General features: G+C 41.8%; 1 protein-coding gene and 1 pseudogene across 1 annotated transcript; one reads left to right on the forward strand and one right to left on the reverse strand.

The window, feature by feature from the left end:
• Positions 1 to 1,978: 1,978 nt before the first annotated feature.
• Positions 1,979 to 441,695, forward strand: LOC126252865 (luciferin sulfotransferase-like). The gene is made up of 7 exons (XM_049953820.1): positions 1,979 to 2,054; positions 150,907 to 151,114; positions 181,951 to 182,050; positions 227,378 to 227,516; positions 264,640 to 264,760; positions 290,129 to 290,223; positions 439,825 to 441,695. The coding sequence occupies exons 2-7, from the start codon at positions 150,910 to 150,912 to the stop codon at positions 440,206 to 440,208; spliced, it is 1,044 nt and encodes a 347-aa protein (XP_049809777.1). The 5' UTR covers positions 1,979 to 2,054; positions 150,907 to 150,909; the 3' UTR covers positions 440,209 to 441,695.
• On the reverse strand, positions 158,520 to 158,637 carry LOC126254000 (5S ribosomal RNA; annotated as a pseudogene).
• Positions 441,696 to 576,716: the final 135,021 nt, after the last annotated feature.

Genomic DNA, 576,716 nt, shown 5'->3' on the forward strand with positions numbered 1-576,716 from the left:
GTGCATAGATGAATGGGAGAAAATCTTGGCAAGAATGAATACTAAAGACGGAGATCAATTATTTGAAGTAGGGGGACAATCAAACTGTTAAATCAAATGTAGATGGCACCTCTTTAGACTGAGTAATAAATGGTAAATTTCTAAGAAAGAATGTGAATTCTCAGCTGAAGTGTTGCGAACACACAACGATACTTGCAATGAGAATGTCATCAACATGTTACGCCCTTAAGAGTCCTACCATCACTGTGTAACGGCAGTGTCTTCTAGTTTCTAATGGTTTGAGTTCGTTTGTTGCTCCAACGATTGCGATAAACTCATTTATTAGCTGTGGCATTCTTTTCTGGAGAACAAATGTACAAAATATGAACACAGTTTCCTAACTGTAGGAAAGGTTCTTACGGATAGTAACCAAAATTAGTAGTAGATCTCATTGTAAAGATCTGTTCCAAACAGTAGGGAATTTAACTCCACTGTGCGAATATGTTTACCAGTCAGTAGCAAACACAAAAAATAGCATTGATAATTACACCACAAACAGTTCTGTCCACGACTATGGAACAAGATCAAAACTGAACTTACATTTACAAAGAAAGAATAAACATAAAACTTAAGACAGCACTTTTTACCAAGGAATAAAACTGTACAATAAAGGAGGTTAAAGAACTTCTAAAGACAAAGTTATTTGAAAAGACAGGGAAAATGTACCTGTTATGTAACACTTTCTGTACACTGAAGAATTACGAGTACTTAACACAGATTAAGGATTTGGTAAAAATTGTAACAGACATAAATAGTAATAACAATAATAAAACGTCTAACTTCCATACAACTCTTTCGCAATATATTTTTTCCTTCTCTTCTCCCGTTCTGGGAAAACCTACTCCCAACCGTATGCAATGTATAATTTAACACCTTATACTCTCTCTGATCGCAACATCTCACTAGTTTTAGAGGAATACTGACTAAGGTTTTCAGGTTAGCAAATAGGAAGTTGTGATGCAGAAAATGGTTCTGACAACAGCTGATGGCGTGTCTGTAGTGTTATGAAAGAATGTGTGTACAGTTTGTGAAGTGCTTGGAGTGACTGAGCGTGAGAAATGAATGAACAATCCAGTGTCAGATTGTTTCATTATTAATATTCGTAAAACAGTATTGTACACTAGTGGTAAACCGAGTGAGATAGCATTGTTATAAACACAGTAACCTTGCGTTCTGGGGGGTGGAGGCCGTAATCATCAACCAGCCATCCTGATTTATTCTGTGGTATCGCTAAATTACTTCAGGCGATGGCCGACTGCCTGTTCCATCCTTGTCCTACTAGATCTGTAAATGTCTGTATATGTGAATTGCTATATTTTTTTTCTTCAATTGTAATATTAAGACATGAACAATATCGTTGTAAAAAAGATCTACGGATGGATAAAACTACAATTATATTACTACTGCTACTACTACCACCACCACCACCACTACTACAGACCAAAGAGGAAAGAGGGAACCGAAGAATATATGCTTACCTCTTCTCTATAGCACGGAAGAAGGAAACCTGTTCTACTGAAAACATGTCTTTTGAGAACGCAAAGGCTCTTTCTTATATGCTGCGAGCGGTTTTATTGCTCTTGTTGCTTCTACTGTTGATCTGCAGCTACTGCTGCTGCTGCTGCTGCTGCTACTGCTACTGCTGCTGATATCGATGATGATGCTGATGACGATGATGATGGTGGTGGTGGTGGTGGTGATTTTGCAGATGACTAATGGTCACAGGGTAAGATACAGCAAAACCTCGTGACAGAAACAGGTCCCCTTACGTAATTGTTGGCTAGGAGCGCCCACTCATACGAGAAGCAGTCACGTGGAGGCCTGACTTGTCGACCTTGTGTGCACCGGCGGACGGCGGGACGGAAGCCGCAGCTGGAGAAAGTGGCCGGGCGCGACAGGGTGTGGGGGGGGGGGGGGGGATGTGGCGGGGGTCTGATAGCTCAGCTGTAGTCTAGATCAGGGCGAGCTCGTGACCGGCAGCAACACGGACCAAGCGAGGGCAGCCGACGTATCACGTGAGTAGGGCAGCGCCCTGTGTAAAAACACCATGCTTTGGGCTGTAGCGTTCTAGCACACTAGCGTAGCTGAGGCACAACCGTCCGCTGTACTGCGATGGCTTTGCCTTTTATATGACGCCTCAATCTACTCTGGAACCAATTAGTTAAGGCAGCGTAACCACTCTTCCCACTTTTAAACGAAATCTTTTGTTGACATGTGAAACTTGGTTTTCTACGCCTTAGATCAGGATTCCTAAAACTGCAGTTTCGTGGTGAACGTAAATTACATGTCCAAAGGCTTTCGACTCCGTTCCTAACAAGCGTCTTCTAAGCAAACAGCGTGCCTATGGAATATCGCCTAAGTTGTGCGACTGGATTCGTGATTTCCTGTCAGAAAGGTCACAGTTCGTAGTAATAGACGGAAAGTCATCGAGTAAAACAGAAGTAATATCCGGTGTTCCCCAGGAAAGTGTTATACGCCCTTTATTATTCCTGATCTATATTAACGACGTAGGATACCATCTGAATAGCCCTACTAGATTGTTTGCAGATGATTCTGTCATTCACCGCATACCGCATAGTAAAGTCATCAGATGACCAAGACGAATAGCAAAATGATTGTGATAAGATATCCGTGTGGTGCGAAAAGTGGCAATTGACCCAGAATAAAGAAAAATGTGAAGTTATTCACATGAGTACTAAATGAAATTCCCTAAATTTCGATTACGCTATAAGTCACACAAATCTTGAGGCTGTAAATTCAACTAAATACTTAGGGATTACAATTACAAATAAACTAAATTGGAACGATCACAAAGATGTTGTGGGTAGAGCAAACCAAAGACTGCGATTCGTTGGCAGAACATTTAGAAGGTGCAACAGGTCTACTAAAGAGACTGCTTACACCACGTTTGTCCGCCCTATTCTGGAGTATTGCTGTGCGGTGTGGGTTCCGCATCAGGTGAGACTGACGGATGACGTCGAAAAAGTTCAAAGAACGGCGGCTCGTTTTCTACTATCGCGAAACAGGGGAGATAGTGCCACAGACATGATGCATTAATTGGAGTGGCTATCATTAAAACAAAGGCGTTTTTCGTTGCGACAGTATCTTCTAATGAAATTTAAATCACCAGTTTTCTCCTCCGATTGCGAAAACATTCCGTTGGCACCTACCTACAAAGGGAGAAATTATCACGATAAAATAAGAGAATACAGAGCTCGCACAGAAAAATTTAAGTTCTCGTTTTCCCGCGCGCCGTTCGAGAGTGTAACGGTAGAGAGACAGCTTGAAGATGGTTCATTGAACCCTCTGCCAGGCACTTTATTGTGAACAGAAGAGTAATCACGTAGATGTAGATGTAGATAGGCATTCCGAAACAAGAACTGCTATTAGTTCTTCGCAGAAGCCTGTTTCGTATGCTAAGCTATCGATGAAGTTCCCAACTCGACTCATGTCTTAAACAGAGCACTATTTTATTGATATATACTAAAGAAACTGACTGTATAGTAAATGGGAGACTACAGACGAGCATTTTTATTGAAATGCCACAGTCCTCTTGCCGTCATTTCACACCGCTTATTTTTTTCTTTACTTATTTCTCTTATCAGACAACTTTCTACAAGTTCTTATTTCATCTATAACTCACATCTCGAATATCTGCGCGGGTATCTGCGTAGTTAACGGCATGCCGATCCAGCTTTCTTTTAGTAGTACTTCGGTTTCTTTTGCTGTATTTTGTTTGTACCAGACGTTTCAAAAATTGTTTATAACCTCGTAGTACATGTAGTTTGTCCCGCGTAGATAATTTCAATGGCCTTCCTTGTTACATGGACAAACATGTGTATCAATGTGCTCTCCTAACATACGCGTCTGCTAAACAAAGAGTGATAACAGTTTAGTTGGTCCCGATAACTATTCCATTTATATATAGCGAAATAGCACTATAATTCAGTTTGAATTGCGAAAGTACTTGCGGAAGTTAGGTCAATATTGACATTGTTATATATTCTTTCTGCAATAATTTCCATGCCATTTCACTAGCACAACAGCATTTAGCACTGACTATTGTTATCACATGAACTACCGGGCTAAATATGGAGCTGTTACCACAGTCATATCAAATTTCTATCCCAACACATGCAGGACTGTGAAACTCATTGTTTTTCTTTCCTAGCTTCAAGATTCTGAAAACCAAACGTGTTGGGAAATGGTTTCACTAAAAGTGCATTTATAATGCCTCCTCTTGATGTCATAGACGTGTAAGAAGTTAAATTTTTTTCAGTCATCAAAAAGCTGATGTATAGGAATTATTTTTTACTGATGAATAGTTACAGTAATGGGGATCAACACCTGATTGACCCAATATGTGAACATATGATGCTCCCAAGTATCGAAACTATTTATCAGAAAGGAATATTATGCTCAGCGGCACAAGGCGTCATTTCTTTACATATACAGGGGATAGGATTTGGGGCACTACGAGAAAACGAAACACATAAATATTCGAGGTGTTTGTAACAATATAACCAAATAAGTTTTGTAACAAGTTTCAGCTAGTAATAGCGAATACCCTGTTCAAGAATCACAAGAGCAGGAGGTATACTTGGAAAAGGCCGGGAGATACGGTAAAATTTCAGAGATTCCGAAATCAGGTACTGCATTAGAAGGCGTACCCAGGAGTAGATACAGCCTTAGATAACAATATAGCAGTGATGGCGATTAGGTTGATATTTAAGACAATAGTCAGGAAGAATTAATACGCGAAGAAGTGAGATACGGAAGTACTAAGGAATTACGACATACGGTTGAAGTTCTCCAAGGCTATACATACGGCAATAAGGAATACCTCAGTAGGCAGTAGAGTTGAAGAGGAATCGATATCTCTAAAAAGGACCATCACAGAAGTTGGGAAGGAAAACATAGGTACAAAGAAGGTAACTGAGAAGAAACCATGGGTAACAGAAGAAATACTTCAATTGATCGATGAAAGGAGGAAGTACAAAAATGTTCCGGGCAACTCAGGTATTCAGAAATTCAAGTCACTGAGGAATGAAAAAAATAGGAAGTGCAGGGAAGCTAAGACGAAATGGCTGCAAGAAAAACGTGAAGACATCGAAAAAGAAATGATTCTCGGAAGGACAGACTCAGCATACCGGAAGGTCAAAACGTCCTTCAGTGACATTAAAAGCAAGGGAGGAAACATTAAGAGTGCAACGGGAATTCCACTGTTAAATTCAAGGGAGAGAGCGGATAGGTGGAAAGAATACATTGAAAGCCACTATGAGGAGAAATATCTGTCTGATGAGATAGAAGAAGAAACAGGAGTTGATTTAGAAGAGATAGGGGATCCAGTATTAGAATCGGAATTCAAAAGAGCTTTGGAGGACTTAAGATCAAATAAGACAGAAGGGATGTTTAACATTCCATCAGCATTTCTAAAATCATTTGGGGAAGTCGCAACAAAATATATGAGTCTGGTAACATACCATCTGACTTTCGGAAAGCATCATCCACACAATTCCGAAGACGGCAAGAGCTGACAAGTGCGATAATTATCACACAATCAGCTTAACAGCTAATGCATCAAAGTCGCTGACAAGAAAAATATACAGAAGAATGCAGAAGAAAACTGAGGATGCGTTAGATGATGATCAGTTTGGCTTTAGGAAAAGTAAAGGCACGAGTGAGACAATTCCGACATTGCGGTTAATAATGGAAGCAAGACTTAAGAAAAATCAAGAACTGTTCATAGGATCTGTCGACCTGGAAAAAGCCTTCGACAGTGGACAATGGTGCAATATGTTCGAAATTCTGAGAAAAATAGGGGTAAGCTATAGGGAGAGACGGGTCAAATAGAATATCTACAACAGCCAAGAGGAAATAATAAGAGTGGACAACCAAGAACGAAGTGCTCATATTAAAAAGGGCGTAAGGCAAGGATGTAGCCTTTCGTCCCTACTGTTCATCTGTACATCGAGGAAGCTATGATGGAAATAAAACAAGGGTTCAGGAGTGGAATTAAAATTCAAGGTGAAAAGATATCAATGATACGATTCGCTGATGACATTGTTATCCTGACTGAAAGTGAAGAAGTATTACATGATCTGCTGAACGGAATGAACAGTCTAATCAGTGCACAGTATGGATTGAGAGTAAATGGAAGGAAGGCGATGGTAATGAGAAGTAGTAGAAATGAGAACAGCGAAAAACTTAACATCATGATTGATGGTCACGAAGTCGATGAAGTTAAGGAATTTTGCTACCTAGGCAGTAAAGTAACCAATGATGGACGGAGCAAGGACATCAAAAGCAGACTAGCAATGGTAAAAGAGGCATTCCTGGCCAAGATAAGTCTACCAATATCAAATATCCGCTTTAATTTGAGGGAGACTTTTCTGAGATGTACGTCTGAAGTATAGCATTGTATGGTAGTGAAACATGGACTGTGGGAAAGCCAGAAGAGAAGAGAATCAAAGCATTTCAGATGTGGTGCTACAGACGAATGTTGAAAATTAGGTGGACTGATAAGGTAAGGAATGAGGAGGTTCTACGCAGAATCAGAGAGGAAAGGAATATGTGGAAAACACTGATAAGAAAAAGGGACAGGATGATAGGACATCTTTTACGACATGAGTGAATGACTTCCATGGTACCAGAGGGAGCTGTAGAGGGCAAAAACTGTAGAGGAAGACAGCGATTCGAATACATCCAGCAAATAATTGAGGACGTACGTTGCAAGTGCTACTCTGAGATGAAGCGGTTAGCACATGAGAGGAAGTCGTTGAGGGCCGCATCAAACCAGTCAGAAGACCGATGAGGAAAAAAAAAAAAAAAAAAAAAAAAAGAACATATGCAGATCTATATCATGCTCTGCAAGCCACCTAAAGATGCGTGGGGCAGGAATCACTAACTGATCCCCAATCCTTGTTCTATTCGCGAATGGTGCGTGGGAAGAATGATTCCCGATAAACCTCTGCATTAGGTCTAATTTCTCGAATTTTGCTCGTCGTGGTTATTCGCGAGATGTATTGGGAGGAAGTACTACGTTGCTGACTCTTCCTGGAATGTCTTCTCTCGAATTTTTACCGGTAAAGTTCTTCTTGATGCACAATGCCTCACTTGTAAGTCTGAGTTTTTGAGCCTCTGAGTACTGCTCTCGCGCCAACTAAACGATCCCGTGGCGAAACACGCCGCTTTCCATTGGATCTTCGCTATCCTTTCTGTCAGTCCTACCTGCTAAGTGTCCCACATGGATGAACAATAATCAAGAATGAGTCAAACTACTGCCTTTTAAGCCACTGCCTTCATGGATGAGTTATATTTTCTTAAGATTCTTCCTATGAATCTCAGTCTGGCATAGGCTTTTCCTACTGAAACACGTATGTATTCATTACCAGCGATGGCGAGGCATAACAGAATCTCTGACCAGAGAGTTATTTATCGTTGCTAGTCTGCGCTTGACCGCGCGAGTGTTCAGTTGTACTCTATCTGTAGTAGAAGTTAGTTGCGTGTAGCGAGTCGGCAGGAACAGTGGTACTCTGTCTGTAGTAGTAGTCAGTCGGCAGTAGTGGTAGCGAGTGGACGGTTGTACTGAGCAGGCGTCGGCATGCGTCGACGGCGTGTTCTTCTTGCGACTCTGGTCAGGATTGTGGTGGACGATGAGTATTGTTGTAGAAGGTAATGAAGCAGCATTGCGCACATCCAGTAATGTATGTTAATTGTAATTAATTTGTTCAAAAAATGCCCCAATAATAATTTTTTTATAAAGTAACTCTTTTAAAGAAAAACATTCATTTCAATTTAAAGAATATTTCCTATGCATTCCCTCCAAGAGTCAAAATTTAATATACGCCAGCATTGCACGAAGCTGTGTCGATAAATAAGAGCAGATATAGATGCATTTTATTGAGGTAAGAATTTTTGCTTTTGTTATTCAGAATACAGGGCCGAAGGTCAGCGCTGCTGCCCTTATAAAATTTATCAGGTTTAATTATTTCACAGGGCCGAAGGTCAGCGCTGCTGTCCTTATAAAATTTATCAGGTTTAATTATTTCTGTTGAGATGTTAGATACGGTTCATGGTTCATTATCTAATTAATAATATTCTTGTTGATTTATGATCAATCTTCATACCTTAATTTTAATGGGAAATTTAAGCTTGGTTCCATTTCACATTTTTTATTAAACATTATTTTGTTGGGAGGTTCCACTTGGCTCCATTTTGCTTGTTTTACATTTAACAAAAATTCTGCTGGGAGGTTACACTTGGCGACATCCGGACCAGGATCGTATTTCTTTGTGAATCTTCTGAGAAGTAGTCGCATATCTGCTCTTATTTACTTAAATGTAATTAGCATTTGGCGCAACGCATTTTCTAATTTGTCACGCTTTCTTCCACAGATCATCGGCAATTTGTTGCTCTTTGTTATAATAGTATTTGTTGGATTTTGTATTGTCTTTGTTTCATTTGTGAATAATTGTGATTTGTGTAAAAATGCCGCGAAAGACTGTTAACAGTACATCGCGATGTATAATGAGTGAAATAGCCGACATAAATAACTTGACCGATAGTACTTGCGACATGCAGTATAATGATGACAATCCTCCATTTGCAGACAATCAGTGCGTACCGAGCACTAATGTTGATTTTGATCCTAGTGATGAACAGACGAATTCAATTGTGTCCTCTGTTAATTTAACGACAATTGATGACGCGGGGCGTTCTGTTGCAATGAGCGCTGCCCAGCTTAACACACCCGGTTTGCAGGATTTACGTGACGAACGGACAGATTTTTTTAATGAAAACGAACAGTGTAATGAGAATGCGTCGGATTTATTTAATTCCGAGATAGTGACTAACAGTGCACGTCCGATTGGCAAACCTTTTCAAGAACCACAAAATGACCAAATGGTTACACAAAACGTGACAATTGCAAGTACGCCATCAAACGGCACAGAGAATAGAGTAGCTAATGTTACTGTGGATCAAGTATTGGCATTTTTACGACAAATGTATGAAAAACAGGAAAACCATTACAAACAATTTAATGAAAAACAAGACGAGAATTTCAAAAAATTCAGTGAAGAACTAAACAACAGTTTCAAACAACTTAACGAAACATATGACAAACTTAATGAAAGTTTCGACAACCATTTCAAACAACTTAATGAACTAATTAATGAAAGTTTCATTCTGTCGAATGAAAAACACGACAACTTTAACGAACAGAACAAACAAGTTAGTGAACAGATTACAGCTGTTACCGTGCAACGTCAAGACGCGAAAGAACAATTATGTGAGGAAAGTAAGGCTCATGCTAGGAACAGTAATGAAGAAATTATATCTGTTGCGCAAGAATTAAATAATACACGTGTAGCCACAACAGAATCATTTAGAGATGAAATTAATGCAGTCGCTGAACAATGTTCTGAAAATGCGACACAGTTACACGAAAAGTTTAATTTAAAGTCACCAGAACTTTCACACATTGTGGATACGGAAGTCGATAAGAAATGTGAACAGCAGAACAAGCAAATTAACGAACGTATTAAAGTGACACAAATGAAAAATATTTCAGTCACTAACACGTCACAGCGTACGGCACATTCCGATCGTTTCTCACACTCGTACAGCCAGTGCAACTTAAGTAATTTACAGAGACTACGCGATTTAAAATCTGAAATGACACAGACAAACAAATTCTCATACAAACCTGAACCTGTTCTCAAATTCAGAGACGATAACGTTGATTATAAGCAATTTGTATGTGTAAAAAAATCAAAGGTATTTGAAAATGACAGAGCACAAGTACACGCATTGAACTGGATACGACAATTTGTTTTTGTATTTTCAACAGCATTACCGGTAATGCAGAAACTAGAATTAGCATGGATACACCAATTTATTCTTGAATTTTTGCCGCCATTGCCTGTACCGAAAAAGCTGAAATTTATTTGTAGCGCGTAATAGACCTCAGTGGATTCATTACGCTTTGATGAGTATGTGCCGTAGCGTGCACAGGGCCCCGAGCCGTAGTAGCGCTGTTTCATCTTTAGTTTTCTGCACTGCTGCCTTCTCTTCTACTATCCTTTATATCTATCAAAACAGCTCTTTAACTATTGCCCTACCTATGATTAAAAGTGAGTCAAGAAAACCCGATATGACAAGTTATACCGAAAGTGACACTTTTACATTAGACGCTCCCGAAATGACAAACACGAGAACTTTAATAACAAAAAAAAATTTAATCATCAGTATGTGTAAAATTATCAGCAATAGCGAACGCTTTTTAGTAACAATAGAGGTTTTTCTTTGCAATAGCAACAAAACCAGCCGGTTAGCATACCTAACCAACAATGTAGTCTACAAGGTCACCCAAGCTTTAATGTTTCGCCGCGTGCACGTGTAGTCTCAGCTCCAACAAATAGTAACGCAAAGCAACAAGGAAATAACTACGTACAGAAAACACACTATTTCAATTCCTATCGCAATGCGCCGTATAGAAATGACTATCATGACAGACGTAAAATTAATTACCACAATTTTCAGCGTACATTTAATAACAGTCTATCTTATCAGCAGCAAGAACATCCGCCACAACAAATAATCATGAATGAACCAGACTGTAGGTATCATCCAGAGCGTAATACGTCAGGAAGAAATAACAGAACAGTTCAAATAGTCGAAATGCCACAGAATCCTCCTGATAATAATTACACGTCAGATATAATTTGACTAGATACTGTACGGGTCGCATCTTCCAGTAATACAAGCACTACTTTTGACACGCAGAATGTTGTTCACGAAAATGTTATTACTTTTGACGACATCCGAGACACTCTTTTGCAGGAAAGACCAATTGTTCAAAAAACCATTTCACACCCTGTCATCGAAGTTAAAATTGGATCATCGAAATTTTCAGCAGCAATCGATTCTGGATCACCTATCTCAGCTATAAATGAAGAAACTTTAAACGAGTGTAACAAAGAGAATACCTATCCTACGTTACCATTAGGCAAAACGAAAGTAAAAGGAGCAGTATCTAGTAAAGGAGTAGATGTTAAATTACAGACACATTTATCATTTTGTATTGCAGGTCATACGTTTCACTCAAATTTTTGGATTGTTCCCTTATTGACAACAGACGTTATTCTAGGTACGAATTTTCTGGTACAACACGACGCAATTATTGACTTCCAAAATTCCTATTTAATGTTAAAGGATGAAAATGTACAACAGGCTTTAGAATTTCAGCACTCTAAATCTGCGGAAGAACAAACAATTAATTGTACAGAGGTCATTTCCGTATCACGTAGCATTGACTGTAATTCCACATTGTTCACAGATACGTACGTACCCAACAATAATACTCCAGACGAAGCCGACTATGACGTAATACAGACGATTTCTGATAAAGTTAAACAGAGTAGTGCAAATACAGACGACGAACGCACGCAACTACACAAAATTCTTTTACAGCAAGCTCCAGTTTTAGACAACGTTCCTGGTACTATGTCCGGTTTTATGTATGAATTTCAAGTCAAACAGCATGACACATTTAAAGCCAAGCATTATCCCATTCCATATATTTATAGAGAACAAGTTAAGAAAGAATTGCAAGCTATGCTTGACCAAGGAATTATTGAACCGGCAGTTAATCCGTACATAAACCCGCTCCATATTGTTAAGAAAAAGGATGGCTCACTTCGCCTTGTACTTGATTCGCGTCACATCAATGACATTATTATTAATGAAACAGATCGCCCACAGACACTAGAAGAACTACTACAGAAATTTCACGGTACTGCTATTTATTCCACATTAGATTTGAAATCGGGATTTTAGCAAATTCAGCTTCATCCAAACTGCAGAAAGTACACAGCATTTCTCTGTTTTGGTGACTGTTATCAATTTTGCAAATTACCGTTCGGCTTGACCATTTCCTCAGCAGCTTTTATTCGCGGTTTGAACAAAATACTTCCGACAGAACTTAAAGACAGAATCACAACGTACGTAGACGACATTCTTATTGCAGAAGCTAATTGGTCCGAACACAATCTGATTCTAGAACAACTGTTGCAAACTTTTCGTGCACAATGACTCACAGTTAATCTCAGTAAATCGCACTTTCGTAAAACTTCTATAAAATTTCTTGGACATGTAATTTTAGCAGAAGGCATTGCGCCTGACCCGGAAAAACTTCAAGCTTTACGTGACATTACTGTTCCTACGACGAAAAAACAGCTACGCAGCTTTTTGGGTTTAATTAACTTTTTTCGTAAATTTATTCATTACTCTGCTTTAGACACCCCTAGATTATGTCAATTGACAGGTAAAAACGCTATTTGGTGCTGGGATAAGCAAGCACATTCTGAATTTATGAACCTGAAACATGCTCTGTTGAATGCACCACTTTTATCGCACCCAGATCTTGCTAGAAATTTTTCCATTGCCACCGACAGTTCTAACACCGCTTTAGGCGTACATATTTTTCAGGAAATTGAAGAAGATGGCTCTACGGTAATTAAAAACATCGCATTTGCAAGTCGCATTCTGTCACCTGCTGAACGAAATTATTCCGTTACAGAACTTGAAACACTATGTGTTGTTTGGGCTTTTACGAGATTTAGGCATTTTCTTTATGGAAGACGTACCACCGTTTACACAGACCACAGAGCGATACAGTTTTTACTTTCGTCTAAATTCACACACGACAGATTAAGTAGATGGAAACTTTATTTGCAGGAATTTAATTTTACAATTGTTCACATTCCCGGCACACAAAATGTTGTAGCAGACGCACTATCTCGTTCTCTTAGCAACAATCAGCAAGACATCGCAACCAACTTCTGCAAAGCAAATTTCAGCGTCATGTACATTCAACAAGTTGCATTTGAAAATTTCATTTCGACGTCATTACAAGACAAAGCACAAGAGCAGAGTAAAGACAACGTATGGAAAGAGATTAAACACCTTTGGCAAGATAGGAATAATGTTACCATTAGAAACCATTACACTGTACGAAAAGACATTCTGTTTCGCCGCTCTCATCCTGACAGCAACAATTGGTTGTTTTGCATTCCTGACGAACTTGTTAACAAATTAATCTGGTATACTCATTTAAGTTACGCACATTACGGAGCCAGAAAATGTTTTCTTATACTGAGGCAGAACTGTTATTTTACTAACATGGAGAAACATATTCGACGAGTTTTAGCGTCATGTAAAATCTGCCAGAAAGCTAAATCAGATTCGACTTCACATATTCCTCCATTACAACCAATTGTACCTGTTAAACTGAGACATATGGCCGCTGTAGACATTTTTGGTCCAATTCCCAGAACTAATAGAGGTTTTTGCTACATCTTTGTCGCTGTTGAACTCACTTCAAAATTTGTTACCTTTACTCCGTTACGCAAAGCTACTGCTAAAACTGTTTCGAAAGCATTTGTAAAACATTTTCTATTTCATGTAGGGCATGTGTTGAAAGTAATTTCCGACAATGGATCACAGTTTCGATCTGCTATATGGACACGTATGTTACGAGCTAGAAACATTTCCCCGATCTATATATCCAGGTACCATGCTTCTTCGAACCCTTGTGAACGATTAATGAAAGAAATTGGTAAACTGTGTAGAATATACTGCCATAAAAGACATATTGATTGGGACACACACATACGCTCATTCCAAGATGTAATTAATTCCATACTGAAAAATGTTGAACCACCTAACAAAATTAAAGAGTTAATAACATTTCCTACATCTCGTCGACTACGACACCATGAAATAATTGACATTGCGCTGAACAACATCAAACGTGCCGCAGAGCGCCGGAGAAGACAGCAAAAACAGGTTTGTACACGCCGTGACTTTCACATTGGACAGAAGATATTAGTACGTACACACTATTTATCCAATAGAGTAAAAGGTAGGTGCAGTAAATTTGAACTTCTATACGCAGGTCTATATCGGATTCGCAGCATTCCTCACCCCAATGTTGTACACGTCGAAACTTTGAGAACCAGAAAAAGCAAAGGAAACCACCACATATCGAATATCAAACCTTTTATTGAATGAAGATACTTTATGATTTAACATGCTGTAATGCCATTTGCTAATTTTTATGACCACTTATGCAATTATATTCACATGAACACTTACTGATGATTGTCGTATTTTTTCTTGGCAAGTGCCCGGCAAGGTAAAGTTAGCAGGTCGCTCTTCTTGTCGTTACACATCAGACCGTGCACATTTTTCCAGATGAACTTACACATTTTATGACCATTTATGCAATTATATTTATGTGACTACTTACTGATGATTGTCGTATTTTTCTTGGCAAGTGCCCGGCAAGGTAAGGTTAGCAGGTCGCTCTTCTTGTCGTTACACATCAGACCATGGACATTTTTCCAGATAAACCTACGTATCTTATGAATAAATATGCAATTTTATCTAGTGTCATATTAATTTTATTAAATTCTCTCTCCATTAAAGTCTTTATATCTCGCCTCTATTAACTACACAACATACAAGCTGAACACAAAGAAAGTCACATTTCTAGTCATCATTTTTTATGTATGTACGATTGTTTTCCTGTTTTGTTTGTATGCACTATGAAATAGTTAAGATATAGCAAACACCAGTTGACTTTGACATTTTGCCTTATGATATCTCAACATCGTGACTACTTCTTTTTTTTTTTTTTTGCTGCTACATTGTGATACACTGGGTACATTTTTGCCTCTGAACACTATCTATGTTTTTGACATATTACGTTTTCTGTCGTGCTATGCTGTATGCTCAATTATGCTACTATAAACCAGTTTTTATCTAATGGGTATATGAATTAAATGCAAGACATTAATCTTTGTTCATCATTTTCAGAAAGAAATAACGTATAAACGAAATAAATTAAACAGAAATGGGAATTTCACCTTCGGAATGAACGAAAGAGGATGCAATACTTCGTGATGAAGAGTAAATGGATCAGGATTAACAAGCATTGACAAGAGTATACTATACACATCGTAGAATAGCAGTCTTAGCTAATGTTTTCTTTCAGAATACAAGGCGATTGATGCAGGCTGTCAGGCAGAACTCCACATCTTAGTTTTTAGTGATGAAATATGCTAGAAATAAGGAATAGTTGTGTAATGAGTAATGAAGTGATTTTTTTTTTGCAGATGATAATGAAGGGTGATGAATAATGATGAAGAATATGCTACTATGGATAATGAAGTTTTTCTTTACAGGTGATGATAATAATGGAGTTATGATAATATAGATAATGAAGTGATGGATAATGAAGTTTTTTTCTTTACAGACGAGGATAATGTTGAAGTTATGTACTTATGCCATGTAGTTACTTTAGTATTTGTTGCAGCTTTGTAATTAGGCAATGAGTGCCAATATTCTCTGTAAAACGATTTACGTACATTATTCTGTTATACTATGTCACTTATTAGCTCCTGTTTTCAATGATGACCTCAAATGGTTTATAATTAGGCAATGAGTGCCAATGTTCTCTGTATCACGATTTATGTACATTATTCTGTAATACTATGTCATTTATTAGCTCCTGTTTTCAATGATCACCTCTGATGGTTTATAATTAGGCAATGAGTGCCAATGTTCTCTGTAAAACGACTCATGAACATTATTCTGTAATACTATGCCACTTATTAGCTCCTGTTTTCAATGATGATTTCTGATGGTTTATAATTAGGCAATGAGCGCCAATGTTCTCTGTAAAACGACTCATGAACATTATTCTGTAATACTATGCCACTTATTAGCTCCTGTTTTCAATGATGACTTCTGATGGTTTATAATTAGGCAATGAGTGCAAATGTTCTCTGTAAAACAACTCATGAACATTATTCTGTAATACTACATACATGGTACAGAAATGTTCAATAACTGGGCAATGAGTGCCACCAGCTATTAGTGTAATTCTCAATGAAGACTAGTATGTGACTTAATGTCTTTCACCTTCTGACCTAATTACCTGGAATTACTGCAATATCCGTTTGTACTGTATATCCTCATGATCATGGAGCACTATATTTGGTTTTTGCACTAATTCTACGTTGGTGTACCTTACAAGAACGTGGTGTTGACACGACATGCTGTCCACCACCGTGAGCGATGGAGATGCTATTATGGTCCCACTGTTTGGTGTACCTAATGTACTACGACGTTTCAGTGTCTTGGCTACGCTGATTAATACTTCTGGGAAAAGAACTTCAGATTGTCTCACTTGGTGTTGTGCTTCTGTAGAAAGATATGGACTTTCAGTGCAGCTGCGTGCAACCTAAAGTGCTACAACCATGATGCAATTCTTCCCTTTCCTATCCTAATTCTTGTAACATAGTGAAAATCATTTTTGCTAACATGATTTGTATTCATGACCTATACATTTTTGTGATTTGCTGATATGTTTGAACTACAGTGCGTGTGCACTTTTGTCATTTTTCTAACATGATTTCTACTCATTGTATATACATTTTTTTTTTTTTTGATATGCTGATATGTTCTGAACTACAGTGCATGTGCACTTATGTCATTTGTTAATTTGTTTTGTACTCATTGTATATATATTTTGTCATTACCTGATATGTTCTGTACTCGGTGCATGTGCACTATATTTACTTCATGTTCTACACCTATATATGTGTATATTGTGTGATTGTAAAGTTAGTTAGTTAACAAAAATTTGTTGCTCATGGCAAGTCCAAATGACTCACCATCGCTGCCAAATTTTTGCCCCCCAGTGGAGGGTTATGAAACACGTACGTATTCATTACCAGCGATGGCGAGGCATGACAGAATCTCTGACCAGAGAGTTATTTATCGTTGCTAGTCTGCGCTTGACCGCGCGAGTGTTCAGTTGTACTCTATCTGTAGTAGAAGTTAGTTGCGTGTAGCGAGTCGGCAGGAACAGTGGTACTCTGTCTGTAGTAGTAGTCAGTCGGCAGTAGTGGTAGCGAGTGGACGGTTGTACTGAGCAGGCGTCGGCATGCGTCGACGGCGTGTTCTTCTTGCGACTCTGGTCAGGATTGTGGTGGACGATGAGTATTTTTGTAGAAGGTAATGAAGCAGCATTGCGCACATCCAGTAATGTATGTTAATTGTAATTAATTTGTTCAAAAAATGCCCCAATAATAATTTTTTTATAAAGTAACTCTTTTAAAGAAAAACATTCATTTCAATTTAAAGAATATTTCCTATGCATTCCCTCCAAGAGTCAAAATTTAATATACGCCAGCATTGCACGAAGCTGTGTCGATAAATAAGAGCAGATATAGATGCATTTTATTGAGGTAAGAATTTTTTCTTTTGTTATTCAGAATACAGGGCCGAAGGTCAGCGCTGCTGTCCTTATAATATTTATCAGGTTTAATTATTTCTGTTGAGATGTTAGATACGGTTCATGGTTCATTATCTAATTAATAATATTGTTGTTGATTTATGATCAATCTTCATACCTTAATTTTTATGGGGAGTTTAAGAGTGGCACCATTTTCATGTTTTTCATTCAAAATTTCTGTGGGGAGGTTACACTACTATTTGTATTATGTGGACATTTCACTTCAGGACGGTCTTGACAGTACTCCTAGACATTTTACTGTAGCTACTGTTTACAACGATTTGTTATTCCTATGTATGCGCAAAATGTTACATTTATTTACTTTTAAGATCAACTGCCACAACCTGCAGGTCAGTCTGCAGTTCGATGCTGTCTTCTGTCGCAGCTACTTTCTTACAGACAACGGCCTCATCTGCGAACAGTGTTTGAGAGGTTCCAACGCTACATTTTAAACAGTAACGGTCCTACCACACTTCCTTGGGCTACTCTGGAAATTACCATTAAATCGTCGAGTTTGTTTCGTTAAGACGACATGTTGAGTTCTGTCTGCAAGGAAGTCCAGTAGTACATCGGGTGCGATAGTCAACAAGCTCGTATTTTTACGACTAAACGGCAGTGAGGGGCGGTGTCAAATGCATTCCTGAAGTCAAGGAACATGGCGTCAACCTGAGTGCCGCTATTTACAGGAGGAGGAACAGGGCGAGCTTAGTTTCCACAAGATCTCTCTTTGCATGATGATCATGAGAGAAGAGAGGGAGTGAAACCCGGTGCCGTGACATAACCTGCTCCTCGAGAATAGCACCAAGGGGACAGCCAAGTTTAGCGTCCCCATCCGACGGATGGATCACCATCAACAGTGTCGCATGTGCTCACTTCATGAGACACTGTGGATATGTCTGGTATTTATACCAGGACACGTGCGCAAAGTCTCGTGAGGAGGAACTTCGCGCCACTACCTCTCCTCCCCATGTCGTCGAAATACTGGAAGTGGAAATTTTTCCACCGGCGGGATTCGAACCCCTGAGTCGAGCGCCACTGCACAAGCATGAGTTAGCGACCTCGTCCACGACCGCGGGAACTCAGTTTCGTTGACAAAATTTTATTTCCAAAGTTATTCAACGCTTTTCTTCTTACTCTCCTTCAGCTCATTTTCGCCTCGTTCAGTTTTCGTGTGTCAGCTAGGTTTTGACTTCGCTTGAATCTGTAAAGAAGTACTCTTTGTTTACGTATGAGGCTTTTTACACAGCCATTAAACCACGGTGGATCTTTCCCATCCCTTAAGACCTTACTCAGAACATACTTGTTAATGCATATTGCACGATACCTTTGAATTTTTCCCATTTTTGCTCTATGTCTTCCTCCTCAGCACTAAATATTTGATGCTGACTGCTTAGATACTCTGCAGTTTCTATCCTGTCACCCTTACTAAGCAAAAATAGATTCTTACCTGTAATAACATTCGCTATAAAATCCATGGTCATACTATACTGGCCATTAAAATTGCTACACCAAGAAGAAATGCAGATTATAAACGGGTATTGGTTGGAAAAATATATTATACGAGAACTGACATGTGATTTCATTTTCACACAATTTGGGTGCATAGATCCTGAGAAATCAGTACACAGAACAACCACCTCTGGCCGTAATAATAGCCTTGATAAGCCTGGGCTTTGAGTCAAACAGAGTTTGGATGGCGTGCACAGGTACAGCTGCCCATACAGCTTCAACGCGATACCACACTTCATCAAGAGTAGTGACTGGCGTATTGTGACGAGCCAGTTGCTCGGCCACCATTGACCAGACGTTTTCAATTGGCGAGAGATCTGGCGAATTTGCTGGCCAGGGCAGCAGTCGAACATTTTCTTTATCCAGAAAGGCACGTACAGGACCTGCAACATGCGGTCGTGCATTATCCCGCTGAAATGAAGGGTTTCGCAGGGATCGAATAAAGGGTAGAACCACGGGTCGTAACACACCTGAAATGTAACGTCCAGTGTTCAAAGTGCCGTCAATACGAACAAGAGGTGACCGAGACGTGTAACCAATGGCACTCCATACCATCACGTCGGGTGATACGCCAGTATGGCGATGACGAATACACGCTTCCAATGTGAGTTCACCGCGATGTCGCCAAACACGGATGCGACCATCATGATGCTGTAAATAGAACCTGGATTCATACGAAAAAAATCACGTTTGGCATTCGTGCACCCAGGTTCGTCGCTAAGTACACCATCGCAGGCGCTCCTCTCTATGATGCGGCGTCAAGGGTAACCGCAGCCATGGTCTCCGAGCTGATAGGCCATGCTGCTGCAAACGTCGTCGAACTGTTCGTGCAGATGGTTTTTGTCTTGCAAACGTCCCCATCTGTTCACTCAGGGATCGAGACGTGGCTGCACGATCCGTTACAGCCATGCGGATAAGATGCTTGTCATCTCGACTGCTAGTGATACGAGGCCGTTGGGATCCAGCACGGCGTTCCGTAGTACCCTCCTGAACCCACCGATTCCATATTCTGCTAACAGTCATTGGATCTCGACAAACGCGAGCAGTATTGTCGTGATATGATAAACCGCAATCGCGATAGGCTGAAATCTGACCTTTATCAAAGTCGGAAACGTGATGGTACGCATTTCTCCTCCTTACACGAGGCATCACAACAACATTTCACCAGGCAACGCCGGTCAACTGCTGCTTGTGTATGAGAAATCGTTTGGAACCTTTCCTCATGTCAGCACGTTGTAGGTGTCGCCACCGGCGCCAACCTTGTGTGAATGCTCTGAAAAGCTAATCATTTGCATATCACAGCATTTTCTTCCTGTCGGTTAAATTTCGCGTATGTAGCACGTCATCTTCGTGGTGTATCAATTTTAATGGCCAGTAGTGTACTTACTATCACAGTTTCATGATCACTGATATCTCCCTTTATGTTAACTGGTTTGATAAGTTATAGTCTCTTTGTCGCTAGGAGGTCTAAGATGTTACCTACACAAATTGCTTCTCTAATTATCTGATCGAAGTAATTTTTGATAAAGATATTCAGAATAACGTCACAAAGTCCTTTCTTTGGCACCAGTTTTCAATAGCATGACTCTCGCAATCTACTTCTGGCAAGTTTAAATGACCCACTATTATTTAAATGATCACGAAAATTACTGAGCATATTCTGCAAGTTCTCTCTGAAGCGCCCTGGCACTACAGCTTCTGACCCAAGCGGTCTGTAAAGTTATCCAATTACCATTTTGCACCATCCGTAGATGCTTAAGTTCTCCCAGATCAAATCACATTTGGAATCCGTGACAACGTCGCTATATATCATCGAATTTTTTACTGCAATAAATACACCGCCACCATTAGCGACTAAGTATGCTTACGGTAGACATTCCAGTCTGAACTTATGATTTCATTGCTATTCACTTGTGATTTCAACCGGCTTTCTGTTCCTAATGCTATGTGTGCATTGTAACTTTCAAGCAATACTAATTCTCGAACCATTCTGTGGATGCTTCTGCAGTTTACTAATATAATATTAACCATTTCTGTATCCGATCCGACGACCATTCTCTGAGATCATTGTGGCTGATATAACTTCGATTTTGGTCCCTCATCTCAAGGGGGATTCTCAAATGTAAAATACCTGTATGAGCACGCCACACATACGTCGAGGGGAAACCGACAGTTCCCCACCCGACAGCGGAGGTCGATAAATTCACATCTGATACCGCCACAGAGCTATCTGAGCCTCTGGTTTAGACCTTCTGCTCTGTTCCAAACCAGATTACTGAGATCAGCCCTGGGTACGATGCTACAAATATTCAGCTTAGCCTGCAACCTGCGTGACATGCTAGTTTCTTTCTTCAAATAAACCACCCACCGAAAGAACCAAGGATGGCCCCAGAAACCAGGCGGCAGGCGTCATTAGTGCCGACACGGGAACAACGAGTTATACGGGTCTTGCTACGAACTTCTGACGTCACACTAGTCGTCTTGTGCGTCACTTTACGCGAACGCTCGGCTCCATGCAGGGCCCACGGGAAATCGGTATTTGATTGAAAAAATACTCACTATATGTCTTAACTTCATCGTGTGCTGTCGAGAGCTTCCATGCATTTAAACAAGCAGTCTCGTCTGAAATACTCGCTCCCCGCCAGACAGCTGCAGGCACTCGTAAGACCTGCAGTGCCACGTGGTCTGAGGCACGTATCATGCATGGCCTGTCTTTCTCGTGGGACTCGTGCCGACATTTGCTACTATTTGCATCCAGTTGCCCTCGATAGCCGCTGGCATAACAACTAGACCTCCACGGCATTCTTTCCAATCCTGCATGATATTTTACTGTGGCATCCCGTTAGCTGCCTAACGCTGGGACTCCCAGTGACTAGCATATTAGCCCTCTGCACTTGTCCGGACTGGGAAGGAAAATCGGCCGCTAAACAAACGGCAGAGACATCCAGTGCTGGCTCAGAAGTGTTATCAACACTGGTAGCACTTAGTACCTGATGACACTGCGTACGTCGCTACCATGTATCAGTGGTGATGTCTATTGGGTATGTTCCGAGCGCCATACGTAATGCTTCCTCTGATGTGGTTTTAAAACTTTTTTTTCTCATAAACAAAAATCTCAACTGCTTTTCTAGACTTTCTTTTTCGTTACGATCCGGAAGGAAGAACACTGGACACAACTGTGACCGGTGATGAGACAAGTTTTTCTGTAATAAATGGCACCATACAGCAGGATCTGAGAAATACACTCGAAGGAAAGGTATGGCCACTGTTTCTTCAGACACTGAACAGAAATTTTTGGTGGGTTTTGAGGAACGTGGGGGGAAGCTTAAATCTGAAGCTTGATTTCAGACGTTAATAAACTAAAAAGTTCTCTTGACTTCTGATATCGTGTTATCTCACAATAATACACAGCCACAAATACACGTCAATGAGATGTCTGTAACTTGCTGCCACGATATTTCAGATCATAGTCTTCTGACCATCTTCGGGTGAAAGTGTTTACCCCGCGCCGAAATATCGTGGCAGCAAGTTATAGGCATCCGGCGGTTCGCTCGAAATTTCATGAAACAATCTGTGTGGAATCAGGAAAGTTTTAAACCTGCTGAAAAATCCTCCTGTCGAAGCACAATAACAGCGAATAAGCTCCTCTTTAAAAGACTATGACAGATGTGGTGTCACCGCCAGACACCACACTTGCTAGGTGGTAGCTTAAATCGGTCGCGGTCCATTAGTACATGTCGGACCCGCGTGTCGCCACTGTCAGAATCGCAACCGAGCGCCACCACAAGGCAGGTCTCGAGAGACGTACTAGCACTCGCCCCAGTTGTACGGACGACATTGCTAGCGACTACACGTACGAAGCCTTTCTCTCATTTGCCGAGAGACAGTTAGAATAGCCTTCAGCTAAGTCCATGGCTACGACCTAGCAAGGCGCCATTAACCATATCTGGAGAGAGTCTCACTTGTATTATCAAGAGAAATGTACCACAATGAATTAAAGTTAAGTATAAGAGAAGCTCCGTTCTTTTCTTTATAGCTTTCATCACGTATCCTGTTTCAGACTTAACGCAAGACGGCGTGAGTTGACGCGTGCCCTTTCGGCTACTTCTCAGTGAGGCGTAGCTGGCCTGTTACGCCACAACAACAGAAAAATGGGGAACAACCTGCCTCAATCTTCATTTTGCTTCTTCGTCAAAACTTTGGCTTGAGAACATATTCCCACTCTTTTAACACATAACACTCCAAATCCTTTTACCCAGTCTCTCTTTGTAGTGAAGCCTTTAACTCAGCATCTCCCTCTCACTGCCACAGTCTGTATTGTAACCTCCCCGCAAATTTATTTGTAATGAAAATCAAGAAAATTGAGCCAAGCGTAACCTCCCAACAAAAATTAATAAATAAAAATGCAAAATGTGGCCAAGCGTAAACTCGCCACACAAATTATGGAATGAAAATTGACCATAAACCAACAACAATAATATGAATTAAATAATGAACCATGTAGGAAATGTAACTTCCTAACAGAAATAATGATATCTGGTAAATTTTATAAGGACAGCAGCTCTGACCTTCGGCCCTGTGAAATTATTAAACCTGATAAATTTTATAAGGACAGCAGCGCTGACCTTCGGCCCTGTATTCTGAATAACAAAAGCAAAAATTCTTACCTCAATAAACTGCATCTATATCTGCTCTTATTTAACAACACAGCTTCGTACAATGCTAGCGTATATTTAATTTTGATTCTTGGAGGAAATGCATAGGAAATATTCTTTAAATTGGAATGAATGTTTTTCTTTAAAAGAGTTACTTTATAAAAAATTATTATTGGGGCATTTTTTGAACAAATTAATTACAATTAACATACATTATTAGATTTGCGCAATGCTGCGTCTTTACCTTCTACAACAATACATATCGTCCCGAATCGTGACCAGAGTCGCGAGAAGAGCACACCGCCGACGCATGCCGACTTCTGCTCGGTACAACCGTCCACTCGCTACTACTGTCGACTGACTACTACTGCAGACTCGCGCAGACTGACTTCTATTGCCGACTCGCTACACACAACGACTGTTCCTGCCGACTCGCTACATGCTACTGTCGTCTCGCACGGTCAAGCGCAGACAAGCAACGATAAATAACTCTCTGGTCAGAGATCTGTCATGCCTCACCATCGCTGGTAATGAATACATACGTGTTTCACAACCCTCCACTGGGGGGGGGGGGGGGGGGGGTGCAAAAATTTGGCAGCGATGGTGAGTCATTTGGACTTGCCATGAGCAACAAATTTTTTTTAACTAACTAACTTTACAATCACAGAATATACAGATATATAGGTGTAGAACATGAAGTAAATATAGTGCACATGCACCGAGTACAGAACATATCAGGTAATGACAAAATATATATACAATGAGTACAAAACAAATTTATAAATTACATAAGTGCACTCGCACTGTAGTTCAGAACATATCAGCAAATCACAAAAATGTATAGATCATGAATACAAATCATGTTGGCAAAAAATGATTTTCACTATGTTACAAGAATTAGGATAGGAAAGGGAAGGATTGCATCATGGTTGTAGCACTTTAGGTTGCTCGCAGCTGCTCTGAAAGTCCATATCTTTCTACAGAAGCACAACACCAGGTGAGACAATCTGAAGTTCTGTTCCCAGAAGTATTAATCAGCGTAGCCAAGACACTGAAATGTCGTAGTAATATTCCATGTTATCTTTTTGGTAGTACATTAGGTACACCAAACAGTGGGACCATAATAACAACTCCATCGCTCACGGTGGTGGACAGCATGTCATGTCAACACCACGCTCTTGCAAGGTACACCAACGTAGAATTAGTGCAAAAACCAAATATAGTGCTCCATGATCATGAGGACATACAGGGCAAACGGATATTGCAGAAATTCCAGGTAATTAGGTCAGAAGGTGAAGGACATTAAGTCACATACTAGTGTTAATTGAGAATTACACTAATAGTTGGTGGCACTCATTGCCCAGTTATTGAACCTTTCTGTACCATGTATGTAGTATTACAGAATAATGTTCATGAGTTGTTTTACAGAGAACATTTGCACTCATTGCCTAATTAAAATCATCAGAAGTCATCATTGAAAACAGGAGCTAATAAATGACATAGTATTACAGAATAATGTACATAAATCGTTTTACAGAGAACATTGGCACTCATTGCCTAATTATAAACCATCAGAGGTCATCATTGAAAATAAGAGCTAATAAATGGCATAGTTTTACAGAATAATGTTCATGAGTCGTTTTACAGAGAACATTGGCATTCATTGCCTAATTATAAACCATCAGAAGTCATCATTGAAAACAGGAGGTAATAAATGACATAGTATTACTGAATAATGTTCATGAGTCGATTTACAGAGAACATTGGCACTCATTGCCGCATTATAAACCATCAGAAGTCATCATTGAAAACAGGAGGTAATAAATGACATAGTATTACAGAATAATGTTCATAAATCGTTTTACAAGAACATTGGCACTCATTGCCTAATTACAAACCATCAGAAGTCATCATTGAAAACAGGAGCTAATAAATGACATAGTATTACAGAATAATGTTCATGAGTCGTTTTACAGAGAACATTGGCACTCATTGCCTAATTACAAACCATCAGAAGTCATCATTGAAAACAGGAGCTAATAAATGACATCGTTTTACAGAGAATATTGGCACTCATTGCCTAATTATAAACCATCAGAAGTCATCATTGAAAACAGGAGCTAATAAATGACATCGTTTTACAGAGAACATTGGCACTCATAGCCTAATTATAAACCATCAGAAGTCATCATTGAAAACAGGAGCTAATAAATGACATAGTATTACAGAATAATGTACATAAATCGTTTTACAGAGAACATTGGCACTCATTTTTTTCTAAACAATGCATTGCGTTGGGTAATTACTGAAGAATGAAAACATTTGCTTTTGAGTTGTTGCTGCAAATGAAGATGTGTAACGTCATTCGTCATGAGTCAGCTGTAGCAAGATTATAAAACAAGTAGAGTATATGTAATCACATTCATAAATGACATAGGTTTAATGAACAACTGCTTATAGCACATTAATTTTATAAATAATTTCTCCTGCAAAATACAAAAATGGATTATTAAACTGAAAGAAGAAACGCATTTTATGCTGAAAAGTAGTGAACTTCGAATTAACAGGTAGTGAAATGTGTATAAAAAAAATGTGTTCCGTAGCTGTCCTTTCCAAAACCTTCAGTCATCATACTATGCAATATAACACATACTGTCAAAACGAACTGCAACAAATACTTAAATAACTACATAGCATCTCTTAACTAACAGCAAATATATAAACTTCATCATTATTTTCATCTGCAAAGAAAAACTTCATTATCCATATCATCATAACTCCATTAGTATCATCACCTGTAAAGAAAAACTACATTATCCATAGTAGCATATTCTTCATCATTATTCATCACCATTCATTATCATCTGCAAAAAAAGTCACTTCATTACTCATTACACAACTATTCCATATTTCTAGCATATTTCATCACTAAAACTAAGATGTGTAGTTCTGTCTGACAGCCTGCATCAATCGCCTCGTATTCTGAAGGAAAAAATTAGTTAAGACTGCTATTCTACGATGTGCATAGTACATTCTTGTTAATGCTTGTTAATCCTGATCCATTTACTCTTCCTCACGAAGTATTGTATCCTCTTTCGTTCATTCCGAAGGTGAAATTCCCATTTCTGTTTAATTTATTTCTTTTACACGTTATTTCTTTCTGAAAATGATGAACAAAAATTAATGTCTTTCATTTAAATCATACTCATTAAATAAAAACTGGTTTATAGTAACATATTTGAGCATACAGCATAGAATGACAGAAAACGTAATATGTCAAAAACATAGATAGTGTTCAGAGGCAAAAATGTACCCAGTGTAGCACAATGTAGCAGCAAAAAAAAAGGTAAAGTAGTCACGATGTTGAGATATCATAAGGCAAAAATGTCAAAGTCAACTGGTGTTTGCTATATCTTAACTATTTCATAGTGCATACAAACAAAACAGGAAAACAATCGTACATACATAAAAAATGATGACTAGAAATGTGACTTTCTTTGTGTTCAGCTTGTATGTTGTGTAGTTAATAGAGGCGAGAATTAAAGACTTTAATGAGGGAGAATTTAATAAAATTAATATGTCACTAGATAAAATTGCATAATTATTCATAAGATACGTAAGTTTATCTGGAAAAATGTCCATGGTCTGATGTGTAACGACAAGAAGAGCGACCTGCTAACCTTACCTTGCCGGGCACTTGCCAAGAAAAATACGACAATCATCAGTAAGTAGTCACATAAATATAATTGCATAAATGGTCATAAAATGTGTAAGTTCATCTGGAAAAATGTGCACGGTCTGATGTGTAACTACAAGAAGAGCGACCTGCTAACTTTACGTTGCCGGGCACTTGCCAAGAAAAAATACGATAATCATCAGTAAGTATTCATGTGAATATAATTGCATAAGTGGTCATAAAAATTAGCAAATGGCATTACAGCATGTTAAATCATAAAGTATCTTCATTCAGTAAAAGGTTTGATATTCGATATGTGGTGGTTTCCTTTGCTTTTTCTGGTTCTCAAAGTTTCGACGTGTACAACATTGGGGTGAGGAATGCTGCGAATTCGATATGGACCTGTGTATAGAAGTTCAAATTTACTGCACCTACCTTTTACTCTATTGGATAAATAGTGTGTACGTACTAATATCTTCTGTCCAATGTGAAAGTCACGGTGTGTACAAACCTGTTTTTGCTGTCTTCTCCGGCGCTCTGCGGCACGTTTGATGTTGTTCAGCACAATGTCAATTATTTCATGGTGTCGTAGTCGACGAGATGTAGGAAATGTTACTAATTCTTTTTAATTTTGTTAGGTAGTTCAACATTTTTCAGTATAACAGACGGAGATAGCATAGTGGATTCATTTGGTATGGAATTAATTACATCAACATGTTTCAAATAGCGTTGTCGTGAACAAGATTCTGGGTGTCAAAAGTATTGTTTGCGTTACTGGAATATGCAACCTGTACTGTATTTAATGAAATTCTATCTGGCGTGTTATTATTTTCAGGAGGATTCTGTGGCATTTCGACTATTTGTACTGTCCTATTATTTCTTCCTGACGTGTTACGTTCTGGATGATACCTATTGTCTGGTTCATTCATGATAATATGTTGTTGCTGATGTTCTTGCCGCTGATAAGATAGACTGTTATTATACGTACGCTGAAAATTGTGCTCATTAATTTTACGTCTGTCATGATAGTCATTTCTATACGGTGCATTGCGATATGAATTGAAATAGTGTGTCTTCTGTACGTACTGATTTCCATGTTGCTGTGTGTTACTGTTTGTTCTAGCTGAGACTATAGGTGCACGCAGCGAAAAATTAAAGCTTGGTTGACCTTGTACAATACATTGTTGTTTAAGTATGCTAACCGGCTGGTTTTGTTGCTATTGCGGTGAAAAACCTCTATTGTTACTAAAAATGTGGCTCCTATTGCTGATAATTTTACACATACTGATGATTACAATTTTTTTTATCTGTTATTAAAGTTACGGCGATAGTTGTCATTTCGGGAGTGTCTAAAGAGAACTGTCACTTTCGGTAAATTTTGTCCTATCGTGTTTTCTTGACTCATTTCTTAATACTAGGTAGAGCAATAGTTAAAGAGCTGTTTTGATAGATATAAATGATAGTAGAAGAGAAGGCAGCAGTGCAGAAAACTAAACATGAAACAGCACTACTACAGCTCGGGGCCCTGTGCACGCTACGGCACATACTCATTAAAGCGTAATGAATCCCCTGAGGTCGAAATTGTCACTTTCGGTGAAATTTGTCTTATCGGTTTTTCTTTAGTCATTTTTCTTAATCCTAGATAGGGCAATAGTTAAAGAGCTGTTTTGATATAAAGGATAGTAGAAGAGAAGGCAGCAGTGCAGAAAACTAAAGATGAAACAGGATTACTACGGCTCGGGGCCCTGTGCACGCTACGGCACATACTCATTACAGCGTAATGAATCCCCTGAGGTCTATTACACACTGCAAATATATTTTAGCTTTTGCGTTACAGGCAATGCTGGTGAAAATTCAAAAATAAATTGCTGTATCCATGCTAATTGTAGTTTCTGCATTATAGGTAATGGCGGTGAAAGTACAAAAATAAATCGACGTATCCAGTTCAACGCGTATACCTGTGCTCTGTCATTTTCAAATACCTTAGATTTTTTTACAGATACAAATTGCTCGTTATCAACGTTATCGTCTCTGAATTTAAGAACACGTTCAGGTTTGTGTGAGAATTTGTTTGTCTGTGTCATTTCGGATTTTAAGTCGCGTAGCTTTTCGGATTTTAAGTCGCGTAGTCTCTGTAAATTACTTAAGTTACACTGGCTGTGTGAGTGTGAGAAATGTTCGGAATTCGCCGTATGCTGTGCTGTGTTATTGACTGAAACATTTTTCATTTCTATTACCTTAATACTTTCGTCAACTTGGTTGTTCTGCTGTTCACATTTCTTATCGACTTCCGTATCCGCAGTGTGTGAAAGTTCTGGTGACTTTAAATTAAACTCGTCGCGTAAGTCGCGTAGTCTCTGTAAATTATCTAAGTTATACTGGCAGTGTGAGTCTGACAAATATTCGCAAAGTGGTGTCTGCTGTGACGTGTTAGTGACTGAAACAATTTTCATTTCTGTCACTTTAAAACATTCGTCAATTTGGCTATTCTGTTGTTCACATTTCTTATCGACTTCCGTATCCACAGTGTGTGAAAGTTCTGGTGACTTTAAATTAAACTCGTCGTGTAACTGTATCGCATTTTCAGAACATTGTTCAGCGACTGCACTAATTTCGTCTCTATGTGATTCCGTTATGGCTGCATTAATTATCTAATTCTTGTGCAACAGATCTAGTTTTTTCACTACTATTACTAGCACAAGCCTTAATTTCGTCACGTAATTTTCCCTTAGTATCATGATATTGCGCGGCAACGGCTGTAATCTGTTCACTAAGCTGTCTGGAACTGTTGTCTAGTTTTTCATTCAACTGTTTGGAATTGTTGTCTAATTTTTCATTAAGGTTGCCATATTTTTCATTAAGTTGTTTGGAATCGTTGTCTAATTTATCATTAAGTTGTTTGATCTGTTCGCTATGTTGTTTGTGATTTTCATTAAGTAGTTGTTTAAAGTTGTCGTTTTGTTCTTTTTTCGATTGTTTGGAATTTTCCTTTTATTGTAGCAATATTGCCACAATTTGATCCAAGCCAATATTACCTACTCTATTCTCTGTGCTGTTTGATGGCGTACCTGAAATTGTCACGTTTTGTGTGACCATTTGGTCATTTTCTGATTCTCGAAAATGTTCGTCAATCGGATGTGCACTGTTAGTCACTACCTCGGAATTAAATAAATCTGTCGTATTCTGATTACACTGTTCATTTTCGTTAGAAAAAGTTGTCTGTTCATTACGTAAATTTTGCAAACCGGGTGTTTCAAGCTGGGCAGCGCTCATTGCAACAGAACGCCCCGCGTCATCAATTGTCGTAAAATTAACAGAGGACACAATTGAATTTATTTGCTCATCATTAGCAATAAAATCATTACCGGTGATCAGCACGCACTGATTGTCCGTAAATGGGGAACTGTCATTATTACACTGCGTGTCGCAAGTACTATCGCTTAAGTTATTTGAATCGGCAATTTCATTCATTACACATCGCGATGTACTGTTAACAGTTTTTCGCGGCATTTTTCTTAAAACAAATTAATCACAAATGAAATAAGCACAATGCAAAAAGCAACAAACACAAATACACTCCTGGAAATGGAAAAAAGAACACATTGACACCGGTGTGTCAGACCCACCATACTTGCTCCGGACACTGCGAGAGGGCTGTACAAGCAATGATCACACGCACGACACAGCGGACACACCAGGAACCGCGGTGTTGGCCGTCGAATGGCGCTAGCTGCGCAGCATTTGTGCACCGCCGCCGTCAGTGTCAGCCAGTTTGCCGTGGCATACGGAGCTCCATCGCAGTCTTTAACACTGGTAGCATGCCGCGACAGCGTGGACGTGAACCGTATGTGCAGTTGACGGACTTTGAGCGAGGGCGTATAGTGGGCATGCGGGAGGCCGGGTGGACGTACCGGCGAATTGCTCAACACGTGGGGCGTGAGGTCTCCACAGTACATCGATGTTGTCGCCAGTGGTCGGCGGAAGGTGCATGTGCCCGTCGACCTGGGACCGGACCGCAGCGACGCACGGATGCACGCCAAGACAGTAGGATCCTACGCAGTGCCGTAGGGGACCGCACCGCCACTTCCCAGCAAATTAGGGACACTGTTGCTCCTGGGGTATCGGCGAGGACCATTCGCAACCGTCTCCATGAAGCTGGGCTACGGTCCCGCACACCGTTAGGCCGTCTTCCGCTCACGCCCCAACATCGTGCAGCCCGCCTCCAGTGGTGTCGCGACAGGTGTGAATGGAGGGACGAATGGAGACGTGTCGTCTTCAGCGATGAGAGTCGCTTCTGCCTTGGTGCCAATGATGGTCGTATGCGTGTTTGGCGCCGTGCAGGTGAGCGCCACAATCAGGACTGCATACGACCGAGGCACACAGGGCCAACACCCGGCATCATGGTGTGGGGAGCGATCTCCTACACTGGCCGTACACCACTGGTGATCGTCGAGGGGACACTGAATAGTGCACGGTACATCCAAACCGTCATCGAACCCATCGTTCTACCATTCCTAGACCGACAAGGGAACTTGCTGTTCCAACAGGACAATGCACGTCCGCAAGTATCCCGTGCCACCCAACGTGCTCTAGAAGGTGTAAGTCAACTACCCTGGCCAGCAAGATCTCCGGATCTGTCCCCCATTGAGCATGTTTGGGACTGGATGAAGCGTAGTCTCACGCGGTCTGCACGTCCAGCACGAACGCTGGTCCAACTGAGGCGCCAGGTGGAAATGGCATGGCAAGCCGTTCCACAGGACTACATCCAGCATCTCTACGATCGTCTCCATGGGAGAATAGCAGCCTGCATTGCTGCGAAAGGTGGATGTACACTGTACTAGTGCCGACATTGTGCATGCTCTGTTGCCTGTGTCTATGTGCCTGTGGTTCTGTCAGTGTGATCATGTGATGTATCTGACCCCAGGAATGTGTCAATAAAGTTTCCCCTTCCTGGGACAATGAATTCACGGTGTTCTTATTTCAATTTCCAGGAGTGTACAACAAAGAGCAACGAATTGCCGATGATCTGTGAAAGAAAGTGACAAGATTAGTAAATGCGTTGCACCAAATGCTAATTATATTTAAGTAAATAAGAGCAGATATATGACTACTTCTCAGAAGATTCACATAGAAATACGATCCTGGTCCGGATGTCGCCAAGTGTAACCTCCCCGCAAATTTATTTGTAATGAAAAACAAGAAAATTGAGCCAAGCGTAACCTCCCAACAAAAATTAATAAATAAAAATGCAAAATGAGGCCAAGCGTAAACTCGCCACACAAATTATGGAATGAAAATTGACCATAAACCAACAACAATAATATTAATTAAATAATGAACCATGATATCTGGTAAATTTTATAAGGACAGCAGCGCTGACCTTCGGCCCTGTGAAATAATTAAACCTGATAAATTTTATAAGGACAGCAGCGCTGACCTTCGGCCCTGTATTCTGAATAAAAAAGCAAAAATTCTTACCTCAATAAACTGCATCTATATCTGCTCTTATTTATCGACACAGCTTCGTGAAATGCTGGCGTATATTTAATTTTGATTCTTGGAGGAAATGCGTAGGAAATATTCTTTAAATTGGAATGAATGTTTTTCTTTAAAAGAGTTACTTTATAAAAAAATTATTATTGGGGCGTTTTTTAGAACAAATTAATTACAATTAACATACATTATTAGATTTGCGCAATGCTGCGTCTTTACCTTCTACAACAATACATATCGTCCCGAATCGTGACCAGAGTCGCGAGAAGAGCACACCGCCGACGCATGCCGACTTCTGCTCGGTACAACCGTCCACTCGCTACTACTGTCGACTGACTACTACTGCAGACTCGCGCAGACTGACTTCTACTGCCGACTCGCTACACACAACAACTGTTCTGCCGACTCGCTACATGCTACTGTCGTCTCGCCCGGTCAAGCGCAGACAAGCAACAATAAATAACTCTCTGGTCAGAGATTCTCTCATGCCTCGCCATCGCTGGTAATGAATACATACATGTTTCAATATATACCTTTCCCTCACTGTTCCTTTTTCTTCCATTAGTTTATACAGACACAGCACGTCACACAGTCTTATTGGTGCAAAAATTGCAACCGAAAACGTAGTTTGGTGACGCCAGAATCTTTGCAATAGTCCCAGAACCCTTGCCATATGTTCACTGCGTTTGTTAAAACTACATTTACGCCTCTTACCGTACACAAGTGCAAATTTTACGTGCATAAGTACGGTAACTTTGAATCGCTGGATCGCGGTAACCTATTACTATATCGAAAAATGTTTCAACGTTCCAGGAGTTCATCATCTTAAGAACGTACGGTAAAAGTTACAAAAAAATGGTTCAAATGGCTCTGAGCACTATGGGACTTAACATCTGAGGTCATCAGTCCCCTAGAACTTAGAACTACTTAAACCTAATTAACCCAAGGACATCGCACACATCCATGCCCGAGGCAGGATTCGAACCTGCGACCGTAGCGATCGCGCTGTTCCAGACTGAAGCGCCTAGAACCGCTCGGCCACCACGGCCGGCGTAAAAATTACAGAAGGGGCCACCGCCACAGCAGTACTTGTATTATCCAAACATCAAGGTTTGTCGTTGTTTTCTCAAGAAAGTTCCATGAACAAATAGTGCTTTTATAAGCCGCCTAAGATCCATTCTAGATCACACCTAATAAAAAAGAACCAACCCGTTTTGTTCAGTTTGCTTCGACTGAAGGTGTATTTAAATTTAGACCCTGAACAGTAGGACAGTCACAGTATACCCGGTTTTTTTCCAGTAGGTACGCAAATGGTCACTAGCCGAAGAGCTACCTGCAGTACTTGATCCATTATATCCGTGAACAATTGAACCGGATTTCTGAACCCCTGAAAAACCACATTTTCGCGAGCAGGTCTTTCGAATATATTGGTACCGTCTACTGCCGCGCACGGACCGATTACATAATTACAATAATTGTTACGTCTGTTCATATGGGACTTGTTTCTTCCTTTTGAAGCATACTCGAATGAAAAGGTGGCTTGACTGGTTCTGGTCAATAGGGTAGAATTTGGCGTAAAGAGAATTTGTCATCTCTTTAAGGGATGTGATAATGCTTAAATCAGAATAGTAAGCATGTAGACAATAAATACAGTGATGTTGTTTTAAGTTTTTTCAGTAAATTTTCGTTATCAAGTATTTTATCAATGAAATAAAAAGTTTGTCAGGGGATACGTGACCATCTTTGACGCTAAAAGGTACTATACTTATCTTTTTCGTCAATATAATTATTTTCCATTAATTATGATCTCATGACACGTTTCATGAAAACCTCGTCATCTGAGCTGTTAAAATCGATAATTTTACGATTTTCATATTGTGCCTAAATTCTTGAGGCTATCGAAATCCAACCTTGCTTCAGTTTCTGAGTTACGTGTACCTTACCCAATAACTCACTGGATGAGGCCTTTTGTAATCCTAGGATTACAAGAAAGTACTGCCATAGGCATGTACTACTTCTGAATGTGTGTTCAGGCTAACAATGAAACGTAACAGTGACTTACAGACAAGCCAAATGCAAGTACAAAATGGAGCCCAAAACGTTGCACCACCACCGTTAAGTATTGGATGAATTGGGCATTCATCTTGCATTCGAAAGGATTGGTGTTCGAATATTCACTTGTGGTGGTCCCAATTTAGGTTCGTGTGGTGCCTCTGAAATCAGTTGAGAATGATGCCTAAATGAATCGTTCAACAAGACCATGCTCGGTACCCTCCCCCAACAATCGTTAATTCATCTCTATATCGAGGAGCGGCAGATGGAAGATGGAAACCTTCCGCAATGAAGATGTAATTAATGAGGTAGATATAGTGAACAGACGAGGACAAACCAACTGTAAACCTTCCTCACTGTCTTTCGTAGGTCAGTAAGAATGGCAGGTTGAGATAAAACTTCGAAATCCTCTATTTTAAAGGAACAGCGATGGTATACGGGTGTTTTTCATATGCCTCCAGGGCGAAATATAGCCAGGTGGACAACAGTGTAAGGAAAACAATGATCTTCACGTTTGAGATCGGCCTGCTGTCAGATTGAATTTGACATGATATACTGAATCAAAACGTGCAGAAGTTGTCATTTGCGTCACGTTATATTTGCAGAAAAACATCAAGAAATAGAATTTCAGATAACTGATCCCTTTAAGGAAATTACTGGACACAGTACAGTGAGCCAAGTTCAAAAACAGCATTAGTAATCGCACAGAAAGCATTAGCCTTCAGGGTGCCCTCGTTTTCTACTCGCGATGAAATCACACCCACTATCCGCGTCCTAGGAGCAGTCGCAGCAGCCTCTACGCAAGTCGTCAGGCGCTGATGCCTCATCCCACAGCTAATCTGGATCTACGAAAATTCACTATTTACGTACTAACAGTCAGCCTGCTGATATTTCCCGCTAGGACTGCGCTACAGATGTCTCACAGGCACAGAGGACACTTCTCCTTTCCATCCGCTCTCGCCATTCTGATAGCGGACATCTCTTGGCACGACCAGCGCAATCTGTTTTCTTTACGCGAAGCATTAGGTCAGAACTGCAAATTAACGGGAACGTCATGGAAGATCTATCCACAACCTACTCATCTGCATGTAAAATCATGTTTTAAACGAGTTAGTGAATGTTTCAAATGACGACGAAACGGTGTGATGCAGTGATTAGGGAATTGAGAGAATTGACTAGAATGTTTCAAAGAATAAATAATGAATAACTCCTGCTAACTTTACAGTAAAGTTATCACACATTAAAAACAAAGGGAGGAAAGGAAACTGCTACAAAATGACCAAGTGAATATGATTAATTGATTAGCTAAAAGACAAAAATTTGCAATATATAATAACAAATCTTACTTCTCTCCTCCGTAAGGCGTATAAAAATGTACGGATACACAGACAGACACACACACACACACACACACACACACACAGAGAGAGAGAGAGAGAGAGAGAGAGAGAGAGAGAGAGAGGCACGTTAGACGAAAAAGAAGTGAAAGCAAAACCCGACAGACCTGACAACTCCAAAGCAAACGACCCCTAGATTCTGAAAATGGCACCAACAAACTAGAAACTGCATCGATGCATGTTCAAAAGGAACATTGCATCGCAATTTGGAATAACGTAGGCACTCCAATATTGTGTTGATCCATCGACAACGGGGCAAGTGGCTTTGAAGTAAAATGTCTCCCCTGCACAGTAATACACATATGGATGTACGAGTACAGGTTGTACATACGTGGTTGAATACGTATGGAAGTTTGGATTCGGCCGTAAGTCGTCCTCGAGTAGCCTGATGGTTTAGGCGAACGCTCTCGACAAGCGAGAAATCGGGGCTCAAGTCCACGTCCGGCTCAAATTTTCACTGTCTTCATTTCATTATATTCCATTATACAGCTGATGGCTATCGATATTCGAAATTGCCAATACATTTCATGTAATTCATAACGTGTGCAGTCGCCACAGTACTTGTTCCTTCAAAAGGAACAATGCATCGTTATTTGGAATAACACAGGCACCGCAATATCGTATTATAGGAAGTGAGAGCTGGTTGCAATAGCAAAATTTTCGACAACACTTGGAACACATATCGGAAAGAAAGATTACACTCTCATGAGGATAGTGTTTATTGAGACAAGAAAAGTATTAGATTTATGGAGTACCAAAATGAATCCGATCGCGATCTAATATCGACAAGACTATCTGGTGGTCGACGAATTTAAGTAATCGAATTTTTATACCAACAACCAGATTCAAGCACACCGGTCGCAGAGTTTTTCGAAGATGGCCAACGTCTTACAATGTAATACTGAAAATTTGATCCAATAACTGCTACGAATAACTAGTCCGACAGTTCACACGCGAAAGAAATATTTTAGACCTTCTTTTTACAAACAGACCCGATCTATTTGCGTATGTCGATATTGAGAAGAGGAATTAGCGACCGTGGCGATGTTACAATAACAATTATTACGGATGGTCGTTCCAAAAGTTAGAGTCCTTATTAATTTATCTAAAGGATGAAATGATAACATTTAGTTCAAATCTGGTAAAAGCAGACGAATTGCGATGAAATCGAAAGACATTATGAACCACGATATTGATAGGTACGTTACAACTAACAGGATGAGAGGCGGCAAAGACCCGGTGTGGTTTAATGATACGTTTCGGCGCTGTTAGGAAATGAGAGATCACAGTCTCACTATAAGAGATATTGCAGGGAAACTAAAGAGAAAAGTTAGACAATATTCGTGCAGAAGAGAGAAGCATGAGACCTACAATACTTTTTACAGTCAATTCCCGGAGAAAGATTCATCACAAAGTCCTAGAAAGTTCCGGTAAGACGTAAAGCCAATGAATGGGTGCAGACTTTATATTCAGTATCTCGTGGATCCATCTGGTGTTTTAAATCGAAGGCAGCAAAGACAGACCAGGAATAATAAATACAGCATGTAGAAAAGTATTTACGCATGAGGATGCGACCGTCCAATGTTCGCCAGCTGTAAAGACTCAAAAGTGAGAAATACTGATACTAGCATCTCCGATATTGAAAAACAGTTGCCACAAGGTGAAGCGAAGAGTCAGATTCTACATTTAATACGCCTCGGAATTAGCTCATATATGCGAGAACTGCTTGCGCTGCAAATGCTATCAGATGAGAAGACTGCAAGTACTTATGTTTTCTCTAACGGCAAGAGACTGGATGCAGAATTAATACCTATAATGTTGCTGATTTCTGTGAGATGCAGCGTACTAGAGAATATTTGATGCTAAAATATTATGACAGTCCTGCGGGAAAACAATCGTCTCTCAGAGAATCAGTGCAGATCCAGGACAAGCGCAGCTTTCTTTCTTGTGGCACAACATCTTGTGAACAATAGCTGCAGATACTCAGGGAGATTACATCGTCTTAGATTTCTGGAAGGCGTTCGTCTGACTAACAGATCGCAGCACGGAACTTCACACTCCGATGACAAAAGTCATGGGAGAGCGATATGTACATGCACAGAAGGTGGTAATATCGCCTATGCAAGGTATAAAAGGGCAGCGAACTGGCGAAGCTGTCATTTGTACCCGGGTGATTCTGTGAAAAGAGTTCCGGTTTCATTATAGCCGCACGAGGGAAAGTAACACTTCTTGAACGAGAAACGGTACTTGGAGCTAAACGCATGGAACATTCGGAAATCGTTGGGGAATTCAGTATTCCGTGATGCACAGTGTCACGAATGTGCCACGAATACCACATTTCAGGCATCACCTCTCATGAGAATAACGCAGTGGCCGACGGCCTTCACTTAACGACCGAGAGCAGAAGCGTCTGCATAGAGTTGTCAATGATAACAGACAAGCAACACTGCTTGAAATAACCGCAGAAATCAATGTGGGAGTTATGACGGACGTATCGGTTAGGATAGTGCGGCGAAATTACTTTAACGTTAATGGCCTATGAAAGCAGACAACCCAGTAGCTTTGCTAACAGCACGGCATCGTCTGCAGCACCACTCATGCGCTTACGACCATATCGGCTGGACCCTAGACCACTCGAAAACCATGGTCTGATCAGGTAAGTCCCGATCTCAGATCGTAAGAGCTGATGGCAGGGTTCGAGTGTGGCGCCTATCCCAAGAAGCCGTGGACCCAAGCTGTCGAGGAGGCACTGTGCAACCGGCGGTTGCTCCATAATGGTGTTGGTAGAAATTGTTATGTTCGGCTACGTGGAGATCATTTGCTGCCCTTCGTGGACTTCATGTTCCCAAACAATGATGGATTTTTTATGGGTGGAAATGGGTATCAGTGGGCCACAATTGTTCGCGACAGGTTTGAAGAACATTCTGGACATTTCGAGCGAATGACTTGGACACCCAGATCGCCCGACATGAATTCCATTGAACATTTATGGGACATAATCGAGAGGTCAGTTCGTGCGGTTATGGACGGCTATAGAGCCTGCATGTCTCAGTATTTCTGAAGCGGACTTACAGTGGTTTGTTGAGTCCATATCACGTCGAGCTGCTGCACAACACCGGGCAAAAGGAGGTCTGACACATTAGGAGGAATCCTAATAATGCTTTCGTCATCTCAGTGTAATGTTTTCATCATATATAAATTACCTACCAGAGAAGGTAAGCAGCGGTATGAGCCTATTCCGTGATGAGGCTGTTGTTTGCAGGTAATTACCGCCGCTTGACGATACTAAGTAGTGTAGAAGAACTTGGATAACACTTCTACTTGCGCAGTGACCGGCAGCTCTCTTTAATCCTGTACTGCATGGTGTTGCCATTTGCAACAAACCTTGAAGAAGTAATGTTAAGAAAAATCTCTCAAGTGCATGACACTGTCTTGTGGAAACGCACAGAGGCTGGCTGCATGGAGATAGTCTGTGTTTATTGTCTTTATGTTGGCAGGACAGTGAAAAATCGATCATTCGTACTGAAGGGCTATTGTACGGAACGTACACAGAAGTGGATGGAACAGTGGATTATTTCTACCACTTAGATCACAACTAAGGAAATAGGAAATTATGTTTATGCAGTAAGTAAAAAGAAGCTTCGAGGAAGAGCAGATTATGTTTTCATTTTTCTGGAACTCAACCATAAATAATCAACCAATGGTTTCGGTTGGTTGCCAAATGGAAACACTATGATTTTTTTACCGTAAACGTGGGCAGGTTCAATATAATCGTGTTTGTTGGCATAACATCTATTACTGCTTCGTGTTTATAAGGGTACAGACATTCTGCTGCAATTAGGAACATTTCTGGAGAAAGTGATGATTCCGAATTGGATGACACTGACAGCAACAAGTATTTGCAGATGACTAAGAGGGAAGGCTGGTGAAGACGGGTAATACATAGTATGTACAAGAGCCAAGATGGCATAATAAGAGTAGAAGACCAAGAACGAAGTTGTCGGATTAAAAAGTGTAAGAAAGAGATGCAGTATTTCTCCCGTATTGTACAGTCTCTGCAAAGAAGAAACAATCACGGGAATAAAAAGAAAGTTACAAGAGTTGGATTAAAATTGAGGGTGAAACGATATCAAATGATAATATTGGCTGATGACGTTGTTATCTCAATAAAAGTGAAGAAGAATTACAGGATGTGTTGAATGGAATGAACGGTCTAATGAGTATGAAATATGTAGAGAGAGTAAATTGAAGAAAGACGAAAGTAACGAGAGGTAGCAAAAATGATAACAGAGAGAAACTTAACGTCAGGATTGATCGTCACGAAGTAGATGAAGTTAAGAAATTCTGCTACCCAGGCAGCAAAACAACCTTATGATGGATGGAGCAAGGAGAACATAAAAAACAGATCAGCACTGGCAAATAGGGCATTCTTGGCCAAGAGAAATCTGGCAGTATCAAACATAGACCTTAAACTTAGGAAAACTGTTCTGAGAATGTACGTTTGGAGCACAGCATTGTGTGGTAGTGAAGCGTGGACTGTCGGAAAACCGGAACAGAAGAGAATCTAAGCATTTGAGATGTGGTGCTGTAGAAGAACGTTGAAAATTAGGTGGACTGAGAAGGTAAGGAAAGATGAGGTTCTCCCCAGAATCGGTGTGGAAAAGGAAAATATGGAAAACACTGACAAGAAAAAGGGACAGGGTGATAGAAAATCTATTAAGAGATCAGGGAATATTATCTGTATTACTAGAGGCAAATGTAGAGGGTGAAACATGCAGAGGAAGACAGAGATTGGAATAAATACGACAAATCATTGAAGACGTAGGTGGGAATTGCTGCTATGAGATGAAAAGATTGGCGCAGGAGAAAAATTCGTGGAGGGCAGCATCAAACCATTCAGAGTACAGACTATATCAAATAGTGGAAATTCCAGTACAATTGTCTCTGAGACTGATGATTGTAGTGAAGAACAAGAGGGGACTACAGGAAGAACGAGATGAAAAGAATTTGTTACATCGAAGTATCATTTTGCCACAGAACAAAGAAAAGCTCAAAGACAAATAAAAAGCCTGAACTTCCATGTAATTGGAAGAAAGCGCGAAAAGAACATCGGTGCCAAAACTTATTAGTATAGTTGATACACCTTCTCATATAGACCTACACCATCCAAAAGATTATTTTCATAAGTCTCTTTGAATATTGGGCATTATTAAAAAGGTGGGCAACAGGTTATAGGTAAAAAAAAATCCTTGAAGAATAGATGTTCAAAAGGCGTCACTGAATAAAACAATACAATCAAAAATTAAAATACAAAGGGGTAGGCCTAAAATTGTTCCACTATCTGATGTCAATTGCTTAGCATACATCTTTGAAATGTATGCTGTCAGGAGTAACCAAAATGAACATCTTCCTGACATAGATGCCAGTGGAAATGCGCTAAGACTTGCTACAATTATACCACAGCAGATAAAATGTGAAATGTTTTTGACAACTGATTCCGTAGATTAGGTTTGTAAACGGAACTAACAGAAACGGGAAATACTGTTCGCTCTAACCGTGTAACGGGAAATACGAGTATGTTTGACCGTGCCAGTGAAATGAAGATGTGTAGGGGTTGTAAAGGATAGAAGACTATGTTCCGTGAGAAATATACATTATTCTGTTGTAAAGTGGCGTGAGAAGAGATTTCTGACGTTACTCAGAAATTTTGTAGGAGCAAGCCCAGTGATTGAAGTGGGTAGTCATCACAATAAGTTGTAGAAATCAGCGAAGGTAACTAACCTCAGGGCGACTATGCAATATAATCAATTCCTGGAATGTGTAGATCCTATGGATCCATGTTAGCTTTGTACAGGACCCAAGTACATTAACAATGAACTACACAATATTTTTTTCATATACTTGTTCGGATGATAGTGATTTTTTTTTTTACAGAAGAGATATATTATCAAATGGAGTTCATCTGTAAAACACACTTGCCTTAGCCGAGTGCAAGATGGTCATAGGTAGAGGTATGCTGTTCCAGGGAAAAGTGATGCTAGAAAGCGGACAAGCCCAAAATGTAGTTTTATTGAGAGATCTTCTGCCATAAAAAAGGAGAAAGGAGCCGGTATTGTACTGCCTTAAAAGGCATGTGACAAGGTCGCATAAGACTTTTGCCTATTATGGACACGAAAGGATGATGCGAGGTTCCACGATGCCATCAAATAATAGAGTGAAGTATGAATGCAAAGTGCGTTCATCTTTCACTGCAAATCAGAACTGTTTCTTGAAATTACAACGTGAATCATAGAATGTGGTATCAAGAGAATCACTATAAAATTTATGTGAGATTGTAAATAAAATGGAAAAACAAAAATTATTTTTAGATAAAACTTTTCCCTCGTTTATTTAGAAGTACATGAGTGTCTTTGATATAACAGTTTATACATATTAATAAATAAAAATACTGTGAGTCTTTTGGAAGGTACATTATTTTACCATATACATCGTTCTGCCATACGGCAACAAATGTAAAATAATGGAAAATAAAATTACATCAAAACTTCAATTTTTTAGCTAGTACAACTGATCTGCGTACAAGACTATAGCCCACGATATTTTTTCATTGATATTGGTTTCTCAAAAAACAAAGTCATTCTACAGACGGGTGGATGTAGATAAATGAAAAATAATAAATACTACGAAGTAACTAACCCGATAATATCTAACTACAAGATTATTAGTGAACATATTGAGCACGTTACATCCACTAAGTATTTTGAGCTAATACTAAGAGGAGATATGAAATAGGATCATCAGATAAAATCACCATTAGAGAAAGAGAATTCAAGACCTAGAACTGCTGGAACGGACGCTGGATGATGCAAAGCATCTGTAAAGAAATTGGATAAAAGTCGTTAGTGTGACCATTTTTGGACCTTTTCTCAATGTTTGAGCTTCTCTTCAAGTGAATTTGACAAAAGACATTGAGTGAATTTAGAGAAATATCGCTAGTAATTGTAAATGATCCGAAAATCCCATACGAAAGTTTAAAGGCAATTCTCGGAAATTTAAATGGCAATCCTTGCATGAAACACGAGGTAGCTCTCGCGGAATCCCGTTGGCCATATTTAGAGCATCCATATTTGAAGATGACTGTGCGACTAATATGCCTCTGCAATCGTATATCTCGCTCAGAGTAATGAGAATGAGATGAGAGAGTATGGGAAACGTACGAAGGCTTATAGACAGTCATTTCTCCCTCACTCAATACGTGAAAGAAACAGGAAGGAAAATCGATACCACTGGTACCATGTACTCTCCACCATGCACTGTACACTGGCTTGTGGAGTACGTATTTAGATGTGGATGTGGGTGTAGAAGATCGTAATGCTCTACATCATTTATTCATATGTTCCAGTTCAGGACATATATTACTGCGTTTGCAAGATTTATTTATGGATATTAACGCGTAATCTGATGTAATCCCTTGCCATTGAGCACTGAAACTGCGTAGTACACACTTTTATTATAAAATTATGGTTTTTGGCAGCCAGAAACCGCTAACATATTAACAAAGACAAAGACAAGGTTGGAATTTTTGCAATAGAGAGAACTGCTAAACCTGATTTTCAGACTTTATAAGGCTATACGCCACCATAGTTCCTAATTTCTACCAGTACTTCTTGTCGTTCTTCGTGATTCTTAAATATTAATGTTATCCGATTAATTGTTATTGCTAAAGATGACCTTAATGTACCATTTAGCCTAAGTGATGAAAAGGAAACCGGTACATCTATGTCGTAGATCACCTTACATATTTTCGGTACAAATAGTTGACATAAATGGGTGACTGAAATAAAAGTGGTAGTATTTGAAAGTAATTTTACCAAATAGGTAGGAAAAAATTTCTTTATTCATTCGATATTAGTTGATTTTGCATTGTTGAAGGATAGTTCTGATGCTCAATATTTGTACCCTGAACGTTAAAGCAACAAGTACAATAACCAAGAAATACATTTAGGTTATGTAGTGGATAGAGTGCAAAAACCAGCGCCCGATAGATCATTGGCATATGTTACAAGGATTAGTTATTTCAGTAATGTTTTGAGACAGGTGCACATGTTACGAATTTTGTTATTAGCTATGAAATATATCACAGCGCATCGTCCAAAATTGCCTAACTGCACCAAAATGGTTCAAATGGCTCTGAGCACTATGGGACTTAACATCTGAGGTCATCAGTCCCCTAGAACTTAGAATTACTTAAACCTAACTAACCTAAGGACATCACACACATCCATGCCCGAGGCAGGATTCGAAACTGCGACCGTAGCAGTCGCGCGGTTCCGGACTGAAGCGCCTAGAATCGCTCGGCCATCGCGGCCGGCTGCCCGAGGCAGGATGTGAACCTGCGACCGTAGCAGTCGTGCGGTTTCGGACTAAAGCACCTACAACCGCTCGGCCACAGCGGCCGGCTAACTGCACCACTCGACCGGGCACACACTGAACGAGTTGACACAGAAGTTCCTCTTCACGATAGTTCGTTCCGAGAACGCAAAACAATTTCGAACATGATTTTCGGTTCCAAGAAAAGTGTCGGGATACTCTTAAAAATGAAATGATTAAAACGCAGTAGAAACGAACGGTTGTAGGTAAAGGTCTGGATAATGCGATCACTGTGCCTTTAAATATGACTCTGTAAGATCAGCACGTGTACTAAGCAATAGAGGCACTGCCGATAGACAGCGTGAGGCAACGATGGCTGCAGGCACACGCCACTGCGTGCCAGCATGGCGAGTGTTTTCACGCCGTATTACATCGTTTATTTTACCTGTGGTGGTGCTAACAACTTTTGGTAGTTAGTCTATTGTAGTAAAAGAAGGTGGCATTTTCTACTTGAGCTATGAATCAGCACGAACAGAGAGTACAAGTTTCGAGATGCTCTCATTTCAATATGTAAGCTATAATTTTCTATTGCAGAATCATAAAATCACTCGATAATGGCCTAGGAGGATGAAGCTAGATGTGGAATGATAAAATTAGACGTATAAAATGCCACCTTCTCTTACCATATTTGGGAATGATATCTCTAGAAAACATCACTTTCCTGTTTGAAGAGACACTTGACAGACGACCTGTCTACAAGATATAGCGCCAGTATCAGTAGACCAGCTGTAGCACAGAGGAGAGACTGAAGGGAACCGAGGACTGATTCACGTGGCAGCGTCTAAAGGAATGCTCAGTTAGAAGGTCCTTTCACAGGGGGCGATAGCTGAGCCTCCTCCTCACCGAACGTCAATTATTGATGACTGCCCAGTACTGAGAGCTGAAAACAAGTCGCAATGTACTATCAGCTCTAAGGAACTACTAATGGAAGCAAAATTTGTTAACAACCTAAGAAAAATTCATAATGTATGATCTCGACAAAAGTCGTGTGATAAATTCTACACACTGTTGGGAACTGAAAGAATTATAAACGTGGAACAAACAATAATGCTTACTTAACTGACTAGTTTCAGGACTTACTTAGATAACAATATTCGCTGTGTTTCTTGCTTTATCTGTGCGTCTTTTTTTTCTTTAATAGTAAAATAATCAAAAGAAACTTAATTTTTATCTATACCAAGTGTTTCATTGTTTAATTTTGTTAAAAACGCAATTTACACAACACCAAATTATATTCTTATTTGTGTCCCGTGTACACGTTTTCTTTGTAGATGCACTGTAAAACTTACATTACTTACCGCTTTAAGATATTGGGTCGTTTTCGTTGGGGAAGAACCTTATGAATAATATGATACACTTATTCAACATTCGTAGTGTGAAATGAAAACAAAGCGAATGTTAAAACAGAAATTAAGAAAACTCAACAATACTGTACCAAAATCAAGTGCGGTGACAATAAATTGAATCTTTAACTTTAGTTATCCTGTAGTTCTCATTTGCGTGATTATTGTATTGATAACTTCCAGGTTACGTCCGTTTATGTGCAACAGATTAAAACCAAATTTATCACCCCATACACGTTTTGCCTTTATTCATTGAAAAGCACCATTAGTGCCTGACATACACTCTAAGACAAAAGAAAAGCGATGCACCACGAAGGAATTATACAAATGGGAGGAAAACAGGTAGAATTGATGTACATGTAAAGACAAACAAATCATTAGAGCTTCAGATTAAATTGGATGACTTATTCAAGGGAAAGATCTTCACAAATTGAGCAGACTCTGCCCCTTCTGCAAACAGTTATTCGGTTTGGTGTTGACTGATAGATTTGTTGAGTGTCCTCCTGAGAGGTATTGTGCCAAATTCTGTCCTACTGGCGCATTAGATCACCAAAATCCCGAGCTAATAGGGGGGGGGGGGGCTGTCAGTAATGCTCCAACCGCTCTCAACTGCGATGAGATCCGGCGACCTTACTGGCCAACGTAGGCTTTGGGAATCACGAAGACAAGCAGTAGAAGCTTTCGCCATATCTGTCCGGGCAATATCGCGCTGCAATGTAATCCCAGGATGGCTTGCCATGAAGGGCAACAAAACAGGGCGCAAAGTATCGTTGATGTACCTTTGTGCTGTGAGGAGTCCCGCTATGAAAAGAAATGGCACCCCAGATTATCATTCCAGGTTTTTCGTGCTGCATGGCCAGCTATAGTAACGTTGGTATCCCTTTGCTTTCCAGGGAGTCTCCAGACACGTCTTCATTAGTGATCGGTGCTCAGTTGGAAGCGAAATTCATCATTGAAGACAATTACACTCCAGTCAACGAGAGTACAGGCCAATGACTAGCCTAGAGACGTGCCAGATAGTGGTAGGATACCAACCTGGCTTTTGCCCGCCTTACGACGCGACAACCAAAAGTGATGGTCTGGGAGGCCATACCTTTTCATAGCCGGACAACTTCTGTTGTCATCCGTTGCACTCTTACAGCATGTGGCAAAACAAGCGCTGTATCACAAGCGCTGTATCATTGGAGAGGTACAGAGACCAGCGAGTGTGCCCAGTTCACTGTTAGGAGCGCCACGTCACCACCACGCGTCTGTGCGTAGCACACAAGTATTGCACCGTAATTTAAGAATGGAATTAAAAGTTAAAGTTGCTTTTCTAAACTTTCCTAGCATGTGCTTTAGTATATTAATTTGTAAACTGTCAAATCTCAGAATGATCAGGTCAATATTTTTCCGAAATACATCGTTTTAAGGAAACAATAAGTGGCACTAAATATAAAAGCTAGAAATCCAAAAATTGGTGATAATGTGCAGATGTATGTCAAAATCAACTAGTACAAGTCTCAACGTGATTAAAGAAATATTTTGGTCAGGATCTGCGTTTTTAAGAAAAATTGGAGGCGCTAAATATTAGACATAGAAATATGAAAATTTGTGTGAAGCTTAATTTCAACACAAAAACATTAAATATGTAACTCCATTTTGCTATCTCTAATAGTTTTCGAGGTTTAGCAGGAAACTAATTTTGGAATTAAGATGGCCTTATATTTAATAGATCAAGTATCTGTTATATTAATGCTCTGATCACAAATGCCAGTAAATCTGAAGTAACCAATATTTGATCAATGCATTCTTCCTGTGCTGACGTATGGTTGCGAGACATGGACACTGAACTCATTTACAAAAGGGGAACTTACGACAGCACAGCGAGCCATGGAAAGATCAATGCTGGGCTGTACAAGAAAGGATAGGAAAAGGGCAGATGACATCCGCTTTCTGTGTCGAAGTTTAAGGACATCTTAGAGACAGTAGGCTCCTTGAAATGGCAGTAGGCTAGCCACGTCACGAGAGGAAAAGACGGCAGATGGGCGAAGCTAGTATTGGAGTGGAGTCCAGGAGAGCATCGGAGGCGTAGAGGAAGACCACCGGACAGATGGGACAAAGATATCAACAAGATCGCTGGTAGCACCTGGCAGAGAACTGCCCAAGAGCGTTCCACTTGGAGAGGACTGCTGAAAGCCGACCTGAATCCACGACTCAAAGAGGCCACATCATTTAATGATTGATTTGACTGATGATGATGATGTAGATATTAATGCTAGAAAGTTTTGGTTACAGTACATGGTGAAACCTATTAAATAATAGAGCTATAGCAAGTTTCAAGTCCTGGATTAAATGCTAACAAGTATAAGGTCTCTTAAAGTTGTAGTTCAGACGTCAGGTTCTACTGTCAGTCCTCTTATGAAAATTCTAGGTGGCAAAGTTTAAATGCAGGCGAGCTAAAGCTTTTTCTGTGATTTTAACCAACTTAACTACATGCATACGCAAATTACGAAGATTCTAAATTAATATACAACACTGTTTTAAAATATTATGTGTCCGAGAAAGTGGCTGTTTGTGGTTGCCACTGTGGACATAGAGCGGATGACAGCAGGTGTTCCCTTGGCCATCCGCTACGCCACATATATATAAATACAGCCCTAGAGGCAAGACTATGCTTCACTTCGCACCCAGCCACTGTACGATCCGCGTCAGTCAAACGCTGAAGTGCTTGCTACCTCGGATGACATCAGAGACATGCTGTTACTAAACGCATATTTTCAGTAATAATAGAAAGTGAACTCGCGAGGACTCTACACCGTCCTGGATCGCTTAGATTTTGCAGAAGTAACTGTTAGTGCGCCGCCCGTAAGGTTAACCAATCTGCATGGCCTGTGGTGATACTTATTTTCCACTTTTTGGCGAGCAATTATTTTGATTAGAAGAAGTCAGGGAGAAAGACAATTTAATACTAACTTACAATAGAGGTCGCGTCTGAACTGCTCATAGTGCTGTTTAGATAGAGAGATTCACTGTCAGTATGAACATAATGAATATTACAGTGTACTGCGTGTGCAACTTTAGCAAATATATGTATCAATTAGAATTCCAAATCTTCATTTATAATAATAGTCCTGATCCCACTCAGCAAATAGAGAATAGAAACATTTCTTTCAGTGATCTGGACAAGAATGCGGATTTATAGTCTGGGAACTATGCTCAGTATGTTCTCCATCGCTTTCTGGTTGAACAAAGAAATAGTTTCCAGGCTCTCGTAAAACACGGCGAACAATATTCTAATATTTACAGCAATTCAACAATATTCTAATATTTCAAGTATTGTCTCCTAATACCTATGATTGAGAAAAACCCGCCACTCCACAAGCACAGTGGTACTTCGACCATATTCTACTCCCCGTTTTGTTGTCCTTCATGACAAGGAACCCTGGACTTACACTTCAGGTGATAATGCCCGCACGCGCACGGCGGGAGTTTCTAATGCTTGTCGTCGTGCATAACCCTACATGGTAGCCGGATCACTCTGCAGCGGAGAGCGTTTGGAGCATGATGGGCAGGGCTCTCCAACTGACTCGAGATTTTGACAATACGACGTGCCAGTTGTATAGAATATGGCACGACATCCCCCAGGAGGACACCAAACAATTCTGTCAATGCCTAGCCGGTAACTGCTTTGATAAGAGCCAGAGGCAGACAAACGCATTGTTGACTTGCTAAGTTTATGGATCTTTTTCTCTTGAATAAATCATCCACTTCTTCTGAAATAGTAATGATTTCTTTCTCCTTACATGCACATCACATCTAGCGATTTGTGTACCATACGGATAATTCCTTCGTGGTGCCACATTCTCCGGATACATAACTATTTGCGTAATATTTTCCGTTGCGTATTAGACATGTAATTTCAGGTGACAACCAGTTATGGCACTTCAAGACTTTCTGTAAGGCAACAATGGTGAAAATATTTACTGAGAAGATTTCAAGAAGCAGCTCTACATGTGCCCTCGCTTTGATGTTTTTAAAGCTGTTTTGTGCCTCAAGTCTATCGCATTGTCACTAAAACATCATTTATTTTATCAGGCTCAGCAGAGTGTTGGTGTATGTACGTGACTGGTCGTTTATCAACTTTTCGTTTCTTCGACATGTTAGTTACCCTGCATTCGTACAAGCTATTCTTTGTACTTATTTATACTGACGATTTTCCCATATTTTCCTGTGTTGACGGTATGAATTAAGTGTGATTTACATACCCTGTGAATGTGGCATGTTTTATTTCATACTTTCAACACATAAATGTGTTTTAAAATTTCTCCATGACGTTCCTATAGGTAATGTATCACAATTTTAGTATAACATTTGTATATTCCTACTTCATAGGATTTGCTCATCCTGATTTTTAGTTGGCATACTTTTGTTTGGCGAATTTGCCCCATTTTACATGCTATGCTGAGGACCTGCTACTTCGCTACGTTTGCCGCTATGGTGTTAATTCAAGAGTGTAAGTCATTATATAGCATGTCCTTTGTCCCTGTGTGGTATCGTTATTGTGTTTGCATGCTTTGTGTATTTCTGTTTTGGGGACTTGTGGGGTTCCTCCTTTCTGTATATTATGTGTTTGTTTTTTAGCTGTGTTTTAGTTTTTTATTCTATCTATGGCAGGTGTGTAATACACATTGTTCCTAGATATTTGCATCATTACACTCATTTCGTTTTGATAAATACTCTTATTTAGTGCAATCCACTTTACTCTATACAACATGTGCCTGAGAGCACCTAAAAATACAGATATATTCACTTAACAATACATAAACATATACCAATTCACAGAGACACCCAGGGCGTGGATATAGCAGATACACATTCGATATCTGGCAAAGACATTCAGTAGTTGGCCAAACAATTCAAAACAGAGCATGAAGAATATGTGGGCTTGTACTGTCAGTACTGTGATGGTAAAAATTCGATACACTAGAGGCAGGAGAACAGATTTAAAAACAGCAAAGTGAGCACACAGGTACAGCAGCTTCTACGAACATTTTAGGTAAACTTTTGGATCATTATTACGTTATAGAAAGTCAGGGAGTGCCACAGTTGTTTCTAACTTGAACGCTCATTAGCTAACATCCAAAGTAAAATAGTGTAAACGTAAATGTGTATTTATTTGAGGACAATGATGATGTCTTTCAATAAATAACGGCGAAACAAGTACGGTATGATAAATTTGGTTTTATTCATTTGCACATAGACGGCCCAAAACTGAAAATTATCAGCATAATGTAAGAATATGTTAGCATAACCTTGTTAGGATAACGTCGATGTCCCATCGAAACCTTTTTTCCAGAGAATTCTTAAAGCTGACGTTCCGTACCGTTCCGTTTCGTCTGCAGTTGGTCTCACTGTCGCTGTTTGGGACGTTTCGTGAAACGTTTCGACGAAACCTTCCAGGACGTAATGTGATATATAATCTGTACGCAACTTAGCAGTGCTTATAATTAGTACAAACAGAATGCAGCCTCTCTCAAAACAGTATGAGACAATACGGTAAGCAAGAAGGTCTTCACGGTATATTCCCAAACACTTTTTTCCTTCAACTCCACGAAAATTCCAAGAATAATCAAAATCCAGAATATATCTGCCACTTTGAAGCAGAGTGCACGCTAATGTGAAACTTCCTGGCAGAGTAAATCTGTTTGACCGGACTGTGCCTCGAATCCGAAACAGGCAGCGTATCCTCTTCTAATCTTGACCGGCACGCAGTTTTAATCAACCAGGAATTTTTAATTATTACTAAGATGTTCGCATTTTTCGTGTTGTGTGTTGCGCACCACTTGTTACGAATTCGCCATCCCGGCCACAATGCGATCTCAGACCCGTCTTTCCCCCCACTCTCGACACGCGCCCTATCTCGTCGCATTGTTTACAAAAGCACGACCGTTGTCTCCAAGTCTCCGTTAGTCAGCTCAGATTTCTGAGTGCTCGGAGGCTGTGGCGCGTGAGACTTACCACAAACTGCAAGTTGAAAATAATGTGAGCTACTGATTTTTTTCTGGTAAGTGTCCACGTTCCTCTTCATACGAGTTGCGTCTGATAAGTTCGGCGAATAGTCTCAGAAAATGAAGGAAACAAAGGTTACAAGCAAAAACACTTTATCGGCATTCAAAACAATCACCATTAGCTACGACACACTTCTGGTGTCGTGTGACGCTATTGGCAACAGTCAGCAAAAGCTTCCAGCGGGATCGCTCGTAGCACCGTGGTCACGCGTTTTTCGATATCCGCAACGTCTGTTCTCCTTCTTCTCCATATCTGGCTCCAGCAGACTTCCACAAGAAGCGTTTGCTGACAGCTTCCGATGTCGGAAGTGTTTTGTAGGTAACAGTGATAGTAAGTCAAGGTACAATGTTTATAGCTCTTGTTTTCTTTATGTTCTGAAATCTTTCACCGAACATTTCAGCCGCACCTTGTAGTATTGCACACAGCTCATAATAAAGCAGAAACATGTCGTTAGACATGTTGAAAATTTTGTATTTTCTAATAGTTAGAGTGTGCATTTTTTGTGGATTTGACAGCATCAACTTTGTCTTGAATATTACCAAGTTATGACAGCCACAACACATTCTTCAATCTGCGCTCTGAAATCGTAACTCAGTGTTACGCCTGTTGTGCTTTATAGATATAATCAGTATTTTTATTGGTTACGTAAGTTGAGTGAATATATCCGCTTTAGATGATTGTATAACGAAATACAGGAGGATCAGTTGAATTGAAATGTGATTCGAATGCTAAAAAACAGTTTCAGCAAATGGGTTTGGAGGAATACTGAGCCAGCTTCCTTTCTATCTAGTCAGGAGTGGCAACAAAAGTCTTAAAAGTCCTTGTAAGGTTTGATCGAAATATCTTCGTGAGAACGGATTCCGAGCACTAGACGTAATGAAAAAAAAGCACCTTCATCGCCTGAACATGCAGAGTAAAAGGTGCTTTAACAACTTTGAAACCAAACCTTCAGGAGCTGCTTAAAGAAAAACGGTTTCTGCCGTCTCATCTATGTCCGAATTTTTCTTGTAACTTTCATCACAAAAACAAAATAATTTACGTGAAAAGTCTTGTTCAAGTGGAAACAATAGTGTTAGGTACTTAAGTTAGACATGGATACATTTCTATTTCGGCTACCAGGTCCTTGTGTTAGTCTACATTTAATAACATTCTTTTACTATAGTGTACTTTGGAGGTTATTGTCAAATATACTCGAAAGAAGCAAAAAATTTAAAAAGTAAATAAATAAAATAAATAATCAAGGTCCATGATATATTATGGGGTTGTAAAGTGAGGCCCAGGTGGAAAAGATTGAGAATCACCGATCTGGAGGCAATGATACTAACCACTAGACCACTAGTTGCAAACGTGCACTATCAAACAGACGGTTACTAGTTAGGTTTCTTTCACAGTAGCGTTAATTCTCAGTTTTTAGGAACATTGTTTAATTCCCTGATCCTCTAGAATCTTTCCAACATACGTTTATCGCTATGCAGATGGTGATAAACGTACTTCCGCAATTTCCAATGTAGCGATATTTTGATTTATAGTAATTGTTTTACGAAATCTAAGATTACGATTGTTCCTGATTAACTTTGCCTGTTCTGAATTATAAATGAGTTGCATGTATCACAATTTAATACTTTCCTTTCTATTTATTCAGACAGCCATTTATAATTTACGTGTAACTGACGTCTTACGATCATTGTAATAGTATCATGTGCCTTCCACCTTCGGAAACTATTTCTGAAAACATGACGTCTATAATCTGTTTTATGTTTCCAAAATCTTTCATAAGTTTATAACTCCTAAATCTCCACCTGTTTGTTTACCGGTTTCCCGTCACAAACCTACAAGTAGACAATGCAGGTTACCTTTCAGATCTTTTATATGACGTTAAATGACTTCCTGAACAATTATTTGCGTTATTATAGTTTATGTCAACCAAACAGTGATGGACTTAATGGAAAGTAGATGACTGACAACAGCTGTTTGTTTATTCATGATAATATTTGCGAGGTGATACCCAAATGTTGGTAAAATTTAAATGTTCCATACAAATTATTACGATTCCACTTAAAAACCATAAGTGTCCCACATACATGCTGTTTTAAAGAGTGGATTACGTGGCTGTCAGCTGAGGGATTTAATTAAGTCTTAGTCAGAATTTTTCCATTGTCGCCTTTTCGTGAATTTTGCACTACCTGATTACAAAAGGCAACGTGTCTCTACAATATTTTATTTGAAACTTTGCAAAAATTACTAAAGAAACTCACCAAAGCTTGAAGCAAGCTTTTGGAGACACCGCTTGAAGTCAGACACAGACATACTATTAGAGGCGTTTCAAAATCGAGTGAACATCGACTGATGGTAACGACTGTTCGTGTCGGCTATTTGTATCCGCCAGTGGAATGACCACACACTTTTCATTATTTAGAGTCAATTGCTACTTATCACGTCACACAGGTATCCTGTAGAAATCACTTTACAATTTGTTTTGGTCTTCTGATGACTTTACTGGGTGGCAACCTAAGAGAACTGCTTACACTGTCACCTAAATTGTTTATATACAAGATTAGGGACAGCAGACGGCCTATAACTTTCTTTGGGAGCGCCAGAGATCACTACCGTTTTACTGTTTCCAAGACATAAATCCTGTTTAACAGGCGAAGATTTGATACAGTACATTCAAGAGGAATCGCAGGTGTTAGTAAACACTCTAATCACGAAGAAAGGCATCTAGGTATGCAAAAACAATCGAATAGTCTATTCGCTTCCAAGGGGAGTATTTTGAAGGTAATGGTGCTGAATATGACGCAAATATAGTACATAAACATTTCGGTAGCTTTTGGATTGTACCATGTAGGGAAGACCGGCAAAAATGTAAGCGGATTTCCATTCTGAATTTTTTACGTATGTTGGTTACATTTGCTTTTTAAAATTGTTTAAATATGGTTATTGAAGTAAAATTTGGTATATATACTTCTAACTCAACATTAAATTCAAGAGTGCAAAGTCCAAACATATTACAAAAATGGATGTATATATTTGTGTGTGTGTGTGTGTGTGTGTGTGTGTGTGTGTGTGTGTGTGTGTGTTCCACATCTTCTTCTAAACCGCTGGATCAATTTCAACCATATTTGGTATACATGTCCGTTGCTATCAGCCAACAATCGGTGTCTGGGTAAGAAGCATCAACATATCATCGTTCAGGATATGTGACGTCATAAACACTGAGATGTGTCAAAAACTCCCCCTTCATGCATGAAGTTTTAATACATTTACGCTTTCCACACAACTTCTTCCTGTTTTCTCGATTGATCTGTGTTCAGTTTTTCAAGGCCTATCCACTGTGCCAACTTATAACTAAATCTGAGGGGGGTAGGGGGGTACGATGGGGAGGTTCCCTTGTAAGACACTCCTATAGTCGAGTCAACTGAAGGAAATACCTAGCACCTAGCAGAGCACTTGACAGCTTTCAAAGGCGAAGCGAAAACGGCCGGCCGTAGGCGGAAACAACAGCTTTTATAGTTCTATGAAGAGGCATTGCCATAGAGACGTTTACAAAATCGCGTTGTAGACGCGCGAAGCAGCTGTGTTTATACATTTTTATGATTGTTTCATAATTTAGAATGTGTTTTCATGAATACGTTACACTACGAACACAGTTCATTTTTTTCCGTTTCTGATACAGAAGTTGCAAAATGAATAGCTTGGCAACGCCGGGTTTTTCAGCTAGTAATTCTATATAGGGTCACGCTCAGTGGATGAACTTGTCCCGGGGCACGTTTACACCCCTTTGGTGCGCACGTTAAAACATGTTATGAGCACAATAATGAGTAGAGAAAACACACTACTACAGTTTTCAAAATGTGTTTCATTGGTACTAAACTTACTTAAGCCAGTTAACACGCTATTACACAAAACTTTTACTGGCAGTAAATTAAACTTTGGATAACATACACCTTTTAACATAATATGTCCTACATAGAAGTTTGAACCTTAATTAAATGCCTATTCATCATGACTGTTCGAGTTATAATTTGTTCACCCAAAAAAGTGTCTCATATGGGATAATCGTCGTGAAACCACCTTCTACATCCAAGGCACTGTTCCCATTCTTGGTATCTTTTTGAATGGTTGTATCGTTTCAAGCAGTAAATACAAAGGCAATTTTCAGTCTCTACGTAAGAAGTGGGTTTATACACTTTTTTCCTTCTTCTTGCTTTTAGAAAGTTCATTCACTGATCAGTCCTTGCACTCATAGAATTAACTCTTTCTGCTTCAAATTCGTTAGAGTCAAATACATATTATTTTTTGCGATTTTTTTCCTTTTATTCTCCTATGTCTTCATTTTTCCTAGCTTTGGTTTTTGACTGCTGGTGTCTTAAAATCTCCTTGATTGGGACGTCAGTTAGGATAGATGATTACCTCTTTTAAGCAGTGCATAATAGTGTGTAAAGGAGCCCCAATAGAGTTACGTGAATGTGCCCCATCGCCGAGTTTGAATTATTTTCGAAACCGCAGTCGTAGCTTTTAGGCTTTCAGATTATACAAATATACCTAGTAAAGTAGAATAATTTCGGGTAAGAGATCCTATATTTATCTGTTCTTATTTCTAAAGGGTATGTTCCTCAGGATCATCGATATCTGAGCTACAAAGTTTACTCACTCTTCAGAAAAACAAAGTACATTCTTCTCGCTAAGACGTTTAGTCCACTGGGATTGTGGTGTTTGTAAGAGACCTCAGTGGCAGCGCTCTAGCAAGAATTGTTCCCGGAAAAGTACTCTGCGTAAACATGCATGGTGTGTAAACGTGGCCCTGTCTCCACTGCTAAATTTAAATTTTTCACATATCACATATTAGACTGTAGAGCATTGAATTTAGTCATTAGCTTCCCGATGACGACCTCGCAAGCCATATATCCCAGTCAATCGGATACGAAAGGCACGTGGTCTTCAATCAGATAACGAAAAAATAGATAGCTTGTCCCGTGGATAAACTTTTGAATCTCATTCTCTTCCACATTCATGCTGTATATTAATAAGCAGGTTTCGATAATTCAGTGTGTATGAAATTGATGTACGCAGTTAAATGTCGCAAACCAAGTCAAGTATTAGTATGATTATTATTTGTTTAGTACAAGAGATCGTTTTCTCTAAGACACTATACATGAAACGGACAAACACTACGAAATTCTTTAGTCATGTTCAGCAGGATGCCGCTAGCACAGAAGCTTCGTTGCTTCGATGACCTCGATATTGTGGGCCACACTTGTAACCCACTTTGCTACCTGGTGTTTGCTTCGCACACAGTTACCTCCGGAGCATCGTTGCGTCAGGTCATTAAGGCCAGTAATGTTGGAGCCCAGTTGGTGTACTCACCTTCTCCCTCTAGCTTAAGTCTCCATTCGGCTCCCTTGTATCTCTCTGCCTCTCTCTCTGTGTGTGTGTCTCTTTCTCACTCTTGACTCCGCTTCTTTCCCCTCTTCCCTCCGCTCCCAGCTTCTGTCCAAAACTTCCTCCCAACCTCTTTCCATCTCCATCTGCCTGTAACAGTACTTACCTTCCTTTGCTCTTTCTCCTTTCCTACCTAGTACCTGATCCTTTCATCCCCCCCCCCCTCTCTCTCTCTCTCTGTCAACATAATTTATCATCGTACGCTTGCAAATCATAGAGATCCTATGAACGTATACTAAGAACTATTTTCCGTGAACAAGGAATTACGCTGTTTACGTACTCAGTAACAAGTGAAAATCGCTTTCACCATTTCAGCAAGAAGTGAATCTGTGTAATAAGCATCAGCAGTAAACATTCATTTCCATTTTAATACTTCGTTCAGATATTTGTAGGATGTAACGGATTGAGAGAGTTCCCATATATTTTGTGAGATAAGAGGGTCCTGTAGAAGCTACAGATTCTACAAGGAAAACTTCGGAAGATTCACGTCTCTTTTTCAGCATAGCATTAAAGTCACTCTGATATACAATACATTGAAATATTGGCATTTAAGTGTCTCTCTAGTCCGTTTTTCGAAGAGTGGAATAGTGGAAGCGCTGTTATATGCTGTGTTACATTTCGCAGGTATTTAAAGATTTTCATAGACATGTAATGCTTTGTCCCTTCACAGTCGTGCCAAACATTCGTATTTGTACCTAAATTAATTTACAAAACGGTTAACAGAATGTAAATCGTAATAGAGAGCCTCAATAATGAAAGATTACTGATTGAATATGTCCAACTTTCTGACACGTTTTCAGTCTGTAGCGAAGAGGTACAATGGATAGTGGAACAAAAAGATTTACAAACATTTCGAAGGATGTCACTGATTTCTCGCGAGTAAACTGTACTGGTCTTTACAATGATTTGCGTACAATATCAGTGGCTAATTATTGATGTTACTAACATTTCTCTTATTTCATCTATCTACGTTTTAAAACAGAACAAATATCTTGTCCAACATTCTCGTCACAAGCTTCGTTGTAATAATTTAGAAAGAAATTTAGCTGCCCTAAACGAGTATCTTCAAGGAAAAATGATTTTTTTGACACAAAATGAAACTCAATGATTCTGTGGATTTAGAAAGTGATATAAAACTGTATATTAGCAGTTCCCCCCAAAAAAGTCAATACCACGGACTTAACCGGGATTCGTAATCAGCTCCGTGCTCAACATTTGAGGTCAGGTAATAAGATGCTCTTGCTATTAGATTATCGATTACCAACTCACCAGTGCCCCGCATAACAAACACCATAAAGTAATTACGCTCTCAGTCAAGCATTTTACTTTCATGGATGTACTTATACATGACGGCTTAGAAAGCTAATGCAATACGCCAGCTTGACGCACAGCACTTCCAACACTGGGCGAGACGTCAGTCAATACAACAAATTTAAAACATGGTCACATATCCAGAAATGTGTGTAGGGTTCCTTTAATTACACTGGCCGACAATGAAAATGTTTTCGGCTCAAAAATAGTTAATTCTTATGTATTTCCATCTGCTGAATTAAAAAATCAAAATGAAAATAACAGATTAGCTCTTCGTTTGGAGATAAAGTGACATTTTATTTTTATAGTCAACATTATCAGTTTGGGGCATATTTTGTTTTCCGAGTTGGCACACCCCAATAATAAAACGCAAATCCTCTTAAGATGTTTGTAGGTCATGAGCATAGATACGGTACCTGTGACTATGTGTTTCATATAGTTTCTCCTGTAATTAAAGCATAATTTCTGATTTGAGAGTGCTTTTGTACTGTAAAATTCGTAAAAATATGTGTAAATAAGATGAATGATTTTTTTTACATTTTTGGTGAAATAACATTTTCCGCACATAATCGCAATCTGACCCCTCTTGTGAAAACTGCCTATCAGCATTGTTTCCGAATGAAAGCAAGGGACCAGGATAAGTCTTGGGCACCACATTTATGTTGCAGCAACGCATGTTCATTTACACTGCGAGAATGGCTGAAAAATAACAAACGATCAATGACTTTTGCTGTGCCTATGATTTGGGGTGGGGGGGGTGGAGGGGGAGCCTACAAACCATACAGACAACTGTTATTTCTACTTGACGCCACCTATAAAGGCAGGATGGTCTATGAAGAAAAGAAAAACAGTTCAGTATCCGAATTACGATCAGCTAATTAACCCATTCCGTATTCAGATAGTTTATCAGTTCCTACTCCACCCGAAAATTGTGTGTTTGAAGTAGAAAATTAAGACAGTATGGAAAAAGAAGGAGAAGAAGAAGAACGAATGAAGCCTTCCACATCCCGTGACCATGATTTTGGGGGAAAATATGATAAACAGCACAGAATGAGTCTAGCGGAATTGAGTGATCTCGTAGGTCTGTCAAAGGAGAAGGCATAAATTCTTGGGTCTCGACTACAGCAATGGAATCTTCTCGAAACTGATGCCACAGTCTCACAGTAGAGAAAACGTCACATGGAACTGCTTCTCTTTTTGGAGAAGAAAAACAAACTTCTTATTTTCTGCGACATTAATGGCTTGATGAAATCTTTGAATTTGAACATGATCCAACTGAATGGAGTCTGTTCATAGACTCCTCAAATCTTAGCTTGAAAGCTGTATTTCATCACAATGGCAACCGTCTTCCTTCTGTTCCTGTTAGTCATGCAGTTCACACGAAGGAGACATATACAAATATGACAGCCCTCTTGGACTCAGTCAGATATCATGAGCACAGATGGAAAATGGCTCTGAGCACTATGGGACTTAACATCTGAGGTCATCAGTCCCCTAGAACTTAGAACTACTTAAACCTAACTAACCTAAGGACATCACACACATCCATGCCCGAGGCAGGATTCAAACCTGCGACCGTAGTGGCCGCGCGGTTCCAGACTGAAGCGCCTAGAACCGCATGGCCACACCGGCCGGCAGATGGAAAATCTGAGGTGATCTAAAAGCCATTGACATACTCTTAGAAATGCAACTGGGGTACACAAAACATTGCGGCTTTTTATGTAAGTGGGACAGTAGGGATAGGAAATCGCAATATATTAAAGCAGACTGACCTGCAAGAAATCTTAACCCTAGCGAAAAAATGTCATTGCCGAGCCTTTAGAGGACCCAAAACAAGTTCTTCTTCGCCCCCTGCATATCAAGCTGGGTTTGATGAAGAATGTCGTCGAAGGTATGAACCAAGAAGGAAAGGTCTTTAAGTACATAAGAGAGAAGTTTCCGAAATTTAGTTGGTAGTTAAGGAGAGTATTTTTATCGGGCGACCAATTCGAGAATTTGTAAAGGTTCTTGCATTAGACCAAGTTTGGGAGGGGAAAGAGAAAGAAACTTGGGAAGCCTCCAAGGGAGTTGTTCGTGGATTTTTAGGCAAAAAGGATATGAAAACTATACTCAGTTGGTGGCACTGCTCCAGAAAAATACCAAAATCCATTTGCTCCACTCCCACCTAGGCTTTGTCTCTCCTAGTTGTGAAGCTGTAAGTGATGAACATGGAGAAAGATTCCTTCAGGACATTTCTGTTATGGAACAAAGCTATCAGGGCCACTGGAATGAAGCAATGCTTGTGGTTTACTGTTGGTCTTTTTGTAAGGATGCTCCGGAACTCCGTTATAGGAGATAAGCTAAGAGACGACGATCTCATGCCACCACCATATGATTCTCTTCAGACTCAACCATCTGCGAGTTATTTTCCAGCAACTTAGAGCTCTTAAAATGTAATTACCGTTATAAAAAATTCGAATACGCTTTCAGTGATGTCATAATAGAAATATATAGCTTTCTGTTATTCGTTAATATAAAATACTTCCATCTAGTATGTATCACAGAAACTAGAGCTAAGAAAAATTTTTCATTGTCAGATTCGTTTTTCTCGATCAAAAAATAGTAAGGATTGACTCATGAAATGCAGGAAATTTTTTTTTTTGGCCAGTGTTACACAAGATGTGCTAGAAGACAGTTTACAGAAAACAGCCGTTCATGCTACATTCATAGAGCACACATTTCAAATGTTGGAACTTTCCCGGCAAACTTGTTTCTGTTAGTGAACTCGTTTACAAGTCCCCTCGCTTAACATTTCCATTCGTCCAGTCACCTTCATAACGCTGTCATAGCAAATCTCCCACGTGCGTAACATACATAATTTTCCGACAGAATGATTTGTTAACATATAGGGAACTGTTTGTGCGAGCAGCTTTCTTTCTTGTTCGCCAGCTGTAGAACGTATTATGTAATGATTCACATAAAACAACAATACCCACAGGTAATGGCAACCCTTTTGGCTGAAAATTGCTGCTTACAGAAACAGAAATTCTATCACCGATATCTTGGTTGTTTGCTATGTGACTACCAACTAAAATTTGATAACATTTCTGTTAGACTCTCCCGCGAACCTAACAAGTTTGTAACAATTCGTACCGCTCTTCTTCGTTTAAGCGACGATCAAAAAGTTTCTGTTTGAGTGCGGTGCTGCAGCGTATATACAAAATAGCGTGACTCCGATGTGTTTGTATAACCACCGTCATGTAGCCAAGGGATTACTATGGGATTCGCGTCTTTCCGGTGTGCCTGCGGCAAATATGGAAACATGAACCAAGACGACGTTGTTACCAGATGCATCCCAACAGCACTAACGTGCTGTTATTCCTCTCTTGCCATCGAGGAACAAAACACCAATATATAGCCACTGGAGAATGAAGAACGTGTATGGATCAGCAAGTCTGTCGAAAACCGCCGTTGTATAAAAATGTGACAAGGGGTGTTGTTGCTTCCTGATAAGGAACGTCTCCACATCGCAAATATTGTAATGCAGAAGTTACGCCAACTCAAGTGGGAGACACTCGAGCACCCGCCCTATACTCCTGGCCTCTCCCCATGCGATTATCACACCTTCGGTCCCTTGAGAAATGCTCCTGATGGGTTAAGACTTCCTATCGGACGAGAATGTGCAGCAGGCAGTTACAGACTTCTTCACACAGCAGGACACATTGTTGTTCCATAAAAATGAATATCTCGTAACACGAAGTTATCCAGATATTCCTCTTGCATTTTAATTAATTCAGAAAATACTAATCTACAAACAACGAACGCGAGTTAGACGTCATTTTAGATGAAAGTTGTCGCGCACCAAGAACATGCAATTTGATTTCTGGAGATCATTCCTAATGTGTTAATGAAGCCATTGCAATCAAGTAAACGCGACCTCGAAAATGTATCCTAAATGAGCGTTATGGGGACTGTAGACTCTTTAAAGAGAGCACAAAAAATAACATTCATACAAATAGTTGTACATATGAAGAATCAAACATGTCTGTTGACAAGGAAATTGATGCTCGCATTGGAAGATCTGCGACAACTTTTGGCAAACTCTCTACACGTGTTTGGAAAAACAACAAACTCTCTTTGACAACCAAAATTCTTGTATATCAAACTTGCGTCCTCAGCATCCTTTTGTATGAATCGGAAACATGGACTACCTATGCCTTAAAGCTTTCCACATTCGGTGCCTGACATCCATCCTCGGAGTAACGTGGAAGGACCGAGTGACCAACGAAGCAGTGCTATCTAAAACTAATTGCAACAGTATTTCAGGTATCTTGAAGCAGAGAAGACTCCGCTGGCTGAGACACGTCCACCGTATGGATCCTGACAGATTACCACGTGAGGTGATACTTGGAGAGATATCTATAGCCAAAAGACCTGTAGGACGTCCTGTATTGAGGTTCAAGGACTCCTGTAAACGAGATATGGAGAGCTTTGGAATCGACACAAACAGATGGGAGGCATGGGCTAGCATGAGACCAGAGTGGCGTGATGATATATCACCTGGAATGTCGAAGCATGATGAAGGCTTGTTAGACAGATTAAGGCAGAAAAAGCTTCGCAATGCTACCACTGCTCCTGCCTCAGCAGTCAGATACACTTGTGACAATTACGGCAAGAGATGCCGTGCTGCCATTGGCTTGACCAGTCATATGAAAAAATGCAACCCATAAACACACAGACACTGCAACAATCATGTACTAAGATGTCGTGGCCAATACAACACATGAAGAACCTAAATTTGAATTTTCTACACCCAAGTATTTTCGTACTCTGATAATTCTCAGTAACCTATTTATTATTGCGTTTTAAAAGCTTTTTCCAGTATAACGGTAGTGGTCAGACCTAAAAACAGCTTAAAAACCTTTCAAAATCGGAAAGGTCCAACTGAGCTTCTACATAATCCACGCGAAATGAGGCCTTTCACAACATGGCTTTTTTCATTCTGCAACGGACTGTGAGTAAGGCGAGCTCACACTGTTATAAGAAGAAACAACATTTTCGACCCAACAAGGACGACACGACTGAAAACACAGTTACAAATTGTAAATGCAGTTGTTTCGAGGAAACATAATTTTATGTGTATGGGAAACAACTGTCATATAATCCCTTTACATTACTAATTAACAGGATACATTTTTATACTGATATACACTATGTGATCAAATGTACCCGGACACACCCAAAAACATACGTTTCTCACATTAGGTGAATTGTTCCGCCCCTACTGCCAGATACTCCATATCAGCGACCTCAGTATTCATTATAAATCCTGACAGAGCAGAATGGGGCACTCCGCGGAACTCACGGACTTCGAACATGGTCAGATGATTGATTGTCACATATGTAATACGTGTGTACGCGAGATTTCCACACTCCGAAGCATCCCTAGGTCCACTGTTTCCGATGTGATACTGAAATGGAAACGTAAAGGAGCCCGTACAACACAATATCGTACAGGCCGACCTCGTTTGTACAGGCAGACCTCGAATCTGTATTGAAAATTCCTGATTGCTCCCGGTTTTGGTTCAAATACAATAGCATGTTTGCGTAATATTCCAACTAGATCCCGCATTTGTTGATCTGTTAACCCCTCTAGACTTTCTATTTTTTTCCATCTCTGTGTGAATATCTTCAAGAATTTCTACATCCATAGGCTCTGATTCACTTATCCTTAGATATCGTGGATTATCCTGCCACGCCATAGCTCCTTCTACTTGAATCTGTAAATGTGCGTATTTTCCGCAGATTTCTTCGTGTCTCAGGTTGTCTTCAAACTTTAAAGTATTTTCTCCTAAACTGAGACTTCCTCTGCCCAAATCTAATACCACTTTCTGTTGACTAAGAGCCGGCCGGACAGGCCGAGCGGTTCTAGACGCGTCAGTCTGGAACCGCGCGACCGCTACGGTCGCAGGTTCGAATCCTGCCTCGGGCATGGATGTGTGTGTTGTCCTTAGATTAGTTAGGTTTAAGTAGTTCTAAGTTCTAGGGGACTGATGACCTCAGATGTTAAGTCCCATAGTGCTCAGAGCTATTTGAACCATTTGTTGACTAAGAAAATCAGCTCCGATAATCATATCGACTGACATTTTCGGTACTATGACGAAATTGGTTTCTATTATATGACCCTGGCAGTCAAATTTAAGTCTTGTCTGCCTTGCGACGTTCGAAGAACGTCCTATAATTGGGCCATGTACTTTAACCTTGCATGTTTTGATCTCTAACAACTTATTGTCACTATTACATCTATTAAACAACGTCTCCGATATTGCCGTTAACTCACTTCCGTTACCTATAATCACGTTAGCGCCAATACCTTTTATTGTTACACGCAGTATTGGACTTATTTCCAAAATGATATCATCTTTAACTTCCTCCATTACATCGTAATTTAATCGATTTACTTTTGTCTGTTCAACTATTTGGGGAGAAATATTTTCCGTTTGCAATTCTTGTAACTGTATTTTTGCTGCTTTTAGATCAGCTGCTACCTTAGCCAATCTCGGTTTTAAAATCACATTCTGGCACCTTGCTTTCTCTTTTAAATGTGTTTATTAGTCACACATTCGAGTGATCGTGAATAATTTGGATTTTAAGACATGACAACTGTTCTTTAACTGTGATAGTACCTCCCGCTTAGATTCTATGCTTTCACTAAATTCTATGTTAGGTTTGTCTGTACTCGCACCCTGAGTCAATAATTCGTTGTCATGCTTGTTGTCTACCACTGAAGGTTGCAGATTCATCTTTGTAGCTAAATCGTCTTTTATGGCGACGCTGTTTTCTGTATTTGGCTTGATGATGACATAGTCGTGGTGATATTGCCGTACTATATCCTCATATGTACCACAATTATATACGTTACACTCTGGTTTATCGGCCTATTCAGACAGACACTTCCTGGTCTGATTCATTTTTCTCCCTAGCTGAAATATGTTCCCTATTATTGGCATCTCTATGATCTACTTGTTCGTCTCTAATCTGTTCGATTCGCTGTATCCGTAGCGCTTCCGACTCTTTCTGTTTCTCTTATAAAGCGCCATGGAAGGATCTTAGCAAATCTTGTAATGTGTGAAACTTCTGATTAGGTGTAGGTGTTTGTACTTTCCTTTTTTCTCTCGGACCTATAATAGCCGTATTTGGTGCGTTACTCTTGTCGTCTTGATCAAGTGTATTGTGACTTACATTAGGATGTATATTATCCTGCGCAGAATCGTCTTTTGTTTGTTCAGAATGAAATATTTGCACCATATACCTCAACGCTTACTCATTGTCATTTGTTTCTTGGATAAGTAAAGCTAGGAGTTCGTTCTCGTCGTCCGTATCTGTCCCTTCCATCTCGTCCCAAGACTTCAATTGGGACGTCCTTCCTATCTGAAATATTGGTCCTGATACTTCTGACGAACCTTCTCTCGTCCCTATTCCCAGTTTCGAATCCTGACCATCACATGTCTTAACCTATTTATGGCTACGTTTACTGTGTTGTCCATCTCTGCAGAAGGTATATCACCTGCTCGAACCCCTTCAATACCGGATCTTAGTCATTCTGTACGCTTCCCTGGATTTGGTAGTCGTAATTCCACCTCACTTTGCGGTTCATTTCTCCTGTAATTTCCTGACGTGTTTCGTTGTGGCTGCGTTCCAGCATCCCCCCCCCCCCCCACCCTCCCAAACTGTTTTCTCTTCATGGACCTGGCGATCGCTGATTGAAATCAGGCTGTCGGTTTTCCCCAGTTCTTCAGCTGCCATTTCCATTATCGTCTCTGTTTGTCCTGTTCCAACTATTATTATTATTAAAGTCATATCCGTTACGTTGTGGTCGCGTGTTTACACTGTACCCACTTACGTAATTATTGCCATTACTCCCTGAATTCTAACCCATTACCTGTCTACGATTTTTGCCAGTACTGTCGTTCTTATTACTTGTCCTTTCAAAGTTATTCTGTCCTGACTCGCTACGTCTTTGAGCGTCGTTTTTATAGATGGATTCGACCTCTCGCAAAATACCTTTGAATGTTTCAACATTGTCACCCCCTCGTCCTATCAATGCCTGTTGATATCTCGTCAGTAATTTCGTCTTGCATATTTGGATTAATTCACCGTCACTATATGGACTGTAAATATTGATTTCGTTTAGCCATATTCTAGAAGAATTTGACTGCGGTTTCCTCTCGCGGGTTTTCAAATGAGACATTTTGCAATATGCCATACTTTATTCTCATTTGTGCCTCCAGTGACCAATATTTGGCAATAAAGGCTGCTCGAAACGATTCATACGAATCACAAGTATCTGCTATCTTTTGCATAGTTTCCGTTATACTTCCGTCCATGTGTGCACAAAAGAAATGTAATTTATGTTTCACAGACCAGTGTGTTGGTATCCCTACTCTGAATTTATCTATGAACGTGCGAGGGTGCAGACTGTTTGTGTCTTCCTTACAGTGTTGATATTTGCGCACAGTAAGAAAGTGATTACCATCAAAGTTTCGTACTTCGTTCTGCGATGTACCTTCTGTGTTTTGGAAACTCAAATTCTGCCCTAAGTTTGCATCAAATCTCCGCAAACGTGTGTAATTTGGGTGCTCATTGTGTGACATTTGTGCTACAGAATCACTTGCAGAAGTCATTGCGCAATATGCGTGCATAACACCCGCTGCTACCGGCTCTGTGTCTTGTCTAGAAGCCGGCCACTGGTGGCCGAGCGGTTCTGGCGCTACAGTCTGGAACCGCGCGACCGCTACGGTCGCAGGTTCGAATCCTGCCTCGGGCATGGATGTGTGTGTTGTCCTTAGGTTAGTTAGCTCCAAGTAGTTCTAAGTTCTAGGGGACTTATGACCTCAGCAGTTGAGTCCCATAGTGCTCAGAGCCATTTGAACCATTTTTCTTGTCTAGAAAGCAATTCTGGCTCGTGAGATACGGTACTGTAACCTGTCAGTACTCGTGCTACTGGTTGTGGTATTGCGTAATGTGGCGCTATCGCTTGGTCTGCGTATGTCGCTCTCTGTGTTTATCGTATGTAACCTTGCTGTAAACCACATTGTTCCCTACTGTTACTGTACTGTGATGGAATATGCTATTTTGGATTAATTTCCCGATCTCCGTCTGTGTTTTCGGAATGACATTCACATGTGCCTTTCCGGGTTGCGTCACACGTACTTTCGCTTCAGTTTTCTGTCGTGTTAGTGGCGATTGTTGACTTTGCCATCTTCACAGTAGTATCTATTGATATTAACGAGGATTCTGTCGTCGTCTGCAACTCCCCACTAACGCTTTCCGTGTCTCCGCCACTTTCAATTGAACGCAATATTTCCGACCTGAGCCTCTGAAGTTGATGTTCGTTTTTATCTTGTATCTTTACTATACGAGCATCGAATTGCCGTAATGCAGCTTTATTGTTCGTTTGTGAGACATCGTCTGGGCAATGAGATGTTTCGCTTTTGTCGACGCTCTGACGGCAAAACCTTCGACCTGTTGTTGTACCTTCTTGACACTTTGTTGTGTATCTTCACGTAACGTATTCATGTCTGCTTGTAGAGTGTCGATATCTGTTCTCATTTGTACGTCCCCTGTCATAAGCGTTTGAAGCGTGATTTTTGCTTCTTGATCTTCAGTTGGTATTTTAACTAATTGTCCTTGTATATTATCACGCGTTTTCTCTATTTCTCTATTAGTTTCTTTCAGCCCCTGTGTTACACGTCCTTCTAAACGCTCTGCTAATTCGTTTTGCCCTTTATTAGTTTCTTGAGATATTTGTAGTAAACGCTGGAACATAACAGATATGTTAGTATTTTCTACACTTACAAAATTGTTCAAATGTCTCTGAGCACTATGCGACTCAACTTCTGAGGCCATCGGTCGCCTAGAACTTAGAACTAATTAAACCTAAGTAACCTAAGTACATCACACACATCCATGCCCGAGGCAGGATTCGAACCTGTGACCGTAGCGGTCGCTCAGCTCCAGACTGTAGCGCCTAGAACCGCACGGCCACTCCGGCCGGCCTACACATACATCATTCTCACTTGTTGCCATGTGATGCAACCATTCCCTCTCTCGTTTTTCATAAACTGTTTCTCTCTCTTCCGAACACAGTGTAGGTGCACTAACACTCGTCTTTCATATGATTGTAAACCTGTCTGATTCATTATAATCACGTTCGGTTCTACATACTGATTGCTGTCTACTGATTCTACATCTGAATCATGTGCAAAACTATTCTCATGCCCATTACCTTGACCTGATTGAACACCATTGGCTGCAGTTTCGGTCTCATTCGGTATTGCCACGTCCTCTGTTTCGGGTTGTTCATGCGGCTGTTGTGTGTCCAACTCGATCCTATCACGATTTGCCATTATTTCGTTCTGTCTTGACATATTGTTGTCTGTCATTTTCGATCGCTCTTCTACGCGTTGTTTTCTTGAATTTTACGAACTTGACCACACGTTAACATCAGTTTGTAAGATTTGACTCTACCCCAAAATATCATTCACACAGTCCTATACTCAATCTTTTCTGTTCATGGAGTTGAGACAGAACTCAACACAATCTAATACAACAATATTTTTGCACCAGCAATAAACATACACTGCTATCTACACTTAGGTACTTCTTATTTATTTAACTACTCAGTTGAGTCACATTTAATGTCAAAATTAATTTTTCTCCAATTTGCATTAGCTTTTGTCAACCTCTCTAGCTATCAGTTTTCTATCTTGTCTAGCAGAATGCTGTTAATTCAAATTCCTGGCACACTATCAGAATGCTGTTAATTCAGTATCCTGGCAGGTTCGCCATTTTGTAATGTGTAGATGGATTTGTTAATTTTGAATGCGGCAGAGGATAACGTTCCGACTGTCTTCTCAAGCCCAGGATGGTAAACAGACATTCCACATACCTATTCATTCTGGCTCTACCTCAAAGTGATTAAAAATGCTATTGTGACATTCTCAGAGTACATAAACTGATATTAATGGCAAGTTTGGGATTTAACCGAAAACGATAATTCAATCTCTCCCTTCTCCATTTTACATTTAATTTACCAAAGGTCTCAAGAATCAAGTTATAATCAATAAGCAAGTTTAATTACTTCTTCTCTCAATAAATCAATTAATATTTAAACATTGAATATGTAATTAATCAGGCTATATCTCTATATGTGAAAATGTTATCAACTAAAACAAGTAAATCTTTAGCTGTGAAAATTACACCTACGTCGTAGCTGTACAATGAATTAAGTTGGGGGAGGATGAATTTATCTTGGAGTATGCAACTCTGGCAAAATTGGACTCAACATTTAATTTCGCCAAAAGCGCTTCGTACATTACCAAACGGCAACTACGGCGACGTTGTCTCCGTGCTGGATCTGCAATCGCTAATTCCCTACTCTGGCCTTGAATGAAAGTAATCAGTCTCAAACGCTATGCTTTCCATGGAACGTTCAAATTTCCCTAGTCGAAATTAATGGCAATTGCACACTCGCTCTGGGTTGCAGCGACGTGCGCAAAATTCAGCCAGAAAAGATTCCCGCAGGAATATTTAACTATCGCCTTACGTTAGTCGCCACGACACGTGAAGCGTATAGCCCTCACTTCGCAAACATAAAGTAGAGTCAGAGTCGCGCCTTTACCACATGCAGGTGTGTGGCCTGCCGCTAGACGTAAGCGCCCGCTCTCTTTTTCTCTGTGTCTTAACTGAGTTCTCAATGTGCTTTTCCATGACGTTATCATCCCCACCTTGATTCTACTACGTCACACGTCTGGCTTCAGCAGAGAGCTCCAAAATTAAAGGTAAATTCTTATTTTTCTGGCCCAGGGTCCGCTCGTTTCTATACTCTGGCCATTTACTTGCATCTCGGCCGTGTTTATTCTGATAGGTATTATATTGATTTTCCCTTACTTTTTTCTGCAGTGCACCTGGGCTTTCTTTTGTTAAGGCTAATTGTGTATTTCCAATGTCATTAGCCACCAGCCCTGTCCATCTTCAAGCTGTGCTCACTTTGTTACATTGCTCATGCCCCTGTCGTTAAAAGGGTTAATCGTTTGTTATTCCGTACATGAGATGGTACTCATTATTTCCTATTGTCAATAATATCGTTATTTTCTGGGGATTTTATTCGGTATCGTCGTTATGCAGCTTATTAAGGCCCGAAAATGTGGAAACCTTACAATCTCAATAAATCGGCGATCTCAGAAAAAATTAGGCACATCCAACGACATAGCGATAGTTTCTATATGTTTAAAACAATAAAAGTTAATAATTTACAGTGTCCAAACATTTTCACAATGAATTTCTGAATTAACAACTTTTAAATGCTTCATGCAATTCCAACATACGATATCTCAGTTGATAGTTTTGCACTATAGCGGTCATCTCGGAATGCTACTAATCTGTATCTATTTTATTTGTTGACATACCTTTTATATCTCTTTATTACGCAAATGTTTGACATAAAATCGTATTCTCCACATTTACACAGTTAATGAACGCAGCATGAATACCTCACTTGCTGACACATTTGTGTATTTATTTAATAAACAATTTACTATTTTACCAGTAACTTTATATATATGTTGACTGCAATTGCTATTAGAAATCTGTGGTAATTTAAAAGTGGTCAATCATATGTATTAACAGACACCACAGTTGTAAAGAGAATGAAAACACGCTTCAGTCAAGAAGGCATCAACAATTTTTTATGTAATATTTAATGTCAGTTCGGTGTCATTTGATGTGAGCACACTCGCACGAGAAGATTGACTTATTTATTTGTGAACAATCCTGTTTTTGTAATTATTGTGAATGATCTGAGAGACACCAAATATTTTTAACATTTATTTAATTAAATATTATTTTAATACATTATAATAGACCAGGAAGTGATCAAAATTAATAAAATCATTTCTGTAGCACATACGAATGATGTATTTTGGGTGAAATGGCCTTCAGCCAATTGAAAAGCTGACTGTAGTGGAACACTATTGGAGTCAAGTGGAAACTAGGACTTTTCGAGTGAAGAACTCAAGGGAGTGATTCTGGACATTTTTACGTTTTTTACTTGAAGGATACAGACCGACCTGTGGTAACGAGTGACATTTAATCATGTATGTGTTTGATTCTGGGTGGTGAATGGCCACTACCATACTTTAACTTCTGAAAGGACTTGACATTTAGAGAGATCTGAATGTACTCCAGAGTATGACTTTAACGTTTTTACTACGCTTCATATCGTGTGTGTCAATTTGTGACTCACCATGTTCAACTCTGAGCTAGTTTGAGCTGGTGGATGTTTAATGTATTGTAATCATGAAATGCACTTAGTTTTGCTTTATCTTTGATAACAATTTAGTTTGGGGATTTAGCGACCATTCTCATAACGCTCTCAACGTAATTTTACTGTGTTTCATCAGAACATAATCTGTCTGTATTTAATTGAATATCGTAAGACCACTTCTCGCTTATTTGAGACGTCCTCTCTTGAATAAACATTATTTAACACAATTTTCTGTCGTCTACATTAATTACAGATGTTATAGCAGAAACATTTTATTATATTACTCATTTACCTTTTATTTTACATTTCTGTGTATTTTATTAATTCGCAGTTCTAGCCAATGTACAGACTATTTGACTGCAGGGTCACAGCTACAGGTTATTATTTGCAGCGTATTAGTTGCGGGGCATGAAAGCGAACGTGTGCAGCTCAACCCTTTTACTACATAGAGCTGTTCTTTTTAAATAGAGCTATGCATGCCCAAGAACCTAAAGTACGAGTGACCACTGCTAAGGACGCAACTGGTTCGCACATATGGGATGTTGTTAGGAAAAGCAACTACTCAACAGTAACTGTTAGGTACCGTCATATGTTCTATCAGTGGGTCACCGGCGGCATAACTTATGTGGGAACAAACACTGTCACTGTGCATGACCCATTCCAGGCAAATGCCTTCGTCATCAGCCATGCTGGAGGCAACATCTTAGCCCCCTCCTACCCCAGTGTGCTTGCCACTGAGCATCAGCTGCTGGTCAGCAGCTGTGGTCACTTTATGGTCGTCGTCACCACTGCCCGTTTTAACGCCTCGGCTACTGTGCTGACCACAGCACCTCGCCATCCGCCACCATGGCCCTGGGATACCTGCACCATGCCGTCCTCGAGGTGGGCTACTGGTGTATTACACATGCTGTTCTGACTGAAGCCACCCACACAATAGGGGCCATCGATCACCTCTCCAACTCCATCTCCACTGCTGTATTTGCTATGGAATAAGGGACTCATTCAACCACTGTTGTTTCCATGAAGGATCACCACATGACATCTGCCACCACTCCACTTAAGCGGTGCCCTAGGAAGTGAAATGCCATTCATCCTGACCTATCACATCCAGATTCACCTTCCACGATAGCGGTGCTCCATCCTGTCTGCTATAAGTAGTGATAAAAGTTCTTGGCTGCTACAAATGGCTGCATCATATCTGTCATTGCCAGTTCCAGCTTGAAGCATCAACAGTGCAGTGTGTTAAGTGAAAATTAAGTTTTCAAACTTCTCTTCACATTCATGGGGTTGGTTAGGACTGTCAGTGTAACTTCGTGGTGCAGTTCGTGAGGGTGGAGAAACCTATCAACCTTCCTCAATTCAGAGGGACTACTATAGAACCCGGGTTCCCGGGTTCGATTCCCGGTGGGGTCAGGGATTTTCTCTGCCTCGTGATGACTGGGTGTTGTGTGATGTCCTTAGGTTAGTTAGGTTTAAGTAGTTCTAAGTTCTAGGGGACTGATGACCATATATGTTAAGTCCCATAGTGCTCAGAGCCATTTGAACCATTTTTTGACTACTTTAGAACATTATGCTCGCCTGTGCCAGTGGGATGCATGTAGTGCAATCTGTTACGCCATAGTGGCTGTTATGCGTCACTAGTACCAGCACTATGGTCATTTTCCAAGCAATATACAGAGTCTAGGTGGATGACGAATAGATGGTAAGACTAAGACATGGTGTGTTACTATTGCGAGTGGCTGAATTATTATTGTCTTCATTTGTTCTCTGTAACTGTATTTTTTTATTCTTTTTACTTTGGGTGATAAAGGTTCCACAGTATCAAAGATACACAGGACGTTCCTTGAAGGAGGCTTTTCAATCTTTGATAGACCAAATAGGAATCCTGAAATTAAGTAATACAGAGATGCATAATGAACTAACTGAAGTGATGGAAGATAAATCACTGTACAGGGTTATGATGCATTAATTATATTCATGTGCTGTCAGTCTGATTACCCCTATTTCGGGCAAGACAGCAGGCTCTGTGTTGGCATTCGTATGTGACCTAGAAGCTGCTATAAATCTGGGTCTCTGGACAGGTAAATGGCAGATGGCCAAACTGCAGTTAACAGGTGAAGCAAACACTTACGAGGTGTATCATAAGGACTAGAAAAAATTGTATATATAAGAACTTGAGGAAGTTCTCATGCAGTGCTATAAAAAGCAAAGTAGTGTGAGGATTTTCCTTCAGCAGATGAGTATCTCAGAGACTGAATGAACCAGTGGGAAGTTCACATTCTAGAATAACTTTATAGGAAATGCCAAGACAAAGAGAGTTATTATTCAGGAAGTAGAGCTTAGAGTCTTGGATGCTTTTCTGAGGGGGCTCCTACCCGATATGTCGAGGATGGGGCTTGCAGTCAACCTGAAGGATCTCGCCACCACCGTCAGGGAAGCCATACAGTTGGCAGAGGTGGATGTGGTGTCAGGGATGCGAGACAAACTGCATTCTTGTCTATCGTCATAATGTGTTATAGATGCAGACACTCTGGTCATGCTTCTAACCAGATAATAGGGTGTGTTCTAAGACGACACATACACAGAAACGAGCAACCAGTGGTTTACACATCATGGCAATAAAATAAGCCTGAGAGAAATTACTCAACCAAAGAATATGATGTAATACATCATTACTATATGGTTTGATATATGGCATCACATAACTTAGGCGTTATCTGTATTGAAGGATATTAAGAGTATTAACAGAGAAATCATCTTTAAAAAAGCTGTCAGGTTTAAAGACCCTTTGTGTAGGCTGACTCAGAGGGCATTAAAATTAAGCCAATATGGCTTTGAAGTGATTCACAAACTGTACAGAATTCATGTTAATGCAGATAGATGGAGCAGGAAGATTTATTTCAGATACGTACTTGCCCATTGTCCTGTTGAATGGCAGAAGATTGGGTTTTTTGATTTGGTGGAGGGTACCAAACAGTGAGGCCATTGGCCACATCGATTAGGGAAGGATGAGGAAGTAAGTTGGCAGTGCCCTTTCAAAGGAACTATCCTGTCGTATGCGAGGCACTTTGCATGAGGTGAACAATGTTCTCCCTTGAGTCATTAGAAACTATCACTCCAGATGTAACCAAACCATTCAAGAAAACTGGGATGGACATCTTAACTCCGTTCAGCTGGGCACCAGTGGGTAACTACTACATTCTGACCATTGTCTATCTCTTTCATGATGCATCATAACGATCAACATTTCAAATTAGGAAGCGAGTACGGTAACACTGTTGATGGTAAACAATTTTTTTTCCAATTTGGTGTATATGAAGCTACGACTAAAGATCAGGGCACCACCTTCATGTCAGAGTTAATGAAACAATTACGTCACCTGCTATGTATGTGAAAACTAGGAACTCTTCTGATGCACCCAAAGGGTAGGGGAGGCACTGAATGGGTTCACCAAACAATTTGGAAGATGGTGAGTTATCATGTCAATAGTCACCTAGTGGCTGAGGTGTTTTCCTTCCACAGATCATGCCTGCATCTAATTCAAAGGTATGTGACACTGCTGTGCTCTCACCATATGAGGTATGGCATGGAAGGAAGATGCCATCATTGATTGGAGTTATTAAACCAAAAGTAGGGAAAAGTAGGAAGCGTGTTTGGATCTTTTCTAAGTACAGAAAGCACACTAAGGCTCTCCAGGAGAAAATGGGATTGTATAGTAGGAAATGGCAGGAGTATAGGATTGACCAGTGTGTAACGTTAACTAGCCCATACGAACTGAAGGGCAAGAAAAGGAATTTTATTACACGACATCATGGGCAATTTATGTAGGTGTCATCTGTAGGTGTTAAATCGCAATTCCTAATGTGGATAGCCATTGTTCATATAGGGCATTTTTCTGGCTCTCCAGCAGCTTTACTGAGGGTACCAGCACCACTATCTGGGAAAAAAGTATAGAGCGAAAAGTGGAGTAAGGTAAAGAAATTGGCATGCAGGTTTCCACACTCACTCCATAAGGGTCCATAAATGGTCCATGTTCAGATTTTGTTCGTATTTTTGATGTTGTAGCTGTTGGGAATATCGATTCAATTTAGGATGATTTATTTTACTTGGGATCTTTTTTAATAGCAGGAATAGTAGAGAGTTTATTACGTAGGAGTTAAGTGAAAAGGATAAATGTTACGTAACATAGTCATACATGGTCTATGGAGTTGTTGTAAGTGTCCAGTTTTTTCAAGAGGGTGATGGAGAGTGATTGTAACTTCACTTCCCCAGGCACCATTTACCACTAACGACAATTACGATGCGTGCCGTAATTCTGGAAGTGAAGTACATCTTGAATGGGGAAGTGGTAGGCGCATTGCAGAACCAACAACTGAAGAGACTGGTTGATGATATGCCAGACCTCAGTGGTCCAGACTGACATGCAAGGCACAGTTGTTTCTAGGGCAAGCAGTAGCAGGAGGATGCTAACAGGATATCCTACCACCGAATTCTTACTGCCAAAAGGCTGGTGTTTACTGGATCTAATCCAAGTTCAAATCTGAACTGGTCACCACTTTTTGCTATGAGCAACGAAGACCAGAGAGGACGATGACGCCAGAACTACTCGGTAGTGGGTTACTGGTTAATGGAAAAAAATTGTGAAATATTAAGAGCAATTTTTCGTCCCTCATAGATTATCACTGAAATCATTGTTATGAAAGTGTTACACTATTGTTGCTCTGAGCTGACGAATTACTGGAGGTACTTCTCACCCAGAATCTAACTTACCTAGACAACACCCTGGGATCACAAATTCAACATTCGCTGGATGAACTAGTATTAATTCAAAAGGGCACATTACTGCAGAGCAAATGCTTCAGTAAGTAAAACAGTGTCATGAAGAATAACATGGTAAAATCATGATAAGCGCCCCTGTCTCTGGTGCGACAGTGGTTCTCACTCCGTTTTGTGCTATCTGCATTTACTTTTGGCGAAAAACTGTTCGTGACTTGAGTTCTTAGTGTATCAGTTGCCCACAGACTGAATTAATTTTAACACATAGTAATTAATTGTAATGAGCAGCCAATGAACACTGTGGCCCACACTGGACTATAGTAAGGATAATTGGAGAATGTTGTACATATTTGTCAAACAAGAAATACAGGGTGATTCAAAAAGAATACCACAACTTTAGGAATTTAAAACTCTGCAACGACAAAAGGCAGAGCTAAGCACTATCTGTCGGCGAATTAAGGGAGCTATAAAGTTTCATTTAGTTGTACATTTGTTCGCTTGAGGCGCTGTTTTCTGTGCCATTTCAACCAATAAAGTTTTTGGTCCCTTTTTCTTCGAAGGTGCTACTGTAACTGGACTACAGTATCTGGAGATGTTAGAGAATTGGCTGTTCCCTCAGCTCGAATAAGAAGCACAACAATTCATATTTCAGCAGGATGGAGCGCCACCACATTGGCACTTATCTGTCCGTAACTACCTGAACGTCAACTACCCGAGGCGATGGATCGGCCGCCAGGCAGCCCGTGACAGAGCACTTCATCACTGGCCTCCAAGAAGCCCTGATCTTACCCCCTGCGATTTTTTCTTATGGGGGTATGTTAATGATATGGTGTTTCGGCCACCTCTCCCAGCCACCATTGATGATTTGAAACGAGAAATAACAGCAGCTATCCAAACTGTTACGCCTGATATGCTACAGAGAGTGTGGAACGAGTTGGAGTATCGGGTTGATATTGCTCGTGTGTCTGGAGGGGGCCATATTGAACATCTCTGAAATTGTTTTTGAGTGAAAAAAAAACCTTTTTAAATACTCTTTGTAATGATGTATAACAGAAGGTTATATTATGTTTCTTTCATTAAATACACATTTTTAAAGTTGTGGTATTCTTTTTGAATCACCCTGTATAGTCTGAGATTTTTCTATAAATATAGACAGTCGACTATCTGGTGGACCAGATTTCGTGGAGGAGAGAGGATTGTTACACCACAGTTCCAGCTGTCGAAGTACATGGCTCTTGAGACCACACAGCAAAACGATGTCATAAAAAGGTCATTAGGTGCCACGTTACAAGAAAATGCATTCAGCATGCAAGAGTCAGTATTTAGCAAGCTGACTAGCCTAAGTCGCCAGACAGAGCTTCTGAAAGGAGAAGTCGTGACACCTTGATAGTAATACCAGGGCTGAGAAGTATATGATACTATGGAAGAATTGAAGCAGGATGGAAAATTACGCAATGGCTAGGCCTAAACACCTTGGCTTAGAGGGCTAAACCGCTACTGTTGCAGATACGACACTAGCCCTAGCTATCATAAATACTGTCGTTCTAGGTCATCACCAGCCAATAACCTATCTACACACTTAGATTCCTCAGCCTGCTGATGTCGCCAGACTCTACCCTAATAGTGCAGGCCACTGCCTGAGTTGTGTCCAAATGCTGATGACTTCGTGCTGTTCCACCACTGGGTAATCTACTGAGTGACTGTCATCTGCCGTGGGTTACTTGCCTGGTGTACTGGGGCTCGAGCATGATCCTTCTAGCTGTCCAACTGTCAACGCCTTATGTGGTTAGAAACTGTCACTGTACATCATACATTGTGTGCACCTGCCATTGATCCACTCATGCTCTGGTGTGCTTGCCACTGAGCTGCAGAAAAAGGCCAGCTTTCTGTTGTCCACACCAGGTGGTCATCACTGCCGCCAGTGTTGGCTGTTGACCACAGCACCTCAGCAGCCACCGCCATCGTCTAGGAGGACACCCAGCACTATACCCTTCATGTGGGCTACTGCTGGCTCCAGCACACCACACCCGTCAAGGCCCCCTATGTCAGAGAGGTCACTGACCACAACTCCACGACTATTTCTGTCAGCATTGTTTCCATGAAGGATTACCGCCCTACATCTACCACCAGACCACCTGTAAGGTGAACTGCCATTCATCCGGCTATCGCAACCAGTTTCACCTTTCACCATAGCTGTCGTCCATCCTGCTGTTATACAACACATTTCAAAGGCATTTAACAGTCGCATGTCTGTCTTTTGTAGTGTGCTAGTTTTGGACTCTTTCAGGGCCGTCATCCAAACACAGATTTCAATGGAAATTTTTTTGGTCTTAAGATTTACAGTTTCGAATGTAAGGAACTGTTTCATTTTATAGAAAGGGTTATGCAGTCCCTGTTTTTACATATTCTTAGATTATCTATTGTTTGTCCAAGATAGCGAAATTCATACTCTTCATTAAGAGCTTTGGTCGAAGTTGATCATTTAGTCATCGAACACGTTATTTTTTGTTTATTTGTTTGTGTGTATATTATACCCATCAGCCAGCAGACAGGCCATATCATTGAGAAGTCATCTCCATTGCTGTTCGTTTTCGGCTACCGTTTTTATGTCAACAATGAACCGTGACAAGAAGCTACATCTTCGAGATAGCCATTTCCTACCTTCATCGCCTGTTCATTACATCTATCATGATTTTCGTGCATTGTTCCATGCTATATGTACTGCCTAGCTGCTTCACGTAAACAGAATGGTTACCCTTCTATCTCTGAAGTTGATACATTAAACTGAAGATATTTCGTCCAGTTCCTTGTTCTCAAGAGCCTTCCTCAACTCTACAAAGCAGGGTGTTTTCTTCTCATTCCTGGTCTAGCTGTCTGTTATGAGCCCAGCGTTAAAATTGGTTCTGAAGAGTCTCTACTTTTTCTAAAACCAAATTGGTCCTTTCCTAATCCACATTCAGTTATCCTTTCCAATCATCAGTAAAGTAATTTTGTGAATATTTTTTACGCGCGACGTACTAGACTGATTGTGGAGCAATTTGCAAATCCATCCGTTCAATCGGTGACGTAAAAATTAGCGTGAGTTCAGATTCAGTTTACGGCACTATATAGTCTCACAAAATGAATTCTCATTATTCTTTAGTGGATCTTCAAGAGTAAATTTAGGACCGGTTCGATGGATGAGGTAGACCGACGTGAAAGGCAGAGACAAACGATCAGTTCACTTTGCCATGGCTGACACACTGAGATAAATGGCTCCAGGCAGTCTGTGGGTTCATCCCATAAATTATATCCCTACGGCATGCGAAGGTCTGCGACGTGATCGGAACCGCGGAATATCGAACACAAGCCGTAACGCCTCGCATGGAGACACCTACCAGAAAACACAGACATCGGACTACACTATCTGAATTTTCTTCGTATTATAAATGAGCAGCTCCATTTTCGAGCATTAATCTAGATTATATACTATTTATTCTTTAGTTGTTCCGCTTACAGTTACGGTAAAATCTGACAATATTTTGAGATGTTACTTCCAACTACAGACACTTTTGCCAGCCATTCTACCCGATAACTCGTTATTTTGTTTGACGTGAATTAATTGAAATGTTCAACGATAGACCCGGATACGAAACACCTGGTGAAATATCAGTAAAAAGTGTTTGCCAAAGGGAATGATAAAACTTCTTTTTTTATTTGTATGATGACAAATAGCTCTTCGTGAAGTAGTACTGCAGAACTGCTTTAATATCTTACGGCTGTCTTTATACATCTTTGTATCCGTCTGAAGTATCTGATAATTTTTTCACTTAATACGATATACAATTTCGTCGCTTTTCTGTATTCTTCCTTCCATGACTAAGCACATGTCCAGAATCATTTCCCACATGTATCATTTATGGAACTGGAGCGATCATCCATCAACGTTTCATGTTTTTCTCCAACTCTTCTATTAATTATTCTGATCAGATGCTTAAAAACACGTGATTTCAGGTTTGCCATCCCATTGTTATTACATCCGCTTCTGATTTCTTCATAGCTTGTTGATACTGCTTTCCTGTAAATCGAAACTGTGTCCTTCTGCTCAACTCCTCTTGGCCACTATTCAAATATCGTTTTTAGTTCCCATGACGACCATTTTCTTAAGACGACTTTCTTGCAGTAGTAAAATACAAAACAAAAATATAAAAAATACTACGTACAATATTCGAGCTTCTAAATTGAGCCGTCGGTTGTATTTCGAGAACAACGGTATACTCTGCTTCATAAATATAATAAAATCTACTTACGTCACAATCTTGTTCAGCACAGTCATTCAGAAAACAAAGCAGAAGAGAGCCTTTCCAACGAAGACAAAAAACTGAGCTTTTTATGGAGATGTGAAAAAGAAGAGTTTATTCTTAATCGCCATACCGAACTTGCAAACATGGTTTTTATATGTAATTTCCAAGACTTTCTAACTCAAAACAGTTGATTACATAGCTATACCTTAATTATGGGAGAGCTGTCTATAGTGTACCGGTACCTAATTTGTACAACTGCTACAAAACTCTCACCTCTTGTGCCATCCGACATTTAGTTAGGTGAGCATGAACCACTTGCTTGTTGAAGCCTTCTGTTAGCTATGGGTTCTTTATGCTGAGGAACAGATCGTATGAATACAACGCTTATTTTGTAGTAGTCTTCGTCTGGCTATGGCAACAGAAAGGCATTATGGACAGTGGAGCTCACACCAATTGAATGTAAGTGTAACAGTATACCTAAAAGCGTATTATGGATTAAATGACAGTGAATACATATACAGTGCGCCGAACAATTAAGAGAAATACCGAAAACAAAAGTAAAAATGCATAGGCGATTACAAAAATGTTTGGTACCAGTGCAGCTTTTTTCCAATGAACTTGAAAAAGAAATGGAAGCGTGTATCCATCTATCTGAAGGTATGTCGGACATTAGAAAATGTGCGTTCTGCATTGCAGAACGAAACGGACTGCACCGTAATTTTGCTTTTGTAGAAACTAGGGCAGCCAAAAGTGGGCTGAAGGAGTCCATTGAAGAAATATCGCCAAATCCGAGGGAAATATTGCCAGAAAAAAGAAAATGCTAACCGAAGCAAAGGAAAAGAAATTCAGATATACAGTTTCACTTGTGGAAAGAAAGTTTTTAGGACACTCGGTGACGAAGCCAACACTGGAACTCAATCATAAAACAGAGAAGTGATCAGACGTCTGAAATAAAATAAAAACATGGATTCATGCAAATGCGGCAGGGGTGTGGAAAGGAATAAAAAAAGCTCAGTTGCAATATCTGCAATTAAAGAACTAGGAAACCAATTTCTTAATTTTCACCACATGCACATATTTAATAAATTACGTCTAGCAGTATTTTTTTTACTTAAAAGTTCGTCGATTATTTATATCAGGTAGCAAGAACAACATCTTGCAATTGAGGACAGCATTCTTTAAGTAATTTTTTAACTTATTGTTTAGGCTAAAATAAATAAAACGTCAAAAGTGGAGCAGTTTAAGCAACATTTCACTAATTCACAAGCACAACTAATATAGCTAAATATAAAAAGCGTTTGTTGCAAACTCAGACAGTAAACTTGCATGTAGCCATGTGTCTATGAACAGAAACAGTTGTAATATTCTTATGTAACATATTTATATAAACACTTATACAAAAACAAATCAACGCACTGCGTAGGAATTATCCGACTGAGACGTAAATCTGTAGAAGTGATGTATACGGACATAGAAACAAACGATTAGAGTTTCAGAAAAACTGGGTGATTTATTCAAGAAGAAGGGGTTCACAAATCGAGTAAGTGAGTAACACGTGGGCCCTCCTCTAGCCCGTAAGGAGGAAGTTATTCGGTCTGACATTGATTGATGGAGTTGTTGGGTGTCCTCCTGAGGGGTATAGTGCCAAACGCTGTCCAATTGATGCCTTTGGTCGAGGGAATCCCTAGATGGTTGGAGGGCCCTGCGTACTGTGCACCAAATGTACTCAATTAGACACAGATCCGGTGACGTTGCTGGCCAAGGTAGGGTTTGGCAAGCATGAAGACAAGCAGTACAAACTCTTGCCGTGTGCAGGCGGGCATTATCATGCTGAAATGTAAGCCCAGGATGGCATGCCATGAAGGGCAACGAAATGGGGCTCAGAATATTGTTGGCGTACGGCTGTGCTATAAGTGTGCCCCTGATGACAACCGAAGGTGTCCGGCTATGAATAAAAATGGCACTCCAGACCATCGCTCCTGGTTGTCGGGCCGTATGGAATATGGCATGCGACAGTCAGATTGGTACCCCACTGTTGCCCGGAGTGTCTCCACATACGTCTTCAGTGATCATCAGGGGTCACTTCGAAGCGGGACTCATCACTGAAGACAATTCTACTTCAGTCAATGAGATTCCAGGCCGAAGACGTGTCTGGAGGTGCCCCAGATGGCAGTGGGATACCAAACTAACTGTCACACGCCATAGTGCCTGACAACTGGAGTGATGACCTGGTGTGTCATTTCTTTTCCTAGCAGGACTCGTTCGGTTGTTGTCGTCGTTGTTACAGTACAGTGGTACGTCGACGATATACTGCCCCCGTTTTGTTCCACCGCAGGGAAAGCCATCGAGGGCTTACATTTCAGCAGGTTAATGACCGTCCGCACACGGCGAGAGTTTCTACTGCTCGTATTCGTGCTTGCCAAACCCTACGTTGGCTAGCAACGTAGCCGGATTTCTCAACAGTTGAGAACATTTAGAGCTTTATGGCCAGGGCCATCCTACCATCTCGGTATTTTGACAATCTAACTCTCTAGTTGGTTAGAATGTGGCACGATATCCCTGAGGAGGACATCCAACAACTATGTCAATTAATGCCAAACCGAATAACTGCTTGCAGAAGGGCCAGAGGTGGACCGACGCGTTATTGACTTACTCAATTTGTGAAGCTCCTTCTCTTAAATAAAACATCCAAATTTTCTGAAACTGTAATCATTTCTTTGTCTGTATATGTACATCACATCTGCCGATTTTCGTCCCATTTGGACAATTCCTTCGTGTTTGTGTTTTTTTTTTCCTTACAGTGATACGCAGTATGCACTGTAACAATGTTGTGATTAAGATGATTTCTGATCTGTAAATTTAATGTTCACGTATAAAATGAATATCTTTCTATTGACGTCAGTTGTACTGTACATCATGTGCTGTATGCTGGTCACTACCTTACGGAAGAGAGGTTTTCTTTTCCAGACAAACAGTTAATGCAGTTATTCAGTTGTTGTGTAAGGTCTTACACTTTCTGGCTGAAAGACGAAGGTAATGAAGCTGCTTTCTACCCTGGCACATTAGTTAAGTTCAGTATTCGTCACATTTTTCGAGGTAACTACTACTGAAGACCCCTTACTTAAATCTACTCTACATTCTATAAAAGTCATGCAATCTCCAGTGCCCAGCACGATGCTTTGAGAAATAAAATGTAGACCTTCTGCACGCTACGTCTCAAGTTGAACTAGGTATAATTTGAAATTGTTGACGTAAGTGAACAAAAATATTTTATCAAATGGAAGATCGTATCTAATTGTAGTTACTGAATATAACTAATTTATTTTATTTTTATAACTGTCGACGTTGGGTAAGCATAACCCAGAAGGCAAGACATCAAATAGTGAAGACTTGTTCAACTCTGATCGTACAGATTATCGGCATGCTGTGACTGCATACTGGACTTTCTCCCACATCCTGATTCATCTTTTCTTCCTGCTTATACGCCATGACGCTGCAGTACCGCTCTTCTCCCCCGATCTGCACCACGTAGGTTAACACATTTACTTTCACTTCTTTTAAATCCCTTTTTCTGTATCTGTATACGTTTTTCTCAATCAGTTTGGTTGAGCTTCGTTGGACATCCTGTTATTTACAATGCACGGTATGGTCAAAACTGCAGTTTTAAGTAAGCCGTTCGTAATGAGGAAAACTGTAGAGCACGTTTTACAATCGCCCTCATTGTCAGTACTACGCTTTCACTAAGTCGTCTTTAGCACATGTGGGACGGTGGGTTTGTCATGTCATTTCTGTGACTACGCCACAAGGGCTTGCAAGCTACTTTGGTTAGCACTCAGGAAGTAGCCTGAAACGTGAGTCACAATCTACATACCACTTGTACACACTTCAGCTCGCCTAAACTAAAATATAAAGTCGTACTCTCTGCTTTGCAAAAGGAAAAGAAAATAAGGATGATAAATTAAAATGTCGTTATCTTCAGTACTAACGTATATTACAAATTCTACACTTTAACACACACAAAATCTTTTATAGAGTACGTCAACTTTTACTATTCTAAGGAGCATTTCACATAATTCAGACCTCCGTCTTCTCAAAATCCTTATCATGTTCATTAATGTTGTGAAACCGATAGTTCTAATATTTCGAAGTACTGTTTGTTGCTCCCCTGAAAGTGGTAAACTTCAATAATACACTTGCCATGCAGATTCAGAATACAAGGTCGGCGCACACACCATTTATTAGACCGAAACGAAAGGTACATCTCAAGTATTGCAGGTCACGCAAAAGCTCTTCTCTACCAGTTCTATAAACGGACCATCTGTCGCTGTATCCTTGTAAAATCCGTTAAATGCGTTATAATTTTTTACATTGTTGTTACTTTTTATATGGAATGCAGTGCTCTATTTTCTACATCCTGGCTTATATTTAACTGTAGGATGACTACATACTTTTAGTGTCTTTTTAGCTCAAAATTCACGTGCATTTAAAACTCTCAAAAATATATATGATATTTCTATCAAACCTTCTACATCATGTTTTACATCAAAATACATATATTATCAAACTTTTAGCTTTGTATCTCTTTTCCTTGCTGGTTGTGAAATTTACGAAAAATAACGATTTTTGTGGAAACTACTTATTGCCTTTTGCTTAAACTTAGTATTACTTACATCTATATCATTCTGTCCTATTCTACGGTATAATCACACAATTATACCAATATTTAATTTTTAGCATAGCTTTTTGAAGTACACGCAGAAGGCGCCCTCGATTTGACCTTGGCGTTTGGTCGACAGAGTACTGTTAGTCCCTCTCTACCGGTAATTCGCCAATATTACTTGGCAGCAAACATTTTTTCTTCCCCACACCCACCATAAAAGTATGCGTACGAACCCGTATTTAGCAATCATCAGTTCCATGTAGTGCTAAAAACATTATGAATAGATCAAGCGTACGTTATAAGAAGACAACAGTGTTTCTGTTGACATTCGAGACAGCTACACCCCTAGAATTCATTAAACTGATTTTTTCTGCCTCAAAATATGACCCGCTCTGATCGGTGAGAAACCAATGTTCCGGTGATATTTCATTGGTGTGAACACAAGGCAACGTGTGGTGAGAGGCTAGTCTGATGCTCATCCAGCAGGGACATCATCTTCATTTCGAAAAGCGTATGTTAATTTCTCTCCAAAGTATTTTGTTTGGAGTAGGATGTTTGCCATCTACCCGGAGAAAAGACAAAATCCGAGAATTTAAGCTTTAAAAACATATGCTATTTTGTGCAAATCAGGTGTTATAAAGGTATCTGTGGCCATAATCCACGACTTCTTTCATGCCTGCTGTCACTGATCCCCTTCAGAAAGTTCCACTTTAACCGCATCAGTTCGGAATAATACGATCTCTTCCAATCGCTGCAAATGGCCACTGAATGAATAGGAGAGCAAGTTTGTGCTGGAAGAATGCAAGCAAAGAAAAGCTAAGAATTGCATCTCAAACTCCTGCCAGTATTTCAACTAGTCAAGAACTGCTCCCCCTAACGATCTAAAAGTTTGTAAATGTTAGGGGTGGGTATTATACCCCCCCCCTCCCCACCCGCCCACAAATCTAGTTCTTTGAATAGTCGAAGTGTCGAATGAAGTTTTCGGCCATCGGAAGAGTAGACATTGGGTTCCTCACAACCAATACGCAGGCGGCTATTAAATTGAACCAATGTGCCTAAAACAATCTGTGTGGTGTTTCCCATATGTATAGGGAACCATTTTTAGTGACTGTTGTGAAATTATGAAAATCACTTATCGTACTTCATTAGTTTCTTTATATCCAGCATTACTCATCCTGCTTAGCCGCATAACTGGTTTCAGTTATATCTCGGTACGAATAATTCAGTATTTCCATTACTTAATCCTAAATTGTTCAATACGTCTTTCGAGATTCAACTTTTATACATCTTCCCCTAAGAAATTAATTTGTCATTTACTACTGATGGATTGCGATATACTTAATGCTCTGTCATCTTCGAACAGCTCTAAGCGCACGATTTTGCCCACTTTTGAGTAATAAAATTATTTCCAATGAATACTAAATCACGACCACGATTCAAATACGTCTTATCACTTTCGCATTCGTTATACTTCTGAATTAACTTCTGACCACGCTGGTGAGCCGCACCATTCCACCACTCTCGACTCAGTCCAACGTTTCTAATGCGAGCATAGTCTGTCTGGGGTTCCCCGCCAGATGAGGTTTCACTGAAGCTTCAGGAACCTTCTAGGACATTATCGATATCGCAGCCACCGAAAATAAACTGCTATTATTATTTTCTTGTCCAGGACAATACAACATAATTATATACAAATTCAAAACAATACAATATAGTATCTTTAATATACACATTAGACTTCGTACATAACAAATTGATTTTGTGGCCCAAAATAAAGCATTCTTGATTGCTTGTACATTTGCTGAAACCAAGTCCTCCAGCGTGCAGACTTCGGGCAACTTCGGGCAGACCAAGAGGTGTTCACTATCTTGAAGTTCTCCACATTTGCAGGTAGCATCTCCAGCTGCTGTTTGCAACGCGTCGTTCCAGTTCGCAGTCTGTTCAAAGTCCTCCAAGTCTGGCAGGGTTGTTGGGAACCAGCAGCGGGTTCTCCCTTTATGTTTCTTTTGTTACTTCCAGTTACCTCGTTTCGCCACAGTTCTATTCAGCGAGTGGAAGATGATGATGTTATGACTTCAGCTGCTTGTTCAGGGTTACCAAAAACCGACTGTTTTGTAGCAGGGCTTGGAAATTGTATAAATATTCATTGCGAGTTTGTTACGATTTACTATGTCATGCGCCGCTGTTATATCCACAATTGCCACGCCTGTTATCTGCCCTCTCTCGTATTCGTTCTCAATATGCTGGTTTAGGTTGAGCATCTGGTCACAACATGATTTTTCTGGGCAGAATCCAGCATATTGGTTAGTAAGGATCTGGTCAACATATCCAGATATTCGATTCAGAATCATTCTAACCAACAGTTTGAGTAGGTGACAGAGGAGTCTGCCGCATTTTCCCCAGGTTTTCAATGTAGCTACCACTTTAGCTTTACGGCAGATTTTGGATCTCTGTAACGTCTGGATCAGTTGTTAATTAGATGTAAAATCCACTTTTTAGTAGTTGATCTGAATCTCTTTATTTGTTCAACTCGTACGTCATCTAGGCCAGAAGCTTTGTTATTCTTCATGCAGCATATGGCGTCCTTTAGTTCCAATAAAGTGAAAGGGCAACAATAAAATTATTTCTTCAGCATATCTTTGTAGCTTTTTTCTCTCAGATTGTCTTTTGTCTTTGCATATGATGGCCGATTTGATGAGGGATTAGATTGGATGTCTCAGCAGAAACTTTAACGTGCTCATCACAAAGGCTTTTCGAAAGTCTCCATGCCTTATGACTGCTATGCTTCATGTCTAACTGTGTTACCAGGTTGAACCACTTCTCTTTTCTGGAGGCAGATATGGTAGACATCAGTTTTTTACCAGTTTGAATTGTCTCTTCAGAGAAATGCTCTTCATTGAATTCTTAATCATATTTCTCCATCAGTCCTTCTGGATCTCTGTCAAGTCCTGGGATATAGGTAGTGCTACAGCCCCTGAGGATATGTTTCCATGAGATGGTTATCACTAGGTTGATAAACTGATCATATTTTTCCGGGAACGATTCCGCATTGCCCACTTCCATATCGATATCTTTTGCGAAATTAGTTCACTGCGCTTTCTTAAAATTAAATCGTCTTTTCAACCACAGCTGCTTCCGCAACACAGATGATAGGTCGGTGCAGAGAGCGTGGAACTGGTTCCATAACATGTAAGAACTTCAGTTCCACACTTTCGGTCCAAACTTCAAGATCTTCTCCATTCATGTCAGTTTCCCTATAGCTCCACGAAGGGCTGTGACAATTAAAATGAAACTGAAATCGGTCTTCAGTGGTTTACACATTGATGTTACTGTGAGTGACTGATCTTTAACACTCAGCATTTCTATATCTCCTTCTGCCGTAAGGTCAATCGATAGGATAAGAAGGTTCGGTTTAGAAAATATTGAACTTCCATACTGAGCATTTGGTCTTTCAGTATTCGGTTTAATTCCGTTTACCTTTGTCCTTCGATGATAAAGACTTCTATGGGTCTCATTTAATATAAAAAATTCAGTTTTTGTGTTTGCAAATTTCTGATGGCAGAACTCCGTTCTCATGTGATGTCGCCTCAATGTTTATGGAGATAACCGTCAGAGCAGGCATTGATAAAACCCCTTCGGCTTGTTATTGTTGTTATCCTGCTAATATCGACCTTTAGTCCGTTCTCATGTGATGTCGCCTCAATGTTTATGGAGATAACCGTCAGAGCAGGCATTGATAAAACCCCTTCGGCTTGTTATTGTTGTTATCCTGCTAATATCGACCTTTAGTTATAGTATCAACAATGGCATCTTTACACAGGGAAACTTTAACATCGGAAGTGATTTAAACACTGCAGTCGATTTCTGGACACCGAAGCAGAACTAAAACACTTGTCACAGAGTAAGCTCACATGCTTCTGAAACTCCCTGGCAGGTGTTCCTGGTAGAAGCAGTGCTTTCGCCAGGCAAGATAACGTTACGCTTGTGGACTTAATGAGCGTCATAATACACTCTCCTGTCCATTTATTTAACATTGGTACTTAAACACGCGCAGTGCGAAATGTGTTTCATGATTTGCTTGCACCATGGACCCTCGCACTCGTTTGTCCTCAGTACTCTCAGGTTCATGCAGGTCTGCACTGCTGCAAAATCATGGTGTGCCAGTTAACTCTCGTTCTGCTCTTGAGCCTTGGTCGACGTTTTCGTATCAAGTGGTTGATGACAAGTGATCATTTCCTACTGTCAATCGCTGAACCATATGGAGCACACTACGGAAGAAAGCCGCAGGGACAGAGTATTGCGTCCTTACCGTCGTCGGCTCGGATCCAAAGCTGCCTGTACCTCGATTGAGGTCGAGTGCGGCGGTACAGTGTGGCATTAATTCCGAGACCAGCACAAAAAACGCACAGCTTCCCGCGCGTCACTGCAGCCCACATATCGCAGCTGCCAGTCACGCTCGTAACAACTACTAGTATGCGTTATACACAAAGCCGTTGTTGTGGCACAAAATGACAGAACATCAGTGAATATAAAAATTGTTTAGAAATCGATAGCAAATATGCGATAAACTAACGAAAATATCAACGAAATTTACAAGGGCTGGCCAGAGTGAAAGGCAACACATTTTTTTCCCGTCAACAATTATTTATTGGACACAACGAAACATAATTTTTCCACTTAATCTCGCATTCTATGGCCTTCCTCCAGCGAGAGACAAGGGCTTTTATACCATACGATTCCCATGGGAGCGATACGCAGGGTATTGTAGTCATCATTTAAAACTGGGTCTAGAATCTCCGTTGGTAGGCTTTCGCGGTACAGTTTCCGTCTATGTTAAAGCGTCTGCGAGTTACGTTCTTTCAGCATCTCAGGGACAATCTCCCACAAGTCAGACAAACTTGTAACCATTCGTTCTGTCCTCCTCTGTATATGATGAAACATCCCCTGTTAATCCTATCTGGTACGGATTCGACACACTTAAGCATTATTCTATGGTGGGTTCCACGAGCGATCTGTAAGCAATTGCCTTTGTAGACTGATTGCATTTGCTTAGTATTCTGTCAATAAACCGAAGTCTGCTACCTGCTTTACCCACAGGTGAACCTATGTCATCGTTCCACTTCATGTACCTACTAAGTGTTACATCCAAGTATTTGTTGGCTTACAGGTTTACAGATTCCAACAGCGACAAACTAATGTTATATTCATGGGATTCTATTCTTTTATCCCACCTGGAATGCAGCGCAGGTGTCTGCTCTTGAAAACTGAAAGGTTGGCCGAATGAAGGAGCGAGTAGGAGCAGGTGAGGTAAAACACGTCGGTACTGCAGTATGAATTTAAATCACCTTTACTCTAGCAAGAAGAACACTTTGCAATGAGGTGCGAAGTGTCCCGGCCGTCTGCTCCTGATGAAATGGGTGCAGAATCTGAAGCAATGCTCGTAGAGCTCTACAGCGCCGGCCAGAGTGCGCTGTTGTAGGCGTCGGTGTCAGTGCCGTAGTGCCAAACTAATAACTTGCACCTCGCCGTGGCATCTTAGCTATTGATACCACATCCCTCCCCCCGAAACGACGCACCATCGTTGAGTATGGCTTCCGACGGCGGGTGGAGGGACCGAAGGGCGGTGCAGCTGAGGGGGCGGACAGCAGAACTACCGGGACGCGCTGTTTACCCGCGACTCTGAATTGCTTTCGAGGGGATGAGGAAAACGCAACGTAGAAAACCTGCCCAGGCCGCATACCGCCACTGGGTATGCTCAGATGAGGAGGCGGCGTGACGACCTCCATGGGCGACGGCTGCGGCGGCGTGACGACAGCCTCAGCGTCCATTGGTTCCGGCACCGCGGAGGAACACGGGGGCGGCGGCGGCCGGAGGTGGGGCCGTGGCGGCGGCGAGAGACGCCCGACCGGTGTAGGTGACCGGACCGGCAGCGGCGACGACAGCAGGCGCGCCCGCGGAGGGGCGAGCGGCGGAGGCGCCGTCGGTGGAGTCGTCGGCTGAGGTGGCGGAAGCCACGAAACCTCCAATTCTGCTGGAAAACAGCGGCAGAAAACCGAGGACGGAACAAACGGATCTGGTTCCGGTGTCGCTTGACAGTGCCAGAGGGACCAGAAATGACAAATAAGGCGCGGCCAAGCTGACGAAGAATGCGCCCCTGCTCCCAGCGCTGCCTGCCAGAGAAAACGCGATAGAACACCATGCGGCTCCAAGAGAGAAAGAGGCGAAGCAGCGGGAGCGCGCGGCGGCGATTGCAATACCTGCAGGAGCGAACAATGGGAGCGACCATATAGCAATTCCGCTGGAGAACGGGCGCCGCGCGACTGCGAGCGATAGGAAGCAAGGAAAGTCCAGAGCGCGCGCTCGCGAGAGTGCGTGGCGCGCCACTTGCTCATCTGCGACTTAAACGTACGCACAAAGCGTTCAGCCTCGCCGTTCGACTGGGGGTGGAACGGGGCTGAGGTCAGATGGCGAATGCTATTAGCACCACAGAACGCTTCAAACTCTGAGGACACGAATTGGGGGCCATTGTCGGAGACAATAACTTCGAGAAGGCCCTCTGTACAAAAAATTGACGTCAAAGCCCGACTAGTACTCACAGACGTAGCAGAAGACATAGGCACAAGAAAAGGAAAGTTGCTGTACGCATCAATAACTACCAACCAGCGGGTGTCCCAGAAAGGACCCACAAAATCAATATGAATGCGCTGCCAAGGTGCAGTAGGAGTCGGCTACGCAAAGAAGCGCTGGCGGGGAGCAGACTGATGCTCCGCAGACGATCGACTGTTAACAAGCAAATTATCAATTTGTGTATCAATGCCGACCCAAGTGCAGTGACGACGCGCTAATTGCTTCGTCCGCACTATACCCCAATGACCAGCGTCCAGTAATCGGAGAATTTCCGACTGCAACGCACGAGGTACAACCACACGAGACTGATCATTGTCAGTTCGTAACAAGACAACACCATGGTGTACAGACAAGTTGTGATGTTGCGTGAAGTAACGTCGAACAAGTGGCTCACGAATTTGCGTAGCAGATGGAGGCCACTGAGTGCGATTATACTGCAAAAGAATCTGCAAAGAAGCATCGGCGGCTGTCGCGGAAGCAATGCGACGAAAATCCACCAGCAAACCATCAGCTAATTCCCTATCTTGCGAATCAATAAACATTCATGGCAATTCGGAAGAATCAAACACTGCGTCAGGACCGATAGGTAGACGAGACAAAGCGTCAGCATTGCCATGCTGGGCCGTAGGCCGAAACAAAATTTCGTAATTGTAGTTAGACAAAAAAAAAAAAGACCAACGTTGCAACTTTTGTGCAGTACGGGCCAGAACTGGCTTTGACAGGTGAAATAATGCCGTCAAAGGCTTATGGTCGGTTACCAAATAGAACTTGCGACCGTAGAAAAAATCATGAAATTTAGTCACTCCATAGACAATAGCTAAAGCTTCTTTCTCGATTTGAGAATAATTTTGCTGGGCAGAAATGAGCAACTCAAACGCAAAAGCGATCGGGCGATCGACAGAATTAATGCGGTGCGAGAGAACCGCGCCGATGCCGTGAGAAGAGGCATCGACAGCCGAGGGATCGAAAGGAATGAAACAGCGATCACACAACAAAGTAGATTTGAGCTTGTGGAAAGCAGCGTCACATTCCGAAGACCAAACAAAAGGAACGTTCTTACGCCAGAGGCGATGCAAAGGCGCTGCAATCTGCGCTGCATTTTGTATAAACCGAATATAATATGTAATTTTGCCCAACACAGACTTAAGTCCTTTTAAGTTCCTGGGTGCTGGCAAGTCTCTAATCGCACTGAGATGTGACAGCGAGGGGTGGATACCCTGTCCATTAATCATATGTCATAAATACTGAATTTCAGTTTGAAAAAATTTCCACTTGTCTCTGTTACACTTTAGTCCTGCCTGCAAAAGTACAGTAAGTAAGGCATGTAAATTCTGCAAATGTTCGGCAGGGGTGCGAGATGATAGAACTATATCTTCCGGATAATTGGAACAACCAGGGACAGTGGCACACAACTGCTGCAAATACGATTGAAAAATAGCAGGAGCCGAAGCAAAACCGAGCGGATGGTGGCGAAACTTAAACAATCCAAGGTGGGTGTTGATCACAAAATAGCGCTGCGACTGTTCGTCGAGCGGAATCTGAAAGTATGCGTGCCGCAAGTCAATCATGGAAAAGAATTTTCTCGCATCAAGCTTATCAAAAACGTCTTCAGGAAGCGATAAGGGAAATGTAGCTACCACTGTCTGGGGATTTACTGTAGACTTAAAGTCAGCACAGATACGGAGACGACCGTTTGGTTTCTTCACACACACACTATGGGCGAAGCGCATGGCGAAGCAGAAACAGGTTCAATGACACCACTGTCTTGCAAATGCGGAAGTTCAGCAGCTACGGCGTCGCGCAGAGCGTGCGGAACCTGGTGTGCGCGCCGGAAAATAGGCGTGGCATTGTCTTTAACTACAACATGCGCTGCAAAGTCTGTGGCTCAACCAAGACCATTAGAAAAGAGTTCATCAAAATCATGGCATAGTGCCGCAACACTGTCTGCATGGTCACTAGCGTTGATGGAAAGTACATTGTCCTGAATTGCGAGGCCAAAAAGCTCAAATGCGTCCATGCCAAAAATGTTCGTAGCATCACTAGAGCGGAGCACATGGAAAGACACTGTTCGGTTAGCAAACTACACACGCCGAGCACTGAGATTTCCTGTCCAGTAAATGCAGTCAGAGCGGAATGCGGAAGATGAAGCGGGGGCGAACCAAGCAAGCCATACGTCGATCTGTTCCGTAAAGAAACTGACGCACCAGTGTCCAGCTGCATGCGAACCGAACGTCCACAAATGTGCAAAGTCACAAAAAGTTTCCTCGCATTGCGCTGAATGCGACAGGAAGTGTCTGGCAAAACTTGATTCACACGACGAGCTGTAGAAGCACGTGGCGCAGAAGGCTTTGAATAAATGGCATTAACGTCCATAGGCTGATGTAAATCCTGATCATGGAGGTTGTCGTTGCGGTGACGCCCACGCGAGTCACGCAAAGCGGAGACAAGTTCGAAATTAGAGTTTCTCTTACTGCACACAGCTTGAACATGACCTTTATTATTACAAAAATAACACTGTGCTTCACGGGATGGGCAACTGTCCCGTGGGTGGGCCCGAAAGCAGTTCGGACATGATTTCAGTTTCTTAGTGGGTGCCTGTTTTGAACAATGTTTACGTGCGCACGAGCGGCGCGGCGTGGATGGGGCCGGGCGAAAGGGCACGTGTAGCGCCGCGCTAACAGTACACACACCCGGGATCACGTCGAACGCGGAAGTAGCCATGACTAAAGTATCTTGTCTGTCTAGCAAGTCCACTACTTCCTGCAAAGACGGGTTTTTAAATTTGAGGATTTGCTCGCGGATGCGGTGATCCGCCGCAATCTGCGCAATAGCGCCTCTAATCATTATACTCGCATATGAGCGTCCACACGAGCAATTAAAGTCACAATCAGAAGTTAGCGCCTGAAGGTCCGCTAACCAAGATTTATTGGACTGAGTAGGGGTACGCCGGAGGCGAAATAATTTGTAGCGTGCAGCTACCACATTTCCACTGTCACGGGAGTTCAAAGCATCAATCACTTCGTCGTAAGTTTTAGTTTCTGGGCGGGTGGTGGGAAACAATTTCACGAGCACACGGTATAATACAACAACCGCGTTGGCAATGAAAAAAGCAAGCCGCTCTGTACCTGGAATGTTATAAGTTGCGAAGTGTGCCTCGAGCTGGGCGATGTATTCTGGCCAGCGTTCAACGTCAGGATTGAAGGCACGAAATGGCGGCGCCGTCGGCGACGGCGTCGGTACAGGCGGTGGCGTCGGAGGGGCCGAGGTAGCTGCAGTTTGTAGTGTGACCAGTCCATTTATGGCAGCAAACAGCTGCGTCATTTGCTGAGCCTGAAAACATACAAGATCGGACAGTGAAGCCTGTTCTTGTGGCGAAGCCATGGTTGAACAAATGAAGGTCTTATAGCAACTGGGGGAAGCACTCATACACCCACACAGTCACACAGGGAAATCATAAAAAGCTAAAACAGTACCGAGCCAAAAAGGAAATGATAAGAAACGAAAAAAAAAAAACTTTTTATCCCATCCTCGTCGCCACAACTTCTTGTATGCCGCCTGGAATGCGGTGCGGAGGTCTGCTCCTGAAAAATGAAAGGTTGGCCGAATGAAGGAAGCAGGTAGGAGCAGGTGAGATAAAACACGTCGGTACTGCAGTATGAATTTAAATTACCTTTATTCTAGCAAGAAGAATACATAACTTTGCAATGAGGTGCGAAGTGTCCTGGCCGTCTGCTCATGATGAAATGGGGGCAGAATCTGGAGCGATGCTCGTAGAGCTAGAGGGCGCTGTCGTCGGCGTCGGTGTCGGTGTCGTAGTGCCAACCTAATAACTTGCCCCTCGCCGTGGCATCTTAGCTATCGATACCACAACTATGTTTTTTTCTTTCGTTTCGTTCCCAGTTTTACGTTTTTGAACATTTAATGCAAAATGCCAATCATTGCATCACTTTGAAATCTTATTAATGTCTGACTGAATATCTGCACAGCTTTGTTCACACTGTACCTCGATGCAAATTATTACTCTAGTTTGGGAAAGTCTGAGGTTGCTATTAATATTGAAACTTCCTGGCAGATTAAAACTGTGTGTCGGACCGAGACTCGAACTCTGGACCTTTGCCTTTCGCGGGCAAGTGCTCTACCAACTGAGCTACCCAAGCACGACTCACGCCCTGTCCTCACAGCTTTACTTCTGCCAGTACCTCGTCTCCTAACTTCCAAATTTTACAGAAGCTCTCGAAAGGCCGCGATAGGCAAAGGTCCCGAGTTCGAGTCTCCGTCCGGCACAGTTTTAATCTGCCAGGAAGTTCCATATCAGCGCACACTCCGCTGCAGAGTGAAAATCTCATTCTGGAAACATCCCCCAGGCTGTGGCTAAGCCATGTCTCCGCTATATACTTTCTTTCAAAAGTGCTAGTTCTGCAAGTTTCGCAGGAGAGCTTCTGTAAAGTTTGGAAGGTACGAGACGAGGTACTGGCAGATGTAAAGCTGTGAGGACGGGGCGTGAGTCGTGCTTGGGTAGCTCAGTTGGTAGAACACTTGCCCGCGAAAGGCAAAGGTCCCGAGTTCGAGTCTCGGTCCGGCACACAGTTTTTATCTGCCAGGAAGTTTCATATCAGCGCACACTCCGCTGCAGAGTGAAAATCTCATTCTGGCTATTAATATTGTCCGCGAGATCAGTAATCTACAATACGAACCATAAGGGATCAAACGCACTTCCCTGGAGTACACTCGAAGTACCTTCTACATGTGCCGACGAATCTCCATCCCGCACAACAAGCTGGTCCGTCTGATACTCCATACGATCGTACTTTTGCTAACAAGTGTAGGTGTGGTACTGAGTCATGTGCTTTTGGGAAACCGAGAAATCTCACTTGATCCATTGCTTTTAGGATGTAATGTGAAAAGGTGCGACTTAGTTTTCCCACGATCTATGTTTTCGAAATCCATGCTGGTTGGCATGGTGGAGGTCGTTCTGCTCGAGATACGTTTGAGCTCAAAATATGTTCTATGTTTTATAAATAACGGATTTCAACGATATTGTTCGGTAATTTTGTGGATCATCACCACTAGACTTCTTGTTGACACTTGTAACCAGTGCTTTTATCCAACTACTGGCCACAGTCTTCTGTTAGAGGGAATTACGAAAGGTTATAGTTAACAGAGGGATTAATTCAGCTCCAAATTGCATATAGGGATTCCATCGAGTCCTGGGTCTTTCTTCAGTTTTAATGATTTCAGCTATTTCTCAGCGCTACTGAAATATGTCTATTTCACTCATCTTTTCAGTCTTACGAGAATTAAACTCGGTCAATACACCTGGGTTTTCTTTTTTAAAGGAACATTTGAAAACAGGATTTAGCATTTCTTCTTTGTCTTTCTGCACTCAGTTCATATCCTCTCTCGTCCATGAGTGACGGGACACTAACTTTGGTGCCGCAAACAGCCTTTAAATACGATCAGAATTTATTTGGGTTTTGTGAAAGATCATTTGTAAACGTTCTGCTACGGCAGTCACTGACGGCTTCATGAATTGGTCTCTTGGCTGTTAAACGCGTTGTACCTCTCTATCTGGAGCTATCTGCTTTGTCTTATTGTCATCCTCAAAATGTCTTCTACGAGTGGCATCCTTTAATGACCCCAGACAAGAGAAAATCTGAGGGAGCTAGGTCAGGGTTACAGGGTGGATGGTGTAACACTGTCCAGCCCCGTTTAGTGATGTGTTCCGAAGCCCTCAAACTTGCGTGAGGCAGAGCACTATCATGTTGAATAAATCACCTGAGTTGTTATGGCGCTGAAGCCGCTGGTAGTGATTCTTAAGTTTCGTTAATGTGATCACATATGCTTCAGAATTAACACATCTGCCTATTGGCATCACGAATGAGCACATCAGCAAGCTGCATCTTGTAAGGTGTGACGGCCTTCCCGAAAGCTCTGCCGAACCGCCTTCTAGTAACGGCCTGATCCTCTTTGTCCAACGGCTAACCGTACTTCCGTCAACTGCAGATGCTCCATAGGTGAAAAGAGTTTGTGAATGTTACCAACAGTTTCTTTCTGCACAGTGAGAAATTTAATGATTACGTGCTGCTTGTAACGTACGTCACTTACTCACGCCAGTTTGAAACAATGCTACCGCTGCGCTATCTGTCGGAGGAAACGGAAAATTTACGCGTGCTCCGGAAATTTCAAACAATGCACAACTGCAGGTTCTCATTCATGCCAGTCTTGTTGGCTGAGAAAAAGTATGGTGCATTACTTTTTGGACGACGCACGTAATGTCACCGTAAACTACTTGACTAATATTTACCCAAATTTTAGGATGTGAGGTCCACCAGTTATGCAAAATACCGCTTTTTCTCAGTACCCAAACATATTTCAGCACCACTGTGCCATTATCAGTGGGTTTTAGTTTTATTTATTCTGTAATGTGAACATTTTTATTAAACGATTACAAAATTATGTGGATGTCTAGTTCAAACAATAGTTCGTTTCTTTTTCTTAAGCAACCATAGTATAGGCGGTGGAGGATCATTTTCGTCATCTTTACCAGGAAAGAACCGTCGATGACGAGGCCACTACTGAAGTGTTACAGCAGGTAACACGTACTATCGACGAGGCTACCGTGAATGCACTAACAGAGGAAATCTCACTTGAAGAAGTCGAAGACGCCGTGGACAAAGGTGCGGCCAATAAGTCTCCTGGGCCTGATGGATTGCCCATCGAATTCCACCAGACTTTCCGTGACATCAAATGGTTCAAATGGCTCTGAGCACTATGGGACTTAACTTCTGAGGTCATCAGTCCCCTAGAACTTAGAACTACTTAAACCTAACCAACCTAAGGACATCAGACACATCCATGCCCCAGGCTGGATTCGAACCTGCGACCGTAGCAGCCGCTCGGTTCCAGACTGTAGCACCTCGAACCGCTCGGCCACCGCGGCCGGCTCCATTCAGTACGAGGTTTCCAATGGGTGACATTATTATTTCCTAGTTAACTTGCATGGTAATATGTGGTGCTTCCCTCTCTATACGTCACCAGAGATTGGTCTTTACCACCATAGGTGTATGCAAGGCAGCACAACCGACACCCCAAATTCAACTCCTCGAATAATGGTGTGCGAAGCATTCGCGAAGACAACTATTTAAAAATAAGGCTGAATGGGCGCCAGTATGTAACAAGAGTATTGTACCCTTTGTTATCAGGACACCAAATTGCATTTTCTAGCATAATACTCCAATTAATTTAAATGTTCGTTTTCCTCGCGTGCCGTTCGAGAGTGGGACGGTAGAGAGACGCCTTGAAGGGGGTTCATTGAACTTTCTGCCGGGCACTTAATTGTGAATAAGCAGAGCAGAGTAATCCAGTTCGTACAACGAACGCCTGGAGGTGATGTACCAATTCTTTCTGTCCAGTCATTTGTCACCCACTTAGCATTCCTGGGTTTCGATGGGCAGACATGCGGGGTTCCAGCGAGCAATCTTCAGCACAGGACGCGTTTCAGGTGCAGTGGCAAATTCCAGAAGATCAAGCTCGGAGACCGTTTGCTTCCATAGCACAACTACAAGAGTATATTTGCTGCCGTCGGGCTCACATGGTGTACTGATATTTCTTAGCAACATCATTTCCGAGTGGAATGATAGTTTAATCTTATAGTACCCGCTAAGAGATGTCCGTCTTCATAAAGTTTGATACATGTCGGACTGGTACATGATGGTATAACACAAAAGAAATATTTTCATCTCCGAAATGAAAGCATTAACAGGTAACGTGCCGCAGCCCACGAAGATATCTGACTGCTTTCCTATCCCAAATTGCTCTCCGTCTCTAACGACCTCGACGTCCGTGGCAAGTTAGGGTTTATCCTTTCTTTTTCCCTTCGCTCTATCGCTACCTGAGCTGAGCATTTATGTGGGTCAGCAAGGTGCCTTACGACCCAGTTTACGCAACGAGTCGGTTGCCATTTCGTCTGGTTTGGACCCTCGTATAGTAAACTAACATTAATTAAACACCATCCACGGTAACGTCGACAAGTGCAATGTTTTCTTCATTAGTTGGACGTCACGCTTCAGCACTTCGACTAATTGCTTTGGCCAGCCAGGTTCGGGTACACGAACGTAACGACGTTCCCGAGAGGAACACCACTCCGCGCAGACTGTAATGTAACTGACGACGCCGCATGGGCCAAGTGCAGGACGGAAAGCAAGCACTGGCAGCGCGCCAGAGCACCGGTGCTCAGCGCGTCACAGAGAGCAGGCGGGCACCGCAAACTGTGGCCCCGCACCTCCATAAACCAGCAGACTCTGACGTCAGTACCAGCAGGGAGAGGTAGCAGCTAAAGAGTGCCACCGCGTGCCTTCTTTGGGACCTTCATCCTCTGATTGTGAGCTTTAATGTTAGGGGTGATCAAAATGTTTCCGTTTGAAGGCGTTGCTGCAGCGTACATGCAACCTAAAGATACTCCGATGCGGCTGTATAAGCACCGACATGAAGGCGAGGGATTAGTGCGGAGTGTCTTTCGGACGCGCGTGCGCTAAATGCGGAAACGTGAACTACGGCGGCGTTATTAGCAAATGCGTTCAAACAGGACTAACGTACTGTAGTTCTTTTCTTGGGTTCCGAAGGACACACACCGATAGACATAAATCGGAGAATGAAGGATATGTATAGGGTAACATGATTGTCGAAAGCAACATTCTGAAGCTCCCGAATCGAGATAATGACGTGGCTTTTCGGTCCTGCACCGCTGAGCGACCTGTATGTCTGCTCTGTGCGTAGAACGAGGCCGCTGAGTGCCGACATGACTTTGGTATGACCTTCCTGATCCCATCGATCCCGTACTCGCATGACAGTCGTGGGTTCGCAACGAACGCAAACAGTAATACTACGAGACAATGAACTTCAGGTTCGATAGCCCACAATCCTGACTCTGTCGAATTTCGACAACTACTGGTAGATGTATCTCCTTCCTCCACGACGCTTAACACGATATTCTCACAAACTACCACAGTTCTAATGCGATTTCTGGCGCAGGTACCAGCCGCATTATCTTCATTTGTGTGCGTAATGGACAACGAGCATTCGGTAAGTAATGCAACACATTTTTCCCGCCCGATTTCGGTTGAAAAAAAGCAGAATTTGTTGTGCGGCATCGTGGAATATTCTCACTTCAGGCCCTATAGCGTCATGAAGTTCCGACTTGTGGCGGCGCTATACGGAGCCTTGAAAACAGTGCCTTCCAAGCTGAGATCAGTCACTGAGTTTCTTTTAGTGGTAAACCAGAGTGTCGCAAATATTCATAGGTGCTTGCGCAACGTCTATGGCGACTTGGCAGTGAACAAAAGTACGGTGATTCGCTGGTTGACGCCCCTGTCATCACCGCAACAAGGTCCACTAACCTGTGCTATCTCCAGCGTGCCGGCCGGCTGCACACAGGTCTGACTTGTGCCATGTTGAAACGTGCGGACTCTCTCATTCGAGGCGATCGACGGATGGAATCAAATACCTCGCTGCATAACTGGACGTCTCTGTTGATTGTGTTAACACACTCGTCCACCAATTGGGGTATGGAAAGTGTGGGTTCCTCGCCGCCAAACGGAGGACCATAAAGGGAAACGAGGGGAAGTCTGTGTGGAATTGCTTGCGTGTTACAAGGCTAATTGTGACAGTTTTTTATCGAACATCGTCACAGGCGATGAAATATGGGCCCATCACTTCGAGCCGGAAACAAAGCAGCAATCCATGGAGTGGCGCTACGTCCCCTTTTCTCCGAAGAAAACGGTCAAAGCCACACCCTTATCAACTAAAGCTATTGGGACGGTCTTCTATGGCTCTGAAGGAATTATTCTGTTTGATGTCCGCCCTCTTGGTGCAACGATCAATTCTGAAATGTATCGTGATACAATCACAAAATTGAAAAAAAAAAACGAGTTCAGCGTGTTCCTTCTATGGCTCTGAAGGAATTATTCTGTTTGATGTCCGCCCTCTTGGTGCAACGATCAATTCTGAAATGTATCGTGATACAATCACAAAATTGAAAAAAAAAAACGAGTTCAGCGTGTTCCTTCTATGGCTCTGAAGGAATTATTCTGTTTGATGTCCGCCCTCTTGGTGCAACGATCAATTCTGAAATGTATCGTGATACAATCACAAAATTGAAAAAAAAAAACGAGTTCAGCGTGTTCGTCGCCTCACACAAGTAAACGAACTTCTCCTTGACAACTCAAGGTATCACAGAAGTATGCGCACCCGAGAACAGCTCACAAAACTTCACTGAACAAAACGTCCACCCTTCATCCCGGATTTCGCACCTTCCACCTTCCATCTGTTTGGCCCAATGAAGGATGCGTTCTGCGGCGGAGGAATTGATGCAGCAAAACGTTGGCTAAGACGACGACTTGTAGAGTGGTACCATGCGGGCATACAGACCCTACCCCCCCCCCCCCCCCCAAAGTAGGTGCCGTAACGCCGTCGCTTTGATTGGAGATTACGTTGAAAAATAGGGTTTTGTAGACAAAAGAGAGGGGAAGAATATGGTCTATTGGAACCGTGAATAAAACCAGCCCGCTTTCAGAAAAAAAGTATCGCATTACTTATTACGAGGGCTATTCCGAAAGTAAGGTCCGATCGGTCACGAAATGGAAACGACTATGAAAATCCGATAAAGCTTTGCACAGATGTGTTGGGTAGTGTCTCTAGTATAACCCCAGTTAGCATCACGTCGCTCTTCTCATTTCTGAGCTCGCAGTGAGTGCGTAAAGATGTCTAGAAAATAGTGTCTGCCGCCAAGTACGGGGGCCTGGTGAGAAATTTCCCCTGAAGCTATGCAGCTAACATTACATAACTGTCGTGCTGTTTCGTCTTCAAGACAATTCTCAGCCGCATTCTGCAGGGGCAATGAAGATGCTCCTGCATCGTTTTCAAATGGAAATGTGAGATTACCCACAATACAGCCCGTAATTGTCTCCCTCTGAGTTTCAGCTCAGGTCACATGAACCGCTGGTTATGAAGACAACATTTCGGCACAAGACAACGAGCCGTAGGCCAGCGTAGAGAATTGGCGGAGAGCATTGGCGGCTGCCTTCTATAGCGAGGGTATGGGAAAGTTGGTACAACGCTACGATACACGTCTAAGTCGGGTCGGCGACTATGGAGATAAGTAGCTGCAAGGTGTATCTAACTGTTGCAAATAAAACACTTTTGATTTTTACCGTGGTTTCCATTTCGCGACCTATCGGACCTTACTTTCCGAATAGCCCTCGTACTTATTGAACGCCCTCGTAAATGGCGTTACTTCTATTAACGCTGCGCTTCTATAAACGCTGTTCTAAAAGGCTAACCATTTAAGTAACCAACCATACCAATGTCACGTTTGTTGCTTGTCGCCTTCATTGTGTTGCACGTTTAATGGCTATCAGTGAATACAGTTGATCCGTTGATAGCGACATCACTTGTAATGATGTATTTGCTATAGGTCTAACAGCGAAACCTGACGGTGCCGTCTAAATCCCATGCAAACGGTTTACTTAAAAAATCGCTTAGTACGACGTCGCTTGTTGCGACTTATCGTATAAAACTAACTATTTTTGTTACATTTTCGGACAATATATCGGCTATAACGTCAAATGTTTATTTTTGTTTATTACGCATGTGCGGGTTACTAATAACAATGCCTGGATGTGTGTGATGTCCTTAGGTTAGGTAGGTTTAAGTAGTTCTAAGTTCTAGGGGACTGATGACCTCAGATGTTACGTCCCATAGTGCTCAGAGCCATTTGAACCATTTGAACTAATAACAATGTAACGCTTGTTTTTAAACCGGTTTTGTGCAGGCTGTTGGTTTCAAACTAGTATGTGATTAAATAGCTAATGCAAGCAACGCTTTAAAGAAGTCGCAGAAAAAGAGGAAAAAAAGTCACACGTAATATTGCGATCAGAAAATGGGGAAACAAACGTCAGCATCGCAAAGAAACTGGGCGTCTCACAATTAACGATTTCTACAATTTGAATAGGAAGGCAGTTAATTAAAAATCCAACGGGCAAGATTATCTGAGCCCAAAGATATACACTCCTGGAAATGGAAAAAAGAACACATTGACACCGGTGTGTCAGACCCACCATACTTGCTCCGGACACTGCGAGAGGGCTGTACAAGCAATGATCACACGCACGGCACAGCGGACACACCAGGAACCGCGGTGTTGGCCGTCGAATGGCGCTAGCTGCGCAGCATTTGTGCACCGCCGCCGTCAGTGTCAGCCAGTTTGCCATGGCATACGGAGCTCCATCGCAGTCTTTAACACTGGTAGCATGCCGCGACAGCGTGGACGTGAACCGTATGTGCAGTTGACGGACTTTGAGCGAGGGCGTATAGTGGGCATGCGGGAGGCCGGGTGGACGTACCGCCGAATTGCTCAACACGTGGGGCGTGAGGTCTCCACAGTACATCGATGTTGTCGCCAGTGGTCGGCGGAAGGTGCACGTGCCCGTCGACCTGGGACCGGACCGCAGCGACGCACGGATGCACGCCAAGACCGTAGGATCCTACACAGTGCCGTAGGGGACCGCACCGCCACTTCCCAGCAAATTAGGGACACTGTTGCTCCTGGGGTACCGGCGAGGACCATTCGCAACCGTCTCCATGAAGCTCGGCTACGGTCCCGCACACCGTTAGGCCGTCCTCCGCTCACGCCCCAACATCGTGCAGCCCGCCTCCAGTGGTGTCGCGACAGGCGTGAATGGAGGGACGAATGGAGACGTGTCGTCTTCAGCGATGAGAGTCGCTTCTGCCTTGGTGCCAATGATGGTCGTATGCGTGTTTGGCGCCGTGCAGGTGAGCGCCACAATCAGGACTGCATACGACCGAGGCACACAGGGCCAACACCCGGCATCATGGTGTGGGGAGCGATCTCCTACACTGGCCGTACACCACTGGTGATCGTCGAGGGGACACTGAATAGTGCACGGTACATCCAAACCGTCATCGAACCCATCGTTCTACCATTCCTAGACCAGCAAGGGAACTTGCTGTTCCAACAGGACAATGCACGTCCGCATGTATCCCGTGCCACCCAACGTGCTCTAGAAGGTGTAAGTCAACTACCATGACCAGCAAGATCTCCGGATCTGTCCCCCATTGAGCATGTTTTGGACTGGATGAAGCGTCGTCTCACGCGGTCTGCACGTCCAGCACGAACGCTGGTCCAACTGAGGTGCCAGGTGGAAATGGCATGGCAAGCCGTTCTACAGGACTACATCCAGCATCTCTACGATCGTTTCCATGGGAGAATAGCAGCCTGCATTGCTGCGAAAGGTGGATATACACTGTCCTAGTGCCGACATTGTGCATGCTCTGTTGCCTGTGTCTATGTGCCTGTGGTTCTGTCAGTGTGATCATGTGATGTATCGGACCCCAGGAAATTGTCAATAAAGTTTCCCCTTCCTGGGACAATGAATTCACGGTGTTCTTATTTCAATTTCCAGGAGTGTAGAAGAAGCTTTGCATACATGGTTTAAGCGGCAAAGTTCAAATAATGTGCCTATCAATGGACCTGTTCTTCGTGACTGTTGGGAAATTACGGTTCTTCAATTACGGTTCTTCATCTTGGATATAACGGTTTCCAGCTCGGTGTACCCTATTTTTAGTGAAGGTTTGAAGGTAGATGATATACTTACTGCAGTGAAACTGGCTATATTTACAACGTAACCCCTGATAAGAGACACTGAAATTTAAGAGCGAACGGTGTTCGTGTGGGAAAATATCTAAGACAAGTAATGGTTGCTGCAGAGATGACAGGATTATGAAAAGAAAAGCCTTTGGTGATAGTAAAATAGAGAAAAGCTGGATGTATTAAAAACATTCACTCACGACTTGTACTTTATGAAAACACTGAAAAATCTGAGACGACACTTGACATTTTTGAAAAGTGGTTTAGTAGCTGGGACTCTCAGCTGAATTCAGAGACACAAAAAATTATTGTCCAAGTCGGTAGCTGCCCGACCCTTCCAATAGTCGACACTCTTCAGCGCATAAAGCTTGTGTCTTTACGTCCACATGTCAGTTCAGTTGTACAATCTAGGTAATAGGAAGTTATAAAATATTTGAAAATGCAGTACAACAAACTTCAAGTGAAAAACTTGTTACAAAAAGTCGAAGAAAGTACAGAAACAGTCATAAAAGTTTTTCATGCAATTTTAATGATACATTAAGTGTGGGAAAATATTACTCAAAAGATAATTGCCAATTGTTTTAAACATGCAGGACTCAGTGAATTTTCTTCACCACCTCACGGCGAGGATGACACGTTTTGAGCAATAGCTGGTGGAGCTGATGATGAACTTGAAGACGAAATTCCTCTGGCGGAATTAGTGCAAGAACTCTGTACATCTTTGTCAACTTGTGAAACAGAGGACTTCGTACTGTGTGTACTGTGTGTACTGTGTGTACTGTGTGTACGCTTCAATGACTGAAGAAGCAATTTGAGCTGATATCCAAAGCTCAGATGTCACTGGCGAATATGAAATGAACAAGGAAAACAGTTTGTTGCGCTATCACTCAATAAGCTCTCAGTGCAGACAAAACTTTACAAAAATTTCTTATTTTCTTATTTCTTCTAACAAATTTTCAAGCACGAGTTTAATACGCACAAATGACAATAACGAGGCTTTTTAAACGAATGCATCGTCAACAAATGACAATAACGAGGCTTTAAAACGAATGCACCGTCAAATCCAAAATACATTCGCATATATTAAAGGCAAACAAAGTCGACTGTTTACCTGAAGTCTGACAGTATACTGATGGCATTTTAAGGTTAAAGCAACTGGTTAAGAAACTAAACAACACTGTATTTGTTGTGACTGAAGAAAATTAAATTCTAATGTATGCTATTTTTTTCAAAGTGCAGAGCCGGAATAAGACTGTATACGTTTTTGCTGTTTAAAGTTGTGTGTGTTGATATTTTAATGTGTTATGTACATTAAATCACATTTGTACAAAATTTAAAGAAAAAGAAAGGAGAAAGTCTCTTCACTTTGGTACTATTGATCAATTTTTGTAATGTAGTAACTGGAACAAATTTTTGTCATTAGGGCATATCATTCTATAAAACACTTACAGAAGGTTTTAAACATATTGTCTCATTCATTATCCATCACTGTGTTAAATATTACTCAACAATTTACAAGGTTGCTACTACTCTCGTTACTTAGTAAAGATTTTTAGATTTTTCTAACATCGTATGCTGTACGCGCTGCATAAACATAGGAAAAATTCTTCTTCAGTCCCTCCCCACTAATACAGTATCACAAGGGCTGTAGGTGTATGTATGCCTGCTACTTTTGAAGTTTTAACGCTGTGACAGCGTAAAATTTACAGATATATGAAATTTTTATAAAAAAACAGAACAACAACTCGGGTTATGCAACTATAGGCTACAAAGACCGTAAACCGTCGTTCCCTTCGATGCTGTTACAACCGGTTTTGACTATATTTAAGTGCTCTGTGCTCACCCTCTGATGTGAACAAATGCTGTTTGGCTTAAAAACAAACCAAAGTAAAAATGCGGAATTCCAAATCAAAAAGCGAGTAAAACTGTCTAAGATGTTTTCCGGTGCTATTACGAAACATTCTCTATTGTTCTGGATAATCAGTATTTACTTCGCATGCCGTTCGATTGCTGCTCGATTTGCAGTTTCTTATTTATTACCTTAGAGCCTCAGCAATAGCTGTGTCGACAACCAACGATAATTACCTATTCCCTTTATCTACAAACCACTCCGATCTAAGCGGTTTTGTTGGTTACTTGGCCGGCCGCGGTGGTCTCGCGGTTCTAGGCGCGCAGTCCGGAACCGTGCGCCTGCTACGGTCGCAGGTTCGAATCCTGCCTCGGCATGGATGTGTGTGATGTCCTTAGGTTAGTTAGGTTTAAGTAGTTCTAAGTTCTAGGGGACTGATGACCACAGCAGTTGAGTCCCATAGAGCTCAGAGCCATTTGAACCATTTGTTGGTTACTTCTCATCATTTCACCATAAACGGCACCTGCCAACTAGCAATTTAACTTGAAATGATTTGATGTCTGATACATCTCTCCATCCCTGTTGCTAGCTGTTTTCCTTCCAGCCGAAATGTCGCATCCCACATCATCGACAGTCTACCTTTGTAATATGTGCCTAATCATTGTCTCACCCTTTTATTGTGTTCCTTGGAGAATTTTTCCAGGCTATTCACGGAGTCGCGAAATACCACATTCAATATTTTTCTAACTTCTGTTTCAGCATTGTTCATGTTTCTTAGACTTTTCCTGCTTTCAAGGTTTATGCTATTGGATGTTTATAGTTCATTTAGCTTAACAGAAAGCTTCTTATAGTTCTCCCTTTATCTATTCTGATTCCGAGAGAATAAAATTTGCCCACTTCTTCAAGAGTCTCTTGTTCAAGTCAGCACAGAGCCACCAAGTATTCCACCTACCATGCAACTATTACGTCTGCCTTCCGTTTGTGTGCATATTGTGGCCGTAATCCATCACACGCTCCGTTCCATTAAGCAAACGATTCAGTTCCTATTGATCTTCGGTAACTACTGCTACGCCATCAGCAAACCGTACCACGAAGACTTTCTGTCCACGAAAAACAGCTCTCACATCAATCTCGTTGCTTCTTTTGTTTACAAATTAAATGCCATTCGCTAAAGAAAATGTTTGAATGGCAACCACCTAGCAGACCGAAATGCGATAGAACCCCACGTTCTTGGACAGACCATACAAACGAAATAATGTAGCATACGGCGTAGACAGGGAGGATGCCCTGAACAGAGAAGATTGGCAGAACACAACAGGAATACAGCAAAATGTAGTCATTCATTGATCTTTGTACAAATTAATCCAGTATTAACAATAATAATAATAATAATAACCACAGGTGACAATCAGCAACTATACCGTTAAACACCCACTGATTACGGCGTCTAGCAACATGACGTCAGTGCCGACAACTACAGTTTGTTTTTAATAAAAATGAGTGTATTGCCCTTCCATCCCCGTGACTGATGCGTTACTGCTAAGAATGGAAAATATTTTATTCAATTCGATATTATCAAACGTCTTCCCTAAATGCACTGACAGAATGAAATCGTAACACCAGGACGAAGCTGTGCGACATAAACGAAAGTTGGTAGGCGTGTTTCCACATCTAAGAGCTGTCTATTCAAATACCGCACCAGTTACAGCGCTAGTAGCACCACTATGAGGATGATATCAGGTTTGCTATAAATAAGCACCGTAATGGTCTTGAGCGTTAGTTACTTTTGAGATTGGTCGTGGTGAGTTGGTTAGTCGTGAATCTCACTGAATATGAACGAGATCGTGCAATAGAGCTACGAGAAGCTGGGTATTACTTCTACGATATTGCAGAAAACCTTAGCTGGAACGAAGCTAACGTACATGATTGCTAGCAGCAGCAGTCATGAGAATGTACGGTCGCAAGAAGATCGAACTCCGGACACCCAAGAATGAAAACCATCGTGTTGTTGTATGGGTCTGGTGCATTGTACTGCTCCTCCAGCGGCAATTAGAGCAGCAATTTGAGCAACCAGAGTGACACAACGAATTATCACTTATCGGTTACTTCGTGGATAGCTACAAGCCAGACACCATACAGCGTGCCTTCCTCCGACCGAACCCACCGACTATGACTGCAGTGGTGTCAAGTGAGAACTCATGGGAGGGCACGGAAGTGGCCAATTGTGTTTCCGATGACAACTGGTACCGCCTCTGTGGTATATCCCGTATCAATGGCCTAATTTCTCCAAGTATTATTACCATTCTATCTATCGCTTATTGTATGATTTCATCACACAATTACCTTTTTCATCTCTAATCACTGCACTCCTTATTCTGTGCCACCCAAAGCTATTGTTTATTAAATTGTGTGCGGCATGTACGTTGTCCTGCTTCAGCTTAAAATCTACCTGATGGTTTTCTCCAAACATTCTCCTTTGGCTTTTCTATGTTTCAAGATACTCGTAGTTTCATATTTGGGTGACCTATTTCGCAGTTCTTCATTTCCAACTTTTTTTTTTTACTTTTTTGTTATTCCTTTATTAATTTTGGTATTTAATCTGTTACCACTTTTCTCAATTTCTGTCGTATTCCAGCACACTCTCCATACCATTAAGCTCCCGACTCAGTTCCTATTTATCTTCTGTAACTATTGCTATGCCATCAGCAAACCATACCACGAAGACTTTCTGTCCACGAAAAACAGCTCTCCATGCTAGTCTGTCCTATGCTAGTCTCTCAATCTCTGAGTAACTACTGCAGTGTACAACCGATGTTTGCTGTTAAACTAGTATCAGGTTCCACCCTAAGTGAATGCTTCTCTGCTAACTCCCTCGGCAGAATCAGAAAGTAGTTTGAAAACAATCTGCTGTTCGTATGTTGGAACATGCAACTTTATAGGAGGCCAACTCAATTGGCTACTCAAATGGTCCCACAAGGACTGAGTGCAACTCAAACTGATCACAATCCACATGTTGAATGGGGACTAGGTATCCTGTTTCATATGGTCCACGTCATCTCATTCCCTGCATCTGCCTTGGCTAATTATCTTTGTACACACATCAAGAAACATTTTGCGTCACCTCGGTTCCGAGAGTTCCGGAACCTGTACAGAAAACTGGAATAGAATTCAACATAAACATCATTTGCTCTCTTTTTACTGATCATGCAAACCACACATTGCATGTTGTACCACCATACAGCGAGACCTTCAGAGGTGGTGGTCCAGATTGCTGTACACACCGGTACTCCTGATACCCAGTAGCACGTCTTTTTGCATTGATGCATGCCTGTATTCGTCGTGGCCTACTATCCACAAGTTCATCAAGGCACTGTTGGTCCAGATTGTCCCACTTCTCAACGGCGATTCGTTGTGTATCCCTCAGAGTGGCTGGTGGGTCACGTCGTCCATAAACAACACATTTCAATTCATCTCAGGCATGTTCGATAGGGTTCATGTCTGGAGAACATGCTGGCCACTCTAGGCGCGCGATGTCGTTATCCTGAAGGAAATCACTCACATGATGTTCTCTATGGGGGCTAGAATTGTCGTCCATGAGGACGAATGCCTGCCCAATATGCTGCCGATACGGTTGCACTGTCCGTCGGAGAATGGCATTCCCGTATCGTACAGCTGTTACGGCACCTTCCATGACCACCAGCGGCGTACGTCGGCCCCACATAGCGCCACCCCAAAACAGCAGGGAACCTCCACCTTGCTACACTCGCTTAGGCGTTCAGCCTGACCGGGTTGCCTCCAAACGCGTCTCCGATGATTGTCTGGTTGAAGCATATGCGACACTCATCAGTGAAGAGAACTTGATGCCAATCACGAGCGGTCCATTCGGCATGTTGTTGGGCCCATCTGTACTACGCAACCATGGTGTCGTGGTTGCAAAGATGGACCTCGCCATGGACGTCGGGAGTGAAGTTGCGCATAATGCAGCCTATTGCGCACATTTTGAATCGTAACACGACGTCCTGTGCCTGCACGAAAAGCATTATTCAACAGGATGGCGTTGCTATCAGGGTTCCTCCGAGGCATAGTCCATAGATTGCGGTCATCCACTGCAGTAGAAGCCCTTGGGCGGCCTGAGCGAGGCAGGTCACTAACAGTTTCTGTCTCTCTGTATCTTCTCCATGTCCGAACAACATCGCTTTGGTTCACTCCGAGACACTTGGACGCTTCCATTGTTGAGAACCCTTCCTGCCACAAAGTAACAATGCGGACGCGATCGAACTGCGGTATTGACCGTCTTCGTAAGCATGGCTAAACTACAGACAACACGAGCCTAGTACCTGCTTCCTGGTGGAATGACTGTAAGTGAACGGCTGTCGGACACCCACCGTCTAATAGGCGCTGCTCATGCATAGTTGTTTACATATTTTGGCGGGTATAGTGATATCTCTGAACAGTTAAGGGACTGTGTCTGTGATACAATATCCACAGTCAACGTTTACCTTCGGGAGTTCTGTGAACTGGGATGGTGCAAAACTTTTTGATGTGTGTATTACGATACTATATGAATTTCTAACTATGGAATTGGCTGCTTCATCACTTGGCCTGTATAGCACGACTAAATGTCTACACTACATCTGTCAGCCAACATTTGTTAGCAGAGTATCTTACAAGCTGGAATGTCAGTCCAGGAGTTTGCTAAAATGATACACTCCATGCATCGTAGTTCTGTATCGTAACAGGTAACACTTTAAGGAGCCCATGTATCAAAAATGTTCAAATGTGTGTGAAATCTTATGGGACTTAACTGCTAAGGTCATCAGTCCCTAGGCTTACACACTACTTAACCTAAATTATCCTAAGGACAAACACACACACCCATACCCGAGGGAGGACTCGAACCTCCGCCGGGAGCAGTCACACGCTCATGTATCGATAGGTATTACACCCTTTCCTATAACGCAGCTTGTAAGATACTCTGCTAACAAATGTTGGCTGACAGATGTAGTGTAGACATTTAGTCGTGCTATACAGGCCAAGTGATGAAGCAAACCGTCTGTACAACTGCAACATACGACTCGCTACATGTAATACAGGGTGTCCCACTCGAAACAAGCCGCACAAAGAAACATTTGCTTAAATTACACTTCAAAACCTTGCTAAGAAATCAGGAAATGAAATGAAATGAATATTTCATACCTTGTTCATGGGGAAATGAAGGTGAATCACGACAGTTGCGTTAAGGGACCGCCTTCGGCTTGTAAACACAATTGGAAACGACGCTGCATATTCTTGATTGTTGCTACCAGAACATCTGGCGTCCCTGCCTGGTTTTCACGGATGAAGTCCTCTTGTAAATCTTCCAAGTTGTTTGTTCCTGTAGGTCTTGCCTTTTAGGCCACCCTATAGGGTGGTGCTAAATCAAATGACCTTGGGGGCCACGGTCCTTTCGAAATCCCCCTGCCGGGGAAAAATTAATGGCCCTCAGTCATGGGCAATCGAAACGTGTGCCATGTGGCGCCACCCTGTTGGTATCAGCCGAGAGTACGTTCTTCATCGTTCAGCTGGTTCATAAATTGCCGAAACATCTCGGTGTAACCTGCACTTGGCACAGTACTCTCGAAAAAAATTTGTCCGATGAAGCGACGCTTTGATATTGCACAGAACACGCCAGTCTTTTGTGAATGTAGGGGCTGCTCGACTAGGGCATGTGGATTTTCATTACACCACAAATGTGTATTCTGAGAGTTTACATAGCCAGAGAGGTGGAACCACGCCTCATCACTGAATCGTGTGTACTGCAATATTCCTGGCCTTTGAGCAACAAATTGCTGAAACCCACGGCAAAAGGTAATTCTTGTGTTTGCCACTGACATTCAGTTCTTGAACACCTGTAAACTTGTATGGGTACATGCCAGATTTCTTCGCATCTTTGTGACATGTCTTCCGTGACGGTCACATTCCTGAAATAAACGTCGAAGGGACTTTGCAGGTGAGGCCAACAATCGTTATTTCACGTCAGTAACTTTTTCTTCCGATAAGGGCTGCCGTCACCCGCCGTGAAGATCCGGCACGTTCCATTGCTCTCCATTTTCTTCACTAAATTTTGTACGCAGCATTTAGACGGTATGCCGGCCGGTGTAGCCAAGCGGTTCTAGGCACTTCAGGCTGGAACCGCGCGACCGCTACGGTCGCAGGTTCGAATCCTGCCTCGGGCATGGATGTGTGTGATGTCCTTAGGTTAGTTAGGTTTAAGTAGTTCTAAGTTCTAGAGGACTGATGACCACAGATGTTTAGTCCCATAGTGCTCGGAGCCATTTGAACCATTTGATGTTCAGCAGCTTCGAAATGCATCATTCATAAGTTATTAAATAATTACGAAAGTCATCGGCTCCAAGCTGCTTAAGTAGTAGAACGTGGGTGAACTTTTTCCTTGCATTACCCATTCCTTTGTGCGCAACTTTCTCTCGGCTTTTTTTTTCCTTTACTTTGCCACCTCTAAAACAACCACGGCAAATCACCTTTTTTGTACGTGTGTAAAACGAAGCGGGATTTTGTAGAACATTAACTTAAGATATAAAATCACAACGCTGTAATCGCTGAGTGCAGTCGGTCTGGTGCGTGTGTAAGCTGCCACAAAATTGGTCGATCGGTCTGTCAGGCGATATACACTCCTGGAAATGGAAAAAAGAACACATTGACACCGGTGTGTCAGACCCACCATACTTGCTCCGGACACTGCGAGAGGACTGTACAAGCAATGATCACACGCACGGCACAGCGGACACACCAGGAACCGCGGTGTTGGCCGTCGAATGGCGCTAGCTGCGCAGCATTTGTGCACCGCCGCCGTCAGTGTCAGCCAGTTTGCCGTGGCATACGGAGCTCCATCGCAGTCTTTAACACTGGTAGCATGCCGCGACAGCGTGGACGTGAACCGTATGTGCAGTTGACGTACTTTGAGCGGGGGCGTATAGTGGGCATGCGGGAGGCCGGGTGGACGTACCGCCGAATTGCTCAACACGTGGGGCGTGAGGTCTCCACAGTACATCGATGTAGTCGCCAGTGGTCGGCGGAAGGTGCACGTGCCCGTCGACCTGGGACCGGACCGCAGCGACGCACGGATGCACGCCAAGACCGTAGAATCCTACGCAGTGCCGTAGGGGACCGCACCGCCACTTCCCAGCCAATTAGGGACACTGTTGCTCCTGGGGTATCGGCGAGGACCATTCGCAACCGTCTCCATGAAGTTGGGCTACGGTCCCGCACACCGTTAGGCCGTCTTCCGCTCACGCCCCAACATCGTGCAGCCCGCCGGCAAGGGAACTTGCTGTTCCAACAGGACAATGCACGTCCGCATGTATCCCGTGCCACCCAACGTGCTCTAGAAGGTGTAAGTCAACTACCCTGGCCAGCAAGATCTCCGGATCTGTCCCCCATTGAGCATGTTTGGGACTGGATGAAGCGTCGTCTCACGCGGTCTGCACGTCCGGCACGAACGCTGGTCCAACTGAGGCGCCAGGTGGAAATGGCATGGCAAGCCGTTCTACAGGACTACATCCAGCATCTCTACGATCGTGTCCATGGGAGAATAGCAGCCTGCATTGCTGCGAAATGTGGATATACACTGTACTAGTGCCGACATTGTGCATGCTCTGTTGCCTGTGTCTATGTGCCTGTGGTTCTGTCAGTGTGATCATGTGATGTATCTGACCCCAGGAATGTGTCAATAAAGTTTCCCCTTCCTGGGACAATGAATTCACGGTGTTCTTATTTCAATTTCCAGGAGTGTATATGTGCGTTTGTAGGGGCCTTAAGCTTAGATGAGATGACCGTGGCAGTTTCCTGCTGCAAGTCGCTGGCAGTCTTCTTCCGACTGCGAGGTGTTTACGTTAGTTGGGCAGATGTTAGGAAGAGCAGTCGCGACTCGGGTGGCATATTTCGGCACTCGGTCACAGGGAGACACCACCATCTGCTGGAGCAAGTACGCAGGACGCAGCGACTACCTCATCTATACACATTGACTTAAATATTAACACGTTCGCTGCAATTACCGGTGCAGACCCATAACGCTCTAGGCGGGCGCTGGTAAGCGCACGTCAGTTGAGAGCTGAAATCATATCACTGCGAAACCTGTAAGTTCATGTTGTGGACGTACGCAATATCGACAGCGAATGTAACGTCTCCGCAAGAGGTGGTGCTAGATATAGAAATTCAAATGCGCTTTAGCTGCATGCCAATCGTGCTGCATGCTACATGCTGTCTGACGCTTATAAGCGTCATTTGAATTTACTGCAAACAATTCCAACAGCGCCTCTGATTTAATGATTTTACTGTAAACTGGAAAGAAAATGCAATTCAAGCATACGATAAATCTTCCCCATTGTGAAAGAATTAGTGTCTGAAAACACGAATAGATTTCTCAAACGGAGAAAAATAAATAGGACTCATCTGCAATGTGGTGCTATGGAAACCCAGTCTCATATAACAAATACGTTTACAAGCTGTAGAGGCGAGGTTTTTATAGCAAACCACGAATAAGTAAACATACTGTACAGAAACGTCATGTTCTGAGCAATCAATGTAACAACATTTTACTTGGCTATCAAATAAAACAAATACAAACACTCTAAAAATCAAACACGAACAGATCTTCCTCTGAAGATACGACATCCCATTACATTACGGATGTGTAATTGTGCAGCAGTTCAAACAGAAATCAGGTTTCTTTGGACACGTTATCCACGCGTATGGTATATCCGTACGCTTGCCCCGTTCCGCATACTTTGTTCATCGCTTCCTCACAACTTGCTTCTCCCCTTCAGTTGCGTTCCGCTTTTGCTCAACGTGTATGCCTTTGCGACATTTGTTACGCACACCTTTTGTAACGACCATTGCTGGAAGTACTCTCTTTATTATTCGTAATCTATAATCATACAACGTCATTTTTTGGCCTGTGTATTTATTATATAGGTAATGTGAATTGAACAGTAGCATCTCAACTACATGGAAGAATACTTTCTTTGGCCAGCGGATAGTCTTTCGTTCACATAAATAATACGACAACATCTGGTCCTGCCTGTCGGTCCCAAAATGGTTCAAATGGCTCTGAGCACTATGGGAGGTAATTAGTCCCCTAGAACTTAGAACTAGTTAAACCTAACTAACCTATGGACATCGCACACATCCATGCCCGAGGCAGGATTCGAACCTGCGACCGTAGCGGTCTCGCGGTTCCAGACTGCAGCACCTAGAACCGCACGACCACTTCGGCCGGCTTATCGGTCCCAGACATTCGACTATTATATTTGATAATTGGCAGTGGTTTTGAGACTATTTGCTGGCGTGCATTCGGCACATTTCCCATTGTATTAGGATATTCTGTAGAAATATAGGAGACCTCTCGTCTACCCTTCCATTTGCCTAACATTACGCCGTCCGAATATCGTGCATAGTGTCTCCATTCCTCAGTTTTGCGCATGCCACGTCTTTAGAGGTATTTCTCCTATTTACCCTTAGTGTACCGGTGCACTGTGTTTCTGCATTCAACAGGGTTTTAGCTGAAGCAAAACTGTTGTAAGAATTGTCCATGTAAACGTGATGGCCAACATGCACTTCTTTCGCAACAAATGTAATACTACCTTCTCAGCATGCCCTTTTCCCCTCATATCACCACGCATCTTCGTGTACCCAGCGCATTTATTTACGAAATCGTCTGGATTATTTAGCATGTACAATTTGATGCCATATTAATTCCTTTTGTTCCTTATATATTGTCTAAATGACAATCGTCCCCGCCAATGAATCATTGATTCATCTCAACATAGATCCCTACCTGGATAATACACCTGACACTTTCTGTTGTTAAAATAATTCAATATAGGGCGTACCTTATACAGTCGATCATCTGATTTCGGGTCTCCTGACTCTGGATTTTTCGCAAAATGCAGTGTGCGTAAGATGAGCAAAAATCTATCTCTGCCCATGCTCATCGCTATTCCTATATTTTCGAACAGCGGGCCTTTCTTCCAGTAATCTTGTAATCGGGCATATTTGACATTATCCATATGTAATGAAATACTCAGGAAGACTAGTATTTCTCCCATACTTACAGGTTTCCACGTAATGATCATAGAGCCCTCTTTCGTATTTTCGCTCTCAAATATATTGCTTGCGTTACTGTTCGTTTCATCAACTACGAGCTGCAGTATGTTATCTGTAACCAGTAGCCTAAAGAAACCCATTGGCGTATTGCCAGCAGGAATTATCTGCAAACATTCTGCTTTTGTAAACGGATGATACTGCATCCCATGTCGTTCTTCATGCCAAGTTGCACCTGGTTTGCTTACTTCTGCGAGCGCGGGTTCTTTATCGTCGGCGATTTCCTCATCATTGTCGTCCGTATCGTCTGATTCCGAACTGTCGCGAAACATATGTGACAGTTCTGAATTCCACAATGTCATCACTGTGTTCCGTTTCTGCAAATTCCAGCCACCCTCCAATGATTTGTCCCCTCTGAACTCAACATCGCAGTCTGCAGCTCGTGGTTCCCGGGTTCGATTCCCAGCTGGGTCAGGGATTTTCTCTGCCTCGTGTTGACTGGATGTTGTGTGATGTCCTTAGGTTAGTTAGGTTTAAGTAGTTCTAAGTTCTAGGGGACTGATGACCATAGATGTTAAGTCCCATAGTGCTCAGAGCCATTTGAACCATTTTTTTCAACATCGCTATCTTCTAACACACTCAGTAACTTGTGATCAGTATATTGTTCACTCCTCCTACTCTTTTTTGACGACTAAAGACGAAAACACACAACTGCAAACAGGAAAACGTTACGTCATATTTCACTGTTTGCTTGTACTAACACGAGTGCACAGCCGAAAAAACAAAACTGAGGACTCAGCTAGCGAACTCGCCGCTTATAAGCTCTATCCGCACTGGCTTGCTGATGGCGGGAACGCTTTGGCCGTGTCCTACGTGAGCGACAGAAGCGAGCAACAGCGCGCGGGAACTTCAGGCGACAAAACACAACCGCAGGTGTAGTTATGTAAGTGTCCTAAGTGAGCGACATCTGTGTCGCTGCCTGTCTCCCGCTGCAACTGGCGACGTTTGAATTCAAACGTGTTTGAATCTTATCACTGCAACACGTGAGACACAGAGTGACAGCCACGTGTCTTCTTGGCAAAGCAGTGGAGCCGTCGCGAAGGCAGCTATGAATTACTTAACAACCGATTTTAAGCAAACTATTCGGTGAAAAACTTAGATTCTTGCAAAACCTAAAGCTTGATATCCTTAAATGATAACAGTCAGAATTTGTTTTTGTTATTCGTCAGAGTTGCTGTGCTACACTAAATTGAGTACATGGCTGCACGAAATTTTTAAGAATATGCAGAGGTAAAATAACATTGTTTAGACTTTGCGTATAGTTCATTTAAGGCCATACATTATTGTGTATGAACTGTATCCAATATATCTTAACTGTATTTAAAGTTGAGATGGAATGATATCTCTTTTCATTCTTGAGATATTGGTTGTTAAATTCGCGGACGGGTCGCTCGCGTCGCGTCCGAACCTTTCCTGCACTTCGGGAATCAAGTGGTCGTAAAAATCGTCATATCTCATAAAAGGTTCAAAAATGGTTCAAATGGCTCTAAGCACTATGGTACTTAACATCTGAGGTCATCAGTCCCCTAGAATTAGAACTACTTAAACCTAACTAACCTAAGGACATCACACACAGTCATGCCCGAGGCAGGATTCGAACCTGCGACCGTAGCGGTCACGCGGTTCCAGACTGAAGCGCCTAGAACCGCAAGGCCACACCGGCCGGCCATACAAGGTTCAAGATATAGAAAAGACGATTTTTGGAAATGACAGCATGCACAAAGGACTATTTTAGCATATGATTAACACTCGATACTTTTTTGTAAACGCGTGAGCAGAGCGAAAACAAGACTCCCTATAACTCACACCATGAGATTTGTACAAATTTTAAAACAAATTGAGAGAAACAGGTGAACGGAGTATCAAAGTGGCCAGCATGAGGTCTAGTTTGGTATGAAAATATTTAAGTGCTTGAAAGTTATCATGGTAATGAACTAAAACTTAATTAATAAGTTGAGGAAAAATTGAAATATTTCACGAAAAGCTGCTTTAAATGAAGTGTCAAAAATATCATCTGTTCAAGACCTAGTTATTTTGCACATAAAAAGATACATTGGTGCGGTATTTAAATGACAAAAAGGCTTCCTTCGAATCAAGTACGTCAGGAAGGCAAATGAGGAGTCAGTACGATCATGCTTTCTGAATGAAACTTGAAATTAAAAAATGGAAGAAATCACTGAAATATTTTATTAATTTATTTGTGTAAAAGAAATATGTAGATCGGAGAAACGTTCTACATGCCTTTAAATGATGCTTGAAATCATGAACAGAAAATGAGGTGCACCAAACGTTTCCCTAATATTTTTTATTTCATACTTTTAGACAAATCATTACACAAAACGTTTGACTTTCCGTTCAAAAATTTCGTAAGCTTTACTTTCACAGATTATTTAAAGTAATTGAAACGCTTGACCTTGATACTGACTGCTGATGAATTACGTTCGCACTATCAAATATCTGTAAAATTTCATGGTTCATTGTAATTTATTTAGGAATTAAATGTGTGTGATAAACTGGAATAGGTGTGGAGATGAAGTTCTTTGGCAAGACCTTAAAAATATAGTTAGCGATGCAGTGTAAACAGAATACATAAAATTTAGTATACAGAATCCTAATTGAGTCAGTAAAAATATAAAATTTGCCGGGAGTTGAACTCAGGACCGTCTCTTTGTACTAAATTATAAACTTTATACGCTACCCCTTTTTTTTAACAAAAAAGGAAAAAGGATTTTGGAAGGTTTGTTTTTCTGCTTTTTTTATTATTTTTATTTTATTTTATGTTTATACAAATGGATAAAAGGAAGGCCGTTCCTCTTCGGCTACATAAACAGAATAATAGAAAGTCGTCCCGTTACGACAAAGGATGCTCCATACTATAGCCCGCTGCGAATTTTTCGATGACTGTCTTCTCGTTGCTGTGTTGTTTCCGTTGTTTGTTCAATCTCATAAAAAAAAAAAAAAAAGGAACTGGGAAGAGGTGCTATGGTTGTCTTCTCATGTCATCAATAATCCAGCTGCGAGGCGGATTATGGAATGCGCTCCAGAGAAAATTAGAAAAGTATTGCCTATATCTAGGGTTCTTGACGATCGCACAATGTCGTTCGTTGAGGTAATACCAAAAATCGGGTACTGTCTTTTCGCCATTACCGAATAGGTAGTGAACAGCGTGGCCACTGATCCACGTCACAGAGTTCGTTTTTGCTCTTGGGAAATAAATCTTATCGGGGAAAAGAAGTGATCGGGTAGTTATCCTGTCGGGAGGCGTGCGTGTGAGAAAAGCCAATATCTGACGCACCAAATACCAAACGTCCTTTGCCGACCCGCATTCGAAACGATGTTCATCCGTGTCAATCACTTGGCATGTAGCACACAAGGGTGAATCAGCGAGGTGGATGTGATGTAGACGGGACTGGCACAACTGTTTCCCATTAACAGTTACGTACCATGCAGATTGCACGTCAGTATCAAGGGTGGTAGCATTCACTGCCTGCCACACAGCGCGCCACTTTGTAGTGGGGTGTTTGCTTTCAATCACATTCGGCGTCCTGTTCATTTGCACGGCAGCATATATCGCCCTTGTCATCATCAAGCGTGTGGGTAGTAGTGCGGTGCGGATGTAGCTTAATTCAATGAAGAATTGGCTAATGTAGAAGAAAGGTGCTGGGATGTCCGATATCATCACAGGGGGTGCGAGTGAGATTGGTCGTAAGGCTTCCAGTAAGAGACTTGTGAGGCACGTCGGACTTCGTCGCCACAGTTGCAGGTGACACCTGACGAACAGGGCCTTCGCTCTGTCCTGAACATGACAAAGGCCTAAACCTCCTCTTCTCCTCGGGAGGGTTAGGGACTCGTAACGAATCTTAAATAACATGCCCGTATTAACAAAGGATCCCAAAACCGCCAACATGCGGTGAGCCTGGGTAGGTGGTATCGGGAGTATCTGTGCAAAATGGGGGATACGTGACGCCAAATAGACTTTAGTATACCGTGTCCGTTGCAGGAGGTCTAGATGTCTCAGACGGTGGTCACATATTCCTGCTCTCATCTGATTCAACAAACGCCTGTAGTTAAGGGCTGTTGAACGCTTCAAGTCAGATGTGAAATCAATGCCAAGACAGCGGATTGTGTCACAGATTCGTAGCGGTACGACGCTCTCGTCGGTTAGATCTCTGCTTATAGACAGTGCGAGTGATTTGTGGAGATTGAGATGGCTCCCCGATGCCGCGTCGTAGGTCGCGACCCACGCCAGTGCTGCACGAACATCGTCATTATTGCGAAGAAGGAGTACCAGAACATCCGCATAGGCAGTGCAGAAAAAAGTGTGTCCACCAAGGGACATCCCAGTCAGGCGTTGTCGGAGTGGTTCCAAGACGAGGGCGAACAATATCGCCGAAAGAGGGCAGCCTTGTCGCACCGATCGCTGGATCTGTATCGGCGGCGTGAGACGGCCATTATATAACACCTAGGACGTCGCGCCGCTTAGGAGAAGCATCAGTATATTAACTATGACGTCCGGATACCCCATGTGTCGCAGTACCTCCATCAAAAATGTGTGGTCGACTCTGTCAAAGGCCTGGCTAAAGTCGAGTGAGGCCAAAACTCCTGGCAGTTGGCGAGCTTTGGCTAGCGCGATCATATCTCTATATCGACACAGTGCAGTGCGAATATTATGGTCACCACCTAACGATGCCTGGTCCTGCGACACAATACATCGTACTGATCGCTTTAGGCGTGCCGCCAGAATCCGGGTGAAAATCTTCAAGTCACTGTTGAGTAAGGTCAAGGGCCGACAGTCACTGATCTTGGATCCGCCTCGTGGTTTGTGTATGGGCACAATCAGTCCTTCTAGGAAAGCCCCAGGGATCTGCGTCGTGGGAGACATAAGATCGCGGCAAATATCAGTCCATGCTGGTGCCAGTAATTGTCCGGTAAAATTCCAGAGGAAGGCCATCAGGTCCCGGAGACTTATGAGAAGCCCCAGCCTGTATTGCTTCAATGATTTCCTCTTCCGTTACATCTGCAGTCAAATCCGCCGCCGCTGTCGGAGAGATCATGCCATAAGTGAGTTGAGAGACTTCGGCGATCACCTCTGGGGGATGTCGCTGTTCCGAGTACAGCCTAGTGTAGTGAGCATGAAGGGCGTTTCCTATGTCGCGTTGGGTATCAAGGCGTCGTCCGTCTTCCGTCGTGATAGCTTGGATCAGTGTCTTGCGTCGGCGCCGTCGTTCTGCAATGACGTGATACATGGACGGTTCCTCCTGTGCCACTCTGTCTTGAGTGCGCGCTCTGACGATCGCACCCTCAAGGTGGCAACGTGTTAATCTGATGATCTGTGCCTTGGCACGGTTCACCGTCACCTGCCGTGCAGGTGAGTACGGCAGTGTTGTACATTCCCTTAAGATGGTGTAGTAAAAGTCCATGGTATGTCTCTTCCATGCTGCAACATCTCGGCCGTAGCCTATCAAGGTCTTCCGGAGGGCTGGTTTGGTGCAGAGTAACCACCACGACAGTGTAGACCGGTAGGTGCCACGCCGGCGGCTACAAGAGTCCCAAGTGTTCTCTATAAGGCGGCGGCATTCCTGAGAAGGTAGGTGGGGGACGTTCAACTTCCAAGGACCACGGCTGTGCCATACCTTCTGGCGTCCGAGGGTAATAGCGCAGATGTAGGCCTCGTGGTCAGAAAAAGCTGTGGGCCAAACTTCGGCAGCTCTTGTCCCCACAGCTATGGAGCGCGAGATGTAAATCCGGTCGATGCGGCTGGAGGAATGGCTGGTGTAGTGAATAAATCCGGGCCGATCGCCACAAACATGTTCCCACGAGTCCACCAATTGAAGATTATTTATAGTTGTGGTAAGTTCTGCGCAGGGAGAATGATGTGGAAACTGATCCTTAGGTGCTTGGCTACAGTTGAAGTCCCCTCCTATTATCAAGGCGTCCTGACGGCCCATAAAGAGGGGCGTGATTGTATGAGCGAGAAAGGTGGATCGTTCGCGACACCGACCAGATCCTGACGGTGCATAGATGTCAATACGTTTTACTCCTTGGATAGTAAGAGCCATGCCTCTGGCGTCAGGGAGATACTCGACGTCTTCTGCGGATATACCTTCGCAGAGGAGGATCGCCACACCACTGCCATTGGCAGACGCATGTGAGACCCAAGTCTTGTAGCCATAGGGTTCCTTGAAGTCTGCGACATACACCTCTTGGAGGAGCGCAATGTCTATGTCTGCTGCATTGAGTAGATCCTGTAGCATCGCTAGTTTATGTCGGGCACGTATGTTGTTGATGTTAATCGTCGCTAGACGGTACGTTTGGTCAGCCAGGTCGGCAACTGGGTTGTGTAGGAGGCCAGGTGTGGGCGGCAGGGGCGGTCCCACAGAGGCTGACGATACAGACGTAGTCACTGTGGTTGGTTGGTGCTGGGTACAGCCGAGGGAGCATCTCTGCCTTGGGCATCCTCCTGGTGCTGTGGCTCATCCTCGACATCATCCGCCCAAGAATCAGATGCAGCAACTGGTAACTGTTGATTAGTGCTGTCAGTAGGGCGCTTGCGCGCATGTTCAGTAGCAGAAGTGATGTTGTCAGACCGAGGCTCAGAAACTGTATCCGCCGTAGCATCGTGGTGGGAAGGCTGAGTTGTGGTGGTAGAGTCCTGAGTGTCGGCCGATGCCGGATGTTCGTCCGGGTCATACATCCGAAGCAGGCAATCATCGGATGGCGTATGGCGCCGTTTCTTGCGTTTTCGGGGGGACCGTTGTTTCCGGACATATTGTTCTGTGTCAGAGTGCGGGCGACAATCATCTGATGCGGTCTCCATTGGTAGGAAGGCAGAGGTCGGGACAATTTCCGTTTCTACTTCCATCTTCTCTTTAGGCTCGTCTTGGTGGCACAATTGATCACCGTCTTGAGGCAAGTCTACCGATGACGTCGTAGAGGGGGATATGCTGTCCGCCACACTGTCATCGACCACTGACTGCAATATGGTGTTACGATCCTGGGTAGGAACAGCTGTTGCGGTTGCAGCCGCTGCATACGTGATGAGGAGTGAAGTAGGCGTCGCCGGGGATGGAACATCACCAACCGGTGTCTGAGTCAGTCGGCGTTGAATGCAGGCCGATCGGACATGTCCTTCTTGGCCACAGTCGGCGCAAGTACGCGGTGGTCCGTCGTACATGACAATGGCTCTGCAGCCGCCAATTACTAAATAGGATGGCACATGCTTCGGCAGTTCAATCTTAATTTGTCGCACTCCATTTAAGACGGGGTACTTCTCAAAAGTTTGCCATTTTTCACCCAAGTGGCTTAGCACGTTGCCGTACGGTTTGAAAGCTGTCATGACAACATCTGGCGGGACTTCGAATGGCAGCTCGAAGACCCTCAGAGTGCGAAGGCCTAATCCAGCGTGGTCGATCGTGACAGTTCCTATGTGACCATCAGAATGCTTAAATTTAAGTCCATGAGCGTGTCGGCACACAACATCAGTGCACGCCTTTTCATTGATCAGTTTTATGTAGACGACACTTTGTGTCATAGAAAAGTGGATCCCAATGATGTCTTGAGGTGCAATATGAAGTTCTTCCCAGATGAAACGTTCAGTGTCAGGTGCTCGAGGTCTGGCGTAGTCCGCTTAAAATGTGATCGTAATTGTGGACTTGCGATACGAGTGCGCCATGGCACTACCGAGACACGGACGCGTGACACTCGCCGCAGCGGAAGGTAAACAGTAAACACTCGCGCGCGCGGTGCGCTAACAGGGGGGAGGGACACAGGCACGACGACCTTGCCCCACCGCTGCTAACAGCGGAGTGCCCCTACACCACAGCTACGTATGGTCTACATATATCATTCTTTGTGCTTATCTTTGTATTTAGCGTAGGTTGTCATGTAATAGTCACGCCTCCGCATTTATTGGCTGTTAAAAGTTCTTGATCATGTAAAGAAACATTCTTATGTAATTTATTGATGAGATAGTAGAATGGTCCTGTGCTCATTCACGTGTATTCGAAGAACTTGTCTGGTGATCTTCGTAGTTGACGATACTTATGAAATTCTCCATGGAGAGTCCTCCATTTGTAAATTTCATGCACAGCATTCCTTTCCGCTTTGTTTTCTTAAGTAAACCTAATTCTGTAGCCTTACTCTCCAGCTACAGTATCCTACAGGTTAAGGACGCTGCTTTATAGAAACAGCTGGTTGGCTCTAAGCATCCATCTTGTAGCGCGACATGGTCGCTCGCATGCAAGGCACCCAAGGTTGTCGCCCGATGTTGCTGCTTGTCGCTGGAGTGCCGGGTAACCACAAGTCGCTCGCTGTCGCCCGCTTCTGTCGCTCACGTAGGACACGGCCTTATAAGCGTCAGCCGCAGCTAACGTGTTAAAATATGCATTTGTTGCAGACTCATTCTGCTCACTGAGCGGTTTACTAGCTTCTTGCGTTTCGTAATATAAATTTCCTGTTCCGAAATGTCTCACTGCATACTTCTTTCCACTTTACGTAATATTCCCAATTCTTTGACAGTGCTAGCAATAATATATCCCTTTTTTGCATTTGTAAGCCGAATGCTATTTTACTGCTAGTGTAAGTGCGCTCTTTAAATCTTAAGTCAATAGACCTAGGTGTCTGGCCAATGTAGCTTTTTTCGCACTCACCGCATATTTTATAAGAGCTCTGTCCGAACTGGCCATGAAAGCCCAACGGTACCGACAGACCGTCGTGTCATCCTCAGCCCACAGGCGTTTTAGGCGGCAGATTTCCCCGTATTTATTTATTATTCTTAGGTGGCAAGTCAGGATGCACTTGAGTTTTTGTATTATCAGATGTCCTCAACGCAATTTAACTCACTTTTTCTGTCTATATTATTACATAAAGACAAACCATTTTTTAACGTTGTTACCACTAATCTCAAAAATTGTTGTACGATATTCTGATAAACGTTCAGACGAACATAGTCTACATGTTCTATACACACAGGGTGTTTCCGTAAGAGCGTGCAAAATGTTTACAGTACATAGAAGACGCTCTACTGAACAATTTAAGGTAGGGGACTTGAGGTCGGAGAAGCCAGCATAGGGAGATAATAGGAATAAAATCACATTACTACTGTGTATGAGCCGGCCTGGGTGGCTGAGCGGTTCTAGGCGCTGCAGTCTGGAATCGCGCGACCGCTACGGTCGCAGGTTCGAATCCTGCCTCGGGCTTGGATGTGTGTGATGTCCTTAGGTTAGTTAGGTTTAAGTAGTTCTGAGTTCTAGGGGACTGATGACGTTAGAAGTTAAGTCCCATAGTGCTCAGAGCCATTTGAACTACTGTGTACATTTTAATTTACGTTAGTTAACTGCAAATAACATCATTGACACAAATAACGTACCATTTGTACTGTATCATACAAAACTGCTGAAACTGGCCGCCATGAACCTCAATGAAAGCATGACATCGGCGAACGAGATTCTGACGCACCGTGACAAATATCCCTTATGTGTTTGGAATCACATCGCAGCAGCAATTCTGTCAACAAATTCCATCTCCGTATCCACTGCTGTCTCATACACAAGTGAATTTAGATATCACAACAGGAAACAATCAAGGGTATTCAGGTCAGGTGACCCTTCGGGCCATGGACATAACATGCCCTTCCAATCCAGCGACCAGGATATAGTATACCGGTACTGCTCCATCATATTGTACTGTACGTCTCTGAATAGCACAGAGTAGTGAATGGGTCTGTCGTTGATTCATAGCACGTTCTGTCATGGGGCAATGTAAATACGATACAACAGCGCCACCTTATGGACAAGTAAAGTAAAAAAAAAAAACTGCACCATGAATGCCTGATAACAGGCTCGTCCTCCTTGTACCCTAGCAGGAAATAAAGAATGTACATATAAATGAACAGCACAGTACGAGTAAACTTGTACGCATGTTAGATGTAAATGGAAAACAGTTATGCTAGACAAAGCGGTAGACAAGTTTAATCCCATATTTCCTTACGCTGGCTTCTCCGACCCCAGGTTCTCCATCTCATACTGTTTAGTGGAGCATTCTCTATGTACTGTTACATTTTTGCACGCTCTTACGGAAACATCCCGAGTACACGGTATGTAGGGTGAGTCACGTATGACGTAATACCCCTTTATTTCTCGGACGGTTACACATATCGAAACGCGGTTTTCGGCAAATATTAGAGCGTCGAGGGACACGTATTTTTTTTTCTTTTCGTTATTTTTTTAGCTCTGGTATCAGCGGAGATATTGAAGCAAGTATGTTCTTTTAAAATGGAACCATATACTTTTTATAAATGCATTCGGCAGCTCTTGACAAGACAATTACAGTGATGTACCATTTGTTGACTTTGAAACCTGTCGTAAAAAGTTCCAGAAATGTCCTAGCATGTGAGGGCACGGTGGCCGGAATCCGCATTGGCGGTGCAAACACCGCCAAGCAGGGCTCTCGTGCTACGCTGTGTCGAATGTCAACACATTGGTCTGTTTACTTGTCTGCACTGCAGACCGCTCATTTCTGCTTCAACATTACTTTCGTGCAGACATGGACACCAATAAGAAGAAGTTGACTATGGTACTTTTATACGGTGAATTTAAAAGATGAAACTTCCCCTTTAGAAAAATTTTTACACGACTGTGCTTAAACTGACACACAATAATTTTAGCGCAACGCAATCAGACTTTCAGAAATCCCTACAAAGAATGGCCCTGACTAACATTAACCTATGCATTTCACAAATCGCTTACCTCACAAAAATCTTGGTTACTCGAAGTACTGCAATACAGCGAGCGCCACTACTGCCAGCTAAATAAAAGATTCAAACTACTGAACGCACTAACTACTGATAGGCACAGTTAGCAAATGAAAGATTTTAATAGAGAACAAACAATGTATTTACCTTAATAGTCATAATATATATAGCAGTACATGACAAATTTCAAAACTCCGCCATCTCTCTCCCCACATCCACCATTGCTGGCGGCTCACCTCCAACTGCGCAACGCTACGCGCTGTTCACAGCCAGCTGCCTGACACTACAATGGCGAGTATTACAACAATGCAAAGCAGCCACAGACTGCACACAGCACAGCCAGTGATTTTTTTTTATACAGAGGTGGCATTACCAATAAAAAAACCTAAACAGCCTACTTACATAGCCCCCATGCTCCCCACAAAAAAATTTTACAAATTTTTTTGGGCACTGGCCAATACATATTTGTTAAAATTTTTTCATAATCGTAATTACAATAACAAAGAAATCAAATGCACACGCTTATTGATACAATGTTGGTCAAAAACTAAAATTTTTTCACAGTCCATAAAGGCAGTCCTGATCATTCATCACATTGCAGTGTTTTTCTCAAAGTCTGAGCAGTAAAAGAAAATGCATACGGAAGTAGTGGATTTCCATGCAGTCTTGAAGAAGTATCGTTGTCCTTCCAACGGAAAGACAGTGCTGACTTTTGACATGCTGATAGGTAATGGGCCACAACAGAGCAAACCCACAGCGGAGTCAGTCGAAGTTTTGAAGAGTATTGGTGGGTAGGTCATCACAGAGCAGACCCACTGTAGTCCTGGTAGAGATTACGGTATTGGTGGGCCACCAAAGATGCAGACCCACTGTAGTCCTTGTAGAGATGGCCAGCAGCCATCTGTTGTGACTATGCAGGTGCAGAATCACCATTGAAGAGTCTTGCGGATAATAGAGCAAGTCCATAACCACCACTTGTGCACTCACAAAGTTTCTGAATTGTCCTGAGAACCAGCAATGCAGTTAACCAGTCCCTTGCTGAATTATTAACACACGTGCAAGCACTAACAGTCCCTACTTCTCACATATTGTCCATATACTATGACCAATAGAAACGTGTGCAGTGAAATGTAACTTACAAGTTCATAATATGATGAACTGGTGACAATTACAATTTTACAACATGAGAATACAATTACAAAGGTACAAAATACATCATTAAAGAACATAACAATACAGAGAACATTTGTAATAAATCAGGCCTTACAAAAGAATCGAAATAACATATACATCAGTGTCACAGGATGTATGTCATAAGTACATACATGAAAGATCAGAATAACTTTTGGAATATCAACTTCACACATGAGCATTAAAACAGAACAGAATAAATAATGTCTAAACATCTTTACAAAGAAAATAACATATTATTAATGCAAATTATATTTGAGGATAACAGTATTCCTCATCATAGTGAATGTAGCTTAGTATTAGAAGAGAAAAAAAATTCTATGAAACAGTACACAGAGATAGGAAGAAAACAAATACACAAGGGTACACAAACACATAGGGGGATAACACAAGGGAAAGGACAGGGTTCGTTTTCAGTGTAACTTTTGGTACTGCAGTATTTTGCGAACAAAACCTTTTTTGTTCTTGGAGATCTCCCTTCGTTCATCATTATTCCCAAAAAGTCCTATCTGTGCCTCTTTTTCTGTATTCTAACCATATTTCTTTCAAAATAAACATGGCGCATTGTACAATACTCATTTAGGCCCAAATCGTTTTCATATAACTTTCAAAGCATTCTTTCCCTACTCTCCATAGTTAGGTTCTTATATAGTCTACCCCTTCTTAAGCTAACTTAAATCTACTGAGCTCAGATGCTAAACTAAGGGACGAGGCAATGCAGCAGCACATAAAACAATTAACGCAAACAGCAATGACAAAAAAGTGCAGATTTGCAAAGGAAGCAGCATTTTAGAAATTAGCGAAGCAATTGCAATATTACGACTAATATAAGGCAATGTGCAGCAAACAAGAAAATAAATCTGGCTTAGCAGAGTAACACAAATTAAAATTCAGTAGCACTATGCCTGGCAAACAGCATAACTTATACCTAAACATGACAAAGTTCAAGCAGAAAAAGTATTACACTAAAAATGGCTATGTCTAATACCTATGTCACATCTTAACACTAGAGTGATGCATCACAATTTATTCTACAAAAGAAATTAACAAGTACTTGAAAAGAAAACTATGATTGCAGTTCCTGTGAAGGTAAATGTCTTTTTGTGCTCCCTCATTTTTTTAAAAAAAGTTATTATTTACTCGATCTGTAGACAGAAAATATTTATATTAGTACATCTATAAAATTTTATTTTAACCAATGCTGCAGTGCAGCTAGAAACTAGATATCAAATTAAATAAGCAATTACACAAACCAAAGCATAAAAATATCATTCAATAGTCATGTGACATTTCATAAGTTAGTAGACATTCTCTCAACTCTCGTAGAAAGACGCTTGTCATAATCAGGTGTGCAGATGTAAAAATATTTCTCGTCATTTCATTAGGCATTTCTGTAAATATCATAAATTAAGAGCTCCACAGTGTCAACATATGTTTTCAAGTTCGACCGTGTCGTTTTTGCGATGCTCTCTACAAAGGAACGTCAATAGCGAGGATAATGGCCTCCCTTTTTTTTTCTATCTGTGCCGCTGAAAAGGGCTCGCAATAATAGCTTTTTCTCCAGGCGTCTGACACACCTGGCCGCTCACAACGAATTACTTCACGGTCACTTACCTTTCTTAACGAAATATTTACGACAGCAGTTTTCGCTACAGCGACAGTCTCATATAAAAATTTCGTAGGTCAAGAATTTGTGTTACAAATCTGTAGAAACAAAATCGTATGAATATAACAGTGTCCAAAAAATTTTCGCCGGCATTGTGATACATTCACGCATTTACACATATTTCATAACTCTTAAAGTACGATTCTCGGTTTACAACATCCTTTTTCACCAATCAGAGTCCCTACCTTCTATTCATTATTCATATACATATAAACACGTAATCATATTCCTTATATAGCATCATCTTATTGATCATAAACATACCGCAACAGCATAATACACATCGTCGTCGTAAAAATAACATCATAACACCTCAGTCAAATCTCAAAAACATCGTAGCTTTCTGATTTCAAAACCTAAAAAAAATTCTCTGCTCGTTTCAATAGTGTCATCTACCTCAAACGTACTTTAAAATCATGATCCCATACGAAATACATCATTCAAAGCTCTCATAGTATCACAATGGTTCCGAAAAAATATGAACAGTTCACAAAGTACTGACAAAATACAATTTCATAAGTGTGAAGTTACCCAACAGTGTAATTACGTAAACATCTGTCACTAATGTAGTAAAAAAATGTTTGTTTCTTTGTTAAATAATCAGATAGCTGTGTAATTTATGTGTTAGAGAAATATGGAACCGATGTGTAAAGTTGTATAAGCAAATACCATATTAGCTAGGGCTCCTTGTGTTTGCCACACACATGGTACACAAAGTAAGCGTGTACCCCCCTGAGGATTAATGTAATTATACCCTCAGGTGTTACAGATTACAGCAATGGAATGAAATGTATCATGGAATACCTTTGTATCATTGTACTTCAAATATCTTTAAAAATGTTTTAAGTGCGAAATTAATCACTCAAATACGTGTACTGTAGCGCTAAACTGTGCGTCATGTTGTAAGATAATCTCTGTGGAAGTCTCTCATTTATCGTCCTCCGAAAGCTAAGTTCTGCAGAAGCCAATGTACTTACCTCATGATAAACAAAAGTGAAATGCTTTGTGTATAGATATCGTAGTTATTACGTTTATTGTTGTGATGAAGAAAGTACTGTACTGTGACGTATTGTTGTACCACGAAAAAAGCTGTCTCATTGTTGCTATACCACAAAAGTTACTACTAAAACATGTTTTACTTTCCAGAATAATACAGAAAAACTGTGCAGATATAAAACAGAAACAGCGCAAAAGCAACATTGTAAATTGTCACTCATTAGTAGCGTCGTGGTAAAACCGTGTAGTTGTCACATAAACTAACCACTGTGTCAACTGGTATCTCACAGAAAGTACTTTAAATCCAGAATGTATTTTCGAGTAAACCAAAATGTTGCATTAATCTCATTAGCAGTACCAGTATGTGTCCTAAGTATGTAAGCCTGATAGTCGTTACGTAATCGTGCAACTAACAAGCAAGAATGTACAAATAACAACACTGTGTAGTCTGTTCACTATAACAATGCATTCGTAATTTCTGTTTAAAAATGATCCCTAGGTTCTAGACTGGATATTTAACTTCAAACATTGTTGCATGTTAACAGTTTCTTAAGTCTGACAAAGCATACTAGAAATGTGAAGTGAAACGTTTTATGGCAAAGACAAATTTAAAAAGCAGATTATCTTTCAATAAACGGTTTTACGTGTGAAATGTGGTGTAAACCTTTACTCTTCATAGTACTCAGACTTTCAACTGAAAAGCAATTGTCATGTTTTATACATCGGTATAGAATGCTAAAATTTTTCTCAAGGCTACCGTCTTATGTTATTTTTCTCGGAGCCAGCGGGCGCATGCGGCTGCCTGCTGCGCGAGTCATTGTCTGTCTCTTTGTTGGCGCGCGTTGTTGGGATTAGGAGACCTAACTTCTAGAAATACGCCTTGCCGAGAGGGCCCAGCTCTGTTAGAATCCCGCCAGTTCTGATGCAATTCAGGTCTGTCGTTACGATCGTATCGTCTGTCGTCATGTCGGTAGTTCCTGTTGTTTCTTTCTTGTCGGTTAAGTGGTGGATAATTTCTCCCTGAATCGTAACTGCGCGCTGGACTGTTGCGTCTAAAGTTATTCTGTCTCCCGTAATAATAATTATTTTGGTTCCCATATTGTCTGTTTCTCTGATTGTCTCTGTAATAGACATTACCGCGGAGAAGTGCTCTTTCCCTGTAATTATTACTCCTCTGCCAACGGTTGTCATACGGGTGGTGTCTGTTTCGGTCACGATTTGTGTTGTGAGAATAGCCTTGTCGCGTCCAGTTATTATTTCTTTCATCGCGGAATTGCGACGGATGTGATCTGTAATTGTTGTGCTCGTGCGCTCCGCGATTGTCAGTGTCATTTTCCAGTTCTTGTAAGAGTCCTTGAAAAGCTTCATTGTCGTCTTTGCAACGTCCTGCCAAAATAATATGTCGTAAATGTTCAGGTAATTTGATTAAGCAAATGCGGATGAGTTCTGAGGGGCTGTATGGGTTTGACAGGTACTGATTCTTGTGCAACATGTCTTCAAAATATTTCACAAGACTGGAAAATTCAGATTGTTCGAAATGTTTCATCATTATGATGCTATGTTTTAGTCTGCCTTGTGTAGCTTGAGACCAATATGCTGAGAGGCAGGCATGATAAAATTCTCCTTCACTGTGACGATCGTGAATGACTGATCGTATTCTTACAGCTGGTTCGTTCTCCAAGTAGCCACACATAAATTCTAATCTGTGCTGCAATGACCAGTTGGGAGGAAAACAATGAGAGAATTGATGGAGCCACGCTTGTGGATGAATGTCGTTGCCAGAATTCTTAAACGTTTTGAATTTACGTGTAGTAATGAACAGCTTATAGTCAAAATCATCGTGTCTGCGAGTCGCATGTCGGTCATTGTTACGTCGTGTCGGCGGTTCAATCTCAAAATTCGGTGCACATTGCCAATTTCTTTCATAATTTCTGAAATGTGTTGTGTTATTATTTTGCGGCTGTTCCGTATTTCTATGTCCCTCTTCCCGTATTGGGGCGCGAGTGTCCTCTGAAATACGTAATTCTTGTACTACTTGTGCCAACTGATCTTGCACTTCCCGGATTTCACTTTTGTACTGTGTATTGATTTGATTTTGATTTTGTTTGAATTTTCTAATTTCTTCATACTCTTCAGTGTCAGTGAAGGCTACAGGTGTTGTGTCATTTAGATCATCATCTACCTTTGTAGATAAGTTAGTGAACTGATCTGAAAGTTCGGCTACTTTATCCGATAGTGTACTTATTTCCTCAGTGTGTTTTTTTGAACCAAGTTTCAGAGTATCTACTGTGTCCTTTAAGTTTTCCTGAGTTTTTGCAAGTTGCGTAACCAGATCGGTAGATGCAACTGAGTCAAATTTAGCTTGCAAGGTCTCATGATTTTCATGAACAATAGTTTGCAGTTCTTTTATGGCTGCTTCGTGGTTCTGTAATGTATTTTCATGCCGCGAAAAAATAGGTTGAAAATGCTCACAAATTTGAGTTTTTACGTCATTACAGACTTTTTGACATTTCGATTCAATGTTATGTAACTCAGTAGTTAAATCTTCACGTGTTTGTTCAAGAGTTTGTTCAAATGAGTCTAACTTTTTAAGATTTTGTTCCATTGTGTCTAACTGTTGCTGTGTTTGTCTCTGATTTTGTTCCATTGTGTCTAACTTTTCAAGCTTTTGTCCCATTTGTTGCATTAATTGTAATAACAATGCACTGGTGTCTGAAACATGTTCCTCAGTGCTTTTCGGCAGTGAATTTGCACCGGCAACATTCACATTTTGAAAAGTGGAAAACGTGTCTTGACTCATTTGAGAAAACGGTGAGGACCCAAAACCTGAATCTACAATATTTGCAAAATTGTGTCCTGTCATTCCCGATTCCTGAGGCGAGCTGTTGCCGACCGATCGATCGGTAATGCTTCCCTCTGCACTAATTGTTTCACTGTCCACGCCAATTGTTTGATGCCCGCTCCATTTCCCTATGCACAGTTACCAAATTACTACTTTGAATGTCTGTTAATTCATTACACAGTGGTGCTGGCAAGCTACGCTCGTCGTCACTATTATTTCTCAGTTTACTTTGGAGCCTAGTGTTACGTTTTTCACACGCCATTATTGTCACAGTATTTCACACGACAACACAGAAAAACACAATTTGAAGACCAAAAATAAGAGAACACATTAACATAACACTGAAAATAATATCTAGTTAATTGCAGCTGCGAAATACTTGGTGCAAATCTACATGCATGCCACAACTGTTTTACTGTACAACAATGAAAGACTGCAACTACAAAGGAGATTTTCTCTAGAATTATGCGCTAGCAATAAACAAAATCTACTCTAATTACACAAACTACAAGAAAAAAATCAGAAGATTCCAGTGAGGTATCCTGGCAGGGTCGCCATATGAAACTTCCCCTTTAGAAAAATTTTTACACGACTGTGCTTAAACTGACACACAATATTTTTAGCGCAACGCAATCTGACTTTCAGAAATCCCTACAAAGAATGGCCCTGACTAACATTAACCTATACATTTCACAAATCGCTTACCTCACAAAAATGTTGGTTACTCGAAGTACTGCAATACAGCGAGCGCCACTACTGCCAGCTAAATAAAAGATTCAAACTACTGAAGGCACTAACTACTGATAGGCATAGTTAGCAAATGAAAGATTTTAATAGAGAACAAACAATGTATTTACCTTAATAGTCATAATATATATAGCAGTACATGACAAATTTCAAAACTCCGCCATCTCTCTCCCCACATCCACCACTGCTGGCTGCTCACCTCCAACTGCGCAACGCTACGCGCTGTTCACAGCCAGCTGCCTAACACTACAATGGCGAGTATTACAACAATGCAAAGCAGCCACAGACTGCACACAGCACAGCCAGTGATTTTTTCTATACAGAGGTGGCATTACCAATAAAAAAACCTAAACAGCCTACTTACAAAGAAATGCCGTAAAAACAGTATAGCGATATAGGGCTATCTATCCGGATCATCAATGGCCGACGCGCTAGGCAATTTCACGAATTATTAAGATGCTAATGCGGGCAGGCTGCTTGAACGTCAAAAAGAAGACTGCAGCTGACAGAGAGCACGAAGAAGCTGTTCTGGCTACGACGCTAATGAATCTGCACCTAGTACGAGACATATTGCCAAGGAATGCGGAATCAGCTAGACGAGTGTCACTGGCAACCTACATCGACAAAATTTCCATTCCTATCATCTGTCACAACATCAGGCACTCAACGACCGTGATTTAGAACGTCGTACAAAATTTTGTCGGTTTGCTCTTCAGCATCTGAGAGACACCCCTATGTTATTCCAACGTATGCTCTTTACCGATGAAGCAACGTTTACTAACCAAACTAATGTAAATTTACATAGCGTGCTCTACTGGGCAGCCGAAAATCCACGGTGGCTTCGTCAGGTGCAACACCAACGGCCGTGGAGCTTAAACATACGGTTCGGCGTCATAAGAAATTACATTGAGGGATCTTAGTTAATCCCAGGAGTTCTAAATGTAGATTCATAGGCACACTTTCCTACGAACATTCTGCCGGTTCTTCTAGTAGAGATACCACTGGATATTTGACAGTGTAGGTCGCCGCAACAGAACGGTTTCCCAGCTCACTCGTCTTGCGTTGAAAAGCAAATACTGAATGCGATTTTCCTGGACGTTGGATAAGACGAAGTTCTGACGTCAGACGGCCTGCGAGGTATTTCGATTTGACTCCTATCGATTTATTTCTTTGGGGAGCACTCAAAGACGCAGCCGATGACGAGACCCCAACTACGCAAAACGATGTGTGTCGTCGAATCGGCAGTGCATCCACTACTACATCATTCACTGTACTTACATCCGTTCATTGCTCTTGCGAACGACGATTGCAAATGTGCCTTTCAGACCATGGTCAACCATTTGAAGACCTGCTTAAATAAACGATATAGTTTTTTTCAAAATTTATGTACGTGATTTGTGAGGTTACTATATCACTGTTAGTGAATTGTTTAGTTTATTTGCGTGTGTACTATATTGTATTGCAATGTCAAACACGTCGACAGCGTGTATTGCACGTAGCTGGTAACATTGTCATTACACGCCTACGTTCAGCATGAAATGACCTTTCGCTAATAAGAATATTTATTTTGCGCTGTACTAGTGGTCACCAAAGTATTTTTAATAAAACGTTTAGTTCAACGAATGTATCTCATAGGACGCAATTTAGAGCACTGTCGGTGCACATAGTTGCCCGACAGCATGCATTTTACCTCTTAGAAGCACACAGTTCAAATCAAAATAATGGTTCAAATGGCTCTGAGCACTATGGGACTTAACATCTGAGGTCATCAGTCCCCTAGAACTTAGAACTACTTAAACCTAACTAACCTAAGGACATCACACACATCCATGCCCGAGGCAGCATTGGAACCTGCGACCGCAGCAGTCGCGCGGTTCTAGACTGAAGCGCCTAGAACCGCTCGGCCACCCAGGCCGGGTATAATTTAGTATCTACGCATAATAATCATGTAGTCTGGCGCACACAGTTCTTTTAGATATTTAATACAGTAAATGCTGACTGCAGATTGTGAGACCTCTTTATTTTTGAAGAGTGAACACTTGATATCTCTCTTTCAGTTCCAGTAAATCGGGGAGGACACACACGTGGAATAGTTTTCCTAAGCTCTTTATTATACGTTAGATTCTAGCCAATGCCGTATTTCCATATACAACATTCGTAGGTGAACTCCGCATCTAGGTCGTATGTTGGTTAAGAGGAAATAAAGTTTCATTCTCGTATCGCTGGCCTGCCTTCCGGTACACCACAACTACGTAGCCTGGTGCGAGATGCCTGCTTGGCAGTGTTTGCACCGCAAATGCCGTTTCCGGCCACCGTGCTCTCACATTCTAGGACATTTCTCGAACTTTTTTACGACAGGTTTCAACGTCAAAATTAACAAACGCTACATCACTGTAATTGTCTTCTCAAGACTTATCGAATGCAATTATAAAAAGTATAACGTTACATTTAAAAAAAAAGTACTTCCCTCAATATATCGGTCGATGCCAGAGCTATAATCATTAACCGAACAAAAAAATACATCGGGCTTACAACAAGGATCAGTAATCACGTAGGAATCGGGGGTCGCAAATTCCATCTGCGACTACTAAATGGTGTTGCAGTTATTTAGTCACATGCTAGAAATGGACTCCCACTACAAGAGATGCTCGAAGTTTTGTCCGAATGCACAGAAACACGCCTGACAATGACGCTGCATTGAACGGTGCAGCCTCTCAAAAAAACCTGGTGTACCTCAAAGGCGTCTTGATGCTTCAGCAATCCTGCCCACTAGGTACTCCAGCGATGTGACAGGTGTTTCATACACAAGGCCCTTCAGATACTCCCCATAAGAAAAAATTGATTGGCAACACATCGAGTGATCGTGGTGGCTATACGACTGGCCCACCGCGACTAATTCAGCGACTGGGAAAGGTTGCCTGCAGATGTGCCCTGATTTGTCCGCTGAAATGCGCAGGGGCTCCGTCGTACTGAATCGAATGAAGCGACGGATAGCCATGCAAACATCGTTCAGTATGTCCAGCAGAACTTCTCACAGGAATACGAGATACGTGCGACCATCTAGTCTGTCCTGGAGAATGTACCATATGCTTCAAATTTTAAACGGGATGTGTTAGTAGCAAAAATGAATGAGTTATTGACCGGTTTAATGCGAGTTTTACACGATACTCTAATGAACATTTGGACAGACACTTTTGTAATATATAAACGGGAAACGTTGTTGCCAGAAAACTCGGGAAGCTTATCAGCTAATGATTAGAATATTGCCACGGAATCTGAATCGATTATAACTTCGTAATCGTACTGATTCACAGAACTACGCGAAATACTGCCATTGTAACTACTATCCCCACAGATTCAGCAGTTGAAGATATCTCTTGTACCCGTTTATTAATGATCCCAATCTAGTTAGGTGACTTCCATCCCCAATCAAGGTTTCGTTCAGGATAACAATAAACAAGGCTCAGGTCAGAGAGGACAGAGGAGGTAATGGTCAGAGAGAGTAAGAGCGCCGGGGAGGGGGCTGGGGGGGGGGTGGAGGAGGAGGAGATGGACAACGATGAAGGGGTGGAGGAGGTGGGCAGAGAGAGGGGGAAGGTGTTTTGGATGTACATCAAATTGGCATAAAAATTTAGCATTACGAAGCATTGCCGGATTGGCTAGTTTTCTTTATAATTTTCTATGTTCTATGTTCACTATGTCTGGATTATATTCGTTTGCAAGAGCGACATACCTTAATATGCCTATCATATGCAGCGTTTACGGCCACCAGCCAGATCAGAAATGGAACATCTACCACCTTCCTCGTAAACCAAGAAGAAGAAAGTGAATAAACATAAACAGCGTGTTCGGAAATTCCCGTTACAAATTTCTAGGACTTTTAGAGGGGAGTGATTAGATAACATTTTGAACTGGAACCCATGTCCGGTAACATACCGTTTCAGTGCTACAACGATTTGAAAACATGTCGGTAACACGACCACTTTTACGAACAATTGATTAGGCGGGACCTAGTACATCACTTGTTTTACAGTTCCACACAGTAATAGCCAAAGAAAGGGCCCGTGGACCCATTGAAGGGTTTCGACGACTACAGTGCGACCTCTTCCCATTTGGGCGTGCGATGTCTCCTTGGAGCACCACAGTCACACCTGCTGACGGTGAAGGTATCCTTCCTCGAAGCCGTTTCATACTTGTGGCGAAAAGGATATGCGATGGTGTCGGACGTTGTGGAGAACGGTCTTGATAAAGACGACGAGCAGCTATACCATTACCGTGAGCTTTGCCATTCAGAAGGATCATGTCGGTGTATTCCGTAAACGTGATACAACCATGTTGCTGTAACATTCACAGACTCTTGCATGAGCTGGGACCAGGTCAGAGAGATAGAAAAGACGTCAAATGACATCATCCGATCCGACGTAACAACGCCCCACCATGACTACCTTGTTGCATACCTTCCTAGTAGACATGTTTTCAAACGGCTGCAGCACGGAAACAGTGCCTTTCCGAACATGGGCTCCTATTCAAAATATTTTGTGCTCACTCACCTCTACAATCATAGTAATTTTTAACGGGCATTTCCGAACACGCTGTATAGGTGATATCCTGTCTGCAGGCAGGAATGCATTTGTTAGGTGGGAAGGGCTCAAAGATCATTTCCAAAGGCTGCATGGAGTACGATCAACTTTTGTACAAAAACAGCACAGATGCCTCATGTTTGTTTGTATGTCTATCGCACTAAAACACTGGGCAACTACTTCGTCAGAATCAATATCCGAAGAAGTAATAGAACACATAATAAATATCATACGAAAACACAGGAGCCCAGGAGTAAATGGTATCACTTATAATTGGTTCAAATGGCTCTGAGCACTATGGGACAACGGCTGTGGTTATCATCCCCCTAGAACTTAGAACTACTTAAACCTAACTAACCTAAGGACATCACACACATCCATGCCCGTGGCAGGATTCGAACCTGCGACCACAGCAGACCCACGGTTCCGGACTGCGCGCCTAGAACCGCGAGACCACCGCGGCCGGCTCACTTATAATTCTACAAAATTTTCTGCCCAGTCATCAAGAAACAGTTAACTAAATAACGATGAAGACCCAGCGCAGCGGACGTCTATACTACCTTAGAATGGAAACGTGAGTCTTTTGAGAAAATCAGTTAAAAAAAGAAGTACTGGGAGGTGGGTACACTTAAAGACAACGTCATGATGCCTTCATTTTGTAGTAATTCAGTTAAATACTGCGTTGTCAACGTGTATTACCTCGTAACTTACGGTAATACTTATAACTAGTCATTCCCTTTCCTGCTTGACTCGGAAGTGGAGCTACGGAAATAAGTCTATCTATATGCTTCCGTGCTAGCCATATTTTCTGTCCTGTCTACGGGAAATGTATGTTGGCGGCAATAGAACCGTTCAGTAGTCAGTTGCAGGATTTTCAAGTGCGTTTCTTCGCGGTGTTTAACGCGTAAATTGCAGCAGCTTACGGGTAAGTGAGCACATTGATATTTGTTTGAGAAGACTTAATGTTACGCATCTGCAATGTCTACTATAGTAATTCTCTATCTGTGTATAGTTTTGCTTACATACCATTAAACCAGATGGACATTGGTAACACAGACTACATGATTATTATGCGTAGGTGCTAAATTATACCCGGCCGGGGTGGCCGAGCGGTTCTAGGCGCTACCGTCTGGAGCCGCGCGACCGCTACGGTCGCACGTTCGAATCCTGCCTCAGGCATGGATGTGTGTGATGTCCTTAGGTTAGTTAGGTTTAAGTAGTTCTAAGTTATATGGGACTGATGACTTCAGAAGTTGAGTCTCATAGTGCTCAGAGCCATTTGAACCATTTTTTTTTGCTAAATTATAGCTGGGGAAACATTTTCCCCCTGAATCTGGAACCACGCTAAAGTGTTATGACACACTTCGAAATTCCATATCGAGACGGAAAATACCAAACTTGCCCTTTACCGGCAACAGATTCGAGAAGTCGCATCTCACCTCTGTGATCCACAGCAAAACGTGGTCGGAGGTCTGAGCATGAAGGACGTGGTTGATCGACTTGCTATTGAGCGTATATCTCGGTAGTAGCAGCATCAGGGCATCTCCTTAGATCCGTTAAACCGTATAGTCAACACCTACACACCAGGACCACACGGCAGTTCACGGTCAACGCCTATTACCACAATACTTACAGAACCCCAAGGCATCTTAGAAATATCGGATGGTGCTAACTGTATTCGCCTAAGTGCATAGCTGTACGGCAGGTCGGGGCCGATGAGATTCTTTGGACTCCAACATGTCCTCAGAGGCAGGGTGGCATGTTGTTTTGATCATGACGTTAATTCCAGTTATGACTCCTAAATTGTAGAGCTCAACTAGTTTTACAGGCATACTCCTCAAGCTGTCGTGTAGTGCTTGGTGAATGGTTTCTTGTATAGCTACTACCCGTTCCCTTTACTATTCCGCTCGCAAATAGTGAGGGAAAAATGATTGCCTATAGACATCCGTACTAGCCAATTTTCTCTTCTATTGTCTTCACGAAATGCACTTTCGTAGCAATACAGTCGTACTGCAGACCCGGAAATGCCTGCTCTCTTAATTTCATCAATGATGCTTCACGAGAAGAATGTATTTTTTCGTCCAGGGAACCCCAGTTCAATTCATGAACATTTCCGTAATACTCGCATGTTGATGGAAGCTGAAAGCTGTATATCACATTCCTTACTACTCTAATGATAAAAAACAGTAAGCTATTGACATTAAACCGCCGTAGAATACCTGCAAATACCTAGCAGGACAGATCTAATCTAGAATTACTTATCGCCTGCATGACGGGTTGCGAGATATAATTCCGGTTTTTTGGGGTGGAGGAGTGGGGGACGGAGGTTTCCAAAGGATGTAAATATATGTCACATAACGTGCAGCGTCGGGTCAGTTTATTTGCAAGGGAAATCATTTTTTCATTTCTTACTTTTTGTCCAGTTTATTTCACAGATCATTTGGATTACTTTATATGAAAAAACGCCATTTGGGACAATATGCAAGGATGATGGCTCGTTAATAACAACGTCTCATTCCTAAAGCACATGCTTTCGCCTTATGCTCTGTGGTAGGTCTTATCTACAGCCCAGTGTGGTGTTAGGCCCTGTCTCTCTCTCCCTCTTCCTATCTTCCTTTTTTTTTTAATAAAAGAAAAAGAAAGAAAAAAAGAGCCAGCGCAGCGCTGTGGAATTTTTGATTAGGTAATAGTATGCGGGAAAAATGAACAACACGCTTATTTTAAAATGATTATACTTAAGCAACTTGAAAGGCTACGTTTCTTAAGCAGTAACACGTAATTGCTTATCGTATTTTCGTCTTTTTTTCATTTTTGAAAGGGAAATTATGTTGCCTTATCGTCAGCAGTTATATTCCTGTTGTTACATCGCAATTTTGGCAATAGCTCGACACGGCAGAGAGTCCTTCGTATAGATTTTACTAGAATGTGCTAAGAGAGGATAGTTACATTACCTATAAGTGTATGTCTTGTTATTAGCCTTAATAAAATGTGGCGATGTGTTGAATAGACTCGAGCAGATCACTATTAAATAAATTACCTAGAACGTATTGCAGTAGACGGAAGAGATATATCCACCTCCCGCTTGAATCCAGTATCAGAGTCCTTTTCACTCGAGTAGCATGTCAGAAAAAACGCAGAATACACTAAATCTTCACATACCTCGCTGTTCTGCGTGTGTTATTCTTAAGTGATTCAAGGTCTTGTAAAAATCTTGGATACGGTTATAGCCCGCACCTCCAATATCGCTTAACTACAGATTTGTTGTGAAGTTCGGCACTGCCTGCAGTATATTTGTAACTTGTAACTGGCCAAAGATTACCTCTTTTCGAGTACAAAGCATATACATATGTTGCATTACTCTAGGTCTGCTGTAAGAACAACACATTCAAGTCTTTTAGTATAGAAATCCACCTTCTAGAGTTGTCAAGGCGACTCACAGTAATCAAAACCGTTGTGTGTACATGACGCTGTGCTACCGATGTCGCTTTACTGCATAAGGGTTTAATATAGTCATTATACTAACGCAGAATATGTGGTGGAAAATAAACGACGTAATTTCTCACGAAACATTATGGAGAGAAAATGGATTCAATGTGGTCTGTAATTTCATTGTGTAGTCAACGTCGAGTATCCGATGGAGCAATCATAAGAGCGGTTGGGGCACCATAAAATGCCTAGGTGGAAACGTCTGGGGCGACCCAATGAAGTACGTACAAATCATATTCTGGGTTCAGGTTCACTTGCAGGAATCTACGAGAGAACTTGCATACAAAACACGTATTGGACTCATGGCTGTTTCGAGTGTTTACCCGTCAGCCTGGTTCAAAAATGGCTCTGAGCACTATGGGACTTAACAACTGAGGTCATCAGTCCCCTAGAACTTAGAACTACTTAAACCTAACTAACCTAAGGACATCACACACATCCATGCCCGAGTCAGTATTCGAACCTGCGACCGTAGCGGTTGCGTGGTCCCAGACTGAAGCACCTAGAACCGCTCGGCCACATCGACCGGCCAGCCTGGTTCCCATTGGATTAATACGAGGGCTATTCGGGAAATATGGTCGGAAAGTCAGCAAAATAAAATCACTGTGAAAATCAAAAATGTTTTATTTGCAACAGTTTGCTACACCTTTCAGCTAGTTCTCAATATAGTCGCCGCTCCGACTTAAACATTTGTCGTAGCGTTTATCAACTTTCGCATGGCCTCGTCATAGAAGGCAGCCGCTGGCTCTTTCCGCCAGATCTTTACACTGGTCTACAGCTCGTTGTCTGTGCCAAAATGTTGTCTTGATAGCTGGCTATTCACGTGAGCAGAGATGAATCTCCGGAGGAGGCATTAACTGGTTCTATTGTGGGTGATCAAACACTTACCATTGAAAATGCTACTGGGGCGTCTTCATTGCCTTTACAGGATGCGGCCGAGATATTTCATGAGGAAGGAAACGCATGGCAGTTGTATTACACGTGCGCTGCAAGATATCAGGAGAAATCTCTCACCTGGCCCTCATACTTGGCGGGATACACTATTTTCTAGTCATTTCTAAGTGCTCACTGGGCGCTCAGAACTGAAAAGAGTGACATGATGCCGGGAAATAAATAATATTTATGCCTCTTCGCTTCAGAAGAAACATCATTCCATCAAATCGACAGACTGCTTCCATCACTGAAACATGTGTCACCTATATCATAGTAACATTTACCGCTATTTTCTAAGCTGGATATCTATGCTGCTGATTTTCCATCTCACTACAGATTATAGGCCTCGACGGACGGGGAGGAGGCCCACTGCGTTCGTGCCTGCCCTGTTGTTCTATGATTTCGCCACGTGTCGGGAGGAGGCGGATACAGGGGGAGGGGGCGGGGAGATGAGAACAATAGGTTCATTGGCGTTGGATCTGTCTTGTCCTACTACTGCCTCGTCGTAACCGTATTGTGGCAACTAGCTCACAGTGTTCGTAGCCTATGGTGGATTCAGTGCCTCAACTGTAAACGACAGCAGTTGCTAATGTCTGAATGTCTGAAGACAGGAATACATGAAAATGCGACTCTGTTACAGTTGTGTACCGTAACGAAGCGATCCATTTATGCTCATAACGCATAAAAAGCTTAAAAAGTATATTTTCCTTGAGAAAATTAAGTCTCGGATTGTGAATCTTTATCGTAGATTGTCGACGAGATCGTGAATCATGTAGTACAGAACGAAAAGAATGAGAGATTTGCGTCTGTGGTTGATTGTCTTTGCTGCTGTCGGACTCTTTTCGAGGGGCGTTTTTTGACTGTTTCTTCTGTTCTCCATCTGTTGTATTGATAACGACGAAATGTGGCACAGATGTTGGTCTATGTCTACTTATGCAGGCACCCTACATTGTACAAGCTTTTAGAAGCCGGTAATTTGCTGCAAAAGCCATACTGTGGCCTCGGAAAGTACTCTAAACTAATATCATTGTTGTGCAGAAATGCGGGTGAATTTCCAACTGGCGGCAAAGTGTTTCCATTCGGGAAAGGCGTGGGTTGCGAAATATTGCAGAAACCTGAGAAACTTCGCTGAAAACGACACCTAGTGGATGCCTGCCGCCCACCGCTCCCCCTCTGCCCAAGAATTCACAGCAGTGAAGCACTGTATGGCACAGTGAAAGCAGCACATGTTGCTAGGAAGTCCATCAGTTTCTGCGTTGGACACTAAAGGCTGCGAGCGTGACTTTGCCCGCATAGATGTGGGTTGTTTCTTCTGTAAAAGACACTGTCTCTCGATGCTTCCATCGCATCTTCTGGACTTTTAGAGTATCCTTCATGTAACCACCATAGACTTTTTCCTTTACATGTGTGAATTTTCAGTATCTTATGATAAACTCCAATTGATCAGGGGAAATCTGTAATGGTCAAATCTCTAATGATTATCCCTATCAATGGAGCAGCTAGTAAACGAAGTCTACAGTCCTTTGAAGTGCTTATGTGTAATAAATGAATGAAGTAGAAGATCAATAAAGGGTGTATGACATGCAGTTAAGAAAGAAAATCACTGCGTCTGCTGAAATTAAGAATCGTTTCAAAAGACACATGTGGTGTTTGTAGACCGAATCCCTATGTCCCGTAAAGGACTCTGATTACAACTGCGGAACTCTTCTAGATACGTTTCTTGACGTTATAAGACAGTTACATGCGCTTATCCGTCCGTTAAAGTAGCACACATATATCCACAACGCCTTGGTAACAATTAAAACGGACAATAATTATCGTCCGTGACGCACTGGGTAGTGACAATACCATTTGTGAGCGCTTCTTGAATTTCACGAATATTCTACCCTTCTTCATTACTATTTCACCTTTTTAAGTGTCCGGAAGGAAATAAAATCATTTTTTATTTGATTCAAGAGAAATTTCTGAAAGTGAGTTATGGATATTTTCTTGATCACCTATGTCCCGTCACGGAAGAGAGAATCAATGATTTACTTGTTCCTAGCTATTTTGCTTGATAACTTGTGTTATCTGCTTCACGTCGCGTAGATGATATAATCTGCAACGATTTGCTGGGGAGAGAATCATACAGTCAAGAACTGTATGCTAATGGCAAGACCGGAACCCTTGAGTGATGCTGGTCACACATAGCCACCACCTTACGGCGTTCAGTCAGGAATGCATAGCTGAAGGCAGCACGGTAACGTTGTATGTTGCTTAGGTATACTATTTAATTCGTTACTTTACTGGCGTCTCGAAATTTGAAAATTGCTTAGAATTTTCAAGACATTTTCACACTTTCTTTGTCTACACAAGCCATGAATTCTCACAGAATTTGCTATTAATTGAACTATCACCTAACAACAAATTTCAGATGAGATTTCAAACGGCGGACGTAATGTCTCAGAACGTTTCTCTGTCCCAAGGAAATGACATCTTGCAATTCCCAAAACATGTTTTCAGATCCCCTATAGGAAACACTAAAAGAAAGAAAACACGAAGCATCTAAAACAATCATCTTCTCAGGAAAGCAGTTCTGTGGAATGCAATGGGGTTTGATAAGCCAGGGACAAAGTAACGAAAAGCAACAATAGCCTGATAAAGCGTCACACATGTTAGATGTGAAAAGTGAGTACCAGCCTTGAGCTCGAACAAGGTTAACTGCCTTTCGCAGAAACTGGTAATATCAATGGCACCATCAAAAGACATGTCGACTCAATGACTGGACAAATGGAGGTTGATTCCTCTCGATTGGTTCCACACTATACAGAGGTTTTTCGACCGTGCTGTGGGGGTAGTAATACTAGAAGAAAAGCTGAATTCTCATACCTTCTTGGAAGGTGTTTTGAGGGCTTGGACGATATCGGCATTAACCAGTAGCCATTTGAAACTTGGAGTCGATATGAGAGGTGTTTTCAAATATCACAAATGGTAGTGCACTGGCAGCAAAAGACTTATCAGTCTTACTTACATTTTCAACTTGTCATACAGATTTCATCACAGGATATATTTCTGTTAAACGGTAGAGATATGTCGTATCAGTGATGTCCGTAACGTTATGGGTAAGTGCAATCCACAGCTCAGTTTTTACCTCGTTTAGTTTGTTTATCCCATAACTTGATAGGGAGGTGTTTCTAACATATAGTGGAGACGTAAACTCTGTTATGTGAAAGAAGTATGATTTCTCTAAACCTCTTTGGATCATATTGGTGGTAATAGGAATATGATTATTTCAACCGCGTTGCAGAGAAAACGCTTCTGCTTCATGACATAGCGAATTTACTGACTTGAAGAATTTTTGATTGTCAAAATAGTTAAAATAATACTGCGTAACGCCAATGTGTATAAGATGTCCCAAAAATTAGGACCTAAATAGTACAGAGAGTGGTTCAAATGGTTCAAATGGCTCTGAGCACTATGGGACTTAACAGCTATGGTCATCAGTCCCTTACAACTTGGAACTACTTAAACCTAACTAACCTAAGGACATCACACAACACCCAGTCATCACGAGGCAAAGAAAATCCCTGACCCAGCCGGGAATCGAACCCAGGAACCCGGGCGCGTGAAGCGAGAACGCTACCGCACGACCTCGAGCTGCGGACCACAGAGAGTGGAGGATCCTCAATCGAGTATTTTTCTTGTGGAACCAATAGCCGTAAGGAATATTACAGGCGTTAGAAGGTTTTTGTGAGCAATGTGTTTGAGGCACGTGATTTCAAACGCTTGTGTTTCATAACAAATATCAGTAATTTTTCCAAGCGCACGTGACCACAATTTACAGTTCAGCACTGGTTGTGGCAGATGGTGCATTACTCTCCATAAGGACTAACAGATATACTCTTCATATATGGTGCACCGTGATGTTACGCTCGGACAGCCGAACAAATGTACAACAAGCGCCACCCTCATTGGAAGAATTTTATCGTCCTGGACAGAAATTTACGAGAGACTGGATGGAATCAGTTAAAGAAAGCTGACCGAAATTCTCGACAAATAGTTAATCGCACAAAATAATTTGAGGAAAATCGTAATTCCGTTTATGCAGTGGCTCATATTTAATATATCTACATTTACATCTACATTTATACTCCGCAAGCCACCCAACGGTGTGTGGCGGAGGGCACTTTTCGTGCCACTGTCATTACCTCCCTTTCCTGTTCCAGTTGCGTGTGGTTCGCGGGAAGAACGACTGCCGGAAAGAACCCGTGCGTGCTCGAATCTCTCTAATTTTACATTCGTGATCTCCTCTGGAGGTATAATCAGGAGAAAGCAATATATTCGATACCTCATCCAGAAAAGCACCCTCCCGAAAACTGGATAGCAAGCTACACCGCGATGCAGAGCGCCTCTCTTGCAGAGTCTGCCACTTGAGTTTGCTAAACATCTCCGTAACGCTATCACGCTTACCAAATAACCCTGTGACGAAACGCGCCGCTTTTCTTTGGATCTTCTCTATCTCCTCCGTCAACCCGACCTGGTACGGATCCCACACTGATCAGCAATACTCAAGTATAGGTCGAACGAGTGTTTTGTAAGCCAGCTCCTTTGTTGATGGACTACATTTTCTAAGGACTCTCCAAATGAATCTCAACCTGGCATCCGCCTTACCAACAATTAATTTTATATGATCATTCCATTTCAAATCGTTCCGCACGTATACTCCCAGATATTTTACAGAAGTAACTGCTGCCAGTTTTTGTTCCGCCATCATATAATCATACAATAAAGGATCCTTCTTTCTATGTATTCGCAATACATTACATTTGTCTATGTTAAGGGACATTTGCCACTCCCTGCACCAAGTACCTATCCGGTGCAGATCTTCCTGCATTCCGCTGCAATTTTCTAATGCTGCAACTTCTCTGTATACTACAGCATCATCCGCGAAAAGCTGTATGGAACTTCCGACCCTATCTACTAGGTCATTTATATATATTGTGAAAAGCAATGGTCCCATAACACTCCCCTGTGGCACGCCAGAGGTTACTTTAACGTCTGTAGACGGCTCTCCATTGCGAACAACATGCTGTGTTCTGTTTGCTAAAAACTCTTCAATCTAGCCACACAGCTGGTCTGATATTCCGTAGGCTCACTTTGTTTATCAGGCGACAGTACGGAACTGTATCGAACGCCTTCCGGAAATCAAGGAAAATGGCATCTACGTGGGAGCCTGTATCTAATATTATCTGGGTCTCACGAACAAATAAAGCGAGTTGGGTCCCACACGATCGCTGTTTCCGGAATCCATGTTGATTCTTACAGAGTAGATTCTGGGTTTCCAGAAACGACATGATACACGAGCAAAAAACATGTTCTAAAATGCACCGCGATTGGCGTTTGTCAGTTTGATGGTCGGTACGATATGCTGCTGTTGCTGTAAAGTAAAATTTGCCTATGTCAATAAATAAGTAAACATTTATTCCGTACCAAAGTCCCTTATATCGATGTACTAAATTTTGTACCCTGTACTATCTAAATAATCTTGTCGCTAAAGTTATGGAACACCCTGTATAGATGTGTACTGATAGGATAAAGTGCACGGAGAGGGAATTACTAAGCTAGACTAACGAGAGTACTTTGTGCTGCAGACGATGTTCGAGCCCAAGTTCGAGAAGCTGCAGGACGAGTTTGGTCTGCGGGTGGCAGCTGCCTGCCCTGGGATTTTCAAGTCGCCGCTGTGGAGGGTCACGCCATCGCGTTCCGTCGTCACGAGTCTCTACCCAGACATGTGGCAGCGCTTCACGAACTTCGAAGTCTTCCCTGACGATGTGTGGGTGGTGACTTTCCCGAAATGTGGTAAGTTGGCAATCTGTATAACAATATAAGAGAACTAACAATCTATACCACGCGAAGGGTACAAATAGGAGAATTTCTAACACTTACACCATCCTAATTTCCAGATGATTCGATGATACTATCCCAGGGGGCTATTCCGACCCACAGCCACGCTATGCGATAATGGAATAAGACAGCACCTATCCATATTTTTCTTCCACCGAAGACGCTTTACGACCTTCAAACTTTGTAGCGAAAATCCGCGACTTAATACGATCAATGAAAAATAATTTATTGTGGTGCTAGCATGGTTTCCTCTAGGCTCGCCACGAATTTCTTATACACTATCAGTTAATGAGAAAACTGGATAAACTATATTAAACTTCATGGTACTGCCATCAGTCACTGCTTCAACCTAAATTTAGTGGTGGAACCAAGTTCCGATACGTAGGTACAGGTTTAATGCGTGGAAATGTCCAGCTCATTGGGTGCATTCGACACTTGTCCTTACAAAGTATATAAATATGCAACGAAATAATATATTTAAATATAAGTATGAAAACACAAAATTGTAGAGCCTCGTAGGGGAGTCATCAACTCCTTTTGACCTACACGTACGGCATAATTGTAGTGCTCTCGAGCCACTTGCTGATGACTCGTTCCATACCGTGCTCTCCCTACTGTATTTAATCTTGTGAAGTCACCACCAGGCTCGTGACTCAAGCCACCTACCTTCGTCTATGTTCTTAATGAGTATCGGCGCGCCTACTGTCTCGATTTCTCTGTGGCGGTTTTTGTGTATCATCAACATGGAGAAATGCAATAAATATGGATGATACGATACTCTATGCTATTCTGCGGTTTGAATTCACTCTGGCCTTTTTTTTTTTTTTTTTTTTTTAAAGCAGTTGCATTGATTTGATTTTGTAAATTATACTGACTATATTATACACATGCATAAGGCATTATTCGTACTACAACTTCTCCCGGATAATTATTTTGTTCAAATTGCACAAGAATTCCACCTGACGTAGTGTAATAATGTTGACTGTAAGTTGTGTTCATATCACTAAAATTACAGATCGTACATCAGAGCTTTTATAATTTTTGTCTTCGATGGATTTAATTGGTTCAAATGGCTCTGAGCACTGTTGTACTTAACATCTTAGGTCATCAGTCCCATAGAACTTAAAACTACTTAAACCTAACTAACCTAAGGACATCACACACATCCATGCCCGAGGCAGGATTCGAACCTGCGACCGTAGCAGTCCCGCGGTTCCGGACTGCAGCGCCTAGAACCGCACGGCCACCACGGCCGGCGATGGATTTAATTATTCTTAGCAAATTGATCATGAAAAGGAACCACAGAATACCACCAGCACACAACACTGACCTATGCTACCACAGATATTTTTCTCCGTGATTCGTGCGTAGTTTAATTTTGGTCTCATACATCAGCAATGAAATCTGGTTCAGCAATAAATACCATCAGCACTGTTCTTAGAAAATGCAGTCTGATTCGACTAATTTTTTCTTTTATAAATAGAGTTCAGTACCAACGGTGTACATTTATTTCTTACACATCGGAATATTGTTTGCAATTTCAAGTAATTTAAATTTGCCGCTGTGATAAAAGTTAAGATGGCGGCCAACAAAAGATAGAGGATTTCTTTTTTAATCAAGACTTTCCTTTGCTCAATAAATAATTAATCATTTAAATTGATGCCACCTATAAAAAATTATTAAATTGTTTTGCAAATTAGTTTAACACAAACCCATGCTATTTTCAACTAGAACTACAGACAACTAACAATGGCTGCGCTTCTTGCAGCTATGATAAAACAATTAATACAAAGCTATAATTAAAACAGGAAGTGAATTTTCAATAATTAATCATAAATAGTTTTAACGCATTTGGCTCTGTTGTTACCAGCAAATGAACATAAAAGTACAATAACTTTACGTTAATTGTTTTCCATTCAACAGACCTCAAATCGATTCGCGTCTTGCGTCGGCAACGTGCATCAGAAGAAGACGACAAAAGGGTACAAAACAAAAGAGGAGAATGACATAGATTAACAAAGAATGTGAAACAAATATTGTCTCTGTTTTACATAATATCATCTTTTTAAGAAATAATTACATAACTGAATGCATGTTATTGAGTTACGTAATTTTCCACACGTTCATATTCCACTCGTAATAAAAAAATATATATCTCGTTGATGTTATATCTCCCCGTACGATTTCCACGTTTTTGGACCCTGTAGAAAGATATACGTGGTCGTCGATTTGATTTGGACAAAGAGCTCCACGCTTGAGTACGGTCATGGTTCTGCAGGAAACCGGAACCACTTTTCCGTGAAGGCATTGACCGTCTTGTCTCACAGTGGGATAAATGTGTTAACAGCTATGGCGATTACTTTTGAAATAATAGACAGTTTACTTACATTTTTCTATCTGCTTATATTTGACTGCCCCTTGTAGATCATTTTGTGGATAAGGCGAACCAAACGCTGCGTCTTGTTGGAAGAACACTTAGTAGATGCTACTAATTCACCAAAGAGACTTCAACACTACTCTTGCTCGTCCTCAGAGAGGACTGCAGAAAGATATCGAGAAAGTTAAAAGGGCAGCTCGTTTTGTACTATAGAAAAACGGGGAAGAGAGTGTCATGCATATCATACCCAATTTGAGGTGGCAACCAATATAACAAAGGCGATCATTCCACGGAATTTCAATCAGCAACTTTGTCCTCCGAATGCGAAAATATTCTGTTGGCGCTCGCGTCCATAGGTGTAGATGATCATCGTAATAAAATAAGAGAAGTTAGAGCTATCCTGAAAATACATGTCTTCGTTTTTCTACGAGCAGTCGGAGAGTGGAACAGGAGACTACAGAGTGGAAGTCGTTGGATGAGCCCTCTGACAGGCACATTTCAGCGTAGACACGAGTTTATAGGTGTACATATTTTGAAAAGCTTGTCACGCTCCACACCCTGTCGCAACAGAGAGAATAATGTCTTGCTCTCATTTCTCAGTCCAAAGAAAAGGTCACCATTCTATGGGAATAGAATATAATTCAATAAACTAAAGAAAATCCTTTCTTCCAGCAATGTCAGATATGATTTGTGTCTGATGTTACTCACATTAGCGGTGTTTAGAATAGTCCACAATTTGAAGAAAATCGTTTTGGATGTTAGGCCACGTCACTACAAAACACTAATATGTAATGACGCAGACTAACACCCAAAATGATTGTATTCAAACTTAAACTGGTCGTGGAAGCCTACAAACTTATAATAGAACAAAATTTTATCGAAGTTGGGAATAATGTCATTGTCTCTGCAACTTAATTAAACCACCAGATAACTCAATGCCATTATTCTTCTCCCGAGGACCTGCTCCCATTTTTTATTTTAGATACCTTTATTAGTCTTTAGAATATCTAACATTACGGCCGTCTATGAGCAGTTTTTAAACCTAGCGACTTGGCTCCTAAGATTTGTTAACCGCATTATGTAGGTCAGATCTAATAACTGTTGTCTTACATACATGGAGAGATATAATGGATCAAACGGAAGTTCAGAATTACACATTATCTAGTATCATGAAGCATTAGCTAAATAAATTAAATAAATGAGAGGAAAAACCGCGATATAACTTACACAGCACACAGATAAATAATTAATACATTAGGTCATGGGATAAACAAAGTACTACAAATACGTATGTTAAAAATAATTTCGTGTGGTTCAGTGCAGTGATGTCAATAGCAAGTAATTAGTCCACTGTTCCACAGCCCTTTATTTACAAAAAATGGTTCAAATGGTTGTGAGCACTATGGGACTTAACTTCTGAGGTCATCGGTTCCCTAGAACTTAGAACTACTTAAACCTAACTAACCTAAGGACATCACACACATCCACGCCCGAGGCAGGATGCGAACATGCGACCGTAGCAGTCGCGCGGTTCTAGACTGTAGCGCCTAGAACCGCTCGGCTACGCCGGCCGGCTCTTTATTTACACTCACAGATGTTCAAATGGCTCTGAGCACTATGGGACTCAACTGCTGAGGTCATTAGTCCCCTAGAACTTAGAACTAGTTAAACCTAACGAACCTAAGGACATCACAAACATCCATGCCCGAGGCAGGATTCGAACCTGCGACCGTAGCGGTCTTGCGGTTCCAGACTGCAGCGCCTTTAACCGCACGGCCACTTCGGCCGGCACTCACAGATGTATTACAATGAGTTTACAATGAGTCAGATCGAAAATATCAACACTACATGAAATCAGTGACGTAAGTTTCTTGGTCTGTATCGATTTAGCCAGTGAGGCAGTTACGCGCGGAGATTCAAACAGTCCGCCAGATACAATTATAAGTTGTTCTCATAGCGTACATGATAGCGCACGAGACTTCTCAGCCTTTGGTTCGGGTTCAATCGTAGGCTCCCGTCCTATGTGCTATTTTTGTACAGCGTTATTGTTCATTTTTAGGAAACCATTTGAAGAACAAGTTTGGCGACATCGTCTCTGGCAGGCCGCTTGAATTTGCACACGAAACGACGTGAATGGCAAACGTAAATGCCAATGAACTCGGAAACGGCGTAACATATTGAATTTTCTGTGAACAGTCGCTTCTTAACACAACTCTGCAACACCCTTACAAACTTTTCAGACTGTTACTGACCACCCTGCATAGAGTATTTGCAAAGTGACAATAAAAGATTTGGATGATCTTACTCGATCTATAGCTCGTGGAGCCTTAGTTTGTTGTCCTCTTGGCGTATGCGTGATCTTGTTGCATAGTAAAAATATATCCAACACTCTTTTAACGGTTTGATGACCTTTAAGTATACAACATTATTTCGGAAGTTCGGAAAAAATAATGAAGATCATTTGTATTTGGAATATGAGGAGTTTCGTAAAGTGATATGACCAGTCAGGGAGTACTGGATTTCGTTGTCCACTGGTCAAGCACGCATAGTGTAGTCTACCTGCCAGACGAAGGAGATCGTCTTCAGTGGCTGGATGAAATCATCGAAATTGACAGTCTTTCGTTACCTACATCTACATCTTCATGGATACTCTGCAAATCACATTTAAGTGCCTGGCAGAGGTTCATCGAACCACCTTCACAATTCTCAATTATTCCAATCTCGAATAGCGCGCCGAAAGAATGAACACCTATATCTTTCCATACGAGCTCTGATTTCCCTTATTTTATCGTGGTGATCGTTCCTCCCTATGTAGGTCGGTGTCAACAAAATTTTTTCGCATTCGGAGGAGAAAGCTGGTGATCGGAATTTCGTGGGAAGATTACGTTGCAACGAAAAACGCCTTTCTTTTAATGATTTCCAGCACAAATGCTGTATCATTTCTGTGACACACTCTCCCATATTTCGTGATAATACAAAACGTGCTGCCATTCTTTCAACTTTTTCGATGTACTCCGTCAGTCCTATCTGGTAAGGATCCCACACCGCGCAGCAGTATTCTAAAAGAGCACGGGCAAGCGTAGTGTAGTCTCCTTAGTAGGTCTGTTACATTTTCTAAGTGTCCTGCCAATAAAACGCAGTCTTTGGTTAGCCTTACCCACAACATTTTCTATGTGTTCCTTCCAATTTAAGTTGTTCGTAATTGTAAGACCCAGGTATTTAGTTGAATTTACGGCTTTTAGACTAGACTGATTTATCGTGTAACCGAAGTTTTAACGAGTTCCTTTTAGCACACATGTGAATGTCCTCACACTTTTCGTTATTTGGGGTCTACTGCCACTTTTCGCACCATTCCGTTATTTCTTCTAAATCGTTGTGCAATTTCTTTTGATCTTCTGATGACTTTATTAATCGATAGACGACAGCGTCATCTGCAAACAACCGAAGACGGCTGTTCAGATTGTCTCCCAAATCGTTTATGTAGATAAGGAACAGCAAAGGGCCTATAACACTACCTTGGGGAACGCCAGAAATCACTTCTGTTTTACTAGATGACCTTTCCGTCAATTACTACGAACTGTGACCTCTCTGACAGGAAATCACAAATCCAGTCACATAACTGAGACTGTATTCCATAAGCACGCAGTTTCATTACGAGCCGCTTGGGTGGTACAGTGTAAAAAGCATTCCGGAAATCCAGAAATACGGAATCGATCTGAAATCCCTTGTCAATAGCACTCAACAGTTCATGTGAGTAAAGAGCTAGTTGTGTTTCACAGGAACGATGTTTTCTAAGCCCATGTTGACTGTGTGTCAATAGACCGTTTTCTTCGAGGTAATTCTTAATGTTCGAACACAAGATATGTTCTAAAATCCTGCTGCATATCGACGTTAACGATATGGCCCTGTAATTTAGTGGATTACTCCTACTACCTTTATTGAATATTGCTGTGACCTCTGCAACTTTCCAGTCTTTGGGTACGGATCTTTCGTCGAGCGAACGGTTGTATATGGTTGTTAAGTATGGAGCTAACGCACAGCATACTCCGAAAGGAACCCAATTGGTATACAGTCTGGACCAGAAGACTTACTTTTATTAAGTCATTTAAGTTGTTTCACTACTCCTAGGATATTTACTTCTACGTTACTCATGTTGGCAGCTGTTCTCGATTCGAATTCTGGAATAGTTACTTCGTCTTCTTTTGTGAAGGCAATTCGGAAGGCTGTGTTTAGTAACCCTGCTTTGGCAGCACTGTCTTCGATAATACCTCCATTGCTATCGCGCAGAGAAGGCATTGATTGTTTCTTGCCGCTAACATACTTCACATACGACCAGAATCTCTTTGGATTTTCTGCCAGGTTTCGAAACAAAGTTTCGTTGTGGAAACTGTTATAGGCATCTCGCATAGAAGGTCGCGCTAAATTTCGAGCTTCTATAAAAGATCGCCAATCTTGGGGATTTTGCGTCTGTTTAAATTTGGCATGTTTGTTTCGTTGTTTTTGCAACAGTGTTCTAACCCGTTTTGTGTACCAAGGAGGATCAGCTCCGTCGTTTGTTAATTTATTTGGTATAAATCTCTCAATTTCTGCAGATACTATTTCTTTGAATTTAAGCTACATCTGGTCTACACTGATATTATTAATTTGGAATGAATGGAGATTGTCTCTCAGGAACGCGTCAACTGAACTTCTATATACTTTTTTGATTAGGTAATTTTTCGCTTATTTATCGAGGATTTGGGGATTACAATATTCAGTTTCGCTACGACAACACTGTGTTCGCACTCTTGTCTTCAGGCCACAAGCGGCCCATCGGGACCATCGACCGCCGTGTCATCCTCAGCGAAGGATGCGGATAGGAGGGGCGTGTGGTCAGCACACTACACTTCCGGTCGTTATGAAGGTTTTCTTTGACCGGAGCCTCTACTATTCGGTCGAGTGGCTCCTCAGTTGGCATCACGAGGCTGAGTGCACCCCGAAAAATGGCAACAGCGCATGGCGGCCCGGATGGTCACCCATCCAAGTGCCGGCCATGCCCGACAGCGCTTAACATCGGTGATCTGACGGGAACCGGCGTGTGCGCTGCGGCAAGGCCGTTGCCTGACAACACTGTGTTCGCTAATCCCTAAATCGGTTTTGATGCTCGTTATTAACTCAGGATTATTTGTTGCTAGGAGGTCAAGTGTGTTTTCACAATCGTTTACTATTCGCCTGGGCTCATGGACTAGCTGCTCGAAATAATTTTCAGAAAATTTGTTTACTATTCTTGAGTGCGTGGATTTCCCGCATGAAACACAGTCGTTGGACTGTTCTGATCCAGTAAATACGTGCACTTTAGAGCACGACTGCCGTTCACTCCACAGCAAGGTTATCTTTGTGACGAATATTACTGTAAAGCGAACCATGTTTTGCAAATTAGTCTCTAGTAGGAAATTTCTATGAGGCTGGAAGGTACAGTGAGGGCCTTCGCATGTTTTATATTTCTTTTTTTTTCTGAGAGGCCGTGACGCGTACTGGGTGTACTTGATAGTTCTGCCGGGCACGCACGCAACAGCGTTCCTTTCAACCAAACAATCGCAGATTGAATTTGATTGCCAAAAAGTCTCTATGTTGGGTGAATTAAGTGCGCTATTATGTCCAGGACAATGTCTCTATTGATTGGTGGACGTATGTGCATGTATTTTTGCCACTCTGTTACAAATGTAACTCTTCCATCGATTAACATCACTGCTTATACAATCTAAGGTCACTACAACATCCGTCTACAACACCATGTAAGTAATATCGTACCCTGCTGCTGTGCAGAAATGGCTTGTTAATTGTGCTTAACGAGTGCTCCTACAAATTCCAGATATGACAATGTTATCTTCTGACAAGTACTGATCTATTCTTGCTACAGGCTAAGTGAATTATTGTGTTGCCGTGTAAACACTGTGGATTTACAGAGCTGCCCCGTACACTTGTGAATCTGGATATCGTGATTTTTAGTAGCTGATATCCACCGTGGGATTCAAATCCAGCACAGTGGAGGGTATACCCATGTATTCCATTGTGCTGCTACATTGTTAGATAGCTAATGATTCCAGTCAATTGCCCTGCACCAAGTTTCTTGGAATAATAGTCTTGTCATGATTGACACAGAATAGTCATAGTGGGTCACAAACTTTAGTTATGGCGTGTGACAGTTTCTTTTTTATAGTACTGCTGTTAGGTAATTTTTCTTTAACATGCTCAGTGCTGATGCAAAAGTTGTACATTGCTATATTCCAGTATACCTAAGATTTGAGTCTTGTACAAACACCTCGCTCTTCATATCCCTATATGTATTGCAACTGAAGTAGTGGCCCGCGTTCAATAGTTTCATGACGGCCGTTAGTTCGTAATACATAGCGATAGCTTCATTTTCGTTATCCGCGCCAAACGCGAAGTCATCGATGAAAACTTTGCTTGCTAGCACCCATGCAGCAATAGGAAATGAGATCTAATGTCTAGAAGTGTGTTTCTTCAGCGTTGCTGAAAGCAAGAATCGACTGCATGTCAGAAAGAATGGGAGTGAAATAATTGTTTTACAACACTAACGGTAGGTTAGTGGTGGCTTGTTATTTCTCCTACAGCTGTGTAGGAACAGTGTATAACTTAATCTAATTAAAATATGCAGGATATTGTTCCAAATCCATCCTGAATTCCTATACTAATGAACCTAGTATTAGCAGTTGTTATGTAACGTAACAAACATCAACTCACACAGCACCCTAACAAACAACATCGTCATAGATTAGATCCGTATGTACGGAACAAACTGAGTTATCCTGAAGAGGGATGTTCATGTGGATAATACTAATATGGGTATAACCAAATTTGGAAGCTGGAATTGAAGATGAATACCAAGTCCTCTTCCACAGGTGGTGTTGGTGAAGGAATATCTATATCAACTCATTCCTGTCTTCTTTTATGCCCTTTTTAAATTACACGATAAATTTATAATTTCCTACTTCCAATTACTACATTTTTCTTTAGAAAATAAGTGTAATTGCTGTAAATAAATAAAAGGTAACACCAAAGTTCAGACAAAAGAACTCCATGCAGCCCCACTTCCACATAGTGCTGCATGGGCCTCAAGTGCGTAGTCCAATTTTGCTGCTTGGTGGTGGCCATGGGTACTGACTAAGAGGTCTGTGTGAAGCACTACGCCTGATTAAAGTAATAAGATGGCAGGTCCTTGTAGTCAAGACACAGACTGGAAAAACACACCAGCCAGTCTAGTGAAACGGTAAGTAATTACTTCGTGGTATGATAACTTCCGTGAATATTTTGAAAAACGTTGTGCAATGAAAATCTTGTCAAATTCCTGACGTCTTCGTGCGAGACGAGTTACAAAAATGCTTCCACAATATCGCTAATAATAGCCGCGGGATGTGATCGGAACCGTAATAGAGCAGGGAGTATTGCTGATAGAAGATTGGGTCCTTTCTTGAAGATGTTGTTCAGAGAAGGTGCATTGTTCTCACGAGAAGATACATCAAAAACGATTCTACACTTTATGTTACCCTGTTTCTCCACCTTAACAACCGCTTGCGAAACGTAAAACATGGTGTTACTTGGTTCTTCAAGAAGAGCGAGTTCTGCATGGTTCTTTTTAACATAATCCAACATGACGGGGTGGTAAATGTTATTAAGGACTCGTTCCTATGGAGTCTTTTATGTAAACTACTAAATATACTTTCTGCATTGAGATGATTATTAGGATATAGAATAATATTTTGTTTGGAGAGGAATTCCGCGCAAGATACCTTTGTAGTTCTGCTTTCAACGAGACATGTTTCAGCACTTTCTGTGCTCTCTTCAGTGGGTTTATTTGTATTTACTTTCCACTAAATTGTTGTGTACATGTTAATTTTTAATGAAACATTTGGTACAAAATATTCATATTTGTAAAATGAACGATTGTTGCAAAATATTTTACACTGTTTGCATAAAGTACACAGCACAGAGTTTCCGCCGCCGTTACCTGTTGTGGCTGCGTAGTGTTCATTTGTTTCGTGGCACGTTCGTTTGGGATGTGGCGCGTGGATCTGAACTGTTGTTGACATTTGTTGTGTTTAATTCGTGTGTGCGTGTGTGTGTATGTGTGTGTGTGTGTGTGTGAGAGAGAGAGAGAGAGAGAGAGAGAGAGAGACCGAGTGTGCGTGTGTGCGTGTATCTGTGTGTGACTCAGTGAGTGGCTGAGTACGTGTGTCCAAGATAAGGAGAGGAAGAGAAAGAGAGTATTTGAGAGAGAGAGAGAGAATGGGGGATGGTTGTGCACACGTATGTAAAGCATGTAAAGTTTAATTATAGAGGCTATAATTTGCAGTTTTAGGTCGAGTGTTATTTCTATTCTGCCAAAGAGGGATTTATTGCACAGCGATGTATATTGGTTTAGTACTTACTTTCATTAGGCTATTGGTTTTTGGATGTGATATTTTTCTTCTGTTGTTAATTTTTGGAACAGGCTGTTAGCAGTTTCAAGGATGTCTGTTTCTGTGTTCATTGAGTGGTGATACTCTGCTGTTAAGTGATCTGCAAATATTGAGTGTAGGTTTTTTTTTTTCAGTGCTCTGACATTTTCTGTACACCTGGTTCTAAAATTCATGAAAGGTTGAACACGTATAGAGACTGACAGCAGTTGGCAGTTAGTTTATATTTATCACACTGGCCATATTAGTCAGTGTTGGTGGTATTTCTTCCAAGTCTCTCCTGTATTGTGTTGCAGGTTCCATATGCATTGTTATGTCCTTGTCTTTTTAATATATTGCCCACCCTTTGTGAGATTTTGTTGCTGTAACTATCTGCCATTTGTTGCTTACTGTCTGCTGATTTGTTGTGAATTGTATTGTGTTTGTATGTTTTGTGATTATGTGTTGCCTGTTTTTGTATTTTTTTGTTTATTTTAGCTACTGTCTTTGTATTGTACCCATCCTCCTATGCAGTTTGTTTTATTGTGTTCTGTTCCTTTGTGTAGTCATGTTTGTTCATGGATGCTCTGTTCAGTCTATGTAGTAAATATCTAAAGCTGGCATCTTTATATGTTGTGGGGTGTTTGGGTTCTTTATGAACGATGGTATTCGTGATTGTAGGTTTACTGTAAACTGTGAACTCATGTATGTTGTTTCTCTTGAGTACGGTGAGTTCTAAAAAATTGAGTTTTTCATTTGTTTGTTTTTAAATGGTGAACTGTATTTGTGCATGGATGGTGTTTATGTCCTCATGAAGTTCTTTTACACGAAATTGTGATTCATCTATTAGACGTATTATATCGTCTACATATCCGTACCAACACTTTATGTTGTACAGCTTTGGTTTTACTATGTGAAAATGTCAGCTAGGAAGCCACTGATTGGGGACCCTATAGGTAATCCCCCTCATTGAGAGCAAAGTTTGTTGTTGAATGTGAAGTAGTTCTGAATATCTTCAACATTTCGCGGCCCTGTCAGCAACTGCATAAATATTAATTTTAATTTTAATAATGAACAGCATCAGTTGCACCGTTTACCTAGAATTTACCTAGGTTTCAGTCAGGATAACCCAGCCTTCTTCAGAATAACAGTATATACCGTTTGTCCATAGTGGACACCGTCAAGCTAAAACTACAAATCCATAAATTATCTTCGAACTGTAAAACTTACCTGGCACTGCCTCGGCCCCACTTCGCGACCGCGATGCGGCAGCCACAACTGCTGTACTCGTTATCCCGACTGAAACCTAGGTAAATTCTAGGTAAACGGAGAAGCTGAGGCTGTTGATTATTAAAATTAAAATTGAAGTAGTTTTGCTCCGTGATGAGCTTGACTACCGCTGATATTTCTTGTATGTGTGTTGTGAGTACGTATTCTTGTACTTGGAGATTTCTGTCTACACTACCGTTTGTGGATATTGCAGCACCAAGAATAAAACGCATGAGTTCAATTTGTTTAATACAACAGGTTAGGTACAAGACAAGTAAGAAATGATTACCTTTTCAAGTCCGTACATGTCCTTTCAGCCCTAGTATTCAATATGTCGTGTGGTCACCATGCGATGCAATTAGAGCTGCTGTACGCCGTGGCATTGATTCAATAAGGTTCTGAATACGTTCCTGAGAGATTTCCCTCCACGCAGTTTGTATCCGAGCCCACAAATCCGTGAAACCAGTTACTGGAGGATAATGACGCACCAGGTGCCGACTAACCATATCCCAGACATGTTCGATGGGGGACATGTTCGGCGAACCCGTAGGCCAAGGAAGCAACGGTATCCTTCGCTCTTCGAAGAATGCCTGTACATACCTCGCAATATATGTCCGGGCATTGTCCTGTTGAAATGTGGCCTGTGGAGATTCCTGAAGCAGAGTGAGTACCTCAGGCTCCACAGCCTCCGTTAGGTAATGATTGATGTTCAAAGTGCCCGCAATACGTATCAGGAGAGATCGGTTGTTGTAACCAGTGGCACCCCAAACGATTACACCTGGTGTTTGTCCGCTATGCCGCTCCACAATGCAGCCCTCCAGGTTGCACTCACCACGGTACCGCCGGACACGTATGCGGTCACCACTGTAAGACACGTTGAAGCGGGACTCATCTAAAAATATTATATATTGCCACTCAGCACCCCAGTGACGGTGTTCACATGCCCATTGGAGTCGGAGGAGCTTGTGGGTCCTGGACAATGGAAGCCGACGTAATGGCATGGGAGCAACCAGTCCAACCTGTAGCAGACGGCGACGAACCGTCGATGCCGACAAGTTCTCACCTGTTGTAGTCCTCCAGCGACGAGCCAACACCGTGGATGACGCTGTGGGGTCCGTAATAGACATGCGAACAAGATGACGGTCATCCCGTACTGTGGTCATGTTCCGTGGTCCAGAGCCCGCTCGTCGCTGCGTACGACCTTCCTCTATCCATTGCTTCGACACGTGCATCACTGACGTAGCAGAATGTCCTCTGCTAGCCCAAATGTCACGGTATGACAATCCCGTTTCCCGGAGACCGATCATTCTGTCCCGTTAGAACTCGCTCACGTGCCGATATGGCTCCTTTTGACGTCGACGAGGCATACTGGCACTCACTGAATTGATTCCACCTTGTGTGATAGCTCTGCACCGACTACATTGGGCGCAACACCGACCCTGTCGGACCGACATGAGAGGACTCTGCTCGGCCTACGTGTATCCCAAAACGTATCACGTACTGCTTGCTCACCCTCGCCACTTCCATCAAGTGTAGCGCTATTCGGGTAATTTCTTCTCGGTGTTGCACTTTTCACAAACGGCAATGTATGACTTAAAAATCCTTAAAACTAGTAACAGCCTGTACTAAAAATTAACAATAGAAGAAAACTATCACATTCAAAAATCACTAGCCCAAGGAAGGAAAGTACTAAACGAATACACATCACTCTGCAATAAAACCGTCTTTGTCACAGTATTAGAAACAATCCAAAAATGCAAACGATCAGCCTCTATAGTGCAATTCCATTCTCCCCTTACTGCATACCACTCATTCTACATTCCTATCCACAAGCTTCCCCCCTCCCACCCGTCTCTCCCACTCTTGGATACACACACTGACTCTCTCTCTCTCCCTCTCTCTCTCTCTCTCTCTCTCTCTCTCTCTCACACACACACACACACACACACTCACACTCACACTCACACACACACACACACACACACACAAACATCGGCCACGAGGCATACCGAGATAGTCCGTGCAGTTCACATAACGCTGTGTTCTGGATGGCGCAGTGGTTACCGCACCTACCTAATAAGAAGGAGATTCCGAGTTCGAATCCCAGTCCGGTACATTATTTTGTTCATCGCCGCTGATTCCTCTTAATGTCCTGCTGCTGCTAACACCAATGATCCCCCTTCAATTTACATATACTATTAACAGCAACAACCCACTCCACCACACACAAATCAACACTACGTTTATAACGGATACCTGTTGTTACGGGGGACAATATACTTACGCAGCAGGTGTTGGTAGCGGCCATAAACATATAGATCCGAAGTCAGCCGACTTTCAACGATCACAGAGGGCAAGTAAAAGTTTGTTTGCAATCAGAGAAATCTTACGAGGAGTTTTAAATAAGCTAGATCACGGATATCAACATTACATCAAATAAAGGATGTAAATGTATACATCAATTCCCAATGTAAATTACACACCGCATAGCTAGATAAATAATAGATGTATATAAGGTCATGGGATAAACACAGTACTGCAAATATACAAGCTAAAAGTAATTTCGTGTGTATCAATGGGTGAGAGTAAGTATTTCAATTTGTATTGTGTCTGCATAGTGAATGTTATTACTTGTATTCTATCGAACAACATTCAGTGGTCATTAAGTCCCACTTAAAGGTTGCCGTTCCATCGAAACTGAATAACGCTCAATGAAAATAGTGTGATACAGTCTGACTACTCTCATTCGCTGCTCTACAGGCATCCATACTTAAACAGGACAACGGAACATTTTGTTTAACAATTGAAATATGTTTGTATTGCTTACTGGTTAATTTACCTCCACAGAAATCAATTTGAATCTTCAGAATAACATTTATTTTTTGACTAATTGCTGCGATGTGTATCCAAATTTGTGCATTCGCAGATGAAGTGGCTATACTTCCTCGTGATGATGTTGCAACACCACTGTATCAGAAATCATGTATGCGGAATATCGACAAGCTGACCTCTCGATCATCTTGGCGCCACCTACCTTCTATGAACTTCCACTACAAGCAGATGGTGTTCTGATTAGAAATGCTGCCTGAATTGCGGATACGAGAATTCTTTGTTTAATTACTTCCACATAAGGGTTTCGTGGGAGACCTCAGTGTTTTGCACTTACGCTATCCTAGGAAATTGGTACTCCATTTAACCCATTTTCTAAAAAGTGTGAATCTGAAATAAAGATATGAGACTTTATTAACTTCATACTTATTATTCTATCTCAAGAATACAAAAGATTTATATAGATCAAACAATATTTCCTCGGTAGTCAAACAAAGATCAGTTTTTAGCATACGTTTGACAAGTATAGAAATGCAAAACCTATTGTGAGAGCGAAACACCGACTTACCAAACCCGACGGTCAATTAAATGAACTTTACGAACAGAACAGAATCTGCTCCACTGATTGTAATCTTAAGCCACACTGCCATAGCATTAGGCGTCTAAACCGATAAATCTCAACAAGCAACATGGCTCACCACACACGTAGTAATGGAAAAATGTTATCTTCAGATCCAGAATAGTCCCTATGAGATAAACTATATATTTCACTGAAGCACTTCAAAAAAGTGGTTCAAATGGCTCTGAGCACTATGAGACTTAACATCTGTGGTCATTAGTCCCCTAGAACTTAGAACTACTTTAACCTAACTAACCTCAGGACATCACACACATTCATGCCCGAGGCAGGATTCGAACCTGCGACCGTAGCGGTCACGCGGTTCCAGACTGAAGCGCCTAGAACCGCACGGCCACACCGGCCGGCGAAGCACTTCACACATACAAATTCATGCTGCTTTCATATTTTGCTCTCTCTCTCTCTCTCTCTCTCTTTCTCATCATGTAAAATCGTATATGTAACATCTCTCAACAGCTTACATTTTCACACTGTAAGAAAGCAGACATTTCCACTACCATCTCCAGCAACAGAATAGAGAGAACACATGCTTTGATCTCCGAAACTCGCAATGCCTTAACGTCCGCGTGCCTTCACCCCTTATTGGCTTAGGCCGTTCACGCTCCAGAGAACTTCAAGAGAGAAATTCCCGTGGCCGACGCCCGTGGGAAAATCTATTAGTGAGTTCAGGGATAACAGTAAATGTTGTTCGCAAATAATTGACACGTAATAAACTCAATGTTTGTAACTTGGAATGTGTGCGAATACAACGACAACTTTCATCAGACTGCCCTGAAGTTGGAGAGCAGATTTAAATCATTTTCCGTGTAGCAATAACAGAACACATTCCAAGCTGATCGCTTAAACCATCCTAAAATGCGGAATATGGTCTCCATTCACCAATTAGTAGAAGAATGAACAAAGTTCATGATCCACTACATAGTACAAGTCCGTCCACATACAGTCATGTAAAAGTCATAGAACGTTCGTTTAGAAGTTATCATGAATTTATGTAACAGCAGTGAACTTTTGTTATCTGAATGTAGACATTAATCTCAAAATCACATATGAAACATTAAACTGTATAGAATGTAATAAAAGTCCTTAAAATAGAGACTGGACGAAGTTATTCCTACTGATAATAGGATCACAGCATGGTCTGAATTCTCCTAAAAAAATGAAAAGTGTATGAGTGAAGACTAAGCTATGACCCCACTATGACCGTGATTACATTAGTAAAATGTGTAATGTGAACAAAATTATTCAAATGAGCAGTGTAGTAAGTTAACAGAAAATATGGCCACATTATGGCCATAAAGTTAAAGTGAAACATCCATAAGTAACATGTGAAAATCGTAAAAAAATAATGCAGTTGAATATATACCAAGTTAACTCAAAATACGGCTGCAGCATAGCCATGATGTGGCAAGTAAAGTATCCAAAGTACCACGTGAAAATGGTACAAAATTACGCAGCTAAAAAGTATAACAAGCAAACACAAAATATGACAGCACTACAGCTCTGATTTTGCAAATGAGTTGTCCATAAGAACATGTGAAAATGGTGCAAAAATATGCAATTTAATAGTGTAGTAAGATAATTCAAAAGATGTCATCACTACTACCATGATCTTGCAAGTGAAAAATCCAAGAGTAACGGCATATATGAGTGTTCGAATGATCTCTTGTTTAAAGATACTGCTAAAACCTAACCTTATGCAGGTAACTCTAATTGTGCGAACTTAACAACTACATAGACATGAGTACTCTTTCATTCTCTCTCTTTCTTTTCTTGAGACCTTTGTCCCTCTGCAACGTGGTGTCGGCGTTGATACTATTTCTTTGGCAGTGTTAGTTGCAGAGAGTGGCCGGATGCCCTTCTTGCCGACACCCCAAACACCATGGGATGGAATGAGGGTACCCCAGCTGTCTGCGTCTAGTATAAGCCGTGAAATAGTGTGAACGGTGTTCAGATATCTGTGAGTCGTGTAACTGTGGTGGAACGTGGGGACCATCCCAGTATTCACCTAGCAGGATGTGGAAAACCGCCTAAAAACCACATACAGGCTGGCTGGCATACGGGCCCTCGTCGTTAATCCAGCAGGCGGATTCGATCTGGGGCCGGGGCACCCACCCAAGCACCCAAGTCTAGGAAACAGCGCATTAGCGCTCTCGGCTACCCTGGCAGGTCACGTGAGTACCCTTTTCAAGCATGATTTCTTTGGACCTTATAATTTATAAGGTAGAAGTGAATATACCAAAAATCGGTAAATTATTACTGTTTCTATGAACCCTTTAAATTAAATCAGAATAGTTTAAATGCTTAAAGTCACTTAGTTGGCATAAAAGGATTAACAAATTGTAGTACTTGTGGTGCCATGAGAACTTAAACATACACTCCTGGAAATGGAAATAAGAACACCGAGAATTCATTGTCCCAGGAAGGGGAAACTTTATTGACACATTCCTGGGGTCAGATACATCACATGGTCACACTGACAGAACCACAGGCACATAGACACAGGCAACAGAGCATGCACAATGTCGGCACTAGTACAGTGTATATCCACCTTTCGCAGCAATGCAGGCTGCTATTCTCCCATGGAGACGATCGTAGAGATGCTGGATGTAGTCCTGTGGAACGGCTTGCCATGCCATTTCCACCTGGCGCCTCAGTTGGACCATCGTTCGTGCTGGACGTGCAGACCGCGTGAGACGACGCTTCATCCAGTCCCAAACATGCTCAATGGGGGACAGATCCGGAGATCTTGCTGGCCAGGGTAGTTGACTTACTCCTTCTAGAGCACGTTGGGTGGCACGGGATACATGCGGACGTGCATTGTCCTGTTGGAACAGCAAGTTCCCTTGCCGGTCTAGGAATGGTAGAACGATGGGTTCGACGACGGTTTTGATGTACCGTGCACTATTCAGTGTCCCCTCGACGATCACCAGTGGTGTACGGCCAGTGTAGGAGATCGCTCCCCACACCATGATGCCGGGTGTTGGCCCTGTGTGCCTCGGTCGTATGCAGTCCTGATTGTGGCGCTCACCTGCACGGCGCCAAACACGCATACGACCATCATTGGCACCAAGGCAGAAGCGACTCTCATCGCTGAAGACGACACGTCTCCATTCGTCCCTCCATTCACGCCTGTCGCGACACCACTGGAGGCGGGCTGCACGATGTTGGGGCGTGAGCGGAAGACGGCCTAACGGTGTGCGGGACCGTAGCCCAGCTTCATGGAGACGGTTGCGAATGGTCCTCGCCGATACCCCAGGAGCAACAGTGTCCCTAATTTGCTGGGAAGTGGCGGTGCGGTCCCCTACGGCACTGCGTAGGATCCTACGGTCTTGGCGTGCATCCGTGCGTCGCTGCGGTCCGGTCCCAGGTCGACGGGCACGTGCACCTTCCGCCGACCACTGGCGACAACATCGATGTACTGTGGAGACCTCACGCCCCACGTGTTGAGCAATTCGGCGGTACGTCCACCCGGCCTCCCGCATGCTCACTATACGCCCTCGCTCAAAGTCCGTCAACTGCACATACGGTTCACGTCCACGCTGTCGCGGCATGCTACCAGTGTTAAAGGCTGCGATGGAGCTCCGTATGCCACGGCAAACTGGCTGACACTGACGGCGGCGATGCACAAATGCTGCGCAGCTAGCGCCATTCGACGGCCAACACCGCGGTTCCTGGTGTGTCCGCTGTGCCGTGCGTGTGATCATTACTTGTACAGCCCTCTCGCAGTGTCCGGAGCAAGTATGGTGGGTCTGACACACCGGTGTCAATGTGTTCTTTTTTCCATTTCCAGGAGTGTATTATTAGCATAAGTAACGAGTGAAGTTCAGGCAGTGCTGACCTTACAGAGAACGAATAAGAACATCATTGGCTTCACAAACAAGATTGTGACATCAGTAATATAACCACATACGTCACACAATAGCTTCTAACCTGTCCTAAAGAAAAAAAAAAGATGGCCTCGACTAGAGTGCTTAAATACTTAAGTAATCGCATAGTACGTAATGGTTACAGAATAACATACACAACATCTTCCAGATAAATTAAGAAAAATCTGTGCGAGATTATTAATTAATCACGATTGTCCATAATGACAAAATTTAATCTTCCAGTGCATTGAAGAGAGGCGAAATTGTGAGTGGTATGTATTACATAATACTTCAGCAAAGTTCTGCAACACATGGACGGCTAAGGAATGAGCTTTTGTTTTCAACATAGTGCCTGATTACAAGGCAATATTTGCAAACTTCGTGTAGGAGACGCAGTATAATAACTCCATATAACATGATTCAGCCATACGGAATTGGCTAGTGTCAGACAAAAACCTTTACAAACTTAGCGAAATTTCTCACTGCTCTAGTATCTGGCTTGGGCAAAGTAACAGATTGGTTTGACATGTCCCTCTCATGTCATGAAGGTTAGCAACCTCCTGCCTCACAGGCACATATTTTTTTAAAATGATACACGTTGAAACAAACATGGTTAATTATAATATTGTTCTACCTCTTGTAGGGCACTCTGTCTTTCACTTGTACACTCCTGGAAATTGAAATAAGAACACCGTGAATTCGTTGTCCCAGGAAGGGGAAACTTTATTGACACATTCCTGGGGTCAGATACATCACATGATCACACTGACAGAACCACAGGCACATAGACACAGGCAACAGAGCATGCACAATGTCGGCACTAGTACAGTGTATATCCACCTTTCGCAGCAATGCAGGCTGCTATTCTCCCATGGAGACGATCGTAGAGATGCTGGATGTAGTCCTGTGGAACGGCTTGCCATGCCTTTTCCACCTGGCGCCTCAGTTGGACCAGCGTTCGTGCTGGACGTGCAGACCGCGTGAGACGACGCTTCATCCAGTCCCAAACATGCTCAATGGGGGACAGATCCGGAGATCTTGCTGGCCAGGCTAGTTGACTTACACCTTCTAGAGCACGTTGGGTGGCACGGGATACATGCGGACGTGCATTGTCCTGTTGGAACAGCAAGTTCCCTTGCCGGTCTAGCAATGGTAGAATGATGGGTTCGATGACGGTTTGGATGTACCGTGCACTATTCAGTGTCCCCTCGACGATCACCAGTGGTGTACGGCCAGTGTAGGAGATCGCTCCCCACACCATGATGCCGGGTGTTGGCCCTGTGTGCCTCGGTCGTATGCAGTCCTGATTGTGGCGCTCACCTGCACGGCGCCAAACACGCATACGACCATCATTGGCACCAAGGCAGAAGCGACTCTCATCGCTGAAGACGACACGTCTCCATTCGTCCCTCCATTCACGCCTGTCGCGACACCACTGGAGGCGGGCTGCACGATGTTGGGGCGTGAGCGGAAGACGGCCTAACGGTGTGCGGGACCGTAGCCCAGCTTCATGGAGACGGTTGCGAATGGTCCTCGCCGATACCCCAGGAGCAACAGTGTCCCTAATTTGCTGGGAAGTGGCGGTGCGGTCCCCTACGGCACTGCGTAGGATCCTACGGTCTTGGCGTGCATCCGTGCGTCGCTGCGGTCCGGTCCCAGGTCGACGGGCACGTGCACCTTCCGCCGACCACTGGCGACAACATCGATGTACTGTGGAGACCTCACGCCCCACATGTTGAGCAATTCGGCGGTACGTCCACCCGGCCTCCCGCATGCCCACTATACGCCCTCGCTCAAAGTCCGTCAACTGCACATACGGTTCACGTCCACGCTGTCGCGGCATGCTACCAGTGTTAAAGACTGCGATGGAGCTCCGTATGCCACGGCAAACTGCCTGACACTGACGGCGGCGGTGCACAAATGCTGCGCACCTAGCGCCATTCGACGGCCAACACCGTGGTTCCTGGTGTGTCCGCTGTGCAGTGCGTGTGATCATTGCTTGTACAGCCCTCTCGCAGTGTCCGGAGCAACTATGGTGGGTCTGACACACCGGTGTCAATGTGTTCTTTTTTCCATTTCCAGGAGTGTATTAACAAAAGTTGTCATGAAATTGTTTGTTAGTGGTCTTACATATCGTACAGAGGTCATGGCTTTTTAATTGGATCCTTACTAATCTAGCAACGTACTGTGTAGCAGGTATTTAGTGCAGTATTTCTATTGATGACTAACAACAATGTAGTGACAATATTACATCAGTATTTTCTATTTTTCCAGACTAATGGTTATAGCTATTAGGAGTATAATGTTTTTGGTTTGGTTAGCAACTCCAAATATATGTGACAAGAGCAAGTCGTTAACGTTTATTTTCCCTCGGGTAGCAGGTCAGGTGCTGAAGTGTGGACACGTGGACGCACAATGGTGAGCCTACACTGACAGGCATAAACCACTTAGTGGTGCAGCTACGACCATGCAGAAAACATTAGATACTAAATTATATGACATGTCTGTGGGAAGACTGTCCGACGTAGAGGAAGACTAACCAACTTACTGATTCATGTACATATTAAGGTACCACATATAAAAACATCTGCACTTATACCAGTTACACACTCATCTCCATAGACGGTCGCCTAATCTTGTTTTCCTGAATATGGCAGCTAGGCGAGCGGCTGGTATCTCTATACGGCGATGGGGAAAGGCTGTGACATATCAGAGGGAGACGTCGTCCAGGGTATGGCAATGAATCTCGTCCCACAACTCGAGTATAATTGTAAACATTTTATGGGCGTTAATAGGACATTTGTGGTGGTTTACATCTTGCAGGCCGGCCGGAGTGGCCGAGCGACTGTAGGCGCTTCAGTGTGGAACTGCGCTACCAATAAGGTCGCAGGTTCGAATCCTGCCTCGGGCATGGATGTGTGTGATGTCCTTAGGTTAGTTAGGTTTAAATAGTTCTAAGTTCTAGGGGGCTGAAGACCTCAGAAGTTAAGTCCCATAGTGCTCAGAGCCATTTGAACCATTTGAACATCTTGCAGGTTATGGTCGTCGTATACCGATATTCTGTCTCTGCAATAGAGTGCAACGTGTCCAGTGCGTCCACAGAAAAAACGTACCGGCGTGTTGTTCTCTGTCCTCCAAATGTCAGTTTTTCTGCGGGACGATGCACTTGGCGGAAGAGTTGCCTGTATCTGCGTTGGTATGATGCTGAGTTCACGTTTGATAGTTGGCCAAGTCTGTATTTAGTGGTGCGTTCTACAAGTGATGGAGACTGAAGTCACAGATCGATAAACCGCTTCTCGACGTTCTCTGTTACCTCTTGACGCATAGGGTTGACATTAACGGCTGCTGTACAGCTCTATATCTTTTCTGTCTGGCGTACGAGACAGGCAGGCTCATAATGGTCGTTCGCAACTGCCACAGGGACCACATTTGGCAGTCAATGATACCTGCTTTTCTCTTGTTGCGTTTCTTCGATTCTCTGGCGCCACTTGACGATTTCCTCTGTTGATGTGACACCATTTACAAGAAGATCTTGGTACATGTCTTCTGCGACTCCTTTCATAGAGTTTTCTAAGGTAGCAGTATTTTGCACCTTACTGTAATAGAACAATTGTTGCAAAGACAAGGTAGATATCGGTTATTGTGTTATTTATCAGGCAATCAGCCTATTGAAATTAATATAGGGAGTATCAGACGGCATAAGACGCGTATTAACTTTAAGAAATTCGCATGTTGCATGAAGACGGGGTTCAGGCGATATTTTCACGGAGTTTGGCTGGAGCGGACGAGCGGCACTGCTCAAAGGCAGGGCAGAGGGGTGCGGAAGTTTACAACCGACCATTACGAGTCGGCATGCGAAAGCGTCCTACTGGGGGAGACGCGCCGCCGGAGCACTAGGCACCCATTGCGCGGACAACACAGTCAGGGCTTCGAGGGACAGCGCCTCGTTGGAGCTGGACGTTACGCCGACGCCATGTCGAGATGAGCTGGCGCCTAAGGGAGCCTTCCCATGAATCTTAACGTTTTCTGGGGCTTTCTAAGGAACGCGGTTAAGCTAGTGCAATGACCTTTTCCCGCGCGAGGGCGAACAGAGGGACACGATTGGTGGGTTCAATTTTGAAAGGAGTTTCAGTTTGTTCCAGAACATTCTAGGCGCAAGAAGGCGCAGAATGTTTTAATTGGCTGGAAGAAGCCAGGAAATAATAGTGGGATCGAACTGTGCTGGTCTAGTGCCACGGGATTGGCCAGTTCCAAAAATAGCGTGGGGGTGCTAATTTTTGCAGAGGGAAGCTTTTGGAGCTGTTATCGAGGAGAAGCGTCTTAGCTCCTGTAGCGAGCGGGCGTCGTGCTTTCGGCTCTGCTGTAGGAGAGTAAATTCTTTTCAGTGTGCTGCCAGCTGCAACTGAAACTAGTATTCAGTTAGGGGTACTGTCATGCTTTACTGTTAGAGCCAGGCTGATTCTGCTAATTACGGTTGGGAATACTGTCTCACAGGAAGCATACAGGAGCAGAGCAATTTCCTTGAGCCACACTTTATTGCCGGCCGGAGTGGCCGAGCGGTTAAAGGCGCTACAGTCTGGAACCGCACGACCGCTACGGTTGCAGGTTCGAATCCTGCCTCGGGCATGGATGTGTGTGATGTCCTTAGGTTAGTTAGGTTTAAGTAGTTCTAAGTTCTAGGGGACTTATGACCACAGCAGTTGAGTCCCATAGTGCTCAGAGCCATTTGAACCATTTGAACACTTTATTAAAGACGTTAATGGATTCCGCCTTTGGGCTGATGAGTTCCGTCTTAACGAGCGCGAGACGATTGGAAAGAAAGCAGAATTAGCTTTTGAATAGCAGTTTACGAACAGGAAGCCTGTTCGTGAAAATAATTTCTTTTTTGTTACAATTGAGGCTCCCCGACGACGCAGACGCCAACGGCAGCTTGCTGACCTGTCCACGACGCTGCATTTGGTAACGTGATGCTCAGCTTCGGCATTTAATCCGATAATACGCACGCCTGTGATTACCAGAGCTCAGTTTTCCAGCCACGCTCTTATTGAGAATTTGTTAATGTTTGAATTTGTTAAGGTTTGTCTGACGTATTTTATGCCGTCTGACAAGGGGATGGAGTAGAAAATAACAAGACAAGATGCGTTATCCGACCTTAAGAGTTAATTTTGGAATTTAAGGCCATTGCCATTACTAGCTTTATTTTATAAGTGTATGTCATAGTTCAGTTTGATGTTAGGAAGATTGTTGTTCAAAAAATGTGTTCAATGCTATCCTTGTTTGTTTAGTAGTGATCAGTTCCCTGAACACTACTTAGTTATTAAATATTAATCAAACTTAGTGAAGGGGCAGTTTTAATTAACAGGTTGGGTCTCATAACAGGCCTTCAGCCAGAGCCAACGACCCGATCCAGTAGGGAAAGTGAACAAGTAAAAGCATTCTTGTTAAACCCCCCCCCCCTCGACATTTGGCTGACCCGCCTAGGGTTCCTTATCATCATTGTATTGAAGGAAAACCCCTTCCAGTGTGACATTTTGTCACTTTTTGTCATGTTTCGGTTCACAGTAGGGCTTAAGGCCTAGACCTTCTGTTCAAAATGGTTCAAATGGCTCTGAGCACTATGGGACTTAACATCTGTGGTCATCAGTCCCCTAGAACTTAGAACTACTTAAACGTAACTAACCTAAGGACATCACACACATCCATGCCCAAGGCAGGATTCGAACCTGCGACCGTAGCAGTCGCGCGGCTCCGGACTGAGCGCCTAGAACCGCTAGACCACCGCGGCCGGCCTAGACCTTCTGTGTCTTGTCTATTACTGTTTCAGTTTTTCATGACGTTGGGCTTCGTCCTTAAATAGTTCCTCCTCTAAGCCGATTTGCTACTGACTGTCACCAAATATTTTCTTCAGTTACGCCTATAATTTTTCCAGCTACTGAGCTTCTCTTCCTTGTTCTCGAACCACTGCTGGGCTGCGCCGTCCACGTAAAATTATACGTTTGCCAGACACATCTTTCCATCCACTTGTTGTATTTGGCGACCAGACCGAATTCTTTCAGCGATTTCATCGATTCCTGAACGCGTCTCTGGGAAACACTGATGAACGCCTGATATGCATCTGACTTACTCCTGCTTAGGAGTCCATCTGCCTTTGGAGTATACGGATCTTAGGAAAAGCGTACTGTTTCTATTCCATTTCCTGACCTTGTAGGCGACAACTTTTACGATGCGTAATTGGAGCCACTGTGAAGCAGACGCTTAGAAGTACACACCAAAGGACCCGCTTCCAACAACCAGTGTCACGCTGGAACCACAACTGAGTCGAAATCCGAAGACAATGTCGTCAATGAAGTACAACACTTAGCACTGAAATGAAGTTGATGATTGACACCAACGCGCAGCTAGAACAGAACTGGACTCTTGGACGAAGAGTGCTGGTATCTATACAAACATCGAATATGTCAGAATGCTGCTATTTATTCAAACATAGAATATTTCAGGATATTGACACATTACAAACATAAGATTTTTGATAATCGTCCTCAAATATTATTTTTATATGAAAAGGTTCGTCTTGATCAAACAAATTTTTACTATTTTTTTTATTTAATAGTATGGCTAGGGCCCCCCGTCGGGCAGGTCTTTCGCCGGGTGCTGCTCTTACAATTTGAAGCCACTTCGGCGACCCGTAGTCTATGAGGATGATAGGATGATGACGACGACAGCACAACACCCAGTCCCTGGGCGATGAAAATTCTCCCACCCAGCCGGGAATCGAACCCGGGCCCAGAGGACTGACAATCTGTCGGGCTCACGGGCTCACCATGTTTTTCTTTTTTTTTATCGTTGTGTTTCGTCGTTACGGACGTCACATGACATCCGTTAAAGTTCGTTTGTTGATCCTTCCACTCAGTTTTTTACTACGGAGACCAACCAGCTCTCTGACTGAACACGATGAGCTACCGTGCCGGCGACCATTCAGCTACCGGGGCGGGCACAAACTTTTACTGGCTGTTACCTATTTAGAATGCTGAAGATTAGATGGGTAGATCATATAACTAATGAGGAGCTATTGAATAGAATTGGAGAGAAAAGAAATTTGTGGCACAATTTGACTAGAAGAAGGGATTGGTTGGTTGGGCACATTCTGAGGCATCAAGGGATCACCAATTTAGTATTGGAGGGCAGCGTGGAGGGTAAAAATCGTAGAGGGAGACCAAGAGATGAATACACTAAACAGATTCAGAAGGATGTAGGTTGCAGTAGGTACTGGGAGATGAAGAAGTTTGCACAGAATAGAGTAGCATGGAGAGCTGCATCATACCAATATCTGGACTTTGGGCCACAACAACAACAACAACCTGTATCAGCTACTCCCATGTTCAGAACTATTACACACAAAAAATAATGGTGTAACCAACTAAGTTACATTAGCTGAAGGAAAACCTATAACAGGTCTGGCGACACATAAGAAAAATAATTATATTAACATGCTTAACAGCCTTGCATACTAGCAATACATACTATAAAATGTTCTGGTGTATGTGTCAACGTCAAAATTGTACATGTAGGTATGTAGTAAGTGCTGGTGAAGACCTGGAAGCATTTGGCGTTTATATATAGATAGCTGAAGCCAGCAGAGGGCACTATAGCTAGGATATATATTAACCAACATCGTAAATTTAATAGTTAAAATGCAGTATGCTAAGTCATTAATTAAAGTTACTTCACATGCAAAATGAGCGTCTCACAATAAAACATACACTGATAAAAATATATGGAATTAGATCCATACTTAAAATCCACATAAGAGGTTCAAATAGTAATAATGGGAAATTCCTGGCCGGCAAAGTAAAGCCAGTATAAAAAGTTCAAACATATAACCACATCTATAAATCGAAACCTTTGAACATAACGAAACAGTTAAACCAGAAGCGTAAGTGTATGGTAATTAACGAAAGAGTGGTAATTAAAAATTCACTAGTCAGTAATACATCCGGAGTGAGACCTCAATGGCGCCGCCTCGTGGCTTCTCTGTATCCAGTTCTTGTTCTTCTGTGGGGGGAGGTTGCGGAAGAAGGCCCAGTCTCTTCGCCGCACGTCACGCTGCCGAGGCGCTGGAAGCTACCCGAACTAAGTTTCTGAATACATCAAAATAAGGATTCATGTTCAACTCATTCTGTTCAGTCAGCAGTAATTCCGTTTGCCGTTTTCTGTATGCATAAATCTCCATTTCCACGAGTAGGTTCAGTAACGGTCCCTTTGGTGCTCTATGCGACACTCCCATATTGTCTTCTATGTTTGCTGCCCATGCTTTTCTTTATCCAAATGTGTATCGAAAGAGCTCTTGTTTTGGCTACGTTTATGGTCTCTAAAAACGAGTTTTGAAATTTGTTTCCGTCTGACCGATATGAAACTTGTTACACTTTTCACAGTTGATCTTACTCTAAATATTTGTTGCTGTTGTTGCCAGTTTTGTGGCGTGGCCTATAACCAATGGTACCTTTCGTTTGAGGTCTAATTTTTACTTTCGTTTTTCTGAAAGCTTGTGTAATTCTGTCGCTCAGTGCACCATTGTATTACATAGCAACAAACTTGTTAACCTCTGAATCTATTTTCTCCTTCTTGTCACACATTTTTAATTTTAGATTATTATGAAGATTCATTACATCACGGTCCTTATACCCGTTTGCCCGGCTACTTGTTTAATCACATTTACTTCTTCCATTTCGTCATTAGTGGTGAGTGGTAGTTTTGGCATCCTGTTCATCATCGCTCTGAAGTATGTTCACTTATGCTTCTTCGGGTAACAGGATTTCACATTTACAATCGTGTCAGTAGCCGTTGTCAACAATATGCTTATCTTATGGCGTCCATGCCTCTTAGTTAGCCTAGGATCCAAAAACTTATACTGCCAATACTGTGACCATAATGGAACCTACGACGGCCGTTGTGGCCGAGCGGTTGTAGGCGCTTCAGTCCGGAACCGCGCTGCTGCTATGGTCGCAGTTTCGAATCCTGCTTCGGGCATGGATGTGTGTGCTGTCATTAGGTTAGTTAGGTTTAAGTAGTTCTACGTATAGGGGACTGATGACCTCAGATGTTAAGTCCCATAGTGCTCAGAGCCATTTGAACCATTTTGAACGGAACCTACTTGAGGAAATGGAGATTTATTTACACAGAAAACGGCAACCGGACTTACTGCTGGATGAAAAGAGTGAGTTTAACCTGATGCTTATTTTGCTGTATTCAGAAACCTACTAGTCTGAGCAGCGTCGAGCGCCGCAGTAGCTTGGCGTGCGGTTGTGTGCGCCGACCACCAGCGGCGAGGAGGCGGGCCTTCTTCCGCAACCTCCACCAGAGGGAAACGAGAAGTGCATACAGGGGAGTCACGGGGCGGCGCCACTGAGATCCCGCTCCCAATGTCTCATTGACTGTCGACTCTTTAACAGTCGTTAATTAATTCGTTAATCACCCTACACTTACGGTTACGGTTTAATTGTTTTCTCATGGTGGAAGGTTTTGATTTATAGATGTTATTGTATGTCTGAACTTATTATACTGGCTTTTACACAATTGTTTTATTTTGTAAGGCTAGGAGCTTTCCATTATTACTATTTGCACGTCTTATGTAGATTTTAAGTATGGATCTAATTCCATATGTTGTATATCAGTATATGTTTTATTATCAGACGCTCAGTTTGCTACGTGAAGTAATTTTAAGTAAAGACTGCGCACACTGCATTTTAACTATTAAATTTACGGTGTGGGTTATTCGTGTAATCCAGCTACACAGGCCTCTTCTGGCCTCAGTTGTTTGTATAAGTACCAGACGCATCCAGGTCATCGGCAGCACTTACTCCTACCTAGATGCATAATTTTGATGTTGAAACCTACATCAGAATATTTTATGGCATGTATGGTATTCATACTGTTAATCATGTAAATGTTTTTTTTTTTTAATTTTCATATGTGCCACCAGGCCTGTTATAGATTTTGCTTCAACTAATTTTACTTAACTGGTTACATTACTGTTCTTTGTTTGTAACAGATCTGAAGATGGCAGTAGCAGAGACCGGCAATAGTAAATTGTAAAAATTTGTGTGAAAACGACTCACCTTTCCAAATAAAATGTCACAATATGATAACGGACTCATTTTTAGACTTAATGTGTTCCATTGATGAATATTCAATAACGAATAATTGCTGGTTGTACGGTTTGAAACGGCATGCCAGTGTGCAAGTGATGCTAACCACATCACTACGGTGATAGTACCACAACGAGCGCCAATATTTCATATGATGCATTAGCTGTCTATTTATAACCACTTTTTGTTCCACTCTAAACGTACCATTCATAATTTCTATTCCTGGAAATGGAAAATAAATATCGGAGCAGAGGAAATGAATTAAATTCTGTGTCGGGGCCGGCATTCTAACCCGGCTCGTCTTGTTTGCTAGGCATAAATGCTAACCATTACACCACTACAACACAATGGCCAACAGTGCTGCACGAACTACTCAAGTCGATAGCCCTCCCCAACACATATTTCATATCTGCATCTTATTTTCCCTTACACTGTCGAGTCCCGGCCGCAGCACAAATTTTGATTCATTTCTTCTGCTTCGATCATTATCGTAGATGACGAAGAGACTTAAATATCCCAGGGAAACATTTAATTATAAGATCTATAAGGAAAATAAATATCTGATGCAATTTATCGATGGTTTTTTTTTGTATTGACTATCATCTTTGTTTTTTTCTTTGACAAGCTTTTCTAATAATCGACCAGACTTAGGAGTGTTTCGACCGCATGGTCACATGTGAGACCTGTCATATAGATCAACTGCAGGGAAGGTACCCCAGCAACGAATTGTAAGAATTGTTGTAATTTGCGGTCGTATACTAATTTATTCGTTCATTGATGTATTCACTCCGATAGTTTCGGAATGCTGGATTGTAAGATATCTATTTACTTACATAGGTTATTTGATAACACTGATCCCCACTCGCCCTAACACATTACTAGTTGTTCGCGTCAGTAAATGGAGACTGAGGAACCTATGTTAGTAAATAGGTATCCCAGATACTAGTGTTCACTATCTAGTAAAGTGAATATATCAAACTGCAATGGTAGAAGATCGTTACCTTTTTTTTCTCGTGTTACTTTTTCAGCTGCTCTATCGATATCATCATAATGTTAATCTCAGAACAACAACGTCAGTGTCTAATGTTTTAAAATGTCATGTCTTTGTTACGTGAACATTGCGACGAACTACAATATTGCGAAACTTATTCTATATCTGTTGCGTTCGTCAGTAGTATACTTAAGATTCCTGTTTCAGCGGCTGTCACTGAATCATAATTCTTCTCTGTTTAGGTACTACCTGGACCCAGGAAATGGTTTGGCTCATCGGTAACGACTGTGACTTCGACACAGCGAAGAAGAAGAGACTTAACGAGCGCGTGCCTTTCATCGAGTAAGTAGTTATCGGCCCTTGTAAATTGGAAAAATCTGTGGTTTCCTTGATACATTACACTTAAGTACTTTCTAAGTTACTTCACGAGAAAAACTAATGTAACACGTTTTACAACAGGCTTACGTCTGTAGAAACAATTATGTTGGGGTTACTTAGCTGATAACACTTCCAGAAATAACTCTTCCGCTTCACTTTATTTTATTAACTGACGCCATGTCGTAGGAAACAGAGATCTCTGTTCACGAACTGCACTTCGCGCCCCCGTACCTAAGGATGGTCTACAGTGCAGTATGAAAGCGATAGTCGATAATAAAAGAAATGATCCAGACGGTGCTTGCTAATTTATTATTCACCTTATTGATTTATTCATAACTAGTTTCATGGTTGAGGTGTTGTTATCATGTGAGATGTAAGTTTATTATCTGACATAAATAGGAGTAACATATGTGAAGGCTACTCGTAAACTAACTACAGACACCATTAACAAAGGAATAATTGTTTAAATAAAAATATATTTTAATGTAATACATTTTTAAATCTGGATAAAAAGTAAAAAATAATTTCTTCTAGCGCGATACAGATTCATAGCCCCATACAGCTAGCCATAACAATTTGTGCTCGTTAATTTTTAATGGCTATGACAATAGTTGGAAGACTTGTAACTCAAAACATGGGGCCCATGCATTGCATACGTGATACTTATTAGTTCACTTCCCAACTATTATCTACTGCATGCGCCCCACGTTTTTCGTTATAAAACGTACAACTCCTGTCATAGTTGTTAAAATTTCAAAGCACAAATTTTCAGAACTATTTGTATGGGGTTAGAAATCTGTTTGGGGCTTAAAGGAATTATTTGGAGTTTTTTAAGTCCGATTTTAAAAAGTTTTAATTTAAAAATATATTTAAATGATTGTTTTCTGCTTTTTAGTATTGTGTGCGTGTGTGTTGAAATTTCGCAAAGATTTTTATTATATTTTTTGTTTAATTATACACATAAAAAATGTTTTGCTTCGCCTTGGTTCCGAGAGTCCCGGAACCTGTACAGAATATTGGAATAGAGTTCAACATAAATATCCTTTCCACCCTTTCTATTGCTCATGAAAACCACATATGGCCTGTTCTACCACCATACAGCGAGACCTTAAGAGTGATGGTTCAGATTGCTGAACACACCGGTACCTCTAATACGCAATAGCACGCCCTAAAGTGTTGATGCATGCATGTATTCGTCGTGGCACACTATCCACAAGTTCATCAAGGCACTGTTGGTCAGATTGTCCCACTCCTCAATGGCGATTCGGCGAATATCTCTCAGAGTGGTTGGTGGGTCACGTCGTCCATAAACAGCCCTTTTCAACTATCCCAGGAGTGTTCGATAGGGTTCATGTCTGGAAAACATGCTGGCCACTCTAGTCGAACGATGATACGTCGCTATCCTGACGTGCACGGTGGGGGCAAGAATTGTCATCCATGAAGACGAATCCCTCGCCAATATGCTGCCGGTATGGTTGCACCATCTTTCGGAGGACGGCATTCACGTATAGTACAGCCTTTACGGTACCTTCCATGACCACCAGCGGCGTACGTCGGCCCCACATACTGCCACCCCAAAACACCAGGGAAACTCCACCTTGCTGCACTCGCTGGACAGTGTGTCTAAGGCGTTCAGCCTGACTGGGTTGTCTCCAAACACGTCTCTGACTATTGTCTCGTTGAAGGCATATGCGACACTCATCGGCGAAGAGAACGTTATGCCAATCCTCGACGGTCCATTCGGAGTGTTGTTGGGCCCCATCTGTACCGCGCTGCATGGTGTCGTGGTTGCAAAGATGGACCCCGCCATGGCTGTCGGGAGTGAAGTTGCGCATCATGGAGCCTAATGTGCACAGTTTGAGTCGTAACACGACGCCCTGTGGCTGCACGACAAGCATTATTCAACATCGTGGCGTTGCTGTCAGGGTTCCTCCGAGACATAATCCGTAGGTAGCGGTAGTAACCCCTGGGCGGCCTGAGCGAGGCATGTCATCGACAGTTCCTGTCTCTCTGTATCTTCTCCATGTGGGAACAACATCGCTTTGGTTCACTCAGAGACACCTGGACATTTCCCTTGTTGAGAACCCTTCATGGCACAAATTAACAGTAAGGACGCGATCGAATAGCGGTATTGACCTTCGAGGCGTGTATCTCCTTCCTGGTGGAATGACTGGAACTGATCGGTTGTCGGACCCCCTCCGTCTAATAGGCGCTGCTCATGCATTGTTGTTTGCATCTTTGCGCGGGTTTAGTGGCAGTCAAAGGGACTGTGTCTGTGATATAGTATCCACAGTCAACGTCTATCTTCAGGAGTTCTGGGAACTGGGGTGATGCAAAACTTTTTTTGATGTGTGTATTTATATATGTACTATCTGTTTACCTGGAGCTCTCCCTGCGTAAGCACATGTAACACATATTGCATGCATCTCCTCTTCCCCTCTCTTTGTCCATCTCCTCTTTCCCCCCTTACTCTGCTCAGATTTACCTGTTCATTCACATACTGCCTGAAATGCATTGTATGGACCTATTGGTAGAATGAGTGTGAATAGACTGTTTGGGCTGTTACTAGTTTCAGAGCTCCCATCTGCACCCATGTCGTGTCCCCGTTCCCAATCCTATTCACGAACTCGTCACCCCCTTCACTGTAGCACTGAAGGAATGCCAAACCTAAGCCCTTTCCTTCAGTTTTGTGAAGATAGTTAGACGTCTTGGTACCCACTGTATACAAAAACTGTTCAGAAAGTTCGGAAATTGTGAAACGACGTTTCGTACGCTCAGTCTCCGCAGAACTTCACCAGCCACACCTGAATATCTTCTTCACCAAATTGCATCGTTAACATACGTGGGACCAGCCTTGGATTAATCTGTACCATTCGCTCACCACATAAACATTCACATGCCGCAACTGATGATGAATGTCGATGGTACTGACTCCTTCTGTATGCATGAAGCACGTGGCACAACGTATCTCGCAATAACTCCGTCCATTTTACTTGCTACTTACACACTGACGAACACTACGGAGAGCTGAATGACGCAACATCAACTTAGAAGTAAACATTTTCAACCCCGCAAGCAACATGAGGCTATAAGTATTTATTTTTAATTGACGATCGGAGATCAATTTACGAATAGCCATCGTATGCGCGACTCCCCAGTATACCAGATAATAGGCTAACACCGTTGGTCTAATAAACGTAAACATGGTCCGTAGTAGGCTGTAATGAGATGTTTATTTAATCGTACAATTAGTTAATTTGGACTAAGTGTGATTGTCAAGAACATTTGTATGTCATTTTCAAATATCTCGTAATTACAAGTAAGAAATAGCCATATTTCGTCATTTTACGAGAGGATCCACACTACAGTGACACCTTCTATGACCGTATTCTGAACTTTGCTTTACGTATTCACATTCCTGACGGCCATCCAGATTTAGGTTTTCCATTATTTTTCTAAGTCCATTAAGACGAATGCTGGGATGGTTCCCATAAAAAGGTCATTACAAATTTTCTTTCCCGTCCTTTTCTAACCAGAGCTGGTGCTTCTCTCCGATGACCTCGATGTCGAAGGGGCATTAAACTCTAACCTGCCCTGCTATGCTGATCCTATAAACGCAGACACAAACCAAACCCAGCAGTACCGTCGTTTTGTGAATATTCTGAACGACCATGATTTCCACATCGTTGCTCACAGCCGACGTGACACAAATACTAACCCTGGTGCAGTTATTGCTTCCCTTAAATTCTAGAGGCGCACCACACTAGAAGCCAAAGATCCAACTGGGAGTGACCATCTATCTGTCCACCTTCAGATACCATACGATTTAGCAAACTAGACCGAGTCATCCACTCTGACAAATCCAGGACTAGTACTGCCCAGACTGGAATGCGTATCATGCACAAAACCATACCCTAATCGGCGACCTTGACTTCAATCTCCAGAGTCCTGAAGACATCCAGCATGATGCCGAGTCCCTACTACACTTCATCCCAAATTCAATTGCCAACCTTATACTACTTCGAACTGTCTATTACTACCGTCCCACTCGTCCTTATGCGCTATTTCTCTACTCCAAGAACCCCATCGTCTCTGCAGAAAAATCTTTCATAGTGGTGACAGAGACACGCTCAGGGGCCGCCAACACCTCCAGCGATATGTTCACTTTTGTTTACCAGCTAAACGACGTCTGGACTTGCACACGATATGCAATAAATTAAACGAAACAGCTGCAAACTCTACGAAGTACTGGAAAGCTTTCCATAGGCTTTTGGGTTAAAAGATCATTTCCAAGTATCCAACCTCTCAGAACAACATACCTGTCCCTGACAACCTCACCAATGCTAACTACTTCGTCTCCTAACTGCAATACATTTTCATCATCGCACATGAGCCCAACTTTGATAATTCGACGGTCGCCTGTGACTATGAAGGTACAAACATAGTCATATACAAAACGCCTTTGATAGAATACAGCACCCAGAACTGCTCATCAAGCTACAAACGTATACCTAAACACTTGACTATGTCTATGTTATAACATCCTTCCTTCATCACTCCTATACATGTTACTATGAAACACGCCAGCATCCGCATGTTTCACCCTACAGTAAGTTTGCCTCAAGGAACTGACCAGCCCCTTCCCCTTCACATACTCCACATAGCACAAACTCCCAAACCCACTCTCCTTCCGCCCTTTCATCTATCTCCTGAAACGTGTTGACAGCACTGCTTGTCTACCCGCTACATCCTCCAACTATCTCATTAGTTCCTCCAACGACACAAGCTTCTCTTGGTTTAGTGGTGTAGCACATGGAAATTTCCAGTAAATCTGCAGAAAAGCCAAGCCATTACCTTTACTGGAACCACTCTACGTTTCCGTCATCCATATTTTCAACTGTTCCTCGGCAACCAACTCAGTAAAAAGAATCTGTCTGGGTAGAAAACTAACATATAGGGCATTTCAGTACAAAGCCCGAATACGACTGAAACTACTAACAGGGCTCACCTATATATCTCTCTTATGTCCCATCCAATCTTATGACGATGTGTGTACATGCAAACTGAACCAACGAATGAAAGTTTGTACCAAGGCTGTGATTCCAAACCGGGTCTCCTGGTCACCTGGTAAATGCACTAACTACTATGCAATCCTGGCACAGTGTCTTTGCACAACTGCATGGACTCCCCTATCAAGGCTCCCTCCTCAGCCCAAATTCCCAGTCACGCCTCAGCCCACTTGGTACTCCCCCTAAACTCGAATAACATTCCAGAGGCTCTCCAACTCTAGTGGAATAGAACCTCATCATCGAACGAAATCGAGGATACTGCCTGAAATCCAGGATGGGTACTTTAACCAAATGAAAGTACACTCCTGGAAATGGAAAAAAGAACACATTGACACAGGTGTGTCAGACCCACCATACTTGCTCCGGACACTGCGAGAGGGCTGTACAAGCAATGATCACACGCACGGCACAGCGGACACACCAGGAACCGCGGTGTTGGCCGTCGAATGGCGCTAGGTGCGCAGCATTTGTGCACCGCCGCCGTCAGTGTCAGCCAGTTTGCCGTGGCATACGGAGCTCCATCGCAGTCTTTAACACTGGTAGCATGCCGCGACAGCGTGGACGTGAACCGTATGTGCAGTTGACGGACTTTGAGCGAGGGCGTATAGTGGGCATGCGGGAGGCCGGGTGGACGTACCGCCGTATTGCTCAACACGTGGGGCGTGAGGTCTCCACAGTACATCGATGTTGTCGCCAGTGGTCGGCGGAAGGTGCACGTGCCCGTCGACCTGGGACCGGACCGCAGCGACGCACGGATGCACGCCAAGACCGTAGAATCCTACGCAGTGCCGTAGGGGACCGCACCGCCACTTCCCAGCCAATTAGGGACACTGTTGCTCCTGGGGTATCGGCGAGGACCATTCGCAACCGTCTCCATGAAGTTGGGCTACGGTCCCGCACACCGTTAGGCCGTCTTCCGCTCACGCCCCAACATCGTGCAGCCCGCCTCCAGTGGTGTCGCGACAGGCGTGAATGGAGGGACGAATGGAGACGTGTCGTCTTCAGCGATGAGAGTCGCTTCTGCCTTGGTGCCAATGATGGTCGTATGCGTGTTTGGCGCCGTGCAGGTGAGCGCCACAATCAGGACTGCATACGACCGAGACACAAAGGGCCAACACCCGGCATCATGGTTTGGGGAGCGATCTCCTACACTGGCCGTACACCACTGGTGATCGTCGAGGGGACACTGAATAGTGCACGGTACATCCAAACCGTCATCGAACCCATCGTTGTACCATTCCTAGACCGGCAAGGGAACTTGCTGTTCCAACAGGACAATGCACGTCCGCATGTATCCCGTGCCACCCAACGTGCTCTAGAAGGTGTAAGTCAACTACCCTGGCCAGCAAGATCTCCGGATCTGTCCCCCATTGAGCATGTTTGGGACTGGATGAAGCGTCGTCTCACGCGGTCTGCACGTCCAGCACGAACGCTGGTCCAACTGAGGCGCCAGGTGGAAATGGCATGGCAAGCCGTTCCACAGGACTACATCCAGCATCTCTACGATCGTCTCCATGGGAGAATAGCAGCCTGCATTGCTGCGAAAGGTGGATATACACTGTACTAGTGCCGACATTGTGCATGCTCTGTTGCCTGTGTCTATGTGCCTGTGGTTCTGTCAGTGTGATCATGTGATGTATCTGACCCCAGGAATGTGTCAATAAAGTTTCCCCTTCCTGGGACAATGAATTCACGGTGTTCTTATTTCAATTTCCAGGAGTGTAAATGGTTCCAAGACTCAAACATCTATGATGTGTGTATGCAGGCTGAAGCGACGAATGAAAATTTGTACCAAGCCTACGGTTTGAATCCGCGTGTCCTGCTCGCAGGCAGATGCACTAACCACTACGACATCCTGGCACAGCGGCAATGCACAGTTGCACAGACTACCCTAGCACGCTTCCCTCCTCAATTCAAATTTCTATTTATGCCTCACCCTCCTTGGTATTCCCCGTAAAGTCGAACCACATTGCAGAGGCTGTCGAACGGCATTGGAGCAGAACCTCAGCATAGAACAGAATGGAGTGAGCCCATTCTAACTGGCTCGACACTCGCGACCATTCCCTATTGGATCAGGGTTCCAAAACTTTTCCTCTCACGGAACACTGACAGTCCTGGTACTTCTGTGGAAACATCTTGTTTATTTTTGGAGTTAATAAAATAAACAAAAAATTAAAAGATGAAAAACTTCCATTATTCAATGATTACTATTACGTCATAGCTAATAACAGAGAAATCATGATAAAGTTTTAAAAAATAAGAAAAAACGCTGAGAAAACAGCATTTTTCCCGGGACACTTATTCACTTCCCGCAGAACACCAGTGTTTCGCGGGAAACCTAACAAAAAAATGCAAATATAAAAATCTCAGATTTAGAAAGCAAGAATGTTGTGGGCAAAAATGAACTGAAACTTGCACTGTAAACTGAAATCATGTAAAATGTTTAATAATTTTAAAAATTGTACACAAATACTGAAAGATGCCCACTGAGCTCGACATGCTGCTTGGCTGACGCATGGTCCGCGTCGACTGGACTGACCACGAGGCACTCGCTCCCCATGGTCTCAGATACTATAACGAATCTTCACGCAATGGAATAACGATACTGACTGGGTAGTCATAGTACACTGAGGCGTCAAAATTGACGGGATTCTCCTAATATCGTGTCGGACCTATTGCCGGTATAGTGCCTCAACAAGTCTTTGGAACTCCCTGCAGAAATACTGATCCGTGATGCCTCTATAACCGTTCATAATTACGAAAGAGTTGCCAGTACAAGATTTCGACCAGACTATCGTTTTTGAGTCGTCTAGGATCCATTCGATGTGGCCACGAGACCAGAAGAGGCTCTGCAGACGACGTCGTGCTGTTAGCAATGGCACACACGTCGATCGTCTGCTGCCATAACCCATTAACGCCAAATTTCGCCGTGCTGTCCTAATGGATGCAATTGTCATACGTCCCACATTGGAGGTGGAGGAAGAGGAGGAGGAGACTATTGTTTAACGTCCCGTCGACAACGAGATCATTAGAGGCGGAGCACAAGCTCGGTTCAAAGGAACAAACCCGGCATTTTCCTGAAACGATTTAGGGAAATCACGGAAAACCTAAATCAGGATGGCCGGTGACGGGTTTGAACAGTCGTCCTCCCGAAGTTGAGTCCAGTGTGCTAACCACTGCGCTTCCTCGCTCGGTGAAATCGTCCCACAATGATTTCTGCTGTTGTTTATGCAGTGTTGGTTTGTTAACACAGACAAGTTTTTGCGAACGCCTCTGTTCTCGGTCGTTAAGTGAAGGCCGTCAGCCACTGCGTTGTCCGCGGTAAGAGGTACTGCCTGAAATTTGTTATTCTGGCACATTGTGGATCTCGGAATATTGAACTCTCAAACTATTTACGAAACGGAATGTCCCATCTACCATTCCGCTTTCAAATTCCGTTATTTCCCGTCGTGCTGTCATAATCACGTCGGAAAACTTTTCACGTGAATCTCCTGAATACAAATGACAGCCCTGCCAGTGCACTGCTTTTTTATACCTCATGTACGCGATAGTACCGCTATCTGTATATGTGCCTGCATATGTGCCTGTATATGTGTCATCTCAGTGTAAGTGAATCCTGGGTGTTGGTTCTTCCAAAAAGCATTAGGTAAATGACAAAAAGGGGTCGCTTAAGTACTGTAATCAAATATTAGTCCAAATCTATTTCAATATTCTCTCTGTGTACATGCATGAACGTGAACCAAAGACGAATGATTGTTGTGATCGATCAGAAACAAAGAAAGCGAAACCTAACATTTAGAAGCATTTAACAATATAACAGAGATGATAAATTGACTTGGCAAAGTCCGCGACTAGTAGATCAAATGGGAGTGTCCGTCATGTCCCAAATCATTCATGGAAAACAGGAACTTGGTGAACATCTAGTGTTTGCAAAAACGTTTCAGAAAGGTGTATGATAACTACCTGCAAATAACATAAATAGCTTGGGCATTGATGGGCCTGCGATCAATTAAACTACGCATAGATCAGAGAACCTAAACGCCGCACGGGATTAGCCGAGCGGGCTTTCGCGCTGTAGTCATGGACTGTGTAGCTGGTCCGGCGGAGGTTCGAGTCCTCCCTCGGGCATGTGTGTGCGTGTTTGTCCTTAGGATAATTTAGGTTAAGTAGTGTGTGAGCTTAGGGACTGATGACCACAGCAGTTAAGTCCCATAAGATTTCACACACATTTGAACAGAGAACCTAAACGCGCGCGAAAGTTAACAGATCTCATTTCCCGATTTCCGATGCTGTGATCTCTCATCATAATTCGTGCCCAACAAAGTGGGGTTTGCAGTTGACGTGGTTGATTGCCCATCCTGCACATCATCTGAAGCTCACGGTCTCTGTTGTCAGAAGCAAAAGACGAAGTCTTTTTATCCGCAGCCGAACGCTGATTGTTCTCTCCCGAAGCCGAACGCTGAGTGTTTATGGATAAGAATCTTATCTTCCGCAACAGAAGACTTAGTGTTTTTCAAAGCAAACTGTTCTCTTTCTGCTCTACATAAGTTCACAAAAATCAACTCTGCAAATCAGACGGTTTCTCCAAAAGTTGTCCAGTGGTATCATTTTAAGCATACTGGCAGACTCGTCACCTAGTAAAAGTTTTACACGGTATCCAATCGTCTTTCTCCCCACATAAACAATTTCTGAAGAGATTCGGTGTCAAATCCCCGCTCACTGAGATTGTTACTCCTTCGGCCGATCTGCTATTAACGAGGCCATAAATTGTCAGACGTTTTTTATAAAATCAGTCGTTAAACGTTTATTCTAACAGAGGCCATTCGCACCACATACTGTGGCCCTCAGGTGTCGGCATGTAGTCCAAAACCAAAGAGAGGAAAAAGTTTTCAAGAAACACACTCATGTCCCTTCCCTCAACAAACTACGGATATAGCTACCTTCTGATTGGCTCTGAGCCGGCCGAAGTGGCCGTGCGGTTAAAGGCGCTGCAGTCTGGAACCGCAGGACCGCTACGGTCGCAGGTTCGAATCCTGCCTCGGGCATGGATGTTTGTGATGTCCTTAGGTTAGTTAGGTTTAACTAGTTCTAAGTTCTAGGGGACTAATGACCTCAGCAGTTGAGTCCCATAGTGCTCAGAGCCATTTGATTGGCTCTGCTTGTAAAAAATTATTCTGCAGTGCTTCGGGGTTTCTCCTCCGTTCATAATACTAGTATTCTAATTAGAGTCGGGGACACCACGTGGTGTCGTTGTGACGTATATATAAATTTTCGGTGCCTACAGTGTCTCGTCTTTCAGTGTCACACAAAGTTTTATTTTTAAAGGGGATCACTTAAGACTATTTCCATGGGTTTGCCCCTCAAATTTCACCCTCATATCACGAAATTGTCGTCTGATGTAGTACAAACTGAAAAAATAAATTTCTTTTAAAGCACAGTTTCGTATATAATTTATATTCAAAACCTTACACCTGTGTCACAGAACAAATCCTACATCGAAAATACTTTACACAAGTTTAAGGGAAGAAATGCTTCCGATAATTATTATTACAGTATTTAAAGAACATCAAAATATGAACAGGCTGAAATAAACAAACATTACGTGAGACTATGTTAATCGATTTAACTGTAAAAAGCTAAGGAGCATATTATTAGCAAAATGAGAAATGTGCAAAAGTGAAATGCCAAAATGAGCACTTCTCAATTGGGAGTAAATCAAAACAATCAGAATGGCTGAAATAGAGCACAATAACATGAGCCATAAACGAATAAGAGCTAAGCAACTAAGCGAATAAGAGAATAGGCAAAAATGAGATGCCAACAAAATGAGAGATGGCCGAACTCCGTCGGCACTTATATACGGTTGCGCTCGTGGCGGCACCTCGTGGCCCGTACGCAACACGCGCGCCTGCGACCGCAATGCACTCTTAGCGCTCGCGGCGGCGTGTAGCGGCCCGTACGCAAGTTGTGCGATTGCTGTTGCAGGTCGACCCTTAATCTATGATGTTACATCGTCCAGAGCTTGCGTAACTACGCACCTGCCTTGCCTGACAATGGCCCAGGCCATAGCTGACTACCTGGCCGCCCATCGCACCAGACACTCCTCCTCAGCCACTGCCAGATATTCAGACGAAGTGAAAGTAGATGTCTCGAGACTTTGCCCAGTTCTTGCCGTGTATAACGGATTCTCTCTGTCACACCAGTGCCCTGCTGACTCGCAGTTTAATTCTCTCGGCGGTCGCAGAGTCTGTATAATGAGTAAACTTGGCAGACTTGGCGTAACTTTTAGAAAGCCGGGCCGTGCTCTCCAGGGTGCCTTCGGGGGCTCGGAACTACTGGCCTCCATCCCCCCACCCCCACCCCCGATCCTCTTACTGTGGCTCATCAAGACACAGCTAACTCACAGAGATACGGGCGTGCAAGCTACTACACAAGATACAGCCAATTTTTAGGATAGGGGTTGATGACTCGATCCTTGCCATAACTGATGTTACACATAATTAGCATTAAACTTTTTTTATCGGTTAAAATGTGAACTCTGTCTGGGATAAATCAAATTAACCGTAGTAAAATATGAGACGAGTCAGTCCACCATTGAACAGAAGTATTTGACAGTATTTTTAAATGTTTAATTCATCCATTTTTATACGTTTTAAAAACTAATTATGTGTTATCTTGGGCAGAAGAGCAGTTCTATCCGCAGCAAGCTCACATCTTAACGGGGAAATGAAATGAGAACAAAGAAAAAATTTATTTTTGACAGTATTTAGCTAACAGAGTCCACCAGACGATCCTGAAGAGCATCTCAGCAGTGAAGTGGAAACGTCGACTGTGGAAAAGAAATTTGATGAAGAACATGACGCCGTCTGACGCCCTAGGACATGAACATTTCATAATCAGTGACAACAGCCATCAAAGCCTGCAGACATGCAAATAATAAGGGACCATAATGTCAATACTTAAAGAAACTAGACGTCATTTCAATAAGATTAATAAACATGACGCCACTCCCACTTCTCAACGCTGACTTCAAGATAATAAACAAAGGCATTGGTTGCCCTTTGTCCACAGTTCCGGTAACATCAATATCGCAAATACTGGCTGACTATAGAGAAATAATAAGTTTAGTTAAGTGCCAGCAGCGAAAACGTAGAATTAATTACCTTGGAGCTAGCCCTAGCGTTCTTTCAGATAAGTCATTGTTACTTGTTGAAAACAATGAGGAAGAAGGGTTTAACTCAAGAATTTTAAGAAATTAATACCAATGTGAGCTCAAGCGTGATGATCAATGGCAGAAACAGATTTCAATTGGCACGATCTGTAAGAGAAGGTTGCCCTTATCAATGGTGCCATGTATTATCGCTGTGGAACATGTTTTTTAATTAGAAAAAGAACTCTTGGGGGCAGACAGATTGTATACAGAGAGCTTGCTGACGACATGGGTCTTATCATGAAAGCAGATCAAATAAAACAATTGAAAGAGATCACCAAAATATTTTCCCCATATTCTGAAGAAAAATGAAACGAAATACAAAACTTTTGGACGGGAAACAGCAACAAATTTCTATCGCAGCACAGGATAAAAGTGGTAAAAAAGGTCAAATAGTGAGGAATATAATTCAACAAAGGCTATTATAATACCGACGAACGTGAGAATTCTTATACGGGAAGTACGAGTATTGCTTTAGAAAAAAACGGATGCAGAGATTTGGACCACATACAGAAAGATAATGTTTCGACTTATACATTCCAACGAAAGTATATTACTTGTCCCGTGTACTGCCATTAGTGGCGAAAACCAGCAATGGGATCAGGAACGGATGCAGAGATTTGGACCACATACAGAAAGATAATGTTTCGACTTATACATTCCAACGAAAGTATATTACTTGTCCAGTGTACTGCCATTAGTGGCGAAAACCAGCAATGGGATGAGGACAGCAGTGTGTCAATTTCTGCGGAGGGGAAAAATTTTTAAGGATCAGGTTAAACACATCAGTCTTCCAAGGAGATCTAGATTGTCTCGGAGGAACAGAGGTTATTGTGGTGGTAGTCTTCAGTCCGAAGATTGGTTTGATGTAGCTGTCCATGCTACTCTATCCTGTGCAGGTCCCTCATATCGGAATAAGTAAAGTAACCTTCATCCATCTGAACAACTCCACTGTATTCATTTCTTGATCTACCTCTGCAGTTTTTAATCTCCATATATCCCTCCAATACTAAATGGATAATTTCTTTATTCTCAAAATATGCTCTATCAACCCACCCCTTCCCCTAGTTAAATTGTGCCAAAAATTTATTTTCTCCTCTTAGTACCTCCTCATTAGTTACTCGATCTACCCATCTAAACTTTAGCACTCTTCTGTAGCAAACCGTTTCAAAGGTTTCTCTTCTCTTCCTGTCTAAAGTGCTTATTGTCCATGTTTCACTAGCGTAGTAGGCTACACTCCAGGCAAAACATCAAAGAAGACTTCTAACACATAAATTTATATTCGATGTTAACCAGTTTCGTTTCTTCAGAAGGGCGCTCTTATCACTGTCAGTATACATCATCTGTACTTCGTTCTTCATTATTTATTTTATTGCCCAAATAACAGAACTCATCTACAGCTCTAAGTGTCTCATTTACTAATCTAATTCCCTCAGCATTACCCGATTTGATATGACTACATTCCATTATCCTTGTTGTGCTTTTGTTGATGTTCATCTTATGTCCTCCTTTCAAAACATGTCAATTCCGTTCAAGTACTCTTCCAAGTCTTTTGCTTCCTTTCATCTGAATACCTTACACTTTTCCTTTGGTTTCCTTTAATATGTGGTCAACTTGTAGATCGAATAACAACGGAGCTGGCTGCAACCATGTTTCGCCTCCCTATCTATCACTGCTTCACTTTCATGCCCTTTGACTCTTATAACCGCCGTCTTATTTCTGTACAAGTTATAAATAACTTTTTGCTTCCAGTATTTTACCCCTGTTGCCTTCAGAATTTCAGAGTATGTATTCCAGTCAACAATGTCAACAGCTTTCTCTAATATACAAATGTTGTAAACATAGGTTTAATTTTCTTCAGTCTATCTTGTAAAATAAGTCGTAGGTTCTATATTAACTCGCATTTTCCTACATTGATTTCACCGAGCTCAACTTCTACCAGTTTTCCGTTCTTCTACAAATAATTCCAGTCAGTATACTGCAGCCACCAATTATTAAACTTATGGTTCGGTAACGGTCACACCTGCTTTCTTTGGAAATGGAATTATTACATTCTTCTTGAAGTCCGAGAGCATTTCGCCCGTCTCAGAAATTTTGCAGACCTAGTGGAATAGCGTCATGGTTGGCTCTTACAATGATATCAATAGTTCTGGTAGAATGTCGTCGACTCCGGTGGCCTTGTTACGACTTAGGTCTTTCAGTGCCCTGTTAAATTCTTCTCGCAGTATCGTATCTCCCATCTCATCTTCATCTGCTTCCTCATACATTTCTATAATATTGTCTTCAAGTTCGTTTTATTTCTGTAGCGACTCTATACGTTCCTTGAGCGTTTCAGTTTTCCCTTCTTTGCTTACTACTTGTGTTCCATCTCTGAGCTATTGGTATTCACTCAGCTGTTTCTCTTTCCTCCAAAATGCTGCTCAGTTTTCCTACAGGCGCGTGTATGTCTTTCCCCTGGTTTTCCTGGCTTCTACAGCTTCATTTGCTCAATTTTAATATCCTCTCGTTTCATCAGTTAAATTCAATATGTTCTTTGATATCCAAGGATTTTTACTGGACCATGTGTTTCTACGTATTTCATCCTGTGCTGCCTTCACTATTTCTTCTCTCAAAGCTGCCCACTGGTCTTCTACTGTATTCTTTTCCCCTGTTCCAGTAAATTTTTGGCGAATGCTCTCTCTGAAACTCAACAACCTCTGATTCTTTCAATTTAACCACGTCCCATCTCCTTAATTTTCTACCTATTTGCAGTTTCTTCAGTTTCAGTCTACAGTTCATAACCAATTCAGGCTGTTTTAGTTTTATTTCTAGACCATGCCCTCGTAGACATATTATAGAATCAGGTATATCTTCTGAAGAAGGTTCAATTACTTTGCACGTCAACAACATGTTAAGTTATTTGAGATACGTTCAGAAAATTTGACGGTCTATGCAATTAAAGCAGTAAGTTCTGGACGTCTGAGACGGCACTCCCTGCTCAGCTAACGCGGTTACGTGAACAACATAAACTGCTGACATCAGCGTATTAAGATACATTGACTACAGTTACTTGAAAGAGGAGGACAAAACAAGAAACTACATCGCAGATGAGACCTGGAGGGCCCTGATACGTCAGCAACACGTTAATATAACCGAGTCGAAATGACAAAAAGCTGAATGAAATAAGCGGGTGTGTGACATACCTATGTTGGAAGTATATTGTATAAGTCAATAAATGACGTGAAACCAACAAATTCCAAACTGTAAGTCTATGTTACACCGCCAATTGTTCGGACCATCTCAATGAGGACATGAAAGAACATTAAATCATTTCCAACACATCTGCAGAATTATGGAACTGGATAAAAGGTGGCTATGTTGTTGTCTTCAGTCCGAAGACTTGCTTGACACTGGTCGTTCCTGTGGAAGTCTCACCATCTATGCGTAACACCAACCTACACCCTTCTGAAAATTCTTACTTTACTCAATCGTTGGTCCCCTTCTACAAATTACAACCTCCCCTCCTCTCCTCACCAATTCCTCCCGTTACCAAACTGACGAATTCTTCACGCCAAAATGTATGCTATATACGGAGCTCCTGGTCACCTTATTTTTTCTCCCCATTATAGTTCACTACACAGTCATTAGTTATTCAGTGTAATCTGTAGCATCACGTTTCAAAAGCTGCTACACTATTCTTGTCTTAACAGTTTGTAATCTGTGTTTCACTTCCGTACAATACTATACTCCGTACAAATACCTTCAGAAAAGACTTCTTGAATCAAAATCTATATTCGATGTTAGCAAATTTCTCTCTTTCATAAACGCTTTTCCTACCATTGCCAGTCTCCATTTAATATCTTCTCCGGCCAAGACAACAGGACTCGTATACTACACTCCTGGAAATTGAAATAAGAACACCGTGAATTCATTGTCCGAGGAAGGGGAAACTTTATTGACACATTCCTGGGGACAGATACATCACATGATCACACTGACAGAACCACAGGCACATAGACACAGGCAACAGAGCATGCACAATGTCGGCACTAGTACAGTGTATATCCACCTTTCGCAGCAATGCAGGCTGCTATTCTCCCATGGAGACGATCGTAGAGATGCTGGATGTAGTCCTGTGGAACGGCTTGCCATGCCATTTCCACCTGGCGCCTCAGTTGGACCAGCGTTCGTGCTGGACGTGCAGACCGCGTGAGACGACGCTTCATCCATCCCCAAACATGCTCAATGGAGGACAGATCCGGAGATCTTGCTGGCCAAGGTAGTTGACTTACACCTTCTAGAGCACGTTGGGTGGCACGGGATACATGCGGACGTGCATTGTCCTGTTGGAACAGCAAGTTCCCTTGCCGGTCGAGGAATGGTAGAACGATGGGTTCGATGACGGTTTGGATGTACCGTGCACTATTCAGTGTCCCCTCGACGATCACCAGTGGTGTACGGCCAGTGTAGGAGATCGCTCCCCACACCATGATGCCGGGTGTTGGCCCTGTGTGCCTCGGTCGTATGCAGTCCTGATTGTGGCGCTCACCTGCACGGCGCCAAACACGCATACGACCATCATTGGCACCAAGGCAGAAGCGACTTTCATCGCTGAAGACACACGTCTCCATTCGTCCCTCCATTCACGCCTGTCGCGACACCACTGGAGGCGGGCTGCACGATGTTGGGGCGTGAGCGGAAGACGGCCTAACGGTGTGCGGGACCGTAGCCCAGCTTCATGGAGACGGTTGCGAATGGTCCTCGCCGATACCCCAGGAGCAACAGTGTCCCTAATTTGCTGGGAAGTGGCGGTGCGGTCCCCTACGGCACTGCGTAGGATCCTATGGTCTTGGCGTGCATCCGTGCGTCGCTGCGGTCCGGTCCCAGGTCGACGGGCACGTGCACCTTCCGCCGACCACTGGCGACAACATCGATGTACTGTGGAGACCTCACGCCCCACGTGTTGAGCAATTCGGCGGTACGTCCACCCGGCCTCCCGCATGCCCACTATACGCCCTCGCTCAAAGTCCGTCAACTGCACATACGGTTCACGTCCACGGTGTCGCGGCATGCTACCAGTGTTAAAGACTGCGATGGAGCTCCGTATGCCACGGCAAACTGGCTGACACTGACGGCGGCGGTGCACAAATGCTGCGCAGCTAGCGCCATTCGACGGCCAACACCGCGGTTCCTGGTGTGTCTGCTGTGCCGTGCGTGTGATCATTGCTTGTACAGCCCTCTCGCAGTGTCCGGAGCAAGTATGGTGGGTCTGACACACCGGTGTCAATGTGTTCTTTTTTCCATTTCCAGGAGTGTATACAGCGTGGTCCATTGATGGTGACCGGGCCAAATATCTCGCGAAATAAGCGTCAAACAAAAAAACTACAAAGAACTAAACTCGTCTAGCTTGAAGTGGGAAACCAGATGGCGCTATGGTTGGCCAGCTAGATGGCGCTGCCACAGGTCAAACGGATATCAATTGCGTTTTTTAAAATAGGAACCCCCTGTTTTTGTTACACATTCGTGTAGTACGTAAAGAAATATGAATGTTTTAGTTCTTGTAGTTTTTTCGTTTGATGCTTATTTCGTGAGATATTTCGCTCGGTCACTATCAATGGACTACTGGAGGGTCTTAGAGGGACCTTTTGTCATTTCATTCATGCATGTGGAAACAGTAGGGCTGAAACTGCATAAGCACCCTTTGGTGCATCAGATCACGTGTAAACTTCGTCGAATGGCTTTGAACGGTTCCTAATGGTTCCAACCCAGACACGAGAGGAAAAACTGCGGTCGCGCTGTACTCCAAAAGGGGCGCGGTCACGTTCAATGGAGATCCGAACCCAACGTGTCCTCAAAGAAGGGTTGGAAAGTCCTCCTGTGTCAGCAGTGTAGCAGTGTCAAATGTTGTCAAGAACGTTGACCCTTCTGTGAACTATAGTTGTCAACCGCGAAATGTGTGGGGGATCAACGCCCCAATGCAAAGGGTGTTTTCATCGGCGTCTTTTATGCCACCACTTGAGGCCTTTTCCTGTCCATTCTGAGCGGCAGTGTGACTGAAATGCTTTTCTCGGCCACCCATAAGAAAATGATTTCAACGCTAAATGTCGGGGATGTTACGTCCATCGCAGAGACATCAAACGAACGGGTTAAACGTGTATAAGATGGGACGACTTTCTCATCGTATAACAGATCCACGTCGGCGCTGGGCAGAATTGTGGTGAAATGTGGCTTCAGTGTGACATCATTATCCCACCTTACACGTCACATGAACTTCTGAGCTCTGGCCATTTTTTTCGTATGTATCGACACCCTGCAGTTTTTGCCAGACGTTGACGTCTCAGGACGCCTCGTTTTTGCATCATTACAGAGGAAGGTTGTAGCCACCTTTGGGCCAAATATGAAATATCTGCGTCATACTGGGAGACAATTACCGGGTATCGAAAAAGTAATCCTGTAACTATTTTGCGCAGTGTATAGTAAGGATAAAACCAATAATAATTTCGCTGCTGACTACTTCATTTCACTTATTTCTTTCAGTCGAATTAAAATGAAACCTTGTAAGTAGGCTGTTTAGGTTTTTTTATTGGTAACGCCACCTCTGTATAAAAAAATCACTGGCTGTGCTGTGTGCAGTCTGTGGCTGCTTTGCATTGATGTAATACTCAACCATTGCAGTGTTAGGCAGCTGGCTGTGAACAGCGCGTAGCGTTGCGCAGTTGGAGGTGAGCCGCCAGCAGTGGTGGATGTGGGGAGAGAGATGGCGGAGTTTTGAAATTTGTCATGAACTGCTATATTTATATATGATGATATCAAGGTAAATACATTGTTTGTTCCCTATTAATATCTTTCATTTGCTAACTATCCCTATCAGTAGTTAGTGCCTTCCATAGTTTGAATCTTTTATTTAGCTGGCAGTAGTGGCACTGCTGTATTGCAGTAGTGGGAGAAACGAAGATTATTGTGAGGTAAGTGATTTAGTGATTTGTGAAAGGTATAGTTTATTGTTAGTCAGGGCCATTCTTTTGTAGGGAATTTTGAAAGTCAGATTGCGTTGCGCTAAAAATACTGTGTGTCAGGTTAAGCACAGTCGTATGTAAAATTGTTCAAAGGGGACGTTTCAACCTCAGCAGTTTGACCGAGAAAGGTGGCGCAGTGCTTAGTACAATGGACCCGCATTTGGGAGGACTGTGGTTTAAACCCATGTCAGGCCATCCAGATTTAGGTTTCCGTGATTTCCCTAAATCGTTCCAGACTAATGCCGGGACGGTTCATTCGGAAGGTCACGTCTGATTTTACTTCCAGATCCTTTTGTAACAACAACGACTCTGTACTATTGTACATGTAAGTAATTCTTTTCATCTGATTTTACGATAAACTTGTGTAACTGATGTTCTGATTTCAGTTCGTTTTTGCTTCATGCCATTATGTTAAGAAAACTGTAAATAAGTTTCACTGTGAATGTTAATGTTTATGTCAAATAATATTGTAATAGAATCGAAATGTAACAAATGTTGAAACTATTGTAAGATGTTTAAAATTGTAACTGTGCGTCTGGTACATACGTAGGCAATGTGTTAGGATATGTAGAATGAAAAACCGAGGGTGAATACCCGGTCTGTCAGGGAGCGGTAAAAGGTGGATGGCAGGCGAGCGCGGGAAAATGCGCACGGGCACTGCACGGCACAACGTGCTCAGTAGTAGTTGTGGGAGTTTGGCATTGGTTTGAGCAACACCTTCTGGAGCGAGGAGCCTCTCCTGGAAGACATAGCTTCACTGAGCGTTGGGTATGCTGTTCCAATGCCCACACAGCGTGGAAAAATTCCATAGGCACTAAATGGAAAAGTATTGCGACGCTAAGAAGAATTAAAGTTCCGATACATCAAGAGCAATAGCTGTGGTTGTATGTGTGCTCTGTGCCTCGCCATCTCGCCGACCGCCAACCGCCGCATCGATACTAGCAGGTTGAAACTTTTAGTACTGTATCCGTGTGGATCAGAGAGTGAACTGTGTTTGTTTGGTGCAATAATAACCTAAATTTTACCGGAACTTTCCCATCATTTAATTATCCTCACAACTAACCTAGACAGGGTCCTTTCCAAATGTTGTGCAATCCGAGTGTCCCGAAACGAAAATTAAAATATAGTAATGAAGTTTATTATTTCGAGACAGATTTAAAAGCATTTAAACGAGCAGTCAATAAGATGAAAAGAGTAGTAACTTATATATTGGATATCTTGAACGCATAATAAACTCAGTAATCAATTTTCTAAATACAGCGATCATAACAGTTTCAGGGTCCCCCCTCATTCATTTGAATTCTGAAGTGTTCTAAATTGGTTTGACTAGCAAAAGTTCAAGTCAATATAAAAGTCAAAATTTATCAGTGTTTTATCTTTATCAAAATTGACATTTTGTGTGTGGCACGAAAGTGCAGTTTCTAGGGTAACCTATGCCCGATTTTAATCACATTAATAGACAGTATAAAATTTTCTAGTATACGTTATAGTGTAGTGTTATGTATTCAAGGGTTTCCATATCAGTACAGAACGTGAAACTATAGTTCAATAGATTTTCTGGTTCTAAAATTCTGCTATATTATGCAGTGTTACAACTTGTTGTTTTGCATGAATATATACCAACTTGTACAGGGAAGAAACTCTGTTAATGCCTAATTAGGCTGGCGACCGTATTATTATCAAATTGGTAGCATCTTCTGGGCTGCATTTGATCCGTCCTGACGTGTAATTGCATTCCGATCTTACTTGACGGATCATTGTTATTACAGAGTGGATGTAAGTCTGATTTGCCACCATTCAGGTACACGCGGTCAATATCTATACGAAAATCCTTTCTCATAAGGTGAATCTCGCTCACTTACCATAGCACAGGCCTTAACGAGTACTGTGTCAGGGATTACACTTTACACAGTCAAAGACTGTGCTCCGTCTCTAATGACCTCGGTGTCGACGGGACCTGAAACCCTAATCTTCCTTCCTCTCTTTTTCAGCAGTTTGCGTAGACAAGAAATGATACTCGGGATAAAAGTGTGTACAACTCCCTCTGTGTTCAAGCCACTTCTTTAAATATGACGCGCCTAACGCACCAAGACGAGTTAACTCGTGGATATTGCCACAAAAACCTTCAAAGCCATATTTGCGATAAAAGTTACCAGGAATATCATATACAGTTCAGTGATGCAGTGCCTATAATTTAACAAAATTAATGCTGAACGAATACTTGCACTTCGGGTGTTAAAGATCTTCACTACAAGGTGTACCAATCAAGCATACACATTTCCCTCGTTTAGCTATGAAATACGCCATGCACTGCACCTTGCCCTAATTTTCAATGAAACAGCTGTCTCATGGAATACTTGGTCGTTTAGGGTGTTAATATCGCTGCATGTTCGGATTTTCAGAGGCTTTGTCGCTACTGTAGCCTCTTTCCATGCATGATGGCACTCGGATTCCGCTGTTGTGTCCACGTTCTCGGTAACGGCCACGGTCACCGTCTTTCACAAAAGGAACCTTTTACACCCCATTTATGGTGAAATACCTTATCGCTGTAGTAGATCCCAATAACATTATCGTAATTTTAGCTATAACAGATACAGGACATACTGTGAGCATGCTGTTAGTGCAGGAGAATCACAGCATTGCAAGTAGGATCTATCTTTTCACTGAAAGAAATGTAGGTTGCACACACTGTCGTTTCTGTCTATCAGCGAAAGTTCTGCACTACCCTCTATTTAGTTATAAATTAAAGGGGCGTCTGCAATCGAAAATATTTAGCAGTGATAATCACCAATGGTAGATTCAACCTTCGGGAAAAACACGATTTGCGTCAGCCAACTTAGTACTATAATCAATAACTACAAAATGTTCTCAGGACATTCAGTAAATTTAGGGAAGAACAGCAGGCAGTACCACAGGGAAAGTATACCTTTGCAGCTAAGCTCGTTGTGTTTGCCGTTGTCTCAGTCTCTCTGCGTAGCACAGTGGTAAAGTGTTTGCTTACGAAGCAGCCTGCCTGGGTTCGACACCAGCCAGGTTGCAGATTTTTCCCCCCTGGGACACTGGATGTTGTCCTTATCATTTTCAACTCATTATCACCGACACCCATGTCGCCCTATGTGGCCCAGTTCTCTGTGCCAGTGTGGTGCCAACTGCTGCTCAAATTACAGACTCAGAAAGGTCCGTCAGAGCCCCACGTAAGACACGATGGTCTTCCGTCTCGGTAGTGCCTCATGGCCGTCCGCAGACCAGTCTTCTAGCGACTGTACATTCTCGTGACATCAGCTGCCAGCAATGACGTACAGTAGCTACATTCTCGTCAAGTCCTACTGCAATATTGCAGAAGGAATGTTCAGCATCTCGAATTCCAGTTACACGACCACGTTAAAACTCAGTAAGGCGTTGATAATGGCCGCACGGGGTTAGTTGAGCGGTCTAAGGGGCTGCAGTCATGGACTGTGCGGCTGGTCCCGGCGGAGGTTCGAGTCCTCCCTCGGGAATGAGTGTGTGTGTTTGTCTTTAGGATAATTAAGTTTAAGTAGTGTGTAAGCTTAGGGACTGATGACCTTAGCAGTTAAGTCCCATAAGATTTCACACACATTTGAACATTTTTGTGTGTGTGTTGATAATGACGTCTTCGTCGGCTTAAAGGCATTCTTGACGAACATGAACTCACCACGTCCAATCACAAAAGTAGCTAACGCTCATGTCCGTTACAGCATATGTTTAAAGCAAACATGATTTGTACCCTCATAGTGGTGCTACTGGCGCCATTCTTATGCGACTGGCGTGAAATCTGAACAGGCATCATCTTTTAGATGTAGAAACACGCCTACCAGTTTTCGTTTATGTCACAAAATACCTTCCTAGTGTTGTCATTGTTTTCCGTCATTGAATTAAATAAATTTTTACTTAAATAGTTTTTCTCTTTAGCTCGTATATATCATTATAGTTTGGTATCTTCAAGGACAGACACTATATTCATTAGGCAATAATTACAACATTCATCGCTTCGTGTCTCCTATACGTTTCTGATGATGAATCCCCGTCTCCTAGATTGTGGAAACGGGATCAAACAATCTTCTAGAGAGCAGCTGATTTCTGCTGTATTTGAAACAATGGCTGCATGTGTCGAGTACCCTGCACTGCAGCCATCTGCGCTGTTGACCCTGCTGTCTGCAGATGAGTAGTGGGCTTGACGTCTGCCGCTGCGACGACTCAGCCAAGTTTCAGCGAACACAGCAGAGACTTTGCAAGAGTCAACAACTTTAAAACAAGCAGAACAACTTTCACGTAGTTAGGTACTTGTGAGAGCACACAAACTCCCCATAAAACCCGGAACTCTACGCTAATCTAGGTGGTAAGATCTATTTATCTCGAATTCACAACGGCGAGGTAATTAATGGGCTAGTACGTAATATAAAGATTTGGGCAAGTCGGATAACATTTAACGACTCGTTGCTTTGTTGATGCTGTATTAGTAATCTAAGGAATTAATGTTTAAGCCGGCCGCGGTGGCTGTGCGGTTCTAGGCGCTGCAGTCCGGAACCGCAGGACTGCTACGGTCGCAGATTCGAATCCTGCCTCGGGCATGGATGTGTGTGATGTCCTTAGGTTGGTTAGGTTTAAGTAGTTCTAAGTTCTAGGGGACTGATGACCTAAGATGTTAAGTCCCATAGTGCTCAGAGCTAATTAATGTTTAAGTAGGGTTCTAATTTGCTCCCTTAACCTTCCGATTTATGTCTTTCATGAACAATGTCAGAGCTTACACAAATTTACCGTCGATATTTTTTCAATTTGAGAAAGTGGTCTGCCCTGCAGTGACCAGCCGTGAAGGATACGTAAACAGTAACACGCAAGAGCTCTTCACGTGAAGGTCAGAGGCCAACAGTTCACGGAAGTAACCGTACTATGTAAAATTCTACCGCCAAATCGCTACGGTGGCCAACAAAAAACCAAACACAACAAAATGTGAGAGTCAAATGGGGGGAACCGCGGCCTCCGTAAACACGTGTTGAAATGTTTCTCCAACGGATGCTTCACGCGGTGTTCCTCATTTGTTTCGATATTCGTTGGTGACGTCTATAATACAAAGGAATACAGACTTTGTACCGCGAATTCGCGAAATTTGACCTCAAAAACGTTGCAGCACTATGTTTTACGTTCGGCTGGAAACTATTGGCAGTTTCAACATACGAATAACATACGGTTCTGTAGTGGTAGACAGCGTGTCCGATTGGGCGCAGTTAACGTTGCGTCAGTTTCAGAGAGAACTTTGTTGCCTTCGAAATTACGCACCAATTTTGCTGTCTCGTAAACCGAATGTGGCTTAAAGTATTAGTCGAGGTTTCAAAAAAAAAAAAATAGAACTAGTTAAACCTAACTAGCCTAAGGCCATCACAAACATCCATGCCCGAGGCAGGATTCGAACCTGCGAACGTAGCGGTCTTGCGGTTCCAGACTGCAGCGCCTTTAACCGCACGGCCACTTCGGCCGGCAGTCGAGGTTTCAAATGTGGTGTTAGTTTGTATTTTTGTAATGCATAGTGTGCCTGGAACATTAATTTGGTAATCAAACACGTATTATTATTATTATTATTTCTTTCCTTTCTCAGACGTTATGTCTGGTTAAAAATGGAAAGTGACGCGGACCTTAATCAAGCGTGACTTCCTTTTAACTGTACGGTATATGTTACATTGCATTTAGAAACTTTCGGGTAATTGAACATGTATCAATAATTACAGATTTTTGTAGTTGTATATATGCGTTTGGATGTAGCCGCATTGCGTTGATGTACTGGTGGGTATTGTGTGGTATGACTCCTGTAGTTGATAGTATAATTGGTATAATGTCAACATTATCCTGATGCCACACGTCCTTGACTTCCTCAGCCAAACTGGATGTATTTTTCAATTTTTTCTCAAGTTGTCTTCTGTATATTTGTTGTACTGGGTATGGATATTTCGATTAGTTGTGTTAATTTCTTCTTTTTATTGGTGAGTATGATGTCAGGTTTGTTATTTGGTGTTTTTTTTATCTGTTATAATGGTTCTGTTCCAGTATAATTTGTATTCATCATTCTCCAGTACATTTTGTGGTGCATACTTGTATGTGAGAACGTGTTGTTTTATTAGTTTATGTTGTATGGCAAGTTGTTGTATTATTTTTGCTACATTGTCATGTCTTCTGATGTATTCTGTATTAGCTAGTATTGTACATCCGCTTGTGATGTGATCTACTGTTTCTATTTGTTGTTTGCAAAGTCTGCATTTATCTGTTGTGGTATTGGGATCTTTAATAATATGCTTGCTGTAATATCTGGTGTTTATTGTTTGATCCTGTATTGCAATCATGAATGCTTCCGTCTCCCTGTATATATTGCCTTTTCTTAGCGATGTGTTGGATGCGTCTTGATCGGTGTGTGGCTGTGTTAGATGATACGGGTGCTTCCCATTTAGTGTTTCCTTTTTCCAATTTATTTTATTTGTATCTGTTGATGTTATGTGATCTAAAGGGTTGTAGAAGTGGTTATGAAATTGCAATGGTGTAGTCGATGTATTTATATGAGTGATTGCTTTGTGTATTTTGCTAGTTTCTGCTCGTTCTATAAAGAATTTTCTTAAATTGTCTACCTGTCCACAATGTAGGTTTTTTATGTCGATAAATCCCCTTCCTCCTTCCTTTCTGCTTAATGTGAATCTTTCTGTTGCTGAATGTATGTGATGTATTATATATTTGTGGCATTGTGATCGTGTAAGTGTATTATTATTATTATTGAGGCGTTTACGTTAATTGCTGGGTACATCTAAATTTACATCTACATTGCAACTCCACAATCTACCTTACGGTCTGTGGCGTAGGATACCCCGTATCACTACTACGCATCTCCTTTTACTGCTCCACTAGCAAACAGAACGAGGGAAAAGCGACTGTCTACATGCGTTCGTGTGAGCGCTAATTTTCTCGTATCTTATCTTCGTCGTCATTACGCGCAATGTATGCTGGAAACAACAGAGTCGTTCTGCAGTCAGCTTAAAATGCCTGTTCTCTAAATTTTCTCAATAGTGTTCCTCGAAAATAACGTCGCCTTCCCTCCAGGGACTTCCATTTGAGTTCCCGAAGCATCTCTGTAATACTTGCATGTAGGCTGAACCTACAGTAACAAATCTAGCGGTCCGCCTCTAAATTGCTTAGCCACGTAGGCAGATAGCGTTCAGAGCTGGAAAGAAAGCCAACGGGGATTCGGTATGTGTGCCATGCTGCCTCATCAGAGATGTGGTCGCGGTCTTGCCTGCGGCTGTCGAGTATGCTGGGTGCTGTTCACTGCAGGTTTTGGCTCACATCGGCACCAACGACGCCTGGTGCATGGTTTCTTAGGCCAGCCTTAGTTGAAACAGGCGGTTAGCGGAACTGGTGAAAGCTGTTGGCCTCATGCGTGGGGTGTAAGCAAAGCTCGCAGTTTGCAGCATTGTTCCCAGAGTTGATACAGGTCTTTTGGTCTGCCGCTTTTTCTTTCCAAGTATATACAAAGTAGAAACATTCACGTGCACAGAATAAATGAAAGACAATGATTTTTATCAAATTAAATTTGAAAAAAAATTTATTCGTGCTCTTTGGAATATACAATATTTTTGATCTTTCTGTCTTCGGTATTCAGCTGTTGCCTCGTGATCATGCAACATGCAACTGGACATGTGAAAAGCTACTTGCTCATCGCTTTGCCTATGCTCGCATATGTTGCATAATTTCACGTGTACGCTGCTGTCCAAAATTAAAGCAACAAACCGCTGCTTCCCCATCCTTTGTGTAATTCCGATATAATCATACAAACTGTTAACAGATGTCCGTACGACTGTGTTATGCATGGAAATGGCCATGTTGACAATTGTCATACGGGGTAGTGTCTGCCGACTAGTCACACATCCACAATCGCTGTGTACAAAGTCACAGATGGTGCAGTATGGCACAGAGAAGACGCCGACCAGACTGTCTGCCGTGGAGGGTCATAGGAGGAATGGATGCAGGATAGTCCTAAACTGATGTGGCCCGATGGCTTAATGGGAGCCGGCAGCAGTGGCCGAGTGGTTCTAGGCGCTTCAGTCCGGAACCGCGCTGCTGCTACGGTCGCAGGTTCGAATCCTGCCTCGGGCATGGATGTGTGTGATCTCCTTAGGTTGGTTAGGTTTAAGTGGTTCTAAATCTAGAGGACTGATGACCGCAGATGTTAGGTCCCATAGTGATTAGAGCCATTAGAGCTTAATGTACTCGTTCTGTTGTTTCTTCGATGTGGGGGCAGTTTATAGAGACCGAAACTGTATCCCGAAGACACGCACACAGTTGATCACGTGTGACATCAGAAAAAGAAGACCGTTATTTGACTGTAAGGGTACGACGCTAGCGCCTTAGTACTGCTTAGAAGGTGGCATCTGACCTCGCAGTATCCACTGACGTGTTGTATCGAGCCAAGGGTGTACAAAATGCTTCGGCAGAGTGGCCCTTGTTGTCGGAGACCTGCTGTATGACCGGTATCGAGGAGAATCCCCATTGGTGAGGGTATGGACTATGTTCGCCACTCGAACACCTCTTTATGAAATTGTGTGAGTCAATCGCCAAGGTTTAGCTGCTGTCAGGTATGGTGACGAGATCTTGGGACCTCACGTGCGGTTGTTGTTATCGATCCAGATTTCGTATTGATGGACGATGACGCTCGACCTCATAGAGCAGGGGGTCAGTGTTTTCTTGAATATGAAACATGATGCACACATGGCGTAGCCAGCACTCTCTTCCGATTTGAATCCTACAGAGCATTTCTGGACTGCACTAAGGAGACGGCTTGCATCACGTCAGCATCCACCAGTCACTCTCCAAGACTTGCGAGTAGGTCTGCAGGAATAAGGGGCGTTATTGCCTCAGCAAGAGATTAATGACATCAGTCACAGCATGCCCCGTCGTTGTCAGACCTGTGTTCCTGTTAGAGGAGGTCACATCCCGTACTCAGCCCATTAACCGGTTGTTGGCATGTTTGTGCAAATCAGTTAAATTGGAAAAAAAGAAGAACGTGCTGTAGTTGTTTACGTTTTGTACTCTTTATGTTGTTTCTGCTTTACTGTCAGCCCTTTATATTGTTCGTCGAAATATAAACTCAAGATTTTAAACATGGCTGCAACAGCAACTGTTGAAATTCTTCACGATAAAGGATGACAGCCAAAAACAGTTGCAGGATAAAAATTTATTAAAATTTCTTGACCAGTGTTTCGGTACATATAAATATACCTTCATCAGAAGTAAAAAAATCCTGAACAGGAAGACACTTTCATTAGAAAAGCCATAGCTTTGGACAGACAGGTAGACCCATTAAAGTTAGGTATAAAGAACACATGTTAGGTAAAAACGGGGAAAACGTACATAATTCCACGTTTGCCGAACATCTATGGCTCTTACAGCATACGCCACGTGAACTGGACGACGTAGAGCTGCTTCATGAAGCGAATAAAGGTTACAAACTAGACTTGCTCGAAGAATTTGAGATTTTCAAGCATCTGTCTCTAAAAGATGGTTTTGTTCTTAATGAACAGGTGCAGCTTCGAAACAAAAATATTTTAGACAGTTTCAAACCCCTCCTTGCCTTAATGTAATATAGTCTGACTGACTATAAGTTAATTTTCTTGCTTTTTGATGCCGGTGAAATGCGCTTTTCCTGTCTTGTTGGGATTTTACGTATTTTTTATGTTTGTTGGTTGTGATTTTCGATGTGTATGTGTGGTTAATTGACTAGTATGTTTTTATTCACAACGACAGATGGTTTGGTTTTATTATAACATTTTGGTTGTTTTCGCTAGTATGTATTTCACCGCCTACGTTACGCGAGATTCTCGCGCATTACACTAGTGTCCTCTCTCGTTAGATGTTCCATAGCGCAAGCTTTATCTGTTTGACACTAGGACACAGGTAAATTGGTTCTATATTTTCTATTTTACATAAATGTTTTTAAATGGCCTGATACGTTTCATTTATTATGACAGAAAGTTTGAATTAACACAACTTCTAATAATTTTTGATGCGCTTATGTATGTATTCATGGGTTTTAATATGCGCGAGTGTCTGGCACATACAAGTGCCCTCTCTCGGCGAAACCATCTGCCCTAGTGCTTTCACACTCTTGTCTCGATAGTTCATAGGCGAAGTAATGGTGCTAAACTGTTCGCTGTGACCCTGTGCCCATAGTCATGTTGTACTAATGGAGAAGATGTCTCAATTATTGACGACGCCTTTGGCACAATTGTTTTATTAATCTCCATTACATGATGTAATTTCAGTAAGTAACTAAGGATTTTGTGCCTGTATTACTTTGGTAATTTCACTGTTACTTAAGCTTTTGTTTCTCACTTCCGATGCTATGGCTTTTGTAATGAAAGTGTCTTCCTGTTCAGGATTTTTTTTACTTCTGATGAAGGTATATTTATATGTACCGAAACATTGGTCACGAAATTTTACTAAATTTTTATCCTGCAACTGTTTTTGGCTGTCATCCTTCATCGTGAAAAAAATAAACTCAATTTTGCAAATATTTCCGTTTGTTGCTTTAATTTTGGATACCAGTGCATATACACAATGGCGGAAAAAATTGATACATCCTTTTACACGTTCCTAATTAACTCAAGATCCATTGTAGCAACAGCACATATCGAGTACAGAAATGATTACATTTACAGATCATCAGTACAAGCGGTTCTTAGGTAACAGGTACCGTTCCATTCTGAAATGCTCATATTAATGTGTGGTGTAGCCTTCACGGGTGGCAACGCAAGCACCGACTCTGGCATCCAGTCGATCGTTCAAATGGCGAATACTGTCCTGGCATACGTTATTCCAAGCCTGCTCGACCTGTTCACGTAGTGTTGTAAGAGTTGTTGGTTGACGAGTCTCACGACTAACTTCTCGTCCTACGATATCCCACTCGTGCTCAGTTGTTAACAAGTCCGGAGATTGTGGTGGCCAGGGAAGTTGCTGGACGTCTTGCAGAGCACGCTGAGTTTCAAGGGCACCTGTTGGAACAACACATCACCTTCCTGTTTCAAGAATAGCAAAAGAAAGTATCGAACAATGTTCTGGAGATATCGAGCTGTGGTTCCCTCCAGAAACACCGAACTTGAATGAGATTTATAGCATACTGCACCCCAGACCTTAAGGCCTGGGTTGGGCCAGTGTGTCTTGGACGAATGCACTCTGCGAGACAGGGATCACAAAGTCTACGTCGTATGCGCCGACGACCATCATTTGCGTGCAGGTTCAAAATGGTTCAAATGGCTCTGAGCACTATGGGACTTAACTTCTTAGGTCATCAGTCCCCTAGAACTTAGAACTACTTAAACCTAACTAACCTAAGGACATCACACACATCCATGCCCGAGGCAGGATTCGAACCTGCGAACGTAGCGGTCGCGCGGTTCCAGACTGTACCGCATTTAACCGCTTGGCCACCCCGGCCGGCTTGCGTGCAGGTAGGATCTGCTTTCATCGCTGAAGATAGCGCCCCCCTTTCCATGTTCGAAGTGATCTTTTGACGGCACCAGTCAAGCCGTGCATGTCGATGCTGTGGCGTGGGTGGAAGATGGGCTGGAGGTGTGTGTGCCCGTAGTCCGACTGCTAATATCTGTTTCGATACAGTTCGTGTTGACACGACTTCGGCTCGTAAGTCCTCTTATCTGTGCTGTGGTAGCAGTGCGATCGGCCATTGCAGCCCTCACAATACGACGATCCTGGTAGGCGTCTGTGCTGCGTGGACGTCCAGAACCTCGCCTGCGGGTGTGAGATTGCTCACGTGACGCCTGATACCAGCGTCGTTGCACAATCGACGCTCCGAAAGGAGCATTCTGCCACTCAAAAGGCTGCTATTTGATTGATTTTAAACACGTTCATTTGGCTGCAGGAGGTACGAGTGCATCTCTGTGTCATGGTTACCTATTTTCATATTTCTCAAATATTTGTCCATATATTTCATCAGCGTCTCTTGCGGACTTCGCCCTGCGATTTCATTTGAATTCTGCAGGAACTTGTTATTTTTCCAATTACTGAATGTCAAAAAATGGTTCAAATGGCTCTGAGCACTATGGGACTCAACATCTGAGGTCATTAGTCCCATAGAACTTAGAACTACTTAAACCTAACTAGCCTAAGGACATCACACATATCCACGCCCGAGGCAGGATTCGAACCTGCGACCGCAGCGGTCGCGCGGTTCCAGACTGAAGCGCCTAGAACCGCTCGTCCGGCTACTGAATGTCGTTTCGAGGAAAAGGACTGTTGCTACAATTGTCTTATTCACAGCTATTTTTCACCCTGCGACTCCAGACAGGACGTGAGATGTGCCTGTGGTACTGATCAGTATGGGAATATATTTGGTCCCGAGACACGATGTGGAATGGTCTTGTTCTCCAAGGGTAGATGATTATATTTATTGTTCCCATGTGCCTTCCAGAAGGATTAGATCACCCATGGAATGCCACGAAAACATTCTCCAGACCATAACGCTCCTACGATTGCTGCAGACTGCTTTGTTTCAGACGCTTCACGCCGATTCAGCTGAAATGGGCATCTGCCACCACTCACTGGACTTCAATTTACGGTATTGACGTTCAAATATCATCATTTGTCGCCGATGGACAGGAGTCGGCATCGGTGCACAAAAGGCGACTGTTAGGGTGATCCATACGCAGCAACGTTGTATATTGCCTTGCCTGTCTTGCATGTCGCCGTTGTCGTCGGTAGCGCATCTTGGCAGCGTTCAATGCAGTTGCCTGTGCGACAGCAGCAGCGCGAATGACCCGCTATGCGCGGGCATCGCTCGCTTTTATACCCGCGGCAGAGCGCGTGACCTTGATAGGGACTTAGAAGATTTCACAGTGCCAGCCGCGCGTTATACCGGACGGGCGCACTAGCCGTACTAGGTGCGCCCGTCGCCTTAGAGCGTAAGTCCGCGGCTGGCGCGCTGCCAAGCTGACGTAGCTCCGCCTTATCGGCGGGGTCAAAGGTCAGGCGCTCAGAGAGCTGACGTAACATGCTGTTGCATCCTCTATGCCGACAGATTCTAGATGTACGTTGTTTGGTTTTAAGCTACGCTACAGTTCAATTTATTTATGAAAATATACTGTACAATGTCCAACAAATTTAACATATTCACTGGTACCTTTACCTTTACACCATACAAATACAGTTTCATTTACAGATATCTTACGTCTACTACGTGTGGAAAGGAAAAAAGGTGAGGGTGACATATAATTAGATTTGCCAAAATCTTTATTAGCATTTTCGGTCACATGGTAAGTCTTGTAGGCGATGATGTCTCTGTCGACGAAACTTTCCAATCCAGACACGTTTGGAACACCTGTTCCACCTCGTACAATGGCCACTGTCAGCCATCCATTGCCATGGGTAAAAGTATCGTTGATGTCGATGCTAAAGTTTAGTTTACATCCACAAAATACTGCTGGTCCATCTAGAAGGGCGTGTGCGGCGACAGATTTAATTGTATTCTTCTTCTTGTCGGCAATGGATGGCTGACAGTGGCCATTGTACGAGGTGGAACAGGTGTTCCAAACGTGTGTGGATTGGAAAGTTTCGTCGACAGAGACATCATCGCCTACAAGACTTACCATGTGACCGAAAATGCTAATAAAGATTTTGGCAAATCTAATTATATGTCACCCTCACCTTTTTTCCTTTCCACACGTAGTAGACGTAAGATATCTGTAAATGAAACTGTATTTGTATGGTGTAAAGGTAAAGGTACCAGTGAATATGTTAAATTTGTTGGACATTGTACAGTATATTTTCGTAAATAAATTGAACTGTAGCGTAGCTTAAAACCAAACAACGTACATCTAGAATCTGTCGGCATAGAGGATGCAACAGCATGTTACGTCAGCTCTAAGGCATTATCGGTAGCGCCTTGCTTCATGCGGGCGCTTACGTGGACGTTAGAACACTACTGTAGCCTCGATGCAGTTTTCGGATAGCGCCATTTTACCATGCCCGCCAGGTGTATTTCAACCATGGCGGCACCCGATTGGTTTACTAACTTACCTTTTTAGAGATGTTTCCACACTTCCTCTGACTAAGATATCAGATAAAAACGCTCCGTTTTCACATTACGAAGATGACTGCATTGTTTTCCGCGTTCCCCTGACACGCTTTACATACCCTTCAATGCATGTGCTACCACCTGCCGCATTTCAGTTTTTCTTACACATTGCACATTGACGTTGAACATATTCAGTGGTGACATTAATGTGGGTGGGTCATGTGAATAACTTTATGTTTGCCAGCGCGAATATTGTAAAGTGGGCTCCAGCTCTAAAGAGCAGATTGCAAAGCGTCGTGATCACCAGTGAGAGCGCCTGATGGTATCAGACAACCGGTGGCCGGTGACAGCCGTCTACTGCATGGAGAGGAAACTCTGAAGCAGAAACTATTCTGACCAGGACAGGCTGCCGCCATATCTTGCGCGGAAATATTTTTGGAAGGTTTTGCTGGTACTGACGAGTTAGAAACTTAAGTAAATTATGTTTTCGGTTACACCAGACTGATATTTTTAATAGACTAAATACAGTTTTTAAAAAAATGAAGCAAGTAGCGAGCTCTAAGTTTCGTCTGATTTCTATATCAGCCGATCGTCAACAAGTCTTTTATTCCAGCATTATTTTCGTGGGTCTCGCCAGATTCACATGCACTGATGGAAAAAGTCGCAGCACCAAGAGGGAGTTATGCAAGATAAACGAAAGTTGGTAGGGTGTTCCTAAATCTTAAACCTGATGTCTATTCAAATTTTGCGCCAGTCCCTTAATAATGGCATTAGTAACGACACTATGAAGATGCAAATAAGGTTTGCTTGACATATATGTCGTAACTACCTTTGAGATTGGTCTTGGTGAACTGATATTGATCAAGAATGACTTTAAGGCGAAAAAGAAGCCACTATCAACCTCATTGAGCTTGAATGGGGTCGTGTAATACGTCTAAGAGAAGCCCAACGTTCCTTCTGCGACAATGCAGAAAGACTTGGCAGGAATGTAGCCACTGTAAGTGATGCTGGCAGCGGTGGACACTAGAACATGGGATGCAAGAAGAGCGGATTCCATTCGACAAGGTGGCACTACCGAGAGAGAAGACCATCGTGATTAACGCATGGCTCTGGCGGATCGTGCTGCATCTTCAGCAGAAATTTGAGCAGCAGCTGACACCACTGTAACACAACGAACTGTTACAAAGTACAGCTCCGAGCCAGGCGCCTGTATCTCGCATTCCACTGACCCCAAACCACCGCCATTTGTGACTGCAGTGTTGTCAAACGAGAGCTCATTGGAGGAGAGGGTGTTCTCTGATGAAAGCTTCTTCTGCCTCGGTGCCAATGGTGGCCGTGTGTTGGCCACAAGATGGCCTGCAACCAACCTTTCTGCGTGCTAGACACAATGGACGTACACCCGTTATTGCGGTCTGAGTTGCGATAACGTATAACAGCAGAAGTACACGCACCCTGACTCAAAACTTGTATGTCAGTTTGGTGAATCGAAATGATGTGCTACCATTCATGAACAGCATTCCAGGCGGTGTTGCCCAACAGGATAATGTCCGCCCACATAACGCTGTTATAATACAATATGCTCTACAGAGTGTCGACATGTCGCCTCGGACGCTCAACCACTAGATCTGTCTACGATCGAGCATATGTGGGACATCATCGGACGTCAACTCTGGCGTCATCCGCTAACAGCATTAACCGTCCCTCTACTGACTAACCAGGCGCAACAGGAATGAAACTCCATCCCACAAACTGTCATCCAGCAACTGCACAACAAATGTATGCACATTTGCATGCTTTAATACAACATTCTAGCTGTTACACCGGTTATTAACGTACCAGAATTTCACATTTACAATGGCTTATCTCGTGCTTACATTAACCTGTGCTCTTGAAATTTTAATCATTAAATGTGTTATCTATACAAACGCATTCCCTAAATTTCATTACTATGGATGAATTATACTTTAGTGTTGCAATTTTTTTAACATCGAAGGACATCATTCATCTCTACCAAAATAAAAAGAGGAAAACCGGGCGCCACCATTGTTTCCAATACCATTGAAACACGATTTCTGTCGCTGCCTACAGGGGTGAAGTAGGTTTAGCTTCAAATGAAAGAGACGGAGAAAATGAAAACTCGGAATGCTACAAACGAACTTAGGGTTTTATGTCAATATTGAAAAATGAGACATAATAATAATAATTATCCTTTGCTTCGAGAAAAATGAGACATAAAAATAATACACTACTGGCCATTAAAATTGCTACATCACGACGATGACGTGCTACAGTCGTGAAATTTAACCGACATGAAGAAGATGCTTTGATATGCAAATGATTAGCTTTCCAGAGCATTCACACAAGGTTGGCGCCGGTGGCGACACCTACAACGTGCTGACATGAGGAAAGTTTCCAGCCGATTTCTCATACACGAACAGCAGTTGACCGGCGTTGCCTGGTGAAACGTTGTTGTGATTCCTCGTATAAGGAGGAGAAATGTGTACCATCACCTTTCCGACTTTGATAAAGGTCGGATTGCAGCCTATCGCGATTGCGGTTTATCGTATCGCGACATTGCCGCTCGCGTTGGTCGAGATCCAATGACTGTCAGCAGACTATGGAATTGGTGGGTTCAGGAGGGTAATACTGAACGCTGTCCTGGATCCCAACGGCCTCGTATCACTAGCAGTCGAGATGACAGGCATCTTATCCGCATGGCTGTAACGGATCGTGAAGCCACGTCTCGATCCCTGAGTCAACAATTGGGGACGTTTGCAAGACAACAACCATCTGCACGAACAGTTCGACGACGTTGGCAGCAGCATGGACTATCAGCTCGGAGACCATGGCTTCGATTACCCTCGACGCTGCATCACAGGCAGGAGCGCCTGCGATGGTGTACTCAACGACGAACCTGGGTGCACAAATGTCAAAACGTCATTTTTTCGGATGAATCCAGGTTCTGTTTACAGCATCATGATGGTCCCATCCGCGTTTGGTGACGTCGCGGTGAACGCACATCGGGAGCGTGTATTCGTCATCGCCATACTGGCGTATCACCCGGCGTGATGGTATGGGGTGCCATTGGTTACACGTCTCGGTCACCTCTTTTTCGCATTGAAAGCGCTTTGAACAGTGGACGTAACATTTCAGATGTGTTACGACCCGTGGCTCTACCCATCATTCGATCCCTGCGAAACCCTACATTTCAGCATGATAATGCACTACCGCATGTTGCAGGTCTTGTACGGGCCTTTCTGGATACAGAAAATGTTCGACTGCTGCCCTGGCCAGCACATTCTCCAGATCTCTCACCAATTGAAAACGTCTGGTCAATGGTGGCCGAGCGTCTGGCTCGTCACAATACGCCAGTCGGTTTTCTTGATGAAGTGTGGTATCGTGTTGAAGCTACATGGCAGCTGTACCTGTACGAGCCATCCGAGCTCTGTTTGACTCAATACCCAGGCGTATCAACGCCATTATTACGGCCAGAGGTGGTTGTTCTGGGTACTGATTTCTCAGGATCTATGCACCGAAATTGCGTGATAATGTAATCACGTGTCAGTTGTAGTATATTTGTCCAATTAATACCCATTTATCATCTGCATTTCTTCTTGGTGTAGCAATTTTAATGGCCAGTAGTGTACGTTACACACGACCGTGTTAACGCTACAACTGGGAGCCCTCTAGTGATAGAAGGTGCAACTTGAAGCGGGAAAGTCGATCGACTAATAAGCCTGACACGTAATTCCTCAACCGATATTGAGAAGAGAATAAAAAATTCGGAGGCCTTACTTTTCAGTACACCCCCGTTTCACAAAATTTTAGCATTTTTCGTGAGAAATTGAGAATATAGACTGACTTGAGTCGCTTAGTACAAGAGTGTACAGCTAAGGTGTGAAATTAAGTGTTTGGTTCCGCTTATTACGTAACTAACCTAAGAACATCACACACATCCATGCCCGAGGCAGGATTCGAACCTGCGACCGTAGCGGTCGCTCGGTTCCAGACTGTAGCGCCTAGATCCGCACGGCCACTCTGGCCGGCTATGATGTATCCGTATTTTATGTGCAGTGGGTAAATATTGCATAGAATACTATACAGCACTATAATCAGACAAAATTATTTACACAGAATACTGAGTTTTGTCTCTGCAGAGAAACTTTTTTTTTTTTTGTATTGAATTATTTTATCTTGCCGGCCGCGGTGGTCTAGCGGTTCTAGGCGCTCAGTCCGGAACCGCACGACTGCTACGGTCGCAGGTTCGAATCCTGCCTCGGGCATGGATGTGTGTGATGTCCTTAGGTTAGTTAGGTTTAATTAGTTCTAAGTTCTAGGCGACTGATGACCTCAGAAGTTAAGTCGCATAGTGCTCAGAACCATTTGAACCATTTTTTTATTTTATCTTGTTCTTTATCTTTCAGTAGATGATGGGAAGGATTACAAAGTTTGCAAAGCAGTTATTGTTAAGTTAAAAGTAATTTTCTTTCGCAAGTCTGTATCATAAATGACATTGATTTTCCTAACACACCTATTACAGTAGTGCGAATGATTACATTAGGACAGAGTCATCCACGCTGGTCCACACCGCACGTGAGCACGACGTGCGGGCCGAGGCGCGGCCAGTCTCGGCTTTCCTCGATGGTTCTCGGAAGTACTCGGTACAGAGCGACATTTCATTCGACACTGCGGAGCGGCGGCTGCTTCCAGTTCGGCAGCATCGTGGTGCCAGGGCCGTTTACAAGTCGCTACTTGTTTGTGGTATTAAAGACGTTCGCAGGTCCAGTGGCTGATTTCACAAGAAGAGGCAGTCTAGTGATCTACCATCATTAGCCTTTAAAAATGAATGGGAGCGACAGAAGGGTAACATTTCTCAATATCTAATAACCGATATACAGTTGCGTAATCGACGCATAAACGACACTATAAGGCAGTGAAGAAATAATTTAAACGTTTAGTTCACGATCAAAGAGCAAAATAACTACGACGACCTACAGACGGGATTCGTTGCCAGGCATAGGGCACGTAATGAAACTGTTGGTACGAACAGATAATTTTCTGATGTTGCACGAATTGTTCACTGTTAGTTGCAACAGTTTTCGATGGAACTGAGCGAAGAGTGTGGAGACTTTGTGCGTTACTGTAAGGTACGTTGGCTAAATCAAGGGACATGCCTGAAACGATTTTTCGATTTTAAACATCCTTTTGTTGAATTTGTGAAGGAAAAAGGAGAACAATAATTTAAATTAGAACGTCTGGAATGGATTGCAGTACCCCACATTTTAAGTGGACTTGACTGCACACTGCCCGATGAAAGATATCGCAAGGCGAGAAACAACATATTTCTGATTTGATGACAATGTATTTAAAAAGAAAATTGCATTGTGTAAGGAACACAATCAGACATAAACACCATCCATATCCCTGAACTCTTTGGCGTTAAAGAAAACGCAAAGTCTGAAGAATTCATTGCGGCCACGAAAAAGTTACAAGGATACTTACCTAAAAGTTTTGAGGACATTGTCAATCTTACACCTGTTTCGAGTCATTTACGAGACTCGTAACTTCCCCCTCACTTATCGACCTTAATGACAGTAAAAATTAAACCGTGTGTACCTAATGGAAATTTGGGAACATAAATCATCACTGAAGTTAATCTGTCGGTAAAGAGGGAGGAAAGGGTTACATCTAAATGAAAGGAAAAATGCAAATGAAACTGGTGGAAATTAATTTTGAAAAGGGGTAAAGTTAATAAAGAAAGTAAATGTGCGGTCGTTACGTTAACAATTAACTGGCGTTAATAAGATATTTGAGATTTGGGGAAAATTACGGTCGCCAGTCCTATGGACAACTACTGTAATAACTGAAAAAGAAAGGTTATTGCACATATAATTAGCACTAAAAGCATGGCAACTGAAGGTTGACACGTGTTGTGTGAAAACTGAAAGTTTGTCAGAAGTAATAAATTTCGCAACCCTCTGACTTAATTTAGCAAAAGAATTAATAAAACCGGAAAATTTAAAGTTAATTTAGTGACTGAAATTAATAGTCAGCTTTGCTTCTGAAGCACTACGAAATTCAGTAAAATAAGGTTAGCCTTGAGCTACCTCAACAATCATTTCAAAAGCTACTTGAAGCTACGCAATTTAGAAATAAGAGATTTAACTTTGAACTTGAATTAAATGATTCTGAACAATTAACAATAGCAAAATTTAGTACGTACCAAGCTGAGCTGCAGTCACAGGTAAGCTAAAATATGGTAACAAAGCTCGCACTCTTAATTTGTGCTTGTGTAATCTAAATATTGTAGCCAGCTATGAATACCTTACCTGAACTTTGAAATTAAAGCAGTGAAATCGAATGATATTAGTTTAATGCTGGCGTTTGAATTTCAACGACACTCGGGTTTATTCCGGAAAAGGAAGGGACCCTTCTTGGTAATGCAATTGGGACAATGAACAACAAAGATTCACGCTAAGTTGCTGTAATTTTGTGAGGCAAATGGAACAATTTTAAAAGCTGAGGTCTGTCATACAGTTCTAAAACTTTACATGCTTCCAGTCTTCCTTGTTGGTTGATTGAAGGTTTGAAGTCGTCGGTCGAGGAGGTGGCGACAATCGCTCATTGTCGGCCGTAGCTGTTGCAGAAGCTGGATGTTAGCGCGCCTTCTTCTAGACACGGTCTCCAGCCGAAACGGGCTCTTGATGTGTGCCAGCTAACGCTTCCCGTCCGTGACACAATGTCACAAAACTAACATAGCAAGTCGAGCGCAATTACATGCTGCCAAACCCCGAAAGCGCGGCAACTCGCGGGAGCGTCACACAACACACCTGCTCCACCGCCCTACTCCCGCCAGACTCTCCTCTGCCCGCGCTCCACGCGGCCGAGTTCACAGTACCAAAGATCCTAAACACTTTGGTTCCCCACATGACCTATCGATGTATTCGTTCGATAGCATAGTCTTCCCTAGGCAAGACCCAGCGTAAAAATACAAATAGTATGTACAAAACAAACCAGTCGTACATCGACATAAATGCATATATATATATATATATATATATATATATATATATATATATATATATATATATATAGTAAAACCATTACAATATATAAAGACACAGAAATGTCATATCTTGAGGTAACAGAATAAGGAAAAAAATTATAGTACAATAGATGTAAATAGGAGGATATGCATTTCCGGCGTTACAGACTGTTTGCTTTTTCAGTTGAAAACACCCCTTTGCATGTGCAGATGGAACAGATTGATTTGCCGTATAATTCGCATTTCAGACAGGAATACTTTTACTACAAACTACAGGAGGTGTACATTGTTTTCCTCGAGAAGAGTTTCCATGTGTCCATAGTGAGACTCTTGATGTGGTAAAATATTTCGATCAAAATATGTCTGTGAAAGGGTTTTCTCAATTATGAAACTAAATAATTCACGATTACATGGCAACCCTAGTGCGAAACTGAGTGAAATTATCTGTGTCTGTCCGTATGCCGACAATATGTACCAAATACAAATGAAATGGTGTCTTCAGCGCACCAGAAATAATTAAATACCACCGAAAATTTGTTTTGTTTGTGATCTATATTATTGAGAACTATGAAATATGAAATAGTCATGTGCAGTGCGACTGTGTTGCCATTTAAACATGGTGCTGTCGCAGTTTCCACCACATCCCTCTCCTCATGCTCTGAGACTGCAAGGGGGTGGGGGCGCGGGAGGGGGCGATGGCGGAAGTTTGCAGCCAGGTGGGAGAACAATGGCACGCGAGTGAGACCACTGCTCGTGTGCTCAAATCTTGGCCATCACTGCACTAGATGATTAGGCATGATGGAGTTCCGCGATGGCCGTGTTTTATTGTGTTATTAAAAAATAAAACCAGTATATCAGATTATCAGTACCTAAAATATTTTGTACCTCAAAATTAGTGAACCCAATTAATTTGTCATAGCTGTAATTTTAATGCTTTGTAAGTTACTGAGTGCTAAATTCAGGTAGTTTATTCTGGCCTTTGTGGATTAATACAGACTAATGCCATCACAAAGAATGTTTGGTAACGGAACGACATAAATGTCCATTGATAACAGCATACTGCTCGTATGTTTATTTAAAAAAGAGGTTCATTTAAGATAATATCTTTCCAAGTGCAGACAACATCATGTTGAAAAGTACGTGTCACTGTATGTATGAAACCGACGTTTTGGCCACAGTAGCAGTGGTCTTACTCTGGGTTTACTGGTCTTATTAAAACGATCCAATCTTCATAGCGAGTAGTTGTGATTTTAATACCATGGGGTAGCGAATAGTTGTAATTTTAATACCAATGGAGCGATTACTTTGTCGAATATATCGGTGTGCCAAGAACAATTCATAAACCACGCAATTGCGACCTATTAGAAGAGATCAGTCTCGTTTAATGACGATGTGCATTTTTTCCTTACATATTAAAATAACCCTTGGAAGCAGAGTTTCTTGTTCTGCTTAGTTTTATACCTTCAACTAAATGTCCACACTATCTCACCATGGAAATGCTTCATTCAGAGTTTCCGTTATATACAACTGCTTCATTCTTGACATATTCAACCAAATATTACAGATTTTCACATCCTGTTACAAGACTGCTCTCACTAATACACAGAAATACATTCTCATTGATCACAACTTTTAAGTAATACATAATGTTTGAGGGTCAGTAATACAAAAAATGTCTCGCATTATAAATGGCGACAGGTGACAGAAACTTCCTCTACTCCACAATGCAGAGAGGCTGTAAATGTAACCGTAGCATGTCTCCTGGAACCCATAGAATGATGGTTACACGCACATAATTCGAACAGCCCACCAGAGACGGTGTCGCCAAACATGTTCTCCGTTTGGTTTCCTAGAACCGAACAAAAGAGCGGTACAAAAATTGGACGTGGAACGGTATTAAGAAACAAACCCGGGCCAGAGCCTCAGCAGTCTCGTACACTGTCGTGAACGCAATCAAAAATGTCGTGAGGCACCAGGACATGGTGCAAGTTTTTTAGTAGGACGCCACTTCGGCTCTGCGCTATGGGAACACTGACGGTACTTGTGCCTGGCGGGCCGTTTGTATTTGATCACGCAACGACTTCATTGGCTAACTCCAATGCTAATTAATTCGGAAACGACGCAAGGTATCGAATTTTTGTTAAGAATTATTTCTCAGCGTAACCTCCCCTGCAACACCCTTACGACCTTTCCATACTGTTTATGGAGGTATGTGACATTAGATGCCTAAGCACGGATCATGTAATCCGCGTAAATAACGGACCGCTGATTTGCGTACGTGGTGATCTCATCTGATAGCGACCAGATGGATTCTATAGGACCAACATCAGGCGGATACCATCACCGAGACGTCAACGTGAGTACACTATACTGCTCCTCAAACCATTGTGTCTCGATTCTGGTTTCGAGACACGAACAGTTATGACATCTCCGTCGGGGAAGACATCAAGCATGAAGGGATGCAGGTTGCTCGCAGCTATCCGCGTCTCTTCGATTACTACCAGAGGTACCATGCAAGAATGTCTCCCATAGCATGATACTGTTCCCACCAGCCTGCGTCCGTGGCGCGCTTCACGTTTCGAACCGCCGTTCAACTCGATGACAGCGTCTGTGGAGACCACTATAGGCCTAGTATAGCAAAAATGTGATTCACCCGAAGATCCGACACGCTTCCATTAATCGACGGTCGAATATCGATGGCCCCGCGCACACTGAAATCGTAATTGTCGATGTCGTTGGGTCAACACGTAAACACGTAGGCGTGGTCTGCTGTGGAGCTCTATATTCAACGATGTACAATTAACGGGGTACTGCGAAACACTTGTGGGTGCACCATCATTGTGCTCTTTCGGCAGAGATGACACAGATCACCATCTGCCTTACAGACATGCCTTCGAACTCCCTGTTCTGTGAAGAGTCGTGGGCGTCCACCATTTAGCGCCTAGTGGTAGTTTCACTCTTCTTCTACCTACTTTCGGTAGATGCTCACGACACTCATCGCCATTTTCGAGATACTCGTTCACAGGCTTTGCGTAATAATAATCTGTCCTTTCTCAAAGTCGCTTGTCTTAATGAATACCCCTATTTGCATCCTGTATCTTCGCTAGGGTAATTCCCCGACCGTGTCTGCTCCGCTTGTATACGAGTATTTTTGTTACCAAGTCACACGCCCGCAACGCCACCTGGCGTCATTCAGCGTCGCGGTCGACACTGGTTTTAGTGTTCTGGCTTATCAGTGTATGTGTGGAACAGGAATTCAAGGAAATTCTATTGTTACAGTGATCTCCAAGAACATCGACGATAGACAAAACTATTGCTAGAGGACAGTGATAATTTCATTTGTCAACAAAATGGTGCTCCATTGCACTTCCATAACGATGTTCGTGCATCAGCTGGCAGTTTATTATTGATGCAATGTCCCCCACTTTCTCTGGAACTCATACTGTGTGATTTTTGCCTTTGGGTTTACATCAAATACAGGGCGACAATTAACTAAAAAAACCCAAATCAGTTACAAACTACGCTGTGCACACACTTTTTTCGACATGTACACGTCACTACGGATATTCTAATTTAGGCTATGACATGTTCGACATGCCTGCCATCATTTGTGATGATGTGGCACAGACTAATAACAAAATTATACATGACGCGCTGAAGTGTCGGAAAATCGATGCTGTCGATGACCTCCTGAATGGCTGTTTTCAGCTCATAAATGGTTTTGGGATTATTTCTGTACACCTTGTCTTTAATGTAGCCGCACAAAAAGGAGTTGCATGTGTTCAGATACGGAGAATATGGCGGCCAATCGATGACCATGCCAGTGGCCTCTGGGTATCCCAGAGCCAGAATGCCGTCCCCAAAGTGCTCGTCCAGGACATCAAACACCCTCCGGCTTCTATGGGGTCGAGCTACATCTTGCATGAACCACATCTTGTCTAAATCAGTGTCACTTTAGAAAAAGGCGATGAAATTACCTTAGAAAACCTTCACGTACCGTTCGGTAATCACAGTGCCATCCCTGAATATCGCACCAATTATTCCATGACTGAGCATTGCACACCACACCGTCACCCGTTGAGGGTGAAGACACTACTCGATCGCGAAATGCAAATTCTCAGACTCCCAAATGCGCCAATTTTGCTTATTGACGAACCGATCCAAATGGCGTCGCTAAGCCAAACCATATACGCGCATACTAATTCCCATCATGTCCCGCGGCCAACCATGCAGTTTGTACGTCCTAACGCAAGCAGTTCAAACGTTATAACGATTTTATTTCATATAGTTCAATAATTGTCACCCTGTACATTGTTTTCGCTACAGCACTTCCCCACAACATCGCTCACTAATGAGAACGTATCAGGGAAGCTGTGACTGACATCAATGCAGACGCTGTAGGGCGAGTGTGAACCGATCTGGGCTATAGACTTAAACTGTACCGTGTGATTAACGGTTCACTCAATGAACATTCGTCAACATGGCACAAACAACCTCATGAGTTGCTGTTTCCTTACATATAATAATATAGTACCTCACCTCAATGCAGAAATTTTTTGTAATACTTGACTGTGTCTAGATCATTTTCAATAACCCTGTAGTGTGCAACGTCACAGAATTGGCTCTGAGCACTATGGGACTCAACATCTGTGGTCATAAGTCCCCTAGAACTTAGAACTACTTAAACCTAACTAACCTAAGGACATCACACACATCCATGCCCGAGGCAGGATTCGAACCTGCGACCGTAGCAGTCGCGCGGTTCCTGACTGAGCGCCTAGGTCACAGAATTGAGACGATAATTTAACACATAGCCTAAACCGGTGGATTTTCTCAGAACACGACAGAAGAAAGAAATGTTGTCTATATTTTACTGATTTATCCCCTTCCTCTAGGTTCGTGGCAATCTCGCGATACACAGGACCGGACGGCGATACCTTGCAGCGCTGTACCGACATGCCGCGCCCGCGGTTCATCAAGAGCCACCTGCCGTACGAGCTGCTGCCGCAACAGCTCTGGACCAAGAAGCCCAAGGTAAGAAATCATGTGGGCGAGTAGCTCCTCTCTGAACCATTCCGATAATCAACCAGATAAATGAGATCAAGATAAATGAGCCTTTAACTGGATTCATATTCCCTGATTATCTACATCTACACACAACTACATACACACTCCGGAAGCCATCGTACGGTGCATGGCACTATACCACTACTACTTTTTTCCTTTCTCTCAGAAGTAGAATAGGGACGTACGGTGCATGGCAGAGGGTACTCTCTACCACTACTACTTTTTTCTCCTTTCTCTCAAAAGTAGCATAGGGAAATCAAGTGTCTATATGCCTCCATACGAACACTAATTTCTCTTATCTTCTTGGTCCTTACGCGGAATGTACATTGGCGGCAATATAATTGTTCTGCAGTCAGCTTCAAATGTTGGTTCCTGAAATTTCCTCAATAGTATTCCCCGAGAAGAACGTCGTCTTCTCTCTGGAGATTCCAATTGGAATTTCTGAAGCATCTTCATAATACTTGGATGTTGTTCGAATTGCTTCGGTGTCTTTCTTTAATCCGACTTGGTGCGGATCCCAAACGCTGTAACAATACTCACGAATGGGTCGCATTAGTGTTATATATGCGGCCTCCTGTGTGTGCAGCGCATTAGTAATACAATATTCGAGCATTACGAAATTGTTATTCCTACTCATCTGCATTAACTTATATTTTTCTACATTTATACATAGCTGCCGTTCATCATAATCATCTACATTCGTGGATTAAGTTCATCGTCTCAGCTCCAACGTTTCCTCTACCGACCCACATCCCTTACCCCTTTGTGTATATATTGGAAAACTTTTCGTATTGCATTCTGTCTCCGTATTGCTTCGACTTCTGCTTAATTGTGTCGATTTCTTCAGTTATTGCAAACGTTTTAAGCTCACTTCTAATTTCATCATTCCATAGGCTACCTTCTAGTTCAGATCCTTTAACCAATTTCTGACGTCACTGTTCTTTCTTGTTTGCTAGCCAAGTCCCAGATCTGTAAATTAGCACTCGACCAGCAAGTGCTTTATAGAATTTCCGTTGCGTTTCTGCAGTTGTCTTTTTGTTTAGTATTCTTTTAATCGTTCCACAGGTACCCTGAAATATTTCTGTCTTGTTCCTTATGTCTTTATCGTAATCAAAAGAAATTTCGCTGCCCCGGTAGTTAAACTGACCTACTTGCTCCATGATTTTGATTACCATCACTACTTTCGATCGTATCTGTTGTTTCCCTCGGAATGCCATTAGTTTCTTTTCCATTGACCTTTTTAAATTATAATTTTGGCCAATTTGATTATTACAGTTCTTCTTCTGATGTGGCGATTTTACTCTGGTTGTCAGCATACATTAATGTTTTTATATAATGGTCGCAACCTGGTTTTACTCCTTTGTTATTTCTTGTTGCCTCATTCCATTTTTTGATCATATCATTTATATATAAACTGAATAAAGTTGGAGAAATACTGCAATTCCTTGTTTAGTTATAATGCCATTATTATTTAGTTTTCCCCCGTTTTTATTGAACATTTAATTTGATTATATAAACTTCTTATAGCCCGTTTAAAGTGTGCAATTCCATTTTCTTGTACTATTGACCAAAGTTTTGTTTTGCTTCACCTGTCAAGTTCCTTGACATAGTACATAAAAGCTATCTGCGTCTCATTATTAAATTATCCTCATTTGCTTATCAAAGTAAATCTTCTATCATTGTTGTTCGTCCAAACCTAAATCCACTCCGGTCTTCAGTTAATATTGTTTTGGCTGTTGATGTTAAAATTTTTAAATGTACTTTATACCCAACTGTTAAAACACATTCGCCCCTGCAATTGTTACAGACGTTTCGATCTCCTCTTTCTTTAAAAATTGAGTACATTTCCTATATTCCCTCTTTTTGTAGCATAAATTTAAGAAACGTAAAAATCTTAATTTCAGGAGAATTCCGCAGTATTTTATTAACTCTCTGTTAATGTCATCTATACCAACTGCCTTTCTGTTGATCTTTTTTTTTTCAAGCTTTTCCAATTTTTCTAATATCAGTACAATCCCACCATCATACATTTCCGCATCATACATTTTATAGCGTTTACCCACTGTTTTTCATTGACTGTGTTATTGTTTAATGTACCTATTTCTTGTCTATGTTTCAGTGGTTTCTGGGCAGTAGCTTGTTGTCTACCAATGGCATTTGGTAGATAAGTGATATGTATGTCGCAAGTTGCTCTATATGCAGGGTGGTCCATTGATCGTGACCGGGCCAAATACCTCACGAAATAAGCGTCAAACGAAAAAACTACAAAGAACGAAACTTGTCTAGCTTGAAGGATGGCGCTATGGTTGGCCCGCTAGATGGCGCTGCCATAGGTCAAACGGATATCAACTGCGTTTTTTATAATAGGAACCCCCATTTTTTATTACATATTCGTATAGTACGTAAAGAAATATGAATTTTTTAGTTGGACCACTTTTTTCGCTTTGTCATACATAGCGCTGTAATAGTCATAAACATATGGCTCACAATTATAGACGAACAGTTGTTTACAGGTAGTTTTTTTAAATTAAAATACAGAACGTAGGTACGTTTCATCATTATATTTCGGTTATTCCAAAGTGATTCATGTACCTTTGTGAACTTATCATTTCTGAGAACGCATGCTGTTACAGCGTGATGACCTGTAAATACCATATTAATGCAATAAATGCTCAAAATGATGTCCGTCAACCTCAATGCATTTGTCAATACTTGTAACGACATTCCTCTCAACAGCGAGTAGTTCGCATTCCGTAATGTTCGCACATGCATTGACAATGCGCTGACGCATGTTGTCAGGCGTTGTCCGTGTATCACGATAGCAAATATCCTTCAGCTTTCCCCACAGCAAGAAATCCCAGGACGTCACATCCGGTGAACGTATGGGCCAATCCACCAGTCATGAAATATGGTATTCAATACCGGTTGAACCACACGCAAGCTATGTGCCGGACATCCATCATGTTGGAAGTACATCGCCATTCTGTCATGCAGTGAAACACCTTGTAGTAACATCGGTAGAACATTACGTACGAAATCAGCATACATAGCACCATTTAGATTGCCATCGATAATATGGGGGCCAATTATCCTTCCTCCCATAATGCCGCACCATATATTAACCCGCCAAGGTCGCTAATGTTCCACTTGTCGCAGCCATCGTGGATTTTCCGTTGCCAAATAGTGCATATTATGCCGGTTTACGTTACCGCTGATGGTGAATGACGCATCGTCGCTAAATAGAAAGCGTGCAAAAAATCTGTCATCGTCTCGTAATTTCTCTTGTGCCCAGTGGCAGAATTGTACACGACCTTCAAAGTCGTCGCCATGCAATTCCTGGTGCATAGAAATATGGAACGGGTGCAATCGATGTTGATGTAGCATTCTGAACACCGACGTTTTCGCGACTCCTGATTCTCCCGCAATTTGTCTGCTACTGATGTGCGGATTACCCGCGACAGCAGCTAAAACACCTACTTGGGCATCATTTGTTGCAGGTCGTGGTTGACGTTTCGTATTTGCCTGGACACTTCCTGTTTCCTTAAATAACGTGACTATCCGGTGAACGATCCGGACAGTTGGATGATGTCGTCCAGGATACCGAGCAGCATACATAGCACACGCCCGTTGGGCATTTTGATCACAATAGTCATACATCAACACGATATCAACCTTTTCCGCAATTGGTAAACGGTCCATTTTAACACGGGTAATGTATCACGAAGCAAATACCGTCCGCACTGGTGGAATGTTACGTGATACCACGTACTTATACGTTTGTGACTATTACTGCGCCATCTATCACAAAGCGAAAAAAGTGGTCTAACAAAAATATTCATATTTCTTTACATGCTACACGAATATGAATAAAAAATGGGGGTTTCTATTTTAAAAAACACAGTTGATATCCGTTTCATCTATGGCAGCACCATCTAGCCGGCCAACCATAGCGCCATCTGGTTTCCCCCCTCAAGCTAGATGAGTTTCGTTCTTTGTAGTTTTTTCGTTTGATGCTTTCTTCGTGAGATATTTGGCCCGGTCACTATCAATGGACCACGCTGCATATTTTCACATTCTCGTTTAGCAGTTGCTCTATTCCGATCATACTCTGCTCTTAATTCTGGAGTTTTTCCTTGCAGATATTTTATGTATGCTTCCTGTTTCTCTTCAGGTTCGTGGTAACCCAAATGAATGATCCCAAGTCGTGGTACGCCTAACACTTCCAAAAGTTCACAGACCTCTGGTCTGAACAACACTCTTCTCACACAGCAGCATAAATACCTCATTGGGTGTTAGTTGCACTCGATACCTCAAAACGACGCCAGCTCGCGAACGTTTGTACTGCACAATTCACCTCCATGCACCTGCTCTCCATTTCCAGAGTTTTTTGGCCCACTGAAAATATGAATTATATGATCCGCTGCGTGCCATTCCCTTTCACGAGGTGGCCAAACAACGACATTTCGTACTGTACTATTCAGCTCCATTTAGCGGCTCGCCATTTCCGAGTATTTCTGGCCCACTGAAGAAACGTAGATTTTGTGTTCCGCTATTTACCATTCCCCTTCGTGAGGTTACCCACCCCAGCTGTCCTTTGCATACATTTACACTCACAATGTTATCTCAGAAACTGTTTGATATGGATCTGCAGTCACAAACTGCATAAACTCCTTTCGGGTCTGAAACCGAGATAAATTTACAGGAAAAGATTGTGAGACATACACGAGAACACCGCATATAAAACTAGATCTTTTTGTTCATGTTTCACACGTTCTAGGGCTATATTAATCATAGAAACAGGTCAAGCAGTAATTGTCTCGGCATTTAGCGCATGTTGTAAACGCCGCATTTTTCTTCCTACACAAAAATAAATTTGGTTTACAGTCATATAAGGTAGTCTTTCATTGCATAGTTTGGCAGGAGCTCTTGCGTAACGCTGCTCGAAGTCAAAAAAAGCAAACTAACGGAGTACGAAGTCCTGTTGTTGTTGTTGTTGTTGTTGTGGTCTTCAGTCCTGAGACTGGTTTGATGCAGCTCTCCATGCTACTCTATTCTGTGCAAGCTTCTTCATCTCCCAGTACCTACTGCAACCTACATCCTTCTGAATCTGCTTAGTGTATTCATCTCTTGGTCTCCCTCTACGATTTTTACCCTCCACGGTGCCCTCCAATGCTAAATTTGTGATCCCTCGATGCCTCAAAACATGTCCTACCAACCGATCCCTTCTTCTAGTCAAGTTGTGCCACAAACTTCTCTTCTCCCCAATCCTATTCAATACCTCCTCATTAGTTACGTGATCTACCCACCTTATCTTCAGCATTCTTCTGTAGCACCACATTTCGAAAGCTTCTATTCTCTTCTTGTCCAAACTAGTTATCGTCCATGTTTCACTTCCATACATGGCTACACTCCATACAAATACTTTCAGAAACGACTTCCTGACACTTAAATCTATACTCGATGTTAACAAATTTCTTTTCTTGAGAAACGCTTTCCTTGCCATTGCCAGTCTACATTTTATATCCTCTCTACTTCGACCATCATCGTTTATTTTACTCCCTAAATAGCAAAACTCCTTTACTACTTTAAGTGTCTCATTTCCTAATCTAATCCCCTCAGCATCACCCGATTTAATTTGACTACATTCCATTATCCTCGTTTTGCTTTTGTTGATGTTCATCTTATATCCTCCTTTCAAGACACTGTCCATTCCGTTCAACTGCCCTTCCAAGTCCTTTGCTGTCTCTGACAGAATTACAATGACATCCGCGAACCTCAAAGTTTTTACTTCTTCTCCATGAATTTTAATACCTACTCCGAATTTTTCTTTTGTTTCCTTTACTGCTTGCTCAATATACAGATTGAATAACATCGGGGAGAGGCTACAACCCTGTCTCACTCCTTTCCCAACCACTGCCTCCCTTTCATGCCCCTCGACTCTTTTAACTGCCATCTGGTTTCTGTACAAATTGTAAATAGCCTTTCGCTCCCTGTATTTTACCCCTGCCACCTTCAGAATTTGAAAGAGAGTATTCCAGTTAACATTGTCAAAAGCTTTCTCTAAGTCTACAAATGCTAGAAACGTAGGTTTGCCTTTTCTTAATCTTTCTTCTAAGGTAAGTCGTAAGGTCAGTATTGCCTCACGTGTTCCAAAATTTGTACGGAATCCAAACTGATCTTCCCCGAGGTCGGCTTCTACCAGTTTTTCCATTCGTCTGTAAAGAATTCGCGTTAGTATTTTGCAGCTGTGACATTAAACTGACAGTTCGGTAATTTTCACATCTGTCAACACCTGCTTTCTTTGGGATTGGAATTATTATATTCTTCTTGAAGTCTGAGGATATTTCGCCTGTCTCATACATCGTGCTCACCAGATGGTAGAGTTTTGTCATGACTGGCTCTCCCGAGGCCATCAGTAGTTCTAATGGAATATTGTCTACTCCCGGGGCCTTGTTTCGACTCAGGTCTTTCAGTGCTCTGTCAAACTCTTCACGTAGTATCTTATCTCCCATTTCGTCTTCATCTACATCCTCTTCCATTTCCATAATATTGTCCTCAAGTACATCGCCCTTGTATAAACCATCACACGTTCTACGGCTATATTAATCATAGAAACAGGTCAAGCAGTAATTGTCTCGGCATTTAGCGCATGTTGTAAACGCCGCATTTTTCTTCCTACACAAAAATAAATTTGGTTTACAGTCACATAAGGTAGTCTTTCATTGCATAGTTTGGCAGGAGCTCTTGCGTAACGCTGCTCGAAGTCAAAAAAGCAAACTAACGGAGTACGAAGTCCTGTACGGTTTAATTAATCACTTCGTGGAAAGTTACTTGCAGAGTTCTCGTGAAAGCTGTAACTACAATCCTTTCTTGTAAATTTATTTGCTATCGCAAATTTTCCTTTTCCTTTGCTTTCTATGCTTTTCACTTATTTGTGCGGAAAATAACATAAAAACTGAAAATGAAAATACATGCGCGTAGATACTTGGCCCAACAACCCTCAGATTACAGTTCTGTACAGTGCCAATCGTTCCCCGGAAACTGCAGTAATATACGTGGTTTAATCCTCGCCAGACCCGCACCAAACACCCTTTTTTTAGCTCTTGGCCATCTGGAGCTTCCATTTTCGTCACTTTAATTTCTGGTCAAGCCGCTGACACAGCAATAAATCTGGACGAAATCGGTGATGACGAAGAGGATCCGTCTGTTTGTATGATAGGTTTCGACGGACACAGGCTTAGTAGCGTACTGTAAACACAAGTGAATAGGTTAACAGGTATTTTATTGTACGTTTCCTTCCCCGCGGTGAAGCGTAATTTTTCATACTAAGATGCAGCTCAGCTTGTGTTAAACTTCCAAAAATTTTTAATCTCTTTCCACATCACCTTCTGTATGTGAACAATTTTTCACGCTTTTCTCCAACGGGCTTATCTGATATGTTTTGTGACTGTCATTTCAACTGATGTTGTTAAACATGCTGTTATGTTGTTTGTGTAAATCTTCTTTCCTGTGGAGTTCTATTACTTATTTTTATATCTATAAACCTGCATTTAAATAGAGTCTAAAGTGGTTGTAAATTTAGGTAGAGGTGTAATATGATTACGTTTTCCTTATATTGTCTTCGTCTTCTGCTTCCTCTTCACACACACACACACACAAACACACACACAGGTTGTTCTCTCAACGTTTAGTCTTAATGTTTTCTGGTATGTTCCCTTCACCTTTACTTACTCTTTACATTAAATAGTTGTCTCACATGTGAACTGCTGAAGATGACATTTACTCCGTTTTGCACCTCACTCTCTGTGTGTAACGTACATTTCAAAGGTTTCCAACAGAACTGAAAACTCTTTCCTGAAGATCATCAGAGTCGGATGATGGTCTTATGAGCCTAAAACCGGTTGACTAAATACATAAAGGAATTAATGCCGTAAAATAAAGCTATTTTTACGTTTTTCTTACATATATGTGAAGTTATCGTACCAAGCAGCGCCATATAACTCAATTAATATGATAGTGGTTGGCCTTTTGATGCATGATAGTGCTTTCGTTATTGAGAACGCTGAGCTGTAATTGTATTTGTTACAAATAGAATGATTGAAATTATTGTCTGTGGACTAATTCAGGAGAGGGGTTTAAGAGAATTGCAAAGTTAGCAATTTTTGAGTCCTCTTTTCCTTACAACGCCAAGGACATTGCAGAACTTTTCTTAAAACTGTCGGTGTAATACGTTCTGCGGTTAATTGGACCCTCTTCGCCTGTTCTTTTATAGTATACACAATTCACAGCCTGTGGGTTCTTACGTGACAACAGATGTTATTTTGTATTCCTTTCTGTATCACGAGCATACCCTATGAAAATAGAGCACAAAAAACGAAAAGGCAAATAAGATCCCTAGAAGTACCAGTCCACTTATTCAAACGTTCCACTACGTTTATGCCCTGTTTACACAGTAGGCCAGAGAGGAAAACAAATTAAGGCTTTAACAGCTACGCATTGTAAATTTAAATGTACTTCAGTTTGCTGTTACCCTGAATAGACAATAAGTTAATTATGCTGCAGACGACGTAAACGCAGAAAGAAAACAGTCAGAAAAGAGATTGAATAAAGGAAGTTAAGCTACCTGCTTGGAAAATTCTTTATATAGCTTACCAGTCTGTTTGCTTTAATTCTAAAACAATTCATTGTTATTTATATACACTTGAAAGCACATTCATGCGCTTAGAAAATGCACTCCCCGTTTCGGTGAGAAAACGGCCAACGAAATGCGTTTATGGACATCTTTCCAAATAGCAGGTAGTCTCTTTGGTACTCGAACCGGTTTCAACTTTCAGCAGCGATTTTTACCTATAGCACTGTCATATGGATTTTCTAATTAATAAATTTTTTTGGTGAATGTAGATACGTAATTCTGCATGAGATACCTATTAGTACTCCTGACGATCTTTGAATTACCATGAAAGTCCTGCTTACTAACGTATGGGCACGGGAAAACATTAATTAAGGTAGTCATAAATCTGCAACATCCACTTTCAGTCTGTTGGTTACTCGTCGTTATGATTTCCACGGGACATACAGTCGTGTCTTGACAGTAATGATGCAGCTTTATCAGGCTCCGTTTCTCCTTCAGTCTTTAGTAATGCTGGAATTTTCATTCTTTATCATCCTCGTAAGTACGAAGAAGTTCAATAACGGCAGTCTCCGTCTCTTTTTCTACAACATTACAGTAAATACTTCGGTACAACACTGATGTTAGAAAGTCATGAGGTGCCGATATGCACGTATGAAACATGATGACGTTAAGCCTTTGTTTAAGAAAAGAGATAAAGAAATACCATCAAATTTCCGTTCAATTTCACTTTTACCAGCATTCTCAAAAATTTTAGAAAAGTTAGTATACAGTCGGCTTCTTAACCATCTGACAACAAATAATATATTGTCCAAGTCTCAGATCGGATTTCTAAAGGTTCTGATATTGTGAAGGCTGTTTACATATACAGCTAAAATGTATTTAATTCATTAGGCAAAAAATTACAAGCTACTGGTATATTTTGTCATCAGTCAAAGGCATTTGACTGTGTAAATCACAATATCCTTCTAAGTAAATTAGAATATTACGGTGTAACAGGAAATGCTGCAAAATGATTCCATTCCTGCTCTCCTAAAGGAAACAAAGGGTGTCATTAGGAAAAAGGCGGGACTTCAGCTATCATGTTCTATTCAACTGGGAACCTGTTACATGTAGCGGATCGTAAGGTTCCATCTTAGGGCCCTTGATTTTTCTTAGGTTTATAACGACCTTTTATCAGCCACAGAACCAGATGCCAAGTTTGTAGATGATACGAAGATCGCAACAAATATCAAATCAAGTATAGTCTTAGGAATATCGGTTAACGAAATTTTCATGGACTTCATTAAATTGTTTCTAGCTAATTTTGTCGCTAAACTTCGATAAACTTCGTTAACACAAGACATGCTCAGATAGAAAAAGCGGGCAAAAAGCGGACAGTGTTAAGTTCTTGCTTGATAATAAATTCAACTGCGAGGAGCACACCACAGAACAGACGCGCCTAAACAAGTCTCTGTTAGGAATACGTATGTTGTCAAACATAGTGTATATGCAAACGAAACGCCAGACATACTATGCTTACTTTAATTCCATAACGTTATATGAGACTGTTCTTTGGGGTAACTCATCAAGCCAAGGTAATATTTCCGGGTACGAAAACATGTTCAAATGTGTGTGAATTCCTAAGGGACCAAACTGCTGAGGTCATCGGTCGCTAGACTTACACAGTACTTAAACTAACATACGCTAATAACAACACACACACACCCTTGCCCGAGGGAGGACTCGAACCTCCGGCGGGAGGGGCCGTGCAATCCGTGACATGGCGCCTCAAACCGAACACATGTAATAAGTATCATTTGTGGAGTGAATTCAAGAACATCCTGCAGACGCCTGTTTAGAGAACTAAGGGTATTGACAACTGCTTCCCAAATACATTTACTTCTTTGTGAAATTTGTCATTAAAATACACCTCTCTTTCAAAGAAACAGTTCATGGAATCGATACCAGAAATGAGAATAATCGTCACCCTCACTTTGGCCCAAAAAGGTATCTGTTATTCAGGAACACACATTTTCGGTATCTTGGCAGCAGACATAAAAAGTTTAACTACCATTAAAATTCAGTTCAACAGGAGCCTAAGGATTTACCGTGGCCAATTACTTCGACTCCATTGATGAGTATCTTAGTAGAAACAGCTGATGTCTGTATGTTACCATTAATATAAAATAATACGAATATTTTTATAATCAGACTTCTGACAAATTCAGTGCACTAACTCTGTCATTGTAAATAGGTGTTGAAAAATCATTCTTCAGTTCAATGTTTCTTACCTCACAAACGCACTCATTGCTCATCCATGACGATCATTCCACTTGGTATTTGTGGTAGGTTCATTAGTATATTTGTTTTCTTTGTAAATATTTATTATGCATTCCTGTTCTTCTGACACGTTCTGCAATCTCGAAGATCTCCTCAATACGGATCAATTGGATCAAAAAGTATATCTAATCTAATCTCATTCAGTATAAGAATGTAAGAACCGTAAGACCTGCATGACATTTGTGGAAAGGTTAAACTTCCAAATTTGTTGTGAACATTAAAACTTTATGCATTTGAATATAACATCCTTTAAATAATTTTACATAGATATTAATTTAATGCACTGGCTGTCTGACTATATTGCAACTGTATTACAAAAGGTACTTCTTTCTTTCGTGATATAAATGCCCACTTAGGATTACACTGTACAACAAGAATCTTTCGAAAGTTTAACTTCGTTCCGAACAAATATTGGGTACCAGTTTCTTTAACAAAGTATACTGGCAGTCTTGCTGTGAAAGCAGCGTTAATAGTCAATTTATAAGCAGACCAATTGTCCACTGCAACTTGTATGCGTACTTGAATAGACTATGATGGAACTGATAGGGTACCATCTAACTATAAAGGACTCGAAGTTTTACTTTTCTGTATACTACAACAACAACACTACAGAATAACCTACACCATGTAAAAAGGGTAACGAAATACAGTGCTTAGAGCTTGCCTTGGATGGACAAACTCGACAACTTTGTGCTCATTTAATAGTTGCACATAAATCTGGTTCCATTTTGTACATAGCACGGACTATTGGCATAGTCTTCTGCTCTTGGTACGACGTCATGTGCTATTCCTTTTCTACCAGTTGTCCATGACAATGGTCGACGCTGGGCTGGTTATTATATTTTAGGCGAATGCACAACCATCTTTCGTATGCTCTGAAATTACTCTATCCTCAGATTTTAAAAAAACCACATCCCTGTGCCGAACACACGACTCTGTCCATTCGATCACTACGAACAATGAAACTTCCTGGCAGATTAAAACTGTGTGCCGGACCGAGACTCCAAATCGGGACCTTTGCCTTTCGCGGGCAAGTGCTCTACCAACTGAGCTAACCAAACACGATTCACGCCCCGTCCTCACAGCTTTACTTCTGCCAGTATCTCGTCTCCTACCTTCCGCGCACTTGCCCGCGAAAGGCAAAGGTCCCGAGTTCGAGTCTCGGTCCGGCACACAGTTTTAATCTGCCAGGAAGTTTCATATCAGCGCACGCTCCGCTGCAGAGTGAAAATCTCATTCTGACTACGAACAATGTTTTACCTGTTACTTTCATAAAATATCTAGGATGAATTAAATAGGAACGACCCCATAAACTAATCGCAGGAAAGACTGGTGCCAGACTGCGATTCGGAGCTCACAGAACCTCGTTCGAGCAAAGCTTGAAATTGCTCGTAAGTATGGGATAAGCACCAGATAGGACTGTTAGAGAAAATAGAGGAAAACCTTGAACAGCAGCGTGTTTCGTTACAGGTTCATTTATTAAGCACGTAAGCGCCACGGAGATGATCAACGAAGTCCAGTGGCACAAGAGAGGCGTTCTGCATCACTGTATCGCTTACTGTTCAAGTTCCGAGGGGGTGCGTACATAGAAAAGTCAACAAATATAATGCTCCCTCCGACGTATATCTCGTGGAAAAACCATGAAGATAAAATCAGAGATTCGAGCCCACAAGGAGGTTTACCGTCAATCATTCTCCCGGAAAACTTTTACGGCTGGAACAGCAGAGGGTTGAAGGGGCAGTGCTACAAAAAATACCCTTTGCCAAACACCGCAAGGTATCTTGCGGAGTGTAGCTGTAAACGCAGATGTCATTGTAGAAGTTAGCAACTGTTGTACACTTAGCATCGTTCACACGTACGGCGACTTGCTACTATATAATACAGACTTACCTGCAAAAATAATGAAGACAGAGCACTGTTTATACTAGTACTGGGAGCGTATCGCCCGGTAAACTGCTTGTGACTCACAGGCAATCTGCCCATTGACAAACAAATTTCCTTTTGAAGGGTGCAGTAACTTCCCACGCGATCCCACGTCGCTGCAGCGTACCACATAAAAATTAATTTTAACTCTTCTCGGTGTGACATTTTATCAAAGAAGTACTCCATGGATTTTATACAGTAGTTTATAATACTCCACATTTTTACGCAACTCTACAGTCAGATGTTGTTGTTGTGGTCTTCAATCCAGAGACTGATTTGATGCAGCTCTCTATGCTACTCTATTCTGTGTAAGCTTCTTCATCTCCCAGTACCTACTGCAAACTACATCCTTCTGAATCTGTTTGGTGTATTCACCACTTGGTCTCCCTCTATGATTTTTACCCTCCACTCTGCCCTCCAATTGGTGATCCATTCATGCCCCAGAAAATGTCCTACCAACCGATCCATTCTTCTAGTCAAGTTGTGCCACAAATTTCTCTTCTCTCCAGTTCTATTCAATACCTCCACATTAGTTAAGTGGTCTACCCATCTAATCTTCAGTATTCTTCTGTAGCACCACATTTCGAAAGCTTCTACTCTCTTCTTGTCTAAACTATTTATCGTCCACGTTTCAATTCCATACATGGCTACACTCCATACAAATACTTTCAGAAACGACTTCCTGACACTTAAATCTATACTCGATGTTAACAAATTTCTCTTCTTCAGAAACGCTTTCCTTGCTATTGCCAGTCGACATTTTATATCCTCTCTACTTCGACCATTATTAGTTATTTTGCTCCCCAAATAGCAAAATTCATTGACAAGTTTAAGCGTCTCATTTCCTATTCTAATTCCCCCAGCATCACCCGATTTAATTCGACTACATTCCATTATCCTCGTTTTGCTTTGGTTGATATTCATCTTATATCCTGCTTTCAAGACACTGACCATTCCGTTCAGCTTCTCTTCCAGGTCCTTTGCAGTCTCTGACAGAATTACAATGTCATCGGCGAACCTCAAAGTTTTTATTTCTTCTCCATGGATTTTATCTCCTACTCCGAATTTTCCTTTTGTTTCCTTTACTGCTTGCTCAGTATGCTGATTGAATAACATCGGGGATAGGCTACAACCCTGTCTCACTCCCTTCCCAAGCACTGCTTCCCTTTCATGCCCCTCGACTCTTATTACTGCCAACCGGTTTCTGTACAAATTCTAAATAGCATTTCGCTCCCTGTATTTTATCCCTGCCACCTTCAGAATTTGAAAGAGATTATTCCAGTCAACATTGTCAAAAGATTTCTCTAAGTCTACAAGTTCTAGAAACGTAGGTTTGCCTTTCCTTAATCTATTTTCTAAGATAAGTCGTAGTGTCAGTATTGCCTCTCGTGTTCCAATATTTCTACGGAATCCAAACTGATCTTCCCCGAGGTCGGCTTCTACCAGTTTTTCCATCCGTCTCTAAAGAATTCGTGTTAGTATTTTGCAGCCGTTCGGTAATTTTCACATCTGTCAACAGCTGCTTTCTTTGGGATTGGAATTATTATATTCTTCTTGAAGTCTGAGGGTATTTCCCCTGTTACATACATCTTGCTCACCAGATGGTAGAGTTTCGTCAGTTCTGGCTCTCCCAAGGCTATCAGTAGTTCTAATGCAATGTTGTCTACTCCCGGGGCATTGTTTCGACTTAGGTCTTTCAGTGCTCTGTCAAACTATTCACGCAGTATCATATTTCTCATTTCATCTTCGTCTACATCCACTTCCAGCTCCATAATAATGTCCTCAAGAACGTCGCCCTTGTGTAGAGCCTCTATATACTTATTCCACGTTTCTGCTTTTCCTTCTTTGCTTAGAACTGGGTTTCTATCTGAGCTCTTGATATTCATGCAAGTGGTTCTCTTTTCTCCAAAGGTCTCTTTAACTTTCCTGTAGGCAGTATCCATCTTACTCCTAGTGATATACGCCTCTACATCCTTACATTTGTCCTCTAGCCATCCCTGCTTAGCCATTTAGCACTTCCTGTCGATCTCATTTTTGAGACGTTTGTATTCTTTTTGCCTGCTTCATTTACTACATTTTTTTTTTATTTTCTCCTTTCATCAATAAAATTCAATATCTCTTCTGTTACCCGATCCTCTGCTACCTTCACTATTTCATCTCTCAAAGCTATCCATTCTTCTTCTACTGTATTTCTTTTCCCCATTCTTGTCAATCGTTCCCTAATGCTCTCCCTGAAACTCTGTACAACCTCTGGTTCTGTCTGTTTATCCAGGTCCTAGCTCCTTAAATTCCCACCTTTTTGCAGTTTCTTCAGTTTTAATCTACAGTTCATAACCAATAGATTGTGGTCAGAGTCCACATCTGCCCCTGGAATTGTCTTACAATTTAAAACCTGGTTCCTAAATCTCTGTCTTACCATTATATAATCTATTTGAAACCTCTCAGTATCGCCAGGCTTCTTCCATGTATAAGACCTTCTTTTATGATTCTGGAACCAAGTGTTAGCTATGATCAAGTTATGCTCTATGCGAAATTCTACCATGCGCTTTCCTCTTTCATTCCTTCCTCACATTCCATATTCACCTACTACGTTTCCTTCTCTTCCTTTTCCTACTATCGAGTTCCAGTCACACATAATTATTAAATTTTCCTCTCTCTTGACTATCTTTATAATTTCTTTTATCTCATCATACATTTCATCAATCTCTTCGTCATCTGTGGAGCTAGTTGGCATATAAACTTGTACTACTGTGGTAAGGGTGGGCTTCATATCTATCTTGGCCACAATAGTGCGTTCACTATGCTGTTTGTAGGAGCTTACCCGCATTCGTATTTTTTTATTCATTATTAAACTTACTCCTGCATTACCCCTATTTCATTTGGTATTTATAACCGTGTATTTACCTGACCAAAAGTCTTGTCCCTCCTGCCACCGAACTTCACTAATTCCCACTATATCTTACATTAACCTATCCATTTCCTTTTTCAAATTTTCTAACCTACCTACCCGATTAAGGGATCTGACATTCCGCGCTCCGACCCGTAGGACGCCAGTTTTCTTTCTCCTGATAACAACGTCCTCCTGAGTAGTCCCCGCCCAGAGATCCGAATGGGGGACGATTTTACCTCCGGAATATTTTACCCAGGAGGACGCCATCATCATTTAACCATACAGTAAAGCTGCATGCCCTCGGGAAAATTACGGCTGTAGTTTCCCCTTGCTTTCAGCCGTTCGCAGTACTAGCACAGCAAGGCCATTTTGGTTAGTGTTACAAGGCCAGATCAGTCAATCATCCAGACTGTTGTCCTTGCAACTACTGAAAATTTGCTGCCCCTCTTCAGGAACCACACGTTTGTCTGGCCTCTCAACAGATACCCCTCCGTTGTGGTTGCACCTATGGTACGGCTATCTGTATCGCTGAGGCACGCAAGCCTCCCCACCAACGGCAAAGTCCATGGTTCATGGAGGGGGTTTGTCAGATATGTAAATATATACTGTCAGATATTTACATGAAATAATACAAATATAAAACTGACATTACGATCCTTCTATGACTTGAATATTATTTTAAACAGGTTTAGTTAGAAAAATTAAAAGGTGCACACAAATACAAACATGGTAAAACAAATATTTCAATCTGCTGGTTATGTGTTTATTTAGTGTAGATGTGTTACATTGTGCACTTGTGAGAAGACATACCTTCCGTAATTATTTAGTACTAATGTAAGCTTTACCGTCTAGAATTATACTATAAGTTAGGTTGTAAGATGTGGTAACTTTTTGCAATATGTACATTACTACGTATAGATTACGCATGCAGAAGATGTCAGAACAGATTTTTGAGTGAAAAAAGTATTAAACTTTTCTGCACGTAGATAATTCATTATACACAAATCAGAGAAAACAACGTAAAGTGTTAATTGGGAAATGCGAGCAACGTTGTAGAAAAGTTTATGCTACACAGTTTATATGCTTCTGCACGTAAACCATTCTTCAGATATTGGGAGTGAACAACCTGTGTGTGGGGAGCAGGGTTCGACCAAACATAAGTTGCACCTTATGCAAAATAAATATGGACACACGTATAAACTGTTAATGGTAAACGTGTCAATGTAGGGCATCTGAGGGAATCAGCATTAAATCATTCGCATTGCTACCTTGCTGAGCTTGTTAAAAGTGAATGTCGAATAAATCACAAACACTCCAAAAATGTTTCAAAATAGGTAGACAGTTATTGAATTCAGAACTCTGTTATTTTTATTGCAGAAAGTTTTCTTGTTCTTGGGCGCTGAACTCATATTAAAATGTGATTCCCATAAAGCTACCTACGAATTCGAAATTTACTTTCATTTGTCTCCGTTCCACGCTAGATTCTTCACTTCTATATGTTTATACCGGTAAGATTTTGCCTGAAATAGCTTGGCAATAACGTTACGGGAATTGTAGAATATTCTAGAGTCACTACTTTTGTAGAGACGAGTGGCATTTCCATTCACATATTAAATTAAGCTCTCGACGCCCCGCGGTCTGTTATGGCCAGGGTATTATACGATGCTGCGCAGAGATATTTCTGTACAAGCAAACCAGAGAAAACCACACAATGTAGCAAGGGAAAAATGCAAACAGCCCTACAGTAAACACTCTTCTGCACCATTTATATGCTTCCTCTTTTGTCAGTATGCCATAATGAAAGGACAGCAGTAAGGCTGCTAGAGATGAGTAACAGCAAAACGTCGCATAGCTGTAAGAAAGAACGCAGTAGGAGGAAATATCAAAGTTTCACGTCCCATCAAAGGCAAGTTCATTACAAATGTAGCACTACTTCGGAGTGGGGAGCCTTGTAACGACACTCTGTTATTCACAGTTCTGCTGACCGCAGTTGGTGGACTTAGGATAATTTACCGGCTACCACACTTGTGAGTCGTCGTCGGAACTAATAATCTCAAAAATACAAAATGCAAAATTACCTTTCAATATATAAAGTTAAGTAATGGAAAATACAGAAAAATAATGAATATGCACCCAGTACCTTCTTACGAAAGTAACACGTCTGATAATTATCTAGCGTCCAAATTGCTCACTTTAAATGAACTGCCTTGCTTGCCAATGCGTAGTACTTCCAAAATGGCAGTGTTTTGTTCCTAGAGAAGTATAATAAAATAAATTTATTAATCAATACAGGCTCCGAACTACTGATATTTCACCCTCGCAAAGGAAGAGACCAGTTATTTTAACAGATAAAGTAACCTAAATGTACTTTTTATGTCGGCGATTTTTCTTCTACTTCCGTTCCCTCTTCCTAGCTCCACGATTGGGGTTAAGAGTTTCCACGAATTTCTCGTTTACCTGGAGCACTTGATGCTAAGGAAATTTGTCTGTTGTATGCTGAATTAGAATCTCTAAAAGCAACGAAAAAATCCGTAACTAGCGATTAATTTACTAATGTTTCCAAGAGAAAATTCAGTATATTTGTTCGTCCGACTAATATAAATGCTGATATTGTAAGGATAAATGAAAAATGTAAAATAAACATGTTGATTTTTTATTGTTTTATCTTGGCATTGCTTATTCTATTAAATCTATAATATATAACCCTTCATCACCTATTCGAATCCAATTTCTTATTTGTGAAGGAAGTACGTTTAAATACTAGGATGCATATTTTTATTTAGGCCTATGTCTTTCGCTATTCGTTGAAAATGCGGTCTTAAGCTCCGATTCCTCTAAATTTCCTACATCTGTATTGCGATGTCCTTGTTCAGTTGTATGATAATTACATTTTACCTGACTGTAGCACTGCAACGTTGACAGTCGCATGCAGTGTTAACTCAGTGATAAAAGACCCCCAGAACTGAGCATCCAGCTCTTGCTAGTGCTGACTAAAGCCAACTATACACTCAAGAGCTCGCACATTTAACCAACCAACAATTCATATAACTGGCAGCTCACGTAGTTTGCAGTTTTATATAAAGGGAGCATTTCATGATTTATTTACAACATATAGGGTGGCGCAGAAATGTTGCGACAGACTTCGAGAGGTTGTAGAGGGTGTCCTGAGGAACAAATCGACGATAGGAGCCTGTGCCCGAAAACGGCATGCAACGATGCTACACAGCATCGAAGTTAAAGTCGCCGGCACTTGCCGCTAGGCCACCCCTTTGGCAGCAAACCTGACTTTGTACGCTGACGTAGCGTTGGCGCTACGTCTCGCAATGTTGTTTGTTATTCAGTGATCGCGACTGATTGCCACGATCGCCAGTGCAGGAGATGGAGCTAGCTGCTGCGTAAAGAGGCCTCAGCTCCTTTGAATGCGATGCTCTGTTGCTTCAGTGGATGGCGGTTTTGGACACGGGTTTCCATCTTCAGTTCATTTTTCTTCTGGGACTCTCTAAAATATCCAACATATTTCGGTTTACAGGAGACAAGTGTTCGAAACCGTCATCCACCAAGGCAATAGAGCATGAAATTCATAGGAGACAAGGACTGTCTGCACAGTAGCATTTTCTCCACTGGCGATCGAGGCAGTCGGTAGCGATCACTGAAAAACAAACAACATTGGAATACATTCCGCCTACGCCCCGTCAGCGTACAAAGTCACGTTCGCTGCCAGAGGGATGGTCTGGTGGCAGGCGCCAGCGCCTGTAATTTCGACGCTCTGTACTGTCACTGGATGACGTTTCCAGACACGGTTTCCTGTGTTCGATTCGTTCTTGAAGACACGCTCTGCAACCCGTCGAAGTTTATCGTAGTGTTTCTGGGACACCCTGTATATTAAGCAACGTATATAGCACGTACTCTCGCGACAGGCTGTAAAGTCATAAATAAGCTATAAGGAACATCCTCACCTTCCAAGTAGAAAAAATTCATTAAATGAAAATACCGGTACCTCTCAAATGAAACTGTTTAAATGTTTCTTATCCGAAAAATGGTTCAAATTGCTCTAAGCACTATGGGACTTAACATCTGAGGTCATCAGTCTCTTGGACTTAGAACTACGTAAACCTAACTAACCTAAGGAAAGCACACACATCCATACCTGAGGCTGGATTCGAACCTGCAACCGTAGCAGCCGCGTGGTTCCGGACTGCAGCGCCTAGAAACGCTCGGCCACAGCGGCCGGCTTTCCTATCAGGATTTCTGCCAATGTGTCGGTTTTTGTGCAGCACGTAATAGCTGAGAGACAAGGGCAGTGCTTAGTAATGTGTGGCAAGTGTCGATTTAAGGAATGAAGCCTTCCAACTCATGACATCATCTAATGTTTGAAATGAATAGAATGATAGTCACCCGTTTGTTTCTATAATGAAGGAAGCTGGTACACCTATTTGCTGCTGCTTCAGAATCTCCAATATATGTTTACTACCATGTGATACGTTGTAATTTTTACCAATTCGGATTTACTCGGCAACAGGTATTCAAGTATTTTCCGATTTTCCGAGAATCTGTTTATATCGCTACTGCTGATTTGATATTAAACGTGAAATTCAATTGATTGCAAAAGACTGATTATGCTAGCGGATTTTTTAACGACAACAAATATTAAGACCGAAGAACTGTTTCTCATAACAGCAAGCAACAATTAATATACGTAATACATTGCCTGTAGCAACCTATAAATTGCCTATGAAAGGCAAAATATCTCTATTGGGTCGGCCGCCAGGGCGACGATCATTGACCTGTCTTTTTCCAGCTTTCATATAAACATTTTATCTTTCATTGGCAATTTATAGGTTGCTACAGGCAATGTGTTACGTATATTAATTGTTGACGGTAAATTCACCATAAAAAGGATCGGCCCTATTCTCTTCATATATTTCCTTTTAATAATTTTAAATGGGTAACTGTATCCGTCTTTTAATGTATCACAATTGGTTTTTATGATAGTTATCAATTTTAAAAGTCTGCTACATGTGTTTTACCTAATGTGTTTTTATCAAATTATGTTTTTTGCGTAAATGGTTACTACATCTAAGCCCACAGTAGCGACATCTAGGGAGGATGCAGGCAAACAGTTTTCTGGTAGCTACTGTACTTCAGTAGCCAGTTGCAATAATGACTGTGTGAACGATGTGGCCCATTATACATATTCTACACCTTATTTTAGATCTATGTGACGATGCTGTGCTGATTATATTTATATGTTTTGACGATGCCATTATGGCCTTATCACTTTAAGACTTGGTGTATAAAAGCTACGTTTCACCGTATTTTATCTGTACATTTTCCTGATTGTATGATAGTATGTTGTGATACGTATTGCTGTATTATGTTGAAAGACACACTGCTCACTAGGTGTATATATTTGTATATTGTAGATCTGAGGATGGTCATTACGGACTGAAACCGGTCATCGTGTAAAGAATTGATACTGTGATCAAAGACTGGAATAAAAAACATTTGACAGTATTGGATCACAGTTTGTATACGCGACCATGTCGCAGTTGGCATATACAGTAAAACACGTGGAATAAAAACAGCCACCAGTTGCAGAAGCAAGATTCTAAATTATACAATAAATACTCTTGGTTATTAGCGACCCCATATCATATTACGATTCTGCAGTGCCTGTATTGTTCAGAAGCAAGACACAAGTTGCCCTCAAACACAATTGCTTGCTGTAAAATGGAATGACGACAATGAAAATTTGTGCTGGAACAGGAGCCGAACTCGAATTTTTCGCTTACCGCGTGCTGTTGCCTTAGGGATAAGCGGAAAATCTGCGTTCGACTCCCGGTCCGACACAAATTTTCATCGTTGACATTTCATTATATAGCTGATGTTTACCCATATTCGCTACTCACAATACATTACATATATTACATGTCATATTATTTAGTTTTAAACACAACAAAATAACCTGTTTCATTCAGTTTTGTACACAAGAAACGGAACTGTAGAAAACCGGGTCAATTTAACAATTTTATTCACATTGGTGATGTGATCCTACTTCAGTCACATGTCTTACACACCATCACTTTCTAAATCTCGTTAAATAAACATGTGGATTGATAGGATAATGGATAGTCCTCTGACGCTTGGGAGAATCGTTTGCGTACCTCTGGACAAATCTTGGTTTTGGCAGCCTTATTCGAATTATTCAATAAATAATTTAGAACTATCATATATTTGCCAATAAATCCGTAAGCACATGGCGTAACACTGACCTCAGATGAGCATCTTTCTCGTCTGCTCCCATCTCGATGTAACTATTTGTATGCTCTGCCCAGTACCAAACCTAATGTACCATCCCCAGCCACTTGATGGCAATTATACAATGCTCAACCAAATACTCTGCTTCTATATACAGTTTTGCAGACAGATCGAACGTAATGCCTCACTCTCACACACACACAGACACACACACACATATACACACATACACACACACACACACACACACACACACACACACTGATTGTAACATGAAGTAGCAACATGGTAACAGTGTGTGAATACTGTTTTCATATTTACTCATTGTCCCGAACGTTTAATAATTCATTGCACAGGGTGGGTGTCTTTAGAGAATACATATATTCATAGCAACAAACATAAGTCTAAGCATGTTTTCAGTCACGCCACTGACACTATTAAATGTTCTCTTGGGTTTGTAATCCTGTGATACACATTCATGAATTTAAATGAAGCCCATGTTCGTCTTTTTTTCGCTTCTGCACTACTACATTGTTTGAAAATTCCTCAACTAATTCTACCACCGCATTCTAGACTCAACTTCCATTTCCTTATATTGCTCTAATCCTAAAGTCCTCACAAACTATGTCTCCTGTGTGGTTATAGAGGCATTCATACGCAATAAAATAAAAACGCCAAAATGCCTAATATCTAGAAACAACATAATACAGAAACATACACTACAGCATGTATACACTCTCATGGTGTTTCAGTATATAATCTCAGTTCTGTAATATCTAATAAAACAAGTGGTGTCTTACATACAGGTTAAGCTAATTGTAGGCACCTGGATGTAGGCATCCCACTAACTAAAATGGCCTATGGTTTAACTCACACATCTATCTGAAACAAACTGACCTGTGTTAAAATTTGTTTTGCCACACTTACGTTTATCAGACAACACATCTCTAATTTATGGCTCACACTCTTGCTTGTATCCCTCATCTGTGGGTATAATTAAACATTTTGTTTTTTAAATTTCTACTTCTGAAAGGATATACACATGCCCCTACGACCTCCTGGTAAAGGTCCAAATAAATAAACTGCCAGTAGCTCACCTGTTTTGCTTTTGAACAATAGTTAGCATTTTGCCTTGTATTGCTACTTCACTATACTTGACTTTCTGGCATGTATGGCAAGCTGCCAGCTGCTTCCTTACACTCCCAGCCAAGTTGTTGAAAATAATGTACCCCTACATTATTTATAGACATTTATGTGCACAAAACTGTCTGTAATGAATAAAATCGATTAAGGTCTCTATGTGTTCATCTAGGAAATCTTATTTCCATTCCTCCCTGTCCAAAGATTTAACCCACTCTTGTAACAGTTTTTAAGTTTTTCATTCCCATTACATCCAAAGTTGACTTTAATAAATAGTAATAACTGATCCCCTTTTTACAATCTCTGCATATCTTTATAGGTTACTTTCCTGCTCTTCCATTGCACTTCTTTTATACGGTATCTGAAACCTTTCCCCTTCCATTTCTTCCTCATATTCAGCTTCAACTGAAGGCAAACGTGACAAGTCATCTACTACATCATTTTCCCCTCCCTCGGCTTATATAGTATTATACTTAAATTCCCGAAGAACCATATCACATCTGATTAACCTAGCATCTTGTAAATATCTTAAGGCTTAGTGAGCAGTGGAATTAATTATCTCTCTTACCTCCATATCAGATCCAAACTTTTGGAAAACAAGGTTACTGCTAACAAATCCTTTTCCAATATATCACACATACGTTCGTGTTTGGTCAGTATCCAGCTAGCAAATGCAATAGTTCTGTGCTCGGTTCCCCAATTTATTATCTCCTCCTTGAACAAGTTCACTGTTGAAACATAATCTAAGCTGTCTGAGTCAATGAAACAAGATAGTGACATGTCTTGATAGTATAATAATTTACTGCTAAGTAAACGACTTTTAATACCTTCAAGCTTTGTTGAATACAGATGTCCAGTCCTATGTGGAACACTTTTTCAACAACTTACACAGGTTGTGTGAATTCATATTGTAATCACTAATGAATTTTCTATAAAAAGGGCATAATCCAACGAATGAATTTTATTGTTTCCTATTCTTAGGTATTTTTCATCTAGGAATAGACTCCATCTCATATCTGTTAGATAGAATACCTTCAGAAGTTAGTTAGTGCCCCACCTGTAAAATCTCACATTCGTTGAGCTTGAGAGTCACTCCCTCTTATAAATTGCTGTGAACACTTGCTCTAGCGACTGGCACTGTTCATGCCAGGTGCAACTGGTAATAAGTACATTAGCTACACATACAAATAATGTCTTCAATAATTCAGATCCAACACAATGATTTAGTGCACTGATAGCGAGAACCAGAGTGATTAATAAACCAAAACCTACTACTCTGCATATCTATTCTCGTTTCAAATGGAAAACTGAATACTTTTTCCTTGCCTCAAGTAAAGGCATCTGCCAAATCCATGAATCATATCTACACTAGACATGAGCTTAACATCATTAAAATTTGCCAACAGTTCATCCATGTTTTCAGACTGATCATTCTAACAATTCCTTAACCCACTGGGTTTGCTGAGAGTGCTAAGTGCTACTTCCCAGACTCGAGTAGGGGCGCTGGCCCCGCGCCGGATCTACCCAGCGGATTAACGACACGGGCCGGTGGGCCAGCCAGCCTGGATGTGGTTTTCAGTCGGTTTTCCACATCTCGCTAGGTGAATACCGAGCTGGCCCCATGCCCCGCGTCAATTACACGACTCACAGACATTTGAAGACGTTTGCGCTATTTCATGGCTTACACTATACACAGACAGCTGGGGTACATTACTTCTGTCCTGGGTGGTGACAGGAGGGGCATCTGGTCACCCTCTGACAGTAACATTGCCAAACCCATCGTAATAGGGCCGTTTCCGTGTTGAAGTGGGACGAAGGCCTGAGAAAATGATGACGATTCTAACTGTTCCTTATATCTATGCAGTCTTCACTGATCCATCTTTTTTAACCTTTGCAGTAGAATTACAATATTTAATAATACCTAAATCTATTACCTACCAATCTGGCACTTTTTCATTCTGGCCATTACGCTTTCTTTATCTGCAATAGCAAAAGGAAATGGCTTGACCTCAGAGAATATTCAGAATCAACAACTTCCTTTGGCTTACCTGAAAATTATTTACACAGTAACTCAGTGAGCTATGATTTCTGTTCCTCAGATAAACGATCCATATCATCTATTGGTTATACATCTTACCTATTACGCATAAATGTCCACTGTCTGCAATTTTCCTTCACAAATGACTCTTTGTTTGACCATTTTTCAATATCTTTTTAATTTAATTCTTTTTCTGCAATCCATCCCTAGCATGAGATTCCATTTTCCTATTTCTTACTACAATATTACAGTCACATTTGCACATAAAATCCATCCCCAATGTAATGTTCACATCCAAACTTGGAATTACAAAGCACCATATATTAAAATAATGACCCTCAGTTTTAAAATCTTATACAATCCCTTCGTCAATTGGTTTACTACATGCTCCAGTTGCTGTTTTAATTTTCTTATGTGTTACAGGTAGTTCCACCAAATCCTTGCACATAATTTGCAGCTGTATGTGTTACAGGTAGTTCCATCAACTCCTTGCACCTAATTTGTTGCCAAACTGGCTCAGATACTGCTCACACACAACATCCCAATTCTATTAAAGCAATATTCTTCCATTTTACCACTTCAGTATTAATAATTTCCTGAACCTTTTAAGGAGTTACATTTTTAACTGTATTTCCTAAAATCAATCCATTTCATCTCTTCTCTACTTTCTTCCTCCGTCACAAGTACGTTATTATAAATCTTGACTGTCGAGTGGCCACACCATTTTTCATAACATAAATGGGTGTGCAGCATACTTTGTAAACATGTAAAGATTAGTTGCCTTTATGTTGCTAAGATAATCATGTATGAGCAAAATCACAGTCTAATCTTAGTTTAATTAGACAATTACAAATTAAATGGACATAGTGTGAGCTAAGGCCTTATTTAATTGAGCAGTCATGAAATAGACAGGTGTTAAACCACAGTAATAACCCATTCAAAACATTTAAACAGTGAAGTTGCATCAGACCAAAGCCAGCCACTTACTCGATTACTAATTCATAGACAGCTTCATTAGGGAATAGTGCTGATCTAGCTCATAATCTTCGTCATTTTTTTGCATGAATCTTAATTTTTTGTTGGCTAGTTCACTGAGTCATATGTTCATCATACAAAAAAGAAACTTACTTCGCCAATGAAATCCTCAATAAAAAGACTCTCATCACTACAACTCATCCTTACTTCTCTCATAAATTCGTCATCACTATGGGTATAGTTAATGTTTGCTCATAGGCCTAAGTATACAATCAACAATGATTTTATTATTTATTGTACCAGTGCTGCATGCATTATTAAAATTACCACATGATCCACTTTGACCAGACTTACATACCCTTTTTGAAGAATTCTCGACATCGCTATCAGTGCAGTAACACATTTTACCTACTCACAATCACTTCCACTTATTTTAACTTCCTTGGCCCTTAAGTCCATATCAGCATCTGTTTTCATCTTGGACGAAACTAGGGCGACTGTCGCAGACACTTCAGTAATCTTAACTGAAGCTAAACCCACATTGTTTTCAAAATTTTCTGGCTCACAAAGCCAATTTCTGTCAAAAATTTCCCAAGTATAAAATTTAATTTGATCATTATCAAACTTAGTTTGATTACATTCTGCTATGAATTGCAGCACATTCGTCTTTCCCAGTACTGCTAGTGTGTGTTCAAATCATGTGAGAGATCATAAACAGAGTGCATAAAGTGCTTGGAGTGCCAGCATCCCTTGGCAACAGCCAGTTGTGGTAGAGCACAGGCAAATGGGTACTGGACAGCAAATGGAACCCTACTAGCAACTTGGAGGGTGAGGACCACTTCCTGGAGAGACGAAACAGGAAATGTACGGCAGAGCAGCGAGGCATCATGATGGACAGACGTCGAAGGCTGGCAGTTGGTTTTCTGTCAATACAGGACATCGTTTCAGACAGAGCAGCATACAGTGATGGGCTTTGCATATCCAAGGAATGCAGTGCAGCCAGAAGTGAAGATCTGTTTGTTGTAGTCTGTTTTTGGACACAGCTGTTAGAGGAACGTGGGTTTGTTGTGGTAAGTGCTCCGTGCAGCGCATAAAAGTGAGGCACAGCGGGCCTATTAGATTTACCTATTGGTTATGTGCTGAAGCACAAGAAGGCCGAAGTCGAGCCTGAAAGAGTACTAGCTGAAGGAAGTGTGTCTACTGAATATTAAATTGTCATTGCTTTTGTTTTTCATTGCTTTATCGTTCTTACATTCTGTGCACTGCGGATCATTGGCTCCATTGTCAATTTTGTCTCTCTTCTTTTAGTTATTTAGTGTTAACTATGGTGTTGGCATTGGATGGGTATTTTTGGATCTGCTTTCGGGTTAGACTGAGTGTCTCGTATGCTTTCACTTTTCACTTTTGTGTAAAGAACTGACACCCCTGTGCGTGTACTCTGAATTACCTAAGAGGGTCTGATTTATTGACATTCCGGATATAACGTCTGGTTCAAATGGTTCAAATGGCTCTGAGCACTATGGGACTCAACTGCTGTGGTCATAAGTCCCCTAGAACTTAGAACTACTTAAACCTAACTAACCTAAGGACAGCACACAACACCCAGCCATCACGAGGCAGAGAAAATCCCTGACCCCGCCGGGAATCGAACCCGGGAACCCGGGCGTGGGAAGCGAGCACGCTACCGCACGACCACGAGATGCGGGCTATAACGTCTGGTGCTAATGTGTTGTCACAATTGCATGTTCACTGTTACTCCACAATTGCAATGTTGATGGGTTCTGTCGGGGTGAGTTAACTAAAAGTGCTTTATTTTTATTAGGTCATAAGCCATACTTCGTTTCTCTCAGTGCTGAGTTCTTTAGTCATGGTTTATTCTCCATGCGCACTCAGTTCTTTACCCTCGTGAATAATTTGATTTTTTTAAATTCTGTGCACTGACTTCATTGCTTATTATTTAGTCTGTATGCACACTAGACTGTTGCACCCATTAATAAATGGCATTAAATTTGCTTGAGAATTTGTGCCAACACATCCCCCAGCCACTTATCTCTCTCAATAGATCCCTGTGCCACAATATTTGCTACAGTAATTCCTTCTACTCCATCTACTGTACTTATTATATCCCCAACATATTTGTTCACAGCATCTGTGTGTCGAACATCCATCGCTTTTCTGCTCATTGTGTGGTGATAATCTCTTATACTGTTGCAATCCTGTCTGATCTTATTCATAGCATAGATATTAGCCCGACTGACCACCTTCAGTGAAACACCTGTTAGTTTGCTGACTATATGTGCTGAGAGTTCGCACCTCACGGCCTTCCATGGCCTGACCCCTGCCATTCCATCCTCTCTTCTTGGTCCAAAACTATTCCTTCCCCCCACCTGTAAAATTTCTGCCTTCTCCCTGTTGCCTGTTTCTCCAGTTTGAATCACGCTCATCATATCTCTCTCATCTCTTCGCCTATCATTCTTCCCATTACAATAATTCATGTTATTGTAATTTTCCATGTTCTGATTTGCAACACCTTCTCTGTGCTCAAACAAATTGCAGTCTGTAACATCATCCTACCAATGTCTTCAATGAAATTGAAAAATTCTTCCACAGTGTCAGTAGCAACGTGGATAAATCTCCATTTCAAAGTTTCTGGCAGTCTCTTCGTCAAAGATGACAGTTGGGGAAGCACAGTCAGTGTTATTTTCAAACGAATTAATTAATTCAAGAAACTAACACAAAACGCCTTCATTTTTTCCTTCTCAGTATTATAACCTGGCCCATTCTAAAAATCGTTTTGCAATGTCATTTGCTTTGAGTGCTCCAAAAACGTACTCAAGAACGTTGTTTTAAAGGTTTTGTAATGCACAAACTGTTCAGCATTCTGATTAGCCAGTGTCTGAACGTCCCCATCCATCTTCCTTTTTAAAACAGCCACAAATTGTCCTTACATGCAGCCAAGAAATCTATTGCATGACATCTGTGTTCGCCACTGAAAACTTGGTATTCAGCCTTTGCCCATAGGACATCCTAACGTGAAATTACTACGCCCTGTTGTTACCATATCGATATTCCCTTTCGAAACAAATATTTCCCCTTTCCAATTCCTTATTATTGTTTCTTATCCGTTCATTACATTAAAAATTATACTCTTGCTTACATAAATTTTGTGTTTGCTTGTCTTTCATACATCTTACATTTCCATTCTTGCGCCTCAAACTGTCCCACAAGATCAACTTCCACAGCCTCCACCTTGGGTAATAAACCATTCTCTTCCTCATCAACCCTAACATTAACCCCTTCCACTTACTTATTTGGTATTATTTTCAGTTTTATTTTCAATTTCTGTAAATTTTGGTTTACGATTGATAACATTTTTCAATTACTTCATTTATTTTTCACCCAAGATCTGGTTTTAGTTCTCCAATACCACTGCCAAGCTTCGATTCCATATTTCCAAAGCTTGAATCTATTAATGATAGCCATTAGTCGGTTTCCTAACGCAGATTAATACAACGTATCTGTTTCCCTTCTAATCCTTGCACTGCTTGTATCACCTCTTGCTCCCTAAGTTCACAATTACTTGGTGATTCTTTGATTTTTCGGCCATGACTGACAATCGGAAAGACAAATACAATACATCTGCATTTGTCATACATTGGCTCTGTTCCTCTGCTCTGGTGCGATGCGCTGCTGAAGGTGGCACCTGGGATCACCATATGCAGTGCGGAGATGGTACAGTGCAGAGATGTTGTGTCACGGAGCCGTGGTAGTAAATAGGCACTGTGACATGGAGTTGCGGTGGTACTGAATTACTACAGTGTGAAGATCAGGCAGCATGAAATTGTTGCAATGTGGAGCTGTAGCTATACTAAGTCCCTGTGACACAGAGTCGTGGCAGTGCAAAATTACTGCATTGTGGACTTATATTGGCATGTAGACACAGCAATGTGGAAATGTTGTGGCTTGGAAATACTGCTGTGCAGACTGTTGGTGGTGTGTAGACATGGTGTCACTGAGACGTTGCAGCATAGAGAGTGTGGCGCGATAAACTGCACTGCAGAGACTCCAGTGTGGGAATGTTGCAGGCCTAAGATTGCGGCGCTGTGCTGTGTCATGGAGATATTGTGGCATGACCAGCCGATGGCATGTACATCTACATGTACATCTACATTTATACTCCGCAAGCCACCCAACAGTGTCATTACATCCATTTCCTGTTCCACTCGCGTATGGTTCGCGGGAAGAACAACTGCCGGAAAGCCTCCATGCGCACTCGAATCTCTCTAATTTTACATTCGTGATCTCCTCAAGACGTATGAGTAGGGGGAAGCAATATATTCCATACCCCATCCAGAAACGCACCCTCTCGAAACGTAGACAGCAGACTACACTGCGATACAGAGCGCGTCTCTTGTAGAGTCTGCGACTTGAGTTTGCTAAACATCTCCGTAACGCTATCACGCTTACCAAATAACGCTGTGACGAAACGCGCCGTTCTTCTTTGGACCATCTCTATCTCCTCTATCAACCCGACCTGGTACGGATCCCACACTGATGAGCAATACTCAAGTATAGGTCGAATTAGTGTTTTGGAAGCCACCTCCTTTGTTGATGGACTACATTTTCTAAGGACTCTCCCAATGAATCTCAACCTGGCACCCGCCTTACGAACAATTAATTTTATATGATCATTCCACTTCAAATTGTTCCGCACGCATACTCCCAGATATTTTACAGAAGTAACTGCCACCAGTGTTTGTTCCGCTATCATATAATCATACAATAAAGGATCCTTCTTTCTATGTATTCGCAAAGCATTACATTTGTCTATGTTAAGGGTCAGTTTCCACTTCCTGCACCAAGTGCCTATCCGCTGCAGATCTTCCTACATTTCGCTGCAATTTTCTAATGCTGCAACTTCTCTGTATACTACAGCATCATCCACGAAAAGCCGCATGGAACTTCCGACACTATGTACTAGGTCATTTATATGTATTGTGAAAAGCAATGGTCCCATAACACCCCCCTGTGGCACGCCAGAGGTTACTTTAACGTCTGTAGACGTCTCTACATTGAGAACAACATGCTGTGTTCTGTTTGCTAAAATCTGTTCAATCAAGCCACACAGCTGATCTGATATTCCGTAGGCTCTTACTTTGTTTATCAGGCGACAGTGCGGAACTGTATCGAACGCCTCCCGGAAGTCAAGAAAAATGGCATCTACCTGGGAGCCTGTATCTAATATTTTCTGGGTCTCATGAACAGCACTGATATACTACAGCACAGATACTGCAGCTTGGCGAATGTATAGTGGTTGTGCCACGTAAACTGCGTGCAGATGACTTGCGTCACACAGATTCTACAGTGCAGACTGGAGATGGCGTGTAGATGCAGTGTTTCTGAGATGAAGCAGTACAGATACTGCAGTATGAAGATGGTGCGTCGTGGACACTGCAATAGAAATGTGTTTCAGCTCGAAGGCTGTCATGCAAACACCACGGCATGGGAACACTGCAGCGCTGATACCCAATGGCACTGAGATGCTGCAATATTACGAAACTGTGATGCGAAGACTAATTCTTGAAGACTGTGGAGTGGCGACGATTACTATGTGTAAACATACAGTTATATTGTGTAGGCTCCTGGCAGCTACTACACGAGAACATCCTCCCACACCTAACGAATCCACTGCTGCGAGTACTACTGCTGCTTCTACTTCTGCACTATCTAAAGCTCATAGCTTCCACTCTAATAGGCTATTGCTAACGCCTGGAAACGTTTATTGGGACACATGATCCCAAAATAAATCTTAAAATGAATTCCAAATACACTTGAGATGAGCCACCCAACTGCAGCTTGAGTAGCTACTGTTCTTTATTCCCAAACAACTATTCAAATGCAACTTAACTAGCTCCTGTTGATTAATCCTGGATTATTCCAAACAACTGTAACTTCACTGGGGATAAGTAACAATAATGCGATGTTAATTATCAGTCAGCATCAATTCGTAACTATCTAACCACTAAAAGTGAGTCAGGGCCCTTAGACTTGAATATTTCTCATGTGACCAAAAGTTATTCGCTTTCAGAAACATTAGGCAGCTCAATTTAGCAATGACAAAACAGCTATACAATTAAACAAATCAATAAGTACATTCTAATTATCAAAAGGAAAAAGTATTAATAGTATGATCCAACAGAATAACAATTTGGGCTACAACCAAACGGTTAGTCTTGATTACTCGTTTATTCCAATTGCACGAAGGTTGTTCCTGAACAGAATATGCTCTTAGATACAAAAAACCAAAGTGGTTAATTATACAGTAAAAGCGGAGTATTTGTAGACAGTAGCAGATGTCAACTACAGGCATGAATCATCATCAATTTTCTGCTATATTAGCAGGTCCTTTTCCTCTCCATTCTATGCGATCCATTGCTTCCTTCTTAAGGCTGCTGTATGGTGCACCGTCCATCACGTCATCCAGTATCTGAAATCTCTTCCTTCCTCGCTTCCTGCAGCATGCAGAATCACGTCCAGCAGCATGCAGAATCATCTCGCCACTCCCTACATTTTGACTCAGCTTCTCTGCACGCATGCGTGTTGTCATTCAACGATCTCGTCATTGTCGGAACTAGCATACACATTACAGTTTATGGGTCCACATAAAATCAACAGATTTTAGCCATGGAAAACCATGGAAAATGCAACTTCGGGCGTCAGATCTTTAGAAAACAATTCTCTGATAAGGTTGTGACGCATATTTGACCGTTTTCATTGCTATAATGCCCATAAGTGTCTTTGTTTAGCATCTGAATTCCACAGTTATATACGAGAATTTTAACTCACCCTTGCAGGCATTGTTGATGACAATCATTTCTAGTGTTTGATACTGTGAAATCAAGTTTATTCACGATAAAAAGATCTTATTGCACTGCACATTCCAAGCGATATTGCTTCTTTCTGACATTTTTGACTTTTTGGAATTGTGTTGAATTACACTCCCCATAGTTTAACATTCATTCCTGTTCGATCCTAAGAACAAGACCTAGGAACAGTAGCCAATATGAAAGACCCCCGACTAAATTTATGGTACTGTTAGCGGTCGAACAATGTAGCAGCCTAACTATGTTAAATGACCGAGAGCTAATGGAAAAGCGCTACTCGGTGTTTACTGCTATGGCAGTTGTTTCTTCCGAATTACGAGTGTACCAGCTAGATAGTCCTACACTCAAAGAAAAGAGGTTTCTTATTAATCGAAGTCACGAAAAGTATGCAGAAAGTGGATTTACACGTTCTCACTAATGCTAAATGGTCACTTTCACTGTCATACACTTCATTTCACGTTTAATCTTAGCACAGGTCGAATGTATTGAAATATTGTCACACGCTGCTGTAACGGTCTGCACAAGTTATCCTCACTACACTCCACAGGGCGGCGCAGCAGACGCGAATACGTAATAAAGACACTCTGTATTTATAATAACCCTTTGGTAAAAAAATTTTGTCATCATTCGGTATAATTCGATTTAATAGGTGTAAACCGACGGCTGTCGGGACACATATCCGGCACGGAATGTCTCCTCCTGCTAAATCATTACAACAGCAAAGTTATTGACTGAACTACATCTGACAACAATATCACTTCCTGGGCTCTCTCGGGCTTGACTATCGATTCTTGGCCCATCCTCAGACTGTGCAAATAAAACATGCTTATCTTTGAGTAACAGACCGTGGATCCCTCACAGACTCTTATTACAATGGTGACGTCATAGTACATAGTTTTATGCAAGGGGAGGTGCGATTCGCATTCATCAGAATATTTATTTATCACTTGTGTCTATCATATGTTAAGGAAATTAATGAATTCCTCATCTCCTTGAGTGTGCTCGCTTATCTTTAAGTCTTTGCCCTACATGAGGAATCCCAGGCATTAAACCCAGTTTTATCGCTGCTCTTCTCCTAAATGGATAAGTTCATTTTCCAAATCATATGAAATCCCTTCTACATTCGCCAATAAATGGTACTGCAGTCGTCTACACTTTAAGATGTATGAATTGTTACAACCTTTTGCCACAACAGAAAAATACTTATTTTCTCGAATACCAGTGCCCACTATTAGTCCTAAGAGCTAGCCCATGTCGTTCCATTTACGTCATTCACTCTTCTGGATTCAACTGCCTTTCCTGGCTTGTTTTGGTATCTTGTGTCCTCTTTAGACCCCGCTATTAAAATTTTCCTCGATCTGTCTTTTTTACCAAGTATCTTTACTTTCAAAATATTTTTCATTAATCTTTTATTCTTCAGTACACACCCCAGAAATCTTACCTTTCTCATTTCCGTTTCTTTTAGATGTTTTCATTACTCATTTATTTCCTATACAGTCTCCTGATTTGTTTCTCACTGAATCCAGCCCGCTCTAATGAACGTCCATGTCAAACATTACCTTGCTTCTAGTTACTGTAGACTTACTCCCCAGTCTGTCACCAACTTAGAATCATCAGATTTCTCCATTTATTTTAATTTAATCCGTTTCTTCATCGAGATGCTTATCCCTTTTTCAATAACATATTTTAAACAAGTTTGTTGAGGCATCCGTATCGGACTCCTTTCTCGACTTCAGGTGTGCAAATACTTCCATTATTATTTACTAGTGTGTATTGTACCTTCCACATTATGCAGATCAGTCATTTTCTTCCAGTGAATTTCCTATCTCCACACTGAATGAAATCATACTGACAGCATTTTGAAAACCAATAATGGCTATGAACGACTCCAAGTTCACCTCTAGTGAAACGGCAGCAGTGTTAAAATTGCTACCCTAGCACTAACATCTAAACGATCTTCCTTCAAACAAAGGATTTTATTGTTCCTTATGTTATTTTTATCGAACTGAGTAATATCTTTGTTGCTTGGGATCAAAGTTATATTATTACTATTACATTACATGTCCTGAGTACGGTAAGTCAATCATTTCACTCTTACTGAAGTCTTCAGAAATTCCCTCTCCTGGAAGCAGTTTTCAACGATATTTGACAAAGAACTGTTCAACATTTTGTAAACATTTTTGTACGAAAAATTAACCTTTAAATCGTACAGTTTTGCAGAACGATGTGTTGACCTCGGTCAATAATTTGTACCGTATGAGCCACACGTTATTCTGGTTTTGATTTCAATATATCGTAATAGAATTCTTGGAAGCAATAAAAATATGAAATCCCACCTTTAAAGAAGCTCTACTGGCATTTTAACAGGTGCAGACACCTTTTTCGGCCTCAGTCAGTAATTTAGTGAACCTCTAAAGGTTAGATGCATGACCGTAATTAATTACATAGACTTCCGCGGCCAGAGTCTACATTGTAAGAGTCACTGAAGGAAACGGGCTTGCTATACCGTAGATATGCCTGTACTTCATCTGTGGAAGCAGATGCTCCTGGTACAGCAAGAAATAGTCATTCCTGTGCTCCAAAAGAGAGGAAAATTGTGAAATTCTAACATCGTGATGATGTATTCCGCTAGAGTTGCGACCTTTCCAAACTGTGTGTGGTGCAATACACCGCGGTATATAGCGATAGAGTGACGAATTCTGCAAGGGTACATCATAACGGGCCAAAGTTTGGAGATATTACCATCTTTTTTCTGTCCTAGACTCAATCTGATGGTGATTTACAATGATATCTCACACTCATATCGTCGAATGCTGCCCCTGGGATCACATGTGATATAGTTTACAAAACACGTTTCGCTAAAACTGCATTATTGCTACCACCAATAAAAATAGGAGAAATGAGAAAACTACATTAAACCCATTAACACGATCAGATGTGAAGTTTTGTAATTAATAAGTGTTATACGAGTAGAATGTATTAAACTTGAATACGTGTTCTTGTTTTCTGTTTGGTTTATTTGCTGTTTGACCATTTTGAGGGGTACTAACTAGTGGCATTTTCGTTGATATTACGTAGAATTTTTTTCAGTCGCTCTGATTTCGTGTCTAATTTTAGACTTTTAATTTTAAGTTTCAGCCGAACATTATTGATATTTGATTAAAAATATCTTTGTGAAGAGTTCCCAGGCTTAGTTCCTAACTTGTTGATAGGAAATTGGGGTTTTTACATCCAGTTGCCGACAAGGTCATTAGAGATATAGCACAAGGTCGGTTGGGGAAGGATGGTGAAGAAAACTGGCTGTCACCTTTCAAAGAAAGCATGTCTAAATAAAGCAAAAAGATTAAAAATATGTGCGGTGTATATTAGCGTTTGCAGATCTTTCAAGTATCACAGTCGTCTACCTCAAGAAATACTGAAGGTATGAGTATTAAATGTTTGAGAAACAGTAAGTCTTGTGAATTTCCTTTAAAATTTCGTTCGAAAATTCATCGACACAGTTTTATCAAAAATGGACATTTTAGAAAGTTGTATCCTCTTGTATAAATTTCTCTGGATGCCCATGTACATAGCATTAATTGGGTTTTTGCATTGTTTTCACCTTTAACCACAGTATATCATGAGAGGACTGAGAAATGCACAGAGCTTCCCTCTGTGTAAACTGAATAACCAACTTCAGGAAAGTTCCAGACTTCCCAGAATCCACAAGCGGAACGCGCAGGCGAGGAAAATTATAAACCATAGTAGCTCGTAACTGATGTGGGAGCTGTTTAAACGAAAGAACAGCGCATAAAAATTTCATAGTGCAGTCAAATTTTAAAGGAAACACATTGTAAAACAGGTACGATGTGTTAAATACTGTAGCTGGCGCCCTATATAAAACACAGATCGAAACTAATATGTCTTATTAATACAAAAATAATTTTTTTCTGTTTTTCTTTCTTAAAGATCACATTTTAACATTTGTGATACGCTCTACACCTGTAACTACGTTGTCATTACCTCATAACTTACATTGGTTTGGTCATTAGATAATTTACGTGGCTCGGGATCCAAAGGACACGGCGTTATCATACTACCACCACCATCGTTTGTGGAATGGCTACACAGGAACTCTGGACGACTTCCTCGAGGCATTTATTCAGGATGCACGTAAGTAGACGTTCAGTCACTTCTTCTATTTGGTAATCGCCCAGCCAATGCAATATGCTGAAAAGTTGCTACTCCTTTCTCGTCTTCTTTTCCTTCGTTTCTTTCATCTCAGTTTTCGCCTCCTGTCGCTCTCTAATTCTTCTCTTCTTTGATTTTCCTCTTTCGTGTCAAACTGCCGTACTCGTTTTCTCCTTGTTCTTAAGTCACTTATATCCCAGATTAAGCTGAGAAATCAAATTTAAAAAAAAAGCAGGAATTTGTGAAAATAGTGGCAGTGTATTTTATGGAAGAACGAAAGGCAGAAGGAAATTAAGGACGAACCAATTTAATGCGAGAAGAATTAGAAGAACTGTCGAAGCAGCTTTAGCACTACAGCTAATAATATAAGGCAGGTCCAGGAAAAACCGGGAAACAAACATTACGAGCTGTGTTCGACAAACAGTGCGACACTTTTTTATGTCGGCCAGTTGCGGTTGAAAAAATTCAGAGTTTGTTGTAGGACATGGTGGAATATTCCCGCTTCAGCTCCTATAGTTTCTTGAAGTTCACATACGTTGCGGCGCTATACATAGCCTAACTATGGCGTCTGTAACAGAGATCCGCCATTGAGTTTTATTTTGACCTGTGTGATAAAATTCTGTATAGGTCAAACTGGTCGGAATTTCAATATTCGACACCGAGGACACATAAGAGAGAGCGGCAGTAACTCATCAACTTTCATCCACCACTTGAAAACGGAATGACGTACAGCGGACGATATAGAATGAGCTGTCAGGTTTTTACACACTGCACAAAGAGAATCACTTCTTGAAGGAATCATAATATATTCACACACACAAAATTACCTTCAAGAAATTCTACATGAACCGATTGTTTTAAAATACAAACATTACATAGAAACTGTTATGAAAATAGCGTTCCAAACACGAGGTGATTAAAAAAAAGAAAAAAATCTTCCAACGTATCAGAGATCATGTTACCACGTAATTAAAAATAACCACTGGAAATAACACGTTTAAGAATAAAACAACAACGTCGCGAAATTGTCACAAACCTCGCGCACCACAACACTGTCTGGCATAACCAGTTCCCAAAACACAGGATGATTAAACTACAAATGAGCGTAGAACCACATAAACATGAATTGTACAAGCAATATAACATAGCTGGTAGGGACAAAGGTATGACCTAAAGAATACCATAGAAGCAAACAGCTTATAACCGTATAATAGCGCTGACTCCACTCTCAATACAGCTGTCAAGAAACGTCATTACGAAATAAACTTCTGTAGTTCAACAAGTACACATATAACAGCTGCAGTAAAGGTTTGACACCTACTATAGCTCCAACAACATCAAAGGAGAAAACATATTCAGTAGTGTGGCAGCAATTGAGACATCGATGTCATACGGATGCGAAGACCACCTGATGCACGTAATAACCGTATTCTATAAGACGTTAAATTATCTGGTTAAAAATTTGGAACGTTGTACCAAACCATGTACTTTTTACAGATAACCTCAATATGGGAATCACGCCGAAATATGCCTATAGTAATAGTAACATGAAACACAGCAGTGTCTTGGTTTCATAACATAGTATATTATAACATAATAAGAGGTGACAGAGACATAAGACGAATTTACTTACTTAATAATTTATTTCCTGCATCCGTAGATGAGGTCGTTAACGCAGTGACCAGTGGCTCAGAGGTAGCAAATGAAATCCTAACGCTAGAAAAATTTTCGGTGTTTGCTTGGCATGCGTTACACATCAGTCAAAACTCCTAACCGTTGAAAAATCCATTTTTTGATTATTTTACTTTGTTAAACGAAGTATTTTGTTAGCGAAATGAAACTATTCTCGCCCTACATCTATCACTATGGTTTGCATTTTCAGAAAAATCTGTGAGCCTGCTGAGATTTCCACCATATTATTTCGGTTTCTACTATTCACTTTGTTCTTTTTTATTGTAAAGCAAGCACTTGATCTATTGTGCTGCGCCTTCGGAAACAGGATCAAAGCGTACTAATTATAAAATGTTTATTTACTTACCGAAATGTCAGTGTGAGTTAGATGTCGACAGTGTAGTAACTTACTCCTGTAAGTAAGCAATTCTGTTTATCGTTTTTTTTTCTTTACTGCAATTTTAGGTCTACTTTCTGAAAGACATGATGGACGCTGATTTGCCAAAATATATACGGTATTGCGTTCATAATAAGTATCGTGGCGGTAATAATAATTTTAATTATGTTCCGCATTAAGTTTATAGTGTTTTTGTAACTATGTTTCGAATATACTTATTTCACAGTGCAGGCATCTTGTTTTATTGGAAATTAGCAAATGAGCGTAGACAAATGGTTCATTGATAGAAGATGGTCGATATTGTAGGGAAACACAACCTACCACCGTCGCCGTAGAGTACCACCATTGAATTAGATTAAACCTTGTACTGTAGTGACTGGTTTCTATTACTGCTGGCCAAGCCTATAAAATCCTACATCTTCAATTCCCTGGTGAATCAATCTCTACTTTATTTAAATGGTGATACATTATTATACTTACAGATGATGTTATCAAAATTCATTGTTATTGGAAGTTTGGAAGTTAGGCTGCCTTATTAATACTCAGCTGCTGCTTTGTAGCAATATCGGTTTGCCTCATTCGTAAAACGGTGTAGTGTGCAGTTCGTGATCTTTCCCCATCTGTACATTGGTGAGGCCAGATATATGGCTGTTAGCATGGTGTTTATGTGGCAGGATTTGGGAGGCGAGGCAGCAGCGCCGGTTTCATTCTTTAACATTTGGCTAGTGTTAGTCCTTGAACATCACTCGTTAGGTGAATGAGTTTTTGACCAGTTTGATATTTAAGCGGCTATGGTGACAGACTTACACGTGGCTTATACTCTTTAACGTTTCTGCTGGTGAAAATTAAAAATTATTGAAGAAATTTCTCTCCAATTTTTCTTATCAAGCATGGAAGTAGGAAGAACTCCCAAAACAATAAATTTTTTCTTAGCAAGCACGGAAATAAGAAAAACTCCCTAAAGAATAAAATTTACTGAATGCTACGGAACTTCGAATACATCAGCTACCTACGTGAAAATAGTTTTCGGAAAATCTGCTTCTACTTCATCGCATATACGCGTGCTTAACTGTTTTTTTTTTTAAATATGCGTTACTCCATTGCTGGTATGACATATCTTTTGTGTCATTCGTAATTGACGTCCAGCCCGATAGCTGAATGTTCAGCGTGACGGACTGCAGTCCTAAGGGACGCGGGTTCGATCTCCGGCTGGGTCGGGGATTTTCTCCGCTCAGGGACTGGGTGTTGTGTTGTCTTCATCATCATTTCATCTTCATCCGGCGCGCAGGTCGCCCAATGTGCCGTCGAATGTAATAAGACCTGCACCGAGGCGGCCGGACCTGCCCCGTCGGGGGCCTCCTGGCCTATGACACCCAATGCTTGTTTCCATTTTCCATTCATAATTATTTAAATTCATTACTACCTGAATTCTATTCCTGTCAGTTAATAATTTATTTAATGTTTGTAATAACTGAAGTCAGTGACTGACAGGATTAAGCCATCTATTTTTATATTAATTTCTTCTCTTTACAAATGACTGCTTCGCATGTGATATTTTCTGTACTTCAGCCGCGCCCACGATGAGACACGATCGAGAGAGAGCCCAGGGCATTCCCTGGGGATTTCGGCTTGATTTTATGAGGAAGAAGGCATTTAATGAACTGTCTGCTAGCATCAGATAAACGCGCAACTCAAGCATTCTTCGTGGTGGGGAATTTAACGCTGCGTCCTGGCAGCTTTGCTCGAAATGCGGTCTGCGCAATATGAGGTTCAGGTCCACATTCACAGAAGTCGTACGGCGTACAGTGATGAACACATACACTCGTGGAGGACCTCAGCTTTGACAAGCAGTGCCGGCTGTCCTAACACATTCCACTGGAACTCGGTTTTGTCCTAATGGGTCGACTTCTGAGAATGCTATGCAGGCGGAAGTCAGAAACAGACAGAGATCTCCGCGTTAAACGAGAAGCGATGGCTGGCACTGTAGACAGGAATCCTTTCTTCTCTTCGTCAAGCAGCGGGCCAACTTTGTGGGACTACCTTATGCAGTGTGAACACCATCTTGTCCAAATAGGTTTTAGGTTGCTCCTGAGTGGTTAACCTTACAAAATAGCAGAGGAGGGGAAATCAGGACGCCGGCCTCGGAGGATTTTGGACGTTGAGACTGGTACGTACTGGTTCACTTAGAAAACTTAGCTGAAGAGAGGGAGTGCTGCTCAGAACTGTTGAGAACTGCACATGTAAAACCGAAACGACTCATTAATATTGTGAAACTTTACACAAGAGGAGAGATTGTTGCACTGTTAACAAAAGTACCACTGGCCAGCATTTTGCAGATGGTAATTTTGCATGTTGTAAGGCGTATGCTTCGCCGGCGATGGGCGAGGCATGACAGAATCTCTGACCAGAGAGTAGTTGTTGCTTGTCGCGTGTCTGCGCTTGACTGCGCTAGTCGACAGTAGAAGTGAGTCTGTAGTAGCGAGTCGGATACAGTAGTAGTCGGTCGGCTTTAGTAGCGAGTGGACAGTAGTAGTCTGGTGTAGTAGCGCGTCGGTAGTAGTCGGTCGGTTTTAGTAGCGAGTGGAGGGTTGTAGTCTGCGGGAGTCGTCATGCGTCGGCGGTGTGCTCTGCTCGCGACCCTGGTCAGGATTCTGGACGATGAGTATTGTTGTAGAAGGTAAAGAAGCAGCATTGCGCATATCTAATAATTTATGTTAATTGTAATTAATTTGTTCAAAAAAAATGCCCCAATAATAATTTTTTTATAAAGTAACACTTTTAAAGAAAAACATTCATTTCAATTTAAAGAACATTTCCAATGGATAGTCACTCCTTTCAATAATTATATATATATATATATATATATATATATATATATATATATATATACGCCAGCATAGCACGAAGCTGTGTCGAAGAATGTATAATTTAGAGCAGATATAAGTGCAGTTTTATTGAGGTAAGAATTTTTGTTTGTTTTATTCAGAATACAGGGCCGAAGGTCAGCGCTGCTGTCCTTATAAAATTTATCAGACATTATTATTTCTGTTAGGAGGTTACATTTCCTACATGGTTCATTATTTAATCAATATTATTGTGTGGGTTTATGGTCAATTTTCATTCCTTAATTTTTGTGGGGAGGTTACGCTTAGCACCATTTCCATTTATTATTTAATATATTTTGTGGGGAGGTTACACTTGGCGACATCCGGCCAGGATCGTATTTCTTTGTGAATCTTCTGATAAGTAGTCATATATCTGCTCTTATTTACTTAAATGTAACTAGCATTTGGCGCAACGCATTTACTAATTTGTCACTCTTTCCTCCTCAGACCATCGGCAATTTGTTGCTCTTTGTTATAATTGTTTGTTGCATTTTGCATTGTCTTTGTTTCGTTTGTGAATAATTTTGATTTGTGTAAAAATGCCGCGAAAAACTGTTAATAGTACATCGCGATGTATAATGAGTGAAATAGCCGACTCAAATAACTTGACCGATAGTACTTGCGACACGCAGTGTAATGATGACAATCCTCCATTTACAGACAATCAGTGCGTATTGATCACCAGTAATGATTTTAATGCTAATGATGAACAAATAAATTCAATTGTGACCTCTGTTAATTTAACGACAATTTATGACGTGGGGCGTTCTGTTGCAATGAGCGCTGCCCAGCTTGACACACCCGATTTGCAGGATTTACGTGACGAACGGATGATTTTTTTTAATGAAAACGAACAGTGTAATCAGAATGCGTCGGATTTATTTAATTCCGGTGTAATGACCAACAGTGCACATCCGATTGGCAAACCTTTTCAAGAATTACAGAATAACCAAATGGTTATACAAAACTTGACAAATGCAGACACACCACCACACAGGTCAGAGAAAAGAGCTGCTAAATTTGACCTGGATCAAGTTGTAGCATATTTGCTACAATTCAATGAACAACAGAACGACAATTATAAACAACTTAGTGAACAGAACAAACAACAGAATGATAAACAAGACAACAATCTCAAACAACTTAGTGAAAGTCTCAAACAACAAATCAATGAAATTAATGAAAAACAAGACAACCTTAATGAAAAATTAGACAACAATTCCAGACAGCTTAGTGAACAGATTACAGCCGTTGCTGCGCAATGTCATGATACTAAAGAAGAATTACGTGAGGAAATTGAGGCTTGTGCTAGGAAAAGTAGTGAAGAAATTAGATCTGTTGCTCAAGAACTAAGGGATATGCAAACAGCTCCAACAGAATCACTTAGAGAGGAAATTAGTGCAGTCGGTAAACAATGCTCTGAAAAAGCAACACAGTTACGCGACGAGTTTAAATTAATGACAGCAGAACTTTCACGCACGCTGGATGCAAAAGTAGACGCGAAATTCGACCAACAGAACAGTCAAATTGACGAACGTTTTAATCACCACCTACAAAACAGTGAAACGCGTTTCCGTAAATTTATACAAGAACAGAATAAAGTAAAGCGACAAGTCATGGAAACAATTACCGCACGGAGACAGGAAGATAAACGTCAATTGTCTATGAAAGCAAAAACATACGTAGACAACAATATTGCTACTGTATCAGACGAAATTAATACAATCAAACAGTTGAACACTGAATTGCGTGATGAAATTTCCGATCTTAAATCAAAAACAGATACACACATAGTAGATTTTCAAACAGTGACTGACAGACTCCAACAATTAGAACTAACACAGGATTCCGATGTCATAAGGGCTGACGTTAAAAAATAGAACGAAACCACACGTAAAATACAAAAACAAATTAATGCTTCTGACACTAAAAACGATGATCAGGTAAAAATACTGACTGAAAAATATGATGATTGGCCAGTCGTATTGACGTTATTGAAAGTAATAATGACAGCAAATCAGACGATACTTCACCGATTTCGTTTAATCAAACACCTGAATTCCAAAATTTACAGCAGACGATCAGTGAGATAGATTCGTCTAATAATACATTACGCAGGAAATTGTCAACTTTACAGCAAGAAGTAACAGAGATGAAAAATGTTTCAGCGTTTAATACATCACAGCAGACGCCACTTTGCGAACATTTGTCAGACTCACACAGTCAGTATAATTTAGGTAATTTACAGAGAGTACGTGACTTAGATTCCGAACAGTCACAGGCAAATAGATTCTCATACAATCCTGAACCTATTCAGACATACAGAGACGATAATTTTTATTACAAACATTTTCTGTTAGTGAGAAAATTTAAAGTATTTAAAAATGACAGAACACAGATTCACCCCTTGGATTGGATACAACAATTTAGCTTTGCTTTTCCACCGACTTGGCCTGTAACACATAAACTTGAATTTATTTGCTGTTTTTTGGAACGCGAACCGGCAACTCATATGAGACCGATCGCGAGACAATGCTACTCAGTAGAAGAATTTCAGAATGCTTTTCTGTCAGCGTATTGGTCGAAGACGACACAGCGCGGAATTAAAGATCAACTAATTTGTTTACCGAATTATGAGAACTCTAATTTTCCCAGTGTCACCCAATTTTTTGAACACATGGTCCAACAAAACCAGTACTTAAGTGAACCATTCAGTGAATCTGCACTTATTCAATTATGTATTTCTAAATTGCCACAATCATTAAGAGTGTCACTTTTAACAGGTCAGTAAAAGGAAAATATTTCGGTATTCAGAGATCTGTTACAGCTTTTGGAAGTGCAGCAATCGGATCATTCCTTTATAAACAAAAATTTTTCATATAATAACCAAGGTCAACAAACATACAGCAATTACGATCAGCCACGCAATTTCAATAGCAAAGCTAATAGACGCTTCAGGAACGAAAACTACCAGAACATTAATAACAGGCAAAATTTTAATTATCAGTATCGTCAAAATTATCAGCAACAGGAACCACATTTTGGTAACAATAGAGGTTTTTCTCGGCAACAGCAACAAAACCAACCGGTTAGCATACCTAACCAACAATGTAATGCACAAGGTCAACCAAGCTCTAATGTTTCGCCGCGTACGCGTATAGCGTCGGCCCCAACAAATAGTAATGCACAGCAGCAAGGGAATCAGTACGTACAGAAAACACACTATTTCAATTCCTAGCGCAATGCACCGTATAGAAATGACTATCATGATAGACGTAAAAATAATGAGTACAATTTTCAGCGTACATTTAATAACAGTCGATCTTATGAGCAGCAGAATCATCCACAACAACATATTATCATGAATGAACCAGACAGTAGGTATCACCCAGAACGTAATACGTCTGGAAGAAATAATAGAACAGTACAAATAGTGCAAATACCACAGCATCCTCCTGAAAATAATAACACGTCAGATAGAATTTGACTAGATACAGTACAGGTTGCATCTTCCAGCAACGTAAGCAATACTTCAGATACACAGAATCTTGTTCACGAAAATGTTATTACTTTTGACGACATCCGAGACACTCTTTTGCAGGAAAGACCAGTTGTCCAAAAAACCATTTCACACCCTGTCATCGAAGTTAAAATTGGATCATCGAAATTTTCTGCAGTAATCGATTCTGAATCACCTATGTCAGTTATAAATGAAGAAACTTTCTACGAGTGTAACAAAGAGAATAGCTATCCTACGTTACAATTAGGCAAAACGAAAGTAAAAGGAGCAGTATCTAGTAAAGGAGTAGGTGTAAAATTACAGACACATTTATCATTTTGTATTGCAGGTCATACGTTTCACTTAAATTTTTGGATTATTCCGTTATTGACGACAGACATTATTTTAGGTACGAATTTTCTGGTACAACACGATGCCATTATTGACTTTCAAAATTCCTATTTAATGTTGAAGGATGAAAATGTACAACTAGCTTTAGAATTTCAGCACTCTTTATCTGCAGAAGAACAAACAATTAATCGTACAGAGGTGATTTCCACATTACGTAACATAGACAGTAATTCCACATTGTTCACAGATACGTACGTACACAACTATAATACTCCAGACGAAGCCGAGTATGACGTCATACAGACGATTTCTGATAAAGTTAAACAGAGCAGTGCAAATACGGACGACGAACGCACGCAACTACACAAAATTCTTTTACAGCAAGCTTCAGTTTTTGACAACGTTCCTCGTACTATGTCCGGTTTTATGTATGAATTTCAAGTTAAACAGCACGACACATTTAAAGCCAAGCATTATCCCATTCCGTATATTCATAGAGAACAAGTCAAGAAAGAATTGCAAGCTATGCTTGACCAAGGAATTATTGTACCGGCAGTTAGTCCGTACATAAACCCGCTCCATATTGTTAAGAAAAAGCATGGTTCACTTCGCCTCGAACTTGATTCGCGTCACGTCAATGACATTATTATTGAAGAAACAGATCGCCCACAGACACTAGAAGAACTTTTACATAAATTTCATGGTACTGCTATTTATTACACATTAGATTTGAAATCGGGATTTTTGCAAATTCAGCTCCATCCGAGCTGCAGAAAGTACACAGCATTTCTCTGTTTTGGTGACTGTTATCAATTTTGTAAATTACCGTTCGGTTTAACAATTTCTTCAGCAGCTTCTTTCGCGGTTTGAATACAATCCTTCCGACAGAACTTAAAGACAGAATCACAACGTACGTAGACGACATTCTTATTGCAGAAGCTAACTGGTCTGAACACAATCTGATTCTTGAACGACTGTTACAAACTTTTCGTGTACAAGGACTCACAGTTAATCTCAGTAAATCGCACTTTGGTAAAACTTCTATAAAATTTCTTGGACATGTAATTTCATCAAAGGGCGTTACGCCTAACCTGAAAAAACTTCAAGCTTTGCGTGACATTACTGTTCCTACGACGAAGAAACAACTACGCAGTTTTTTGGGTGTAATTAACTTTTTTCGTAAATTTATTCATTACTCTGCTTTAGACACCCCTAGATTATGTCAATTGACAGGTAAAAACACTATTTGGTCCTGGGATAGGCAAGCACATTCTGAATTTGTGAACCTGAAAGAAGCTTTGTTGAATGCACCACTTTTATCGCACACAGATTTTACCAGAAATTTTTCCATTTCCAATGACAGTTCTAACACCGCTTTAGGTGTACATATTTTTCAGGAAATTGAAGAAGATGGTTGTACAGTGATTAAAAACATCGCTTTTGCGAGTCGCATTCTGTCACCTGCTGAACGAAATTATTCTGTTACAGAACTTGAAACATTATGTCTTGTATGGCCTTTTACCAGATTTAGGCATTTTCTTTATGGAAGACATACCACCGTTTACACAGACCATAGAGCTATACAGTTTTTACTTTCGGCCAAATTTACACACGACAGATTAAGCAGATGGAAACTTTATCTACAGGAATTTAATTTTACAATTGTTCACATTCCCGGCACACAAAATATTGTAGCAGACGCACTATCCCGTTCTCTCAGCAACAATCAGCAAGACATCGCAACCAACTTCTGCAAAGCAAATTTCAGCGTCATGTTCATTCAACAAGTTGCATTTGAAAATTTCATTTCGTCGTCATTACAAGACATAGCACAAGAGCAGAGTAAAGTCAACGTATGGAAAGAGATTAAACACCTTTGGCAAGATAGAAATAATGTTACCATCAGAAACCATTACACTGTACGCAATGACATTCTGTTTCGCCGCTCTCATCCTGACAGCAACAATTGGTTATTACGACGAGTTTTAGCGTCATGTAAAATCTGCCAGAAAGCTAAATCAGAAACGACTTCACATATTCCTCCAATACATCCCGTTGTACCTGTTCAATTAAGACACATGGCCGCTGTAGACATTTTTGGTCCGATTCCCAGAACTAATAGAGGTTTTTGCTACATCTTTGTCGCTGTTGAACTCACTTCAAAATTTGTTACCTTCACACCGTTACGCAAAGCTACTGCTAAAACTGTTTCGAAAGCATTTGTAAAACTTTTTCTATTTCATGTAGGGCATGTGTTGAAAGTAATTTCCGACTATGGATCACAGTTTCTATCTGCTGTATGGACACGTATGTTACGAGCAAGAAACATCTCTCCGATATATATATCCAGGTACCATGCTTCTTCGAACCCTTGTGAACGATTAATGAAAGAAATTGGTAAACTATGTAGAATTTACTGCCATAAAAGACATATTGATTGGGACACACACATAATCTCATTCCAGGATGTAATTAATTACATACCAAATGAATCTACTATGCTATCTCCGTCTGTTATACTGAAAAATGTTGAACTACCTAACAAAATTAAAGAATTAGTAACCTTTCCTACGTCTCGTCGACTTCGACACCATGAAATAATTGACATTGCGCTGAACAACATCAAACGTGCCGCAGAGCGCCGGAGAAGACAGCAAAAACAGGTTTGTATACGCCGTGACTTTCACATTGGACAGAAGATATTAGTACGTACACACTATTTATCCAATAGAGGAAAAGGTAGGTGCAGTAAATTTGAACTTCTATACGCAGGTCCATATCGGATTCGCAGCATTCCTCACCCCAATGTAGTACACGTCGAAACTTTGAGAACCAGAAAAACCAAAGGGAACCACCACATATCGAACATCAAACCTTTTATTGAATGAACATACTTTATGATTTATCACACTGTAATGCCATTTCCCAATTTTTTTATGACCACTTATGCAATTATAAACACATGAACACTTACTGATGATTATCGTATTTTTTCTTGGCAAGTGCCCGGCAAGGTAAGGTTAGCAGGTCGCTCTTCTTGTCGTTATACACCCTAGACCATGCATATTTTTCCAGATGAACTTACACATTTTATGACCACTTATGCAATTATATTTATGTGACTACTTACTGATGATTATCGTATTTTTTTTTTCTTGGCAAGTGTCCGGCAAGGTAAGGTTAGCAGGTCGCTCTTCTTGTCGTTACACATCAGACAGTGCATATTTTCCATTTTTTATGTATGTATGATTGTTTTCCTGTTTGTTTGTATGCACTATGAAGTAGTTAAGATATAACAAACACCAGTTGACTTTAACATTTTTGCCATATGATATCTCAACATCGTGACTACTTTACTTTTTTTGCTGCTACATTGTGATACACTGTGTACATTTTTGCTTCTGAACACTGTCGATGTTTTTGACATATTACGTTTTCTGTCATGCTATGCTGTATGCTCAATTATGTTACTATAAACCAGTTTTTATCTAATGGGTATATGAATTAAATGCAACACATTAATCTTTGTTCATCATTTTCAGAAAGAAATAACGTGTAAACGAAATAAATTAAACAGAAATGGGAATTTCACCTTCGTAATGAACGAAAGAGGATGCAATACCTCGTGATGAAGAGTAAATGGATCAGAATTAACAAGCATTAACAAGAATATACTATACACATCGTAGAATAGCAGTCTTAACTAATTTTTTCTTTCAGAATACGAGGCGATTGATGCAGGCTGTCAGACACAACTACACATCTTAGTTTTAGTGATGAAATATGCTAGAAATAAGGAATAGTTGTATAACGAATAATGAAGTGACTTTTTTGCAGATGATAATGAATGGTGATGAATAATGATGAAGAATATGCTACTATGGATAATGAAGTTTTTCTTTACAGGTGATGATAATAATGGAGTTATGATAATATGGATAATGAAGTTTTTTCTTTGCAGATGAAAATAATGATGAAGTTTATATATTTACTGTTAGTGAAGAGATGCTATGTAGTTATTTAAGTATTTGTTGCAGTTCGTTTTGACAGTATGTCTTATATCGCATGGTATGAAGGTTTTGGAAAGGACAGCTAGAGAACATATATTTTTTATACACATTTCACTACCTCTTAATTCGAAGTTCACTACTTTTCAGCATAATATGCGTTTCTTCTTTCAGTTTAATAACCCATTTTGTATATTTTGCAGGAGAAATTATTCATGAAATTAATGTGCTATAAGCAGTAGTTTATTAAACCTATGTCGTTTATGAATGTGATCACATATACTCTACTTGTTTCATAACCTTGCTACAGCTGACTCATGACGAATGACGTTCACATCTTCATTTGCAGCAATAACTCAAAAGCAAACAAAGGAATTACCAGTCCCAAATAATGCTACTAGTTTAAGAGAGTTCTGAGTAATACTGATCAGCTCTGAATAGTATGTCACTTCAATAATAACGTCTGAAAAATGCATAAAAAAAAGCTTTGTAACTGGCCAATGAATGCCACTGTTTATTGTAATAAGATGACATATGATGCCAATGATTACTATAATTAGATTAATTATGTATAAATGTTATGCCAATAATTAACTCATTTTGAATGATGACTTCTGAAACATACAAAAAAAATGCTTTGTAACTGGCCAATGAATGCCATTGATTATTGTAATAAGATGACCTATGATGCCAATTATTACTATAATTAAGTGAATTATGTTAATACTATGCCATTCATTAGCTTCTGTTTTGAATGATGACTTCTGATGGTTTGTAACTGGGCAATGAGTGCCAATAATTACTATATTCAGATAATTTATGAACATTATTCTGTAATACTACATACATGGTACAGAAATGTTCAGTAACTGGGCGATGAGTGCCACCAATTACTCAAATCAGTTGTTAGACTAGTGTAATTCTCAATGAAGACTACTATGTCCTTCACCTTCTGACCTAATTACCAGAAATTACTGTAATATCCATTTGTCCTGTCTCTCCTCATGATCATGGATCACTATATTTGGTTTTTGCACTAATTCTACGTTGGTCTACTTTACAAGAACATGGTGTTGACACGACATGCTGTCCACCACCTTGAGCGATGGAGATGTTATTATGGTCCCACTGTTTCGTGTACCTAGTGTACTACCAAAATGATAGCATGGAATATTATTACGACATTTCAGTGTCTTGGCTACACTGATTAATACTTCAAGGAAAAGAACTTCAGATTGTCTCACTTGGTGTTGTGCTTCTGTAGAAAGATATGGACTTTCAGTGCAGCTGCGTGCAAAATAAAGTGCTACAACCATGATGCAATCCTTCCCATTCATTTCCTAATTCTTGTAAAATGATAAAGACATATATACAGTGCGTGTGCACTGCATATCATTTGTTAACAAGATCAGTTGTCCTAAAAATACTAAAGACTTCTATAGTGCGTGTGCACTTTATTTCACTCCTTGATATGTTTATTTGTTGTAAAAATATTAGAGAGTTTTACAGTGTGTGTGCACTTTATGCCATTTGTACTCATTACGTATACATTTTGTGATTCCCAGATATGTTTTGTACTACAGTGCGTCAATTTGTCAATATGATTTGTACTCATTATCTTTATTTGTTGTAAAAATATTATAGAGTTTTACAGTGCATGTGCACTTTATGCCATTTGTACTCATTACGTATACATTTTGTGATTCCCAGATATGTTCTGTACTACAGTGCATGTGCACTTTCGTCATTTTGTTAACATGATTTGTATTCATTGCATATACATTTTGTGATTTGCTGATATGTTCTGAACTACAGTGCGTGTGCACTTTTGTCATTTCTCAATATGAATTGTACTCGTTGCCTATACATTTGTGATTGCCTGATATGTTCTGTACTCAGTGCATGTGCACTACATTTTATTTCATGTTCTGCACTTATATATATGTAAATATTTTGTATTTGTAAACTTAGTTAATTATGAAAAATTTGTTGCTCGTGGCAAGTCCAATTGACTCACCATCGCTGCCAAATTTTTGCCCCCCCCCCCCCCCCGGTGGAGGGTTATGTAAGGCGTATGCTTCGCCCGCAATGGGCGAGGCATGACAGAATCTCTGACCAGAGAGTAGTTTATTATTAGTTGTTGCTTGTCGCGTGTCTGCGCTTGACTGCGCTAGTCGACAGTAGAAGTGAGTCTGTAGTAGCGAGTCGGATACAGTAGTAGTCGGTCGGCTTTAGTAGCGAGTGGACAGTAGTAGTCTGGTGTAGTAGTGCGTCGGTAGTAGTCGGTCGGTTTCAGTAGCGAGTGGAGGGTTGTAGTCTGCGGGAGTCGTCATGCGTCGGCGGTGTGCTCTGCTCGCGACCCTGGTCAGGATTCTGGACGATGAGTATTGTTGTAGAAGGTAAAGAAGCAGCATTGCGCATATCTAATAATTTATGTTAATTGTAATTAATTTGTTCAAAAAAATGCCCCAATAATAATTTTTTTATAAAGTAACTCTTTTAAAGAGAAACATTCATTTCAATTTAAAGAACATTTCCAATTGATCATCACTCCTTTCAATAATTCAAAAAAAAAAAATATTCGCCAGCATTGCACGAAGCTGTGTCGAAGAATGTATAACTAAGAGCAGATATAATTGCAGTTTTATTGAGGTAAGAATTTTTGCTTGTTTTATTCAGAATACAGGGCCGAAGGTCAGCGCTGCTGTCCTTATAAAATTTATCAGACATTATTATTTGTGTTAGGAGGTTACATTTCCTACATGGTGCATTATTTAATCAATATTATTGTGTGGGTTTATGGTCAATTTTCATTCCTTAATTTTTGTGTGTGTGGGGGGGGGTTACGCTAGGCTCCAGTTTCCATTTTTATATTTAACAAATATTTTGCGGGGAGGTTACAATGTAGAATGGAGAATGTACTCAGATCCGGTTAAGAATTCTTCGGCTGTTTACCAAAAATGACACACTTCAGCTGGAGACCGGAACGATGTACTTAATCAGTGGACACGGAAGAGAGAACAGCGTTTGCATATCTATGGAAGGGCTGTGCTAGGAGTCTGGGGCTGATATGTTGCAGTCTGTAACAGATCACGGCGCTCGTAACTTCTCACAACCGAGTGCAGAATATGATGAGTAGCTGCGGCTAGGGCAAGAACGATAGGACAGTTACTAAAAATTTTGTAGGTGCATTGTTATTGTCGAATATGTTGTGTGAATCGTTTAATTTCTTTGGTCACTGAAGGCTCTCGCATGAATAGATCAGTGGTGTTATTTGCGAGTGGTAATTTTTCATTTTCTTGGAAGATTCAAATGAGATATACGCGTCTCGGATTTGTCTTCCCATAACTCAGTTTGTAATATTTCGTTTGTATAGGAACGCACCTCACTTAACCGCAGTTTTAATGATTTGAAGTAGTCAATGGAGGGTTACTTTCATTCTATGAATTAACAAAAACCTGTATTCAAATACTGTCCATGCGTTTGGCGTTTACAAACAGTATCGATCAACCCGGTTCACACTCACCATATTTTTTATTAAATTATCGAAGGTACTTTCACTAAATGATAACTTATAAAGACTATTATTGAATGAGCTAGTACACCTGTAGGGCATAAACGAAGTGGCCTACAACTCACCAGCAATAAACTTGAGTGTATTTATAGGATGTAGGTTAGACCGATCTGCCTTAGCAAACATCTGGTTGCTCGTGTCAGTGAGAAGCATTCCATTTGGCAATCATTAAATGTGAGTTAAGAACACCACCACATGACATTACCTCATAATTACAATTCCAAGCGAACGTCATTCGAGATAGCCTCTACTACTGTTGTACAAAGGTGAACCTTATGGACTCTGGGCCAGTGTTAGTTACTCGTAAAACGACGCGTAGAAGTAAACAGATCTTATTTGCTGCCCTGAAAAGGAATTCGATAACTGATTTTATATGTCGACGAGGAATGCGTAGAAGGGAGAGTATAGGTTCGAGTTCTCCAGTATCAGCATGGGACAGATTCATTACCGTTGTGAGTAGCCACAGTTCGGTCTTGCTGAGAAGGATCATATAAAGCGTGGCACCTCATATCACTATAAAAGGTTCCCGTCCATTTCTATATTTGCTCATACACTGTCTCAGATATCGTTAATGTGTACACCGCCTAAATGTTCATGATGGGATTTAAAATTAAAGCGAGTATTGTAACGAAACACTGGTTTCTACATTCTTTGACTTCACAGATCAAGGATGCCATAGTTTTAATATTTCTTCTTTCATACTAGCATGTGTCTACAGTTACCAGCGTAATATTGAAGGCGACATGTCATTACCAACTATTGTAGTTTGCTATGTATACATCGTATCTTATAGTTAACTTAAAGAAAATTACATATTAACAAATTGTTTGATGTTCATATTCACAACTTATGTAAATACGGTGGTGGTGGTGGTGGTGGTGGCACGTATAGTGCGCTCAACAGCATAGTCACCAGCGCCCATACTAATTTAATTGGTGGCTATATGCTCTCGAGCAAACGAATTAGAAATAGTTGCTGTCCATGGGAGACAGTAAATTCAACAGTTCAGCATGTTACATGACTGAAATGTTGTCACAACTTTTACTGACGATCAGCATCGCGGTTGGGGAGAGGTTATGGAAGACTCACTATACCAGACCTTATTAGAACCGACCATCAGTACATCGATTCGGCAAAACTTCTATTGCTTTGGTAAACAGACGTAGGAAAGAACGCCTAGATAACAGGGGTCGCCGTCAATTATTGAGAGTTGTTAGCAGAGAATATACAGGCCGCGGTGCTACAGATCACTCATCATATGTATAAAAATTTCTGTGCAGTCACATAATCGTTAGCAACTCCTTTGTGAGACTTGGCGATAATTTCTGATCTGTCCCTGTCTGGACAGTACTACCATTTACCGATCGTTTGTGTAACTGCGGTGAATGAGAAATCTCAGACATCTATGTGGCACTGTCAGTTAGCTATTGGGGTAACTAGAATAACGAGCCCACCAGAGGAGACAGGAACCACTCTAGTCCACAGAACACGAGGAGCAGACATGTGTTGTTTAAAAAGCAATACGAGTTGCCGCTGTCGTCAGGGAATATGTGAGACTCGTGTGTGTGACGGGAAGCGAGAAGTTTCAGAAGAGAAGAGTGCATATGAGGAGGAGCAAAATGCTGGTATACATTTAGTGTCCAGGTTAATAGGTACGCCTAACTGTTGCGACAATTTTCCTGTGGTAGTCGTTACTGTAACTCAGTAAAATAAACAAGATTTACGAAATTTCCATAGCGACGACTAAGAACTGTTATCTGATATAGCCATAAAGATTTTCATTTGTATTTCCATTTAAGAGGTCTTGTTACTTTCAGGACGACTCCGGACTGTTATCTGAACCAACCACCCAGAATTTTATCTTTATTATGTTCTTAACTCGTACCATTTGGATGCCAGGCTGTAGCATACAGGCAATGGCTGTCAGTGTCTTCTTACAGTGCCCCTTATTGTCAGTTTGAATTCGGTAGCTTATCTTTCGTACTGTTATTATTATTATTATTTCATTCCTTTCTCAGACGTTATGTCTGGTTAAAAATGGAAAGTGACGCGGACCTTGATCAAGCGTGACTTCCTTTTAACTGTACGGTACATGTTACATTGCATTTAGGAACTTTTGGGTAACTGAACATGTATCAATAATTACAGATTTCTGTAGTTGTATATATACGTTTGGATGTAGCTGTATTGTGTTGATGTACTGGTAGATATTTTGTGGTATGACTCCTGTAGTTGATAGCCACATGTCCTTGACTTCCTCAACGAGCTGGATGTATTTTTTCAATTTTTTCTCCTGTTTTCTTCTGTATATTTGTTGTATTGGGTATGGATATTTCGATTAGTTGTGTTAATTTCTTCTTTTTATTGGTGAGTATGATGTCAGGTTTGTTATGTGGTGTTGTTTTATCTGTTATAATGGTTCTGTTCCAGTATAATTTGTATTCATCATTCTCTAGTACATTTTGTGGTGCATACTTGTATGTGGGAACGCGTTGTTTTATTAGTTTATGTTGTATGGCAAGTTGTTGATGTATTATTTTTGCTACATTGTCATGTCTTCTGGGGTATTCTGTATTTGCTAGTGTTGTACATCCGCTTGTGATGTGATCTACTGTTTCTATTTCTTGTTTGCAAAGTCTGCATTTATCTGTTGTGGTATTGGGATGTTTAATAATATGCTTGATGTAATATTTGGTGTTTATTGTTTGATCCTGTATTGCAATCATGAATCCTTCCGTCTCACTGTATATATTGCCTTTTCTTAGCCATGTGTTGGATGCGTCTTGATCGATGTGTGGCTGTGTTAGATGATTCGGATGCTTCCCATGTACTGTTTTTTTTTCCAATTTACTTTCTTTGTATCTGCTGATGTGATGTGATTTAAAGGGTTGTAGAAGTGGTTATGAAATTGCAATGGTGTAGTCGATGCATTTATATGAGTGATTGCTTTGTGTATTTTGCTAGTTTATGCTCGTTCTATAAAGAATTTTCTTAAATTATCTACCTGTCCATAATGTAGGTTTTTTATGTCGATAAATCCCCTTCCTCCTTCCTTTCTGCTTAATGTGAATCTTTCTGTTGCTGCATGTATGTGACGTATTCTGTATTTGGGGTATTGTGATCGTGTAAGTGTATTGAGTGCTTCTAGTTCTGTGTTACTCCATTTCACTACTCCAAATGAATAGGTCAATATTGGTGTAGCATAAGTAGTTATAGCTTTTGTCTTGTTTCTTGCAGTCAATTCTGTTTTCAGTATTTTTGTTAGTCTTTGTCTATATTTCTCTTTTAGTTCTTCTTTAATATTTGTATTATCTATTCCTATTTTTTGCCTGTATCCGAGATATTTATAGGCATCTGTTTTTTCCATAGCTTCTGTGCAGTCACTGTGGTTATCCAATAAGTAATCTTCTTGTTTAGTGTGTTTTCCCTTTGACTATGCTGTTTTTCTTACATTTGTCTGTTCCAAAAGCCATATTTATATCATTGCTGAATACTTCTGTTATCTTTAGTAATTGGTTGAGTTGTTGATTTGTTGCTGCCAGTAGTTTTAGATCATCCATGTATAGCAAATGTGTGATTTTGTGTTGGTATGTTCCAGTAATATTATATCCATAATTCTTATTATTTAGCATGTTGGCTAGTGGGTTCAGAGCAAGGCAGAACCAGAAAGGACTTAATGAGTCTCCTTGGTATATTCCACGCTTAATCTGTATTGGCTTTGATGTTATTTTATTTGAATTTGTTTCGATATTAAGTGTGGTTTTCCAATTTTTCATTACTATGTTTAGGAACTGTATCAATTTAGGGTCTACTTTGTATATTTCCAATATCTGTAGTAACCATGTGTGGGGTACACTATCAAAAGCTTTTTGGTAATCAATGTATGCGTAGTGTAGTGACCTTTGTTTAGTTTTAGCTTGATATGTCACCTCTGCATCTATTATCAGTTGCTCTTTACATCCTCGTACTCCTTATAGCAGCCTTTTTGTTCCTCATTTATAATTTTGTTCTGTGTTGTATGTGTCATTAACTTCTGTGTATTGACTGAAGTTAATATTTTGTATATTGTTGGTAGGCATGTTATGGGGCGATATTTTGCTGGGTTTGAGATAAGTTATTTCTTGTGTAAGTGTATCAGGGACTGTGTATGGGTCTGCAATGTAACTGTTATATAATTTAGTTAGATGTGAATGTGTTGAGGTGAACCTCTTTAGCCAGAAATTTGCTTTTTTATGTTTTACAGGGGATTTCCAATTGTGCGTAGAATCAATTGCTTGGGTGATTTCATGTTGCAAAATTATCACTTCAGGCATTTGTTGTATCATCTTGTATGTGTCTGTTTCTGCTTGTATCCACCGTGCATGTCTGTTATGTTGTACTGGGTTTCACCATATGTTGCTCCAGAAGTGTTCCATGTCTGTTATGTTTTGTGGGTTGTCTATTTTAGTGTGTGTGTTATCTACTGTCTGATAAAATTTCTTTTGGTTTGTGTTGAATGTTTGGTTTTGTTTCCTTCTTTTTTCACTTTTTTTGTATCTTCTAAGTCGTTTGGCTAATGCTTGTAATTTCTGCTTCTCTTCATTTAATTGCTCTATCGCTTCTTGTTGTGAAATTTTACCTAAACTTTTTCGTTTTTTGTCTGATATTTCATTTATTATAAATTGTGTTAACTGTCCGATGTCTTTTCTCAGTTTTTCTATTCTGATCTGTAGCCTGGGTGGCCATGCTGGTTTGTGGGTTTCTCCTGTGTGTTGGTTGGTTCTGATCTATGCCTAGTGTGTATATTTAGTGTAGTGAGTGCTCCTATATAAACCAGTAATTGTAACTCTTCCATAGTTGTCTTTTCATTTATTTTGTAGTGTACAATTGTGTTGATAGTTGTTATTGTTGTTTCGACTTGTGGGCTATTTGGGGGTCTATGCAATAATGGTCTAATGTCTGTATTTGTGTCTTTGTATTCTATATTTGTCAGCTGAAATTTTTCTTCTATATCTAACATGTGTGTCACTTCGTGTTCTATTTGTGCTTGTTCTGGTAGCTGGCTTAAGATTCCTTTTTCCTCTGATTGTTTAATTGATGCATGTTGTTCTTTGTTTGTTTGCTCTGTGATGTTTGAATCCATTACTGTATTTTCTTCTTCTTCTGATTGCACATTATTTTGTTCCAGTATTTGTTGTACTTGTTGTTTGATTATTATTATTATTATTGTCTTACGTGACACGTTCACGATTGCGCAGGAAGCCTATAGTAGTCACATTACATTAAAAAATCACATTACATTAAAAAATTCGTACTGTTTTTGCGGTTTTCAGTCTCTGATGCAGTCTTCCATGCAAGTCCATCCCGTCCAGGTCTTGCCATCTTTACATAAGTACTGGGACCCAAATCAACATCAGCCTACTTACTGTTGTCAAATTTCAGTTTCTCGCTACAATTTTTACCCCTGCTCCCCTTCTCAACTATCCCACATAGCCAATAGACTATTCCTTGATATCTCAGGGTGTGTCTTTTCAAACTATGTCCACTTTTAGTCAGGTTTTCCATATGCTCTTTTCTTGCCATTTCGATTCTGTAAATCTTCATTAGTTATTTGAAGTGAAACCCCTTGAAATCCCGTGGCCAAAAACACTGTTGTCCCAGGGCGGTGCATGGTGTATAAGGCAGAAATAAAAGGAATTAGAGAACTCAGTCACCGAGAGAAATGTCTTATTATACTCAACTTTGGCACAGAGCGTGCTTTTCGAACTCCATATACAAATCACTGCCAAAGCTGGGATAAGTTAAAACACTTTAACAGTTCACAACATAGATGTAAACATAAGCCTTGAGGCTAGTTCAGTTGTATTAGAAAATTCCAACTGCACTATGGCGATTTTTGACTGCTCTAACTGGAGCCACTCGACAACTGGACAAGTATTCGGCAATAACTGCAGTAGGGCGCTCTCTTATTGACGTGGTCAGTGGAGCTTGAGCTCAGGTGGGCGTGGCACTTGTGAGACCAGCAGTTGGGCGGTACTGCCGCTGTCACTTCCACTTTTGGACAACAGCCGAACCTCCAGTGCCAACCTCTGTAACCGGAACGATTCCCCCTGTGTGGTATCGACTACCTACGATACTACGCTATTCGATTTCCCTATTTAATCTTTGACACTTTTCTCTGCCAACCCATTTCAAAAGCTTATATCCTCTTGATGCCTGTAGTACTTACTGCACCCATTTAACTTGGTCTTGAAGCTACACTGCGCGCAAATACTTTCATAGAAGTATACCTACCAAATAAATTTGTAGGTGTAAGTAGTTGTAATTAAGGAGGCCATCACAGATGTGTCCTTTTGTGCAGTCTATTGGCTTGTTCGGCCGACGGATGTTTCATTGTTATTTTGGCGTTCCACCATTACAGTCCACCCCAAGTCATGAAAGGAGAAATCTGAACTATATAGTAGCTATTGCGTTGTTGTCGGGTTATTCGATCGACTAATTTTATTTCTGTTGTTTGTCCATAACAATGAGCGTATTACTTGGACACCGTATTTTATAATAATAGAATTACTAGAAAACAATCTTCAACTGCCCATTGATTACCCATTTCTGCAGACAGTATGGTGGTCGGCACTTTGTTTTCGATCATTTTATTCGCTTAGAAAGGGTCCTTTATTAAGAGTGTTACCTTTTAAAACTGGAAAAAATTAAACCATTCAACATCTCGGAGGAAAATATGCTTCATTTTGAGCGTTAGACATTGCACTTAAGTTCTGAACAAAATATTGTTCGGCCGTGCGGTTAAAGGCGCTGCAGCCTGGAACCGCAAGACCGCTACGGTCGCAGGTTCGAATCCTGCCTCGGGCATGGATGTTTGTGATGTCCTTAGGTTAGTTAGGTTTAACTAGTTCTAAGTTCTAGGGGACTAATGACCTCAGCAGTTGAGTCCCATAGTACTCAGAGCCATTTGAACCATTTTTGAAAATATTGTTCAAACGTCCACCATAGCTTCGGACACACTGACGCAAACGATGGCTCCTATTAGTTAATCGCTGTCTCCCACATTAGCGGCTCCAACTCTTGAGTCGGTTCAATTTCGTAAAGACGCTGTCCAAATCCCTTCGCGAGATTGACGAATCTGATGTCTGAGATAGCCGAAAAAGTCGAGATTGTCTCGAAATTGACACATTTTGCTCTTCCTCAATACTGGCCGCAACTGCCACGATATTGTCTTCAATTCGCGCTTTACGTTGTCTTGTTAATGTCGTTTGGTCGTGTATAGAGAATTACTGCTCAAACCTGGACATACATAAAAAAATATGTTACGAACTGGAAATTACGGTTTTAAAAAGTATCACTCTTAATAACAGACCCTGCCTAACGACTGTTTTGATGAACGTGGAGACGGCACTGTAGACAGTCATTACCCGGCAACAATAAAGGCGAAGAAGGTAAATATTAAAATTGACAACTTTTGCTAATGCCAGAACTCTATTTATCTACACTCCTGGAAATGGAAAAAAGAACACATTGACACCGGTGTGTCAGACCCACCATACTTGCTCCGGACACTGCGAGAGGGCTGTACAAGCAATGATCACACGCACGGCACAGCGGACACACCAGGAACCGCGGTGTTGGCCGTCGAATGGCGCTAGCTGCGCAGCATTTGTGCACCGCCGCCGTCAGTGTCAGCCAGTTTGCCGTGGCATACGGAGCTCCATCGCAGTCTTTAACACTGGTAGCATGCCGCGACAGCGTGGACGTGAACCGTATGTGCAGTTGACGGACTTTGAGCGAGGGCATGCGGGAGGCCGGGTGGACGTACCGCCGAATTGCTCAACACGTGGGGCGTGAGGTCTCCACAGTACATCGATGTTGTCGCCAGTGGTCGGCGGAAGGTGCACGTGCCCGTCGACCTGGGACCTGACCGCAGCGACGCACGGATGCACGCCAAGACCGTAGGATCCTACGCAGTGCCGTAGGGGACCGCACCACCACTTCCCAGCAAATTAGGGACACTGTTGCTCCTGGGGTATCGGCGAGGACCATTCGCAACCGTCTCCATGAAGCTGGGCTACGGTCCCGCACACCGTTAGGCCGTCTTCCGCTCACGCCCCAACATCATGCAGCCCGCCTCCAGTGGTGTCGCGACAGGCGTGAATGGAGGGACGAATGGAGACGTGTCGTCTTCAGCGATGAGAGTCGCTTCTGCCTTGGTGCCAATGATGGTCGTATGCGTGTTTGGCGCCGTGCAGGTGAGCGCCACAATCAGGACTGCATACGACCGAGGCATACAGGGCCAACACCCGGCATCATGGTGTGGGGAGCGATCTCCTACACTGGCCGTACACCACTGGTGATCGTCGAGGGGACGCTGAATAGTGCACGGTACATCCAAACCGTCATCGAACCCATCGTCCTACCATTCCTAGACCGGCAAGGGAACTTGCTGTTCCAACAGGACAATGCACGTCCGCATGTATCCCGTGCCACCCAACGTGCTCTAGAAGGTGTAAGTCAACTACCCTGGCCAGCAAGATCTCCGGATCTGTCCCCCATTGAGCATGTTTGGGACTGGATGAAGCGTCGTCTCACGCGGTCTGCACGTCCAGCACGAACGCTGGTCCAATGAGGCGCCAGGTGGAAATGGCATGGCAAGCCGTTCCACAGGACTACATCCAGCATCTCTACTATCGTCTCCATGGGAGAATAGCAGCCTGCATTGCTGCGAAAGGTGGATATACACTGTACTAGTGCCGACATTGTGCATGCTCTGTTGCCTGTGTCTATGTGCCTGTGGTTCTGCCAGTGTGATCATGTGATGTATCTGACCCCAGGAATGTGTCAATAAAGTTTCCCCATCCTGGGACAATGAATTCACGGTGTTCTTATTTCCATTTCCAGGAGTGTATTTTATGACAAACTAATGAACGTAAGGCCACGTAGGTGGCGTGTTGCCTCATAGCAGTATTTTTCCATTTCAGTGGTCTACTGCCCTTTTTGGGAGCACGTACTGAGATTCTGGGAGTTAAGAGATGAGCCGCACGTGCTCTTCAATACGTTCGAGGAAATGACACAGGTAAGCACAAAGCTCGTGAGCTATTCTCGCTGCTACCCCTCATGAAATACTTATGTTTTACTGTTTAGCTTTTCAGATGAGATCTTCCAAGAACAGAAACAGTGGTAATATTTTTGTACAGCACAAGTTTGCAGGGGCAGTGGGAACCAGGAGGATACAAGATGAATGCCCGATCACGTGACAGCGCTAGAGTGGTATTTACTATATAACGATGCAGTAGCTCGTGTATTCCAGTTTTCTCGGTATTTTACGCTTTTATGGCGCAAGAGTGTTTATACGGAAGGAGCGCAGAATGCTCTGTCGAAAAAATGAGTAGACGTGAAAGAGAAAAACAAAGCCATATCGTTCGTTGATAGCTCAACGAAATGTGAAAGTAGTACTTGCCTATTATCAAACCTTATATCCTACGTACAAAGAGTCGCGATAGCTGATTATTTTGGGATTTAACTGCGGAATGAGCCACTTACCAGTTGTTCAGAGACGGAGCTTAAACTGGCTGTTATAATCAAACAGGATATGATTACGAGTCTCTTTGTTGTTTCTGCATCACAGCCACCATAATAACTCGAGGAAAACAGCTTTGAAATACAGTTACAAGGTTTCCACGAAAACCCGCCCGTTAGGTTGACATAAGCACACGGCTGTAGCTTAGCCCCTGCACATCACGTGAACTAATGCATCTGCGAGTGATGTTAGCAGGAATCGATGCAAACTAGTGATGCATTTTTCGATTCCGGGTAAAGAGGGATCGAAGGTACTGCCAACCTTAAAAAATTTTCATTACCGACGCCATTTTTGCACAAACTCGTGTAGCAGGCTTAGGACATGACTATCAACAGGGAACAACAATAATTGTGGCAGCAATTATCCAAAATGAACTCAAGCAAACTCTATCACGTCGACACTTCGATGTCGAACAAGTTAAACCATTTGAGTCAGAAAAAAGGTGTACAGAACAAACAGAAAACAGAATAATATCTTCGTAATGTGTTTTTCGGTGAAGGTTTAACGTCTTGTCGACGAATAAGTCATCACAGGCTTATGTACGTATTTGTTACATTTTCGCGTTTAAGGAATAACACTAGCAATTTTGAACTGAGCATCATCTGCCGTGTTTGGAAAACTGTAGCCTACATAATCTTCTAGTCCAGACTATCCAGTCTGTTTGAGAGCTGGTTGTAATAGTAGTATCAGCAGAGAAAATTATTAGTTACGTTTCTATACACATGGCTCTGCTGCACCCTGATACTTTTAAATGATAATAAAAGTAAAACTATGTTTTATTTTTGTGTGCCTCTTACTAAACTTCAAACTTATTCGATAGCAATATAGTACATAGTATGTAACAAAATCAGTGATACGATCTTTCATTCTAAACTGCACTCAAATCAGTCTGAACTAGAAACAAGTCATCGAAAAATATTTGTAGAGAGTACTAAACACTGATCAAAATAACAACATGAATAGGTTTTCTTAAATTTTAAAATGCCCTTCTTACAAACATCGAAACATGAGCTTAGCATCTGATTCTTCAAACCTTTTGACAATCATCCAAGTCAGCGAAATTACTTGCACAAATTGCACGGTGTTTTTAAGTCAACTGATGCTTTTTTTTTCTTTATTGTGTTTCAATTCCCCTTCGGGGCGCGCTGGCAGTAGCATATGCTCTGCTCTTCAGCCGAAAGACATATAACAAAAAATAGAAGACATTTAAAAATAACAAAGGAGAGAATATGGTGAACATAGATATAAAAAAGGGGGAACATCATGGAAGACAATAGACTTAAAAAGGGGCGACTGTAAAATGGAAATAAAAAACTGTTAATAAGTAGCGCACACAAAAAGCCACACATTGCGACAATTAAAAGGACATAGAACACATTTAAAAATAACAAAGGAGAGAATATGGTGAACATAGATATAAAAAAGGGGGAACATCATGGAAGACAATAGACTTAAAAAGGGGCGACTGTAAAATGGAAATAAAAAACTGTTAATAAGTAGCGCACACAAAAAGCCACACATTGCGACAATTAAAAGGACATAAGGCACAGTATGACTGGAGCATTGCTTCGAAGGCTTCGGTTATTTGGATCAAATGATTAAATTCGCCTACGAGACAAAACCTTTTAATGTTGTGTCTCCTTACACGAGATTTTCTTGCAGGTGGTGTTTTAGCCGTTCTGAACCTGTTTTTTCAGGAAAAATATTTCGTGGAATTTAATCGTCTCATTAACTTCAACTTCCTTATCACAAGTTTGAGTCATGATCATTCGTTACCACAAATTTCTCGTCAAAGCCCATTTTCTTTCAAATGATTACAGGCAAGTATTTCGTTTTCAAAAATTTCTTCTTCATAACTGCATAAGTCATCGTTCAATCATAGCTCAAATATGTCATATCCACTTCCAGAAACACTATTTAGATTTACCGTTACAGATCCCTGAAATTAAACATTATGCTCAATAAATAACAAAAACAAAAAGCTCATAAAATATTCCTGGGTCCATAGGACTCGTGCGTACACCAAGACTGACACTCGGAGTGGCGAGCGAAATACGTCAATCACACAGTACGGTCTTTGGCTTACGGAAGATACCTTGAAGTGCGTGGGAGGTGAGGGGGAGGGGGGAGGAAGCTGTGACTCTGGCTACATTTTTATATATGTTCGGAGACTGCACATTGATCCACTGGACTCACGACTACAGTTAAGGGTTAAATTCAGTAGAATTGTTTTGCAAACTGACTCAGTATAAATTCTACAACATGTATAACGGAACTGCCAAAATCCCCTTTAACCAAGTTCACTACCATACGTTTTCTATATTTACTGAAACAAGAAGTCATTGATGAAAGAACTTCTCCAATAATGCAATGTCCACTGTACTACTGAAGAATCAGATGGGCACATAAGTACACTCCGACGAAACGGGTTTAACCATCTACCAGAAATAATAATATTTCATATAAGTTTGAAATGAATCTATCAGAAACTGCATGTAATTGATGAAATCTTCCCGGGTCATCAGCCGAGTCGTGACGTCACAACTGAGTTTGGTAACCTTAGAAGATTTCATCAACGAAATTCGTCAAAAAAGCCTACATTTGCATGTAACTGAATGTAACGCACAATTATATTAATTTCAACGATTTCGCAGAAGCCTAGAGAAAGGCAAGAGAATATTTTTGGGTGCAGTCTTTTCTGGTATACAGTTTTCTCAGGAAGTTTATCTAACAAAGGGACGTTACGTAGTGGCCTCCTCCGATTTCCTTCATACTTATAGGGTTGGGTAGTCAGTGACCGGATATCTGTTTCCTAAGTTAGTACGAAGCAGTATTCAGAAAAAGTATAAATAACAGCCTTTGGCGGTTAGAAGATTACCAAGCTCCATGTAGTAAAAGATATTTGCAGTACGTATATTAACGAATTGGTTGGTAGCTCAGTGTTTAGCGAAATTAAATAGCTATCATGAAAGTCATTGTTCGAGTCTTGCTACGTTTTTTTAATGTTCTTCTGATTCCATATTTGTTAACAAAAAGAAATGTTGATTAATGGAAACGGTATCATACTTTTTCATAAAAATAACATATTCAAGTACTTCTAATGTGAAAATACATTTAAATCTGATACAGACATGCGAAATACTTTTATGTTAGATAAAAAATATGTGCATTAATATTACCCTTCACTCGCTTTGATTTTTTGTCCGGTGTTCCATATTCTTGTACATCATTTACACAGCAGTCCAGACGGATGCTCCTATTTATTTTACCGCGGCCGGTGTAATAGTCCTCATATTTTTATGTGCTATGGTTAACATTTACCATCGTTCAGGTTCCAAGTAACAATGATCCATCACCTACATTTTATTTTGGTTTTCCAGAATTGTTTTCTTCTTATGGACTGCCATACAATCTGCGACCTTGGGCGATAGAGTGATACATACTGCAAAAAATCCAGTCTACATGCAATGCTTTCGATTATTGTTATTCCACAAAGGAATCATCGACTGAATGGCGAAGTTTTCTGATAGGTCCATAGCGATGAACTACCGTGGAGTAGTTGATTAGTCATGTTCCGCCAATGTCCAGATGCTGAGGATGTGTCTGGACGCGGCACCTGTGTTCTCCTGAAGGGCTGCTGACGTGATTACGCGTCCTCTCCCGTCCCGCTGAACTCTCAATGCAGCGGATAAGTAACTTCCTTATGTCTGTGAATAAAGAAGTGTCGAGTGTCATTCATACAATATATATACCTCCTAGCGTACTATCATATTCATAAAACCTTTTTTCAATATTTTAAACCTTTTATGGAATATGACGATTATTGTGACCACTTGAGTCCCGATGTGCAGTGACAGAATTTTTTTTAGTTGTGGTTCTTCTCACTGGTTTGACGTCGCCCCAAGGAACTCAGTTCGCTCTAGTACCAAGGAAGTTATTCCCTGATGTCTTAACAGATGTTCTATCATTCTGTCCTTTCTTCCTTCAAGTTTTACACGTATACCTTTCCTCTTCGATTCCGCGCAGAACTTCTTCATTCCTTATTAGTCCACCTAATATTCAACATTCCTCGGTATCACCACATCTCAAATCCTTCGGTTCTCTTCTCTTCCGGTTCCATGTTTCACTACCATATAAAGCTGTTCTCCAAACACACAATCTCAGAAATTTCTTCCTCAAATTAATGTTATCACCCTGTCCTTTCTTCTTTCAAGTTTTCCACGTATACCGTTCCTCTACGATTTCGCGCAGAACTCCTTCATTCCTTATTAGTCCACCTAATTTTCAACATTCCTCTACAGCACTACATCTCAAATCCTTCGGTTCTCTTCTCTTCCGGTTCCATGTTTCACTACCATATAAAGCTGTTCTCCAAACACACATTCTCAGAAATGTCTTCCTCAAATTAAGGTTGTGTTTCATGTCATTAGGCTTCTCTTGACCAGGAATGTCCTTTTTGTCAGTGTTATTCTACTTTTGATGTCCACCGTGCTCCGTCCGTCAATGGTTATTTTGCTGCCTAGGTGGCATAATTCCTTAACTTCATCTACTTCGCGACCATCAATCCGGATAAGTTTCTCGCTGTTCTTGTATCTGCTACTGCTCATGACTATCGTCTTTCTTCGATTTATTCTTAATCCAGATTCTGTACTCAATAGACTGTTTTTCAGTTCAGCAGATCATGTAATTCTTCTTCAATTTCACTCAGGGTAGCAATGTCATCAGCGAATCAAGTCACTGATATCCTTTCGCCTTGAATTTTAATTCCACTCCTGATCCTTCCTTTTATTTCCATCATTGTTTCTTCGGTGTACAGATTGAAAAATAGAAGCGACTGACTGCATCCCTGTCTTACACCTTTTTTTAATCTAAGCACTTCTTTCTTGATCTTCAACTCTTATTGTTCCCTCTTGGCTCTTGCATATGTTGTTGTACATTACGCTCTCTCCCTATAGCTTACCTCCCTTTTCCTCAGATTTTCAAATATCTTGCACCATTTTCAATTGCGAACGCTTTCTCCAGGTCGACAAATCTGGTATGTGTCTCGATTTTTCTTTAGTCTTGCTTCCATTATCAACCACATCGTCATAATTGCTTCTCTGGTGCCTTTACCTTTCCTAAAGCAAACTGATCGTCATGTAACTCATCCTCTATTCTCTTTTCAATTCTTTTATATATTATTCTTGTCAGCAACTTGGATACATGAAGTGTTAACCTGATGTTTCGGTAATTCTCGAGGTGTTAATCTGATTTGGCGGTAATTCTCGCACTTGTCACCTCTTGCAGTCTTCGGAATTGTGTGGATGATATTTTTCTAAAATCCAGATGGTGTATCGCCCGAGGAATGTTATCAACCCCCTTCTGCATTATTTGGTCGTAAGTCTTTCAAAGTTTTTTTTTTTTTTATTTTGATTCCAATACTGAATCTCCTATCTCTTCTAAATCTACTCCTCTCTTCTTCTATCGCATAAAACAATTCTTCCTCTCTCATAGGCCTTCAGTGTACTCTTTCCACCCATTCGCTCTCTCCTCCGCATGTAACAGCGAAATTCCCGTTGCTCTCTTAACATTATCACGCTTGCTTTTAATTTCACCTTAGGTTGCTTTGAGTTTTCTGTATGCTGAGTAAGTCCTTCCGACAATCATTTCTTTTTCGATTTCATTATATTTTTCATGCGACCATTTGGTCTTAGCTTCCCTGCACTTGCTAATTATTTCATTCCTCAGCAACTTGCATTTCTGTATTCCTAAATTTCCCTGAGCATTTTTGTACTTCCCCCTTTCATCGATCAACTAAAGTATTTCTTCTGTCACCCATGGTTTCTTCGCAGTTACACTCTTTGTACCTATGTTTTTCTTTCCAGCTTCAGTGATTGTCATTGTTGGTCGTGTCTCGATTCTGATGAGAACAACCCTATCACTGAAATGATATTACAGTAACACACTCACTGCCCTATCTTCCTATTCATAACGAATCCTGCTCCCATTATACCACTTTCTGCTGCTGTTGGTATTACTCTATACTCATATAACCACAAATCACTGTCTTCTTCCCATTTCACATCACTGACACCCACTACATCTAGACAGAGCCGTTGCATTTCCTTTTTCAGATTTTCTAGGTTCCCTACCACGCTCGAGCCTCTGACGTTCCACGCTTCGACTCACTGAACGTTATCCTTTCGTTGGTTGTTCAACCTTTTTCTCATGGTCACCTTCACCTTGGCATTCCCCTTCCGGAGATTCGAATGGGGGCTAATCTGGAATCTTTTGCTAATGGGAAGATCATCATTACACTTTTTCAGTTATAGGCCACGTGTCCTGTGCACACACGATATGTGTCTTTCATGCAGTGGCTTCCATTGCCTTATGCATCCTCATGCCGTTCATCATTGCTGATTCTTTTGCCTATATGGGCAGATTCCCGACCCTTGGCCAAGAGTGCTCTGAAACTCCGTCTGCTCGACCGCTCTCTTTGACGAGGCCGTTAGCAGAATGGGAGTGACTTCTTATTCCCGAAGTCTTCGGCGGCAAATACTTATTTTTATTCAAAATTGTGGCGGGGTTCTAACCAGGGACCTAGGACGCTTAGATTACTAATTAATGACGCTGCCGCTAGACCACGGGTCCTACCACCGGATGTAAAAACCAGTAACTTGAGAATCAAATGAGATATCTTTCTGCTTTCTGCTTTAAATAAAATTTCGGTAACTTATTTACATCTCAGACATAGCAACGCATGAGTTAAAACGAACCTTCTGCAAAGTTCCCACAGTGCGTTCCGATCTCTACAAACTCATTAATATATCGAACGATATTTTACTTAATTTGATGCTGCACAGTAACTATGATGAATAGCGAAAAGAAATGCAGTCCTTCATTGAGCAAAGATATCAGATCGTAATATGCGAAAAAATCATTTTTTTTCAGCAAATAGTTTTCTTGTAATTGGACGATAGGTATTTCATAGCAGCTGGAACGCCGTCTTTCAACATAGATAGCTGCATTTGATGAGCACTACAGCCACAAGAAAGCCATGCTCAGCATGGAATGCAGAGGAGTACATCTGTGGCAGCTCAAGGGTTAGAGAAGCATGCATCTACCTGATCAGTGCTTTCAGTCCCTTGTATGATGTTACTTCCCGCCTATGTTTCTGCGTAATATTGTTTAAAGTGCATGGTTATATGGTTTGTTAGAACCATACACTATGTAACTTGATGTATAACTTAGAGTGCTTCGTCACCTTTATGCTAAATATATGTTATTATCTCCCTCTTCTGTGTAGTAATTATATTAATGATCCTCGGCTTCTTTTACAGATGTTTATTACTTAATGCGTGTACTGATTTGTTCTACGTCTTTCTTTAAATCAATGTAAGATGACACATGGATTATGCAAAGAAGTAAGTTGCTAAGTAACAGGTCTAGAGAATTTTCTATACAATACCCATCAACATACCATTGAGCCGCTTCTAACTTAAAAATGGTTCAAATGGCTCTGAGCGCTATGGGACTTAACATCTGAGGTCATCAGTCCCCTAGAACTTAGAACTACTTAAACCTAACTAACCTAAGGACATCACACACACATCCATGCCCGAGGCAGGATTCGAACCTGCGACCGTAGCGGTCGCGCGGTACCAGACTGAAGCGCCTAGAACCGCTTGGCCACTACGGCCGGCGCTTCTAACTTAGTGTTGCCTCTGAAGTGCTAACCTCAACATCACAGAGCACACTTGTTACAATGCATGGTGAACCTTCAGCTGTCTGTACTGTTATTATGGTACAACTTTCCAGCCGTTTATGCTTGACAATGGTTATTTGATCAAAATTAATTAAAGAAACAAATTGTGCAAAGCAAAGGACAGCTGAAGGTTCCCCATGAATTTTAATAATTATTTAGTGGCTGAATATCCTCACCTGCAAACATACATAAACACTTGTTATAGTTTAATATTGAGCTGCTTCATATCAGGCTGCATAGTACAAGACAGATCTTTTCGAGCGAAGTCCAAAAATATCAGCAATCACATATTAAGAGTTGATCTATCCCTCTACTAGTAGGAATCATTTGTCTCCATATAGAATACTGATGAACGATGTCTTACTTTAACTGCATCTGATTGTATGCAAAACAATTGCATAGCTTTACACAGAGAACTCACATATGTGGCTGTTAACAACATGTATAACCGCAAGTTGCAACAATAAAAGACTGACAGAATTACTGGATTATTATGCAGTGTGTAGTGGGCTGCTCAATAACATCAGAAATATACAACCACTACCATTTATTACATACTTTTTTTGCGTGAGAGTCTCTACATCGCGAAATTCAAAGTAGCAACCATCTGCATCATCACTCTATCCATCAAAAATTTCCACACTGAACTGGCTGGTTTCAAGTTGTTTGCCCTCTCTCATCACTCCAGACTAATGATGCAGACCCTCATGTTTTATCATCATCACTCTGCAAGAGAAATACTATCTTTCCAATTCTGCGGAAGGCCATCCACATCGGCAAACAGTAATACTGTCTGAATTCTACGATCCTCAACGTTGGCCAGTTTTATCGAAGGAAATAATCTGTCTCTGCCCAGAATATATATATATATATATATATATATATATATATATATATATATATATATATATATAAAGAGCCATATACTTTGGTTGTATATTTAATTATAAAACATTTTGTGCTAATTCCAAAATATGACCTCTAATGCAACGTAATATCCAAAACATATACCTATCTTCTGTGGTCGAAATACCATATGAACTAATGCACACATGGAAAGCACCTGCTAAACCATTTTTCTGCACGTTCGTCGATATATGACCGCTCTGCCTTAGTAATTACAGACATACTGTGCTGAATTTTGCATCCAGATTTTAAATATTTTTTCCATTTTTTTCGTATTTTCCATATTATTTCCATACTTTCCATGTTGTATCTGTTGTGGTCTTCAGGCCGAAGACTGGTTTGATGCAGCTCTCCATGCCACTCTGTCCTGTACAAGACTATTCATCTCCGAGTAAATACTGCAACCTGCAGCCTTCTGACTCTGCTTATTGTAGTCATCTCTTGATCTCCATCTATGTTTTTTACTCGCCACACTTCCCTCCAGTACTAAACTGGTAATCCCTTGATGTCTTAGAGTTCCAAGATGGCCGCCGAGTAAATGACGCCAGAAACCATTTCCAGAAAGTTAAGTGATTTAGACAGGAATATAATTTAGTTTAACGCCGACAACAAATTAAATACGTGCATTAGTGTATCGTTTACTCTGGCCGTTAAAGCTTTGACTTTTCTTTGCGTATTTTTTCAGAAAACACGAAAAGATCGAAGTCGCACTTAGGCTTAAATTTTGTAAACGTGTTTGTTTCTTGTTTCACGGTAATTTAACTAGTTTCTCGGTAACAAATAAGTAAACTACCGTAAATAGCGTATAACTTCATTGTTTTAATATAGATTTCAGAAAAACAGCGTAACTTTGTATCAGTAACTTGCTTATATACATTTGCTTAAAGGCCTAATTGTCGTAACGTTTTTGGAGAATCAAAGTTAAAGTATCTCGTTTAATTGTCCTTTTTTTCATTCCATCGAGTGAAATATATAATAAATAGCGTATACCTTCATTGTTTTAATACAGATCTCAGAAAAACAGCGGAATTTTAAATCAGAAACTTGCTTATATACATTTGTGGTTCAAATGGCTCTGATCACTATGGGACTCAACTGCTGAGGTCATTAGTCCCCTAGAACTTAGAACTAGTTAAACCTAACTAACCTAAGGACATCACAAACATCCATGCCCGAGGCAGGATTCGAACCTGCGACCGTAGCGCTCTTGCGGTTCCAGACTGCAGCGCCGTTAACCGCACGGCCACTTCGCCCGGCTATACATTTGTGAATAGGCTTAATTCGTGTAACGTCTTTTTTTTATTTTCGGTAATTTAATTGATTTATTCTAGCTAAAGTATTATTTTTGCCATGAGTGAGAAGTGCCTGACTTGCCGTAATTGTTAGTTCCGGGGTTTGGTGTGATGGATGCAGTAGTTTTTTTCACTGGGGGGACTGCAGTGGCGTGGGTGTTGGGAAAGTGGATCAGGCTCATCAGTGGTTATGTAGGATTTGCAGCAGAGATAGGAAGATAGTGGAACAGGAGGGGAAAATTGCTGCCCTTCAGGCTGAGCTAGATCAGGCTATAGGAAGATCTGGACAGGTTAAGGAGGGAGAAGGGCAAAGAGAGGTGGAAAGTGGCAACAAGTAGCAGAAGGAACAGGCCTAGAGCTAAGTCTGACAGTTTTGTGGTGAATGTCAAAAATAAGTTTGACCTGTTGCTTCAGTTAGAAACTGATGAGCCTCAAGCAGCGGTAGGTATAGACAGGACACAACAAACTTTCAATAGGAAATTGAAAAAGAATGTAGGAAAGTCATCGAAAAGGAAGAAAGTTTTGTTGTTAGGCAGTTCTCACGCCAGAGGTGTAGGCGTGAAGGAGGAATTAGGACCAGAATACCAGGTCACAAATTTTCTCAAACCAAGTGCTAGTCTGGATCAGGTGACAGAGGATTTAGGTTCACTCTGTAAAGGATTTACCAGGGAAGACACCGTGGTTATTGTGGGAGGGTCAGGGAACAGCATCGACAGAGATCCTGGGTACAGTATAAAGTGTGACCTGGTAAAGATTGCGTCGGCATCGAGTCACACCAATGTTGAATTTGTATCTGTCCTGGGACGCCATGACCGGCCTCATTTGAACTCTTCTGTTGGGAGAGTTAATTTGGAGTTGGAACGGCTGCTTGGGTCGGGTGCAGGGCCTCATGTTGGTGTGGTTCCTGTTGATTATCTCAGTAGGTGTGACTATACGAGGCACGGCCTACATCTCAACAGGAAATGGAAGGGGAAACTGGCTGGGGTAATAGCAGGAAATTTAAGGGGGGGAGGCACTGCCATGAATGGTAAAATACCAGTGGTTACAAGTGTTGGAGCAGCACCTTTTTTAGGATAGGTAAGACAGAAAGATGTCAAGTTCTACGAGAGGTCAGGATTGAAACAAATCTTCAGTTTAGGAAAGGCATTAAACAGCACAATTCTAGCACATTGGATCACCAATCACAGTTGTCAATTATAAATTTTCACCAATCACCAGAAATTTTATCTCCACCAAGTTGTATCTCAGTCCTAGGTAATTGCATTGATGAATTAAAGTCACCCAACCCAGTTGACATAATCTGCCTCTCTGAACACCATGTGACCACTGGTATAGGAACTAGGCCTAAGCACAATGAGAAACTCAGACAGGAGAGTACTGCAAATGTTAGAATAAGGAAAGGTTCTCATAAAAGTATAATTAAAAATAATGTAAGTATATTTCATAAAAATATTGGGAGTTTAAAGAATAAAGTAGATGAGCTTCTGGTTTGTTTAGAAGATTTAGAAGCTGAGAATGAAATAGATATACTATGCCTGTCTGAGAATCACATTGTTACTGATATGGATAAGGTAAATGTAAGTGGATATAAGCTCTCTGCACACGTAATGAGAGAAAATATGGAGAAAGGAGGAGTTGCCATATATGTCAAAAGTTATCATTGTGCAAAAAGTATAGAAACAAAAAAGTTTTGTGTAGAGAAACATATAGAAGCATGTGCCTGTGAGCTTAAATTAAATAAAGGCACATTTATAATTGTAGCTGTATATAGGTCCACATCAGGAAATTTTCATCTATTTCTGAAAAATTTGCACTCCTTGTTGTGCTATCTGTCAGACAGGGGGAAGCAAATTATTATTTGTGGGGACTTCAATGTAGATTCTCTGAAAGAGGGTAATAGGAAAAATGACCTTGAAGTATTACTCAGTTCTTTCAATCTGACACCCGTTATTGATTTTCCTACTCGGGTGGTAAAGAATAGCAGCTCACTGATAGATAACTTCTTTATAGACCAAGATAAGTTTAACCAGATAAATGCTCAGCCTGTTGAGAATGGTCTTTCTGATCATGGTGCACAGCTAGTTACAATATATGACATAGCTCCATTCAGCAATACTAAACAGTCCTCCAAAGTAGTACATTCAGTCAACAATTTAACAATTGCAAATTTCAGGGAAAGCCTACAGCAGTTAGACTGGGATGAGATATTCTGTGAACCTGATGCCAATTTAAAATATAATTTATTTCATGACATTTTTGTAAATGCATTTGAAAACTGCTTCCCCAAGAACATAGTTAAATATACGTGTAAGAAACCTTGTAACAAACCATGGCTTACTAAGGGTATAAAAATATCTTGTAACCGGAAAAGGGAAATGTATCTGACAGCAAGAAAGAGTAGTGACTCAGAAACTATCAAACATTATAAAAACTACTGTGTTATATTAAGAAAAGTTATTAAAAAATCCAGGAGTATGTGTATCACGTCTGAAATCAGCTACTCTGATAATAAAATTAGAAGAGAAACAGGCCAACCAAGAGCAGAGGAAGAGAGTATTACCATCAAATTGAATGAAAACTTTACGAACAAAAAGTCAGAAGTTGAAAATATTTTTAATAATCATTTTCTAAATGTTGTGGATGAAGTAGGATCCAGGTGTTCATTAGAAGATGCTAGGCTGTTAATGGAAGAGGCCATACCTATGCAATTTGATACAATTGAAATCCTACCCACTTCTCCCTCTGAAATTAGGAAAATAATAAACTTGCTTAAAAGCAAAAACTCACATGGAATTGATGGCATTTCCTGCAAAATACTAAAAGCTTGTTCTCAACAGATAAGTAAGATTCTCAGCCACCTGTGTAATAGCTCTCTGGAACAGGGCATTTTCCCTGATAGCCTGAAATATGCTATTGTTATACCTTTGCATAAAAGGGGGATTGATCTGATGTCAACAATTACCATCCAATCTCCCTTCTAACAGCTTTATCCAAAATTTTTTGGAAAGTAATGTATTCAAGAGTAGCTTCACATATCTGTAAAAATGAAGTACTAACAAAATGTCAGTTTTGTTTCCAGAAAGGTTTTTCAACAGAAAGTGCCATATATGCTTTCACCAGTCAAATTTTGAATGATCTGAATAACCGAACACCACCCATTGGGATTTTTTGTGATCTCTCAAAGGGTTTTGATTGTGTAAATCATGAAATTCTGCTAGACAAGCTCAAGTATTGTGGAATGAGTGGGACAGTGCACAAATTGTTTAATTCGTACCTAACTGGAAGAGTGCAGAAAGTTGAAATAAGTAGTTCTCGTAACATGCAAAGATCAGCACATTCCTCAAACTGGGGAACTGTCAAGAATGGGGTTCCACAATGGTCAGTATTGGGTCCTTTGTTGTTCTTATTATATATTAATGACTTGCCATTCTATATTCATGAAGAGGCAAAGTTAGTTCTCTTTGCTGATGATACAAGTATAGTAATCACACCTGACAAACAAGAATTAACTGATGAAATTGTCAATACTGTCTTTCAGAAAATTACTAAGTGGTTCCTTGTAAACAGACTCTCACTGAATTTTGATAAGACACAGTACATACAGTTCCGTACAGTGAATGGTATGACGCCAGTAATAAATATAGACCTTAATCAGAAGCATATAGCTAAGGTAGAATATTCCAAAGTTTTAGGTGTGTCCATTGATGAGAGATTAAATTGGAAGAAACACATTGATGATCTGCTGAAACGTTTGAGTTCAGCTACTTATGCAATAAGGGTCATTGCAAATTTTGGTGATAAACACCTTAGTAAATTAGCTTACTACGCCTATTTTCACTCATTGCTTTCATATGGCATTATATTTTGGGGTAATTCATCACTGAGGAATAAAGTATTTACTGCACAAAAGCGTGTAATCAGAATAATAGCTGGAGTCCACCCAAGATCATCCTGCAGACATTTATTTAAGGATCTAGGGATATTCACAGTAGCTTCTCAGTATATATACTCTCTTATGAAATTTGTTATTAACAACGAAACCCAATTCAAAAGTAATAGCAGTGTGCATAACTACAACACTAGGAGAAAGGATGATCTTCGCTATACAAGATTAAATCTAACTTTGGCACAGAAAGGGGTGAATTATACTGGCACTAAAGTCTTTGGTCACTTACCAAATAGTATCAATAGTCTGACAGATAACCAACAAGTATTTAAGAAGAAATTGAAAGAATTTCTGAATGACAACTCCTTCTACTCCATAGAGGAATTTTTAGATACAAATTAAGAAAAAAAGAAAAAAAACAAAACAAAAATATTAAAAAATAAAAAATAAAAATAAAAATAAAGAAAAGCAAAAAAAACACAAAATCACTGCAAATTTCTTTTCTCCCTAATCCTATTCAATACTTATCATTAATTACATCATTTATCCACCTGATCTTCAGGACACTTCTGTAGCACCACATCTCAAAAACGTCTATTCTCTTCTTGTCTAAACTGTTTATCATCCATGTTTCACTTTCACACATGCCTACACTTATTGCAAATACTTTCCGAAAAGACTACCCAAAACTTAAATCTATAATCGAAGTTAACAAATCTCTCTTCCTTAGAAACGCTTTTTTTCCATTGCCAGTCTACATTTTACAAACTCTCTACTTCGGCTATCATCAGTTCTTTCACTGTCCAAACAACAAAACTTATTTACTGCTTTGAGTTTCTAGTTTCCTAATTTAATTTCCTCAGTATCACGCGATATACACTCCTGGAAATTGAAATACGAACACCGTGAATTCATTGTCCCAGGAAGGGGAAACTTTATTGACACATTCCTGGGGTCAGATACATCACATGATCACACTGACAGAACCACAGGCACATAGACACAGGCAACAGAGCATGCACAATGTCGGCACTAGTACAGTGTATATCCACCTTTCGCAGCAATGCAGGCTGCTATTCTCCCATGGAGACGATCGTAGAGATGCTGGATGTAGTCCTGTGGAACGGCTTGCCATGCCATTTCCACCTGGCGCCTCAGTTGGACCAGCGTTCGTGCTGGACGTGCAGACCGCGTGAGACGACGCTTCATCCAGTCCCAAACATGCTCAATGGGGGACAGATCCGGAGATCTTGCTGGCCAGGGTAGTTGACTTACACCTTCTAGAGCACGTTGGGTGGCACGGGATACATGCGGACGTGCATTGTCCTGTTGGAACAGCAAGTTCCCTTGCCGGTCTAGGAATGGTAGAACGATGGGTTCGATGACGGTTTGGATGTACCGTGCACTATTCAGTGTCCCCTCGACGATCACCAGTGGTGTACGGCCAGTGTAGGAGATCGCTCCCCACACCATGATGCCGGGTGTTGGCCCTGTGTGCCTCGGTCGTATGCAGTCCTGATTGTGGCGCTCACCTGCACGGCGCCAAACACGCATACGACCATCATTGGCACCAAGGCAGAAGCGACTCTCATCGCTGAAGACGACACGTCTCCATTCGTCCCTCCATTCACGCCTGTCGCGACACCACTGGAGGCGGGCTCCACGATGTTGGGGCGTGAGCGGAAGACGGCCTAACGGTGTGCGGTACCGTAGCCCAGCTTCATGGAGACGGTTGCGAATGGTCCTCGCCGATACCCCAGGAGCAACAGTGTCCCTAGTTTGCTGGGAAGTGGCGGTGCGGTCCCCTACGGCACTGCGTAGGATCCTACGGTCTTGGCGTGCATCCGTGCGTCGCTGCGGTCCGGTCCCAGGTCGACGGGCACGTGCACCTTCCGACGACCACTGGCGACAACATCGATGTACTGTGGAGACCTCACGCCCCACGTGTTGAGCAATTCGGCGGTACGTCCACCCGGCCTCCCGCATGCCCACTATACGCCCTCGCTCAAAGTCCGTCAACTGCACATACGGTTCACGTCCACGCTGTCGCGGCTTGCTACCAGTGCTAAAGACTGCGATGGAGCTCCGTATGCCACGGCAAACTGGCTGACACTGACGGCGGCGGTGCACAAATGCTGCGCAGCTAGCGCCATTCGACGGCCAACACCGCGGTTCCTGGTGTGTCCGCTGTGCCGTGCGTGTGATCATTGCTTGTACAGCCCTCTCGCAGTGTCCGGAGCAAGTATGGTGGGTCTGACACACCGGTGTCAATGTGTTCTTTTTTCCATTTCCAGGAGTGTAATTCGACTTCATTCCATTAACATTGTTTCGCTTTTATTGATGTCCGTCGTATAGCCTCCTTTCAAGACACTGTCCATTCCGTCCAACTGCTCTTCCAAGTCCTTTACCGTCCCTGACAGAATTACAATGTCCTCGGAAAACCTCAAAGTTTTTATTTCTCCTTCATGAACTTTAACTCCTACTACAAATTTTCAACGGCTTTATTTACTGCTTTCTCAGTGTACAGATTGAATGATGTCGGCGATAGGCTACAAAACTTTCTCACTCCCTTCTCCACCACTGCTTCCCTTTCGTGACCCTCGACTCTCATAACTGTCGTCTTGTTTCTGAACAAGTTGTAAATAGCCTTTCACGCCCTGCATTATACCCCTTTTAACTTCAGAATTTTGAAGAGTGTGCTTCTGTCAACATTGCCAAAAGCTTTCTCTAAGTCTACAAATGGTATAAACGTAGATTTACCTTTCCTTAACTTATCTTCTAAGGTAACTCGTAGGGTCACTATTGCCTCACACGTTCCTACATTTATCCAAAATCCAAACTGATCTTCCCCGAGGTTGGTTTTTACCAGTTTTTCCATTTTCTGTAAAGAATTCGTGTTATTGTTTTAGAATATGTCTCACTGAACCGACGTTTCCTCTGTTGATATATGCTCTATATCCTCACGTTTGCCCTCGACCTTTCCTGCTTAGTCATTTTGCACTACCTATCAATCTAATTTTAAACATTTGTATTTCCTTTCGCCTGCGTCATTTGCTATATTTTGATATTGTCTCCTTTCGTCAGTTGAATTGTGTTATCCAAGGATTTCTATTAGGCCTTGTCGTCTTTTTACCTGTTTGATCCTCTGCTGCTTTCACTGTTTCATCTGTCAGAGCTACCCATTCGTCTTCTACTGTATTCATTTCCCCAGTATTAGTCAATCGTTGCGTAATGCTCTCTCTGAAATCAACAACCTCTGGTTCTTTCAATTTATCCAAGTCCGATCTCCTTTATTTCCTATAATTCTGCAGTTTCTTCAGTTTAATCTACAGCTCATAACCAATAAATTCTGATTGGAGCCCAAGACTTCCCTGGAAATTTCTTACAACTTAAAATCTGGTTCCAAAACCTCGGTCCTTTCACTACATGATCAATATGAAACCTTCCGGTTTCTCCATGTCTCTTCCACATATACGACATTCTTTTATGATTCTTCAGTCAAGTGTTCGCGATGATTAAATTATGATCTGTGCAAAATTCTACCAGGCAGCTTCCTCTTTCATTCCTTTCCCGCAAGCAATATTCACCTAATATTTTTCCTTCTCGTCCTTTTCCTACTCTCGAATTTCAGTCCCCCAACACAGCTACATTTTCGTCTCCTTTAACTATCTGAACAATTTCTTTTGTCTCAACACACATTTCTTCTCTCTCTTAATCATCTGCGAAACTAGTTGGCATATAAACTAGTACTACTGTGGCAAGCATGGGCTTCGTGTCAGTCTTGGCTATGACAGTGTGTTCACTATGCATTTTATAGCAGCTTATCCGCAATCCTATTTTCTTATTATTAAACATACCCCCCGCATTACCCCTATTTGATTTTGCATGTATAAACTTGTTATTCACCTGACACGAATTCCTGTTCCTCCTCGCACCGAATTTCACTAATTTTCACTGTATCTAATTTCAGCCAAACCATTTCCCTTTTTTTAAGTTTCTGACCTACCTGCCCGATTAAGGGATCTAACATTCGACGCTCCGATCTGTACAATGCCAGTTTTGTTTTACCTGGTGACATCCTCCTCAGTAGCCCCCTCCCCCCCTCCCACCCTTCAGAGATCTGAATGCCCTCGGTAAAAATTATGGCTGTAATTTCCCCCTGCTTTCAGACATTTGCAGGGCCAGTACAACAAAGCCGTTTTGGTTGATACTACAAGACCAGATGAGTCAATCATCAAGACTGTTGCCCCTGTAACTACCGAAAAGACTGGTGGCCCTCCTGAGGAACCACACGTTTGTGTGGCCTCTCAACAGCTACCCCTCCGTTGTGGCTGCACCTACGGTACGGCTATCCGTATAGCCGCCCCACCAACGGCAATTTCCGTGCTGGATGCGGGAATATATTCCATATTTTTTTTTCGTATTCTGTGTGTAGGTATGTGCACTTATTGTTATCCTACCAAGTTCCTTTGGCATCCAACATTGATCTGAATTCCTCCACTAAGCCAGAACGATTCTACAAACTGCAAGATCATTTTTCCCCTTCTTCCAAACGTCTAGAGAAGAAAGAAATACCTTCCATCAGTACAGAATGCTGACTTTCTAGGCCAACTAATATATACAAAAACAAACGTGGACAGCTGCGAATGTCTTGTGCTGATTTTACCTATGTGAAATATGGTTTTATGTTTACTAATTCTTACAAGAAATCTACCTCCATAACCACGTAGTAACGATGACGGCTATTTGTACTCTTTCTTATATTGGCAACACGGCTATTGTCAAACTACAGCGGACAGAGCTTAATATATGCTCTGAAAATACAAGATGTATGTAATAGATAGAAATGATTTTCGGAATACTAATCAACTGCAGCTGTCAAAACTTCTGTATATCTGTAAACTAAAGATCCAGGCTGTATGTATATAACATATGTAAATAACAATAATATTCGAGGATCTGACATGATCCTGTCAGGAATGCAAGACACCCCTCTGTAGAGAGATCCATGATTCGTGTGCTGACACAGAAAAATGTAAGACTTATCATGGCTGCATCATAAGACTTATCAAGGTAACGTCACTATGTAACAGAAGATCTAGATGCGTGTAAGGCGTCGACTAATAATAAATTGTTGTTGTTGTTGTGGTCTTCAGTCCTGAGACTGGTTTGATGCAGCTCTCCATGCTACTCTATCCTGTGCAAGCTTCTTCATCTCCCAGTACCTACTGCAACCTACATCCTTCTGAATCTGCTTAGTGTATTCATCTCTTGGTCTCCCTCTACGATTTTTCCCTCCACGCTGCCCTCCAATACTAAATTGGTGATCACTTGATGCCTCAGAACATGTCCTACCGACAGATCCCTTCTTCTGGTCAAGTTGTGCCACAAACTTCTCTTCTCCCCAATCCTATTCAGTACTTCCTCATTAGTTATGTGATCTACCTATCTAATCTTCAGCATTCTTCTGTAGCACAACATTTCGAAAGCTTCTATTCTCTTCTTGTCCAAACTATTTATCGTCCCTGTTTCACTTCCATACATGGCTACACTCCATACAAATACTTTCAGAAATGACTTCCTGACACTTAAATCTATACTCGATGTTAACAAATTTCTCTTCTTCAGAAACGCTTTCCTTGCCATTGCCAGTCTACATTTTATATCCTCTCTACTTCGACCATCATCTGTTATTTTGCTCCCCAAATAGCAAAAATCCTTTACTACTTTAAGTGTCTCATTTCCTAATCTAATTCCCTCAGCATCACCCGACTTAATTCGACTACATTCCATTATCCTCGTTTTGCTTTTGTTGATGTTCATCTTATATCCTCCTTTCAAGACACTGTCCATTCCATTCAACTGCTCTTCCAAGTCCTTTGCTGTCTCTGACAGAATTACAATGTCATCGGCGAACTTCAAAGTTTTTATTTCTTCTCCATGGATTTTAATACCTACTCCGAATTTTTCTTTTGTTTCCTTTACTGCTTGCTCAGTATACAGATTGAATAACATCGGGGAGAGGCTACAACCCTGTCTTACTCCCTTCCCAACCACTGCTTCCCTTTCATGTCCCTCGACTCTTATAACTGCCATCTGGTTTCTGTACAAATTGTAAATAGCCTTTCGCTCCCTTCATTTTACCCCTGCCACCTTTAGAATTTGAAAGAGAGTATTCCAGTCAACATTGTCAAAAGCTTTCTCTAAGTCTACAAATGCTAGAAACGTAGGTTTGCCTTTCCTTAGTCTTTCTTCTAAGATAAGTCGTAAGGTCAGTATTGCCTCACGTGTTCCAGTGTTTCTACGGAATCCAAACTGATCTTCCCCGAGGTTGGCTTCTATTAGTTTTTCCATTCGTCTGTAAAGAATTCGTGTTAGTATTTTGCAGCTGTGACTTATTAAACTGATGGTTCGGTAATTTTCCCATCTGTCAACACCTGCTTTCTTTGGGATTGGAATTATTATATTCTTCTTGAAGTCTGAGGGTATTTCGCCTGTTTCATACATCTTGCTCACCAGATGGTACAGTTTTGTCAGGACTGGCTCTCCCAAGGCCTTCAGTAGTTCCAATGGAATGTTGTCTACTCCGGGGGCCTTGTTTCGACTCAGGTGTTTCAGTGCTCTATCAAACTCTTCACGCAGTATCGTATCTCCCATTTCATCTTCATCTACATCCTCTTCCATTTCCATAATATTGTCCTCAAGTACATCGCCCGTGTATAGACCCTCTATATACACCTTCCACCTTTCTGCTTTCCCTTCTTTGCTTAGAATTGGGTTTCCATCTGAGCTCTTGATATTCATACAAGTGGTTCTCTTATCTCCAAAGGTCTCTTTAATTTTCCTGTAGGCAGTATCTATCTTACCCCTAGTGAGATAAGCCTCTACATCCTTACATTAGTCCTCTAGCCATCCCTGCTTATCCATTTTGCACTTCCTGTCGATCTCATTTTTGAGACGTTTGTATTCCTTTTGGCCTGCTTCATTTACTGCATTTTTATAATAAATATTGAGCCCAAAAATGGAAAAACAGAAAGAAAACGGGCATAAATGGAAGGCTAGCTACCGATGCCACTAAGAGAAATGCTCTACTCTGATTTAAGCAGAGAAATTAAATGATCCATCAGTCAGGTAACGTTAATTGACAGTTATCTCATAATTTTACCTAGAGCAATTAATCATACATAACAGAAAATATAAGATGTATGATGACGACTCCGTGTCCAGAGTATTGAAGATACTAATGAAGCAGTTACTCATATTAATGGAAGATGGAAATTTGAAACGCGAGGCTGGCACACGTGTCGCTATATAAAGGCTTCGCTAACATAAAGCGGAATAATATGTTCGAAAATTCGTAGATTTTAGGGATAAAGTATACTGTAACAGAAATAAAACGCACTATCAATAGAGTCCACCAAAGACATGCAGTACCTCTTTGGTCCTAGAAGGAAATTAAATTTGTTGTCAGTAGGACATTATTCTACCTTTGCAACCACGTTTCATAAATTAAACCGATGCAGGACGATTCACATTTCCTGGATACGTGCCGTGTCTACCGAACAAATGTTATTAGTACAAAGGTGACGACAAGCTACACAAATTCATTTGCAAAACGTTTGTTTTCGAGCGATATTTCACGTTGACACAACTGGCTGTGACAGCAAAATGCTTTGAAGCCTACACGGGGATTAAAGGCTGAACACCGATAGCCATTAATACGATCGGAAATGCATTCCACAAAAAGTCCTCAAATGTTCTATTAAAGTTGACTTACTTTGTGAAACGTAACAGAAGGCAAACTATTTGCAAATTAAACGCATGAATTCATGTTATTTAGAGGGCATTAGATTATTAGCAGTTAGGACGTTCATTCATTTACGTGTCCATAGAATTACGCTGCACAATTACACGAGAAGTACTGACAGACGGATTAGATGTGTGTGTATATACTTCACTTTGCTGGTACTATCTGCGATACAGGCTGCATACCATGGCATCATCAAAGCGTGTTGGTGGGTTTCTCTTATTTGGGGAATAAATATTGATGATCAGTAGTTTGTTTTCAGGGGACTACAGAGGGTAGCATAAGGTTATTAATCTCAAATCATTTCGTTGAAGTTCTGGGTGATAATGAGGGCTGCGTTCATTAGGTGGATACAAAATGCCTATGCCAAATTCGTTGCACTCGAGAGGAGCAGGCTATATGCCACCATCATGTTTCACTTTCACTTTTTCTTTCGTTTTATATTAAATTACTAAACCATAAATCGGCACGCACCGTAAGCGCGTATTATATTCAGCCACATTATACAGAAATTTTAAGACTGCTTAGGTCAGAGAAGAACTACTGCAAATTACCCTCACTAGCACACCGTTCACGTTAAAAATTCGTGATTGCCCAATGTTCATTGGGTATGGAATTTAATTTTTGTACAATATTGGAAGTTCTTAGGGAGGCATACGATGTGATGGAAGTTCCAGATACGTTTAGCAAGTTGAACGAGATACGTTGTATGAATAGTATTCCTTTGAGTGGCGAAACGCTAAAAGAGGCACAGAAGAAGTAAATTAAATATATTGTATGGAATTTCATTTTAACGGCGAGATATATTACTCCCTCATACTGAAAATATCTTATGTGCCATTCAGGATGGAATAAAGTTGAAGTAGCTCTCACAGTTGCGAGGAAGTTGAAAATCCCCTTAATGACCCCTACGTCGTCGTCAAAAACTGGAGGAGTTTCATTGTTAGTATCTCAATAGCAATCTTACCTCGATCTGCACTAAAACCAATTAAATTTCTCTATGTGCGATACTGTAAATACTAGGACTGCACAGAAATTACATGTACGTAAGAGCAGCTGGTTCTCATCAGCCTCAAGCCAGGAAGTCTTCATCAGACCGTAACCGCGCTCCGCGGTGTTACCCGCGGTTAAGCAGTTATTTATAAATTTTAATGCCGGAAGTCCCCATCCACGCTTATGAGTCATCACAAAAGTAACGTCTTAAGGTGCGAGCCACTTGTGACCCAGCAAACCGTCTACATCGGGAAACAAAAAAATGTTTAGACGATGGAAGACTCTGTCAGAATACATGTCGCTCGCAACTCACTCGTTTATTTCAGGGGAAAAAAACTAATCTCTGCGCTAAGCTAATTGTATTCATTTGATAGCTTCCATGGATGATTTCTTAGCCCCATTACCTTCCCATGGAAAGAGTCACGTTGACCATCCCACAGGAACAGTGATTTTTTTTTTCAGGGTACAACGTAGCCTATGTGTTAATTCAGTGTACAGGCTATCTCTACTCCAAAATTTATCCAAATCCGTTGGGTTGCTTGAGCGTGAAGGAGTAACAAACGCATTACATATTAACTCGACGAAGACAGAGAAAAATCAATGTATTTTCGCTACAGTGCAGATTTTATAACATTTGTACGTTCAACGACGTCACCTTCCCTCAATGAGTGATACCAGCGGAAACGCTCGTAAATCATAATGAGACCCAGCCTCACTAAAAGTGTACCACGTTCTACATGGAAAGCCACGACGTCTCTCTGTTGTACAACGTTTAAATGACACCGACGTCGTGCGTCTTGAAGCGTCTCAGAAGCTGTAAGATACGCCAAGCGCTCAGCGACTAAAATGCAAAGGGCTCGTTTCGAAGTATGGATTAAACACTTTGAGAATTTTATAGACATTGTATTCGTTACGTTGATTCGTGTTATGTAGAACATATTAAACCATAAAAGCGTTTTCACAAATACGATACAGTTCAAAAGTCGAAGAGTAAATCGATTTTGCTAAGAGTAATTATTGTTCCCCATTTCGCGTCATATTCTTCAAATCAGTAAATAACTTGAATGACGCATTTTACAAGTAGCCTATGTGTTAATTCAAGCTCTCGTATTTCTAATATACACTAAGGCGACGCAAGCCATAGGACAGCGTACGCACATACACAGATGGCGGTAGCGGCGCTTAAGAAAGGTATAAAAGATCAGTGCATTGGCGGACCTATGAAAAGGTTTCCGACGTGACTACGGCCTCACGAGGAATTAACAGACTTTTAACGCGGAATGGTAGTTGCAGCTAGACGCACGGGACATTACAATTCGGAAGTCGTTAGAGAATTCAGTACTCTGAGATTCACAGTGTCAAGAGTGTGAAGAGAATATCACATTTCAGGCAGTATCTCTCACCACGGGCAACGCAGTAGCCGGCGGCCTTCACTTAACGACCGAGAGCCGTGGCGTTTACGTAGAGTTCTCAGTGCTAACAGACAAGCAACACAGCCCGAAATAACTGCGTAAATAAATGTGGTACTTACGACGGACTGATCCGTTAGGAGAGTGCGACGAAATTTGGCGTTAATGGGCTATGACAGAAGATGACCGATGATAGTGCCGTTGCTAACAGCACGACATCGCCTGCAGCGTATCTCGTGTGATCGTGACTATATCGGTTGAGCTCTTAGATGACACGAAAACCATGTCCTGGTCGGATGGGTCCCCCCAGTTTCAGCTGGTAAGAGCTGATGGAATCATGTCACTGGGCCAGAGTTGTTCACGATTGGTTTGAAGAACTTTCTGGACAATTCGAGCGAATGGTTTGACCATCTAGATCGTCCGACATGAATCAAAAAATGGTTCAAATGGCTCTGAGCACTATGGGACTCAACTGCTGTGGTTATCAGTCCCCTAGAACTTAGAACCACTTAAACCTAACTAACCTAAGGACATCACACACATCCATGCCCGAGGCAGGATTCGAACCTGCGACCGTAGCAGTCGCACGGTTCCGGACTGCGCGCCTAGAACCGCGAGACCACCGCGGCCGGCCGACATGAATCCCATAGAACATTTATGGGGCATAATCGAGAAGTCATTTTGCGCACAAAATCCTTCTCCGGCAATACTTTCACAATTATGGACGACTACAGAGGCAGCAGGGCTGAGGATTATTGTATGGGATTTGCAACGAGTTTTTGAGTCCATGCCACTTCGAGTTGCTGCACTGTGCCGGGTGAAATGAGGTCCGACACGATATTAGCAGGTATCCCATGACTTGTCTCCTCGGTGTACCTGGAAAGGCGTGACGTCTGTGTGTCGTGAGTATTTAAGTGACACCGTCGTTGTGAGTCTTCAAGCACATCAGATACGCCTTATGCTCAGTGACTAAAATGCAAGAGTTGTACAGAAGAATGGATTAAACACTTTGGGGACTGTATAAGCATCATATTCATTACGATGGAACGCATTATGTACGACATATTAAACAATAAAAGCACTTCCATAAATACAATACAATTCAAAAGTGAAAGAAAGAATAGCTCTCCTAAGATTAATTATTGTTCCACACTTCGCGTTACATTCTTCATATCAATAAATTTAAGCTAATTCCATTCAAACTTTCTTTAAAATCCGTTAATATCGGATAAAATGCCACTATTATGCCGGCCAGTGCTACCTTGTCTAATCGTATCTATTGTTAGTACAATTTTCATCGAAATTTACCACTTGAAATGCGTCTAAAAGCAGAAGTAGTACGATCGCCAAGGCTCGTCTTCCCTGTTACAACGCTCAGTTTATTTGCAGCTGTATATGTCAAAGAATGATCATTCTGAGTACGCTTTCGACTAAATGTTGTGAGGACAGTGTGTAGCGCTTTATCGCCTGAGTGCCTCTATTTTATTTCCAAGTTACCCCACGGCTTGTGCATGCTGATGTTTAGCTAAGGTCATATTACAAGGCTATTGATACGTCTGTAATAGGATAAAAATAAGCTGACGGTTGGACAGGCTCATCACCAGGCTTTAATATCTAGAACAGAAAGAGGTAACTTCTGACGCTCTTCATATTTACTTGGGAGGCGTGACGCTACTTTCTTGAAAACATTAACTGGCGGAACTTGCAATATCTGATGACTCTCTCACTGCATGAGACACTGTTAACATATATCGACATTCAAATAAATTTATTGCCGTGGATTTGCATAGAATAAATATCTTATAAATAATAGAAAAGCCGGCCGCTGTGGTCGAGCGATTCTAGGCGCTTCAGTCTGGAACCGCGCTGCTCCCACGGTCGCAGGTTCGAATCCTGCCTCGGGCATGGATGTGTGTGATGTCCTTAGGTTAGTTAGGTCTAGGGGACTGATGACCTCAGATGTTAGGTCCCATAGTGCCTAGAACCAACACCACGTAATAGAAAAGGTAAATACATAAATAATTTATTGTCTACTCAGGTAAACTTATACTCAGCCAGCCCCATGAAGCACATGCGGTGCGCACTTCGATGGCGCTCATACTTAGCCAATCCCATGCAGCACTTCGGTACATCTTTCTCTATCTGATCGCAGCCAAGAGGAGCTCCTTGCCAACGCTTTTTAGCATACTTAGCATCCGCCTCACACTTCACTGCACGGTTTTGAAATTACGTTAGGCTTATACAGGGTGTCTCACCTAGAGCTGCCACCTCAAATATCTTTGGAAGAACAATAAATATACAAAAATGGTTTTCACCAGCATGAACGTACGGCAGGGGCTTAGGAAACCAAATACTATGCGAAATTTTAAAACGTAAACATATACTATTTTCAATATAAACTTGTATATTTTTAAATGGACACTCACTATTATTTCGTATGCAACCAGTAGCATGAAAAATCACAAAAAATGGCGTTGGGTACATCGCAATACGGCAATTACATCCCGAGAAATTGCGAAGCGACGTTGACGCTTGAAATAAATGAAGTTCGCAGCAAGCGCACGTCCTGAGACGCTGCCTGTGTCAGGGGCTCACACAATGGGAAGGTATGCACAATCCACAAAAATAAACAAGTAACACGTCCAACGCAAAGTTACGTTTTTCACGTTGTTAATGTATGTTTATTCTAACTAAATGACAACTAGAGCTAAAATTAGAGATAACACACTTGAATTCACTTTGCTAAACACAGTTACTAGTGCCCTGTTGCCCACACAAACTGTATTGTTGTGCATTACATCCAGCATAGAAAATACACCCACATCTTGACCAATGAAACTATGTCACGTCAACTTATATTCGAAGTGCCCTCCGTTTGCATCAATACACGTTAGCAGACGGGTAACGAGAAAGTGTTGCAAAACCGCAGTAATATGATGTTGCATATCCTCTAATGTCGTTGGGGGTTCAATATACACTCTGTCTCTCACTGCGCCCAGAGGAAGAAGTCTAATGGCGTCAAGTCGGAGGACTGTGTTGGCCATCGCACAAGCCCCAGCCGCCTATTTGGAAATGCATGTAGAACGCCTCTGGCAACTTTAGCATTGTGTGCGAGACATCCATCTTGTAGGAACTACATTGCTAGACGAGTTTCCAATCCTAGACCCTCTATGAGGAGCGCTAGTGTGTGTTGAAGAAATGATGCATATCGCTGTCCATTCAATATTCATGGCGGTGAAAACAATTTTTGGGTATCTGTTGTTGTTCCAGAGATATTTGATGGGGGAGAGTTAGGTGAGACACCCAGTATAAGCCTGACTTGTACTGTCTAACGTAATTTCAAAATCGTGTAGTAAAGTGTGAGGCGGATGCTAAGCCCTTAAAAAGAGCTGGGAAGGAGTTCCTCTTGCCTGCGATCAGACAGAGTAAAGATGTACTGATTTGCTACATGATCGGTAAAAATAGGGACCTACAACACAGTTAGCAATGATACCGCACCAAACATTGACACTCCACTGTCGTTGATGAGCAACTTGGCGAATCCAGTGGGGATTTTGCATGGACCAGTTGTGCATGTTCCTCAGATTCACATTCCCATGATTTGTAAATGAAGCCTCGTCCGTAAACAACGTATTGCTTAGGAATACTGGGTTACTTGCAACTGCTGAAGTGCAAAACGACAGAATGCAATACGGGATTCAAAGTCATTCCCGTACAGTTCTCCGTGCAGTGAGATATTAAATGGATGAAACCGATGGCGATGCAAGATTCTTCACACACTACTGTGGCATATTCCTACACCTCGTGCAATTTCTCGTACACCCACCTAGAATTGTGCGCTACAGCAGCCAGAACAGCAATTTCGTTTCTATTGCCAGTCGCTAGCATTGTATGTCGACGTTTTGTGGGAGCCCAGCTTCCTGTTTCCGTGAGTGTCTTGCAGATGTTGCCAATGGTTCGACGTGACGGACACCGCCGAGCTGGGTAGCGTTCAGCATGCAGCGTCACAGCTGTGGTTGCATTTCTCTGACATTCACCATTAATTAAAATAATATCCAATTTTTCTTCATTACTGGAGGCCGGCGTATCGACTAGATGACGGCAAATGTAACAAGCCACAAGAAAACAGGTTTTAATGCAGCAACTTACGTGAATTACGTTACAGTATGAGAGCAGTTCAGCAGACCAGTTTGGAGACACGTGTACACTGAAGGTAGAGCGTTCCGTGGCGATATTGCTGTGTTTACGGCAGGATACAGGCGCCAGTGCAGGTAACCCCTGCTCTGAGCTCAGTACTACATGCGATGCATTACGTCAGAAACTGTGACGCCGTCGCTATCCTTTACAAGCCACATATTTCAGAACTTATGATGTTTAGAAACGTTAAACCAAGTTTCCTACCACTAATTGTACGTCTAGTTGGCACTTCGCAACAATAAACATTAAGCGCAGGCATCCATCATTCTCATCATCATCATCAGTGATCTGCCAAAAGGCAGGTTTTCACATGGTAGTTCTCCACGCTGTCCGGTCTTCTGCCATCCTCTTCAGGTCTGCATAATTTCCTTTTCCCATTATGTCGTCTATCTTCTTGTATCTCCTTCCTCTCAGTCTTCTCCCACAAACCAATCCTTCCAAACCATCTGCTAGCAAGCACTCCCTTCTCAATGAATGTTCCAAACAGTTCTTTTTCGTTTCTCTCGCAACATTCAGGAGACATCTTCTCTCACCAACCCTTTCCAATACTCTTTCATTACTCACTCTTTCCATCCAGCTTATTTTCTCCATTTCCCTCCGCATCCACATCTCAAATGCTTCCAACCTTTTTTCAACCTCTCGTCCCAGCGTCCATGATTCTGCCCCATACTGTGACACGCTCCAGACAAAACATTTGCCAAGCCTTTCCCTTAGACCTTTATCTAATTTGCCACATAAGAGCCTCCTCTTTCTGTTGAATGCCTCCTTCTCTAAGGCAATTCGACTTTTTGCCTCCTGGTAAGATCTCAAGTCTTCAGTTATTGTGCTTCCAAGATATTAAAAAAAATGGTTCAAATGGCTCTGAGTACTATGGGACTCAACTGCTGGAGTCATAAGTCCCCTAGAACTTAGAACTACTTAAACCTAACTAACCTAAGGACAACACACACATCCATGCCCGAAGCAGGATTCGAACCTGCGACCGTAGCGGTCGCGCGGTTCCAGACTGTAGCGCCAGAACCGCTCGGCCACCAGCGGCCGGCCAAGATATTAAAAAGCACTTACTTGGCTAATGGTAGATTGTCCTATTTTAATATTGGAAAGTCTGCGTCTTTTACTGATGACCATACTCTTTGTTTTTGCAGTATTTATTTGCACCCCATATTCCACATAAGCTTCATTCAGATCTTTCAGCATGTTATTCACTGTCCGCTCACTTTCAGCCACTAATACCATGCCATCAGCAAACCGCATGCATTCTATACTCTTTCCACCAATACATATCCCTCTTTTCCCGTCTAAGCCTTTCGCAATAATCTCTTCTAGTTATGCGTTAAACAACAGTGGGCAAAGGCAACAATCTTGTCTAACACCTCGTCCAGTGCTGCTTCCTCCTGACATTTCATTTCCAATCTTTATCCCTACTTTCTGGTGTAGATATAGATTCTGTATCAATCGTCTCTCTTTCCAATCCACCTCTTTCGTCTTCAAAATATCCATCAGCTTGTTCCACAAAACTCTGTCAGAAGCCTTTTCTAAATCTATAAAAACAGCAAAGATTTCTCTACCTTTTTCCATATATCTTCCCCCGGTAGTTCTTAACAGGCCAATAGCATGTGTTGTTCCTTTTCCGCTTCTAAATCCGAACTGCTCCTCTGCAATCCCTCTATCCAGCTTGCCATATAGCCTTCTATTCAACACTCTCAGCAAGACTTAAGCTGCATGAGAAAGTAGACTGATGGGCCCACGCTCTTCACATTTTTTAGTATTTCTCTTTTCCTCTATTGGTATCATAACTGTTGTGAGGAAGTAGTCAGGCCACTCCACTTTGTCATACATCTCGTTACAGAGGTAGACTATTTCTTTTCTTGCCTTATTTCCCAGACTCTTCAACAGCTCAGCTGGCAAATCATCAATTCCACATGCCTACGTATTCTTCATCTCCTTCAGCGCCTTTTCTACATCAGCTTCCAAGATAGTGAATCCCTTTCCATCTTCCGGCACATGTTGCTCCTCTTCAACCTTAATTTCGCTTCGTATTTCATCCCCTTTATAGAGACATTCAATATATTCTTGCCATCTGTTCAAAACCTCCTGTGGTTCTTTTGCTCTTCTCTATTTACATGTTATTCCTCTTTCTTTTACGTTAAAAAGCTGTGTGACTAGCCAGTCGATACATCACTTCATACTTTCCCTCTTTCTCCAATTTCTTTATTTCGTCGCATTTCTTTTTCATTCATTTTTTCCTTGCTTCTTCAGTTTCTCTTCCTAATTCATTTTTCAGTTTCCTGTACATCCTTTTGCCTTCTTCAGTTTCTACATTTTTCCACCTTCTACGCCCTTCCATCTTTTTCAACATGTTTTCTGTTATCCATTCTTTCCTGGTACTTTGGGATACTCTAATCCCTAGTACTTCTTTGGCAGAGTCCATGAGTCCTTCCCTCGTTTTTATCCATTTGTCATTAACGGTTTCATCAACACTACCTCTTTGCCATTTTTCCATATATCTGTTCTCCAAATCTGATGCCTTTGCTACCTCTTTCAGTCTTTCTATATTTAGTCTTTCCTTCGCTTTACCTCTCCAGACTTTTTTCAACTTCACTTGTATTTCTCCCGCTACTAGGTTGTGGTCTGAATTTTTATCCGCTCCTGGATAAGCTTTAGCATTCTTCAAACAGTTCCTAAACCTTTTTTGTATCAGGATGCAGTCCAACTGATACGTTTCCCTATTCACATTTGATATCCATGTGTAACGTCTCCGTCTATGGTGTTCAAATAATGTGTTACCCAATTATAATGAATTTTCTTTACAAAAACTAATTAGTCGTTCACCTCTCTCATTTCTTATTCGTAATCCAAATTTTCCTACTGTATCTTCATCACTTCCTTCACTCACCACTGCATTCCAGTCCCCCATGATGATAACGAAGGCATTTCTATTTTCTTTCTCGATGAGTTCTCGTATTTTCTCATAATATTCTTCCACTTCCTCATTTCTATGCTGGCTGGTTGGCATATATACCTGTATTAACGCCAAATCTTTTGAATTACCCTTCAGTCGTATCATCATCAGTCTTCCATCAATATATTGTACCTTCATTACCGCATTTTTCAGCTTGTGACCTATCAGTATTCCTACTCCGTTTTCACCACTCTTGATTTCCCCTGAGTAAAAGAGCTCATAATCCTTACTCTCTATCTCCCCATTCTGTCCCCATCTCATTTCACACATACCGAGGGCATCTAATCTGTTTCTTTTCAATTCCTGTTTTGTATTCTCTAGCTTTCCTGCTTGCAGTAGTGTCCTCACGTTCCATGTTCCAGTCCTTACCTTTCCTTCCTTCACTGTCCCTTTCTACCCTTCAAATATGTCTACTCTCAACGTGTTATCCTCCGGGACATCGAAATGAGGGGAAGTTTTCACTCTGGAATCTTTCACATGGAGAGACATACCGCGTACAGCTTGGGAATATAATGTGGCAGTTTACCATTACTTTCCACATAGACAGTAAGATGCCCAGCCTCAAATCAGCCGCTCACTATGAGTCAGACGCTGTATGTAGCCGGCTCTCTGGGGTACAGTCGCTATTTGTACCCTTTTGTACCCAAAGAGAAAAGGTACCTCTTCCGAACTCCGTCTTCTCCGCCTTCACTGCCACTGAGGTCTTCACCGTATCCCTGACAAGGGACCCTCACACGGTACTATCACCCGGGCCAGATGAACCAAGATTTTTTAACGAGGTGTTACATCTCCTCTTCTTACTTTCTCAACCTGGCTTGGGACTGGCTATGGCGGAGTTATTCATCGTTCTGATACCGCATTATTTGACACACTGTAAGAGGTGGAGAGCTTCAAGTAAAGTACAGCTCAAGAAGGGGCTAAACTCTCTCCCTTCAGGAGTGCCATCAATGAAATGTGGGCCAATGATGTGTTGTCATACAATACCACACCATACATTAACACTCCATTGACGTAGTACGTCAATCACATCACGATTACCGGTAGCGTTAGGTGCACGCTTGAGTCTGAGGACGTGCGCTAGCTGAGCGCTTCATTTATTTCAAGCATCAGCTTCACTTCATAGTTTCTCGGAATGTAATTGACGTATTGCGATGCAACCAATGCCATCATTTTTGTGATTTTTCATGCTATTGATTGCATACGAAATAATAGGGGGTGTCTATGTAAAAATACACAAGTTTGTGTTGAAAATAGTATCTGTTTACATTATAAAATCTCGCATAGTATTTGGTTTCCTAAGACTCTGCCGCACGTTCATGCTGGTGAAAACCGTTTTTGAATATCTGTTGTTGTTCCAGAGATATCCGAGGTGGCAGTGTTAGGTGAGACACCCTCTCTCTCTCTCTCTCTCTCTCTCTCTCTCTATATATATATATATATATATATATATATATATATATATATATATATATATATTCTGCTGTTAGGTAGTTCTCATGGTAGAGGTGTAGGCCAGCAGTTGCAGGAAGTGTTGGGGAGTGAGTACCAAGTCACCAGCATTGTGAAGCCTAATGCAGGATTGGCTCAGGTGACTGTTAACATAGGGGGGTTATGTATGGATTTTACTAAAGAGGATCAGGTAGTGCTTGTGGGTGTGGCTGGTAATAGTATTGACAGGGATGGGGGGTATGACATAGATGGTGACCTGGAAAAGATAGCCACTCAGACTGGCAACACGAATGTGCATTTCGTGGAACTGTTTCAGCGTCACGATCGGCCTCATCTTGATACAGCCGTCAGGCGTAATAACATGAGACTTGGGGGTGCGCTGATGGCATAAGGCATGAGTCACATTTCAGTGGTGTCGGTGGAGTCTATCAGCAGGACGGGTTTCACTATACATGGCCTGCACCTCTACAGGTATGGGAAGGGGAGGTTGGCAAAGCTTATAGGTGACCACATAGGTGGGGGTGGTGGGATCACTCATGGGAAAATTCCTGTAGTAGTGGTTGTTAGAGCTGTACCTTTTTTAGACTGAAGTCAGCTGATAGGTATTCCTGTTTAAGGGAAGTCTCTCTAACAAAGAAACCACTTTCGACAAAGCTTAGGTATGCGATTAATAAGGGAATTAGTATATTTCATCAAAATATACAAGGTATTAGAGATAAAGTTAGTGAACGGCTTATAGATGTTGACTCTGAAATTATTGGTGTATCTGAACACTTCTTAAATAAGGAGGTAATTCAGAGGCTTCCTTTACCAGGATACAGGTTGGCTGGCAGCTATTCTAGGAGCTCTTTGCGGTGTGGGAGAGTAGCCATGTATGTGAAAAACGGTATCCCATTTGAGTCAATTGATGTTTCAAAGTACTGCGCTGAAAAGGTGTTTGAATGTTGTGCAGGTGTGGTTAAATTTAGTGGAGTTAAACTTCTAACTGTTGTTATTTATAGATCCCCAGACTCCGATTTCACAACATTTTTGCTAAAGCTAGAGGAGGTTCTTGGTTCACTTTATAGGAACTACAAAATGTTAGTTATATGTGGGGACTTGAATATTAATTGTATAAGTGATGGTGCAAGGAAAAGGATGCTGGAAGACCTCCTTAATTCATATAATCTTATGCAAACCGTATTCTTTCCAACGAGAGTGCAAGGGAACAGTAGAACAATCATAGACAACATTTTTGTTCATTCATCATTACTAGTAGGGCATTCTGTTAGCAAAAATGTGAATGGCCTTTCAGATCATGATGCACAAATTTTAACACTAAAAGATTTTTGTGCTGCAACACATGTTAAATACAGTTATCAGCTTTTTAGGAAAGCTGATCCAGTTGCTGTAGAGACCTTTGCAAACCTTATCAAGGAACAAGAGTGGCTAGATGCTTATAGTGCTGATACAGTAGACGATAAATATAAAGCTTTCCTCAAGACTTTTCTCTTGCTCTTTGAAAGTTGCTTTCCGTTAGAACGTTCAAAACAGAGTACTAGCACAAACAGGCAGCCTGGGTGGCTGACTAGAGGGATAAGAATATCCTGTAGAAAAAAGTGGCAGTTACATCAGAACGTTAGAAATAGTCAAAATCTGAATGCAGCAGCCCATTACAAACAGTATTGTAAGGTGCTTAAAAATGTTATTAGGAAGGCAAAAAGTATGTGCTATGCAGATAGAATAGCTAAATCTCAGGATAAAATTAAAACCACATGGTCAGTCGTAAAGGAAGTGGCTGGTCTGCAGAGACAGGTCGAGGATATAGAATCAGTGCGTAGTGGGAATGTCCGTGTTACTGATAAGTCGCATATATGTACAGTATTTAATAATCATTTTCTGAATATAGCAGGTGAACTAAGTAGAAACCCAGTCCCAACAGGGAATCATATAGCGCTTGTAGAAAAAAGTGTTCCGAGACTGTTACCTGAAATGCTCCTCCATGATACTGACAAGAGGGAGATTGAGTTAATAATTAAATCACTAAAGACCAAGAACTCTCATGGATATGACGGGGTATCTAGCAAAATACTGAAGTTTTGTTCTATGTATGTTAGCCCAGTATTTAGCCATATTGGTAACTTTTCCTTTAAGAGTGGTCGGTTTCCTGACCGATTAAAGTACTCGGTAGTGAAGCCACTTTATAAGAAGGGAGACAGGGACAATGTTGACAATTATAAACCTATTTCCATGCCATCGGTGTTTGCTAAAGTTATCGAGAATGTTGTATATACAAGGTTACTGGAGCATTTAAATTCACATAATTTGCTGTCAAATGTACAGTTTGCTTTTAGAAATGCTTTAACAACTGAAAATGCTATATTCTCTTTTCTCTGTGAGGTTTTGGACGTATTAAATAAAAGGTTGCGAACGCTAGGTGTTTCCTTTGATTTATCGAAGGCTTTTGACTGTGTTGACCACAAAATATTACTGCAGAAGTTGGACCATTATGGAATAAGGGGAGTAGCTTACAATTGGTTCGCCTCTTACTTTAAAAACAGAAAGCAGAAGGTAATTGTCCGCAATATTGAGAGTGGTAGTGATGTTCAGTCCCAATGGGGCACTGTTAAGTGGGGCGTTCCCCAAGGGTCGGTGCTGGGGTTACTGCTGTTTCTTATTTATATAAATGATATGCCTTCTAGTATTACAGGTGATTCAAAAATATTTCTGTTTGCTGATGACACCAGCTTGGTAGTGAAGGATCTTGTGTGTAATATTGAAACAGTATCAAATAATGTAGTTCATGAAATAACTTCGTGGCTTGTGGAAAATAATTTGATGCTAAATCACAGTAAGACTCAGTTTTTACAGTTTCTAACTCACAATTCAATAAGAACCGATATTTTGATCAGACAGAATGGGCATATTATAAGCGAGACGGAACAGTTCAAGTTCCTAGGCGTTCGGATAGATAGTAAGCTGTTGTGGAAAGCCCATGTTCAGGATCTTGTTCAGAAACTAAATGCTGCTTTATTTACCATAAGAACAGTATCTGAAATAAGTGACACTTCAACACGAAAAGTAGTCTACTTCGCTTATTTTCATACGCTTATGTCATATGGTATTATTTTTTGGGGTAATTCTTCTGATTCAAAAAGGGTATTTTTGGCTCAAAAACGGGCTGTTTGAGCTATATGTGGTGTAAGTTCGAGAACCTCTTGTCGATCCCTATTCGATAGTCTGGGAATTCTGACATTGCCCTCACAGTATATATTTTCTTTAATGTCGTTTGTTGTTAGCAATATTAGCCTATTCCCAATAGTTAGCAGCTTTCACTCAGTTAATACTAGGCAGAAATCAAATCTGCATGTGAAAAGCACTTCCTTGACTCTTGTTCAGAAAGGAGTGCAGTATTCTTCTGCATCCATTTTCAATAAGCTACCACAAGAACTCAAAAATCTTAGCAGTACCGCAAACACTTTTAAGTCTAAACTGAAGAGTTTCCTCATGGCTCACTCCTTCTATTCTGTCGAGGAGCTCCTGGAAGAGCTGAAAAATTAAGCAACTTCCAGTGTTACATTGTTGATTTTCTTTATTTAAACTTACGAATTGTCGCCTGAATATGTTACTTATATTTCATATTATCTGTTTCTACTATCATGTTATAATTTCATGTATTTACTCGTTCCATGACCATGGAAACTTCTCCTTAATTTGGTCCCACGGAACCGTAAATAAATAAATAAAATAAATATACATATATATAATGTGTGTAAATGGGAGTGAGTGATCTGTGTGTAGTATAATTATACCGTGTTGTATGACATTTGTCTTTTAAACAGATACGTTATTGCACACCAAAGCAAAAACACATATGAACATGATCTCTTTTTGTCTCAGGGTTTGAAACTTAAGGGTTGTGTACGTATATTTATATGTAACATACTGGTTTGTTATTTTAATTGAATGAAGCATATTTAGTTCTAGCTTTCTCTGTAATGCCGCCTACACGAAAAAATGGCGTACTCGACATTAGTGGCCAAGTACGGCAAATTGCACCAGAAAATGAAAATTTTGACGGAGATGCTTTAGTAATTTCATAAATATATAAAGCGCATAAGTATTCTCAATAATATCTGGTCTAGAAGAGCCGTAATTACCAAAAATACTTCTAGCGACCGTAATGGATGACATCAATAGGGTAAGAGCGTAACTAGTACAACTTTCAATAACTGAAGGAAAGAACAGTTCTCCTATAAATAAAAGTGTTTCAATAGTAACAAACAACATACTGTATTCTGAAAACGATTTAGATACATTAACACTTATTACACTTACAACAGACTTCTTAATATGGAACGTAGGAATCATGCGTCTTGCTATGTCAGCAATACTGCTGAAAAAATGTTACAGTGTCTTCTCTTTTATCACACAAATGAAAATTGACAGAGTATATATTGTCGTCTTTAATCATTGTCTTCACAGATAATAAATCGTACATATTGCGTTTCCTTTCCTCTTGACGCTCTTCACATAACACAATGTCAGTGTTTTCCACATATTACAGACAAATACTAAGTCCTTTTCTCAAGGATATTCACAGGGAAAAATACTCCAGAAAACGGCACCCCCTCCCTCTCTCCCTGTCCATCTTGTCCTCCTTTCCCCTCTCTCTGTTCATCCCCTCCTCCCCTCGTCCATCTCCCCCTGCCCCCTCTCACTGTCTGTATCCTCCTTCACTATTTCTATGTCCATTTCCACCCATCTGTCTGTCCATCTCCTCTTATCCCTCTCTGACCTTGAACGTTGTTTATTATTATTGCAAATTCAGATTATGTAGCAGTATTCTAATCATAAACCAATAAGTCAAACATAGCTTCCCTATTTGTTAATAATTTACAGAATCTAAATTTGCAATAGTAATAAATGAGGCTGAAGGTCAGAGAGAGGGAAGAGGAGATAGGAGATGGACATGTGGGTGGTTGCAAATAGACATAGAAATCGTTTTCCCTATTATTACGTGTACGGTGCACAGATATGAAATGGCGTTCCAGTGTGTACAGGAGAACACTTTAGTATTAAAGTTCAACGTTGTCTCAAGATTTCAAAGCAATCAGTGGAGAAATTTCGGAGATACACGATTTTAAACAAACAAACATTTACGTCTTTGTTTACATAGAATTACAAAATATTGCTCAGTAGGCGGGACATTGACGTTGGGGAAAGATTTTTTGTAATAATCATATTAGTACCGTTATTACAGAAAGCTCGGGATAAAAACTCTTGTTGAAAATACTAATACTTAGAAGATAAGATAATCGCTCGCTTTTACAGACCACCTGTCTCATGGAGTGAATTAGCAAAAACCGACAGAGAAAAGTAGGGGAACATTGCTCGAAAACTTTCTGTCATGTACTGGTAGAAAGGGGAGATTTCAGCTTGGTGTCTATGGACAGGGAAAGACACATAATTATGATGAGTTGCAAGGATGGGGATTCTTGCGATCTTTCCACAAAATTACCTGCAGCAATTAGACAGTCAAATCACTTCTTCCGGTAACAAATAGACAAATAATTCTATTATTTTATTGTATGGTAGTCAGTTACCGTAACTCTGTCGTAATATGAATGATTATGTATATCAATAATTTCATGAAACGCAGGAAAACAACTTTTCTTAGCTAGGGTGACAGTAAGAGAATTTCAAGATTAGCTTGGAACCAACATTAACATTTAGGTCTGAGGACAAAGATGTGGAAAAGGGCAAAATTCAATATTATTTAAAATACGCTATAGACATAAAAGTGCTGACCAGGCTGTGATCAGGGTTTTGTTGTCAACATGCCGTGATTTTTTGTCACCTGTGGTTAGACTCACAAGGATACTGCCCAGCGAGCGAATTTTAATAATTTCTTACATCTATGGTATGTAAAGTTTAGAACTCAAACATAAGTCATTCAATGCTGTTCGTTTCAAAATCTCAAAAATGCTCGAGAGAGTCTACTTTGACTCTACTACCACAACAGACCACATAGCTCAATTGTGATGTCGAACAATAGTAACTGGGTAAACAATGGACAGTTGTATTGAATATCACGGTCTTTCTTTAATTTTATTTTTTTATTTCTAGCATATACATCATTTAAATATGAAATTCAACAAATATATTCAAATTAACGTATATCCAGTGATAAAGTTATGAAAAAGGCAGATCTTTTTGTCTGTAACTACATATCGCATGTATTACAAATACAAAATTTTAATTATCGATATTTTATTAAAAACTAGTAATGAAGATTGTTTAAATAAGAAAACATTACAAAATTATTAAGAATCTCTCACAAAACATCGATAACTAAGAATTAATAATAGAAACAATTTTGAAATGATACATAATTGGAATCAAGAAAATTTGCATTTTTCTAAATGAAATGATTATTACATACATGTGTTAATCAGCGGACATTTGATGAATTTTATGTTTAAATGATGTATGTATTCCACTGAACGAGAAAAAAAAACGATAAAAAGACCATAGTAATATTCCAAAGAAAAATGGCACTGAGCACTATGGGACTTTACATCTAAGGTCATCAGACCCTTCAACTTAGAACTACGTAAACCGAACTAACCTAAGGACATCACACACATCCATGCCCGAGGCAGGATTCGAACCTGCGACCGTAGCGGTCGCTCGGTTCCAGACTGTAGCTCCTAGAACCGCTTGGCCACCCCGGCCGGCATAATATTCCAACCAGCAATCCACTGATTACCTGATTTCTATTCTTCAAAGCTACCGCGAGCGCCACGTGCTCCATCGTGAACACAGATTGCATTTTAATGATTTAAAGCTCTTCCGAAAATTCAGAGTCGATTTTCTCGAGAATTTTTGATTCATCAATCAGTTTTCACTGATCGATATTTTGGGTTACAAGCTGTGCAAAGCATGAAACACTCCCTTATTAAGCCCACTGTTATTGACTAGTGGATATTGCCTAAGAGTTCAGAATAGATTGACTGTGTGCAACAGATAAAGCCTGATTGTTTAATATTTGGGAGTTGTTTCGTATCAAATCCAACAAAATTAACTGGGATGTCAGGTAGCAATAATCGATACATACTCTGTTGTTAATGTTGTACATCTATTGTCTAAATAGCACGAATGAGGCAGTTACTACCTTCGTCTGACAAAATAATAATGGTTAACTCATCACAGGTCGCCTATTAATATTGTCAGATGCCAATATTCTTCAGGTAGCATTCAATGCACAATCCTCACTGCAACCCAAAATCGTGTGTTCCCGTCGTGGTTGTCGCGTAATCACGGTGCACAAATGAACACTTAACCACATCAACAAAACACTCAGTTAACGCCATTATCGTATTTTCAACATTTTACTTACCATGCACTCGATGGTTTGAGCATATTCCAGCTCCACAGTATTGAGGTGTTCGATCTTGATAATTCCATACGGTCCCTTGTGTTCATGGTTAAATTTATGTATTTCAGAATCTGTCTTTTTCGACTTAGTGTGCACTTTCACAAACACTAGGCCTCCTACCCTGTATTTTATAGGTTTCAGCAATTCATCATGTCTTTCCTATCTCCTTTACGCCTTCTCCCTCATGTTCATTTCTATTAGTTCAAGTGTCCTCTCCCAAGTTATGTTATCTCCTTGTGAATATTCCACCAACTCTAGAAAAACACTGTCAGGTTCCTGATTAAGTAAGATTTTGCATGGTGCAAATCTTGCGGTAGGTAATTCCGAATATGCTCGAATTCGTCTGTAGGTATTCCTTCCAAGTACCATGTTTCCTGTGACAATAGATCCGACACAAACGATTTAACTCCTTCATCACCCATTCGGCCGCATTCTGGGCCAGTCTGTATCTACAGATGGCGATCTGTTCTATTTGATGCCTATTCAACCTTTCCTTTCACTCCTTGGATCGGAATTGGCATCCGTTATCACTTACATAAATTACTGAAGTAATCTTTTTCAAACTTAATAATGATGGCCTTGCTGGTCGCTTTCTTTAATGGATAAAACTCCATAAATTTAGATATTAAATTCTTCTGCAACTAGAATTTGAGTGTAATTTCCTTTTGCCACAGGCAAGGGACTGAACAGGTTTACTGCTACGATGTCTCTAATTGATTCTGGTATGACTAGATGCAGGTAACCTTTATGTTGAACAGTGGTAGTATTAGTTTTCTGGCAGGTATCACAAGTGCTCAGCAACTCGCGTGTATGCCTTCCCATGTTGATGAAGACGAATTTTAGTTTCTCAAGGTATTTCTTAGGTCCATAATGGGCATTACTATAATGTGTGCATTCACTCTTCTGGTACCAAAATCTGTAGTCTTTGTCGCCTCGGTATCTCCTTCTTTCTCAATCTGGTATAAATGTACGCCTAGTCCATAACCTGAGCTATCCACTCCCAAATGAAAGTCTCTAGAAAAATGAGGATGGCATAATGTATCTGCATTACACAATGCTTCTTTAATTCTTTTAAATTCTTCTTGACATTCGTCATTCCAGTGCCAGGTCATTTTGGCTTTAGTAAGTGTTCTCAGTTTGGGGGCAGTGAGTACAGGTCCATTCAGGAATTTTCGATAGAAGTCATAGATGCTCAAGAATGCTGTCAGTTACCTTTTGTTATGAGGAGCTGGAAATTGCCTAATTGTCTCGAGCTTACTTGTTTTGGGTAAATATGCTCTTCTGAAATTGTTAAGCCCAACAATTTTTCTGGGATTTACCAAATTCTGACATCCAAGTTTGCTGTCACCGCAGCTTCCTCAAAAGCCTGAAAGACCCCTTCAGGTGTGTGTAAATGTTCTTCCCATGTCTCACTTGCAATTAATATACCACCCACGTAAACAGTAAGCATCTTAAGTAATTCTTCACCCAAAATCTTGTCCAATGCTGCAATGGATTCCGACACTGACATGTTATGCCCAAATGGCAATAACCTAAATTGATTACTTCTGTAAGCATACGTGAAGGCAGTATACTGGCGTGACTCTGGGGCCAGAGGTATTTGCTCACCCAGTAGTCAGGTCAATGCACCCCAAAACCTTTCAATTGATTCTTCTATCGTTTCCAGCTGGTCTCGCTCTGCTTCAACGATTTTATCTACCGTACGTGCATCCAAAACTATTCTCACCTTCTCATCTTTCTTGTTTATCACAAATAATGGACTATTCTATTGGCTCTCGGTTCTTCTATCGCTTGCATTTTAGCCTGAGGGATGGAGTATTGTTTAATACTGAACGGCTTGTGTTCCTTAACTTTCAATTTTCATTCTACCCCTTTCATAATTCCTGACTGCTGAGAGAAGACTTTTCTGTGTTTATGTAAGATCTCTGCTAACTTCTTCTGAATCCCTTCATCCAAATGTGTCATCTCTTTCAGTTTCTAGCCTAAAGCAACTTTATTAGGTTGATCCGCTGGTGTTAATCTCTCACAGAATATCAGTACTTCCTCGAGATCTGGTTGTTCTCCTGTAATCCCCTCTTTGTAACACAAATTCACCTCTTGGAACTCTTCTTCCTCTCCTGACTTCTTACTTCCTACCAAGGTCAATTCTCTCCTTTCTCCCTCACGTCCTTTTACACTCACCATGCCTTCATCGAAATTCATGATTCATTCTACTTCGTTCAGCCATTCAATTCCCAAAATAACTGCCATGTTAAGACCTGGGACCATGAAATGTCGCTTCATGTCCTTCTCCCTCTGCTACAAATCCACTCAATGCTTGTTCCTAAATAGGCAAACTTTTGGCACCTAGAGTATTTACATCTCGGACACCATTTACAGGAAAACTAGGTAAGCTGGCGTTAGTATTCAGTATCTGTTCATATGGTTTTAGCGATAGAGCACATGCTTCACTCCTGGCGTCAACTACGGCATCAACATCTGATCCACACACCTTTATCCTGCCTACAGGTAACCTGGGTTCTTTAGAACTCTGTTCCTTTTCCCTCACGAGGTCTTCTCTCAGATCACTATCATCATGCCTAATCAGATTTATATGGGTGCCCCTTTGTCACACCCCCGACCGGACCTCTTCAGGAGTGTGGTCTAGTTTAACGAACTCCTTTTCTCCTGATCTGGGGCCTCACTATTTCTCTGCCTGCCACCTTCTCTCTCATATTCCCTTCTATCTTCATCTCTTCTAGAATCGACTTGGAACTGACATCCATTTCCACAGCCCCTACTCCCTTGATAGTCTCCTCTTCCTCAGTTGAACGAATGATTATTAAACTGATTCTGTTCGTGATTGTCTTCTCTTTGACTCTGCTCACTTGCTTGACTAGTCTGTTGCCCACGTGTGGACTCCAATTGCCCCAGTATCTTCATTAGGTCTCCTCTGTCTTTAATCACACTTCCAGACAAGGTTTCTTGCATACTCTGACAATCTTCTCTTAACTGCAGAAATCATTATTTCATAATTTAAGGGTTGCTGTAAAGTTTCATTCAATTCCAATAAATTATCAGCAAATTTTCTCAAGGTACCTCGCCAATTATTAAGAGACTTGCGATGTAGCAGGTTTTCCTGTGTTGCACATTTTTGGTTCTTCGACCAGTAGTTCTTTAGAAGTTCTCCTTAAAACTGCTCATAACTACGAACATCGTTTTTCTTCTTCACTCCCCATGTAAAAGCTTCATCTTCCATTCTATCTATTGGAAACTGAATTTTGTCTTTGTCTCGAAAATGTGTTTGAAAAATGCCTCTCAGCCACTCCCTTTGGTTTATATTTTTGTCCCACATGAGCTTGTGGATGCCTGTGATGGCCACTCATTAAAGTTATCATTTTACTTTTGTCTCGAAAATGTGTTTGAAAAATGCCTCTCAGCCACTCCCTTTGGTTTATATTTTTGTCCCACATGAGCTTGTGGATGCCTGTGATGGCCACTCATTAAAGTTATCACTTTACTTTTGGCTATAACTAGTGTTGCACTACCAATCTTTCTGTCAGTGTCCACAGTTTTCGTTTCTAATTGTGGGATTTCGCCTTCTAAATGTTGCATATCCTATGCAACTATCCTGTCATCTTCTTCCATCTGCACTGCTATTGCGTTTTGTGTGTTTCGAGCTGATTTAGTCTGTTAGTTGCCTAGTACCTTAACAGCTACTTCACACTTATGTTTCTTGTGTGTTATCTCTTTCATTCTTCCTCCTAATTCTTCCTTAACTTCCTGAACCTATTCACGAGTTTTCTTGGTTGTCTCGTCTCCCATCTTCTTTGTATCTTCTCAGAGCAGGTTTATGCTCAGCTGGAATCTGCCATCTCTCTCCTTGCAGTCTTTACTCCCCTCTTCCTTATATTCCTGTAATTCTCTCTTCATATTTTCTTGTTCTCGAATGTAATCTAAATTTTCTCATTGACTGCGTCAATCTTTTCTTGGGTTTCCTCAATTTTCTAATTGGTGGCTCTAACTTCCTCATTAGTCGCTTCAATTTTTTTCTTGGGCCGCTTTATTGTCTTCATTGATTTCCTGCTTGGTGCCCTCCATTTTCTGATTGGCTTCCTCCATTTTACGATTGTTAGCTTCAATCTTCTGCCTGGTGGCTTCAGTCTTGGCATCAATCTTTACTAATATCGCCCATAGCGTGTCTTGCTGTCCTCCCACTGCAGTGTTTGATTTACTATTCCTGGGTGTCGCGAGGTAATTAGTGAAATGGGCTAATTGGCTCTCTATTGACAGTTCAGTCACTGATTCCTGATCCACCTCTATCCTCCGGTCCTGTCTTCTTCTTAACAGCTTCTACCTCTGGAATCTCTGCTTGGTTTCAGTAGATATGTTTGGTTACATACATTATATACCAGCAGTACTATAAATTAACCCTTGGGTAACCTAAACAGTCCTGACCATCTGATTGTGACAGCAGTACTTCAACTAACTCAAAACAGAAACAATATCTATTTGCACTGGATATAAAAAAACCTCACTGACCTATCTGAATTAAACACCAATGGTAATACTCATCACCTCACACCAAAGCATCAAAAATCAAATAACATCACCAATTAACACTAAAAAACCTGTAATCAACAGTTGATGCTCTCGCATAAGTCTTAAAATCTATTTTCTACTGCCTTGCTGTTGAAAACACTCACACACACACACACACACACACACACACACACACACACACAATAAAACGATAAACAGATTACTGCAGAGCCATAAAATTCCGAAACGGATGGAAAAATTGCTATACAGTTCTAGTAGCATTACATACTGTGATTAAATTCGTTATATGCTCTGCAGATAGCGTAATATAAATTATTATTGTGCCTGCAGGTTGTCTTCACTCACTGCTCGACGCTAATACTCACTACAGATTTCTATGTTTGTTGTGCGTTCTGTTTACTGGTAGCTGGTCGCACTACAGTCTAGGCAAATTAGATAAAATGGGAGAAAACGTTTATAAAGTTTTGAAACTTTGGGAAAACACTCATAGGGGATCAAGAAGTAAAAAACAGAAAAGTCCCCTGACCTAGTGGGGGAGCTTCCCCCTTCATCACCCCTTAATGTAATTTATTATTCTTTTTCCAATCCTTACGAAAAACGGTTCATTTAACGAAGTTATCTATATGACAGAAAATATTTCTGGTGAAATTCTACTCAGAGAAGGTGAATTGCATATTTAAGCAAGGTAATTAGTTTATGAGTGCTAAAATTTGTAGGTAAAAAAAGTGAAATTTCTTTTAATACATACCTTTATGTGTACAGAACAAATTTGCTTTATATTCTTTTACTTTAGATTTATGCAACTTAAATTATTAGAATGAAAATAATTTTTCATGAAAATTAAGAATTACTGTAAAACTATTCTACAATTACTTTTTTTATAATATTTTTACAATTAAATGTACAGCATGTAGACAATGAAAATACCACAATATCTAACAAACAAATAAAGTCTTGTAAATATTTTTTTGCATAAAACTATCATCCAAATCTTCTGTCAAATCACTGTGAGGCACGTTAGTGAAGCTTCGTCCATGACAGCTTTGGCACATTGTTGTGCAATGTAGGTCAGCCTTCATAGCCTTGGGTGCAGCTGCGTGAAATCAGTAGCAATATTTTCTCCGGAGCAGGTAGTCATTTCATGTGAATCGGGGGGGAGGGATGTGTTTGATTCCCTCCAGCCTCTGTTTCTGGGATCCAAGTTTTTTTTTTTTTTTTTTTTTTTTTTTTTTTTTTTTTTTTTTTTTTTTTTGGGACGGAGGGTGCTGGCTCGTTTGTAGCCTGGTCCCTCTTGTGTGCGGGGTAGGGTTTTTGATTGGGGGCACCATTTATTTTCATAATGGGGTCTCCTTCCTTCTCTTTAGAGGTTCCTTGAGCGCGTTTTTTTGACTCTTTAGGACCTCAGTTATTGGACTTTTTGAGGCTTTTGGGGCTGCCTCGTTGTTTAGTTTAGGTTTGTTTTTCCCTGCCTGTAGTTATTTCTGCTTATTTCCCGTGGTTTATAATGGGTGCTTGTTGTTGTTTGATGCTATCGTTATGTGTCTCTAATCTGGTTTAAGATGTCAAAAATTATTCCTGTCTCTGTCGAGGTTTCTAATCGTTGCTCCTATCTCTCTTGATGTTTCCATCCTGGAGTAGACCTGCCGTTTCTTGATGTTTCCATCTACCTGGTTTGTTCTAATCGTTTAGCCTGTCGGTCTTGATGTTTCCATCTATCCTACGTGCTACTGTCGGATTATTGCTAGTGGCACTCTAACTTTGTGCCATGGTGCTGGTTCATAGGCTGCGATTTCGTTTAGTTGTTCAAGTCTAGGCCTGAGTCGGGACACCTTTTCAGCCAGTTTCGTTGCTGCATCTCTGATTTGTTGCTCAATTCTTGGGATCTCGAGTTCTTCGTGTATGACGTCCATGCTGGTCCAGGGTGGCACGTTTAGGATGAGCTTTAGGCAGCGGTTTTGAAGAACTTGTAGTGTTTGGGCGTTGGTTTTGCTTGTTATGCCCCATGAGGAGCAGCCGTAGAGCATTGCTGGTACTATTATTGATTTGTAGATTTGTAGTTTTGTGGCCGGGAGCATTTCCTTGCTTGATAGGAGTGGGTACAATGCGTGTATTGCTCTTATTGTTCTTGCTTTATTGTCCTCTACGTGCTGTTTGAAGAGAATTTTATTGTCTAGTTGGACCCCCAGATATCTCACTGACGTCTTCCACGGAATTTGTTGTCCATTGATTTCTATTCTTTCTTCTAGGATGGGTCTTCTCCTGGTGAAGAGGATGGCTTCGGTTTTTGTTTCATTGATTTTGATGTGGTTGAGTCTTGCCCACTTTTCGGTGTTGGTAACTTGCTCTTGCAGGCGTCTGATGGTTGTGTCTAGCCTTCTGTTGCTGACCAATAATGCTGTGTCGTCAGCGAACTGTGCGAGTACTGTGTGTGGTGTTGTGGGCAGGTCGTTAACATAGACCGTGAAGAGCGTTTGAGAGATGACTGAACCTTGGGGGATTCCTTCCTCCAGGGTTTTAGTTTCTGATCGTTGACCGTCAATTGTTACATAGCACTTTCTGTTGGTGAGATAGCTGTCCACTAGGCGTAGGTAGCATTTGGGTAGGTCTGTGGTTTCGTACAGCTTGACGATTAGGTTGTCCACCCATACTCTGTCGTATGCTTTCTCTATGCCCAATAGGACGGCCGCCGTGTAACGAGATAGGTTCATGTTTTTCGTTACATGCTCTGTTATCCCCAGCAGTTGCAGTTCCGCCGATAATGTTGGTTGGTATGCAAATTGTTCACGTCTTATTATGTTGCCTTCTAGCAGTGGCTGGCGTATTCTAGGTATCAGTACCCTCTCCATTACTTTAGACATATTGGGAAGGAGACTGATAGGTCTGTGGTTTTCAGGTTTACTGGTGTCTTTCCCTTTTTTCGGTATTGGGACTACTTTGCTCGTTTTCCATGCTGTGGGGTAGTGGCTCTTGATCATGCAGGCGTTTATTATTCTTGTGAGTAGTACCAATGGTTTTCTTGGTAGGTGCTGCAGCTGTTCGTTGGTTATTTTGTCTGGGCCGGGGGCTTTTCGTGCGTTTAGGTGTTTGATCACGTTTTTAACTTCAGCTGGGGTCGTTAGTTCTGGATAGTCGTCGATGGGTGTGTTCCTTATTTGTTGTACTGTGTTGATGATGTGGCGGTTGAATTCTTCTTCATCTGCTGGAGGCTGGTTTGGCTGATCTATTCTGTTTTGGTTTTCATACGTGGTCGCGAATAGTTCCGCCCGTCTAAGTGCGTCGTAGATCATGTCGTTGCCTTCTTTCAGGGCGTGTTTTGCTTGTCTCGGTTTTCTGAGATTTTTGATGAGTTTCCAGTCGGCTTTTAGATTTTGGCGGAGCGTGAGGGCTGACATTCTGTCCTCTCACATCTCCGCTTTCCATTCTTTGGCTCGTTTGTGCATTTGTCTATTAAGTCTGTTGACTTCTGTCCTTTCTCTGGGGTCTCTTGTTCGGATCCAGCGTCTTCGTGCCTGGTTCTTGAGGAATTTCAGGTCCTGGATGAGTGGCGGCAGTGTGCTGTATTTGTCTTCTTCAAATATAACTGTTGTCGATGCCTGCGTGTGTGCTTTTTGGATCTTGCTTGTGAGGGAACCGATGGCTTCCTCTATCTGTTGTTCGGAGGTTAGTTCGATGGTGGGGTTGGTGTTGTTGTTCAGCCACCTCTCGAACTGGTCCCAGTTGACTGATGTTGTGCGGCGAGGTCGGGGTGGTTCCAGGGCGTTGCCGATGTGCCCTGTGACTGGGAGGTGGTCGGAGGTTAATTTGTTATGGACTTGGAGGCTAAGTTCTGGGTCTAAATTTTTGACTATGCAGACATCCAGTAAGTCTGGCCGGTGTCGACTGTTGAAGGGTATGTATGTGATGTCTTCCGGTGCGGTGACGACTGCTTGTAAGCGTCCTTCCAGCTGTTGGAGTTGAACTCCTTTGTTGTTATTTCTTCGCGAATTCCAGGCCTCGTTTTTCGCGTTGAGGTCGCCACACAGGAGAACTCGGTCGTGGGTGTCGAATATTTGCGTTAGGTCCTGTTCGTCGTAATTTACACTTGGGCTGAGGTATGCGGCTACAACTGCGACTTTTCCTCTTGTTGTCTCTAGTGTAATTATGGTCGCTTCCAGTGACGTCATCCTTGGCGTTGGTTCAGGGTGGTGGGTGATGTCTGCCCTGATGAAGATGGCTGTTCCGCCACCTAATCTGTTGATGCGGTCTGTCCTATGGCAGATCATGTTGCGGAGTTTGTAGCTCTCGTGTTGTTGTAGGTGTGTCTCTGTCACACATAGAATGTCAATTTTGTGTTCTTCTACGAACTCGTTTATTATTTCTTTCTTTCGTTTAAGGCCGTTTGCATTAAAGTTGCAGAATCGGAGGTTTTTCTTCTGTTGATGTCTATGCTCCATGGGATTGTGTGAAAAAAGTCATCACTCCTCCGATGATTGCTGTAATTTTCGACATGATGTCGGTTGCGTTGTTGAAGTTGACGATTGTTGTCGTTATGGTTTGTATAATATTTGACCACTGGAATCGCTCCCATAGGTCTTTGATTTTGTTGATGAAGTCGAGGACGGCTCCTATTCCATTGTTCGTTTGTGTTGTGGTGTCTGGTTGTGGGATATTTGCCCACTGTCTTCGTCCCATCCTGCTTGTTTCTGCTGGGGTGGGCATGGCTGTATGTTTGATACGTTGTGTTGCGTTTGTAGTGGCGGCCTTCTGTGGCCTTTTCGCGTTGTATGCGTTGATGGCCTTTTGAAATACTTCACAGCCTCTGAATGACGCTGGGTGTCCGGTTTGATTGCAATTGGCGCAGTGTGGCGTCGCGTGTTTTGGAAGTGGGCAGTTGAACGCCCTGTGGTCACCGCCGCACCTGACACATCTGGTGGGCATCTAACAGTAGTTGGCTGAGTGGTAGAAGCCTTGGCACCTCTTGCATTGGGGAGGCCCGTCTTTGCTTTTATATGCCTCTACTGTCACCTTGGTGTCGAGGACGTATTTAGTGTTGTAGATGGCTTCGTTTTCTGCCTGTTTTTCCATCGTGACACAATAGATGTCCATTTTGCGTAGTTCTTTCGTTTCTTCGTTTCGTTTTTTGTACTGGTGTACATTTGTGGGTTTGAATCCCAAGTCTGTGAGGTCCTCTTGAATTTCTTGCTCCGTTATGGATTCGGGCAGGCCTTTTAGGACTACTTTCAGTTGTTTGTCTGCTGGGGGCTGGTGCGTGTAGAACGGAATCTCTTCTTGTCTGAAAAAGCTGAGTGCTTCTTTTTGGTCTCTGACCGAGCTGAAGTGGTATTTAATTGACTTTCCTTTGTGGATGGCCCTGATTTGCCCTTCCATCCTTTTCTTCAACGCCGCGTTCAGGGTTAGACAATGCCCTTGGTACTGCACAGTGATTGGCGGTACGCGCGGTCTTTTTGGGACCGCTCGTGGTGCTGTTTGGGTATTATGCAGCTGTTGCGATGTTGATGGGGTTGACGGTCCGCTGGTTGTGGCGCCGACTGGGTCACGGCTGTTGTGAGACGCTCCGAGAGGTTCGAATTTGTTTTTTGTCTCTATTGTGAAGGGTTTAATTGAGTTTCCGGTCACGTTCTCGGATTTTCTGCGTTTACGTTTGTTTTTCTTGACGAGTTGGAATATTCCGTCACCGTCGTCTGCCAGTTCCATTTCTTCATCGCTGGAGAAGGCGGGGGTGTGTGTTGTACTTTCGGCATCTGATGACTCGGCGTCGGATGTTGGGTTGTGGTGGTCGCTGATATGGAGGTGTTTCAATCGTAATCTGTGGTCGGCGGCCATCTTGTCGTCCTTGTCATGGCGCTCCTGTGGCGTGGTTGCCGGCTGGCGATGGTGTGATTCCACGTCACGATGGCGTCGGTGGTGGCTCGACTCAGACCTAGACCTGTCCACGGAATCTGTCTGTGCCCTAATTTTCGATCTCGATCTAGAGGCACGCGGACGTACCCCGCTCGGGGGGACGGCCACTTTTCGGTCGTCCGCCAGATGAGGAGGCCCTGGTCCCTCGTTATTCCCTGTGCTAGCCATTCCCTACAACATCTGGCTAGTCCAGTGTATCTCGCCTAACACTACTTTCGTCCTATCTTAACTGCTTGACGACAGTTTGCTTTTGACGCGCGGCGAAAGGCGCTGCAGCCTGAGAAGGTCACAGCGCTCCCTCCGTACGTCCACACAGCAGCGCTGCTCGGAGACCGATGTCCAAGTTGTTCTTCAACCATAGCTGGACTTGTAGGTAAACTCAACAAGAGTGGAGGCATCTTGCAGTATTAGTGGCTGGCAAACGAGAGAGTATGATAGCATTGTTTGTCTGACCCACAATTACAGTAAAACATTTAAATCAAGTGGCATTTAAGTTAGCATAAGGACTCTTTACTGTTTTTGTGTAGAGAGAGAGTATAAATTTCTAATTTCTCTCCTGCTTTTGCAGTGGTATCAGGAGAGGAAGCAGGATCGTTGAATATCTGTGGTATAATTTGAAGTTGGGGATACTCGTTGAATAGTTGGAAAGCTTGAAGCTTTCCTTTCCCAAACAAGCCTCAAGTGCAGTTTCAACCACTTACTGCACGAAGAAACGGTACTGAATTCTTGCATTCATGAACGAGTGAGGAGTTAAGTATTTCTTTAGAACTGTAACACCTTGTTCTGGAGAGATCTTTACCTTCCTTCATCAGAATTATGTCTGTGTCGTCTGGAGCAGGAGCGATAAGTAGCACCAGAAGATATACATCTGGATCCACTATAATCACTTGCTGGTAAAATTTGGACGCATTTATTGCTTGTGCAAGAATTTCAACGTCTGCATTGTCATCTGCAATCATGGTTTCAGTACCACAACTGTCTAGTTTTTGCAGAAGCTGTGTAATAAATATTTCCTTATTGCTTAGGTTACTAAGAAAGGCAGACTGTGATTCAGCAGATAGCGTCTCATTATTAAAGAAAATTTTTTGTGAGGTCTGCTTCATTTTTTACCTTTGGCGTTCAATAGTTTTTATGTTCAGAGAGCTTTCTGAATATTTGTCAAATACAACAGCAGCAGCATCTTTATAATGTCTCTGAATATATGCTATTAAAGTTTTATAAATGTCACCAAAAGTTCCAATCTCGGGCCTCAGGATGTGGTAGATAAGAAACCCTCCATCTATAACAAAGAACTTCGAATAATTATTGTCAATATTCCTTTCAGGTACTTGATTGAAAAGATTGTACACCGATGAGTTTTTTGTTTTCCTCATCAATCCACTGCTGTCAAACGGAGACACTGGTACACTCTATAATTCGTATATAAAACAATCCTTTAAATCATCACGTGAATGAAATGTGCACAGTATTCTCAGAAATAACTGAGTTGTATCTGCTTCAGTTATATTTTCTGCAAACTTAACAGTTGACATGCACATTGTCCTAACCATGCTGGATCTCTTAAGCTTCAGAGAACGAAATTTTGGCGAGACAGTAACTATTGTTAAAAAAGCTTCTTCAACAACAGACCCAGCTTTGTAGCAGTTTACTTCCTGAGAAGCTACTAATCCAGATATTTATATATACAATTGCTCCATATAAGCAAATGGAGTGTGTTGTCGCAACATAGGTGAAATTTTTTGCGAATTTTCTCCTCAATTTCTATCCTCCCACTCCTCAGTTCAACATGTTGATCACCCGAAACCGAATGTAGACCGCAGGAGTGTTCCATAGCTTCACATATGTGATGGGCTATTGGTATACAGCAAATCCATCATTTCAATACACTATCAATGAGACCTGTAAAGGTTGCGTGGGTTTCGTTTTTACTTATTGTTGAATTGAGAACAACAGTGTGAGCTGAAATGACAAGTTTAATGTCGCAATATTTCTCACCACATTACAGCTTTTCACACAGCTTTCAACTCGCCAACATAAAAACTGCACACTGGATAACACATCTTGCCAACATCAAAAAGTGAAATAAGTTTATACACAACAATGTTAATTATTAACTCTCTGAAAGAACATTAATCTTAAGCACAATATTATGAAAGTTTAATTGGAAGTTTCTTTACATTAATCCTAAGCACAATAATATAAAAGTTTAATTGGACATTTCTTTACAAAATTGCTCCTACACATATGTTATAATGTTGGTCAGTTCTACTAAAATTGTCCGATTCCGGTTCAAAGTTCCGTACTATTTAGGATGATAATCAAGTCTACGGTGGATGGTTAGACAAGTGAAAAATTTGAGCACAGGATTACCCAAGGCCTCTCGAGTTCACATTGGACGCAAGCTGGTGAACAAACAAAGTTTACACCTTTGCACGTGATACTTACATTGAGCTGCGATTTGCTGCTGTCTGCAAGGCCGCTCTCTCCCACTGAAATTCCTACAAAATTAATCTGGCCTTTGCTGAACTTTCCAGCAGAAACTTTCCCATTTCTCATTATGCAAGAAAACGTGTACTCAGCCCTAGTCTTATTATGTGGCGATATACACGCGCATGGTTGGAGCAGTGTGCATATTATAGTGCCCTCTCAGTTCTCGCAAGAACAATTAACTAATTTGGTTGGTTTGTTTCCCGACAGTTGGAGCTAAACGTTGCTACAACTAATTTTAGCTGGAGTGCAGCTGCTGTGAACGCAGTGTCCACCCCAATTTCTTCTCTGCCTTGTACGGAGAGTTAAGCACTCCATTCTGCACTTCACGCCAGTTCAGAGAAGAGTGCTCACACAAAATTTCTCTCTTGTCCTACTCATGGCAGAACTGCCTCCCTCCACTTGCATTCCTTTTTCACGTCACGGATTTTTTCGACCAATAGGAGCATTCCTCTTATTTTGTAGAAACACCCTCTATCAATCGCAATATCCCTTCTATCAAACTGCATCGAAACTTCAGTAGTTTTCTCCTTCCTAGTGAGTTTCCGCCAATCGGACGTTTTGTGCCCATTCTAGATGCCTAAAGTACATTGACTGTCCTGTGTGTCACACTCACTGGACGAAAATACGTCACTTGCTTTTGTTCATATCCCATTGGAAATTCGAAAGGCAGTTTTCTAAAGCTTCTTCTCTGCTTTTGTACTGATGCCTTGTACTGATGCACTCGCTACAGGCGGCCCTCCAGTTTGAATCATCTGGCCTGGGGTTGCTGTCCTCCTTCCTGCCACCCCTTTAAGTGGTTGCCGGTGTAACTCCTGCAGCCCTGTTTCGCTATGCCATTGTGGAGCTGGTTTTCCTAAACTAAAAGCGACTCTACTCACATTCCCTGCTCTACCTTCTGCTCAAAGACATGCATTATATAGGAATGGTGTGTATAATTACAGTTGATTGACTGTCATCCCTTTTTGCATTACATATTGATAGGCAACTGTTCTCATAACTGTCAATTTACTTTAGGTGTCATCTACACTTTCTCGTTGCGATTTATCAAGGTCTCATGTAAGGTGCAAATCTAACCATTTATTCTGCCACCTTACAAGGCTCTTCCGTGTCTAACACCTCCAACACTCCAGAATGAGATTTTCACTCTGCAATGGAGTGTGTAGTGATATGAAACTTACCGGCAGATTAAAACTGTGTGCCAGACCAAGACTCAAACTCAGGACCTTTGCCTTTCGCAGGCAAGTGCTCTACCTTCGCAGAAGAGCTTCTGTGAAGTTCGGAAGGTAGGAGACGTACTGGCAGAATTGAGGCTGTGAGGGCGGGTTTTGAGTTGGGCTCGGGTAGCTCAGATGCTAGAGCACTTGCCTGTGAAAGGCAAAGGTCCAGAGTTCGAGTGTCAGTCCGGCACACAGTTTTAATCTGGCAGGAAGTTTCACCTCCAACACTCTTCAGGTTCCTCATAATCGTTTGTTCTATCATCATGTTGGTCCATACTCCACAATTCCCCATATGCTCTGCTTGGATAAAATGCAATGCGAAGATGACAAGCTGAATGTGTTTTATCAGTAGCTGGGAAATTTTCCCTCTTTGCTAAATATCATCCATTTTGTTGACAAATTTATGTTTCAGCTTTTCAATCACTTGACCTTTCTCCAAATCGCCGAAAGATGCACTGTTTCACTCATATCAGAAATATAATCTTTAATATGTTGCTTCTCCTCCCCCTCCATGGCTGCCATTTCCTCCAGTATTATGATGGAAAGAGCACACGCGACTGCAGAGAGAGCTTGAATTTCATTCTTGTATGCACGACCAGAAAGTATATGGGGAACAGAATCTGCAGCATATAGTGTCTCCAAAAGTTGAGAGAGTCCACGGTCTCTCATTAAGAATCCTATTGCTCCTAGAAAACACATTATCAAATGAAAGACTCCTAATCGAATAACTACATTAGTGAATAGCTCATTCCCTCCATTAGCCTCCACTGCAACTATATCTTTCGCTTTCATGTAGAATGGTTGGCCAAACGTCACAATACATGTTTGCTGTGCGGTCTTATTACTCTCTGGAACGGCATAAGTTAAAGCAGTTAAAGTAGTGCTATAATCTATGGGCGAGTTGTTGATGAATGGAAGTGCTAATACATTTGATTGCGTGTAAAGTTCTCCCGCTATGTTTTCTTCCATAAAACATTACCATGCAGGAATAGAAAGCTGTAAAAACTTTCCAATCATCCAAGTAAAATCGTGATTGGTAGGCACTGTTGCTTTAGTGAATGATTGCCCTGAGTAGACATTTTACAGAACAATTTCTTCAAATCCATTTCTTTTCTGCCTTGGGGATGTTAGCAGACAAATTTTTTGGGCACTTTCTGTTTCAGTAGAGCTCAGCATGAGAGAGAGTTTCGTTACTTTCTAATGTTCTCTCGCTCTCCCTGGGGTCACACACCTGATTCCACCCATTGCATAGAATGTACCTTTGCCTGCCTTTGTTGCAATATTGAAGTCAGCATTATCGAAAACGAACTGTGAGAATGAATCATTTGAAATATTTGGTTTCCAGAACTGAATGGCAGGAACCTCAAATAAAGCTACAGTGCTATATGAAGAGGAGAAATCCTTATTCGAGACAATTTCAGTGATGTTTTTTGATCCCAATTCACGAAACAAGTACACTACAAGACAAAGTTGCAGTGGGAAGATTACTGGACGAGGCCCTACAGCTCACACAATGGCATGGGATATTGCTGTACATTCTTTTGAAGGGAACTGTTCACTACCTTTCATTTTGACAAACCACACCCTCCAAAAATTCGTGTAAAGTGTTAGGAATCATAACTTCAGAAATGTCAAGTCATTGACATCTGGATAATCGGCAATACAGTAAGGAGTCATTCTTATAGCTTCAGGGGAGATAGTTGCTGCTGCTTCTACTATTCTCTTTCTCTCATCTTTTTTATTAACAGCTCGTTCATTGTACCATTGATTCAAAAGCTTTTGGCCACTGCCACGAAAACATACAACTGGGGTATTTTTTGGCAATGTGGCCAACAAGACCCCATCACTGAAGTGTTCAGTCAGTTTATTTTTCAGAGTTTTTATAGTCATTGTCTCTCCTTCTTGGAGACATTCATTAACTTCCTGCAATAAATCGAGCAGTGAAAATTGACATTCCTCTGAACTATCTATAAATTTGCATAGTTCTTGAAAACCGGCATCGAAGTTGGTATCTTGATGGTTTCTCTTTTTCAAACAGAGGAGGGGTTCGACACTAATTTAGCATAGCAATCCTGATGATAAATGGCTTCTGAAGCTATTAAACACAAATCACTGTTCATGTGTTTGGCAACCTTTCTACCGAAATCATCATCGCGTTTCTCTGCTTTCTCAAGCAGCATATTTTTCACGGTTGTGGAGTGGGTTTTCTGTTTCCGCCTCTATGTCACACTTTTCAGCGCATATGAAACAGTCTTTTTTGAAAGTGAATGGCTAAGAGGAAGAGGATCTCAAACTTGTATCATCTGCTTGTGCAGCATTCTGATTTTCCATATATTCCTTCTATTGCGTTCCTTAATATATCCACGTCTACATAACTTATGGACTTCAATCAGTCCAGCGTTTTGTAGCAGATTATGAGCCCCATCCTTCCGTTCCTTGCTGGCGTGTATCAGAGCTTCCAAGCCCTCCATCACTATTGATGTCTCTCCTGCCAAAACAGATTTACTACAAATAAAATACGTAGTAGAGTCTAGCATTATTTTTTTTCAGCTCAGACAAAAGGAATGATACTAAGAAGAAGCACATCATAACACCACAACCTAATACATACCGTCACAGAAACAGAACTCTCTGGCACCACTTTGCCAGTCGACAACATTAACTCAGCTGAACTGGACACTGGGTAGGTAGAAATGGCAGCGACAATAGTGGTAGGCGAGTGCCGAGTGAATGGGAAGGGGAACTTGACATTTTCATTGTTGGCACATACTCCTAATTTCAACAATACTATTCGCAAAAGAAATATGATCAAGCAGAATATAGAGGCTGCAAAATATTTCCATATACTTAATTAGGCTTTTCATTTAAATATTTGCTAAGCAAGGAAAACTGCAAACTATTGCATTAACAGAATTCTATTCCAATTCTTATATCTCAAATACCATTTGTATAAATCAAAATAAGCACAGGACCTTTTTCGTGTACGATTTTTTGAGGAATATATTTACTAACAAGAGCTCTGTTCGAAAATGAGCCTTTCTGCATATAAATTTAAAATATGGTACAAACTGACTTTTGGAGGGGATAAAAGGGGAATGTGTCCTACCTACATTACAGAACTTTGCTGTTTCTTGTTACTAGACCCCATATGGGTTCTTTCCCGAAGTTTCAAAACTTTATAAATTTTTCCTCCAATTTGCATTTTTTCTTACTCATTTGCCTGGGGTATACTCGAGTCGCTGCCGCTGCTGTCGGTGCCATTGGCTCGTTCTGTGCGGTGACTGTTGGCTGACGCATCACTGTCGCTGACTGCCAGGCGTGTTGCGTGCAGATGTTGTCCAAGTTCGCTGATCGGTGGCCATATGGCGCTGCGGCCAGGATACTTCGTAGCTTCACCACGAGATGTCAGCTTCCACAGCGTATTAGTCGCTGCTCGGTGTAGCTTGTCTATGCCATCGAAACTGTCACAACGCGGGAACTGATGCTGTTTCGAATCACTTCCTGACTGACGTTCTTTCACGCGGCTGCTGTGTATGTCTTCGTGATATCACTCAACAACAACATTAGCCACTCACATTACTTCATCCGTATCATTTGATTGGTCCACACAAATTTTCGTGATTTAAAGCCAGTTTCGTGCGTTAAGTCATGGTACAGAACTTCCCTGATACGCTTGTAACGAATATATGATCAGTTACGTCGCGATAATGTGTACCCGTCCCACGTTCATATTCGCATTGCACTGTTTTTCACTCGAATTTCCGTGCTTGTACTCCACAACACAGTTTATTAATACTGTCCCTGTCGTCCGATATTGCCTATTACTTTTAATTGTGAGGTGTTATAACGTTCTAATTTCTTGCAATTTTGTAATTACTTCGTAATACACTGTCCCAGAAATTTGTTACACAGATTTTCACAATGAAAACTATTATAAAGTACTGTTTATCGACGATTTTTTTGCACGCATTTTTCGATTATTCATGCATACGTAAACTAATGTGAAGTTTTCGTTACCATTTGATCTTTTGCTTATTGTCACAACACTGCCAATGTTCCTTCGCGATAAACATGATTAAACCATCTACTGTTATTCTTTTTTTCTCATCGTCTGTCCGAAAATTGCACAATGTCCACCTCATCGTCTGTGCGCAAACTGCACAATATCCACTCACGGAACGCCAGGATGAAACACTTCCTTACTAAACCCACCGTTACTGACTAGTGGATATAGCCTAACAGTTTAGAATAGTCTGACCGTGTGCAGCTGATAAAGTCTGATCAGTTAATATTTGCATGGGAGTTCTTTCGTATCAAATCCAACAAAGTTAAATGGGATGTCAGGTAGGAATAATCGGTAGATAATTTGTTGTTAATGTTATACATCTATTGTCTAAACAGCACTAGTGAGGTAGTTATTCCCTTCGTCTGGCAAAATAATAACGGTTAACTCATCAAAGGTCACCTATTAATATGGTGACTCGCCAATATTTTTCAGGTAGCACAGAGTGCACAATCCTCACTGCAATCCAAAATCGTGGGTTCCCGGCGCGGTTGTCGCGTAATCACGGTGCAAAAATGAACACTTAAACACATCAACAAATCACTCAGTTAATGCCATTTCCGTATATGCTGGAGATCAGGCCCGCAGAGTTGGGTGACACACACAGTCGTTAAACAATTGTAAACGCAGTTGGCCGTCCTGCCGAAAACCGCCCCCCTCGCTTAACAGCAAATAACTTATCTGTCAGGAGACTCAACACTGACTATTCTGGCGCAACGGGCGGTCGACTATAGATAGTACTTACTGCGACCTGTTTGAGGCGAAGATATATTGTTCTCAATACGTAAGGAGCGGTTGACCCCTTACAAGCACAGGTATAAAAAATGAAAAAATCCATTTGATGGCTGGTCCCCTTGTCAGTTAGAATCCACGTTCTAAATTACAGCTGCCGATGTGATCTGGAAGTTGCCTAAAAGCTACTATATTGCGTATTTCCTCTGCTTGTCGCTTGCAACTAAAAGACAGACACCCCTGAATCTCATCCGCTTTTGTTGTGGTGAAAGACTGCACATGATTCGCAAGCGCTGTGTCTTGCTCTCGGCGGAGTGCTTATTGATGAGGAAAATCGCTTCAAAGTTTTGTTAAATAGGAAAGCAATAAACGTCCTTGTGGGCTTTTCCTTTCGATTTCTGGTAAGTATCTACATTTGCACTTTCTAATCAAAAATATTCGACACCTATTAATGGACAATGATATGCGATATTTCCGGCCTCCGCGTGGAATTCTGATTGCGACGCTTTCAGTAAAGTGTCTGAAGGTCTGTGGAGAAACGTCATTTGCACTCTTCCTCAAGAGCCTTAACCAGAAAAATTACGGAGTCTGAAGCTGAAGTCTGGAGCGAAGTCAACGTGGAGACTCATCCTAAAGTCATCGAGCCGAAGACCCAGGAGGAGACCACTGTAACCGTGACCGAGAAGTTGGTTTGTACAATTTTATACATTATGACACGGTACGATACTCAAAACTTTTATGTCAAATATTGCATATTGCATTGGGTCCATCCTGGGATTCTGGACAGACTACCCAACTTCAGAAATGTTATTATCCACAAACCATTGCCTCACAGATGCTGCTTCATGACAGAGTGCATTGTCATGGTGATGAAAACAATCCTCGTCACCGAAAAGTTCCTCAACCGTACGTGGTACAAAAAGCTGTAAAGTGGTTTCATATTATTCTGCATTAAGCATTTTCTGAAGTGCCATAAAGAGAGCACACCCTAACCACTGAATACGCCCCCTTAGTTACACCACCGCCTCTGCAATACAATGTAGTCACTGCTCATAAGGACAGAATACGTTCTCCAGGCATTCGCCAATCCTGCATCGTTCCATCGGAATGCCACAGGTACAGCGTGATTCATCACTCCAAATAACTCGTTTCCAGTCGCCCACTGTCCAATGGATTCGCCAAGCCTCTTTTGGCATTCACTACAGAAATGTCTGACTTATAAGAAGATGCCCGACCACTGTATCCCATTATTTTCAACTCCTTATGAAATATTTTCTTAATTGGAATGCTGGTAGAACTTTGTAATTCACACTTGACTCCTTTCGCTGATTTCATGCGATTTTTCACTAACACCTTCCGCAATGCTCGATCCTTCCTGTCCGTCAATACATCAGGTCTGCCAAGTCTTGGTTTAACTGTGGTTGTTCCTTTACGTTTCCACTTGAAAGTCACATCACCGACAGTCGACACGAGCTGCTATAGATGGTTTGAAAGGTCTCTGTTGGATCTGTTACTCAGGTGACATCCATTGACTGATAACGTTCGAAGTCACTTAACTCCTCAGATCGATCCATTCTCCCGTTACTGTTTCTCTACTGACAACTTGATATTCCCCACATCCTTCAAACATTGACGGGTCCGCCTCTCGTGCCATCTGGTGATTAGTTCCGTATTATGTAGGGGTGTGTGGGTATTTTGCTCAGATAATGTACATCTACACTCCTGGAAATGGAAAAAAGAACACATTGACACCGGTGTGTCAGACCCACCATACTTGCTCCGGACACTGCGAGAGGGCTGTACAAGCAATGATCACACGCACGGCACAGCGGACACACCAGGAACCGCGGTGTTGGCCGTCGAATGGCGCTAGCTGCGCAGCATTTGTGCACCGCCGCCGTCAGTGTCAGCCAGTTTGCCGTGGCATACGGAGCTCCATCGCAGTCTTTAACACTGGTAGCATGCCGCGACAGCGTGGACGTGAACCGTATGTGCAGTTGACGGACTTTGAGCGAGGGCGTATAGTGGGCATGCGGGAGGCCGGGTGGACGTACCGCCGAATTGCTCAACACGTGGGGCGTGAGGTCTCCACAGTACATCGATGTTGTCGCCAGTGGTCGGTGGAAGGTGCACGTGCCCGTCGACCTGGGACCTGACCGCAGCGACGCACGGATGCACGCCAAGACCGTAGGATCCTACGCAGTGCCGTAGGGGACCGCACCACCACTTCCCAGCAAATTAGGGACACTGTTGCTCCTGGGGTATCGGCGAGGACCATTCGCAACCGTCTCCATGAAGCTGGGCTACGGTCCCGCACACCGTTAGGCCGTCTTCCGCTCACGCCCCAACATCGTGCAGCCCGCCTCCAGTGGTGTCGTGACAGGCGTGAATGGAGGGACGAATGGAGACGTGTCGTCTTCAGCGATGAGAGTCGCTTCTGCCTTGGTGCCAATGATGGTCGTATGCGTGTTTGGCGCCGTGCAGGTGAGCGCCACAATCAGGACTGCATACGACCGAGGCATACAGGGCCAACACCCGGCATCATGGTGTGGGGAGCGATCTGCTACACTGGCCGTACACCACTGGTGATCGCCGAGGGGACACTGAATAGTGCACGGTACATCCAAACCGTTATCGAACCCATCGTTGTACCATTCCTAGACCGGCAAGGGAACTTGCTGTTCCAACAGGACAATGCACGTCCGCATGTATCCCGTGCCACCCAACGTGCTCTAGAAGGTGTAAGTCAACTACCCTGGCCAGCAAGATCTCCGGATCTGTCCCCCATTGAGCATGTTTGGGACTGGATGAAGCGTCGTCTCACGCGGTCTGCACGTCCAGCACGAACGCTGGTCCAATGAGGCGCCAGGTGGAAATGGCATGGCAAGCCGTTCCACAGGACTACATCCAGCATCTCTACTATCGTCTCCATGGGAGAATAGCAGCCTGCATTGCTGCGAAAGGTGGATATACACTGTACTAGTGCCGACATTGTGCGTGCTCTGTTGCCTGTGTCTATGTGCCTGTGGTTCTGTCAGTGTGATCATGTGATGTATCTGACCCCAGGAATGTGTCAATGAAGTTTCCCCTTCCTGGGACAATGAATTCACGGTGTTCTTATTTCAATTTCCAGGAGTGTATATCTGTACTCCGCAAATCACGATGAAGTGCATAACTGAGGTTACTTCCAATTCTAACAGTTTTTAGGTGTTTTCGTCCACTCCATTCACGTATGGAGCATAGGGAAAATGGGAACTATACTTTGGGAGATACATTTCATTCTAGTCACTTTATAACCAGGCTTTCATGGGATGGTTTTCTTGTATCTTCATGAGTCTGCCAGCTCAGATTTTTAGCTGCTCATTGACAACATCCACCTGTGACCATTCATGCTCTCCTTCAGTGTGCACCTTCAATATCCCTTGTTAGTTGTATACAGTACTGATTCCACACACATGAGCAACATCCCAGGGTGGCTCGAATGAATGTTTTATTTACAATCACCTTTGTAAATTGATTGCATTTCTATAATATTCTATTAATGAAAAGCAGTCTACCTCTTGAAATACCTGCGACTGACCATTGCATTTCATATCCGTACAAATTGTTACACCCTGGTATTTGTATGAGATAATCGGTTCCACCTATGACTCACCGATACTATAGCAAAAGCTTGCAAGGTATTTTCGTTTTTTTAACTGTAAAATCTTACATACCTAAAATTTTAAAGCAAATTGCCAACCTTTGCATCACTTTCATATCTTATCAAGATCTGACTGAATATTTGTGCAGCTTTTTCAAATGGTTCAAATGGCTCTGAGCACTATGGGACTCAACTGCTGAGGTTATTAGTCCCCTAGAACTTAGAACTAGTTAAACCTAACTAACCTAAGGACATCACAAACATCCACGCCCGAGGCAGGATTCGAACCTGCGACCGTAGCGGTCTTGCGGTTCCAGACTGCAGCGCCTTTAACCGCACGGCCACTTCACAGCTTTTTCCAGACGTAACTTCACTACAGATAACGGTTTCATCTGTAAAATCTCTGACGTTACTATGAACATTATCTGCTCGGTCATTAATATACAACTTCAACAGCAAGGCTCCATACGCACATCCCAGATGCACACCTGAAATTACTTCTACATCTGTCAATAAGCACTCATCCAAGAAGAAATTCTGTCTCCCCAGTGCCAAGAAGTATCCAATCCTGTCACAAATCAAAAGCGATATCAGTAGACGTGCAAGTTTTAGATGTTCTTGACCTTGTGGTACAAATGGTTCAAATGGCTCCGAGCACTATGGGACGTAACTTCTGAGGTCATCAGTCCCCTAGAACTTGGAACTACTTAAATCTAACTAACCTAAGGACATCACACACATCCATGCCCGAGACAGGATTCGAACCAGCGACCGTAGCGGTCGCAGGGTTCCAGACTGTAGCGCCTAGGACAGCTCGGCCACCCCGGCCGGCCTTGTGGTTCAATTAGGGTCAATACAGTTAAAGCCACCATCTCTGCCCTCCTCTTTTCTCTCTGAACTAATGGAGTAGCTTAAAACGGCGGGAAACTCCTGTAACAATACGAATCAGTCACTTGGGACTTTGCTCTGGACAGAAGTTTAGCGACAAATGCAAACTTAAGTAAGGGGCCAGTGCCGTGCAGAACTCTTTGTAGAGCCGAACTCTGCTTCCATCTGGATTTGGCGACTTATTGTTTTCAAATCTTCCAGTTTTTCTCCACACCAATGATGCCTAATACTATGTCCTCCATATGGGAGTCTGAGAAGTGGTCAAAAGATTCTATGTTTCTATGATCCCCGTGTATGAATGAGTTCTGAAACGTGAAATTTAAAACTTCGGCTTGTCTTTTGTTCCAACACCAGATTGTTCAACGAATGACTGGACAGAAGACTTTGACCAATTTAACCATTTTACATACGACTATAATTTTCTTGGATTACGGCGAGATGTTTTGGTACGGTATGACGGTGGCAACTGTCTATTTCCCGCAGCAATATTTTAATAGACGCACAAGTCTATACTACTTTTGCCTGTCATCATTTGCTCATTGTCGTTTGAACCGAGAGCGCAATACTCTTTGTTTCCTCAGCATTTTCCGAATTTTGTTATAAAACCAGGGGCTGTATTTTCGGTCTTTAATCCACTTAGCTGGAACATACCTCTTCAGAGCACGATTTACAACCCGTTTCAGTTTTGTGCATAATTCCTCTACTTCCTTCACACTGGACATAAATGTTCACCTTTTATTGTCGAACTGGGATGCTACCCACTTGTTGTCTGCTCTCTCTAGCAAAAATACTCTCCTAGCCTTCCTAATTGAGTTATACACTTTAGTAACCAATATTATTATGATGATATCATGACCATTATTACTTTTCTCAACACTGACTGTGTGGAAAACGTCAGGCGTATTTGTAGCTACAAGGTCTACAATACTTTGACTATGTGTGGGCTGTAGATCCATTGTATCGTACATGTCCGGTTTCGCGTTGGTTTAATTGCCTCCATGTATATATGTAACTAATCAATAAAGTTGAGTCGTAACAGATACACAGTCTCCCACCGTTCAGAATTGTCAGAAAATCTTAAATTGAGTGGTTACAAACTGAAACATCCAAAATTCCAATGGACTGCTGGTTCTTCAAAACAAATGAATAACCACTGCCTGAATTTACACTTTAACGTTACAAAACGCGGGATTACACCTCTTAAATGAAAAAAACCGCACAGAATTTAAGGCAAATGCTACTGAGAAGAAAAAGAAAAAGTTATATTCATAACTTGCTGCTGTGTAGGTGAGTTGCAGGAGGAAGTTGGAGGCTGTCTTGTTCAGTAGGTAATAGTGAAAGGAAGGCCCATGCGTGCCAGCAGCAGCGTGTTAATACTTAAATAATGGCGGTGGTGTACGCAGTGAGGCGAAGAACTACGTGTTGCTAGTTCAAACCTAATTTTCAGGAATAATTTAAAATGTTCCACGGCGGCAGCGACCGACGGAGGACGTCTGTTTACGCTCGATCCTACAGCGTGTGTGCGAGGTAGCGGACGATGTAAACATTCTGTGGGAACCCCGACATTCTGTGAGAACCCCGACATGGCCAAACCAAATATAATAGCAGTTTTTAAAAAAGCACGGCCAAGGAATCGTGGAACGGCTAGGCAAAGTTAAGGGAAAACATATTTCACCATTTAGTAACACACTTGTTTTAAACAAGCCAAAACTCCTCAATTAAAAATTTCCCGGGGTTTATAAAATATAATTTAACGCAGCAACCTTTTTTATAAAAAAGGAAAAAGACGGTTCCAAGCATTTAAGAGAAAACAACCATTTTAGGGACTGGCCACGTATACATTCAAGGCAAGCTTCAATTATGCACGATTGCCACCGTATTTTATAAAATCTTACATCCTGTTTCAGTTAAACAAGAAGACAATTTAAGTCTTAATGATTTGAGAAAAGCAGGAAAACAGATTTGGGAGCCCAGGCCAAGGTATACGAAGGCAAGCTTTTTACTGTGTGCAATGCCTTACGTAACTCTGGATTCTGTGAGCTGTCTGCTAAGCCGCCGTCGCTGGGTGGTCGCAGGTGCGGGCGTCCTTCATGCACGTCAGACCGGCGTCGTCTTCTAGAAGGCGTGGCCCTCACACTGGAAAGACTAAAACGCATTAAGGTGTGTGTTAACGGCCGGTTCCATGACAGTGGTTGAGGAGTAGTTTCAGTAAACAAACGCCGGAGAGAAATAAAAGCCGCGCGGGATTAGCCGAGCGGTCTCAGGCGCTGCAGTCATGGACTGTGTGGCTGGTCCCGACGGAGGTTCGAGTCCTCCCTCGGGCATGGGTGCGTGTGTTTGTCCTTAGAATAATTGTTAAGTAGTGTGTAAGCTTAGGGACTGATGACCTTAGCAGTTAAGTCCCATAAGGTTTATAAAAAAAAAAGAAATAAAATTCCGGTGCGAAACAGCACACTGCCTCTGTAAAACCATAGTCAATATGGAAATGCCAGGCTACCAGGTGTTCAAAGGTAACGGGCGGAAACTGAGGCCTGCAACTCGACGCGGCCGAATCGAACCGAAATATCACAGAGATGTTACCGAAACCCAGGACGACTAAAGAGGGGGCCGACAGATGCAAACCTTAAACCAAGCAATCCCCCAAATCAGGACAAATCGGAGGAGGCAGCAACTTATACAGTCCATGGGTGGAGGTAATGAGACACACCCATTTCTCGAAGACATCGGGAAGTATCCACAGGAGAACACCGGCTGGACATCCAGATCACTTGGATAGATATAACAACCGCCACATTATCCACGCGTATTCTTCCAGGATACACGCAAGCAAACTGCTAAGCCATAAATTAAGTTGGTAGCTAGGATCAAAAAGAAGAGTATTTTTGCTGCAAAGAGCAGATACGCAGTTGTTAGTATCCCACTTAGACAAGGAATTTGTATCATTTAGTTGCAGTATAATGTAAGTAGAGGAATGATGGTACAGTTTACACGGATTGTAATTGGGCTCTACGGAAGTATGTGCAGAACAAGCGGATTAACGACGGATAAAGCCCCACCATGGTTTGACAATAACATTCGGAATACACTGAGGAAGCCAAGACTATTATACTCTCAGTTCAAAAGAGTAAGCGCAAATGACGACAAACAGTAATTAATAGAGATGCGTCATATGATCGCCGTCATAACTTGCCGATAACCTGAGAGAATTATGGTCCTATGTAAAATCCGAGGTCGTGCGGTAGCGTTCTTGCTTCCCACGCCCGGGTTCCCGGGTTCGATTCCCGGCGGGGTCAGGGATTTTCTCTGTCTCGTGATGGCTGGGTGTTGTGTGAAGTCCTTAGGTTAGTTAGGTTAAAGTAGTTCTAAGTTCTAGGGGACTGATGACCATAGATGTTAAGTCCCATAGTGCTCAGAGCCATTTTTTGTAAAATCGATAAGTGGGTTAAAGGTTTCTATTCAGTCATTTGTTGACCAATCTGGGGGGGGCAATGGCCTGTCCTTTGACCATCGCGCACACTTCCTTGTGGAACGCATGGTAATAGGCATCCCTGGAGTAAAGAAACAACTGAAAGTCGCAAGTCCAGATGGAATCCCAATCCGGAATTACAATGAATGATCGAAGGCATTTGTCAATTACTTGCATTTATCGCCAATTTTTCGCCTAGCGCAAAGTCCCAAGCGACTGAAAAAAAGTGAAGGTCACTCTTGTATGTGAGAAGAGCAAAAGAACGGAATTGCAAAATTACAGACCAATGCTGCAGAATTTTTGAACATATTCTCAGCTCGAATATATTGACGCTGTTTGACACGGAAAAGCCCACAAACCAGCATGGATTTAAAGAGCATCCCTCATGCAAAACTCAGGATGCCCTTTTCTCACATGATATCTTGCGAACTATGGACGAAGGGCTATAGGCAGATTCTATATTCCTAGAGTTCCGAAAGGCGTTTGATTGGGTGATCCACTGAAGACTATTAATGAAGGTATGAGGATATGTGTGTGGCTCGAAGACTTCTTCGATAACAGGTCCAGTACGTTGCCCTCGACGGCGAGTGTTCATCATAGGCGAAGATACCAACAGGAGTGCTCGAGAGACTTGTGATAAGAACACTATTATTTTCTATATCCATAAGTGACATGACAGATAGGATGCTCAGCCATTAGCGGTTGTTTGCTTATGCTGCTGTGGTGTATGGGGAGGTGTCGTCGTTGAGTAACTGTAGGAAGATAAAAGATGACTTAAATAGCTAGTTGAAGCGAGGAACATCAGACAGCGCTAAATGTAGAAAAATAGTGGTTAATGAACCAGTTGTTGTTGTGGTCTTCAGTCCAGAGACTGGTTTGATGCAGCTCTCCATTCTACTCTATCCTGTGCAAGCTTCTTCATCTCCCAATACCTACTGCAACCTACATCCTTCTGAACCTGCTTAGTGTATTTATCTCTTGGTCTCCCGCTAAGATTTTTACCCTCCGCGCTCCCCTCTAATACTAAATTTGTGATCCCTTGATGCCTCAGAATATGTCCTATCAAGCGATCTCTTCTTATAGTCAAGTTGTGCTACGAATTTCTCTTCTCCCCAATTCAAAATTCAATACCTCCTCATTAGTTATATGATCTACCCATCTTATCTTCAACATTCTTCTGTAGCACCACATTTCGAAAGCTTCTGTTCGCTTCTTGTCCAAACTATTTATCGTCCATGTTTCACTTCCATGCATGGCTACATTCCATACAAATACTTTCAGAAACGACTTCCTGACAAATCTATACTCGATGTTAACAAATTCCTCTTCTTCAGAAACGATTTCCTTGCCATTGCCAGTCTACATTTTATATCCTCTCTACTTTGACCATCATCAGTTATTTTGCTCGCCAAATAGCAAAACGCATCGACTACTTAAGTGTCCCATTTCCTAATCTAATTTCCTCAGTATCACCTGATTTAAATCGACTACATTCCATTATCCTCGTTTTGCTTTTGTTGATGTTCATCTTGTATCCTCCTTTCAAGACACTGTCAATTTCGTTCAATCGCTCTTCCAGATCCTTTGCTGTCCCTGGCAGAATTACATCATCGGCGAACATCAAAGTTTTTATTTCTTCGCCATGGATTTTAATTCCTACTCCAAATTTTGTTTCCTTCACTGCTTGCTCAATATACAGATTGAATAACATCGGTGATAGGCTACAACTCTGTCTCACTCTTTTCCCAACCACTGCTTCCCTTTCATGCCCCTCGACTCTTATAACTGATATCTCGTTTCTGTACAATGTGTAAATAGCCTTTCGCTCCCTGTATTTTACTCCTGCCACCTTCATAATTTGAAAGAGAGTATTCCAGTCAACATTGCCGAAAGCTTTATCTAAGTCTACAAATGTTAGAAACGTAGGTTTTCCTTTACTTAATCTATCTTCTAAGATAAGTCTTACGGTCAGTATTGCCTCACATGTCCCAACATTTGTATGGAATCCAAACTGATCTTCCCCGAGGTCGGCTTCTACCAGTTTTTCCATTCGTCTGTAAGGAATTCGTGTTAGTATTTTGCAGTCTTGAGTTATTAAATTCATAGTTCGGTAATTTTCACATCTGTCAACACCTGCTTTCTTTGGGATTGGAATTATTATATTTTTCTTGAAGTCTGAGGCTATTTCGCCTGTCTTATATATATATTGCTCACCAGATGGTAGAGTTTTGTCAGGCTATCAGTAGTTCTAATGGAATGATGTCTACTCCCGGGGCATTGTTTCTCCTTAGATCTTTCAGCACTCTGTCAGACTCTTCTCCATTTAATCTTCTTCTATATGCTCTTCCATTTCCATAATATTATCCTCAAATACATTCCCCTTCTAAAGACCCTCCATATATTCCTTCCACCTTTCTGGTTTCCCTTCTTTGCTTAAAACTGGGTTTCCATCTGAGCTCTTGATATTCATACAAGAGGTACTCTTTTCTCCAAAGGTCTCTTTAATTTTTAATTTTTCTGTAGGCAGTATCTATCTTACCCCTAGTGATATATGGCTCTACATCCTAAGTTAATGAAGATGAGAAGGGAAAACAGTCCCGTTATATTCGAAAAGAGCACTGGTATGTTCCGGGTTGTTCGACATGTAAGAGTAGTACTTTTAAGCCATAGACGCTGATATATGAGTGTATGTGTCTCTGCGATTCCATTCTTACATTTTTCTTGTACCACTGCTGACAAGAAAATTCTTGTTTATGGCCCACTTCTAATTGGTCACTGGTAGCAGCGTACCATATAGTGCAATTGTAGTTCGAGTAATGTCGTGTGGTATTTCGAAAGGTAAACTAAAAAATCCTTATTTTACCTCACTAACTTCCCCTTTCATATGAACAAAATTTGCCGAGCCTTCAGTATGTTTCATGATTCTCAAACATGTTTGGTCGACAAACGATTTGAGATAAAAAGAATTAGACACGAAATCATACTGAAAGTCTCGGATTTGGAGGCTCTTCTTTTTTTTCCTTTATTGTTATTTGTTCACCTTATACAAAGGCGGGCTGGCAGCTGATTACATCTATTCCGCTCTTCAGCCACAAGAATTAGAATAATTGAGAAAAGGAGACAGAAAAGTAACAAATCGGAGGTTAAAAAGCAGGAGATATAATAAATAAAAAACATGAAGCCGTTCACACTCGACGAAAACACACGAAAATAGTCGGCACTGCACACAAACACTGACGAACGAGACGGTACAAGTGAACGAGGAGCGTGGCGGCTAAAAATACTAAATCACAATCACGACGGCACGGACGCTAACCTGATGGTGATGATCTCTGGTAGGCGAATGTCCACTTAGCGTGTGCGACTCTGGGGACCTGCCAAGAGGGGAGAAAGGTGTTGGAGGAGGGAGAGAGGAGAGCAGAGATGCCAATGGCAGGGGAGTTGGGGAGGGATGAATGAAGGTAGGAGGGCGTTGGGGAAGCCCAGGGGAGAAGGGGGGGAGGGAGGGAGGATGGAGGGAAGGAGAGAGAAGGGAGAGAGGGTGCCCTAAGGAAAGGACACAGGAAGTGGGAGGGAGGATCAAAGTTGATAGGAGGGGTAGATGGAGGGGCATCATCAGGGAGGGGGACCTGGCGGAAGCCACCTTAGGAGAGGGTATGGAGAGTGGAGAGAAGGAGAGCAGGTGGGATGTGGAAATGAAGGCGTGGCAGCGGACGGGGGCGGGAGAGGATGGGAGAGACCAGGGGGTGAGGAGGATCAAGTTTACAGGAGGTGTAGAGGATCTGTATCCGTTCGAGGAAAAGGAGGAGGTGGGCGAATAGAATAAGGTCATAAAGGATCCGTGTGGGGGAGACGGATGTGATAGGCGAGGTGAAGAGCATGGCGTTCTAGGATCTGAAGGGACTTGTAAAAGGTGGGGGGAGCGGAGATCCAGGCAGGGTGGGCGTAGCAAAGGATAGGGCGAATGAGGGATTTATAGGTATGGAGGAGCCTGAGGAGATGGAGTCGGGAGTGTGCCTTGGCTTGGATTGTCCAGACGTGGGGGGTCCAGGAGAGGCGACGGTCGAGGGTGACGCCAAGGTACTTAAGGGTGGGGATGAGGGCGATAGGACAGCCATAGATGGTGATATAGAAATCGAGGAGACGGAAAGAAGTGGTGGTTTTGCCTACAATGATCGCCTGGGTTTTGGAAGGATTGACCTTAAGCAACCACTGGTTGCACCAAGCGGTGAACCGGTCAAGAATGGATTGGAGAAGGTGTTGGGAGCGCTGCAGGGTGGGGGCAAGGGCAAGGGCAAGGAAGGTGGTGTCATTGGCTTACTGGAGAAGGTGGATGGCGGGTGAAGGCTCCGGCATGTCCGCCGTATACAAAAGGTGGAACTCTTCATCTGACGTTGTTATGAAATCAAATACTCATTTCTGCAATCGTGGGTATTACGTAACCATATTCGAATGTAAACTTCATCATAGGTTTCCTTCCTAATGCGTCCATAGTAGGTATCTTATTTGGATTTGAGCAGTGCGACGCAGCGTCCTTCGAATACAAGGGTTCTGTATGTCCTTTGCTTATTCGCTTCTGAGATGTCCTGGTTATGGTGGAGGCGCCCGCCTCGCAGCGCCAGCTCGCTTTTCGCGTCGGTGGCCGCGAGATGGCGCGATCGGCAATACGGCAGACAGAGCAATCGATGCAGGGTAGTTGTGTGGAGCAACTCTGGCCAGGCGGAGGTGGCAAGAGGAGACAGGACGCGACCGCCTGTGCAGACAGGAAACGGCCCATTCGTTTTTCAGAACGAGGGCCACAGGTGTTGGCGACCGGTGCAGGGGGATCATCGCCCGCCATGGTCGTGTTTCCACTACTTAGTGATCTTTAATTTCCGTTATTCGGTGGAGTGGCTGTAGTGCTTGACACAATAGTAAGTTCGTAATTATTATGATATTGCTGCAGAGCTTACCTACTGTTATTGTTATTATTATTAACGTCATTATTATTAGTGGCAGTGGTCAACAAAAAGCATTGGCAACCTGAATTTTTCCAGTCCCTGCCAGGTTAGAAGTAAAGAGTACCGCAGTCACGTGATTTACAAACATAGTAGACACATTTTAACTTGGATAATTTAAAATGGGCCTGCAGGGTGCTGATGAAGAAAGTGTCCTTAGGGAGAGGAGTGGTGCAGAGAAAGCACGTTTTGTGGTGTCTGCCCTTTGTGTGAACAACGAACTTTATGTTGGAAGGAGTTGGAAGTAGTACTCGCTATGCACTGAGAACTGCTTCAGCATTCTGTTAAACAGGTTGTCAGAAATAAGCATTACCAATTGTCTCACAGACTCATTAGTTTGTGGTTTAATAAACCCCTTTCAGAATTAAATATCATTTTAAGTATAAATATACTCAAAGAAAATTCTTTTCTATCCTAAACTTTACTTAGAAATTGATATTGATGATTTTGTTCGGGACGGGAGGAGTACTACACAATATCTGATTGCACTCAGGGGTAATGGTCACAGGAAGGTAGGGAACCACTGCTGTATACTAACATCGCCGATAAGGTCATGCCTGTTTGTAGCTACAAGGTCTAAAATAATTCCATTGTATGAGGGCTGCCAAACTACCTGCTCAAGACAGTTTTCGGAAAAAAGTACGAAAGTACTTCGCAATACTGCGTTTCTGTAAAAACAGTAATGAATCCATAGGCGCTCCAGCTTAAAGTTGCCTCCAACTAATATTGCATGATCTGGGTATTTCAGCGTTACTGACGGTGGACTTCCTTTGAATGAGTCTGTAACTGTCGTAGTGGATTCGGGTGGAAGGTGAAAACATAAAACAGTTAATCTGATGTGAGTGTGTATGGCTTCGCTGTCACATTAAAATTCGACCTCAATAGAGACAATATTTTTGTCGGTTGCAATGAACACACCTTCTCCTACGGCGTCTAAACAGTCTTCCCCATACACATTCCATGACTCGCTTAATATTTAAGAACTTTACACTTCTGGGTTCAGCCAGCTTTCGGTCCAGAGACTAACTTGAGCGTGATAAATTTCCTGGAGGACAGTAAACCCGATTACTCTGTAAGGAGTACTTCGACAGTTTACTGATAAAATTTTTAAGTCGAAGTGTCTTTACTTTGAACACAGTCTTACTTCACCATGTGTTAGTCTACTGGTAAGTATTGCATGGGGGCTTAATTAAATATATAATGCAAATAATTTTAAATTTTTTGTAGCTGTTTGTCCGATTACGAAGTCTCGTAAACGGTTGGCCGTGACTAGTATTATTACGCTATCTGACTGCATAGAACAACAACAAAGAACGAAATGGAAATTTTCATTAACACAATTAATTAATTAAGTCCCCAGCAACTATAAAACCTACGAAACCAAAGCACAAGTGTAACTGTTCTGTGTGTGGAAGTATGACTCAACGTACGCATCTGGCACGGTTCTTCTTCAACAACACAAGAAATTTTAGATATCATTTATACTGAATTAATTAAAGAAAATAAAAATACCATAATTACTCAAGAGAACCAGAATTACACTCTAATCCAAGAACACAAGCCAGATGCTTTGTTGACTGAACCTGTAATGACGCATTATTTAAGACACTGAAATAATGAAAAAAAACACAGAATATTTTACCTTCATATATATTGACGAAAAGCACTCTGATTATTACAGTATTTCCATTCGAACCACATCTGCTGTCTAGCCCATCAAACAACTGCATAAAACATGGAGCAAGCACTCCTTATTACAACATCTCGACAAGCACACTCCACCACGACCTCTCGACAGGAACTGACTACTACGAGTTCTCAATAATCACTGCCAGTGGAGGCGGCGGAACAATGCTCTCTAGCGCGATCTCTGGCGCTGTGGCTCAGTGTAGCCACCTTTCATATGCCCTTCCTCCACGGGCTAGAATTTGATGGTATTTTTGCCAGCATTGGTGGTGAAAATACCACCAAATTCGTCAAAAAAATACAGACAAAAATAAAAGATAATATTCATGTGTAAATATCATATAACTAGATAAAATTTTGACTTTGCACTGATCTTTCAATAACCTAATATATAAAATACAGTAAGCAATACAAATTCTTTCATACATGTGACTTTACCTAATAGTTTACACAAGTATTATGTGGTTAAACAGTTCAATCAATAGCGTCAGCAATGACGAATATGTGCAGGTAAGAGTCTCATAACTTTTCACAACAGTAATACACAAAAAATCAGTTTATACAAATATTCACATAAACGCTTTCCATAGCCCAAGAAACAAGTAGTTGACAGTTCCAGCAGTGGCACCCAGCAATGGTCAACAGGTGCAAATACTAACAAGTATCATTTTTTCAGTAGAAACAATCAGTGGCACCCAGTAATGTTGAATAGGTGCAGACACCAACAAGTAACACCATTTCAGTATAAGCAGTTCCATTAGTGGCACCAGCAATGTTGAACAGGTGCAGACACCCACAAGTAACATCGTTTCAATAGAAGCAGTCCATCAGTGGCATCCAGTAATGTTGAGCAGGTGCAGACATCAACAGGTGACATCTTTTCGGTAGAAGCAGTCCATCAGTGGCACCCAGCAATGTTGAGCAGGTGCAGACATCAACAGGTGTCATCTTTTCAGTAGAAGCAGTCCATCAGTGGCACCCAGCAATGTTGAGCAGGTGCAGACATCAACAAGTAACACCATTTCAGTATAAGCAGTTCCATTAGTGGCACCAGCAATGTTGAACGGGTGCAGATATCAACAGGTGACATCTTTTCAGTAGAAGCAGTCCATCAGTGGCACCCAGCAATGTTGAGCAGGTGCAGACACCAACAAGTAACACCATTTCAGTATAAGCAGTTCCATTAGTGGCACCAGCAATGTTGAACAGGTGCAGATATCAACAAGTAACACCATTTCGGTAGAAGCAGTCCATCAGTGGCACCCAGTAATGTTGACCAGGTGCTGACCGCAGTCCATAATATTCACTTTCACTAATCACACTGTTCATCAGCAGAAATTAAACATGTTCTAGTGGCACCAATCATGTAGAAAAAGTGCAAATAACAGTCCATAATATTCCCTATCACTAATCACACAGTTCATCAGCAGAAATTAAACATGACTAAATGTCACACATCATGTTGAAAAGTGCAGCACCATCACTAATCAGACAGTTCAGGTATGAACAATAGTTTGCATGCACATACAAATGCTTTACACACTAAACATATAAATTCTAATAAACACACAAATGATATCAGATAATTGTCACATTAACTATTACAATACACAATAACAGTAAACCTATAATATTTATGGGTGTCAGTGCAAGCCACAACAAACAAGTAAAATAATATTTAGGAGATAGGTTGGGATCACTTCTCTGGGATTATAAAAGGAAAACACACAAAACACATTCACTCATCTTTCATCCACATTTAGTGCTCCTGTGTAGTTGAATAGTGTTAACTGTGTAAATGTAATTCTGTCAAAATTTGATGTTCATCATGTGTATCAAGTAGTAGTGGCAGCAATGTATAACAGTCAATAATAGTTAAGTCAACGTCATAGTCATCATGTCAAGACCAATGTTTGCCAAGCCAGATCAAATGTACTGTTGCTGAACAACTGTCAGTGAGCCAAGATATGCAAATACTTCCTCTCTTCAAAAAAAAGTATATACTGCTTAGTGATTTAACAAAGTGTGTGTATAGACTAACTTCCTTCTACTTTAGTGTTCTAGTCTGCTATCTTCATCCTCCTTGTTCCATATAGACCAACAAAAAAAAAATATGCTCCTCACTTACTTTACCTATTATCCACCAAAACTCCAATAATCATCAGCATCACATAATCTCAATACTTCAATAATACCTCTTCAATACGTCGATCATCAATATCATTTACCTTACCTCTTGTCCACGAAAACTCCAATAATCATCAACTTCACATAATCTCAATACCTCAATCATACCTCTTCAATACGTATATATATATAACCTCATTGCCAATATAATTTCACTTCCATAACAACTCTTTCCTCTAGTCAGTCTCCTCGAACAAGTGCAGACAAAATCCTAATGCAAACCTCAATTCATCATCTCATACAATCCGAAGACACAATGTCAACACACAACCTCTCGTGTAATCCATCTGATCCAAATCTGCTACTCATTATAAATTATAAGATACATTTTATTTACCTTGTCCATCATTAAATAAAAGAAATGCGTACATGACCTCTAACAGACTTAGTTCGAATAACTCTCAGTAATTAATTACGATTACGGAGTGTGAATGATCATAATATTTCACAGTGTGTACACCACTTCAAGAATCATGGCAGAAGCAAACATGTGGAGTATTTCTTGTGTCAAGTGTCACTTCCTATTTCAATTACTCACGAAAAATGCAGTGTAATAACTGTCAATGGTCTAAACCTAGTGTTGGTATGTCGTGTCGTTATCTTCCTTCCTATTAGCATAAATTTATACAGCTTCCATAAAACCTCCAGCTCATGTGACTTCTATGAAGTTTCTCGTACTAATGTCGTTCGTCGAATTATAGCAGTTCATTTTCTTATCTTAAAAATATCAGGCACTGAGCGTAAGCAAAACATGCAATAGCGAGTAAATATACCAGTAGAGAACAGAATGTCAACAAGTGGATGCAGCACAATCCCTATAACGAGGCTCTGCCAAGCGAACAATCTATAATTAACACCATGGTGTGGCCTAAACTCCATGTTCGTACACCGTATATCAGTATTCTATATACCAAATTAAAGAGTAGTTATGACAACAAAACAGAAGTGTGTAAATATGCAATCCATACGCACAGCAGCAAACATATATCTTACCTAATAAACAAGTCATTAGCATCATTCAGCATAAGCAAATAAATGTTCATATGTAATCTTAATAAGTAAACATGAAGGCGCAAGCAGATAAATCACAAAGTATAACTTACATACATAACCACAGTCAGCACAATTAATCAGTTGACAATTACAATTTAAATAAATAAGCACAGCAGGCACATAATAAAAAAAAATATGACAGTGAAAGAGCAGTGCAGCCTAGCGATGCATAATATATACAAGTACCAACCCGGTTCATTAATCACTCATTGTCAAAATCAGTTAATGTGCGCAAGCACGTCGCTTCACAAGTGAATTCATAGAACATGAAATTTAGCACAAAGTATGAATCACGTAATCGCGAGCAGCAAATTACATCTAAAGTACGTACCTAAGTGGAAATATGTTACCTGAAAAATAAACTCAATTAACAGTTACCTTTTTTAATTTATTACTTTTTTTCTTCGAAATTACATTCTTCCTGAAATTTTCTCCATAGCAAGTCGTCTTAACGTCGGACACGCACAGAATTTACCTGAAGGTCTTAAATATTTTACACAACCGTATCCTGAAAAATACTGAACGTTAATAACATAATTTATAAAGTCACCTTAGCTTTATACAGAATTTATTCGGAGAATTTAGACTGTGTATTTGATTACGGCTGTCAGTGCATTCGCACTGAGCGCTCGATCAGCTGTAGACGCGTGACGTAGGAAGTAATTGTTTGCGGTCAACGACTGCCTTGTGCGGCGCGCAGACTGACTGTTGCTTTGAGTATGCGCCGCCGCCAAAACACAGCGCGGTATCCTTGCATTCTCCGTGTGTTTACGTACAACTGTTAGTTTCTCTAAAGTATATCATTCCACAAAAATTTTAACGTTTGATATATGATGTATTCCTTTAGAGCGCCGAGATTTAAGAGTTTCTACTTCAACAGTGTTATCATGAATGATTTTGCGAACCCTATATGGACCATTATAAAGCAGAAAAAATTTGCGACATAAGCCTTTTCCTTTATGAGACAAACGATGAGACTTAATTAACACCTTTTGACCAACTAACAAAATTTTTAAACGACCAGGACATTTAGCTGATTTCTCTCTTCTAGCAGCCGCAGATGCAATATTTCGTAGATCGAGGTTGACAACTTCAGAATGCCGCAGTTTCCGTGTAGGCGGAAAAGGAACAATTTCAGAAATGCGATTTGTTGGTACTTTATTTTTTTAATATCAATAGAGGCGGTAAAGAAGTTGAGTCATTAGGAAGTTCATTCAGAATGTTTTGAAAAATATGAAGATACTGATCCCAAGTTCTGTGATTCTGATGACAATAAAGACGACACAATTTATTGATTTCCTTCATCCATCTCTCTGAAGCGTTAGATGGAGGGTGAAAAAGTGAAATGAAAATTGGTTTAATCTTACGACGCCGTAGAGTACGAAGCCAAATTTTAGAGCGAAATTGTGATCCATTATCTGATATAACCTTATCAACATGACCAACTTCTTTAAGAAAATGTTTGATGAAAGCATTAGATACTGAACGAGCTGTTGCTTTGCGTAAAGGTGTAAAACACACATATTTTGATGTCAGTTCCACTGCTACGAAAATGTACGCAAAACCATTAGTAGAACGAACCACTGGACCGAACAAATCGACTGCAGCCGTGTCCTTTAATTTCGCTGGAAAGATAGGAAACAACGGTGCTCTGTGAGAAACAGCTGGCGGCTTAGCCTGTTGACATAATTTGCATTTGGCAAGAACAGATCGAATACGTTTTTCCATATTACTGAAGTAGCAATTTTCTCGCAATTTATGAAAGCATTTTCTGGGACCAAAGTGCGCATAACTGAAATGTGTAAACGAGGTGTGGCCAAATCATCCAATCTAACAAAGCGTCTAAGAAAATTACAGACACCAAGGAAACTACGAACAGCACGTTTTGTGGAAGGAACAGCATAATTACGAATAGCGTCTAGTTTCTCTGGATCAGGAAGAATACCGTCTGTAGAAATAATGTGACCGAGAAATTTCACCTGAGAACGACCAAATTCAGATTTTTCTAAGTTCACTGTAATGCCAACTCGTGCAAAAATACGTAATAATGAATCCAAAATTTTGTTATGCTCACTCCAAGAACGTTTAGCAATAAGAATATCGTCAACATATGAAGTAATATTGTTACGAAGATAAACAGGTAAGATATCGTTTAAATTACGAATGAATGCTGCAGAAAATATAGTAAGTCCAAACGGTAATTTCCAAAGTCACTTTTGGGTAAAACAGTCAAATCCGGTTATTCTTTACCTACTGTCTAGGTAGATGGATAGTAGAAGAATTGTTTTATAGATGCAAAGGATAGTGAAAGAGTAGGCAGCGGTGCAGAAAACTAAAAGGGAAATAGCACCACTACAGCTCGGGGCCCTGTGAGCGCTACAGCACATATTCACTTAGTGTAGTGAATCCCTTAGGACTTTAACAGCTGCACATAAATTTCAGTTTGTGACTTAGTAGCAAATTCGGCGGAAGTGCGTACATAAATTGATCTAACCATAAACATGGATGTATGTCATTCTTAGAACTACGGAAGATTTTAAATTTCCGAACAGTCAAAAAGTGTTTATAGTCAAAGTTTTCGTCTCGCGGCGACAAAGACCTACCGCGTCTGTCCCAGTCCGAATGTCGATTATTGTCAAGTTCGCGCGCCTGGCGCTCTCTTGTTGCGTCCCGTAAATGAAACAAATTATCTTCTTCAAAGCCCTCTGCTATCTGTGATACTAAAATTCGTCTGCTGTCTTTTCCTACGATTTCGCTTTCAATATATTTGTCTTGCTTTTGTAATTCCTCAAATTCCCTTTTGACGCGTTCATTAAATTTTCCCTGATTTTCAACATGCTTATTTATGTTCTGGTACTCTTCGGTTTCTGCAAATGGAAATGGAGCTGTATCATCCGAATCTCTATCCCCATTTAAATTAAGACTTGTCAATTTATCTGGAATCTCCTCATCTCTTTCCAATAAGTTTACATCTTTTGTAAGTATCGCAACTCGGGTTTCGGTATTGTCACATTTAGTAGTTGATTGTTCACACTGTTGCGTTAAGTTATTTATGCTGTCATTTGATACGGATTCCTCGATTCTTTCAAATACTTCTTCCTTATCGTGTGCACGTTGTAAATTTAACTCTGAAAATTTTTGTACTATCACGCGATCTCTTTCTTCCTGTTCTCTATCCTGTTCCTCTTGTCTGATCTCTACTGCAATTAATCTATTCTTGTGAGAATTCCAAATCGGTTATGCTTCCTCTCTAATTTCTTTCTTTGATTCATCTTTCGTATTTTTGAAACATGTCCCTATTCGTGAACATAACCGTGTTGTCAAAGTTCCCATCTCTGTTTTTAATTCAGATCCAAACCGTGTTTCCATTGTTCCCATATCAGTTTTTAATTCAGATCGAAACTGCTCCATTGTTCCCCTATCTGTTTTTAATTCAGATCTCAAAGTTCCCATCTCAGTTTGAATTGATCCCATTTGTGTTTTTAATTCAGATGCCAAATTTAATATTACACCCATCAACTGCTCCGTATTAACTTGTTCGAAATTCCTTTCGCCCCTAACATTTCCCGCAAGACCAGTTTCATTCGTCATAGCTGTAAGGCTATCTGTGTTCAATACTATTCCAGAATCTTCTGTCATTAATCTCGTATTCTGTAAATTTTCTGATTGAGAAAAATTTTGAAATGGTTCCGGACTATCTACCCGACTTATTAAATTGTTTTCCACTTCATTATTCATCACACCGTTCTCCTGTGTTGGCGAGTTCGCCATGTCAACAATTTCGTCATTCTGACTATCCATCATTTTTGCCTTTTTCATCGATCGCGTAATCATTTACAAAACATACAAAATTCGTCACTACACGAAAGTTACCCAGAATGACACTATATCTCCAACAATATCATTCACACGAAATGCTTCCCTCAACCACGATTAACGAACAATTGAAATAATTGCACTAAATTGTCAAACCCGTAGACAAGACAATGAAAATTAAATTCTGCCAATATACCATTAAAAGAATGACAATTACCAAATCTACACATGCAAAATAGACTACAATTACTAAACTACAAATTACTACAACAATACTACTGTCTCCTATTTTTACAATCAAAAGAATTCCAAGGGACGATCCGAAGCAGCGGTCGCCACGTGCATGGGGGCTTAATTAAATATATAATGCAAATAATTTTAAATTTTTTGTAGCTGTTTGTCCGATTACGAAGTCTCGTAAACGGTTGGCCCTGACTAGTATTATTACGCTATCTGACTGCATAGAACAACAACAAAGAATGAAATGGAAATTTTCATTAACACAATTAATTAATTAAGTCCCCAGCAACTATAAAACCTACGAAACCAAAGCACAAGTGTAACTGTTCTGTGTGTGGAAGTATGACTCAACGTACGCATCTGGCACGGTTCTTCTTCAACAACACAAGAAATTTTAGATATCATTTATACTGAATTAATTAAAGAAAATAAAAATACCATAATTACTCAAGAGAACCAGAATTACACTCTAATCCAAGAACACAAGCCAGATGCTTTGTTGACTGAACCTGTAATGACGCATTATTTAAGACACTGAAATAATGAAAAAAAACACAGAATATTTTACCTTCATGTATATTGACGAAAAGCACTCTGATTATTACAGTATTTCCATTCGAACAACATCTGCTGTCTAGCCCATCAAACAACTGCATAAAACATGGAACAAGCACTCCTTATTACAACATCTCGACAAGCACACTCCACCACGACCTCTCGACAGGAACTGACTACTACGAGTTCTCAATAATCACTGCCAGTGGAGGCGGCGGAACAATGCTCTCTAGCGCGATCTCTGGCGCTGTGGCTCAGTGTAGCCACCTTTCAGTATTCATCAGAATACCTCAAACAAACGCATAGCGTAAAAAAAAAAAAAACATGTGTAATCTACAACTGCTATGCTAATCGAGTAGTTGCGTCCTTTGTGTAGTGCACCACTGACCCATCAAGGGGAGTCCTACAATTCTCCGCCCAACAAAGTAAGTCCAGAAAGCTGCAGCCATGACCGTTACAGAGTCAGCGAAACCTTTGGTAGAGGCCCCAAACAGAAGGACTCCGATCAACGCTGGGAACAATGCTGCAAATTGCGCGCTCTGCTTGTTCCTCAAGAGTGAAGCGAGCAGCCTTCTCTGCCAGCCGCCCGTCTGACCTGACAACGTCTTCAGAACCCTTGCGACAGGCATCATTGGTCCCAACGTGAACCACAACTTGCAGACGAGTACACTGTATGCGCTCGATTGTTCAGGCAAGGCCTCCTTCACATTTCAGATGAGGCCCCTTGGCAGACATACCGAAGGCACACTGACTTTCTTTTTGGCCCTGAACGCTATTTTCCTTACAGGCTCCATAGCGAGCCTGACAATGGAGCTCCCTGTTGGGAGAAAAGCCTTCCCTCTCGGTGCCTGTCCAGACGCTGCTGACTGAACCTTCACCTGTCCACTCGCATCCTCCGACTTAAGCGGAAGCTCTGAATGGCGCGTGTGCCGCGGCGCAAGGCAGGGAGCACTTTTATAGATAGCACGTTCATGTGGGACCGCGCAAATTGGGATGCGACGGAACGGTGACACGACACGCGCGTGAACCAGGTCGTATGGCGTTGTGGTTGTGGCATAGCTTCTCGCGCCGTGCGCCACGCTAGTACTGTGGGAGAAGCCACATGGGGAACGGGAAAGCAGTCCTCCCATATTCTCCTTCGACACCGAGCATACGGGCAGTGGTAGTATTGGCCGTCGGAAAAATGTCACCTTACTACGGAACTCTGCTGTCATTGAGCAGTATATTATTTTTCGCCATTTTAGGCCTCGGACTTTTTTCATTAGTACGTTATATTTTCAGTTATTTTTTCAAGAACAAGGCACATTTCAATTATTGGTGAGCCATCAGTCGCTGGGATTAAATCATCTGCATCCACAATGTCTTCAGATGGCAAGAAAAACGTTAATATTAGTGTTAATCACATAACACAAAAATAGTGCCAGTTTTTGTTCAGTTTAAATCACTCGCTGCGCATTACATCCATTTGAATCAATGGCGTGTTGTATGATACCATGTACCCAAGAAAACTGCTTTCAAGTCTTTGTCACATAATTTTTAAAATCAGCAAATGGAGCAGGCGGAATAAGAGAGTCTAAAAATGAGATTTACAGGAAGAGCAAAACGTCTAAGCGTGAAAGGTTAAACGACAAATGTAAGAATTTAGAATCTTATTTCTCTAGGGGAGAGATAGATAACGCTTACAGGATAATTAAAGAGGCCTTTGGAGGAAAGAGAACCGGCTGTACGAATATCAAGATCTAAGGCGGAAAACGATCCTTAAGCAAAGAAGGGAAAGCTGAAAGGCGGAAGATAAATTTGAAGGCAATCTTATAGGAATGGAAGAGGACATAGATGCAGATGAGATGGCAGATGTGATACTACGAGAAGAATTTCACAGAGAACTCAAAGACTTAAGTTGAAACAACGCCCTGGGGGCAGACGACATTGCGTCAGAACTACTGATAGACTTGCGTGAGCCAGCCATCTCAAAACTCTGGTGTGCGGGATGTGTGACAGGCGAAATACCCTAACACTTCAAGAACGTAACAATTACACTTCCGGAGAAAGCAGGTGCTGACAGGTGTGAATATTGCCAAACTATTAGTTAATTAAATCACGGTTGCAAAATACTAATATGAATTTCCAGAAGAATGGAAAAGCTGATAGAAGCCGACCTTGGGGAAGATCAGCCTGGATTCCGTAGAAATGTTGGAAAACGTGAGACAATACTGACCCTAGGACTTCTCTTGGAAGATAGATTAAGGAAAGGCACACCTACAATTATAGCATTTGTGCACTTAGAGAAAGCTTTTGACAATGTTGACTGGAATACTCTCCTTCAAATTCTGAAGGTAGCAGGGGTAAAACACAGGGAGCGAAAAGCTATTTACAACTTTAACAGAAACCAGACGGCAGTTATAATAGTCGAGAAGCGTGAAAGGGAAGCAGTGGTTGCGAATGTAGTGAGACAAAATTGTTGCCTATGACGATGTTATTCGATCTGTACATTGAGCAAGCAGAACGGAAATAAAAAATAAAAAAAACTCGGAGAGGGAATTAAAGTCCAAGGAGAAGAAATAAAAGCTTTTAGATTTTGCCGATTAAATTGTAATTCTGTCAGATGCAGCAAAGGACTGTGTATGTGTGAATTTCCAAGGACCAAACTGCTGAGGCCATCGGTCCCTAGACTTACACACTACTTAAACTATCTTAAACTAACTTCTGCTAAGAACAAGACACACACCTTTGCCCGAGGGAGGACTCGAACCTCCGGCGGGAGCTGCCGCGCAATCCGTGACATGGCGCCTCTAACTGCGCGGCCACTCAGCTCGGCAGTAAAGGACTCGGAAGAGCAGTTGAACAAAATGGACAGAGTCTTGAAAGGAAAATACAAGATGAACATCAACAAAAGCAAAACAAGGATAACGTAGTGTAGAATTAAATCAAGTAATGGTCAGGAAATTGGATTGGGAAACGAACCACATGAAGTAGTAGATGAATTTTTCTATTTGAGCAGCAAAATAACTGATGATGGCCTAAGTAGAGAGAATATAAAATGCAAACTGGCAATGGTAAGAAAAGCGTTTCTGACGAAGAGAAATTTACGAACATCGAATATAGATATAAGTGCTAGGAAATCCTTTATGAACGTTTTTTTATGGAGTGTAGCCGTGTATGGAAGTGAAACGTGGAAGATAAACAGTTCAGACAAGAAGAGAATAGAAGCTTTAGAAATGTGGCGCTATAGAAGAAAGCTGAAGATTTGGTGGTTAGATCATGGAACTAATGAGGAAGTACTGAATAGAACTAGGGAGAAAAGATATTTGTGGTACAATCTGACTAGAAGAAGGGATGTGTTGATGGGACAAATTTTGCTCAGACGTCAAGGGATCACCAGTTTAATCTTGGAGGGAATGTGGAGGAGGCGGCTGGGAGAGGGGAGTCAAAATTGTAGAGAGAGACCAAGATATGCACATAGTAAGCGGATTCAGAGGGATGTCATTTGCAGTGGTTATTCGGAGATGAAAAGGCTTGCACGGAATAAAGTAGCGTGGAGAGCTGCATCAAAACAGGCTTCGGACTGATGAACACAACAACAACAACAGAAAGCTACTTCTCACCATCAAATACCTTCTTTTCCTGAATTTGTACATTATCGTCATACTGTACTCTACTCAATGCTAAAAATTAAATGATTTCTGGAGTAAGCTGTCGCGCCTATTTACGATCATTTTTACTGTCGACTCTTTGAGATAAGAAAGATTGCTACTGGAACATAGTTATACCTATTCAAGTGATAAAGTTGGTTCCCACCACAGCCCTAACTACGGATTCGTCTAGTGACAAAGGCGAGAACGGCTATAGTATCTGCAAGTTTAACGCTGTCTTGCAGCCGGCTGATATTCAGTCACTCTGCCCGGGAAGTTATATTTGGGTCGGGTATCAGTATACCATTCGAAAAATGAAGTCCATACATTAATACCTGTTTCACACAGAATCATTAATTAACTTGATTGTAATTATCCCAGTATAGCAGGTCAACGTGGTACGTTACCGAACTTTGAAGGTTTTAGGTAGATCGTTGATGCCGTCGGTAGTAGGTCCACTGCCTTCGGAAAACATCGCTAAATCGTGTTGAACATGGCCATACGTACCAGCAATATAGTGTGGACTTTTTAATTGGTTGTTGTCAGTAGTGCCGTGTTCAACATAATACTTCCGTGAACACCAGTCAGCGAACAAATGCTCCTGCGTAGTGAAATGAATGAACTGTTACTCTTTATCTGCCGAGGTCATTGACTCTGAACAGAATTTAATTAAATAGAATTTTCTGCTACAGTCCACACTTGTGGCAGTTTTTTACAAAGTGCACATGGACAGCTAAATGTTGGAGGCAGATCATGAAGTAATTACAAAAGTGGTCAAATTTTTAGGAGCTTGAAAGTTGACAGAAATCTTATTCTGGCAAGACAAAACGTTCCAGGACGGTTTTAATGAAAATAGAGTCGTAGCGAAATTAAGGCCCTACAAACGGGCTTATGAGGGCTAAACTGGCGTGCCGTAACAGGCGGGAGAAAGCGCAGCCCCACCAGCTACGTACGCCGCAAAGCGTACAGCCCAGGCTCGGGGGAGATCATTAGCTACACGTAACGCAATAAACTGCAATCAGATTATTGTTTCAGCTCGAAACGCGTGCTGTAATCAATTCAAAGGCGAGGTGCAAGTGGTCTGGGGGCTAAGAACAAATTTATCTCGTTTTACATGGGGAGCCTTTAATCACCTCGGAAACTCTTTGGCGCGCTCGCCGAAGACCGGAGGAGCGGACAGAAGCAATCGCATCGATCCAGCCCCGTGGAAAAGTAATAAAGGGCGACGTGAGCTGCGTGCGTTCTGCACGGCGTCCGTCACTGGCCCTCCTCCCACCATCCTCTCGCGTTTCTTCCCACTCCCGAATTTTGTGGCTCACGACATCCAGTTTCGATGGAACTGATGACACCACACTATTCACTACACGTTTCCTGACAATTTTAAATTTGTGGATCAAGAACCAGTGTATTTTTAAATAGTTACGTAACGACATTGTTCTGATTTTTTGTATCCTTTACATGGAAAGATAATTCTATTATTAGTGTTAATAATTCACATGTGTCGGAAATGGAAATTGTTTCTCGATTTCCAATAGCTTCTTTTTCAAAAGGGAACTATGATAAAACGGAGATCATCATAAGTTAATAGATACCTGAAGGAAATATTGTACGGGGTGTATCAAAAAGAATCGTATGATTTAAAAGAATCATAACTATTATGTTATTCGAGATATGTACGTGAACAAGGTACTGTTCTAAAGAGTAAACTCTCGAGTTTTACATGGTTCCCGCTAGGTAGCAGCAGTGTGCGCCATCTTGAGTTCTAGTAAAATGGTGTCAGGACAATAGAAAGCGTTTTGTGTTCTACATTTCGCGCAGTGCGGGTCAGTAATAACTGTTCCTTGTGACTTTCGTACTAGGTGTGGTGTGGATCCTCCTACAGACAGAGCATTAGACGATGGCATGAACAATACCGAGAAACAGGTAGTTTGTTTAAAGGCAGATCGCAGGGCCGTCCCCGAGTGTCTGACAAAGACGTCGAACGCATCCGCCCGCAAAAATTCGTTCGCCGTGCAGCTCGACAGCTCAACATGCCACCGATGTCCGTCTGGCGTATGTTGCGTCGACGTTTACACATGAAACCATACAAAATTCAGCTACTGCGAGCTCTTCGTGAAGGTGACAAACAAGAGCGTGTGGAGTTCTGTAATTTCGTCCTTGGCAAGATAGAGGATGAGAGTTTTCTTCCGTGTGTAGTGTTCATAGACGAGGCATCATTCCATTAAAAATGGAAAGGTCAACTGTTGCAATGTCAGAATATGGGGTACGGAACAACCACACGAAGTTGTACAAAATGAGAGGGACTCTCCAAAATTTAATGTGTTGTGTGCAGTTTCACAGGAAAAGATGTATGGTCCATGTTTCTTTGCCGAGAACACTATTACAGGAAGCACTTGTCTCGATACGTTTGACAACTTTCTTTTACCACAGTTGGAGACTGATTCGAACGACATTATTTACCGACAGAATGGGGCACTGACACCTGGAAGTGCGGAAATTTTTAAATCAAAGGCTTACTGAACGATGGATCGGTCGCACTTGACCAAATTTTTTAGCCTTATATTACTGGCCTCCATACCTGACTGTATGGGATTATTTTTTGTGCTGCTTCATAAAAGACTCTGTTTATGTGCCTCCGTTACCAACAACAGTGAATGAACCGAGACATCGCGTAACAGAAACTGTGGAGGCTGTAAGTGAAGACATGCTCGCTGCCGTGTGGGTACAGTTTCAATACCGCATTGACATATGCCGTGCATCTCAAGGGGGGCATACTAAACACCCATGAAAAGTTATGAAAAAAACTTTTTGCGTTTCTCGTTCACCAAAAAAGTAAAATTCATTGTACTCGTATATGTTTATTAGTTTGAGAAACATAGGCGCGCCAAATCGAATAATTCTTTTTGATACACCCTGTGTATCTGTTGTAAGTATGAAACTTCAAAGGGTCGGAGAACTTATCTATTTGGGTCAACTGCTAAATATGAAAGGAGACCAGAAATATAACGACGTATTAAACTAGGTTGGCAAGCTTATGGAAGATACTCCTCAGTTTTGAAGTCCAAGATGCCGGCCGAGCTGAAGAACACAGACTTTGACCAATGTATATTCCCAGTAATAACTTTTGGCTGGGAGTTCATTGTCAGAAAACTAATAATAGCCCAAAGAGGAATGGAAAGATCTATGTTGGACTACACACAGAAAGACAGAAAGAAAGCAGTTATCAGACAGATAACAAAGGTCAGTGACTTAATGTAAAGAGTTAATACTTTGAAATGGCCGTGGACTGGTCATGTCACTCGATGAAATGATGGTAGGTGGTCAAAACAAGTAATAGACTGGAGCCCAATTTACCAAAAGAGACCAAGGGAAGACTACCGGGCAGGTGGGACAGAGGCTTAAGAAGGCAGCTAGACAAACTGGCAACGAGAAGCTCATGATTGGCAAAAATGGAAGAACCTGCAGGAATCCTTCGTTGCATGGCGACTCAAAGAGGCCACGTCACCAAGTCATCGAATTGGTTGACAATGAGGATGATGATGATGATATAGTCCTACGTACATAACAGTGTTGTACCTTGGAACATATTTTCACATTTGAAAAAACCTTCATTTTCTGGACTTATTTTTCTAATTTCAGAAAAAGACAGCAGCATGTAAAAAGTGTATGCCATCAATTAAAATGCAATAATCATTTAAAAACGCAATAATACCATGCATTAATGTTCTATAGGACTGGCTACAGGCGAAAGGCCGAATAGTGTTCCGAGGTAGAACACTCTCCCCTGCAATGCCTCGGCATTCGTTCTTTTTAGTTCCTGTTCTCAGTTGGTGTACAAAACATACGACAGAAGTAGTACAACTTTTTGACACTGTACTGCGATTACAGATTGCTTTCATCCAACTATTCGCAATACGTTTCTCTGAGAAGTCACATTACATCCACTTATTATTACCCTGGCAACTAAGCTCTGTAGGGGAGGAATTTTTAATTGAAAATCGCTCAGACGTCGGCGGATAAATACGATGTTGCAGCGCCTGTGTTGTTAAGAAGAAACATGTGCTCTGTTCCTTAGGACATGCATGCATGTATACGGATAGCCAAAGCCGTTAAGGTGACCGCTCGCTTAAAGCGGGAAATCCGGGATCGAAAGATGGTCCAGCAATAATTTCCACTCTCGTTATTCCCCTATACAGCTGACGGTTTGTTCGTATTCGCAACTGCAAATACATTGCACGTGTTTCATATGTCGCAGTGCCTGTTGCTTCGGACATGCATGTTTGTCTGAAGGAACATTTCATTGTTCCTCTTAACAACACATGCACTGCAATATCGTATTTCTATGTTATTCCAATGAAATACGTCAGTGCATAAATATCGGTTATACAGCGTCTACCTCACCCTTTACTTTTCCTGTAGGGTCCACGATAATTTTATTTCGTAAAGTTAATCAGTGCAGTGTATCTGGGCTATCTTAGAGCTTATTGTTATTACTGAGGGAGACAGATTGTAAGTATAAAATTATCGTTTTCATGAAAACATTGTACTCGCTGAAAATAAGTTTCTAGATGGAACGCTGTGTGAAAGTAACCTCACAGAAAAACAGCATGTTGAACCATATGTAAGACTTTTGTTTCACAGTCGATTCGGAAGTTCGTTGTGTGCGTAGCTGTGCTTGGGTCGGCAACAGCAACATTCTGATATTCCACCATCTTGTCTGGGTAACGAGTTAACCCCAGAAGTGTTATGCGACTTAGAAATAAACACAGACGTCCTTTAGCGTCCGAGATGAATGGTCCGCTTATGGCACGTAGACACGCGCACCCCTCGCATTGAGCGTACAATTATTGTCCTATGGCACCTTCAGCGCGCCTCTGGTGATCGGCCTCGATCACCCGCAAATAGTGTCTAGCAGTGCTATCTTATCGATGGCTGCAGAATTAGAAGTTGATTCTCAAGACATCACTCTTTCGGTTTCTGTTTTCAGCACGTATCAGCAAAATAGTCATCTTAGAGAGCAGGTTGACTGAGTTGTTCATCAGGTTTCTGAAAAACAAAGTCTATCTTCGATGTGTGTTAGCTATTTTAAACCCATTTATTTCAGCGTCTTTGATGGTTTGGTGTAATTCATTGGACGGGCTCGAGTCTGGTCTTCTTTCTCCAATTGCAGAACTCGTTCCACATCCTCATTTACAGCATTCATCTTACAATCTTCTTTGCGTTAGTTCTTCTGTAATCAATATTTAGTTATTTATTTGAAAAAAAATCCCTGTCTTTTTACAGTATGGGTGGGATACATGAATTTCCTTTTGTTTTCCCAGTTCTCACACATTCGTAAGTTCTTGTGCTTTCACAGCAGTTGAATTACGAAAACTGTTAGCTGCCTGCCAACGGCCCTGCGGCAGTGGTAATACTGGTTCCCGACAGATTACCGAAGTGAACGGCTGTCGGGATGGTCTAGGAGTAAGATGGGTGACCATCTGGTCTGCCGATCGATGTTAGCAAGTGGGGCGCTCTCAGCCCTTATGAGGCAAACTGAGGAGCTACTTGACTGAGACGTAGCGGCCGCGAGAGAGGTGTGCTGACCACATGTCCCTCCATATCCGCATCCAGTGACGCCTGTGGGTGAGGATGACACAGCGGCCGATCGGTACCGTTGAGCCTACCAAGGCCTGTTCCGGCGGAGTTAAGTTTTAGTTTTTAGTTAGCTGCCTAGCGATCTCACACAGCAAACAATGACAAATACTGTGCTTAAATCCACTGAGTGCATGTTTGGCAATAGTAATGAGGGCTTCAGGATGACAATGTAAATAGACAGATAAGTTGATTGTGAAAAGAGGACTCGTTCATGCAAATCAGAGAGTTAACGGATAATCATGTTTGTTTGTTGAAGAACCAATGAATACATTAACTGCGTTCCGTCTGTGGTTACTTACATCTTTACAAGTGTTACATGTATCGCGGTACATTACTAGTTATATTCTTGTGGTATGGAGCAGCGGTGAACACTACACTCAGTCATTACTCTGGAAGGCCTAAAAACTTGAATTACGGCACGTGACTTAAATTGTGGAGATGCAAAAGTCAAGAATGAGAAAGAGTTATTGTAAACTATAGTTATAAATGAAATAAGATCAATTTAACATTAGTAAATACATTTCTACGAACATAAAGAAGACACAGATACATTACACCTGCTGTTGGTATCCGTGGTTTCTCCTAATGATTCCTTAACAGCACCACACCTTCCTTTTTTGTTAGCGTTTATTAAGTTTGTCATAGTCGACGTGTTTTTTTCATTCCTTTCTGTGAGCAGCTGTGTCGATTCATTTGTATATTTTTGCTGTGGGAATGGATGTGACGATGGCTTGTCCACAGTGTGATTGTTTTATTCCGGGAGAAAGGAGACAAGAGCATATACTTCGTTTTGACTAGCACGAAGGGGGCAGCCAAGCCAAATGTCCACATCCAGAACTCGAAACCAGAACAGCTGTTAGCATGAGTAAAATAAAATTGGATATCTTAGGTGTTGCGAAATAACTCAAATCACTTAAGAAAGGCAAGTCTTCCGGTCCAGATGGTATACCAATCAGGTTCCTTTCAGAGAATGCAGACACAATAGCACCTTTCTTAGCGGTCATATACAACTGCTCACTTGACGAAAGGTCTGTTCCTAAAGACTGGAAAGTAGCACACGTCACATCAACATTCAAGAAAGGAAATAGGAGTACCACATTGAATTACAGACTCATATCACTGACCTCAATTTGCAGTAGGATTTTGGAGCAAATGGTGTACTCGAACAGCCAAGCGGTTCTAGGCGCTACAGTCCGGAACCGCGCGACCGCTACGGTCGCGGGTTCGAATCCTGCCTCGGGCATGGATGTGTGTGATGTCGTTAGGTTTAAGTAGTCCTAAGTTCTAGGGGACTTATGACCTCAGCAGTGGAGTCCCATAGTGCTGAGGGCCATTTTTTTGTACTCGAACATTATGAATCACTTTGCAAAAATGACGTATTTGTACATAACCAACACGGATTGAGAAAATATCGTTCTTGTGCAACACAGCTAGCTCTTTATTCCCACGAAGTAAAGAGTACTGTCAACAAGGAATCTCAGATCTATTCCATATTCCTAGATTTCCAGAAGGCTTTTGATACCGTTCCTCACAAGCGACTATTAATCAAATTACATGCATATGGAATATCGTCTCAGTTGTGTGACTAGATTCGCGATTTCCTCTCAGAGAGGTCACAGTTCGTAGTGATAGACGATAAACCATCGAGTAGAGCAGAAGTGATATCTGCCGCTCCGCAAGGTGGTATCATAGGCTCTCTGCTGTTCCTGATTGACATAAATGATCTAGGTGATAATCTGAGCAGCCCTTTTAGATTGTTTTCAGATGATGCTGTAATTTACTGTCTAGTAAAATCGTCAGACGATCAATTCCAGTTACAAAATGATCGAGAGAGAATTTTTGTATGGTGCGAAAAGTGGCGATTGGCGCTAAACAAAGAAAAGTGCGAGGTCATCCACATGGGTGATAAAATCCCATAAATTTTGGGCATACGATAAATCGCATAAATCTAAGGGCTGTCAATCCGACTAATACCTAGGAATTACAATTACGAGCAACTTAAAGTGGAAAGACAGAATAGATAATATAGTGGGGAAGCCGAAACAAAAACTACGCTTTGTTGGCAGAACACTTACAAGGGAACCTCCCCATCGCAACCCTTTCAGATTTAGTTATAAGTTGGCACAGTGGATAGGTCTTGAAAAACTGAACAAAGATCAATCGAGGAAACAAGAAGATGTTGTGTGGAACTATGAAAAAATAAGCAAAATATACAATCTGAGTAGTCCATGTGCAATATAGGTAACATCAAGGAGAGAGTAGGTGCAGTAGCGCCGTGGTCCCGTGGTTGACGTGAGCAGCTACCTAGCGAGAGGTCATTGGTTCAAGTCTTCCCTCGAGTGAAAAATTTACTTTCTTAATTTTCACAAAGTTATGATCTGTCCGTTCGTTCATTGACGTCACTGTTCACTGTAATAAGTTTAGTGTCTGTGTTTTGCGACCGCACCGCAAAACCGTGCGATTAGTAGACGAAAGGACGTGCCTCTCCAATGGAAACCGAAAACATTTGATCGCAAGGTCATAGGTCAACCGATTCCTCCACAGGAAAACACCTCTGATATATTCTATACGACACTGGTGACGGCATGTGCAACACATGGCAGGAATATGTTGTCGACCCACCTAACTTGCACACTTGTCGAATGGGTAAAAAGATTCTTCTACCTTGCCCGATTTAGGTTTTCTTGTGGATGTGATAATCACTCCCATAATAGTTTTTCACATAAACTGAAAATAAAAAATTAAAATTTTCACTCGAGGGAAGATTTGAACCAAAGACCTCTCATTCCACAGCTACACACGCAAACCACGGGACCACAACGCTCCTTGGCTTATATTATTCTTAATGTTGCCTATCTTGCACATGGACTACTCAGTTTATATATTTTGCTCATTTTTTCATAGTTCCATACAACTTATTCCTGTTTTCTCGATTGGTGTGTGTTCAGTTTTTCAAGGCCTATCCACTGTGTCAACTTATAACTAAATCTGAGGGGGTTGCGATGGGGAGGTTCCCTTGTTAGAATATGCGACAAACCCACTAAAGAGACAGCCTAAATTACACTTGTCCGTCCTCTGCTGGAATATTGCTGCTCGGTATGGGATCCTTAACAGGTAGGGTTGACGGAGGACATTGAGGGCTGCAAAGAGGGGCAGCTAGTTTCGTGTTATCGCGCAACAGGGGTGAGAGTGTCACTGATATGATACGCGAGTTGGTGTGGCAGTCACTGAAACACAGGCGGTTTTCTTTGCTGCAGTGACACTCTCACCCCTGTTGCACGATAACACGAAACTAGCTGCCCCTCTGTACACCCCTCAATGTCCTCCGTCAACCCTACCTGGTAAGGATCCCATACCGAGCAGCAATATTCCAGCAGAGGACGGACAAGTGTAATTTAGGCTGTCTCTTTAGTGGGTTTGTCGCATCTTCTAACAAGGGAACCTCCCCATCGCAACCCCCTCAGATTTAGTTATAAGTTGACACAGTGGACAGGCCTTGAAAAACTGAACACACATCACTCGAGAAAACAGGAAGAAGTTGTCTGGAACTATGAAAAAATGAGCAAAATATAATTCAGAGGCTTCCTTTACCAGGATACAGGTTGGCTGACAGCTTTTCGAGGAGCTCTTTGCGGTTTGGGGGAGTAGCCATGCATGTGAAAAACGGCATCCCATTTAAGTCAATTGATGTTTCAATGTACTGCACTGAAAAGGTGTTTGAATGTTGTGCAGGTGTGGTTAAATTTAACGGCGCTAAACTTCTAACTGTTGTTTTTTATAGATCCCCAGACTCCGATTTCACAACATTTTTGTTAAAGCTAGAGGAGGTTCTTGGTTCACTTTATAGGAAATACAAAAAGTTAGTTATATGTGGGGACTTCAATATTAATTGTATAAGTGATTGTGCAAGGAAGAGGATGCTGGTAGACCTCCTTAATTCATATAATCTTATGCAAACCGTATTCTTTCCAACGAGAGTGCAAGGGAACAGTAGAACAACCATAGACAACATTTTTGTTCATTCCTCATTACTAGAAGGGCATTCTGTTAGCAAAAAGGTGAATGGCCTTTCAGATCATGATGCACAAATTTTAACTTTAAAAGATTTTTGTGCTGCAACACGTGTTAAATATAGTCATCAGCTGTTCAGGAAAGCTGATCCAGTTGCTGTAGAGACCTTTGTCAACCTTATAAAGGAACAAGAGTGGCAAGATGTTTATAGCGCTGATACAGTAGACGATAAATATAATGCTTTTCTCAAGACTTTTCTCATGCTCTTTGAAAGTTGCTTTCCGTTAGAACCTTTAAAACAGGGTACTAGCACAAACAGGCAGCCTGGGTGGCAGACTAGAGGGATAAGAATATCTTGTAGAACAAAGTGGCAATTATATCAAAACGTTAGAAACAGTCTAAATCTAAATGCAGCAGCCCATTACAAACAGTATTGTAAGGTGCTTAAAAATGTTATTAGGAAGGCAAAAAGAATGTGGTATGCAGATAGAATAGCTAAGTCTCAGGATAAAATTAAAACCATGTGGTCAGTCGTAAAGGAAGTTGCTGGTCTGCAGAGACAGGTCGAGGATATAGAATCAGTGCGTACTGGGAATGTCCGTGTTACTGATAAGTCGCATATATGTACAGTATTTAATAATCACTTTCTGAATATAGCAGATGAACTAAATAGAAACCTAGTCCCAACAGGGAATCATATAGCGCTCTTAGAAAAAAGTGTTCCGAGACTGTTACCTGAAATGCTCCTCCATGATACTGACAAGAGGGAGATTGATTTAATAATTGATTCACTAAAGACCAAAAACTCTCATGGATATGACGGGGTATCTAGGAGAATACTGAAGTACTGTTCTATGTATGTTAGCCCAGTTCTCAGCCATATCTGTAACTTTTCCGTTAGGAGTGGTCGGTTTCCTGACCGATTAAAGTACTCGGTAGTGAAGCCACTTTATAAAAAGGGAAACATTGATAATGTTGAAAATTTTAGACCTATTTCTATGCCATCGGTGTTTGCTAAAGTTATCGAGAAGCTTGTATATACAAGGTTACTGGAGCATTTAAATTCACATAATTTGCTGTCAAATGTTCAGTTTGGTTTTAGAAATGCTTTAACAACTGAAAATGCCATATTCTCTTTTCTCTGTGTGGTTTTGGACGGATTAAATAAAAGGTTGTGAATGCTAAGTGTTTTCTTTGATTTAACGAAGGCTTTTGACTGTGTTGACCACAAAATATTACTGCAGAAGTTGGACCATTATGGGGTAAGGGGAGTAGCTTACAATTGGTTCGCCTCTTACTTTAAGAACAGAAAGCAGAGGGTAATTCTCCGCAATATTGAGAGTGGTAGTGATGTTCAGTCCCAATGGGGCACTGTTAAGTGGGGCGTTCCCAAGGGTCGGTGCTGGGGCCACTGCTGTTTCTTATTTATATAAATGATATGCCTTCTAGTATTACAGGTGATTCAAAAATATTTCTGTTTGCTGATGACACCAGCTTGATAGTGAAGGATCTTGTGTGTAATATTGAAACAGTAACAAATAATGTAGTTCATGAAATAAGTTCGTGGCTTGTGGAAAATAATTTGATGCTAAATCACAGTAAGACTCAATTTTTACAGTTTCTAACTCACAATTCAACAGGAACCGATATTTTGATGAGACAGAATGGGCATATTATAAGCGAGACGGAACAGTTCAACTTCCTAGGCGTTCGGATAGATAGTAAGCTGTTGTGGAAAGCCCATGTCCAGGATCTTGTTCAGAAGCTAAATGCTGCTTTATTTACCATTAGAACAGTATCTGAAATAGGTGACACTTCAACACGAAAAGTAGTCTACTTCGCATATTTTCATACGCTTATGTCGTATGGTATTATTTTTGGGGTAATTATTCTGATTCAAAAAGGGTATTTTTGGCTCAAAAACGGGCTGTTCGAGCTATATGTGGTTCGAGAACGTCTTGTCGACCCCTATTCAAAAATCTGGGAATTCTGACATTGCCCTCACAGTATATATTTTCTTTAATGTCGTTTGTTGTTAGCAATATTAGCCTATTCCCAAGAGTTAGCAGCTTTCACTCAGTTAATACTAGGCAGAAATCAAATCTGCATGTAGAATGCAGTTTCTTGACTCTTGTGCAGAAAGGAGTGCAGTATTCTGCTGCATCCATTTTCAATAAGCTACCACAAGAACTCAAAAATCTTAGCAGTAGCCCAAACTCTTTTAAGTCTAAACTGAAGAGTTTCCTCATGGCTCACTCCTTCTATTCTGTCGAGGAGCTCCTGGAAGAGCTAAAAAATGAAGCAAATTCCAGTGTTACATTGTTGATTTTCTTCATTTAAACTTACGACTTGTCACCTGAATATGTTTTTTTTATACTTCATTTTATCTGTTTCTAATATCGTGTTATAATTTCATGTATTGACTCGTTCCATGACCATGGAGACTTCTCCTTAATTTGGTCCCACGGAACAATAAATAAATAAAAAATAAAATCTATTTAAGAAATTTCAGTCACCAACTTTCTCTTCCGAATGCGAAAATATTTTGTTGAAACCCACTTACGTAGGGAAAAATGATCACCATAATAAAATTTGAGAAATTGGAGCTCGAACGGAAAGATTGAGTTCCTTTATCCTACACGCCATTCGAGAGTGGAATGGTAGAGAAGTAGTATGAAAACGGTTCGATGAAACCTCCGTCAGGCACTTAAGTGTGAACTGCAGAGTAACCATGTAGATGTAGTTGTAGATCCGACCAAGGGACCATCGTCAACAGTATCGATTGTTTTCACTCAATGAGATTCTGTGGAGAGGTTTCGAGTACGAACAAAATTAGTGATTAGCTTTGCGCCGTCGCCTCTCCTGCTGCAGAAAAGTCTATCATCACTAGGGTCGAACTGGGTATCTCCGTCCACTAGCATACCGTACATTAATGAATTTATGTTCCAACGAAACGTTTTCACCGTGTTTAAAACTTTCTATCATTGACACACATATTTCATCGTACGACAATGCAGAGGTTTTTGCAGTGGTCCAATCGGATTAAAGAAGGATGAGGGAGGACGCCGGCCGTGACCTTTTAGACGAACCATCCCGACATTTGCCTAAAGTGATTTAGGGAAATCACGGAAAACCTAAATCAGGATGGCCAGACGAGGAGTTTGAACCGTCGTCTTACCGAATGCGAGTCCAGGGTGTCACCCACTGAACCACCACGCTCGGTGCAGTGGCTTCTATTCTTCACTTAAGGCAACAACCGGTGGTCTCTTTCGAAAGACTACGGTGTATTTGAGCTCCATCTTTGTCAGGTCCTAGACAGCGATCCACCTCCGTTGAGCTCTTCATCGACAGGACATTAAGTCCTAATCTTCCTTCCTGTATTTCCTTCTTTCTTTTCCGTGTCATCCGAGGTACAGAAATCATTCCAAACGAACAGTCATACACCCTAGCTCAAAAGCCATTTATTACGAGCAGAAAGGCTGATCGTCGATTCATATGCAACACCGTTTTAGCCTCGGAACCAACGGTGTGTCAGTCAAGGAGAGGCGAGGGACACTCATCCTTTCCCTTTTTATAATCTGACGTCGTAGGTGGTGAGATACGGATTCTGCCCACCTGTCCTTCTCCCTATTTAGAGATTAAATGAGGCAATGCAGAACCAGCTACACAAATTATGCACGTAATCAGATATGCGACTAGTATTTTCGTTGTCAGCAAATTTTGCTCATGACTGAATCGAACTCCCACGTCTTTCAAGCTGCTACGACGTTAAGAGCCTCGTAGTGCTAACTATATTTCATCCTATTCTTTTGCTTAGCACTTACTTCGACTCACTTATCAGTACGTGCCTCTTAACTCCCCACAAAGACAAATTCTTATGGGAAGCGGTCAGTGTACGTAAAAAAATTAGGAAACAACTCTTGTGAAGGATAGTCGATCTGGTAGGACTGTCGCTGTCGTACAGGCCAGTGGTTCCCAACCTTTTTTAGACCGTTACCCTGAGCGCAATCAATCAGATGTTAGCTACTATCCTCGCCCCCCCCCCCCCTCCTCCAAACCCCGCTACCAACTCTCCCATCAGAAAATTTAGCGCGCCTAACTAAACATTAAAATGAGAAAGAATTTTCTTTGAATACTTTTATTTTTAAAATGATTAAAGATATCTGATTAAGTGCATAATTTTCATAGTTGATTCTGCATAACTTATGAGGGTGTTTTCATTAAGCCACAAATTAATGAGTCAACGAGACATTTGGTACTGCTTATGTCTAACAACCTTTTTAATATTTGAGTTGTTTCGCAACTCCCATTAAGATAAGAAAACTAACTGTCCACAGTGAGGGCAGACACTTCTTACAAAAAATATGCTTCCCCTGCACCACTCCTCTGTCTAGCGACTCTGGCTTCACCCACACCCTGCACCTCCATTTGCAATCAACCAAACTAATGCGTATGCACTATGCTTACGGTCTCAAAATAACTTGATTGCTGGCTCCTTAATTCCAAATTGCCAGAAACGACTTCAGGGTGTTAATTCTTTATGTCGGATCACTGTAATAATAGTAATAATAACAGTAATGGGTAAAGTACTCCAGTAGCCTTTATGTAACTACTGTTGTGACGAGCTGTCAACTAGGTCATTTATCTGTAATGGTTAATAAGCAATTTCTGGTCTACTACAAGAACTATCTATAACTTGAAGAAGACATTTTCATGAGATGTTCAGTGTTTGCTACTCAGCTTCACTGTAAACGACGTATGGTGCAAAGAACCAAATATCTGAGTAGTGGATGGACTATGTGAGGAATCTGTAACCTCCACCAAATAGTGTCACACTTTAATGCTAGTAACTGAGAAAAAAATAGTTACTGGTAAATTACATAACCAGTATTACAGACTTACGAAATTGTGAGCGCAGTTACGACGTTATAAAAATAATTTATTTTGATGACTGAAACACAACCAAACTTTTTTTGTGATTAACCCTCACCAAGTTGCATTTTACATCTCGGGAAGTAGTTGCTACCACGATGGGAACCACTCGTATAGGCTAACTATATAACGCTCGATTATCGTGCCGAATTTAGCGGGAAAAGCACCAAATTGAATATAAAAATCCTGTAACTGTCAATGATGTTTTACTAACAATAATTAATTGTTTCGGTGTGTAAAAGAACGTAGCACCTACTGCCTAAACCTTCTCACGACTATGCCTAAAAGTTTTTTCTGAATATGTACGCCTAATTCACTTTAGACGAATTCAACAGTGAATGGTTTTATGTCCTTTCGCCCATATAAACGCACTAAAAGTACACTCTAAGACAAAAACATCGACGCTCCACGAAGGGATTGTCCGAATGAATTCTGTAGATGTGGCGTACATCTACAGAAACAGATATGATTACAATTTCAGAAAAAATGAATGATTTGTTGAGGATAAAGAGATTCACAAGTTGAGCAAGTCAATAACGCGTTGGACTACCTGTGGCCCTTATGCAAGCAATTATTCGGATAAGCATTGATTGATGGAGTTGTTGAATGTCCTCCTCATGAATATTGTTCCAAATTACGTCCACTTGGTGTCAGAGATCGTCAAAATCCCGAGATGATCGGAGGGCCATACCCATAATGCTCGAAACATTCTCACCTGGTAAAAGATCCAGCTACCATGCTTGCCAAGGTAGGGTTTGGCAAGAACGAAGACAAGCAGTAGAAACTCCCACCGTGTCCATGCGGGCTTTCTCTTGCTGAGATATAAGCCACGGAAAGGGTGACATAAAGGGCCACAAATCAGAGCGTAGAACATCGTTGACATACAGCTGTACTGTAAGAGTGCCGTGGATGAAAACCAAAGGTGTCCTGATGTGAAAACAAACGGCATGCCAGGCCGCCCTTCCTGGTTGGAAGGCCATATGTGGTAAGTTCCAGTAGGACCAAACCGCTGAGATCATCGTTCCATAAGCTTACACTGTTCTTAATCTAACAAACTAACGCTAAGAACAACACACACTACCATACCCGAGGGAGGACTCGAACCTCCGACGGGGAGAGTCGCACGAACCGTGGCAAGACACCTGTGACCACTCGGCTTCCAAGTGCAGAGGTCGTATGGCGGGCGACAGTCGGGATGATAACCCACCACTGCCCGGTGTGTCTCCAGACACGTCCTCGCTGGTCATCGGGGCTTCATTCGAAGCGGGACTCATTACTACCGACTATTCTACTCCAACAGATCAGATTCCAGACCCTGATGATCATGGAAGACGTGTCTGGAGAGGCCCCCCCAGGACAGTGGCTGTCATCCGCCATACAGCCCGATAACAAGAGGGATGGTCAGGGGTGCTATTTGTTGTCCTAGCAGGACTCCTTTGGTTATCATCCACGGCACCATTACAGCACAGTGGAACGTCGGCAATATTCTACGCCCCATTTTATTGCCGTTGTTGGGAATCTATCCTGGGCTTACATTTCAACAAGATAAAGTCCACCCCCACACGAAAATGTTTGTCTTCGTGCTTGTCAAACCATACCTTGGCCACCAGAGTCGCCGAACCTCTCCCCAATTGAGAACGTTTGGAGCATTATGGGCAGCCGGCCGGAGTGGCCGTGCGGTACTAGGCGCTACAGTCTGGAGCCGAGCGACCGCTACGGTCGCAGGTTCGAATCCTGCCTCGGGCATGGATGTGTGTGATGTCCTTAGGTTAGTTAGGTTTAATTAGTTCTAAGTTCTAGGCGACTGATGACCTCAGAAGTTAAGTCGCATAGTGCTCAGAGCCATTTGAACCATTATGGGCAGGGCCATCCAACTGTCTCGGGATTCTGATGATCTAGCGTTCCAATTGGACAGGTTTTGGAACGATATCCCTCAGGAGGACATCCAACAACTATCAATAAATGTCGAGCCCAAAAACTGCTCGCATAACGGTCAGAGGTGGACTACTTGTAACTGACTCGCTCAATCTGTGAAGCTCTTTCTGTTGAATAAAGCATCCAATTTTTCAGAAACTGCAATCATTTGTTTGTTTGTACATGTAGGTCACATCTATCAACTTCTGTCCAATTTGGATAGGACATCCGTGGTGCGTCATGTTCTTTGCCTTAAAAATGATTTTGTGCACCCTACTTGTGGCAATAGTTTATGCAGTCCATCGCATGATACGATACTCAGAATTATGCAAGTGATACGTTGATAAAGTTATGTACCAAAGTGTATAGTGGCTATAGTGAAATCTGCGGACACGAGACTGTGGTTTATAGGTCGTAATAACAGCTTTTGGTAGATAACAACGAGAATGTTTCCGGGACTATATACTGTAATAGTAGAAGAGAAGCTCCCACACTGTGTTACAAGGCTCTTTCGATCTGTTCGCAATAGGTATGCGGAGCCATTGGAGAGTAACGATTAAAACTGCAATGAAATGAAAGAAAAATTCGATTGCGGCTTAAAGTCGAACAGTTGTTCCATTTACCTGCCGGGCGAAAACTCTTTTTCCATGTGAAATGAATAATTTCATCCTCTCTCTACGTCAGGTATCTCGTGAAATACATCAAAGGGAATGCGAATGTAATCACAAAGAGAGATTGGAACCCAGTCGTGGGCGAAGGTACATGCATCTACATCAATTCAGAAGCTCTGCAAATCACATTTAAGTGCCTGTCAGAGGGTTAATCGAGCCACCTTCACAGTAATTCTCTAATTCTCTATTATTTCGCTCTCGAGCAGCACGCAGAAAATACGAACACCTAAATCTTTCTGTGCGAGCTCTTATGGCCCTTATTTTATTATTATTATCGGTTCTCCCCTTGTACGTCGGTGCTAACTAAATATTTTTGCATGCGGAGGAGAAAGTTGTGATTCAAATTTCGTGGAAAGATCCAGCTGCAATGAGAAACGTCTTGTTTTAATGAAGTCCATCCTAATTCCGGTATCATGTCATGACATCCTCTCCCTTATTTCTCGATAATACAAAACACGTACGGACTTTCTATGAATTGTCTCGATGTACTCCGTTAAACGTATCTGGCGAGGATCCCACACGGCACAGCAATGCTCCAAATGAGGTCGGACAACCGTAGTATAGGCAGCCTCTTTAGTATGTGTGTTACTTCTTCTAAGTGTTATTCCAATAAGACGCCGTCTTTGCTTCACCTTCCCCACAAAATTTTCTACGTTTTCTTTCCAATTTAAGTTGTTCGTAACTGTAATTCCAATTTAAGTTGTTCGTAACTGTTGAGTTAAGTTTACGGACTTTGATTTGTTTAATTTATCGTGTAACCGTAGTTTAAGATTCCTTTTAGCACCCATGTGGATGACCCCTTCTGGAATATAGGGGGGGGGGGGGGGGGATCACATACACTATGTGATCAAAATATCCGGACACCCCAAAGAAAATATTAGGTGCATTGCGCTGCCACCTACTGCCAGGTACTCCATATCAGCGACTAAGCAGCCAATAGACATCGTCAAAGAGTAGAATGGGACGCTCCACGGCACTCACTGACTTCAAACGTGGTCAGGTGATTTGGTGTCACTTGTGTCATAGTGTTTACGTGAGATTTCCACACTCCTGAACGTCCCTAAGTCCACTGTTTCCGATGTCATAGTGAAGTGGAATCGTGTAGGGACACGTACAGCACAAAAGCGTGCAAGCCGACCTCCTCTGTTGACTGACAGAGACCGCCGACTGTTGAAGACAGTCGTAAAGTGTAATAGGCAGACAGCTATTCACACCATCACACAGGAATTCAAAACTGCACCAGGATCCACTGCAAGTACTAGGACAGTTAGGCGGGAGGTGAGAAAACTTGGATTTCGTGGTCGAGCGGCTACTCGTAAGCCACATATCACCCCGGTAAATGCCAAACGACGCCTTGCTTGGTGTAAAGAGCGGAAACAATGGATGATTGAACAGTGGAAAATCGTTGAGTGGAGTGACGAATAACGGTACGCAATGTAGCGATCCGATGGCAGGGTGTTTGTATGTCGAATGCCCGGTGAACGTCATGTGCCAGCGTGTGTAGTGCCAACAGTAACATTCGGAGGCGGTGGTGTTATTGTGTGGTCGCGTTTTTCATGGAGGGGGCTTGCACTCAGTGCAGTACCCCGTGAAGAACAGGCTGCCATTCCCCAAGAAACCTTCCAGCACCTGACTGAACGTATGCCTGCGAGAGTGGAAGCTGTCATCAAGGCTGAGGGTGGGCCAACACCATACTGAATTCCAGCATTATCGATGGAGGGCGCCACGAACTTGTAAGTCATTTTCAGCCAGGTGTCCGGATACTTTTGATCACATAGTGCTTCTAGATTCTGACATTGTTAGAGACCATAACCCAGTAGTAATGGAACCCTAGTTGAATTGTAATAACTTGGAAAAAGCTGCTGAAGCCTTGGCATTAGTACAAGTTGAAGGAAATAAAAATTTACTTTGCCTCGTAAGACAACGAGGTAATGATATTTCAAGGACTTATTGGTTGAAAACCAATGGATTGGTCTTAAAGGGCGTGTATCGAATGCTACAGAGAAGTACTGGGATTGAAAATAAGTAGAAAAGCGGCATACTTAACGGATTCGGTAATGGAATTAACAAAAGACGAAAATGTAAATAAATATTAGAAGTGAATCCTAGTCACACAGGATAATCAGAAGCGAAATAAGACAGAAATGTAGAAAATCTATAGAAAATGGATGGGAGATATATACGAGGCAGAAAAGTGTAAATTAAGGCAATAGAATGGGAACGTACCTGGGGAAAGATATAACTGTCAAGAAGAAATTACGTCAGTGCAAAATACGAACAGTACATGAAAATGATAGAAGATACTTGAAACTTTTCTCTAAATTTAAAAACGTTGTACGAATTTTGAAGCATGCCCACGTATTGATGAAATGCTAGTGGAACTTCATGCGAGCATTAAGTCAAAGACTGAATCAAATTTATGATGTTGGGGAATTTCCACAAACATTCATAATGATGCAGTTCTTGCTCGTCCGACGAGAGCGAGAATAGATGAGTGGGAAATATCGCAAAATCAGGCCAGTATCACATCTATCAAAAATTCTCAGAATACTTCATTTAAGAACTTTCTTCGTTTCCTTCAAATGTAAGTTACTGTGTAAGCATTTTTCTTCTTTCTGCGAGTTCTCTTCACCAACCGGCGCCTCTCGCATCCAGATTTTCATCTCCTTCTGTCTTACCTGTCCTCTTCTTGTTCCGCACGCCACCGTTCAAATGTAACTGGGATCTTCCTCCTTTCCTGTGTTGCAGACGTCTCCAGTTCCATATTTCAGAAGTTCACCTTTCTTCTGGCATTCTTATAAGATTCCGTACCATGTTAGCGTTTATTTTCAGGTGTGTCTACAATATCCTTTGTAGCTCCTATCTGTTCTCATAGCACTTAGTTTCTTATTTTTTCTCTTCTTGTTATTTCACAACTTCGTGTCCGAAACTCCATTTCCACTGTCTTTAATTTCTTCTCGGTGGCGCTGGAGACTTCTTACGGTCCAGCAGTATACATAGCAACGCTATCAACTATAATTTTTAGATATTTTGATAGTTTTATTCCAAATAATGGATTGTAATTGCTTAATTGCTTTCTCTTTCCTCTTCTGTGCTTTGTTTCCTGCTTGCTTACAGCTTTATCAGAAATCATTGTCCCTAAATATTTATATGATGAACTATACTATAGATCCATCGTCCCTAAAAAGAGCCCTTCCTATACCTCCGACGACCAAGTATCCATTCTTTGTGAAGTTAATTTTCATACGCCACTACTCATAATCTTCTTTCAGCTTTTTATCATATAAGACACATCCTCTTCTTCCTCGGTGAAGATGACCTGATTGTTGGTGAAATTTAGGGAAAAGAGGATGTTCAAAAATGGTTCAAATGGCTCTCAGCACTATGGGACTTAACATCTACGATCATCAGTCTCCTAGAACTTAGAACTACTTAAACCTAACTAACCTAAGGACATCACACAACACCCAGTCATCACGAGGCAGAGAAAATCCCTGACCCCGCCGGGAATCGAACCCGGGAACCCGGGCGCGGGAAGCGAGAACGCAACCGCACGACCACGAGCTGCGGACAAAGAGAATGTCATCACCTACTCTAATTCCAATACTTTTCCACTTCCTTTTCCAGTTTTCCAGTGCTTCGCTAAAACGATATTTTAAAGAGGATAGGCACTTAGCAGTATCATTTCTCATTCCTTTACTAACCTTAAGTTTCTGTGATACTAACTTTCCAACTTTGACACGACAAGTATTATCTGAATATAGCTTTCTAGCGGCTTGTACTTAATAGTTATGAAAGTTGTGGTTATTCATTACTCCGCACATCCCCGATTCATTAAATGGTTCTTTGTACATAAAAATTTTTGTGGTATGTAAATGTAACATAACTCCTATACGTTACAAGACGGTATTTGATATGATTAACGACACCAAAATGTCAGGCAAACTGAATAGTGGCACCACGAAAAACTATGAATAGTTTCTGTAGTTAGGCGACTATTATTGGAGAAAACTATCTGACAAGCGGGGAAAGGGGAGAGAGCTGAGATGAAGCAGATAAATTCCACAGATCCATAAGGCACGCATGTCGAGAATTCAGTTTTTTGTCGCTATGACAACAAATTTAAGAGGAATCCGTAAAAAATTAATAATGTGAAACTTTTTAATGAATATCGGCGTCCCGTAAATCCCTCATCCCTGTAAACGCCTCGACTTTAGCGCACGTGCCATCAAATTTCCGACCAACTTTTTCAATCGTGTAACCTGTTGACCATGCATCGGCGATCGCTCAGTTTTAATCAGATACGTAGCCATGGGGTTTTCACTTCTGCCGTTACTCGATTATCGCCTGAAGATTTACGTAGCCAGGACACGACCGCGGCAATCGACGCCTAATGGAAGTTGTTTCGTTATTGGGTCTTTCACTTAGGTAGCCGCCTCCTCGGACGTATAGAGCTACATTCATTTTCGTCGTAGGCTTTCAACTTTTCATAATGGTATACGAATGATAGCGAATTTTAAGAAAAGGAAACCTCTAAAACGTGATCCGAAATTACAACTTCTTGTCTGTTAACCAAAAGCAGGATATAAGAAAAACAAGTGGACAATTAATTGTCTCAAAACAGAAACGAGTTCCTCTAGTTTTACGACAATTTTCAATTAATTACTACGATTTCTTTTTACTTTTCTGTATTGCATAAACTCGTGAAAACTTCAAGTTATTACCGTCAGCACGCATTAAAAATTTCTGCTAGAATCCTTTACTACGTTACAGATTGCTAGAGAGTTTGGCTGTTAATCTCAAGAATACGTGGATTAATTTATGAAACGTTTCATTATACGGGGAGAGCGATTTTGATGGTTTTCATTGATAATATCTGTGGTAGTACACACATCTCTTACCTTTAAATATATTTATGTTTTAGCTACGTTCCTATTACCTGTTTTCATAGAAAACTAATCCCACAGCATCTTCCGGAAAGATTCTGGCTGAGCAGATGAATAGAATGGCTTCTTTAGCGACGCTGGCGATAATTGTGCGTTAAGAAATACGGGTGCTTATATCAATCAGTTCCGAAAATTGTAAGGGTTTCACTGCAGCGTTATTTAGAACTGCATTAGTAACCCTCAAATACACCCATTTGTAGACTTTGTCAGTACCTTTCGAGTGCCGGCCGGTGTGGCCTTTCGGTTCTAGGCGCTTCAGGGCATTGGTCAATTGTGGCTGAGAAGAGAGGCAGATGCAAATTACTGAAATGCAAGCGACGCCCAGAAATCGCCTGAATCTACAAAAACGAACTGTTTTCTGATCTTGCACAGAGAATAAGAACTTTACAGGTCAAAAGCTACGAATTCTTATGTATTGTAATAAGTCAGAACAGAGCACCAGTAATTATTCAAAAGTTAACATATAATCCACTTATATTCTTAATTTCCTACTGAAAACATATAAGGCTACAAAATACACTGTTCAGACACATGAAGGTAATCAGCTGTCATAAGCCTTAATAAGTACCTTTTGCAGCGAGGACCACTGCGACAGCGGCGCTGAGTGGCCGCGCGGTTAGAGGTGCCATGTCACTCACTGTGCGGCCCCTCCCGCCGGAGGTTCGAGTCCTCCCTCATGCATGGGTGTTTCTGTGTTACTCTCAGCATAGGTTAGTTTAAGTTAGTTTAAGTTGTGTGTAAGTCTAGAGACCGATGACCTCAGCAGTTTGGTCCCTTAAGAACTCACACACATTTGAAGCTCTGCGACACGTACAGGAAGAGAGTCGCCGAAGTTATGAAAAGTACCGATAGGAATGTGGAGGCATGGCGACTCCAGTCGCGTGGTCAGCTGCGCTAGATTTCTCGGTTGAGAGTCCATGGCGCGAACAGTCGCATCAAGGTGGTCCCGCAGATTCTCGATTGGCTTTAAATCCGAGGAATGTGGTAGCCAGGGGAGTACGATTAACTCACCCTGGTGCTCTCCGAACCAAACACACACGCTGCGACATGTGTAACACATTGCATTGTCCTGCTGGTAAATGTCAACGTGCCGTGGAGAAAAAGAAGCTGTATGTTGGAATGGACGTGGTTCAAAATGGTTCAATTGGCTCTGAACACTATGGGACTTAACATCTGACGTCATCAGTCCCCTAGAACTTAGAACTACTTAAACCTAACTAACCTAAGGACATCACACACATCCATGCCTGAGGCAGGATTCGAACCTGCGACCGTAGCGGTCGCGCGGTTCCAGACTGAAGCGCCTAGTACCGCTCGGCTACAACATGGACGTGGTCCCCAAGGACTGATGCATAGTTATGGTGATCCACTGCACCTTCCAGAGTGACCGGTTCACCAAGGGTATTCCCCAGACCATAACATTACCTCCTCTGGCCTGGACCCGTACAACGAATGTTGCAGTTTATTAGGTTCCAGGTGTTTCACGCCATACACTCCAGCGGCCATCTGTCCGACTGAGCATAGAATTTGATTCATCTGAAAAGGTCATCTGTCACCAGCAGTAGAGGTCCAGTTGCGGTACTGGCCTGCCATTTCCGAATTTCTTCGCCGGTGAACAGCAGTCACCATGGGACCACGAAGAAAGGACTTATCATGGAGGCCCACATGCGGCAATATACACTGGACGGTCGTTGAGGAGACCCCTTAGGTAGCCAATTGGTTCATCTGTGTGGTCAGTTTCTCAAACGTAGCACGTCTACTAGCCAGTACACATCTATTCAGTATCGGTCACCCCTGTCACCTATGGCCCGTGGTGCACTACAATTGCCTCAGCGCCGGGTTTGGATACCACCAATTTGCCATGCAAGTATCCACAATGGGACACTAACAGTTTACTAGCTTACTCGTATCGGAAATGCTTCCATCCTCGGATAAAAAGCCAATGATCACGTAATTTTGGACGTCAGATAAATTTACCCATCTCCACATAACGTCAACGAGTTCACTGTTATCGCGTCGTCCCCCTCGGCCCCCAATACCACTCATGAAACCTACAATGTTAATGCTGCCACCGGCCGCCTGTGAGTGGTTATTGGACACGGTCCTCGTACATAGAGGGTGGCCACGTTAATGTGATTGTACCGCGTACACTTCACATTACAAACCTGACTAATAAATATTTTTGATCAAATATGTTTACTGCTGATCTTAAATAAGGTAAAGTAAAGCTCGTAAACAGTTATTGGCCTGACTGCCGACAGCATGTAGAGTGGAGACATTTTTCGCCGGGCCACTAAAATGGGAGGGGGGCGAATGGTGGCGGGCTCATCCCTTCGGCTGACTTTTAGCCCAGGGAAAGATCCCCGCTAGCCTTTCTGTGAAATTCTTAATGGACTTGGGACCATCCTGCAGTGACTGGAAAGGAGAAATTCCCACCCCTGTCCTGTCTAGCGCGGGCTAGACCACCACGTCCACATTGTGAACTTTAATACGAATTTAGCAATCGAAAGGATTTTCTAGCAGTTTTATCTGAGGTAATCGAGCCATTATGGTCCATACTGGAAAGACTGTTAAAGATGAATTAGATTCTTCCAAGGTCTTCAACAAAACTGGAAACGCTTCCTATGCGTGAAACGGTAGACAAGATCAGAAGGACTGACAGAGTATTTCTGTGTTTTCATAGTCCATAGTATGGCCAGTCTTTGTACAATGGTCAGCCACGGCTGATTTTGTGGTCTGCCGTAATTCGGTATGGCGCTTGTGTTCGCGGCACCTCTCTGTCAATCCTCCTACTTCTGGGACTGGGTTACTAAAGAGGCCATCGAAATCCGACTGCAGGACGATCTAATTAATAAAGACAGCGGCCTTCAACTTAGTCAGGCTTGGAACCGTGCACTTAGCCTGGAGAGATAGATGCGGTCCCAGAGATCGAGGACCGCCCCCGACGGCGACAGCAGGGAGAATGCAGACCCCATTTCAGACCCAGGCGCCGCTTCCCCCACCACCTCCAGTAACCGCCGCGCCGGCCGCACCGAAGACACCAGGAGAGGAACGATGGAGTGGGTAACGGCTAGTATATATAGGGCGCCGAGAGGAACAGCACAGCATTCATCAGGAACCACCTGAAGATGGCAGCGTGTACGTCTGCCGAAATATTGTGGAGAAATTACGACGCTACCCGGTCGGATACCCGAGAACTGTTCAAATTGGAAATACGCCGGGAAAACTTCAGATCGCATGTCACAATTTTGTCACTAAACTGTAGATCTATTCGTAATGAAGTTCCCGAATTTGCTGCCCTCTAAAGTTCTCGCGCTCAAATTGTTCTTGGGACTGAGAGCTGGCTGAAACCCGAAATGAAAAGCTATGAGATATTTAGCGTGTCGTGGGACGTATATAGGAAAGACTGATTCGAGGCACTCCAGTTGACTAAAATATTGTCTCTAATGAGGTCGAAGTTGAATGTGCCAGTGAAGTCATCTGGTCGGCTATAACAGGTGTAGGTCCTACCATGTTAATTGATGGATTTTTTTACCGACCACCCGTTTCTCCAGTGACTCTTCTACAGTCATTCAAAGAAAGTCTACGGTCAATAGCGCGTAAATCCCAGTTAATGCAATACTTCACTGAAGCGCCAAAGAAACTGGTATAGGCTTGCGTATTAAAGTACAGATATATGTAAACATGCAGAATACGGCTCGGCGGTCGGCAACGCCTATATAAGACAAGTGTCTGGCGCAGTTGTTAGATCAGTTACCGCTGCCACAGTGTAAGGTTATCAACATCTAAGTTAGTTTGAACGTGACGTTACAGTCGGTGCACGAGCAATGGAACGCAGCTTCCCCGAGGTAGCGAGGAAATGGGGATTTTCCCGTGCAACCATTTCACGAGAGTACCGTGAATATCAGGAATCTGGTAAAACACCTAATCTCCGACATCGCTGCGCACGGAAGAAGATCCTGCACGAACGCAACCAACAACTACTGAAGGGAATCGTTTAGCGTGACAGAAGTGCAACCCTTCCGCAAATTTATGCAGATTTCATTGCTGGGCCATCGACAAGTATCAGCGTGCGAACAACTCAGTGAAACGTCATCGATGTGGGCTTTCGGAGCCGAAGGCCTTCTCCTGTACCCTTGATGACTACACGACACAAAGCCTTATGTCTCGCCTGAGCCCGTCAACACCGACAATGGACCGTTGATGACTGGAAACATGCTGCCTGGTCGGACGAGTCTCGTTTCAAATTGTATCGAGTGGATGGACGTGTACGTTTATGGAGACAACCTCATGAATCCATGGTCGCTGCATGTCAGCAGGGGTCTGTTAAAGTTCGTGGAGTCTACAGTTAGGATGGTATGGGACCCCTGATACGTCTAGATACGACTCTGACAGGTGACACGTACGTAAGAATTCTGTCTGATCACCCTCATCCATTGATGTCCATTCCGCATTCCGACGGACTTGGGGCAATTCCAGCAGGAGAATGCAACGCCCCACTTGTCCAGAATTAATACAGAGTGGTTCCAGGAACACTTCCGCTGGACACCAAACTCCCCCAGTCGTGAACATTACTGAGCTTATCTGGGATGCCTTGCAATGCGCTGTTCAGAAGAGATCTCCACCCACCGTACTCTTTCGGATTTATGGACAGCCTTGCAGGATTCATAGTGTCATTTCCCTCCAGCAATATTTCAGACATTAGTCGAGTCCATGCCACGTCGTGTTGCGGCACTTCTGCGTCCTCGCGGGGGCCCTACACGATATTAGGCAGGTGTGCCAGTTTATTTGGCTCTTCTGTGTAGTTTGAGGCAACTTTAACCTGCCGAGTATAGACTGGAACGTCTATGGATTCTCAGCGGGGGCCACATAAAGTAATTCGAAATACTTTTGACTACGTTTTCTGAACATTTTCTTGAGCAGCTAGCTCGGCAGCCCACACGTAGTGGAAATATCTTAGACCCTTTAGCTACGAATTGGTCTCATCTTATCTACAATGTAAGTATAGAAGCGGGAACTAGCGGTCATGATGTCATTATAGAAACTATGATCACCAAAGTTCATAAATCAGTCAAGAAGGCTAGGAGAATGTACATGATAGAAGGAGCAGATAAGCAGTCATTAACATCTCACTTAGACAGCGAAATGGCATCACTTAGTTCCAGTAAGATGGATGTAGAGAAATTATGGGTAAAGTTCAAGCAGATTGTAGACCGTGGTCTGGAGATTTATGTGCCTAGCTAGTGGATAACAATGAAAAAGACCCACTATGGTTTAATAATGAAATTTTGCGGATGCTCAGGAAGCAGAGGCTGTTGCACTCTCCATTCAAAAGGAAACTCATAAATGACGATAAGCGTGTGATTGTGAAAAGATCTATGAGAGAAGCATACAACTACCACCGCCACACCTTAGCAAAAGATCTGGCAGAGAACCCAGGAAAATTCTGGTCGCGTGTAAAATCACTAATAGGATCTAAGAATGCCATTCAGTCACTTGTTGACCAGTCTAGTGTGGCAGTTGAAGATAGCAAACCGAAAGCCGATGTTTTAAATTTCACGTTCAAGAAATCGTTCACACAGAAGAAGCGTGCAAACATACCATCGTTTGACCGTCGGACAGACTCGTGTATGGACGACATAGCAATAAGCATCACTGGCGCAGGGAAACAACTGGAAGACTTGAAAGCAAATAAATCACCAGGTCCGGATGGAATACCAGTTCGATTTTACAAAGAGTTCTCTATGGCCATGGCCCCTTACGTAGCTTGCATTTATCGTGAATCTCTCGCCCAGCACAAATTCCCAAAAACGACTGGAAAAAAGCGCAGGTGACTCTAATATATAAGAAAGGTAAGAGAACGGACCCGCAACATTACGGACCAATATCCCTAACTTCTGTTTGCTGCAAAATCCTTGAACATATTCTCAGTTCGAATATACTAAACTTCCTTGAGACTGAGACGATTATGGCCACGAATCAGCATAGTTTTAGAAAGCATTGCTGATGCGAAATTCAGCTTGCCCTTTTCTCACATGATGTACTGATAGCTATGGATGAAGGGCAACAAGCAGCTTCCATTTTTATAGATTTTTGGAAAGCATTTGACACGGTGCACCATTGCAGGCTGTTAGTGAAGGCACATGGAATAAGTTCACAGTATGAGAGTGGCTCGAAGGCTTCTTAAATAATAGAATCCAGTAGTAGCCGACCGAGACCGACGCAGCAACAGGGAAGTAACCGCTTTTGTGACATTTACGAGTTCCTAACCGGGAGCGAATTTTAGCATATCATCTGTGTGCTTTAATAGTTTAGTGTCTTGAGTTTGTGGGTGTAAATTTAATATCTAATAGCCACAGTTATCGCATTTCCGTTTCCGTCGGAAAGTAAACCGATTTTGTGACATATTAAAAGTTCCTAGTCAGGGGTGAATTATTTAATTTCACCTGAGTGCTTCGGTAGTTAGGTTTCTGAATATCTGCGTATTATTAGACACAGTTCCTGCGCTTCCGTGAGGGTCTACAGAAGAGTTGCGCAGCACGTGCCGATAGTCCGTTTATCTGCATAGTTTAGTTTTCCACGGTCTTTAGTATGGACAGGGACTGCAATTGTCTGTGCGGATGTGAGCCGAGTTGGTGACACTTCGCTCTCAGCTCCATGCTGTGATGGCTTGGGTTACACAGCTTGAGGCTGCAGTGGATGGGCACCACTGTTGTGGGCTGGCCGTGGGGACCCAACGGACGTCCAGCACGTTCTATTCCTCCAATCGGTCCTCACTGGTGGCCAGCCCAGTTACTGCTCGCACTGAGATTGACCCATCACCTGTGGTAGAGTGGGAGGTCACCCCAGGGCGAAGTAGGTGGGGAAAGACTTCCCAGGAGGCTGCACGTAAGGCCTCCCCGGTTTGTCCGACAAACAGGTTCCAGGTGCAGTCTGTGGCTGTCACTGTCACTGAGACAGATGCTGTCGCCTGTCCTGTTTCAGGGGAAACCACTCAGCCTGCAAGATCTGGGCAGTCGCAGAGGGTGGAATTATTGGTAGTTGGGAGCTCCAACGGTAGGCGCGTTATGGGGCCCCTTAGGGACTTGGCTGACAAGAAGAGAAAGAAAACCAATGTCCACTCCTTGTGCATACTCGGTGGAGTCAGATTTGGAAAGGGTCCTCCTGAATGCCATGAAGAACACAGGGTGCAGCCAACTGCAGGTGGTTGCTCACGTTGGTACCAATGATGTGTGTCTCTTTGGATCAAAAGAGATTCTCTCTGGTTTCTAGCGGCTAACAGAAGTGGTAAAGGCTGTCAGTCTTGCTTGCAAGATGAAAGCAGAGCTGACCATTTGCAGCATAGTCGACAGGACCGTTTGTGGACCTCTGGTACAGAGCCGAGTGGAGGGTTTGAATCAGAGGCTCAGGCGGTTCTGCGACCTTGTAGGCTGCATATTCCTCGACTTGCGCCAAAGGGTGGTTGGGTTTCGGGTTCTGCTGAATAGATCAGTTGTCCACTATATACAGGAGGTGGCTACACGGGTAGCAGAGGCTGTGTGGCGTGGACTGGGCGGTTTTTTAGGTTAGAAGGTCTCGGGAAAACACAAGAAGGGCTTCAGTCACAAAGAGTGCAGGCTGAACACATGAAGAACGTAGATACAGGAACCACTGGTATAACAGTTGCAAGTTGTCGTAGCTATGTTGGGAAAGTACCAGAGCTCCAAGCGCTAATAGAAAGCACTAATCCTCAAATCGTTATAGGAACTGAAAGCCGGACTTAAGCTCAGCCGAATTTTTTGCGAAGAATCTAACGGTGTTCCGAAAGGATAGGCTAAACACGGTTGGCGGTGGCGTGTTTGTTGCTGTTAGAAATAGGTTAACTTGTCGCGAAATTGAAGTAGATACTTCCTGTGAATTAGTATGGGCAGAGGTCATTGTTGGCAGCCGAATAAAATATCCTTTTACAGACCTCCCAATTCAGATGATACAGTTGCTGAAAGGTTCAAAGAAAACTTGACTTTGCTCTCAAACAAGTACCCGACTCCCATCACAATAGTTGGTGGTGACTTTAATTTACTCTCGATATGTTGGCGAAAATACATGTTTAATTCCGTAGGTACGCATAAAATATCATCTTAAATTGTACCTAACGCATTCTCAGAAAAATATTTCGAGCAGTTAGTTCATGAGCCCACGCGAATAGTAAACGGTTGTGAAAACACACTTGACCTCATAGCAACAAATAATCCTGAGTTAATAACCAGCATCAAAACCGATGCAGGGCTTAGTGAACACAGGGTTGTCGTAGCGAGATTGAATACTGTAATCTTTAAATCCTCCAAAAATAAGCGAAAAATATACCTCTTCAAAAAAGCAGATAAAAATTCACTTGACGCCCTCCTGAGAGACAATCTCCACTCCTTCCAAATTAATAATATAAGTGTAGACCAGATGTAGCTTGAATTCAGAGAAATAGTATCGGCAGCTATTGAGCGATTTATACCAAGTAAATTAACAAACGACGGAGCTGATCATCCCTGGCACACAAAACGTGTTAGAACATTGTTGCAGAAACAACGAAACAAACATGCCAAATTTAAACAGACGCAAAATCCCCATGATTGGCGATCTTTTACAGAAGCTCGAAATATAGAGCGGACTTCAATGCTAGATGCTTATAACAGTTTCCACAACGAAACTGTCTCGAAACCCGGCAGAAAATCCACAGATATTCTGGTAGTATGTGAAGCATGTTAGCGGCAAGAAACAATCAATACCTTCTCTGGCGATAGCAATGGAGATACTATCGAAGACAGTGCTGCCAAAGCAGGGTTACCAAACACAGCCTTCCGAAATGCCTTCACAAAAGAAGACGAAGTAACTATTCATGAATGCTAATTGAGAACAGCTGCCAACATGAGTAACGTAGAAGTAAATATCCTCGGAGTAGTGAAGCAACTTAAATCACGTAATAAAAGCAACTGTTCTGGTCCAGACTGTATGCCAATTAGGTTCCTTTCAGAGTATGCTGATGCATTAGCTCCATACCTAACAATCAAATACAACCGTTCGCTCGACGGAAGATCCGTACCCAAAGACTGGAAAGTTGCACAGGTCAAACCAATATTCAAGGAAGGTAGTAGGAGTAATCCTTTAAATTACAGGCTCAGATCGTTAACGTCGATATGCATCAGGATTTTAGAACATTTATTGTGTTCAAACATTATAAATAACCTCGAAGGAAACGGTCTATTGACACACAGTCAACATGGGTGTAGAAAACGTTCCTATGAACCACAACTAGCTCTTTATTTACATGAGGTGTTGAGTGCCCTGCTTGCTCGTTGTTGGTGAGAGAAAGAATCCGTTATACTAGACGGGTATTAGACCAAGTCTCCAGAAGCCTGCTCTCACTTAATCTGAAGATCTCGTCGTGTCTGTCAGCGGATTCCTGGGAGTGGGTGGACAGCTCTACTTGGGCGCTTTCGGACTGGGCGCGGCAGCAAATCACGGCGCGTCAAACTTCTAAGTTCCAACGCCTTACACACCGGTAATTGCAAGAAGAGAAATTTAGCAGACGGTCTGTATTTAATCTCACAGATAAACCACTGAGTGACGCTGCAATGTCAGTGTTAGAAAAGGGACTTAATTTTGCGCCTACTCCCAAGACCTTGCCCATCAAGGAGTTCATCAGAGACGTTGAACAAGGTGTTTTAAAGCTTCCGAATGATGCTGCTGAAGAAATAAGGCGAGGGGCTTGCAGATCAATAACCAGGGTGCCTGCGCCGAAGAAGAACGTCACCATTGAAGGAAGAAGAGCGCTCCGTTCTTTAAAAGAAGACAATGATATAGTAATGACAAGGGTAACGCCACTGTTATCCTGCCTGCTACATCTTATTTTGGCAAGATGATAGACTTACTACAGGATACAGCGTATCGTCGACTCCAGAAAGTTCCGACGGATGCCGTACAACGGAAGACATCCGCTCTCCTCAAATCCAGCTAACTTCCTGGCCATCTGAAGAAGAGTTTAAGAGAACGAGCACCAGTTCCGCCACGACTTTATAGCCTGCCAAAGTTACATAAGGAGAATGTTCCGCTTCGCCCTATCGTCAGTAATACAGGGTGTTACAAAAAGGTACGGCCAAACTTTCAAGAAACATTCCTCACACACAAAGAAAGAAAATATGTGCACATGTGTACGGAAACGCTTACTTTCCATGTTAGAGCTCATTTTATTACTTCTCTTCAAATCACATTAATCATGGAATGGAAACACACGGGAACAGAACGTACCAGCGTGACTTCAAACACTTTGTTACAGGAAATGTTCAAAATGTCCTCCGTTAGCGAGGATACATGCATCCACCCTCCGTCGCATGGAATCCCTGATGGGCTGATCCAGCCCTGGAGAATGGCGTATTGTATCACAGCCGTCCACAATACGAGCACGAAGAGTCTCTACATTTGGTACCGGGGTTGCGTAGACAAGAGCTTTCAAATGCCTCCATAAATGAAACTCAAGAGGGTTGAGGTCAGGAGAGCGTGGAGGCCATGGAATTTGTCCGCCTCTACCAATCCATCGGTCACCGAATCTGATGTTGAGAAGCGTACAAACACTTCGACTGAAATGTGCAGGAGCTCCATCGTGCATGACCACATGTTGTGTCGTACTTGTAAAGGCACATGTTCTAGCAGCACAGGTAGAGTATCCCGTATGAAATCATGATAACGTGCTCCATTGAGTGTAGGTGGAAGAACAAACTAAAATGAGATCTAACATGGAAATTAAGCGTTTCCGGACAAATGTCCACACAACATCTTTTCTTTATTTTTGTGTGAGGAATGTTTCCTGAAAGTTTGGCCGTACCTTTTTCTGGCTTCTCTTCTGAGTCCCATGGTGGGGAAATGTGAACGCCATATTCGAAACTCAGAAGATTTTTTACGGCGACTGAAGAACCTGCGCCTTGAATCTACTGACTTACTAGTGAGTTTTGATGTGGTTTCTTTGTTCACACGGGTGCCTCTGATGGACTCATTACAACTCATAGGAGCTAAGCTGGAAGAGGACGTCTTACACCGTTTCAAACACGTGCTTACCTCGACTTACTTTTTATTTATAATAATAAGTTTATTGCAGCAAAATAGCCATACAAATTCAATGTACAGTGATAATAATAAGTTAAATTAGAAATTTCACATATTGTGATTTGCATAGTCACTTATTGTTCGTGTCCTTTTGGTACAGAGCTCTATATGGTAACGTTTGCAACTTTAGTGACACAGTTTACACTCACACATTTCGTTTGGTTCATGATATTATGTGTGGCTGCGAATAAGGTGGTAGAAACCATGGACTGCCAATCTGCTGATCACGTGTCTCATTTCGAAGTTTTCCTTTGTCCATGTTCGGTCAATCATGGCACCTGTGCTGGAGGTATGTCTTCCCTGTTTTCCTTCAATGTTTTAAGTATACTTTCCAGGGCGCTGCTATTGGGTAACATCAGGATTGTCCGAAGGTCTTCAATGAGGAAGGGTTCCCTCGCCAGCAGGTATACAAGTCTCGATCGTGTTGTTTTGGACACTCCTATTGCTTGCTTTATATAGGTCGCCTTCACTCTTTCTAGTGTTGTCAGGTTGTTCACTGTAAGATGTGATCCAATAATTTCTATGCCTTACGTCAGTATTCGGAAGATTTTGGCTCTGAATGGTGCCATTGCTGTCTCTAGGCTAAGGGATCTGATGTATTGTATTTCATGTCTTGCCATTATTGCTTGCATTGCTTTCTCTTTACATGTTTTGTGAAACATTTTGCAGTTGTTTGTATTGTGACCCCTAGGAACTTGTAGTCCGGTACAATCTTCCGTTTTCTCTCTCGCATGAAGATCTCAACTGATGCAGGTGTTCTTCCTCCATTTCTGAGTACCATTATTTCTGTTTTCGCCACATTTATTTCGAAGCCGTGTTCGACACACCAATCTTCCTTATCGTTTATCGCTTCTTGTAACTTTTCAATATTCTTTGCACCTATTACAATATCGTCTACATATGCATATCAGACTACACCCTCCCTTTGGGGTATTCTTACAATTTCTTCCTCTGCAAGGAGAAATAGCAGAGGACTCAGTGGGTCTCCCTGTAGTACTCCGTTTGACTGGAGTATCGGCTCCGATAGGGAGAGATTGTCTGATATTCTTACTTCATTCCATTGCAGTATTGCGCTTATAATTCGTGTCCAGATGTTGTTTTTTACCATGGTTTCCTCTAGTTTTTTGGTCATTAATTTTCTGTTTATAAAGTCAAAGGCTCTTGTAAACTTTATGAATGCTACATAGAACTTTTCTCTATCTTCAAGAGCTTCCCATACGCTCTTTAGCAGGATTTCTATTGCTGTCAAAGTTGATCTTCCCTTTCTGAATCCCATTTGGCTTTCGGGGAGGTGTTCGTCGATTATTTGCTTTATTCTTTCAGTTATTATTTTTGTGAACACTTTGAAAGGTAAGTTTTCTAGGGCTACGCCTCTGTATTTGCTAGAGTCCTTGGGGTCTCCTTTCCCTTTATAAATCACTTTTACTGTTGACTGTCTCCATTGTTCCGCAATGGAGGCTGTTTCTATACGCTTATTGTAGAGTTTTGTCCACATTGGCGTTAGTATTTTGGCGGTGTCCTTCAGATATTCGCTATAAAGTCTGTCGGGGCCTGCAGCTTTTCTTACTCTTGGTGCTGTTAATGGCATCTTTGATCTCTTCCGTGGTCAATGGGATCCAATCCACAGTTGTTTGCAGCATTGTATCCTCTCTGCCCTCCAGTCTCCCTCTTAGTCCTTCCTTATTCAGTACGTTGTCGAAGTGCGTCTCCCATATTTTCATGTCAATGTAATGTGTTTCCGCTCGTTTTCTGGGGCGTAGCAGAATATATGGGTCTTTTGAAGCTTCCTCCACTAGTTTCTTTCCTTCTTTTGCCCAGAATGATATCTTCTTTTCCTTTACAGTTTTATTATATATGCTTCGTTTTTCGGCGTAATTCCTGAGGAGTATAGGGTTCTCTGCGCACTGTTTTAGTTGATGTAGGCTTCTTAGTACATCTTCTCTTAGACTGTAACACTCTGTGTCGAACCATTATTTCGCTCTTCTTTTGTATCTGGGGTTGGCGGCTTGTCTTAGGAGTTATCCTATCTCTTCTTTTGCTTCCTCTAGTCGCGAATTGTCTATTAACATTTCGATTTGTTTTATATAATCGGATTCTGCTTCAACTTTCCCGACGTCTATTGTTCTCGAGAGTGCATCTTCCTCCTTTTCTTGCGTTTTTCGCCATGCTCCTTGGATATTTATTTCCAGAGGGATATGTTTCCGAAGTGGTGTGTGGTCTGCAGTCCAGAGAGGTGATATATTACCTCTGATTGGTCCCCTTATGAACGCAATGTCTATTGTACTTTTGCCGTTGTGGGAAATAAATGTAGTAATGTTGGAATTGTTTAACAGGATAAAGCCTTCTTCCTGCAACTTTTCCACTGTTACTTTTGCTTTGTAATTTCGTACAGCCATCCTGCAATTTAAGTCTCCAGCAATAATTAGTGGTTTATTATGTCTACTCTGAGTGATCAGCTGGCTTATTTCATCTATTATATCAATGCATGTTTTGTTCGTTTGGAAGTATGCTGATATTATTGTAACGTGTTTCGTTTTATTTAACGACCAGTATTTTGAGCAGACTGACGGTGTTGCTATGGGTAGTCCTCTGTCTCCCATAGAAGCTAATCTTTTTATGGAAGATTTCGAGGACAAAGCACTTCAGACGCCGGTTTTGAAACCCAAATGTTTTTGGAGATATGTAGATGATTCGTTTGTGGTACGGCCGCATGGGACAGCAACGCTTCCTTCTTTTTTGGAATACCTGAACTCCCTCCACCCAAGCATCTGTTTCACCATGGAGGTAGAGAAAGACGGTGAGCTCCCGTTTCTGGATGTTCTGGTTCGAAGAAAAGGAGACGGCTCCTTGGGTCACAGTGTGTTCCGGAAGCCTACGCGCACAAAGACAACCTCGGCCTGAGGAGACCAGGAGTATATAAAATCCCGTGCCAATGTGGGAAGTCTTATATTGGCCAGACGTGTCGTACGGTCAAAGACAGATGCGACGAACATAAACGTCACACGAAGTTGGGTCAGCCAGAGAAATCTGCGGTTGCTGAACACTGCCTTGACACGGGACACGGCATGAATTATGAAGAAACCAAGATCCTCTATCGTACCTCCACATACTGGGACTCCATCATGAAAGAGGCGGTCGAAATACGTATTAGCAGTGACCTAATAAACAGAGACACGGGGTTTCACCCGAGCAAAGCCTGGGAGCCAGCCTTGGGGGCACTAAGGAATCGTCAGCCGCAGATTAGCAACCGCACCGAGTCAACGCCGATAGGAAGACTTAGCGCAGATGCTTAAATCGCGCGCCAACACCTCGCGCGCACGAAGGGGCTCCGTCGCTCCCGGCCGCATTTTCCCGCGCCGCGGCGCGCTTCCGCAGACCGCGACCCGTTTCTCCAGCAGAAGCTCATGTATTCGACGCTGTCTACGATTGGTCTTCGGTGACGTTATGCCCCGCTGGCACCTGCGCTGTTCTAGAAAGCCAGCACATAAATTGGTGAGCTTCTCAGCGACGCGACAGTAGCACCTGAAGATGGCGGGCAGTTGTCTTTCTGAAATATTGTGCGGTTTCTACAATATTATCCGACGTAATTCCCGGGAACCTATCAAGCATCTTAGTTGTTACAAAACAACTTAAATCACTTAAGAAATGCTAGTCTTCCGGTCCAGATGGTATACCAATCAGGTTCCTTTCAGAGTATGCAGACACAATAGCGCCTTTCAAGCAATAATATACAACCACTCACCTGATGAAAGGTCCGTTCCTAGAGACTGGAAAGTAGAACAGGTCACGCCAATATTCAAGAAAGTAAATAGGAGTAACCCATTGAATTACAGACCATATCACTGACCTCAGTTTGCAGTAAGATTTTGGAGCATATACTGTACTCGAACATCATAAATCATCTCGAAGAAAATGACTTATTGATACATAACCAACACGGATTCAGAAAATATCGTTCATGTGCAACACAGCTAGCTCTTTATTCCCATGAGGTAAAGAGTGCTGTCAACAAGGGATCTCAGATCGATTCCATATTCCTGGATTTCCAGAAGGCTATTGATACCGTTCCTCACAAACGACTATTAATCAAATTGCGTGCATATGGAGTATCGTCTCAGTTGTGTGATTGGATTAGTGATTTCCTCTCAGAGAGGTCACAGTTCGTAGTGATAGACGGTAAACAATCGAGTAGAACAGAAGTGATATCTGGCGTTCCGCAAGGTAGTGTCATAGGCCCTCTGTTGTTCGTGATTTACATAAATGATCTAGGTGACAATCTGAGCAGCCCCCTTAGATTGTTTGCAGATGACGCTGTAATTTATCGTCTCGTAAAATCATTACACTATCAATTCCAATTACAAAATGATCTAGAGAGAATTTCTGCATGTTGCGAAAAGTGGCAATTTCCACTAAACAAAGAAAAGTGCGAGGTCATCCACATGGGTACTAAGATCCGATAAATTTTGGGCATACGATAAATCGCACAAATCTAAGGTCTGTCAATTCGACTAAATACCTAGGAAATACAATTACGAGTAACTTAAATTGGAAAGACCACATAGATAATACTGTGGGGAAGGCAAATAAAGATTGCGCTTTGTTGGCAGAACACTCAGAAGATGCGACAAACCCACTAAAGAGACAGCCTACATTACACTTGTCCGTCCTCTGCTGGAATATTGCTGCTCGGTATGGTATCCTTACCAGGGAGGATTGACGGAGGACATCGAAAAAGTGCAATGAAGGGCAGCTCGTTTCGTGTTATCGAGCAATAGGTGTGGGAGTGTCACTGATATGATACACGAGTTGGGGTGGCAGTCACTGAAACACAGGCGGTTTCCTTTGCGGCGAGATTTACGAAACTTCAATCGCCAACTTTCTCTTCGGAATGCGAAAATATTTTGTTGACACCCAACTACGTAGGGAAAAATGATCATAATAATAATATAAGATAAATCAGATCTCAAACGGAAATATTTAGGCGTTCCTTTTCCCCATGCGCCATTCGAGAGTGGAATGGTAAAGAAGTAGTATGAAAATGGTTCGATGAACCCTCTGCCAGGCACTTAAGTGTGAATTGCAGAGTAACCATGTAGATCTAAATGTTGTTCGGGATTTCTTATTTCTTTTGGAATGAAAACCTTCTCAATTTAGCATTTTATTCTGAAAAGATTTCTGCCTGTCAATCCCGATTCTGTGCTGTTGTTTCTTTCTATTTCTTTACTTACTTCTGTAATCCACGCTGTCGTCGGTTTCTTCTTCCATAAATACAGGAATACTTGTTTCGGTCGCGCGGGGTAGCCGCGCTGTCTAGGGCGCCTTGTCAAGGTCCGAACGGCTCCCCCCGTCGGAGGTTAGAGTCCTTCCTCGGGCATGGGTGTGTGTGTTGTCATTAGCGAAAGTTAGTTTAAGTTAGATCAGTAGTGTGTAGGCTTAGGGACCGATGACCTCAGCAGTTTGATCCCATAAGACCTCAACACAAATTTCCAAATTTGTTTCGTGTGCTTGTTCTCATTACTTTAGTTGAGGTGTCCAAAAAAAGTTCAATCTTCTTTTAACCATTACTTCTGATATTTGTCCTATATTTCTGCAGATCTCATCACTTCTTCTCATTTTCGTTGCCATCTGTACTTTGTGTTGCACGCATTACTTTTCTAACAGTCCGTCTTTCAAGTACAAGTGTTCTGCCCAGCTTACAGTTAATTGTTAAGCGTTCAAATACGTATAAAGAGTCTGGTGACAGTAAATTGGCATAGAGTTTCAGTTTTGTTTTTCTACGTTTGCGTTTCTTGTTGTAAATATTCTTTGTGAAAGAATATGCTGTATGCATTTTCCTAACTCTAACATCCACTGGAACTACTGACGGCCTTGGGAGAGCCAGTCCTGACAAAACTCTACCATCTGGTGAGCAAGATGTATGAAACAGGCGAAATACCCTCAGACTTCAAGAAGAATATAATAATTCCAATCCCAAAGAAAGCAGGTGTTGACAGATGAGAGAATTACCGAACAATCAGTTTAATAAGCCACTGCTGCAAAATACTAACACGAATTCTTTACAGACAAATGGAAAAACTAGTAGAAGCCGACCTCGAGGAAGATCAGTTTGGATTCCGTAGAAATACTGGAACACGTGAGGCAATACTGACCTTACGACTTATCTTAGAAGAAAGATTAAGGAAAGGCAAACCTACGTTTCTAGCATTTGTAGACTTAGAGAAAGCTTTTGACAATGTTGAATGGAATACTCTCTTTCACATTCTAAAGGTGGGAGGGGTAAAATACAGGGAGCGAAAGGCTATTTACAATTTGTACAGAAACCAGATGGCAGTTATAAGAGTCGAGGGACATGAAAGGGAAGCAGTGGTTGGGAAGGGAGTAAGACAGGGTTGTAGCCTCTCCCTGACGTTATTCAATCTGTATATTGAGCAAGCAGTAAAGGAAACAAAAGAAAAATTCGATGTAGGTATTAAAATCCATGGAGAAGAAATAAAAACTTTGAGGTTCGCCGATGACATTGTAATTCTGTCAGAGACAGCAAAGGACTTGGAAGAGCAGTTGAACGGAATGGATGGTGTCTTGAAGGGAGGATATAAGATGAACATCAACAAAAGCAAAACGAGGATAATGGAATGTAGTCGAATTAAGTCGGGTGATGTTGAGGGTATTAGATTAGGAAATGAGACACTTAAAGTAGTTAAGGAGTTTTGCTATTTGGGGAGCAAAATAACTGATGATGGTCGAAGTAGAGAGGATATAAAATGTAGACTGGCAATGGCAAGGAAAGCGTTTCTGAAGAAGAGAAATTTGTTAACATCGAGTATAGATTTAAGTGTCAGGAAGTCTTTTCTTAAAGTATTTGTATGGAGTGTAGCCATGTATGGAAGTGAAACATGGACGATAAATAGTTTGGACAAGAAGAGAATAGAAGCTTTCGATATGTGGTGCTACAGAAGAATGCTGAAGATTAGATGGGTAGATCACATAACTAATGAGGAGGCACTGAATAGGACTGGGGAGAAGAGGAGTTTGTGGCACAACTTGAAAAGAAGAAGGGATCGGTTGGTAGGACATGTTCTGAGGCTTCAAGGGATTACCAATTTAGTATTGGAGGGCAGCGTGGAGGGTAAAAATCGTAGGGGGAGACCAAGAGATGCATACACTAAGCATATTCAGAAGGATGTAGGTTGCAGTAGGTACTGGGAGATGAAGAAGCTTGCACAGGATAGAGTAGCATGGAGAGCTGCATCAAACCAGTCTCAGGACTGAAGAACACAACAACAATAACAACATCCACTGCTAATTTTCCAGTCGATTATGCTTTATAGTTTCTCCATGATATTTAAATTTACATACTCTCCCTGTGTTACCTGTTTGTGTTCCTGTGAATTTTGGCGAATTCTTTTTTATATTTCTCATGAATTTTTTCTTTCAGCAGAAATTTTGAGATCAGTGCTATTTACACTACTGGCCATTAAAATTGCTACACCACGAAGATGACGTGCTACAGACGCGTAATTTAACCAACAGGAAGAAGATGCTGTGATATGCAAAAGATTAGCTTTTCAGAGCACTCACACAAGGTTGCCCCCGGTGACGACACCTACAACGTGCTGACATGAGGAACGTAATACAAACTAGCATAGAACCAGAATAATGTGGCTGAACAGTAGGCAACAAAATTTAGATAAAGGAATAATTTTAGACTGACTTAGACAACGATTCAATCATTGCCTAAATTCAGTGCAAAAATTAAGTTCGAAGGGTGGTGATATGTAAGGTGTCAGGCAAATTAAACACCTTCCATGAAAACCCTAACATGGTAAGCAAATCCAGTAGTATGTCACATAGCTCCGAATAAATCGTGACATTAAATTAACCAAAGTAATACGAGTAAAGAGTGAGCAAATGGAATTCCACAGACTAACACAAGAATGCCTAAATGCATGTCATACCTTCCCACCGTGAGACAGACGCAGTTCAGAGGGGAGAAACGAGAACAGAAGCCGACAGCAGAACCGTGTAAAGCTGGAAGGCCCTACGATAAGGGACGGACACCCACGTCGCCAGCTAACCGCTAGGATCACACCCCAGCTGCAAGTTTTAGCATGAGACCTTTTCGCGTCTCTGTTACGTCAGGACCACCCCCCATCCCATGTTAAAAGCTAGAGCCCTCCAGAAGAACAGTATAGATCTTACGATAACACAAAAAGGGCCACCCCAGCCGCATGTTTTAGCGTGAGACATTCTCGCGTCTCTGTTACGTCAGGACCACCCCCCAGCCCATGTTAAAAGATAGAGCCCTCCAGAAGAACAGTATAGATCTTACGATAACATAAAGAGGACCACACCAGCTGCAAGTTTTAGTGTGAGACTTTTTCGCGTCTCTGTTACGTTGTAAACTTTAAAAACATTGCCACACCACGAAAAGTATAACGTTTCTCATTGGATGGACTGAATTTTTGCAGGTGGAGCTTAAGGTTAACAATGAGACCCTGATTGGTCAGATGAAAACACATCCAGAAAGTTTTTTTTTTTTTGTTTAAACCAACTTCGGAAAATTGTAGTAAGGAGAAGTTACAAGGGGTTGCTTCCGAGACGGCGAGGTGAGCGTCCTCCGATCCATTGTAGAACTTGGAAACCCATTCAGGGAATATTCGTTCACATTTTTCTTGAACGCAGCTGGTTTTTACCATCCTGTATTAAAACATTTCCTTTTATCAATAGTGCAATTTATAAACAATGTTTTGCGAGTAGAATAAAATTTCGAATGGTAAACTTAACTGCTTTTTCGACGTTATTTTACCAGCTAAGTAAAAATAGGAAAGCTTTGAACCCCTTCCACTAAATTTAGTTATATTAAGATTCTTTTACAGGGATTGCAGTGGAGCTGACGCTCAAATCATTAAGTATTTGGTTATATCATCGCTAGTCTCAGTGAACTCTTCTGAATTCTACATGTCATTTGTGGTCTGACGTCTCCTTACCAGCAACAGGTCCCAGGTTCAAACTAGTCAATTCCCTAAAAAAAAAAAGAAAAAAATACACGCTCAGAGCGTCGTTGCGCGAAAGTGGTAGGGAGGCACGATGTAGAACAAACAGACACCAAGCACAATGTTAGAAAATGGCGACCATGCCAGGACGGTAAAATACCATGATTGAAGGTCGACTACATGCCTAACTAGGTCAGAAAAATATCCTGTTAAAAAAATTTTCGTAATAAAAAAAATTTGTTTTGAGTGGCATACATAGTCGAAAACAGTAGCTGCAGCGATAGAAAGTAAGAAAGTATTTAATAAAGTAGTGAGACATTCTGGCAGAGACAATAGCATTATTAAGTTATAAATTTTGATATTGTTAGAATTAAGTTTTCTCCTCGATGCTAGCGCACAGGTGGCGGATACATCGTTGACAAGTTGGTTCTGACCAAACAAGTAAGTGAATGGATTGTCAAGTCATGTGCGCAAAAAGTTTATGAAACGCGTCAGATCGTATGAGCGCATGTTGACTCGACGTAGGGCGCGTGAATTGCTTTTAAAACAGAAAATAAGGGATTCGGAAAGATTAGCAATGGCAGATCGAGACCTTGACCGAATTGAGGTAGAGACCCAACATGAAGACGTACAGAGAATAGAGGACAGTACAACAGACGATGCAGTATCGCGAGAAATAGGACAGATAACGCACCATAACGGGAATAATGTACGTCAAGGCACAGAAAACCTAGGTCAGCATACGACAGAGGAGCAGGAAAGTAGAGAGACAGCCGATGAGGATTCTAACTTGCGTCTTGAATACGTAGAACTCATAGTGCAAGTAATCAGAGCTCCCTCACCACAGAGTACAAGGAATGCGAGCAGAAACGTGTCACAGCATAGTTCAATGCAATCGGTTGCGAACCAACACTTGGGCGAAAACACAGAGCGTAGGACGTCGGAAGAAAACGCAATAGGACCCACCAATCTGGCAGAATTATTACAACAAATTACGGAAACCATGACAAGGCAAAATAAAGACATAGCGAACCAAATTCAAATTCAGAATGCAGAAGCCACGAGACAAATGCGTGAGATTAAAGAACAAAACAAAAAAAATCAGTTACACCTAAGTCGTATTGAAGACGAGGCAAAAGAATATCGAGAAGTGATAGGAAACTTAATAACAGGTCACAATCAATTGAGAACAGACATTGACAAGGTACAAGCGCACGTACAAACATTGCGTAATGACATTCAGGACGAGATCAAAACATTACGTAACAGCTTTTGCTCAAAGAGAAGTGTGACATTCCCGAATGTTAGGCTACCTTTCCCCATATCTATTATCGCTCGTCTCTCATTTAAAAAATCTGCACCTATAATCAAATCTACAGTTAGTTTAGGTATAATCACGAAGTTGGCTTCGATCTTTCGACCTTGGCACGAAAGATTAACCTTGTTTGTCTCGTAACTTCCGCAGCATTGTTTCTAATAGGACCTCTTACTTTAATCTTACGTGTTTTCAGAACTGGCAATTCCTCATTGGCATTACACTGCATGAATAAATTTTCTGAGATCGCAGTCAGTTCACTTCCGCTATCAATTACAATATTGACTGGGATATGCTTTACCATGGCCTTCACAATTGGTTGAATTTGAAAGGGTTGGTTCTGTTCTTCTTCTTCTTCTTGCAGCAACGAATCCTCCACTGAATCATAAATGAGTCTTTTTAGGAATTTCCATTGTGAATTCGAACTTTCTGTAGGATAAGCTTCGACTGCTACTTCTCTCTCTTTTATTTCCTCTTCACTATTTCTTCCTTCATTTACGCTTTCTTCAACATCCTCTACTTTTTCCTCATCCTCGTCTGTCTTCTCTTTCTTCGTCGCTACTTCCAATGCTTAGATGTACCATACAGCGACGGAGAGTTGATTAAATTATGCGCGATGATGTTACCATTGAAATACCAGCAATCATTAGTAGGTCGTAGAGGCAATGACGTCGAAGCATTTAAAGGTATTCTATGGGAACTAGAGTTCATATTTTCGGAAGGTGACGCAAGAAAATGACGAAGCGCACGTGAAAACGCATTTGCGATTCCAATCACAGGCGGAAAGTAGCATACGTGACAATGGAAAGCCAGGTCGCGAAGAGTACAGTGCAATGCATTCAGCTATACGTTCACAACCGATGGAAGAAAATTATTGCACGTACAAACATTGCGTAATGACATTCAGGACGAGATCAAAACATTACGTAACAACACCCAGGGAGAAGTCAAGAAACTAGAGAAACAGATAAACAAAAGCAGCAGGTACAGCGCGTGAAGTTGTTGAAAACAGTATGTTACACAAACTATCACAAAAGAAGCGCTGAAAAGATATGATAACCGCATAGTCAAAACAGAAGTGCAAACGAAACGACAATTTCAGAAATTGCGAACAGAGTTGTTGCAAACCATTGAAGAGCGTAGTGTACAGGACCGAACAAGCACAGAGTCTGAAACCACATCCGTATATGTAACAGCACCGGAAAAACAAGCAATTAAGGAAGATATCATGCATTTGCGATTCCAATCACAGGCGGAAAGTAGCATACGTGACAATGGAAAGCCAGGTCGCGAAGAGTACAGTGCAATGCATTCAGCTATACGTTCACAACCGATGGAAGAAAATTATTGCGTACCACTCCAACGATACTACGCAAGGATAGGCGAAAGTTACAGTGGACAATATCCAATGGATGTACGACAACCGGAAAGAACGACGGGAGAAATGATCAGAAACAAAAGTGGCGAAGAATCGCGAATTTCAAATGGAACTATGACGAAGTACGACAACGATCATTTCCTCACAGTCACAAAATTTCATCACTTTCGAGAAGGAAACTCATTACATCCACGAACTTTTATTGATCAATTCCGAGTAGGATACCAGAACACTGGACGCTAGCACACAAATTAGACTTTATATGGGCACACATGTCAGGAACAGTCGCAGAAGCCATGCAGAATGTTGCAGCGACATGCCGATCGTACGAAGATTTCAGAGAGGAGTTTCTCTCACGATATTGGTTCAGCGAAGCACAGAACATAGTGAAGTACGAATTATTACCGAACCCATATTTTGAAAATTCAGGAGAGAAGAGTCCTGTGAAATTTTTCGAATTAATGTCAAAGAAAAATCAATGCTTAGATGTACCATACAGCGACGGAGAGTTGATTAAATTATGCGCGATGAAGTTACCATTGAAATACCAGCAATCATTAGTAGGTCGTAGAGGCAATGACGTCGAAGCATTTAAAGGTATTCTATGGGAACTAGAGTTCATATTTTCGGAAGGTGACGCAAGAAAATGACGAAGCGCACGTGAAAACGAAAGCAAAAAGCAGTGGAATCCACAAGACACAGTACGAAGAAACAATAATTACGAACCATGTGATAACTTCGCACCAAGAAACGACAATAGATTTCAACAAAGAACCGGTTATGGATTTAGAAGAGAATATGGCAATAACTATAAATCACCCAGGAACGGCAACAACTATTACAGAGGGAATAACGACAACCGGAACGGGTACTGGAGAACCAATAGACCGACAAATTATCAACAAAGAAACCACTATCAACAAGCTGAACAAGAAAAGAGAATATAGATAGAAGAGGTGGAGGTAAGACAACCAAACCCCGATAAACGTTCGAATTGACAGCTAAGCGCCCAGGTCAAAGAAAATGACACACCGACCCAGGACAATTGCAGCACCTTGAACAGAGAAGTAAAAATCTTATCACGAGAAGAGAAGAAGGAAGAAACAAATCCGCAGGGACCAGATGAAAGCAAAGACAGGGAATAACAATATCGTGTTGGGACGAAATTAATTCGGAGAATACTGATGAGGAAGATGAATTACCAGAGGCATGCACAACGAATGTAGGAGTAAAGGACGAAGTAATGAGTATTTCAGAGCTATTTGAGATGGAAACCAGGGAAAGCGAATTCAATGAGGATAATGCGCAGTCGACAGAAGCTGAAAATAAGTTACGAGTGGGCACACAACCCAACATATATAATGAAGGAAGTTATGACGCGATAATTAGAGCATTTAGATGTGATTATGTGGAAGTAGCGACGAAGAAAGAGAAGACAGACGAGGATGAGGAAAAAGTAGAGGATGTTGAAGAAAGCGTAAATGAAGGAAGAAATAGTGAAGAGGAAATAAAAGAGAGAGAAGTAGCAGTCGAAGCTTATCCTACAGAAAGTTCGAATTCACAATGGAAATTCCTAAAAAGACTCATTTATGATTCAGTGGAGGATTCGTTGCTGCAAGAAGAAGAAGAAGAACAGAACCAACCCTTTCAAATTCAACCAATTGTGAAGGCCATGGTAAAGCATATCCCAGTCAATATTGTAATTGATAGCGGAAGTGAACTGACTGCGATCTCAGAAAATTTATTCATGCAGTGTAATGCCAATGAGGAATTGCCAGTTCTGAAAACACGTAAGATTAAAGTAAGAGGTCCTATTAGAAACAATGCTGCGGAAGTTACGAGACAAACAAGGTTAATCTTTCGTGCCAAGGTCGAAAGATCGAAGCCAACTTCGTGATTATACCTAAACTAACTGTAGATTTGATTATAGGTGCAGATTTTTTAAATGAGAGACGAGCGATAATAGATATGGGGAAAGGTAGCCTAACATTCGGGAATGTCACACTTCTCTTTGAGCAAAAGCTAAAATTAGAAGATATACCAGTTATAAACAAACAAATAAGAATGACGCGAGATAAAGAGGATGAAGAATTAGAATGGTATGAACAAAAGGGGGAATCGCCTCAACTCATGTTAGAAGTCCATAAAGAAATCGACGAAAAATTGCAAGAAGTTCAAGGTATTTCGGAACACAGTAAAAGAGAATTAGAGGGTATTTTACGAGATAAAGCAGAGGTATTTTTACCTAAGACTGGCAGTATTAAGCACTTTTAGTACAAGTTTGAAGTAAAACAGCACAAACCATTTAGAGTGCCACCCTATACAATCCCATTAAGCTACAGGAATAAAGTACTCCAGGAGATATCTAAAGCGTTAGATGACGATATTATTGAACCAGCTACCTCCACATATAACAGCTCGCTCCATATTGTACAAAAACGAGATGGGAGCATCAGGTTAGTGCTTGATTCCAGACAGATCAACAATCATAATCACTGAGACAGATCGTCCAGAAAAATTAGAGGACTTGATAGAAAACTTCCACAGTGCTAAGATATTTTCATCAATTAATTTATGGAGTAGTTTCTGGCAAATAGAATTGGCTCCAGAATGTCGAAAATTTACAGCATTTATCGTATTCGGTAGATGTTACCAGTTTAAACGATTGCCATTTTGTTTAAACATATCATCAGCAGCGTTTATTAGGGGATTTAATACTATACTCACTCCCGAAATTTTAAAAAAATTACTTGTTATGTTGATGATGTAATTATAGCAGAACCCTCTTGGGAACATCACAACGACACATTAAATCAGTTTTTACAGATCATGAAAGAGCATGGGGTCACAGTAAATACAACAAAATCCTAATTTGGAAAGCGAGAGGTCAAATTTCTAGGACACATAATTTCCGAGAAAGGGGTAATGCCCGACCCAGAAAAACTAACGGCAATCAAAGAATTCTGTACTCCATATAATAAGAAAACTCTCAGAGGATTTCTAGGTCTCACCGGATTCTATTAAAAAATTTATTTGGATCGACTCTCTCGGAACACCACGCCTATGTGCATTGACTGGAAAAACACGCCATGGGTATGGGATCAACAAGACAATGAAGAATTTTTAAAAGTGAAAAACGCAGTAACAACAGCACCGATTTTAGCACATCTTGATCTAACACAAAAATTTTGTATGGCCACTGATAGCGCGAAAACAGGTTTAGGAGTTGTTTTATTCCAAGAATACGAACAGGCAGGGCTAAGATCATATAGAACAATTGCATTTGCCAGTCGGGTACTCACAAAAAGCGAGAAAATCTATTCAGTCACGGAGCTGGAAGCATTGGCCATTGTATGGGGCTTCCAACGTTTTCGATACTTCCTATTCGGAAGAAAAGCAAACGTATACACTGACCACAAAGCATTAGAATTTCTGTTATCCGCCAAACTAACTCATGCGAGGTTAGCCAGATGGATGTTAATACTACAAGAATTTGACTTCACTATTACACACATACCAGGACCAGCGAATGTATTAGCAGATGCTTTATCACGATGTCCACAGGGTGCATCCAATAACATAGGTTTGGAAGCAGCAGAAGACCGGTTTACAATGTACTATATGAAACAAGTACCTTTCGAAAACTACATTAAGACAGCATTGAAAAGCATAGGCAAAAAACAGGACAAGGATCCCGAAATACTTGGAATCAAACACAAGTGGAGGAGTAAGGATTTTCCAGGCATTCGACAGCGCTATCTCGTAAAAAACAATGTTTTATTTCTTAGACGAAATGTTGCAACGAATGAATGGTTAATTTATATCCCAGATGAACTAATTAATAAGTACTTATGGTATACACATTTAAGTAATGGCCACTTTGGACCAAAGAAATGCTTTTTTAAAATAAAACAAACAAGCCATTTTCCTAATATGGAGAGACGAATTAGAACAGTATTACTCAAATGCAAAAAATGTATGAGGGCTAAACACGTCACTTTCCAAACCAAACCACGTATGTTTCCAATAATCCCTAAAAGATTAAAACAAATAGCTGCAACAGATTTGATGGGGCCCCTCCCACGCACAAAAAATGGATATATTTTCATATTTGTCGTTTTGGAACTTACTTCTAAGTATGTTACCTTGACGCCATTAAAATGGGCAACATGTCTTACTATAAGTAAAGCATTTAGACAAGATTTTCTCAGACAAGTAGGTCGAGTGGAACGAATAATTTCGGATAATTGCCCACAACACAAATCAGTGCAATGGCAGAACACGTTAAAACAACACAAAATAAAACCCATCTACATATCTAAGTGCAAACCCAGCTTAAATCTAGCAGAACAATCTATGAAGGACATAGGCACTTTATGCCGATTATATGCAGGCAAAAGACACAACACTTGGGATATATACCTTAAAGATATTCAAGAAGTAATAAATGAAATGCCACATAGCACTACACTACTATCTCCAGTTACTGCACTTAAAAATATTGAACCCCCAAACATAACCAGAGAAAATGTTAGAGTTCCTATTGTATTACGTAGACAGCACAAACATGTCATAGCAACAGCACTCTCCAACATCAGAAAGGCAGCCATTAAAAGAAAAGAAAGAGGAGATAGAACAGCAATTAAAAGAACGTTCTCAGTAGGCCAGAAAGTATTTTTAAAACACACCATCTCTCCAGCAAACAGAAACACAAAATACATAAGTTTTACGATGCATACAAAGGACCTGTCATAATTAGCCAAATTGCTCATGATAATGCTGTGTAACTAATGAACCCAAAAACAGGCAAAACCTTAGGACTTCACCATGTGAGCCATATCAAAAAGTTTGAAGACTAATTTTATTACTGGTAAATAATCAGCACAATATTTCAATATTATGTTGCAGATAAGATCGTCAGGAGAAAGAAGAATGAAGAGAGAGGAAGGTCGGAAAAAGAAAGCAGTTTCAATAAAAACAAAAACAAAAATAACACCAATAGTACCATAGATTAAGCTGAAGGGATAAACCGTAGATAGTCTAACAGCATGAAATACTAAAATGCTATACACCACAACACTACACAAAAATAAAAAACGAATTTGAGGATTCTTCTAGAAGTTAAGACTCAAAATATCTTAGAATTGTAACATGGAAAGGGCGCCGAAATTTGTAAAGCTTTTTAAAAAGGTGTAAAACAATGTAGGTACTAGACATATGTTAGATGATTATAAGTAAAACTTTTTGTAAGAAACATTGTAAAAACTCCAGCAAAGACCAGATGCAATGACCCACAAGTTGCAACGCGAGAAGTATCAAGAAAGAAAAGGACGTAATTAGCAAGACACGATTCCTACAAGGCAGAAGTGTCGAGAGAAAGGAAAGGACAGCAAGACCAACAGAAGGCCCTTGTATCGAAAGTGGGCAATAAATCTGCCCGCTAGGCGGAAACCTACTGGGACGGAACACGGAGCTGCACAGTGGCGGAGCTCTGCAGAGACGCGACGGGACGCCGAACGGCGGAAGGGTCTCCGAGCACCCTGAATGAACGGAGCAAGCAAAAAACGGCCTGACGAGAAGACGGCTTGGGCAAACCACCACTGGCAAAAAATATGTGTAAAAGTCACACTACCACTATTAAACAGCACGCTGATGCACGAAACTGAAGAAAACGTCCACAAAGTAGAAATGACATGCCCAAACAATTTATCAAACTGTTACTAAGAGGAGAGCTTCAAAGCGACTAGTTATCAATAAAAATTTCCATATCCTGCCTAGAGAAGAACCAAGAAGCAAGTAAGAAGCAGAGAAAAAGCAGGAAGAACAGAAGTTGAAGATTCGCAAGATTGAGACCAAGAAAGAAGATGGGTGAAGAATAGACGACATACCTTCCCAAATTCCTATCCTATTGTAAACTAGTCATCTGCGAAGTACTACAACGAAAAACGACCGCTTTCAGCGACACATAGCGATGACTTCCATGCATACAAAGCCAGTAAACCACGGGATTCTGCACTCACAGCTCCATTCCATTATGGGACCTCCACAATTTTGAAAATTCATATTCCTTTATCTAAATTTTGTTGCCTACTGTTCAGCCATGTTATTCTGGTTCTATGCTAGTTTGTATTATATTTTTATGTTCTTCCACATTATTCTCAAAAATGACAAGAGAAGAATACTTTTTTTTTGCTATTATTAATTTTTAAATATTTTCTTTCTTTATTTAAGTGTGAAGTTTGTTTTTTAAGAAGTTTGTTATCGAAAAGAGGAGTCTTTCACATCGATTTTCTTAGAAATATTTTTTTATAAATGTAGTAATTAAGTAAAATCTATTCCTAACACATTTTCTAAATAACATGTATAAGTAAAATGTTTTTGTTTCTAGACACTCATTTCAACATTGTTACACTAACAAATAAGAATTATTTCCAAGAATTGCTTTGACAAAGAAATATACAAACACAAGTATTGGTATATTATCCTAAAAGTGGTACAAATGTTAAAAAAAGGGAAAACATCAAACAAGATAATTTTTTATTCTTTGTTTTTATAGGGAGAAAATAAGTAAAATATAGTTATTCTTTAATTTTTTATGAGGAGAAAATAGGTGGCATACAGTTTTAGTGTTTATTGTGCCTTACTTTTGTTCTTTATATACTGTCCATTTCAGAACTATTGACTTATTTTTATCGATAGTCTATTTTTTACTTAAGTCCATAGTCAATGAGTGTTACTTTGTAGTTTATTAGCCGTCTGGTGTGCTTAACTTATCTAGTTTTTCACACGTTTCTTTTGCACAATTCCTACATCACGTAATTTGATTTCACACATTCACACAATCTTATGAATGTTTAAGCACGAGGTTTGTGAATGTTTTTGCACAAAGGTGGTGGACTTGAGCGAGATGGATGTGGGCAAGTATTTGATGTACAGCTTCGTTCATCGTTCCTTGTTGGCTTTGCAAGTGTGTGTGTTGCTGTTGTGGAGGTCCCATAATGGAATGGAGCTGTGAGTGCAGAATCCCGTGGTTTACTGGCTTTGTATGCATGGAAGTCATCGCTATGTGTCGCTGAAAGCGGTCGTTTTTCGTTGTAGTACTTCGCAGATGACTAGTTTACAATAGGATAGGAATTTGGGAAGGTATGTCGTCTATTCTTCACCCATCTTCTTTCTTGGTCTCAATCTTGCGAATCTTCAACTTCTGTTCTTCCTGCTTTTTCTCTGCTTCTTACTTGCTTCTTGGTTCTTCTCTAGGCAGGATATGGAAATTTTTATTGATAACTAGTCGCTTTGAAGTTCTCCTCTTAGTAACAGTTTGATAAATTGTTTGGGCATGTCATTTCTACTTTGTGGACGTTTTCTTCAGTTTCGTGCATCAGCGTGCTGTTTAATAGTGGTAGTGTGACTTTTACACATATTTTTTGCCAGTGGTGGTTTGCCCAAGCCGTCTTCTCGTCAGGCCGTTTTTTGCTTGCTCCGTTCATTCAGGGTGCTCGGAGACCCTTCCGCCGTTCGGCGTCCCGTCGCGTCTCTGCAGAGCTCCGCCACTGTGCAGCTCCGTGTTCCGTCCCAGTAGGTTTCCGCCTAGCGGGCAGATTTATTGCCCACTTTCGATACAAGGGCCTTCTGTTGGTCTTGCTGTCCTTTCCTTTCTCTCGACACTTCTGCCTTGTAGGAATCGTGTCTTGCTAATTACGTCCTTTTCTTTCTTGATACTTCTCGCGTTGCAACTTGTGGGTCATTGCATCTGGTCTTTGCTGGAGTTTTTACAATGTTTCTTACAAAAAGTTTTACTTATAATCATCTAACATATGTCTAGTACCTACATTGTTTTACACCTTTTTAAAAAGCTTTACAAATTTCGGCGCCCTTTCCATGTTACAATTCTAAGATATTTTGAGTCTTAACTTCTAGAAGAATCCTCAAATTCGTTTTTTATTTTTGTGTAGTGTTGTGGTGTATAGCATTTTAGTATTTCATGCTGTTAGACTATCTACGGTTTATCCCTTCAGCTTAATCTATGGTACTATTGGTGTTATTTTTGTTTTGGTTTTTATTGGAACTGCTTTCTTTTTCCGACCTTCCTCTCTCTTCATTCTTCTTTCTCCTGACGATCTTATCTGCAACATAATATTGAAATATTGTGCTGATTATTTACCAGTAATAAAATTAATCTTCAAACTTTTTGATATGGCTCACATGGTGAAGTCCTAAGGTTTTGCCTGTTTTTGGGTTCATTAGTTACACAGCATTATCATGAGCAATTTGGCTAATTATGACAGGTCCTTTGTATGCATCGTAAAACTTATGTATTTTGTGTTTCTGTTTGCTGGAGAGATGGTGTGTTTTAAAAATACTTTCTGGCCTACTGAGAACGTTCTTTTAATTGCTGTTCTATCTCCTCTTTCTTTTCTTTTAATGGCTGCCTTTCTGATGTTGGAGAGTGCTGTTGCTATGACATGTTTGTGCTGTCTACGTAATACAATAGGAACTCTAACATTTTCTCTGGTTATGTTTGGGGGTTCAATATTTTTAAGTGCAGTAACTGGAGATAGTAGTGTAGTGCTATGTGGCATTTCATTTATTACTTCTTGAATATCTTTAAGGTATATATCCCAAGTGTTGTGTCTTTTGCCTGCATATAATCGGCATAAAGTGCCTATGTCCTTCATAGATTGTTCTGCTAGATTTAAGCTGGGTTTGCACTTAGATATGTAGATGGGTTTTATTTTGTGTTGTTTTAACGTGTTCTGCCATTGCACTGATTTGTGTTGTGGGCAATTATCCGAAATTATTCGTTCCACTCGACCTACTTGTCTGAGAAAATCTTGTCTAAATGCTTTACTTATAGTAAGACATGTTGCCCATTTTAATGGCGTCAAGGTAACATACTTAGAAGTAAGTTCCAAAACGACAAATATGAAAATATATCCATTTTTTGTGCGTGGGAGGGGCCCCATCAAATCTGTTGCAGCTATTTGTTTTAATCTTTTAGGGATTATTGGAAACATACGTGGTTTGGTTTGGAAAGTGACGTGTTTAGCCCTCATACATTTTTTGCATTTGAGTAATACTGTTCTAATTCGTCTCTCCATATTAGGAAAATGGCTTGTTTGTTTTATTTTAAAAAAGCATTTCTTTGGTCCAAAGTGGCCATTACTTAAATGTGTATACCATAAGTACTTATTAATTAGTTCATCTGGGATATAAATTAACCATTCATTCGTTGCAACATTTCGTCTAAGAAATAAAACATTGTTTTTTACGAGATAGCGCTGTCGAATGCCTGGAAAATCCTTACTCCTCCACTTGTGTTTGATTCCAAGTATTTCGGGATCCTTGTCCTGTTTTTTGCCTATGCTTTTCAATGCTGTCTTAATGTAGTTTTCGAAAGGTACTTGTTTCATATAGTACATTGTAAACCGGTCTTCTGCTGCTTCCAAACCTATGTTATTGGATGCACCCTGTGGACATCGTGATAAAGCATCTGCTAATACATTCGCTGGTCCTGGTATGTGTGTAATAGTGAAGTCAAATTCTTGTAGTATTAACATCCATCTGGCTAACCTCGCATGAGTTAGTTTGGCGGATAACAGAAATTCTAATGCTTTGTGGTCAGTGTATACGTTTGCTTTTCTTCCGAATAGGAAGTATCGAAAACGTTGGAAGCCCCATACAATGGCCAATGCTTCCAGCTCCGTGACTGAATAGATTTTCTCGCTTTTTGTGAGTACCCGACTGGCAAATGCAATTGTTCTATATGATCTTAGCCCTGCCTGTTCGTATTCTTGGAATAAAACAACTCCTAAACCTGTTTTCGCGCTATCAGTGGCCATACAAAATTTTTGTGTTAGATCAAGATGTGCTAAAATCGGTGCTGTTGTTACTGCGTTTTTCACTTTTAAAAATTCTTCATTGTCTTGTTGATCCCATACCCATGGCGTGTTTTTCCAGTCAATGCACATAGGCGTGGTGTTCCGAGAGAGTCGATCCAAATAAATTTTTTAATAGAATCCGGTGAGACCTAGAAATCCTCTGAGAGTTTTCTTATTATATGGAGTACAGAATTCTTTGATTGCCGTTAGTTTTTCTGGGTCGGGCATTACCCCTTTCTCGGAAATTATGTGTCCTAGAAATTTGACCTCTCGCCTTCCAAATTAGGATTTTGTTGTATTTACTGTGACCCCATGCTCTTTCATGATCTGTAAAAACTGATTTAATGTGTCGTTGTGATGTTCCCAAGAGGGTTCTGCTATAATTACATCATCAACATAACAAGTAATTTTTTTAAAATTTCGGGAGTGAGTATAGTATTAAATCCCCTAATAAACGCTGCTGATGATATGTTTAAACAAAATGGCAATCGTTTAAACTGGTAACATCTACCGAATACGATAAATGCTGTAAATTTTCGACATTCTGGAGCCAATTCTATTTGCCAGAAACTACTCCATAAATTAATTGATGAAAATATCTTAGCACTGTGGAAGTTTTCTATCAAGTCCTCTAATTTTTCTGGACGATCTGTCTCAGTGATTATGATTGTTGATCTGTCTGGAATCAAGCACTAACCTGATGCTCCCATCTCGTTTTTGTACAATATGGAGCGAGCTGTTATATGTGGAGGTAGCTGGTTCAATAATATCGTCATCTAACGCTTTAGATATCTCCTGGAGTACTTTATTCCTGTAGCTTAATGGGATTGTATAGGGTGGCACTCTAAATGGTTTGTGCTGTTTTACTTCAAACTTGTACTAAAAGTGCTTAATACTGCCAGTCTTAGGTAAAAATACCTCTGCTTTATCTCGTAAAATACCCTCTAATTCTCTTTTACTGTGTTCCGAAATACCTTGAACTTCTTGCAATTTTTCGTCGATTTCTTTATGGACTTCTAACATGAGTTGAGGCGATTCCCCCTTTTGTTCATACCATTCTAATTCTTCATCCTCTTTATCTCGCGTCATTCTTATTTGTTTGTTTATAACTGGTATATCTTCTAATTTTAGCTTTTGCTCAAAGAGAAGTGTGACATTCCCGAATGTTAGGCTACCTTTCCCCATATCTGTCTGGAATCAAGCACTAACCTGATGCTCCCATCTCGTTTTTGTACAATATGGAGCGAGCAGGATTTCCATATCCTGCCTAGAGAAGAACCAAGAAGCAAGTAAGAAGCAGAGAAAAAGCAGGAAGAACAGAAGTTGAAGATTCGCAAGATTGAGACCAAGAAAGAAGATGGGTGAAGAATAGACGACATACCTTCCCAAATTCCTATCCTATTGTAAACTAGTCATCTGCGAAGTACCACTCCAACGATACTACGCAAGGATAGGCGAAAGTTACAGTGGACAATATCCAATGGATGTACGACAACCGGAAAGAACGACGGGAGAAATGATCAGAAACAAAAGTGGCGAAGAATCGCGAATTTCAAATGGAACTATGACGAAGTACGACAACGATCATTTCCTCACAGTCACAAAATTTCATCACTTTCGAGAAGGAAACTCATTACATCCACGAACTTTTATTGATCAATTCCGAGTAGGATACCAGAACACTGGACGCTAGCACACAAATTAGACTTTATATGGGCACACATGTCAGGAACAGTCGCAGAAGCCATGCAGAATGTTGCAGCGACATGCCGATCGTACGAAGATTTCAGAGAGGAGTTTCTCTCACGATATTGGTTCAGCGAAGCACAGAACATAGTGAAGTACGAATTATTACCGAACCCATATTTTGAAAATTTCTCTCTCGGAACACCACGCCTATGTGCATTGACTGGAAAAACACGCCATGGGTATGGGATCAACAAGACAATGAAGAATTTTTAAAAGTGAAAAACGCAGTAACAACAGCACCGATTTTAGCACATCTTGATCTAACACAAAAATTTTGTATGGCCACTGATAGCGCGAAAACAGGTTTAGGAGTTGTTTTATTCCAAGAATACGAACAGGCAGGGCTAAGATCATATAGAACAATTGCATTTGCCAGTCGGGTACTCACAAAAAGCGAGAAAATCTATTCAGTCACGGAGCTGGAAGCATTGGCCATTGTATGGGGCTTCCAACGTTTTCGATACTTCCTATTCGGAAGAAAAGCAAAAGTATACACTGACCACAAAGCATTAGAATTTCTGTTATCCGCCAAACTAACTCATGCGAGGTTAGCCAGATGGATGTTAATACTACAAGAATTTGACTTCACTATTACACACATACCAGGACCAGCGAATGTATTAGCAGATGCTTTATCACGATGTCCACAGGGTGCATCCAATAACATAGGTTTGGAAGCAGCAGAAGACCGGTTTACAATGTACTATATGAAACAAGTACCTTTCGAAAACTACATTAAGACAGCATTGAAAAGCATAGGCAAAAAACAGGACAAGGATCCCGAAATACTTGGAATCAAACACAAGTGGAGGAGTAAGGATTTTCCAGGCATTCGACAGCGCTATCTCGTAAAAAACAATGTTTTATTTCTTAGACGAAATGTTGCAACGAATGAATGGTTAATTTATATCCCAGATGAACTAATTAATAAGTACTTATGGTATACACATTTAAGTAATGGCCACTTTGGACCAAAGAAATGCTTTTTTAAAATAAAACAAACAAGCCATTTTCCTAATATGGAGAGACGAATTAGAACAGTATTACTCAAATGCAAAAAATGTATGAGGGCTAAACACGTCACTTTCCAAACCAAACCACGTATGTTTCCAATAATCCCTAAAAGATTAAAACAAATAGCTGCAACAGATTTGATGGGGCCCCTCCCACGCACAAAAAATGGATATATTTTCATATTTGTCGTTTTGGAACTTACTTCTAAGTATGTTACCTTGACGCCATTAAAATGGGCAACATGTCTTACTATAAGTAAAGCATTTAGACAAGATTTTCTCAGACAAGTAGGTCGAGTGGAACGAATAATTTCGGATAATTGCCCACAACACAAATCAGTGCAATGGCAGAACACGTTAAAACAACACAAAATAAAACCCATCTACATATCTAAGTGCAAACCCAGCTTAAATCTAGCAGAACAATCTATGAAGGACATAGGCACTTTATGCCGATTATATGCAGGCAAAAGACACAACACTTGGGATATATACCTTAAAGATATTCAAGAAGTAATAAATGAAATGCCACATAGCACTACACTACTATCTCCAGTTACTGCACTTAAAAATATTGAACCCCCAAACATAACCAGAGAAAATGTTAGAGTTCCTATTGTATTACGTAGACAGCACAAACATGTCATAGCAACAGCACTCTCCAACATCAGAAAGGCAGCCATTAAAAGAAAAGAAAGAGGAGATAGAACAGCAATTAAAAGAACGTTCTCAGTAGGCCAGAAAGTATTTTTAAAACACACCATCTCTCCAGCAAACAGAAACACAAAATACATAAGTTTTACGATGCATACAAAGGACCTGTCATAATTAGCCAAATTGCTCATGATAATGCTGTGTAACTAATGAACCCAAAAACAGGCAAAACCTTAGGACTTCACCATGTGAGCCATATCAAAAAGTTTGAAGATTAATTTTATTACTGGTAAATAATCAGCACAATATTTCAATATTATGTTGCAGATAAGATCGTCAGGAGAAAGAAGAATGAAGAGAGAGGAAGGTCGGAAAAAGAAAGCAGTTCCAATAAAAACCAAAACAAAAATAACACCAATAGTACCATAGATTAAGCTGAAGGGATAAACCGTAGATAGTCTAACAGCATGAAATACTAAAATGCTATACACCACAACACTACACAAAAATAAAAAACGAATTTGAGGATTCTTCTAGAAGTTAAGACTCAAAATATCTTAGAATTGTAACATGGAAAGGGCGCCGAAATTTGTAAAGCTTTTTAAAAAGGTGTAAAACAATGTAGGTACTAGACATATGTTAGATGATTATAAGTAAAACTTTTTGTAAGAAACATTGTAAAAACTCCAGCAAAGACCAGATGCAATGACCCACAAGTTGCAACGCGAGAAGTATCAAGAAAGAAAAGGACGTAATTAGCAAGACACGATTCCTACAAGGCAGAAGTGTCGAGAGAAAGGAAAGGACAGCAAGACCAACAGAAGGCCCTTGTATCGAAAGTGGGCAATAAATCTGCCCGCTAGGCGGAAACCTACTGGGACGGAACACGGAGCTGCACAGTGGCGGAGCTCTGCAGAGACGCGACGGGACGCCGAACGGCGGAAGGGTCTCCGAGCACCCTGAATGAACGGAGCAAGCAAAAAACGGCCTGACGAGAAGACGGCTTGGGCAAACCACCACTGGCAAAAAATATGTGTAAAAGTCACACTACCACTATTAAACAGCACGCTGATGCACGAAACTGAAGAAAACGTCCACAAAGTAGAAATGACATGCCCAAACAATTTATCAAACTGTTACTAAGAGGAGAGCTTCAAAGCGACTAGTTATCAATAAAAATTTCCATATCCTGCCTAGAGAAGAACCAAGAAGCAAGTAAGAAGCAGAGAAAAAGCAGGAAGAACAGAAGTTGAAGATTCGCAAGATTGAGACCAAGAAAGAAGATGGGTGAAGAATAGACGACATACCTTCCCAAATTCCTATCCTATTGTAAACTAGTCATCTGCGAAGTACTACAACGAAAAACGACCGCTTTCAGCGACACATAGCGATGACTTCCATGCATACAAAGCCAGTAAACCACGGGATTCTGCACTCACAGCTCCATTCCATTATGGGACCTCCACAACAGCAACACACACACTTGCAAAGCCAACAAGGAACGATGAACGAAGCTGTACATCAAATACTTGCCCACATCCATCTCGCTCAAGTCCACCACCTTTGTGCAAAAACATTCACAAACCTCGTGCTTAAACATTCATAAGATTGTGTGAATGTGTGAAATCAAATTACGTGATGTAGGAATTGTGCAAAAGAAACGTGTGAAAAACTAGATAAGTTAAGCACACCAGACGGCTAATAAACTACAAAGTAACACTCATTGACTATGGACTTAAGTAAAAAATAGACTATCGATAAAAATAAGTCAATAGTTCTGAAATGGACAGTATATAAAGAACAAAAGTAAGGCACAATAAACACTAAAACTGTATGCCACCTATTTTCTCCTCATAAAAAATTAAAGAATAACTATATTTTACTTATTTTCTCCCTATAAAAACAAAGAATAAAAAATTATCTTGTTTGATGTTTTCCCTTTTTTTAACATTTGTACCATTTTTAGGATAATATACCAATACTTGTGTTTGTATATTTCTTTGTCAAAGCAATTCTTGGAAATAATTCTTATTTGTTAGTGTAACAATGTTGAAATGAGTGTCTAGAAACAAAAACATTTTACTTATACATGTTATTTAGAAAATGTGTTAGGAATAGATTTTACTTAATTACTACATTTATAAAAAAATATTTCTAAGAAAATCGATGTGAAATACTCCTCTTTTCGATAACAAACTTCTTAAAAAACAAACTTCACACTTAAATAAAGAAAGAAAATATTTAAAAATTAATAATAGCAAAAAAAAGTATTCTTCTCTTGTCATTTTTGAGAATAATGTGGAAGAACATAAAAATATAATACAAACTAGCATAGAACCAGAATAACATGGCTGAACAGTAGGCAACAAAATTTAGATAAAGGAATATTTCTGACTGACTTAGACAACGATTCAATCATTGCCTAAATTCAGTGCAAAAATTAAGTTCGAAGGGTGGTGATATGTAAGGTGTCAGGCAAATCCAACACCTTCCATGAAAACGCTGACATGATAAGCAAATCCAGTAGTAGGTCACATAGCTCCGAATAAATCGTGACATTAAATTAACCAAAGTAATACGAGTAACTAGTGAGCAAATGGAACACCATAGACTAACACAAGAATGCCTATCTGCATGTCATACCTTCCCACCGTGAGACAGACGCAGTTCCGAGGGGAGAAACGAGAACAGAAGCCGACAGCAGAACCGTGTTAAGCTGGAAGGCCCAACGACAAGGGACGAACACCCACGTTGCCAGGTAACCGCTAGGACCACACCCCAGCCACAAGTTTTAACGTGAGACCTTTTCGCGTCTGTGTTACGTCAGGACCACCCCCCATCCCATGTTAAAAGCTAGAGCCCTCCAGAAGAACAGTATAGATCTTACGATAACACAAAAAGGGCCACCCCAGCCGCATGTTTTAGCGTGAGACATTCTCGCGTCTCTGTTACGTCAGGACCACCCCCCAGCCCATGTTAAAAGATAGAGCCCTCCAGAAGAACAGTATAGATCTTACGATAACATAAAGAGGACCACACCAGCTGCAAGTTTTAGTGTGAGACTTTTTCGCGTCTCTGTTACGTTGTAAACTTTAAAAACATTGCCACACCACGAAAAGTATAACGTTTCTCATTGGATGGACTGAATTTTTGCAGGTGGAGCTTAAGGTTAACAATGAGACCCTGATTGGTCAGATGAAAACACATCCAGAAAGTTTTTTTTTTTTTTGTTTAAACCAACTTCGGAAAATTGTAGTAAGGAGAAGTTAGAAGGGGTTGCTTCTGAGACGGCGCGGTGAGCGGAGCTGTGCTGCCCGCCGCCCCCTGACGAACACCGACAAGGTAATGAACGCACGCGATGCCACATAACAGCGCAGAAAGCTTCACTCAGAACTGCAGAAGTCTCATCTGTTACACCCACTTTTTGCGTAATACTAGTGTCGATCGTCAATTAAAGCTCATGGTGTTCACATTTGCCACTTGAAGTAATAATCTGAAACGCGATGATTTTTCTGTTATATAGTTATTGAGAAGCCACATCAGCCACAGTAATTTACGACAAGTTATATAAGTAATTAAAGATAATTGAGGGTCACTGTAGACCATTTTGATAGTTTTCTCTCTTGTGAAACTTAATTTAAACTTAGATTATAGATGTGATATGGCATAGGTCGTCCTTCGATCCATTGTAGAACTTGGAAACCCATTCAGGGAATATTCGTTCACAAATTTTCTTGAACGCAGTTGGATTTTACCATCCTGTATTAAAACATTTCCTTTTATCAATAGTGCAATTTATAAACAATGTTTTGTGAGTAGAATAAAATTTCCAATGGTAAACTTAACTGCTTTTCCGACGTTATTTTACCAGCTAACTAAAAATAGGAAAGCCTTGAACATCTTCCACTAAATTTAGTTAGTATTAAGATTCTTTTACAGGGAGTGCAGTGGAGCTGACGCTCAAATCATTAAGTATTTTGTTATATCATCGCTAGTCTCAGTGAACTCTTCTGAATTCTACATGTCATGTGTGGTCTGATGTCTCCTTACCAGCAACAGGTCCCAGGTTCAAACTAGTCAATTCCCTAAAAAAAAAAAAAAAAAAAAAAAAACACGCTCAGAGCTTCGTTGCGCGAAAGTGGTAGGGAGACACGATATAGAACAAACAGACACCACGCAGAATGTTAGACGGTTTGTCGTATCGTGACATTGCTGCTCGCGCTTATCGAGATCCAATGACTGTTAGCAGAATATGGAATCGGTGGGTTCAGGAGGGTAATACGGAACGTCGTGCTAGATCCCAACGGCCTCGTATCGCCAGCAGTCGAGATGACAAGCATCTTATCCGCATGGCTGTAACGTATCGTGCAGCCACGTCCCGGTCCCTGAGTCAATAGATGGGGACGTTTGCAAGACAACAACCATCTGCACGAACATTTCGACGATGTTTGCAGCAGCATGGACTATCAGCTCGGAGACCATGGCTGTTGTTACCCTTGACGCTGCATCACAGACAGGAGCGCCTGCGATGGTGTACTCAACGACGAACCTGGGTGCACGAATGGCAAAACGTCATTTTTTCGGATGAATCCAGGTTCTGTTTACAGCATCATGATGGTCGCATCCGTGTTTGGCGACATCGCGGCGAACGCACATTGGAAGCGTGTATTTGTCATCGCCATACTGTCGTATCACCCGGCGTGATGGTATGGCGTGCCATTGGTTACATGTCTCGGTCATCTCGTGTTGCATTGACGGCACTTTGAGCAGTGGACGTAACATTTCAGATTTGTTACGCCCCGTGGCTGTACCCTTCATTCGATAACTGCGAAACTCTACATATCAGCAGGATAATGCACGACCGCATGTTGCAGGTCCTGTAGGGGCCTTTCTGGATAGAGAAAATGTTTGTCTGCTGCCCTGGGCAGCACATTCTCCAGCTCTCTCACCAATTGAAAACGTCTGGTCAATGATGGGCGAGCAACTGGCTCGTCACAATACGCCAGTTACTACTCTTGATGAACTGTGGTATCGTGTTGAAGCTGCATGGGCAGCTGTACCTGTACACAGCATCCGAGCTCTGTTTGACTCAATGCCCAGGCGAATCAAGGCCGTTATTACGGCCAGAGGTGGTTGTTCTGGGTACTGATTTCTCAGGATCTATGCACCCAAATTGCGTGAAAATGTAATCACATGTCAATTCTAGTATAATATATTTGTCCAAAGAATACCCGTTTATCATCTGCATTTCTTCTTGGTATAGCAATTTTAAAGGCCAGTAGTGTATTATTTTTTCCAGAAGCTTGAGTAGAACAATTGCGAGTGCCACATTTTCAGAAAGTGTTGCAAAATCGTCAGCAAAAGTCAGGCAGTTTACCTTAATTCCGTTTGCTTTATTTCCTAGAATTATTTGTTTGAATTTTGCTGTTAGTGCTGTTTATTATTCCTGTATTCCAGTGTAAAACTTCAAAACGGCCTAAGGTCGAAGTCCAGATAGTGAAATAAGCGTATTATATGCAGTATAAATGCTAAAATATCATAACAATGTTGCTGTCATTACGCACGCTCTGTTTGGCCAGTGCATTCTTTGTGATAATTTAGAGCGAAAGACCGAACTGAAACCTAAAGACATTATCTCAAACACTGCTCCTAGATTACGGCTGCAAATGCTTGTCTTACAAATGGAATGTGTTGTTGTGCCCATAGGACTTGGGTGCGGTCGTGAGACGCACAGCGGACTTCATGGGCCGGCAGCTGTCAGATGAGCAGGTGTCGGCACTGTGCGAGCACCTGAGCTTCTCCAAGATGCGCGAAAATCCAGCTGTGAACCACGAGGAAGGCCCCCCTGCTGAGTCGCCTGTCGCGGCGGCGGCGGAGGCGACGGCGGCGGCGGCGGCGGAGGCGACGGTGGCGGCGGAGGCGGGAGGAGCAGACGGCGGCGACCCGGCGCTGCGGTTCATGCGGCGCGGCAAGGCGGGGGCCTGGCGCCAGGAGATGCCCGCCGCCTTCGTCGACAAGTTCGACCGCTGGACGCAGCAGAAGACGGCGGGCACCGGCTTCCGGGTCGGCGTCTCCGGCGGTCACCAGTAGCGTCGTGGGGCACCTCGTGTTTTCTCTGATGTGCTCCGCAAGACGTCTCTAAGCGGTTGACTACGGCACACTATTTGAGTCTAATCATTGAAGTCGCAAGAAAATGTGAACGTGTAATTCTTCAGTCCTTCCCTATGATACGTTGCGTGTTGAATAAACGCGTCTTCTGCCGACTGTTCGCGTCGTTCTCCCTAAGTTGAAGAAGACAGCAGATCACGCCTTCGAAATACCATGCGAGAACGACGCTAAGAAACGGCAGAGAGACCGGCTTATTCAACGTATCAACAGAGAAGGTTTTGTATTTTGATGTGCTGCAGGCTGTTAGTTTAGTTTGTCCACCAGTGCTATGTTTATTAAGTATGTAAGAAAATTAGAAAGTAACCTGTCACTACCTTATTATTAATTTAGTGTTTGTTTATTTCGTAATATCTTGTGAATTTGCCTACCGTCTTACTTAATACATTCGATACTTGTTTAAGTTACAGCAGTCGTTCTACGTGTTCCAGTAGAATTTGTAACGATTCTCGAGTGCAGAATGGAATTTTCACTCTGCAGCTAAGTGTGCGCTGTTATGAAACTTCCTGGCAGATTATAACTGTGTGCCGGACCGAAACTCGAACTCGGGACCTTTTCCATTCGCGGGCAAGTGCAAGGTAGGAGACAAGGTACTGGCGAATTTAAAGCTGTGAGGACGGGGCGTGAGTCATGCTTGGATAGCTCAGTCGGTAGAGCACTTGCCCGCGACAGGCAGAGGTCCCGAGTTCGAGTCTCGGTCCGGCACACAGTTCTAATCTGTCAGGAAGTTTGATTCTCGAATGCTTTGGCACGTGTCCTATTAATAGGCTTCGTTTTCTGATATGGACGGCTCGCAAACAAAATTTCTTCTATCATGATTTCAAGTATCTCTTCACTTCGATCTCTATCAGATAACTTAGTTATTACTTTCATCTTACCTGGGTTGCTGTTATACGTTAATAAGCTAAAGATGAACAATTTCACGAACTTATTCCAGAATTGCAAGTCAGTTTTTGGCAGCATTACAGCTCTTACGTTGAACAAAACATTTTTCGTGAGCATCAATCTGCTGTTGATGTCCCTATTCGTTCTAACATCCTGAACAATCTCGATCTCCACAAAGAAATCTCCTGCTTACATACATATGTATTCCAAAGACAATCTGAAAAAGGGGATCCACTAATATGAAGCTGTAACATGTGTAAAGTACTAAATCATATTTTGATTGAAGATAATGATTTTCCCCTTTTCTACGTACCTTTGAAATGGGCGAGGTAATCTTTAAGAGTTAAACTACTTTGTGTTTTCTTTCTTAGGTCACTGCCTTTCTAAAACCTACGAATTTTTCATAAAGTAAGATTAACATAAAATAGTTTAAAATTTAATTCATTATGTAGCTTCTCTGAGAATTTTGTTGTTGTCATAGATAAATCTTCATGAAAAGTTATATTAGGAAAACTGGTATAATAAATTTTGTTACAAAGGTACTTATTTCTGTACGTTTCCGTATTCATAGAAACTGTACTTATTGTCAGACACTAGGATCTGGAATAAATAGATGTAGTTCAGGAAATTCTACGAGCTCAAAATTTCACCTTTCCGCTCACGATTGACTAATAAAAATCACTGCGCATGCAACTTACAACACTTGAAACTTTCTAATAACGTTCTGTTATTGTAATCGAATGAATATGATGCAGTTACACTGACGGAAAACGATGGCGACAACAAGAAGTGGTTGTGCGACATAAACGAAAGCTCGTAGGCATGTTTCAACATCTGAAAGATGATGTCTATTACAATTTCACGCCACTCGCATACGAGTGAGGCTAGTAGCTAGTTTGCTTTAAATACACGCTACAACGGTCGTGAGCGTTAGTTACCTTTGGGATTGGAGCTAGTTAGATGATGTGAGTCAAGAATGCGTTTGAGGTGACAAAAATGACGTTATCAGCACTGCGCTGAGTTTCAGCGAGGTCGTGTAACAGGGCTACGAGAAGCTGAATGTCCCTTCTGCGATACTGCAGAAAAACTTAGCAGGAATGTAATCACCGAACATGACTGCTGGCAGCGGTGATGACGAGAATTTATGATCGCAAGAAGACCGGCCTCCGCACGGGCACATGGCAATACCGAGAGGAATGGCCGTCGTGTTCGGCGTACGGCTCCGTCACATAGTACTGCATCTGCAGCAGCAATCTGAGCAGCAGTTGGCTGCACCGTGACACAACGAACTGTTACAAATCGGTTACTTCGATGACAGCTCTTAGCCAGATGACCGGCAGCGTGACCCCAGGCGTGACCATTTTCGACTTCAATGGTGTCAAGCGAGAGCTCATTGGAGGACAGGGTGGAGGTCTGTTGTGTAGTCTGATGAAAGCTGGTTCTGCGTCGGAGACAGTTATGGTCGTGTGTAGGTTAGAAGCAGGCAAGTTGAGGACCTGCCCCAACCTGTCTGCACGCTAGGCACACTGCAGCTATACCTGGAGTTGTGATCTGAGGTACGATAATGCATGACAGCAGGAGCACTCTCGAGGTTATGCCACACACCCTGACTACAAAGTTGCACGACGACGTCGTGATTCAATCTGTTGTGCTGTCATTAACAAACAGCATAACAGATTGCGTTTTCCAATAGGATAATTCCCGCCCTCGTACCACGATTGTAACCCAACATGCTCTATAGTGTGTCTACAACTACATCTGCATGGATACTCTGTTAATCACACGTAGGTGCCTGGCAGAGGATTCGTCGAACCACCTTCGCAATAATTCTCTATTATTCCACTCACGAATAGCGCGCGAGAAAAAGGAACGCTATATCTTTCCGTGCGAGCTCTGATTTCCCTTGTTTTATTATGATTACCGTTTCTCTTATGGAGATCGGCGTCAAAAAAAAAAGAAAAAAAAATCGCATTCGCAGCAGAAAACTGGCGAATGAAATTTCGTGAGAAGATCCCGCCACAACGAGAAACACTTTTCTTAAAAAAAAAATGATGTCTCCTCTATATACTGTATCATGTCCGTGATACTCTTTCTCCTATTCCTCGATAACAAAATGTGTTGCCCTTCTTTGGACTTTGTAGATGTACTTGGTTAATCGTATCTGGTAAGGATTCCACACCGCGCAGCACTACTCCAAAAGAGGACGGACAAGCGTAGTGTAGGCAATCTCTTTAGTAGATCCGTTGCATCTTCTAAATGTTCCGCCAATAAAATGCAGTCTTTGGTTCGCCTTCCCCACAACATTTTCTATGTGTTCTTTCCAATTTAACTTGTTCGTAGTTGTAATTCCTAGGTATTTACGGCCTTTATATTTAATTGATTTATCGCGTAACCGAAGTTGAACGGATTCCTTTTAGCATGCTTGAGGATGACCTCACACTTTTCATCATTTGGGGTCTATTGCCAATTTGCGATAACACACAGACATTTTCTATATCGTTTCGCAATTTCTTTTGATCTCCTGATGGCACGTTGCTTTGGCCTGCTCGGTCACCAGATCTGTCTGCAGTGGAGCACTTATGGGACATCATCGGAGGACAACACCAGCGTCATTTTTTTACAGTCATAAGCATCACTCTATTGACCGACCAAGTGCAACAGGTATGGAACTCCGAGACCAAAACTGACATCCACCAAGTGTACAACGCAATGCATGCACGTTTGCATGCTTTCATTCAACAATCTGGCGGTTACAACTGTTACAACGTATTAGCATTTCACATTTGCTAAAATTTGTCTTGCATTTACATTAACCTGTGATCTTGCAATGTCAATCACTTGAATCATGTGAGTAGAACAACAACTTATTCTGCAAGAGTGTCTTGAGGATCTACGTTCCAAAAGGGGCTACAAGAATAGAAAACAGCAAACAGCATAAATGTGATACATTTATTGAAAATTATGAGACTATGATTGTAATTATCATATACAATATGCACATTTTTGGACATTTCATGACATTACGCTACTGTGAAGAAGATATTGACACCCGCTAAACAAATAGGAAGCTTCTGAAGATGACAAATCTACCTTTCGAAACCGGTAAAGCGAAACAAAAATAGCCGTGAAACTGGCAATTGAATATGTTTACAAGTATGTTACACTTTCTTGTCGAAAACTATAGCAAATGCCAACCACTCCAATGATTGTCTTTTATATTGATATTGAGCTTTTGATTTTCACATTGTGATTGATAACTGAAAATGTGCAAACTCTCTCTCTCTCTCTCTCTCTCTCTCTCCCACCACCACCCAAACACACAAATAGCAATTCCCAAGACGATCCGATTTTTTATTGCAATCGATCTTAATTTTGTTAACTACTAAAATTTCATATACATGGGAAAATAGTGAAAGATATTTATAACTGAACATCTCACTACTTGCTGTGACAAATTAAGAAGTGTAATGAGTAGTGTAAGTTACTTCTCTTTCAAGCATGGCGGAGTGTGGTACCTTGGAACAATTTTTAGACTTTCGCCCCAAGCCAGAAGGCGTAACTCAAAGTTTAATATTCACTGAGTTGACAAAAGTCATGCTATACGTCCTATATCGTTTCGGACCCCCTTTTGACCGGCGTAATACAGAAACTCGGTATGGCATGGACTCTCCTGCAGAAATACTGACTCACGCTGCCCCTACAGCCGTCCATAATTGTGAAAGTGTTGCCGGTGCAGGATTTTGAGCACGAACTGACTTCTTGATTACGTCCCACAAATATTCGATGGGTGGCCAAATCATTCGCTCGAATTGTCCAGAATGTTCTCAAAACCAATTGCGAACAATTTTGGCCCAGTGAGGTGGCACATTGTCATCGCTAGAAATTCCACCGTTGTTTGGGAACATGAAGTCCATGAACGGCTGCAAATGGTCTCCAAGTAGCCAAACATAACTATTTCCAGTCAATTATCGGTTCAGTTGGACCAGTTGGTTCAGTTGTACCAGTCCATTCCATGTAAACACATCCCACACCGTTGTGGCTACCATCGCCTACCTTCGATCCAGGCAACATGAGGTCTGCTCCTAACTCGAACCCTAACATCCAAGTAAAAGTCGACGTTCAAAGTGTGTTGTTTCACATCGTGCGGCCATAATCAAGTCGGAAACCTTTTCACATGAATCATCTGAGCACAAATGACATCTCCGAGAATGCGTGCCCCTTCATACATAGTGTACGCGATACTTCCACCATATCTACTTCTACATCTACATTTATCCTCCGCAAGCCACCCAACGCTTTGTGGCGTAGGGCACTTTACGAGTCACTGTCATTACCTTCCTTTTCTGTTCCAGTCGCGTATGGTTCGCGGGAAGAACGACTGCCGGAAAGCCTCCGTGCGCGCTCGAATCTCTCTAAATTTACATTCGTGATCTCCTCGGGAGGTATAAGTAGGGGGAAGCAATATATTTGATACCTCATCCAGAAACGCAACCTCTCGAAAACTGGCGAGCAAGCTACACCGCGATGCAGAGCGCCTCTCTTGCAGAGTCTGCCACTTGAGTTTGCTAAACATCTCCGTAACGCAATCACGCTTACCAAATAACCCTGTGACGAAACGCGCCGCTCTTCTTTGGATCTTCTCTACCTCCTCCGTCAACCCGACCTGGTACGGATCCCACACTGATGAGCAATACTCAAGTATAGGTCGAACGAGTGTTTTGTAAGCCAGCTCCTTTGTTGATGGACTACATTTTCTAAGGACTCTCCCAATGAATCTCAACCTGGCACCCGCCTTACCAACAATTAATTTTATGTGATCATTCCACTTCAAATCTTTCCGCACGCATACTCCCAGATATTTTACAGAAGTAACTGCTACCAGTGTTTGTTCCGCTATCATATAATCATACAATAAAGGATCCTTCTTTCTATGTATTCGCAATACATTACATATATCTATGTTAAGGGTCAGTTGCCACACCCTGCGCCAAGTGCCTATCCGCTGCAGATCTTCCTGCATTTCGCTACAATTTTCTAATGCTGCAACTTCTCTGTATACTACAGCATCATCCGCGAAAAGCCGCATGGAACTTCTGACACTATCTACTAGGTCATTTATATATATTGTGAAAAGCAATGGTCCCATAACACTCCCCTGTGGCACACCAGAGGTTACTTAAAAGTCTGTAGACGTCTCTCCATTGATAACAACATGCTGTGTTCTGTTTGCTAAAAACTCTTCAATCCAGCCACACAGCTGGTCTGATATTCCGTAGGCTCTTACTTTGTTTATCAGGCGACAGTGCGGAACTGTATCGAACGCCTTCCGGAAGTCAAGGAAAATAGCGTCTACCTGGGAGCCTGTATCTAATATTTTCTGGGTCTCATGAACAAATGAAGCAAGTTGGGTCTCACACGATCGCTGTTTCCGGAATCCATGTTGATTCCTACAGAGTAGATTCTGGGTTTCCAAAAACGACATGATATGCGAGCAAAAAACATGTTCTAAAATTCTACAACAGATCGACGTCAGAGATATAGGTCTATAGTTTTGCGCATCTGCTCGACGACCCTTCTTGAAGACTGGGACTACCTGTGCTCTTTTTCAATCAATTGGAACCTTCCGTTCCTCTAGAGACATGCGGTACACGGCTGTTACAAGGGAGGCAAGTTCTTTTGCGTACTCTGTGTAGAATCGAATTGGTATCCCGTCAGGTCCATTGGACTTTCCTCTGTTGAGTGATTCCAGTTGCTTTTCTATTCCTTGGACACTTATTTCGATGTAAGCCATTTTTTTCGTTTGTGCGAGGATTTAGAGAAGGAACTCCCGTGCGGTCTTCCTCTGTGAAACAGCTTTGGAAAAAGGTGTTTAGTATTTCAGCCTTACTCGTGTCATCCTCTGTTTGAATGCCATCACCATCCCAGAGTGTCTGGATATGCTGTTTCGAGCCACTTACTGATTTAACATAAGACCAGAACTTCCTAGGATTTTGTGTCAAGTCGGTACAAAGAATTTTACTTTCGAATTCATTGAACACTTCACGCATAGCCCTCCTTACGCTAACTTTGACATCGTTTAGCTTCTGTTTGTCTGAGAGGTTTTGGCTGCGTTTAAACTTGGAGTGAAGCTCTCTTTCCTTTCGCAGTAGTTTCCTAACTTTGTTGTTGAACCACGGTGGATTTTTCCCGTCCCTCACAGATTTACTCGGCACGTACCTGTCTAAAACCCATTTTACAATTGCCTTGAACTTTTTCCATTAACACTCAACATTGTCAGTGTCGGAACAGAAATTTTCGTTTTGATCTGTTAGGTAGCCTGAAATCTACCTTCTATTACTCTTGCTAAACAGATAAATCTTCCTCCCTTTTTTTATATTCCAATTAACTTCCATATTCAGGGATGCTGCAACGGCCTTATGATCGCTGATTCCCTGTTCTGCACTTACAGAGTCGAAAAGTTCTGGTCTGTTTGTTATCAGTAGGTCCAAGATGCTATCTCCACGACTCGGTTCTCTGTTTAATTGCTCTAGGTAATTTTCGGATAGTGCACTCAGTATAATGTCACTCGATGCTCTGTCCCTACCACCCGTCCTAAACATCTGAGTGTCCCAGTCTATATCTGGTAAATTGAAATCTCCACCTAAGACTATAACATGCTGAGAAAATTTATGTGAAATGTATTCCAAATTTTCTCTCAGTTGTTCTGCCACTAATGCTGCTGAGTCGGGAGGTCGGTAAAAGGAGCCAACTATTAACCTAGCTCGGTTGTTGAGTGTAACCTCCACCCATAATAATTCACAGGAACTATCCACTTCTACTTCACTACAGGATAAACTGCTACTAACAGCGAGAAACACGCCACCACCGGTTGCATGCAATCTGTCCTTTCTAAACACCGTCTGTGCCTTTGTAAAAATTTCGGCAGAATTTATCTCAGGCTTCAGCCAGCTTTCTGTACCTATAACGATTTGGTCTTCGGTGCTTTCTATCAGCGCTTGAAGTTCCGGTACTTTACCAATGCACCTTCGACAGTTTACAATTACAATACCGATTGCTGCTTGGTCCCCGCATGTCCTGACTTTGCCCCACACCCTTTGAGGCTGTTGCCCTTTCTGTACTTGCCCGAGGCCATCTAACCTAAGAAACCGCCCAGTCCACGCCACACAACCCCTGCTACCCGTGTAGCCGCTTGCTGCGTGTAGTGGACTCCTGACCTATCCAGCGGAACCCTAAACCCCACCACCCTATGGCGCAAGTCGAGGAATCTGCAGCCCACACGGTCGCAGAACTGTCTCAGCCTCTGATTCAGATCCTCCACTCGGCTCTGTACCAAAGGTCCGCAGTCAGTCCTGTCGACGATGCTGCAGATGGTGAGCTCTGCTTTCATCCCGCTAGCGAGACTGGCAGTCTTCACCAAATCAGATAGCCGCCGGAAGCCAGAGAGGATTTCCTCGATCCATAGCGACACACATCATTGGTGCCGACATGAGCGACCACCTGCTGATGGGTGCACCCTGTACCCTTCATGGCGTCCAGAAGGACCCTTTCCATATCTAGAATGACTCTCCCCGGTATGCACACGGAGTGCACATTGGTTTTCTTCCCCTCTCCTGCTGCCATATCCCTAAGGGGCCCCATTACGCACCTGACGTTGGAGCTCCCAACTACCAGTAAGCCCACCCTCTGCGACCGCCCGGATCTTGCAGACTGAGGGGCAACCTCTGGAACAGGACAAGCAGCCCTGTCCGGCCGAAGATCAGAATCAGCTTGAGACAGAGCCTGAAACCAGTTCATCAGATAAACTGGAGAGGCCCTCCGTACAGCCCTCCGGAATGCCTTTCGCCCCCTGCCACACCTCAAGACGACCTCCCATTCTACCACAGGTGAGGGATCAGCCTCAATGTGGGCAGTATCCCGGGCAGCCACAGTCGTTGTCCGATCGGGGGACGCGTGGGACGAGATGGCAGTCCCCGACAAACCCCCATCCGGACCCCTACAGTGATGCCCATTGGAAACAGCCTCAAGCTGTGTGAGCGAAGCCAACACTGCCTGAAGCTGGGAGCGAAGGGATGCCAACTCAGCCTGCATCCGAACACAGCAGTTGCAGTCCCTATCCATGCTAAAAACTGTTGTGCAGAGAACGTCTGAACTAATCTACAGAGAGCACAAACAATTCGACACAAAATTTAAACGGTTATTAAAATACAAGATTGCCTAATAGATGCAGTAATGCTGCTACTTGCGCACTGCTGACACACTGCTCGGCGGCGGAAGGAGACTACACGATTTTACACTATTCAGGTACTAAAAACGCGATGCTACACTCTCAAATACTATAATACGCCCGAAATTTATGAATTAAACAATGCAAGTACCAAAAACATGCAAAGAAATTAAGAATTAAACTATGTAACAAATAAGTGAGCTAGGTATGTACGACTTGCTGCTGCAGCTGCTTATCGAACCTCGGCACGGAGCACATTCATATACAGTATATGAGCATATCGCAATCCCGTGATCTTTATCTACTCTGTGTACTTTTTTATTTCAAGTTTAAATAATGCCATCCAAATTTTATGTGCTACAAGCTTTTTCTGAAATTATAAATATTACTCCGGAGAAAGAAGGTTTGTCCATAAACGGAAATGTGTTCTAAAGTGCGTGTAACAAAGAACAAATATTCTATTGAATCATAAATGCGTTGCAATCGACAAAATGTGTTTTATTTTGCCTTCTTTCCGTTTCGTATTATTCTACTACAAACCAATATTTTCTTAGTAAAATCCAATTATGTAGAAGTATTATCAAAAGCGAATTACAAGTTAATTATACAGTATTTTAAAATGTGAGCTACTGGAAACTGACACAGATTTACATTGTGAAGACAGCTATAGCTGTTAAGATATTAATTTGCAAATATTCCCTGTTCCATCGTAAAAGAGCTTTTGTTTCAAGGTGATGCATGGCCGACGAAGTATGGCTTTACCATCCATACGTTTATCATCATCAGTTATCTGCTTTATTAGTAGGTCCTTTGCCTCTCCATTTTCTGCGATCCATTGCTTCCTTCTTAAGGCTGCTGTATGTTGTACCATCCATCATGTCATCCAGTATCTGGAATCTCTTCCTTCCTCGCTTCCTTTTCCCTTCTACATAACCTTCTAACACTGTTTTTATCAGTCCGTTATTCTTTCTTAATATATGTCCAATCCAATTTCTTTTTCTTCTCTTTATTACATCTAGTAACTGTCTGTTCTCTCCCACTCTTCTCAGTACCTCTTCATTTTTTACTCTGTCCATCCAACTTATTCTTTCCATCCTCCGCCATGTCCAGATCTTAAAAGCCTCCAGCATTTCTCTGTCTTTTTTCCTAACAGCCCATGTTTCAGCGCCATATAGAAGAACACTCCATAGAAGACATTTTATGAGTCTCTCTCTGAGTTCTCTGTCCAGACTGCTGCTGAAAATTCTCCTTTTCTTATAAAACGCCTCTTTTTCCATTGCTATCCTTGTTTTAATATCTGTGGTGCACTTCCAGTCGGTGTCTTTCCTGCTTCCAAGATACTTAAACTTTTGCACCAGTTCTAGTATTTCTCCATTCAGCATAACTTTTATTTCCTTATTTCCTTCTAGTGCCAATACTTTTGTTTTATTTCTGTTAATTTTGATTCCATATTTTTTCCGTTAGTTGCAATGGTGTCCACCAAATCCTGTAATTCTTCTTCCTCTGTGGCTAGAAGGACCATGTCATCAGCAAACCTCAAACACCCTACTCTTTTTCCTCCTATTACTACTCCTTTCTCATCTAATGAGCATTGGGCAATCATATTTTCCAAGTAGAGGTTGAAAAGAGTAGGTGATAGGCAGCATCCTTGTCTTACTCCTTTTCCTAGTCTGGTCCAGTTTGTACTTTCTCCTCTCACTTTAACTGAAACTTTTTGATTAAGATATAATGGGTTTATAAGTCTTCTGGTTTCCAGTCCACTCTCTTTTCCCTCATTATAGTCACCAGCTTGTCCCAAACCACATTGTCAAATACCGTTTCTAGATCGATGAAGCACATATATAGGTCTCTTCCTTTTTCAATAAACCTTTCTCCCAAGATTCGTAGGAGCCCTATTGCATCTATGGTGCCCGTATTCCGTCTTAAGCGAAACTGCACCTCGCCAAGAATCTCCTCCATTACTTTTTCAAGTCTTTTATTAATTATTCTTAACATCACTTTGACTGCATGTGAAATGAGGCTGATTGTCCTGTGCTAGCTACATTTCTTGGTACCTTGTTTTTTCGGTAATGGAATCATTACTGTTGTCAGAAAGTCCTCAGGTCATTCACCACTGTCATATATTTTATTACATAAACTCAATATTTCTCTTATTCCATCTTGGTTCAAGCATTTTAGTATTTCTCCCGGTATTGTATCTGTACCTACCGCTTTGCCCTTTTTCATTGCAGCTATGGCAGACTTTACTTCTTCCAGTATGATGGTTGTTCCTTTCTCGTCATCACTTACACTGTTGTGTGATTCAAGTTCCAGAGTTTCTGGTTTGCTATTTGCGTCATATAGCTCTTTTAGATATTCTTCCCATCTCTGGAGGACATCGTCACGATCTTTGTACACCACCTCTTCGTCTTTACTCAAAATTTCCATAGTAGCATTTGCTGCTCTGTTTTGTTCCCATGTCATAGTCTTTACTCTGTTGTATAGTACGTCGTATCTTCCATTCCTGTCCAGTTCTTCAATTTCATCACATTCCTCATTTAGCCTTTTTTTCCTAGCCTGCTCTGTTTCTCTTCGCTGTTCATTATTTAACCTTCGGTATATCTTTCTTGCATCTACAGTGTTCTTGTTTTTCATTTTTCTTCTCTCCTCCATCTTGGAAATCATTTCTTGTGTGACCCATGTTTTTTTGTTTTTTTTTTACCTTTTCCCTTTTACATATCCTATATTTTGCTGTCCTGCTTTAATGATTCCTTCTTTCAGCATATTCCAGTACTAGTTGGCATTATCAGGTGGTTCTTGGTCTCATAATGTGTTTAGAAACTCCCGAGACAGCATTTCTGTAATTTGTTCTTTGTTGGATCTCATCTTCTCTAAATCCCACTTCTTCACCATGGTCACCTTCTTCAGTTTTTTCATTCTTATTTCTATTTCTGCCATAAGTAAGTTGTGGTCGCTATTGATATCTGCACCTGGTAATGTGTGCACCTTCTTGATTCCATTCCTGTATCTTTCTTCTACCAGTATAAAATCGATTTGGTTTCTATATTTGTCCCCTGGTGATTTCCAAGTGTAGAGCCTCCTCTTGTGGTTCTTGAACCACGTGTTTGCCGCTATAAGCTGCCTTTTCCTGTAGAAGTCAATTAACCATTCACCTCTGTCATTTCTCTTTCCAAGACCATGACTGCCTACTATGTTTCCCTCTTTCCCTTCTCCCACAATGGCTTTCCAGTCTCCCATGACTATTTTGCAGCATTTTTTTTTTTATTTTCGTCCATTATTCCCTCTATTACATTGTACGTTTCCTCTATAATTTGGTCATCATGTTCTGAAGTTGGCATATACATCTGGATAATCAGTAAACCTTTTTGTGCTCCTTTCAGCCTTACACCAATAACCTGGTCATTTGCATAGTCTCCATATTCCACACATTTAGCCAATTCCTTTGTCATAATCATTCCTACTCCATTCATTCCTTTTACTTCTCTTCCTGAGTAGTACAATACATATTCATCTGACTGCAACTCACCATGTACATTCCATCTTACCTCAGGGAGTCACACCTAGTGATACATGGCTGGCGACCACAGGGACCCGAGCTGAGTCCTGGCATTGCTTCCACTTACTTATGCCAGGCTCCTCACTTATATCTTTCCTATCTGGCCAACATCGGCCAGTTCTTGTTCTTTTCCGACCCTAACGCTATTAGGTTTCGAGAGCTAGGTGTCTTTCATTTTCCAACCTATATTTCTCATGCAGCGTCTGACCCGGAGCAGGCGGCTGCAAAAGGCGTCTGCATCTTCCTTGCATAATGCAGTATCCATTTTATGCACAAAAATGGCTTCCTCTCATGTTAAATCAGTGTCCAGAGGTAAAATAGTCCCCCATTGGGATCTCTGGGGGGGAAACTTGAAAGGAGGCAAAAAAAAAAAATCAAAACGAGAATTGGTACCTGGAATGTTAGAACTCTGCTACAAGCAGGAAAACTAGGAAACCTTAAAAGAGAGATGGAAAAGAAACATATGGACCTTGTAAGAGTTGCTAAGGTAAGATGGAATGGACATGGAGAGTTGCAGTCAGATGAATATCCATGCGTTACGTTGTAATGTTGTTGCATTAATTTGTTCTGAAAGCGGTGCTGATATTCAAGACCATAAAAGTGGGTTAAAAGCTGTGAGCTATCTGAGGAAGTTAACCTTGCATTAGTGCGCAACTGTTTCACCAGGTATCCAGTCTAGCTTACCAAATTCCCAACCAGACTAACATTAATTATAATCTTTTAGTGCTCATCTGCTCATCTTATGATAAACGGTGATATATATATATATATGTATATATATATATATATATATATATATATATATATATATAGACCATTTAAATAAAAAGAAATAATTCAGTTTATATATGGACATTTATTTTAACATTGATCATTGTTCCGTTTAAATTACAGCTTAACAAACTTGATTCATAACTAAACTGGTGCCTTATTTAGGATTGTGTAAATGTGAGTTTGTAATCTTACAGAACACATCAAATAGGGAGCCAACATTGGGAGACTACATACAACACTGCATTCATAAAATAACACACGAAGAACATTGAAACATATGCAAGAGGAAATTAACCACAACCAACCGATTCAATTTTCACCCAAAGAAGTTACGTTCATAGCGCATTCCTGTCCGTCATGAAATTACCACACACTGGTATACTAAATTCATACTAACTCTCTCTGAAATTTTCCCGAAAAGAATAGCTGAGGGCTACTTTGATGCTTACACCACATGCTTCACGTGGTCAACTTGGTTTACACAAACAGTGTAACTCCACAATAATTTTGATAATTAAAATAAATTACATCGAAACGCAATTTACAAAAGAAAAACCTCGAACTGGTTACTATCGTATTACTATTAACCTGATGGGACAAACAATTATATAAGCATGTGGTACTGATCTCACAAAGTACACCCCACGTGAGTTGAACATAAAGAAAAGTTGCTATATTGAAACATATTGTCAAGACGAAACGTTATAATCTCATGCACATTCGCATTTACGATTGATGATCTTAGCTACAGTTACTGATCAACACGTGGTTTCACTTTACTCACAAAGTAGTGACAAAGCAACTACTGGAATACATTCTGAACTTCACACTCGAATTACACTGTGTTGCAATGTAAGATAACATTAGATATTTTAGAGCTAAACCTGAAATAAAGGTGATTAAATTTTCAGTTAGGCTGAACTTAAGAAATCCATTGTCCTATGGACTTAGCAGACATGCACTTAGCCGGAGATCTTACCACTTCAGACACTCGCCGCGGACAGACTGACTTGGGCCCCTACCGACCGTGCTTAACAGATACAAATGGAAGTGACCAGCTTTCTATACCAACATGACAAGGGACGGACAGGACCATACTAAGAATAGAAACCTCTTTGCTTCTAGAAAGCGTAGCTACCTGTTCCGACGTTGGTCCTACTGTTCTCTAGCAGACAGGCTTGTCTGCTACCATCAAGCATGCAACTAGAAATACATTTGCTCGTTCATCCTCTCACACAGAAGGGAAGGGGGGGGGGGTGACAGTATCTTATCATATACAGTATATAAAAGAAAGTGGATGTAAGTTCGGTATGAGATTGTGTGACATGCATTACATATAAACTGTGTTTTAAAGTGTAGTAGTGTGACAGATCGTTCTTTTTTTATGTGTAAAAGTAATACGTTTCACTGGTCAGTCTCCTCCCAGATAGTCAGAAACTCCACAGTAAATTTAGAAGAGGAATTTATGCCGTAAATGACAACAGATTTAAGAAATTAACATGAAAGGAATCCAACAGAGACGTTTCATAACCCCAACCCTCGGGAAGAGACTTTCCAGTGAATTTTCTGGCCATGCTAGACATTCCCAAACAGGCTTCTCACACCCAACTTCAACGAAAAATGTAAAGAATAGGCTAAAGGTCACCAGCTACTTGCTAAAACACAATAATTTCAACACATCTTTAGAATCAACCGATTTCAAAGAGAAAAAAACAATCTGTGACACCTATTTAAAAGATGGTTTAGACCTAATTCGGTCAGCAAGTAAAAACAATGGTCCCTGTGTCATTAATATGAAAACAATTTCTGGTTGTTACCCTTATGGAGTTCACCAGTATTTGCTCATTGCCAGAGCCAACTGATCACAGGAAAATTTATGACTGTTTATTAACAAGTATAATTTATGAAAATTGCAAAGGTGATACAGCAATTTAAAAAAAATGAAAATAACATCAGTATTATAAAGCAGAACATTACAATGCACAATCCGCAAAAGCAAAAAACAAATGCTAAGAAAAAAAACATGGTTTACAAAGTGGTTATCGCAAAAAAATTATATATCTTATAAAACTAATAATTTGTAGAATTAAAATAACTTTGTGGCACTAATTTAATCACTCTACTATCTTTCAGTTAGTTAGCAAACAATGATCACTGTGTCATTATACTGAAACTACAATTAATTATGTGGTTGTTACCCTTAAGGGGTTCCTCTCTATAAATATGCCCCATGCAAAGGCTAATCGATCACATTCCAATGAGCATGAATAGGTATCTGACTGATAAACGAAGCAATGCCACAAGAATGAATTTATGAACCAAAATATCACAAATCTAATACAACACACACAAACAAACATTGAGAAATAAAACAGCTCTGAAAGTACAGTAGTTAACGTCTAAAAAAACAATAAATAAAACAACTGCAAAATACAAGAGTCAGTCTAATAAAAAAAAAACACCAATAAATCGAACCCCTGCAAAATACACGATCAAAGTTTCTCTGAAAGAACACACATATACGCATTGGACTAAGAACCGTATAATCACTGTTCACTGGCACACTCAGTAGTTCCACTGTTCCGAGGCACAATATACGAGGGGGGGGGGGGTTCGGCGCTGCAGCTGTCAGTAGGGATTTTTGTCCATCTGTTGAGTGCAATCCCGCCGTCTCTGCCCTCTCATGAAGTTTCTCTTGGTGGCCCGTGTCACATCTCGATTTGGTTCCATATTTGTGTTATCAAATTCGTGCGGTATCCTTGTTTGACACGCCAGGTTGATATTCCTGGGCAAGGATGGCACTTAATGGCTCTTCTTTGTGCCACCCTTAGCTAGCAGAGAACATCGAACTATGATTTACTGTCAGTTGACAGTGGGCATCCGCCAGGAAATGTTAATGTCGTTGTTGAAGTCTGCCAGTTTCTCTGGACAGTATGTGTCAAAAGGCTCCACACCCCTTGTGTTGTTACATTCTTGAGTTATCCTCCATTGGCTCACCGGTTTGATATTCCTGGGCAAGTATGACACTTAGTGGCTCTTCTTTGTGCCACCCTTAGCAACCAGAGAACACCGAACCATGATTTACTGTCACTTGACAATGGGCTTCCACCAAGAAATGATGATAGTCGTCGTGGACATCTGCAAGTTTCTCTGGAAAGTACCTGTCAAAGGCTCCATGCCCCTTTATCCCCTGTCTTCTGTCGTTTCAGCGTGCCTCTCTCGTCACGGTCGCATGCGTGTGGTGCATTGCCAGCAGATGGATTTCCGCGCGGTGGACCGATCGGCCATCTCAGGTCATCGCCTCCATGAAGGGTCGCACTGGTGCGGCGGCCATTAGCTCCGGTTGCAAGGGAAACTGTTTGTCCCGTACCCTTCTTTTGCTGTCGACCGCGCTCCCGAAGTGGGCCGGTTGACAGTGTGTCCTGCTGGGAAAACCGCCTGTTTACAACTAGTCCTCCTCCTCGCTGCTCCCGCTGTCTCGTAAGAGTTTAGCCAGTTCTCTTTCACGTTCTCAACTGCATTCTCAGAAATTGTTCATCATAGTTATGTGATTACAAAATGTCATACATAATACCACTTAGTATTGTCTTTCACAATTGTTGAGAACAGAAGTGAGACTTAATTTTTTTTAAATAAAAAATGTAGATGAATCAACAATATAAAAATAAAAGTTAAATGACTTGACAATATAAAAAATAAAAGTTAAATGACTTGATAGTATAAAAATAAAAATTAAATTAACTGACAATATAATATCTAAATCCACATCACTAATGTGGTTCACTTGCATTTTAATAAATCAAATGCTACTTATTAATTCACTAAAATGAATAGGATTATGCCTTGTGCAAGTATAAGTCAGGACAGCATAGGGTTCACATGTTATTTACACACAGACATGCACACCCGTGGTCTATTTTACAAACTAACTACCCATAAACATGCATTACTCGAAATTTTACTTCAATCCACTACTAGTTAATCCAACAAGCTACTTCAATACTACTTCAACACAGTGTTTATACCACTACAACATTGCTCTAATTCGTCCTCTTCCTGACACTCGCGGCATATGTCTTGTCACATGATAAATATGGAGAAACTATCCTTAAACATACGCAGTAAAAAGAACAATGCTTATTTACACGTCAAAACATTTATACCAGTAGACACACCTGATAAGAGACTCGCTATTATACATTTATTATACTCATATGTTCATACGTAAAACAGTAAGACAATTTCACCTAAGATTACGTTATCACAAAAATTAATCGCACAGATGACTCTGAGAAGGGTAAAATATTTTCCTCATACAGGTTATACTACATTTTCTTACCTGTTTTGCTCCAATTTCGTTCCTTCTTTATGTTACCTTTCGCTTCCAAATCAGTTATTTCGCCTGTGGTGGTTATTTTGGGTTCATTTCTCATGAATGGCAAAATTGTGGTATCCTCTATTCTGTAAAACGATTTCATCTTAACATCCTATTGCACTTACAACTGACACTAAAGACCCGAATCCTCCTGTAGTTTAAATGACAAATGTTTTGCTCCATCCTTATTACATTAAACTAAGCTTTTCTTCGGTCCCATAATCAAAATTATTTAATCTTCCTCTTCCTTCGAGAGGGAAATTTCTTCAGTTCAACTCATATAGGCTTTAGTGCATCCCGCACCAGCGAAAACAGTGAGCTGTAATGCTCACAGCATCAGCAAAACACATAAACGTCTCTTTTCTAGGACAAGTAGTAACACAGAATAATTTTTCAGGCTCTGACTCAACATCAATCAAGACTACAAAAAGGATCCATATTTCCGTTCCATTCTCCATTTGCTGGAAAACTGCTCGTCATTTGACTGCCATAATACTATTTCAGGGCCACGTACATTACACAAACCACAACTCTTATTTCACCTTCAAGGGAATCAATCTACTTACGAAGTCCACAGACAGCACTTTACGTACACAGCTATAAAGAACAAAAAGGATATATCATCAATATTAACATATTAGCGCATATTGGGAAGCCATTGGTTAAACAATCGTATTATCGCATCCTGTTCTCAAGATTCCAAACTTACTCATTCCTTTCTCAGAGTTCTCCTATCTTAATATATTCATACAGCACGCATTCTATAGTAAGAGATCCTCATTTATACTGACAGATATAGAATATTAATAGATATATAGTAGCACTGAAAGCAGAAAATCGGAAACAAGGCTACTAACAGCTGGGGACCAGGGTTTGCCAGACCCATAATACCCACAGATCGGATATTCCCCTGAGTTTTGCATTAATTCAACACAGACATTGCTTCCCTCAGGAGCGACTCTTTTCAATTTACACAAAAAAAACCATAAACAGCATTTCACTCGTTCACAAAAAACCTTTTATCTTCACATTTGAACCAACCTAAATCCTAATTGCACAAGGAAAGAAAAAGAAACTAAAAACATCACTTCAATCAATCACATAGAAACATCTTTATCATTATTTTTACCAACATATTATTCATAATGCATATGTCACAAATGTAAACCAATCAATTCATACTCCTCTCTATACACCCTATGTACTCATTTGCCATGTCACTCATTTGTTCCGATTGGGCGCCTTCTGCGCTGATCATTTGTCATTGCCGATTTTGTTCATTTCCATTTGCTGGATTATGTCTTGGGTTAGCTGGCCGAATTTCAACATCATGGGGTGCTCCGCCTACAATCCTATTCCCACCGTGTTCACCGTTGTATCGATTCTGGTTGCCGTACCTGTTGCGTTCACGATCTTGTCCACGTCCTCGATCATTTCCGTTGTTCCACCTGTCTTGGCGACTGTTACCCCAGTTTCTATACGGCCGGTCCCGATTATTGTTCCGTTCGCGTCGCGACGACAAGTCACGCCGTTGATTAGTACTCCGGCCACGACTGCGATTGCGCTGCTGTGCCCCGTAAATACTTTGTGCCTGATTAGCCGGCATTCCCGTGTATTGTATTCCAACTCTTGGAGAAGTATCTTAAACGTTTCCACGTCCTCTTTGCATCGTCCCGCAAGAATGACGTGGCGCAAGTGCATCGGCAATTTGGTGATGCATATCCTAATTAGTTCCGCAGGCCCGTATGGGTCGTATAGAAAGTGATTTGCCTGCAGCATGACGGTCGAATAGGCGTGCTGGGCTGCCGAAACCAGACTGGTTCTAATTTTCCAGCATAATTATGCCATGCTTGACCCTATCTTGTGCCGCTTCCGACCAATAGGCGGACAGAACGGCTTGTCGAAACTCCCGAGTGGAGTTGCAGTGACGGGCTGCCGACCTCATACGAATCGCCGGTTCGCCTTCCAAATAGCCACACTAATATTCTACCTTATGTGAACTTGCCCACTCGGGGGGAAGCCACAACTCAAATTGCTCGAGCCATGCTCGTGGATGTATTCCTTTTTGCGAATTTCGAAATATCTCAAACTTTCTCACCGTAAGGAAATGTTTGAAATCAAATCCCCGCATTTCCTCCCGGCGAGGCCCTTGAATGTTTCTATTTTTCTCATGTCTGCCCCTCAAAATACATTCTTCCCTGTCGTCAAAATCTCCCTCGTAGCCGGAGTCTATAGCGTCCCCACTGCTATATTACGAAAAGACTTAAAAACAGTATTTATAAAGAAGCGAAATTTAAAAATTGAATATTATACACTCCTGGAAATGGAAAAAAGAACACATTGACACCGGTGTGTCAGACCAACCATACTTGCTCCGGACACTGAGAGAGGGCTGTACAAGCAATGATCACACGCACGGCACAGCGGACACACCTGGAACCGCGGTGTTGGCCGTCGAATGGCGCTAGCTGCGCAGCATTTGTGCACCGCCGCCGTCAGTGTCAGCCAGTTTGCCGTGGCATACGGAGCTCCATCGCAGTCTTTAACACTGGTAGCATGCCGCGACAGCGTGGACGTGAACCATATGTGCAGTTGACGGACTTTGAGTGAGGGCGTATAGTGGGCATGCGGGAGGCCGGGTGGACGTACCGCCGAATTGCTCAACACGTGGGGCGTGAGGTCTCCACAGTACATCGATGTTGTCGCCAGTGGTCGGCGGAAGGTGCACGTGCCCGTCGGCCTGGGACCGGACCGCAGCGACGCACGGATGCACGCCAAGACCGTAGGATCCTACGCAGTGCCGTAGGGGACCGCACCGCCACATCCCAGCAAATTAGGGACACTGTTTCTCCTGGGGTATCGGCGAGGACCATTCGCAACCGTCTCCATGAAGCTGGGCTACGGTCCCGCACACCGTTAGGCCGTCTTCCGCTCACGCCCCAACATCGTGCAGCCCGCCTCCAGTGGTGTCGCGACAGGCGTGAATGGAGGGACGAATGGAGACGTGTCGTCTTCAGCGATGAGAGTCGCTTCTGCCTTGGTGCCAATGATGGTCGTATGCGTGTTTGGCGCCGTGCAGGTGAGCGCCACAATCAGGACTGCATACGACCGAGGCACACAGGGCCAACACCCGGCATCATGGTGTGGGGAGCGATCTCCTACACTGGCCGTACACCACTGGTGATCGTCGAGGGGACACTGAATAGTGCACGGTACATCCAAACCGTCATCGAACCCATCGTTCTACCATTCCTAGACCGGCAAGGGAACTTGCTGTTCCAACAGGACAATGCACGTCCGCATGTATCCCGTGCCACCCAACGTGCTCTAGAAGGTGTAAGTCAACTACCCTGGCCAGCAAGATCTCCGGATCTGTCCCCCATTGAGCATGTTTGGGACTGGATGAAGCGTCGTCTCACGCGGTCTGCTCGTCCAGCACGAACGCTGGTCCAACTGAGGCGCCAGGTGGAAATGGCATGGCAAGCCGTTCCACAGGACTACATCCAGCATCTCTACGATCGTCTCCATGGGAGAATAGCAGCCTGCATTGCTGCGAAAGGTGGATATACACTGTACTAGTGCCGACATTGTGCATGCTCTGTTGCCTGTGTCTGTGTGCCTGTGGTTCTGTCAGTGTGATCATGTGATGTATCTGACCCCAGGAATGTGTCAATAAAGTTTCCCCTTCCTGGGACAATGAATTCACGGTGTTCTTATTTCAATTTCCAGGAGTGTATTTTTATCATGTAGCCGTAAAACAATAATTTCTCTGTCTAAGTTTCGAATGCAAAGAAATATAACAAAGCGATCTAAAGAGACAACAAGATACGCTCTTTTGTTATTTTTTAGTCATCTTCACTTATTCTCTTGTCTTGATTGCGTGTAGACGGACATCTTTCGAGTGCTGGCAAATGTAAGCAAATTTGTATGAATTAAGCAGATAATATATTGATTTAATATTATTGTGCACTTTTAATTTGTAAGAGGTGATCCAGATTTCATGTCCGCCTTCCTTGAATTAACCTGCATTCAAGTAATTTACTGTTCAACAATCGCAGCGGCCAATGCAGCCAACGACGCCATTATGTAGCGATATTAACTTATGGAAAATTAGCGGAAGCGAAAACCTCGCCCACTATTAACATAATATTAATTTTTCTCCACAGCCGCCCGACGTTGCAGAAAATACATAGCTTTAAGATTCTTATTTTCAGTACCATTGCTGAGAGCCAGAGCCAGGACTCTGACTACAATACAATGGTTAACGGAGGTAAGAAAAAATACTCTTGCGCGTGTGTGGGCCGCAATAGTAATTAATAACTAAAGATTTCTTGCTTTAAAGTGAACTGACTAGCCGAGGAAATTAATATGAAAAGTTTATTACATTGGTCAGCTTATATGCTCATGTTTTAAGATTCAGCGAGTCTAACATTCATTAACGTAACAAATAATTTAAGATCAATATTGTTAAAAAGGAGAACTTCAGGAAAGCATTTAACCGTAAATCAAAATTGAATGAAATATCATTTTTATTAAGGCCCACCACGTAAGTCGGCAACAATCATAATAATAATAATAATAATATATTAAATTACGATGGCCGACGGACGCGAGAAGTCTCTCTCAGCACTGTTCTCACAGCTATTTTTAGTGCAATTGGCGAGTTCGAAATCACACCCCATGCAGCTTTCGAGATGCCCCACACGTTCTTGTAATTCGACTGTTACAGCTTTGTGCCGCCTGTTCACTTCGAACAGTCCCTTCTGAAATCTAAGAAGCGAACACACTTCTTCGGTCTCTACAACCTCTACTGGTAAAGTATTGTTATCGCTCTCCGTCACCTTCATTGTGTCTACGATGTCCGCTAATGGCGCAATCTTATCATATATTTGTCTGTTGTCCTCCACCCCACTCTGCTTCAATTGTTCTACTTGCTGTTCGAGCGCGTGAATCTCTTGACTGTTGTCCGCTACTGTGTTGCTAACAGACGCGGGACAGTGCGTTTCCGCCGCCTGGACCCTGGAGAGTACCTGCTGGTATTTCCTTTGGCATTCTTCTCTTAGCGCTTGGAAATTCCTAAGTAGCTGTTCCTCGCTCTCTTTCGATTCCGCATCGCGACTCCGCTTGCCCTGTTCTAAGGCTTGCAGACGATCATCGATTTGTTCAAATGTACGGCCTAATTCTTTCATAATATCACTTTTTCTCTCACTTGCCAGATTGTTTATTCTTTGTGAGATATCATCCAACACTCTCTGCATCGACTTGTCGACTTTATTTGTCTGCTGGATCAGTTTTTCGTCTATTTGTTCGCCTAGCTCTCAGATCGATTTTTCGGATGATTCTTTTTGTTCTCGGAACAATTGTTCTGTTTTCTCTGCGTTTTCTTTATTTTGATACAATAAGGCTTTTATGAGTTCTGCCAAATCAATCTGGTTAGTTGGAGGATCTGCTGTGAGCCCGTTTGTCCTGTTTTGCATTTCTTCTGAAGTATTCCCCATTGCATTTTCGGAACCGTCCGACGTGTAAATATTCGAAATCAAATTATCCCCTTGGTCCATGTTGCTTAAGTTGTTGGACCATCTACTTTTAGCTTGATTATGTGTCTGCATTAGTTCAATTTATACCCGGTACACAACACACTAATCAGAATAAATGTCTCCCCCAAAAATTACGACAGTCACACGAAAGGTACCCAACCTAGTATGCACTTTTTCACACTCAAAACAAATTTATATCTTTGATCGAAGTCAGCGCAATTTACAAGCGAGAAAAGAAACTCATACATATAAAACACACAAATATAGAAAACAAAACAAGACAAACAACACAATGCCGCTCAACAATGCTGTGAATCTTTTGAAAGTCTGCTCAGAAACAGTGCTGAAGTTGTTTGAGCGCTGCAGGGAAAAAAGTTAAGATTATGCAACACTCGAAATCTAACGTTTCAGAGATTCCAGAGTCTAGCGGAATCACAGAACAGAGTAGCCGTGTGTAATGTTGTTGCATTAATTTGTTCCGAAAGCGGTGCTGATATTCAAGACCATAAAAGTGGGTTAAAAGCTGTGAGCTATCTGAGGAAGTTAACCTTGGATTACTGCGCAACTGTTTCACCAGGTATCCAGTCTAGCTTACCAAATTCCTAACCAGACTAACGTTAATTATAATCTTTTAGTGCTCATCTTATGATAACCAGTGATATATATATATATAATGTTCTTCGTGTGTTATTTTATGAATGCAGTGTTGTATGTAGTCTCCCAATGTTGGCTCCCTATTTGATGTGTTCTGTAAGATTACAAACTCACATTTACACAATCCTAAATAAGGCACCAGTTTAGTTATGAATCAAGTTTGTTAAGCTGTAATTTAAACGGAACAATGATCAATGTTAAACTAAATGTCCATATATAAACTGATTTATTTTTTTTATTTAAATTGTCTTTTTATATATATATATATATATATATATATATATATATATATATATATATATATATATATATATAAAGACAATTTAAATAAAAAAAAATAGATCAGTTTATATATGGACATTTAGTTTAACATTGATCATTGTTCCGTTTAAATTACAGCTTAACAAACTTGATTCATAACTAAACTGGTGCCTTATTTAGGATTGTGTAAATGTGAGTTTGTAATCTTACAGAACACATCAAATAGGGAGCCAACATTGGGAGACTACATACAACACTGCATTCATAAAATAACACACGAAGAACATTGAAACATATGCAAGAGGAAATTAACCACAACCAACCGATTCAATTTTCACCCAAAGAAGTTACGTTCATAGCACAATCCTGTCCGTCATGAAATTACCACACACTGGTATACTAAATTCATACTAACTCTCTCTGAAATTTTCCCGAAAAGAATAGCTGAGGGCTACTTTGATGCTTACACCACATGCTTCACGTGGTCAACTTGGTTTACACAAACAGTGTAACTCCACAATAAGTTTGATAATTAAAATAAATTACATCGAAACGCAATTTACAAAAGAAAAACCTCGAACTGGTTACTATCGTATTACTATTAACCTGATGGGTCAAACAATTATATAAGCATGTGGTACTGGTCTCACAAAGTACACCCACGTGAGTTGAACATAAAGAAAAGTTGCTGTATTGAAACATATTGTCAAGACGAGACGTTATAATCTCATGCACATTCGCATTTACGATTGATGATCTTAGCTAGAGTTACTGATCAACACATGGTTCCACTTTACTCACAAAGTAGTGACAAAGCAACTACTGGAATACATTCTGAACTTCACACTCGAATTACACTGTGTTGCAATGTAAGATAACATTAGATATTTTAGAGCTAAACCTGAAATAAAGGTGATTAAATTTTCAGTTAGGCTGAACTTAAGAAATCCATTGTCCTATGGACTTAGCAGACATGCACTTAGCCGGAGATCTTACCACTTCAGACACTCGCCGCGGACAGACTGACTTGGGCCCCTACCGACCGTGCTTAACAGATACAAATGGAAGTGACCAGCTTTCTATACCAACATGACAAGGGACGGACAGGACCATACTAAGAATAGAAACCTCTCTGCTTTTAGAAAGCGTAGCTACCTGTTCCGACGTTGGTCCTACTGTTCTCTAGCAGACAGGCTTGTCTGCTACCATCAAGCATGCAACTAGAAATACATTTGCTCGTTCATCCTCTCACACAGAAGGGAAGGGGGGGGGTGACAGTATCTTATCATATACAGTATATAAAAGAAAGTGGATGTAAGTTCGGTATGAGATTGTGTGACATGCATTACATATAAACTGTGTTTTAAAGTGTAGTAGTGTGACAGATCGTTCTTTTTTTATGTGTAAAAGTAATACGTTTCACTGGTCAGTCTCCTCCCAGATAGTCAGAAACTCCACAGTAAATTTAGAAGAGGAATTTATGCCGTAAATGACAACAGATTTAAGAAATTAACATGAAAGGAATGCAACAGAGACCTTTCAACATGACTAATTTTCAAAATATATGGAACTGTGCTTGGCATAAGAATCTGTAACGAAAAAATTAATAACATGGTCGTAATAGCTGTCATGTATTACACGGCACTTCTACATCTACATCTACATCATGACTCTACTATTGACAATTAATTGCCTGGCAGAGGATTCAACGAACCACCTTCAAGCTGCCTCCCTACCGTTTCACTCCCGAAAGGCTTGAGGGAAAAACGAGCCTTAAATATTTCTGTGCAGTCCTGATTCCTCTAATTTTATCGTGATGATCATTTCTCCCTATATATATTGGTGCCAAAAGAATGTTTTTGCAGTCGTAGGAGAAAACTGGTGATTGACATTTCACTAGAAGATCCCGTCGCCACTCCCGTTGCCACTCCAATTGACGTATCATGTTTGTGGCACTATCTCCCCTATTTCGCGATAATACAAAACGAGCTGACATTTTTTCTACTTTTTCGATATCATACGTCAGTCCCACCTGATTCAGATCCCACACCGCACAGCAATACTCCAGAATAGGGCGGACAAGCGTGGTGTAAGCAGTCTCTTTAGTAGATCTGTTGCACCTTCTAAGCGTTCTGCCAATGAATCGCAACATTATCTAGTTGACCGTTCCAATTTAGTTTGTTTCTGATCGTAGTCCCTAAGTATTTATTTGAATTTACATCCTTCAGATCTGTGTGAGTTATCGCATGATCGAAATTTAGCGGATTTCTTTTAGTAGTCATGTGAATAAATTAATATAAGGTGAACCTTGGTAAGCTCGTGGCATTGCTTATTTCGTGATACTTCGTGGATTACTCTTCAGAGATTTATCAACCACGCTATAAGTGCAGTCGCTGACCCACACATAGCAGCACATGATACCAGCGGCCTTGGAGCACAGTGAGTTGTTTTCTTCCGTTGGGGGTAGTTTTCTTCGGCTTTTGCGCTGCAGAATCCCACGTGCTTTCAAAGTGCTGATTACTCCTCATATTAACAAGGTAACATTTTGTGATTTTGCACAGTTGTTTCTGTGATATAAATAAATTTTTCTGATTAAGGTTTGTGTTTTTGTGTTCGTTAGTTTAGACGTAATAGCCGTAGCTGTGCCAGTAAAAATCTTAGCATTTTAACTGCCATCTTGCGCCACCCTAGACTGTCTTCGCAAATACTGGCTAATAAACCTATTTGAAAGTGGATATTTAACTATTTGTTGTAGCATGCCCATGGTATAGATAGAGCACTTCATTTTAAACCTGATAATATATTAAATGTACATATCACGAATTAACCAAGCTATCACGAACTTAACCAGTATTTCTCTTCTGCATGTTAGATGCCTCCAAAATATCGCAGATATGCCAACCAAAACATTATTACAGCAGCAAGGTTGGTAAAAGAGGAGCATTACTCAATTTACAAGGCTTCAAAGCAACGTGAAGTGCCATGGTCTACCCTGAAAGACATTCTTAGTAGGACTGAAGGTGAATGTGTAGGCCTACCTAAATTAGGGAAACCGTTTGCTTTACCTGTACAAATGGAACAAAGATTATGCAGTTACATACTTTCCATGCGGGAATTAGGATTCGGATTGCCTGTAATTCAGATTATAAAACTGGCATATAAGCTAGCTACAGCAACTGGTAGGAAACATCCCTTCAATTAAGAAGAACAAGTTGGAGGGACTGGTGGTGGTATGAAACGTCCCCTTAGAAAAATTGTACAAGACAGTGCTTAAACTGACACACAATATTTTTGGCGCAACGCAATCTGACTTTCAGTAATCCCTACAAAAGAATGGCCCTGACTAACATTAACCTATACGTTTCACAAATCACTTACCTCACAAAAATCTTCGTTACTCGAACTACTGCAAAACAGCGAGCGCTACTACTGCCAGCTAAATAAAAGATTCAAACTACGGAAGGCACTAACTACCGATAGGCATAGTTAGCAAATGAAAGATTTTAATAGAGAACAGACAATGTATTTACCTTAATAGTCATCAAAAGTCATAATATATATAGCAGTTCATGACATCCAGTCTTACAAATTTCAAAACTCCGCCATTTCTCTCCCCACATCCACCACTGCTGGCGGCTCACCTCCAACTGCGCAACGCTACGCGCTGTTAACATCCAGCTGCCCAACACTACAATGGCAGACAACAATGCAAACTAGCCACAGACTGCACACAGCACAGCCAGTGATTTTCATACAGAGCGCTACGTGGCGTTACCAATAAGAAAACCTAAACAGCCTACTTACAGTGGAAAGATTTTAAAACACGTTACGGGCTTACCTTAAGAGTGCCTGAAAATATAGCTGCTTATAGGTCTTCAATGGGAAACAGGTCAATAATTAATGACTCCTAGCAAAAATTAGAAGCATTAGTCACAGATCTAGGAGTTCAAGATCTTCCAGATCTAGTATGGAATTGGGATGAGACAGGGCTCTCATATGTGGTGAAAGCATCGAAGATCGTTACAGCAATTGGCAAAAAGTATGTATATAGCAGAACGTTTGCTGGTCGAGGTGAAAATCACACATTGATTGTCTGTGTCCATGCTAGTGGTCACTGGATACCACCTATGGTGATATTTAAGGGTGTTCGAATGTCAGAAGATCATCTGAAAGACGTAATTCCTGGCACCATTGTGAAACTATCACCAAAAGGGTGGATAAATGGAGAACATTTCATACAATGTATACCTCCTGCAAGGTTTACAATTTTTGTAATGGATTCCCATGGATCCCATATTGCAGAGGAGGTCATTGATCTGGCCAAGAACAACCTGATCTTTCTTCTGACATTTCCTTCTCATACTACTCACATTCTGCAACCATTGGATGTTGGGGTATATAGGCAACTTAAAAGATCATGGGGAAAGTTAAAACTAAGAAAAAGGAAGTGTATAAAGAGGAAAACATGCCGGGAAAATCTTTAGCTTTTCTTCCTTTCGGTGGCAACACTTCGTTTAAAATAGCAAGAATGATCCGAAAATTTCAGACAAAAGTGGTTCCCGCTCACCATCGAAGATTGCGCACCTTTTTGGACCAGTAAAGGACAATCTGTTACTACGAAAGGCCGAAATTTACAAGATACCATGCCAAAGTGGTATGGCTTATATAGGTCAAACCACAATCACAGTGAAAGAACGCTGCACTGAACACCCGCCTTTTGCAGCCAAGCAAGTCCGCTAGTGCTGAACATTGTATTTCTACTGGACATTCAATGGAGTATGAGAAAACAATGATTTTGTCCACAGAACATCTTTCTGGGACTCCATTATTAAATAATCCGTAGAAATACGTCTGGAGGAAAATCTGTTGAACCGTGACAGCGGCTACCAGATGGACAGTGCACAGAATCCCGTCATCTCTACGATTTGCTCAAATCGAAGACGGCAGAGTGCGCCGACGTCCGCGGCAAACAGCAACGCAGAGGGTGACTGAGTTCCGCTATTCCACCAGGGAGAGCACTTCCGGCGGGAAGTGTGGTCCATCTATCATGTTTTCGACACATGCGCAGAATAGTTACAGCGCGCCATATATTGCGGAGCGGAGGCCCTTTTCGCCACCCTTACCGTCACCTGTGCCACCATTTATGTCCGCCCTCAAACCCCCATCCCATATGATATCCTGGCCCACATTCATCGAACCTTCTCCACCTACCTGATTGTCACTGACCGCAATATACACAGCCGTGATCCTGCCGACCTCCAGCGGTGGCATCAGTTTACCACCACCCTCCAGGGAGACCTGGGTCCCCTCCTCCAGCACACCCGACCCAAATCGAACACCACTCCCAACACGATTCTCTCTCCCAACGGCCTTGGGCCCATCACCGCAGATGTCCTTGACCTCATTGGCAGTGACCATGCTCCCGTTCTCCTCACTATCTTTAATGGGCGCCATCCCTGCCCGCCTCTTCGCTCTGACATCCCTCCTAAACTTGTCCATGTTTACTCCTGTGCCAACTGGAATGCCTACCGGGACTCCATTCACACCCAGGTCGAAGGCCACGTCATTACCCTCCAATCTCCTGATGGCATCTCCTGCACTGCTGCCTTCCTGCACCAGACCATGTCTGACGCCGTCGCCACCCACATCCATACCACAGCCATCCACCCTCACCGCCCAGCCATGCCCCCACAGGCTGTCCTTCTCCTTCGTGAATCCCGCCACCTCTACCGCTCTTTTCTCCACACATGGGACTGGGACACACTGGCCCACCACTGGTAATTACAACGACAACATGCTTACTGCGAAGAAACACCGTGCTTGGTGACAGACATGTACACAACCCAACACCATGCTCCCAATAAACTCTTCCAAATATTGGTCTGATTTCCACCACCTTACTGGGAACCGCCCCACTCCCCAGTACCCTGTCCTCCTTGATCACCATCCCTTTCCTGACAACCTCAGTCAGGCCAACCACTTTGCCCCTCACCTATTCGATGTTTTTTCCATCCCAAATGATCCACAATTTTGTTATTCCCTCTTTCCTGACCTCATCGACCGTACGGATACCTCTGTTCCTGCCCTTGCTCGTAGCTTCCCATACTTGGGCCACACACCACCATCTGAACTTAATACTCTCATCACTATAGAGGACATCAGCCTCACACTCCGCCCTAAACGTAACACGGCTCCCAACCGTGTTACCTACCGCCACCTCGAACACTGCCCTCCCTCATTTCTTGCAGTCCTTGCCACTCTCTACAACGTAATTCTGGTCACTGGTTTCCACCCCAAACTGTGTAAAACCTCCTGTATCTTGATGTTCTCCAAACCCAACAAGCCTCCATCAGATACCTCTTCCTATCGTCCTAAATGTCTCACCTCGGTGTTCAGCAAGCTCCTGGAATCCATCCTTACCCAGTGCATCCATCGCCACCTCCACTGACACCACCTCCTCCCCAACACCCAATGTGGCTTCCTTCTCTGCCGATGACCAACTCCTACAGCTCGCTCATCACCTCTCCCTCCAGCTTAACTCCTGTCACTCCACCATTTTTGTCTCCCTCGACCTCAAATAGGCCTACAAACATGTCTGCTTCTCACTCCCCTGTTTAAACTCCAGACTTACGCCCTTCCTGTCAGTTATGTCCGTCTGATTGCCTCCTTCCTCTCACGTCACACCTCCTATGTTACCATCCATAACGCCAATTCCCACACCTTCTACCCCTATGTGGGTGTGCCCCAGGGCTCTGTCCTCTCCCCACTCCTCTACCTCCTGTACATGGTAGATATGCCCCAACCCCCCACCCCCTCCAGTACACCTTCTGCTGTATGCCAATGACACTGCCTGGCTTCCCCTCACTCCTAACCTTCAATGGACCCAACACATTCTCCAGAATCACCTTGAACCTTTTGCTGCACAGTGTAACCAGTGGCTCCTGAAAATAAATCATTCCAAGACACAGGCAATCATCATAGGTCATACCACTCACTCCTTCCAGCTCCTTGATTTCTCCATTACCATCTGCGCCTGTCCTGTCTACCTCTCCCCCACCCTCACCTACCTTGGCCTCACCATTGACTGTCACCTTTCCTGGATCCCGCTCTATCCAATCCAAAGCCCACAACCGCCTCTAACTACTCAAACTCCTCTCTGGCTGGACGTGGTGGTTGAACTCCTCTACCATCCTCCACACCTACAAATCTGTCCCATCCACTGTTATGCCAGTCCCACCTGGATATCTGTTCCCCCCCCCCCCTAAATTCCAAAAGTCCCTCCAGATCCTCGAGCATCATGCACTCCACCTCGCCTTCTGTATACACCTCCCATCCCCCACATGGATCCTCCATCTGCTCCTGTTCCTCGAACATATCTGTGTCCTGTACACCTCCCACTGCCTTGATCCCCCTCATCCACTGGTTTCTCCTCTCCTCTCCAACCCCTGTCCTCTGCCACGCCTTCCCTGTTATGTCCCCACTACCCGCCATCTCTACACCCTTCATCTTCTTACCCGAGGTGGCTTCCGTTTACTCCCCCTCCTGGATGATGTCCTCTCCCCCTCCCTTTATCCCTCCTATCAACTCTGATCCTCACCTCCCCCTCCCTTCCTCTGTTCTTTTCCTGGGCTCCCTCTCTCCCCTTCCATCCTTTATTTCCCTGCCTACCCTCTCTCTGCCTCCCTTCTCTCCTTCGAGTCCTTTTGTGTTCCCCTCCTTTGTCTTTCCCCATTCCCTCTCGCGTCTGCCGTGCCCCCCCTTATGAGTCCTATCCCACCATCGGTCCCCCCCCCACTTTGTTTTTCCTCTCCTCCCCCTTTTTTCCCCTCATCTGTCTGTGTCCCTCCCCACCCCCCATCTGCCCTTGGCTGTGGTGTGTCATCTTCGTGCCAACTTTTTAGTGCTGTGTTTTCAGTGAGTGTTAAGTATTGTGCGTCTTTTCCGAAGTGTTGCAAACGGAAATCATACTGTCGCTTGGTGTGATTTTTATATCTCTTGCGAACAGAAACCAGACTGTCGCAGTGTTTTTTAACTGTCTGTCTATTATTTTACCTGTCTGCTTCCTGTGCATTTTATTAGCATCGCCAACCCTTTGTTTTATGTTTTAACTTTCCACCGTTTTATCGCCTGCTTTTATTGTTCATTTTCTTCTTCTTATGTTTTAAAAATTCTGTAGGCTGAAGAGCTGCGTACTAAGCTGCTGCCTGTCCGCCCCCTTCGGGGGGAATCGAAAATCAATAAAGGAAAAAGGAAATAAAAAAGACGTTTTCGCCAGTCTGCGACGGCTCACCTGAGGATGACTGGCAGGTGCCCGGTTGAAATATCGTGCGAGGTATTGAACGACGACCGGCTGCAAGCGCGAAGTTTGTTTGAACAGAATGTAATTGTCACCGTGCAGCAGAGTGCGCCGTGACGTGAAACTTCCTCGCAGGTTACATTTGTTTGCCAATCCAAGACTCGAACTCGGGACGTTTACCTTCCGCGTGCAAATGCTCTGTCAATTTTTTGTTTTAATTTTTAATTTTTTTATGAATAAACACGTGTAAGGCAAACTGGTTACAGGATTAAGACAAAAAAAGAAGTTAAGGACACTGGGAAGACTTGCTGCGCTGTTACACGTTGTCTCGCCGTCATAACACCGTCTGTTATATCGTTGGAAGGGGCGTTGGGGGGAGTCATTCTGTCTTGGTTGACACATTTCGTCGATATTCGACTTCCTGGGCAGGTTGGCGAAAATTGGCCCAATAGTGTCGACGTCAGCGTAAGGTGTGATGCTCTAGTTGGAGACGTATCCAGAGGTCCGCCGGATAGACGATGCCGTCCCGGATATAGTAACTGATAGCGATGCCCCTGATCAGTGCTACAGCATACCACCAAGTTACCCAAGAATGGCACGCAAACCGTCGTAATGGCTATATTTTCGCCACTACCTCGTCTCCCACCAAACTTCGCAGAAGCTCTCCTGCGAAATTTGCACACAGTTCTAATCTGCCAGCAAATTTCATATCAGCGTAAACTTAGCTACAGGATGAAAACTCATTCCGGAAACATCCCCCAAGCTGTGGCTAAACCATATCTCCACAATATCCTCTCTTCCACACATTATCCTTTCTTCCAGGAGTGCTAGTCTTGCAAGTTTCGCAGGAGAACTTCTGCGGAGTTTGGGAGGTAGGAGACGACGTACTGCCGGAAGTAGATCTGTGAGGTCTTATCGTGACTGCTTGGGTAGCTCAGTCAGTAGAGCACTTGCCCACAAAAGGAAAATCCTAGTCTCTGCTTTTTTCGTCGGCGCATCACAAGCAATCTAACACTTCGTGCTGAGAAACTGTGTCTCGCGCTCTGCCTGTGGCCAATGAATATGGACCTCTTTAGCAGAGCCGTGTTTCTCTATCCGACTTCTAAATTATTTATGTTCCCCAATCCTAGAGGTTTTTTTACATTGTGTCAAACAATTTGTTTGACAGTGCCTGACCTTGTTGGAGGCATCACACTACTTCAGAGGCGTCCTAATTTCTCTGTTCCTCATTCCACTCTCAGATTTCATCTATTATTCCGATTTGATCTGTCTCATTATTTCTGGTTTTAACTCAGTTACGGGACGGTTTGGGAAACCGTCCACGTAACACCCACCCCTGAACCATTCTTTTATTTCCATAATTTCTTTTCCGACGTATTTATTGAACATTACGTGAGAAAGACTGCAGTCTTTTTAATCCTAGCACTTCGTTGTTGGTCCTGAAATTTTATTGCTCCCTATTGGTTCTTGTGTATGCTGTATATTAACCGTCTTTCCATATAGAACACTCGTACTTTTCTCACGATTTCGATCATCTTGTACCATTTTATATTGTCGAACGCTTTTTCTAGGTCGACAAAACTTATCAGCGTGTCTTGATTTTTCTTGATTCTTGCTTCCATTATCAAGCACAGCGTCAGAATTGCCTCTCTAATGCATGGGCTGGTAAGCTGATTGTGCGATAGTTCTCCCACGCCGGTCGCTGTGTCCGAGCGCTTCTAGGCTCTTTAGTCCGGAACCGCGCTGCTGCTACGGTCGCAGGTTCTAATACTGCCTCGGGCGTGGATGTGTGTGATGTCCTTAGGTTAGTTAGGTTTAAGTAGTTCTAAGTCTAGGGGACTGATGAGCTGAGATGTTAAGTCCCATAGTGCTTAGAGCCATTTGAACCATTTTTGAGTTCTCCCAATTAACCTCCATTGCTATCTTCGGAATTGTGCGGATAGTATTTTTCTGAAAATTTGATGGTACGTTGCCAGCTCACAGATTCTATACACCTACTTTAATATTTATCTGGTCACCACTTGTCCCAGTGATCTGAGAAGTTGCCATGGAATGCTATCCGTTCCTTCTGTCTTATTTGATTTCAAGTTTTCCAGACCAATTCTGTCCATATATCTTCCAAATGGTCTCCAAGTTCTTCTATCACGTCATCAGACAATTCCCAAGCCCTCACCCACATTGAAGTCGTCAGCGTACTCTTTCCATTTATCCGTTCTCTCCTCTGTGTTTAACAGTGGAATTCCCATTGCACTCTTAATGTTATGGCCCTTGTTTTTACTGTCACTGAAGATATTTTCTTTTTCTGTTTTGTCACATATTTCTTGCTACCCTGCACTTCCTATTTATTTCGTTCATTATAGATTTATACTGCTTTACTCCTGTCTTTGTCTAGACGTTTTTGTACTTCATTCTGTCGTCGATCAGTTAAAGTGTTTCTTCTCTTACCCAAGGTTTCTTCCCTGTTGCCTTCCTCGTACCTTTGGTTTTCTCTCCAACATCTATGACTGTTATTTTTAGAGATGTCCAGTCTCTTCAAACTAACTGCCTACTGGTACTTCCTATCGCAGTATCGACTGCCTTAGCGAACATCAATCGTGTGGCATCATTCCTCAGTACTTCCGTTTCCCACTTCCATCCACACTGATTCCTAGGGATTACTCTCTTAAACTTAAGTTTACTCTACATCATTACTAAATTGTGATATGGATCTGTATCAGCTTCCATGTACTCCTTACGCCTAACTTCGGATCCTCTGTCTCACCATGATATAATCCAACTGGAATCTTTCTGATCTCCGGATGTTTTCATCGTACACCTCCTCTCTTGTGATTCTCGAACAGAGTATTCACCATTACTATCTCTTTCCTACTACCAAGCCCATACTCTCCCTTCACTCTTTCTTTTCCATTCCTTTCATACAACGGCATTTCATTTCCCCATGATTATCAGATTTTCATTTCCCCTTAAATACTGAATTACGAGTTCAATACGCTCACATATTTCCTCTAGTTCTTCATCTTGTGCTTGTGGCGTTGGCACGTATACTTGTACTACCGTTGTCGGCGTAGGTTTGCTGCCGAATGTGGTGAGTACAGCCCTATCACTGTAGTGTTCACAGTAGCTCTCTCTCCTGACCTACTTCCCTATTCGTAACGAATCCTAATCCCCTTCCGACACTACATGCTCAGACTCGTAGAATGTTATCCCGTCGTTGGATATTCTACCTGCTTGTCACGATTACCTTCATCTTGGTAGCTCTCTCCTTGAGATCCAAATGGGGGACTAATTCGAAATCTTTTTTCAGATCACATGACTTTTTTCAATCACGGGCCATATATCCTGAGGATGTGCAGTATATACTTTTAAGACAGTGCTTTCCATTGCTTCCATTGCCTCATTCCGTTGATCATCATTGATTCTTTCGTCTTTTAAGGGCAATTTCCACCCCAAGGGCAAGTGAGTGCCCTCTTATGCCGAAAGTCGTTGGCCACCACTGCTCATAACTTTTGCTCAAAGATTGGGTTCGAAAACGGGAGCCAAGACTTTTTCATTACTAGTCAAAGAAGCTGAGATCGATTGCGTACGACTTGCCGATGACATCGGATCGATTGTTTACAACTGAAACGGTAGAGTAGTTTCCACTCCATAAGCAGCAGGTTTCGCTGCTCGCTCGCACCGGGAAATAGAAACGGAGGCGGCTCCGCCACCAATTTTTATTTCGAGACGCAGCCGGCCGCGGGTGCAACAGAACTCATGTGGACAGGTGGAAAGAAATGTGTCAGAATTCATAATACACATTTATATGTGTCGTGTATTACGCATTTCTTGTAGGTGAATGTGAATCTGCAGATGAACTTTCCCAATCCTCCTCACACCTTTCCATAAAGCGTGGCCAAATCTTAGATGGGAAGTAGTTCTGTAGTATAGCAGTGCCAACCTTACTCCTGGGTAGGGGATCAAAGAGACAGCGCAGGCAGGTAAAATTCAAAGACGTTCCAGTGTCACAAGATTTGGGGTGGAAAGGTTAGTCACGGCCAAGTGGTTCGACCATCCCCTCCACCGGGGCCCAGGAAGACCTCTGGGTGCCCGCGTTATTCTGCGAGTGTTACAGAAGACGGGTAAGTGAGCAGACATGCCCTCAGTGCGTCTGTCTCGATGTTCACGCGTGGAAGAGAGATATTTGAATATTTGCACTAATTCTTTTATTTACAGCTTCGGATTGTGTAAGGAAACGAATGTTCTCGTTTAATTTCGGAAATTTGACCCCCTGTATTAATGTATCTGGTCCCCAGTTTGCCCGTTATCCTCCTCACATAGTGGATGTCCTATGTAAAATATTCGGAGACTTTGGTGGTATACATTTGGCCAACGCAATTCCATCTTGCCCGTAGAAATGTGCGTGCACATTAGTATATAATATACCCGAGCTATAAGCTGTAAAATTGTAATATCTGTAAACAGGAACAATTGCTGCAATCGCTTTAAAGTCGAGTGATAATGTTTAAAATAAATAGGTAATCAATTGTCATCAATCTTTAACATACCCTAAAAATCACAAAGGAGTCATGTTAAAGGAATTCATTTAAAATGAAAGATATAGAATGCAGGGACCCACACATCAGCGTGTGAGCCATCCAGCCCCTTGCCTAGTACCGTACAGAAAGGACACGCTCTCTAGGTAGCGCTCTCAAGCTCCCCTCCCCAGTTATCCGTTGCGCATTTTTCATTCAGGGCTTGACGACATCGACTTTCATCTGGCGTCCCTAGGCAAGGAGGTTTGACGGTTCACAACAAACTTCATAAGGGAATATCCGTAATTTGAGGCTGTTATCAGATTTATCTAGAAGACAAGCTGAAGCGGACACCAATATTACCGTTGTTACATGCTACTGTGGAACACTTCTTTCTCGGTGAGTATTAGTCCCAGGATTGAACCCATAAGACATTTGGTAGTTAAAATGGGAAAGGTGCGTCTATGTTTTGATATTTACGTCTTCAATGGCTGGTATTACCCGTATTGCAAATTTTGAAGCGATTATACGTTGAAGATTACTTGAACCAAGTAAGTTCAATTCTGTTCCTTATAAATATAAAACCCTTAGCTATTAGATTATTATCTTTCACTTACAGAGTGATATTTATGCATTACTACTAATGCTATAGTCAGGCTTTGCAGAGCAAAGAATTGCCTGTTTTGTGTATATCTAAGTTTAGTGGAAATCCATTTACAGAGATCCAGCAGATATTTTTCAAGAAAATTTCATTTGCGTTTTCATGTATTGAAGTATCTTCATCATGTTTCATTGTAACATTTGCATCGACAGCAATGAGAAATATTTTAGCTTGTTGGTTCAAAAATGGCTCTGAGCACTATGGGACTTAACTTCTGAGGTCATCAGTCCCCCAGACCTTAGAACTACTTAAACATAACTAACCTAAGGACATCACACACATCCATGCCCGAGGCAGGATTCGAACCTGCGACCGAAGGGGTCGCGCGGTTCCAGACTGTATCGCCTATAACCGCTCAGCTTCTTGGTCATACGATGACAGAACGTTTGTATACGAGAACATTAGTGTTCCCAAAATCGGCCATGTAGTCTACCTGAAGTAATTATTTCCCATTCTGAAGATGCTGTTTTGTTGTGTACTCTCCCGGGGTTTCCAAACGTAACTTTCTGCGTTCTTTTGTTAATAGACTATGAGAACTAGTTACCATAATATATGACTTTCTAAAGGAGAATACTGTAAACAGCACAATTAAAAGAAAGCTTTTCTGAAAGTCGTAGAAAGTACAAGTCGATAATATTTCCTTGTTTTATCCTTTGTCATCTAATCTGATTCGTGAATCGAAAAACTGCGTGTTCTATGGAGAGACCGATTTGGAATTCAGATTCGTTTCTTTTTTACTACTTTTCTTGTAAAGCTATCTGATAATAGCACATTTCAGTATGTGATGTCTTGCGTACGTTACTGAATACAATGGCTATATGTGTGGGACAGGAGTTTAGTGAATGGCATAAGATATTGTCAATCCTGTAAGAGCTTTTTCATTGGAGAGAGTTATTATGTCATAATTTTTTTTCTACAAGCTTAGACTAATTGTGATGCTGTCTGCATGTAGGTCATCACTGCTTCTTGCATGTATTCTGTTGCTTTGACTTGTCAGTGCCAATCCACGGAGAACCTTCCAGGAAGTTGTTATTTCACGTGTTTGCTACTGAACACTTATCATTGGTTATTTGGTTAATTTCATTTTATTATCTGAACTGTTAATTTCTGAGATCATACAGACGTTTCACGACTTTTGTAATCGATGAAATAACCTGTCATGATCCAAACGCTAGAGTGAAAAAGGTAACTGGGTAAAGTTATTCTGGGAAATCCCCCGGGTGTGGGAACGCTTACTAATTTTAATACAATTTCTGTTCTCCCGGAATATTTAGAATTATTTTGTGTTGTTACGCGTGGAAGCTATAGCAAAAGTATGAAAGTTTACTTAGTTGCAGCCCCAAACAAGCATGATTAATGTGGCGGTAAAAAGTCATTCTATGGTATACACTTCCCCATTTCTCTTATCTGGTACACCGAATCACATTTATTATTTATCTATTATAACGTTTTATATTTCACTTCTATGGTCTCAATGAACTGCTTGTTTTAAATGATTACGCACTTGATTAATGACGCCCAATGTGTATCATGCTAAGTGCACTATGCCAATTTTTAAGTATAGTAATACGGTAGATATTACACTCATTGTGACGTTCTATCTATTTTCCAAAAAACAGTTTCTTTTGAATAATACTTAATAAAGTGTCAGTTGAGGTTTATCTTTTTTATGTACTAGTAAAACATTCCTGTAAAAACATTTGATCGTTTGTTTATTATTATTAACTCGTCTTTCGTTGCAACGTTGACGCCGTAATTTTCCACTGATACAAAAATGTTACCCTCTCCATTTAAGTCCATCAAAATACTGAGCAATAACAATATTTGAAAAAACTTATTTGGCCGATGTTGGTGTCATCTCTGTGTTTAGATTGGAACTTCCAGAAAAATAGTTCATACTGGCTTCGAATGCTGACAGAGCTCGAGTGGTTAGTCATTTAATCCTTCTAGACGAAAATGGATGTCTAATGCAACCGTAAGTCGACGGCTTTTCCGAGAAATTATCGCAACAGAGTGGACTAGCAGTCCATTTACCAGGGAACAGAAATGCGCCCTGCATTTTCCAGCTTCTGATATCTTCACATACGGTCAAGCAGCGGAAGAAACTGGAATGTCAGGCCGACCCGCTGCATACACGCAAACAGTGGATGTATAGCAGAAGGGGCAGGCGTCGCTGGGAGCGCTATAACGAGTCTCCTGCTGCTATACTACATGGAATCTAATAAGCAGCTTCATTTCATGCGTGATACACAGCTGTAGGCTGGTATACCGAAGTTTGCTTGACCAATATGTTATTCACATCCGACTGAGCTTCCAGAAATCCAATATTCATCTTAAAAAATGACAGGACACAGTGACGCGTAATGAATGTTGTATTAACTTGTAACAGTTTACCTGCGATGTCCCATATTTCAATCATTAATGTTTATTTGTTCAGTGTTTCATATTTATAATCTCCAGAAAGTACTTGAATCCTGCTAGTGCGCTGGCTGTCGAGTTTGGACGGATATAGAGGGGCAAAAAAGAGACAATTGACTAGTAATATAATTTAAAATAAGTCTTCGCTTAATTCAGTTTCACATAGCTGCAAGTACAATTATCGGAGATGCAGAATTGAATGAAGCGTTATTAATATCTGTCTGTATAACTGAATACATGCTACGTAATGTGTCAGCAACTATTCACCCCGGAACAGAGGCAGAGAAAGCTTTTTCGGTCAACAGTATCACCTCATTGGACAATACAGCTGCTAGCATATTCCAGTAGCTCACTGTAAACACAGGTCAAAGAGACCCAATCAAATGACTGTATTGTCCAGAGGGAAAGATACATACTTTTACAATAAATGAAGTACTGGACCATATCTGGCAATCTGGCAACACGACAGGGACGTTCAGATATTGGAGACATTGACGGTAACCCTGCAAGTTATTATTTAAGATGTCTATAAGGTCACCAGTTGGAGTCTATTACTATTTCTACCAGAAACGATTGTCCTAATGTAAGGTTTTTAATAATAAGAAAATAGTATTTTAAATTTAATTTTAATCTGCAGACAATGTTAAATTGGAGAGGAAAACTGACGCATTACTGCTAGAATAAAATCCCATGTAAGCAACCTTGGCATAAATGAAAAAAATTGGAATTGTGAAAAAAATTGAACTGTTCCCAGAATTCACGAAAAGTTACACAAATGAAATTATTAGTGGTATCCACCAAAGAAGACAAGAGAGTTCTACGGTGCTAACTGTGGAATACCGAGGTATGAGTATTTATTGGATGTGAACAAACTGTACAGTCAACATGTATGTGTCAAGTTTGAAATTGTCTCTCGGTGTACAGATTTCACTGAAGAAAATAATCCAACACTTTCCTTATTGGCTGAAGCTAGTTGTCTTAGTGGAGGGACTCATATGACATGAATATTTTACTTTACAAGCACATTTTACTAACACACTGCACAAAACACCACATTCGTCGGCATGTATTTTCTAGAGACGGATAAATAAAGAATGAACACTCAGAAACACTGTAAATATACATTTATACACAGTAAAAATGTTAAATGAAAAATTACACATCTCTACTTAAATTTAAAGAATGTGCAACACATATAAATGACAAAAAACTGATAAATGTCAAAAGAAATACACTCGCTTACAGATTATATATTACCTTGAAAAACATTGACCAAAAGTAATAGATTCAGTATTCTTAAAGTTTTTGAAATCACTAAAAGTGATGGAAGAGATCTGGGAACAAAGTTATGCGAGGCAGGTAATATCAATGGGAACTCTCAGCTAATTCAGTGAATAAATGATGCATTCGTTATTTCAGTCTTTCCTTCTTCAATCAAATAACGAGAGTAAAGTTTCCTAACAGTGATTTTCCGATGGAAAACATGTAGCTATCAGAAATGGCTTGTCTTCTTCTCACCTTGGCAAACGTACTCCAACGGCTTTGTTTATATTAGATACAGCAACATAAATTGTACTCTCGGAACGGTAACTTGCACCACGATGCAACGGAACGTTTTTTATTTACAGTCCTCTTTATGGTTGAGGTAACAGTGGTTGATGAAGTGAACAAACGTACTTCGCACAGGGAACGTACTATCTGTTATCCTCACTGCCCTTGGTAACCTTTTCACTCCACTGTTCCTTCTTAGTAGCTTTCATATAATTTTATGAGATTTTAATTAATGACGAGAGGCACTTAAATTGGTTTACAATTTTTACTTCACAGAAGATGCTAAGCGTCTAAAACCGTCCTCTTAGTACATCTTTCCTTCCAGTACTGCTTTGCCGTAGCCGTCATACTGTTTCCTGATACACTAGTTAAGAGGCACTTTGATGCACATATACTTTTAATTTCTAGTCCACGCTATCCATCGAAAACACCCTATGCAACTGCTGCTTCACGTACACCATTCCCTCTCTTACCAACATCGACGTCTCTGTACTTCCGTTCTGATATTGTAAACGATTCAGTCACTTATCGACAGAGACTGAAAACTCTCTCTCTCTCTCTCTCTCTCTCTCTCTCTCTCTCTCTCTCTCTCGAAGAGTATTAACATAATGATAACTTTTTAAACTTTTTCCATAATGATATAGGTTTGATACACAAGTGACAGTTCAAAAATATCAGTTCTGTATCTGACAGTCAGAGAATAAACGCAAAATCATACACTCCTGGAAATGGAAAAAAGAACACATTGACACCGGTGTGTCAGACCCACCATACTTGCTCCGGACACTTCGATCTCATTTTTGAGACGTTTGTATTCCTTTTTGCCTGCTTCATTTACTGCATTTTTATATTTTCTCCTTTCATCAATTAAATTCAATATTTCTTCTGTTACCCAAGGATTTCTATTAGCCCTCGTCTTTTTACCTACTTGATCGTCTGCTGCCGTCACTACTTCATCCCTCAGAGCTACCCATTCTTCTTCTACTGTATTTCTTTCCCCCATCCCTGTCAATTGTTCCCTTATGTTCTCCCTGAAACTCTCTACAACCTCTGGTTCTTTCAGTTTATCCAGGTCCCATCTCCTTAAATTCCCACCTTTTTGCAGTTTCTTCAGTTTCAATCTGCAGTTCATAACCAATAGATTGTGGTCAGAATCCACATCTGCCCCTGGAAATGTCTTACAATTTAAAACCTGGTTCTCATATCTCTGTCTTACCATTATATAATCTATCTGATACCTTTTACTATCTCCAGGATTCTTCCAGGTATACAACCTTCTTTTATGATTCTTGAACCAAGTGTTAGTTATGATTAAGTTATGCTCTGTGCAAAATTCTACAAGGCGGCTTCCTCTTTCATTTCTTCCCCCCAATCCATATTCACCTACTATGTTTCCTTCTCTCCCTTTTCCTACTGACGAATTCCAGTCACCCATGACTATTAAATTTTCGTCTCCCATCACTACCTGAATAATTTCTTTTATCTCGTCATACATTTCATCTTTTTCTTCATCATCTGCAGAGCTAGTTGGCATATAAACTTGTACTACTGTAGTGGGCGTGGGCTTCGTGTCTATCTTGGCCACAATAATGCGTTCACTATGCTGTTTGTAGTAGCTAACCCGGACTCCTATTTTTTTATTCATTATTGAACCTACTCCTACATTACCCCTATTTGATTTTGTATTTATAACCCTGTATTCACCTGACCAAAAGTCTTGTTCCTCCTGCCACCGAACTTCACTAATTCCCACTATATCTAACTTTAACCTATCCATTTCCCTTTTTAAATTTTCTAACCTACCTGCCCGATTAAGGGATCTGACATTCCACGCACCGATCCGCAGAATGCCAGTTTTCTTTCTCCTGATAACGACGTCCTCCTGAGTAGTCCCCGCCCGGAGATCCGAATGGGGGACTATTTTACCTCCGGAATATTTTACCCAAGAGGACTCCATCATCATTTAATCATACAGTAAAGCTGCATGTCCTCGGGAAATAATACGGCTGTAGTTTCCCCTTGCTTTCAGCCGTTCGCAGTACCAGCACAGCAAGGCCGTTTTGGTTAATGTTACAAGGCCAGATCAGTCAATCATCCAGACTATTGCCCCTGCAACTATTGAAAAGGCTGCTGTCCCTCTTCAGGAACCACATGTTTGTCTGGCCTCTCAACAGATACCCCTCCGTTGTGGTTGCACCTACGGTACGGCCATAAGCATCGCTGAGGCACGCAAGCCTCCCCACGAACGGCAAGGTCCATGGTTCATGGGGGGGCGTGATACATTACCCGTGTTAAAATGGACCGTTTACCAATTGCGGGAAAGGTCGATATCGTTGATGTATGGCTTTTGTGATCAAAATGCCCAACTGGCGTGTGCTATGTATGCTGCTCGGTATCCTGGACGACATCATCCAAGTGTCCGGACCAGTCGCCAGATAGTTACGTCATTTAAGGAAACGGGAAGTGTTCAGCCATATTTGAAACGTCAACCACGACGTGCAACAAATGATGATGGCCAAATACGTGTTTTAGCTGCTGTCGTGGCTGATCCGCACATCAGTAGCAGACAAATTTCGCGACAATCGGGAATCTCAAAAACGTCGGTGTTCACAATGCTACATCAACATTCATTGCACCCGTACCACATTTCTATGCACCAGGAATTGCAAGGTGGCGACTTTGAATGTCGTGTACAGTTCTGAAACTGGGCACAAGAGAAATTACGGGACGATGACAGATTTTTTGCACGCGTTCTATTTAGCGACGAAGCGTCATTCACCAACAGCGGTAACGTAAACCGGCATAATATGCACTATTGGGCAGCGGAAAATGCACGATGGCTGCGACAAATAGATCATGAGCGACCTTGGCAGGTTAATGTATGGTGCAGCAATATGGGAGAAAGGATAATTGGCCCCCATTTTATAGATGGCAATCTAAATGGTGCAATGTATGCTGATTTCCTACTTAATTTTCTACCGATGTTACTACAAGATGTTTCGCTGCATGACATTATAGCGATGTACTTCCAACATGATGGATGTCCGGCACATAGCTCCCGTACGGTTGAAGCGCTGAAAGGTGGATTGATCGTCGAAGCACCGCACGTTCACCCGATCTGACGTCCCCGGATTCCGTTCTGTGGGGAAAGTTGAAGGATATTTGCTACCGTGATCCAACGATGTCATCCACAAGGTCATTTATGTATATTGTGAATAGCAACGGTCCTATGACACTCCCCTGTGGCGCACCTGAAATCACTCTTACTCAATCCAATCACACAATTGGTCTGATAGTCCATATGCTCTTACTTTGTTCATTAAACGACTGTGGGGAACTGTATCGAACGCCTTGCGGAAGTCAAGAAACACGGCATCTACCTGTGAACCCGTGTCTATGGCCCTCTGAGTCTCGTGGACGAATAGCGCGAGCTGGGTTTCACACGATCGTCTTTTTCGAAACCCGTGCTGGTTCCTACAGAGTAGATTTCTAGTCTCCAGAAAAGTCATTATACTCGAACATAATACGTGTTCCAAAAATCTACTACTGATCGACGTCAGAGATATAGGTATATACACTCCTGGAAATGGAAAAAAGAACACATTGACACCGGTGTGTCAGACCCACCATACTTGCTCCGGACACTGCGAGAGGGCTGTACAAGCAATGATCACACGCACGGCACAGCGGACACACCAGGAACCGCGGTATTGGCCGTCGAATGGCGCTAGCTGCGCAGCATTTGTGCACCGCCGCCGTCAGTGTCAACCAGTTTGCCGTGGCATACGGAGCTCCATCGCAGTCTTTAACACTGGTAGCATGCCGCGACAGCGTGGACGTGAACCGTATGTGCAGTTGACGGACTTTGAGCGAGGGCGTATAGTGGGCATGCGGGAGGCCGGGTGGACGTACCGCCGAATTGCTCAACACGTGGGGCGTGAGGTCTCCACAGTACATCGATGTTGTCGCCAGTGGTCGGCGGAAGGTGCACGTGCCCGTCGACCTGGGACCGGACCGCAGCGACGCACGGATGCACGCCAAGACCGTAGGATCCTACGCAGTGCCGTAGGGGACCGCACCGCCACATCCCAGCAAATTAGGGACACTGTTTCTCCTGGGGTATCGGCGAGGACCATTCGCAACCGTCTCCATGAAGCTGGGCTACGGTCCCGCACACCGTTAGGCCGCTTCCGCTCACGCCCCAACATCGTGCAGCCCGCCTCCAGAGGTGTCGCGACAGGCGTGAATGGAGGGACGAATGGAGACGTGTCGTCTTCAGCGATGAGAGTCGCTTCTGCCTTGGTGCCAATGATGGTCGTATGCGTGTTTGGCGCCGTGCAGGTGAGCGCCACAATCAGGACTGCATACGACCGAGGCACACAGGGCCAACACCCGGCATCATGGTGTGGGGAGCGATCTCCTACACTGGCCGTACACCACTGGTGATCGTCGAGGGGACACTGAATAGTGCACGGTACATCCAAACCGTCATCGAACCCATCGTTCTACCATTCCTAGACCGGCAAGGGAACTTGCTGTTCCAACAGGACAATGCACGTCCGCATGTATCCCGTGCCACTCAACGTGCTCTAGAAGGTGTAAGTGAACTACCCTGGCCAGCAAGATCTCCGGATCTGTCCCCCATTGAGCATGTTTGGGACTGGATGAAGCGTCGTCTCACGCGATCTGCACGTCCAGCACGAACGCTGGTCCAACTGAGGCGCCAGGTGGAAATGGCATGGCAAGCCGTTCCACAGGACTACATCCAGCATCTCTACGATCGTCTCCATGGGAGAATAGCAGCCTGCATTGCTGCGAAAGGTGGATATACACTGTACTAGTGCCGACATTGTGCATGCTCTGTTGCCTGTGTCTATGTGCCTGTGGTTCTGTCAGTGTGATCATGTGATGTATCTGACCCCAGGAATGTGTCAATAAAGTTTCCCCTTCCTGGGACAATGAATTCACGGTGTTCTTATTTCAATTTCCAGGAGTGTAGTTCTGCACATCTGTTCGACGTCCGTTCTTGAAAACGGGGATGACCTGTGCCCTTTTCCAATCCTTTGGAACGCTACGCTCTTCTAGAGGCCTACGGTACACCGCTGCAAGAAGGGGGGCAAGTTCCTTCGCGTACTCTGTGTAAAATCGAACCGGTATCCCATTAGGTCCAGCGGCCTTTCCTCTTTTGAGCGATTTTAATTGTTTCTTTATCCCTCTGTCGTCTATTTCGATATCTACCATTTTGTCATCTGTGCAACAATCTACAGAAGGAACTACAGTGCAGTCTTCCTCTGTGAAACAGCTTTGGAAAAAGACATTTAGTATTTCGGCCTTTAGTCTGTCATCCTCTGTTTCAGTGCCATTTTGGTCACAGAGTGTCTGGACATTTTGTTTTGATACACCTACCGCTTTGACATAAGACCAAAATTGCATATATGCTGCAGCGTGACAACGAAAACAGCTGTTACGATGTTGTCAGACATGTACTTACTTTCAAACATTGTAACTCTATCGATAGCTACGTGTAATTACATTAGATTTACTGCTGGCGTGTCAGACTTAGCTGAAGTCTACTCGGTAATCGGTGACCAATGGTCTCTTAAGGCCATATATATTCTTTACAGAACACTAAAATCGTATATGAAGGTATAAATATCATGAGATATTGACAAAGAAAGATTCTATCTATTACTGACGTGCAAAACTTAACGAAAATATTGTAACGTAGGTGATCAGTGACTTAAGATTACGTACTGATATAAGGAGACCACCTTATTGACATAGTGTGTAGATGAATGATTCATCAAAAATACTGATTTCAAAGATATTTTGAGTTTATATTGTCCGTGATAGATCATTGGGACCAGATGGTAATTCATGAAACGCAAATCTGTGACAATATGTCTGCCTTTTATTACACCAAGATGGGTAGGAAAGGGCAATAGGAACCACAGGTCTACGAGTACGCTTAAAATTCATTACAATAATACTGCACACAAAAATGAGAAAACATCATTCTCAAAAGCAAATATATGTATCTTACAGTAAGCAAAACACATAGCACATACCAGATTATGCAAATACGGCTCCGCAAATACGATAGCAGCAACATCCCCAAACTATGAAACGAGCGGATCCTCTTGGGAAATGAGAGAAGTTACGATTCGTTAGCTCTAGCAGAAGCAATATTTAATGAATTATTGGAAACAGCAACGTTATTTCAATTTCGAACTTCATTGTAATTTCTGATTTCATCCCTGATTTACTGTAGTTTTTGGGCGTGTAAAAGCTGTGTTTGAAGAATAGGAAGGGATGTATTTGAGTAATGTCTATAGGCTTGTTAGACAAGTATCATTCAGGCAATAAGTTATTATAAACGATCATGGTATGAACAATATTGATGCTCTCAGAATCTGAAGTAAACACACACTCGATAACAGAACGACTGTGGATGGTTCTATTCTGTTAGCCAATATCGCACATTACAACCAAATCGACGTTGTAATACAAAAATATTCATTATGTACTACTTGGTAGAATCACATTTACATCACAACCGTGTATGTTCATCGTCAACGTGCAGTAACCACTCACAGACTGAAGGTGGCCGCACAGAAGTGGATGGTATACAACTTGTCGTGCAGATATGGAAAGCAGTGTAGTCCTCCGGAGTGATGGAGAACAGCAGTCAGTTCTCCTTTCCCTCATGGTTTATTAAAGCAAACCTAGATCTCGGGTAGTAACTATCCATTATCAATGCAGTATTTCAAAGTTTTAATACATGCCCTAGGAACCCGAACAACAGGGAATTGACGTACTAGGGCATGTATTAAAACTCTGAAATACTGCACTAATAATGGCTAGTTACTAGCTGAAATCTTGATCTGATTTAAAAAAAAGCCTGAAAGGAAAGGACGATTGATTGCTTTTCCCCATCATTTTGAATGTCATATCACTGTCGTTGACTACATTCCACATTCCTAACGAAAGGTAACTTCAGTGCAGACTTTGTTGGAATGCGGAAACGAAGCGATTCGTCTGACGTCCATAAGGGCATTATCACTGGCTTTCGCGTCGAGGAGGGAAGCACTTCCGAAATGGCTAAGTTTGTGAAATTTTCGCTTGCCACCGTGGTTAAAACCCGTGCCGAAGCAACTGTGGTGCACCATGGCACATATATGACGGGCCGTAGATGACATAGACTTTGTCTGTGGAGTTGTGTACGAGCGAATAGATGTGCAGCTATTGAGCAACTGACCACCCATATGAACCAAGGGGCTACCAACAGTGTCTCCTCGCCGGCAGGAGTAGCCGTGCGGTTATAGGCGCTACAGTGTGGAACAGAGCGACCGCTACGGTCGCAGGTTCGAATCCTGCCTCGGGCATGGATGTGTGTGATGTCCTTAGGTTAGTTAGGTTTAATTAGTTCTACGTTCTAGGCGACTGATGACCTCAGAAGTTAAGTCGCATAGTGCGCATAGCCATTTGAACCATTTGAGCCAGTGTCTCCTCAACGACTGTTCGGAAAACGTTGCTGGGTATAGACCTCCAGTGCAGGCACCTGGTTCACGCAAGCATACTGACCGCTGCTCATTGGCGACGAAGACAGCAGTTTGCACACCTGTTCCGCAACTGGACGTCCAATGGGTTGCGACAGGTGGCCTTTTCAGATCAGTCACGTTTTGTGCTCCGTCCAAAAACAAAATTTCCATGAAATAGGAAGGGGCATTACGGTTTGATGAATGTTTTCGGGTATTCCCTGGATGATCTCGTCATTCTGAAGGTACAATCGATCAACACAAGTATGCATCTATCCTTGGGGACCACGGCTCCCCTACATACAGTTTTCTTTTCCTCGGTGCAAAGGCGTCTATTAAAAGTGACGTGCGTGGTTCGAAGACCACTGGGATTTGAACCCAGTCAGAGATCTGTGGGACCACCTGGACTGGGCTTTTTGCGCCATGGATCCTCAACCCAAAAACCTAGTGCAGTTGGCCACGCACTGGAGTCGGCATAGCTTCGCGTTACTGACGGTACCTTCAAGAACGACATTGTTTCTCTTCCTGAACGTCGCGCGGTGGTCCCCCCTCCAAAGGGTAGTTATCAGGCTTTTGACATGTGGTCACATTAATGTGACTGGACACTGCAAACTACTATCACCTAGAAGCAGAATGAGAAAAAGTAGTACTGGAAACGTCACATGAGGTAGGTGCATTACGAACTATCAAAACGCCGCAAAGATCTTTTCGTTTTCATAGAGTAACCCTAGTTTTAACTTAACTGCAGATAATTAAACAGTAGTGAGTTTCAGTATACCAACAAGCCTTTCAGTATTCGACAACTTTGCTGCCCACATCGTGACATGTGGCAGTCTATTCGACACAAAGGGAACGGCATTGCGGAAAGGAGTTCTGCCTGTGAGGTTTAACGCAAGAGCTTTCTGATGTCAGTTTAATAGTTTTTGAGACAGAATACAGAATTCCATCATGCAACGTTAAAAGCAGTCCCAACCGGCTGCAAAGAGACGTATGCCCGCACTGGACGTTATTTGTGAAGCAGCATGCCGCTAGCGGTCAGGTCTTCACGGGCTGTCTCTCTGCTTCTTTGCCATGCATTGCACCACTCGGTGCTCCTGTTAATCGTTCGTTTTTCCTGCCGCTGACACGTCACGGAAATGTACAAATTGGATGAAAACAGCGCTTGCATACATTTCACCGAAAAACCAGCAAGGGATTTCAGTGACGGACATACATACACCATTTGCGCTTCCTTTTTTCCGTAGAGAAAAAGACTGGAGCATGTCGTTTCGATCCGTCAGCACTGACAAATTAAAAGCACGTTACTCTATACACTCGACGCCACTTGAACGTTAAGTTCTGGCCTCTAATACTATACAACAAAAAAAGGCGTTAGTACACCATATAGAAAATATAACGCACCAGGCAAGAACAGTGACACTACTCAAAAATGCAATACTTGAGAAAAATCGACTTGAAGAATTCCTTGAGGCTTATCATGGGACAATAAAAGTTTCATTTCAATTTTAAATAATTATTTCTGCCAGTAAAGTGTAGTTTTTCTCTCGTCGAATGTGAAGTATTATCGGGTAATTGTTGATTAGTTCTCTGAGTTGTGTCACTTTTCTTGCTTTTCTAAAAACTTTTTTGTTTTTTTTAACGGCCGCTCATGTAATACTTTTGCCAATTTTCCACCTCAAATAATATATACCTTTTAACTTACTGTAATATAATACGACAGTCGAACTTCCATCAGGCGAAATTAGTACTTAAGTTAGAATAAGAAATGAAAAGTAAGTTTAAATTGTTTAATCAGAAAAATACGAAATGCAAAATTATAATTTATGAAAATTCCTACAATTTAATAAGGAACATCAGTTAGGTAAAATTAAAGGTACACAATTTACTATGACAAACAATCATAAATGCGTTTATGTAACGTAGGAAACTTTTCACCGAGAAAAAGGATTCAGTATGAACTTTCTTTATAGCAGAACTTTCCTTTTTTTTCTTTTACGCTACAACACACGAAATTTCTAATATTTACAACATCCATAACGGTCAAAGCAGTTTCTGTTCCTTCAGACAGGCAAGTGTGGTCTGTACGACATTGTAATGTAACATGTAGGAACAGATATTGTAATAATCAATGATGTTACAAATTACATTCACTTAAACTCTGAAGCGACATTGTTATGCCGTGGCGAAATATGAAGTAGCCAACAATAAACTGTCACAACTGCTCTCAAGCGGATAAATTCACGTTTTTCGTGCACATTGGGGCACTTCACACATAGTTTTCAGTGGCATACACTAATTTTTTTTTACTATTTTCATGACTATTGCCACTTTTTTTACCAGGGTGCGATGATAGATTGAAATTTTCGGTGTTATTCCCCTCGGAATAGTAACACCAGTTTCACCAAGTTCTCAGTCATGATCTTCCTCGTTCAGTTCCGATCCTAAACTCGGCAATTTTCAGTTGTTTTGTTCATTAGACTCATTGGCACTGGCTTCTGAGCTGTTTTAGTTAAACTTATGTGACTGTTGATGAGCAGTGCTTTGGCTTGGCAGCTGATCACTTCTTTGTAAACTCAGCTTTCACTAACGCTAATGTGAGAGATACAACTATGTAATGGAAACGTGAATTGGAGTGGCGATCATTAAAACAAAGGCGTTTTTCGTTGCGACGGGAGCGTCTCATGAAATTTTAATGACCAGTTTTCTCCTCCGATTGCGAAAACATTCTGTTGGCACCCACCTACATAGGGAGAAATGATCATCACGAGAAAATAAGAAAAATCAGGGCACGCAGAGAAAAATTTAAGTGCCCGTTTTTCTCTTGCGTCGTTCGAGAGTGGAACGGTTGAGAAACGGCTTGAAGGTGGTTCACTGAACCCTCTGCGAGGCACTTTGTTGTGAATAGCAGAGTAATTACGTAGGTAGACAGATAGATAAGTGTTTTTCATTGTCCTTTAATAATGTCAGAAAAATCAATATCCATTATCAAACAACATCTCAGCTTGATAACTTTTGCTTGGTTTTTGAAACCTTGAACATTCAAGTATTAAAATCTTGAATAATATGAAGGACATCTATGATATATTTGCTGACTTTAATTAAAGCACATCCATGTATATTTAGAGAGGGATAAAAGAGCAACCCCGTGTCTAAGGTGGGGAAATTAGATATGATTAACCAAATACCTTCCTTCGTCGAATCAGGATCCTGAGAACAAAGCGAAATACTTGGATAAGTGCTGTGGTCCACTTTCAGAAACAAAGTAATGTGGTAATTCATATATTTTCCTACAACTATTGTGCTTCCCGTGTTATGAATTTTTTAGCCCTTTCCGATTACTATCTTTTACTTGGTCTTCCAAGCTATTTTTTTGTTGGCTTCAAATTTTAACTTTCTAGACAATCTTTTAATGGGACAATCAACACACAGCTGTCTGTCGATAAGGCGGCAGGCTCCGCAGGGCTCCGATAGAGAGAGCTAGCTCTCGCGTCTGATTATTGCAATGATTCTGTCTAGAGCATCTTGACAAAGACACCTGCTGTTTGTTGTTGTGAATAAGTCGGTTGCGCTCCCTGTATTCTGCGGCGCATTGGCAGATGTTTATTGTATGAACTGCTTCTGGTGTTTACGATTGTCTTGTTAATAATGTGCTCCCCGTATACTGCCGTTTCATCCAAGGGGAAACAGTATAAAACAGTGGGAGTGTAAGCAACAGCGAACCGTGTTGCTGAGATTAAACTTGGATTTGTCTATTGTGTATTTCATCATACTGTTTAAAATCAAGGACCTTGAGACGGTCTGTTGTTAACCACAGAATGTTTGCGTGCTTCTTTGTCCACTGTTGAGGATTTCACTGTTGAAAACTAGTACTGTACCGTTCTTCGTTCTAATCCTAAATTTGCTTAGAATACTTTGTAGCAGCAATTGAAGTTATCAGCGAGAACATCTTCAAGCCACACATATGCATAAGATGTCATAGAACTTGTACCTTAATAAGACGAGGAGCAATAACTGGCCTATTTCTGTTCCTGTATCTAGCAATGGGGATTAATAACAGTAAAAAACACATTAAAGTATCATTTCTCTGTCTTTCCGAAGTGCTGGAAACAATGATACAAGAAAAACTAATAATCGAATATTAACTGCGTATTATTTATTATGCATACAAGTATGCCCAAAAAGAATGTATGCTGATCTTACATTTTGTTCAGGCCTGTCGTGAGCGAGAGAATTTGCGAAAGACCTTCGTTAGGTACAGAGGTCGAAATTAGCAAACAATGGCAGTTAACAGTGTTTATCCATTCAGATACTTACGTCATGTTTTGGGTAAACTTTAGACACAAGGTTCCATAACGGTTGACGAAGAAATAAAATGAGGAGAACAGGAGGTGATAAGCTCACGTCCTCATGCAGGGATCCAAAGCCTCAACTGATACGAACCGTCGATGCCTTCGTCGAGGGGTGAAGTGAACCCATGGCCACCGACAACGTATCTGATAACAGTGGCAGTATTGGATCACTTTACACCTCGACCCAGCCACTACTATATTTTAAACTATTTTTTCCATTTGGTCTCACTTGTATCCCGTTCAAGTTAGACAATGATAGGTTTGCATTCCTGACGTTATCGAGCTCACTTTGATTTACTTATTAAGGGGAATTTCCTGTCTTGAGCTTTCAGAAAAGCCTTATTAAGAATATGTTATCAAAAGTGTTTTGTCAGGAAGTTATTCTTTACATCGGAAAGTCAAGTTTTACTGGAAGCGTGCATACTTCCACTCTAGCCGCCCTCGAACGGTACCTCTTTCTCCGTAAAACTATTGCAACATTCTGTGTCAAAGAAACCATCGACAAGGTGTTGTCCACTAGATGTCTCAAGTATATGCTTTCGACAAAAATGAGATGAAAAGAACGGTTATAACAACATTTTACCACAGGAATTCAACGAACGACAATCCACTGCACGATTACTGTTCTGAAAGTTGGAGTAAAGGGAAGAAAGCTGAGATGAACAGTGAAACATATAGTTTAAATAACAAGTCATGACTGAGGAGTGAAATTATTGAAGCTCTTGCCGATGTGTACAGACGTCTGACTGACGACAGTTTGATGATGAGACGCCTTGGAGCCTATACACAGAACAACGAAGCACTGAATTCAAAAATACTGGCTTATGCCCCAAGGCATATGTTTTCGACTCTGAAACTCGTCAAAACTGCTAAAAATCGGGCTAGAGTCACTTTTAACGGAGGATTTAAGAGTGTCCAGCATAATATGAAAATCACGGGAGTCGTTATCGGCACCACGATTTGCTCATGCGCACGAAATGGGATGAGAAACGCATCAAGCGTTCGGACCGCCTTTCGTTCGAGAGCAGTGTCGATGCTAGAACTGCTGCTAGGGAGCCTCGTGCTTTAGAAGAAGAGATATTCAGAATAGGGGAATGTTTACTTTATGGGCCCGGAATAGTAGATTAATAGTGAAGTGGAAAATTTTAAAGTTATGTACACAAACACTTTAAATGCGTTTTTGTCGAGATAACGTTTTTTAAACTGATTCGTATTATTCAAAAATAATTATTTGGTAAAATTGTAAAAAAGACGTAATTTCTGCGTGAACATGAAAAATTTATTTTTCCTAATGTTTGTAATTTATTTATATTTAAAGGTAACAGAATAGAGCGATTTTCAGTACCTACGTTTTCAAGTGGCCGCCGTTATGAAATTCACTTGCTGAAATTTTATTTCTTTTTTATTTTCGAGGCCCAGGCTATAAAGAATTTAATTACAGATAATTTAATTCTGATGATTGCTAACCTAAACTTCAACCTCAATGGTGCACGACGGATTCTCGCCCAATCCGTGCAGAGGCAGTTTGGTCGCCGTTTCGTGTCACATAGGCTTATCAACATAGTATTTAAGACATGTATTTTTGTTTGTTTGTAAATATTTGTACAAAAAATTTTCCATAAAAATGTCGAAGACACGATAAGGCTCCGAGGCTGGAAAATCCCCTTCACTCTGGCGCAGGATTTGTGTGGAATGGAGTAAGGAAAGGGCTTGTGGGCACGTGGGCTTATAGTAAATATCTCAATTACTAAACAGTAAATGACAACAGGCGAGTACATGAGGAAATTAAATATTTGGCGCTCAATAATGTAAATAATGAGTAGAACTTATTCTAAAACGCATCCATACATTACTTAGATAAAATAATCTTGCTTGGCCCGGATAAAAGTGAGCTACATCTAAAAATGAGAACTTGTTTAAAAGCCTGATCAGTTTTACAAGCAGGCACACTGCATAATTGAGACAGAAATTTATCTCACTGTGATATCTACAGTCCCCCACTATCAACCTTCACTATCTGCCAGACTAGCCCCAACAGATAAGGCAGCTAAACAGAAATAACTGTTATGTCGACCATAAGGAAATCAGTACAGTGCACCACAAATTGTCACTAGTAAGCAATCATGGGACCACAGTGTCGCCGTCTGTACAATTTCACACTAAAAATATTACACTCTCTTACGTCACAGCCCTGCCGTGCAGTAGTGCAATTCACATGACAATGCTTTTCACTGACTCACATCCTTCTATACAACCACAACCAAAGCAAGCCGACTTCACCTATCTATGCACACACCGCTGCAATGCAAACTAATTAGAAAATACACTCAGTGCGTCCTACTAACTGGTATGTCTCACCAAATCACGTGCCATTTTGTGCTCTGCACTGAGTTCTCCGCCGCTCCTCCTCACTGGCTCGGAGCTGCCGTCTTCTCCTGGACGCCGGCTGCAAGACACCGTCGGCTTCCAGCTCGGCGATCTTACGCGCCTCTAGACACCGACAGGAGGGGTGCTCATATCGATTCCCGCGCTTTCCAAGAGCCCTTTGGTACAGTGCGCTACCAAAATTTACCAGAAAATTTGGCACCGGCGATAGGAAGTTCCTGTGTACAACAACACAAGGTACGAAGGGCGTTTAGTAAGTACACTACTGGACATTAAAATTGCTACACCACGAAGATGACGTGCTACAGACGAGAAATTTAACCGACAGGAAGAAGATGCTGTGATATACAAACGATTATCTTTTCAGAGCATTCACACGAGGTTGGCGCCGGTGGCGACACCTACAAGGTACTGACATCAGGAATGTTTCCAACCGATTTGTCATACACAAATAGCAGTTGACCGGCGTTGCCTGGTGAAACGTTGTTGTGATGCATCGAGTAAGGAGGAGAAATGCGTACCATGACGTTTGCGACTTTGATAAAGGTCGGATTGTAGCCTACTGCGATTCCTGTTTATCGTGTCGCGACATTGCTGCTCGCGTTGGTCGAGATCCAATGACTGTTACCAACATATGGAATCGGTGAGTTCAGGAGGATAATACGGAACGCCGTGCTGGATCATAACGGCATCGTATCACTAGCAGTCGAGATGACAGGAATCTTATCCGCATGGCTGTAACGGATCGTGCAGCCACGTCTCGATCCCTGAGTCAACAGATGGGGACGTTTGCAAAACAACAACCATCTGCACGAACAGTTCGACGACGTTTCCAGCAGCATGGACTATCAGCTCCGAGACCATGGCTGTGGTTACCCTTGACGCTGCATCAGAGACAGGAGCGACTGCGATGGTGTACCTAACGACGAACCTGGGTGCACGAATGGCAAAACGTAATTTTTTCTCATGAATCCAGGTTCTGTTTACAGCATCATGATGGTCGCATCCGTGTTTGGCGACATCGCGGTGTACGGACATTGGAAGCGTGTATTCGTCATCGCCATACTGGCGTATCTCCCGGCGTGATGGTATGGCGTGCCATTGGTTACACGTCTCGGTCACCTTTTGTTCGCATTGACGGCGCTTTGAGCAGTGGACGTTATATTTCAGATGTGTTACGACTCGTGGCTCTACCCTTCATTCGATCCCTGCGAAACCCTACATTTCAGCAGGATAATGCACGACCGCATGTTGCAGGTCCTCTACGGGCCTTTCTGGACACAGAAAATGTTCGACTGTTGCCCTGGCCAGCACATTGTCCAGATCTCTCACCAATTGGAGACGTCTGGTCAATGGTGGCCGAGCAACTGGCTCGTCACAATGCGCCAGTCACTACTCTTGATGAACTATGGTATCGTGTTGAAGCTGCATGGGAACTGTACCTATACACGCCATCCATGCTCTGTTTGACTCAATGCCCAGGCGTATCAAGGCCCTTATTACGGCCAGAGGTGGTTGTTCTGGGTGCTGATTTCTCCGGATCTATGCACCCAAATTGCGTGAAAATGTAATCACATGTCAGTTCTAGTATAATATATTTGTCCAATGAATACCCGTTTATCATCTGCATTTCTTCTTCGTGTAGCAATTTGAAAGGCCAGTAGTGTAGTACAACACATTTTCTTTCTGTGGCAATTTCGGTTGAAAAGATCCGGAATTTGTTTTGGGACATCGTAGAATATTCCTGCTTCATCCCCAATAGTTTCATGAAGTTCCGATATGTGGCATTGCTATAGGTAGCTCTGAAAATGGTGCCCAAGCTGATAGCTGTCAATGAGTTACTTTTGGCGGAAAACTGGAGCATCGCAGATATTCGTAGGCGCTTGCAGAATGTCTAAGGAGACGTTGCAGTAAACGAAAGCACGGTAAGTCGTTGGGCGAGACGTCTGTCATCATCGCCACAAGTTCTAGGAAACCTATCCGACCTCATGCGTGCCGGCCGGCGGCACACAGTCTGGACTACTGCAATGTTTGAACGTGCGTACACTCGCCTTCGAACTGATCGACAAATCACAATCATATACCTACCTGCTCAACAGGACGTCTCTGCAGGTAGTGCTGACAGATTCGTGCACCAGTTGGAAATTCAAAGGCGTGTGCTCGCCGGTTTCCTCGCCGCCTAACTGGAAACCATAAAGAACGTATGTGCGGACTTGCTTGCGCATTACAAAGCAGATCGTGACAGTTATTTGTCGAACACCGTCACAAGCGACTAAATATGGGTTCATCACTTCGACCCGGGAACAAAACGACAATCAATATAGTGGTGCTACACTACTTCTCCTACGAACAAAAGCTGTAAAGCTGTTTGGCCCAAGGAAGGATGCACACCACGGGAAGCAGTACGTGGATGACGGGGAGTTTATTGATGCAGAAAGACGTTGGCTCCGACATCGACAGGTACACTGGTACCATGCGGGCCTGCAGGCTCTCCCATTAAGTGGCAGAATGGTGTCTCATTGAACACATACTGTTGATAAATAGGGTTTTGTAGCCAAAAGAGTGGGGAATAATATGGTGTACTGGAATAAAACCACCCTGCCTTCAGAAATAAACGTTGCATTCATTATCAAACGTCCTTAGTACAGTCTCCCCTGGCAAAATTCGTATCTTCTCCCGCTGTATGAGAGAGAGAGAGCGTAACTATAGCACAAATATATAATTGACAGTCACATGAAAACGAGGCAGATGGAAAAAGTGAGTAAACTGTTTATTATTTCAAAAGTAATCGCCATCACTATTAATAATTTTCTCCCACTGTGAGACAAGACGGTCTATGCCTTCGTGGAAAAAGTCTGTGGATCCCTACGGAACCATGATTGCACCCAGAAATGTAGTTCTCTTTTCGAAGCAAATTTCTTGTTACGCATGACTTTTTTCAGGGCTCCAAAAATATGGAAGTCGTATTGGGGGATATTTGGACTATGTGACGAACGTGTAAGTTTTCCCAGCAAAACTTGTGTAGCACACGCGAAATCGCCTTGACACCACGTGCGCGGGTTACATTCTGCCGAGGTTGTTTCGACTACATTCCAGAAATTTCGTTTGCAAGCACTTACGCATCTTCCATAGAGCACCTATCTCTCCCTCTGCGATTTCCATATGTTTGGAGCCCTCAAGAAAGTCATTCGTGGCCGTCGATTTGCTTAAAATGAAGAGGTGCACTCCTCGACACAGCCATGTTTCCGTGGGGATCCGCAAACATATTTCGGTTTTTCTCACAGCTTTTCTCACAGTGGGAAGATGCATCAACAGTTACGGCGATCGAATCTTAAATAATAAATACTTTACTCACTTTCTACTCATCTGTCTCATTTCCATTTGATTGTCCCACGTAGTAAGGAACAAGTATATCATAATGGTAAGACAACGCTTTAGAAGCATCCACGGTAGTCGCTATACATCAGTTTGATATCCGCTGGTTTGACCTGAGAAATATATGCCCTACAGAACTTAGCTGTAGCCAAGACTTTAATTAAGATCGTGACCAGAGTCACAAAAAGGACGATTTTATAGGACTCCCTAAAGCGTGACTAACGTTTCATCTAATAAATTCGCCTCCACCTCACTCATTTTTACAAATTTCCTCCTATGTTATTTGCATTAGGGCTCCATCCCAGTTATAACATTATGTATTCAGCTTGCGGGAAGTCAATATACTTCTCCACGATCTCCGCATTTTTTCCTAAGCTCCTTCGGGGACACTTTGTGGGCAGTCGTTATCCATTAGTTCATAAATTAGCCAATTGGTCCTAAGCACATTCATCAGGCCAGCCGGTGTTTCCTTAGGCAATTCATACTTCGCGATACTGAATACGTACATAAGCCATTCCAGGGTCTCATCCCAATGGGTATGATATAAATAATGATAAGCAATCAAGGCCACCCGGAAATTGCAGTTAACATTTTCAGCGAATGATGGGTTGGGGTAGTTCATTCTAGCGATATAAAGTTTAATTCCCGGCCTGAAACGGAAATTATTATATGCTCTGGATGTAAATGCAGTACTGTTTTCGTATGCTGTAGTTTCACATAGGTAAATGGTGCTAAATATTCTCTTTAATCAGTGTACCGCTGTTTGTGCGGTCACGGTCCGATTGGGAAACAGCCAACAAAACATAGAAAAATCCACGCCTACCATAACGTACCTACTTATCTCCAACTCCCGACCTTAGATTACGTTAGATTAGATGAATACTTATTCCATAGATCATGAATGCGACACTTCATAATGAAGTGGAATGAGTCAGTTTACCAAAACGTATCTTTACATGCCATAATTCAAGATTTTTTTTCTTTTATTTTCTAGATTGCTAATTTGTAACTAAAATTCATCTACTGAGTAAAAGGAGCTGTCATTCAGAAATTCTTTGAATTTGCTTTTCAGTGTTGGTTTGATATCTGTCAGACTTTTGATGCTATTTGGTAAGCGACCAAAGACAATATTGCCAGCATAATTCACCCTTTCAGTGCCAAAGTTAGATTTCACCAAAGTAGTGAAAATAAGCCTTTCTCCTAGTGTTGAAGCTATGCACATTGCTATCGCTTTTGAATTGGGATGGGTTATTAATAACAAATTTCGTAGGTGAATATATATATATATATATATATATATATATATATATATATATATATATATATATATCATCTTGCAGGCATTTATTTAAAGAACGAGGGCTCTGACAGTAGCTTCGCAATATTTATACATATAGCGAAGCTACTGTCAGTGTCCCTCGTTCTTTAAATAAATGCCTGCAAGATGATCTTGACTGGGCTAGCTATTTTCTGATTAACGCTTTTGTGAAGTGAATATTTTTTTCCAGAATGATGAATTATCCCAAGACATAATGCACACGGAAGCATTGAATGAAAGGAAGCATAGTACGGTAACTTACTTATATGTTTATCGCCAAAATTTGCAGTAACCGTAATAACATAAGCGGCTGAATTCAAACGTTTCTGGAGATCATCACTATGCTTCTTCCAATTCAATCACTCATCAATGCACACGCCCAAAAACTGCAAACATTGTACTTTAGCTGCAGATTTCTGTTCAAACTATATATTTAATCAGTGGTGTTGTGACGTTTACTGTACAAAACTGGTTATACTGTGCTTTTATCAAAATTTAATGAGAGTCCATTTGCAGAGAACCACTTAATGATATTCTGAAAGACGTTAGTTACAATTTCCTTCTTTGTTGGGTGTGATTACTCTACTTGTATCATCAGCAAAAAGAACTAGGTTCACTTCTTCACGAATACAAAGTGGTAAGTCATTAATATTTATTAAGAACAATAAGAAACTCATGATTTAACCTTGTGGGACCCTTCTCCCCCCTACCCACCATTGTTGATTCCTCTCCAGTTTGAGGAATCTGCTCATTTTTGTGCATTATGTGAACCGTTTACTTCAACCTTATGTACTCTTCCAGTTAAATATGAATTAAACCATTTGGGCGCTGTCCCATTCATACTACAAAACTCAAGGTAATCTAGAAGAATTTCATGTTTTGCACAATAACAAGCATTTGAGAAATCACAGAAAATCCAAATTGGTGATGTTTGGTTATTCAAAGGAATTAATATTTGACCAGTGTAAGGATATGTAGCATCTTCTTTTGAAAATCTTTTCTATAAACCAAACTCGCATTTTGTTGGTACTTTATTTTTACAAATATGTGAAGTTACTCTTGAATACATTACGTTTTACGTTTTCAATAATGTTAAACAAAACTGTCAGAAGTGAGATTGTGCAATGGCTGTTGACATCAGTCCTATCCCCCTTTTTATAGAATGGTTTACCAACAGTATATTTCAGTAGTCTATCAGAAAAAATCCCTTCTTCAGTGAGCCATTATATACATGGTTGAGAATCCTACAAATCTGTTGGGTACAAGCATTTAGTATTTTGTTGGAGGTACCATCAGCTCCATGTGAGCTTGTACTTTCAAGCGAGTTTATTATTTTCCTAACTTCAGAAGGAGAGGTGGGCAGAATTTCAGTTTAATCAACTTTCTTAGATATTACCTCATCCATATATGGCTTTGCCTTTTCTAATGAACATCTGTATCCTATTTCCTCCACGAAATTAAAAAAAAATATTGTTAAAAATATTTTCAACCTCTCACTTTCCTTAATGTAGCACAGTAATTTTTGTAATATTTGACTGTTAGATAAATTCCCCTTTAGCAGTTATAAGGTATATTTTTCCTGTTAGTAAGCCATGCATTTTTACGTGGTTTCATACAGTTGTACTGCACTGTTTTCTTAGGGAAACTGTTTTACAAAATTCCCACAAACGTACTGTATATTAAAATCAGCATCAGGTTCCTGGTACACATCGTCCCAGTCTAACTGTTGCGACTTTTCCACAAAATTTGCAATCTCAAATCGTTAATGTAATGCACCATTTTGGTGGGCTAATTTGAATTACTGTAGTAAGCTATGTCAAATACTCTTAACTAGCAGTGTATCATGATCAGAAAGACCAATCTTAACAGGATTAATGTTTGTCTGATTAAATTTATCTTGGTCTATAAAAATAGTGTCTATTAGTGCGCTGTTTCCTGTACTAGCCGAGAAGGAAAAACAATAACTCATGTCAAACTGAAAGAACCGAGTAATACTTCTAGCTCAATCTTCCTGTCAGGCTTTTTCAGAAAATCGACATTGAAATGCCCAAAAATATTAATCTGCTTCCCTCTGTCTGACAGAAAGCACAAAAGGAATCCAAGTTTTTTTCAAAAACAGTTGAAAATTTCTCAATGGGAACCTATACAAAGTTACAATTACAAAATTAGCAATATTTAATTGAATCTCACAGACACATGCTTCTATATTTTGCTCTACACAGATTTTTTTTAGTTTCTAAGTTTTTAACACTATGGGAACTTTTTACATATATGGGAACTCCTCCTTTTCCATAATGTCTCTATTTACATGTAGTGAAAGATTACATCATCTTCCATTTACCTTTTCCATATTTATGACAGTATGATGTTCAGACAGGCGTAGTACATCTAGTGTATTCCCTATTTCTAAATCTTCCAAAAGAAACACGAAATTCATGTACTTTGTTTCTAACCCTCTGGTATTCTGTTGCAATGTACTAAGTTTTTTTTTAAAAGTACTTTTACAAGAATCGCGTGATACTTTAACATCTTTAGTACTTGCTTGTCTGAGCTTCACATTCTGCTTGATTCGTTTCAGTGTTGTATAACTAGAGACTGATGTTAGCCTGAACCCACAAAATCAATATGTACCCTTTTCAACTATTATTATCGGTATTTCTTACGTGTACAACCTGAATTTCTCTAACGTGAACAAAAGTGCCAGAACCACGAGATGATATACCAAGTACTTCTTTGTAATGAGGACAATACTTCCATTGCACTCGAGACTGGACGTCTCCCTTCTGGGTATTCTTGTAGATGCACCGCCTTCACAGAAGCATCTTTGTGCAATATATTGTCTTTCGAATTTCGGTATAGTCCACAGGGGTGCTTCGACCAGAGCCTCCTTCAGTCCTTCGAATACCGCGTGTTGTGACTCTCCTCACTCAAAATTACAGCCTTTTATGTGGGTTGCACATGTGCATGGCTTGGGCATCAGTGCAAACTTTCTAAAGAGGTCTACCAAGACCATAAATCTCGCTATCTTTTTCGCGTTCCTTAGAGACGACATTCTCTAATAGCTGGTAGTAGTGGTTCCTTCTCGTTCCAGGGGCTCTAAACACAGTATTCTGGGGACGTAGTGCAGACTGCCGCTTCCGGCTTTGGCGTATTGTTCCATCGCTGCATTTGGTTTGTCTGACGTCAGGTAGCCTCAGCTGGGTTACCATCTTGTGAAGTGAATGCAACACTTGCCTGCCTATCTCATCGCTCGCGAACGTGTTTGTTGCCGGACCTTCTCAGAGATCGATTCCTGGAGCACCGTCGGGTTCAGTTGCTTGCTTCTTAATTAACTTTTGCTATTGTATTTGCTTTTTTACAGCAGGTTTCAATTTTTTTATATTATTGCCGTTTCTGGCGTGTAAGGCCTTCAGCCATGATTGTGATCATTTCCTCTAAAAATCTAATCTGGTATTTGTATTTTAGCAGTAAGCCTAAAAACCTTATTTGCTGGCATTCCTGGCGCCTGATGCCGTCTGCTGTGTTTGTGGCGACTGGCCTTTAATATTTCAATTCCTGTAATTTGTAAGTTGCAGCGAGTTTCAAACAGTTCTTAATTTATTGCCATTCCGGGCGTGTAAGGCCTTCTGCCCAGATCACAGTGGCTTACTTTTAAAACATTATCTGTTGTATCTGTGTTTAATGGTGATTTGCTAAATTGTAACTCACTGTAAACACTATTATTTACACTGTTGTTATCCCTTCATTTTTTATTTATTGTTGAGTCTGGAATTACTGATTTAAAATAACTGTGTGTAACTGTAAAAGAAAACCAATAGTGACTGATTACGGCCCCGTCCACAATCGTAACCGAATCCTGCGTTCCCTTGACTACCAGGTTTCAACTGTCAAACCTACTACAAGACAAAAGGCACCCGATTGAACTATAAAAGTTTCCAGTCGTTGCGGAACGTTGTCACGTGATTTTACCCCTCGTCTAATGGGATCTGATAGTACACCTGGTTGAGATCTAACGTAATAAACACCAAGGAACCTGTGAAACATCCAAAACATTGTGGAAATACTGCAGTGGTATGGACCAGAGTATGACCTCCTTATAATCTACCACCTTTCTGAATTTGCCAATGGTTTTACCACTATAAATCCCTCAAATGCCTTTATAATTGGTGGTTACAAATGATATGGTTTTCGTCTCACCTGCACTCTGTCAGTCAGCTAAATCTGATACTTTATCAGACTGGTAATCCCCACCTTATCGGTCAACATATCCCTGAAACCGCCATATAACTGATGTATCTCTTATCTATGACTCGTCAGTAAGTGATTCAGCTGCACTGTACTACCCCACGGCTATAGGAACTCATTGTGTTGCCAAAAAGAGAACGTTCTGTCCTTGCAGAAATGCAGGATTAAATTATCCTGTTGCCAGTTAGGAATCAATCGTTTCATGTGATTACATCGGATTCCAACATTAACCCTGTGGGAAGACCCACTGCCTCCATCATCTCAATCCTCCACGTAAACTCATCCCAGGATATATATTGCACTCAAATTAACGTTAACGTAACATATCTTTATTCTAAGTCATGGCCACCTACAGGCCGCCTGTTGTGTGCGGAACCAACTTTCACCCAACACAATCACTAAACTACACTGCACAACAGATTACTTTCTCGAAACCTTGTAATTCTCACCCATTGCAACGCTTAAGTGTAAACATTTGGATCAGAGGTGCACAAAATGTTTCTCTGAAACGGTACAAAAGCTTAGCAGCCTGCAAGGTGACTTTAGGGCTCAATAACGCTTCAACAAGCAAGATGTCGACGCTTGCGAAAAATGTCCACAGTTCAGAAGTGAGAAGGGTTAATGATACCCCATTGGTACAAAATTTAACCACATTCTTCGCAATGCCACAGTGGACGTGTCATACGATCGGAAGGCTCTCACACCCCACCTTAACCAAATGTCACCCCTTCTTTTGAGCGTCTGCTACGGTGGTCAGAACCGTGACACCCAGCGTTGAAATTAGGCCATTTTCTTATCTGTGGCCGAGAGAGCATTTCAGACCCACCGCCGTTCAGAATAGGCACGAAAAAGCCGCGGGGGATGGCATAAAGGCCGTCAATGACACAACCGCTTTCCCTGGGGCGTTGATTCCCACATACCTAGCGGTCTAAAACAACAGTTCGCAGTGCGGTGAACAACAGGAGTACGTTCTTTACAATCTTTGACGTTGCTGACACGCTTGGGTGTTTCTAACTCTCTCTAGGGACACTGTGGTGCTGCATCCCGATAGAGCGTCATCGCACCCGTTTGGAGTGCAGCACGACCCCAATTTTTGCTCTCGTATACACTTTGGAAACGCAAGGGACTGTTCAAAAACATTCGGGGAAATTTTACCGTGTTCCGAAGTAGCTCAAGGTTTTTATGCTTTCTCAGCGTTCCTATTTTGTATCCTCCTGGGCCTGATCACGGGGGGACGTGACACTGACACATGCGTGAATAAAACGCCAAAGAGTCCTAGCAACACCCCCCCCCCCCCTCGGTTTGGCAGAAGCCTCGGTGGCACCCACCGACTTTTTTTTGATAATTGTAAAAAAGCCCCAGTACAGAGTCAATCCCGTCAAGACGTCCCAGGCGTTTGCAGACCGGCAACCCTTTCGACACTCATCGATTGCGGATGGCCTACCATCAGGCTCCGGGATGGTTCTGCCTGTAGTACACATGCATTTTTAAAATTCTCAATAATGGTGGTTGGGTGCCACCGAGAGTTTTACAGAACTGGCCGAACTGGTGCGGCGGGAGAGGAGGTGGGGGGACGTCTTAGAGGGACTCTTTGCCGTTTTATTTTGGCGTACGTCAGTGTCGCATGCCCCAGTGATCACGCCACAGGAGGGCAGAGAATAGGAGCGCTGAAAAAGCATATGCACCATTGCCTGCCTCGCATCGCTTTCGGATTCGTTCGAGTGGTTTTCAACAGTCTATAGTTTTCCAATCTGTACACGAGAGTAAAAATTGTGGTCGTTCTGCGCTCCAAAAGCGTGCGATCACGTCCGATGGAGATGCAGCCCCGAGGGTGTCAGCAGTGTTTAAGGTGAAGAACGCCTTCCTGTTATTCATCACACTGCGAAGTGTCATTTTCGACCGCGAAATGTGGTAAATGTGTGTGTGGATTCAATGACGCCCTTTATTCTACCTCCTGAGGCTTTCCATGTCGTTTATGAGAGGTGGTGTGTGTTGTTCGCACGTGATCCTTCATTTTCATCAACATCATCACTTCCATCATCATCTACATCCTAGGATTAAGTTTGAGGAACCTATTCCGGCTTTAGCGCGTTGCCTCCATCGCTTGTGGGCCGATCTACATCCCTTACGCCTTTGAATATACATTTTGTAGAAGTTTTTTAGGATATCTGTCTCCTTGCATCCTATCTACGTGTAGCTTTCATTTCCGATTATAAGTGTCGTTTTTTCTGATACTGCAAATATTTAAGCTTGCTGCTATCATCTTAGTTTCTTATTCTATCTTCTAGTCTACAGCCTTTAACTGATCTGTGAAATTTCATTTCTGACGTCACTATTAGATTTAGGTCTTCCTTCTTTACATCCTGCCCTCAGATCCTGCTTTTATAGGACTTCAGTTGCGTTTCTTGAGTTGCCTTTCTGTCGAATGTTCTTATTCAGGGTGTTTAAGCGATCAAGGAAACAAAATTTCCGGATTTTTTCCGGTTAAAAATACCCTTTCTCCCGGGTGAAAATACACTTTCTTCGTGTTAAGTGACAGTATATTTTCCCTCGGAACCGTAAAACCTAACAATGCTGTGAATGGTTGTGTTTTTATACACGGGCGTAGAATTTACTGGCACTTTAGAAAACGAAACTCAGGAAAAAAAAGACGTTTTGGAAACATCTTTGATGTGCAGCAACATGTACGCTGCATATTTTCGTATTACGAAAGCATAAATTCGAATTCCACCAAACACTGCATGGTACTTCCCAAAGCATTGAAATCGAGATTGTGATGCGCTTTTATAAGCCAGTCATAGCTCATGTCACTTGATCTTGCGAGTCGATGACAGCGGTTATTCAGGGCATAGGACACGTGATGTAGCCAGCCAATAGCAACATCACTGTTAAACTAATGGTTTAAACTAATGTACCTAGTGTTACTACAAGGAAAGCAAAGCTTTCACATATAATATTGGTCTCTAAGGTTAATAAGCTGCAAAGAAGCTAAGATTTCGCATATAATGATGATCTTTTTTGCACGTGTTACACTTTAAGATACTTCACACACATGTGCCAGTAAAAATTTTAACGACATAAATGTCTGGTCTTCTGGCCTCGAAATTCTTCTAAATGGCTCGTCACCAAGGAGTTGGCTTTTAAATGAGAGTCAAATGCTGTGTGATTTAAGAAATTCATCGTACATTCTCGCACATAGTTCAACTTGCCTAAAAGGAAATTTACAGAGCGTCCCACTCAAACCTCCCAGATTTCCAAGACCCAGGGAAAAAACCACCGTAGATATGACAATGAAAAATGAACCACACTGTAGAACATCTCAAAGGATTTATTTAATTATCATCAATACACATATACATGTGAAACATTTGTAGCACAAAGACTATCGAGTCTATATTTAATTTTTTGCCGAGCTTTTTGTAACATTCCTCTGTTATTGTTGCAATCGCATTAGTGATACGATGTCGCAACGTAGGAATATCGTCGACTTTGGTCGCATACACGCGGTCCTTCACGAATCTCCACATGAAGAAATCAAGTGGTGTAATGTCAGGTGAACTTGGTGGCCAGGCAATCGGTCCTCCGCGTCCGATCCAACGATTGGGAAACTTCCTATCCAGGAACTTGCGAATAGCCGTTGACCAATCCGGCGGAGCTTGCAAGTCTTGTATCTGAGGGTACTCAGACTGCTCCAACATGTCCAAATACACTGACCCACTCACTGGTTGTTCCACAAAGAGGAACGGCCCAACAATCCTGTAGTGCATTAGCCAGACCAGACGTTTAGTTTAGGGCTATCACGAACATGTTCATTGACAACGTGTTGATTTTGTGAACCCCAAATCCGAACATTATACCTATTATCCCTTCCTGACACATGAAAGATTGCCTCATCTGAGAATAAACATCTTTCCATGAAGCTGGCATTCATATCAATACGCTGCAGCATATCCACAGCAAATTGTAGCCATCGTGGTTTGTCGTTCGGCGTTAGATGTTGCAGAATTTGCACTTTGTAAGCACACATACGAAGACGCTTGTGAACTACACAGTGCAATATTGATCGAGGTACATCAATTTGCCTAGATGCTTGACGAACTGACTTACGTGGCCTCTCAGAATCGTTTGTCTCATGATCTCCACTGTCTCTTCTGAAACTCCATAACTGGCACACTTCCTATTGCCAGAAACTTCCTATACCATTCCTTCATTGTTTTCACATCAGGTGGATCACATTCATACACACGACGATAATTTCTTGCACAATAATCGGCGATTCTGTTTCTGCAAAACACTCTACTGATGGTGCGCGCTGCTGTGGAGTCGCCATTTTCATTCATGCGATCCTGCTGCACTCTGGCGACGGTACTTGGCACTTCTGACACGGGAATATAAATTTTTTATGATACTCTACAATGTGGTGCATTTTTCATTGTCGTATCTACTGTGGGTTTTGTCTCCTGCGTCCTCGAAATCAGATAGGTGTGAGTGGGACACCCTGTACTTTGAAAGTAATGCTTTTCAAACCACCATTCGCAATATTTTCCCGCGACCTGTTAGAAATAGGTTCGTTTCAGCAGCTGCCAGAGAGCGCCAGATAACAGGTGCCACCGCGCTTGCGCAGCTACGATGACGTAGGAAGCCCGTATGTTCGTTAGGTATAAAACATTAAAAGATCTTACATTAAGTCATAAAAGAAACAAGACATTAGATGATACTCCAAGAGCATCGGAATTTCTTGAACCATACTAAAATGTGCACATTTAAAGTGCGTACTTAAAGTGCACATTTGTATGTCCAGATTCCCAATGAGGGAGGCCTCGACCTGATATTAAGTTTTTCAGTGTGGTTTTTGGGATGTAAATTTTCTTGGAGTACCAGTACTGTGTTATCTCATGTTCGGTTCTTTATAATCACATAATGCCGTACACGCTATAAGATGAAAACGTTCACTTGAAATGCAGCGAACAGTTGAAAATAGCCAATAGCGAGGAATTAAACACATCGTTTCAAATACGTTGACTGCCTCCGGAAACGATTAATGAGAGTCAAATTTCTTTAGCAAATCGACAAAAATACTTTCATTGCTCTGCAAGGCGGTTAATGCTTGACTGACAAAGGTGGAAATAAAATATAACCTGAAACGAATAACGTACAATTTTAGGCTTTCATAATTACGTGAATGTATTTTAATTCACTTGATAGCTCCTGACCACAGAAATCCGTTTTGTTTTCATTTGACGTGAGAGCCGTAAACAATGAGGAAACAGCAAAATCACTAAATGTAAACACATGTCAAGTGGAGGCTACCTATTTCTCCACTAGAACTCAAGACTGCTGTGCTGCGCATCAGCCCCTGATCCACGATATTTCCGAACCGGGGCAGTACTAGATAGTGGCGTCCCCCCCCCCCCTCCCTCGAGCGTTTGAGATAGGACGTAAAAAATTTTTAAAAAATCGAATTTTCAAAAGTATGTTCAGTTTGCAGCGCACATCTTTCTGAAGAGTCTGGTACATAAAACATATGTGTTAGAGGAAATGTAAGACATGTTATTTGGTCTTAAGTGTGAGAAGTGCAGAGCTACGCCTTTTCACACAGCACTCTTCTATCGCAAGTTACTGTATTTCGCTCTGTGAAATTGAAAAGTGTATATTTTGTAATGGATGCCATCAAGCTACATTCAGAACATGGAAATTAAAATTTCCTGTGATGCCACCCCAAACCCCCCCCCCCCCCTGCTCCAAGTCGGTAGGCTAAACATCCTGCCACTCTTTTATTTAAAAAAAAAACTCTCAATTAATACAGGATGGAATATATAATCGGGTGAACAAGGACCCTTCAGAAAATTTGCACAGTTTATTGCCTATTGTTGTTTTGTGTGACATCATATTAAATATAGGACGCAAAAAACCACTATAGACAAGAGATATGCAATACTTAGCTCCCAGCATTTTTTCTCTCTCATCTTGCAACAGCTTTACATGGCGTGCATTCATTTCTGCGAAAGAATCTATTGCCTCATCAAAGTTCGTCAATCGTTTTGCTACATGAAAAATCGAAATGTCCTTGTCTAACACTGGGAAAGCTGTTAATACAAATAGTACCTAAGACTGGTGTGGTTTCTTTGTCTCATTACGCCTATTTTGTCACTGTCTGCTCGATAAAACAAAGTAGGCCTTTCTAATATTGCAGCAATTATAACACACACCAAATAAACGAGGCTTTTTTGGCACTAATGGTAATTTTTATAACAAGACAGAATATAATTGACGAAGTACCTACGTCAAATGCCTATTATGCCTACTACAAACAAAAAGCTTTATGCTAGGAAATAGTTTCACATTTCACTCATGCGCTCCAGTTTCTCAAGCATGATTTTCAAATGTAGTAGCACGAAATTTTTATACAAATTTGGAATCGTCGTATTCTTCCATAATTTGTTTTATGTCCCCGTTTCTTCTCTTCCCTCGTTCTAACAAACAATCTTGTCATCACTACATCTGTAACTATTGCTGCCATTGTCAAAATTCATTCACTGCCAGAATGACCGATTTAGTTATCCCGCGATTATTCTCCGATTAGGTGTCGTTACATGTTCGTACATCGCGTCTGCCGGCCGCGGTGCCCGAGCGGTTCTAGGCGCTTCAGTCTGGAACCACGCAGGTGCTGAGGTCGCAGGTTCGAGTCCTGCCTCCGGCATGGATGTGTGTGTTGCCCTTACGTTAGTTAGATTTAAGTAGTTCTAAGTTTAGGGCACTGATGACCTCAGATGTTAAGTCCCATAGTGCTCAGAGCCATTTGAACCATGTGAACATCGCGTTTTCGCGCTGCTTCCAGATTAAAACTTAAGCGGCTGCTAGCCGGGGACTGTACAGTATAACTGGCACTTAGTGGTGTAGCCATCTGGCCAAAAATTTTCTGTCAAACTTTCATTTTCTTGGACATACCGAGAAGATAATACGTAATCTTTCTTACCTGTTATTCCTGTTAGCCATTTATTTCCACTCTGGTAGTCTGAATCCATGGATTACGCTAGTAATTATAACAGCGCTGATCATTCGCAAACCAAATAAACCACATAATCAGACAGCGATTGGCGTTCACCCGTTCGGCTTCCCTCGGCTCAGCTCATATAGCCCCAACTCCTTTTGTCTGCGGGAAACTTTATTTCTAGATGCGACGAGGATTGCCCTGGCAGAGACATCATGTACATCATGCACGCACTCAAAAATCAGCTTATGATTCGTTCACAGATCAACTTCGAATGTCTTAAAAAATGTTCGATAACCAACAGGGACACGTTTCAAAATCATATGAATAATCGATAGACCAACGTGCGCTGGATGTGGCCGAGCGGTTCTAGGCGCTACAGTCCGGAACCGCGAGACTGCTGTGGATGCAGGTTCGAATCCTGCCTAGGGCATGAATGTGTGTGATGTCCTTAGGATAGTTAGGTTTAAGTAGTTTTAAATTCTAGGGGCTGATGACCTCAGATGTTAAGTCCCATAGTGCTCAGAGCCATTTGAACCATTTGAAGCTGACTGAACCACAGGGTAATTTTTCTGCATAAGCTGTGTGTAACGTAAGAGAGTAGTGAAGTATTTCACCGTATAGTTAAATATTGAAGCCACTGAATGTATTACTTACAGTCAGTTATCTCGTAATCTCTTACCTCCTTCCTTATCCGAATCCGAGAAATATATTTCAGTTCTGGAAGTGTGACCTGCTACGTTGATAACGAGCCTATCAACAACAGAAACCTCGAAGCTAACCATGCGCAGAATTTTCTCTTCTTCTTTTATGACGTGTCGTTCCAGTACGTCTGGAAGCTTAATAGTCTTGTTACTTCTCGGGACAAATCCCGCAGCTTGGCTCCAGATCGGCAGATCGGTTCTGTTGGGGTCATATTGTAACGGTACAGTAGCAAATGTAAAATAGCAGCATTTGTATGATGTGCTTGATGCTGTTTAAATGATATTTTTTTCGTGGTTCTACGATACTTATCGGCCTCTATGGTATAATACGATGGACAAACTCGAAATAAACAGGAATTGGTTTTTCATTTTTGTCATAAACATTAAACTGTTATGTTTTCTTCATTTAAATAGTTTATATGAACAGTTTTTCATAAAACATCGATAATTAAGAATTTGTATTTGAAATGGAAACAGGAATTGCGCGTCCAGTATGTAATTAGAAACAAGAAGACGTGCGTTATTCATAAAAATCATGATGAGTTTTATAATTACGATAAGTAGGTACTTCAAATTGAACGAGAAAAAAAACTGATACTTGGGAGATATGGACCAACGCACGAGTAACCGCACTTGATTCAGAATTAATTAAGCAACCGACTCTGTTACACGTTCAATGTGTGTTTATTAATCAACTGCAATATATAAAATGGTACAAATGGCTCTGAGCACTATGGGACTCAACTGCAGAGGTCATCAGTCCCCTAGAACTTAGAACTAGTTCAACCTTACTAACCTAAGGACATCTCACACATCCATTCCCGATGCAGGATTCGAACCTGCGACCGTAGCGGTCTCGCGGTTCCAGACTGCAGCGAATAGAACCGCACGGCCACATAGGCCGGCTGCAATATATACAACGCTGGAAAAACTTCAGAGCCGATTCTCTCCGTAAATTTATGAAAAATATTAGAAACAGCATGTTTCCCGGCACTTTTTAAGCGTGTTCCACGTGCATAGCCGGCCGGAGTGGCCGAGCGGTTCTAGACGCTACGGTCTGGAACCGCGCGACCGCTACGGTCGCATTTTCGAATCCTGCCTCGGGCATGGATGTGTGTGATGTCCTTAGGTTAGTTAGGTTTAAGTAGTTCTAAGTTCTAGGGGACTGATGACCAAAGAAGTTAAGTCCCATAGTGCTCAGAGCCATTTGAACCATTTCCACGTGCATATTTCCCTACGGAACAGAAAGCAGCCTCAGCCATTTTCATACTGAGCGTTAACAGCGCGACAATCCGAGCACAACGCTGCAGAGGCTGTGACTGTAGACGAGTTTTGAAATAAAAACTACGTAGCTAAAGCGTGATTAAGAAAAACGTTGCTGTATCTCGTAGTTTCATTGAATGTAACGTAGTAATAAGATACCTAATACATAATAGCACCTACTTCCACGAGCGTAACAACACCAGTGTACGTGTGCTAATGGCTTCTGACCAATCATCGCGTTTGAGTTTGTTTACATCAGGTTTATTCTTATGATGAACGGATTATACCCACACGCGACTCAACTGCGCATTCGCATGAGCCGGCTCGTAACTGCTAAAACGAATCTAATGTAGACAGTTGTGACGTCACCCTCATAGGGGTCAATTTGTTGTTATGAAGAATTGCATAGTCTTCCTAAAGCCTTTGGCAAATTTTGCTGTTGGAAGACCCTTGTATGAGCAGTGTATTTTGTTGTTGTATTTGGCGCATTCCCTTTGAAATTTAAGTCTTATTTTCGTTTTTTCCCCTCATTCGTGTTTTATTACCCCAGTATTATATCCTCTGTTAGAGTATCGGTTCTTACCAGTCAACATTACAAAAAACTAAATGAAAACTAAAACAATGGAAAATTCCCGGAATTCTAAACAATTCCTGGGTTTTTCCTGGTTTTCTCCCGGATGAAAAAATTCCTGGTCTTTTTTCTTTACTTATATATCACAATCAAAACACATGTAGCCCAGGAAGTTAAAATGTATTGCTTCGTCGGTGATTTTGTTTTCTGTCACTATTACTGAGTGCACCTGCAGTTTTCATTGAGTTGCCTTCATTCTGTGTTTTCTCTGGACATTTTTAAATTATAATTTTGGCCAGTTTGGTTTAATTTAATTCTTCTTCTGATGTGGCTTTATAGCCTGATCGTCAGCATGCATTAATGTTTTAATATAATGGTCCTTATCTAGCTGTGTTCCTCTTTTTGTTTCGTTCTTTCCCTTCAGTCAAGCTATTTATATATAATCTGAATAAAATTAGATAGAGACTGTAACCTTTTTTACCTCTTTTGTTAGTTATAATGGCTTTCTTATCTACTCTTCTCTCTGTTTTCATTATAAATTTACGAGGGGCGTTCAGTAAGTAATGCAACACATTCTTTTTCTCTGCCAGTTTCGGTTGGAAAAATGTGGAATTTGTTGCGGGACATCGGTGAATATTCCCGCTTCAGCCCCTATTGTTTCATGAAGTTCCGATAGGTGGTGGCGCTCTACGTAGCCTTCAAAATAGCTCTGTAACGGAAGTGTGTTCCAAGCATAGTGCTGTGACTGAGCTTCTTTTGAGTGTAAACAGGAGCATCGCAGATATTCCTAGGATTTAGCAGAATGTCTAGGATAGCTGGTAGTGAAGTAAAGCACTGTGTGACGTTCGGCGAGGCGTCCGTCATCGTTGCAACAAGGTTGCGAAAACCTAGCCGAGCTCCCTCGTAACGGCCGCCCACAGTCAGCTGTGATTTCTGCAATGTTGGAACGTGTGGACACTCTTATTCGAAGTGATCGATGGGTCACAAACACCTCGTTGCGCAACTGGACGTGTCTGTTGGTTGTGCTGGTACACCCGTGCACCATGTGGGATCCTCGAAGGAGAGCGTCCGCTGGGTTTCTCGCCGTCCAACAGAAGACCGTAAAGAGCAATGATGTACTGCGCCTTACGAGACTGATCGTGACAATAATTTATCTAGCATCGTCACAGCGATGAAATGTGAGTTCATCACTTCGAACCGGAAACATAAAGGCAACCCATGGAGTGACGTCACACCACCTCCCTTCCAAAGAAAATGTTCACAGATGTGTACTCAAATGGTAAGGTCATGACGATGGTCTTCTGGGAAACGGAACGGGTTACACTGTTTGATCTCCTCCCTTACGATGCAATGATCAACTCTGAATAGTACTGCACTACCCTTAGGAAATTGAAGAAACGACTTCAGCGTGTTCTTCGCCACACAGATGCAAACGAACGTCTCCTTCTTCATGACAACGCAATGACTCACGCAAGTCTTAGCACCCGAGAGGAGCTCCTAAAATTTCATTGGCCTGTTCTTCGTCATCCATCCTTCAGCCTGGATATCAAACCGTCCGACTGCTGTTTGGCCCAGTGAAGGATGCACTCCGTGGGAACCAGTACGTGGATGATGGGGAGTTTATTGATGCAGCAAGACGCTGGCTCCGACGTCGACCAGTAGAGTGGCACCATGTGGGTATACAGGCCTTCCTAGTAAGGGGGCGTAACCCGTCGCAGTGAACTGAGATTACGTCGAAAAATAGGATTCTGTAGGCAAACAAAAGGGGGAATAATGTGGCTTATTGGAATCCTGAATAAAACCAACATTACATCTACATCCACATCTACATGGATACTCTGCAAATCACATTTGAGTGCCTGGCAGAGGGTTCATCGAACCACCTTCACAATTCTTTATTACTCCAATCTCGTATAGCGCGCGGAAAGAATGAACACCTATATCTTTCCGTACGAGCTCTGATTTCCCTTATTTTATCGGGGTGATCGTTCGTCCCTATGTAGGTCGGTGTCAACAAAATATTTCCGCATTCGGAGGAGAAAGTTGGTGATTGGAACTTCGTGAGAAGATTCCGTCGCAACGAATAACGCCTTTCTTTTAATGATTTACAGCAGAAATCCTGTATCATTCTGTGAAACTCTCTCCCATATTCCGCGGTAATACAAAACGCGCTGCCTTTCTTTGAAATTTTTCGATGTACTCCGTCAGTCCTACCTGGTAACGATCCCACAACGCGCAGCAGTATTCTAAAAGAGGACGGACAAGCGTAGTGTAGTCAGTCTCCTTAGTAGGTCTGTTACATTTTCTAAGTGTCCTGCCACTAAACCGCAGCCTTTGGTTAGCCTTCCCCACAACATTTTCTATGTGTTCTTTCCAATTTAAGTTGTTCGTAATTATAATACCTAGGTATTTCGTTGAATTTACGGCTTTTAGATTAGACTGATTTATCGTGTAACCGAAGTTTAACGAGTTCCTTATAGCACTCATGCGGATGACCTCATATTTTTTGTTACTTAGGGTCAACTGCTACTTTTCGCACCGTTCAGATATTTTTTCTAAATCGTTTTGCAGTTTGTTTTGATCTTCTGATGACTTTATTAGACGATAAACGACAGCGTCATCTGCAAACAACCGAATACGGCTGCTCAGATTGTCTCCCAAATCGTTTACATAGATAAGGAACAGCAAAGGGGCTATAACACTACCTTGGGGAACGCCTGAAATCACTTCCGTTTTACTCGATGACTTTCCGTCAATTACTACGAACTGTGACCTCTCTGACAGGAAACCGCAAATCTAGTCACATAACTGAGACGATATTCAATAAGCAGGCAATTTTGCTACGAGCCGCTTGTGTGGTACAGTGTCGAAAGCCTTCCGGAAATCCAGGAATACGGAATCGATCTGAAATCTTTTGTCAATAGCACTCAGCACTTCATGTGAATAAAGAGCTAGTTGTGTTTCACAGGAACGATGTTTTCTAAACCCATGTTGACTGTGTGTCAATAGACCGTTTCCTTCGACGTAATTCATAATGTTCGAACACGATATATGTTCTAAAATCCTGCTGCATATCGATGTTAACGATATGGGCCTGTACTTTAGTGGATTACTCCTACTACCTTTCTTGAATATTGATGTGACCTGTGCAACTTTCCAGTATTTGGGTACGGATCTTTCGTCGAGCGAACGGTTGTATATGATTGTTAAGTATGGAGCTAATGCATCAGCATACTCCGAACGGAACCTAATTGGTATACAGTCTGGACATTTGTGTACATAAAGAATGTTGGGTCGTGGTTCGGCGTCAATATTAAACTGTAGGTGACCTTATAACTACCTGGGTAAGTTCTTTCAAGATCGGAGGAAGGCAATGGCAGGCCATCTCCAACAGGACCATCCGCAGTGAAGCGGTATGGTATTCAAGCCATCCCCCGGAATTACGAAAACTTTACTTACGTCGCTTCTAACCAGAATTTATAGAGGGTTTGTATTTATATTTACCGGTCAGGATGTTGGCACTTAATCATTTGCCACTTTAATTATATGAAAACACACAACTGTGGAACGTGTATAGCCTTATCTCATTCATATAACCGGTTTTCACATTACGAGGTTATCTTCACAGTGTCATCGGTTTGCTACATAAAGTAATACTGTAGAACATTGACAGCTTTGGGTTTTTCTTTTATAATTGTGAAGCTGTTACACCAAGTAGCAATGGAAGAATCATTTTTAGATAGCCACTAGGAAGCGTATAATAAGACCACCTTCCTTTTTACGAGTAGATTTGCGGTATTCAAGCAATTGTCATAACATTTTCTTGTAAAGATATTTCATAATCGACATGGTGAGATATAACCTAAGATTTATGTATTTATTGCCAAATTATAGACCTGTTACCGATGTTTAAAACAGGTCGTACAACTTACAATTTTCGTTTTTCATATTTTTACAGTTTTCTTTTCTTTTGTTATATCTACAACATCTACAAAGAATAATACTTTTCAAAATAACAATAATTAAGGTTGAAATATAAATATTTTTTTTTGTTTTTAAGTAGAAATATAAAAAGATGATAGGATAGAGGAGAGATTTGTTAGTACCATCACCGAATGTGACTGACGGTGAGAACCTCGGAATGGTTTATTCGAGGCGTTGGCCGCCAGTCGCACACACACACACACACACACACACAAATGGTTATTAGTGGATAAATCATACTGCTTATCCTATTTATTACTAATCATTTGTATCAACTACTTTAAATGCCCATCCATGTGTAGCATTTGGTGATTTCTTGACTAGATCGCCAGCACCTTATGCTTATTTACTGTCATATCTCACCTTCCTCCTCCTGTTCCTCCTCATTGCCACTGTTTTCGCTGTCACTGTGGGTATCACTGTCCACCCTCTGGAGATTGTTGTTACGTTGCACACAGGCATGTCTGTTGTGTCGTGTCCGCATGTACTCTTCGTGTGTTGTTTTTGAAATATTGTTTGTCAGTGCGTTTAATTGTGCCCATTGTTCTTCGTCTCTTATTGCTGTGTATATATCTATGTCTGTATCTGTGTAGTCTAAGTGTAGTGTATGTCTATTGTTCGCGTATTGCCCGCAGAAAAAGACAGTGTGTACTGGGGAAGATGACGAGTATTCTAAAAAGAGTGTTTCTTGTTGTGGAGATGAGTTTGCGGGACCCTTATGCTTACTGAAGAATGAGGTCAAAATGATTTGTACTTGTATGTGTTCACTGCTATAGACTTTCGTGGTCACATCGAGCTTTTCAGGAACGAGGTTTGTGTGTGGACCCTCGGAAATCGCAATATGTTCTGAAAAAAAAAAAAGTATCTGCGACAAGCGTCAATACAAATGACATTGGTGCTCGTTTCACTTACTACAATTTCAGTTGTGTTCTCAGCTTCCTGCCTACCCACAACCTCGGAAATCGTGAAATATTCCCAGTTAACAGCCAAATATTTGCGACAAGCAAGAATACAAATCTAACTCGCAGCGTTTCACACACGCTTGCCTGCCTGAGCATACCATCTGAAATCGCGGCACACTCGGAAAAAAAAACCAGCCAAATATTCTGATATGCAAGAATGTAAATGTCATCCATTATTGCTCATTTCACTCGCAAGAATGCAATGTTTTCTTTTTTATACAGACTGATTCCACAAAATTAAAGTATAATGTGAACTGCCATGTAGCCTCCATTGTGTGATAGCAGAAGATGACAAATGTTTTACACTGAAAGATGAAACTAATTGCCTATAATGTTTGGCTGACTTAGAAAGTGGGTAGTTGAAAGCATAACAAACGTCGTTTCTTATCTGTACAGATGCGTAACACTATTATCATTCAAAGTAGTACATACCCGAAAGAACAGAAACCACGTATATACACATACAAGAAAAAAAGTTTTCCATCACCCCGGTGCCCAGAACTCCTGAAGATAGACGTTGACTGTTGATATTGTATTACAGACACAGTCCCTTTGACTGTTCAGAGCTGTCACTAAACCCACCCCAAGATTATAATCAACCATGCATTAGAAGGAGGGGGTCCGACAGCCGATCAGTTCCAGTCATTCCAACAGGAAGGAAGTACACGGCTCGTGTTGTCTGTAGTTCAGCCATGCTTAGACGGTCAATACCGCGCTTAAATCGCGCCCGCATTGTAAATTTGTGCCAGGAAGGGCTCTCCAGGAGTCTCGGAGTGAACCAAAGCGATGTTGTTCGGACATGGAGGAGTTACAGAGAGACAGAAACTGTCAATGACATGCCTCGCTCAGGCCTCCCAAGGGCTCCTACTGCAGTGGATGATCACTACCTACGGATTATGGCTCGGAGGAACCCTGGCAGTAACGCCACCATGTTGTATAATGCTTTTCGTGCAGCCACAGGCCGTCGTGTTACGACTCAAACTGTGCGCAAAAGGCTGCATGATGCGCAAATTCACTCCCGACGTCCAGGGCGAGGTCAATCTTTGCAACCACGACACCATGCAGCATGGTACAGATGGGCCCAACAACATGCCGAATGGACCGCTCAGGATTCGCATCACGTTCTCTTCACCGATGAGTGTCGCATACGCCTTCAACCTGACAATCGTCGGAGATGTGTTTGGAGGCAACCCGGTCGGGCTGAACGCCTTAGACACACTGTCCAGAGAGTGCAGCAAGGTGGAGGTTTCCTGCTGTTTTGGGGTGGCATTATATTGGGCCGACGTTCGCCGCTGGTAGTCATGGAACGCGCTGTAACGGCTGTACGATACGTGAGTGCCATCCTCCGACTGATGTTGGAACCATATCGGCAGCATATTGGCGAGACGACAATTCTTGCCACCATCGTGCACATCAGGATAACGACATCGTTCGACTAGGGTGGCCAGCATGTTCTCCAGACATGAACCCTATCGAACACGTCCAGGGTAGATTGAAAAGGGCTGTTTATGGACGACGAGACCTACCAACCACACTGATGGATCTACGCCGAATCGCCGTTGAAGAGTGGGACAATGTGGACCAACAGTGCCTTGATGAACTTTTGGATAGTATTCCGCGACGAATACAGGCATGCATCAATGCAAGAGGAGGACGTGCTACTGGTATTGGAGGTACCGGTGTGTACAGCGATATGGCCCACCACCTCTGAAGGTCTTGCTGTATGGTGGTACAACATGAAATGTGTGGTTTTCATGAGCAATAAAAAGGACGGAAATGATGTTTATGTTGATCTTTATTCCAGTTTTCTGTACAGGTTCCGTAACTCTCGCAACCGAGGTGATGCAAAACATTTTTGGATGTGTGTACGAGCGTATAATTAAGTCGATGACGGCCAATGACCCTTCAGTACAGATGTACATTATGCTCGAACACTTACGGGAATCGGCGAGCGGCCGCGAGTAATAAGGTTAATGAGCAGGAGCACTACCTCAGTCTGCGGAGAGGCGTGCTCGGGTAGTCCGTGCGGTTGTGGTGACCACTGAGTTCTGATGACGAAGTGGCTAGTACATCTCCCTTGTTCGAGTCCTTGTCTGACTCAAATTTTCAACTTGCCCCATTGATATAAATCAATTCAAATGGTTCAAATGGCTCTGAGCACTATGGGACTTAACATCTGAGGTCATCAGTCCCCTAGAACTTAGAACTACTTAAACCTAACGAGCGTAAGTACATCACAGACATCCATGCCGGAGGCAGGATTCGAACCTGCGACCGTAGCGGTAGCGCGGTTCCAGACTGAAGCGCCTAGAACCGCTCGGTCGCAACGGCCTGCTATAAATCAATTCCCAGTGCCAGCTAACGATTTTAATTTATTTGTGTCTTGAAAGTAGTATGTAGGATCAACTGTGTGATGGTAGAAGTTAACAAACGTTTTGTATTGCAAGATGAAGTTAATACAGTAATACGGGATGGGCCATGCGTGCCTATTGTGGTTGTTGTGGTCTTCAGTCCTGAGACTGGTTTGATGCAGCTCTCCATGCTACTCTATCCTGTGCAAGCTTCTTCATTTCCCAGTACTTACTGCAACCTACATCCTTCTGAATCTGCTTAGTGTATTCATCTCTTGGTCTCCCTCTACGATTTTTACCCTCCACACTGCCCTACAATGCTAAATTTGTGATTCCCTGATGCCTCAGAACGTGTCCTACAAACCGGTCCCTTCTTCTTGTCAAGTTGTGCTACAAACTCCTCTTCTCCCCAATTGTATTCAATACCTCCTCATTAGTTATGTGATCTACCCATCTAATCTTCAGCATTCTTCTGTAGCACCACATTTCGAAAGCTTCTATTCTCTTCTTGTCCAAACTATTTATCGTCCACGTTTCACTTCCATACATGGCTACACTCTATACATATACTTTCAGAAACGACTTCCTGACACTTAAATCTATACTCGATGTTAACAAGTTTCTCTTCTTCAGAAACGCTTTCCTTGCTATTGCCAGTCTACATTTTATATCCTCTCTACTTCGACCATCATCAGTTATTTTGCTCCCCAAATAGCAAAACTCTTGTACTACTTTAAGTGTCTCATCTCCTAATCTAATTTCCTCAGCATCACCCGACGTAATTCGACTACATTCCATTATCCTCGTTTTGGTTTTGTTGATGTTCATCTTATATCCTCCTTTCAAGACACTGTCCATTCCGTTCAACTGCTCTTCCAAGTCCTTTGCTGTCTCTGACAGAATTACAATGTCATCTGCAAACCTTAAAGTTTTTATTTCTTCTCCATGGGTTTTAATACCTACACCAAATTTTTCTTTTTTTTTCCTTTACTGCTTGCTAAATATACAGATTGAATAACATCGGGGAGAGGCTACAACCCTGTCTCACTCCCTTCCCAACCACTGCTTCCCTTTCCTGTCCCTCGAGTCTTATAACTGCCATCTGGTTTCTGTACAAATTGTAAATAGCTTTTCGCTCCCTGTATTTTACCCCTGCCACCTTTAGGATTTGAAAGAGAGTATTCCAGTCAACATTGTCAAAAGCTTTCTCTAAGTCTATAAATGCTAGATACGTAGGTTTGCCTTTCCTTAATCTTTCTTCTAAGATAAGTCGTAAGGTCAGTATTGCCTTACGTGTTCCAACATTTCTACGGAATCCAAACTGATCTTCCCCGAGGTCGGCTTCTACCAGTTTTTCCATTCGTCTGTAAAGAATTCGCTTTAGTATTTTAGAGCTGTGACTTATTAAACTGATAGTTCGGTAATTTTCACATCTGTCAACACCTGCTTTCTTTGGGATTGGAATTATTATATTCTTCTTGATGTCTGAGGGTATTTCGCCTGTCCCATACATCTTGCTCACCAGATGGTATAGTTTTGTCAGGACTGGCTCTCCCAAGGCTGTATCGTATATCCCATTTCATTTTCATCTACATCCTCTTCCATTTCTATAATGTTGTCCTCAAGTAAATCGCCCTTGTATAGACCCTCTGTATACTCCTTCCACCTTTCTGCTTTCCCTTCTTTTCTTAGAACTGGGTTTCCATCTGAGCTCTTGATATTCATACAAGTGGCTCTCTTTTTTCCAAAGGTCTCTCTAATTTTGCTGTAGGCAGTATCTATCTTGCCCCTAGTGAGATAAGCCTCTACATCCTTACGTTTGTCCTCTAGCCATCCCTGCTTAGCCATTTTGCACTTCCTGTCGATCTCATTTTTGAGACGTTTGTATTCCTTTTTGCCTGCTTCATTTACTGCATTTTTATATTTTCTCCTTTCATCAATTAAATTCAATATTTCTTCTGTTACCTACCTGATCCTCTGCCGCCTTCACTACTTCATCCCTCAGAGCTACCCATTCTTCTTCTACTGTATTTCTTTCCCTCATTTCTGTCAATTGTTCCCTTATGCTCTCCCTGAAACTCTGTACAACCTCTGGTTTAGTCAGTTTATCCAGGTCCCATCTCAAATTCCCACCTTTTTGCAGTTTCTACCTACTGCACATTAAATTTCTCCGTATTTCGTATCACAGAGACGGGTTCGTCAGCATCCCACACGAGGCAACAAAGGCACTTGCTGAGCAGATTTAACTGCATGCGCACTCTCCCTGTTCTGAAAGTTTGCTTGGTGCTCCGACTGGCAACTAGGTTTGCTCACCATGACTGTGTTATGGTTCAAATGACTCTGAGCACTATGGGACTTAACATCTTACGTCATCAGTCCCCTAGAACGTAGAACTACTTAAACCTAACTAACCTAAGGACATCACACACATCCATGCCCGAGGCAGGATTCGAACCTGCGACCGTAGCAGTCCTGCGGTTCCGGACTGCAGCGCCTAGAACCGCACGGCTTCCGCGGCCGGCGACTGTGTTATGGATGGTGATTTTTTACTGTGAAGAGTGTGCCTGCTTCTTCAGAATCGGCATGTTTCTTATATCTACTGCTTTGATTTATAGACGCTGGGCTGCCAGCTGCCAGTATTTACTACACAACCAAGGGATGGAATACAAAGAAAATGGTGAGAGCCTTTTACGACGAGTGAATGAAGTATTGGTTGTGATCCATAAAAACTTCTTTTCTTTGAGCGAGGCTTTGTTATAGAAATTTCATTTGGGATCTCATGTGTAACACCTTTTAAATTTGATTATCGACCGTTATATTGGTACTAGCCCTCAATGTTGATCAGCATTCAGAGTTGCCAGGACACACCAGGGCTTTTTTACGGCTACGTGTAAGAAAGAATACCTTGTCAGGCTGAAGTTCTCTCTTAATTAGTGTGCATTCAAAGCTTGACCTTTCTTTAATTGTGCGTCTCGTTTTAAAGCCCATGTGTTGTAACAAATATGAAAAGTTAATCTTTTAAGGCGTTTGTTCTCTTTAAACACCCATGTCTTAGATGTCCATAATTATTGTCAAGATTACTGAATCGAAACTAGTATTTTTCATAGTTAAAGTATGAAATGTTCTTATGAGATTTTTTGGCGTGTGATCTGCAACTCATTTCTGTTGTTGTCGACTTACGGCAATGTGGTTCTAAATTTTACATTGTCTGTTTTATAGAATCTCTAGTCTGAACCGCAATGAAGGGAACAACCATTGTGAGGGCTAAGCTCAAGCCTGATTATTCATCAAATGCGTTTGTTTTTAGCTCATTGATTCGTGATTTAATACTGTTGGTGTTCCCGTTGTGTAAATTCTGTTAATATTCGTTATCAGATTGTTTTTATACCTTTTTTTTAATTTTTTTAAACATGTAATGGCATAACTTCATGTGCCATTTTCATTTTTTGAATCATTTTCCTTCTTACACCCATTTTTAATTGCTAGTTTTTGTCAGAATTGATTAAGTGATAGATTCTAATTTTGTGTCAGCTTCTTTTGGGCGAACTGTACCCACTAAGGCGTGGCGGCTCATTTCACCTTCCCACTAGCGCTAACTTTTAGCTGGCGCTTCACCAGGGGGCGCGGAGTACTGTTTTGTGCGGTTATCGCTAGCTTGTCTAGTCTTCAAAAGCGACCGCTGGAGTCTCGTCTACGGGGGAGGCCTCCGAAGAACGCGGCGCAAACAGCGTGGAGCTGGGGGCAGCCGCAGTGCTTGGAGCGACGGACACGCGGTGGGGCTTTGCACGACATCTTCTCTGAGTCGTCGTTCACTCTTCTTCGCCAGGGCTGGGTAGAAGGCAGATGTTTGGATCGCTTATGTTGTGCACAACTAGTTTTTCAGTTGTGTGTACTGATTTCCATCTCCGCAAGCTACTTGAGCAGATGTTCGTGTTTATGTTCATTGAGTCATCATGCACGCCTAACTAATTGTCTCTGTGATTCGAGGACTGGTGTATTGCCCTCTCTTCTCTGTGTGTATTTTGAAGTAAGTTGAGTTTACCTGCTTTCCACCGTTCTCTCTCAAAAATTTTGCCATGGTTAATGTTGTTGTGGCTATGTAATGTGCCTTGCTGTCACTCGTAGCCAGATCAGGGGCCTACAGCTTATTTAGTTTTTTAAGAAATGTTTGTCTCAAGTTTTCATGCAAGAGAACCAGTCGCTTCTGAATTTTAATATTTGTTTCCATGACGTTTTAGAAGGTGGTGGGCCCCCTGGTATCGTTATTACCCAGCCCTGTAAGCATGTTGTGAACTACATGTAATGGCTTCAATGAAATTACTGGTAAGGCTCTACAATATCAGTTTGGGATAAACCATAACTTTTAACTGTAGTGTAATCCTATCAGGCATTTATCTTTCAGAGTGGATTATACTACAGTTACAAGTTGTGGTTTATCCATGAACGCTATTACAGATCCTTTCCAGTAAGTTTATACAGCCTAGGAAATAAGCTTTGCTAACAGAGATTTGCTGAAAGGGAGCTGTAATTCCTTACAGGAAGTATATATATAACAATTCGCTAGGGTCTTACCATTAGCTGGAGCTCACTACATGCTTACAGGAACCCACATAATCAATGAATACTTTATCCATAGGGTCTTGCTCCCGTTTGGAGCACTTGCTCCCGTTTGGAACACAATAAGCGTTAACGTGAGTTGTTATTGGGCTCCTCTATTTTGCTCAAACAATCGGCGAATATCGTTATAGAAGGATGGCGATGTAAGATGAGCACAGACCTTCTCTGCTAGTATCCCAACTTCATGGCAAAGTAAATCCTTTCTCAAGGAATAACCAGGAAGTTGCCGACCCGCTAGCATCCGTTTCCTTATACGAATCCTTATAAGAATCCTGGTCCTGCTTTCTCCTGAGATCAGAAAATAATTGCGGTATCTCAGTTCAGACGTTAACAGTGGAAGAACTGAGGTCTGAACAGCACTCATCAGATTTTTGGGCACCCTCCTCAAACATGTGGCTGATTGATTTGGCCACCTGATTATCTGAAGCCCTGACATGGTGAACCTTGGAATGAAAGGCAGATACACGGATCGCCCATCTGGCAATCGTGCCTGTCTTTCCTGGGTGAACCAAAACTCAACTTAAGGCCTGGTTATCAGTCTCTAGCTCAAATCCTCTGTGTTTCAGATAAAATTTAAACTTTTCAAGAGCGAACAGAGTATCCAGAGCCTCACACTCGTACACCGAATACTTGAAATCGGGTCCTACCAATATTCGCGTGGCAGAGGCAACAGGTCGTCTCTCACCTGCGTCTTCCTGTAAGAGGACTGCAGCCACTCCAGCATTACATACACTGATTTGGAGAATTTTTTTTTTTTTTACTGGTCTGATCTGGCAGCCACAAATTCCTCTTCTGTGCCAACCTCTTCATCTCAGAGTAGCACTTTCAACCTAAGTCCTCAATTATGTGCTGGATGTATTCCAGTCTCTGTCTTCCTCTATAGTTTTTACCCTCTACAGATCCCTCTAGTACCATGGAAGTCATCCTGTCCCTTCTCCTTACCAGTGTTTTCCACATATTCCTTTCCTCTCCGATTCTGCGCAGAACCTCCTCATTCCTTACCTTATCAGTCCACTTAATTTTCAACATTCTTCTGTAGCACCACATCTCAAATGCTTTGATTTTATTCTGTTTCGATTTTCCCACCAAAAAATGGTTCAAATGGTTCTGAGCACTATGGGACTCAACTGCTGTGGTCATCAGTCCCCTAGAACTTAGATCTACTTAAACCTAACTAACCTAAGGACATCATACACATCAATGCCCGTGGCAGGATTCGAACCTGCAACCGTAGCGGTCGAGCGGTTCCAGACGGTAGCGCCTAGAACCGCTCGGCCACCCCGGCCGGCTTCTTCTGTTATCCATGGTTTCTTCGCAGTTACCTTCTTTGTACATATGTTTTTCTTTCCAACATCTATGATGTTTCTTTATAGAGATGTCCATTGCTCTCCAGCTGTATTGCCTACTGAACTATTCCTAATTGCTGTATCTATAGCCTTATAGAACTTCAAACGTGTCTCTTCAATGCTTAGTGTGTCCGTATTCCATTTCTTTGCGTATTGATTCTTCCTGATTAATGTCTTACCTTCAGACTACTCTTCATCACTACTATATTAAGAACTGAGTCTATATCTGCTCCTGGGTACGCCTTACAATCCAGTATCTGATTTCGGAATCTATCTGACCATGATGTAATCTGACTGAAAGCTTCCCGTATCACCCGGCCTTTTCCAAGTATATCTCCTCCTCTTGTGATTCTTGAAGAGAGCTTGCGCTATTACTAACTGAAATTTATTCAGAAATCAATTAGTCATCCTCCTCTCTCATTCCTTGTCTCCTGTAACTTTTTCTTCTACTCCTTACCCTGCAACTGCATTTCAGTCCACCATGACTATTAGATTTTAGTCTTCCTTTACATAATGTATTACCCTTTCAATATCCTCACGTACTTTATTTCTTCACCTTCAGCTTGCAACGTCGGCAAATATACTTGAACTATTGTTGTCGGTGTTGGTTTGCTGTCGATTATGATAAGAACAATCTTATCACTGAACTGTTCACAGTAACACACTCTCTGTCCTATCTTTCTATTCATAACGAATCCTACTACGGTTATACCATTTTCTGCTACTCATCTGACCACAAGTCCTTGTCTTCCTTCCATTTTACATCACTGACCCCTACCATATCTAAATTGAGCATTTGCATTTCCCTTTCCAGATGTTCTAGTTTCCCTACAATGTTTAAGATTCTGATATTCCACTCCCCGATTAGTAGAAAGTTATCTTTTCGTTCATTATTCAATCTTTTTCTCCTGGCCACCTCTGCCTTCGCAGTCCCTTCCCGGAGATCCGAATGGTGGGACTGTTCCGGAATCTTTTGCCAATGGAGAGATCATCAAGACACTTTTTCAGTTACAGGCCATATGTCCTGTTGATGCGCGTTACGTATCTTTAATGCAGTGGTTTCCATTGCCTTCTGTATCCTCAAGCCGTTGATTATTGATGGTTCTTCCGCCTTTAGCAGCTGTTCCCCACCCCTAGGACAAGAGACTGCCGTGAACCTCTGTCCGCTCCTCAGACCTCTTTGACAAGGCCGTTGGCTGAATGAGAGTGATTTCTTATGCCGGAAGTCCTCGGCCGCCAATGTTGATTATTCAAAATTTATGCAGTTGCGAGATCAAGGACGTTTTGATTACTAACCAAAGGCACTACCTCCTTTTTTTCGATTTTTTGAAGGAATCTTCCTGGCGCCCAAAGGGAGGTGTGGGGTCAAAGTGGGCAGCGGTCGCAACCCGAGGCCTGGCCACGATGTTCCATTCCCAACCTCCAGAAACCAAGGAAAGCGTAGGGAACGTTGAGTAGAGGTACAACAAAGAACGTTTATTTATTTATTTTTATTTTCGTTTATTATTTTTTTTTTTTAAATTTTGTTAGCTTTGGCATTACTACCACCGAGAATACCGGGCAACCGACGTCACGTGGGAAGGAGGGCGTAGGGAGACGTCGGACTAAAAAGAATACTCCGATTACTACTGAATATATCGATTCTAATGGTGGAAGAGGAGGGGATCAACTCTTCATGACAGGAACACCCCAGCAATGGGGCAGGTTACGGAAGACAGTGCAGATGAATCTGGAGGAAAACTGTCTGTATTTTGCATTGCGAACAACTGCACAGTGCCGTTCATTAAGAACGGCCAAAAGTCAAGGACACATTTCTCGTCGTCAGCAAACAACTAATGTGCTGCATGTCCACAAATTCACCTCACAGAGTTATTGTTTGCTTGCAGGAAGTACTCCGCGTCCTAGGAGCGGTTGAGTTGGTATCAGATAAGGATTCGTACGGATAATTACGGACAGCATCTGTCACACCAAGATCCAGACACCTCTTGCCGATCTGCACACCAGGCGTTGCTTGCCTGTCTCCATAACATCACAGTCGACGCACAACGCGGTGTCTGCGAAGTGAACCTGTGAAGACGTGACCGCCATACTTGCTTCCTACTGACAACAAGGTACCATGCAGACTGGTTGTCACTGTCAAGACAAGGAGCGCACACCGGTCGCCAAACGGCACGCCAGTCGACTTGAGGAAGCTTCCCCTGAACGTATTCGGTGACCTGTGCTGCTGAAGGAAACCAGAGATCGCCTTCGTGGATGTCAATTGCGCCGGCAGTATCACAGTACGGAGGTATGTCAGTTCAAGGAAAAAGTGGCGGAAGTAAAAGAGGGCGGCGGGACTTCCGAAAGTTGGACGTGCTGCGAGACAATGTGGTGCAAGGGCCTCCAGCAATAGGCTAGTAAGGCACGCACGACTACGGCGCTACGTAGTCTTGTGAGAACCAATGAAAAGGGGTCCCGCTCTGTCAGGCACATGATACAGATCTAAACCGCTCCTGCACAGCGGGATGGTGAGGGTTTAGTACCTTACATTGAAAAGCAAGCCTGTGGCAAACAAACGAACCCAGTGCCGCTAGCATGCGACAGGCCATGGATGGTGGAGTAGGAATCGTCTGTGTCACGTGGCGGATACCTGACACCAAATATACATTTACGTATTCTGTGCGTTGCAGAAGATCGAGTGCTCGCAAACGGTGTTCTAAGAGCCCAGCTCGTAGTGGGAAAAGTAGAAGTCTGCGGTTGAGGGCAACTGCCCGCCGCAGATCACTTGCGAAACCGAGTCCTAAGCATCGGAGAGCATCAGCTATACGCAAAGTAGCAGCACTGTCCGCAGAAAGTCCTGCACCTATAGCTATGGCGCTCGATTTGCGGACGTTAAGGCAGCTACCAGAAGCTTCGCCAAAGGTAGTATAACCCCTGCCAGTGATTTCCTGGCCTCAGCACCGCTACGAAGAACGATGACGAGATCGTCTGCATATGCACTGCATCTGGATACATGGTCACCGAGAGACATACCACAGAGGCGTTGGTGGAGACCGCACAGCAGCGATTCCATGGCGAACGCATACAACAGTGCAGAGAGCTGGCCACCTTGACGCACTGATCGACTGATCGAGATGGGAGGAGTAAGAATGCCACTGAAGAGTAAACGAGACGACGTCGACGGTAGCATCAGGATAGCCAATATTGCGGAGCACCCCTTCCAGGAAGCCATTATCGACGCGATCGAACGCCTGGCTGAAGTCGAGAGCCGCCAAAAGTCCAGGCAAACGACGTGAATGAGCAAGAGCGATTATGTGCCGATAGCGTCAGAGGGCGGTGCGGATGTTATTGGTGGCTCCCAAAGAAATTTGATCGGGGATACCATGTACCGAGTTGTGCGTTTAAGCCGCGCAGCCAACAGCCGGGTAAAGATATTTGTATTGCTATTGAGTAACGTCAAGGGGCGGTTATCGCATATCAGTGAGGTACCCCGAGGCCTGTGGATGGGAATGAGGAAACCACCGAGGAAACCATCTGGAATCGGCACGAAAGGTGACAAAGGTCGTGACAAATTTCCGTCCACACTGGCGCCATAAAGGGACGAAATGTCCGACAAAACTCCAGTGGGAGGCCGTCAGGGCCAGGCGACATGTACGTAGAATCCACCTGGATAGTTTCATGTACTTCCTCCTCCGTGACGTTATCAATCACATCCATCGTCGCATCCATGGGAACCGAGCCAAAGGAGATTCTGGAGACCGTCGTAATGTTGGCAGGGCGATGACATTGTTCAGAATACTGCGTACCATAATTTGCATGGAAGGCAGACCCGATATCCCGATGGGTATCAAAACGCTGCCCGTCATCAGTCGTAGGAACATTAATCAAACTCCTCGGACGGTGGTTTCGTTCCGCTATGACACGATACATAGATGGACGCTTTTCCACTAACCCAGCGTTTGTGCGCGCCCTGACCATAGCTCATTCAAGGCGTCGGCGAGAGAGTGACGTGAGCTGTGCCTTGGCACGATTCGCCATCTCCTGGCGCTCTGGCGAATACGGCATCACAGTGCATTCCCGGAGAATGGTGAAATAGAATTCCTGAGTCCGTCGACGCCACGCCGCACTCTTCCATCCGTAACCAATCAAGGGCTTGCTGAGGGCAGGCTTTCCCCAGAGCACCCACCAAGACAGTGTAGACTGACAGGCATCACGGCGTTGACGACAAGCTGTCCACGTGGTCTCGATGAGCTGCCGGCAATCGGATGAAGTAAGATGGATCGTGTTCACTTTCCATGATCCACGGCCGCAGAGTTACATGGCACAGATATATGCGTCATGGTCAGAGAATGCAGTGGGCGAGACTTCAGCAACCTGCACCCTACTGACAACGTCGCGGGAGATGTAAACACGATCGATTCGGTTGGAAGAACGGCTAGTGAAAGGCGTAAACTCCGGACGTTCGCCATGAATATGTTCCCAAGAATCCACTAGGCTGAGGTGCTGGAGAAGTGTCCCTAGCGCTGCGCACGGTTGGTGACATGGTAGTTGATCTTTGGGTGCCTAGGTGCAGTTGAAATTGCGTCCCATGATCAATGCATCCTGCCGACCCAGGAAGAGTGATGTCGTTGAAAAGAAGGTGGAACGTTCACTGCGGCGACCCGAACCAGATGGCGCACAGATATTAATGATTCTGAAGCAACTAAATGTGAGAGCCATACCTCTGGCATCAGGGAGATAGGTAACTGCATCAGCGAGGATATCGTCATGTAAGAGTATCGCCATCCCACTTCCAGTGGGAAAGCATGAATGAGGAGCACAGACATCAGGAGCACAGAAAGTTGCAACATGCACCTCCTGTGGGAGAGCTACGTCAACGTCCGCGGCATACAGCATGTCTTGGAGTAAAGCCAGATTGTGGCGTAAGAAAATAGTTTTAGCATTGACCGTGGCTATGCGATAAGTTTGGAAAGTTGACATCGCCAGGAGGATAGGCGAGTTAAACACGGGGGAAGCACAGGGAACTCCCTGTTAGGCCCCCACGGAAGGGCATAGCACTGTCCAGGGAGGGAGCGACCCCGCCAAGGGGGTCCATCGTTCTGTACACCTTCAGATGTCCGTCCTCAACATCAACGCTTTCCGCCCAGGAGGTAGACGTGTCACCAGGCCGGTTCAGTGGAACACTATCAGAGGTGCGACCACAGGCAGTGTCAGACACAGACAGGGAGGCAATCGCATCAGACGCAGGCGGGGGAAGGTCGGTGTCCGGAGGTAGACGCTCACTTGAGATGGAAGCAGGGAAGGACGTCACGTTGTCAAGTGTCAGGGCGTCAGAGGACAGCGCGCCGTCAGTTGCAGGGTCGTCATTCTGTGCAGCCATCCAATGGTCGCAGTTGAAAGGTCTCTGTTGGATTCCTTTCATGTTAATTTCTTAAATATGTTGTCATTTACGGCATAAACTCCTCTTCTAAATTTACTGTGGTGTTTCTGACTATCTGGGAGGAGACTGAGCAGTGGAACGTGTTACTTTTACACATAAATAAGAACGATCTGTCACACTACTACACTTTAAAACACAGTTTATATGTAATTCATGTCACACAGTCTCATACGGAACCTACATCCGCTTTCTTTTATATACTGTATATGATAAAATACTGTCATCCCCCTTCCCTTCTGTGTGAGAGGATGAATGAGCAAATGTATTTCTAGTTGCATGCTGGATGGTAGCAGACAAGCCTGTCTGCTAGAGAACAATAGGACCAACGTCGGAACAGGTAGCTACGCTTTCTAGAAGCAAAGAGGTTTCTATTCTTAGTATGGTCCTGTCCGTCCCTTGTCATGTTGGTATAGGGAGCTGCCTCTCTGGTCACTTCCGTTTGTATTTGTGAAGCACACTCGGCAGGAGCCCAGCAGGTCAGTCTGTCCGCGGCGAGCGTCTGAAGTGGTAAGATCTGTGGCTAAGCGCGTGTCTGCTAAGTCCGTAGGACAATGTATTTCTTAAGTTCAGCCTAACTGAATATTTAATCACCTTTATTTCAGGTTTAGCTCTAAAATATCTAATGTTATCTTAAATTGCAACGCAGTGTAATTCGCGTGTGAAGTTCAGAATATCTTCTGGTAGTTGCTTTGTCACTACTTTGTGAGTAAAGTGGAACCACGTGTTGATCAGTAACTCTAACTAAGATCATCAATCTTAAATGCGAATGTGCGTGAGATAATAACGTCTCGTCTTGACAATATTTTTCAATATAGCAACTTTACTTTATGTTCAACCAACGTGGGGTGTACTTTGTGAGACCATTACCACGTGCTTACACAATTGTTTGACCCATCAGGTCAATAGCAAGACGATAGTAACCAGTTCGAGGTTTTTCTTTCGTAAATTGCGTTTCGATGTAATTTATTTTAATTATCAAAATTATTGTGGAGTTACACTCTTTGTGTAAACCAAGTTGACCACGTGAAGCATGTGGTGTAAGCATCAAAGTAGCCCTCAGCTATTCTTTTCTGGAAGATTTCACAAAGAGTTAGTATGAATTCAGTATACCAGTGTGTGGTAATTTCATGACGGACAGGATTGCGCTACGAACGTAACTTCTTTGGGTGAAAATTGAATCGGTTGGTTGTGGTTAATTTCCTCTTGCATATGTTTCAACGCTCTTTGTGTGTTATTTTATGAATGCAGTGTTGTATGCAGTCTCCCAATCTTGGCTCCATATTTGATGTGTTCCGTAAGATTACAAACTCACATTTTCACAATCCTAAATAAGGCACCAGTTTAGTTATGAATCAAGTTCAATATGCTGAAATTTCAATGATCAATGTTAAAATAAATTTCCAAATATAAACTGATTTATTTCTTTTTATTTATATATATATATATCACCGGTTGTCGTATGACTATTAAAAGATTATAATTAATGTTAGTCTGGTTGTGAATTTGGTAGGCTAGACTGGATACCTGGTGAAACAGTTGCTCAGTAATGCAAGGTTAACTTCCCCAGACAGTTCACAGCTTTGAACCCGCTTTTATTGTCCATCAGCACCGCCTTCATAACAAGTTAATGCAACAACATTACACAGTCATCGGAAGGGATACGGTGTTGTCTCTTCCGTTTCCTCGGTAAATGTTGCTTCCTAACATGCTGACCAGTATCCAATGGTGGACAGCTATCATTCGACATGTGGCCAGATGGCAGAAAGGCAGAGGTAGGTACCGTTAGCGTGGGGCCGCGCAACGTCCTCGTACAGCTCGTCGTTCGGAAGCTTTATATACACAGTAATACTGAGGATTGAAGAATATATTCCGAGAACGTCTTGTGGCGGGAAACGTACTTCATCCCGTATAAAAGATTCAACTTCATACGCCTTGGGTCGTTCGTGATCTAATGGAATATTTAATTTATTTGTGGCGTGGCGGTAAGAAAACGCCATGATGCTCAGTGCAGCCGGAATGCGCCTTACCACAGCCAAAGGCCGACTTAGACAACGGTTTGACTTCTTCTCAGCAATAATCATACTTTAAGCTGTAGGTTGAATCAGCACTAATTTCTATGTGTCTTTGGTAACATTATGGAACCATTTTATGCATTTTGAAAAATATAAATCCTGGTGCAGAGACAATTAAGTTCATCGACCAAAGTATAATTGAGTAGTGTAATAAGTGAGCCACGTGTATTTTGACAGCAGTGCAAACAATCTAGACGGATTACTTAGAGCCGTCTTAATCGCCTCAAATGCGGGCTGCTGGCTCTCTCCGCAAACAAATTCCCGTCCCTTCTTACGAAGATCGTTAAGACTGGCGGTTAACTGAACGAAATTAACGACAAAATTCCGAAAGTAGTGTGTTATCCTGATAAATAGGGCGACTCCCTTTCTGTTCTTAGGGCGAGAAAAGTTAAGATCGGAAGTACGTTCTTGATCGATTCTGATTCCATCTTTAGAAACCAGATGTCCCAAAACGAAATCTGCTGCTTCGCGAGAGTAACCTTAGAAAGTTTGACCGTCAAACCAAAGCCTCAATGAGATCTGAAGATGCGAAAGGTGTGCAACACAGGACCGACTATACACAACAACACCATCAAGATAATTGTAAACACATCTGAACTTTTGAACATGATCTATAAGCCGCGAAGGCATGGGAACTCCTGTGTCCATACAGAAGGCTACAACAGACATGGAACCCTCACTCAAGTCTTTTTACAATATGCCCGATTTAAATCAAGCGCAGAAAATAGGAGGCTTCAGTAAACCAAGTGAAACGGTTACGGAGATCTGGAATGGAAACTGATTCTAATATGACCTTTTCATTGAGGACCTCATAATCAACAAACGGTCTCAAATCATCGCTCTGCACCAAAACTACAGATGACGCATATGGAGAAAGTGAAGGTTTAGTTACTTCATCGCGAAGCATGGCCACACATAAAATATCTACACTGTCTTTATATTAAACAATAAAATAATGTCTCAGCTACTGGAAAAGTGGAACTATTGTGTAACTTACAAATGCCTCTGGCCTCTTGTGACCCAAAGTTAGTTCCACATCTAAACTGTTGTGTAACAGTATTAAAGACATGTTGTGACTATTCAGTTTCAACACGACATCGCCCATTTTAGAACACCTGCTGAACATTTCAGGTACATTTTGCACTCATCGCTGGAGAAATATACGCGCTCACCACAGTGGCAAGCGTGCTGCAAGCCTGGCTTTGGTGGCACAGCTGTCTGTGCAAGGTCTTCTTTGTCGAGCCAACAACGAATAAACATGAACTGCCATTACACCGGCGGCGGTGCAGTTCATCAATTGGATTCGCCGCCGGCACATTACCGTTATCAGCTCATTTTGGCTTGTTTCAAGTGGAGCTCCCTCATATGTAATGAACGTATTGATCCAAGGGCCCTAGCAATGTAGCCTTTTGTGTGACAGTGAATTCGGCTACGAACATAATGTAAACTATGTTAAAAGTTGGTTGAAGTGAGCTGTGTAGATATCTGGACAGATAATTACGCCAACACAGCTGCTGCTGACTGGCTTAAGTGTAATTGTGTTATTATTAACATGTATATATATTTAATACTCATTACTGAGTGGTACTGATACGCCCCATGTTAGTTCACATGGGTTACTGAATAACAGTGCTTGTTGTTATCGCGAAAAATGTGATTATTTGCAGCCTTCCTTATTGCCCACTGTTTGGCACCGCTTGTTTTGAGGTGGCATTAATTAGACTATGTTGTGTTTTTTAAACCTCTGGCGATTACTCTTTGGAGTAGATTTTTGGAAGCACAGATATGAATTTGAAATCGTAGTGTGTGTTCTGTATTAGTTTTAAATGCTGTCATTGATCTTAGATTATTACGTTGCCTCTTTTAATTGTGGCATTGCCAACTGATTAGTGCAAGAATTAAATCAGATTCTGTTAAAGTCATGAAGATTCGTATATTATTTTAACAGACATGGTTTAAAGTACCTATAATTTCTGTGCTGTATTTTAAACGCTACTGAGGGTTCTGCCTCTTGATTTTGTATTTTCAGTTTTCATCTGATTAATGAATAAATTGATAAAATGTTGTAGCACACTTCTCTATCTGCCACTACAACTCCTATCTCACCAAACTCCTGTTCTGGTAAAACAGCATTGTATTCAGGCACTTGACACTTCATCTTGTGCCTGAATGAGGCTATGCATGGAAACAAACCTACCAAAACATCATTTTAGGTAAGAAGATAATCCATCAAGGATAACGTTATTGAATTTCTGACATAGCTTTCTTGATTACTTTTCATCGTGGACAGTGCTGCAGTAGCATATTGTCCACCAATACTTCGTTGCATTACTTCACACAAAACTGCAAATTTTTTATGGCATGCAAGTATAATTTCATAATGCACCAAAAATAAATTGTAAACACAACATAATGATAATAATGAAAAAGATTGCATCCAGAGAGGAAAGTTTGATCTCTCAAAAATAAGATATTTGCACAAAAATAAAATTATTTGTCAAAACACATGACGATTTTGAGTACAAAAAGAATGTCTTAACTAAAATGTCCTACAAAACTTATTAGAAAATGAAAGTGTTTGCAGTTTGTCACTATTCATGAAAGTTATACATTAAGCTGCATTTGGAAAAGAGCATAATTAATTTATTATACTATTATAGAAACCAAAAATATTTTGTGTTATTTGATAAAATACATAATTATTTGTCCTATAATAGTATGAGACCCACATGGCACCACTGCTGATCTAACAGATTATATTGCACTCGTCAAGGGCTGAATTATCTGTCACACAGTGTAAACTACAAGTCACTTCAATGAAAGAGTATTCTTAATAGTATAACATATTTATACAGGGAGGAATCGAGTGTTTGTATTTTTTCAACTACCAACTGTCAACTACATCTCAGAGATACTCAAACATTCTAGCAACTCCCTGTTAGAGTATAAAATTTATTGTGCACTGCAATGCATTTGTCATCTTCTTGTAAAAGTACTAACTTACGCTATCACATAGTGGAGACTATATGACAGTTCTCCTGCATACTTCTGCATTTTACTGAAGAATTGTAACAGCATGTGTGCGAGCGCATTTTTAACCTAGTTTATCAAAGATGTGTACAAATGCTCAGTTGGGAATTCCTCTAACCCGTCATTCTAAATGTAGAAGACATAGCCATAAGCAAAGAGTTGGTTATATGTGATGGGTGGTGCACTAAGATGTGTTTGTATGCTTAGTGAGAAAGTCCTCAGTCGGTGTAAGGGGTAACTTTGTAACAGTTTCATTCTATGCTTATCTCAAATTAGAAAATGAGGGAGACCAAATAACTGACACCCAGTGTCCGTTAAGGTATGCACACACTGTCAGCTGACAACCACTACACATATACACTGTCCCTGTGGATTTGCGAGTATGGATCAATTTGTTATAATGTTGCTATAATATTGTGATATTTGAGGTAATATGTTGCAATTGTACTGTAAAATGATGATGTATGGCTGGAAAGTGTCATGTTGTCTCCACTGTATGACAGCAGAAGTTAGAATTACCAACAGACAAAGCTGGATTACTGTCAAAATTAGCAGAAAGTGAGTAGTTGAAAGCACAGCAACCCTCATTTCTAACCTGCTGCTCAGGATGCACTAATGTGTCATAGTGCTTCCACTGCGTGATGGCGTCTGTTCTTGACAAGTGCACTTTAAGCTTCAAGTTCATTCACCAGTAAAGTTACAGAACAAATCTTTACATGTTTTTTTTAAATTCTACAAACAATTTCCGGTTTCTTTTAAGTGTGGTACAACATACAAACCATGTCTGTTTCCAAGTGTTGTTTAACCTGTATGTTATTTCAGTAGTGCCAATAAGGGAGTGATGTATATTTTTTAGATCTTATTGGACAATTTAGTTCTGACAGTAGTGCGACACATGTTTTGTACTCAAAATATTTACTTCAAACGATAGAAACTGCAACAGCTACATGAAAATGTAGTCACAGCTTCAGGTAACAACTGTTGACCTTTCAGTAGGGAGATTTTAAAGACATTATGTAGTGAATCGTTAACAGTTTATTACTTGATGATATGGCAATGTCATGAAACTAGTCATGATTAATAAATCATTTTCATGCAGACATTGTGGTTTTCATAAATTAAAACAGACTTTTTTCACAAAGACTGAATTTTCCTTAAAGGTCAGATATTTGTACTTATGATTGTGTATTATTATAAGTGAAATGTATATATTGTTCACTTGAAATCTTTTCAGTGGTTGATAAATAATTTTATTTTGGTGCAAAGGTCGTATTTTCGACAGTTCAGTTTTGCCTCTCTGTGTGAAACCTTGTTTCATCATAGTCTTCCACTGTGTTGTGCTTATATTTTGTATTTGGTGTATTATGAATTTATACTTGCGTGTTTTCAGAATATACAGTGATGCAACAGATTAAAGGTATCATTAAAGTTCGTCATTTTTAGTAGTTTGTTGTGTTTAATTATTAGAAAATGTTATATAGGTGGATGAACATTCTAATACATGTATATCCACAATCAAAAGTAACGAAAATAAAGCTGTTTTAATGAGTCAATAATGTTATTTTATACGTAATACGTCACTTTTTTACACTATCAGAAACATAATGACATTGTTCCTAGGAGAAAAAAGTCATCAGCTGCTACATGTGTTTTGTACTGTTAGCGAATAATTTAAATGTGTAAAAGCATTCTGGTACTCAATTTGAGAGTCCACTGTTATATTTTAGGTGTTAAGTGTAAGTTGCACAATAATTACACTTATAAAATTCTTCTCGGGTATGCAGCCGGATCATGACGTCTTCGAGACACAATATTTCTGCGGTCCAACTGTCCGCCATCATCAGGTGAGAGCGCTGGTGCACAATCTCGCCGGAACTGATTGTCTTGAAGACGTCTTGATCCGGCTGCATACCCGAGAAGAATTTTATAAATTATTACGCCGGGAAAGCCTTCGTAGTCACATCAGAAGCCTCTACGGGGAGGAGATGGTGGAACTCGTGAAGAAGTTTGATAAACTTCGTAAGAAGAAGGGCAAGTTGCTGAGTGCCCTCGCCTTTTTGCTGAGATGCCGCGATGGAAGAGTGATACCTAAGTTTGCCAGATTTGTGCATTTTATTGATACGAAAACGGCCAACAACATCAAGAAGCGTGCCAGTTTCGCCTTAGTCAAGGAGCGTATTCGCTTCACTCGAAGACAACTGGATCTCATATCCAAGGATTTACTTTTCGTGCACTTGGAGTTATCGTCGCTGCTGTCGGATGCATCCTGGGAATGGGTGGATAGTTCTTCTTGGGCACTATCAGATTGGACGCATAGGAGCTCCGTCAGGAAACAGTCTTCTAAGTTTCAACGGCTTTGTTCTCAACCTATGATATCTGATGACGACACCCGTCGACGGACAGTGATTAACCTCACGAGTAAAGAACTGGACGACGCTACACTGTCAGTGTTGGAGAAAGGCCTGAATTTTGCCCCTACACCGAGGAATGTGCCTATCACCGAATTCATCTGTGCAGTCGAACAAGCAGTGTCCAACCTTTCGGAGGGCCAAGCTGAAGAGATTAGGCAAGAGGTCTCACATACATTGCGGCGGGCGCCGCCTCCACGGAGTAACATCTCCTCTCTCGAAAGGGCAGCCGTCCGATCCATTAGAGAAGACGAGGATCTGATAGTTCTACCAGCCGACAAAGGCAACGCAACGGTTCTTCTGTCACGTGATGACTATCTGGGAAAGATGGATCTTTTACTTGAGGACTCAGCATACAGAACATTGCAGGACGACCCAACTGAACGGATAAAACGTAAGACGCTTTCACTGTTGAAGAAGAGTTCTTTACCTGACGACGTTCTCAAAAAACTTCGTCCTGGTGCTGCCGTGCCACCGAGACTATACGGCCTACCCAAGATTCATAAGAAAGGGGTCCCGCTTCGTCCGATCGTGAGTAACTTGGGTGCTCCTACCTACAATCTAGCCAAGTATTTAGCATCTGTTCTTGGCCCTCACGTCGGTAAATGCGAACATCACATTCCCAATTCTATGGTGTTTATTCAGAGATTGAAGTCCTTGTCTCTTAGTCCCTGCGATTTGCTTGTGAGCTTTGATGTCGTGTCGCTTTTTACCCGGGTTCCTCTGGAAGAATCCTTGCAATTAATTGGTGAGAAACTGGATGAGGACACAACCAGGCTTTGTCGCCACGTGCTGACGTCAACGTACTTTTTATTCAATGACAAATATTTTGAACAGACTGACGGAGTGGCTATGGGGAGCCCACTGTCCCCAATAGTCGCCAACCTTTTTATGGAAGATTTGGAGGACATGGCGCTGAAGACGGCGTCCTTAAAACCAACCTGTTTTTGGAGGTACGTTGACGACACGTTTATGGTGTGGCCTCATGGGAGAGAGGCTCTTGACCGCCTCCTAGATCATTTTAATTCCCTGCATCCTAGCATCAAGTTTACCATGGAGGTGGAAAGTGATGGAAAGCTTCCGTTTCTGGATGTTCTGGTGTACAGAAAGGATGATGGGACACTGGGACACAGTGTTTATCGAAAGCCTACGCACACGGACCGTTACCTGCATGCTTCTAGCTGTCATCCATCGTTCCAGCGTACAGGGGTCCTGCGAACGTTGGCGAGAAGAGCCTATGCCATTTCAGATGGAGAAAGCTTGACACAAGAATTGGACCACCTTAAGGTTGTGTTCAAGCAGAATGGCTATACAGATAAACAGATCCGTCGTGCTTTCCAGTTTGGACCATCGCCTGAACCACCAGAAGATACCTGCAAATCGGTGGCTTTTCTGCCTTTTGCTGGGAGCATTTCCTCGAAGATAGGAAGAATTCTAAAAAGATATGACATCAAAAGTATTTTTCGTCCGCCGGCCAAGCTTAGAGCGTTTCTTGGCTCTGTTAAGGATGACTTGGGGTTGAGGAAGCCCGGTGTATACAAGATCCCTTGCCACTGTGGGAAGGCTTACATTGGTCAGACGATCCGGACCATTCAGGACCGATGTGTTGAGCGTCAGCGGCACACACGGCTGCTTCAACCCGAGAAATCCGCAGTGGCGGAGCACTGTCTCACCCAGGGACACAGAATGCAATATGATGCGACACAAATGGTTGCCCCTGCATCTCGATATTGGGACTGTATTTTAAAAGAATCAATAGAGATTCGTTTATCTGACAATCTTATTAATAGGGACAAGGGCTATCTTTTAAGTAAGACTTGGGACCCGGTGTTATCCGACATTAAAAAACAACGGTCTGCGTCTCAATCGTCGGAATAGAAAAATTTTTAATTTTCTTTTATTTTTGACAGCGATATCTCGATTTCGCCTCTTTCCACCACCGGCGGCGCGGCATGTTTACTGCACTAGAGGGCAGCTACGGCACCTTTTCGCGCACGCGTTGTGGGCCTTCTGCGGCCTATATATGGGCTGCCGCTTGCGCTGGGAAGTCAGTTCCGGCGAGATTGTGCACCAGCGCTCTCACCTGATGATGGCGGACAGTTGGACCGCAGAAATATTGTGTCTCGAAGACGTCATGATCCGGCTGCATACCCGAGAAGAATTTTATAAATTATTACGCCGGGAAAGCCTTCGTAGTCACAATAATTACACTCTTTCCATAGCTGACATGTTTGTAAGATTATGTATTTTGGGAAACAATACAGACATTTTATGTGATAGTAACATTGGCCTAGACACTGTGTGTGTGTGTTTGTGTGTGTGTTTTAGCACTTACACATTTCTGATAAATTATGCAGATAATATGGATGTGGAAATATTTAATTTGGCGGCTTCATTGTATCTTACACCAAGTGTGGTACAAAGATTAAACTACACAGTTTAATCTGTAAGTTGAATCGCTAGTGCCGAGTGACACCAATATTTGGTACACCTTTATGTACTTTCGACACATTATCCAATATTTTTTTACCATGGCACAAAATGGGTGTAGCCTTAATACTTATAAGCTTTCCATTTCCATTCCCAGATACCGATATTGTGTTGTCCCGTTTCATATTTCTTGCTAGTATTACACCTACTTGCTGTCAGAATGTGGCAGGTGAAAAATCTTCCCCTGTAAATTTCTAATAATCCCCCTTTTTTTCTTTGGGTCAAATGTCTTCTGACACTGCGAATTCCTCTCCTGTGCTAACCGCTTATCTCAGAGCAGCACTTGCAACCTAAGTCCTCTATTATTTGCTGGATGTGTTCCAGTCTCTGTCTTCCTCTACAATTTTTACCTTCTACAGCTTCCTCTAGTACCATGGAAGTCATTTACTCATGTCTTAACAGATGTTCTATCATCCTGTCCCTTCTCCTTATCCGTGTTTTCCACATATTCCTTTCCTCTCCGATTCTGCACAGTACCTCCTCATTCCTTACCTTATCAGTCCACCTAATTTTCAACATTCGTCTGTAGCAACACCTCCCAAATGCTTCGATTCTCTGCCGTTCCTGTTTTCCCACAGTCCATGCTTCACTTCTATACAATGCTATGCCCCAGACGTACATTCTTAGTAATTTCTGTCTCAAAATTAAAGAAGATATTCGATATTAGTAGAATACTCTTGGCCAGGAATGCCCTTTTTGCCACTGCTAGTCTGCTTTTAATGTTCTCCTTGCTTCGTCTATCTTTGTTTATTTTACTGCCTAGGCAACAGAATTCAGTAACATCATTTACTTCGTGACCATCGCTCCTGATGTTGAGTTTCTCGCTGTTCTCATTCTACTACTTCTCATTACCATCGTCTTTCTTCGATTTACTCTCAGTCCATACTCTGTAGTCATTATACTGTTCATTCCATTCAGCAGATCATCTAATTCTTCTTCACTTTCACTCAGGATAGCAATGTCATCAGCGAATTGTATCATTGATATCGTTTCACCTTGAATTTTAACCACTCCTGAACCTTTCTTTTATTTCCATAATTGCTTCCTCGATGTACAGATTGAACAGCAGGGGTGAAAGACTACATCTTAGTCTTACACTCTTTGTAATCTGAGCACTTCGTTCTTGGTCATCCACTCTTATTTTTTTTTTGTTGTTGTATATGTTGTATATGACCTGTCTTTCCCTACAGCTTACCACTATTTTTCTCATAATTTCGAAATCTTGCACTATTTTACATTGTCGATCGCTTTTTCCTGGTCGACTAATCCTATGAAGGTGTCTTTATTTTTCTTTAGTCTTGCTTCCATTATTAACAGCAACGTCAGAACTGCATCTATCGTGCGTTTACCTTTCCTAAAGCCAAACTGATCGTCATCTAGCGCATCCTCAATTTTCTTTTCCATTCCTCTGTATGTTATTCTCGTCAGCCACTTGGATCCATGAGCTGTTAAGCTGATTGTGCGATAATCCTCGCACTTGTCAGCTCTTGCCGTCTTCAGAATTGTGTGAATGATGTTTTTCCGAAGGTCAGATGGTATGTCGCCAGGCTCAAACATTTTACACACCAACGTGAATAGTCGTTTTGTTGCCACTTCCCCCAACGATTTTAGAAATTCTGAAGGAATGTTATGTATCCCTTGTCTATTTGATCTGAAGTCCTCCAAAACTCTTTTAAATTCTGATTCTAATAACGGGCCCCCTATCTCTCCTATATCGACTCCTGTTTCTTCTTCTATCACATCAGACAAATCTTCCCCTCATAGAGGACTTCAGTGTATTCTTTCCACCTATTCGTTCTCTCCTCAGCATTTAACAGTGGAATTCCCGTTGCACACTTAAGGTTATCACCCTTGCTTTTAATGTCACCGAGGGTTATTTGACTTTCCTGTATGCTGAGTCAATCCCACCGACAATCATTTCTTTTTCGATTTCTGCACATTTTCCATGCAGCCATTTCTTTTTAGCTTCCCTGCACTTCCTGTTTATTTCATTCCTCAGCGACTTGTATTTCTATATTCTTGAGTCTCCGGGAAATTTTTGTACTTCCTGCTTTCATCGATCAAATGAAGTATTTCTTCTGTTACCCTAGGTTTCTTCACCTTTACCTTCTTTGTACCTATGTTTTCCTTCCCAATTTCTATTATCTCTCTTTCTAGGGATGTCCATTTCTCTTCAACTGTACTGCCTGCTGCCTACTGAGCTGTATCTATAGCCTTAGAGAACTTCAAGCATATCTCGTCATTCCTTAGTAGTTCCGTATTCCACTTCTTTGCGTATTGATTCTTCCTGATTAATGTCTTAACCTTCAGCCTACTCTTCATCACTACTATATTAAGAACTGAGTCTATATCTTCTCCTGGGTACACCTTACAGTCCAGTATCTGATTTTAGAATCTCTGTCTGACCATGATGTAATCTGTGATTCTTCAGTTTCTTCCGGCGTATTTGTTGCTCGAACAGTCCATGGGTATACTGCCGGTTCATAGTGTCCAACGGGCACAATATTTCGGCGATCAGACATGTCGCCATCGTCAGGTGCGCTGACGAACTCCGCTCCTGATTTTTGTTTTTTTTTTCCTTTATTTAATTTCAATTCCCCCCGAAGGGAACGGGCTGCCAGCAGCTTAGTATGCCGCTCTTCAGCCTACAGACTTTGTTAGAAAGATGAAGAGAATAAATAATAAAAACAGGCGATAAAATCGGAGACTTAAAGAGTAACATGGCGAAAAGAAATCGTGGAACTTAAAACAAAGACAAGAGGGATGATGACGCTAAGAAAATACATACAAAGCAGACAGGTAAAACAATAGACAGACAATTAAAAAAAAACTCGGCGGCAGTCTGGTTTCTGGTCGCAAAAGACATAAATTCACACCCAGCAACAGCATGGTTTCTGTTCGCAACACGATAAAGACGAACAACACTGAGCAGTCACTGGAACACTGCACTGAAAAGTTGGCAAATGTGACATACCACAGCCAAGAGCAGGTGGGGGGAAACTGGACAGATGATGGGAAAATAAAAAAGGGGAGGAGCCGGGGAAGGAGCTGATGGAGGATGAGGACCCATAAGAGGGGTGGGGGGCGCTGGGCAGACGCGACAGGGAGTGGGGTAGGCAGTGGAGGGGAATACAAAAGGACTCGAGGGGGGGAGAAGGGAGGTAGGGAGAGGTTTAGTGGGCAGAAAACAGGACGGAAGGGGGGAAGAGGGAGCCCAGGGAAAGGACAGAGGAAAGGAGGGGGAGTGAGGATCAGAGTTGACAGGAAGGATAAATGGAGGGAGAGAGGGCATCATCGGGAGGGGGAGTTGATGGAAGCCACCTTGGGAAAGGAGATGTAGGGTGTAGAGATGGAGGGTAGGGGGGACACAACGGTGAAGACGTGGCAGGGGGTGGGTATGGAAGAGGAGAGGAGCAACCAAGGGGTGAGGTGGTTCAAGATGGCGCGAGGAGTAGAGGATGCAGATATGTTTGAGGAATAGGAGCAGATGGGGGAAAGGAATGAGATCATAGAGGATCCGTGTGGGGGACGGGAGGCGTATACGGAAGGCGAGGAGGAGTGCATGACGCTCAAGGATCTGGAGGGACTTATAGAATTTGGGAGGAGGGGCAGATAATCAGGCAGGACTGGCATAACAGAGGATGGGACGGATTAAGGATTTGTAGGTGTGGAGGATGGTAGAGGGGTGCAACCCGCATGTCTGGCCAGAGAGGAGTTTGAGGAGTCGGAGGCGGTTGTGGGCTTTGGATTGGATGGAGCGGAGATGAGGGATCCAGGTGAGGTGATGGTCAATGGTGAGGCCAAGGTAGGTGAGGGTGGGGGTGAGGCGGACAGGACGGGCGCAGACAGTAAGGGAGAAATCCAGGAGCCGGAAGGAGCGAGTGGTATGACCTATGATGATTGCCTGGGTCTTGGAAGGGTTGAGTTTCAGGAGCCATTGGTTACACCATGCAGCAAAAAGGTCAAGGTGATTCTGGAGAAGGCGTTGGGACCGTTGGAGGGTAGGAGCGAGGGCAAGGAATGTGGTGTCATCAGCATTTTGCAAGAGGTTTACTGGAGGGGGGGGGGGGGTTTGGGCATATCTTCCGTGTTCAGAAGGTAGCGGAGAGGGGAGAGGACAGAGCCCTGGGGCACAACTGCAGAGGGGTAGAAGGTGTGGGAATTGGCATTATGGATGGTAACATAGGAGGGGCGGTGGGAGAGGAAGGAGGCCACCATATGGATGTAGTTGATAGGAAGGGCGTAGGTTTGGAGTTTAAACAGGAGACCGGGATGCTAGACACGGTCGTAGGCCTATTCGAGGTCAAGGGAGACAAAAATGGCGGAGCGACGGGAGTTAGGCTGGAGGGAGGCGAGATAAGTGAGGCGGAGGAGTTGGTCATCAGCAGAGAAGGAAGGTCGAAAGCCACATTGGGTGTTTGGGAGAAGGTGGTTTTGGCGGAGATGGTGATGGATGCGCCAGGAAAGGATGGATTCCAAGAGCTTGCTGAACACTGATGTGAGACAGATAGGACGATAGGAAGAGGCATCAGATGGAGGCTTGTTGGGTTTGGAGAACATCAGGATACGGGAGGTTTTCCACAGGTCGGGATAGAAGCCAGTGGCAAGGATGACATTGTAGAGGGTGGGAAGGATTGAAAGGAAGGAGGGAGGGCAGTGTTTGAGGTGGCGGTAGGTAACGCAGTCGTGGCCGGGAGCAGTGTTGAGTTTAGTGCGGAGTGTGAGGCTGATGTCCTGTGTAGTGATGGGAGTGTTAAGGTCAGATGGTGGTGTGTGGCTCAAGTACTGGAAGCTAGGAGCAAGGGGAGGAACAGAGGGATGGAAAAAACATTGGAGAGGTGAGAGGCAAAGTGGTTGGCCTTACTGAGGTTGTCAGGAAAGGGATGGTCATTAAGGAGGATAGGGTACTGGGGTGTGGAGCGGTTCCCAGTAAGGCGGTGGAAAGCAGACCAATACTTGGAAGAGTTTATGGGGAGCGTGGTGTTGAGTTGTGTACATGTCCAGCGCCAGGCACGGCGTTTCTTCGCAGTAAGCAGGTTGCTGGTGTGTCGTCGTAATGGCAGGTGGCGGGTAAGTGTATCCCGGTCACGAGTGCAGAGAAAAGAACGGTAGAGGCGGCAGGACTCCCGAAGGAGAAGGACGGCCTGTGGAGGCAGGGCGGGGTGGTGAGGGTGGATGGCTTTGGTGGGGATATGGGTGGCGACGGCGTCAGACAAGGTCTGGCGCAGGAAGGCAGCAGTGCGAGAGATGTCATCAGGAGATTGGAGGGTAAGGGCGTGGCCGTCAACCTGGGTGTGAATGGAGTCCCGGTAGGCATCCCAGTTGCCATGGGAGTAATCATGGACAAGTTTAGGAGGGACATCAGGGCGAGGGGCGTTGCAGGGATGGCGACCATTAGAGATAGTGAGGAGGAGCATGGTCACTGCCAATGAGTTCAAGGACTTCTGGAGTGATGCGCCCAAGGAGGTTGGGAGAGGCAAGGACCACATCAGGAGTGGTGTTGGATTCGGGTTGGGTGTGTTGAGGCAGGGGAACCAGGTCTCCCTGGAGAGTGGTGAGAAACTGATGCCACTGCTGGAGGTCAGCAGGATCACGGCTGTGAATATTGAGGTCGGCGGCAATCACGTAGGTGGAGAAGGTGCGGTCAATGTGGGCCAGGAAATCGTATGGGATGGGGGTGCGAGGACGGACATAAATGGTGGCACAAGTGATGGTAAGGGTGGGGAAGAAGAGGCTGAGGGTGAGATGCGCAGCAGGATTGTTAAGGAGAGGTTGGGGCTGGACAGGGAAGTGCTTGAGGTGGCCTATAGCAACTCTGCCATGTGCCAGAGGGTACGGGTTATCGGTGCGGTGTAGAGTGTAAGGAGCCGTGGAGACGGACTTACGGGGTTGAAGGAAGGTTTCATTTAGGATGAAGGCATCCATGCGGTGCTGACGGAGGGTGTGGAGGAAGAGGAGTTTGTGGGTGGGCAGGGAGCGAATGTTGTGGTACAGGAGATGGTATGGTTCGTGCACCATGGGAGGGGAGAGTTAGATGAGGGTGATGAGGGGGTTGAAGGTGAAGTGGGCCTGGTTGTGGGAGTATGTGGCATAGGTGGTAAGATGGAAGATGGAACGGGCAGCGAGGGCGATTTGGTAAAGAGTGCGTGAGCGCTGGAAGGGGTGGATGTTTTGGAGCACAATGGTGGTGAAACGGATGATGTCCTTGGCAGTAGGGGGAGGGCGGAGCGAATTGGTGGGGTGGATGGGGTCATCAACAGGACGGACAGGGACGGTGAGCTCAGGGGTGACTGGTGGAGGTTTCGCTTTACACTTCGAGGAGTAGGTAGGATGTGTTTCGTTGCAAGTGTTGCAAGAGGGGGGAGAGCTGAGGTTGGGGCAATTCTTGAGGAAGTGTGAAGCTTTGCAGTGGGGACAAGTAGGGGGGTTCTTGCAGGCAGAGGTAACATGGTCGTTGTAGGTGAGACAGCATTGGCATGGGAGGGGTCCACCTTATGACGGTGATTGTAGATGAGGGATCCCTCGGTGAGGAGGCGGTCAATGGAGGAGGAGGATTCGGTGAATATCCGCATGAGAAAAGTCAGCCCGGCATCATTGAAGATGCGACGGGCCAAGCGGATTTCAATGTCGGGCCGGGAGTTGAGTTCTGCCAACACCTCAGCCTCCGTGATCACAGGGCTAAGCTTCGTGATCACAGCGGTGAAGGTTGGCAGACGTCGGGGACGTTGAGGCTGACGGGGAGAGGACGGGGTGTGGTAGGGGGTGAGGGTTGCACGTTGGCCAAATTGGATACGGGGGATATGGGAGAGGAGATCGGTGTGGAATGAAGCATTGGGGGATTTAATGAGGACCGAGTCCTTGCGAGGAATCAGAAGGGAGATGGGGGCATTGGGGTAGTATTTCCGGATGGCGAGTGTGAGGGAGTGGGCATCAAGGAATTGAGGGTCAGGATTGGAGAGGACAAAGGTGTGGGTGGCAGGCATGGCGGGGGCGGGGGTCGGGGCCGCGTCCATGGGGGTGGGTAGGTCACGGGGATTGGGGGTTTTTTTGGAGGAGACTTCGGGGGAAGGGTCAACATTCGGGCACTTTGAAGGTTTCGTGGTCATGACCGGGTGTAGAGGGGGCAGGGGGACGGGTTGCAGGGGGAGATGGTGGAGGGCAGGACCACCCTGAGCAGCGGATGACGCAGACGGAGGGGGCGTGGGTGTCACAGAGACTGTGGAACGTCGAGCCGAAATCCGTGCTGGCTTGGAGCCCGTCGGAGGCGGTGCAGGGAGCAGCGGAAAGTCAGTAGCTGTCGATGGGGCGGCAGTGATAGGGGAGGAGGAGTTGGGGGTTGTTACAGCCGAAAGTGGCGCAGGGGTGGGGTGGACAGGGAGAGAAGGAAGGACGGGAAGTGGGGTGGAGGATGAGCTCCATGTGATGGTGGTTGGAGCAGCGGAGGGAGAGGTGAAAATGATAGTGGTGGTGGGTTGGGACATGGTGGCGGCGCGCGAGAAGGGCGGCGGCGGCGGCGGCGAGCACCGGCAGGCGGCGACCAGGTGGCGGCGGCGGCGGCGCGGCGGCAGGCGGCGACGGCGGCGGCGACCAGGCGGCGGCGGCGGTGACGGCAGGCAGCGACCAAACGGCGGCGGCGGCGAGCACCGGCAGGCGGCGGCGGCGGCGGCGAGGAGGACCGGACGGCGAGCAGTAGTGACGGCGAGCGGACAACACGGCAAGGAAATGGTGGGAATCTTCCACGTCGAAGATGCACCCTGAGAGTAGCCCAGGCAGTGAAAGTCTTCGACGAAGAAGTGAGGGAATCCAACCTTCGAATCGTCTGAGCTCCTGAGGGGGGCGGCCGATTTAAATTCCCTCCCCCCCGCGGGCCGCTCTCTTCGCCGTCCGCGCCCGCGCGCCGGCGGTCGCGAAGACGGGGGCGTCGGAATCTGTCGTAAGCGTCGATGTGCTTGCTACGTCCGCCCTGGTCGCCAGTTCGTACTTCTAGCTGAGAGTCTTCTTAATTACATTCAGTGCCGGGTCCCAAGCCTTGCTGAGATCTCAGCAACATATCTAAGAAGATACTGCACACGATGGTGTCTTGCTTAGTAGTCGACAGCTTGGAACAGTGCGAATTGCCTTTCAGAAAGGTACGAAGATGGATTCTACCTACAAACCTACATCTACTGTTTTCAAGATATCCGTAAAAATAAAGAAGGTTGTGTTATACAGGAGTCAAAACATGCTGATTCTTTGAGTTTGGAAAGTTTAAATGTTTGACCTAGAAGGCTGACACTTATAGACATCTTTTATTCTTTGTATTAACACTCAAATCAATAAATAAGCACTTGCAAGTCTCAAAGAAAGTCTTGTCAGTCTTCCACCAGCTAGAACAGCGTCATCTTTGGTTGAGAACCACTAAGGCATGCCTTAATCATGCTGGTTGAACTCTGAGAGTAGCCTACCAGTAGTATTTATTGCTTGGTGTGAAGAGCGGTTGGCGAGTCCCTATATTGCTCGTGTGACAAAGCTTCGGCTGCTGTCGCGAACACGCCCTGTTTTCCTCCTTGTTGGACTATTAAATATAGATGCTTGTCTAATGCTACTGGAATGGGCACACTCAAGCGGAATTGTTCTGACATATTTTACGACTCTTACAAAGCCATTTTCCATTCCTGTCATCTTTGTATAAATTCTTACATCTGTTCTCTTAATGACCTCGTTGACAATAGAATTAGTTTGTTTCATTATATTTCACGATGAAAGTTAGTAACCTGCTTTCAGTAGATAGATTGTTTCAATTTTCAGTACAGTTTTTAGCTAACAAGGTAAGTGTTTGTCGCAGTGGTACTGCCATACATGTGTGTGCAATGAAGAAGACGTCGTAGTTTAATTATCAGAAGAGCTCATTTCAGTTTAATAGGTGTTGTAGGACACCGTGTGCCTCTCCACTCGCATCGCACGACTTTTTCCCGCAGAGTGGGATTCTAAAAAACAGGTGTGGCGTAGCTGATGAGATTTTTTGAAAAGGTTAGTTGATACTATTGATAAAATAAATCGCATTAAAGATAAAACAATACAATGTTAGTAAATCATATTTTCGAAAGAATTATTAAGTGTTTCTCTGAAATAGGACTATCCTTAAACACACTGCGTTCAGTTCTGTACAACAAACAGTCATACCGACAACTGATGTAGCATATGAGCAAGAGTCAGTAAGTACGGTAGAATACTCCAAATTTTTGGGTGTACACACTGATGAAAACTAGAACATGAAGAAGTATATTACTGAATTTCTGAAACAATTGAGTTCAGCTTTTATTGCTAATCAAATGGCTCTGAGCACTATGGGACGTAACATCTGAGGTCATTAGTCCCCTAGAACTTAGAACTACTTAAACCTAACTAACCTAAGGACATTACACACATACAGGTACATGCCCGAGGCAAGATTCGAACTTGCGACTGTAGCGTATTGCTAAACCTACAAGTACTATCCTTGGAAACAAACGTATCAACCTCATGACATATTTTGCATATTTTAACTCAATAATGTCGTACAGGATACTTTTTTGGGGTAACTCGTCACTTAGAAAGTACTGATTGCACAAAAGCGAGCAGTAAGACTAATATGTGTGTTCATCTACGGATGTCATGTGGGTATCTCTTCAAGAAGCTATGCATTTTAACTGCTCCGTCACAGTACATATTTTCGCCAATCACATTCGTCATAAATAGTCCATCGCAATTCGATAAGAACAGTGATGTACCTGCCTACAACATTAGAGTGACAAAATGACCTTTAATACTCATTGTTGACGTTGTCAATGGCTCAGAAAGGGGTGTAGAGGAATAAAAATGTGTGATCATTTGCGCAATAACATAAAATATCCAATAAGTAGCGAAACAAGTTTAAATTGCATTTAAAATCATTTCCCTTGGACAATTCTTTCTATTCCACTGACGAATTTCAACTTAAATACTGGTAATCAGTAAAAAAAGCTTGTTTTTAAGTGTACTTGCATGAATAGGAATAAAATGATAATGTGTTCATTCGTGTTAACACTAATCATGTATACATATCCTGTAAACTGACTCTTTCTACTTCATTGAGATAAAATAATCGATCAATGATCTGTCAAACACGTAACTAACAAGCTCATTCAGTTGGCATATAAGGTAAAAGTCCTATCATATTGTTGTTCACTTACGGATCAGATTTCGTTTAAAATGAGGGTTATTTCAGGTCATTAAAAGCGGGGTAATGGTATCCCACTAACTCACGGATTGAGGTTTAAATGTAGTGACAGGCTTCCAGGTTTTGTATACACTCCTTTTTATCAGCAAATCTGTGAATCCGAACTTTCATAGTCCGTGTCAACGAGAGTGACGTCCGCGTTTTCCTTTCACCTTCGCCTGTTCAATATGCAAGACATTCTCGGTAATTATTAACTAGGGTAGGGGATGATTCTGGAGCGTATTAAATTCAAAATCTAAGTGGAATTCTGTTAGGTCTGGGGTGTTGTTCGCTTTAAGCAGACCTAACTGTTTGTCAGCACCGGAGATGCATACATCACTATCATTTGTGAATCCATGTAACAGTGAAACACGGATTCGTAAATACATTTCGAAGTAGGGAGTTTTAATACTTGTCCCTTGTATCTGCTGTCTTCAGTTTCTACAACAGACGGTTCCAGAAGATATTGAACGGATGTTTTGGATTGTTCGCCAACATCGTTTTCAATAAGCGTTCATAACAATCACTGAACACAAATATTCACCCGCGTTCTGACTTAGTAGATGTTTTTCCGCTTTCACTGTACGCGATATAAATCTTCGATATGATGCTTCTTCTAACATCAAACACATCGGCTACCTCGGTAATGGATGCACCCACCACACGAGATCCAACAATTTGCCAACGATTGAATTCACCTATCTCCGACATAATGCACCCACAACTACACAGAACCCTGTCCTGTCCAGACTGACACTTGCAATGTACTGAGATCATTTCAAACGTGCCGTTCGTGGTCGAATACAACAGTGCAACCTGCAGATGCGACATGCGTTTCCCGAGGTGTTTCCATGTTTATTTGCAATTTCTGTATCAACTGCAATCTATATTCGCAAACATTTTGCCATCAGTATAATTTCCCGAGGTGTTTTCATGTTTATTTGCAATTTCTGTATCAACTGCAATCTATATTCGCAAACATTTTGCCATCAGTATAATTTACCTAGAGCTCAGATACGAATAAACCGTGATAGTGCTAACCAAAGTGTTTTAGAAGTACTGGTAACTTACGTGGAAGGTGCGTATGTAACTCGTAAGTACATACAGTCAAATGAATAATTCGTTCAACAGGTGAAGAGCGTGTGTAAGCACTTAGTTATATTTAATGTTTGTAGAGACTGTAATGCGATTATACGTCGAGTGCCCTAGTTTGACTGTAATTAATGTGTGTGCAAATATTTGTCGTTGGTCACAGACTAATTACGGAGTACTGACTGGGGTGTGCTTATTACGCAAAGCTGCGTGGACTTGTGCTCCCTTTCTAGAATCTGTCCTTGTACGGGAAGTGGGCCGAGCAGCACGCTCCGCATTTGGTTTCAATGACAAATATCTAAGAAGATAATATCATATAACTTCCATTATTTCCAAGCTTCCAATGTACTAAGCATTGCCTCGCTTTCTTTTCAGTAAGTGGTAATTATGGTTAGGAAAAAGTTAAAATTTTGTGTTGGACGAGAAATAGAACCATGGTGCCTTGTTTTCCCGTCAAGTGTTCACCGTTTTTCTTTTGTTTACCAGCTCACCTCCGCTTCTAGTGCAGGCTGCCTTCTTTAGCTAAAATAATTCATGTTCTTGATTAGTTTATTCAAATATGAATTTCTTAAACTGTTTTAAATTGAAATCTCTCTCTCTTCAGTCGCATTTCCTGGATTCGATCCGCAAAACCTCTTCACCGCCTACAGAATGCTTAGTAGTTACTTTGGTAGTGAAAAACTCTAGCCAGCCGCTGTGGCCGAGCGGTTCTAGGCGCTTTAGTCCGGAACCGCGCTGCTGCTACGGTCGTAGGTTCGAATCCTGCCTCGGGCATGGATGTGTGTGTTTTCTTTGGTTAGTTAGGTTTAAGTAGTTCTAAGTCTAGGGGACTGATGACATCAGATGTTACGTCCCATAGTGCTTAGAGCCATTTGAACCATTTTTAAAAACTCTACCATTTCATCGAACTAGTCAGTATTCTTCTTTGTACTTCTATTTTCAAAATGTCATCCGTTACGGAATATAGTTTATAACGATATGTTTACGTAATGTGTATACATAAACATACAGTTATAAATGTCCCCGTTCGTAGTCGCTAATTATAACAATATGTTTACTTTTGTGCTGTAACATATAGCTATAATCAGCGGTGGAAACATATTTGCGAACGCCGACCGTGTGCGGCTGTTTCTTGTTTGATCGTCTGATCAGTCGGAAGTTGCATTGCAGAGGAGAGTAAATGCCTATTCAAAATATAATTATTTTTGGATAGCTCAACATGAATTTCCTAAGGGACCGTAGTTTATCATGCATTTACCAGTAGAATATGGCGCTTCCGTCCGATTTCGACGAAAGAATTCGTGGCTGTGAACTCTCTATTTGGCAGAAACATAAAGAAAATTAAGTAACTTCATGAAGGAGTGAGACCTAGATTCTATTTTAAATAAATAGTCCATACACCAGTTCCATTTAACTGTGAATTTATGGCAATTAATAGACGAACTTACACTGCAATGAAGGATTTAACACGGATGCCGTTTTGACTGGCACTTCTCGTAATGAAAACAATTCCTTTTACGTTTTCACATACACGTCGCACAATAAATCTACTGCTAGGCACTTTTAGTATTACACATTTTCATTACACTACAACAATATTATTTTTAACGATAATAATACGGCGGCAAGACATGCGCGTCCGACACAAGTTACAAGAGACAAGAGAAGAATGAGTAACTGTTCATCGAGAATATCTCGTACATAAAAAAAATGTGTAAAAGTGTTCTTCTTCTGTCCGTTTTTCGCGCCGCGGTTTTCAAAGTCAATAATTCACTGCATCTCTGACGGCGCTTCGACAATAAACAAGTTACGTCACAGGTCGTTCACCTTTTACATTCTCGCAACATTATTTGCTAACTGTAGCTGTTGCCGAGCGACTGCTCGATTAGTGAATGATTTAAAATGATAAGGCAATCACATAATGTTACAAGTTCTAGGACAAAAGTGGTGTTATGTATCATCCCACATTTTTTTTTTTCTTTTGTAAGAAGGCTACTACTCCCTCTGCGAATCAAACTGGCGACCGCTGGTTTGAAAGTTCGTTGGTCCACCCTTAGGCTAAGGATACAAAGCTGTGCGATGGACTGGCATTCATTCACACGAGCAAGACTCGCGTGAAAAATTAAGAAGAAACTTTCATTCCCGCACAAATACATTTTACCCCTGCAAGAGCATATGACGCCGCTCATTCCGTCATATTTCATTCGTTTTGGGAGTAAGGAAACCACTTTAACGTCCGTAATACTTGATCTACTTAAGAGGGAAACTTTGTGCACATTTCATCCATCCCCTGAACAAACATCGTATGGTCAACTGTGGATGTCGTGGACCTATCTAACGTTTAGGAGTCGTGTTTGTTGGGTATCTTCACCTGCTTCTGGTAAGGTGGGTTATGCTGCCACAATTATATCTGAAACGATTTTAGACTATTGTATACTGAACTTAATGTAATGTATTCGATTTTTTAACAGCATGGAACTTTACTTGCTAAACGGTTTGGCAATATTATTACTTTACTGTGAAACTGAATGTAAATCAGGCACCTGCTACTATGATTGTTAATTCCGTCTCTTCTTTGCACGTTCGTAAGCACATAATACTGCTAACATCGGACCTGGTTGCCGTAAGTGTAACTTGGCTTACATCTTTCTTATACTGGCATTAGCGGTGAACGCTAGTATCCCCACAGCGGAACTACTTGGTTCTGTTGTAGTTCCGATATGATGAAGAGAGGGAGGAACGCAAATTTATAGATTTCTAGGCAAATAAATATTTTCTTACCTCCCACTCATACAACTACCCAGAGGACATGAACATCGAGGCAGATTGTGACATCAGAAGCTATTCACCCGTTCAAACAGCAGGAACACAGTAGCAATCACGCCGTAGAACGAAAGAGCTACACTATTGTTTTTACACACACACCTATAAAAATGCAATAGTAAGAGAAAGATGTAAAAGAAAGAACGTGTTATTTAGCAGGCAAGAAGGACATGATCTCTGCAGCCCAAAAGCGAAAGAGCAAACGGTCACTGGGAAATGATAGAATCTGAAGACGACATCTCAGATTTAATAAGCTACACTGACTCTGAGTATCCCCTCTGATCTTAAGCGTCCCTTCAGGCCCAGAAACCGAAGAGCAACGTGAACCCAGACCTTCAGGAAGTACCACCATGAGTGCAGTTTTGGGAGATAATTCGGAGCAGTATCACATTGATGGTTTCGTGGTGATTAAGTGGTGTGCACGGCTACATCCTGTGAAATAATGGATAAAGAAGAACTATTTGTTTCCACTGTGGTGAAAGAAATTAAATTTTGTATATGGTCAGTTATGTATGACACGACTCGGTACAACTATATCAGAAGTGTCCCAAAATGTAACACCACTTGTTTACGTCGGCGACCCACCGACAATCTGGATGGACGTGAAGCTGTGACTGATCGCTTCATTATTGTTTCTGATTTTTAGTTTATTTAATATTAATACTGACCCTTAACACAGACCTCACTTTTGTCAGTATTTAGTACTGAAATAAAACAGTTGCACTTACTAAATTTCACAGATAATATTAACCATTATTCTATGCGAATTTCCACTGGGGATACGCCAACTTTCAGAACGTCTGGTGCTAGTTACCATAATTGCAACGTTTACGTACACATTTTTTTGGAATTCAACGAACAGCTTTAATTGATATTTTCATCAAATCCTGCGGCAGTAACACGTAAGCAAATCAAGTACCACGAGAAATTAATCTAATCAGAGGGTATAATTCTAAGGCTTGCGGTTGGATCTCTGTGTCCACCGGGCACAGTATTTTGACAAACGACCACTGTGAGACCGTGGTTGCGGCAAAGCATTTTCCAAAACACTGTGCCCTTTGACACCGATATTTGACTGCACGCCCGAGAATTGTATTCGTATCAGCAAAGCTGGGGTAAAAAACCGAGAAGTTGCATACATAATCAGTATTCTTGAACCAGCTGTCGCGTACTTTGGGCCTTACCGCTTTCGTTTTTATAAGCGTCAGTAACACATTCGAAGAAGCAATAGTTAAAGAAGTGAGAGATAAACTACAGCATAAGGTGAAATTAATACGAGACACCCTCTCCACCCCTGGCCTATGTATTGCATTCGTGCTCTGTTTATCAATGGAACAGCTAGGTCAGTTTATTTGAAAAACCGTAAGACACTTTTGCTTCGATTCGCAAGCGAGATATTTACAGCTTACACAGCATGCGTTGATCGTCTCTGGAAAAACTTGACTTAATCAAGTGCACTATGAACCATTACGTGTACTGCATTGTTAGTCGAAAACGTACTTGCTTCCCACAGTTAATCTCTGCCGGGAAGTCGTACACTATAAAGCTGTCATTTTACGAATTAGAAGACGTAAGTAGAGTATGGAACCATATTGCTTCTTCTCTTCTCCTAAATCGCAAGACTAGATTAAGCAGAAACTTACACATCTAAAATTCAGATACCTCTTTCGACAACTTGGTGTACACAATGCTGGTTCTTGTAATGTCCTCGATCCCAGAAAAGCTATTGTCAGGGAATAAGAGTTCATCTGTCCGAGACACATATAAGCTGCGTAGAAGCGAACACTTCAATACATCAATGAATGTTAAATTGTTATATTGTTGGATTTCGTTATCATGCAGTACTACAGAAAACAAAACCAAGAAATTTGCTACCATTCAAATGCCCTACACCTATAATAGCTCCAAAAAACACCGCAGGTCGATTGGGCAGAAAACTGTTTCTAGCGATCAAATATTTTGACCGGTTGCACTAGAGAAGGCAACTCAATTGTGCCACAGAACTATAAACCGTTTTTTCTCATATCTGTTTCTAACAAAACTGTACAGTGTATTATGAGTGTATAGTGCCCTACCCAGGCCAAGATGATCTTTCCCTGGGAAATAGAACGATTTCTGAAGGCAAGCTAAACACATATACTATCCCAAGAGCACTGGGAAGTGACAACCGAATTCAATTTGTGTTCCTGGGCTTTATAAATGCTTTTGATTCAGTTCCACACCGACAAGTGCTTAACTGAAGTCGTTCAAGCGAGAAACGTAGCCTAATGTAAAATATGATTGAAAATTTGCCAAGTAGAATGGATCAACTTATTGTAAATGTAGAATCATCCATAAACAAAAACGTAGCTTCGCAAATTCGTACGGAAGTTCGAAATGGCCTTTGATGCTAATTCTATGTATTAGTAACCTATAGGACAGTATTCAACGCTATCTATGAGGAGACACTGAAAAAAAAAGTTGCCAGAACATGCAGTTTCATTTTGAAAATTAATGTATTGAGATAAATTTTTTGCACTACATGAAACCCACGTTCCAGTAGCCCCTGACTAATAATGAATTACAACTGAAGTCATTCTTGTCATACCATAAAGCCTGTACTCCTGTCATGTACATAACTGCTATAAACAATGCATTGAGATATTGCTAACGAAACAACGAACCTCTATCAAGAAACGAACTGTTAATCAATATAGACATGCCCCCCCTCCCCCACGATAGTGCTATATCAATGGACGAAAATTCTCAATAGCTAAGCAGCGGAAGTAAGAAGCTTCATGCTTGCCGAAAAACAACTCAAAATTTTAAAGACACCCCGTCCAGGGCAGAATCCTCAACTTGATATTCTATCGCCCTTATAGATATGGTGCAGATTGTAAACCTCACCCAAGTTTCCTCTAGCCAAATATTTAGCAACGTACACATTTCGTGCATCTTGTTTGCCCTCCCCCCCCCCCCCCCCTTTCTGTTCGTATTACTTTATTCCCAAGTGTATCTTAATTTTCACGTTCGCCACAAGCCGTAAATTCGGAGTATGACTGTTAATGTTGACCATTTGTACTTGGAACATGTAACTAAATAGGAAAGCGCATTATTGACAGCAATATTGACTATTTATAGTCGGAGTCTGCTGAACTGAAACTACTGTTAAAGGCAATCGTTTATGTAATTCCGAAGAGTGGGTGGAAATGAGGTTCCGATTTTTACCTACGACAGATATAAGTAATACAGTTTACTGCATTTCCTATCAGCAGTGTCGTTTTGATACTTAGTTAAATCCACCAAACAAACAGCAACTATTCAGCGTCAGGATAAGAGTAATAACTAACTTACTTTAGTCTATCCCTCTGAAATAAATGCTAAAAACATGATGGCCACCAGTCCTCAAAGGGCGAATTCTGTAAGTTACTTTTGTAATGTACTGAATTACTGTATATTCCTCTTTCTGGCTATTATTACCACTATGTACCTCCATAAATATTCGACCACTCATCATAGTCGTCTCAAATGCTAACACTTACTGAATCAACAAAGTCCTTGTAAAACGACGAAGGACACAGGATTTTACCTGTGTGGAGATTATATTAAAACAGAAAGCTGTTGATAATTAACTCATTATATTGTTCCAAAAGTTCTTGTCTGCTAGCAGTTGAGCACTCATAAGTAGTGATGGTGAACAGTATTTCACAATAATTGAAGTGCATTCACAGTTGCGAATACCCGCAACTATTAGCTGTAAAATGGAAACACGACAGTGAAGATTTGTACTTCGCCGGGAATCGAGCCCGGATTTCCCGCTTACTGGGATCAGTCGGCAAATAGTTTTTTTCCCTTTTTTCTTTTTTTCTTTTTTTGGTTTCTTTTCTTCTTTTTTTCTTTTTTTCATTTCTTGCATGTTGTTCGTTATTGATCGTCGTGTTTGGTCGTTGCGAACGTCACATGACAACCGTTCAGGTTCGTTTTGTTGATTCTTCCACTCAGGTTTTTTATATAGAGTCCAGTCAGCCCTCTGACCGAACACACTGTGCTACCGTGCGTTAGGCTATCCAAGCACACTCCACGTCCATAGCTGAACTCCCATATTACGTCAATCACGTGTCTGGTGTCGGGTAGCCTAATGGTCCGACGACCGCTTGACATAAGCGGAAATCCGGGTTCGAGTACCAGCCCGGCACAAATTTTCATTGTCATCCTGCCGTTATACAGCTGATGCCGATCCGTATCCGCCACTGCGAAAACATTTCGTGCATCTCATAACGGCTGTAGTCACGGCAGTGCCTGATCCTTCAGACATGCATGCATGTCCCGAAGAACATTACATCGTAATACTGAACAATACGGGCACCACAATATCGCAGCCGGCCGCGGTGGTCTCGCGGTTCTAGGCGCGCAGTCCGGAACCGTGCGACTGCTACGGTCGCAGGTTCGCATCCTGCCTCGGGCATGGATGTGTGTGATGTGCTTAGGTTAGTTAGGTTTAAGTAGTTCTAAGTTCTAGGGGACTGATGACCACAGCAGTTGAGTCCCATAGTGCTCAGAGCCATTTGAACCACAATATCGCATTTCGCACTCTCTCCACGTCTCTAATAATGTACACAGTTACGGTTCGCTATGATGCAATCCAGAACGATTGTTTTCTAATCCACTAGTGGCCCAGTTAGTTCGTCAAATTTTTGTCCAGAAATCTTTGCATTCACGACAAAACTTTTGTTAAAGTGGGTTATAACCGTATAAACTATCGCGGCGTCACTCAATTGACCTCATACTAATAGTTTGTGGGCGCACATCTGAATATTTTCATTGTGGACTCTCACACACTGATTCCATGACTTCACTGGCTGTTACCTAGCTTCACTCTGTTTCCAGTTGGCACTGCCCTTGGCCGCTTAAAGGCTCACCAAGGACCTCCAAAAAGAACTGCCAGAGGAAAATGCAACGTGGTTCCCTGTGTAATGGGTGGCGGGGTTGCTAGCGGCGCCTTTAGAATTCCTGGCGCCACTAGCCCTGTCTGTCGTATGACGTCCCTCTGGTCTTCCTGATGGTCGTCCTGAGACGGAGCGACAATGTGTTTCCTCTACGCTGTGGCCGGACGACCTCCATCGTCATGCAGTACCTAGATAGTTGGGTTTTAGCCGACCTCCCTGCCAAATGTCTCCGAACACCAGATAAGTACCTTTCTCTTGTAATATGGTAGGGTGGCGGTTTCGAGATACCTTTGGGCATTGCAGACGTCATCGCTCTGTTAATTATATTGGCTTAGCAGCTGCTTGGGCCTCAAAATTTGCAATTTTTGAGGCTATGTAATTTGGTTTGGCAGCCTAATTTCCTCTCTGGCGTTTCGCCATAGTTGTAGAGGAGGTATCTTGCAATGACGTGGGTATATCGTTTGTCTAGTTATTGCTGCTTTCACGTAAATAAGCTTTCTGTATTCATATTTCTTTTGCCGGTCTGTAACCAACGAAAAGGACCTTGGAAGGCTGGTCCACTCGTTGTAACCTTTCTTGGGCGTCCTATTTGGTGTAGTCTAGTGCTCCTTGTGCTTCTGGTGCATCCCTTCTGAGGAGGCCATTCATACTCTAGGTTACTTAAATGAAGCAGTAATTCATGAATGCCTACTGTTTTCTTTTGGTAATTTTACTTAACTGTTTTACTTAACCTTTTATTGAACAAGGCTTGGCTGTTCTGCACTGGGTAATTTCACTTCACTGAACCTGTTATCATTGAAGGCCTGCCTGTCTTCTTTTTGGCTATTTTACTTAACTGGAGCTGTTATTAAAGAAAGCCTGCCTGTTTTTTCTTTGGTGAATTTATTTAACTGAAGCTCTTAAGACGGCCTGCCTGTTTTCTATTTGGTAATTTTACTTAACTGAAGCTGTTATCATTGAAGGCCAGCCTGTCTTCTGTTTGGTAATTTTATTTAACTGAAGCTGTTATTTTTTATGCCTGCCTGTTTCAAATTTGCTTTGCAAAGAGAGAGGAAAGATTCCTGAACACAATGCAGCTGCATAATTCCTCACAAAATGCACAGATCTGAATCTGTGACGGGACTATCTCTTCGACAGCGTTGTAGGAAGGCGAAAAATAAAGTTCATTCGAAATGTGCTTTGAACAGATGGCACATGTAAAAATAAAAATCCTGCACTATCGTATGTGCTCGTCATGGTATGTTATGCAATACCTCTGTATATGGGCTTGAACCCCATACTGCACAGTAAGCATTATGCAAAAATCTGCCAGAAAGCGACTCCCAGGCTAAGCAGTGCTTTGGCTGTAACTTTGTCGCTGCTGCAAGGTGACGCTTCGACTCTCCTCTGAAAGGACGAGGGAGGGGGTTCAACCGCAGACTGAGTCACTGTCCTAGGCTTCTCTTTCTACCCCGACTCGTCATGAATCCAGCTCAGCTACAGACAGTACCACATGCTAAACTGCCACCAGAAAATAGAAAGAATTAATATGAAAGTATGCAGACTAATCATGATGATCACTGAAGTCATTTTTACAAGTATTAAATATTTATTAATTTACAATGAGAGAACTCAGACTGTGATGAATTTAAATCAATTAAGAATGAAACATTAGACATACCGGTCAACAAATGGACTGACGTGTATCATCATACCTGTACCGAGGGAAAAATTTTCACAGATGTGTAGTGTGACAGCATGAAACGCATTTTTATTAGGATCTCCTAATCTCGATTGAGAGAGTAGCTTGGGATGTTAGGAAAAAGATTATTTACCAAGGGAAAATTTTCATTTCCAGTAATACGTCATACATTCATTTCTAAAATAATCACACCTATTCATTCCAAGTGCTAGCTTATAAGACAAAAATTTTATTTCAGGCTCTGTAATACAATAAGGAGAACACCAGCATACACATTTCATTCATTCTCTTTATATAATTTTACAATTATTATTCTTTAAACATATTTCTAATTCATACCAAAATTTTCTTATAAACTTTGCATTTCTTGCTGACTCTCAGTCAGTCACACTCACTCTTATGCGAATTATGGTTCAGTCGTTCAAAAAATTTAAGTCCTTACTTGAACGATTATTAGTAGTTCAGATTCACTCGTTACCTGAATAATTTACTATTTTTATCAAGATTCATACACATCTCTACTTACATGACAATACAAATAAAATAGACATGTATTCACACACGATTTAAATTGAAAAGTGAAAATCATTAATGCATAGACTTGTTGCGAAAACAAGATAATATAGGTTGATTCACCTGCTCAATAGAAACAGAGAACATGTACAAAAATGAAACATAGACAAAATCATCACAAAATGTCATGAAGTGTCATCATATAAGAACAGGAATCTATAAATATAATCAAGTGATCTACAAAAGTATTTCAATGAATTCATGGCACCTAATTATGTGTTACATGAGCATAGCAGAAAAAGTAGCAGTACAAAGGTGCAAATTAAAGCAGAATGGTAAACAACGACATGGAAGAACTAATTTAACGCCTTTCAAACTCACTAAAAACTATCTCTATCCTCTCTACAAGAAGATCAAAAATATCACAAGACACAATAATATTCCAAAAGTTATCATCTGTTCTGCAAATTAGACAATAATGCAACAACATTAAATCTAAAATTATAACAATAATAGTTCTGGCAAAATATGACAATTGACTGCCAGTTGTTCCATTAACTTCAGCTGAAGACATAAATAAACTACACGTACTGGTGACAATTTTCATAAATTAAAACTCATTCTCTGCAAAGAAACACACCATTGCCCATTATAAATCACCTATTCTTAGTTATTTGGTTTGTCACACAAACGTCATTTACATCACTTAATTTTATTTGTATGAGAAAGTGGGGTCAATTAGGGTTCACTGGATATGGGGTTGATTGAGGAAGTCATAGTGGCAAAATGATTTCATTGTTTTTCAAGTCTACTGCCACTGGAAGCCATCATCTAGCCCATTATTACATCATCTTCACACCTCTATCAGTTACTGTGCCTGACAATAATCATGAAAGTCAAGCCCACAATCATCATCCCTTCCCAGCATCAGTCATTGCAGACACATCTACTGGGTATGCATGCATGCAAACACACATTTCAAGGGTTATGAACAACTCAAACATTACATAGTGTCCTTTCACTAGCCTGAGTAGAGTACCTTCAGTCACGTAGTTGGTCGTGGGATGCCTAATACTTTTCACAGGATTTGTCCTCTCACCTGCTAGTTCTTAATAGTTTAATTTCCAACTGACACCTATCTCCATTAACTCAACTGTATAAGAACCGTCTTATCATAAACTTCTCGTAAGTCCATGGGGCATACTATGTTGGTTCGTTACTAAATGTGCATAATGAAAGGACCTTTGAGCCCCTGAGTTCATTGCATTACACAAGTAGCGAAAATATCAACTGTCCTTCTGCAGATCGCATGTGAACATCACAATTACAGCGACGAAACTTGTCTGAACATATCTGGTTTGTGTTTGTTGATGTTTACATCTCAGCAGAAAGGTAAAAAGGTGCAGAAAGCAGACAGCTAATCTGTTTGTCTCCCTGTCATGTTGTTCACTCTCAGTCTGCTGGCGCTGTTCCAGGTAGCATTGATTATAGTGTGGGCTGAAGTTCAGGGCATTTACTGTTTGTCCTTGAGTGGCTGGACAGTCAGAATCATAGTCTGCAGCAGTGTGACAGAACAAGTGTAACCTTCCATTACTACTAAAAGGAATTACAGTTATATCTGTCATAGAATATTACCTTAACGTCATTTCCAAAGTTCACATTAACAACACTGATACGTAAAACTTTGAACATAGCTGTTAAGGTTCAGTGACAGTGTCAGAATTATATTAGAACAAATAAGCCCTCGGTCACAAATGTTGTTGTTGTTGTGGTCTTCAGTCCTCAGACTGGTTTGATGCAGCTCTCCATGCTACTCTAACCTGTGCAAGCTTCTTCATCTCCCAGTACCTACTGCAGCCTATATCCTTTTGAATCGGATTAGTATATTCATCTCTTGGTTTCCCTCTTCGATTTTTACCCTCCACGCTGCCCTCCAATACTAAACTGGTGATCCCTCGATGTCTCAGAACATGTCCTACCAACCGATCCCTTCTTCTAGTCAAGTTGTGCCACAAGCTCCTCTTCTCCCCAATTCTATTCAATACCTCATCATTAGTTATGTGATCTACCCATTTAATCTTCAGCATTCTTCTGTAGCACCACATTTCGAAAGCTTCTATTCTCTTTTTGTCTAAACTAGTTATCGTCCACGTTTCACTTCCATACATGGCTACACTCTATACAAATACTTTCAGAAACGACTTCCTGACATTTAAATCTATACTCGATGCTAACAAATTTTTCTTCTTCAGAAACGCTTTCCTCGCCATTGCCAGTCTACATGTTACTCTCTACTTCGACCTTCATCAGTTATTTTGCTCCCCAAGTAGCAAAAGTCTTGTACTACTTTAAGTGTCTCATCTCCTAATGTAATTCCCTCAGCATCACCCGACGTAATTCGACTACATTCCATTATCCTCGTTTTGCTTTTGTTGATGTTCATCTTATACCCTCCTTTCGAGACACTGTCCATTCCGTTCAACTGCTCTTCCAAGTCCTTTGCTGTCTCTGACAGAATTACAATGTCATCGGCGAACCTCAAAGTTTTTATTTCTTCTCCATGGATTTTAATACCTACTCCGAACTTTTCTTTTGTTTCCTTTAGTGCGTGCTCAATATACAGATTGAATAACATCGGGGATAGGCTACAACCCTGTCTCACTCCCATCCCAACCCCTGCTTCCCTTTCATACCGCTCCACTCTTATAACTGCCACCTGGTTTCTGTACAAATTGTAAATAGCCTTTCGCTCCCTGTATTTTACCCCTGCCACCTTCAGAATTTGAAAGAGAGTATTCCAATCAACATTGTCAAAAGCTTTCTCTAAGTCTACAAATGCTATAAATATTGGTTTGCCTTTCCTTAATCTTTCTTCTAAGATCAGTCGTAGGGTCAGTATTGCCCCACGTGTTCCAACATTTCTACGGAATCCAAACTGATCTTCCCCGAGGTCAGCTTCTATCAGTTTTTCCATTGGTCTGTAAGGAATTCGCATTAGTATTTTGCAACTGTGACTTATTAAACTGATAGTTCGGTCATTTTCACATCTGTCAGCACTTGCTTTCTTTGGGATTGGAATTATTATATTCTTCTTGAAGTCTGAGGGTATTTCGCCAGTCTCATACATTTTGCTCACCAGATGGTAGTTTTGTCAGGCCTGGTTCTCCCAAGGCTGTCAGTAGTTCTAATGGAATGTTGTGAACTCCAGGGGCCTTGTTTCGACTCAGGTCTTTCATTGCTCTGTCGAACTCTTCACGCAGTATCATATCTCCCATTTCATCCTCATCTACATTCTCTTCCATTTCTATAATATTGTCCTCAAGTACACCACCTTTTTACAGACTCTCTATATACTCCTTCCACCTTTCTGCTTTCCCTTCCTTGCTTAGAACTGGGTTTCCATCAAAGCTCTTGATATTCATGCAAGTGCTTCTCCTTTCTCCAAAGGTGTCTTTAATTTTCCTGTAGGCAGTATCTATCTTACCCCTACTGAGATAAGCCTCTACATCCTTACATTTGTCCTCTAACCATCTCTGCTTAGCCATTTTGCACTTCCTGTCGATCTCATTTTTGAGACGTTTGTATTCCTTTTTGCCTGCTTCATTTACTGCATTTTTATATTTTCTCCTTTCATCAATTAAATTCAATATTTCTTCTGTTACCCAAGGGTTTCTACAAGCCCTCGTCTTTTTACCTATTTGATCCTCTGCTGCCTTCACTATTTCATCCCTCAAAGCTACCCATTCTTCTTGTACTGTATTTCTTACCCATATTTCTGTCAATTGTTCCCTTATGCTCTCTCTGAAACCCTGTACAACCTCTGGTTCTTTCAGTTTATCCAGGTCCCATCTTCTTAAATTCTCACCTTTTTGCAGTTTCTTCAGTTTTAATCTACAGTTCATAACCAATAGATTGTGGTCAGAGTCCACATCTGCCTCTGGAAGTGTCTTACAGTTTAAAACCTGGTTCCTAAATCTCTGTCTTAGCTCTGATATCTTCTAGTATCTCCAGGGTTCTTCCATGTATACATTCTTCTCTCATGATTCTTGAACCAAGTGTTAGCTATGATTAAGTTATGCTCTATGCAAAATTCTACCAGGCGGCTTCCTCTTTCATTTCTTAGCCCCCATCCATATTCACCTACTATGTTTCCTTCCAGTCACCCATGACTATTAAATTTTCGTCTCCCTTCACTGCCTGAATAATTTCTTTTATCTCATCATACATTTCTTCAATTTATTCGTCATCTGCAGAGCTAGTTGGCACATAAACTTGTACTACTGTAGTAGGCGTGGACTTTGTGTCTATCTTGGCCGCAATAATGCATTCACTATGCTGTTTGTAGAAACTTAGCCGTACTTCTATTTTTTTATTCATTATTAAACCTACTCCTGCATTACCCCTATTTGATTTTGTATTTATAACCCTGTATTCACCTGACCAAAAGTCTTGTTCCTCCTGCCACCGAACTTCACTAATTCCCACTATATCTAACTTTAACCTATCCATTTCCGTTTTTAAATTTTCTAACCTACCTGCCCGATTAAGGGATCTGACATTCCACGCTCCGATCCGTAGAACGCCAGTTTTCTTTCTCCTGATAACGACGTCCTCTTGAGTAGTCCCCGCCCGGAGATCTGAATGGGGGACAATTGTACCTCCGGAATATTTACCCAAGAGGACGCCATCATCATTTAATCATACAGTAAAGCTGCATGCCCTCGGGAAAAATTATGGCTGTAGTTTCCCCTTGCTTTCAGCCGTTCGCAGTACCAGAACAGCAAGCCCATTTTGGTTAGTGCTACAAGGCCAGATCAGTCAATCATCAAGACTGTTGCCCCTGCAACTACTGAAAAGGTTGCTGCCCCTCTTCAGGAACCACACGTTTGTCTGGCCTCTCAACAGATACCCCTCCGTAGTGGTTGCACCTACGGTACGGCTATCTGTATCGTTGAGGCACGCAAGCCTCCCCACCAACGGCAAGGTCCATGGTTCATGGGGGGGGGGGGGGGGGGGCGTCACAAATATTAAGTCAAAATTGACCAGGTTTCGACGCTACTATGAGAGTCATCTTCAGAATTAAACTAACTGTTCTAAAACCTATTTAGGTATATAATACATTAATAAAATTAAAGCTTGTACTGACTGGAAAGAGATGCAGGACTTACAAGTCAATTTTTGAAAAAAATCTAAGGCGGAAAGGTGACGTCCTGAATAGTTGTAAATAAGATGGTGAGCAGCTAAGTGCTGCTCGTACTTCAGTGAACAAGGTTGTTATCTAGTCATTGCTTATTTTTCTGAGTATATTTCTAAAACCAAAAATTTCTTCAGTGAAAACAACATATCGGAGCTGCATGATGATCCGACTCCTAAATTACAGAAGGAAGTGAGGTCAGCCATTAACAATGCAAAATTTCTTATAAAACCTTTCCAAAAGAAACTACTTATCAATATGAAACGTCAGCCACGTAATCTTCGGTCCCAGTTCAAAATTCATAAACCTAATCATCCAATACGTACAATCTCCAATAGCATGAATAGCGCATATCACGATTTGGCCCGATTTCTACACGAAGAAAAAAAAATGGTTCAAATGGCTCTCTGCACTATGGGACTTAACATCAGTGGTCATCAGTCCCCTAGAACTTAGAACTACTTAAACCTAACTAATCTATGGACATCACACACATCCACGCCCGAGGCAGCATTCGAACCTGCGACCGTAGCGGTCACGAGGTGCCAGACTGAAGCGCCTAGAACCGCATGGAAACACGGACCGGCTCCACACGGAACTTGGAAAAAATCTTTCATTTTCGAAAAAAATTATTCCGTTCCTAAGAGCTACGTTTTGGTCCAACATATTAAAAACTTAGTATGCAGTTCAGACACCAAGCTCCTTTCCTTAGATATTAAAAATCTTTGTACCAATGTCCCAGTTCATGAGACGCTCATCATTGTGGAAGAAAATTTACGTGAATTTAAAAAAGATCTATCAGATGAACAGATTACCGATTTTATGAATCTCATTAATGTCGTTGTCAAGTACAACTACTTTGAATCTTTATCAATTCCTTGGAAAAAAAGCTGTTTAACCATGTCTCAGCTGCTTCACTAGGTATCCTTTCTTACAAAAGATACGTTGATGTTATTCTAGTCATGTATAACGGCCCCGCCGACAAAATGAATCATATATATAAACTTTTTAACGACCTACATGAAAAAATTTCTTTCACTATTGAACTCAAAAACGAAAACCGCCAACTACATTATTTAGACTTGACGCTTACAATAGAAGACAATAACATCACTTTCAATATTTTTGGAAAAGAAACGTATACTGACCAAATCGTGCCTGCTTCCTCTTTTAATCCAGTCTCAAAAAATGGCTTTTTTCACTCTGCTGTCCACCGAGCCACCTCTTTACCACTTTCAACAGAAAAGTTTAATGAGGAGATTAATTTACTTAAAACCATAGCAGTCAATAATGAATATACGCCTAACATAGTGGACGATATCCTAAAAAAGAAAACGGCAGGAACTACCACGCTCAACACCTCATGCACTGAAATTAACCCAAAAAACGTTTTTCTATTCCTTTCATAGGACCCATGTCCTATCAGATTCAGTGCATGCTTCGCAACAAATACAACTGCAATGTTGCCTTCTCTACAAATAATAATCTGAAGAGAAACTTCATTCATAATTTGAAATCCATTCGCTCCCCTACAAAAAGTTCTGGCGTTTATAAGATCATCTGTGATACCTGCTCCTCCTATTATAAAGGGTTAACTGGACGTGCTTTCACCATCAGATATAAAGAACATCTTTTGAGAAAGAACGGCACCAGTCCCCTAAATTCATCCTTTGCTTATCATTTCTTAATTACTGGACACGTGCCTAAAGCCATAGGCGATAGCAATATTCTGTATACCGAAAAGATGGGGCGTAGGTTAGATGTTTTAGAGGAATTGGAGATTTTCAAACATATCTCTCGTCATGATGGCCTCATTCTCAACGAACAGCTGCAGCTGCGAAATAAAAACTTTTTGGACTGTATAAAGCTATTGCTTGATCTTTAATTCAGATTTGCTCATGCAGTTTACCGAAATGCTGTTTTCCTGTTGCATCTTTGCTGCTTTCTTGTATGTCATAGCTGACGTTTTTTTACGTTACAAAATGTATCTGTTTAAAGCAGATAAATGTGTAACTTCATCCTATTATTATTAGTGCTTACGTTATGCCTGAATCAGCTGCATCACAATTTCATGTGTCTAATTTTGAATGTACAGTAGCCTAGTTGTTTCTGCGGCTACTAGATGGCGCTCATAGCCACACCATGTTTACTTGCCCACAATTTCTAAAGTGGGCACTTCAGTCTTGTTGCAACCCTTGTTCACTCAAGTACGAGCAGCCCTTAGCGGCTCGCCATCTTATTTACAACTATTCATGACGTCGCCTTTCCGGCTTAGATTTTTTTAAATGTGACTTGTAAGTACTGCATCTCTTTCCAGTCAGTACAAACTTTAATTTTATTAATGTATTATACAGGGTGTTACAAAAAGGTATGGCCAAACTTTTAGGAAACATTCCTCACACACAAATAAAGAAAAGATGTTATGTGGACATGTGTCCGGAAACGCTTAATTTCCATGTTAGAGCTCATTTTAGTTTCGTCAGTATGTACTGTACTTCCTCGATTCACCGCCAGTTGGCCGAATTGAAGGAAGGTAATGTTGACTTCGGTGCTTGTGTTGACATGCGACTCATTGCTCTACAGTACTAGCATCAAGCACATCAGTACGGAGCATCAACAGATTAGTGTTCATCACGAACGTGGTTTTGCAGTCAGTGCAATGTTTACAAATGCGGAATTGGCAGATGCCCATTTGATGTATGGATTAGCACGGGGCAATAGCCGTGGCGCGGTACGTTTGTATCGAGACAGATTTCCATAACGAAGGTGTCCCGACAGGAAGACGTTCGAAGCAATTGATCGGCGTCTTAGGGAGCACGGAACATTTCAGCCTATGACTCGCGACTGGGGAAGACCTAGAACGACGAAGACACCTGCAATTGACGAGGCAATTCTTCGTGCAGTTGACGATAACCCTAATGTCACCGTCAGAGAAATTGCTGCTGTACAAGGTAACGTTGACCACGTCACTGTATGGAGAGTGCTACGGGAGAACCAGTTGTTTCCGTACCATGTACAGCGTGTGCAGGCACTATCAGCAGCTGATTGGCCTCCACGGGTACACTTCTGCGGATGGTTCATCCAACAATGTGTCAATCCTCATTTCAGTGCAAATGTTCTCTCTACAGATGAGGCTTCATTCCAACGTGATCAAATTGTAAATTTTCACAATCAACATGTGTGGGCTGACGAGAATCTGCACGCAATTGTGCAATCACGTCATCAACACAGATTTTCTGTGAACGTTTGGGCAGATATTGTTGGTGATGTCTTGATTGGGCCCCATGTTCTTCCACCTACGCTCAATGGAGCACGTTATCATTATTTCATACGGGATACTCTACCTGTGCTGCTAGAACATGTGCCTTTACAAGTACGACACAACATGTGGTTCATGCACGATGGAGCTCCTGCACATTTCAGTCGAAGTGTTCGTACGCTTCTCAACAACAGATTCGGTGACCGATGGATTGGTAGAGGCGGACGAATTGCATAGCCTCCACGCTCTCCTGACCTCAACCCTCTTGACTTTCATTTACGGGGGATTTGAAAGCTCTTGTCTACGCAACCCCGGTACCAAATGTAGAGACTCTTCGTGCTCGTATTGTGGACGGCTGTGATTCGATACGCCATTATCCAGGGTTGCATCAGCGCATCAGAGATTCCATGCGAGGGAGGGTGGATGCATGTATCCTCGCTAACAGAGGACATTTTGAACATTTAATGTAACAAAGTGTTTCCATTCCATGATTAATGTGATTTGAAGAGAAGTAATAAAATGAGCTCTAACATGGAAAGTAAGCGTTTACGGACACATGTCCACATAACATATTTTCTTTCTTTGTGTGTGAGGAATGTTTCCTGAAAGTTTGGCCATACCTTTTTGTAACACCCTGTATACCTAAAATGTTTTAGATCAGTTAGTTTAATTCTGAAGACGACGCTCATAGCAGCGTCGAAACCTGGTCAATTTTGACGTAATATTTGTGACCGAGGGCTTATTTGTTCTAACACTGATACGTATTCATAAATTTGTTTCAGACACTATAGAGGAGACTGGAGCTAGTAGGCATAGATTTTGGTTTCTGATTTTGCTGTAGTTTTCTGTAACTCTTTGGGAGATTTGAGTGAATGCAACGGTTAGCTTAAACTTTTGGCTACAAAACTATGTGGGATTCATTAATTGAATACTTGTGTAGGCAATCCCAAAACAATTTTCCTAAAATCTTGTATCTATACCAACTAACCTTAGGTGAGAGGTCAGGTTAATTTGCAGAAAAGTAGTTGTTGAAAGGTCTGCCGTTAGTAATTCCCACCATGCTATTAATTGCAACGCTAGGTGAGAGGTTAGTTGGCATTCATCTAGGGGTGATTTGCCATAAGATGGTGTGCGTGGAGATACTTAAACATAACATAGAAATCTTCTAGGAACAACATTTTATTTTATCAAAACTGAGGGTTTCTTCCTTCTCAAAGGATAAATTGTTTGGAAAAAAATTCTCCATGAAGAAGTAAGATTTAAACAATAATAAACCCTGCTTGAACATATAAACTACAGTATGAATTTATAAGTACGAACAAACAATGAATCCTTCAAGAAAAATAATTCTGCTTATTATTATAGCCAATTGTAGTTATTCAAACAGAGTTGAATCAAAGTTTTAAATCAACCACAAATTTCGGAACTTAGTGAGCGTATATTTGAACAGGTGGGTTCAATTTCTGCACAGTTTTTCTTTGGCCTTATACAACTGAAACATTGTCATCTGGCCATATCCATGTTAGACACACGAATCTCGTTGCCATCAGTTTCGACAATCTTGCCATGGTACTGGTGGAGATGTTACTTCACTAAAACAAGTTACTTACATGGAATTCAGCATGATCAGAGGAGGTCCTTGGGATTGAGGGGTATTCGTTGCTAGTATTGTTCTCCAGCTTTCGTGGGAACTGTTGAATGACAGTCTTCGCCTTCGTCTAGACAGGAGGCTGATGGTAAAAGCTCTTCACCATTAAGAGGAGCTTCATCCTCTGAACTATCGTTAAGGAAAGCTAAGCTGTCAACATTTTAGGCATATCTAATATCTGACACGCAGTCCTCAAAATCCGCAGAAGAAAATTCAAATCAATATCTTCAAGGAAGGGATTTTCTTTTTCACCCATGGTTGGATTGCTGTCTTGGCCCAGTTATGGGAAAAACACGATATTTCTTCTGGGATGATGGGTATTTACCAATTGTTTCTTTACAAATGAACAATAAAGGAAGGTTTAGTTGGCATAGGCAATAGGCGAGTTGTCATAGGTATGCCAACTGACACCATAACTATGGTTCAAATGGTTCAAATGGCTCTAAGCACTATGGGATTTAACATCTGAGGTCATCAGCCCCCTAGACGTAGAACTACCTGAACCTAACTAACCTAAGGACATCGCACACATCCATGGCTGAGGCAGGATTCGAACCTGCGACCGTAGCAGCCACGTGGTTCCTGACTGAAGCACCTAGAACCGCTCGGCCACAGCGACTGGCACCATAGCTATGCCAACTAGCCCCATGGCGATTCCAAAAACGATACGTTTACCTCACAGACGGAAACTACAGGAACAAAAGATTATGATGCACGATGTAACAACAGTTAACCATTAGTAGCTCCTCAGTTCGATCTACAGAACAAAAGAGAAAATACAATTAAAAATTTACTCACCAGTTACAAAGCCGATTGATAAACTGTCGCTCCTTTGCGATGCTTCAAAGCGAACTTACGTTACGCTGGATGTTGTACATTTACAAAAAGTACCCTCTAGCAGGATGACAGCCCTTTCATTCCATGGTGGCAGAAAACAGTTGCGTGCCAACTAGCCCCTTACACCCCTAACCCCTGTCGCCCGCTATAAAATTTAATTAGATGGCTCATGAAACATACCCTTTCAAATGTACAGTTACTCGATATAAAAACTACTGATAAAATTATTTGTTGTTAATTTATCTATTTTAACAATAATGTGCTATTATCGTCTCATACAGACATCTGCCAGTTTGATGTGTAGTCAATGCACAGATAAACTCAGTAGCTAATATTACAATTAATATAAATACTGGAAGTCAGGTAAATTTGCAGAAAGGGAGTTGTTGCAAGGTCTGCCGTTAGTAATTCCCACCATGCTATTAATTGCAACATCCACTAAGTTATCCGGCATGAGTCAACCATAGGTACAGTCTCATTGAGACTCCTATTGTCTCTGTTAACTGTAACACTACTAAATAGTGTGCAAGCACGCTCTGATATGTGTCCCATAATTTGCTCAAGATTTATATCACGTGTTTGGATTCCAGTTATATCGGATTCAACTCGCTGTCACGATTCTGGTTGGAATTTCAAGAACTCATTTTCTTTCTTAATCAAAACCTCAGGTTAATGACTTGATAATGTACTCAGTTATTGCGGTTCTCTAGTTCCACTACATCACGCCAGAAAAGCACATATATACTGTTGACAGAACACATTGCTAAAATACTTTGCAAAACTCTTTCATACCTGTATACATCATGTTACATCTTACACAGTTTTACTCTACCACATTTTTACCTAATGGTGAGCCGATTACTTAACATTTCCGCCTTGAAGTATACCTTTACTTATACAAATAATTCTCATGTTTTCAATTAATATAATAATGGGTCAAAACAGGAAGAGTTCATTTACCATATAGTTCTAAACTCGCTTTAGTAGATTACATAAATCTGATTCGTCATGGGCACAGTCCATTCATCACAATCGCCTCCGTTAATCCCTAACTTTCACGACTCAGTTCACATGGCCTCAGAAACTTCATCAATAGGCCTCACATGTAATATCATGTGTAAAGA

The sequence above is a fragment of the Schistocerca nitens genome, chromosome 4 (assembly GCF_023898315.1).
Source record: "Schistocerca nitens isolate TAMUIC-IGC-003100 chromosome 4, iqSchNite1.1, whole genome shotgun sequence".
NCBI lineage: Eukaryota > Metazoa > Arthropoda > Insecta > Orthoptera > Acrididae > Schistocerca > Schistocerca nitens.

Bases quoted from the DNA above. Each gene is read 5' to 3' on its own strand.
- LOC126252865 (XM_049953820.1), top strand. From the start codon at position 150,910: ATGTTCGAGCCCAAGTTCGAGAAGCTGCAGGACGAGTTTGGTCTGCGG. The intron at 264,761-290,128 runs GTAAGTAGACGT...TTTCCATTTCAG, and splicing joins GGCATTTATTCAGGATGCAC to TGGTCTACTGCCCTTTTTGG. The intron at 290,224-439,824 runs GTAAGCACAAAG...TTGTGCCCATAG, and splicing joins CGTTCGAGGAAATGACACAG to GACTTGGGTGCGGTCGTGAG.